Here is a 502,860-nt window from a genome sequence, read left to right as displayed (position 1 = left end):
GGCTGGACTCGCTTAGGTCTAAACAGTGAAGCAGTACTTTCACAGATTTGCATGGTGAGTACTAAAGTCAATTAAATCAGTAGACCTCTTCACTTTCTTCCCTTCATTGCCAGACTGATTAAGTTATAAAGCCTCTATAAAACTATTTCACTCCAGTGAACAGTTACGGAGGCTATTTATGGCCTATAAGTACTGTAGCTGGCAGACCGACTTTGAGGTAATTACAATAATAATTCTGCAGCAGACATCAGCTGAAATTTTATAACTTTAAGCTGATGATCTTAAATATGAAATGCAATTATATACGTTGATTGCTCATGAGCGTCTTTTCCAAGTTTGTTTGGACACGTCCGACAGGAGGACGCCGTGTTGGCGTCGGGCCGAATTTATAAACTCGCGTCACGTGGTGGCACTGTGGAGACAGAAACAAGTAAACCAATCGTATGCGTCGTGTCACATGACGTCACATATACTAGCCAATGGGCATGGAGCTCAGTCGACTGCGGTGGAGTTTGAATTTTCCAACGAGAACAATCCAAATAGTTGGAGGGTCGATAAAGAAGCGTCGCGCCCGAAGTAAGTGCAGCAACTTCAACTTTAACTTTCTTGTACGAGTCATTTCAGCGTCAAGTGAAACGGTTCGTTCCGTAACACATTTTACAATCTTCAGTCGGTATCTGGTTGATTTTCGATAACAAAAAAAAAAAACAAAAAAAAATCACAAGGACGTTGGCTTTCTTGTTTTCATATGAACGCACGTTGAACGTTTACGTTTGGTCCAACGGAAACTGTTTGCTATGTGCTGGTAATGTCCCACTTTAAATTAACTTTCGCCTCTTAAATAGTTCAGATGTGTTTTAAATAGTTATTTACAAAATAAAGTGGAAATAGTTCATGTGGTCGCATCGTCTGCGTTAGCAACTATCAACTGTACGAACGGAGCTAGCTGGTTTTAGCTAACTGTCTGCACATTTACTCTCCTTACAACTTAAACCTGGTCTTAAAGACGGCCAGCAAACCTTGGTGTTAAAGTTAGTGTTGTTTTTTCGCTATTATAAATATGCATAAGTTATGTTTAATAAGATGTACTTCATCGTATTACAGTTATGGTACACCGTTGTAAATAACGGAAAACGCTGGAGGTTAATTTTACCACCGCTTTTACCTCCTCTTAACTCAATCTGTTCTTTCTTGTTTTCTTAAGAAAATGTTTTTAGCACACGGCAATACATGCAGATCTTAGTATTTACCCTGACGTTAGATATTTGTTTGTTCATAATGGGTATTTTAATCAGCTGCTCGTTCACTGCGCCGGTTCCTGTTTGTGTTTGGTCAGGTTGTAAACCATGAGCTGGGCGGTGGAGGAGTGGAAGGATGGACTTCCGGGGAAAGCCCTGCAGAAGATCCAGGAGATGGAAGTCCAGCTGGACAAACTGAAGAAAGAGAGGACACAGAAGCAGTTTCAGCTGGACGCCGTAGAAGCTGCCCTGCAAAAACAGAAACAAAAGGTCAGTTTTTATCAGTTCTTATAGTTATTGAACTTGTATGGTGTAGTTTAATTGATAACATTTTATGTGGGCAGATAAATGAAACTCCGAGTCACTTGGGAACATTACTGACCCTAACGAAAGTGTAAATTCTACCAGAAAAATACCCACATATTTTAAATGAATTTGAGTAATACTTCTATTAATCATCTTTGGGTCCTTTTGTACAGGTGGACAGTGAACGAACAGAGACCTCTGCTTTGAAAAGAGAAAACCAGTGTTTGGTGGAGTCATGTGACTCTCTGGAGAAAGCTCGTCAAAAGACGGTTCATGACCTTGGAGTCAAAGAGCAGCAGGTCAGTTTCTGATGTGATACAAAAACAAGGCATTTCAGCTGCAATTGAAATTTATTAAGCACTGACGGTGCAGTTATTCGTTTTCTGATAAATAACAGCCCGTATTCATATTTCACAGATGTCCTTGAATGTAAATTTGAACCAGAGCTTTTTTTTTTTTTTTTTTTTTAATCTGGAATGTTACACAGTAATTAAAGGGCAGCTCGCTGTCATGTGGCTGTTGAGTAGACAAATAATTACCAGGTCACAATGAAAATTAAGAGAGAGAGAAAGCCAGAGGTAACCATAGTAAGTAAGTTACATATAACCGACCGAGTGGTGTTTTCCCCCCCTGCCATGGGATTATCTGTATGCGTAAATAGAAACGAAATCACACACTCACACAGCCCGATATCCTGCCATCAAACTGATAAAGAAAAGTTCTGTGTTTGATCAAAAAATATCTAAATCTAAATCACTTTGTCTCACCTACACAACCATGTGAAATTTTAAATTCCTGTCCTAACGAAATCCTCTCCCTGGACCAAGGTGAGCTACCTGGATGGGCAGCTTAACTCCTGCAGGAAGACAATAGAGCGACTGGAGCAAGAGCTAAAGAAGTGAGTTCAGTTATGTGTATTATGCAGTCATTTGTATGAAGGCAAAGTGAGTGAGCTTGGTGCTTTGTGAACTGCTGCTTAATGACTGTATGTATTGTAAACTGTCTTTGACTTGATGAAAATATTTTAAATCCAGACTCCTGAATGGCTTGTGATTCTAGTTATTTTTTATTCGCTCAGGTACAAAAATGAACTGGATCGTTCTCAGCCTGCTGGTTCTTCCTCCTTGTCATCCTCCTCTTCTGAGCTGCAGCTCTACACTACTCCACAGAAGAGTTTCGCAACCCCAGCACCTGTCACAGCCTACAGGCTGGGTATGTCAATTTGTTTTTATCTGCAGTGACTCAAGGAAAGTTATGTACTTAGATTTACTGTCTTTCATCTTTTTTGTATCTTTGTAAACTTGAATAGAGGGAATTTTTGCATCTGCGTCTCATCAGTGTTTTCTCTGTTCCTACTCTGAAAGAGTTTCTCAGTTTACCTGTCGCATGTAAATTGTGTATGTGTTTCACAGATAATCGACTGGAGGAGCTTCAAGAGAAATACAAGCAAGAGGTAGAAGAAAGAAAAAAGCTGGAGACTGAACTCAAAGTCTCGCAGGTCAAAGTGAGTGTATATATATATTTATTTTTAATTTTTTTTTTTAAATATTATTATAATATGTGTTTGTTTCTTTGGAGTTTGTAACTTGTCTCTTCTCCTTTAGCTGTTAAGTCAGTCATCTGTCAGTGTAAGCCACAAGGACATAGCTGCCCGCCAAAGTGGATCTTCCATATTCCCATGGCAACAGCAGGATCAGGCCCACAGCCGCCCGTCTCAGGATGCAATGGAAACGCCTCTGAAGAGACGAGGGACATCCCTGTGGGACGCCCATGAAGAGACACCAATCAAACCCGGCCAGCGAATGAGCTCCTCCAGAGCATTTCAGAGTCCCAGTGGATCCTCTCAGCAGATGGAGCAGCTAAAGACTCTCAACCAAGGTAAATGGTTATAATTTATTTTGTAATTAATACTGTTGGATAGTGTTTAACTTTTTATCAGAGACATATTATGTAACCCTTCACTAAGCATATTTATACCCTTACAGGCTCCAAAGACATCTGAAATGTGTTTAAGTTTATTGTTGCAGAATTTTCACATTTGGGTTTGCATGTGCCCAGCAACAGGATTTTCAATTCTTCTGTTTCTTCATCAGAGCTGCGTGGTCGTGTGTCAGAGCTGGAGAGGAATCTTTCCAATCAGGAGAAGGAAATTCGTAGCCAAGCTTCCAAACTGCAGGAGCTACAAACTCAACTGAACCAGGCCCGCAAAGACCTCACTGAACGGGACAGAGACCTGGCCAAGACCAGCCAGGAGCTGAGTCAGGTCACAGACAGACACCAGCAGGTCGAGGCCAAGGTAGGACAGATAGTTTTTGTTTTATATTTGCTTGGTTGCATATTTTACATCAGAAAAGATGAGTAAAATAAAACAAAGGAAATAAGATGACAGCGATGATTGAATTGTTGCTGTGGATTGTTTGTAGTGTTCATTGGTTGAGCAGAAGCTGAAACAAGTCTCAGAGGAAATGAATTGTCAGAGGCACAACGCTGAAAGCTGCAAACGAGCCCTGGAGCAGAAACTCAAGGACCAAGAGAGAGACACTCAAAAGGTGCAACAGTGTGGAGCTGTATCATCATTAAGCCTTCAATCCTTTTAGGTTTTATTGAAGATTAAAAGTTACAATATGTTTAATCCTATTTCTTTTATTTTCTGTGTAGGAGCTAGCCCAGCTACAGAGTTCCCACAAGGATTTGGATCAGCAGCTGAACCAGACCAGAACCAAGCTAACGCAAGAGATTCAACAGTCCAAAAAAGACTACAACGTACTGCAGGCTGATATGGAGAAGGTAGCTTTTTAACATCACTGTTAGATGCTGTCTTGACTGAAAGCATCCAATATCTCACTTGTACAGCATGTTGGCAGCTGGTCATGTTAAAGTAAAATTGCATCCAGTAAAAAACACACATCTGATAAAAAAAAAATTAAAAGTTACTGCATTTGTACTTGACATTTATGTCTCATGTGCTCTTTTCCAGATGTGCTTCCAGAAGAGTCAGACAGAGAAGGAGATGGAGGAGCAGAAACATAAACTGCTGAGGTCAGAGCAAATCCTCCAGGCCGGCCAGAACAAAGAGCAGGACCTCCGCAAGAAAATGGAGGTGGGTCACTTTTAGGTGTAAATCCATTTTCTGTAATGGGGAATTGACAGCCTTCATTTGTTTTAAAGTTCATGTCCTAACTTTGTGGCCAACTCGATCTGTGCACATTTCTTTGTCCCTTCAGGAGCTGCAGAGGGAGAAGAACACTGTGACCGTCCAGCTAGACCAGAGCAGCAGACGCCTGTCTCAGCTGGAAGAAGAAAAGAAGAGTTCAGAACAGAGTCTCAAACGCACCCAGGGACTCCTCGATGATCTCAAAGGTAAATTAATATTAGGAGTGACAGAAAGAGAATTATCTGAGGTTACCTTAGTGTTCACGGATTTGTTGTTTTGGTCTTCAGCAAAATCAGAGGGACAGACAGAAGAGCTGAAGAGACTTCAGTCTGAACTGGAGCAGCAGACTCAGGCTTCAGGACAAGATCTGGATAACCTGAAGAAAACACTCTGCGATGCAGAAACTAAACATGACAGGTAAACATAGTTTTACTGCACAGAAACGGAAAGTTACTCACTTATATTAAAGATGTTTATTTATCTGTTATGTATAAAATTTTGCTTTTCAGTCATTGTAAATATTTTATAACACTGTAGGTCTCAGAATGAACTCCAGAAGCAGAAACAAGAGACAGAGAGGCTGAGCAACAGGGTGACAATCCTGGAGAAAGAGAGCCAAGAGCTGAAATCCAGTCTTACTACGAGCCAGAACGTGTGTACGACACTAAAACAAGAACATCAGGCTCTGCTGGAGTGGAAGACTGAGAAAGAGACCTTAATTAATGAAACTGAAGCGGTTCAAAAGGAGCTCACTGACAAAATGAACAACTTGGAGAGCAGTCTCAGCTCACAGAATGAGACTAATGATGAACTTAAGGTTGGTACAGTAGTTTCCATTCAGTTTCATACAGTTGTTTCTGGGGGGGGGTAGTTCGATCTGAAAATGAAGTTAATGAATGACTGCAATCAGTGGAAGGCTATGAAAAGATATTAAAGCAGTACTTTAAAACTTATAGTTGGCTACAGGGGTTGTATTTACCTCTCACAAAAGTGAAAATGGATCTTTTCCAGGGATCCTCGTGCATTCTTAATCATGAAATTTTAGTAGATGATAAATTGTCATCCAAATAATTGCAATTAACAATTTAATTATTTTTTTCTGTTCAATTCTTTTGATGTGAAAACAGTAATGGAAGAATGACATTTCTTTTGGCTCATCGTGCCGTCTTTAAACAAATAAATGAAGATGATTCTTGATACCTCAGTTAGTCTGCAGTTCTTCTAGCCACCAACTATGTCACTGTACATGTGACATGATGACAGTGGTGCTGGAAGAACAACAACGTTTGCACTGATTGGACATCCACATAAAAAGTAGAGAATTTTCTTTTTAAAAACATTTAATGTGAAAATTATGACTTATGTTTCTCAGTTCGTATGTTGTATTATACTGATGATTAACATTAATTACAGTTTGGTTTGGAGATTCTGTGGGCTGATGCCAAAACATGTTCATTATGTTTTAAATTTTTGTCTGTTACCATCCCATAAACCTTTCTAAAAATGTGTGGATATAAAGTCAACAAGCATTGGAATGAGAAATATGAGAGTACAAAATCCAAGCAACGACAGTAGTCTTCAAGTAGATGAACCTTTACCCTGAATGCTTTTCCTTTAATTATTGCAGAAGAAGCTCATGTGTGTGGAGGGAGACAAGGCCGGTCTGTCTGCTCACATCGATTTGTTAAAAGGAGAACTCCTCAACAAGAGCGCAGAGCTGGAGGAGAAAGAGCAGCAGTACATGGAGCTTCAATCTCAGCTCTCTGAGGCTGGACAGAAGCACACTAAAGACCTGGAGAATGTTCATCTGCAAGTGACTCGGTTTGAAGCACAGGTGATTTTGTAATATTATTTATAGTATTTAGTCTCCAAAATATCCCTGTTAAAAACATTGCGCCTCCCCCTTTTTTTTTTTTTGTAATAATTGCTCTTTAGACTTTTTCAGATTTTGGACCTCTTTTAAAAAATGTTTTTGACCGAATCAAAATCAATGTGATCAATAGATGTTGATTCACTTCATAGTCAGCACCAGTTGAATCGTCCTTAATGGTCTAGTGCTATTTATTTTTTTGACCAGGTCAAAGATCTGGAGTTACAGTTGCAAAAGGAAATCACTCGATCAGAGCTGTCTGAGAGGACAAACGTAGAGCTGAGGGAGGAGCACCAGGCAGCCTGCGACCTGGTTCACTCCAAAGAGCAGCTGATAGAGCTGGGCCACGCTGACATCAGCCAGCTCAGGGAAAGCCTTGTACAGGCCACCGCACAGCAGGAAAAGCAAAATGCCAGGTGGGAGTCTGTATTAAACTGTTTTTCTATCATAACAACGCTGCTGTTTTATGGACCTTATGTTTCTGTTTTTCTAAGAATGTGCCATAAAGGCGCTAATTCAACCCAGTTGAAACCCCTGTGTTCCCTGACTTTCATCTCTTATTTTCTTCTAGGTTGGTCGAAGAGAAAGCAGCCCTACTTCAGCAGTGTGAGGAAAGTGTTTCAGCGAAGGCCGAGGAGACTGAGCTTATCAGACTGCAGATGGAGGAGGCGCAGCAGGAGCTGCTGCTCACCAAAAACAAGGTCTGTTCCTCTGACCTTGAACTGCATTTGAAGCTTTTTAACAGATTTCTTATTGTTTGTTCTTGTCAAGTTAGTCTTTTGTTTACTTATTTCATTGATGTGTTAATCAGTTCTTGAAGTAAAAGTTTTGGAGTAAATGGCAAGTCAAAGGTTACAACCTTTTGTGAAAATGATTATTTCTAATTGTGGCCACTATGTCAGAAAGGAGTTCTATAAAAACAAATCATGAGGCGGTAGATAGTGTAGCGTCATAGTTTGATTTTCTGTTTACGTTTCAGATCAGTTCCATGGAGCAGTTCCTGAAGGTCCAGGAGCACCTGGGAGCTGAGCTGCAGAAACAAATTAAGACAATGTCAGATGGCGAGGAGGAACAAAGGAAGAAGTATGAGAAAAAATCAGAGGAGATCAAACAATTAGAGAAGGAGCTGAAGGATCAGCGGAGCCAGTCAGACGAAAAGGAGAAGCAACGCCGAGAGGCTGAATCTCTGATATTGTCTGTGGAGAAACAAAAGGCTGAGCTGGAAAATGCAGTTCAAGAGATGAAGAAAGAAACCGAGGTAAAATATTTCAAGTTTGTATTGTTTAGTTAATTCTAAGTAAAATGCTAATTTTACTGAATTTATCTTCATCTTATTTTTGAGTTATGTTTGCAGTTAGTCTGTGTTTCATACTGTGGATACGCACCTGTGCTTCTCAGACAAAACAAACATAAATCTTTTATTTTTATTAAGATCCTCCAGCATGGTCACACTGAGAAGATCAACACCCTGATGGAGCAGATTTCTTCCTTAGAAGAGAAGGTAGCCGTGAACAAAGAAGCAGCAGAAAAACTCCCAGTCTTGCAGGAGGAACTGGATGCCATGAATCAGTCCCACGCTGACCTTAAAACGTCTCTCAAAGCTCTTGAGAGGAGTCACTCATCCACAGCTGAGATCAAGTCCAACCTAGAGAATATTCTGGCCGAGAAAATTAAGCTGATCTCTGCTTTGGAAGAAGAGATGAAAGGCCTCACAGAGAAGATGAGGAAGGAGTCAGAGAGTCACGCTTTGGAGATTGAAAAGTGCTTCAATAAAGACAAAAGCCTTACAAAGCAGCTCGAAGCCGCTAAGAAATCATTAACTGCTGCCACGGTAGAATCAGGTTCTCGTCGGGAGGAGTTCAAGACCATGAAGGCAACTCTCTCTGCTGCTTCGAGTGGCTTGGAAGAGAGAGACAACACAATAAAGAGTCTGAAGGAGAAGCTTCATACAGCAGAGGCAGAGCTGGCCAAAACCTCAGATCTCCTCAAGGAGAAGGTGAACGCCATGAACAAAATCAAGGTTGGTTGCTTGTGGATTATTGGTTATGTTTTGGGCCTTAAATGTCTCCAATCTTCTTACACAGTGAAAGCCGCTGCTATCGTATTGGTCTTATCTGGTTGAGGGTAATATAGCAAATAGTTATTAATGAAGGTAATCGGAGCCTTCTGAGTTTTTTAATGATTATCTCTATCGATCCAATCAAGGTGCAGCTAGAGATGCTGCAGATGGATCTCGAAGACAACGAGACAGCCATGAACTGTTTTGACAATCAGGTGGAGGAACTGAAGGGAATCATAGAGTCACTAAAGGCTCAGCTCACTCAGAGCCAGATCCACATGTCTGACATGGAGGCCAGACTGGAGGAAAGCAAAGCACAGGTTTGGTCACTATTTTTCACTGGCAAGCTCACTAGGCATCATTTTCCACACATTTTGATCAAATCTAAAATGTACCTAAAGACTCCTACCTAGTCTGTAGCAGAGGGACAAAATCATATGATTTAAGTACGATGCTGTCTTTAATAAATTACTCTATTTTCAGGTCTCTGTCTTGGAAAGCCGTTTAGATGAGGCTGAATCCCAGAACTCTCAGCTGGAGACGCAGTATGTCACAGCCAAGGAGGAGCTGGTGGAGAGGAGCTGTGAAGTTAGTCGTCTGGAGGAGGATGCTGTCAAACGAAACCAGCTGGAAGAGTGTGTTGCCACATTAGAGTCTGAACTCAGTCAGATGACAGAAGAAAATGGCCAGTTAGAGACAACTCTCAGGCAGAGCATTCAAGACAAAGACAACAATTTCAACCAGTTACTCCAGGAGAAAAACAACCTTGAGACTTCTCTGAAACAGTTAGTGGATGACAAAGAGCAAGTTGAAGCTGAAATTATTCAGGTAAATGCAGAGAAGAAGCAGCTAGAAGTCCGTGTAGACAGATTATCTGAGGAGAACAAACGGCTGCAGACCAACGTTAAGCAGTTAACTGAGGAAAACAAACAAATAGAAGCCAGGATTGATGAAATGACTGCTAAGAAACACGAGGCTGAATCAGCCCTTAGTCAGGTCACTGACGAGAAAGCCCAGCTTAATGTTACCCTGAATCTGATGAATGAAGAAAAACTCCAAGTACAAGACAAACTCTGGACATTAACCTCTGAGAAAAGTGACTTGATTGCTAACTTGAATCAAGTCGTAGAGGAAAAGCTTCAGATGGAATTAAACTATAATCAGATGTCTGAAGAAAACGTTACACTTAAGTCTAGTCAAGTAACTGAAGAGAAGCTGCATTTACAAGAAAGCATAGAGAGGCTGGAAGGTGAGGTGGCTTCTCTTAGAGAGGAGAACAAGTGTGTCCAGCGCTCACTCTTGTCCTCAGAACAAAGGTGCCAGAGGCTGATGGAGCAGCTTGAGATGAGGGACAAGAGGCCTGAGCAGGACAACCAAGAACTGTATGTATTTTTGTCTGTTTTACACTTCGAAGTTTACATTTGTTTCTATACTTAAATTCTTCAGTGTTTGTTAATAATAACATAAATGGTTTAACTTTCATGTTGCATCACAGGAGCCAGCAGTTTGAGGCAGAACAGGCTGAACTGCATCAGAAGCTCGTGGTCCTACAGGAGGAGCTGACTGTGTTTAAGCAGAAGTATGATGCATTGTTGGAACAGGTGCACCAACAACAGAGCCTCATAAAGCAGCTCTCACAATTAAAGGACACCCAGAACCCAGCAGAGGAAATCAGCCACATGGAGTCTGAGAAGACAGAAGTTAGTGGTGAGTGTAGACCGGAAGTACATTAAACCTTTTAATGAAACACGGCTTCTTAAATGTGAATACATGAATTCATATTTCTGTTATTGTTTCCAAAGCTGAAGCAGCCGGACAGATTGATGTCGAGCCAACACTCAGTGCCAGTGTCGGTCCCAGTACGGAGCTCCTTCCAGTAAAGGAACAGCTTATGGTGTCTAGTGAACAGTCTGAAGCTTTCAGGTACTCGGAGTTTCGTAATCATCAAAAATAAAGAATTACTTTGTGTTTTATGATGTGAAATATAAATGTGACCTTCTGCCCTGGTAGTGAGACAGAGCTGGTCTCTGAGGTGGACATCACTGAGCAAGATATGACACAGGAACAACTGGAGGAGAGGAGGGCATGTAGAGCTGATGTGATGAAGGAGGAGGAGGAGGAGCTACTTCATCAACAGGTAGAAAACAGTTATTCCAACAGTAGTTTTCATGATGCTACCACAAGTTTAAAATGTGTCTGCTCTTAAGAAAGAGTTATATTTCTATGAATGCATAACTGTTATTGTTGGGTATGTTTTCATTAATCTTGACATTATAATCTTCATTACAGGTCTTTGAAGACAGCTGTAGTCCCAGAGATGTCCTTGAAAATGAGCCTGTAATCTGCAACGGGTCTCCAGCGTCCTCCTTCCAGAGTGAGATGAGAGAGCTGAAATCCTCTGGTGAGTAATTTGCTTTTCCACACTGATCTCATACTTTAGATTTAGGATTTCAGTGCTTTTGGTCGCTATAATTACAATTCAACCTTTCAGGGAGGCATGATTTAAAAACATTTTTAAACTAAGCATCATATTATTCTGTTTTTTTCGAATAAAAGCATCACACTTTGTCAATTTGCATGTTTTCTACTTCTCACTATGAATCACAACTTAGGTGAGTGTTAACAAATACAATTTATTTAAACACACGTCGGTCTGTCATCAGCAGAGTCATCGCAGGTACAAGAGGACCTCAACCATTACAAGGAAATGAACTCAAAGCAAGAAAATGAACTTGAGACCCTGCGCTTAGAGTTTGACTTCCTAAGTTCTGACCTCGAACTGAGAAATGAGATGACATCTGAAATGAAAGTCCAAGTTCAAAACTTGGAGAAGAAAGTTCACGCTGCAGAGGAGGAGGCACGTGATGCAGCAAATCAGCTGAGCATCGCTTCGGAGGCCAAGAAGGGCCTTGCTGACGAGGTAGGAAGAAGAAATAGCAGAAGGCCAGACATCATTTCTGTGCCAGTGTCAACATGGAATCATTTTCTTGGATGTCTTTTTATTAATACTTTGTGCTCATATTTAGTTGACCCGGCTGCTGCAGGAGAAGGAGACATTAACTCTACAACTGCAAACAGCTAACTGCCAGCTCACTGACGTTATGGAGATGCTGGAAGGACTTGAGATGACCAAAGGTGTCTATTTTTCCTGAGATATTTTAAATCATGAGGAATTGATCTCACATCATAGTCTGAAACGAGGTGTTAAATGTTTTGTAAATGCAGAACTGAAAGTTTCCATTCAAGGTTGTACTTTGTTGTTCTATTTCGATATTGATTCCATGTTTTCTTGTATCCGCAGGTGGTTGGGATGAGAAGTTTCTTCAGCAGGAGAGCGAGTTGAAGAGGGTTCGCTCTGAGAAAGCTAACCTGGAGCAACATATCCTGGGAATGGAGTCTGAGCTGGAGACCATGCAGGTGGAGAGGGCCAGACTGAAGGAGGAAATGGAGACCCAGAAGAGGATGTGTTCAGGCATGGAGCAACAGATAGAGACTCTCACGACAGAGGTGAGCACTCTGTCAAAAGCCTGTGAACTAAAATATCAAAATAAGTAGTACATTTATTGAGAGAAAAAAAAAAACTAATTACAGTAGTATTTACCCTCAAGCTGTTCACTATTCCCGTGTGCGAACACAGAATATCATATTGAATTGTCTTGTAAGCTCAATGTTCACTCTGCTGAGTAACCACTCTACATCTTATTATATCTCCAGACAACCCAGCTGAGGTCTGAACTTGTGTCTTGTTCTGAAGAGCGCGATGAGTTGAGCCAGTCTTTGGGCCAATCGAGAGAGAAAGTTCATAGTCAGGAGAAAACTAACTGTGACACCAGAAACCTAATTTCCATCCTGGAGGACGACATCAGAGCAGGAAGGAAGGAATACGAAGCCCTGCTAAGCAGCATGGAGAAACTGAAAACAGATAGGCAACAGGTATACACAAGGAAAATTCAACAAACGGCTAAACCCTCCAGGATCAACAACCAGTAAAGCACCGGGTCATTCTCCTTGTGTTCTTGATTTTTAGTTCAGAATATAGCAACAGGTTTGATTAAATCCATGTGTGCTAAATGTCTTCTGTTTGCTTACTGTTGATGTTTCAGGGTAAGTTTTCCACTAAAAGTTCATCCCTTTTCTTTCACATAAAGCTGGTGGAGCAGGTTAAGATGCTGGAGCAGGCAATCTCTGAACAGCAGGGAGAAAGAGAGGAGCTTATTGGCCATCTTAACCAAATTCAAGAAGATCACACCTCCTCCAATGAAAACACCGAGTCCATGGTCGGCAAGATACAGGTGAGGAGAAAGATGACAAAGCATCTACATTAAGGACGGTTGTCTGCAGGGAATCTACTTTTGCATTGCTCTTTATTTCAGTGTTCTAGAGGGCATTTATTTCTCTTTTTTTGTAAAATAGTAGAAAATCCCTCTGAAGGTTGAGTGTTCAACTTTGTTTGAATAGTGTCTTCAATTTCACCTAAACGTCTGTCAAATCCCTTATGTTCAGTAAAACACAGATACAATAAATTTAAAAACTAGGACATTGAAACCCTGTGGAGATTTAGAGGAGATAGGCCTCCGAGTCCTTTTACCACAGATTCTTTTTAAACAAATAATGTTTGGTCCTAACTCTCCTTTTCCTTGTTTCCCTCCTGTTTTCACCGAAGGCTTTAGAGGGAGAAGTGTGTCAACTTTCACAGTCTCTAGAGTCCTCTCTACTCGAAAAAGGAGAGATTCTGACCCGCCTGAACTCCACACAAGATGAGGTCCGGCAGATGAAAACAGGCATTGAGAAGCTGCAGGTCCGCATCGAGTCAGACGAGAGGAAGAAGAAGAAGATGGGAGAGCAGCTCAAAGGTGACTCCTTAACACCTTCGGTAATTCCATTACATCTTGAGTTTTGTCAGGTGTTTGTCTAAATGTGACCGTTTCTGTAGCTGCCCACAGAAAGTTTGACTCCCTGCAAGATCGCATTGATGCTCTGGAGCGAGAGAGGGAAGACGGAGAGCAAAATCTAGAACAAGCTGTGCTACAGGTAAACTGTCGCAACCATTCAAAAAGTCAAACGATAACCACGGTGTCTTTCTGACATTGACTTACAACTAATTTTGATTTTCTACAGGCTGAAACAGACAAAGCTGAGCTGGAGGAGGAAAAGGAAAAGGTACTCTCAAATTTATCAGTTTGGCTATCTAATGTCCCTCTCTGTGTATTTCTGATGTTTCTATTTATGTTCTAATAGAAAACTATGACTGTTCTTGTAAACCAAGCAATATATTAATCACACTTTCCCCTCACCGTCATTCTCATCCTTTCGTCACTCCTGATTTTGTTCCCCCGTCTTTGACTTTGTCTCCTTTTATAAACTCCTACTGCTTGTATTCCTGACCTTCAGGTGGAGGAAGAGAAGAAAGAGCTCAGTGAGAAACTATTAGAGCTCTCTGCCACGCTGGACACCCTGAGATATGAGAAAGAACATCTGGAGAGAGAACTGGAAATAAAAAACAGAGCGTTAGAGGAACTGAAGGCAGCTAAGGAGGAGCTGGAGAGAGGACTGGAGAAAGCTGAGGTTGATCGAAGAGAAGAAGAGGAAAGACAGAAATGCAGGGTGGAAGAGTTGGAGAAAGGAATGAGAGAGGAAGCAGAGAGACAAATTCGACAAGTAAATGACCTCCAGGTACAGCTGGAAGCCTCTCGACAGAGAGGGATTTCACTTGAACAGAAGACCTCAGATATAGAAGGGGAGAAAGAGAGGCTGCAGAGTCTGTTGGTAGAGTTGGAGAAAGAGAAACAATGTCTGCTGAGTTCTCTGCAGGACTGGCAGACCGACGGAGAGAGGCTCCTCGCTCAGGGAGAGGACTGGAACAGGGATAGAGGCAACCTGAAGACCCATATTAAGGCTTTGGAAGAAGAAATAAGGGAGCTTAAAACACTCATCAAAGCTAAAGAGGAAGAGAGAGACATTTTGGAAAAGGAGAGGGAGAAGGAGGCAGATGAGAGACAAGCCTCAATAAAATCCATCTCCTCTCTGATGGCAGTGAAAGAACAGATAGAGGGAGAAAACAAACAGCTGCTCGAGGAAAAAGAGAAACTCCACTTAACCCTGTTATCATTAGAACAAGAGCGAGATGACCTGCGCTGCACTCTGGCATCTGCAGAAGAAGAGAAAGAAAGACTCGATCAAGAGAGGAGTGTGTTAGCAGGGGAGAAAGAAAAGCTTCAATTGGGCCTCTCCTTAGTGGAGAAGGAGAAAGAGAGAATAGGGGAGGAGAAAAATAAGTTAGAGGCTGAAAAACAAGAACTGCAGTCATCCCTGTCTCTGATTGAAGAAGAGAGAGAAAACCTGTCCTCAACTCTGTCTTCACTGGAACATGAGAAGCAAAGACAAAAAGAGGAGAGAGACAAACTCGGAGAAGAACAAGAGAGGCTTCAGAAAACACTTGTCTCTATGGAAAAGGAATTGGAAACGCATCAACTTTCTATCTCTCAACTCCGTGAACAGGTATATGAACACACAGACACAATCCACTTCTGTTTAAGTATAAAGACAGGAAACATGTGGCCAGTTATAGTGACAATGTACACGTGTTGGGAGGTTGAAACGCTCTAAAATAACTAGACAGGCTGCCAACCTCTCAGCATTTTAATTAAAAAGATATTGGCTTATTGAAAATGAGGGCATTATGTGCGATGACTACTAATGACACATGTGAGGATTATTTTCCTTTTAACGCTACATCACTGTCCATCCCTTCCAGGTGTCTGAGTTAACATCTCGTGGTGCCCGTCTGTCTAAAGAGAGAGACTCTGCCCTGAGCAGGACCAATCTGTGGATGAAGACCTGCAAACAGCTGGAGCAGGAGAAGAATATGCTATTAAACTGCTCAGGTGTGCACAGTGATTTTCAATTCTATTTTAAAAACCTGTTCACAGTTTTTACATTGTAAACAGATGAACATTCACAGAAGTAAGGCTGCTCGTTGACTTTTTCACTCCGAATTTACTTCTTTTTTTTTTTTTCTAACTCTTTTTAGACTATCACCAGAAAGTGTAGTTGAATCCTTCTTTTTTTTTTTTTTTTTTTTTAACATGGGCAACATCTATGTTTCAGGAGAAGGAAAGAGCAGCGACGAGGTGCAGACTGAGGTGACCCAGCGGAAGATGGAAGCTGAGGAAAAAAAGAAAGAAGTGGAATACCTGAAGCAGAAAAACAAAGAGGTGAAGGACCTTACAGCTGCCCTCGATGGAAAGAGGAAGGAAATGGAGAAGAAGGATAGAGAGCTGGAGGAGACAAAGAGTGAGCTGGATGAACTGAACAAACTTCTGGAGGAGAAAAGCAGAGAGGCTGACGAGAGCATGGATAAATACTGCAGCCTGATGATTAAAGTCCACAAAGTGGAGGAGAGCAACGAAGCTCTGAAAACACGACTGGAACAGATTACTGCAGACCAACGAGCTAATGATGCTAACACGAGCAGCACCGTCATCCGCCGGCGCTCACCAAGGAAGTCTCCCTCCAAACACCAGGAACACAAGATGAACGACAACACCGAGAACATGGCTCCCTCAACTCCTCAGAGGTCTCCTCAGGGGTCAGCTTCAGGGAAACGAGGTCACCGGGACATCAGTGGCAAAGACGGTGCTCAGGAGGCCCTGCACAACCTGACAAAGAAGATCAAAGCCAACGCCATCACCACACCCCAACCAAGAGCTGGACAGGAAGAGGATGAGTTCAGACCAGAGGGACTTCCTGAGCTGGTGCAGAGAGGTTAGTGTCGGGTGGTATCCCAATGAGGCTCCAATAGATTACAAGTTCACAAAGGCACCTCCTGTTGGTTTTCTGGTCCATTGTTTTGAGTTTTAAAAGTCTTGCCTCTCTAGTGAATTAAACATATGAGCATCAATAACATGCTCTGCTTTACCAAAGTATAAATCTACATCCTGCAGCTCTCTCCTCAGATGCAATTGCACAAAAATAATAAATCACAGTGTGGGATTGTAGTTCATGGAACAAACCACTAGATTTGCCCTGATTAGTATTATTCTCTGTAAGGAAAACAAAATTAAGTCATCATTTGTCCCTCAGGGTTCGCTGATATTCCTCTGGGGGAGGCCAGTCCATTCATAATGAGGAGAACCATGGCGAAGCGCTCTAGTCCTCGGCTGGCCGCCAGGCAGGGTGTTCTCACATCTGCACCTGATGGCAAGGTGAGCAAAGCATCCATCTCACACAGGCTCAGCACAGTACTCCTCTTGTTCCACTTGTCCCCAGCAGGCAGCTTCACAATACATAAACTCAATAGGCATGTTATTATGTCTACTCTCTACATTCAGTCTGCAGGGTAAATCAATGTGTTGTAAACCATGAGGTCTGATTCCAGACATATGGCCGAACAGGAGGGAAAGGGGTGAACAGACCTTAGTGTGAGCTGCTGGTGTCTCTGTAACAGTGATGTGTGATATGTCCATCTGACGGTCCAGCATTCCTGTAACTCTTTGCATGCTCTGTTAACATTGTTATTACTTCTTGTTTATGCAACAACTGTTCACCGTATGTTTACAAAATATGAGCTGTTTAGATTAGATTATTTTTTTGGGTCTGATTAACACCTGAAACAATTTCCAGCGGTCAGAAGTCCCTTTAATCACCAGTTCTGAAGAGGACATGTCACATATGTCACTATTACAGAGCACAATTAATAATTTATGAAGAGCTAAACAAAATGAAAAAAAATTAACATATAATGTTTTTCCTTACTGAATCAGCCTCCATCTCTGCTGAAATACAACAGCTCATAATACCCACTGTAGTATCACTGTAAGGGCAGTGACACTCTTGTGCCGTCATAGAAAGTGGGCGTCGTACGTTTGAGGTCATCTGATGGAAGTCAAGCATCCTTTTCCAGTTGACTGAACAGAATTCACAGAGCAGGTGACTCCATATTAACTTCCGCCAGCTGTCTAGGTCAGTATGTAAGCATTAGTGTAGGTTGCTGGGCCCCTAAGATGTCTACAGAATATCCGGACCCCCCTACCACCTCCACTGGTGGGTCACTCCAGGTCAGTGAAGCAGTGTTGGATTTAAAGGATGTCGAGGTTTGAGGTCAGAGAGGTAAACAGGAAAGAATGTCCTGTTTGACTGAACCTCCGCTGTATGACACATATTTGCTGTAATACACTGAAGTGTTGCTGTCAATAAAATTTCTGCTTCTCTTACATCTCTAATCTTGCTCTTTTCTTTTTCTTTTTTCACAGGATTTGGGGCCCCTAAATCTCCAAAGTCCCTCTGCTGCTATGGCAACAGACAGCTCTAACAGGCAGTGTCTTTCCCCGAGTAAAGAATCTATACGTCGTTCACAGAGTTTAAGGAAGTCACCAGAGCAGAGAGAGAAACAACTTTTAAGAGAGCAAACGCAACAAAGAGATGACTGCCACGTCCAGTAGATCAGTGTAGTCACACAGATATAAACACAAAATATCAACACTAGACATGTTTCAAAAAAGATTCATTGACTTTTAAAGACACATTTGTTTTAAAAGTAATATCACACCTGAATATGGCTGACACTTAAAATGCACCTTTTCTTTTTTGGGGGTTGGAGAGCTGTGTGTGCGTCTCATTTCCTGTTACATCTCACTTAAACACACTTCACCTGTTGTTCTCTGTTCTCTGCTGGAAGTCATAAGAAACTAAAGAAAGCAGTAAACGTAGTAGAGTGAGCTTTTTATTTTTCTATAACATTTTTATGCCTCAATAATAAGCCAGCCGTGTGCGGTCGCTCTGTCACATCTTTATAGCTTTGTATATTTGTTACAGCTTCTCTGTTTCATTACCGCTGACCTACTGGACTTGCTTTATTTTCTTTTGTACTGCTCATGACGTGTTTGTGACAAATGTCATTTTGTGAATCTTGTATATTGCAGATGATATCTGCAGTAATGACGCCCACTGCTTCATCCATCTAGTAGTCTGGTAACTTATCACCTGAATGCTAATGGCAGCTTAGATATATTTAGATTTTCTGTTAACTATTTTGGTTTTTTTTATTTTATTTTTTTTATATATAGTTGACCAAATGTAAGTTGTTTTTTGTATATCTTTGCATTCTGTTATTTCAGCACTGATCAATCTTAATGAACATTGTAAGTAGTTAATGATTCTTAATAGCTTTTTTACTAAACCTATTTGAACTGCTTCCAACATCTGTGGTCTCTTTGTCACACACATAGGAGCCTTGCTGCAATTATTTGATGATAACCTTTAAAAAGTTTCACGAAGTATGATCAGGTGAGTACGTGTGTAGCTAAATATGGACACACTGCACTCCACCACCACAGGGTGGAGAACCTGAGCTGGCTGGAGGAAGGTTGTAGGTTTGCAGGGCAGTGTGGGAGCGCTGACGGGGGAACTGTGAACGTAATGGGCAATGCAGGATAAATCTCAGACAAATTAGTTTTTGGTCAGTGGGGAAAATAAAACCTGTAGCGGGACCATTTTATTGAGTTCCCAAGGCTGGGACAGAAACTCTAAAATTGTTTAAAACTGGATTAAAAGAGAAAAACGTTGAGTTTCGTTCAGTCAACTGTGAATGCACGTTTTTAACAAGCAAAGCTCGATTCACACCCAAACTTCAAGCACACTCAGAGTTTGCTCCTACGACGTGTTTTATGTTACTTTACAGGAGACAGTTGAGAAATACAGTAATGTCTTCATGATGGAGTGTGATAATCATATCTCAAAATGTCTTGTAGCTCCATTTACCTAACAAACATCTCTTTATGAAACTATTTCTAATCTTAAACTCACAATGAGCTGACCACACTGGATGTCTGATTCTTCACATATTTAACTTTTTTTTTTTTTTACCTTTTTATTGTAGTTTAGTGTATGTTTTGGGACATTTTTGCCTCATTTTTTGTACAGCAGTGTAGACAGACAGAAAACATGGGGAGCGCAGGAAAGGTCGGGCCGGCCAGGGGTCAAACTGGGGTCTTAGCTGCTGAGGGCACCTGTATCAGTCAGCCATCACATTCCCTCTCATATTCACCATTTAACTGAAACGGCAGATTATTGTGGCAATCCAAATTATTGAACTCATTTAACCTAGAAACTCTTTTATGATCTTAAGTGAATACAATTTTATGAAAACATTTCAACTAAAAGCCCTGGTACACAGTCAAAGAAAGCTCATTGCATATTGAAAACATAGTCTTGAGCTTAATACTGCTGAAGCTCATCATTTTCTCCAGAAAGGCCCATAAGTACAATTATTTAACCCCTAAAGTATATTTTTTGTCATGACTTTCAATAAATGTTCCTGGTAGTGTTTTACAGGCTCCTCATGTGTAAAACCTCCCCGTCCTCTCGTGCTCTTTGCTTTCCATGCTGCCACTGCTTTCTTTAAATTTCACTTTAGTGGGATTTAAATGCAGGGACTGAAATGGCCACTCCTCATTTCAGGAACAACTTTCCAACCAGGCTTTGGTTGGTTTGGACATGTTGGAGGAAAGCAGAGTGATTACCAAGCTATAATTTATGCGCTGTCTGTGTCATATTCTTCTTAATGGCCTCAGCAGGACGGATGCTCCTCCGCTGACCGCTGGGACGATGTTCTTCTATGGCATATTTCCCTTCTTACACCTGACGTACGGCTGATCCAATCGTCCAGACAGTTCCAGCTCAGTATCATCTCTGCAGAAAACTGGTGCATTATACTTTTATATTTTTTAGTGCGTGTTCGTCATGACTTCATGTGCTTTTTGTCAAGAGTGGATTGTGATAAGGTTTACAGGGTATGAAGTCCTTGCTTCTTATTGTCCGTCCTGATTCCTCGGGTCCTCCTGCAGGTCTTTGTCAGATGTTCCGCGGGTTGCTGCTCTTGTCACTGGTTCGATTCCCCCCTGGAGAAACTCCTCCTGGGGAACAGTGGCTCATCTAAGTGTCAAAAATGATTCGATTTTTTTTTTTTTTTTTTTTTTTTTCTGGGTGAACCTTTACAGTGTGTCTCATGACTACCGCTTTGGATCAATAAAATTGATCTCTGTAGACGTTACATTGAGAAGTATTGACTTGTGCTGACCTTTTGACCTCTTGTCCTGCTCAGGCCATGTAAAGACAGAAGAGGAAATCATCAGTTTCCAGTCAGAGCACATGTTGATCGAAGAGAGTGGGAGGAAGAGGCTGGAGAGGTTCATTCACTCCCACACACTCCCGGTCTGTCTCCGTGCCTGGCAGCGGGCGAGGGGACAGTGGGGCATGCTGGGTTATGGGAACTGAGATGAGACGACACAGTCACACACCTCAGAGCAGATACAGTCCTGCTCTGATGTCTCTGGCTGGAGCTGTTAGCGGAAGCTGCAGTGCCAGAACCAACTCTGGCCGATGACACGGGAAATGAGGAGATGGGTCCGCTGAGCTATGTTATCACTGGCACTCAGACTGGAGAGTGTGTGTTTGTTTATGCATGAGTGTGTGTGTCTGTCTGTAAAACTGACAGACTGACTGACTGTCGATCCCCGCGCTGTATGCATGATTTGTCCTATTCTTCACCCAGCATCACTGTGTAAGCAGCAGCTCTCAGGGCCAGAGAGTCACTGACAGGAAGTGTAGAGTGGGGTGTGTGAACAGGACAGAGGGAAAGAGACTGAGAAGAAGAGTTTGAGTCAGGGTAGAACATTTTAGTTACTTTAAAATCATGTGTCTTGAATGTTAAAATATAATCCAGCAGTAGCCTTATTTTTACTGAGTGAGGCATAAATAAACAAAGCAATGTACCACATGGTACCACTTTCAAGTCATCCTCCATAAAGGGCTATAGGTCATAACAATGGCGTTATCAATTGTTAATAAATCATTTTTAATGCATTACAGATCAAATATTATCCATTCATAAACCTGGCTATCCTGGTTGCAGCAAACTTATCTCGTTGTTCAGTTCATCTAATGGACTCGACAACCTGGCAACCCAAAAGTAGTTCTTTCAATGGGCTTTAGTTTATCTATAAAGCATTTGAAAATGATTTATGAACAGTTATTAAAGCCATTAGTTTAAATCTATACACCCTAAATAAAAGAAGGCACTTAGAAAGTGAGCAGAAACAATACAGTTAGACCAAATGGAGCATCAACTTTGTGCATAAGTAGTCTCATAGAATCACCCAGGACACCGCAACTCTGAGAATCAACCTCAAAATACTCATTATTTTATATTACAGCTGAGTTTTTTGATTTTCTACTTTCTGTCCCATCATCCTTGGACATGAAATGTCATCTGTGGCATAAAAAAGGCTCTCCAGCAATTTAGTATTCAGTGGTGGAAAGTAACTACTCAAGTACTGTACTTTGACTTTGACTCCACTACATTTTAGGGGGAAATATTGTTCTCACATTTCAATACATGTTAAAATCATGCAGACATTATCATACTGTACATCCTTTGTAAACATGGAGTCCAAAGTTCAGCTAAAGCCACTGAGGCTATATTTGTTTGAATGTGAAAATCTTCCACAGTTAAACGCTTTTTGGGGGAACTTTATTACGAGGACAGAAGAACAAGAACTGTGAATTTTGTTCCCCACTTTTATTTCAATGAGTTTAGGAAGAGATCTCTTCATGGACAGAGGGGATGAATTATAGAAAGCATTATATTTGTTTTAGTTTACAAATTGGTCTGTGAGTATTGTTTCAAAAAAGACTTGAAAAAATGATGTCGCACCAGACACATGCCAAGATATTTTGACTTGTAGTCCCTTGATCCTATGCGACCCATACATTTGATGACTATATTTTGTTATTTTTGCAAGTCGCTCCTAGACTTTTCAACTTCACATACTCAATTTTTCAAGTATAAAAGCACCTTTGAGCCACAAAACACTGTCTTTAATGACCATAAAATCTGGAAGCTTCTGCTCTTTTTGTAGTTTGTCAGGTGGCACAAAATCTGTGACATCTGTGGCAGGTTAAATGAAGCACGTCCTACAGTAGTAGTGGGAAAAGAAGCGTCTGCATCGGTTTGTGGTGTCTGTCTACTGTCAGGGGCGACTTGCCAACACATCCGAGTCCTCTCTGAGAAAAGACAGTACGGCCAGAAACCAATGGAGGGATGACGTGATCTTAAGTTGAAGCAGAATTGATAAATAGCTGGACTGAAGATTTCCCACAACTTCCTATTTTCAGTGAAAGATTTCCAAAAATCCTGCCAGATGACCTGAATATGTCGGCTCGTCTCCACTCTGAAGTTTCTGTATGTCGGACGTTCACTGTGCTGGCTCCTGTTCACACTGCCTCCTCTTGGATGGAGATAATATCTGCAATTCCACACACAGAGAAGGAGCTATTTTTAACAGCCACTGTCCCTGCGCTTTTTTTACACCACCTTTCTCCCAATGAATTGCCTCCTCATGCACAGAGCTAAAAATAGAAGCCATTAGAATAGAATAAACATAAAAGGCACTGAAGGCCTGAGCTCATCTGACTTCAGTCGTCACAGTGTTTTGAAACATTAACCCCCCTCAGGGAAATTGCTTTCAGTGACTCAATGAGTTGCTGTGGCGAGAAGTGTGCTCTCCGCCCCGTGCAGCAGCTTGTGAGCTTTGTGGGAAATATGCCGACAAAGATGATTTGAAAATTTGAGTGGAGGTATTAGTTAGGGTGCTAATTACTCAGAGGTACACGCTGTGGTTGAAAGAAATGATCCAGTAAGTGCAAATGAACTCGGGAGTTTCACTGCTACACCCACACATGGCACATGCACAATTAATTATGGGTGCTACGTTTTTCATAAATGGGCAAAAGTAATGGGTATAATGCATTTTAGAATATGCTGAGTCTCATTTCATGATGCTGCCGGATGCACAAGGGTTCACTGTGGATGATCCACCAATCAGTGAGGGCGTAGTTTGATCTCCACAGCGGTCAGATGCTTCATATGGGAGCAATTCAACCAAATCTTTAAAAAAATCCCACTTTCCCACTCACTCACCTTACAGATATTTTCGGTTTTTGTTGCTGAGAAGGCAGACATATTCACTTGTGGTGCAAATGGCATTAGAAAACTCGCCAGTAAAATGTCATTTCCTGTGCAATGTCCTGATTACTGCAGGAGATTGAGCACTGACCTCACTCCCAGTGGTAGTAAACTGCCCTGTTATGCATATTTTTGGTTTTTCTAATCAGAGTAAAATCACTTATGAAGGTGTCCTATCCTTGATACAGAGCATGTACCAGTGGCCAACTTCCCAAAAGCCTGAAAACGAGAGGACCGACGGGGTGCTCAGACAAGCAGCAGCTTTGGGTGGTGTGAATGGTAAAGATAATAAACTTTTGCATGCATTCTAGATATACTTCAGCATTAATGGATAAGACACTCAGACACTTTTTAAAGCAGTAGTTTTTTTTGTTTTTTTTTAAAAGTTAGATGAGAAGAACAATATCACCTTGATCTATCTGCATTCAATTTTAATCTACCACCTGCAGCGGGTCAGTTTAATTTAGCAAACAGTCTGGAAAGAGCTAGCCTGCTCTGCCCAAAGGCAGCACCAACCAGCTTACTGAATGCTCACACAGTAACACACAATAATTTGTGTGCATGAAAGCGCTAAAACAACTCTCTGCCTGGGACCAGTGTGTTTTCTAAGTCTCTGCTGGATCTCTCAGCCTTGGAAGGCAAGACAGGCTTTTACAATGGAGGAAATATCATGGTGAAATGAACCAGTGTACTGTATCTGTATGAATGTGTGGTGTTGATTCTGGTCTGTACTTCCTGCTTTCATATCTTTACCTCACGCATCATAAGACCTGCTGCCACTGGCCAGTCACTCATCAGACCAATCTGTCATCCAGGAAGTTTAAACACGAATAATTACTCAGTGGTTCAGCGGCTGTGAACTCTGAGAGCGAAGAGAACATAGTGATTAACGTGACTCCTAAAGTACTGAATAAGAGTAATGTTTGCTAGATGTTCAGATTCATTACCTGGTTTGAAGTTTTAAACTGAGTAATGAATCTGAAAAAAAACTAATTTTAACTTGGCCATGTACACCTCAAAACAAAACTCGATACGGATTACTGACAAACTTTTACTAAAAGTTCTTCAATATAAATTGGATTAAGATTGACATTTCAAAATGTGAAGGGACAACCACCAAAACAAATCACAAGTAGGCTCTGTAGATCACAACTGACGGCAGTGAAGTTAAAATGTTCCCGTAACCTGAAACCAAGTCTACATTCAGGTCGACTCCACGCTGAGTGATGACAGAACTATCAACAGGACTCGATGCTCTTCACATTTTTGTTAACACTGGTTCCTGAACAACTCTTTAAATATTTCTTTGTCTTATCGGACAACATGGCCAACAGCCTTGGGTAGGGTTGCTGAGAGCGATGCACATTGATTTGTTTGGCAGACGAGAGGCGGCGCAAATTTAAGAAGAACCAATCAAAAACAGCTAAAAGTTTCAAAAAGTCAAAGGTCAACATGATTGTGACTCATTCACATGCACACGATATCTGCAGAATGCCTGGATTGTAATTTCTTTAAATGTTACCCAATCGTTCACTTGGCCTCAAGGATGATACGATTAGTGTTTGGTGGTCAAAGGTCAAAGTTCAAGGTTATCGTGATGTCATGTTTTTTATCATTCATTTTCGTAAACACAATACCTCATTAACGCCTTGAGAGAATGTCTTCAAACTTTGCAAAAACATTCACTTGGTACCAACGATGAACTGATCAGAGTTTGGTGGTCAAAGGTCAAAGGTCAAGGTCACTTTCAATTCATATTGACCAATAATTGTGATTGCAGTATTTCAGGAATTCCTGGAGGGAATTCCTTCAAATTTGTCACAAATGTTCACTATGACTCAGCAATAAACTGTTTGGTGGTCAAAAGCCAAAATATGTTTCCCATTCTTGTGAACATTATATCTCAGGAATGCCTTGAGGAACCTTCTTCAAATCTGGCACAAATTTTCACTTGGAAACAAAGATGATGTGTATAGATTTTGGTAATCAAAGGTCAAGGTTAAGGCCAATACGACACCACGTCCATCCTATCTGCTCATTCCATTCACATGAATGCAATATCTCAGGAGAATTTCTTCAAATGTGGCAAAAATTTTGACTCAAGGATAAACTACTAATATTTTGAAGGTCAAAGGTCAAGGTCACTGTTAGTTCACATTTGTTTTTAACTGTGAACATGATATCTTAGAAACGCCTTCAGGGAATTTCTTCAAATGTGACACAAACATTCCCTTTAACTCGAGGCTAAACGTATTAAATGTTTTGGATCAAAGGTCAAGGTCACTGTCACCTCTTATCGACCCATGCCTGTGAGCACGCAATCAGGAAAACGCCAAAAGGAAATATCTCTAAAATTGCCACAAATGTTCACTTGGTCTCAACAATTAAGTGATTAGATCTTGGTGTTCAAAGGTTGAAGGTCACTGTGTCCTCATATCTTTCCCATTCTTGTGAACGCAATATCTCATCAATGCCTTCAGGGACCTTTTTCAAACATTCACTGGGACTCAAGGAGGAGGCAAGAAGATTTTGGGGATCATAAGTCAGCGGTCAAGGTCAAAGGTAACTATGACCTCAGAAAACATGTTTTGATATAGATATTAAAAATTCTAATAGCAATAGTGATTATTATTATTTTATGTCTATCATTCAACACCCTAACTAAGGAGCAGAAGGGGAGATTGTGACCATATTTCACATTTATGACAGATACTGAATTGGTGACATTACCCTGGAGTGTCCATCTAGAAATGGATTAATTGTATAGGTCTTCTGTGCTGTCAAGATTGAAGTTGTGTGTGAACTATCCATGTTTTAAAACTTAGGCTATATTGTTTTTGCAGCAACATCTATGTTTGCAAGATATGCATGTAAACTAAAAACTTGGTTTGTGAAGGTATACAACCTCCAGTAATTATTATTCCTGTTCTTAGTTTTAGTATTTAGAGAACATTATAAGCATGTTGAAATACACAGTAAACAGAGAAATAGTTATTTTTGGTATATTTTCAAGCTATACATGGTACAGAAATTGTTGTGACATTAGAGATTAGATCTACAGATGTTATCAGTGTTACGTTTTCCCCACCCCATCAGTGTAGAATTATTCTACCAGTACAAATAGAGTTTACAAAAATACAGTTGTCATCATAGAAAGCATTAACATATCCGGCACACTATGAAAAAAATGAAAAAGTTAGTTCAGCACAGGTAAAAAAAAGATGGTCGTGTAACAATTACATGTTGAGTAACAAAGTGTTAGTACTGAACCACACAGAGTTAATTCAGAAATTAAAACACTCCTAAAGTAAAGTCAACACACCTGCCGAGCTATTTATCTCTTCAAGTAGGATGTCAAGGGGGAGCATGACAGGCATCTAATGAATTAAAAGAATCCATGTAACCTCAAGTCAATTAGGACTGGATAAAAGGTAAAATAATTAATTGGCATTGCATCGGATTGTTGGAGTACGTTTTCTAATTTATTCTGGTGTGAGGCTTTTACTGGCTGGTCTCAGTGTGTTTTTAGTACCATAAAAAACTACAGGCTGATTAATATTTTCTTATGTCATTACATTCACCAAATTAATTCAAAACCCTCCCAGTAAACTGTTAACTTATTAATTATAAATCAACCCACTTTAGCGGCATCAGACAAAAATTTGCTTCACACTCCTGTTGTATGTGGGAAATAATCTGAGGATTAAACTCTCTTTATTAGATTGTTAAAGATAACATTTTGTGTTTTAAACTGTGTAGTTGTCACTAATGCCATATAACAACAGAAATCAAAGCCTTCTGACTGGATGGACTGCTTAGCCGTGGAGGTTACAGCATGATGTCACGTTCAAAGGCTGTTAAAGTGCATTTTCAACGGCAGGTGTACACAGATGGGAGAAAACCCTCAATGTATGTGTGTGTGTGGAAGCTGGGCATTAAAACTGAATCTATTCTTGAACCATAACCATGAAACCTTCATGACCTGTCTATGTGCACATCCACATCGGTGAAGCTCCAACATTCATTTCCGTCCTCAACAAGGCTTTTTAAAAGAATTTACTTTCTCATCCAAGAGGTCGTACACAGTAAATACTTGATTATATCTTCAGGACCCCAAGCATATGACTGCTGACAAAGAAAAATACAAAAAACATAAAAACCTTTCCTTCTAATTCAAGGGTTGTTTGGAAGAAACGCTCCCACCCACTTGATATTGGACTTCACAAAAGGCATTATATGTGAGAGAAAGCAGCTTTAGGATGTTAAACTGTGAAAAGTGAAATAAAATGTATCAGAGGTGAAAATGACACTTTGATACATCACAGAATCAAAAACATAAAACCACAACTCCTTCAGATGATACTAATTTTGTTCCCAGCCAGTGAATTTATACCACTGGTCTGAATGAAACTGAAAAGCTTGATCTGTAGTCATTCACCTGTGACCTCAATAAATCACATTTCTACAAGTTGGAAAGATGTTGCCACATGAATTCATGTTTGTGACTAAATGGCCCAAAGAGACACTGTATGCTACAGTTTCCCACAACATTTGAACATTTTCTGCTTCCACCTACGATAAAACAGTCAAACCTGCAGCAACTTCATCTTCAAGGCCAAACAAAGACAATTGGGTGAATATGCCACATGTCAGAGTTAGAACAATGGGAGAACAATATGACTGACACTAAAGGCTTTAGTTGTGTTAGACTGGATATATACCAACAAAAATGTTCCTCATTTGAGGTAAACCGAATTCAAATGGCATTCAAAGTATCCCCACGTAGCTCAGTGATCTACTGTATAACTCAGCTGTCGAGCTCACATTGTGCTGTGCTTTGTCTTGTATACAAAATAGTTTGAGGCACTGAAGTGGTTCGACAAATCTTCATGCAGCCACTTCTTTTCAAAATACATCCAGAATCAGAGGCACACACCAGTTTTAACTGCATGGAAACTCCTCTATAAAACTGAGAGGGCTTGTGCATGCAGATGACAACAGGACTATTAGATGAACATGGGTGTGACTGGGAAACTGCCACAGTGGTCAAACTCTTGACTAAAGGCTCCTCACCTCTCGGTCCAGAACAAACTACAAATAACTGCTTTGTTTCTCAAAAGAATGAACAGTTTTTGATTAAAAAAAAAAAAAAAAAAAAAAAAAAATCATATTTGACATACTTGGAAAAAAACAATGGCTTAAACTTGTTGTTGGTAACAATGACAATGATGTAAACCAAACTCATAAATTAAAACAACTTATATAAGTAAACAACTTGTAATAGCATTTTTGTAAGATTTAGTAAAAACAACAGCACTGTTTTAATATCATAGTGGTCTGCGGTAGTGATTATAACTGTTGCCACTGTGATGTGCAAAAGATAAAAGTTAAAAGAATCATACCTGGTGTCAAAACTGAAAACCTCATTATCTGAGCTACTCTTTAAAACAGATGTAAAGAGTAAAGAGTTTCAGATTGAAACATTATCAAAACACACGTTTTTTGGTGTCATATTTTAAATATATGCTTTTGAGCAGGATTGCAACTTTTATTTTTGGTAATGATGGTCTTTTTCCATGTGAAAAATTACATTAAATATTTATCTAAATTTTCCCACAGTCCGCACAGATTCTCAACCCTAGAGTTACATTTACTATACTACTACATCACACCAAATAAGTAACATCTCTTTAGTATATAAAATGCCAAAGAAAAAAATGGCATAAGGTGTAAAGCTATGCAGTAAAAATTAATCATAAATTGTTGAATGTAGAATATTGGATTGCTGCAAACACAGACAGGTACCTTGGACACACCTTCTGACTTGAATAATGGGTCACCAAATACTGTAGTGGTACATATACAGTATGTTGGAAATGTAACCTGTATTGTTGTTTAGCAAGGGTCTTACAGGGACCCTGTAAATAAAATTTTCAACGGGCTCATGTACTGTATGTTCTTCATGCTCTTTGTTTCGCTGTTGGCACGAGGAGGGTGAAGTAAGAAATGTGTCCATTGTGAAAAATCCACTGAAGTGTTGTTGAGCAAGGCCGTGACTCCTCTTATGTCCCCGTCGACGGGTGAAGATGTGAATACTGATACCACCAATGATGAAAAAGGCCTCTGAGGTGTCTTGAAGAGTTGCTGACTGTCCTTTTTCTACTTGAAGTGTTCAATAATCGAGACATCTGCTCTCTCTGGATCCAACCCGTTCATGAAAAAACCACCGTTTCTGGCCAGAGGTGTCGTCAAGCCCTGCAGCCCAGCCTCCTTCTCGCTCTTGTCCCGTTCGTCGTTGAAATTGACCGACACACTGCGCTTGGGCAGAGTGAGCTCAGTGGCCGGGCTGAATCCCAGATCTGAGGACAGTTTGCGTTTAATCGAAGCGGCACGCTGGAATTTATCGTAGATCTCAACGCTAACACGACGGCGAGTCTCTTTAATCTCTGCAGAGACATTGGCCGTCCACTCAGCAGCATGAGCCCGGATCTCCCCGACCTACAGGGAGACGGACAGAGAGGACATGCAGTCAGAGCACAGGACAGAGGGCGACACGTGGATGGCAGGTTGTTGCACGGGTGAAATGTCACAGATTTGAGCTGTTAAGGAAACCAAACAGTTGTTTTGATGACAGTTATTATTTAGAATAAAATGATATAATATAGAAATAAAGAAGAGTAGACGAGAGAATTTGGTAATAAATAACCTTTGAAAACCTTTTGAAGTGTTGTTGTGTGAGAAAGGTTATTAACAAAACATTTTACAGGGCGCAACAGTGATTTCTATTCAAATCACTCCAATCTGAAAATATTGCTTGAAGTTAGTGTCTCTAACTGGACTGCACATTATCTCTGTTTTAATATGAATGTACCTTTGTTTACACTGAGGCTGCTCTGAAAACTGTTATCACGATATATGATCTTTAAAACAGAGAAAAGAAACAGTGTGGGTGAGGTGGAGCGGTGACGATGGTACTGTCCAGGAAGTCAACTCAATTACATTAAAACAATGTATCTGCAACTAAATAGGACATTGCAGAGTATTCATCCACCATGGAAAATATGACACACACACACAACTGAGTACACCTTACAACAACAACCAGGAGCATTGATATGTATATAACAGGTGGAGTAGAGAATGATATTACAACAGAGACAACACAGAAATTCATTATGCTGTAGAAAGAAAACTGACGTGTTTGATTTGATCTGACAGAGCAGAAATATAAGAATATAAATAAAATGAACTGCGCTATCGAGTTGAGTTTTATTCAACTAGACTGTTGAGTTCAGGATTTGATATGTTAATATTCTTCAATAGTTCTACACGATCTAACTCTGCTGCCACACTGGATCTATGCTGACTTCACGTATAGTAAAAAACATAACCTGAGTAATACACAACCATCTTTACATCTTAGTTTACATTAATTGAACACCACACACTGTCTTTCCTCAGAAAACCTCAGAATCTAATATGGATAGTTTTACTCTTTGCTTTACAGACTGCAAAGTATATAGTGCCATGAAACATTTTCAAACTTTGCCTGTGAAACCTGAGTTAAGCTATAACAGTGAGAGCAAACTGAATGTTCACATTAATACTGTTATTGCTTTTTCTTCTTGTGTTACCATGTCTGACACTTAATGGCATGACAGACCAGCCATTCTTAACGAATACAATAAGGCTCCAGGTGTTTATGAATCTCATGCTGTCAATAAAACTTGCATCAGCTCCAGGGCAGGTTGACTTTGCATGGGGCAGACTGACACATAAAATGAGAAGTGAAGCAGAGATGTGACGAACCCTGCACCTAACTTTGTTTAACAAAGATATTTATATGCCTTAATGGGAAACTAACACACATCAGTTTTGTCCCAACATGTCATCAGAAAGCGACTGAAGCGGCCACGGAGCCTGTGTGGTCTCACTTCACTATCAGTGATGATGCATTTACAGACCAGCGAGATTATGCCGTATCACAGCAGGATTTCAGCATGAGAAACCATGGGGAGCATGTGTGAACACACACGCGCGCACACACACAAACACACACAGATACACAAACACAGATCATCAAACATCATTGCAGCTGCAGATTAAATCTCCTATCATTCAACTAATTATGTTTCGCTAATGGGGACACTGGGTCGTGTCATGTCATCGTGTTCCTGTCAAAGAGTCTTGTTCCATGAAACATGAGAAAATGTTTGTTAGTTAAAAACTGACTAAAATATATGACAAAATCTTTACTTGTTCACCATTGAAATCCAGTTATTTCAGAGACGATAATCCTTCTGAGAGGGGAACTTCAGGGTTTTTTTTTTACTGAAGGGCTATAAACTACCAGATGTTCCTTTTTGGAAACAGCTGAGTTTAGTTGTACACCTGTTTTATATTCAGTGTTGAGAAGGCTCCTAATTATTATCAAATACAAACGTCATCACGCATTGTCCAAATGACCTTTGCCTCCTTCTGGGGATTCTCATAATAATGTCCTGAGATTGTGTGTATATGTTTGGAAGGCAGAGAGTCAATTGGATTAGAAAACAGTCGTATCGTTGAAATGAAGTTAAGCAGAGGGCAAAAGTTGAGGTGGCACTGTAACTGAGTGGCTCATGTAACCTGTGTTTGACTGTGCAAGAGAAGAGAAAGAATAGAAAAAGATGAACAAGTAAACATAAAGCAAAATTAAAGAAAAGTGACAGAAACAAGCTGCAAAAGAAATGAGACAATGCCACTGAGTGAAGTAACAAAAAACCAAGAGTCTCATACCTCCTCTTTAGTCTTCTTGGAGATAACTCTGAGCCAGTCTCCAATCATGCTGAGGATAGCAGCAAAGTAGGCCAGACCCACCAGGATCCAGAACCACACAACTGGTTTATAGTAGTCCAGGTACTCTATTTCTGACCCACCTAGGCACAGAAAAAAAGATTTTCAGCACCTGATGAGACATAGCAGCGTGATGCAGGTCTAAAGTGTGTGTTTGATCACTGGTTGGGTTTGCACCTGCCACAAAGTCCCCGAATCCGATGGTAGTCAAGGTTATGACCACAAAGTAAATGGACTCCAGTGCAGACCAGCCCTCGATGTGTTTAAAGATGGCTGCTGGGAGCGCCACAAACAGCAGGCAGCCAAACAGCACGAACAGCAGGGTGGACGTGACCCGTATCTTTGTCTGACTGATGTCCCAGTGCTGCAGGGAGAGACAAGGACAGAGAGATGCTACGTTATTTAAATATTCACCAAAACTCTTAGTGTGTCTGCGAGCAGGCTGAGGATTTCCTCATGTCACCCATTATGAGAGAGGGAATCCAGACTGTGGTGGATGAAGTGTTCAGATCTCTAACTAAAAGTACCATTACCGCAAGGCAAAATACTGATATACAGTCCTGCATTAAAACCACCAAATTGTAAAAATGTCATCAGCAAAATGTAGTTTAACTATCAAAGGTGGAGAAGAGGTTGTCAGATAATTAAGAAGAAGCAGAGACGAAAAACGTCTGGTACTCAAGTAAATGTACATTATTTTTGTGGAATATTATAACTTTATAATAGTTATTAAATGTAACTTTTTGAGACATTTAGAGTGGAAATGTCTCTCCGGTGGAACTGCGAATCACTCATGGACATCAGAAACATGCAGAGAGGCCTCAACTCCTTTTTTGTAAAGGGGCTTAACTTAAGTGTAGAACAAAGCATTTTATAAGTGTGTTAATAAATGTAGTTGACAAAAAAAAAACATATTTCCCTCTGAAATGTAATGAAGTATTAAGTTGCTAAAGCAAATGTAAAGTACCACCTGACATCAACCGAAGTTCAGTATGTGAATAAACATACTTAATTACCGCAGAAATCAGGTCCATTTAGAGTACAGTAAGTAACGTTCAAACTAAAGTGAGATACCGAACATTGTGTGGAAACCAGATGTTTCTTTAAATCAACCATCAGAGAATATGGAAGATAAGATACCTGACAAACTGAGAAAAATTGGATTAAACTACTGACGTTAATGTTAACAACACTGAGAGTCTAAAGCCATGCAGCTTCTCCCTCATCATCATCAGCATGTTCTGGATGTTCAGCTGTGGCTGAACTGGTATTTAGTCATAAACCATAAGACAAAGCAAAATGCTAACTCAGCACTAACCTTCGGCGGATGCTAGAAGAATATTAGCTGATTGCCAAAGTCATTGTCTGCTGATCACTAATGTCTCTACAGTTCATTTCAATCCCTCCCGGAGTTGTTGCAATATTTCAGTCTGTGGTTAGCTGGAAGAGCGACTAAAAATTATAAAACACACTGCTGAAGGAGAAACTGTTTTTGAAGTAAAATGTTGAAACAGCCTGATGCTGAAAGCACTTGTGGTATTATTCTATAAATTGGTCCCTTGGGTGCAGTTGAAAAGAAAAGCCATTCACTGAAGATAATGCTGCAGTCTCACAATCTGCACAAGACTTTCACGAACGCACACACTCACACAATTAACTTTTGTCTTATTTCCTTAATCATAAGATTCCCACGGGTGCTGCTGAAGGAGCAACTCATTCAAAACTACATTTCTGTTTTCAGATTTCTGCTCTTTTCATTCAAGAAAAGTCATTCAAGACTAAAATAAACAAATTACTCACATCAGCCACTTAAACTTTGAAGACCTGACCACAAACTGAGTTAGCTCTGTTTCTCTATTTTGGCCTCGTTCCAACATGTGGGAGCCTCATTTTCCGCCTTATCTTAAAGATACTGTCTTTACCCACAAAACATGATGATAGACAAATAAATGAAAGTAAGAAAGATAAACAGAAAAATAAGCTTGAAAATTACTGCTCAACAACAACAATCGCCATGAGACCTATGTTTCATTTAGATGGTTCTTAATGTGTGTGGACTCTAGGGAAAAGTCTTTTTTTTTCACTCTTTTTAAACAATGGAGTAAATCAACCCCGATGCTACATTTACATTGTCTTTTTGTTTTCGTAAACTTTTGGTGGATTACATGTCATTCATTCTAAAGTAGTTCAGCCTGCAGAGTTTCTTATCTCTAACCACAAAAAAAAAAAAAATCCAAGCTGAACTTGACTAAAAATGTAATCATGGGGTTTAACTCTCACTGGAGCAACTCATGTTGAAGAGGCAGCAAATATATGAAACCGTGGGAAGTCTTGTTTGTACCTTATGGGTTAACGTGACATGTGCATGGCACTCCGGACTCACCACAAACATTTTCTCCACTTTGGCGATGCCCTTGCCGAAAATAGTGCCGAGCTGATCTCCTACTCCAGCCAGAAGGAAGCCAAACAGAGGAATCCCCAGCAACGCGTAGACAATGCAGAATATTCTTCCTCCTTCCGTGTGGGGGGAGGTGTTCCCAAAACCTGCAGAGAGGACAGTTAGAAACTGAGACGAATCATAGCAGCACGGTGACTACAACAGTGGACCGAGGGGTATTTTCTTTTCTGTCACCTGGTCTTCGGCCGAATGTGGTGTCATAAAATTTGTTTTACATCATGTACATCACATAATATTTACATTTTCTGGGATTCTGCTGCCTGTGCTCAAATGTACAGTTTTTGTCCAAATGTCTGTTTTTAACACAGAAAGATAAGGGGTGTTACTGCAAAGATAAAAAGATAAAATATCATTTTTGTGTATTATGTTTGGTAGTTCACCAACTACTGCACTTGAAACGTTGTTGGTTCCCTATAAAAAAAAAATTATAAGAACTGCATGAAACAGTCGTACCGGTCACGTCGCAAGCACAGCATGTGGAGACTGTTTCACCAGCAGTGCTGCCACATTTAAATGTGAGGGGGTGAATGTTTGTGCTGGTCTCTACCACTGCATTCATCAGAGGTCAATAACTAGCTTAGATAATCTGCTGTAATTAAATAAAATCTGAGAAAAAGACATCAACAGATAAAATGAAACTGATCAGTACTGACAACGAGAACTGAAAACAGTGGGTGAAACATAAAGTAAGAAAACAGAGGGAGGAGAAGAGGAGCGTGGAAGAAAGATCAAGAGTGAAAGAGTTGTACGAGGAGACATGACCATTTACAGAGAGTGAGGAGAGTATGATTCACACATGCATGCACAAATTAAATGTACGAGGATGGTACTGTAAATGCAATACTTGAATTATATCCAGGAAGCAGATGTAGAATCAATGACAAAAGAAACTCCCTCCAAAGCAGTAGGTCACTGTCACTGTCACATAACAGCTGCATTCAGAGGATTGTCCACATAAATGCAAACACAACAAACGCACTTATTTTAAAGGACATTTAAATGATTTGAATTTGAATTTGTGTGTGTGTGTGTGTGTGTGTGTGTGTGTGTCCTACCGATGGTTGTGATTACAGTCCCAGCGAAGAAGAAGGCAGAGCTCAGGTCCCACAGGCTGCTGTGGTTGGTCAGCGTTCCTGCAGGGTTCACTCCTGAACGGATTGCAGACACAACTTGCTGGAAGGTGGTGAGAGAGCAATATCAAGTTATCACTAAGTCACCAGAAAAAAAAACACATACTGTGTCACTTTCTTACTGCTGTAAATATTATCATCATGAATCATTTAAGCAGCTGCTTCTCGTTGAGGTGCAGGAATGTGTTTGTGTGCTTGCCTGTCTAATGAATTAAAGATGGCAATATATAAAACCTGAGATGACTGTGAAAGAGGCAAAAATCTGGAGCAGTTATAGAGAATACTTTATGGAAATCTGGTGCCGGTGAATGTGATAGTCCCAGGAGAGTTTCCTGGTTCAGAACTGGCAGGACCAACAACAGGAGTCTACAAACAGAAACAAACTTTCTTTGGCTCGGCTGTTCTTCCTACTTCTCCTGAAAAGCTGAAAGAGCTGTCCATGGTGCTGAAACCACTGAAACTGGGCAGTACATACAGAACACTATTTTTATGTATAATTTATATATATGAATCAGTCTCACCTTAACCAGCTCCTCCAGCTCGCTCTGGTTGACACAGGTGTGTCTGGACAGGAACTCCAGCTTCTGGGACAGAATGGCCAAACGCTGGGCACTAAGAGGCAGAGAGAAATCTGACTGATGTGCTCAATACTACTATACCGTAGTTCCCTACCCTTAGAGAAAAAACAAATGGGTCACGTGATCAAATGAGTTTTTTGCTCATGTGAAATTTGTGTTTTTTCTGTAAAGGTGATGAAACTCACTGTTGGTTTTTTCTACTTTTGTGAATTTAAATAATCTTGATTCTTGTTTTCATGCAGGTTTCTTTCATAAAGTGTAACTGAACTATAGAGGCCCAATACAACATGTTCTAGTGATCCAATCAAATCACTAGATGAAGCACAATACCCACTGTCTTTGAGGCACAACAAGACTCAGCACAAGTTTTGCATAGAGTCCTAAACAGTTTTAGAATAATTTTCTGTGATCAACACGGTCAAAGACTCAAGACTGATACAAATATTATATATTGTTAAGCAAGCACAATTTGGAGGGGTCTCATTTCTGGACAGAAAAAAAAATCCCATTGAATTCACTTCAATTTATACCCTGAATAAAGATAACCTTCTCAATCTTTTTACAATAAATAAAATATTCATAATAAATCAATAGTTTTTCGGAATAAATGCAACTAGATTCCAGTTTTTAGAAGGAACTAAATACCTGCAGTTTTCAGTGGCTCTGAAGAAATGCCTGACAGGAGTGAACCAATGACTTCAGATGGACAGGATGACGGTGAGGCAGACAGACAGGCAGACATGCTTTTAACCTGCCTACCTCTCGTGAGGCTGCTCCAGGGATCTGATGACTGCTGCTCCCATCACCAGGTACAGAACCACCAAAAGAAAGATGGCTGACACTGTCTTCCATTTCATCACCGTGGCAACCACCTGCAACACTTTACCTGATCAACTCAGATTCATAGAGGAGGTGTACAAAATTTGCTTGTCCACTAACACCTTATGAAAAAATGATCAAAATCTATTTTTCTGCATATGTATTCGTTTTGTTTTTCTCTCACCTCTGTCTCCTCCCGAGGAGTCAGTGTGATTGGCTTTGTGGAGAAGGAGAGGCGGGGTTTAGTGTTATGAGTGGCAGATTTAGGGTCCAATAAGTCTGGGGCTGCCACTGTCAGGGGAAATGAGAAAATGGCATTGAATTATTATTTTTTTTTCACCAAGCACTTTTCCCCCGACCTGTCTCTGCTCACATGCAACACATTTAGCTGTTAGTTTGAGAAATCCTTATAAATAAATCACCGAGGAGCCCTTTAAGTGGCCTTTAAAATCCTCACACTGAATGAATAAGGCCTTAACGTTTAGTTTAGCAACACTAGGGTGTGGAATGTGCTTGTTCTTTCATAAGATCAAGTTGGTAGTTTAGAATAAGAATTGTTTAAAAGAAGAGGACCATGAGAGTCCTGTCCATCTTAAATGTCACAGGAGGGTTATGGTGAGAGTATGAATGTTATGAGTGTTTTAAAGATAGAGAAATTAGAAAGCGACGGTGAATATGTCATGAGAGAAAATAAGTGCTGAGGCCTTTGTAGTTTGTGAATGACCAATTTTTCTGCATGTATTCCTTTTCTGCAGTTGCATGAGTGAGAAGTGTGTTATGTTTTTTTTTTAAATATCATAAGTTCAATTTACTGTGGGTATTGTGAGAAAATGAGCATAAATGCATTCATTTTTGTAACTGTTTTCTGATTCTGATGTAATTTGTGGGCAGTTGAAGTGAAAAAAAAGTCACAGTGGCAAAGGCAAAGTATGTTACAGTAGGTTTCTCCCATCAGCTTAAATGGTGATTACTTTGACTCTGGACTCACTTTTTCATTACAATTGCCAAACTGAAGTTAAACAGGGAGCGGAGACAGAAGGTCAATATGCATCAGTGATGGACAACAATGTGATGTTAGATATTGTATCCATAATAGCACTACCAGTGTGTTTTTATAATGCCACCTTTCACCTTTTAATGTATAAATCACAAATAACAATAGCACAGATTTAACGAGATTTAAATATTGTCATTGAAAAACTTCTGAAATAAAAAGATGATATCACCATTTTTTTTTTTTTTTACTGTAAACTCTCAAAACCCTAAGAAAATGTAACCAAACATGAATGTGCTTTTATTAAAAAATTAAATAAACTACACCACAGACACAGTAGTATGTTCCCCAAATGATCAATACTGTACAACAAGATCACAGGTGAATCAATCTGATTTGCCCAACCTGAGAGAAATTCAAACGAGTATTGATTCGTGCCTTTTTTCTTTCATAGATTCTGTCTTCAAACTGAGTGTACAAAATTGTGTTACGGCAATACTGGAAACAGTCAGAAGCACTCAAGATGATTACTTTCTACTACATTAGGTTTGACCAAACTACTGGTGACCAATGAAAAAAAGCTTAATCAGGGTGACTTTAGAACCACTGCGTTTCCTTTTCACACACCCACTCCACTCTCACAGCAGGTGGAGAATTAACAAGTTGCAAGTGTTTTGCATGATTTTCAAGATTATAAGTGAAATGTGTGTTTTCAGCTTGGTGTTGAAAATAAATGAGGTCACACCCAGGTGGAGTGGAGTGATGTGACATTCAGCCAGCTTAAAGTGTGAGTTGTTTGGAGACCCACAAACTGTACTACGTTATAAATAAGTTTCACTTTCTCATTCTTTACAACTCTCTCTTCATATATATATACAAAGTAATAATTCTGTACTCACTCCTTGTTGCTACCTATCCGATGCCCTCCGCTCTCCTCTTCTCCTCATCCGAGGCTCTTACTGCGTTTAGGGGAATCTTTCCTCCTCTGCGTGTCTCCTTCCTGCGGTGCTGAAGCGGGGGGACGAACAGGCGCTCCGTTTTCCCTCTGCGGCAACTCTCTACTTTCACTGCTGATCGGACACCAACGCTGCACCTGCAAGGTAGTTTTAGGGTCTCTACGTGCCACTGCAAAGAGTTTTCGCTGGTCTTCCCCTCTTTGGCCTCCCTCCTGTTTCGGCTCTCTGGCATCCACTGAGCTCCGACTGCGCTCTGGCTTTTGAGCGCACCGGTGAGCGGTGAAATCACACAGAGGAAGGAGGAGGAGGATAAGGATGAGGAGAGGGGGTGGAGAAAGGGCCAAGGGGAGGCGGTGCTCCCCATACTGGGGTCTGCAGAGCCCAGGGGGATCTTCTACAGGATTTGAGAAGTCCTCATAAATCTGCAGTTATTTGACTGCATGTGTTTAAAGCACAATTTGGTTTTAGGTCTACATCTCTCTTGTGTGATTCTCACATGCAACTACAATATTATCATCAGATGAAGACACAAAACCCTCCTCAAATTAACAGAGTGATTTTGTTATTCATTTATAATATTTTTGGTAGATCGTCAAAGTGACAGAGTCTTATTGTAAAAGGAGCAAGAGGGCGACAGAGGTGAAGAGGAGGAGATGATATAGTTCTATTAGATCCTCCTGAAGTTGGGCTTACCACATTTTTTGGCTTGTGAGCCCTTCAAATGATTCCACGTATTTGTGTGACCTCTTGTTGCAAGTTGTGAGTATGTTCCGCCAAAGAGTGAGTTTCCGTTCACAACTTCTCAGATTGTTTTGTTTGAATTGTTGTTGGAGACCAGAAAACACAAAATAATCCAAATTTTTATGAGAAAATCAAATCTTAAGAGAAGCATCCCTCAGATTTCCAAATTCATGTTATATGTTGTTTTCTCATTTCACCTGTCTTATTAGTCAGGTTACAGGTGCTCAGATATTTTTTTTTATTAAAAACGACTTACCTGCTATTTCTGAGGACTAACATTTTCCTTTATATAAAATATGTAAGTAGGATGCCTTCAACATGATTTGCACAGCTAAGTTATTTTTCCTTATTATGTTTTGTGTGGACTTTAGGCTAGTCCTTTATACTGGACCTTAAATATGCATCATTTTACTGGATGTGAATGGAGATGTTTCATTGTGCTTCTCACTGGAAAACAAAATGAGCTTTAGTTTGACCGGTGTGTTTATACTGTAGCATTCAACTTATGCAATGGAAATGGTCTCTAAATGTTTAACCAGTATAGGGGCTGTAAACCAACACCCAGCTGGTTTATTATCACACTCTTTCCCTGCTGTCAAACACATCCTATTTGCTTTGCGATATTGACTCATATTGCCAAGGTCGCAATCTTCATTCCTGATTTGTGGGGTTTTTTTCTGGAGAGACAAATGCATGTATTTCTTCTACTGTAGATTAATATTTAGATGAGATGGGCAAATGAGAGAGGATTGAATCAATGTGAATTACATGTGTTTAAGGTCAAAGAGGTGACAGGTACTCGTAGGCTCATGTTACATAAATATAATGGGAAGTATAAATGGAGAGCACACTGCCCGGCAGCAAGTCTCAACACTAACAAATGTCAGCTCTTGGCTTCATTGCAGGCAGCCAGTCTCTGACTGAAACCAAGTTTGGCAGCCTCCTGACGTAAAGATTGCTGTGTGCTGGTGTGGATCAATCAGGCGGCAGTTCACAATCAAATTTAGCTAAAAGTCAAAGTTCAGCATTTTCTACTGCTGTCTGGGGGTCACCTTTCAAATTTCCAATTTTACTGAAAACATGCAGCTTTTTAGATGAACACTATCTGCATCCTCTCATGATCCAGCGGTGTTTCTCTCTGTCTTTTCTGTCCCTCCCACTCTTTGTGTTGCTCTCACTCCTCTCTCTCTGTCTCTCAGACCCTGATGAGAAATTAATAGCAGTTTAAATGTCTGTGTTTCCACCTCATGACTCAAACATCTGAAGATTAATTAAACGCCTATTTATGCAGCTAAACATAGATATTGTGAGTGCACCTTTCCGTGACTGAGTGTGTGTGTTTTTGCTGTGTGTGTTTATGTCTCACTGTCAGGTGCATGATAACTTGCACATGTTGTTTTTTGTATATGACTGTGTGTGTGAGAGAGAGAAAGAAAGAGAGAGGGAGAGAGAGAGAGAGAGAGAGAGAGAGAGAGAGAGAGAGAGAGAGAGAGAGAGAGATTAGGCAGGTGTATATACAAGTAATGTAAATTGCATAGGAGCTCCCTCATTTAGTGCACACTCTGCTGTGATTTGATATGCTGGATTGTTTTAGGTATAATGTAAAACTGTTTATTTCTACTGTATTGAGTACATTCACTGTACTCTGTGATATTTGTTAGCACCTGTTGGCCATGACACTGAATATGTAGGAGATGTGTTCAGTACATAAACAAACAAATCTTCATCAGCAAATTACAAAAGTGAACTGTCTACATTGAATCACTGACTGAATTATATATTTTACCAGTGGTGCCTTTTGTTTTCAGCTCATAGTTTTTTACTTCCTTGTTAAACACATATTAACACAAAGACTATCAGCATATCCCTGATTTTTTTTTTTTTAATACAGCCACTTTGCTTAGAAAGAAAAAGTGAACAAACACAATTGTCAGCAACAACAAATCTTTATCTACACTGATCAAAGTGATAGGAATCAGAAAAGTGGTTTTCACCCATACTATGCCACAGTCATTATGTTAATCAATAGCATGTGCAAATCATTCATTTGGATCAGTGTTGCGATGGTACTGGCTCTATCATCCCTCTCTTCAGCTTGGTGGTTTAACATGCTCTTGTTGACTTCCTGTCAGGGATATCACCATCTCATGTGCCGTTTCAATACTCTAATAAAATGTAGAGGATCATATGTGTTTACAAGTTTTAAAGCTCATTAGAAATAATAAAAATAAATCTGTGCTTTACATTTTGCTGAATCTTATTTTACAGTTTCAGATTTCAAAACTGCTGAAGATTTGCCAATGCACAATGTATTAAAGAAAATCAAAAGTAAACGAATACTTAAGATGTTTATGTTCTTCCATCCATCCATCATCAATACCCGCTCCATACTAAACAGGGGCGGGGGGCTGGAGCGTATCCCAGCTGACTTTGGGCAAATATTGTCTCACTTTTTGTCATGTTAACTTGAAAATAGTTCATAGAAGACTTCTTGCCAGTTCAAATCAATCTATTATGAACATTTTTCCATATTTTCTGTTTGTCAGTTCATTTATAAGTATGCTCCACAAGGTGGTCCTGATGACTACCAGTTGCGGTTTACGTGCCTGCGTGTCTGTAAATGTTCGAGTTGCGTCTCGTGCTGCACCAAATAATTTAGAAATAGATTGCCTAATGATGGCCGTCAGTCTGCTGATGCTGATACTTAGTCACAGTCAATTTACACAGCCTTGACCAAATATAGAACTCTCATTTCAGCTTATTTTCCAATCATTTGTTATCATTGATATGCAGTCTGTCTGAAGGGTAAAAATAATACAAATGCAAATATTCTCCTTATATGGAATGAAATCTTGTTTTAACAAACTCAATTAACAACTTGTGCTCTGCTGATGTAAAAACAAGATGTCATTGAAACAGCATATTCTTAGGATATTATTAGTTTTACCATTTTTGGGATCATGAAAGCTGAGGTATTATGTAGACTTTTAATCATGAAAACACCAACTGGTGATTTTTTTAATTGTGTGCAGCTGTATTTACATTCATTTATCAAATATTGTTGTGTTAAGCACGCCAGTATCTCTCTCCACCCAGTCTAAAATTTCTCACTCCAATAATGGGAAGAAATTACTTATAACTTCCAGTCATTGAACGGAATCGGATTGTAGTTCATAATATTTTCAGACTGAGAACCACTGTAGGTGGTGTGGATGACCAGGAGAGAAAATAGTGGAGCTAAGTTGAATGAATATGATATATGTTGGGAAAATAAACAAACAATAGTCTGCTGATGCTGTCGTGCTGACCTGAATCATTTATTTTAATTCAATCAAATTCAACTTGCCACTTTTTTTTATTAGCTGCTCCCCAAATCGGGGCGATGACTGAATAAATTTGAGAGCCAGTCATTTTACAGTATTTACCTTAAAAAACAAGAACACAGACAAGGTAGCAGAAGGCAGAGAGGAAATGTATGGTGAAAAATAGCATGAAGCAAATCATGCCGCAAAGGCCTGAAATTACACTCACAAGAATCAACTCACCAAATCTTATGTGGAAACAAGTGTGACCCCTTCTGACCTTTTCTGGCATTGCCATGACAACCATAACCTTGATCTTAGTTATCACAACAAGTCAGAGATCTTTCCAATGCCTTATAAGTGAATGTATGCGTGACTTTGTATGTGTTTAGGTGATTGCATATGTGTGTGTGTGTGTGTGTGTGTGTGTGTGTGTGTGTGTGTCTACTTGTATTACTCAAGTTGTGGTGACACAATGTCCTCTGAAGTGATGGAAATACCATGTGTATCTGTGTGAGACACATTGTGTGCAGAAAAGTACATGTGTGTATCCTGTATATACATGAGTGTGTGGCTGTGTTTAAAAAGAAAAGTTGCCCTTAAAGGTGATTGGTCCTGACAATGTGGTGCCCCCTCAGATGCCTGTGGAGAAAGGACTCTGGGTCCTTGGGACATCATGTGGTGGCTGGACACAAGCCTGCAATTAGATGCCCATGAAGCGGAACTGCCCTCTGTGTGTGTGTGTGTGTGTGGGTGTGTGTGTGTGTGTGTGTGTGTGTGTGTGTGCACAAGTACAGTATGTGTTGCCAGTGTGCAAGAGAAACATCCTCTCTATATGAGTCTGACTCTGTGTGTGTGTGTGTGTGTGTGTGTGTGTGTGTGTGTGTGTTTGTGTTTGTTATGTGTGTGTGTGTGTGTGTGTGTGTGTGTGTGTGTGTGTGTGTGTGTGTGTGTGTGTGGGGCAGAATTTGTGGTTCCTTTGGTTGACCTGAAATCCTGAGGAATTAGCTTGTGGAATGTGACAGCAACTATTTCAAACAAACTCATAGTATGGAGCTGTCCTGTGTGTGTGTGTGCGTGTGCGTGTGTGCGTGTGTGTGTGTACGCTCTGTGATCACGACCAACCTCTACAGTATGTAACGTTGTTTTTGCCTTAAATATCTTCTACTTGTCACAGGTTTTGAGTAGCAGTTATTAGCTTTCAGTGTTCAAATCCAGCTGCCACTGAGCAGAGAGCTTCCTCGAGTGAAGCTCTATCTACTCTGTTCACCAGAAGTCAGTTTGAACAAACTGCTGATGTGGTAAACGTTTTAACATGGCAGAAGTCCATTGACAACAACTTTTTCTATATTTTGTTGCTTTGTTTTCCACTTGTTTTTGGATCCTAAACATGATGGTGAAATGCAAAAATAAAATCAGTCCAAATCAAAGGGAACAACATGCTTGATAGATTACAGTGATCAGTCAACTAGCAGCCATGTTCTGACTAGAACTTGAAGCTAAATGTGTACACAACTATCCACAGTAATATTTCAACTTCATAACTTCTACTGATGCAGCAAGAGAGTCTGTGGCACTAGATTCAACATCGTTCCACAACTTCTCTAGACTTTCTGCTGCACAGTATTGATTGAGTAACATTGGCTCAGCAACAAGCTTCAGCGCCAAGAAGTAAAAACAAACTCTGTGATGGGCAGAATATAGTTCCAGATTATGCCACAGCTGAGCTTTGAGTTGGTATCCATGAAGTGACAATGGCTTTTGGTGTTGTTGTGGGAGGCCCATGCAGTGAGTATCAATGTTAGGAGGACTCGTCCACATGAGCAACAATGCCCATCAGTGTAGTCATTATTATGGTAAGCATCTGTTGATATTACATTGGGGTCCAGGGATAAAAATAGCTCACATAGTTTTGACTGTTGGAGGCCAGAAAATAGTGGAAACTAATCCAAGTTACATAACTGAATGGAGGAAACGTTGTCTGGGACCTACGTGTGTGTGTGTGTGTGTGTGTGTGTGTGTGTGTGTGTGTGTGTGTGTGTGTGTGTGTGTGTGTGTGTGTGTGTGTGTGTGTGTGTGTGTGTGTGTGTGTGTGTGCGCGCGCGCGCCAGTGTACATGCTTGTGTGAGTACCTGCACCTGGGCTATGCTAAAGACAAACAGAGTCATGTATGTGCGTGACACGGTGCTGGGAAGTGGGAATAGCATGCAGAAAGTCAAATTTTCAAAAGATATGTTTCACCTTGCTCACAATACTATCATTCCTGTTCAGAAAAGTGACATAAAATTGGCATTTTGTAATCATTTTCATAATTTCAATAAATAAAAAACATATCAGTCACATGAAAAAGGTGAGTACACCCCTACATTTATTAGAATCAGGGGTTCTGCAACTGTTGGTGTCAAAGTGTCTACAAATAGAAAGAAATTGCACATATTTGTCCTGCATGAGGCGTGCCAGGAAAAGTCTTCGCTGTCCAAAAAGAACATTAGAATAAAACTCCAGTTTGCCAAATATCATGTCAGCAAAGACCTGGCCTTTTAAAATGATGTGCTGAATACATGTTTGGTGCAGACCAAAAGCATCTTTTCAGGGGAAGAACTTGGTTTCAAGGTTGCTTCACTGTCTTGGGACTGAGCAGCTTGGAGTCACAGTTTCAACCATGATTTTTTTTTTCATCATATCAAGGAGTGCTTGAAGATAATGTGAGGTCATCTGTCTGAAAGCTGAAGTTGAACAGGAAGTGGACCTTTCACATGCAAGAAAACCCTGAAACAACTTACAGCTAAAGGAATTTTACAGTGAAGAGTAATAAAAAATTAGACGATAGACAATTGTGCAAAAGCCTACAAGAAGTTATTTCTGCAAAGGCACTAACACTCGTTTCTGATGTCAATGAAGAACCCACATTTTCTATTGATATTTTTGTTAAATAAATTTTCCTTGTGGTGTTTTTCCACCTTTTCCACTTTTTAAATGGAAAAACTGCAGTGTCATCTCAGACTAGATTTTTAAATTCCCCCATGGTGGTATTAACAATTGGTTGTCTATTGTTTGCTGGTTGTTGCCTGACAATAAATGTTTCTTGTTCATAAGTCTATCTTGAAAAGATACTACCTGGTTGAACATAATTTCTACTGTCATCACCTCTTCATTTACTCTCTTTTATTCCTCTTCTTCCCCATGTCCTGCTTTACTCGGTCAATTCACTCATTTGTCTTTGAGTCCTCATCCTTATGAGTTTTGTAAACAATTGTTATAGGAGACAAAAAAAAACCCAATTAAATAAATTCTTAAATTCAACATTAAATGAAATAAAGGTGGGTGGTTGAGTGCTACAGTTGAAAGTGAGGGTCCAGGAAGAGGAGATGTGAGAGTATTTGAGCACATAAGGGGGAAAGAGAAACAATGGTTACAAAATGCAGTGTTGCCATCTGCTCTGACAGGGACGGTGATCAAAGTAGACCGCACAACAGAAAAAAAGTGTGTTAAAAATAGAGGTGTGGTTAAAAAAAAAAAGACACACTACTCACCTTCATCTGGTCTGTAACAGAGGTTGGATACGACGACATGGCAGAGCGGAGACATGTATGTTTACATTTATTGTGCCTGATTAGGTTTGTACTCAGGACTGTGTGGGAGTGTGCAGCTGGGCTTGATTGACATTTTGTCACTTTCCTGTGACACTGAGTGTTAATTATTCTGAGTACATAAAGATTGGTGATATTATGTAACACTGTAGTATTTCTGCAGTGTATGAAAAGCACAAGTGTTACTGACAGTGATGGCTCTGTCCCAGGAAACTATGACTGTGACTGTGAGCCAGCAGGCTGAGAACCAAGAAGCTGAAATTGAAGAAGCTGAATAGAATTATACTATCAACTATATTTGTTGCACCTGCCAGATTGTCCTCCATTAAAAAGCCCTGTTTCCAGAGTCAGCCTGATTTGTTGCTTAAAACTGTGGTTGTGCATGGTTTGAAAGAAAAAACAAATCTAAAACAAATCTAAACAAATGCAGATGCTTCCATACAAGTGCACTGCATGATACAATAAAGCAATTAACATCTGAAAATAATCAGTGACCTGTACAATAAATACTAGTTTGGCCCAGTTATTTAGATTTTCGGTCAAACCGACAAGGGGAAAAGGTGACTGAGGATCAATTACTGGAGCAGTTTCAATTTTATCCCTTAAGAATCCCTTCAGAGATCCAGACACATAGAAACCAGGTAAAGCAGTAAAGCTTTTCCACCTCCATGCTGTAAAATTCAAATTTGGAAGGCAGTGAGTCGATTACATTAACAAAACACAAGTACAAATGCAACTGCACTTACTGGTGTCGTCGGACATGTGTTCACTCATGAATATTGGATTCTGAAGTTATGTAAATTGAAGCTCTGTTATGCTGCGTCCTGCCTACTCAAGCTTGTTCCCTGCAATAAATTAGACTGAAGGGGGAAATGTCCTTAGTATCATTAAAAAAAAAAAAAAAAAAAAGTATAAAAACTGTATGCTCTTATTAGATGCTAAAAAAAAATAAAAAAAATTGTGCAGCTCTTTTGGATCATTCTAACTAAATAGTGATTGGCAAGCTGAATGACCTAAATGACTTACTGCTGTGGACAGCGAACAGCTTCTGTGACTGTCACATGAACGCACAGCACCGCCTAGATGTTAGTCACTGGTGCTTCTATTCAGCCCAATGACAGCATGTTCTGTGTGGTGTAATCTGGAAGAGCAACATCTGTATTTTCTTCATCATGTCTCCGTCTATCTGTTGCCTGCTGTGCACGAGAATAAAAAGGTTTCTTCAAAATGAAATGCATTGCCATTACACACACACACGCTAGACATGTTAACTGAGTGTCAGTAGGACGTTTGTGCACCAACCAGCTGTGAAATAATGAGCTACTACGGTGCTTAGCCCCTCAGTGAGTCACGCACGGAGATGTTTTTGTGTTTTTGTGGGCGTCCCTGACTAAAACTACTTTACGTCTGGTATTGTAAAGTTGTGACTGGTCTTACCCACTCAGTCCTCCAATGAAAAGACCAACTACTTCCCTCTTTGACCTTTATAGATGTGTAACTGTGTATGGTCGAGTGTGTTTTAACGTTCTTTTGTTCGATGTTTGAAGATTGGAGCTCCTTTTCATTTGACAAACTTTGAGTTTCTTTTGTGTCTAAAATCCACTTGAACACTTAAGCCGCTTACGTGTATGTGTGTGTGAGTTATTACTTCTAAAATTAGTCACTTTTTAATACTATATAAGAAAGCCTGACATGTGAGGTATTTCTTGTTATTTTTTGCAAATCTACACAGATACTATAGATGCAGTATGGTAGGACAGCTGATGAAAAGTAAGGCCAGCCCTTATTGCCTAGTCAACATGGGGTGACCACTTAAAGAGCTTTATTGATTAGTGATGAAGCACAGCTACACATACTACACATTCACTTTGTTTAAAAAAGACTAACTTGATTTGTTCGTACATTTTTTTCCCCTTTACTTTGGATAATATTTTTTGTTTTGTCAAATTAATAATTCATTGTAAACATGACATTCGCAATTACATTTTAATGCAAGATGAAGTTGAGATGAAATTCTAACATTATTAGCCTAACCTTCTGAAATATAATGTTGAAGATGTATAACTTCAAACAGAGGACTACAGGGACATCTTGTGGTCAAATAGCCTCCTAGAAGTGGAGTCATACTTCTGGGTTCTTTACTGCCAATTGGCTTGTGTGTGTGTGTGTGTGTGTGTGTGTGTAATAACTCGAATGGCCTTAAAGAACACGTCTTTAAGAAAACTCTTTATTCCCAATTCAAGCTCAAGTTGTCATACCACTATTAAATAAAACCAGTGTAAAAATAATAATAATACAAAATTAAACAAAAAAAAAAAAATTGGTTTTGAACTGAAATCATGATCCCGGAAAATGCGCAGCTGCCAGGTAACCTAAGAACACAAAGTTTTACAGAAATACAGATACAGGGAACGTCCCTGCCAACATCAAGCACGTGGTACAGCGTCTTCCTGAGACTAAATATGAAATATAACACTGAGCTATAGAGGCTGTGACCAGATGACTCCACCCGTCCCGCATTACAAATCCGGCTGTCGGTGAGGACGTGGCGTGGCGGAAAACCCGGTCAGAGGAGCAAAAAGAGCAGCTGCTAAACTCGCTAACGCCAGAGCGACTCCGTCCTTCCACGTGGACCCTGTCATTGACCAAAACACACCCGGTCTCCGTGGCAGCTTGGAGGGGGGCGCTCGTGCCGCCGCCGTTGCGCAGTGCAGACCGGGAGACGCGAGCAGGGCGGTGCGGGGCAGAGTTGCTCTCCAGATATGAACCTGTCCTGCAGGAATTAAAGCTTTGTACTGTTCACACGCCAACTATGCAGACAGGTAGGCTCGTTATCACTCGGAGCGCAGAGACATTACAGACTCTTTCGGCGCCGAGCACTTCGGTGTGCACGTTAACTAGTTCACATAAATATTTAATCTACATCTGAATAAATGCGTGCAGGCGAAAACGAGGCCAGCGTCCATGATTTTTTGTTTTAATACAGCGATGTAATGTGACTACAGGGGAGCAGTGAGTGTCTCAGAAACCACAGTGTTTTGTAATGGCTGTGTGTTCAGGCAGAAACAATGGTGCAGCGAGATAAAGGTGTCAGCGGCGGGTCAGGTCCACACCAGGAAGCTGCAGTAAAGCCAGTTTATTATTCAGCGCATTTCAATAGGGATAAAGCGCCCTGTACACGTGTCAGGCCGGCAATTCATTTCCAAGCGAAGCAGTTTAACTCACCAATCTAAAGTATTTTTTTGTCAAAATGTACTGGTGACACATGGACGAATTCACTCAGCAGTGGGGACATTATGGAAGGGCTCTGCTGATCTACAAATCATTAATTGATAATGCCATTAAGATCCCTCGTCTGTTTAAAGGCAGCAGTATTTCTACAAAGACTGTTTTGGTTTGTGGGTAATAGGTGTAAGGCAGCAGTAGTGGAAATTACACTTTGTACAGGGTCACCTCTCAACCACTGCAATGTCCCTAATGTAGTTATTTCTTGATTTTATTTTAAGTTTATTCCAACAAAACAAACCCTTGAGATACCAGTTATGTCCATAACAAAAGTGTTATGCTTATACAGTTGCATGATGTGTTGATATTTAGAGTATTCAATTTGTAGTAACTGTTTTAATGGAAGCAGAAAAATAGATGATGGTGACCTGCACCGATAAGATGTGAGGTGATAATATGGCTGTGTACTTTAAGATGTGCTCATGGAGTCTCACCTGGACCGGCCGGTCCAATGTGTTCTGTCTCTGGTGCTGCTCATACACCTGTGCCTGGCTGCACCAGGGCTGCCTGGGATACAAAGGTAATTGCACCTCCCTATCCCGAAGTTTCACTCTCTTTTTTACAACACACATCCAAGGCATAAATATTTGTAGTGTTACCCTGCAAGATATTTTTGTCGTACGATATATATATATTTTTTAATGTAACAAGAAATCCATTTCCACAATAAGTATGACGACAAAGATTAGAGTGTCAGAACGGCCAAAACTAATATATCTGGATGTTTCAAGCTGATGTTTTTCCAAGTCAGGAAGATACAGATACTTTGTCAGAATAGCCAGAAAAAGAAACAAACTTTCTGTCATTTGTCTTTGCAACTTTCTACAACAAATTTAAATTAAAGTGGAAAAAAAAAAAGGAAAGGCTCTTTTTCTCCTTTTTTTGTAGTGGAGTTTTTGTTTGTCTTACAGAGAGGAATCAGTAGATGCCCGCCCCCCTTCTGCAGCTCTACTCAATCCCTTTGGATCTGGAGAGGAGGAACGCAGGTGAGAGGAACTTGGACGTGATGCAGTTGCAGAAAGCATTAAGTTGTTTTTAGTTGCTTTCTTTGAAGGCAAAGAGTTGATACAGTCTCTAAGTAGAAAGCCAATTTTGCCCGTGTACCTACTGTAGGTCTAACGCTCAAAATGCAGCTTGAATTTCAAATCAGAGGATGATCAAATTATTACGGAGAATAAAGATATTCAATGTCTTGCATTGTTTTGTTAAATTACTTCATGACTCGGTCGTTAGTACTGTAATCAGAGACATAACATGTAAACCACATCTCAATTTCTTCACCCTACTGTCTGTTGTAGTGAACTAAGCAGCTGCTGTCTGTTGCTCTCTGGACTTTGGCTGCTCTGTTGTGCTAATTATGTGGCCTGCACTATACATTGATAAGATTACATGTCAAATGACATTGCTTTATCTCGTAATTATGAAATATGTTTCCTTTATGGGGATCCTCAAAACATATTGCAAATAGTCCCTTAGTTCATGTCTCTGTTACTGTACTGTAATAGTACAAACTCACCCATAATAACTTACAGCTTCGGTTTATTCAGGGTACAAAATGTGAGCCTTAACCTCTGTGTCGATTTAATATAAAGTATTTACGTTGCAGACAATGTGGCTGTAGATTCTTCTCACTATCTGATGATATTAGTAGATGTGTCCACTACTTCATCATACTGTTAGTTGGCATCTAATGAGTGAAAGTCCAGATAAATGTTTGTGAGTTGTGTGTTGAATAGAAGTTGCCATCTCAACCACCCTAGACATAAAAATGCACATTGATTAACAGGAGAGCTGTGTGCAGTCTGAACAGGTAGACAGAGTGTTTCTGGGTGGCATGTGGATGAGATAAAAGATGTTAAGGCAAATGATTCCATGAGAGCAATTTAAAGCACGTGACAGTCCTGATTTAAACTTTGGAAAAAAAAGTATTTTATCCAGAGCAGAACTGAGTGGCCTTCAGCAGCAGTGTGACTGTATGTGCTGTAAACACAGAGCAGGAGATCGCCCTCTTGTGGCAACATATCAATCAGTATCATTGTAGTAATGAGTAAAAATTAAAAAAAAATTATAATAAATACAAAAATAGCATGACTCTATAAAACTTAACTGTCAACCCAATTATAATATTAGTACAGCAGGGATGAAATGTCATTTTCCTGAGACCAGCAGAGCTATATTTACTATTTAAGGGGTGCAAAACTGTTGCTTCTCTCTGATGTTCGACCTATACTGTGCAGACACTGAAAAATTGTTTTCACGTTCTTCTGCTGACGGTGGAAAGTTTCTCCGAGCTCACCTGAAAGCTGAGTTTAAGGTGTGAACCTGAAGCCTAGATGTGTTACATCGCACGTATTTTGGAAGTCAGTCCTGGTTCAGTTGACAGTGTACACCAGTGGGATGTAGAAACCTGAAGCTTGCATTGCACACATACAGTGAGAGTGGACTTTCAGTTATGCAGGAGTCATCTTGTATGCAGTCGTTCAAACATATTGTATGTTATGTTCATAGTTCTAATGACGGGGGAGCGAAGGGGAGTACAGCTACCCTGAAAAGGAGACGAGCTCCCCTGAAAGCCAACTTTGACACATTTAGGGGGCGCTCTAAGTCATCATCCATTTTTGTAGTTACAGGTTGTAGATTTGGATTTTCTCTACAATAAAGTTCATAAATAATGACAGTAAAAAATGTCAATGTTGTTTGTTAATTTCTTCATTACATACCAATTTCAAAATATTTGTCTCCACAATAATCACAATTCTGTATCTATTTGTGCTGTGGCAGCGCTGCACTCAAATCACCAAGTTTACATTGCCCCTTGAACTTCTCTTCACCGAGACTGACAGATGTCGCTTAGTTTGGTAGCATGCTTGCTTTTAGTGGTTGTAAACAGAACTTTAGGCCCTCATGACCCTAAAAAGTATACGACAAGGAAAGTGAAGAGACAACGAGCAAGAGAGCGAGGGAGAAGCACAGAGAAACATTTTCTCAGTAACCCTGCAATTGACTGTGCCGGCACACTTCCACGTGCACGTGCATGTGACATGTTTAGTAGCAGTGCAGCCAATAGTAAATTAGTTTAGTAGCTAATAATTAAAACAGTTTCTATGAGGACAAATGTGTACGTTTATGTATATTTTTGAAGGTTTTTGTAAAGGTAGGGGGCCAGATGATGAGGAGAATTACTGCTTTGGGGAGAAACTGACAATCCATGACAATGGCAGCTACACAGTAGATGTTTGTTTGAGAGGCCCGTGATAGATTGGAGACAGAAAACATCTTTTAATTCTTGGCTTTTAACTATATCCTCTGTGCTGCTTTTACCGCAGGTTGCTGCAGAGTTACATTCAATCCAGTCTAAAGAACGGCCAAGGAGGACCGGAGATCAGCACCTGGGAACAAGGTAGGCTGCATTTGCTACTGTTGAAACACCCTGATAAGTAATTTTATAGGATTTTAGCATTTTGAATCGTGAACTCTGAATCTGGTAAAACATTTAAAATCAAAGTTGTGGTAGAGCAGGTTGTGCATCCTCTGGAGTTTTACTACAGTAGTTTGTCAGACGGGCTTGCTATTTCTCTCTTCTGCTTTGTTTCAGAGGTGTTCTTCCTGTTTCGCCTTTATGACTACGATCGGAGTGGGTTCTTGGATGGCTTGGAGATGATGAAGCTACTTTCGCACTATAACTCCCATCATGCACCTGGAGCACAGGGCAGTGAGCTGGTGAGTAGGAGTGACTGTAGGTGTGTGCACATGATGTGTGTTTGAACTGACATGGTATGTACGTGGAGGTGTATGTATACATACCTGTTATTCTTGTTCCCTGAGTTCAGGTGGTTTCCATGGTAGACTTCTTGCTCCAGACTCAGGATCTAAACCAGGATGGCCTGCTGGGTCCCTCTGAGCTGCTCTCTCCTTCACTCCCTCACATTCAGGTGCTGCACACAAACAATAACAGAAGTAGTGTCGCATTATTACATTTTGGTTTACTGAGCTGTGTCTAGTTTTACACACAGTTTCATGGTTGTTGACTGCAGTAACATTACATCACACTTTCTACCTCAAAGGACTCAAGCAACAACAGGATACCTCACCAGGAGCAGGAGGTGGCAGTGGAGGAGAGGCTATCAAACACCATCACTGATCAGGAGAATGCAGGAGCAGGGGGGATTCAGCCTCAAAAGGAGGAACAACTGCAACAAGAAATAAACCCAGAGGAACAGGAAGCCATAAAGCAAATAGATGAAGATAATGGACATCAAATCCCTGAAGCCCCGGCAGCTGATCAGAAGCAGGGCCACAAAGTTCCTGTTCATCAGGGGCAACCAGAGATATAAACCCACACACATACCCTCACTACAGAAACCACAGCTCAGTCATTCTGGCCACATGAGTTCAGCCTTAGAAAACTGATGACTGGGTTAAAAGTACCACCATCAACTGAAATAATTTCTTAATCTTCAACCCCACAAATGGTCGTTCTCTGGATCTGAATCCTGAGATTGTGCTCCCGTCCATATCAGTGGACTGTCAGACATGAAAAGGTGTTTCTATTCAAAGTCTCCCTCTCGCTGTACTAAAATGCTCTTTCTATGAATATCAGACTGAGAAGATCATCTTCCATGAAGTCTCTTCTCAGATTAATGTCCAATCTGTTCATGTCACTGAGCTGTGAGCTTTTCGTTCATTCCTTTTATTTTGTTTTTATTTTTTTACGTCACAGAATTAACAGGGTTCATCCTCTGAGGAGCATCAATGAACTTGCCAAATTTCACAGAAACGCACCTACTGGATTTTGACATGTTGCCTTGAAGTGTTGGATGAAGGGACACATGAATAGGTACGGTAATCCTAAAATCCTCTTGCCAGTGGGGCAGTACAGCTAACAAAGGTCAATATCCATTCAATGACATCGTTTCAGCATTGAAAAAGCCAGTAATTACCAAAATGTATCCAATCTTATTTCATTGATTCAACGTTGAATCAATGTCATGTTGGTATCTGGGTAGACTGCTTCTCAGCAGCTTCCTCACTCTGTTTCTGTGCACTGTACCTGTGTGGCCTGTGCCAGAGCATCCTAGAGCGAAGGTATCCACCATAGATGACAGCAAGACCGGCCATAGGAGGAACAATCAGCAACACAAAGCTTGCTAGACTGGGAGAGACGTAGAACTAGAATAGAGAGAGAAGACAAAACAGCACTTCACACCAAATGGCTCCACTTCATCAGCATTGTTTTGGTGACATTTCAGATACAGAAATTAAACCTTCAGTGTGGAAGTTTTGTCTCCTCTCCTGCCAGAGAGAGTAATTATAGAAACCCTTTCAACACTTGCTTATTTCATAGGCTCTGCTGTAGCCCACCCTGTCACTAACTGTTGTGGCTGTAAAATGTTTTAAGCATCACGACCCTCCAAAATGACTCGTTTCATAACATTTTAAAAATATCAAGAAAAGCTGCATGATTGAATTGTTTCATCCCAATTGAACTTGGCAGAGGGCTAAACTGGCAGTTAGAAGGAAGTCTCTGGTGAGCATGCTCAGTATGTAATCAACCAGCTGATGTCTCACCAGACACCAGATTTGAAAATTCTGTGTACTGTGAAATACAGACAGATTTATACCTGGTGGGGATCGATTTCGGGCTTGAATGTAACAGACTTTATATGTAAAAGTCTTGCACTCCAACTTCAATTAATTTATTGATTAAGATGACTGCTTAATTATTATTATTTTTTTTTTTAAACCAATCTATTGACTACAGACGTAAATGAATAACAATCAAAGTAATGTAACATTAAATCCAGTCTATTTGCACGCTTGAAATGTGTCTACAGTATGAAAGGCTTTAATATTTGTTGGGATATTTTGTTGACTTTTTTTTTTTTTTTTTTTTTTTTTTTTTTTTTGACCATTTATGCATTTATACAGCTAGAGAAAATAAAGCAAACATTTCTCTGACCCTCTGCTCGGTCCCCTTTTCTGTCTGTCTCCTGTTTTAGTTTGTTGGATTTGTTAGATCTGAAATTAAGTTTAAAATGGAACAAACACAATATGTGTGGGCTATTAAACCAGATAACATAAGCAAAGATGAGAGTACAATTTGATGGTCTGCATAAATCAATCCTGTGTATTGAGACATTGAAGTATTTTATGAATGAAAGTTATCACGAAAGAGACACATTGATGATGAAATGGCAACAAACTGGCGACCGAGGTGACGAGGGCAGTCGGTTGCTAGGCAACAGAGTAACACCCGGACAAACATGGCGGAGAGCGACAAAAGTGCAGGTTAGTCGTAGTTGCTTACTTGCATTCCGTCTCTCTGCTGGCTGAAATGAAAGCAGGCACGATTGTTTTGCCCTCGACGTTATTCAAAGTCACTTCAGGCTATTTTTTTTTTCCCAATAACACGCCAGCTTAACTGTTGGCGCTGTCGTCTGTTGTCTTATCTTGTTTGTCAGAGGCCGCAGTGTCAGACGTCCACAAGAAAATCAAAGCAGCTTTTGAAGCGTTTGACAGCGATTGTAACCACACGGTGGACGTCAGGTGAGTCAAATAAAAGTCGCACCTCCAGCCACTGTTGAAAGTAAAGCTCGTGCAAAGTTCCACTTGAGTAAATTTAGGTGCGGAAGTATTGTGAGCGAAGTAGTTGAGAAGACCAGTCCCGAAAGGTGTGCGCTCGTTTTCTTGTGAGACGCATCAGAAATAGCATTTTTCAGCACTTCACAGCTCCCCTTGTTAGTTTTCCTGCAGAACAAGTTACAACTTTGTCACCATTATCAGAGACCTCGTGAAAATCTCAGCAGAGCTTTGCACGATGTCAACCTGAGGAGCGCTGATCAGCCTCATCACTGAAAACATCTGCAAACCTCTGCAGATGTGCGTGGCCTCAAAGTAACTAGTAAACATTCCTCTGAAATGTTTGGGTCACAGCCCGTAGTTTACACTCAGTGCAGCCTCGCTATTTGACAAAGCATGTTAAATGGGGACGTGCATCAAGTATTTAATCCAGATTTTACCTTTGTAAGGCTGACCTTAACAATATGTATTAACTGGTGTAATAAAGGCAGATCCTGAGAAGCCTTAAATGCAGTTAATGAATGTAGTCTACAGTATCTTTCCCATCTGTGGGTTTATACATCACACACGTGTTGTTTATGGACAAGCTGTTCCCGGCTTTGAATTCATTCCTTTGTGTTTGTTTTCTAGGGAGATTGGCACCATTATCTATTCGCTGGGTTGCTTTCCCACTCAGGCCGACCTACATGACCTCATAGCTGAGGTCAGAGCAGTGACTGATTCAGATGAGTACATCACGTCAAATAAATAATCTGATGCTTTCCTCAGATGTGCAATAATTTAAAAAAGGGGACTAATATTGTATATTTTAGTCCTGTTACAGTATCTACTTGACCTTTTATTGAATATTATACAATTAAGGTTAATTTGCAGGAGTGCAAATAAAGAGCTACAGTCAGCGAGACATAAAATAAATAATATAAAGAGAAAAGTTTTTTTTTACTTTCATGCTTGGTGACATTTAAATGAATCAGTTTTGTATGTTAAAAAAAAAAGTAAAGCATGTTCAGAATCCAAACCCAGCAGCCTTTTCCTGTCCAACCAGGTGGAACAGGATGACTCGGCATATATCCATTTGGACAGGTTCCTCCCAGCCATGACCAAAGTTCTGCTGGAGAACAGGTGAGATCGTTCTGTTATACACTTTTGTCTCATGCAAGTTGTGTTCTTTTGCAAAATAACTGAAATACTAAAAATGAATGAGGCTGAGAAGATGCAATGTCGAGATACAAGGTGCTTGTATTAAAGCCGATAATTAATATACAGACATTGTTTGTATTAAATGTCACAAAGGATCAAATGACCTGTCATTGCTATGAGTTTTCAGATCACGTTTACATTTGGTAAATACAGTGTAATGAGGTAGTCACTGCTGTATTTTACAGAACAAATGTGTGGTGTAAAAGTAATGGCTACTTGTTCTGTTTTTTTGATCATTAATCTTTCACGGGATGTTTACTCACCACCCTCAAAATACCAAATTTTATATTTCCTCTTTCTTTTAAACTGCTGCTTTTCTGTGCTTCGAGCAGATAAATGAGATTAAGTGTATTCTCCATAATACACAGGTTCATTCTTATGTCCTCCGCCTCTAACAATATTTTAACTTCGCTTAAAACCAGCAAAAACCTCAATTAAACAAGTACAGTACAGTCTGAGGTGTCAGTTTGGCCTTTGTATTACTAACGAACTCCGTTAAATCCATCATGCGATTGCTGTGAAGTAACATGATTACCGATTGTTTACAGTATTGTGTAGGTTTTCATGTCAGTGCTGCTGTCTGTTAGGTTCCCTCCCATCCCTGAAGACCTTCTGCTGCAGGCCTTCAAGGTGAGAACGGCCGCAGCCTTAGAGTCCGACCGTTTTATCTGGTAACTGTAGATCCCCTCAGTCTCCCTCTTCAGCACAAGCAACCGCAGCCTAAATGAAGTTTGCCTCTGACGATGTCATACTGTTAACAGAGTGACACCAACATCAGAGTGTTGCTCACTGATGTTTATTAAGGCATGAAGGCATCAACACTGTGTTCCCAGGTTCTGGACAACACAAATAAAGGATACCTGGAGCCTGAGGAGTTGACAAAGTACATGACAGAGGAAGGTAAGGCACAAGTTTTGGGTTGACAAAATATTAGTTTGTGTGGTAAAAAACAGATTATTCCACAGATATTTATTGTGTGTCTAGCCTTCCTTTACTTCCACAAGACACCCTACAATGGAGGAACTGTTTTTTTTTTTTTTTAACCTGTGCTCGTTTGTGTTTGTTGATTATCATCTTTAAACCAGGCGATCCCTTCAGTCAGGAGGAGATAGATGAGATGCTGACAGCACTCGCTGACCATGAGAAGAACTTTATCTATTACAAAGATTTAATCAGCCAGCTGACCATTGACCCCGATATGTAGACAGAGTCACAGTGTGTGTGTGTCAGCATAAGTGTTCAGAGGTAATACACACAATTTCTGCATGTTTGTGTTGTGATACGGAATTATAAATAAATGTACATTGGTCAAGTCTCGCTTTGTGTTTCCAGAAGTGTCACTGAATTCAGATCAAGGTAACTTTTGTTCAAATGGGCAGATTAGAGGAAATGTATCAGTTTAGAAGCACCATGTTGGCACAACATATAGCAGCATTTTACATTTCGTACCTAACCTCTTCCTTATTGACAGGTCTGACCTGGCAGAGATGTTTTATTATCTTCTCCAGAGTCGCAATATAAACTAATTGGCGAGACTCATTTTTGTAAACGTGAATCCAGTCAGATATCAGAATCATCCCGCACACCTGGCTTGCTAATGTAAAACACATTGGTTGTAATTTTGCACTGGGATGTGATGAACAGTAAAGTAACTCAGACAGCTGGTGTGGGGTGATCTGAAGCTTTCCTGAGGTGATCTGAAGCTTTCCTGAGGTGATCTGGAGGTCCTGTAATGTGCTTCTGTTTTTGAGGAGAAGCTGTATTTAAGGAGGAGAGCTTGCTGCTGTCCCAGAAGACCCAGAACATGAGCTTAAAATAGCAACAGAGGCATCATGCTGCATCTTAAAATAGCACACGCTCCTTTCACACTCTCCGGCAGCGGACGCACACGAGGCTCGTTTTACATGGAAGACGTGACATTTTTAACCCTTCAGATGTATGTTGTGCCGATGCCCTGCAGCAGTAACAAAATAAGGGATTGATGAAATCTCGAGCTGTTCATCCGAACCCTCAAGTTACAGATACAAGCCTGCCACTGTAAGACCTAACAGACAAGCTCTTTAGAAGAATAGAAATCTACTGAGAATATTCTTTGTTCACGGTTTGTATCTGGGCTCCATGACGACGTCAGGAGGTGCAGCGAATGGACAGATAAATAAAGCGTCGATTAGTAACAATAAATGAACCTCCATGAAGTGGAGACAAATAAAATGAAGTGTCTTTGATGTCGGCAATGGGAGGAAAGGAAACAACCTTCATCAAGGTGAATTATGATGTGAAAAAGAGGCAGTGACGTGACGTCCCTCCGTCAGACCTCCTGAGTGCATCATGAAAAAGATCTAATACTTATCTGAAGAGTTTGCTTTAAAAATGTGCAGCCAGAATCATCATGACGACCCCCCCCCCCCTCCCTGCTATAAGAACAACAACAACAAAGCAATGATTGTTTGATCAGCATAGCAGTTTATCTCCGGTGGTTCTGCATTGAATAGTCAACATGCATGAAAGATTCAGACACATCTTTGGACCATGGATGATATGAATTATCTAGAGATTAGATACGTGTTAGCAAGCAGCAGTTCTATATATGAGCATGAATGCACGCAATGGTTTCAATTCACAGTAAACATATAACCCGTTCCTCTTGGCTTCTGATCCCCGTTCAAAACAAAGACACAAACCTAGTTATAGAAAAAGTCTGTATTAAACATTCCCTTTTTTACTAAACACCAAATCATAGTAAGGCTCGTTTACCTTCAGCTTTACCAAACAACGACATCAGATCAGTACAGTCTAGATACAGAGAACAGATTTAAAGGGATTTCTTCACCTTCATCTTCTTTTTCTATTGACCGCATACTTTGTAATGGAATGAATGGGTTCCTCATTAAAAAGGGGGGGCTTTGCTCTTTGACAAACAAGTTTTAGGAAAATAAATGAACAAACTAAGTGAGAAAAGTAGATCACTTGCATGATGCCGTAAACTTCATTCCGCACGGAGAAGATAACTGAAGGTGTCTGTGATGGAATGTCTGATTTGTACATAGTGAGAGGAAAGAGTAAGAGGTGGCATCAGCCCCAGTAAAGCCCGTTGCACCAGTAACAACAGCTTTGATGAAAGTGACTCCAATCCTGAAAGGAGCGATGGTCATGGAGAGACAGGACCCTACAGGTCATCTTAATGTTATTGTTATTGAGAGAAACAAATTCAGAAAACAGTGACGTATGGGTGTGACAGGTCATTAGGCATCAACACACCATGCTTAAGCTGGGCATGGAAAACATCTTTCCTCCGTGGTCCACTACTCCACAGATTGAGGGGAATCATTGCGAGTTACACCGCGGCTTTAAGTACAGATTATAACGTCCTAAAGATGAGACTGTGTTCCACTCTACACAACCATATCATGTGACATACACTTGCCAGTAACTTCTACCTTGCAGCAAAGTTTTCTTGGGCTGTCAAAACTGGTTATTTGGTCCTTAAAGAGCCATAAACTGACAAGATGAGGGAGAGGAAGAAAGACGATGAAGAACCAGAGAAGAGAGACAACACTGGGTGATGGGAAAAGGAGGGGCAAACAGAAAGAGCACGGAGGTAGAGAAAAAAAGTTTGACATCATATCCAGCGAACATTGTTTTTGCATTATTACACTGCAACTGAACCACAGGAATGACAATCCGAACACAAACACACCCAAACCACTAAGAACACTTTTCACATACACTGGGAAGAACAGGAACTTCCGATTGTAAATCTTTTTTTTTTTTCTTTTTTTTTTTGCTTTTGAGAATGAGAGAGGGAAGAGGCAGGATAGCTCTTCAATGTGACACGTTGTCAGTGTACAGTTGGTTCATCTGAAAATGCATTTGCACAAAGGCAGGCGAGGTCAAAGGCTTGTTCACTGGTTGGAACTGAAGACTTCAAGTAGGTGACAACACCTAATAAAACGTGCTGCCGAGAAACAGACGATTCAGCTATTACTGAATCTTCTGGATATGTTTGCTGCATAGTGGAGTCCCAGATTTGGAGAGGATTTATCCTGCAGAAGAAGTTGTGCAAAACTTGTTCAGAAACAACATCACACAGGCTGCCTGTGTGGTGCCGTAACAACAACCTTTGTCCAAACCTCATCCCTCTTTATCTCATCCTGACTGTAGGTCAAGTCTTATAAGGCCTTGGAAACGGAGGACAGGCCACTGGAATCACTAGAGTCAGATGATCGATTACAGCGACTTGGCACAGATGTTGGGTCTGTTGAATGTAAGTGGGACAGAGCAGGATGTTTTGCCTCTAGAAAACAAACTGGATGCAAAGGGGTTTTACAGTTAAGATAAAAAAAAAACAATGTGAATGCTAATTCTTTTATGTACATCATGTTAATGCTAGAGTGATTTCAGTGCCTTTAGCCAGTGTAAAGGCAGCTTTATCTAAATGAGATTGAACTGCAAAAAGTCTGTTTAGCATGGACTCCACTTAATTAACAAAACAGTGATTTTTAAGTTTATTGGTTTTTTCCCCTTCAAAAATCACAGTTTTTTTTTTTTTTGCTTTTGAGAATGAGAGAGGGACCAATGATGGTGGCCTAGGCTGATTAATAACCACTGTACTCCATCATCTGACTCTTCTGAGTGATAGTTTTAAGTTGCACCTGGGACATGAGCTGCAAAGGTGATAGCATTAGCCTGATACCTGTGTCAGGACCTGACGGCTAGTGTGTATCACACCTCCATCAAGTTTCCAGAGTTACACCCTTTGCCAACATCTCGTTCGCACTAAACACACACACACACACACACACACACACACACACACACACACACACACACACACCACTTAATGTCCTTCTCTAGATCTGCAGCACCAGGCCAGCAGCGGATATGTTGTCCCCACCACCTGCAGTCTGGTAAACCTCAGTGCACACCAGCACTGGTGCCACACAGATCTCGTAGTCGTCCTCATCCCAGCAGCTGATGGGCCGGGTTTCCTGCAGAGGGATACGCTGGCTTCCCTCCCGCCGGCTAACAGAGAAAGAGTCGTCCATGATGAGCCTCGCCTTGTTGGGGTCAATGTCATCGGAGCCACAGACATGGCGATTAGCTGTTAGCGAGGCCTTGGCAGTGGCTGACATGGTGTTCTTCCACTGAGAGCCACGAGTCACAATCATGGCCTGAAAGGCCAGAGTGTGGACGTGGAGACGGGTCAATGGCTTATGCTGACTGTTTGTGTCGCTCTGTGCACTGGCGTCCTTGTAGCGCTGGTTCAAAATGCGATACACCTCTCTCATCTGGTCAAGGACAGTAGCTACTCGAGGGTTTGGGTCCGACAACACTGTGATGTTGGATCCTTTGAGGAGGCTAAGCAGGTTAGGAAGTTCTTGTTCATTCATCCCCAACGAGTCCGCCTGGAAAAGCAGAATTAAGCATTTTAAATGAACTGTGCATCACGGGGGGGAAAAAAAGAGAAGCCATATTGTTGACAAATTCTTACGTTGTGATCAACGTGTACACGCAGTATATTCAGAGAAAAGAACCTGTAATTTGGATCTTTAAAATTGGCTCTGTGTTAAGTGCACATCATACTCAGGTAGGCACATCTGTGTTGACTGACGGTGTTCCTTTGCCGAGTGGAATAAACTACACTTGCTTTGTTGATTGCAATAAAGAAATACAATGCAAACGTACGACTATTTGCTGTTAAATTGAACAGTACATGTAACTATTATCTCGTCTTAAAAATATATATTTCCCTCGTTTTAACCAGCATCTGGTGGTAATTCTTTCTTACCACCAAAAGGTGGCAGTAATTCACCTAAACGCTTGTTTGTTTGCCAACCGCCATTAAACAACAACAAAAAAAAGAACATAACTATCAGGTGCTGTGAGATCAGATGATGCCGTACAAACAGGACAAACATACAAAATCTACGAAAACTATCAAAATGTTCTGTGTGGAACTCCTTCAAAATTGTTGGTTGTGGTTGATTGGGGTCTTCCTTCTTTAGAAATGAATGTCCAGTTAGAGTACCAAGTTGTTTGTCTGTAGCTTGTTCTAGCTTGCAATAAATCGAGAAAAGGCACAAGACGGAGCATAACGATGAGTCGGCTACGCCAACATGCACCAGTCAATAAGTCACAGTTAATACTTGGCCCAGATCGTGTTTAACAAATTTTGTAAGATTCAGTTCACCAGGTTTTGTCAGATATCATCAAATATGTCAACAAGCTTCATGCAGCTTTTGATTAGCTTTGTCAAATGTTGGTGTACAGAAAATTTGGTGACAATCGGACCAACAATTAAGGAATAGATATAAAGAATGTTGCTGTGCGGAAAACTCATCTTGGTGGAATTTAATGGTCCAAGAAGTTTTTCTACAGAGCACATGGAGCACTGGAGTATCAGTGTTTCAAATTTCAAGTCAATTGAATTTATGGTGTGAGAAGCGATGCCTTTCAGAAATGACATGTTTAGGCCTTAGTTACAGCACTACCATCTGGTTGATTGGGGTCATCCTTCTTTGGAAATGAATGAACACCATTTCGAGTTATTAGGCCAAGTTTTGTGTTTCCAGCTCTTTCCAGTTCACTGCAATTTGAGCCACATAGAAGACAAAGTATAATATTAATAATAAACCGAAGCAAAACAATAGGGTTCTGCCTCTTAGGGACTTGAACCCTAATAATATTAATAATGAAAACAAAAATAAAAGGGGTTCTTAGCAATGCGAGTGATGTTGCTCAGATCTCTAAATGTTGTGCTGATGGAGGAGGCAACACTAATAGATGATAGAAGTTATAAACAAATTGAAGAAGAGTGGTTATTAACCAAAAGCAGAGAATCCGAAGCCACAACAGTCTGGCAGCATTTGGTCATCTTTTTAAAGGAATTTCACTCATCAATCAGGTCTCCCTTTCTCAGAATCACCTGGTGAGAGACAGACAGCTGATTGAATGAGACCTGATTGATGAATAACAATCTTTGACCAGTCGCTGTCCCCCCTGGTGGGTTTTTGTCAAAATATAAAAACAGTAGGATACTGCCACTCAGCAATATGGGATATTTTATTGTGGCCAAACAAATGGACGCTTGTCATTTATTATATTACATTGTCTCCAACTCAAGGCTCCATCTGATGTGTTTTCTATTTATAAATGTAAAAATCCTATTTGTCTCTAGGCAGCACACTGCAGAGGGTATTGCAAGAGTGAAAAGTTATGCTAGTGTAATTTGGGTATTTATTTACAATAAATCAACAATATTTCAGGGCTAACACAAGATACCAAATAAAAGGAAAAGTAGAGAGTGCATTTAACACAGCATGCTCATTGGCACGATTTACTTTTAGACAACATGGGCATCAGTACTTGTTGTACTCAAGAAATTGAATGAAAATCATGAAAATATAGACCTTCACTATACTTTTCTTAAGGGCATTTCCAGCCATCTTTTCATCCAAAAAGTGTTTTCATACTGAACCATGGTTCACTTTGATCCGGAACCAAGACCACCTCTTTTGGTCAAACTAAATTTGGGTCCTTTGGTTGAGTTGATGGTTTCAGGCACCTTTCACGCCTGATATTTTGGTTTGGACCAAACTGAAAAGTCAGAAGATCTGGAGCAAACAGGGTAGGAGCGAAAGTAGCATAAGAGAAGTCTGGCGCCACAAATATACAGCCATTTAGACCGCAAAGGCTGGAAACATTGGGAAGAAAGTAGCCTTTGTCCTAAAATAAAATATAGACACTGACAACAGGCTCAGGTTTCAGTTAGTTTGCCTCCACATCCTGCAATATCCTTTCAATGAGCAACCAAGTCCAACGGGTCTTATGGATCAGCTAATGGACTGACCTAATGAAAGTGATCGACCACAAGTGCTGCTTCAAACCCTTGTGGCTGATGTGCATGTTGAGGCTCGAACCCTAATGAGGTGCTGTGCCAGTTAAAGCTAGCATGTCATTAATCCACCACAGCTATACAGTCATTTGAGAGCAAAGCAACCAGCAGACGTTTTATCCACAGATCAGTAATCAATGGCGAGCTTTGTTACCAGACAAAGTAAGTTTGATGTAAGACATGCAGTGGGGGATCTTTAAATAATAGTTCCCAGTGAATAACAAATAATATGAGAATAATATCCTTATTTCTCACTCTGCACTGCATGTGAGAAAAAGGAGGAACCCATCACCAACTTTTAACAAATTAGTTTTATGTAAAATAAAACTATGCAAATACAGTTCCTAGTGAATCGGACTGTTTTGTTTACAAATGTATTCAACACATTTAACTAAGAAAATTTTATTTCAATGTACCTGCTGCTGTCTGTACCTGTTCACCGGACTACCTCATCCTTTTTTGTATTCCACAATTCCCGTTTTTTCACTTTGTGATCACTCTACTCTCTCATCTGCGTAACAAGTATGAATTTATGTGTTTAATTGTTCAGTCATACTTACATGGGGGATGATGTAATGAAGTAGGTTTTCCATTATACTCTCCTCTACAAAACTGGCCATCTCAAAATGGATGCCGAGCGTAGGAGAAGAGGATGACAGCACTTCTGCCAGGCGGGAGAGGAGAGCATCTTGCTCACCTGGAATGATAAAGATAAAGGTTAAATATTAGAGAAGAGTTTTAGACTAAAGGAAGACAGAGAATGAGGAAAGGAAACATGGAAAGAGAAAAAGTAAAGTGATAAAAAAAGTGGAGAAATTAAATAAACAGATGCACAGCACAGCAGGCAGGATATCACAGAACGAAGGATGTCGAAGGGAAAGAGAAACAAAAGGCAAATAAGGTAAGGTTGAGAGGCTTGGACAGACAAAGAAGAGAGATCAGTAGGCAGAATATGACATTTACAAAAGAACTGTCACATCAAATAAGACACAGCTGAACTGCTGTACAAACAATCTGGTTCAGAGTGGGAAGTCTGTTATGATCTGCCTGTAATACGGGGTGATACTGACTTTCAGCCGGCCTTTCTTTTTTCCGTCTTTGAGTTTCTGTTATTTCACTTGTGTACAAAATAGCAGAGGAAACACAGCTGGATGGTTCACATCAGCAACAAATATAATTTTCTTTTTTTTTACCTGACTGGAAGGGGAAGTTGTCCATCATCTGCAGCCCACCAACCACCAGCAGATCTGGTTTGAAGTCTTTGAGTTTCTCTGCAAACTCCTCCAAGGAGGCCAGGTAGGGGTTATGCTCATCACTGTGGATGATATATCTGCACAACAAAAACACAGCAAGCTGAACAAAGTCACCTTTAACGACTGCTGAGCCTTACATTTATACATATGTTCATTATGTACACACACAGAGCACAACAGTCATGAAATCCAGCCAACTGTAACACCATACAAAACTATGGTTTGATATGAAATATCTTACTAACACATACCTGTTGGCTCTACGTGAGGTGTAGTTCCCCCAGCTGACACCAGCTGGATACTCTAGGATCAGATGGATATCTGGCTCCTCTACTATGTTACCTGCCACTGGAAAGACAGAAGGAGGTGAGTTGGAAGTAATAGAGGTGGAAATGAAATGAATCGAAAAAAAAAACATAATGAAAATAAGAGCAGGGAATAAACAAGGAACGACAGAAAGAAATTCAGAGATGCATGAAGCTGCTTTGGGAGGGGGGGGGGGGGGGACTGAGAGAAGATGGATAGATCCTTGTGTGTGTACCTGTAATGTCCTGGGAGAGGACATCAGTAAAATCGGGGCTGAAACTTCCCCCTAGCAACACATCACATCCCTCGGTTGCCATGCGACCAGCCATTACTGGAGCGTTGCCACCTACGGCCCATCTGTTTCCAGGTAGGTCACGGGCCCCCTCGACCAGCTCACTGAAGAGGGTGTCATTTAACATAAAACGCCTGCAAGTGAAAGAAAAGTAATAGTGAAACAATGTTAAAACAACTTGCACTGAAAAAAAATGTTCACTATAAATAAAACTTCTTCTGACAATATGTGACTGAAAGTGAGAGACCTGTTATCAGCTTTCTCTGTTAACTCTTTCTGCTTTCTGCTTTCAGCGTGTTCACATAAAAGAGGAGGAGTTTGCAGTATCTAACCAATCACAAACATGGACAAGTGTACTGACAGCAATGCCACATATTTTAAAAACGAGGAGCAAACTATGAAAAAACAAAAACAAGTTAAACACATCATCTACACTGAAAGCAGCACATCTGCAGCTGCTAAATGAAGGAAGAATGAGTCAAAAATTTGCCGCCTGTGTGAATGTGTAGCCGAAGAATCACCTGACCGTGAGTGCACAGGAAGATCAGACTAATTACATGTGCATATTTCATTAAATTAATTTATTATTAGATGTATTCTCATGACGTGTATGAAAGTTTTAGTTTTATCATCTAACCTGCAGCCCCGGGAGCAAATAAGAAATAAATGTAAAATCATAATTCAAAGTGAGAGGTCGGTTTATTGTCAGATCTTTTAAGTAGGCAACGAGTGCATTAGTGCATCAATCAGTCCCTGATATAAAAAAAACAAATGAAATTAATCTATACCTCATAAAAAAAACAACAGGGAAAGACAGAGGTTTGTTGGTCTCTGAACACTCTGCCCCCCGCAGAGGGCCGTCTCACTGTCTCACTCCTCAGAGGACCGTCTCACTGTCTCATTCCTCACAGGACCGTCTCATTGTCTCACTCCTCAGAGGACCGTCTCATTGTCTCACTCCTCAGAGGACCGTCTCACTGTCTCATTCCTCACAGGACCGTCTCATTGTCTCACTCCTCAGAGGACCGTCTCATTGTCTCACTCCTCAGAGGACCGTCTCACTGTCTCATTCCTCACAGGACCGTCTCATTGTCTCGCTCCTCAGAGGACCGTCTCACTGTCTCACTCCACATACCGAGCTCCACTGGATCTTCTCTAATCAGTTATGACAACTTTCAGAGAGAATTGATCGGTCAGCGGGCGGTACTTTCTAATGCTTTGATCCGATATCTCCAACATAACCTGCTCCAGACCAGGTGAACTTTGCAGCATGAGTTACCATGGTGATCTAGCCAGTTTAAAAGAAAGCCACCTTCGTGACACTGACAACCGGTATTTTAGTCTCAACATACCTCGCTAACCCACTAATCTCGCTTCGTAGCTCACCCCTACCTACCTAAGACTTCAAAATGTCTGGTCAGCAATTATCTGCAGCAACAAAGATGGAAAAATACAGACAAGCACTGACCAACATAAGGGCTTTAAAACTCACAGCTTTTACAGATACAGATTAACAGAGGAAATAAGTGTGTGACCACCTTATAAATAGTTAGTGTGTCTGTGAGAGAGCATGTGAGGGTTAGAGAGAGTTGAGAGCACAGCACCCTAAAGGGTGCTACAAAGAAAAGGTTTTAAATTAGTTCGAGGCTGATCCCAACCCTCACAAACACTGCATTGTTTTACCACTCCCTTCTCTCCAATCTAAACACACACACACACAGTATACGCACGTACAATGACAAGACAGACAAAGCTAAACAGAGAAGACTTAAGCCTTCAAATATTTGCAGAAGCACTGGTTTATGAGCACATGTATCTTCATTGACGTACAGTATGTCGAGGATTCATCACTGAACTGAACCAAAACTATTAAATACGCTGCTCTTCACATAAACATCACTTACTCTGCGGCGGCTCCTGGCGCAAAGAAGTAGGCGAAGCTCTGAGCCAGCTGATCGATATTTTCTATGTAGTCATGATGAAGCGGCTGCTCGGTGGGAGGGAGGCCTATCTTATTAAGCAACGACACTCCGTCTACTATCAGGTCAACACAACCTCCGAAACCTGTGAGTGAGGGAAAGTGGCAGAGAGAGAAACACAGAGATATAATTATGAAACAAAACCACATCCAGTAGCAGGTATTTAACAGTGTTTTGGGCAAAAGAGTAGAAGAAGAAGATAAAGAGATGGTATTAAAGGATAAAAGGGAGAGGGAGCACATTGTGAATCACGCAGCCATCTTCTGTTTCACACCGTAACAAACTAAAAAGTGAAAATAAACCAAAAACAAGGTAATGCCAAGTAAACTGAGCAGAGAGAAATCCACACAACGTGCAGCTGCTGTGCCCAGTGCTGCAACATTTCTCTGACCATTTGACACATCACAGTTTCAGCTGCTGGATTGAGCACCTGTCTCACCAGGAGACAACGCTGAGCTACAAACATTCCCTGTCAAGTCTGAACAAAGGCCAAAGGGCTGAGTACCAACACTAGTTTACAAACCGGTGTGAGCAACTTGTTTAGAGCAGCCAAACGGCTGGAATAGATTTCCCATTTGAACTAGTTTGACATCAGGTGGACATGTCCGACTAATTTCTTTTGAATTGCTGCAAATAAAACACTTCTGTTTAAATGTGTTACCATGTGGTCAGCATTAATGGTACATTTTTATTGTGGTTGAACAGCAACAAGCCATAATTTGTCGTTGTGTTCTGGTGCTTAACTCTTGTTTTTACCACCTGAAACATTTAATGGCAATACATGTTAATATATCCAGTTTTGGATACTTACCTGTCATTACAACATAGCAGCATCATTAGACTGTGTGACTGTTGAACTGGGTAAAGGTTGGACAGATAAGGTGATTTTTAGTTGGTGTTGGTATCACGGTCTAAAGGACAAGCTTTTATGATTTGATCATGCCAGACAAGACAGTGGATCTTTAAACTGGAGTTAAACCTCAAACATGATGGTTTTAAAACGGGTTTTCAACTAAATAAATAGCGGTAAGTACGCTCTAAAACTCTTAAGCTGCGTGCATATGTTTGGTTCATGCACATCCATCCCTCCACATCTATCGTGCAGCTACTGGCCCCCCCATCATGTCACGTCCCCATGCACTTGAAATGACAGCCATGATGATGAGCCTCTGTCCAGCCGGTTCACGGGGATCTCTGCTCAGGACAAAGTGTCCCTGCGGACTGAAGTGGACCGAGATCTGGTGACAGCAGCAGATCATTCACGGTCGCACCTCTTCAACTTCCTCCTCTGCTGCTGCTTAGTATCGTATTTCTCGTGGCTTTTTTTCTTTGATCACTCATTTGCAGGCAGACAAGCGATACTTTATGTAGTCTGTGGAGTAAATGTCAGTTCATAAAATGTACCCTTTTTTTGTTGTTGTATGCATTAAAATATATAATAGTCCTCTTAAGTTTGCTTTCAACATCAGCCAGGTTTCAACAGAAAAATCAGCAATTAGCGATACGCTTGTATTTTTCTGTTTTGTTATAGAATCGGAGCAAAACATGCGTTAAAGTTAATCTGCTGCGGGTTTCTTACTTCGGCGCCATATATTTTGTGCGCTATTCGTTTAGGAACAAGTCGATTACGAGCCTTTAAAATGAGGTTAGCTCGCGTTAGCTCTCACCAACAGCCACTTTTGGTTTAGCGACGTTATTCATCCCGACTTTCCGCTCAGCTCGCAGCAGGGAGGACAGGACGGTGTCCAGCCGGTCGTCCAGTCCTGCATTCTCGGGTGACCGGAACCAGAGGGCCAGCAGAACCACAAACGCGGACACGACAGACCCGTATTTCATCCAGGAAACCCGGCCTCCCTCCTCCATCTCTCCGCTGCTGTTGACTACGGCGGCTCACACACCGACAGGACGTCTGTCCGACCCGCCGGAGCGCGCGTGGAAGGTTGGCTGTTTGTTTTGGGAGGCGGAGTGTCCCGGATGTACTTTAACTGGACCCGCTACACGGCACCGCGGTCTATATTGGCTCTGACCGGACAGGGTCCGGGATTTGAGCTTTTTTAATTCTAACCACTTTCTAGCTACCCTGTTTTTTTGTTTTTTTTTCCTGTTCCTGTAAAAAAAAAACGCAATAATTTTTGTAAATAATACTTCTTTCCATTTTTGTTTTTGTGTATCTCCACTGTCCAGGTTGGAAATAGGCGGATAGGCCGATATGCAAAAGGAGCACCGCAGGAGTGGTGTTTGATTGTGCGACGACACGGCGGAAGTGACAAATCTTAAAACAGGGGGCTGTGTCACAAAAGTTGAATTAAGAGTTCGGTTTAACTAAAAAAAAAAAAATGAACGTTTACGCGCGTGCACGTAACAGTGACGCGTTAATACAATGTTTTTACACATGAATGCGTAAGCACGTGAGGTGTTACACCTGGCTTTACCCCATTATTTTGGATTTCTTAATTCTCCTTTAGTGAAACAGCCTCCAGAATATTGGAAGATCCCAGTTTAGGTTAGGTTAGGTTAGGTAGTTACTTTATTAATCCCCGAGGGGAAATTTTTTTCGCTACAGCAGCAATAAGATAATAATAGAACAATAGAAAAGCAATAAAATAGCAGTAAAAAAATATAAATATAAAATGCAGTATATACAGTACAGTATATATATTATATACAATATATATTTATTCCCTTATCCTGGTTTTGTGAAACAGCCGTGCTGCATTCATCTATCCCATCTCAATCCACAATTTTTGTGTGTGTCTGTAAGGCTTGAATTCAGTCAAAAAAAAGAAGAAAAAAAAGATACAAATTCAGAAAAGGCCAAAATTAGCAACCAAAGATTCATTTATTTAAAACATAACAGTTCGGTGCCAATATTCTGATCAATACAGGTGCAAAAAAACCAAACTCCATGTCATTTCCATTTAGAAAAAGGTATACATCTCATACAGAAGTTTAAAAACGACATACAAATTTTAAAAATTAAAATGGCACAACATGAAAGCTGTGATCAATACAAAGGAGACACATTAAAACAAACAGACCTCCTCTGCTTAATTAGGCAAAGTCTTAAAATGGGTTTCAATTATAGTCAGCATTGCTCTAAAATTACCACAGATACCAACAAAATTGTGATGTGGACAAATTCAATCATTTCTACAACAGTTGACAGTTCCCTCAGTTGCTGTCGTCTGACAGGTACATCGTTACTGTCATCTATCAATCCACCTAAATGAAGAGAAGGCCGCTTGAGTTTTTCTGTTCACTATAAAAAGTAAACCACATGCCAAGTGTGCAAAGTGATCAACCAGCTGTAACTATAAGGACTAAAAGCAGTTCATTGTTGTCAAAGTTCTGTGTGAAAGCGGAGTGTGTTGCCCTCTAGTGATCCTGTACTGCCACTGCAGCTCAAAACCTGCAAGACAGAAAAAACAGGAAGACTGAGCCACAATCATACTGTCAAAATCTTTGAGACACTTGAAATGGGCGCTACTGGGATGGTAGGAGGCCATTTATTTATTGTCAATTTAGATCACTGAGGCTTGTGCGCAAATAGAAATCGATGAAACCCCTGTTTGGTTTGTGAGATGACGTCAGGGAGGTTGTAATACAATGGCAGAGTTATGCTTTATAGGCACACAGTGAACACAGGTTTGTTTATGACCAATACTTGACATTACCTTAGGTTTTATTTGGGAATCCCTGCCACAACCTCAGACTCAATACCACAATGATCTGATCCACGCAGCATCTTGAAGAATCCTGAAGAACAGACACACAGAAGCACTTTAGTTCAGTTTAACAAAGCGAAGTAAGAAACCAACACATGCATATTTGCCAACATCACATATTTGCCTATCTTGAATATGGAATTATATTGAATTGTAAATTTACTGAAGCAATGCCACAGTAACCGGTCACTTACAGAAATGTGTTGTTGTATCTCGTGAATATATTTTTGTTCTGAGTTTTGTGTATAGATGAACATAGTGACGTAAGATGTGTATGAAGATAGCATTTGTTTAGGTATTCCTGATCAATTCAATGCAGTCTAATTCAACAACTCTGTAAACAAAATCCATCTTTATGATGTTATTATAATGTAAGGTTTTTGTGACACTGAAAGAAATGCTGATAATATGATCAAGTGTTTCTGATATTCTATAACCAACTACTGCTGTTTATAAGGAAAAGGGACTATTTGAGTGTGAAGGTAAGTTATAAGTAGTAAAACTTGTGTCTCTACTCACCATTATCACCCCAGTCAGTGTTCCATGAGTTGGCACAGAGCCAGTAGGGGACGCCATCCTCCTCTCCCCAGCCCAGGATCTTGATAGCATGTCCACCCACAAGAGAACCAGACACATGCTGATACACACCTAGAGAAAATAAACAAACATCAAGAAACACAATAGAGGACACCAAAAGGTGAAAAAGGACATTTTACAGAGTCAATGAGCAAATTATGTTTTACCTTGTACTCAAGATCAGTGTTACGTGTGGTAATACTAAATATGTGTTCTTACCTGACTTGTACAGCACGAAGTCCTCATAGACTTCGAACGCTCCCTCTACTGGGCCGTTGTTCAATAGCTCGGACTGAATGTGCTCCACGTCCGGCAGCACTCTGTAAGCCGTTTTACCTGCAACACACTTTGAGTTAGGATGTCTGTGTGTGTGTATACACAGCTGTGTTCACCAACATTAGGGTTAGATCCATCTTTAGGTGGTCAGCTGGGCTACAACTTGTCTGTGTAACGTTAATATAAAATTTAAATAAAATTAATTAAATAAACATTTTATAGACATGTAAGCATGCATGAACTATGGCCTCTCAAATATAAAAGGACACTTTGGATAATAAAACATCCTTTAACCTAAACCATTCACTATCCAAATTGTCATTTTGTTTATGCAACACAGCAAAACTGCTTCACAATGTATTGCAACCACACAAAATCTAACCAACTAAAAGGGGAACATCTTTCAGTCAATCACAGGGTGGAAACAAACACCCAGTGAGAACGTGTTTCATGTTAGATTTCATTCATCCTTCTATATAATAAACACTCATAAACATGCAAAGACTCAGTCTGCACTTCTTACCAAAATGTTTATCCTCTTTGTAGCTGGGTGTGTATCCAGAGTCACACTTGTAGATGCACTTGGGTGTGCTGCCACCCTCCCCAGTGCAGGGAGGTCTGCTGCCATTAACATGGTGCTCACAGGGGGCGATGGTGTACGGCCGGCAACCTGCAGACACAAAGAGGCTGTATCAGAATTGTGGATGGGCCTCCATCTCCCTCTCCCTCTCCATCTCCTCTCCACCCCCCCCCTCCCACACACACACACACACACACCAATTTGGGAATCTTGCAAACACAAACTCACCAATGTGGGAGTCGTAGAGGCCTCCAGAGACCAGTCCCTCTTTGGTCCAGAAGTTCCAGGCAGATGAAGGGTAGCCACCATTACATCTGAAAAGCGAAACAAAAAAACAAAGAAGTATGAATCTCAAATTTTTGACATTTACGTATAATAAGGACTCTGTGTCTCAAAACTCCAATTATTCACATTGCACAATAGAGGGAGGCAGTGATCCCACCTTTTTGCTCCTGGTACCGATTATGTATCGTACCTCTTGGTGCTCTTTCTCAGATTTAAAAGCTGTGCTTTGCATGTTTCATTTGAGTCCATTGCCTGATCTCTATTATACTCGCCCGTGTTTATCAACTACCCAACCCCAACAATGATTTTAAAAATGAACGTTATATCTTTCTAACCTTCCTGTGTTTCATGTGTCCAAATCTAATTCTGATTGGGGATTTTAAGACACGCATAGACAATGCCTTACGGGAGAGTTCGTAACATGTCTTGACAGGTTTGGTTTACAGCAGATAATTGATTTTCCTACTCACTCCAAAGGCCACATTCTTGATCTTATCTGCTGCTTTTGTGGAACTTCTCTTAACTGTGCTGCACCATATCAGACCACAAGTTGGTGTTTTTCAGCTTTATCCAAAACAAACCTGCTTTATCCCACGAACGTCAAAAATATTGATTTATCTGCTCTTTCAAATGTGATTGATAACCTCCCCAGTACATATATAGTGACTATTACATCGTCTTTAGGTGGTCTTGGTCCTTTAGAAACCCCAACAGTCTCCTTTTCCCACTTTGCCCTCTGTTTTACCTCTAAATTAAACCATCTTAGGTAAAGCTAAAGGCCATCATCTGGAACACTTCTATGCAAAACTGGCACCACTGTAATAATTACATACTTCACTATATGATGATGTTCTTTCCACAGACAAAACTACCTATTAAGTTGAATTTAATAATTGAGAGGAGGGGAACACAAAAGGCCTGTGCTTCACAATAAATAATATTCTACAGCCACTATTGTGTTGTTTTGATCATTTCAACCTGTAAAGTGTCTTTGAGCATCTTGAAAAGCGCTATTCAAATGAAATGTATTATTGCTATTATTACTTTATACTCCACTGCTCAAAGTAACACTTTCATGACCTTTTTTTTAATGCACCAGCAGTTGACCTCTTAAAAAATATCATATGCAGTTCACTTTATCCAGCTTTCTATGCTCCACCTTATCTTTACTTTCTAGGTTTTAACTTCCAACTGTTGCAATGTCATTGGAAAAATCCAAATCTTCTACCCGCCAGCTACATCCCCTTCCTACTCATCTGGTGAAAGACCGTCTACCCTCTCTTTCCTCTCTAATAGCTGACATCATACATCCTTCTTTAATTCTCGATCTTGTTCCTTCATCTCAGCTGGTAGTTCAATACTGGAGAAATGTCCTGCACAATTTAAGACTTCTATTTACAAATCAAATCAATCACTGATGAGGTCGTTTTGAGTGAAAAATTATTTTTCAGCCCAATAACTCAATTTTTAAACAAACTGCTCCGCAACCAAACTCTGAATTATGGTCCACATGCAGTAGGTCACTCCCATCATCTACTGGGTAGATGTGAACACGCTGAGAAAGCTGCTGCCTCTTACCCCATGCCACAGGTGTCACAGCAGGTCAGCAGATCCTCAGCGGAGATCTCCACACTGACCTTCGCATTGCTGTGGATACATAAACGATCAGAAATGGCCTCCGCAGCACCAAACGCCTGGAGGCAGAACAGGAGACATAAAACAGGGAAACGGTTTAGAAGAGAAAATACACTCAATAGTAGCAGTAAAATTATGTAGACAAACATATGGGTAACCCGACCACCACAAGTTTTAGGACTTTTCTTTTTTAATCTGACATTAGATTTTTGTTTCTAAATTGAAGGTCTAAGAATGGAAGGTAACATATGTTGTTCAGATTACAAAGAATACATGTATTCTAGCTCTGTGGCCGAGTGGTGACTTGTCTCACCCAGCAGGATCCACAGGAGCCCTGGTCTCTGATCTGCTTCAGAGTGGGACAGTTGGGCCACTGCACTCTGGGGTCAAATTCTTTAGGCAGCTTCAGGTCTCCAGCATACTGAACCCTGCAGAGGAAAACACAGGTAAAGATTAAAATATTACTTTGTGCTGCATAACTAGATGTTCTTGTGTATCTAAAGAGTGAGCAGCTGTTACAGTGTTTTGCTCAGTGACATTGAACCCACTGTCAAATTTGTGTGTATCAATGTACGATTAGGACATGTACAACATGCAAGCAGCAACCAACAGTGACATCACCCATTGGTTTGTAAACAGCCGTTACGAAGCCTCCTGTTCAGATTTTGGCTGTCGCCATCTTGCTAATTCAAGGCTTGGCGCCAGAAGAGACCATACGTGGACGAGCTAAAGTGGAACGAGCGGTGGATCTGACTCGATGTGATTGGGAAGTTGAGGACACTACATCCCACCCACTGATAGCAGAAACCTGACTGCACCACAGCCCTGTCAATCAAACTGGCATGTCCCCAAAAACACAGCTTTTTGAGGCCTCTTTTCTAATTAATGACAGGATTATGTGTTAGATGGACGGCCAGAAAACTAACAAGAAGGAGTGACTCAAGCTAACAACACCACAGTAAATTGTAGAAACAATGTATTGACTTTGTATTTCATGACCAGTTAAATTGGAGTCTATGGAGCCAGAGGATTTTTGGAGCAAACTTCTAGTGGCACTCTGTGGTATTACAGTTTAAGGCACTTCTGCATTGGCCCCATTTTTCAGACCTTCAACGTACTTCCACTTTTATATACAGTCTATGACAACTGGTCAAAAAAATACTCTCCCTAAGTGAAAATGCTGCAATAATAAACTGACAACGTCTTGTGTTTTAATCATCAGACAGATCATGAGTGAGACTCACATGACTGGCAGTTTGGGTCCTTTCAGCATCGTGCCGCAGAGTCTCTGGACATAACTGTAGTCAACATTATGGAAGTTGTGACCAGCCTGCAGGACAGAGAGGAGATTTAGTCAAACAGATACACTTTAACTCACTGAAGTCTAAGATTAAGGAGGAAAAAAACAACAACAACTCACCTTCCAGGTAGTATTGATCTTGTTGATGTAGTTGATCATGTCACTGGACAGTGGTTGGAGGTGGGGTCTGGCCAGGCTCGCCGACAAGCTGGCAGCCAATAGCAAGAAGGCTGCACACCACATGTTGCCTGAGAGGACACAAAATGAGAACGACACAGGTTTAATTCACATCACACACAGCACTCATAAGAACAATAGTAATTACATTTACTCCGATTCAATCACTAAACTTTGCCATGAAATTTCCCGAGCCTGCTTCGAACACAGACTGTTTTATTTCAACAAAATTAGCATTTTGATCTTCCAATGTACAAGAAAGAAAGAAAGCTGAAACACATGGGGCTGAGAATATATCTGCAGGAAATGAAGAAGTTTATAAAAACTCTAAAGACTCAAAAGCTTTTTACATTTACAGTCAACACCTCCCTGAGACGATACAACGCTGCACATCACTTAAAATACACTGCTGAAGCTACTAAGCCAATAAACAAAAGTTCATAGCTGATTTGACATCGTCACATTGGTTGAATCGATAAGTGGAACGTGTATCTACGGTGTACACAGAAAAAACCCTTATCTTCAGTCATGCTAGTCAGAGTCCCCTCTCGTGGCTCAACAGACTGCATCAGCACCCGGTCCACTGAATTCAACTACTTCACTAAACTTAAAAGGAACATTCACAAAGTAAAGAAAAGGACTGTAGCAAGGTTGGTGCTACCGGGGTCTCTCCTGGACACAGATGACACGCTCAGTCGTACGTTCGGGTGTAAAATGCCTTTATTTGCCCTGTCCATACACCAATGTCTCCGTGCAACCGCTCCTCCTCAGCCTCCTTCTCCCTGCTCCCCTTTATAGGGGAGAGCTCATCAGTCCCTATTCGGCTCAGCTGTGCTCATTACCCCTTCCCGGCACCATTCACTGAACCACTCCTCCCACTCTCTACCCCCTGCAGCTAAGCTAACCACACCCCTCCACCACAAGGACTTTACACTGACAACGCCCGCGTTTGCTTTTGGACAAGACCGTGTTTTTCATTTAACTGTAACCAGACTGGGTTTGAGTCGATGCTGCAAAACGATAACACCCACAACAGAAATGTAGGAACTCCTATTTTCTTTATAAAAGGATCCAGTATAATACAAGCTGTGTTATAGAAGGTGAAATGCACTGCTTAAGAGTTGAGATCTGTTCCATTAGAGATCATACTGTACCGCATTAAATAGAAGCATAGAGAGTGCTCAGGATGAGCAGGAAGTCCAGTAAAATCAATACCAGTGCAGACACTGTGCTTGTTCCATTATGGGGTGAGCTACAACCTTTGGAAAAAATTGTGCTCTGAAAGTAACTAAAGGCTGCTTATGGACAAAGCTACATACAGACAAACACCCTTTTACATGAATCATTCAGGAACTAATTCACTGCTCACTTTGGCACACGGCTTCGTCTCAGAAACAGAACATTTGAATTGTCGAGAAACTGGTTTCACATCGTGAGTGCGAAAGGAAGTGAGATTGAAAATGTCCCATTACAGAATGACGTGGTCTTCAGAGGTCACGCGCCATCATCAGCTGCCGCCTCCACTTCACTGTCTAATGGGTCTTTGCAAGCTCTCAACTTTCAGTGCACAAGTAGAGAAGTAGAGAAAGTTTCCCATCATGTTGTGGTTACAGGTTGTGTGTAGAGAGATTTCAGTGTTACTTTATTCTAGTGCATGTGCTGTAAAAATATGTGAACCATCCAAATCCCACACAAAGTATTACCTGTGTGCAAAATTAAAAGGAAAGTTAAAAACAACAATAAATAATAACAAACAGATATTTGAAAATGTCCAATAACATGGTAAGTTTAAAGGACATTAAGGATATTTTTGTTGAGTTTCTAAAGAAGCAGTTCAACCGCAGGAAGAAGAAAAAAAAAAAAAAAAGGTCTTTTAGCTAAAACAAAGAATGAGATGAGATTTGGGGAAGTGAAGCCTGCTGACCTGCACAGCTGTCTGTCCTAACGGAGTCAGCACCACGTCATTTACTTTCAACAACCAACTCAAAAACTCTACCAGTCACAGCAAGTTGCTGAGTCATAGTAGGAGGCACTGAGGGCTGTCTTCAGCAGGAGTCTTACACCTAAAAAGAAATGTCTCTGGAACAAAACTATCCCTCATTTTCCATTTGACAGATTATTTACGATGTTAACTGATTTTTAACAACCTTTTAAAGGACAGGGGATTATAAAAAAATGTCCCCGATGTGGGAGGTTCAAGATAAAGAATAGGAATAGATGAGTGGTACCAAAGCCACAGAAATATGTCCTTCAAGTCCCTAAATACCTCGTTAGAACAAGTGATTAATCCTTCAGGGTTGGGGTGAGTTCATCTTAAACGTGTTTGTTTCTTTAATTTCGTTATATTCTTATCTATTCATGATAACACTGATCAATACTTCTCTCCTCAGAAGACAGGAATCAGGACTCGGGCAATATCTGGCAGAGCTGCAATGATTAGTCAACTCATCAATTAGTTAATCAACAGAAAGAGAATGAACTGTTTCGAAAATCAATTAAATGATTTTGATTCATTTATTAAGTGAAAAAATTATACATTTTCCTGTTTCCACTTCTTAAATGTGAACATTTTCCAGTTCCTTTCTTCCTCCTGACTGACTGAGTATTTTTTGGCTGTTCGATTGCTGGTCGAGACAAAACACCACATTTTAGGCTACAGGGTGAACTCCAGAAACACTCGTGTCTTCTGACATTTTAAAAGGCCAACCACCATAATACAGGGAAATACCCAGATGAACAAATAATAAAAAATAATCATTAGTTACAGCCAACATATCAGGTTACTGCTATAGTTACTGCATGTGCAGGCTTTATTTACTAGTCTGGCTGCTCACACAGTTTATCCATCTGACAGTCAGATGAATGTACAGCACTGCAGTGTAAATCTGTCTGATTTGGTCTGTTGGCCTCCTGACAGATTCAACTCATTTCCTCATTTTTTTTTGCTTTAACCCTGGGGGAAGCTGTCAGGATGTGGTCTACTGTGAGTAGCCTGCACACAAGGTAAATACTTCCTTGAACAAATGGTTCACAAATCAGGTTTTCGTCTCCACCTGGTCCCGTGTCTGAGAACCAGACATGTTTACAGCAAAGTAAAACGCGTGTCTTTGGTCGTCGGTTGGATCAACGCTGCTCTGATAAAACAGTTTCACTTTTCATGTCCCCTCAATGACTTCAGGATTATGTTTCATACTAATTTTAAACTCATGTTCCTTTCTTTCTGCAATTATGACACGGCACAGTACAGCACTGATCGGTCTGTATTAATTATTAATTGACTATATTTGGACAAATCAGCTATACCTGCCTCAGATGTTATTACCGTGAAACTAAAATGGGTCAGCAGTCACAAACAACAACACGAGGGCTCATGCACAAACAACTGAGCTAACTGCTACACGGAAGACATACATTTTGATACATTTTATTTGTATCTTATTAATCGATATCAGTCAAAACTATTACGTTTACCGTTTAACGCGTTGTGTTTACGAGTAAATGTGAAATGTAACAGATTTAGCTCGCCGCTAACACTCTGTGTAAAAAAAACTTGTTGCTAAACCTAAAAGTTGAGGAACAACACAACAACACAACAACACAAATGGTTACCCGTCGCTTGTTTGTAGCTCTCGGTGAGGTCTTGATCGATTGATCAGCTGCAGGTCCTCCCTGTGAGTCCACTACTGCCTGTGTGCGGTAATAAATGTGTCCGTGAACGCGCCTCTGTCTGATTTATAACAGGAAACATGTGACCGGTCACATGAACGCAGCTCATGTGACCATGTGGGTGTCTTGGTTTGTCTGATGATTAAGCATTTCTAACAGAAAATAATCAGAATATAACTGTGTAAAACACATTATTAATGATAAGAGTTTAGTGCAGAGGTACACAGTTGATTGGCACTTTTTCAGTCTAACTACTAGATGAGGCCAAAACCTTTTTTTTTTTTTTTATTTAATTTAATTTTTACACTTTTTTATACTATTGTTTGTAAACCCTGTAATTTAAGTCTTTATTTGCATTCCTCATTTTTAAACATTTCTTATTATTACTATCATTTCTAACCCTGGGCAGATTATGAACCGTATAGATATAATTTGTGGTTGTTTTGTGTCTCCAACTGTGTCTCTCACAGATGTTTTGCATAATATTTTGCATCGTCATTCATGTTGGTTGTTTTCTGTCTCTTTCAGGGATATATAGCCTACGTTGTTTTTCTGAGACCCAGCCCATTCAGTAATCTGCCCATGTTTTAAACATAGGCTATATTTAGGGCCCAAGCACCAATGGTGCAAAAGCCCTATTGTTCTTCAAGGAATTATTATTCCGCGTTATTATTCTTCTCTGTAAACAACTGCATTTTTGGAGGCTTTATCATATTCAAAAACTCATGAAAGTCCAACTCTCCCAGCAAAAAAGTATCGTTTGTGGCACAGAGGAAATGCTCTCAGTTGTATAAAGAGTTAAAATAAATAAATAAATAAATAAAATAAAATATATATATAATGATATCAATTCATGTGTAAACTGTTATTGGACCATTTTTAGATTATTTGTCTCTTATTTCCAATTTGATTGCTATGAGCAGTATCTTGTGATTTGTAACTGATGGTAACACATTTTTTTTTGCTTTCATGCTGTATCGTGCTGTGGATGACGGACCACAGAGAACATGCTTATCATCTCACTGCTTTCTCTTCCTTTTATGAGTCATCTGACTTCTCAATGTGATGAGATGAGGAAAAATATTGTACGCAACCCATTGCACCATCTTTAATCATTGCATAAGAGCAGATCCTCATTTCAAAATAAAAAAAACCCACTTTATTTAACCAGACAGACTGACCAAAATCACTCTTCTTTTGGCACATATAATTATAGAAGATTATTTAGGAACACAGCAACAGTCTGGGGTTTAGTTACCGTGTACTGAATGGTTGACCACCATCTTCAAAATCTTATTATAATTTGTTTTTAGTAAAATTATGGGCAGTGAACATGAGATAAAGGAGTACTGTAGTGAACTGTGCAGGAGGAAATGTGCTTAAATCCCTGAGCTCCACTAGCAGGTTAATTCAGGCCTGTGATAATGTAAACAACAAAGTATGCAAAAGCATTGTACTAAACTCACTTTACAATATATTTATTACTGTATTCATGTAGTCTGTGATTGGTGTCTGATACCAGATTATAGAGCTGCAAGTTTGTCTGTGTGTATATCTCATAATAATACTGTCATATCAGGATGATCAAAAAAATACAACAGAGCACTCCAGGTTTTGAACATGATTAACGACTTTATTTTGTCACATCAATAGCACACGTAATGAGTCACTACTACCAACCACAGCTGCTCTGTGTAAATCCTTGCAGAGATGAGATGATGTGGATGAAAGGAGGCCATCCCGTGACTATAGGTGAGGTTACGCTGAATCAGCAAACTAACTCAAGTCTGTCAATGGAAACTATCTGTTCTCTAAACAACGTCAAGTGTGAAACTTCAACACAGAGACCTTTTTCACACTTTTCATTACAGCAAATGTGATCTAATATAAAAGAACATTTAAAAGATACAAAATTAATGAAATCATAAACACAGGTAAATATCATCATATACATCAGGTAAACCAAGCAAAGCATATTATTCTATTATAAAGCAATACACGTACATGAGACGAGCATGGCAGCTGAAGCCGTCTCTCTACAAGGCAAAGCGCTGATTCATGATCAAGCCAAGGCATCGTTGCAGTCTAATGTGTGACACATTTCATTAGCTGACTTATTGCTGTTGCATACACATACATTCAAGCACGTATGTTAACTACAGTAATGTGCGTGTGCAGTTAAAGTAAGTGCTTTCTTTCTCTATGGGTGTAGGTACTCTCTGGCTGCTTGAATGAATGTGTAACATGCAGTGCCTCCTTTATCTACCCGCAGGCTGCAGTACGTATATGGTTATCAGTTTGACAGTTTGATAAAGCAGTTCTACCAAAAGCATGTTTTTCCCAGTACTTTGTTCCATTAACCTTGATATAGAGTATGTCCTCAAAGTGCTGCTCATGTTTTCTCACCTTTAAACAGGAGCAGCACAACCATTTACATGCTGATTACAGATACAGACCTTACCGCTACTATTTTACAGTCCTTATTTTGTGTAGAGACAAACAAACAGTCAAATAATATAGCATATAAAGAAAAAAGAAAAAATAAGAAAATTCACCAGGAAGAATTACAGTTATATTTTACATATTTAAATAAATAGTATTCACATCATGACATAAGACTGGGACTGACCCAACCACTGTGCCTCACGTAATGTTTTCCCTTCTGGTAGCTACATTATTTAAATATTAAACAAAGGCTCATAGAGTTTTCAGACAAACAGGGAGCAATTAAATTTTTTCAAAAAAGGTAATAAAATTTTTTCTGTCACATGGAAATTCAGTTTTGTTGAGGTAGGATGTTTAACTAATGGAGAGACTGAGGAATGACAAATTTGTGAATAGTGGGCTTTAAAGCTATGCAGTTAAGATTTGATCAAACTTAAATTTTTCCAATTCAATAAATGCTCACTAACTTATAAACTAGTCTCAGTGTTGTACTGTCATTTTTAAATATAAACTTTAACTGGTTACACAAACAAGGTTTGTCATTTGTTTAACATGTTTAATGTCATTTGAGCACGATGAACAAACTCTACAGGAGCACAGTGTAAGACTTAATTCGTGTTAATCTTTTACCAGTTAATAAGGAGTGGGGCAAAATTTTAATGTAAAAGCTAAAAGCATTTTTTTCAATATGGAGCGGGAGTTTAGTCAGAAAACAACACAATGACATTTTTGTCACGACTGTCATTCATATTAACAATGCACTGAACTGACAAGTGAAGCTAAAGTCACACTTCACATCTTATCAGCATACATACACTTCCCTTCTTCCATCAGAGAAGCAACATGTGATTGTCAGAGGTGTCCAGAGAAGTTACTTCCTCCCTGTTGAAGTTGTTATTTTAATATTTTATTTATGTTTTCTGTGCCTCTAAAATTAACTTGTCTTTGTTTGTAATTTTTTTGGAGCAGAATCTACAAAAACATTCTTTTAAACATCAAGAGAGCATGTGTGGGGGGCAAACTGTTTGAACTCTGAAAACTTTTTGCCGGTTCATTTAACTATTTATTTATTCATTAGTAGATTGAGAGAATTATTGCAGGTCATAAATAAATTCAAGACAAAAATATAAAAGATGCATTTTGATATTAAATATTTGATTGCTCGAAGATAAAAACAGGTCATCAACAAATACTAAATATGAGATCAATAAAAGGAAATGCATAAAAAAAATAGAAACATGAGCCGATAATCCTTTATCTTTCTATATTGCTTAGTTTCCCTTTGATAATTTCCATAAATGTAGTGTAGTTTGCAAAATATCATGCTACAACCACTCAGGTGGCTAACAATAAACGTAAGCTGTGCCTTTTGTGCTGTAAAGTGCTGACATTGATGCTGAAATTCTTGCAGTTGAAGCAAATTAACAAGGGATATATATTTTTGTAATTACTTTAAGCCTTTTTATTACTTTAAGTCTTTGCTTTTTTTGCTTGCCTGTCAGATAGTTTCGTTAAAACAACGACAGACACAATTTACAGATTTTACAATTTTGCAGATGGTAAATTAGGAACTGTGTCTCTTCATATATGACAGTGATGAGTGTAAACACCAGCTATGTACTGCACTGTAAATATAACTCAGTGAGTAGCTGACTGATTGAATGAATGAGTGGCTTCCTGAAAACTAGATGTTCAACATCATCGAAAGGTTTTGTAAAAAAAAAAAGAAAAAAAAACAAAAAGAAAGAATAATAAGCATTTCCAAGCATAATAACATCAGTAACTTTGAATGTTCACTTGGATTTGAATTACTATACATTACTTATATATTTTTATCACAAATCATCAGTGTCTTTATAACAGACAAGCCTGAATGTTAAAAAATACAAAGATGAATAAGTAATATGAAATTCTGCCCAGCAGCCTGGCAGTTTTGTACTTTATTGATTGAACTATTGGTTCAATAAATTTGCTTTAACTTTCATGATTGTTTATGCTTTGTAGTTTTAATCCCGAACCATAATTACCATGTCATCGTAACAATGACGCTTTTAATCAGTTAGTTTTCGCCTAAATTTGACCTGAGGTTACCTCAGCTGAACGAAGACTTTACTGCCTTAAGTTTTCTGTTATTTTACTTATAATTTTGGTGTTAAGTTTTATCTAAATGAACAGAGGTTTTCTCACACATTCTTCAGGACCTGCTAAATTGTCAGTGTTTTCTTTTGATGAGTAATCCAGATCTTATTTGAATATTTATCTGTAATCTATGGGTACATTTTTCGAAGCAATTTGTAAAACTGAAAAACAGGAAAAAAATAAAAAAAAATAAAACACGTAAATTTCAACTAACCCCCCATTTCTTCCCAATTTGTAATGGACAGTTCCCATATAAAACAATATTTATCACTGCTAACTGCTCCGATATCTTGCATAGGAATATACATAAATTTGTCATCTTTTTGACCTGCCCACAAGCAGCCACACATGTAAGGAGGTTTGGACAATTCAATCCTCCTCCATGCAGTCGCTCAAACCAACACAGGAGATGCCGGTGCAGCAACATGATCCCTCTCCAGCTGACTACCCACAAACACTGATAAATGTGTTTACTAGAAGGACTACTAAGCAGAAGTTCTGCGATTAAGAATTAAAGCAATGTCCCTACTAAACAGATGTTGGCAAGCGACACACATTTATAGTCTTATTTTCTGCAAATTGATCCCATGTATCTGCAAAGAAGGGGGGAAAAAAAGTATAATAATTTATGCTTATATGCTTGCACGACTCAAATAAACAGAAAAGACCCCTTAAATCCACACCAAGTCCTCACCAAGTTATCCTCAATAGCTAAGGTGGAAAAGACACAACTCCCCACTCAGGATTTTACCTCCCCTCTACCCCATCCTCTTTACACCATCCTCTCTCGACTGCCCACAAACTGGACCATCTGTTTGCGAGCATGGGAGATGACTGGAGTGAGGGGAACGATTGGAGTACCAGGAATTGAAGCACCGGGAGTTGAAGCACCGGGAGTTGAAGCACCGGGAGTTGAAGCACCGGGAGTCGAAGCACCGGGAGTCGAAGCACCGGGAGTCGAAGCACCGGGAGTCGAAGCTATGGGTGTTGAAGTACCAGGCGTCCCGCCTGGGGTAGTGCCTGGTGTTGTACCAGGAGTGGCAGGGATGATCACAACAGGGGCCAGGCCTGGACTTCCAGCCCCAGCTCGAGGCTCCAGTCGTGGGGTGGATGTGATGAAACGGGCCTCCTTGATCCGGTAGGGACTTCGGTAACTGGAGATGGGCGACAGCTCTGAGCCCCAGCCAAGATAGCTCCCACTGGAGGGAGACTGCGCATCTGCACTGAAATACAGTGTAGTGCTGGATTCTCCAGGGACCGCTGGTTTCTTCTCTGGGGAACCAATCAGGAGAGGGGAACGTCGGTCAGGTGACCAGCCGGGTGTCTTGATGTCCAGAGAAGCTACGGAGGATGACGCCTCGGCCAGGCTCGCAGCATTGCTGTCGATGTGGCGGAGGCTTCCTGCTTGTTGAGGAGATGAAAGTGTTGGTGAGCCGTAAGCCGCACTCTGAAACTCCTCATCACCTTTGAAAATGAAAGAAAGACACGTGTGTTTCAAGCAGTACATATCTCCTACAGGCCTTACCATGCTAGAGGTGGAAGTATTGCAGCACAGGAAGTACTACTGTACTTCTGCAGTGGTTGAATATTGTAGGGATTTGTCTTACAATGTTCAAAATTAAAAGGGTAAAGACATAAAATACTTTTGTTTAAATGCTTATTACAAATCTATATATCTATCTATACTAGCTGAGACTGAATATATTAGCATCTATGGCTGTCCCTTGTAACATTTAAGTCAAGATTAAAGGATTAGGTAAACTAGCTATGGTATGTTCAGTGGGTGTATGTACTGACTTACAGTAACATCATTTGCGTTTACTTAATTTGCATGTTCACAAATAGGATTTCAACTATTCATTACATTTTTTTTTTTAATTTTCAGCCACAGCAGGCAGATGTTTTGTTTGAAACAGCTCTACAAACCCACTGAACACTTCCTGCTCAGCTCCAAACAGCAGACAGACACTCTTACTGACTGGCTGGTGAACACAGAGGAGCATTCAGCTGCTAAAGAGCCAGAGATTTTCCTCAGGAGATGGCAGAAACAAAACCCAACAGCTAGAAGAGGGTGAGTAGTCAGACCATCACGGTGATGAACTTTGAGTTTATTTGTAATTGTCACAATAATAATTGTGATTAATAATACTTTTCTGTTCATATAATGCCACTAATCATGCCTAATCATAGTTTGATTATACGTCAACACATAAAGAGAAGGCATTCAGTGGCTATGGTGTTTGGATTTAGTTTTCTAAATCCATGAGGTTTTTATCAATAGATGCTCATCATGATGAAGTTGGCCAAATATTAGAAGTTAAGTGCTTCAAGATAAATAGTTGTCAGCACAAATTTTACACTAACGTGTTATTAAACCACAGCGGGAGAAAGGAGTACAATGAGATGATGCAAGTCAAGCCTCAAATGCCAGAAGACAATGTGGAAATATGACATTTCTCTTAGTTTCATCGATCTGGTTTTATACAGATGAAATAAAGGTTCCTAACCATTGTGCAAAATGAGTATAGTCAGCTCAAACAATTGTGATCAGACAGTTATGTAATAATTACAACAGGCCTGGTAAATACTGGACTAACAATCATCAGGTGGCCAAAACTTCAAAGGAATGATAATGTTGCTCCATGTCTGTGTCCTGTGTCAACAGGCAATTGTCGCCTTTTTAACTTTAATTAGTGTTGTGTTCGCAGCCTGTTTCTGCTAAGTGGCCAAAAAGAATATTGTTCCTTAGATATTAAAACTCACTGCTGCTGTGCCAGAGGTGTACACTGATTGAAGCAGAACACATTAAACACAACACACTTAAAACAGGTGGGAGATGCTGTTTGGCTCTGGTCATCATAAACATATTGTTTGCTTGTCCTCATGTCATCATGTACCACCAGGGTGATGCTACTGAACATGACCATTTGCACTATGGTAGTTATCGAAGAACGATTGAAGAGACATCCTGTGGGGACTAAAGGTGATCCACTGCAGTACCAAACAGTATTTTATATTTCTGTGCTGACTCTGTGTGTGTGTGGCTTCATGTGTGCATTGTTAGAAGTGTTTTTCGGATATCTAACCTCTTTCCTCTGATACTGCGGCGCTGGATTCTTCTTCCGTGGTCTCTTCAAAAATGATCTCCTGGACTGGGATGATCTCGGGGAACCTCCTCATATCCTGGATAGATGTGGGAGGAGCTTTTCTCACCGGTCGGGCCACTACAGTGGAGGGAACTGGCTTTGGTGGCTGGACCTCCTCTCTCACCTGGGGACAGACAGCTGAGCCTCAGACTGCAAACACTGAATTGAAGCATCCTGTACACACACAACCTTTTATAACATGGGTCTCAACCCACTCTCTTAATGTCTGAATTTGTCATAACATAAATAGAATCATTTTCTGGATTAACAAGAATCTTACAGCTGCTGTATTGAATTTTCTAACGTTTATAATACGTCTGCTTTGTTTGGGTGTAAGTTGGTACTGTGCATGTTGCTTTCAGCTTATTCGTCAAGTCCTAAACATATGTAGCAACTTAAAATATAAATTTACTGTAAGGGACATATAAAACAAAGATCTTGCGTGGATCACCTGTGGAGGAGCTGGTTGAGGAGCTGGTTGTTCGATCTGAGGAGCCTGAACTTGAACAGGTAGAACCTGACAAATTACAGCACAAATAAGAATAAGAAACCCCTTTTCATTATACTAAAAAACATCACACTTGCATACCATTTAAGAAGCAGACATTTCATCTCTCCAAATTGTAATGACCTCTACACCTTTTCTTTTAAAAGATCAAGTTTAAGGAAGTCTCATGACTAAGACCAGGAGTGCAACAAACCCGAGGGACATAAGGCTCATCAGGGGAGTGAACTTCTTCAGACAGACCCATCAGTCCAGCCAGTCCCCCCTCACCATACGTGGACCAGATCTTTGAAACATCTCCTGTCTTCAGAGCTAAGCGAATCAGTAGCCAGTGGTGATGCTTCCAGCCCTCCCATTGGATTGGAAGGTCCATGATGGTCCCACCTCCTGAGCAAAACATCCTGTCATTCATTATTTGTATAGATAGATAGATAGATAGATAGATAGATAGATAGATAGATGGATAGATGGATAGATAGATAGATAGATAGATAGATAGATAGATAGATAGATAGATAGATAGATAGATAGATAGATAGATTTACACATTCTTTCCGTGATTCATTTATAAAACAGACCAGACAGTGTTGCATGACGATTGAAAGTAGGCGTGACTTTTTCCTCCAGTGAGAGTGTAGATCCGCGCTCCATGCAGGCTCCACCAATCCCTCTGTGTCGAATACTCTGAAAGATCTCAAAAGACTTGGGATGGAGGAAACGATAGTACAACACCAGAGCTATCACCCCTGGAGAAAGAAATAGGAAATGAGAAGAGAAACAACAATGAGGTGAAAAGTTTTTGAAAAAGGTTTTTGAGGGAAATAACTCCACAGTCAGTCACACTGAGAACATTACCTTTTAATGAATATAGACATGGACAAATAGAGAGCTTGAACCTGGCAAATATATATACAGTATGTGCGTCTCACCAATGAGGAAGCTGCAAAACACAGCAGCTGGGATGCCCACAGTGTCCCAGGAAATCATGGTAAACAACCAGGAGGATGCCAGAAGAAGAAAAGCGTTCTCTAGGAACATGGCCTGAAGAAGAATGAATAGAAACACAGGAAGATGGACATCCGTTCCCAAAATTACTTCATATATCTGTGTGTTTCAGATTACGTTGTTCTTCACATTAATAACAGCTAAATCTGACAATGATAATAATGACGTGGCTATTCACTTACATGAAAGCTTTTTATTAGGGGTCCAAGCAACATAGCTGCGTGGAACCCCCTTGTCTGATTATAAGGACCCGAGCACCAATTGGTGCGAAGGTCCTATTGTAATGCAAGGAATTATTATTCTATTCTCTCAACAAACACATTTTTGAGGGCTTAAATGTGTGCTAAAATTCATGAAATTTGGGACTAAATCCAGACGTGGTAGAAATCTACGTATGCTATAGGTTTTGGGCATTGGCGTCGCAAAATGACTCGCTAGTGTCCCCCTACACTGCAGCTCACTGCATTGTACTTTCTTACATGCACAATATTTGGTAGTAACATACCAAGATCTACAAAAAAAGTCTCTTGGCACCATGACCTAAACGCAACAGGATGTCGGCCATCTTGATTTAGTTGTCATTTTTTGCGATTTGCACATATTGTAATGTAACAAACTCCTCCCATTGAATTTATTGAACTGACTTTCAATTTGGGAACATTTGGGATTTTTTTTCCGTCAAATGGTGTGCCAGTGCCCTGGTGGCCATTTTGAAACTGTAAATTGGAGTAACTTTGATGTACACCAATATTCCCCAAACTTTACATGTTTGATAACAGTCCAAGCCTGATGACATCTACATGCCAATTTGCCATGCCAAAAAAAAAAGACCTGAGTCGATCAAGTAATTTAAAAACATCATGTATGTTTTCAGTGTTTCTAAAGGATCATACTTAACTCTAGACTTTTAAATCCTGTGTCGTTGTGCTTCTGTTTTTGTCCCCCGCTTATAAAATCTATATCAACATAAGCACAAGAGCGTGATCCTAAACATGCACACATACCAGGTAGAACCCAGCCATGCGGTATCTGGATTGACCGTACTTCACATTGAGGAAAAGGAAGATGTGAATGGCTCCCAGAACAAGGTTGAAGAGTCTCCATCGACTCGTTGAACGTATGATGTCAGTCTGCTGAGACACCATCCAGAAAGTTGCACCCAGCCAGTGCACACCTGACACACACACACACACACACACACACACCTCTAAAAATACTAATTCTGAATAAATATTAATCACTGTTAACCTAATGGAAGAGGTGTCACCAGTGGAGAAACTCCTCCACTCGTGAAAACAGACTCTGTCAAGAGTCAACAAGTATGAGCTCTAAGATGAACCCTTCCAGACTCACCAATGACTCCCAGGATCCACTGTTTGAAGATACGTGTAAAGAGCATGAGAACAGCAAACCTAGATCCCAACATACTGATCTGCAGACAGAGAAAACATTCCCTGTCACACAAATTTGAACATGTCTCATTACACTGACACTATTATGTTCAGGGTGTGTGTTGCACACAGTGGTTGTTGGAAGGTTTGTTTAAATTTGCCCACCCTCCACAGCAGTCGACAGAGAATGGCAGCGGGGGTCATGTGTAAGTGTCCTGGTCTGATGAGTGAACAGGCTCTGGCATAGAGGACCAAGGCCCAGGCAAGAGACAACAAGCACACCACAAAACAAACTGAGGCTGGAGGGGAGAGAGGAAGAAAGAGGCAGAGAAGAAAACAAATGTGAGTTCCTTGATACACTGAAATGCTATTTACACAGTGTACATCAGATACAATGCTGCTGCATATGCACACTGTGGAGATTATTAGTTAGATTTACAGACGCATTAACAGATTTTTTTTTTGGCCACTCGTGATGAAAACAAACCATCTGACATATTATCACCTTATGAAGTTATAAGGCTAACATGATAGTAAATATTTGACTATCTGCACAATAACTAGACGAGGAACATTTGCATTCATTTGGAGTCGTGTTTCATTCTCTTTCACCTGTTTTGGTCTTTACGAACGACCTGAAGGCACTTTACTTTTCAGACAAGGAAAAAACGTGACAGACACAGAATTCTGACACATAAAGCTACAGAAAATAGGTTTGACCATTTTCATATTGTTATGTGATTATTAAAAATGTCAGGTGCTTTAAATTTAATTCATTAAAGATCTGTTTAGGAGTTCCTTACATGAAACAGTTTGGCAACTATCTGTTGATTATTGTCATCATATACTGTACATATCTTATCTTATCTCACACAAAATGATATACCTGCTATTTCACACCTTATCAGCCCTGCACTCATACTGTCTACAGTTCATCTTCAGGCACTCTACCTGGAGATTTGATTCCTATGTCAGTGCAGATGAGCACGTAGCACTGGAGCAGCGTCTCAGGGAGGGTGACCACCAAGGCCTCAAACAGACGCAAGGCAGATGCATCACCCTGCTGCATGATCTCACCGTACACATCCTCATCTGGCAGATGCATACACTCCAAGAGCCTGTGAAGGCCAAAGATGGAGACAAATAAAGATAATGTGCCATGAGCATTATCATAATCATCACACATGATGAATAATTAACAGATCTGTTCCCTACTCTTAATTTTGACCCTTCCTGTTGGACATATTTCCATCACACATAAAACATGTAGATATATATATAGCAACCCCACCTTTTGAAGAGACCCAGGTGCAGTATGTGTGTCCATCTGAGAGACTTCCTGCGGATTTGTCCATCTGACAGGTACCACAGATAACTGAGCCACTGGGGACCCCACCCTGAGAAACACAGGATGATAAAAATGAATATCAAACTGCCAATCAATTTATCTATTGTATCTATTTCTTTTGGTAGTTGTCACCTGGCAGGAGGAACAGAGCAGTGAAGCCGGCAAGATGGGCATAGCAGTAGTTGTGACCAATCCACAGGTAGTACACAAAGCAGTAGATCACTGGAGAAAGACAGAAAACACACTTATCAACAGGAACAGATCGGAAACACTCAGAAACACATGTATGATCAGTCAAAATAAAATGCTTTTTAATTGGTAACGTATCATAATCAAATAATGTGCATTATCATATGACCCTGATGGGAGCCATTCTACTACATGATAGAAAGGAGCATGTTATTTGCCTGTATGTCACATACAGTATGTTTGCACACACAGAAATTTACCTCATCCATCTGCGAGAAGTGAATACACACACAAACACACCCAGAGAGCAGCTGTGGCATTAGATGCCTTGCTCAAGGGTTTTTGGATGAAACCCTCACTCCCAAGCCCTGTTTTTCAACCTCCAGCCCATGACATGTAACTGATGTGGCTTATGTACTGTTTATTAAGTCAGATCTTGGTTGCAGGACATTTACTTGAATGGGAATATATTCTACGGTGACGGTGCAACCCATTTTGTGTACACTGCAGTGTTTAGGAATGTATTGTTTATGTCAGGAGTAACCTACAGCATTTGATCAGTGCCAGAACACATTTCAGTGTGTAGTTGTGTGTCCACACTTCCTGAATGACCTCTGTTCTGCACCTCATCCCATCAAAGGTTTATTGACAACAAGGCTACTGATGCCTTCTCAGGCCTCTTCTATATCACACTCTCTGAGGCTCTGCAGCTCTGCCTCCCTCCATCCCTCCATGCATGTAATCTGAACCATTTTAGCTGCTAAACAGGCGGGCAGACTAGGCCCCGTCCCGGGGTACGCCCATCCCATCGTCCATTCATGCACCTCCAAAAAAGAGCGCTGAAATATGACAAGAACATGGCTGTGCTTTGTTTTTATTTTGGAAACATCACACAGAAGCTGAAATGGTAAAAACTATGACATGAGTCAGCAGTTTGTATAGGATTTCATAACATGCAGGTTATAAAAATAGGAAAGGCTGCATTATTCATGACAACACGACAGAACAGAGCCGCAGCAGGGAAAACAAATCTCCAATTTTGTATGTTGGATTATTCTAGATTATAATATGGACCAGTATTACACCTCAGACCCCCTGTTTCATCAAGAATATACGAGTAATGTCTCCTCCAGCCACTGTAGCCCTCACATACACACACACACACACACACACACACACAAACACGCTGTACATCCAGACACTGTGGCCAAGAAGGCACGCACCCACATGCGCGCGCACGCACAATAAAGTCAAAATACACACAACAGCGTCGTGCTTTGATAGATAGTCTACATCATTCATCTGTCAACACGCCTATAAAGGACATAAGCACTTTGTTTAGTGTCAGTAGGCTATGTGTGGTGTGTGTGTACGCGTGTGTGTGTGTGTGTGTGTGTGTGTGTCCCAGGTAGGACTCACGCGCCGTCCTCTCTGCAACGATGAGAAATGCGGTAAAAGCGAAGACGCAAACTTGACAGCACGGCATGCAGGCGCCTCCGTGGCTCGGAGTGGCCGTGTAGTCCCTCATGGCGGAGTTCAAACCTGAACCGTCTCTCAGATTTATAGCGGTAGCACCGTGTTAGTCTGTAGGCCGCCGCTGTTGTTCTGGTCTCGGTCGGGGTCGGTCCAGATGCAGCAGCAGCCCGCTCTCCGAGCTCGGTGTCCCCGTCCCAACGTCACCGCCCGTACCGTTAAAGCGATAGCACAAGCGATGGAGGCAAGACACCGTGGAGACATGCAGCCGACTAGACCTAATATGTTTAATATGAACTTTGAATTTAAAAATCAGCATTTAGTGGTCAGACTTGGTAATATTTTTATGCACACAGTGTTCTGTTCGTTAATATTTTCTCCCACGCTTCTTCCTTCGTGTCTAATTGCTGTATCTATGTTTGACAGCTAATTCAATTAGCTCAGATCAGGCAATAAAAAGGAAGCAATAGGTATTTAAACTGAAGTTTTGAAACACAGTTTTTCTACAATCTCAATATTCTTTGTGGTCATCTTGTTGATGATAAATGATTTTCTTTCAGGACATTTCGAGGGCAGAAGGGACATTTTCTGCCTCCTGCAGCACAGCCTGCCCTTTAGGGACATATCTACTTTTTAGGGAGACATACAACTTCATAGACCAAGAATTAATAGCAAGGCACTCACCTTTAAGGTGATCTTATGATGGTGATTGATTAAAACAGGGTTAATGTTACAAATAATGATTAATTTGGAGAATGAATCAGTGGCTGTGTTTATTTTAACAAACAAATATGACTGGTTTGTTTGTCACTCATATTCTTTTATCTATTTATTCATAGTTTCAATGTACAATTTTAATTGTGTTATTTTCTTTGCCCTTGTTTTTTTCCATTTGTCATATAACTTGTAACTATGAGTTGAATGAACATAAGTATATAGTACATAATGATCAGCGGAGGGGTGTCCTGGAACAAGTTCTGGAGCAGCACTTTATGGACAGCAGTTGGATTAAGTGACAGTTTCACTGAAGATGGAGAGCACAGCTGACACGTTTACATCCAATAAAGGGCCCTGTTTATGTGTGCAAAAGTGAATGGTTACCTGCAGTGGCGATATTCTGGGGACATGTTAATTGTGTGATGTTTTGTACGAACTGTTTGCCCAGTGCTGCTCCGGTTTTTGGCACCACTTCACTGTCCACTATGCGCCTGTCCTTCACTTTAAAGTGTAGATCTTGTGTGGATGCGTCACTCCAGTCCTGAAAGGGGCTGCATTGTTCCATTGTGTTGTTGCATTTGGTAGAATTCAATATTGTACATTAATACTGTTGCACACATCACCCTCTGCTGCCTGTCCCGAGCTCCTGCAGACCGTGATGACTATTTCCTTTTAGAGGAGGAGATGCATGTGCGACACACCCTGAGACAGTCAAATACTCTTGAAGAAATATCAACCACAATTTAGAAGCTTTAAATTTGGGGAATTTACTGAATAATATGTGAAAACAGCTTTTACAAAATCCTGGAAGTTAATGAGCATTTTCAACTCATTTAACACAGACTACATCCTGATCTTCTCACACATGATGAGCCCTTGTCCCAACAACAAAACCCACAAGCTGATAGAAATTCAACCTACAGATCGATCGGGCTATCGTTGATGCCATTACTATAATGTGTTCCAGTTATTAGTGCAATCGTTTAATAGGAGATTTATAACAGCAGCGGTAAAAGCACCAGTGTGTTCATCTCTGCATGTGCACCTCTTTAGAAAGAAACTTATCTCTCTCCATTTCACTCCTTTTCTCTTCTATTGCCTTTCATGTCACAAAGAGCTTCCATTACTCACCATGATTACAGCAAGTTTACAAACAAATTAAGGGGAGCTTAGAAGAGCACATTATTTAACACAGTATTAATATTATTCTTTGTGGTCATCTTGTTGATGATAAATGATTTTCTTTCAGGACATTTCGAGGGCAGAAGGGACATTTTCTGCCTCCTGCAGCACAGCCTGCCCTTTAGGGACATATCTACTTTTTAGGGAGACATGTGACTTCATAGACCAAGAATTAATAGCAAGGCACTCACCTTTAAGGTGATCTTATAATGGTGATTGATTAGAACAGGGTTAATGTTACAAATAATGATTAATTTGGAGAATGAATCAGTGGCTGTGTTTATTTTAACAAACAAATATGACTGGTTTGTTTGTCACTCATATTCTTTTATCTTTTATTCATAGTTTCAATGTACAATTTTAATTGTGTTATTTTCTTTGCCCTTGTTTTTTTTCCATTTGTCACATAACTTGTAACTATGAGTTGAATGAACATAAGTATATAGTACATAATGATCAGCGGAGGGGTGTCCTGGAACAAGTTCTGGAGCAGCACTTTATGGACAGCAGTTGGATTAAGTGACAGTTTCACTGAAGATGGAGAGCACAGCTGACACGTTTACATCCAATAAAGGGCCCTGTTTATGTGTGCAAAAGTGAATGGTTACCTGCAGTGGCGATATTCTGGGGACATGTTAATTGTGTGATGTTTTGTACGAACTGTTTGCCCAGTGCTGCTCCGGTTTTTGGCACCACTTCACTGTCCACTATGTCCCTGTCCTTCACTTTAAAGTGTAGATCTTGTGTGGATGCGTCACTCCAGTCCTGAAAGGGGCTGCATTGTTCCATTGTGTTGTTGCATTTGGTAGAATTCAATATTGTACATTAATACTGTTGCACACATCACCCTCTGCTGCCTGTCCCGAGCTCCTGCAGACCGTGATGACTATTTCCTTTTAGAGGAGGAGATGCATGTGCGACACACCCTGAGACAGTCAAATACTCTTGAAGAAATATCAACCACAATTTAGAAGCTTTAAATTTGGGGAATTTACTGAATAATATGTGAAAACAGCTTTTACAAAATCCTGGAAGTTAATGAGCATTTTCAACTCATTTAACACAGACTACATCCTGATCTTCTCACACATGATGAGCCCTTGTCCCAACAACAAAACCCACAAGCTGATAGAAATTCAACCTACAGATCGATCGGGCTATCGTTGATGCCTTTACTATAATGTGTTCCAGTTATTAGTGCAATTGTTTAATAGGAGATTTATAACAGCAGCGGTAAAAGCACCAGTGTGTGTACCTTCATCTCTGCATGTGCACCTCTTTAGAAAGAAACTTATCTCTCTCCATTTCACTCCTTTTCTCTTCTATTGCCTTTCATGTCACAAAGAGCTTCCATTACTCACCATGATTACAGCAAGTTTACAAACAAATTAAGGGGAGCTGAGAAGAGCACATTATTTAACACAGTATTAATATTATTTGAACACTTCTCCCAAGCACCTGTTACAAATGAAAAAACTTGAAAAATCCAATGTTATTATTGCAGAAAGTATGACGTGTCTGCAGCAGATGGCAGCATTGCTCCATAAGTCACTTTGTGCCTTTACTAGTTGGCTTTTCAGGATTTTCTTCCTCCAAACAAGCCATTGTCATCCTGTACTGGAGGGCTGAGACCTCACAGCTCATGTGTTGTCCTTGTTGACACAGTGGAGGGACTCCTGCAGACAGTGCTGACAGTGACAGTTTGATAAGAGTCTCTTTGGTGCAGTGAAAACTGTCAATACATTGAGTCAGTGAGTTGATGGGCATTCATTGTTCAGTTCATACAGAGATTGTTCACTTGTGTACCAATTTGGTCATTTTTCATCCATTTGTCTTCCTGTATATCTTCACGTCCTTCGGTTTTCTTTCAGTCTGTCTGTTTCCCCTTTTACTTTTGTGTCAGTAATATCTGTTGAGGCTTTGGGTGACTGTACTGATGTCTGGTTGTCCGTTCATCCAGATCTCTCGGAGAATCCTTTCCCGCTCTTCTAGCCTCTGGGCTCGATCCAGCTCTGACCACACACACACACACACACACACACACACACACACACACACACACACACACACACACACACACACACACACACAGAAAGGTTGGAACACACTCATATGCTGTCTATTCACATAACCTTCAAATTTCTATTCTATTTATTATTCTATTTTGGGAGCATGTGTGTATGAGTATGTCTGACAGTTGTGCACAGAGATAATCAGACAGGGAGCGAGCATCTGTATAAAGGTATCCTGACACATAAAATAACATATAATTGCAGACGGTGATTTAGCTTTTGATAAAAAAAATTGTCAGAAAATCATACCTTAAAAGTGCCTCTCGCAGTGATTTTATTTAATCTTTTAAACACCTGAATTAAACTTTTGACACAAAGACTGAGATATATTCTTCACTGACATATCAAACTTGTAATTGCTCTGCAATGTTCTGCTCTGTTTGCAGACTCTTTTCCATCACTACAGTACCTGAAGACATGATCAAATATATCTAAAATATATACAGTCCAGGGAAATATGGAAACTGATTACACTTGGCCAGCAGTGACAGAAGTATTAAGATCTTTCACTTATGTAAAGTACACTAAGTACAGTACTTGAGTATTTGACTTGATCACTTTCCACCTCTGAGTTTTATTATTCAGTAAATGAGTCTGACTTAGTAGTTTTACGCTTTAAAACATTTTACTGCACTGTGACTCTGACAGGTGTAAAGGACAAGATCACCTGAAACACACAAAAATGTATTTTACAGGGAGGTTTGTGGTTTATCCAGATTATCAGACTTCATTAAAAAAAAAAAAAAACAGCTTGCTGTATATTGTGATGTCTGTTTAAGTGTTTGTAATTTATCTGCTACTAATATGGATCTTGGTCTGGATATGTGTGGCGAGTCGTGTGTGTGTCTCTGTGCGAGAGATACCCTCAGCTGATGTGAACATTGTGGCGTTCAGCAGAGCTCTCTCGAAGCGCCTGCGTCTCCGTGCTGAGAGGTCCGACGTCTCATCCCACTCCTCTGACTCGCTGTCGCCAGCGGGCCCCGTCCCTCCAGAGGCAACAACAGCGGTCTGGTCCGGGTTGCTGTCACCGGTCTCATGGTGGGGACAGCTGTGATGCCGACGTTGATGATGTCTGTTTCTGTGGCGATGCTGAGGGTTGTTACTGTTGCCATAACGGCAGTCTGCTCGACAGTGTATCTGGAAGACGATGGCGCAGAGAGTGGCGAGAAGGCCAACACACACGCCACCGAGAAATACCAATGCTGTCCTCTCGGGTTGGTCTGTGAGAGAGAGAGGATCCAATTTAAATTCAAAGTTTATGAGCAACTAAAATGTTTACCATGGTTAAATATAGCAGCTGCTTCTTCATCCTCTTCTCTACTTCTGCACCCAGTTCTTTCTCTGCTCTTTGCATGTCCTGTTGTTTCAGACGTCCCTCACTTGTCTACAACTTTCCACCCTCTTATCTCCACACCTGATCTGACTTGACTTTCTTTAAGACAGGACAGCCATCTCTCTGCTACATGTTCCCTGCTCAACTCTCACTACTAGAAACATCTTTACTTGTTGCTGATTTGCGACCTTCAGCTTCTCCTAAATAAACCCTCGACTGTTTACTTCCTGCTTTGCTTTCCAGAGAAAATATAGGTACATTGTTTGTAACCAAAAGTACCACAGCGTGTTTTCTGGGGAAACACGTTAGGGTCTATCTGATCACACAGTCACACATGGCAGTTTTTCTGATTGGTCCTACTGTACCTGCAATGAAGGTGTAAGCAGCCAGTATGTTGCTAAGCAATGCCATCTCCTGGGACCCCACCTTCACCTCCATATTTGGGCTTCCTGTCGTTGGAGCGCTCATGATTTCACAGTGAGTTGAGAATATTATAATGTCCTGCAGAGGTCAGCTCAGTTCCTCATGACTCATCTAGACTGTAGTTTTTTTTCTGGGTGAAATGATAGAGGAAGAAGTACTAGAGGAGAGAAAGAGAAAAGTAGAGGAGAGGCAGAAAGAAAAGGAGAAGGGTGAGAAGCAAGTGACAGATGTTATTGATATATCATACTTTAAATAATACATATTTAGAGAGAAACTAAGCCATCCCAGCCATTATCACTGTAACAGCATGCAGACACTTACTGTAGCTTTGTGTTCAGATTGAGTTTGACTGATTGAAGTTCATTTCTAATCATTATAAGTAGCATCCGAGTGTACATTCAGGTTTTTGTACACATAATGCTAAAGTCACCGTTCTTATCTAAAACTCAAACTAGTTTACAATAAAGATGAACTTTAAAAAAAAAAAATCTTGCAGTATATGAACCTTATCCAGTTTTTTTTTTAAGCTCTCAGTTGGTGTTGGACTGTGCTCACTGAAGTGATACACAACTTTAAACCATTTTTAAAGGTGCTGTAAGATGCTCTTGTAGAAAATATATCACTAATCTTTTCTGTTTATCTGAACATGCCTGTTATGGAAACAAGGAGAGCAATTAAACTGACAAATTGGAGTTAATTATAGAGTACTTTGGAAACGATGGCGCCTTACCCATTAATCTATACTTCTCTCCCGATTTTCACTGTCATTATCAACATACCTGAGCAGTTTTTCTGCAGCGTTTTAAAGAAAAACAACGAGGCATTCATACCTCAGAAAAACTCAACTGCTAAAATATTCTACCTTTGACAAACAAACAAGTAAAGCAAGTATTCACACTCACTTTCACGCACTTGTGTACGCTCTAGTATCAGCACTGCACACACAAGCATAACCACACACAATTTGGTGCAGAGGTCATAAACTTGGGAGGGTGTCTGGAAGTAAAAGGAACTCAGGACGGAGGGAGAAAAAAAGGTTTCAGCACATGTATTTGTCACACAAAATAGTACATAGATAAATAAACGATGCTGTATTGTTGTTTGAGGTCGTACGATAAAAATGGATAGCATGAAAAGCCAGACTAATTCTCAGAAGGCTTTCCCAAACAGTGACACACAAAACAGAAGAGCAAGTGTGAAGTGGGTTCTAAAAAGGTATTACTTATTCAACCACTAGGTGCCAACAAATCTCCGTCAATGTTGCTGTTAACGTACAGGTACAACCATTCACATCAATATTTTTCTGGCATTGCAAGTAAACACACAGACATGATGCTGTAGACCAGCCGTTAACTGACATATTGTCTGCTCTAGATTTTGGCAAAGCAACACTGATGTGTCATTTTCTTGCAATTAAGTCATTTAGCTGTATTGAGCTGAAAATATGACATTGGTCATTTATAATGGACCTGGAAATGTTATGTGCTTATTTTTAATGAACACATATACAGCATCAAACAATGTCACACATCAGAGTTTATACCTATACTAGTTTGCAACACCCAGACTAATAGCTGTAGAATCTATACAGTGATGTGTGTCTACTAAAAATGTTACATATAGTCTGTGGTTTAGACACGAGGATTAAATATTTAGATTTAGAAATTGTAATTAAATGTTGGGCAGAGATCTGAACATTTCTTTATGCTGCAGCATTCAAATATTTCAAACATGGTTTGAGGGTTTTGGCATGATGATCATGGAAGATGGTAAAAACACTGAAATTATTGGCTCCATGCAATAAATCTGAGGTGACAAGATGATTAACAAGTCCTCCCACCCCAGACAATTTTATTTCTGCTACATAAAACTGTGACACTTCTTTTATCTTTGCTTTTTACCTGCTAAATAAAAATGTTACCGCTTCAAATTTAACATTGAGGTCAAATCAGTCTTTGCTTGTACTGATTTTACTTTGTTTTCAAAGCTTATTAGCCCAAATATATTTATTTTGATGTTGTGTTTGTTATTCCATGTTCATTTGTAAAGAGTGTTGATGCGTGATGTGGTTCGACTGACTGAGTTTTTATGCTCCAAATATAAACTTGTCTACATCAGCTTGTCAAGCTAATAAAAGCTCTCTCTTCTTAAAGAAGATAATGCTAATTAACAACCACCACTTATAGTTACAGTACAGTCTAAGATAAGAGTGTTTATACTATCAACACATTTACAGTCCTCTTTAAGCATTTTAAAAGAGAAATTAAAATCTGTGTGCTGACTTAGTTTTATTCTCTTCATCTGCAAAATTGCAACACTGGAATGAAGAAATATCTGTTGTCTATTTTAAACTGTGCTTGAAGCCCGACTCTCTAATTACACTGAAAATGTGCAAAGCCCCTCGGTAAGACTTGTAGTACTGTCTGTCTTTCAGAGCTTTATAATGTTGAATCTCTTCTTCCAAATTTGTATAGAACTTTTTTAATTTCATAGATGTGTGGATTTCCCCAGTTGACAATTTTGAACACATCTCATTACATGTTAATATGTACTCACTGAGCACTCACCCCATTAAAACTCTTTATTAATGATTGGAAACAGGCCAAATCACGTCATGAAGCCAGAGCAGCTTTCATACCAAGCAGTAGTAAAGCTATCACATCATAAAAACAATGAACAGAGAAGTCTTCATTCCAGTCTTAAGCTGTGTAGAAATAGAAAAATGGCAAAACCTAAGTGTTGTATGCTCATGCTGTGAAACTACAAAGACATGGCAGAAGTTTAAACTCGAAGACATGAAAAATGGATGATGCTCTCAGAGAACACCAAACTGCCCTCATTTCTGTGGATGGTTTCAACTGGAAAAGTGCAGCACTCTTGACCTGTTCAGCAAAACCGGGAACACAGTGGAGCACGAATCTGCATTTTATCTGTCACATCTCTAAACACGTGTCCAACATGATGCCTCCGTGTCCCATCCGTATTCATTCATTAGCATAGAAATGCACCTCGGGCCTGTAATTATGTTACAAAACTAACTAAACAGTCAAAAAGCAGTGCAAATTCACGGCAAGTGCACGAGGGAACAACACAACAACAAATTACTTTACATTGTAATGCAACATAACACAGCCACAAACAACACAACCTCCGAGCACTTCTAAATTCACTGACTGTCAGGGTCATTTTGTGATGTTGTGTGTAAATGCTTCGGGACGTGACTGCCCTTCTGTCTCCCACTCTCCCACTTACCCTCTCTTTCTTTCTTTGGATTCGGCTATTTGGGTTACCGTGTGTTGGAGCAAAAAGCATGTCATTGTCCCATTGCGAATAATTTATAGTTCAGGATATTTAATAGCATTATTTATTTTAGATAGATCATTTATGCGTGCGTGTAGGCACCCTGTTGTCAAGGCAAGTCATATTTGATTCGCTACTGCAACGCCTACACACCTAACCTAGAAGTCATGGTCGGCTATATCATATCTCCAAAAGAGGTAGACTTATTGCACGGCGGCTGCGCGCTGCACAGGAGCAAGCATCCACACCTCATCATGCCCCGTAGCAGAACTGTGGTGAAAACACAAGGAGCTTTCTTGATTGACGAGCCTTCAGTCAATTCTAAGTTAGGTGTTTGCTGCCGCGCGTGACATTAGATGTGCAGGCAGGTGTTGTGCTGCGCGCCAACACCAACACGCCTTACCTAGACATTTTACGGTGCGCTGCGTCAAGAAAGCTAATTCTCACGGTAAATTTGAAGTGAGGGGTGCGGGGCATGTTGGCGATTGCTGCAGGACGCCAATGATGTGACGCGCGCAGGCAGGTGTGGCGTTCTGTTACGCACACGCGCCCTAAATTCACGTGAACTAATGCTGCGTTCAAATGGAGCTCGTGAGCTCGTGGTCACAACATGGTTGAGTTCTAAAGAACATTGTTGCTAGGCAACGGCAACACGGAGGCCGTCTAGAAGCCACAGAGGCTAGCAATTTAGCAAGCTAACAGCGGGATGACGTAATGCAGGAAATGCAAAGGCCCGCAGGGAAATGATGAGGCCGTTTGGAGAAAAAAAAAAAAAAAATCAACATTTTCCTCAGACGTAGGCTATTATCTAAGTTACGAAGACAATCTCTACGTGACTAAAGTTACATCCAACGAAAAATGAACTTCCGCGGCTTCTGCCGTTTCCGTAAACGAGGGAACAACGTCACGACGCATGGACTCCAGGTTTATAGAAAATGTGTCGTGGGTACCACAGGAGGGGGCTGTTCATAAGGACTCTTCTTGGTACACGGTAAATACGACCTCATTTGAACGCAGCATAAAGCGCCAACGGGACACCCACGCCACGTGTGTCGATTGATGACGTGCTTAAGTAGGCGCTGGTGAGGCAGACAAACTCATACAGACCAACAACAGCACTGCATGCACATGTAATGTCATTGGTGCGCTGCAGCAAACGCCTAAACGCGTGCACACCTGACTTATCGGAAGAATTAGGTTTCTTGATATAGCCTGCCTTAAGCTGGAGGTAAGGTGTGCAGGCATTTGCAGCAACGCATCAAATATGATTTGCACTCAGAACAACGTGCTTAAACGCACTCATGAATTATCCATCACTGTAAACTGTGGTGTACCTGCACATTAGATTAGATCAGATTAGATTTGACTTTATTTATTCCACAGTGGGGAAATGCGGTCGTCGCAGCAGCAAAGAAAACCTTAAAAGTGCACACAGTATGAACACATTTACAAATACGTATAAGATATAAGAAATAAGATTTATTATTTTAGAAAAAAAATAAGAGCAATTAATAAATACACACACACACACAGACTATATACACAAAAAAACAAATACAATTAAATTAAAATGAATAAATACAGTTTGGGATGAATGGAAAAAAGTGTCCGGTGCTATGAAATAAAATGAGATGAACAGTGCAATGATATTATTATAGGGGTATTATATAGGGTGTATTATATAAGGTGTATTATATAAGGTGTATTATATAGGGTGTATTATATAGGGTGTATTATATAAGGTGTATTATATAGGGTGTATTATATAGGGTGTATTATATAAGGTGTATTATATAAGGTGTATTATATAGGGTGTATTATATAAGGTGTAGCGTTTGCTACAGCTCGACAAAGTACACATTTACACGTAAAGGCGTAGCTACTATAGGGGTCGTGGGTACGCAGTGAAGGTACTGTGTTCAGTGGCTGAATCATATCAATTGATGCATGATAACGCGCCAGCGCGACACCTCGGCACATGTGTGTCACATCTGTGTCTCCATCGTGAGTCTATGCAAATTGTTGGCGTGTTTGAGTTGGCGCTAGAGAGGCGTTTGACACCTCATAAATATTTGGCCTGCAGCCAGCTCATTACAGCCACTTACACTCTGTCCAATTGTCTAGGCAACCAGAACAGTTTACACTGGTGATGACACGACGACATGTGAGGATTTTATCTCTACATCTCTACATCTATCTGACTGGAGAGGAAACTTTTGGAAATGCACATATTCATTTTCTTGCTGAGAGTTAGATGAAGAGATCGGTTCCACTCTCGAGTTTGTCAATTCTGAAACTACAGCCATCAGCCAGTTATCTTAGCTTAAGATAAAGAGCTTGCTGGGGTCTGTCTAAAGTTAAACATCTTCCTGCTAGCTCATCTGAGGAGCACCAATACAGAATTCTCATTTCTTTATTTTATATGGCAAAAAGAGGAAAAGTTTGAAAACAGCAATTTGTGCTTTTAAAGTGTGTAATGTGCCAATGGGACCAGACTGGGATTGGTACAAGTAACTCCCTGGAGTCTACGCTGGCTTCCAGAAAACTGATCATGGCCAAGAAATAATCCAGCACATTACTCCTATGTAAAACAGCTAAATATGGATTTTACTTGTATAAATTAAACACTTGTTAAATAGTAAGATTTAAAGGGGCAGGTATGAGTTTCTATCTGTTTCCTCCTGCGGTCAGTCTTTAGGCTAAGATAACATAACTAGGCTGCTGGCTGTAGGTTCATATTCACTGCAGAGGCATGAGTGTGGTATCAATCTTACCTAATACTTGGCAAGAAACCCAAATATTTCAGACAGTGTCATACTATTCTTTTGCATATTATTCAAACTACATACAGCACTGAATGGATCATTGCACTGGAGCAGAGACTAATAATAAGTTAGCATGCAAACATCTCTCTGGGTGCATATTGCCTAGGTCGTATAGTTTTGTTTTTCGTTGAAATAATCAAAATCTAGATCCTGCATGCCGAGTCAGAGCAAAGTACTATTCCGTCCATTTGTCTGTCACAGACACCGATCACTTCTCTTTTCTGTGTCTGTGCTGTCTGGCCCAAATTCTCTTGTGGCACAATAGCTCTTTGTTTTTCTCCATGTTGGTTGAGAAAACTATAGTTCCTATGACTGTTTCAGCTTTGCTCACATTGTGCACAACACACACACACACACACACACACACACACACACACACACACACACACACACACACACACACACACACACACACACACACACACACACACACACACACACGGATATCCTCCACATCACGTTCATCACACTTTAAGCGTATTTCTCCCTCTGTGTGTGTCTGCTACAGACAATCTAATGTGACACTGGCCTTTCCTTCACCTTCTCCCACTACACCGTTACTATCTGACAGCACCTGCGGAGAGACGAGAGCATGTGTGGATACAGGGTGAGAAAAAAATTAAATAAGACAGAGAATTAGAGCAAGAGAAAGTGAGGGCAGTGGAGAGGAAGAGAGAATAATATGTGGAGGAAAACAAAGTCATCCAGCACAAAGAAAGAGAGAGTGGAGACTTCCTGTAGCATGCAACACTTCACATCAACATGATGTACATTTTTTCTTATTGTGTACACCTTTTTTTGTCTTTTCTTTGCTGCTGTGACGAGTAAATTTCCCCACTGTGGAATTAATAAAGTCAAATCTAATCTAATCTAAAGAGCAGGATTATCAGACAACAGCAGCAGCATCGTGTGTAGCTCTAGCCAAATGTAAACAAAATGTTGATACTTACATTTCATTAAAGCCAAGATCCCATTTGGAGTGCGTATACTCCTCTCCTTCCTCCTCTTCTTCTCTTCTTCGCTCCTTCCTCCTCCTCCTCCTCCTCTGCTCTGTACTCCTCTACTCTCTGTGCTCTACTCTCTCCTCCCCTTTCCTCTCCTCTCCTGTTATCTCCTCTCTGCTCTTTCTCTTTCACTCAAAGAAAACCAAAAGAACACTCACTGTACAATTATATGTATAAATCCTCTCTGTCCTCCCACAGTTGTCAGACAGGCCTCCTTCTCTTCACTTTCTTATGTAGATACAAATTAAAGACGTCAGTCATTCTCCTGTCGTCCCCTCAGTTCTTCTGTCTTTGATGCAGACGCAGCAGCAGGAGGAGGTACACTGCTCCGAATGTTTTCCAGATCGCAGTTTTCCGATATTCCATTTTAGTTTTTCCACATTATTTTCCAGACAGGGAAACAAAGGTCAACCCCTGAGGGCAGAAATGTGACATGAGAGACCCCGACAGGTCGGCCGAATCTCCCTCCTCTCTCTCTCTGACAAACGTATGCATCCCCCTTCTCTCTGACTCTGCCTGTTCTTCCCCTCTCTCTCTCTCTCTCTCTCTCTCTCTCACTCACACTAACAACACACAGTCACACGCATGCACGGTTGTAAATGCGGACTCGCTGCCTCTCCCCTCCTGCTTTCTCTCCGTCTTTCACGCGAGGCGTTCAGCAGAGGGAGGAGAGAGGAAAACTGAAGGAAGGAGGGAGAGAGCAACACTGTGGCAAGAGAGCAAACAGACAACTTTTAGCAGATTTCATGTGTAATGATGAAAAAACACACATGCCCATATGTAAATTTACCATGTAAAATATCAGACAAACACGTACCCGTAACCTGTCATTTTAAATGTTCAACACGTAACAGTAATATATATATACACAATTTTTATTTTTATAATATAAAACCTTTTCTTGTGAAATATGGTCACGTTCTGCCATTCTGTTCCCGAGTTGTTGTGTTTATTGTGTTTATTAATTGACAGAAAAGTGTTTTCACAGAACATTATGGTGTCACACTGAAGTTGACCTTTAACCTTTTATAGGCATTAAAACTAAAACAATTAACAGCACACCTTTTATTAAAGACAGAGGTGACAATGAATAGCAATGAATTAGAGAAAAAGAGAGATAGAGTATTGTGCTGAAAACTCATTCAGCCGGAAATTCACCTTCTCAGTGATGACACAGATTATATAGCTGCTGCTGTTTGTTTTGGTACGACCCTGCATATGTCTGCATGTACAGTATCTGTGCGTGTGTGTGCTTGACTGAATTTAATGGCAGCATGGGACTGATGTTTCAGAGCTAAATCAACAACTTTCTAAAAATAACATTATATCAGATAACGTTTATGAAAATTTAATCAGCCAACCTGTCATTTTGGTAGGTTATTTTTGTGCTGATGTTATGCAACGGGAAAAGCTTGAAAAACCCTCCTGCCTCTGGTCGGGGGCTGACAGAGTTATCCAGGGCAGCAACTCTCAACAGGTATATGGAAAAAACAAAACATGCAAAGGTGTCCTCAAAACTGTGCGATAAAACTTTGCTTTTAGGTAGAGTGTGTCACTGCCATTCACCCTGTTAGCTCTGAATATGATGAAAGCAACAGACAGGAGGTTGTGCATCTAGCTAACAGCAAAACACTTCAATGTCTGGAAAAAAAAAAAGATTAAGATACATTTTCAGGCAGCCCAACTCGAGTCTGCCGTTATGCTGCTGCAGCACCGGTGCAACACGCCTTTTTAATCATGAAGGTGTGTTTAACTTGTCAGTACTCTACTAATTTTTTTAAAAAAAGCTACGTTGCTCCTTGATGCTGCTGAAAGCATTTCAAAAGGCCCACATCCTCTATTTAGATGCTGTCAGTCCCTGCTGACCTGAGCTCGACATTTCAACGTAGAATTTGGTAGCATCTATTGTTAAGGTTGCAAACTGCAACCAACTGAACACCCCTTACCATCCAAGAGTCCATGGGGGTTGCAAAAAAAATGCAAAAGGCCTTTTTTAGAGCCAGTGTTTGATTTGTCCATTCTGGGATTTGACAGAAACGATGCAGCAACCAACGAGTTTGAATTTTGGCCGTCGCCATCTTGCTGTTTTGGAGCCAGAAATGATCATTTGGACGAGCTGGGGATGAGTGATTCGTGGATCTGACTCGATCTCCAAGGACACTACACCGCACCCACCAATACCAGAAACCTTACTGCACCACAGGCCTGTCAATCAAACAGGTCCCCAACATACCTCTCTGAGAGGCCTAACGTCGGATTAACGATGGGATTATTTTCAGGTGGACCACCTGAAAACTAATCAGTAGAGACTTTAGCGAACCACACCATAATGACTTGTGGAAAAAATGTATTAACTTTGTATTTCATGAGAGAAGTTAAATGGGAGTCTAGCCTTTTTGGAGTCAGCCCCTAGCGGCACTCGATGGAATTGCAGTTTAAGGCACTTCCGCATCGGGCTCAGTTTTCAGACCCGGGAAGCTACTTCCACTTTTATATACAGTCTGTGGTGTAAAACACGTGGAATGCCGTGGTGTGATATTTTCTACCAAAACCAAAACCCATAAAGGTCCTCCTCACAGTGGCACTAGAGTAATAGCAGGGGATCACCATTAGGATTCATCATCTGGGAACCATGAACGTTTCAAATCCATCCAATAGTTGTTGAGATATTTCTGCCTGGAGCAAAGCACGGACCGACCAACATCACAAACGTGTTACTGTGAAGTTTATTGGGATGATCAGCAATAAACTGTTTCTACAAAACCTAATATTACTCAAGGGAATTGTAATTGTGATATTGAATGAACTTTGTTCTGCACAATCTGACATCTCAGCACATTTCAGCTTTCTGGCTCTACGGTGGCTCTGAGAGCTCAATGCTCTGCACAATTACTGGAGACAACATTAAGAGTAATTCCTTCATGGTTGTTAAGGTCTTTATTGCGTCTTGGGAATGAGACAAAAGTAGAAAACAATGTTCCTTCTCAAGCCTCTACACTGAGAGGGTTACTATATAAGAGAATAAAGGAGAAATTAATAAGTCATTATCCCAGCAGATATAAATAAACCTAAATAATGAACCAACCTGCTACCATATGTTTGAGAGCATTATAAAATCGAATTAAGATAACAATGATTGAAAACATGCAAATATCTCACTGAGTGGGAAATAAAATGATTGACACCTTTATCACCAGCGAATTAAAAAAAAAAACATACCAAAACATTGTTCTGCTTACAGAATACAGAACACAATCCACTTACCATCCATTATGCATCTATTTCTGCACCTCCTGCTCAGAGTGATGAAATATTAACTCTTTTGACTCCGCTGCGTGTTCTGTGAGTTGTTATCGGTCATCTCTGAAACAGGGGCGGACAGGGCTGCTGTGTTTCTGATGCCGAGGGGGATGTGTGGGGTCTCCACAACACTGCATGCTGAGGTCCTCTGGTACTTTCACTTCAATATGTATGGCGGAGGGTGAAGCCTCAGGTCATTGTGGGCAAACTCGTCTCAGCGCAGGACCATCAGCGAACTAAAACAGGGTCAGCTTCATTATAGATGAACGCAATTAATATTTATTGATCAATTTAAGAATGCAGTCGAGTCAAACTGAACGGACAGTCACGGAGAGGAGCTGTGCAGTCTATGCGCACCGCGCGCAGGGGGCGGAAGTTGAAGCCAATTGACATCTTTACTCGTGTAGGTCCGCAGGTTTCAGGTGGAAGGCAAATAGTCACACACGACGAGGGTCATTAACTGGAAACAACAATGGGCTCAGGAAGCGGAGCAAACGTGAAGATCGGGCAAATGAAAGGAGGGGAAGCAGAACTAAATACGCAGCATGGTGATGGGCTGAGACGCAGGTGAGCACGGGAACTGGCGGGAAAAATCAGCTTGACAGCGTCTATAGCAACAGATGTATGTGGGACTGAGTCAAAATAAGCAGTGCTGATGTTTATTGCAGTGTCACAGTGATGCGTTTCTAATTTCAGACAACAATGAACAATAAGCTAAGTCAATTTATTATTAGATTTGCTCTTATGATGAAATTTGATATAAGAAAAAGATTAACGCCAGCTTTATCCTTTTATTACAATTTTAGGTAAAGTTGACTACTCGTACATCTACTCCATCTGAGAGTCACGCTATGTACTTTTACTGCACTATATTTATGTCACATCGATGTAGTTTTGCAGATAAGGTTTTTGCATGTAAAGGCCATGAAAAATTCATAAATATGATGCATTGAGCCACTGCATGATGGTTAACAGGAACTGCAACGCAGCAAGCTGCCCCTTGATTTGAGATAATCAAATTTATAACATTATCTGTGACAGTGGCCATCCTCTCCCATAACTCATATATACAATGAAATGTAAAAAAAAAAAGGTCATAAGTCAATTTTGTGTCTTGAGAAACGTCCACCTCAGCAGCTGCTAAATGCTCCGCAATGATGGGAAGAATATGTACAACTTCATTTTGCAGTGTTTAGCGTTTCTTACCAAAACTGATCAAAGTTGGATTAACACAGCCCACCACAGACTGGAAAATCAAAACAAGGAGATGAAAGATGCTCAAGCTTTGCAGAGTGGAGAGGAACTGAAGAGTCAGGTGATGGACTCATTTTTGGGTTCATCATTCAGGCCAACAAGTGAGGCACCTGAATCATTTCACCACAGAGAAGAGTTTTATTTTCTGTACTGAATATAGCAACAGAGCTCAATGTGTTTTTAAAAGAGCGTTTTATTTTTTAACCTCACATGTTTGTGTAACAGGAAGAGACGCGACTGACTGTATCTGTAGGTTTCCTCTCGTGTGGACTTTCTCTTTTACTCTCTTGTCTCTGTTGCTTCAGGCCACCTTCACTCGGTGTAGGATTTTGGCCACAACGCAGACCTCTCATTATTTTTGAGTTCTCTTTGTGTCTATATGTGTGTATGTGTGTAAGTTACATAACACAGCTGTTCATGTGGTGATAATCAAATCATTCCCATGACTAAGTCAAGTGGAACTGAGGGCCTCTCAGACTCATCCTCTTTGCACATGTCACACTCTCTCTCTCTCTCCCCGTACTCTCTTTCTGTGTCCATATGTTTATTCCCCTCTGTCTCTGTTTTTCTCGTCCTGCCTCTGAACTACTGTCGTCTTCTGCTGTACTGCACTTTTCTTTCATACTTTATCTCACTCACAACTCACAAGAACTGTTTCCCTCTCTCGCTTTGGCTCCTCTTTGCCATTTTTGTACTTTTTTTTCGTGAGGATAAAATCCCACAGGGTCACCCTTTGATTTAGCTGTTGACACATCAATTAAGAACAGCAATAATAAAATGACCATAGTCCTCATGGGCAGCGGAAACATCTCGTAAACACTAACATCATCTATTTTTAAGTTGATGTGACAAACATGTTAGCAGGCATTTGTTTATTTACAAAGCATCATTATCAGTCATTTGGAGTCGTGTTTCTGGCCTATTGGCGGGAAGGAGTCCAATAGTCTCTTGTCTTTTAGCTCTGTTTTTGGTCTCAACCACCTCCTGAATCAATTACCCGACTCTTTAGCTGTTAAATGCAGCACAATGCTCCTCAGCTAGCCAGACTCTGCTTGTCATTCATCTTTGGACGGGTTGTGTATGTTGGGTTTACATGAGTTTATTTTGCTGAAAACAGCCGACATGATAAACAGAAAGAGTAAACCAAAACGTGTTGGGACAATGTGCTGAAAAATGCTAAAACAGCTCAGTGGAGCTGCACTCAGGTGATAACTGCTCCTGCTAGGGACCCAATGATGAATGGTTGATTTTAGGTGCGACATCTTTTTGACAGTAATATCTTGGCGGCACCGCGGTGCAGTGGTTAGCACTGTTGCCTCAGTTCGATCCCGGGCCAGGGGCCTTTCTGCGTGGAGTTTGCATGTTCTCCCTCTGCCTGCACGGGTTCTCTCCGGGTACTCCGGCTTCTGTCCAAAGACATGCATGTCAGGTTAATTGGTGATTCATTAGGTGGGAAAGACAGTGTGAAAGGTCTTTGTTTCCGTCTGTCACTATGTGTTGGCTCTGTGATAGACTGGCGACCTGTCCAGGGTGTATCCTGCCTTCGCCCAAAGTGAGCTGGGATAGGATTCAGCCCCCCCGTGACCTTGTTCAGGATAAAGCGGGTATAGATAATGGATGGATGGATGTGGACTGGCCAGTTTATATACTGCGACTGGATTTGCTTTCGATGTCCTGCTCATGTTTGAAAGAACTTCAGGTTGGAAACAGGTTCTTTTCAAATCAGCCAATTTAAAATTTGACATGACAATTTTCAGAAACCCACCACAGTTTTACAGTAAGATGGTCACTCTCAAAAGTGTCATTTGTTAAGTCATTTTTCCCTCATTATCAAGAGAACTCCTGCTGTGTTTCAGCTGCACCCTTGACACGTTTTTTTTTAATGAAATGTAAAAAATATTTGCTGCCGTCACTTACAGTAAATCAACACATCCCCCACTGCAATAAATCCATTAGTACCACAGCAGCACACTGCTACAGAAGGCTGAGTTCAGCTGACTTTGTCGACTCAGTTACGCAGCTGTGTGTTGCTGTCAGCCCTTTGCAGGGCCACTCAGGGTGGTTACATAATGACTGTTGCTTCTGTGGTCGCAGAGCTAGTGGAGGGTGAAGAAGGACTTAATGAGGTCTATTGGTGCGCACTGACAACTCCACTCTGAACTCCACTGACTCTGGGGCTGGACACCAACAAAAACCAGTAAAATATAGACAAAACTGATCATAATAAAATATCTTGTTTTTTCACCATGAGATTTTCTTGGTTTTATGATATTTCGAGCTAAATATTTACTGTATTTTACAAAAGTCGAGACAAAACCAGGCACATGCCTATGTTTGTAAAGTAGTTATATAAAACTGCTCAGTTTCTTGCCAAAGTGTGTATTACAACAGCCAGTCCAGTAGAGGACAGTGTATTAGCGTCACGGTTTGGCCTCGCCTAAATGAGAAAAACCACAAGGTTAGATTTCGGGGGAGAAAAAAAACGTGGTTACATTCAGAAAAAACAAAACCTCATGCTTAGCATTAGGAAAAGACTTCTTTCTCATGTACGTGAACCCTGGTCAAAGTCGAGCCTTTAATCCCTGACCCGTGTCATGAGATGCGTTTACTTTTCACGCTGAAGCGAGGCCAACTGTCAGCCTGACATACTCCCCTCTAGTGGACTGAGAGGTGTATTACATGCTGGGCTGAATTAAAAAAAACAAAAAAAACATCTTCCTTACAAACTACCATACTTGAAAATCATAGTCTGATTTCTGTGGCTGATAATAGTAACATGGTGCTGTAATGGTGTACAAAGCCCGAGGCAGTGTGTTTCAAGCAGTGATAACTTATGCACTGCTGCTTGAGGTCATGCTCTGAAAGTTTACTGTGTTAAATGTCCTTTTTCTTCAGCCAGCAAATAATTGTGACAGTTTGTTCACTTTAATGTCTTTAATTTGCCTTAAGAAACCCTGATTCAGAGATGCCATGTAGAGGCCAAAGTGAGTACAGACAGCAGGTTACAGACTCCAGGCTGATCGGCCGTGAACAGACAGTCTGGGTTAGAGAGGCCATAAACTCTGCACAGCAGCAGTCAATGCAGAAGGCTGTGGAAAATAAAAAAGTGAAACAAAAGACAAGCTTTAACACCCCTATACAGACAAGTAAGGTAGTCCAGTCTCTTTACACATTTTCTACAAAAAAAAAAAAAAAAACCCTTAAAAATAAACTGTTGTTGATTGAATGTGACGAATCAAAAGCACAAAACAGCAGGCCTAAAAGAACGACTAGTGACCTAGTCTACTTACAGTAAAACTCAATCAGAGAATCATCTAAGATATCGGGCTAGCGTTCAAAACAGTATCAACAAGTTTTAATAGTTGACCTAACACACGTTCAAAATAAACCCAGTGAATACCAAATGATTATCCAAGATGACAGAGTGAAGGTGCTCCAAACCTTTGGATAGTCACTCGCATAAATTACAAAATAAATACAAAACTTTTTAGTTTATATCAGAGGACCAGCAGGCTCTCCGAGTTAGAAACTGGACACAAAGGACAAAAGAGTAAAAAAAAAGGCAGAAGACACCAGAAAGTTAACCTACAATACTACTGTACATCGTTTACGTCCCGTATCCTTGTAAAGTTTTTATGGAGGAGGTTTCTAAAGGGCAACTTTTTGAGGCAACAGAGATGGACAATATTGTTGTCAGTGAGGCACGAGCTAGAGAACGACAATAGGTCTGGCAGAGTGAAAGAGTAAAGAGCAAAACTTCAGGTGAGAAATACTGTTAATTATTGCTGACAAACTGGCAATCTTAAACCTCAAAAAGTTGACATCCTCAAAATCCTCTTCACCGAAAGGTAAGGCAGAAACAGCTGACTTGGCTCGAAGAGAAATCTCAAGGTGTAGCAGGACACGTTCGTCAATACAGCTTTTATCACCCTAACTATTTTGTACACTCTCGCTTGAAATTACTTGGCCAATTTTGCACAGAAAACGTGAATAAGACCATTGTTAAGCCCACCTTCATCACAATGAAATCAAATGAGTTCAGACACTGACATTTTAACAGACATCAGGAAGGACTTACATTAACTGTAAATTTGAAACATCAAAATCCCTCAGCTTATGATATTTGTATGTATCTGTATCTTAACTGTTTGTGAATCTTTACACCTCTATACTTCAAAGATCTGGACTCGCACACGCACAGCAATACAATGAGAGTTCAGTGTTGTGACAGTGACTCAGACTCGACCCAGAAACACCACACCCTGAGATCGTCTGTCTACAGTGGTAAAACTGACTCCAGACTAAAACTTCTTCTCCAGCTTGTCGGATGCACTTCATGTTGCTGTCCATCATCTGCCATCTATTGTTTCTGATGCCTTTAACGTCACTGTGAGAAGACAACAAGGAGGCCTGACATGATCGTGACGGCCAAAAAGCAGGTCAGCCGAGTCTCTCGCAGACCAACAGTCATGTACATAGCTTGACAATTAAAATAAAACACGAGGATAATGTCAACTCATTAAATGATCTAGGTAGGGCAAACCTGGCAAAGTGTGAATATTTAAAACCAGAGATACAGAGCGGTGAGAGTCTAGAGGAGAGCACTTACAGTTTTATTGCTTTAACAGTTCTGGGATTATTTACGTCTAAGCAGCCTTTGTCCTTTTCTAATATTCATCTGAAGGTTGTAATTTATTACTTAAGATCCAGATTCAACTTTGTGACACACTGTGTCTCCACTGCGTAAGCTGTGTTTCTATCTTTTAGCTCCATCAGAGTGTAAATATTGTGCAGGTGCAAACTGCGCCACCAATCATGCATCTCTTTCCATCTGATGTCATCACGAGGAAAAAAAAAGAGCTCTAACTCCTATTGGTAGCTTCAGTTGATGTCACCAATCCCTACTGGAGGATTGGATGACATCAGAAGAGGTATTATTAGTGCTGGTTAACATAAAATGTATTAAGGCGCGATGTGTGAAACAGAGTTCAGAGGGGTCTTTTTGATATGGGTGTCTCCATAGGAGTCCATTTCATGCAAGTGGAAAGAACCATCCTAGATTGTTTGCGTGAAAACAAGCAGTTTTTCTTATTTGGTTAGTTGTTCCTATTTGGTTGTCTCTGTCAGGGACACAGTCTCTCATTTCAGTTCATCCTACGGGGCTATTTGTTGCCAAAGAGCTGCAAGTCGAGGCGCACCCACACTTCCCCTGTAGGAACCTCGTGCAGCAGAAGACGACGTGTTACAGGTCCCTTGTTCTCCAACTCTTTCTTTATGGTTGCCACGGGAACCTCTGTCCGACCCAGGAAGTCTGATATAAGAAAAGAAAAAGAGAAGAGCACATGTGTTTGAAGGAACTGGATTTAAAAAAGAAGTTAATCTTAAAATTGAACAAATGGGTAAAAAAGATTTAATGTTTTCCAACTTTGGAATTTTTTTTTTTTTTTTAATGACTCAAAATGTTGGTCATCACTAGGATTTCATGTTTAATCAACCACCAGTCTCTGTGGCCCCTTGCAATCTAGAAATGAGTAGTTAGTTTCAGTTGAAACGTTGAATTTTGCAGATTTAAAAATATATCACAAAGAGTTACTGAAGGAGTGTAAAAGATATGAAATCTTTTTATGGCTGACCATCAGGGGAAAACTGGTCTCTTTCAAAGATGGTGATGCAGAGAACGTCCTGGTAGAGGTCTTTGATGTGAAACTGACAGTTGAAGTTCCACTTGGGGTTCAGGGTGTCGTTGAGCGTTCTGGATGTGAAGATCTGAGCTCCCATGGTCACCTCACAGTAAGGGTTGCTTTTACCTGGAGGTGGGATGGAAGACAGGAGGAAAGGGAAGAGGATGTAGGAGAGCCAAACACAGATAAAGAATATGAAGAAAAGGAAAGGAAAGATGACAGTAGAGCAATCAAAACAGGGAGTGAGGGAAGGCAAGAAAAAGAAGAAAATAAAGAAACAAAAAAAACTGTTTAGGCAGAAAAAAAACCAAGGCAAAACATGGGACAGCATGTATTGTGGAAAAACAAAGTGTGACTGTAGCACAGACGACTGAAGAAGGGCGTCTGAATAAAGGTGAGCTGAGGAAAAAAAGGACGACAGACACAATTAAGTGTTTCTTTTTTCTGGGTTAGTCTGGCATCCACGCAGCAGGGATTACAAGCTAAATTCCAGCACAACAGTTCAAGTTCATGATGTGTTTGTTAGTCCACTGAACTGGAAGTACATCTTGTTACAGAGTGTATTCATGCTCACCATTGGGTTTTCCCGCCCTGAGTTCAGTGGCTTCTAAGATGGTGACAAGCAGTCTGCCGATGCCACTCGTCTTCACGGATCGTGCTGCAAACACACACACAAATGGATTCATTGGTTATTTGAGATCATCCTGTCAGGCGGCACAAATATGGCTGTTGAAGTTCAGAGACAAACCTTGATAGGCCTTTTCCCTTTTTTTCTTTTCAGTCTCGATAAATTCCTCAGACGCAAGTTTGATCTTCTGAACCCACGCTGTCCTGAAAACACACACAGCATTTGTAAAGGCCACGAAATGCAGCACATTTCTCTGTGTGTGTGTGTGTGTGTGTGTGTGTGTGTGTGTGTGTGTGTGTGTGTGCGTGCGTGCGTGTGTGTGCATATGTGTGTGTGTGCATGTGTGTGTGTGTGTGTGTGTGTGTGTGTGTGTGTGTATGTGTGTGAGCAACTACCGCTCATTGATGTTGTCAGTCCTGAGTATGTAGACTCTGTCGATGTGCGAGATGTGGAAAGTGGGCTCGTCGCTCGAAGGATCTGGGAGCTTCACCAGAACTTCGTTTAGTAGCACAGGCTAAAAAAAGAAAAGAAAAAAAAAGATGATGACTTTTAGGAAATGCAGGAAAATACACTAAAAATAGCAAAAGTCTCAGGCTACCTTAAAGGAAGACTTTTCCCACTTTGTGCTTTTGTGTCTTACCGGTTTGTACATCTTGAGCTGTGCATTGTTCTTGTTGCTGAACAGTTTATCAGGCCCAGACGAAGTGAACTGTTTCGCCGAGTGAGTCAAAAGCAGGAAGTCGTTAAAGAGGAAAGCCCAAAGTTCCTTGTTGCTCTTCACCTTGTACATCTGAAAAGAAAATAAGAGATGTAATTATACAAATTTGTGATCAACAACAATTAAACAAAGATTCCAATAAGATTAAAAAACATGGACACGGTTAAGAGGTTTACTTTTTGTAAATCATCATTTTCAGCAGCTCTGTAATGGTGGTAATGAAGCTCAGCATTAGTTCAATCAGGAAGACTATCTTTGTGTCTCATTCATCCCCAGTCTTCTCTCTCTCTCCGTTTCTTCTAATCACCTGTCTACGGGCATTTTCGAAAACCAATCAAATTTTGCCTTGATCTCATTCAGCCAATCATTCCACTGCTGTCAAAATTCCTGTGTTATGCCTCACCCCCTTTAGATATGATGACATCACAAAAAGCTTTTGCATCCCTCATATTTCTCTTGCTCCCACACATGGCAATTAAATCTTGTAATCATTCATTCAGATCGAGTCTCTCCTCGTGGAATTACAGTCGAGTGTTCAGCATCAAAAAACATTTGATCCTCAGGAAAATATCTCAGTCTACATAGGAATATTTTCCCCTGGTGATATGGATCATCACTGCCTCAGATCCATCTGTTAGGTTCCTGCTCAGATGAACCAGCTCACTGGTGACTAAAAGTTTCACTCTGTGGTCTGAGGCTCGTAACAAGAAACCACAACATCCCGGCATTTCACCGAGTAAAGTTTTGCTTTTCATCTCCCTGTGCGACCCCTCGTACTGCTCTTTAGATTTTAAAACATTTATGTAGGCAGATGAAAAATACTCTTTTTTTTGGAATATGAAGACCCAGAACAGTTGTTCTTTGACTCTGGCAGTATCCAGGATCACAGTTTGAGAAACATCGCAGTGTTACTCACCTTCCCACTGTGGAGCAGCTTCCTGGGGCCCAGACAGTTGGTGAGAGAATTAAAGACCAAATGCTGTGAGGAAAGAGAAACTTTAGCTATAATCCTTCCTCTGTTCTTTGGTATTAGTATATATTTAAAATAGTTATGAGCTTGAGTTCGCAGTAAGCTTTCTACCTCGGCAGCGCCATCACACTGAACGTGGTTCTGAATCCACTCCAGTCTGTCAGAGTTCTCCTTCTCTCTTACACCCTCATTTACCTGCACAAGATAATCGTTGAGTGTGGAAAACATCATTTCAATGAAAAGATCTTTTTCACCCAGAGCACGGGAAATAAAACAACCTTTAAACATCAAAAAGTGAGGTTATAAATGAAATAAAATGATGAATAAATGAACCTGTTGACAGAGTTCCTCTGCTCTCTCCAGAGCTTCTTTCAGAGGACCTCGGTCTGTATGGCCCTCTGCAGTGCACTCCAGGATCTACACACACACACACACACACACACACACACACACACACACACACACACACACACACACACACACACGTTATTTACAGTCATCAATGGGCGACTAATTACACACTGCAAGGTCACTATTTGAACCACCACCATGGCCTACGTTTTTTATGTGCAGTGGGTAGCGTGTGATCCTCTGCATGGGTTTGAGCAGGAAGCTGGACAGCGGCATGCCTTTACACCTGTAGTCTGTGGCGATTTTCTGATGGAAAGAAAAAAACACATCCTTGTGTCCACCTTCTTGTACAGTATGTGATGACAAAGCACAGGCAGAACTCAGACGGGTCAAATGTAAGATGTTCATGCAAGTTTTAAAAGGCTAAAATAATAAAACTCTTCCTCCTCCTCTCCGCACTGTCACTCTTGGTCCCCCCCCCCCCCTAAGTACATCTTTCTTTGCTCACTCCTCTTTCCTCTCCCGCCTACCTTCAGGAAGTCCTTGAAGTCTGGCTCGTTGTCGGTGCGAGTCTGGAGAAGCGTGGCGCCGTTGATCTGGCAGGAGCAGAAACGGATGTAGGGCTGCATGTGGGACAGCTCGGCGGCCAGGATATCGCCGATCATCTGCACCGGCATGTTATCCCCACCCATCTTCTTACGAACACGTAGAGCCCTACGCACACAAACGTACACATAAACGTGCACATAAACGTACACATAAACACCAAAACAAGTGCACTTGTATGACATTTCATCTCTCCATCAGGCACGCAGTCGTTTCTAGATGTAGTTTTTCCATCCAAGTGATATTTACTTGACGAGTTTTGTGTTGCAGGCCAGCAGTTCTTTCCAGTTGACAAAAATCATGCCCATCTCTGCGTCACTGAGCCGGCCCGACTCGGACATAGGCCTGTCGAAAACCTACACAGACACAAGACAACACACAAACATGTGATCAGTATGTGGTAGTAACTGTTCTTTGATGATTTACTACTTTTTGATGATTTACTGTTTATGTAAGTTTTCAGGACAGAGTTTACTGTTTATTGCCGAGTATTCAACAGGATTTGTGTGCATTACCTCCAGCACTATCTGCAAGTCCTCCACATATCTCTCCTCAGTCTGTAACAGCTCATGGATGTAGCCCTGTCTCTTCTTCTCCTGGGGGCTCAGTGAATCCAGGCTGTTTAGGTCTGCACACCCTGCAGAAGAGGAGCAATACAGAAGAGGAGATTTCTAAAAAAAAAAAATGCAGAGTCCATCGAGACCACAAGCGACCGCTTAAAGCACGGTAACACTTCAGCACTGCATCTACTGCCTCCTGCTGGAAGCTCTGGCATCAGAAAACAAACACGGTTGTTCCTCATGTTTGTGTATACACTACTGAAGTTTTCAGGAAGGAGGCGGGAGAAGAAGGGAAGAAGAAGGAGGATGGAATAGGAAACACAAAAACAGCATCGATCGATCAGAGCACACACACACACACACACACACACACACACACACACACACTTACCTGGTACGGTGTGCCCATTCTGCCGTTGTGAAGGTCCCATACAACCTGACTGCTGCTCCCTCACTGACCCTTCTTCTTCCTCTCCCTCGCTTCCTTCACCCTCATCGTTGGTCTCATTCCAAAGGTTTAGAAAGTGAAATCTGCTTTGAGAAGTCATTCCTGTGACCGTGATGCTGTTGTTTTCTCAAAGTCTGATCGTTTTCTGTCTCCCCTGTCTAGTTTGTCTCTTTCTCCCTCTGTGCCGTTATCTTCTTGTTGCTGGTAAATCTGTTTGTACCAAAACAGGAAGGGAGATTCTTTCTTTCTTTTTCACCCTTGTTCAGAGCGGATAAAGCTCACCTCTTTTTTTTCTTCTAGATTTTAGTGACGTCTGCCACTGAAATAAGCCTGGAAATTTGTGAGAACAGGCCAGATAACTAATATCAACACAGCCCAGGTTAGGTGGAGATTTAGCCAATATTACATGGTTTATTGTGTAATCCCAAGGAGAAAAACAAATCCAAACTGATTGAGAAGCAATCCTTTAAGACTCAGTTGCACAGGATATTAGAAAGAGAGGTGTCTGAAGTGATGAAAAGAAAAACAAAAAGGGTCCAGCTGAGAAAAGGTTGTCCACATCTATCTGTTCATCTTAATCACATGTATTGTGTTGACAATACAAACAGTGAATACCACACATACACTGTAGAGCAGAGATATTTCATGCAACAATAATGAATCACTAAAATGTCATCTCAAACCAATCTTTATTTTTATGTTTTATTCCAGAATCAGAAAATATATTAGACATATCTTCAAAAATAGTTCCACCCGCATGTACCACAAATGTTCTGTTGTATATATTTGTCAAGTCAGTTGTGCTAACAGCTGCTGTCGCAGTGACTCTTTATACAGCTTTCTCTCTCTGTCATTTTCACTGCAGCTTTTCACCTGACATCTACAGGAGGTTTGTAATAAATGGAGCCTGGTATCCTCTGACTTCAAATTAAAGAGAGGAATAACACAAAAGCTTCAGCAGCGATTTGCTTTGCTCGAATCAGGGATCATCCAACTGTTTTGTAGTATTTCTCACTCGATCCCTGATGTCTGATTAGCAGGACAGGAGCCACCGTTTTCACTTGGTGACCAGAAGGAAATGTGTCCCCAGTCCTGACTATAATTATTACTGTTATTTTTTTTTGCACTGTGTAACTTGTAGTGAACACTGTGAGCAGACACGCATTCACTTCTTGCATTAAGAAAATCAGTCAGAGCAGCAGCAAAACAGCATTCACTTAATATAAGGTGCAGCAAAAGATTTTTGTTGTATTATCAGCCCCGGAGGTGAAGCTTATGTCCGTTAATGGCTTTAGAAGAGTCGCTCACTTCAACACTACGTACACTCCTCCTGTGTCTGTTAGTGTAACAGCAGACCCACTTATGGCTTTTAAATGTACAGGACTATCTGTACGCTCCTGCTTGTACCAATCCGTGTCCCAATTAAGTTAAACAGAAGCGTTTCAAAAGCCCACTGCAAGGTGTGTATAGAGTTCCCACAAGGTGAAAGCAAAAGCTATGAATTTCACAGTTGTAGCTTGAAAAGTCTAAGCAGACCACAATTGTAGCATGCTCTCCACTCGTTTCTAACTTTCAACTATCCTGAGCAAAAATATTGTTGAATATGTCTTATTTTATCCCTTTTTAAAAAATATTTCTTTCATAAATAGAGCAGGTCAAACTAAATTACTCGTTTTAGGGATTTTTAGCTCGAATCCAGCCCGAAATCTAGACTGTCCATTCTTTCTCACAATATCCACAGGCCTGAGGATTAGTGCACTGTTCATCTTTAGTATCAAGAACAAGGTTTAGAAAGTTACAGTAACACCTGACCATCATGTCTGAATACAGACAGAGATAAATAGTGGGCTCTGTGTGAGCTGAACTCTCAAAATTGGAGAGCAAGACTGGAAAAGGAAATGTTTCAGAAAGAGGGAGGGAAAAAAAGAGAAATGTAGGGAAAATTAAATGATGTGAGGTGGGGAAGTGGCAGGTGGGGATTGAATGGAGGGAAAAATAAGAAACAAAAGGGAGGAAGAAGGACAAGTCACAGAAAAACCTACTATTGCTCTGCTTCACACACTTTTCCTGTGATTTAGCGTGATCAGTTCACAATCGAAATGAGAACTGAAGGAATCAACATGGCACAGAGGCTCAGAGGGTAAAGGGTCGAAGGACACCTGACTCCTCAAACACCTGTTCACAATTTGTGTTTCTAATACACACACAAACACACACACGCGCACGCACACGCACAGACAGTGGGAGAAGTTAGTAGCTAGAGAGTCCAGACACTCCACCCCGTCAGAGCAGAGTGTGATAGTGGGTCTCTCTGGAGTCAGGAGGAGGAGGAGGAGAGGAAGAGGAGGAAGACTCTTTCTACCACCCTAGAAGGAGAAAGAGACAGAAGCCGAGGAATGAAAGAGAGAGAGAGAGACAGAGAGAGAGACAGAGGGAAGGAGAAATACAGAGTGGGAAGGGAGGGAGGAAGTAAGAAAAACAGAGAAAACGGTGAAAGAGTCAGTGGGAGGAAAAGATAAACAGACGGAGAGATATGCTGATGATAAACTATCAATGTTGGTGAGCAGAGGTAAGGACAAACTAAGGGTAAGGATTAGTTAGTCACAGAGGTTTGGAGGTCTCTGTGCTTTATGTATTGTGATAAGATGTGACGTTTGAGAGGTTTACTTACACTGCTGGCTGGGGTCACAGTCCGCTGTGGTCATCTTCACGTAATTTGTGGGGAAAAGGCCAGTGACCCCGCTCATCTCTCCTTTCCACCAATCAGGGTTGTTCTTGTCCAGAACATTGATCAGTTGCCCTTTAGTGAAGCTCATCTCGTCCTTGTTGGCGGCTGCGTAGTCGTATATCGCAATCACCTGACAGACTGAGGCAGAGGAGGACGGAGCCTCTTAGTATTATTTAAACTTTTTCTAACTTAAGCAGTGTACTTTGTCCTGCTTCACCCTCAAATAATGAGCAGATGTGTGTGTGTGAGTTACCTGGTTGGGGTGCTGGTGTAGACTTGCCACTGGTGGATCCCAATACTTTAACATGAGTGGCAGGGAACCAGCCCTTCTGACGCTTTTTACCACGGGCCTAGAGTCAGAAAACAAAAACAAACATAGTGAGGTTTTAATCAGAAAGCAGGGATGCTGACCTCTAGTAGAGAAGTCAGAGATGTTGCAAAGTGGTAACCAGAACAGAAAAGCTAAAAAAATAATAATAATAATAATAATTTCTGGAGCACATTCATTTATTTCTCAGACTTTCCTCTTTCTTAATTACTCAATAAAGCTAAACAAAAATAAGCTCAACTAAAACAAGGAAAAAAATATATACTTGCTGAACAGGTCACAACCGACAAACATATGCAAATACTGAGCGGCTTCAAATGGACATTGTTCTGTTTCTGTCACAAGCCAAAAAGATTTGAAACCCCCCCTTGTAGTAAGCAACGTAAAGAACTGCTACGACTTTCGGCTGCTACACCGATGCTAAAGGTTGAGCAGAGTAGAGATAAAGTAAATCGCAGACTGTGGGTATTTACCATGTAGTACTAAGGACCAACTCAAAACAAGTACGAACAGCAGTTGAACTCTGACCTGCAGTTCTCCGAGCCACCAGCCAGAGACATTCTTGCCGAGTATGAGGATGAGCTGGCCATTTTCCAGATTCAGCTGTTCAGGGCCAGTGGAGGAGTGTGCCCTCATCACCTGGGCAATCTCTGTGCACACAAGACACAAATGCAACTTGACATGGCAGCAAAATGCATGACCAGGATTCGTGTCTTTATGTGTGAATCTTAGAGGGAAACCGACAGAAAAAGAGGGAGCGCTTACCTGGCTTTTTCTTTACAGAAATGCTGGATGTCTGAAAAAAACACCACAAAGAAATGTATTTTTCTAGTGGAATTTAGAAAATATCTTCATTAAAAACACACATGAAATAATATAAAATCAGACCTTACAGTATAATACAACCTATTACTACATGACCGCGAACTCAAGTCTCAAAAATGACTAATGAGCTACTCAATCAATTATTGCAGCCGGACAATTACATCCCATCAACCCAGTTCATCCCCTATATGTCAGGATGTGTTGAGTGTCCTTACATCTGTCTCTTTAGGTTTGATGTAGTTGCTGGGGAAGACGCCCGTGCGGTCACCTATCGATCCGTTCCACCACTCTCCCTCTCTCTTGCTCACCAGGATCACGTCTCCCTCTTTGAACGTGAGATCACCAGGCTCCGGAGACTCATACGTGTACAATGCCACATATTCTGGAAAAGAGAAGATTATATGAACATACAGTAAATAAACGGCAATGTGACTACGGGTCCACACGGATCGTTGAGGCCACAAAGAAAGTCCACAAGATTTCTTACAATATATTGTCCAAGAAAATGCAGAATGTGCCTTTATATGTAGGCAGCAACTGTAGTTTTAAGATATGTCTTGAATCATTGATTAAAAAAAGGCACAATATTTTATTTAAAGAGAAAAACAGATTATCTTTATAAACTTGAGACACGACATATAATTCAAGCCCGAGATAGAAAAAGTCATGTGTCCATTAAACCCTGTAAAAATCATTACATGTTAAAATATGATCTAAACACACAGCAACATGCGTATGCATGGTGTATGTGATACACAGATATGGTCAGAAATGTGTGTCACCAGAAACTTGATTTCAATAATTCATTCATCTGAATCACTCAACTTGAATAATTGCATTATAATTTGAATTTCAATCACATAATTCTTAATTTGTACTATCTAAATTTAATATTTGCATTGAAAAACTGAATTTGGGGACCATAACCTGAATTAAAATTTCAAAATTTTACACTGAGGTTTAATGAACTTGAAATCCTCTGAATCTGTATTTGATCCTCACAGAAAATTTAGCTCTGTACACGTCCTTATTCCACATAGATGATCTTATGTATGAAATCCTTTAAATTGATCTTTTCACCCACTTGAGGGAGTCGGTCAGGAAACCTAGTAATTGTAAAATTATGCTCTTCATATTCAGTTTCAAAGCAATTATTCAAGTTTAACACTGCAAATTTTAATTATGGCATTCAAATAAAATTTTGTGATGCAATTTTTCAAGTTGAGTGATTCCAGATGAGTCTGGTGACACATGTTTCTGCCCATACACCAAGCCCAAATATTAACTGAACTACAGTGGGCTGATATTTTACAGGAATATTTACCGTACCTTCAAGCTGCAAGCTATCACTTGAGTCTGAAACATCAGGAGGGGAGCTCTTCATGCTATAAACAGAGAGTAGATTACAATAATATATTTATTCATGTCTTTCATCCATTCATCATTCCTTTATCTTCATATAAGGATCACAGTAGCAAGTAGAAAAAACACATAGCACACACAGACATGTCCTTCAGCTCCTCCTGTTTAAAGGGGAGGCTTTCTGCAGCCAGATGTGAAACCAGGAGTCAGGTCTCCTAATGGCTTCATAAACCTGCCATCTCATTGATTTGGTCATCAACCAGACTTAATGAATACAGGTAAAGGTTGAAAGCGTCATCTTCAGGCTCAGATTCCTCACAACATCCTGGTACACCCCCAGCTGGAATTATACTGTATATATTGTATGTAGATAAATCTCCAAGCTTCAGTGTGATTTGTAAGTGTTAACACAGCACATTCCTTATCACAGAGAAGGGAAGAAATCATGTCTGTGGCCTGAATACCGATCATACTGGAACTGTCACCCAACATGTACTTTCATGCAGGTACTTTGACATGTGACTGATTTTACTGATTTACTGGAGATAAAAGCATCTGAACAGCAACAAAATATGTTGGTATGGAGGGCAGACAGGTAAGTGCTTCATGTAAGTTAACAAAGAGTAATACAAAAAAAAAATAGATCATTAAATTGGTGTTAGAAACTCATACCAAGCTGGTGTATGTTTGTGTTTGAGGCCAAAGTTGCTCAGCAGTGTAAGTTTCACTCTCAAGTCAGGATTAGTGCCAAAAATTTGCCTTATAAGCTTGTTTGACTTTGACATTGCTCGTGAGGTCCCCGGAGAGGGATCCAAGAAGAATTTTAAATTTAATAATGAGGCATTATTTACAAATACTATGTCTGTCTTCGCACTAGTGGGAACAAATGAGTGTCCGTGACTACTTACTCTGAAGCCTCCTCTTCTCCCAGCAGTGTCACATATGTCTTGGGGAACCAGCCCCGTTCACCGTTCAGCTCTCCCAGCCACCAGTTCTCCTGCTGCTCCAGCACCTGAATCACGTCGTCCTTGTTGAAGTTCAGATGGTTGTCTGTCTTTGCTGTCCAGGAACACAGGGCCTGGGCCAACAGGTTACCCAGTACCTGCTGAAACGTAAACAAAGACAGCAGTATTTCAGTGTCTGTATATGCCCAGCAGTGTTTCCCTTCTTTTCCATTAGGAATGAGCGCAGAGTTCACGAGACCAGGACCCGTATTACATTACATATCACCGCGTTATTATAAAAAACAACACAGCTTGTCTTTTTTCACAGAAAACTTCAACATTAATAAGTAGAAAAGTTGACAAATATGCTCACTGATAAAGCAAGTGCTCTGCCTTGAAGTAATCTTAATTCAGAACAACTGAGTAAATATTGTTTCTGGAAGTTCCTGTCAAGGTTACAACAGCAAATTCACTATTTAAATTCAATATCTTCGTGGCATCAAAATATTGAGAGATATTCAAAAAGAATGCAGAACACAGAAATCAGTCATGGCTCAGTTTACAACACATTGCCACATTTTGTGCCACAATGAACACTTGGACTACACACAGACAGCTTTTGTTTTAGTTTGTTCACAACAATTTTCCACTAGCTTAACAAACGTGCTTTGGTTGTGCAAGACATACTGGATGGGACTCAGCAGGCAAAGCTGCTTTTTGAACAGGTGGTGGTTATTGGATTTATAGTCACAACCTGTTTTATTACACTTTTAGTAATGAGTGTAGTTGTTCTTTTAGTAGGGAGTTTAGTTCTTCTCGACTTGAGTAAAATGTTATCTTTCACTCCACCTGGTTCACTGTGTTCTCTCTGCAGTCAAATACCAACACAGAGAGCAGAGGAGGAAGAAGAGGAGAGGCGGCAATCAGCTGCTCCAAGTGGGAAAAGTGTGTGTAGTTTGTGTTTATCGTGATTCTCATGTATTATATGAAATTTTTGCTGCGACGCTCATCATTTAGCAGCAGTGCTACGTCTGTTGTTGAAAGTACATAGGAAGAACAATGACCATACTGTAATCAGAGAGCGGGAGCTGGTCCAGCAGTGAGTACTCACCTGTCCTTGTGTCTCAGAGGGTGCAGGGTTTGGTGAATGTGTTGGCGTGAAGGCGGACTTTGTGCCTGCTACCTTGGCAGCCTCAAGAGCTTTGGAAAGCTGTGACTGGAGCGGCACTTTCGGAGGAGGAGGAGGAGCAGCACTAGCAGTGTTATTAGCTGCATGTGAAGGGGCATCTCTCTCCACGTAGCTCTCTGGGAACCAGCCCATCTTCCCCTGTCTGCTGCCATACAGCCAACCCTCCTCTCGCTCTACCGTCTCATCAACCTGACAAGAGGGGAAAGGAAAGTTTGAGAGCAAAATTATGTTGTTTTTTTTGGGGTTTTTTTGTGAGGAGGGAGAGCGAACAAAATAAAACAGTGAAGGAAAGGAAAGAAAAGGAAAGATACATTTGACTAAGAATATTTGGCCTGACAATCTGGAGAAGGCTTGGTTTCATTCTTACCTCAATGATATCGTCAGAACCGAAGCTGAGCTCTTCGTTGTTTCGTGCAGTGAACGGGTAGAGCGCTTTGAAGGATGTGAGAGCTGCTGACTTCCTGTGTTGTGTGGCCCTCGGCTGCCCACCTGAATCATCAAAATGTGAATCAATCTAAAGAGCTTTATAAACACACAAAAAAGGAAGACAATAGACAGAAGTATAGAAAAGTATGAAAGTATGAACGTGTGTGTGTGTGTGTGTGTGTGTGTGTGTGTGTGTGTGTGTGTGTGTGTTTTACCCTTCCTCTCCTCCAGTCCTCTCAGCAGAGCCGTCAGTTTCTCCTGAATATCCACCTTCCCTCCATTCGGCTGCTGTTGCTGACGAGGTGCCTCCTCCTTCCTCTTTCTCTCCTCTGCTTTCCTTCTCTCCTCTCCCTCCTCCTTTCTCTTCCTCTCCTCCTCTACCCTTTTCCTCTCCTCCTCTACCCTTTTCCTCTCCTCCTCTCGCCTCCTCTTCTCCTCCTCCTGCTGCTGATGAAGCCTTTTCCTCTCATCATCCCGCTTTCTCCGGTCCTCTTCCTCTTTCCTCTTTCTCTCCTCTTCGTCCCGCTTTCTCCTCTCCTCTGTATCTCGCACAGCTGCTTCGGCTGCCTTCTCTCTCCTCCTCTCCTCCTCCTCCCTCTCCCTTCTGAACTCCTTCTCTCTCCTCTCCTCCTCTAACCTCTTCATCTCCTCCTCCCTCCTGCGTCGCTCCTCCTCTTCTTTCCTTCTCCTCTCCTCTTGTCGCCTCTCTTCCTCCAGTTTCCTCCTCTCTTCCTCTAGCTGCCTCCTCTCCTCCTCGAGCTTTCTCCTCTCCTCATCCTGTCTCCGTCTTTCTGCTTGCCTCTTTCGTTCCTCCTCTTCTCTTTTCTTTCTCTCCTCCTCCTCTCTTCTTTTCCGCTCCTCCTCTTTTGCTCTGAGCTCTTGCTCGGCCTGTTCCTTAACAGCCTGGATGAGGGCCTGTCTCTCTTTCTCCTCCTCCTCCTTCTGTTTGGCCTCTTTCTCTTCCTGAAGCCTCCTCTGACGCGCCTCTTCATCCCTCTTCAGCTTCTCCTGCCACTGACGCTCCTTTTCCATCTTAATACGCCTGTGAGTGGAAAGCAATCATTGACTTTACTTTCAAAGTTTCTACATCAAGTTTTTGCAGGTTTGTTTCTGATGGAAGTAAACAAATCAGAACTGTTACTTTATTATAAAATCTTCAAATAAAACTGCATTTTACCTCTGAGCTTCCTCCTCTTCCTTCCGCCTCCTTTCCTCCTCCTGTCTTTTCTGCTCCTCTTCATTCCTCCGCCTCTCCTCTTCCTGCGCCTTCCTTCTTATCAGCTCCCGACTTTTGTCTTCTTTGACGCTGCGCAGTTTCTCCAGTGCTGCCTGCTGCTTTCTCTGGCTCTCGCTCAGTTCCTGGCATCCACAAACAATACACACATTTACTAGCAGAGTGGCAGATATGTGATTAAATTAAAGATTTAGTGACTGGACAGATATAACAGGCTAAGGTATGTAAACAAACAGCACGTCCAAGCAAACAGCAACAAACACCCGACTAAACATAATGGAGTTTGCAGGAGGTGCATGAGAGACAGAGAGCAGAAAGAGACAAATTCAAACAATTTTACAAAAGACAAGGTGAGAAGAAAAAAGAAGACAAGAACAACAAAGAGACCGAAAGCAAAAACCTTTAGTAGGTAGAAGAGGTTACGGAGGCAGGCCAGCAGACAGAAGACAGCCTGAAGCATTGAGTCCTCAACACCCACATACTGTAAAGTTGGGAACAAGGGCTGTGGGATGGGTGAGAGGAAGGAGAAGAAAGGGAGCCAGTGTAGGAAAAAACAGAATTTCCAAAGGAGAAGAAAGGAAGAGAGGTGCAAAGGACAGGAATAAAAGTTAAAGATAACAAAGGGGAGAAATTGGCAGCAAGAAATAATGATGTAAGGAAGGAGGAGAAAAAAAGCCTTAAAGGCCAGGAAGAAGCAGTCAGTAGGTAATATTTGCATTCAACTTTAAAGATACTGCACAAAGGTCACTGCTTTAATATTAGGCAAACAACATGTGAAGACTTGATTTGTCTTCATTTGTTAGGTCACAAAGAAACAAAACTACCAGTACCTCTTTGTTAAAGCTTCACACTGCCAAGCAACATATTATGTAACTTACGTAACACTCTTCTGTTCATATATTGCACAACATCAAAACAGTCACAGGTAGATGTCCACTATTTGTCCTTAGTTACTGACACTAATGCAAGAATGAGCAGCCTGAGTTCAACCTGCTGCTAGTAAGTGATGAAACATGCAGCGTGAGACCTGATGCCACTAAGGACAACACAAGGAGTAAGAAGAAAAAATGAACAATTTCTCATGAGGTGTTTTGCATACCACAGTTCAGCAAAACAGCAACAGTTTTAAAACCCCTAAGGCGGAGAGGAAGACGAAGGGCACTGTTTATCTGTTCTTCAGTTTAGATGTCGTCGTTTAAGACCCAAATTAAAAGGGCCTGCTGACCCGTGTGAAATGTTGTTCGAACTGATGCCATGGTAGGACACGCTAATAACACCGTGCTTGTGATTAATTCCTACCTGCATGTCTTTGTTATACTGGTCCATCTTAGCTAGTTTGGCAGCGGTCTCTTTCTCCAGAGCTTGCAGCTGGTCTCGCAGTTTCAAACACGCCCCCTTTTTCTCTGTGACACCCACCGTTAGGGTGGACATGGTCGACACTATGAACAAATGACATACAGTTAAACAGGTCACATCTATCCTCCCGATTGATACAAATGGAGTGCCCTCTGACAACAGGGCATCCTAAAATGTATACTTTTCCAATAATTCAATTTCTTTTATTAAGTACACTCTGTATACACTTGTAAATTGAATATTTTCATTATATTTATCTAAGGGTTGCATTACATTAAGTGATTCTAATATGAAGTGTATTGAAAATAGACCGTACATGTGATGGGTTTTTGAGTTTATTGTTCCTAAACATTACTAACCAGGCAAGTTATTCAGACCCATGTTGTTCAGTTTCTCAGTCAGTCTCTTCTGCTCCGGCGTCAGCTGGGACAACTTCCTCTGGAACTCCTGACCAACAGGAAATACAAACAAGAAATGCATCACTGGAGGGAAAAATCTGAGAAAGCATGAATACACTCTGTCTTAAGAAAGCCATGACCAGACACATAAATTACAGATAACACAGAACTATCAAAACAATTATTAACTGTCGTGGCTACTTTTTTACAATACAATAGTATTAGATGGGCAGAAAAATAACTCAAGCAAACCTCTAGCTGTTTCTGCAGGATACTGATGTCCTGCTGGCGTGTCTCTTTCCTTTGATTGTTCAGATCGAGCTCTGTCTTTTGAAGCTTCTTCTTGTTCTGAATGCCACGCAGTCGGTCCGAGATCTGACGATGCTTGTTACCCTGAATCACAGAGAGGAGAACAGAGAGCGATGAGATACACTCAATGAAGGGTTAAAGACATCAGGTTAAATAGAGAGAAGTTGCACTGAAATGAAAATGGTCTCTTCACCACTCACCACTGCCTCGAGCTCCATCTCCAGACTCCTCTTCTTCGCCTTCAGTGTGATAATATCATCCTGCTCCTGTTCCTTCTTTATCTGGAGCTCTCCTCGCCTCCTCCTCTCCAACTCCTCTTTCCTCTGACGCTCCATCTCCCGCTGTGCAGCGTTGAAGAAATAGACACACAAGAAAAAAAGCACACTGAAGTAAATATACATGCAACAGTGTGATACATGTCCCTCAGAAGTGAGTACAAAGGGACACTCTACTACCTCTAATACCACATGTATGTGCAGTGCTCCTTCAGGGAGCTGTAACATGCTCCCTCACCTCTTTCCTCTCCATCTCTCTCTGCCGCTCTTCTTCTTTCTGTCTCTCCAGCTCTCTCTGTCGCTCCAGCCTCCTCTCCTCTTCATTCCTCCTCCTCTCCTCTTCCTTCCTCCTCCTCTCCTCGGCCTCCCGAGCCTCCCTTTCCCTCCTCTCGCGACCCTCTCTTTCCTTCTGAGCGCGTCGCTCCTGCTCCCTCCTCTCCGCCTCCAGCAGTGTCACTCGTCTTTTCTCCAGCTCTGCGTTCCCTCGTTCCAAGTTGGCTTTGAATTTATCCTCGAACGACACTGAATAAGGAGACGGACAAAGTTTAGATGAAGTCCGTATTGACATGCTAACACTTAGAAAATATTGTGAAAATGTTGATGCTTATTTGACTAATTACTATTTATTTCTTATTGAGCTTGAGCTTCTAATGAGCAGTTGAATCAGGAAGACAGGAATTTCTTAAAATTGTAGTTCCAGTTAAACTGAGAAATAATGACAAGAACATGAGACAGTAATTGAGGTTGGAGATTTAGAGGATTATAAAAAAGCATTTAGCGGTGAACCTAACATTTAAGAACACTTGATATACCATTTAATTCTAGCTGCTACAACTAGCCTTGTATCTTTGTGTAAGATGATAGTGTGTACAAACCCAACACCAACATGCGGTGCCCTACATACTTGTGTATCACTTGGCTGCTGCTCTTGATTGACTGTAGTTTAGCCTGTTGCAGGTGGCTGCTGTGTATGTCACAACACTATGTGTATGTTTATGCTTTTATATCATTGCTTGTCAGTGTGTATGCAAAAATAAACATGATACATACTACTTGTGCATAATGCAGCAGTTAAATAAGAGTACAGTCTGTGTGTATGTTGGTAGTGAGAGTACTGACTGTTGGTTTTGGCTTTCTGTGGAGGTTCGATGTCAAAGTCATCAGTCAGAGCTGCATAGAGAGAAGAGCTGGAGCCATTCATTGCTCCCCTGCAACACAGATTTAAAACAACTCGGCTGAATACACAATTCACAACATCATTCAAAAAATATACTCACACATACAGTACATTAACAAAGACAAGGTTTAATGCACTAACTGTGTCCACATACCTTTGTGAGGGTGGTAACAGCTCCGTGGGAAGTGTTAGTGGCAGTGGTTGTCCGCTCCTTGCCATGTCCACAAGATGCATTGCCAGAATAAACTCCTCAGCTTTTAGCTTGCCATCCTTATCCACATCAGCTAAAGTCCTGCAGGAGGGTTACAAATTGGACATACAAGTTTTTCACATAACTGCACACTGGAGTACTTGCTAATCACCACTAAACGCAGTAGAATTACATAAAGGAGAGAAAAATACAGACTCTCAGGAACATATAGCACCTGGAACAGAATCAAGGTCTTGATATAATTAATTACAACACTGTGATTATCAGCTGTTTTCATTTCAGTTCCGTTATGACTATTGCACTTCCTAGTTGAGTTTAGTGGATGTCCACAGAGTCTGATTGACTTTGAGGTATCCAGACAAGCGGCGGAAGCACCAAATACAGGGAGAATATGATTACTGGACTTTCGTCTAGTGAAAACAATTATTAGTTGCAGCCGATGTAGCTTACACTATATTAAATATTGTGTAAAGGCACACATACTGTATACTGCCTGGTGATCACACAAGGAGGTATTCTCTATAACATCATAAACAGACTGACATAACCAACTTTATTTCCTTCTATTTATTGGCAATAGACGCACAGAACACCCTTCAGTTGAAATCAATAATTTCCTTAACAAACAAAGAGCTATGGTCATGCCAGCTATGATGGAATGAAGTTTCTTACTTCTGGCTGCCAAACCTGTCTTTGGCTCTTTATTATAACACTGTAGTGATCACAAGACATGTACATAGACAAACAAACACGCAGATATTCTCACCAGATGGAGGCCAGCTGCGTCTGTGTCAGCATTGTGGTTGCCATGGCACCTCTGACCTGCTGACCTGGTAATATGAGTGACAGATGTCAGAACACTTGTTATGGCACAGATGTGTGGGTGACACAGAGGAATGAAGAGGTGAACGGTGTGTGCAAGACCTGATACAGTTTGTGCTGATTCATTAATTAAACTAAATAGAAAATGTGCACGGTACCACAGGAGTCTTGCGTATCAATACAACACGCACACATACAAGGTAAGAATTGAACCATTTAACCCTCAAATATTTACTTAGATATACGAGATGATGATTAAAAGACTGTGACAGCATTAGCAACAACAAAGGGATTGGAAGAACTTTTTTTTAAAGAATTAAAACAAGCCATTCATGTGATTAATTTAATGTGCAAAATCACATATAGTGCACCAAGTTACATTGTACCATTGCAACAGTAATCTGGCTGAAGTGACTGAGTGAGTTTGTGCGCCATTGCCATTTCACTAAATCCCTGGTTTTTCAAGAGAACAGGTCCAGCAAGGCAGAACAAAAAGGCAAATGCATACTTGATTCTGTCTGTGTGTGTGTGTGTGTGTGTGTGTGTGTGTGTGTGTGTGTGTGTGTGTGTGTGTGTGTAGAGAAACTGCCCGTGCATCTGAACACACCCGCAAATACAGCCTCCACTTCCTTAGAGTCAACTGAGGCTTGACATTACAAATAAAAGAGGGAGGCAACTGTTATGAAATCATGACTGTGGTTCATGAGCATCCACGCCTGAATTCCACACATAGTTTGGTTTTGTATGACCTACACACTGTAGATTCATACACGCGCGCAGAAACGCATCGTACCAGTAAGGTATCCAATCATCTGTTTATCCAAGCTGTTGAACTGCTGTCTGTATTTAAGTCTGGAGGCGTGTGGCACGGCCCAGTCACTGGGAACAGCAGCCATGGGCGACATCACAGATGGGGACGAGGAAGCAGAGCTGAAAGACAGAACCAATGAAACTTCACTTTTAAGGGTTTGCACACTTAAAGACATTAACAAATTACAGAGGTTGTGGAAAAGAGCGAATAGATTCATACATTCAAATGTCTGTAAATATGTGTTTTTTTACCTGCCAGATCCCAGGTCCAGCAGTGATGAGGCTCTATTTATACCAGCAGAAGAGGAGAGTCCAAGGGAAGAAGGGTAGGAGGTCCCAGATAGAGGTAGGCCTGAAAAACATCCATCCATATCCATTACATACATTCCTACAGTAACTTGCAGCGCTGGTGGGGCATTTTATTCATACATCTAACTGTAAAATATGATCCTCTATCTTTCCTCAATGTTTACACTTTTTGTTTTTACAGTTTTCAGAAAGAGAAAGGAGTCCTTTAGTAGCTCAGTAATCCACTAAGATCCAGTCCCCACGGTAACCTTGTCAAGGACGGGGAAGCTATTTGTATGGCGTTGAGACTTCAGAGATGTGACTCTGCAAAACAGGATCAGGAGTCATTCGTTTTCCCTCCTTTTCCCTTCAAAACTACATAAATACTTAATCTTCTGCACATATATAGGATTTAATGTCGGTGTAGGTCATTTCTCCTGAACAGTTTCCATGCTACAAGAAACAGAAAATAAGCATCAACCAAGCGATAATCAAAAGACAGATGAATGTTTTAAGCATACTGGAGACCATCCTAATGGTCTTCCTTTTTAGAGCAGAGACCGATCCACAACAAAAGAGAGTAATAAAGAGGAGAGCAAACAGAAGGATAGAAATGACATGCACATGTACCAGTGTTCAAAGCTCCAGCAGGGAATGGCTGGAAAATTCCCATGGTGCCATTTGGCAGTGTGGCGTTTCCCATGGTGGGCATCAGGGGTCTGGTGGACGTGGAGGCTATTAGTGGGTTCAGTCCTGTTGCTGTAGGAACCAAAGGGGTGAGGCCCGTCATCGGAGACAAAGTTGAGAGTCCAGGGGTTGCCATGGAGATAGGAGTCAACATGGCAAAGTTTGTTCCAGGCATCATGGGCATGCTGGACATAGAACCAATACCTGGGATACACATATACACACTAGTTTAGATGGCAATCCATTCAAATGCAGGTGAAAAAAATGTATGGACACAATCAGTCAGACACACTTTAGATCAGCCAGTCAAAAGCAGTTTAAAATCCCCAAATGGGGCTTTTTGTATTACATATATTGTTTTCGTGCTTGAGGCTGTGACTTTTTAAGAAAAACACATTTTCAATTTGTGGGTTGTTCTTAACTAACTCACATCCACATAGAGTATACTGTTTAATTATTACAATAGCACTGTACCATAGGCTGGGTTGGTCATGGATGAGGTGGGGTTATTAAGGCTGGGAGCAGGCACTGGAGGTTGCTTCATGATGATTGGCAGTGCTGAGGGAAGCGGCGTACCCTGGAGCTTTAGCTTTATGAGCTTCATGGCGATGGAAAACTCCAACCTGTCCATCTTTCCATCTTTATTCATGTCAGCCAGAGCCCTGGGAGACAAATGGAGAGACCATGAGAAAGGTACCCGTGTTAAGACTCAGTGCTTCAAGTATAGATTTCACTGAAACCTGCCAGAGAACCCAAATCTGCCAATGTGTGAGTGTTTCTCACCATATCTCAGCCAACACGGAGGCAGGCAGCCCTGATTGGAGGAAAAACTTCCTTGCCTGTTCTCCTGCAGAAAGAGGCAGAAAGGGAAGGAACAGAAAAACATAATGAAGTTGAGATTTTACTGCATGCAAAAATGAAAAAGATGTCTGTTTACAAATGCAAGGCTGTAAATCCCTATTGGCAGTAGGCCGATGTATGCGGCTGGAGATATGTCTATATTTGCCTGATCACTTGAAAATGTTAACATCTGTGTGTATTTCATAGCTACCTATACAGTTGTAGTATATACACATGTCTGTACTTTATTGTCACACAAAGGGATCTTTTTAGTTTAACCGTTTAAGATGAAGGATGTGATGTAATGAAATTACATTACGAAACATCCTGGCAGGAAAACCGCTGTCTGATCAAGGGTGTGTGTAAGTGTGTGTACCTGAGACATAGCCCATTGAAGGGGAGAGGGTGTCAAACTTCTGATCATGTTTGACCCTCTCCTCGGGAGAGATTGCCCAAACACTTGGTCCACCTAAAGACAGGAAGAAAATGTAAAGCTTAAGACGCAGTTATTAAATGACACTAATATCAGGACACCAGCTCTAAGAAGCAGGTTTAATGTATCGAACTTTGGTGAACATAAATGCTGTCTTTTTACATCAGCTGATGTATCAGATAAAAGTGAGCTTTTCTGTAGAAAACCTGTTCCTGGGATATTTGGGTTCTCTCTGTTTAAGATCAGTTTAAATTACACACAGACGGCACCTAAATCTGAGCAAGGCACACAAACATCCACTTTATAACTTGAAAACAGACAGGAATGAAAACAGGTGTGCAGATATGAGATGAGAGAAACCTGAGGTCAGCGTCAGTGTCACTCAGGAGGTGGGAATGCTCTGATATTGACAAAGTGATAATGAAGCTCAATGTTGCGAGTGATACTGTGTCACTTTGTCCAGAAGAACAAGCTCACACTTTCACTAGTATTTATACAACCAAGGCTGACTGCACATCTGTGTTTACTCCACAGTACATCAGCAGACACAGTCAATGGACATAAAAAAAACCATATGGAGTTCCTGTGACTAATATGATTTACAAAGCTGGTGTCTCAAGAAATTGAGCAGGTTTCAAAATGACCCCAGAGCACAGTAACTGTACTAATAGGAGGAGTGTGCCATATTGTATCGTTCACACGCAACTTTGGTAGAATCATTAATATGATTAAAAAAAAAATCATATTGTAATATTCTGACTTTTTGCCATTAAGCAGCATAAAAGAATGACGTGTTATAACAACTGTTATAATAACTTTTGCACAGCAATAACAAGCATTCCTGAAAGTGTCTCTATTTCATACAGAAAATGAATGTCACTAAAAAACTGAGACGTAATTATTTATTTTGTTTTTACTCAACATTTGAAGGCAATGTGTTAAGTTATAAAACTGAAATATAAAACTACATGCCCTTAAAATCCATATTAAAATATATACCAGTATTTTGTTATATCATGAGAGAGAGGACAGGAGAGATCTTCAAATTAAAACCTCATACACACAGATGGTATGAAATAATAATAGACAAATTACTGGAACAGTGTGTGTACAGACACAAGCATGAAACTGGGAATTACTACTAATACTACCACTCTGTGTGTCTCAGCAGATCTGCAGAGCCAAGAAAACACACACCCGTCTTCCTTTCTCTCTCTCTCTCTCTCTCTCTCTCTCTCAACACACACACACACACACACACACACACACACACACACACACACACACACACACACACACACAGCAGTGGTCTTACCATTCATATTTGCAAGTGGAGAACTCCCAGCGGCGTCCTCAGCTACTGCTCGCAGCCATCTGCAAAACACACAGTCACAGTCCAGTCATCAGTCAATACTGAGCCAAGACAGGACAGTGCTGTCACTGAGAAGCAGGAGAGAAAAAGGCAGAGAGGGGAGGAGAGAGAGAGAGAGAGAGAGAGAGAGAGAGAGAGAGAGAGAGGGAGAGAGAGACCAGAGAGAGAGAGATTCTGGTCAGTCAGCAGAGTCAAACAGGGCTTCTCCTGTTCTCTTCAGTCAGGAGCACTCTGGCCACGTCCCAAACCTTTTAAAAACCTCTGGGACTTGTTTCAATACTATCCACACTGACTCTGTGGTGGGCAGAGGCCAGTGCAAAACATACTACACAAGCTAAACTGACCAACACTCATCAGAAGAAATCCAGACTATCACACTAGGCTCTAACAGTGAACACAGGCTTGAGAGGAAGAAAAAAAAAAAAAAGTAATGTTTGCCAGTCTGAGGCAGATGGGAGTATAATTAGTTTTACAGGAATTTGGTCTTTAAACTAAAGTATTAGCAGATCAATTAAAATGTTGTCCTAATGGTGGCATCAGATGAAAAAGCAGGGAATCATCAAAAACACTGTTTCCATTCATCTGGAAGGGGACAAATTTGTGCACCAAATTTCATGGCAATACATCCAATAGTTGTGGAGATATTTTCATTGAGGCCAAAGTGGTGGCCCGCCATTGACATCCATTCAGCTATTCCACGAGCACAACTACAAACCTAGCAACTCCAGCAACCAAGAAACAATTTGAATGCTTTCCAACTTGCCTTCCTGTCACCCTGCATTTTTCTGTGTTTCGTCATGCTTTGAAACCATTCTTGTTGAGTCATGCACATGCAAAGAAAGTAGAGAAATGGGCCCCTTGTTGCATAAATCTGGTTTATAGCAGGAGGGCCCATTTCTTCTGTAGGTCAGGGTTTTTAAGTCTGAAGTACTTTTAGTGCAAGTGTCTCTGAGTTTTTCTCAAGTCTCAACTTTTACTTTTATTAGTTTATTTCAATAAAGGTTTCTTAAGAGAGGTTTAAACCGAAGTGTGGTTATTTAACAGAACAGCTCCCTCGTCAGCTGTAGAACTTTGCTGATTCATCATCATTTAAATATTTTTTTTTAATTTTCTGTCAAATCCCTGATCACATTTTTTGGTTAATTTGTGTTTTTTTTTTCTGTCAGGAAGTCCACCGCTTTGGTCAAGACTGTAATATATTATATTATGGATTAAGACTACTTTTAGATGGCTTTCCATGCAGTTTAATTTATTCAAGTATCACAAACACTTTTGAATGAAAAGGCAGTAAACTTGCTCGAGACTTTCACGCTGCTTTCAGGATGGTCGGTAAAAACTTTGATTCGTTACTGGATGTTTGTGACCTGCAAAACTGGACTTTGTGTTTGGTGCTCATTAGCAAACGTTAGCATGCCAACACAAGTAGCTTACACGGGGAATACAAACCTGCTAAATACCAACACGTTATCACTGCTAGCACGTTAGCATGCTGACGTTATTATTTGCATGCTGGCGGAGTTGCTCGCGCGGCTGTCAAATTTTGGTTTTGTTTGATGTTGCTGGTGGTGTGGTTCGGACCAAGTTTGTGCTTGTCCACAGGCTGAATGTACCATACATGGGCACCTTGTTGACAAAAGACCAATGAGTTGTATTATGCTGGGTTGGCAGGTGTATTTATAGGCCTCCTCTGTGACTGCAGCAATGTTCTACCTGTTGAAATACAGCCACCACAAAACTGCCTCGTTTAGAGTAGCAGCAGTTTTTGCTGTGAAATGAATAGCGTGAACTTTTGCTTCAGGAGGTCACAGTAGAGGACATATAAAAAAGGAGGCCACATGGACTGTGAGGATGACATTTTATGCATGAAATTTGAAAAACAGATTTGAATCAAAGTAATGTAACACTTTACACTTTAGATTTAAATCTCTTATTTGCTTGCAGATAAACACATGATTTTGTGGAAACGGATACAGACACCAACACTGGGGGACACCGTGACTCAGACAATCACATTGTTTCTGTATCTTTCATATTCATTACATTAGCGTGCTGAACACCTGCTTCCTCTGTGATTATCTCTCTCCCATCAGCGAGTCAGACTCACATGATGAAGGGGGAGGAAGAAAAGGAGAGAGAGAAATTCCAATCTTTCTGCTCAACACTTCCTGCCCAGTAACCTACGGACACAAGCATTTCCTCGTCCAACATCAGTTGACAGGAAGTGATCACAGATTTTGGCGGAGGGACAGCTTTGATGTCCCAGAAAATATATTAGTGTGGGAGCTACGACTGAAACCGGGGCAGAACGAGTGTTACTGATTGACGAGTGATTTTTAGGAAGCGACATTGCTGAACTCAGACTTGTCTGCTGATAAAAAAAAAAACCTTTGAGTGAGAGAACGAGAATGAAATGAAGAATAAGAAGGAGAGAAGAACCGGATGAGAGAGATGGCGTAAAACTTCTGCCTGGTCGATGATCTCAGAAGGGCAGCGAACAGCAAGGGAGGGCTAATCAACTGCCTCCCATCTGTCGCTCTCCCTCTCTCCCTCCTCACTACTCCTCGGTCATTCAGGATCCTTTATCATCCTCCCCGTCTTCAGTTTCTGCCTTTCATTCTGCATTTCTTTTCATTCATACATATACTTTATTAACTATTGGAGTAAAAGTTAACATGAATAGTTTTTACAGAAAATCACAATGGAGACTTAAGCAGTAGTCGAGTAGCTAAACTGCTGTAATTTACAGGGGAATCCCAACATAACATTTATAGTAGCAAAGTATATGGGTTATACAGCTAACACATTATGTGGCCTGAAACAGTTCATGTAATGATATGATACTGATATTTAAACATTCCCTTCATATTTCAAGTTTTGGCAAGTATTTATTTTGATAAGTTGCTGTACGAAAACACACATTTTCTGAAAGGATCAATCACTTAAGGTCACCAAAGACTGATAACAAAATTATTTTATTTTGAATTAAATGTACACAACCGATTGAGCATTGCACTCCCAAACCACTATCACACTAACAATGGACATTCTTTTTGGACCGTACATGATACAACGTATGAGTAATAAGCCCACATCAGCATCAAGAGTCTCATCTGGTATTGTTGAGGCTGTAGTTGTAGAATGAAACCTCTGGTAATGTAACACGACAGGAATTTTAATGAATAAATGAAAGATAGCCCTACACTGCCGACTTTAAAGTTGACCATTTCCAGAGTGAAGAGAGGAGTCTGATTTTTCCTGACGGAATGAACGACTGACACATGTGGCTGACTTCAGTTGCTGACTGCACAAACCTCATGCAAATCCTTCCAGACATCACCCTCCATGTACACTCGCACATCAACGCACACTCTGCCTCAGTCGAAGCCCTGAGCTGCTAGATCAATACAGCACACTTACTTCTTTTTTTTTTTTACAGTGATAAACTCACTGCGGTAGAATCAGGGTGATGGACGGCTACCGGAACCCCACTTACACTGAAAACTAACTTCATCTGTACCTCACCTGTGATGCAGGACCTTTTAAAAACAACAAAAATAAGGCTGGAAAACAGACACTAAACTACAGGGAGGTGGCATTCATTCATCGTTAAGGAGATGGAAGCATAAGTAACACATTTGCACAAAACACAAAGTGATAATTTTTTACATTATGTTTTGCATCACTGTCAAATGTGCTGGGTAATTTTCATAACCTCAGAAGAACCTTTGAACAGAGTAGAGTCTGGACACTGGGTCCTTGTAATGAGTCGGGACGGGAAGGCTTGTGTTCAAGACCTCATGCTGCTGAAGTGGCCATGACTGATACTTTTACTTTCTTCCATTTCTAGCTGCACTAGTGAATGGCGCTGCATTTGTTTTACAATATGTGGATGGACAAGATCAATTTTTTTAGTTTCTGTTAAAAAAAAAACAATGAATATAGTGAATGATTTTTGTTTTATGTAACCACAGTAGAAACCAATGGATAGAGACTGATAATCCGTGGACAGAGTAAAACTGAGGTAGCAGTAGCACAGTGTTTTCCTACTTTCCAAGGTCTCTTCCCATGCTGATTATGTGCAAGCCAATTCTGGTGCCCACACATTATGCAGCAGTGCCATTACTGTTGTCATGGTTCAGTGCGTAAATAGACAAATGACTCACACTGGGTCCCAACCTGTAGTTTATGAAACAGCTCTTACACAGTCATGCAGAGGTGGTGAAACATGCAGGTATACAGGGTGCATACTTACTAACAGCCGTCAACACTTAAACAGACCGTAACAATAACGTCCATCACACTAGATCACAACTGAACTCTGAAGAAATATCATAATTCAAATGAAACCTAGACATTTTAAACATTTTTGTGTATGTATCCAGACCGGTGTGCTCTTTAGAGTTTACTTAACAATGCCTCATAAACACCTGATATTGGGAGCTATTAGGCCAGTTTTAATTGTCTGCATGCCGGGCACAATATATAATAATCATTTTTGCATCACTGTACCAGATATCTAGATATGGATACAGATGACATCTTAATACCATCTGTAAATGAGGCCTGATAGTAGAGCTGCACCGGGCTGATGACAAGATTATTTGACCAGCTGCTGGGGTTATTGCACACAGTCAGACAGGTAGTCCACAGTCTGCAATCCACAAAGAGAGGCATGTAAAGAACACTTAGCCCAGTTTGTGTGTATTCAACAGTGTGCCGCCTGTATGAGATCATTCTCAAAATCAAGACGTTTCCCTCATTTCTGTAAACTCTACATCTTATTTTCAGAGCAATCATGCACCCTACATTGCAAACTACATTTGCGAGCTTCCTTAGGTTGCACATTTTCTTTGGACTAAAAATAACAGCACTGAACTATATTTTAAGGTCAATATGAACTACTCAATGCTGGATTTATGCCTGACTGGCGTGTTGTGGTATATTAAATACTCCACTTCCTGAGTGAGATGTATGTCTTTTCATTAAGGCTTTGTCAGTCAGACCTCACCTGCTTCAGTTCTGCTTTGGACCCAGTTGAAATACCAGAACATGTCCGTCTCTCAGTTAGTACATACAACACTGAAAACTGTTGGATAAATAGCTTGGCCGTCCCTTAACCTTATCGGCTTCACTAGCAGCTTTGAACCCTGTGGGCTTTCCTCTCTTTCTCTCACTGAGTGCATCTGTCTATGTCCATTTATCCCTTAAGCTCTGTTTAGTGTGCACTTTTTTTTTTGTACTGCAACCTTGCAGCCATTACAATCTATTTTACACTGACAAGAGGAAATAAAGAACCTGACAAAGTAGACTACTAGACAGCGATGGATGAGACTGAGGAAAGAAACATTTTCTCCTGTCTAAATGTCGCTATTTCCTTATTCCCCAACTGTCTTTTGGACAGTCCTTCTTTCCATCTCTCTCTCCCTTTGCCCTTAATACTATAAACCACTACAGTTTTGTGCTTTTGGCCTCATCACCACTCTGTTCAGAAACAAGCACTGCCTAGCTGGCTGCTGTTCTAAGAAATGATTGATTTTCAGCCGCCTCGCTCGCTGACCTCACACCAATGACATCAACTCCATGCACAATTCTGTTTCTGCCCAATGACTCTCTTTCTCCCTCTCTGTGTTTGTCTTTGTATACTGTAAAATTACCCATGCTCCTTTGGCTCCCCATCTCCTTTATCACTCCTTCTACTCTCTCCTGGCGTTATTACTTTGTTCTGTTTTTCTGACTCCTTCCCACCGCAGAGATAACTATTCAGGGGGCTTTAATAAAGTGCTATTTTAGCCCTCTGCAATAAACACCCCGTCCGCAAGCAGTGGTCACACATTCACACGGTGTTGCAAAGCACATGTGGAGTGTTTCATTGGGTTTGATTAATTCTTTTTGCTGTGCTCGGATTTGTTTTCTTAAGACATAAGTCATGCCTCTCCCTCCTTAAGTCTGCTTTGACCCACCCTGATTTGTCCATCTATCAGAATATGACAGGACTGGAGAAACTACACTGATATGCATACGTTTAATCACTGTCATCCTAGCTGACGTTTTAATGAAGAAGATATAAAAGTGGAGGGCTAATGAGGCTGATTAAACCTTGCATCTGTTGAATCAATGTCCTGAACTATTACTGTAGAGGCAATAATCCACCCACTGTGCTGAAACATCCATTCTCTCTCTGCGTCTCCCTCCCTTGCTTTATTTCCAAGGAAAGTCTCAAATATGATTTCTCTATGGTGACAAGAGTACAGAAAAGACTAAACAACCTTGCTTCCCTGTTGAGGTGCACCATTGCAGTCAACTTATCAGTGGAAGTCAAAAACTGCTTAACCATAGAATTTGCAATGGAGTGGACATCGCCAGTGCAATTGATAATGCTGATGATGTTCATTTTGTTGTGCTGTGCTTAACTGGAGCATAGGACAAAACAAAAGAACAACAAAAAAGGACGCGCGTTAATAGATTTGCGTTTCGTAGGTATCAGCACTAAACTTCACCATTACAGTATTACTTTATACTACAGCTTCAATGATTAGCCAATAAATCGATACACTCACCAACAGAAAATTAATGGCCAGCTACTTTGATAATCAATTTATCATTTTGAGTCCATCCATTATCTTTACCCGCTTTATCCTGAACAGGGTCACAGAGGGGGGGCTATCCCAGCTCACGAAGGCAGGGTCCACCCTGGACAGGTCACCAGTCCATCACAGGGCCACACAGAGACAGACAGAAACAAAGACCATTCACGCGCTCATTCACACCTGAGGGACATTTCTAGAACCACAAATTAACCTGAGGTGCATGTTTTTGGATCATTTTGAGTAAAATGAAAATGTATTAATTCTCTGATTTCTGCTCCTTAAATGAGAATATTTTCTGGTTTGTTTAGTCCTCGGTGATAATAGACTAGAATAGAATATTTTGGTTTTGGACTGTTGCTTGGGACAAAACAAGACATTTGATGCTTCTCCTCCGGCTTTGGAAAAAAAAATGGTCAACATTTTTCACCATTTTGTGGCACTTTACAGACCAAACAGCTGATCAATTAATCAATAATGGAAACAATCAGTCATTTGCAGCCCTACTGTATACATGAGGTAAGAAAGCTGGAACTATCCTGTCCGTAATTATATGTCGATTATGGGCAAAAAATATAAATATTGAGAGTTCCTTCAAAACATCTGTGTTTGTTGACTGTAACTTTGAGTGGAGCTGGAAGTGATGCTCATCTGCTGCTGGCTCTGATTGTGCCCCTTTGGATGACGGAGACCCACCATGGGGAAGCCCACATTAGGCCCAAACTTCACACAAAAGACACAACTATGCGGCTCTGTTGAGATGTTGTTTTTTTTTTTAATTCACAATCTCAGACTACCTCCTAGTTGCCTGTCTCTCGATAGACTGATAGTTACATTCCCTGATCACTTGTCACCAGCCACTGAGACCTGCCTGAAACCTGCTCAACTAGTTTGGACCGAGAGGAATTTAGGAGACTTTTCCTGCAAAACTGCCTCTACAAAACGTCCCAGCTCGCCACACTGAAGTACTAATAAACAGCCAGCATCTGTGTGCCCATGAACCTAACATGTATTGATGACTTCGCTGGCTAAACCAAACTCCGAGTCCAGGTTGTTTTGATATCAGCAGAGAAGCATCACCCTTCAAAAACATAGGACTTTTTCTTTTACGTTTACGGATCAAAGAAGACACTTTCACAAACATAAGCAGTGAAACTGAAGTACAAACAAAAGTTAAAGCTGAAAAGACAGCCTGCAGAAGCAGTAACTTCAACAACATCAAACTTGCACTGCTTAGGTAAGCAGTTTCGCTTGCCTACCTCTCTCAACCACGATCAAGAAACACCAACTTCCGAGCTCTCCGAGAGGCCTGAGAGGATCCCCCGCCGCTCCTGCACGGTTCCCCAGACGCACGGTAAATGTTTAGTGTCCGAGGAGAGCTGCGGTTATTGGAGAAATGTTGAGTTTACGGCTCGGAGACAAGAGAGAAACCTGTTGCTGACAGCTCGGCGTGTCACACCAACAACATGGCTGACGACGAGTGATCCGGGACTGTTCACGTCCGACCGAGTGGGAGGAGAGAGAGACAGACAGGAGGACAAGTTGAACAGATGGAGAAGGACACAACATCTGATGAGGAGTAGATAACAGAGAAGGAAACACAGTAAATACACTCTGTTTTCCTCCCGTGTGAACTCCTGTTTTGACTACAGTTAACCACATGCTAATGTTACATTGGCAGATATTTATATTCAACTATCATGAGTGTTTCCTCACATTTTTCAGCACAGATAAGCTCCTAAAACTAAAACCATGCATTATTTATTTCTCATGAATACTAGAGCGTCTTAGTAGAACAGGTGCTTCTGAGAAACAAAGCCTAACTAATAAACAGTAAGTCCTCAGTGTATTTGTGGAGCACATTTAAACACGACATACAGTGACCAATGTGCAGTACAACTTTAGACACAGTTAAAGCCAAATTAAAAGAAATCAGGCCATCAAAAAAAAAAAGCAATACAAAACATATTAAATACAAAAATTAAAAGACGTTAAAAGGAATATAAGACCAAACAACACCACGAGTAGTCATTAATAATGTAAAAAAATTAATTAAAATATTTTTCATTTGTAAAAAGTAGGACTTACATTACAGTTAACTACCATATGTGAAAATATTGTACTCACAGTGTACATTAGAAAAGTTTTATTCTATAGGGCTACTGTTTGGTTAGCTCACACATGCTGACTACATTGCCCATGGTGCATTGCGGCTGCTTTGCGACGTATTTCGGACGCGACACGTTGCACTTTACGTTACACCCCGTTGCTGCCTCCTTCAGCAGAAGTGGAGCGAAATGTTCAACAAGAAGCCCCGGAGAAATTTTCGGCAGAGAAAACACAGCTCCAGTGACGATGAGGACCAGCAGAAGAATAGTGGAGAAGGGCAGCAAAACGAGAAGGCCGCCACAGCGGGGGTAAATACGCCCTTCAAAGTGGCACAGGGCCGCGGGATCTCTTGTAGCTCCAAGCGGGAAGCGACGCCTCCGAAGTCGGATAGCAGCGACGGGGAAGACGGGGAGACGTCGGAAGTGACAGAAGAGAGGAAAACAGACAAAGAGGGGGTTAAGAAGAAAACCAACTCCATCCTTAGTTTCTCTGATGATAAAGGTACCGAAGTGTTAATATGGTGCTTTGAAGAAAATGTTCACATCTGGTCACAAACGTTTGACCAACGTTTAAGAAATGTTGATTTGCCTTTATATGTCTGCAGGGAAAATAGTTTGTGCAGAAGACCCTTTAACATCAAATATACAGTTACAATAATTGTAACAGATTAGAGTGGTTATGATTTTATCGGCAGTTATTGTCTCTATTATATGTCAGCTGCCCCACAGACCACTGGTACTGCATTGAACTTCGAGGTGACAGACCACAACATGTACATAACAACGCAGTGGGCTCACTGTAACCGCAGGGATCTCTGGTTTCTTCATTTTCTCATATAGTTGAGGAATCAACGTTTAAATTGAAGAAGTCCTCTGATAAAGCAGTGCTGTTCCAAGTTAGGAAGAAGGAGGCTCCACCTGCCAAGACGGGCCACAGCACAGGTGGGTCCATGACTGCAACATATTAGAGTCCTTCAGGTACAGATCTGGTACAGTACATGTACACTCACTTCACTTTGCATGTGTATTGTGTGAGCGAAGCCAGGCTCACTGGGCAAGCACAATATCTACACACACACACACAGAAATGCATCCCCATTGGTCCAGAGTAACGACAGTAACTAATGTATGACTGTATCCACTGGTAATGTAACTGGTACATTCAGTCAGACAAATGCATTATAAAGCAACAGTCATGTGTTAAATCTTATGCTCATCAAAATGAAACCAGGATTGTATTGAGATATATTCTTTGATTTTTCTGATGCATAGTGGAACAACTTTGAGTTTACCTAATAAACAGGGAGCTGAGTTCTGAATTGTGATTAGAAAATACAATTCGATGTTGTCTTATTTGACGTGTGTATTTATGGGTTAATGGAATGGTAGAAAAAGCATTATTACGCATAGAATAAAACAAAGAGGGTAGTATAGGGAAAATTAGTTTTTTAAAGTGTCAGCCAAAAAAAACATGACCTGGTCCCTAAAGTATGGAAAATAAAACAAAAGTAGAGATTTTCATCAGGTATCTTGAGAGTAATGTGATTATGTTGGTCGACATCATCATGCTTTCTTTGTTTAGACACATCTTGTACTCTCTTCAACCGTGGAAGTGCCCAGTCATCGAGTTCTCCCAGCAAAGATTATAGTGGTCAGGCTTCACCACATTCTCAGCACCATGATGATGATGATGATGATGATGATGATGAAGAAGATGATGATGATGATGATGAAGACGACGATGATGATGAAGAAGAGAATGGTAATGATGATGACAACGACAGTGATGAAGGTGGTGCCAGGTCTCCCTCAGGTAGCTCAGTCTCGGACTCTAGCCGCTCTGCTACTAAACCAGGTATGTTTGTGTCAAAGAGAAGAGCTCTCGTTTTAAATCCTTGGCTGGTGCTCGCTCAAGGTTTTGGGAAGCACACACATTGCTCATGTGGGCAAAATGCACAGTGCCTATTGGCTGTGTGTTTATTTCCATACATGTTTCTGCATTTACGTGTCTGGATTTATTTTTGTTTTTGGCCGACAGTAGTCATTCCCAGTGCTGAGGAGATCAAGGCAGCCAGGAGACGGCGACGTGCCACACGAGCCCAGAAGGAGTACATATCCCTGGGAAGAGAAGGTCACAGCTCGGCTGGCAGCACCCCAGATCACTACAGCAGGGATGATGAAGATGACAGGGTTGATGATGATGATGACCTCGAGCCAGATGATCATGAGAGAAGGATCGAGTTCGCTCCACGGATGAAGAGCATCAGGGAAAGGATTGCTGAGAAGCTTGGTATGAAAGGGGGGGGGGAGAAAGGACAGATAGGAGGGTACAAAAAGAGAGAGGCCGGTAATGGAAGGGGGGAAAGAAGAAGAAAAATGTGAGGATGAGGAGAGGCAGAGGAAAATGAGAGACGGTGTTTAAAATACATTGCAGATCCCAAAGTTTCCAAAGACATCAAGCTGAATGTTGGTGAAATTTATATGATGCATTAGACATCTAGATTTCCATTTGTTGCCATGTTCATAAAAAACCTCTTAGGTTGAATCCAAAAAAGAAAATGATATGGAAGTGCCAAAATAGGAAAAAGATGGCACTCCATAAAGACTTGTATTTGAGTGTTTCTCTCAGTGAAAGTATCCTATAAATTAGGGGAGTTAGAACAAGCTGATACTGTCAGACAGTGAAGAATGAAAAGAATGATTAAAGCTACATAAACTGAGATGAAATGGGGCGTGTGTATGTTGTGGTACAAATTACTTCACAATAGGCCTGCCTTATTACTGCCGCAATGTACCACATTGGAAAAGGGAAGTTTTCTATATTTGTATATGGTTGTGTAATCCAGGAGGAAGTGATGGCAGTCTGTCGGGGACGGACGGGGAAGAGCAGGAACTTTGGGAGGAAACACAAATTGGGAAGGGAGTCAAGAGACGACCCGGGGAGCAGGTAGGAAACTCCATTAAACATCTTGTGTTTAATTTTCCCCTTTTTCCCCTCTGATTAATCTCTGCAGTATTTTTCTTAATGCTTTTACTATACGTTTTCCTGTCTTGTGTGGTATATTTTTCCAGTTGTTCTTGCAGTATCGCTCTCTTCTCTTGTGTAAAGTTGGGCTTTCTAGTATCGCAGAATAGTTTATTTCTCTGAAGATTTAAGTCTTTCATCAGCGTAGCTACTCCCCTCTGCTCTGCAGTTTTGACATCCTTTTATCTGCTTATTTTCTTCTCCTCAGAGCCCATCTGGCAGCGAGTCCAGCAGCTACAGCAGCAGCAGCAGCAGGCGACACAGACGCAGACAAAAAAACAGAATCCCAAAGACCTTTCCTCCCATCACCGTCTCAATGGTCAAAAGAAGGATCACTGGAAGGTCAGTGTCTCCTAGCAGTATTTACTCTTAGCACCACAACTTGACCATTTGAAATATTAGTGATATAGGTTTTGATCAAATGTTGAACTTATTCAGTCATAGTAATAGTTCCTAAACTTTTTCCGAAGGTCAAGAATATACGCGCATTCATGTTCATACTCATAACACCCAAACCCCTCTTTTTATTGCTCCATGTTGCCAAGCAGTTTATGTGTTTGAGTCAAACACGGTTTACAAAACCTCACACGTCACACCATTTTCTGTTTATTTTTTTGTTCTCTTTAGACTGGACTCCTTGAAGGAGGTGCACAGAGCTCGACAGGCAGAGCTGAGGAGGATGGCGGGAGATGCTGAGAACGCTAAAGCCTCCTTTGAGATGCTGGAAGAAAGTTCCTCGGAGAGCCAGCTGAAGTTTTACAGGACCATGACCCTCTATGTCCACAACCTGGTGGAGTGTCTGCAGGAGAAGGTCATAATTTAATAAATCTTTTCAGTTCATCCTAATATGTCAAAGAAGCAGTAAGGGTAATATAATACAACCTTAAAGAAGATGACAGCATCTTAGAGGTGATTGTCTGTGAGAGAAGGTTGCACAGTAAGTTGTGGCCAAATTTCATTTTTACCACGTGTCTAACGATATTAACACACGTTACAAAACAGACATAGTTTTATTGCTTTTTCAAAGGCCTCCATATTCAGACAGTGCTGTCTAACATACTGGATGAACCGTTTTGATAACACTAGGTAAGAAACAAGGAGATTCCTCTGTCACTTTGGTAAGACTTGGCACTTTTGGTAATTTAGACAGTGGCAACATTACATAGTTTATCAATCCAAGAACACTGAAAAGTTTATTTTTCAATAATCACTTGTCCCTTACTAAACGTATCTTGGTCACACAGCAAGTGGTATCAAGAATCATTGTTTATGTTTGAAAAAAATATTACTATCAGTCAGCATATCATCATCACAGTTCTTTAAACTTCTAAACATTGATCTCAATATCAGTCTAAATAATCCAGGATAATTTGTGCCACTGACAATCATTTTGTTGACTGCAGGTTGTTGAGGTCAACTCATTGGAGCTGGAGGTGCACTCTCTGCTGTCGGACCAGATGGAGGCGCTGTTGTCTCAGAGACGAGAGAAGATAACCGAGCAGGCTGACCGCCTGCAGCAGCTCAGCTGTGAGTAACACCAGTGTGTCCATGTGTGATCAAACGAACTGTACCGTATTTCTCGGGCAACAATTTCTGGGTGGAACATTTATATTAACTGGATATCACTTGTAGATATCACAGATGGGCAGAGTGGAAGCTCAGCCAATGGAACAGAAACTCAGCGGTGAGTGTAATAAAAATACCTTTCAAGATAAAATGTCCTTTTTTGGTGTATTACTTTTTTATGGGTTGTGTGAGATATATTCTATGCATTTATTACAAAAAGAGATATGTGCAAACACCGTGAAATAGGTACTCCCCTCTCCTGTGATTGGTATATTTGTCAATATGTTGCAGCGAGGAAGGCACTAGTGTTAAAACCGAGGAAGACGTTGATATGCCTGAAGACACACAGCCTTCAGCAGAAGAGGAAGAGCAGCTGCAGAAGAAAATAGGCGAGTTGAAATTAAATCTGTTTGGCTTTACTTTAACATTGCACCTGCATCACTTTATAAAGTGGCACAGTTAAATTCTGCCAGACTGGTTTCATCCGTGCTCTACCCTCTGCTACTTTCCCTTTTCTGATTCCCATTCACTTTTTATGCTGTAGGATCCAGAACATTGAATGCAGGTGGTGGAAACAAAAAAAATCTCATGTGCAGGCAGATCGTGTTCGTCTTGTGCTGCTTTGTCTGACTTTCTTTCCTTCCCTCTATGTTCTCACTCCAGCTGATATCCTGTCCGGGTCCCAGGCAGTGTTTTCTGACGTCCAAGACGACTTTTGCAGCGTTAAAAAGATTCTGTCTCGCTTTGAAGAATGGAGAGGATCCTACTCAGAGTCCTACCACAATGCCTACATCTCTCTGTGTCTGCCCAAGTTGCTGAATCCCATCATCAGGCATCAGATGCTGGGCTGGAACCCTTTAAAGGTACATAAACATGTGCACACACAGAAACACAGAGGCATACCCTGTGTTCCCATTTCCGTACTACCACAATATTTAGTATGCCAAAAATAGATTTTGTAGGTCCCAATACATAGTATGTTTAACGTAGGATGGCAAAAGTACCAGGATGTCCTACTACATCCGGTCGTGTTTTGCAGTATGCAGGCCAGCAGGCTACTCGAGCTGTTCTGACCCACAATCCTTTGCGCAGCGGAAGATACGTCACATCGACTGAGCCGCTGAGACAGTTGGTGGAGCTAATGTTCTGCCTGCAAAAGGAAGAAGAAGAAGAAGACGAAGACGAAGAAGAAGACGAAGAAAAAAAAGGAGAAGACGAAGAAAAAGAAGAAGACGAAGAAAAAGAAGAAGAAGACGAAGAAAAAGAAGAAGACGACGAAGAAAAAAAAGGAGAAGACAAAGAAGAAGAAGACGAAGAAAAAGAAGAAGAAGACGAAGAAAAAGAAGAAGACGAAGAAGCAGCCTCGCATCCTTTTTCTTTTTACTACAAACGTTGCGCTACTGATCGCGGCAGATATGACAAAGTGGGTCAAAGTTCAAGACGCATTTTTATAATGAAGTATTATGTCCCAATTGTACACATACTACATGCTACCGTACATACGTTTTAAGGGTAGCTGTAGTTCTTACTAATAGTAAAAAGAAATAGTATGCGATTCGGAACGCAGGGATAATTGCACATACACACAGCTGCCATTACACAATGTATGTCATGGTAACAGTGACCAAGTTCTTATGTTTGTGTGCGTTTCAGGATGTCGGTGGAGAGTTTGAAAACCTCCCTTGGTTCACAGGAGTGGAGACCTTCAGTCACGGACATGGCCATGAGGAGCTGGAGCACACAGACAGACAAACACTGTCTAATATCATAGAAAAGACCGTCCTACCAAAAATAACTGGTAACAAGCTCTCTCTGACACACGCAGACTTACCCACACTCTGTGACTTTTCCCCCCACTCGTCCGCGTGTTAACTTTCAAAATAAAGTAGAAGAGCACATAGAGGGTGATGAGGGCTGTTATGGAAGTAAATGTTTCCAAAAATGAAAGAGTAGGTCTTCACTTGTTGGTTTGTCGTCCATGTTATACAGTAAAACTTAACTCGCATATTGTATTGTATAAATTTAGGTTTATCATACTCGCTGTCCACCCACCTTTTAAATAAACCCTCTGCGGTTTTAGACCACAGGTGTCTCAAATACTGAAGCATCACACTCTGCTTGTCTTTGTGTCTGTAGCCTATGTGGAGCTGGTGTGGGATCCTCTGTCCCACCAACAGACAGTCTGTCTGTCTGACGTCTGTCACAGACTAAAAGAGGACTATTCCATTTTTGAAGGAGAGCGGACTAAACCAGTCAAGGTAACAGCCAACACATGAAGCTTACACTTTTTGTCAACACAAAAATCATCATGCTCATATGCTAAAAACTGCTATTTTAGATTTAGAATTTCAGAATCCCTAATCTCTACCAATGAAGATATGATATGAAAAGCAGTATCAACCTATAATATCGATCAAGATACAGTATAATAATGTAATGTCAAATTAATTGTATATCCTGCATGTATCTGTGTATTACAGACATTCATGGAGGCTGTGGTCCGCAGGCTGAGGAGCTTTGTAGATGAAGATGTCTTCATCCCCCTGTACCCCAAAAAGTCAGTTTTTTTTTTTTTTTTTTGTCTTAGAGTTTAAATATTACATGAGAATTTGAATGTTTATTGACGAGAGCAGGTTGTGCTTCACCTCCGTGTCATCCTTGTGAAGAACACTGTAAAATGTATTTCCCGCTATAGTTATATTCCTTGTTTACGATAAGTTAGGGTCATGTTTTTCTTCTCCAGCACACTGTATAGACTCGGATACATCAGGTCAAGTGTCATGCAGTTTTAGGGTCTTTGTAATGAGTTACTTACATTGTCTGTTTTTGGATCCAGGTTTCTTGAAGACATGTCGTCCCCTCAACGTCGCTTCAGGGATGAGCAGTTCTGGACAGCTGTGAAAGTACTGCTGAAATCACTCTCGGCTTTTCCTCATTGGCAGATTTAAAACACGTTCCAAGCTGCTGTTGGTTGATCGGGGTTGTATTGTGTTTCTTTTAGCTACTTGGCAACATGGGTAAGTGGGATTTGCTGCTTCCCGAGTCTGTGTTGAAGGAGCTGATGCTGGACAAGCTGCTGAACCGATACCTGATCATCACCCTGTGCAGCCAGACGCTGTCCGGCCATGCTGTTTACGCATGCAAAAAGGTATTTAAATGGATACGTGTATCATTGGTGTTATTAGTGTTCTCCATGTTTGACCTTGGTAATGATGTTTTTTAAAAAAAAAAAAATTATAATCTGTGTGTCTTACACTCTGTCTTCAGATAGGAGAAAGTCTGCCACTGTCGTGGTTCAAAGGAGAGAGTGTGTGTTTGCCTCAGCTCCAGAATTTCAAGAGCCACATGGTTCAGACGGTTCATACCATCTGCAAACAGCAGCCTCCTCAAGATCCAAACACCAGGTATTTCATATTTTGACTTAAATTATTATTCAGTACAGCAATTAACAGTCAAATAGATATGTATATATATTTTTTATTGCATATTGAATGAAAATTCATACTTTTCATATTATTAAAAAAAAAGACTTTGTGGTCATTTGATAAACCGGCTTCACGACCTTTGAGATGATACAACTGGCAAAGTGTGACATCAGATAATAATTTAAAATGATTATATCCAGAAATTAATGTAGATGTTCTGCAGTTTCTCGTGTGTTTAGAACAACAATTTGACAAATCCAAACCTTGTGTCCCCGTCTCCCGTCCCTAGGTCTGCTGTGGTTGAAGTATTGAAGGTCCTGAGTAGAATCAGGTGTAATGACTCCATCATGGCTATAGCAGAGAAATACCACTATGAAGATGTCATCTACTCTCACCAGCTGCTGAACCAAGAGACAGACTGAACAACAACCGTTGAATGGAAGCTGGATGAAACCAAAATATCAACTGTGTGAGGAGCCTTTGCTAAATGGCCAGAAATGGTACACATTTTCTTGTTTGATCAAGGAAATGGCCAGAATAAACTGTAAAATGATTCAGCTTCCCACAATTTTGAGGCATGAATATTTTGCTATTGTACTTGAGATAATTGTATATTTTTGAATAAATATTAGAATTTTGTTAATACGTGTCGTGTCTTATTTAGTTTTCATTCCCTGTCAATGTTGCTCATGAATAACTTGTCAATTTCTGTAATTTCACTTCAAAGTTAGATATGAAAACGGGTACGCAAGGTGTCGACATGGAAACCAAAACGGCAGGTCAGCTCTTTGAGGTAACCTCCTCCTCTCCTCCTGCTTCAAACCGCAGGGTAGCAAAGCCTTTACTGACATGGTCAAAGCTACATATACTTAGCTTCCCAAAGAAGGAAGTATCTCACAAACAGTCACGTTAGTTGGTTTCAGGTCAGTGGCCTCATTGACACTATCAGGGCATCAGCTTATGTGAATTATCTTAAATTTTGTGCATTCATCACAGTGCTGTAATAATTCATCAATAGTGAACAAAATGGTCGTGGAGCACACTGAAAGCCTCCATTGACCTCCACTCTGCATTGTGCTGCCGTGTCTCAGCATTTTGAGGTCATTTCTGGATTATTTTACAGTGAAATGGGAATAGACAAAATAACATGGACACTTCCTGTTTAAATTAAGGTAAAGCTTAAATTTGTTTTTGGTAATGGACCACTGACCATGATTGCATGGTGACCATTTGCTCACAAGCTAAAACTTTTGGAGGAATATAAAATCATTTTCTATTTTTCAAAGTGTATTTTTAAAAAAAAAAATAAAACCACTGATCCCAAACCTCCTCCACTTGACAGGAAAATCTGAATTTCTACAGGAGAAAGACATAAGACTTTTAATTATTTTCAGCGTTTGCTTTATTTATGAAGCCCACACTAAGCAAAGCACACGTTAACAAAACCTCCAAACAAAGCTCGTCACGTGCACACGATGCTCAAACACAAAAAAACAAGTCTACACCGATATAGACATTATGTGGGTAAAACTGTTCCAGTTCTTGGGAGCCAGAAAAAGAGAAGTCGGGTAAAAAAAACAAAAAACAACCCAACAAACTAAACGTTTCATTAACAGCAAAGAGGATCTGTTCAGTTTCAGGGAGTAACTCATGCTGTTTGGTGCACAAGCAGCTGGATGCATTTTCTGACAAGGCTCAAAAGCAAACGTTCAGATTGGTGAACCATTGAAACATTCAGCAACATTCGAGAAAGTAAGTGATGCAGTGATAGTCCAAGTATTAACCCCCAAAAACCAAGCATCAAGATTTGAATAAACAGGCCGGGAAAATCAAGCACGTACATGTACACACGCACACCGCGGCTTTCAATCCTCTACTGACGGCTTTACTCCACTAAACCAGAACAAAACATGGTCGACTATCATCTCGGTGCTACTTAGTAATGACCATGTACATATAAAGCTACAGTATGTTACAAGAACAACACCCATAACGTGTAGAGCTTCACTGTTCTTACACAGTTCCAGCTGATGGTATGAACTTTTTTTTAATAGAACATCCCACACGTTTGTTTAATGAAGCTAAATACAGTTGTAGAACTGTTTCCCACCGGCCTCACCACCCCTCTAATCTGCCACAGAAACTCAATACAGTTCCTTTGAGCCTAAAATATTGGTACTGTGTAGTAACACTGAAGGGAATTTGTGTGCAATTGTCTAACCCCGTTTTAAAAAAAATCCTGGATAGCCTCCAACATGAATGTATCCAGCTGCAGTGGACACAATATCATAAGAGAGTTGGTTCATTTTAATAATACAGGGTTAGCTCATCTGCATGTACAAAATGTCTGTCACAAATCCTTGGTCTGATGATGTGAAATAATGAAATTTGGCAAAGAGGATGGGCAATAAATCATTTTCAATCCAATTATGAAATACAATTTAACATATTTAGTTTTTTTTATCATTTGTTTAAAGACATGAAGTGAACCAAATTCTGTCCAGATTAATTTTATTAGCAATTATCATATTAGCGGAGGACCATGCTAACCCGACTGATACACATCAGTTGTTTTATTGTCCTTGGCTACAAAACACAGCTGAAGTTGTGCTATTTGCTTAACAAACAGAATATTAATAATTCATTCAAGCCAAAAGGAGACGGCAAGTTTCTGACTAAATGAAAAAGATAAATGCCTGAAGTACCATCAAAAGCAACGTTAGAACTTGAGTACGTTTCACCTGTAATCATATCTCTCCCGATTAAATAGCTCTCTTCTGGAATTGGAAACTTCCCAGTTGTTATTATGCATGTTAGTAAGTGCTCACAAAAACCTGGAGTACAGCATCGGGGAGAGGACAAACTTTAGATGACAGAGAACTGGATGCCATGTTTGTGCAGGCGGTCGATCAGCGTGGTTTTAGCAAACGCAGCTCCTGGGGTGTAAACTCCTCCCCTAGAACAGATATAAAATGGCAAGTTAATTAAAACCACAGTTAATTTCAAACAGAGGTCTCAGAAATGTCATGCACTGAGATTGAGGCCATTCATGGATCTTAAACCACTAAATTGTAAAGAAATATATTTTTTAGATTGTGTATTAGTGGATATTAACTTTGAGTTAAAAAACAACAACATAATAGCATCGCTATAGCAAGTTAAGTTGTTAAGTGAAATCCGTAATGATCAAATATGTCCCTAAATTGTCCCTTCCTGGAAGAACCTTTAAGTTGTTTTACACTAATACGCCATTATATTTCACAGTACCAGCATAAACACATTAAACTGCTGTCATATTTATCACAGATTATTAATCATCCAATTGTACTGTGAATAAATGTTTTTCATGAACTGACTGACTCAAACAAACTCTATTGAATGTGTAACCCAGGCATCAAGTCCCATAATGGCTAATCTGAAAGAACTGTATGAATAAGTACAAATCAACCTGTGAAGAGCAAAGAAATGGTGCAAAGCTACCATTTGAATTAAAAGGTCATGGTGTGTTTAGTATTTATATTTGATTGTAAAGTCATTTCCAGATCATGCAGGAGATCTAGGGCACGATAACTCACCTTTTGGGCAATGCAGAGGATTCGTTGAGGATTGTTAGAGCTGCCTGCACCATGGTGATGGGCGTGGCCACATATCCACACTCTGAACAAAAACAGAGACACAATTAAATAGCTATTAGACTTTGAAAACACCAGCTAAGACAGAAGGCCAGGCTGGCTACTTAAGCTGCTTTGTCTAATTACCGGGCCTAAGCAGGTCAGAATTCATCTCTGTATAGTCTTTGTTTTCCTGTTTCCTGCGTGCATGGCTGGGTGGGTTTAATAAAATGCATACTGATAAAACATCAGCTACAAAGCCAAGCTGTGGGAATCCCACTTTGTATGTCCAAAGACAAAACTTTGTATTACACTGGGATTTTTCAATTTCCAGTTACCTGGTCCCTGAACCACTGTGCGGATCTTGGCGTTGGGTTTTCCATGGGAAGGGTCCTGCTCCTCTGTGTAGCCCACTCCATGAAAGCCAAACTGAAAGGATGAACCCTCCATCTAATACACAAATGGACACACGGAGAAAAAAAGCCAGAAGACAAAGCATTCTTTTTTAAGCTTTGTTTCAACAAGCTTTGTTGCAACTGTACAATGTACAAGCCTGTAATTGTTGGTGCTGTCAACACTTTACCTGCTTCCTAGTGGGTCCGGCCTTGGAGAAGAACCCGAAGGAGAAGAACTCTGGGTGCTGAGGAGGTGGGTGCAAAAAACAGATGTAAGCAAACAAAACACCTCCAAATACTCAGGATGCGTCTGCACTGTACTACAGAGTATTCAGACGGATTCCGCTGTGTGTGTGTGTGTGTGTGTGTGAATATATATACATATTATGAATATATATATATATATATATATATATATGTTTGTTTACCTTGATGAGCAGGTTGCGTCCAAAATTAAACTGGACTAGTAACCAGAACATCATGCCAGCAAACATCAACTTGATAATGCTCCCGACACCTCCGATTCCTGCATATGCTCCATACTGGACCTGGCAGTGGTAATAACAGGCAGTAATGTACACACGGCATTCATGTTGGTGGCAACTTAATCTGAAAAACAAGACTGTTGAGGATGTGTTCCGACACACTGGGATGACTATGTGGGTCATAAGGATGTTATTCCACTTTAAAAGAGTCCAAATAACGAGAAGGGAAGGTTTTCTTAGCCTCATGTTATGTCAGTATTGAAATGTTGTCCAAAGGAAAAGTAGTTAGTCACTGATTAAATGTTTTCCTTACAGTTGAATATCCACAATGCTTCTCTACCAGCAAATGAAAACAAATCTTTTTTCCAGGAAATAGGCAGAGGAAAGTCTACACGCATACAGTTTGAGTACACAGAGCAGAGAATGGAAAGGCAGAAAAGTAAAAACAGAAAGAATATAAAATAATAAAAGACATACCGGCGTGTCTTGATATTCCTCCACCAGGAAGCGCTGGGTTCTCTTCACAACGGAGGGATCAGAGCCCATGAAGGGCACGGTGTACTGCTGGATCTCATTACCGAAGAACAATGTTCCCCTACAAAGGGCGCACGCACACAGAAACACATGCTGGGCCAATATATTTTCAAAGAACACCAAATAAATATGTGTGTGTGTGTGCGTGTGCAAACTGTGGTACACGCTGCTGCGTGTACCGAAGGATTGTGGGATTTACTAAACTAAAAGGCATCAGGCCCTTACAGACCTGCGTTTAAGCTTCGAGCCAACAGTAGGGAGAGGTTTGTGATTAAACTTCCTCCTCAGACTCTGGAGCTTCTGGCTGTCAGAAAATCCGTAGATGGCCGACTGCCACGTGCCATCATGGATACATCCACCCTGACACACGAGGACAGACGCACACAAGCAAAGAGAGAAAACATGGAACCACAGTTAATGTGAAACGACAAACAAGACACACCACCTGAATGAGGAGAAAAATCTGAGATAAAAGAGGATGAGAGAGGGACAAGTATGCGTGATCAAGGATAAACAACACGCTGGTCCAATGTATGGGCTCGTGGGTAATGTAGTTACATACATCAGGTCCTGAGCTGACAGTCAGGAAGCTCTCCACTGCAGTCAGTGTGCCTGTAGAACAACACACAAACATGAATAAATCATTAACTGCATGTCAGAGCAGGCTTTAATTGTAATTCTGTTGTGTGTATGTGTTTGTATAGTGTGTGCATGTCATCAGGTGCGTGCGTACCCTTGAACTGGTCCCTGGTGTAGAGGACTCCCATGTCTGCAGGAATGGAGTCGAAGCCACAGCTCCCAATGATGTACACCCCTTTGTCAGCTGCCTGGCTGTCGTAGTTCAACTGCATGCCCTCCAGAAACTGTATAGAAACACACACGTGCTTTCTCTTATTATCTTATTGCTTCCTGTATGCTGCTGTAGCGAAAAAGTGTCCCCTTGGGGATTAATAAAGTAACTACCTAACCTAACCTAACCTAACCTAACCTAACCTAACCTAACCCTAGAAGCACAAATACAAACACACAGAACGCAGCCTGTTAATTAGTGAATTATTATTTTATATTGTAATACAATTTGACAGATTTTTCAACATTTGTGCAGCTTTGTGCATTTTAGTGTCAACATTAAGCTTTACGTCATGGTGACGATAATCTTCTAGGCTAATAAAAAGATGTTGTCCACTTCACATTTTATGAAAACAACAAGTTGGTGTCTACTGAGGCATTTGGTTTGGTACATAATAACTTTAAGCTTTCTCAATGACAAAAACACAAAACAACAGCGGAAGAGAGAAGATTGCTTTTTAAACGAGTTCTGTCTGAAGTAATGAAGTTGGTGGGATACTTTGTGTAGCTTCCAGAGAACCTTCAGGACCCAAACCCCCGCCTCAAAACAAACAAAAACCTCAAGTCAGGTTGTCAGAGAGCGACTGTATTTCAGTGGGACATGCTGCATAACGCAAACCGGCATCTGACGGAGAGAACAGCTGCTGTCATGCGGCCGAGTCCGAGATCATTTTGTCTAAACGGCTACAGCATGAAACCCAGCACGTCTCCTATTTAATCCAAACACAAACTATTTGAAAGCTGAATGTTGGGACATCTGCAGGGCAGCGGTCCAACACTGTCCACTGACAACACACAGGCCTTACACAGAAATTTGATTAAAGTCAGAAATATTATGCAATAGGAAAAATGTAGGGAGGTCGGCCTTTTCAACATCACTGTTGTTTAGGCATTAAATACTTTCTATATGTTTAAGTTATGGCTGAGCAATATATGATACTATCTGGACATCCTGATATCAAGACAGATATTATTTTCATCTTTCAATATTGATATATTGTGATATGGCAAAAGTGTTTGTCTCTTCCTGGTTTCACAGGCCATAATAAAATTAAAACAACTCTCTTGTAATGTGTCAAAGAAAAAGATGGATAAACAAATACACACTTCAACCTTGAAATAGACAAACTATACATTACAGCACTCTACCTACCTGAGGCTCTCCACTGATGTCAATGTGGTGGGCTCCATTCTCCACACAGGCTTTGACCACTGGCTCGCCATAGAATCTGTACTGTAGACACAGAGATACACACAAATTCATTCATAACCTTTGACGCATTTAATTTTTTACCCCCTTTTTTTTCCATAACTTGTCTGGTGGCCATTTTTCTGTGATTTATAGCCCCCGTCCTGCTAAGTCACTGAAGATAAACGGATCGCCTCTAACAACCATTGAGTTGCCAGAAGAAGATCATCCCTCAAGCTGTACACATATAAACACTCCAAAGTGTGCAGCTACAGAATCCAGGACTCCAGGAACAACCTGTTAAACTTGTTCACTGTGCTTACATACGTCTTACACTCCCACTTTTACCACAAATTCTACATTTATGGCGTTTATAATGCTCCACTGTTGTTAACATTGTCAAGGAGGTGTTAAGTTAACTGTATGTTAATGTCCGGGCCTTGTGGCTTCAACTCTGTGCTTCTGTCAGAGCTGAGCGTGCAACAGTGGAGGTTACTGTTGTGGAAGAATTTGGTTTGAAACACAAACCTCAATGATACGCGAAACACAGTGCAGCGGTGCTGGAAACCTCCTCTCCATTCTGACTTCAACACAATTCGACTTATTGTGTGCTGCAAGTCAGAAGCCTTCATTGTGTAAATGAAGGCTGCTCTATATGTGTGTGTGTGTGTAAGAGAGAGAAAGATGGCGATAAGCTGATGAGCTCCACTGATGCCAAAAGGAGATGCCAACATGTCAAATGTTGAGTAAGAACAGTTTATGTCAGGAAATGGTGACAGTTGTGCGTGTAAATAAATAAATAAACACAGGCACACACATTTGTGTGGACCCGTCTACTTACAGGCCCCACACAGTTGAGAACAATCACAGCCTGTTTGCACATGGCTGCGAGGGAGTCCAGTTCTCCTACATCTGCCACGATGATGTCCACCTCTGTCCTCAGCTCAGGCTTACCTGCACACGTACACACGCACATGCACACACGCGCGCACACACACACACACACACACACACACACACACACACACAGTATAAGTCGATCCAAATGTTTGTAATGAAATTATAGTTAACGTAGTTAACATATTTAAAAATACTCATGATGCCATATTATGTGTATAATTTGCAGTTTATTCTGCCAGACAGTGAAAAGACTATTATGCCATTCCCCAACCAAAGATGCAAAGTAGGTCACAGGTGTAAAAGAGTCAAAAAGGGATGAGCAACACCTGGCCTACAACGTGGACATAAAATAATTCAAACTCAAATAATTAAACTGGACTACTACTCTGTGGAAACAGAGTAAAAGATGGAGCAGGCTGACTGTCCTGTTGAGATCGGTCAGGTGGAGACGAGCAGCATACAAATGAGCATGTTACATGAGCATTTGGACATTTTAATTCTAGTCATCCACAGCAGCCAGGAGGATGAGGAGGAAGCAGAGTCACTGATGTGGAGCAACGTCTGTGGGGCAGTTTGAGAGTGACACAAATTGGCTTTGTGTAAATAAAGAGAAATTTGGAAATGAGCCACACTATCGCTCTTAAAAATCAGTGGACATGTGTGAAATAAGAGCACGACTGTATCTGTGTGAAAAAGAGTTGACTGGAATAGAAAGAAGAAGATCACAAAATAGGCTTCAAGAATGCACGTGTTGAATGAAATGTCTTCCAAACAATACAAGTTGTTTTAAATATGAACTTGTAACTGCTTGAAGTCTCTGGAAGAAAAGACACATTTCTGTTCTTTAGTGCTCAGCGCTGACTGAGGGACTCGCTGTGTGTGCCGTCATGGAAGCGGATCGCACAGTGAGCTGGTATGTTCCATATCAGCTGCTGTACACTCCCTGAAGAGAAAGCCGTAGAGGAGAGGACAACAGAATAACTGTCTAATCCTGTGGAAAGCTGCATTACCATCATGACAACGGATTGCTGGCTGGTCTCGATCTCGTGATGGACTCGACTTTCCATGTTTAGCGCGTTGCTTGGATACAAACGGTCAACGCGGAAAATTAGTAACGCACTAAATATATGTAGCAAATATCTGTTATTCCAATCTGCATATTAATCACATTCAGGTGAATTATGTTTCTAGTTCTGTTGGAGGTGAAGTGATTGGTCAGTGACTTCAGTCCACCCCCAACAGAAAATAATTGCCGTCTTTTCCGTGTTGACAAGTTATTTAAGTTCTTATCAAGCAAAATGTAAAAAACCCTGCAAGCTACAATTTGTCAGATAGCAGAATCTCCTGTTATTCTCTGTTTTGTATCATCTTTTACTTTTGGACCGTTGGTTTGGCAAAACAAGACATTAAATAGATATCAGTGGAGAGAAACAATAAATAAATAAATCACAAATAAATATGAAAAGATTGTTTGACTATTTACAGTATGAAGGAGCCAGTAATACTACAGTAAGAATATATCAAGCAAGAAATAGGCTACTCTATAATTTAATTTCATGGTTTGTTTGTCTAAAGATTTGAGTAATTAGCCAAATGTAGACATTTTTCTTGCAGCAGTTAACATAGTTTTATATATTTTAACTGCGAAAAAGATTGATTTGAACAATTATTAATTAACGCATTGATTGATGACTTTGTCATCAGTGGCAACCCTTAATACAAAGATATTAAACCGGTGAATAACTTTGTGTTGCAACATCGCCTGTACTTTGGAGTCCAGTCAGAATTAAGGGTCAAAAGTCGTGTGCAATTAATCTGACATCATTTGGAGTCCGAGTTAAGCAATCTCCCCTTTTTTCAAAAGAAATACAAAAGTATTATTTTTGGAAACTCTTCCAGCTGTTATAACTCCAGCACCGTCCGAGGTGAACATCTAACCGAGAGGCTCATCCCGTCGTTTCACTCCCGAGAGACGATCTGCTCCGACTCGCACGACTAAAACGTTCAGATACGTACTGAGGACTCCGGCGGCCTGCTCCAGAACTTTTTCCAGCTTCTGCTTGCTCCTGCCGGCCACGGCCCACTTCAGGTTTCCCTTCGGACCCTCGGACACGGTCCGGGCCACCTCCTCCACCACGAACTGCCCGGTGAAACCCGAGGCTCCGAAGATAACCAGGTGGTACGGCCTGCCGGGGGATGTTTCGACACACGCCATGGTGACGGCAGACTGAAGAAGCTCTCTGAAGAAGCTCGCTGCGACACCTCCACCTCTCGCTGGGACGCAGCAGTCTGACGGACCTGATCCGACCTGCGTGCGCTTTTGACGGCGCTCCTTCGTCTACTTCCGTAGCAAAACTATGCTAACGTGCTCACCGACAACAGCGCTGTTTTTTTTTTTTTTTTAGCTACCGAAGCGACTTTACGTGAAGAAAGTTGGTTGTATTATATGTTTTGAGGGAGTCTATCTCATCCTGGCAATTCGTGGACTTATATCGAATCTAGTTTGTTTTTGTTAGAATTTGTATGTAAGCCGTTGCTAGCCGTGGATGTTAGCCCGACTACTTCCTGGAGTCTCTGATTGGCTCCTCGGCGGTCGCCCCTTCCGTGACGGCATTTTCATGCGCCTGCTTGGGGGGCCACGAGAAAAACAACGTCCGTCGTGTGAGGATGCTGTGGGTTCAATGTCACGGAGTTTTAGCAGCGAGGTGACAAGAAAATATTCAGCTTGAAAGCACGCATGCCGTCCGATTTGGAGATATAAGATATCCCGCAGTGAGGTATGCTCGTATTTCAACCGATTAAATCGCCGTTTCGAGAAATAGTTTTGAGTGATTTTAACGCGAGGCTAGCTCGTCGGCTGACTACTTAGTTTTGATCGTTCGATTGAAAACTTCACAGGTTATTTTGAGTATCTTTGGCAAGCAGATGACTAAAGTTTGTGAAATCTGGTAAAGTCGGCATATTAAAAAAAAAAAAAGAAGACGCGTTAACAACCCACGTGCTAACAGCACGGATTGTACTCTACTTTGTATTGAGCTCGCGACATGAACCTAAACATGATTATCTCTTAGAGGTCGATGGTTTCTGGTCATATTATAGAATAATAATCTCAGTATTGTTTCAAAGGATGATAGTAAATGAAGCTAATGTCATTGAAATGTGTGTCACTGTTACAAATCCTTGTTCATTCTTGTCCCATTTTCTCCCCGTTTCCTCCAGGCAGTGACCTCTCAAAGAGGTCCCTAAATCTCCTTCTGCCTCCTTGTTTAGTAGCTATACGTCCACCATGTCTACCCCGATTTGTAGAGCGGTTGAGGTGATGCTCCGCTCGTCTTGCTGCCACTCAATCAGAAGTAGATCCTGTTTATGCAAGGCGGTGTTGGCCCCTGGCGGCCTCTCCGGCCTCTGCGTTCCCAGGACTCCTCTGCTTCATAGAAGAGCCTACAGCCTGGATTCGCTCTCCTTGGGCCCTGGTCGGCCCTCACTTGGTCCAAACTCCCAACAGCCCCGGGCAGAGAGGACATCCCCCTCATCCGCACTCACACACAGGAACCTGTCTGCTGCAGCTGTGCAGGTACGCAGTTCTCTTCGGCGTTGCTTGATTCTCAACAATATCCTTCCACTGTGTTCGGTGGATGTGTAGAAGTGTTGATGACATTTATAACCTGCAAGTGTCTCCTTTTTTTTTTAATGGGGTGTAAGTAACAGGGTGATTTCCAGTTTCGATTGGTTATCTTTCCGTAGCACCTTTCTCCAGGTCCCCTTAGGGCATTACTGTAGGCTTACAAGCTCTTTGTAAGACATAAAGCGTGCTTTGAGTCTGCTCTATTATCGGTTTTCTTTTCCCAATGCCTTCTTATTAATGTCGTATTCAGAAATTTTTCTTGATTGTCAATGTGCACAACACATACAGTAGCTCTTCTCTGGCCCACCAGGCTCAAGTATTTTGCCCCAACCAACTGTGGTTACCCCCCCAAGTTGACGCTTTTATGTTGCAATTTGTTTTACTCTGTCACTGTCTGCTGCTTTCAGATTCTTCAAAATATCAAAAATCTAAAGATCTTCAATTTGTTATGAGCTTTTTCACTCACAGTGCTTCTTAATGTTTTTACACATTTATGTGCATTTCTGTCTTCCTACACAGTGTCGTCCTCTGTGTCGGTATGACTTCCTGGACCTTGGGGAGGTAGAGGAGAATGTGCGTCGTGCTAAGGCCTGTAAAACAATCCGACACTTCATAGTGGAACCAGATCTGGCTAATCTAGTCACACAGCATCTCGGACCTAAGCTACAGGATGCTAAAACTGTTATCTTCGACTGTAACCCAGGTATGTATTTGTAAAAAATGTGATTGTTGTATAATATTCATCCTCTGCACAGACACTAACTAACTTAAGAATTTTTATTTTTACTTGAGCGGCATTGTGAAAAATATGTGTATATTATTTATATTTGTGTCTTTTAGGTCCTGGGGTGTTGACAAGGACGCTACTAAATGCTGGAGCTCAGAGAGTTGTGGCTCTTGAGGGTGATAGGTCCTTCCTAAATGATCTACAGGTAGCACACACATCTCCAAGCAACAAAGATTAAGCTTTGTTCTAATCTAACACGTTATGTCTTCAATTAATATTCTTCCTCAATGTATCAGTTAGACAAATAAATGATGTTTTCCTGTTGTAGGAGCTGGAAGGTCGTCTTGATGGTCAGCTGGAAGTGGTTCACTGTGACTACTTTAAACTGGACCCTATTGGCAATGGCCACATGAAACCCCCAGTCATGTTCACGGACAAACTCTTCACTGATCTGGGAATATCTGAGGCTGATTGGACTGATGGTGAGAAATCAATACACACATAAAGAGTGCAGCAACCCAAAGACATTGGTATGTTGCAAATTGCCTCTTAGACATATACAAAATACACACATGATGATTTTTGTCCTTTAGTTGAGCCTCTCTGGCTGCAAACAAATCTCCCTGTGAATCCTAACCTTGAACATTTGTAACTAAAACAGCAACTCAAAGCTTTTAAACATTTAGATTTACGTTTTTAGAATCAACAAAGAACTAAGAACACTGCTTTTACACACCAACTATACTATACATATACTATATTTACTGTGTATTCCATCGAATGCTGCACCAGCCCTTTTAAAGTGTGTCTTTGTTATGTATTGCTGTGTACATCTCGCCAGACATCCCAGTGAAGGTGGTGGGAATCCTGCCCCAGCGTAACGAGCGTGGCATGCTGCTGAAGATGGTCTACGCTTTGTTTGAACGGCTGTCCGTCTACAGATACGGAAGAATAGAGCTCAACCTCTTCATAAGCGAGAAAGAATACCTGGTAAAAGAACAAGAGTGTTTTCACCTGTGTAGAAGTGACCAGTACTCGTTAATCTGTTGCTCATGGAGCGTAATCTGGTGTGTGTGTGTTTGTCTTCATGGGGATACAATATCCTGGTTTCATTTGGGGCAGCATTAAACCAACACATCTAACACTGAAATCCGCGAGTCACGTGTCTGGCAACTCATATGAATTGCTAATCTGATTTTCATAGATCCTTGTGTAAAATATTTAACAAAAATGTTTCTCCATCAGAAAATGGTGTCGAGTCCTGGTGAAATGATGAACTACAGAGCCTTCAGTGTCCTATGGCAGATGGCCTGTGACATTGAGTTACTGCACAAGGTACAGTAAGAGGGAGGGTGACTGTTAGAAAAATTACTCATGAGGCTTGGTTCAAAATCAAACACATCGGACATTTATTCTTGCAAGAAGGAACACATACATGCACCCTCAAAGAGAGGTGTCCAGCAAAGAAGGGGCCTTCCCTCCTCTGTAGGTCAGCTTTTATACAGTGGGACAAACAGTAGACCATCACCCCCATTCCCTTTGTATCTGCTTTTGTATGGTAATACAGAGTTGGTTGTAGTTAGTTAGATAGTTAGACTGCTTTTGGTACGGTTTGTGTTGTCATTAGCTGCACTAAAGATCTGTTTTCAGTCGTACAAACGCCTGCTTTTCTAGTCAAATAAAAGTATTCTAGTATGTCAGTAACATTATGCAATTACTTACCTTCATAAGCTGTTGCTACAGAGCCAATGTTCGCCTTAACAGCTGTTTACAGACCACTTCAGAGGAAATGTTACAAATCCATCCTCGATCTTCTTTCTTTTACTCACCAAGAGTCGTGTCCAGTGGTGGAAAACAACACTGATGTTAACTCTTGTTCTGCTTTTGTTTTGCCAAAAGTTTCAGCATTGTTGTGTTTCATTCATCACAAAAATAAGTACAATAATTAAATAAATTAATAAATAACTATAATTAATGTGCTACTTTCTCTTCTAATGCTGATCTGAGGGCAGACTGGATGCTTCAGTGACTCACTGTTGCATATTGAAGCGTGGGGAGGTAGTACAAGACAGGCCGGGGCTAGCTGGTTAGCATGCTAACTTCAGTATGCACTTATGCAACACAATACATAGATGTCTTTGACAAAACCTCCAAACAGATTTTTCTGATATTTCTGTGGATAATTTATTTGATTTTCAAATGTTTTAAATTATAAATCTGACATGTTTTACCTTTTAAAACCTGTAGGACTGACATTTTAAACAGTTGAAAACCAGTGAAAAGCATGTTACAGTGGTCCATACAACTTCCATGTTGTTGCACATTTTCAACATAAAGGAGAAAATCTGTTAGAATGAGTCTTATCTGTCTGTGCAGGAGCCCTGGGAGTCATTTGTGATGTCTTTAAGACAGAGTGTCCCTAGCCCCAAGGGCAAGGTAAGGACGAGAGCAGGCTCAATAACAGCAATGGAAACTTGATTGGTATTTTCTATTTAATATAACAACTCCCTTCAACCTTCCCTCAGATTCCAAACGATCACCTGTGTCTGGTGCGCCTCCGTCCACGGGCGGACCTGTTCTCTGCAGGTCTCACTCCCTCTAATGCTACAACTCTGCTGATGATGATCAAACAGTGTTTGGCAAAGAGGAAGGTCAAACTCATTGACAGGCTCAAGTAAGCAGTGCACAAAAACAACTTGCACCACTGACAGGCCTGCAGGCAACACATTACACATGTTGTTCTCAGTGGGAGACTTACAGACACACATCATTGCTATTGTAATATTTTAGGCTGTTCCAGTTGATGGATCTTCTAAGCTTGTTTTCCTCAGCCTTGTTGTGATTGTGTTTTTTTTTCTCTTTTTTTTCTAGTAACTGGTCACCTGATAGTGGGAGTAAGTTATTATCAGAGATGGGCATGGCGGAGGACATACTGACAGGCCACGTATACCCAGAGGAGTATCTTCGACTGTTCCAGCTGATGGACAAGAGCCAGGAGTTCACACAAAGCTGGCTTTATGAAGAGATCTTGGAGAACACTCAGAGGGAGGGTTGGGGATAAAATACAGACAAACGGGTCATATGTATAGATTTAAAAAATTTAAACACAAAAGGTACAAGGAGTGATTAATATAAAACCCAGTCACTGTTCCTCTTCTGCATTAACAGAGCGCAGCAGAGTAATTAATGAATTCCCATCAGTATCTGTTATATGCATTTGTGGTTCAACATGGACTTGAACAGAGAGTGCAGTTCTAATGATGCATCAAACTCTGAGACCATTGAAATGCTTACAATTTTTTTTAAGGCAATTAAGGAGTGCAACCCGAAGGGGTTCTTTGACTTCACGGGGTTGTGCAATGTAAATTCGTCCCCCGGGATCAGACTATCAACACCGGGTTCAACTGAGATGTTCTGAGATACAAACAACCTGAACTGTTGCACGATAGCTTTTGGGTTCTCCAACATGATGTCGTGCTCACTCACAGTTTGTTATAATTGTGTCTCTAATCAAGTTTCAGGTACATTGTGAAATTACGAATGTGGATGTACAGAATCACAGAAATGTGTGTGTCACAGGTGCTGATGTTGATCAAGTGACGTAATTGCAATACTTAGATGACTGCTTCCCCCGGCTCTGTGCGCAGTACTGTGCTGCCCTCTGTTCATGTGCAACAGGAACTGTCTTTGGACTTTTTTAATTGTACCTCATACAGAAAAACATATGCATACTATACTGATGATGTAATATAAATATGAATAATATAGTGTGTGATCAATGGAGCAGGGACAGAAAGATACAGTACATACAGAAACACAGAATAGTAACAAGTAAATTATTTATGCAGTGAAATGGTTTAAAGGTTTGTGGTAAACTGTACTTAATAAATTCATACTCTTTTCATCTAACTGATTGCCATAAGGAGAAAAAGTGATTGCTGGAATTCGATTTAATAATTTTTACAATACTGTCTTAATAACAAGAATACAACAATGACATGCCAGAGGGGGGTAAAAAAAAAAACCAACCTTGAAGGATGTAAATGATAATATATTTCAGAAATGAGTCTGCTTCTCTTGAACACTATTTATTGTGACTGCAGTTGGAGAGAACAAACATCTTGCGTAACTTTTCAAACCGTCATCTAAAGCAGAGAAGCAGTGCAAGAGGACGTTTTTCACTGTATGGCATAAAGTCTTGTACATTTTTGTATATCAATTGAGGGTGCATAAGCATATTGGATGTGTGATCATCAAATCAGAATTTTCATATACAGCGTGGAGGAGAAATTAATTTCAGACCTGCTTTACTATGTAAATAAGTGCTCTTATTTTAAAGAGATTAGGTCTTTGGGCCACTATTTGCTTCCCTGGTAATAATACATTGACAACCTGGTGATTTTGAGTCGCACATATGCTTTTTGAGCATTTCTGTATTTGGAACAATGTGACCGTATGTCATGAAAGCTTCTGGTTTCATGTAATGATTACATCAGTACCAAAATATGAATAATTGATTAAATAAAAACATTTGATAGTTGAGCCCAGGTGGTAGATGTTATTTTGGGTCCCGACGGGTGTTACAGCCGCCGCGAGGATACCAAGCTTTACGCTGTTTTCCTGGATTTCCTTTTTCCTGCTTTTTTTTTTTTTTTAAAAAACAGTGTGAGGAAGTATCCATCCATTAAAAAACAAAAAAAAACAAAAACAACCGCATGTAGTAACAGCGAAGAGACACAAGATGGCGACAGTGCACCTCGTGTCAAACAGCACAGGCCCGATGACAGCGGTAACAACGACCCCCCTCCCGGGTTTCATATCCAGTCCTCACAACAACATCTCCAGCAAAGGTGTCGGATGCTCCAGTCTTCGTTCCGACACCCTTTTCCAGCCGTAAGTACCGTTTTCTCTCTCGTGTGTCGCGGCAGGTCTGAAGGTCCGGTGACGTCCCGGAGATGTGATAAGTGTATATTTCAAAGGTTCACACGCGACGTGCCGGCCAGATGTTTTCACCGCGTTAGCTCACGTTAGCTTCGCGGCAACACACACATGAATCATGTCGCGGGTGAGACGCGACAGACCGGTGACATGACCTGACGTCAGGTATCAACGACAGTCAGCTGTTTTAAACACGAACGATTTAGCTGGCAGCTCGTCTCGGGCGTTTTCTAGCGATTTGGGTGAAGAAGCGCGAGCCTCGTCAAGAAGCTTTAACATCCAAAATTGACGCCGTTTTAAAACGTGAGGGAGCTCGTGTGCAGCTCCGGGAGCCAGCTTCTCATCAAACCGAGCAAACCACACGACAATGAGCCATGTAACACATACTAACCCAGTTTGACCAAATCAATGTTGTAATGGGGAAGTGACGGTCGGTCCTGCTGACGCTGCATGTGTGCTTTCTGTCAGCTCGTCGACTTGAGTTTTTTTTTTTTTTCATGCGAACATTAAATATATTCTGTGAACGTAGCTTCAACTTTAACTTTTGTTTTGGAGCTACGTTGCTTACGTTAGTTACTGTACTTGAAACATACAGCGTGGCTTTAGCTAAAGAGACTTGATGGCCTAAAGTGAAGACGAAAGACCACTATGTGTGAATGATGAGGGTGTAATGACTTGTTCATATAACTATTAATGGCAGCCTGCATGTCCCACAGTAAGTCTGCGTCTTAGTTCGTGAGACGTTGTTTCCAGCTTTGTTCCCGTCAGCTGCTCTGCTGTCTGTCTCGGGTCTTTCGCAGCGGCCTCTCAAAGGACAGGTCCGGGGTCACTTTCGTCATCTACCTCAAGTGTTTGTCCTTTTGGCTGACTTCACCGTTTGTCCCTTCTTCTGTCTTTTATTATTAATGGTCCCCTGTGGACCAGGCGCCGACTAAAAGAGGAGAGGATAGATGGTTGTATGGACAGATGGCTCAGTGGGAGAGGGGACATTAAAGGATACGTTAGATTAAAAAAACAAACAAAAAAAACAAAAACAAAACCGTGGACAGAAGAAGCACCTTTGACAGGTGCTGTACCACCCGTCTGTGATTTAGAGGTTGATGTTGTGTAAGCTGTAACGTCACAGTTTTGTCATGTTGTGGGACTGTTTCTGTCCCCGAGGGACATCCAGAGCTTGGACTAAGTAATTATGAATAGACTGTACAAAACAGTACATGCATAGTTTTGTTTGTATCTCAGTGATATTTAGGATTTTTCCTATTATTATTATTATTATTTCTATTATAGGAGAAGGAAAGCAGATTTTTCTTCCTGTACGCAAAGTGTTGTCTCGGTAAAATATATTGAGCTTATGCAACATAGAGACGAGGTGGTTACAGCTTTAGTTGTTTATAGGTTTTCATTCCCTTTGGAGAGAGCAGTCGTCAGTGCTGATTTGTTCACGGCCTCGTCTCCCGAGGTAATTCTCCGGGACACTTATGTGTTACCGTATCTTTGTCACAAATGTCCATAAGGAATTTTAATAAGAATATGGACACGGAACCAAAGCTTTGCTTGGTGTGTTCGTGGTGGCGTTCCTCTTTTAAATCTTTTAATGTGGGGGCTTTGTCGAGGCAGTACAGGGTTACACGAAGAACAATTAGCTCAGTGCTGCAGGAAACCAGGACGGCCTCTCTCCTCTGAGATACCAATTTCATTAGCCTGGATCTGAGTGTTTGTGGAGGATGTAGAGTTTATTATATTGCAGAGTCAAAATATCACCAGTAAAGTGTTTAGTATGTTAAATCCCTGTTGGGGTCTTACGGTTATGCATATTACAGCAAGTGACCTGGAGCCGAGTTAGTGCGATGGGGAGTCACTTGTATATTTAGTTTCTTTGTTATTGAGTGAGGGAAGCACATTTTACATTGGAGATTATACCAAAAAAAAAAACACTTATTTAATTAGTTGATGATAAAATATCAGTTCCACATGTGTATGAATATAATAAAGATATGTTGATATTGATAAATATCTTTTAAAAATGTGGGTCATACTTATGCCCTTAATAACTTTTGTCTCACAGAATTTGAATGCAGACTCCCTATTTTGACATTGGACAGTATAGTTAATGTCCAGACATTAGTTATATGGAGCTTGCAGGTAAAATAAATGCCAAACAGAAAGGTTAAGGCACATCTGGGTTTTTGGAAGCATTACCAGCTTTGTCATTTGCAGAATATTCAACTATTTGTATTCATAACATGACAAACAGCCTTACAAAAGCAAACAATAGATTTTTGTAAGTCAACATGTTGACATAATAAAGGCAGTAAAAGTTATAGTATTGATTTACACTGCAAACTGATTTACCAGTTTGTACACCTGCACAATCTAGTTCAGCGGATTGGCCCGTCAATAACTCCTCTTTTAAACGCTTATAACATTAACACTGTCAGAGGAAGATTAACTAATCAATGATTTCTGAGGCCATTTGTTGTGTTAATGTTGTTTTAGATTACACTGTGTGGTGGTTTATAAGTCTTTTTGCATTATGTATGTAAATGAGGTAGAAAATAAGATTTATTGCATGCCAATCTGTAAAATTCAACCTTTTCTTTTCTACTCTGGGTTCACATAGTGAAGAGTCACTGCTACTTCTCTTCTGATGTCATAAATCCTTCCATAATTAATCGTCATCACCTCATCCAACTTGTAACTCTTAGTGTCAATCTTTCTCCCTGTTCTTGTCTGCTCTTCACGTCTCTGTTGTTGCTGTTTAGTGGTTTTCCAAAAACTATTCTCAATCAAATTACAAAATTTTGTGAAATTTTAAACCTCAATCTTAATAATTTCCTAGTTACATTTTTATCTGAGCGTTATTCTTCTGGGTGTGAAGATATTGACTCGTTATTTAAAGAGAAGTTACAGGACACTATTTATCTTTAGCAACACTATGCAGTGTTGTCAGTGGTGTCTTACTGGTTTAGGACTTTTACAAAGCTTTCCGTTTTAGTAGTTTTTCTGTGTATTTGTCAGGTTTGTATCTGAAGAGTTAGTGGAAGTGTTCCAAAATCCTCATAAAGTCTAATCTCGGTCTTATAACCTTGACGCCATTGGTTTGTGTATACAAAAGTATTCCACTGCATTACATGATGTTGGTAGGATTTTTGCGACCTATGTACTCTGATTTGCATTTTTATGATCTCTTTAAGCCCGTGGATTTATTTGACAGTTTGGGAATGCAGTCAAACTTGTTTTGTGTTTCTTTCTTTCTCGATCTCACCGTCGTCTCTAAGTGGAATTTAACTGTCGGTGTTTCTCTTACTTTCTGACATTCACGTCTGCCTGTTCTCTGTTTTATTCCCTCGTATCTCCGCAGGCTTGAGGAAGTGTTTAAAGGAAAGCTTGTCTAACAGGCGGCACCGACCTTTAAGCTGAGAGGACAAACATTGTCAGGGTGGAGCCCAATGGATCATGGTGATGAATGTTTAAATTTACCTAACGTTTAATACAAGATATAACTGCAAACAAGTACAGCAGCCTCAAAACCACAATAAAAAAAAAGAAAAATTGGATGAGATTTACAGTGTAAACAACAGCAGTTGAGAATGACGAAGGCTGTGTTTTTTTTCTACGCTGTTGTCTCAAGTTGCAGCTGACAGTCTGACTTGTAATTAAAGAGTCAAAGTTGGCTGAAAAACTTATATACTGTACAAGAATTCATTGGTTCCCTGCAGTTCTTACTTTAATATTTGGTTTTGCCTTTCATCTTCAGGTCAGTTTGAGGGGGAGGGGAAAGTAATGTCACAGGTTTGTGTTGGTGGGGTTGACCTCTGTGATAACCTACCCACCCCTGAAGCTCTCACTGCCCAAACTCGAAACCTCAACGAGACAAACACCCTCACACAGACTCAAAGTCGCCCTCCTTCACAAAATGAGGAGGGAGGAAGGTGTGGCCTCATCCAAAAAACAACTCTCTGCAACAATGGGAAGGAGCAGGAGGAGGTGGGACACGGAAAGGAGGGAAATGGTGGACGAAGCAGAGAGGAGGATGAGGAAGAAGACATTGATGAAGTGATGAAGGAAGAAGAGGAGGAAGAATCGGAGGAGTCAAGTTGTTTAATTCGCTGCCAGTCCCCAGACACTCCCATGACCGACTCCTCCTATTCAGAAACTGGTGGGTGACACAAAAAGACTTTTATACATAAAAAAAAAAAAAAAAAGTACACTGTTTCAAATCTTTACATTTTACTTTTTGAAATAATGAACGCTTGTTTGGCCATGTGGGGACAGCAGAACACAGAGTCACCAGCCATTTACATGCATACTACATATGCCACATACACAGCTTAGCATATTGAAGTAGTTTTGGCGGACAGTTACTAATTCACACATCTAGCAGACACAGAGCAGCAGGATTCATGTGGAGTTTCTTGTGTGGAAATTTATGTCTTTTTTTTTTTTCTGTTTTTTTTTTCTGTTTTGGACTCCTGAGAATAGCATCCTCAGCTTTCACCATCTAGTCACTAACTTTGTCATTCGTCACTGTGGTGGTTGCATACAGTGGGTTTATCAGTCAATTTAAACAGCAGCTTGCTGTTGCTGCAAACAAAGCTGCTGATAGTGAGTGAGTGACTACAGAGATTTTGCAGGTGCTAAAACAGAAACAATGAGCTCTGTAGTGCTCCACAGAAGTGTGATGATTTTCACCGGCAGCGACCCCTTTTACATCACATGTTGTCATTGGACTCAGCATAAAAAAATGTTGATGAGCGGAGCTTCAAATAATTCAGGTGGATGGAATAAACACTCTTAAACCCAAATTTACAACCTGGACATGTAAATTAATATTTACTTCCAAAACAACAAACAACAGCTAACACTACATCCAGTAATTTGTTCATACCAACCTATTTTGGAGCCACTGTAAAAACTGCTGACATTCATTAGGAAGTTGTTGTTTTTTGTTTTAGGCTATGTAGAAAATGGATAAAAATAAGATTCCAGTAAACAATCTGACATGTACAAAGAAGTATGTTAAAAATAATAGTTTAATAATTTGTGCAATGAAGCAAACATAATTAATTTGTTAATTAATAATTAACTTGCAATTAAAATATGAGTTTGCCAGTTTGAAACTTTGAGAGACAGTAATATTAATATAGTTTGTTTTGAGATGGACTCTTGCTATGAAATTTTTAAATGTTAGCTTTCACTGCATAACTGTTTTAGTTAAACAAGCGTCAGTGTACTAAAGGCCAACATTCGGCTCAAAGTCTAGGTTACTCACCTTTTGGATGCCTTTTGTGTGTTTTAAGTACTCAGCACATCATTGTGATGTCCGTGGGAAACAGAGAAATCATTTGGAGTGGAGCCGTGTGTAGAGTGAAAGGGAGAAAATGAATTTGAGGAGAAGAATAAATTGACAGAAGACACTTAGGACCAGAAAGCAAAAACATTTAGTCGAGCAAATCAGACAATTTATAGACTAGAAAAAAACACAAGTACAGTCCAAGCACTGGTAAACTGTAACGCTGTGTCAGCATTTCAAAACTAAATAAAACCAGCTTAGAGCTCAATAGTTCACATCTACATTTGGAGACATACACAAACACCTGTGTGTTGGTAAGAAATGTAGGAGCAACCGTGAAAATGTTGGCTCAGCACCTTTTCCACCAACCCTCTAGTTAAAATCAAGTTTTTCACCTTGTTGATATATCAATATGGCGTTTTTATGTGCTATATCATAAGTGAAATAAGCAGTCAACGCCATGACTGAGCATGTTTGGAACAGCAGTGATTCTGAAGTCTCACAAACAGAGATTCAGACAGCCAGGGTTTCATAGTTCACATACCTGAGGAACCAATTAGTAACTGATATAATCAACGCTAGGAAAGGCAGCAGTCAGCATTGATTGAAACATAACTACAAGAAAACCTTAGTATGAGGATGTTCATCCATTGAGAAAATACACAAAGAAAGATCATATTTACTCCTAAAAGTTTAATAGATTAATACATTTAATTATGTTGATGATTATGTTAATTTAGTTAAGTTGTGAGGACATAAATTTCTATATATAGTCACATTGTGGTGAATTACCAGTCGCCATGATGTAAATTATTGAATGTGAGGGTGTATTAGTGGTTGGGGTTAGTATACGTCTCAAAGAAGTGAATGCCCTCTGAAGAGATGGAAACATTACTGTGTTTTTGTGTACGACTATGTGCTCACAATTATTTTGCTTCTTTGGAGAAAAAGTTGATTTGATTTAAATACAGATTTGCACATTTGTGGTGCCCCATGCATGGTATGTTTTCCCTCATCTCTCTTTCTGTTTGCTGCTGTCTGTCTTTCCCTCCGTAGGCAGTCTGTTGGAGACTGCATGTCCTTTTAGCCCTGGGACCAGTCCAGAGCCGACGTCCCCTGTCATTCCAGTGGTCAGTCCAGAAACTGTACACCCCATCAGTTCAGTGGCACCGAGCCAGAGTGGTGCTGAAGTGGACTCTCATATCTCCAACACTGGATCAGGTGCCTCTACCACAGGGTCCATGACATGCGCACATGGACCTACCTTCACCACAGGACTCATAGATTCTACTTCACAAGCTACAACCTCAGGCACACGGCCTACCAGCCCAGCTGGGCCTACATGTATCACAGAAGTTACTGACAAGACAGCAAAAACTCCAAACTCCTCAACAGAACAGTTTACCTCATCCCCAGAGCCAGTCCTCAACTGTGGTACCACATGTACCCAAGGGTCTGCCTGTTCATATGCAGGATCTATCACCTCAACTGCAGAGATATTTCCATTTATTGCATTAACAAGGCCCGACACTTCCAATGCTTCCACTTCTGCGAGTGCAACAGCAGAACCTGCTCCCTTCGCCACAGCGCCTACAACTACAGGTGCAGAGCCCACTTCCACCACAGGATCTGCGTCCTCAAATTGGGCAAACACTGCATCCACTCCAGTGACCACGTGTTTGTCAGTCTCCACCTGCGCCACAGGGCCTGTTCCGAGCCATGCCCTGCTACAGACACTCGAGCAGCTGGCACAAAGAGGAGACGACACCCACCTTCCACAGTACCTTCACCAGGTAACCTTTCTGTTATATCAAGCACATGTTGATTCTGTCAGTCACGCATTTGAACAGACACTCTGCTGTCTCTTTAAACTCTTGCTCAAACACTGGTTATTAAATCCCAGTTATCCACTCGACCTCATAATCAGAACGGCACTTTGTACCCTGAGGCATGGGTGTCTTCAGTGTCTCCACACACAAACACGCTACACAGAGAACATGTACCCTCAGTTTGTGTGCTCGTTCCTCTCTCACCCACAGCCCTGCATGACTGAACACGCATGTTTTAAGGTGTGTGAATATTTCTGCCACTTTGATTTGTACATCCCTGCATCAGGCACACCTGACCTATGCTTACTTGCAGGCAAACAGGTGTGTATGTGTGGAAAAAGACAGCGTGGGGTGCAATTTCTGACACATTTTCCCACAAACATCTTGCTTGAATACTGTAGATAATGATATGACATTTGGGATGGTGAGTTGTGGTTACTCTTGTCAAAAGAGGGGTCTTTACAACATCATGTTTTTGGCAGTGTGTGGGAAAAAAAGTAAGGCGTGGACTGTTGACAAATTCAAATATCACAGTATTTTTTACCAAATACCTCAATGTTATTATTATTATATTATTGTAACAGTTCTGTAGTGATGACTATTGGTGCTTTCAAAACATATTTGCACAATTAGATTTTTCATAAATATTCATCAGTCATGTGGTTGTAATGACTAAGTGAGTAAAGACAAATAATAGAACAGTCATTTTAGTTGTAATTAGCATAAATATGAATTGTTGGACAACCAACAGAAGAAACCAGTGAGTCTAAAGTCTGCACCAGAAAGAGAGAGTGACAGACAGACGTGCTGTACTTCACCTCATAGATGACTCGATGACAAAGATCCTGTTTTTCAGCTTCAGCCATATTTTAAAAGCTTTTACTTGGACGTGAAATAGCATAATGTATCACAGATCACATATGAAAACAAAGCAAAAACTACACTTTACATATTTTCAAAACTGAATACGTGAAACATACTTCACAATAACGTCAAATGAAATTTAACTGTATTTTTTTTAATGTTCATTTGCATTTTATGTGGTGTAACAGATGGTTAATTATAGTGAAAAAAACAACAACTTAAGACTTGTCTTTCCAACTTTATGTCTAAACCGTCAGTGCAGTTACCAAGAAAGGTTACTCAGTTGTCACCACCCTTCACCTCATTAGAAATGCGAGAGCCTTGTGTCCTCCTTTCCTCCTCCTCCTCCTCCTCCTCCTGCTCTCTCTCTCTCTCTCTCTCTCTCTCTCTCTCTCTCTCTCTCTCTCTCTATTGTACACACACTTCTCCTATTCTGTGATCAGCTGAACAACATGAAAGCCACACTTGCTGAAAAGAGGTAGAGTGTCCACCCTGGTCTCTCTTTTTTTTTTCCTTCTTGCTGTCTTTCTTTTCACTCTCACTCTTATTTTCACTTGACTTAACAGCTTAGTGCTGTATCATGTCTCGGAGATCAGATGAAGTTATTTCCGTCATGGTTAATGATTATAGAATTATAGAAGTCACTGCAGCTGTAGTTGTACAGTTACTCTTTTTCAGTGTGGTGTCACTGCGTGCCATGTTGGTATATTTTCGACCTCCTTTCTTTGTTTTGTGTCGTGTTTAGGAACCACTCGACATGGGGATTAGTTTCAGTAATTTCAGTTTCCCTAATTCCTCTGTGACAACTAATGGCATAAAAGCGCACATGCACTTTATTAAAAATGATAATCTCTCTATTTCTCTGCAGATTGCTGAGGCCTTTGTCCTTCAGAAAGACTGTATCTTTGACTCTGTCAGCATGTGTGTGTCTGTGTGCTGATTACGGCTACTTGTGTGTGTTTCTTTCGCGTTGCAGTAAAGATACAGCGGATGCATTAACGCCTCACTGCCTTTAGAGTTAAAGTTTTTTAAAAGAGCCAAGAAAGAATAAATAGAAGAGACATGGTGAAAATAAAAGTGGATGAGCAACAAAAGGACCTTGCACAAAGAGAAAAGTGAACAAGGAAAATAGAAAATAGATAAGGAGAGCACAAAGACCAAGAAACAGAGAGAGAGAGAAAAAGTGCTAAAATCTGGGCTGGCTTTTACAGAACACCCAGAGGCTCACAAGGTGGAGACGCAGAAAGAAAGAAGAGAAGATGGTTTCTAAGATTAAAACTATCGTTTGCCTTAATGACATAACAGCAATGGAAACTACTGCTGTGTTACCAATACAAACCATTTGTTAGATGAGGAAAGATTGCACGATGATGATGATGATGATGATGATGATGATATCAACAAAGTCATTCACTGGTTTAATCCATTATGACATTTTTGAGGAACATAAAAATCACTTTTCGTGAAATGCAATGATGCCAAACAGCTGAACTTTTTATTTGTTGAACAATCAAAAATGTTCTTTGTACCATGAGAGTTCCTTGTGGTTCATTGAGAACACCACTGGCCTCTATTTGTGAACAGATATGTTGACTTTGTGCAACTTACTTATTGAACACTTATTGAAAGAAACACTCTCATACAAATGCACCTGCCAATGATCAAGTATAAACAGAGTACAAGAAAGGGATAGAGATGCATGAAAGGGAAAAAGGAGCGCAAGCAAGAGAAAGAATGGGAGGGTTAATCAGAGGAGAGAGACAGTGGGAGGGAAGAAATGAAAGAGTCAAAGAGAAGGGAAAGCTAGCTTAGCTATCTCATGCATGTAGAAGGGGTTGGTGAGAGAGAGAAAGCATTGAGCTATGTCAAAGAAGGATTGTATTTTGGCTGCTTATATCCATAAACATGAGATTGCATCCGAGAGCGCTTTTCCTCTTTTGGCCTTCCTCTCCTCCCTTCTCTCCTCTTCACTCTTTCTGTCTTGGTCCTCCATTTCTTCAGACTCACTTCTGCCTCTATTGGTCTGTGATTGGCTATTGAGCCAAGATTGATACAGATTTGATACAGTTTTGAAGCTTCTACAGTAAACAGTTCTCTGGCCTGGTGTGGTGTATGTGTGTGTTTCTTAACCTGTGGTGTTCAGACCAGCGGGCTTTATGGTGCATCCAACTAGAGAGACTCTATCACCAGAGAGTATTGGACAACCTGAATGGCCTTGAAGAGCAGTGGGGTAACGCGCAACACACACACACACACACACACACACACACACACACACACACACACACACACACACACACACACAGCACACAGCACACACACGCCACACATGGACATGCAATTTAGCATAGTTTTTTTTCTTTTTTTTGTTGCCTATGTAACAAGATCCTATAATATTTATAATATAACATGATTATAAACATTTCTATTCTGCCTACAAACTTAACTAGCAGGAAATGTACTCTGGAAGTACAGTACACGTGATTTTTATTTTAATGCACGTACTGAGAGGTTGCTGCATTACTGAATATCATATTTGTCACTGCATGTACCCGCATGCACGACCTTCAGGCATAAAACACCTCCACAGAGTGACTGCAGCCACACTGTGGTGATCTGTTGGAGCCTGGTAATACGTATCTCATGTAGTTCCAGTGATCATATACAAATGCCATCAGTTAACAATTAGGATTATGGACCTGGATTGCATTTCTTTGTTTTACAGGGGAGCTCAGCTCCTCACAGATAGAACCATGTTCTGATCTAACTCTGTCTCTCTGTGTCCTTCTTAGAGAGTCAGTGTAGAAGGACGTCCTCTCACCTGGCAACCCAACATCTGGACACTCTCAAACACATCTGCCAGACGCACAGTCGGTAAGTTAGCGTGCGTGTGCGTGTGTGCGTGTGTGCGTGTGTGTGTGTGTGTGTGTGTGTGTGTGTGTGTGTGTGTGTGAGTGAAAGAGAATTCTTGACATGTACTTTTTTTCTTTTGCATTTTTGTATTTAATGGCTCTTAAACTAGATACTATACCATAATGTACTAGATTTTCTGAAATGAGTACATTTCGAGAAACTTGCAATTTGTTGAACCACAGCCCAACATTTAGGGAAATATGCTTGTTAACTATCTTGTGCAGAATAAGGCAACAAGGTCAATATTAATTTGATTTTGCCAGGAGGTCTAGAACAAGTGAAGATCATGACGCTTAGCTTCATCATATATTTGAAAACCCCAAAACTATTGTACATAATTTCACAACACAATAATCAGCTGCCTGCAAATCAAATGTACCCATTATTATTTTCTGATCGTTTACGATAGTGTGCGTGTGTACTTGTGTGTGTGTGTGCTCGTTGTTTAGCGAGGAGTGTGTGGAATGTGTCTGTTGTGGGTGTGCTCATGCAAGGGTCACTAAATAGTCAAGTGAAGCCCGTCTTGGCATTTTTCAATATTTAATAGGAAGTCCTCCGTGTAGTTTACCTGCCAGACACTCGCCCTTTCACATCATACACACATGCACATTCTGCTTTCTCATGTTCAGATGTGTGTGTGTGTGTGTGTGTGTGTGTGTGTGTGTGTGTGTGTGTTTGTTTGTATCTATGACTGTGAGCATGTATATCTTAGTGTGTATGAGCCCTGCAGTGATAGTTAAAACATATGGCCCTTAGCTGCTGCTGCTGCACTTTCAGACATTTGAGCCATCAGACTGCTAAGGTTTCACTTTGCCTAACTCACACACACACACACACACACACACACACACACACACACACACACACACACACACACACACACACACACACACACACACACACACACACACACACACACACACACACACACACACACACACACACACACCTTTGCCCAAAGCTCATGCACATGCCCACACTGACTCACATACACGTTGTAATAGCCTGGGAAATGTGTCCGGGCTAATATTAGATTGGGAGAGTAGAGGAGGGTCACCCATCTTTCGCGTCTTCATTTACTAAAACCAAGAGTGGACCTTCTATACTCTCACCGTCTCACACTTTCTCTCTTTCTTTCTTCTGTTTATAGACCAAGGACTAGAGATGCTGAGGTAAGACATTTGTATTTTTTTGGTGTGTGTGACAGCGGGAAAATGAACATACATTTAAGCTAAAGCAGAGTCACTGTGTATTTGTCATTTCAGGGGAATGATATCATGTTTATGTGTTGCATGTAAAATATTTATTTTATCCAGGGCAATGAACTAAACTGCAATTCTTTCTTTAGCAGTTTGTAACTTACACATTATTAAACCATGTAGTGTACATAAATGTGGTAGTATATGTCAATAGGATTATCCACCAAATTTTAATACCTTTATGGCATTGACCAAATTGTTTTGATACCAAGCTCTGTTGAAAATGTCCTCGTGATTTGATACCAAATTTTGATACCTAGGCTACATCCACACATTTCAGTTTTAGTGAGCATAATTTTTGCTACGTTTACATAGGAGTAAATCTCACCTGCGTCAGTGAACCAATGCAGCACTTGCATACATAGGCTCTTCTTGGGCGGCACGTCCACGTAGAAAGACTCACTCGGTTTCAACTCAAGTAATTCTTACATCAGGATGACTTAATTCAAACTACTTTTTTGGCTGCATACCTGTGTGAATAGTGTTTGCTGCAGTGACTGGAGGCCAACTAGCCACATCAGGCTCTTTGTAAGCCGTTTAGGAAACATCTATAAATTCTAGCGCCTCCCAACAGCCTGCATATGAGGCGTGTAGGGCACATCTGTAAATTGTTGTTACAGAATAGTGTAATCTTGTTTACACTCTCCCCCTCTAAGCTGCATGAACACTTTATACAGTAATGTTTGATAATTAAATTCTTGTTTTGTTAAACTGTTTTTAATATAAAATTGATATTAAAAAGGTTTGTTCAGGAACTGGTATCAAAGTGAAGGTATCGCTACCTGTATCAAAAATGATTTACCCAGCGATACCCGTCCCTTAATGTCTGCAGATAGTTTATTTATTTGTGTGTGTGTGTGTGTGTGTGTGTTTGTACAGCGTACATCTGTGGACCTTTTGAGACCTACATTTGAAGAATGTGGTGCACTGCCTTCATCTACCTCAGGTGAGTGACTGCAAACTGCTTGGATATCATGTGATTTATGTTCTGTTGGTAGTTATTAGACCAAGGTATGCACAATCACTGGTATGCTGCTGAAAGCTGATATTTGTTTCATTAAAAGTTTAATCATTGGAAATTGTGGCTGTTGTTACTGAAATGTTTACTTGATAAGACCTTAGACCAAAGTTAGAGGTGGTTTAATGGTCGTTGCACTCCATATTGTGTACATGTGAGTGGTTTAAAAGACCTCAGTTTTGGACTTTGGCTAAATTGATGAACCAGAGATATAAGGTGAGAAATGCAGACCTTCAGTAGTTTTCTTGTGTCATACTGTTGAAGAGAGAGACAGGACATAGTGACGATTAGTTTTACCTCGACAACTGTGGCTATACACACACTTAGAAAGGTGATGGACTGCATGGCTAAGGATTTTATTATCAGATCAAGAAAACCTGTTTAATGTATGTGTTGTTCACTGGTGGTGTTGCTCAACAGTAGACACTTGAGAGTCAGTGCAGTCAGCAGTCTCACGAAAAGACTGCATGAATATGTCCTGTCAGCAAAACAGCACGCAAATGTAAAAATTCCCTTTCAAGGTTTACTTGGCACTTTTGTGTTGCTCAGACTCATCTTATTTACTTTGCTTGGCTTCCACTACAGAAATACCACATATAGTTTAGGACGTGCTTGACACAACATGGAAAATATGGGTGCTGTCAAAAGATGTCTATATACAGGAGAGGTTTGCTTTTTTTCTGGTTGGCGGTTGTATATTTGAAGAAACTAATACTGCATGCGCACAAGTTTAATGCAGCAAAATCTGATGCTGGTAGCTTCCTTTACATTGAATACAACTGTGCTGAAAAGACGTATTTCAAGTGTTTTTATATTTGTTTGTTGAGGATTTTGAGTTTGAGTTAAGGAGCAGTTTTCTCTGCCTTTAGTAAATAATTCACTGGACAGCATTTATAATAATTCTAGTCACAAACAAGGAAAGTAAGGCCCACATAGACTAACGTAGAGTGGAATAACTTTGAGTAAACGCCATCTTGAGAGTGTTTAGCCCTGTCTTATCTGTTGGTTTTGACCAAGTCTCTATATTTTCTGCTTAAAACTGTTTCTATGTTCTTTCATCCAGCCCATCAGGTTGAAGGACGGATGGAGCATCAAGCCAAAGACTCCTCTTGTCCAGTTATACCCTCCATTAATTTATCTGACAGGCTCAATTCCCCCGAGGTCTCAGAAAACCCGGACAGGGAATTAGAGGGGAGGGACGGTTTCCATGGAGATCAGCTGACTGACAATCAAGGGAAGGACAGAGAGAGAGAAGAGGCAGAAGGAGGGGTAGTATACACCATCTCAGTCACAGGAAATGGGCCGCACCCCTCTACAGCTGAAGGAATGGATCAGTCCAAGTCTGCAGAGCAGCAGGAAGAAGATTTAGGTTCAGCACAGGAAAAGGTGGCAAAAAAGAAAGTGGAGGAGGCAGCAGAGGATTTGGAGATGGAAGATGAGGGAGAGGAAGAAGAGGGGGATGAGAAGCAGAAGAAAACTAACAATCCTTTTTATCAGAAAGCTTGCTCAGTGGAGACTCTGGTCTGTGGGGCAGAGGTGGAGGCAGAACAGCTGCATCTGGATGCTTTAGCTCAGGAGGAGACCCAGGTATATATTATATTTTTGAGCTTCCTAAGATACTCTGAGTTGTTTTAAGAAACAAATTAAAGTAAATATAAAGTATCACTAATAACAGGATATCGTTTTTGGTTTTTCTATGGTGCCTGTTACAGCTCATGCTCACTTCCTCTGTTTTCATGATAAACCTTTGTTACTGGCCATATATAACCTGTCACTTCCTCTGTTTCAGCTTATTTTTTTATGCACACAACAACTTATTTTTTTATGCACACAACAGCTAACAGACACAGGAAATAAGCAGCTGCCACTGAATTAGCTTTAGAGGCTTCAGTCTGAACAGTGTTACAGTAGAGAGTGGAATAACAAAACTGATAACCATTTCCACAGCTGATGTACGAGTTATAACTCTTCCATTATCTCTGCAGGAGAGTGCGAAAACCTGTCTGCACCAGGAAGCACACCTTCCTCCAGAGGCTCATATAAACCAGCAGGAACAGTGTGTGGAGGAGGAAGAGGAGGAGGAAGAAGAAGAGTACGAAGTACACCAACTTGACATCTTGAGAGAAGCTCACTCACTGGACACCATGGCAAAACTCATCAGTGTAGAGGAGGTGTGTACGCTGTCCTGCTTTGATCAGGACGAGGAGGGGAGAGTAATGCTGTCCGACTTTTTAGCTCTGCTTAGTTCACTTGCATTCATTTAATTTGTTGGGATGTTTGTTAATATATTTGCATGAATGGGTGTCTGCATATATGTGTGTATATTTGTCTTTCTTTTCAAATCAAACATACTAATTTATATATTTATATATATATATATATATAAATTAGTATGTTTGATTTGAAAATATATATATATATATATATATGTTAACTTTAACTTGGTAGGTCAATGAGCGTTTAAGGTTTTCTGTCTCTATCAGCCCATCTAGGCCTGTGAGAGAGAGCATGTCTCTGAGATGAAGCAGCCCTAAAGGCACTACTTAACCATCACCGCAATACCCACTGTGGATTTGTTTTGCAGATATGAAAGCCAATTTGACATTTAACTCTTCTGCATTAGGAGAATACAGGATGTAGAACACACAGGCAGATATTGATTAAGAAGCGGGAGCTGTTGTTCTTGGAGTTATTTGGTAGTTTTGGGTCCCTGTTTTGGATCTCTCTAGTGAGTCCGTGCAGAAGTCATTCTTCCTATTGGAAGGTTTTTTTTAATATAACAAATACAAACTAAGTGAATATGGTATGTGTAGTGCTTTTATGGAATTCTGGGAGTTAATAATGAATTATCTGTCATAAGTCAGTCGTTCATTTTCAACTTTGTGGCTCAGCTCAACATTGTAAGCAGTTTGATGGTGAATCACACCCTTTCTGATGATCTCATTATTACTACATGATGTAACAATAAGCAGAGATGTTGCTGAATATGTTTGGCCGAAGTTCATTTGACATCGTAAACTGTATTTTAACAACTTTTCCATTGATCCCTGGATTGTTTGAGGTCTGAAGTAAATAACTTCTTTTAAAGGGAAGCAGTACCTGGCACTATTGTTAATATGTTGGAGGGAATGTTGATAGAGAGGTTCAAAGTTGAGTACTGCTGATTGTGTGCTGTACTGCCACCTGGTGGACAGGGCTGGTGAGACTCACCTGCTGTAAAACAAGTCCTTCCGCACTCTCCCTTCACATCATTGTCACAGTCAGGTGTGAGGATGAACAGATCAAATAAGATTTGATGGTGTAAACAGAAATTAGGTTTATGCTAATATAAGTGTCTGTACTTCCTAACATCTCCCTATTTTTTATTTTGTTTTGCATCTCAGACGTCTCCCACCTCTGGCCTGGTCTCCATATTGAAGAAACGCCGTGTTTGTGTGGACAACGTGAGTGTGTCTGCCAGTTCAGAGACCCAACCAGAAAAACCCACTGCCACAAGACGCGTCCGCTTCAAAGTTCCCGATGACAGCTATGATCATGGTATGTTTGTGTTTACCGTTTACAGTTAGAGATTTGTATCTCTCCGGTCTTAACCTGCACCAACTTTACCAATCCACTGCGACACTGTTCATAATAGTAAATACATCTCGTATGATTCTACTCCATTGTACATTCCCTCTAACTACTTCATCCATCATTTGTCTCTGTAGAGGTTGGCGGTGGGGACTCCTGCCTGCTCCTCTTCCTGCTTTGTCTGGTTACTGTGGTGATCAGTGTAGGTGGAACTGCCCTTTACTGTGCTCTGGGCGATGCCCAGTCCTCAGTCTGTCAGGACTTCTCCAGGAATGCAGACTTCTACATTGGCCAAATACAGCGCGGGATAACTCAGATCCAACACTGGTTTGCTCCTGGCTCATAGCAGTAAACAGTTTGTCAGCAACGTGGAGCTGCTGGTCTTCGTGTTTATCACTGCAGAATCCTTCTACTTCCTGGGACGATGTTTTCTGAGATAATGGTGCCAGGCAGTCACGACCCTCCCTGCTACTATGTGGGGTATGTGACAATTATTGGCTGAACATCTATATCAGATACAGTTGGCATTGGTAAGCCTGCTCCAGCGCATTTTAAGGCTCGGTGAATACGAGCCTTAAATTCTGTCATATGTCAGATGTCCCTTTCCAACACGAGTTTGAAGGGAAAGCTGGGCAGAGAGAGACTGTTTCCATTTTTTCGTAACAGAAGAGGGAGAACTGACCTGCACCCCTCTCGACCCTGTCCAGTTTGAAAAAGTCAGAAATTCTAGGTTTAGAAACCCCAAAGGTGAATAAAGTGTCCTATTGAACTAGCTGAGAGCTGTGATACTTGCGTATCAAAGGTCACAGGCAGATAAATCCAACATGGCTGGATACACACTAACTGACTCACTGGACTCAAGAATCAGCTCCCTCAGTTAGGAATAAAAACAACTGAAACACAGAAATAAAAAAAAATATACATATAACGTGTAGTTAATTAACGACGGAGCATATAGATGCTCTCTCCACACATGCTGCACAAATGGGAAGAGGCCCACTGGGTATTTTTCAAACTGCTGCAACCACTTAGTGTTGCTTTTATTGTTGTTTTTTAAAAAAATTTCAAATGAACAAATTATTTTGTGGTCTTCTACTTGGAATGAAACATGATGTCTTAATAACGTCTTAAACATTTGAATGAATGTTTGGCGTTTAATGTTAAACTTTGTGTCACGTGGGGCATCTGTATATCGTTAGGAAACATACATTAGAAGGGTTATTTTGGTATTAATCATAACTGAGCTGCTAATGGCAGACGGTCTTAAAATATGTTCAATCGGGTAAAATAATGAATTGCTAATTAAGTTAATTGCATATAACAACTGTGATTTTTACTGATGAATTATATTTGCACTGAGCTGTTGCTAATGAGCTCTTTATCAACTGTAATACTATTTTTGTGCTTTTCCCCCTGAACACATTCGACCCGAGTGTCCTGTCGCAGCTCTTTTCTGCATAACTACTAACAGTGAGTTTACAGTGAGCTGACATGGCTGCCACTGGAGACTAAAAGTCCAAACTATCCGTTTATGAGTTTCAAAGAGCTCGATCTAGCTTTGTGTAGCATATGCAACATGTACAGGAACACAGTGCACCTCTGTATATATTGTCAAAGGAATGTTTAACATGTTGCACATACAGTACAGACCGGTACCGTTTTTTTTCTTTTTTAAAGATATCGCAATATTTCTACAGCCATCTTTCTGTTGGTCCTAAACGCAGGCTCGATGTGATTTCATCAGAAACAAAATGTCCATATCCACCAGATGTTCGTACAACATTGAGAGGCACGGACCACCTGAACAGAAAACACTGTGGCTACAGGTGGAATATTTCACTAAAATGATGAATGAGAAATTGACATTAATGTTGAAAACAATAATTACTCAGTGTACGTAATCAGTGGGGTCCTTGATGATGATGATGGGATCATTTGAAGCACTGTCTGCCTGTGTTTGCTGTTTTGGGGAATTCTGGCCATCATCATCCTCTCTATGTGATTGTCAGTGTTGCTTTCTTTATGATTTCTCAAAAATAATGTTTTGCAGCTGAGAATGATTTTGCCACCTCTTGGTCTTCCTTAACAGTCATCTAGATAACATTTGCCATTTTTGTTAAAGCTGTCTAATGTGTTTACATCTGTTGAACAGACTTTGTCTGAGGGAACTGAGGGGAATGGAAAAACAGGTGTTCTGGAAAAAGGCTTACAAAACAGTGCTTTAACTCTTATTTCTACTAATTGCAGAGCAAATTTTTGTAAATGGGGTCATTATTCAGCTTAATCTCACGTTTTGCCTTGTTCTGTTTTCATGCGTTTCAAGTGTTATTTCAACATATTCTTTTTTCTTTAATTTGCTGTTGTGCCCTAGAAAATCCACACATCTCAAAAAGGTCTTACTTGTCAAGAAATAAAGAAAACAAAGGTCTATTAAAGAGGACCGATTTAAGTGTCTGAACTATGGATTACTCCCAGTTTAAGATCAAACAGTGTTATCTCTCTGTCATGTTTCTCACAAAAACCTGATCATTTGTTGGCGATATGAGGATTTTCCAGGACATAATGAAAAGTAGGTTTCATTCTTGTTTTTATTTGCACATGTCATCTGGCTGGTTCAGATGACGATCACTCAGAAAACCTCTTATTTAATCTTGCTGATGATTTTAATTATTTATAATACTAGGGTAGTCAAGTGTAAGAAACGGATGCATCTTTTGGTTTCTGTTGGATTTCTTCATGATTTCTTCGTTGTCGTCATACATCTTATAGGATTTTCATCTATTATGTCACCATTGTTCTTAAGGAGACTTTGACAGAGACTCTATTTCTCATTTAATATCCTAACTCTTTTGAACACCATTAGGCCATCGTGTTGTTTGTTTTCATTCATTTTCCCTTATTAGAAGATGATTTGAAACTTGTGGGTTTATGCTACTGCTGTCAGTATCATCTTTCTCACGCAAAGATTGTTCATGTCTCATCTGGAAGCATAACACAGATGTATGTATTCTCATTTCTTATTTCCAGTTGTCAGCAGAACATTAGAAATGAATGAAAGAAAAGTCTGGATTTTTGTGTGTGGATCAGTAGTACAGTGTACCACTTATTGGCCTGCCGAAAGACATTTTATGGATCATTTGAATAACTCTGCCTTGTTACAATCTGTAAGAATAAAGTAAATTACATTTTTACTTTGTTGTTGTTAAAAAAAAAAAACACCTCTTTCCTTTTATGTCTCCTGTTAAAGCCATTTGAAAAACGCTGTTTGTGTGTCTCCATTCTTGATCTTGTCCACACAGACAGGTGCTAATGGAACAGATGAGTCTATAACTCACACTGTGGCATTAGTTGAAGGTATTCAAGGGTGAAGATTGCAAAGACTTATTTTTACACTTTGTCTGACCTGCTTGTGTTGTGCTTTATCCGATTAGAACTGTTGAGGTGCTGAGAGACGTGTCCAAGATGAAGAAATCAGCGTCTCTTTGGAGTTCTCTGGACTAGTCACTCAGTTCAGTATTGATACTGAATTGCAAGGTGATGCTGATATGGTTTAGCTGTGATCACTCGTAGCAGATTCTGGGGCAGCAGTGAGCATTAATGATAGTTTACACATACGGCTGTGGAAATTAGGGGCAATCAAAATCATAAACAAAAAGCTTTGTGTTGTATGCCATAGGCTAAATAGTTTCTTAAACTGTTTAGATTCACTGAGGATATAAGCACACTGCAGTTGGTATTCCACAAGCTAAAAACTAACACAAATACGTTACCAATTAGATTTTTATGCATTCAAATTGTGCAAAAATCAGCCATGTGAGTATAGTTTTGGTGACTTGTGATGCAAATATATCTTTATTAAAAAAAAAAAAAAAAGCACATACATTTTTTTTCTAATTTGAAGATTTTAATTTGGGTATGCAAAATTTCTTTCTTGGTAAAACAACTGAATTCTGTCCTTTCCCAGGCTTCCACAGCTTTACTGAAAATTCACAATTATAGCCTACAGAATATATTCATAAATATCAGGCAACTTGTCAGGTCAGAATATCTGGCACAAAATGTGACATGTAGTGAGGGACCACATTGTTGGAAATACATAATTTAGTAGGAATGCAGCAGTCCAACACTGGCTCTAATTCTTACACATTTTCTATTGAATGATTTCTTAACATGCGACATGTGATGTAAAAAGGGGGCGGGGCGTGAGCGTGACGTCATGACGCAGCGTCCAATAGCGGATGTAAACACTGCCCGGTTCATGTGGAGGGAAACGCGACCATGGCACCGAGGCTGGAGCGTTTTGTGAGCCCCGGGATAGGCAACGGTCTGCGGGCAACGGCCAGGATAAGGAGAGGAGAGTTGGTGGTCTCCGCCGAGCCGCTGGCGTGCTGCGTGTCCAACAAAATGTCGAGAGAAGTCTGCCACCACTGCTTCACGCGGTAAGACTGACTAGCAGAGCAGCATGCTGTAGAAAAGACAACGCTGCTTGATGTTCTGCGTAATATACAGTAAAGTTCGGGTCGCTGCTGGACCCAGTCATCCTTCTGTGGGGATAGTGTCGATAAACATCAGTACACACCGACATTTTACTGATTTAGCCACTTAAAATGTACGTCAGAGTTATTTAACTCGCCACCAGATGGCAGCGAAGCTCCTTGATGGAGAAGCCTTTACTGCTGTGTGGTGTTCAGATAAGTTTGTATTTGAACCAGCCGGCTGTGAAGCTTACCTGATAATACAGCTACAGCAAAACACAGTGAGATATTCTGTGTAAGTCTCATCAGTGCTCGTGATAATCTGGAGACCTCACTGAACATTTTCTTTCTGCACAGAGATGACCTGCAGGTATAAAAGTGTGTAAAAGATTCCTTGGGCAAAAGCTTGGGCAATGTAAGGAAGTTCTCTGTGTGGGTACTGAATTGTGGTCAAATAATACATTTTGGGTGTATGGAAATAATGCACAATTATTTGGTGCACAATATGATCTGTTCTAATGTCTGCTTGTTGCACATGTAAACTGATTTACATGTCAGGTCAATGAGGTCACACCACAAAACCAACTCGATATCATGCAATGTTTTACCACCGGAGTACCTTACACGGGTTAATGTGATGCCTTGCAGCATATTTTAGCCTCAAACTTTTCAGATTTGTTTTCTTTTTGACTACCCAAATATTTTCGGATTATTTTTTTTTTTATACAAAACCATTTCTTAATAGATAGCCAACATCAGAATATTCATATAAAGTTACGTTACACTATGACAGAGGATTACGTCTTTATTGATTGCATGCGAGATGAACAGTATATCCAATATCTATCTTGATTTGTCCTCTGTCTCATCTCATTTGTGGTCGAACTGGATGCTTAATAGCATTTCTCTACTCAAACCAAACCCTCTTCATCAGGCTGATTAGATGTGTGTGTGTGTGTGTGTGTGTGTGTGTGTGTGTGTGTGTGTGTGTGTGTGTATTTGATGAGGCTGCTAAGGAGAGATAAGTACTGATTTCTAGTACAAGGACTGCAAAGTGAATGACAGGTGAATTACTGTATATAGTATGCATGTGGAAGATGATTAACAAGAGCAGTTGTTGCAGACATCCTCTGGGAGAATATAAACATGTAGCTCATTTCCACTTCTGATTTTCACATTAAAGTTAAATTTATTAGCGCATGATCACTTCTTTATAATGTCTCTTACTACATTCGAAAGAGTTACCTCTTCTCTTCTTACACTGGGATGCAATCATATGTGCCTTGTGTAAGAACTGTAGAAAAGCTGAAAAGTTCAGATTTATATGGTTCAATAAGGGATATTATGAAATTACTATCAGAATTGGCCAAAATCTTTTCATGGTGGGGATTTCGAGGATTTAGCAGGGTAGGCAGACAGACAGACATAACTTGATCTGTGCTTAGAGAGACACGAGAGAAATGATAAAAAAAAAAGATGATGGGTGTTTGAAGAGACAGAGTGAAGATGAAGATACTGAAAAGAGATAACTGTGAAGTTAGAAAAGGACTGTGTGTGTGTGTGTGTGTGTGTGTGTGTGTGTGTGTGTGTGTGTGTGTGTGTGTGTGTGTGTGTTGAACAGGGTGGGAGTGTTACTACCCTTGAATAAGAGCTGAAGATATGATGTACTACTTTGACCTGAAGCTTATAATTATAAGGAGGGCTTTCCCTACCATTATAACACTCAGTTACAGCACACAAGTGATTTTTCCCGGCACCTATAAGCAACTATAGCTCAAGTGTAGCTTTACCAGTATAATACCAGTAACTGAATAGAAATATTGAAAATAATTAAAATATGGGCGTGTGCGTTAATACCAAATGCATTTCTGTGAATAGCTCCAGTTTAGTGTGAGCTGCCTGAGAGTAGCTGGTTATTACTGAAAGGATACTGGCACATGTTTTGGGTGGTTGGTGTTGGGCCTGTCACCATTATCTCATAATGGCCTGAACATATTAATATGCTCAAAGGCAGTAAAAAGCTCTTCTTCTTCTTCACAAGGTGAATTATTAAACTATGATTAGGCTTATACTATAATGGCGATCATAAAATAAACAGAAAAAGACAATTCATTGCAATCATTGCAACAGACCTACTTGTTTACATGCCGCATTAGAAAAAGTGAACAACTGACACTCCACAACAGACTCCTCATTTAGCACACAGCTCGGTGTGCTAAATGAGGAGCAGTCCGTTTCAGCTATATTGGGACAGATCCCTTTCTTAGGTTTCTGTCACATCACTGTTTGGCATCAAAGCAAAGGCTCCAGTTGTCAAACTGCAGTCAGAGCCAACGACCAGCGCACGGGGCACTGCAGCACATCCGCTTCATCCACAGGTAATGAGGTTAATGCGGCTGAGGCAACGATCCTCTTCCCTCAACTATCCTGGCCCTGAGAGACACGCTTCACCTCACACTGCTTTGAGACAGCAGTGGGAGACTGTTGCTACGCTGCGTGTTTCCTGTCTGAAATAACATCAGGACAGTGCTGTTTATTTTCTCTGTGGATGTTAGGTCAGTTTTCAATAATAATTGTCTGAAGGCTAAAATTGTTCCCATACATGCAACATTGATTATTTTCCTCTCAGCCTGAAGACTCCACTGTTACTAAAAAGCTTTTTGCTGTGCTGATTTGATTTATAGAAGCAGCTCCCACGATGTCTTTGAAAAGTAGCAGCTTGGAGGGTTAATATAAAGAAGCCCATCCAATTTCGCTGCACAAAAACAAGAGGTTTGGTTGTTGTAATGTCTCGATCTGCTGGATGCTAGTGGCTCTACACATGACAAGGTCGATCTGTCAATCTGTTGGCACTTTGGTGCAGATGGAAATATCTTAACAGCTCTTGGATGAATTTCAGACATTCATTCAACATTAATTCAATTAAGTATTGTTATATTGTGTTTTGTCAAAAACACATGATCAAGTTTTAAATAGTAGTACACATGCAAATACTGGTGGCAGACAGTTGTTCACTTTGTATTGCATTTACACCCCTACCACCAGATAGTGTTGTTTCAACCGTTTGATTCTTCCACAACAACATAACAACATAAACTGAGACAGGAAGAAGCCCCAGATACCAAGACAGTAATCATAAAATTAGACTTTAAAATCGCATTATGTCGCTGTGCTTACAATAACGCAGTATATTATAATTTACTGAATCATAACCACTGTTTTGATGTGTATTGCCAGATTATTGCCAAAACAGACCTCTACTGTTAGACGTGATGCAAAAACATATTTTCACCATATTATATGGCTTTTAATGTGATGAAGAAATGGCTGAATTATTGTATAAAGCAGGCTCAGTTCTGTCCACACAGGTTAGATGCTGTACGTGACACACACACAGTTTTTAGACTCCCGGCTACAAGCTCTAACATTGTAACTTGACATGTGTTCAATATCTCAATAAACATATTTCACCCTCTCGCACGAGAAGAAAGAGATACAAGAACAGAAATCAATAAAAGAAAAAAATAGACCGCTTATGCCGCCACTAAATTCCATTATTTTTTCTTGTGCTTGGAGCAAACAAGATTGTGTGTGTGTGTGTGTGTGTGTGTGTGTGTGTGTGTGTGTGTGTGTGTGTGTGTGTGTGTGTGTGTGTGTGTGTAATAAGATGGAGGCCATAGGTCTGTGATCCTGTTTTTGAGATATTAGATACGTGTTACAGCTACATCTGTTTGCCCTTCGGCCTACTCAGCCTAAGTTTCAGAATGTCTGCTTCACATCTTTTATTGATCTGGATATGTTGGTGTCACAAAAACAATTGTAGAACGCAGGACTTGCACACGCGCACCCCCACCACGTGCACATGCACAGATTGGCCTCAGAGATGTGAAGTGAGTTTTTTTCCACAATTAGCCTCAGCATGACTGAGTGCTGAAGAATGTGAGTGTGCAATTATTTGTGTGACTGTATCTCATTGCAAGAACAGAGAGATGTACTTAATGTGTGTGTGTGTGTGTGTGTGTGTGTGTGTGTGTGTGTGTGTGTGTGTGTGTGCAGGAAATAAGCAGGTGGTGAGGGTGGCGTGGGGGGGCATCAAAGCTGAAGTTAATTACAGGCCTTGAAGGCTGTATGTAAGTAATGAGTGATAAACGCTGAGGGAGTGCACACACACACACACACACACACACACACACACACACACACACACACACATACATCTAAGTAGGATCAAATCGCCAGAGGTCAACAAACAAACAACTGTTAGAGGATCTCAGACTCAGAGAGTGAGGAGGGGATGAGGGGAGATAATAGAGGGAACAAAGACAGAAAAAAAGGGAAATATTTTTTTTATTGTCAGAGTAGAAGCCTTTACTATTTCAAATGGCACAAATGCAAAGTGAAGCAGCTTTTGAAATGTTACTGATTAATACTGTTTGGAGGACTTGTGGTGACTGAGGTGTCATCTAATGAGGGGTTTCTATGAAAATATAATGAGACTGACTTTGACCATCCAGTGAATATCTTTCTATGTTTACGTGAAACGATTTTGGTTTAAAACCATCCGCATCCTGAGGACCTGGTCCTCACAGCTTTAAAGGGCAACTTGAGGGTTAAGACCTGTATTTCGGGTTGTGATAGGTGCTTAGTTGTGATGGGTACGATGTTGTTGTATCCCAATGACTCGCCCTGCTCGTCTCATTGATCCAAGCAGTTTGGTGTAAGTAGTAAAAGGTAGGGGTGGGCGGTATGACCTTAATATAATATTACTATATATTTGGGTATTTTTGCAATTACGATATTTTTGACAATGTGGCAAAATTGGGAAAAACATTTGATTATTAATTTTGATAACATACAATTTTAAGAACATAGGTGTTACAGTTTGCTTTCAGATATTGAGAAAAACAAAACAAAACATGATCTCAGTTCTGTAGTTTGTAAGCAACACCACAAACGATGAATATCCAACGATATGTGACACACACACACACACACACACACACACACACACACACACACACACACACACACACACACACCCGAGGTGTAAAGAGGTCAAGTTGTGCCTTAAATCTGAGGATTTTTGATTCAGATTGGGTTTTAGAAGAGCCAAGTAGCAACCTTAAAACTGTGTGTTTGATCCAGGTTGGGTTTAGGTTAAGATCTTGGATGAGGTTTAGAGGGGGGTCGGGTAGTGACGTTAGAATTGTGTCTTTGAGGGGGTCAGGAAGCGATTTAGGATTGAGGTTTTAGATCGTCATGCATTAAGTGTCCTAACAAAGATAGAACGAGAAACGTGTGGGTGGGTAGTGTGTGTGTGTGTGTGTGTGTGTAACATTATCTCTCTCAGCTGAAGTCTTTTTATTTGACACCAATCTCTCACTCAGTGTCTCCTTGGATCCCACAGAAACACACAGACACATTTCAGAGCAGCGCAAACAACAAAACTAAAACATCAAAAACTTTTGTCTTATTTATAGACAGAAACTTTTGATTGGAAGTTAGATAAACCAGTTTCCCAGGGGTCTTTACTTATTTCAAAGAACATGAAATAATATTGACAGACGGTTGACTCAAGAGTTTTGTTCTAATTTCATTTGGATGTAAATGCCTGTTTGTGAAGCTGAGCAAACAACAAAAAGTGAAAAAAATGCAACAACAGATGAGGCGAATGTCACAAATCATGACACTGCCTTTTGAGGCAATCAGTATAAATATGTAATGTTTAACATTATGAAATACAGGGTTGAGATGCAGCAATGAACTGCCTTTACAGAGGTTCTATGTAGCAGCCGTGTTAATAACTATCAAAACTCAACAAAGTTTCAAGCTTTGTGTGTCTTTATAAATACTTGACATCATTACTGAAGTTTTTTTTTTTGTCAGTTTCAATGTATATTTCTACTTGATTTCACTTTAGAACGCCTTCTTTGGCTCCCTGAGTTGCTGCAACTGAGTGGAGACGAGGGGCTTCTCTGTGCACCACCACTTAGCTAGCAGCAGATGATTTATCCATTTATGGGACATCTGTTTATTACAAGGACAGATAATAACTATGGCAAAACCCTCCCCTACTAAACTTTATCGAAATGCATCGAATCGTTGAGAGGTGAATTGAAATCAAATTGAATCGTAATGAAAGATTCACAGCTCGAAGGTTGTGGTCATTTCTCGAAGGTTGTGGTCATTTCTTTCTCTCTTACGCACACACACACACACACACACACACACACACACACACATACACACACACACACACACACACACACACACACATATACATATACATATACATATATATATAAAATGAGCGATATGTCAGCCCAGCTCATTTTAGGTTTAAGTGTTGGGGAGAGATGCACATTGGTGCCCTTCTATGCAGTGTACATCACAAGTGATCACAATAAATTTGAAGCTATCAGGCATGAAGGGAATAAAGCAAGAGAAATGCAAGCAGATGTGGTTTGATCTCAGTTGAATATCTGACAGCTGAATTTCAGACAACCAGAACTTACATTTGATAGAAGAAGCACAGCTGAGATACTTTTGTAAAATGCTGATTAAAATGCAAACAAGAATTTACAGAGATCCCAAATTATACACGACTCCAAAAAGAGCCACATCACGAATGTCAAAGAACTTGAGAATTGGTTTTCACAACCAGCCATTTTCAATATTTAACTGAAGGAAGAAATGTTATCCAGGTTGTTCGTAGACTACAGCAAATATTTTCCAAATGAATAAAAGAAAAAACTAAACCATATGTTAGTAATTTGATCTCAGACTTCATTCAGAAAGCTAATCGTGTCCACACAGGCCTTAAATTATGGTGATTTTTTTTTTCTTTTTCTTTTAGCCTTTAGGATTGCGGGAGACATTAACATTCACAAGTAACAGATGCACTGTCTGTGATCAGTAGAATAACAATAATAAGTCCACATGGAGCATTTTGTTTTATACAAATTTCTAGTGGGAACAAACAAACAAACACAGAGTTTCTGCACTCCCTGGAAAAACACACTGACCTTAATTAATTGTGTTGCACACAGCCTAACAACACAAAAAACATTAAATGTTCATCCTCCTGAGGACCAATGTTTAATTTCTGTGAAGACCTGTTGTCCTCACAAGTGGAGTTAAAAACGATTCACACAGATGTGCTCGCTAGATGAATAGCAAGCACTAAACACAGGGGGAGGTGTGTTCCCAGTTTACAGCAAATCACTTGATTTGCAAATTATACAGCTGTGTGTGTGTGTGTGTGTGTGTGTGTGTGTGTGTGTGTGTGTGTGTGTGTGTGTGTGTGTGTGTGTTTAGAGACACCTGGGTATCTAACTGCAGGAGATGGAGGGGAGGAGGGTGGCAAGGAGCAGATACAAGCAAAATAATCCACAGTGGGAATGAAGCAACGGAAGAACGGCAAGGGATGAGAAGATGGTGGACGAGAATGGTGATGATAAACTGGGAGAACGAGGAGAGAAGGGAGGCAGATGGGAAGGAAAAATGCGGAAGGTGGGAATCAAAGGAAGAAGACAGATGTCAGAAGAAGCAGATGGTAGAATAAATTGGGAGGAGGGAACGAGTGAAAGGAGGAGGAGGACAAGGAGAGTAATCTGTGTGCTTCACATCCCACTGCATCCACACACTTATCAGACAGACAGAGAGAGAAGGTGATGGTGGTAGAGAGACAGGGTGGATGTTTAACAAAGAGACTTACAGTTAGTGTCAGAACATAAACAGACAGAGAATAGGAAAGGAGCTTTGTATGTGTGTGTGTGTGTGTTTTTTTTTGTTTTCTTCCTTCGAAAACCTTGAGCAGTTTTTAGAGTATACAGATGTGACTGACTGCGTGTTCATCATTATGCTGTCTGTAGGACGGCCCTGACATGGTTCAGACGTATTGAGTTTACTGTATATCCTTGCCTTACTTACTCTCACACGCGCACATGCGCACACACACACACACACACACACACACACACACACACACACACACACACACACACACACACACACACACACACACACACACACACACACACACAGAGAGAGAGACCCACACAGAGGCAGCAGTGGTGTACATGCTAGTCACCAGTTTACTCTAAACTCATGTGTTCATGTGTCTCTGACTGTAGCCGTGCTGTGGATGCCTGCAGTGTACTTGTGGATCTAGCTGTACGTAGTCTGTGCTGTCATAGCGTAGATGCAACAGTAGATGGCAGTAGTGTCCCTTCAGGAAGTGCTCATTTGTTTAATACTCATGCTTACATTGTCTCACACTTACTTTGTAACACACTGCAGCAGTGCTGGCAAACAGAAAGTTGAATTGGCTTTGCTGCAAGAGGAAGAGCTAATTTGTCCAGAAGTTTGGAGAAGGACATATTTCATGTTGTCTCCACTGTTCACAAACAGAAAAAAGAAGTAGCTTGAGCAGATGAGACTCAGGTAGGGGAAACAGTCAGTTTTAGTGAACTAGATTTGTATTTATATTAATATTTACGTTTTACATAAATATACATCACACGCCATTACCTGTCATGTTGGAGATAGACGTAGCACGCTGCGTCGACCACTCAGCCTGGAAATGAGAAAACTCACTCAGGCACGACTGGACAGCCCAGAAACGAGAACCCCACTAATTATTAACGTACACAAACACACACACATGAAGACAGAACAAAATCTCATGCACACATTGTTGCAGCCAATACTCACGGGAAATTAATTACCATGCTACACACACCAACAGATATATGCTGAGCTAGGCCTAATTAGGTGTCTGATAGCATAGACTTAACACAATTGACCACATATACACACATGTGGGTTCTACGCTCTTGCATATCAATAGAGACAACCAGAATCCTTCAGTCTCTTCGACTACTGTTGAGTGACAGTTTTTATGTCCTTATTATTCCTATTCTTCTTGTGTTTATGTTTTTGTGTTTCTCTCGCTTGGATTCTCTCTCCCTGATTTTTCTTTTCATTTCACCACTCAATTCTATCACATCAACATCTGTGCTCTTCATTAGGGTTTTATCTTTAAAAAAAAAAAATAGACTTGCTTGCTTTCACTTGTCATTTTGCACAACCTAAGAATTGTCTAATTTGCAAGGTCATAAAAACACACCGCTGTTGTTTGGAGGAAGAAAACATTAAATAAACATCACACATACTCATCGTAATGTATAATTTTGTTGTTGCAGTACTTAATTGACTTCAATATCTATATATAATGTCTTTCAAAATGTTGTCGTAAATAGAGCATTATTCGATTAGTTGATCAACAGAAGATTAATCGCCGAACAGATTAACAGATGATAAAATAATCAATAATTATAGCTAGAAACTGATGAGTTGCCAACTTAATTTACTTAACTTACTTACTTACTTACTGATACTTTCACAGAATATTTACATAATGACATATTTGATAAATAATCATCAGTAATGACGATATAATGACCAAGTCGGTAAAAGGCAAATAATAGAACAGCTAAAACAGTCTGGTAAGTTCAGAAAGTAAGCATCACTTTACTGAAACGCAGTCTTTAAAACCAGGAGAAAATTACACTAATGCCATATTATGATACCCCGATATCCAAAGTCTCCAGATATTTAGTGTCTTATCAAGATATGATTAAATGTGGATGTATATATAGAGTCCCAGATTTTTGTCTCTTGTTTTTCCTGAGTGAGGAAGAAGCTCCATCTCTTTATTTATCAATGTGAGGATTAGTCTTCTGATTGACTGTTTTGTGGTTGTTTGTTGATTAATGTCTGGAAAATGGCCATCACATTTTACATGACAAGATGACATCTTCATATATCTTATTTTGTCCAGCCAACAGTAACAAAAAAAAAAAAAAATCCCAACAGCTATTCCATTTAAAATGACATAAACCAGAAAAGCAAATTCTTACATTTGAGAAGCTGCTACAAGCAAATGCCATCTTTGCCAGATACACAGTTTAAACAACTGATAATACAATTGTTAGTTGGTATTGGTGGGGTTATTGTGAAGTTATATAATCCGAATATTTAAATGTATGATGAAATACAGGAAGTAATGAGCCAAAGAGAATGTTGGGGGGGAGGGGGGAGATAGCAAAACAAGAAAGAAAGTATGGCATTGAGAGGCAGAAGTGCACAGTGCTGGGATCCAGAGAGAGAGTCTGGTTTTTAATTGACTGTTCTGTGTGCTACTAATGAAAGCCATCTAATGTTATTCATGAGTTTTCCTAGTGTGCCTGCAGTCCAACCATGGACCCGCCATCCAGAAGACTATCACTTCATACAGCATCTAACAGAGACACAGAGGCAGAAGAGGAGCAGAAAAAAGGCGAGGGGAAGAAAGGGATGAAGGGAAGGAGGGGGTTGACAGCAAGAGAGGGGACATGATAAGAGAACATGGCTGAAGTTCAGACAGATGTGCTTCTTAAGAGAAATCATAATCTATGTATGAAAGTGAGTAAGTTATATTAAACAAGAAAGTGGATTCTGTTGCCCACTAATGAACGGACGAGGACGAAGAAGTTTATATCTTTCTGATTTCTGTCCTTTCCGCTCTGTTGTTATTGTCCACATCTAAATTTGGAGTATGTTAAATCAGTGAATGTAACTTTGTGTAGCGCATGAAGCAGTCCTAGAGTAAAGTACGCTGCCTGCAGGCCAGAGCAGGGTCATCTATGTGTCTTCGAATCATGAAATAATGTGTGTGAAATGTAGAGAAAGCGTGTGGGTGTTTCTTCCTGAACCAAACAATCACGGATGACGAACAGTAAGCACTCGGTTGGAGGAACGCTTGGTTGAACTGTTGAGCTGCAGGAAACAAAATATGTCTTTGTTGGTTCTCTTGTTATTGTTGTTGTTGAGCTCATGAAAGTGGAATATTTCAGATGGCGTCCCAATCACATTACAGACTTTACCAGTAATCAGCATTCATGTGTCACTTTTCTTTCACACTAAAATTTAAATTCCTCAGGTGGAATAAGTAGAGAGCAAAAATATTTGTTTTTATGAGTGTTGTTCAACCACTTACAGAGAGGAAATATTCAGTTACGTTTAACCAAGATAAACCGTCTACAGTCCCGCTGGAATACCCAGATCATGTGACCGGTATCTACAGTATACTTGTGTGTGTGTGTATGCGTGCACTGATACTTTATAAATGCTAAGAGCTTATCAGCCTGGAGGCAATCACCATAACAACAGTTGCTGTGGTGCAGCTATGCATTAATGCAGCTCAGTACAGACGCAGTATAGGATTGATATTCTTTCTGGGTGTTTGCCTGTCTGTCTCACACCCTTCATGTCTCTTTCTCCTCATTTTTTGTTTGATCTATTTTGTTAAAGTACATTTTCTGGTTCTGAAAGTCAAAGAGTCAAATCATCATCTGTCATCCGTCCCCCTCAATCAACCTGAATGAATACTCAAATATTTGTATTAAACAGCCAAATCTGATTCAACTGCCAGAATTCTGTGACAGGAAGAGCCCCGGAGCTTCATATGAGAAACAGCTTGATCAGAGTAACCAGAGTGTTTGTTGCAAATCAATCCACTTCTTGATGCAAGTCCTGTAAAGTGCATTGTAACGTTGTCTACAATGACTGGGATGGATACCGCCACATAATCGGTATGACAAAATCTTTGACTGTTGACAAATTCCTATTGTCGCATAACAACAATCATCAGATTGCCTTTCTTGATCTGTCAGAAACTTTATGTTTATTTTATATATAAACTATTAGAGTTTACCCCATAGTGGATATTTACCTGGTACCAGAATGACCTATCCTGTTCATGAATAAACCGTGTAACTCTTTCAATATGTAATTCCTCACAAAGTTAAGCAACAGGAAACAAGTATAAGAAAAAAATGGGGTTGTAGTCAACATCAGGCTTCCTGTCTGGTCCCTGGAAGATGGATAGACTTCCTGTGGCAGCAGCATATGATCACACTCTTTGTGTATGAGTTATATCCTGACTGTGTTTAGGTCTGGTCTGGTCCTATCTGCTGTTATTGCTTTTTGTGTCTCGGACTGCGGGCATGTGTTTCTCAAACTCTGGGTGGCTTCTCTGTTTCTGGTTGGTCTCAACATGACAAGAATAGCTGTGTTTTCATGATCCTACATCCCAGGAAAGGGCTATAAATGTACCACTTGTTTCCAAGCTGGAAAGTTCATCGCAAATATACACAGTGGCATAACAAGAGGGGAGAAAAAGATGAGACGGATGGTGAGAAAAGCTGTAGAATTTATAAGGAGTGCGGAGGAGAGAGCAGGAAAGAGAGGGGTGTTTTGGAAAGTTGTACAAGCCTGCAGGAACGTCGAGCCAAGTTCAACAGTCCAGTCTGGTCACACACTGATAGACGACACACTCGGAGGAAACACTTAACTTCTGTCACTAATGTTGACAGACAGCAGCCTTCGGTCAGACCTACTCTGTGTGTGTGTGTGTGTGTGTGTGTGTATCTTCATATTAAATGTCAAATTTTGCTTTTTAAGGTTCCAATTTAATGAAATGTGCCGTACTCCGTACGCTAAGCCTGGGGCAAATGTATTTACATCCATCATAACATGTTATCCATTAGTTCATTTTGGATTTTGTGTGTGTGTGTGTGTGTGTGTGTGTGTGTGTGTGAGCTCATAGTACCATCCGTTGTCAGATTTATTATCAATCTTCCATCATTTTCCTGTCGTATAAGAAACCACAAATACTTCTTAGTTATTACTATTTATGTAAACTGGTATATGAACTCATGCCAAACCAGCTTTCTTCTAACACCGACTCCCCATGCATATGCTCTTGTGTTGGAACGACTTCAGTAATGCAAAGAACTCCTACACACGCAAAGGATTCTGGGTTGTCAGTTGTTGCTGGTAATTGTGTATCTAAATTCATATGCTTTTATTGGTCCAAGCTACATACCATATAATTGCAACTTCCATGGTTTGACTGCTTGTTCCATGTCATCTCCATCTCTCCCCATTTTCTGCCTGCATTTTTTCTGTCACCTTTGAATGTGGTTATACAGAGAGAACGTATCGTCTTTTATCATTTTGCAATTCAAGCAAAAGTACTATTCAAAATTAGCTCGGAGCAATTCAATTATTAATCAATTACACACATATGGAGAAGAAGAGGCTCATATGCGCCTTTAACTCGGGCTCAACAAATGCTGTCCAACTTCTAAAACCCTCACGTCCATCATCAAACTCACTTCCTCTGGTCCTTTTTTATTGATCAGTGGATGGGCCGTCTTCTTGGTGCTTGTCACTTTCTGTGTATCTGCTAGTTCCACCTGCAGAGTTTAAAGTGCACCTCATCTTCACATCTTTTGAAGGAGTTACGCGCAGAACTTTCTGACGGCTGAAGTCTTCGCATGTTTCTGCTGTTCGCACCTTTGCATCTAATCTCTTAAAGATGCTGTAAAGTAGAAATGAAAATGAGTTTTAAGTACCTCACACCACAGAAGTATGGGTTGTTAACTACCCATCCAAATTTGAATTAAAAAAAACACCAACAAGTTTGTTAAATTAGGCTTTGAAATCGTGAGAAAATCATCAGTCTTCTCTGCTCTGAGACTGGGGGGGCGTGTCCTGAAGGAGCTGAAGCTCCGCCCACTCACTGGAAGGTGTTCAGTGTTCAGTATGAGAGTCCTGTGGCTGCAGTTCTTTTCACACTAAACGGTCCGTCTGACATCCAACCTCTCGGTGACTTCATGCATGATGTCAGTGGCTCTGTCTCTCTGGTGGATGGAGCAGCTTGCTTTGTGAAAACAGAATAGAATCAGAATTTATTTGTCCAATGAGTGAAACATACAGATGCATATAAATCCAGCTTGTCCCCCTGAGCTGTAACACAGGAGTAAAACTGGACACCAGAGACAGCAGACAGTGAGTCTCCAACTACTTCTAATGACCTGCATTACAATAGTGGAGATAATAAGAGCGGAGGAGTTGATTTAGTTCTGTAACGACTGCAACATGCACAACGCTGCATTACATCACATGTCAATTCAAACTTTGAACCTGCTCAGGTCGAGCCAACAGTCTTTCTCTTCCACTGATGTCCCTCCACCTCCTCCTCCACCTGCTCTCTGCAGCCTCCTGCACATGTCGTCGGGCTCGTTTATCCGGACCGGTGCCGGTACCGGTACATGTAACCGAGAGGGTCGGTGATTGTAACGTTACACCGTCACCGGAGTACAAAAACAACAACCCTCATTAATCAGGAGGGCAGGATCTCCTCTGGTCCATGTTTACCATCACCCCGACATGTAAAATACAGAGTTACATATACTATAGTTCCTTATCGGAGCTATATTGAGACACATAAAAAAATCTGCGGTTATCGGAGCATTTTCCTCTGAACTCTGCTCAGCTACGAGCTCAATAGAAGCTAATTAACACATTAGCTACCATTCCACAAAAATACCATTATTCTACACCGAGTAAAATCACGTTAGTGGTTTGCACCGCGGACTAAATATAGCAGAGTTACTGTGGAAAAGTTATCTATTACAAGCACACAGAACTTAAGCTGAGTGGTGAACTGCTGGCGGTGGCGGACGGTGCGACTGGGAGAATGAACGGCCGTGAGGGCGACGCTCGGTTCAGCTCTGAGCTGCAGGAGAAACGGTGCGTCCATGAACTCCGTCTGTCTCCGGTGGAAGTTGGTGAAACTATCCATCGTGAAATGATCACTGCAGAGGCAGCTGTTGGTGTTGATACTAAAGTCTCCTTTAGCGTAGCTCTTCATGAAATCAATCCACCTCTTTTTCCTTCATCAGTAGGGAATTTAAATAGCGCTGCAGCGCTGCTTTGGAGGTTCTTGCTTCCAGGAAAGATGCACTTGCGGGTGGAGGGAGACGTCCTGTAGCAGCCAGCTGATGTACAATAACAATCTGACTACAGCAGGAGTAGAACTGAAGTCCAGTGGGATGACCTCTTATGCAAATGAGCTCCAGGCTTTTATAGCGTTTCACCATGTGAGAGGAGGAGCCATGCAGAAGGTTATATAAACCGGCTGTGATCTGACGTAGATAGGTTGTTGTGAGGTAGATAGGTTAGGTTTTAGCCCCGCCTAAAAAAACTTGAGTTGAAGACGGATGAGAAACTGTTCAACGGTCTAACTCCACATTTCAGTGCGACAAAGTTTTCAAACTTTGCACGCTTTCAGCAACTCATTTCACACGTATATAATGTATTGAGAAGCAAATCTTGGAATTTGCTTTACAGCATCTTCAACATCATACAGTTTTACCTGGTAGAAGCATGTTTTTCTTCTCCATATGTTATTTAATGGCGGCCGGCAGACAGCTTTTAGGTGCATTCCCACCACCCTCTGATGGGAGTAACGTGTAACAACCAGGTGCCAGTAAAAACAGGGGAAATAAAAAAGAAGAATTGTCACATATACTAATCGATTTTAAAAATATTTTTACAACTATTCAAATATTCGAAAATCATATCCCAACAACATGGTTTTCTGCAAGAACAGATTTGTGGCCACTTTGTGTATACAGATTGGGAATACATTATCGACATATCATCATCCTCTAAGTTGATATGTTGAACTTGTAAGAAAGCAGTTGCTTATTTTCACAATCAGCAGTTATGAAACAACATCTTTCATTCAGAGTTGTGTTTTGGGTCACATGGCAAATGTAAGTCCATAATTTGCTCTTTTAACTCACTTCATCAACTCCTTCAGGGAAATATCTGGCTGTAGCTGCTCAATGCTCCACTACACATTTTCCCCAGCAAGTCTCCAGCTGTGGCTCTCTGTTGCTCAGCAGGTAGCGTGCAGAGGGTGTTTCGAGATTTTTGTTTTGTTCATAACTGCTGCCTGCGGTGACCCAAACCAACACGATGAAAGCAATGGCATTGAACCAAAACAGTAAGTTCATGGGCCGGGCGCCCAATCAGTCAGTCACTCTCTACCGTCTGATAAAAACACCCAAAAGCCCTGCTGTAATATTATATATTGCAAGCACGATAACTATGGCACATTTTGACCTATGCGCGCACACACACACACACACACACACACACACACACACACACACACACACACACACACACACACACACACACTCTGACAGGGTTTCTATGATTCAGGTTTTGTGTCTGTGCTTCGGTGATGCGCTCTCTACTGGTTGTAATTGGCTGCGTGAAGCTGTCAGACTCTCCTGTGCTCCGGCTTGTTATCAGACTGACAAGGCAAACTGGAAAGGACACCAGTATCACTCAGAGAAACACAACAGACCTCGGAGGCAGCAAACATGCACACAGCTGTCACACACAGTTGCTCAGGCACATGCAAGTGCCGTGATGCTAACAGGCTGTGACACTGAGGAGAGTGTACCTAATGTTTTAACCTTAGATGACAATCAAATTAGAGATGGGTAGGTAGATAAAATGAGATAACGGATGCATGCGGTCTGCTTAATACAGCAAATAGAAAAGGTTAAGACAAGGGCGGTGCATGGAAAAGGGCCAAGACAATGACAGCAACATGCTTGAGTGGATATGAGGATGTGTTTGGTAGGGTGGCAGTTTAACCATGTCCAAAATAATTTGTATGTGTAGCAGCCTGAATGTTTTATGTTCAGACACTGAAACAGCAGTAGTGAAAGTCTGCTGATGTCAGACTTTTGTCAGGCTTTTTAAAATCCATTGGGCTGGTCCCATTCCAGGTCATTGACTTCTTTAGATATCACTAATATTTTTGTACTCCTTGCCTTTTTCATAACAGTGAATCAGACTTTTAAGCATTTGGTTTTCTTTGATGCTGGAGTTTGTTTTATTAATGGAAGTTTAATTAACTGCAGAATTAACACATCTTTTTTTTTCTCGATCTTTCTTTCTAGACGTGAGACATTGTTGAGGTGTTCCCAGTGCAAGATGGCTCGCTACTGCAATGTCACCTGCCAGGTATAGAGAGTGTGTGTGTGTGCGTTTGTATTACTCATGTTGTGGGGACAAAAGTTGTAAATTATTACATTTCAAGATGAAGACTTGGTTTAGTGTTCGGGTTACACAGGAAATAGTTATGGTTATTGTTTATGGTCATTCTCCAGGAAACAAAAGTACCCTAAGTCAATTTAGTAAAGTCTGAAATGATGGAAACATGACTGTATATGTACTTGTATCAATGTGTTGAAATGCTCTTCTTCTGCAGAGACAAGCATGGTCTGGTCATAAGAGAGAGTGTAAATGTCTGTGCAGCCTCCTACCCAGAATTCCTACTGACTCAGTCCGTCTAGCTGCAAGACTCATCTTTGCCTTGGTATGTTTCTGGACTTTTTCATTGTTTAACTCTCAAAGTAATGTGCTTTAAGAAACATAATGTGCAACAATTTGAAAAATATTTCTGTAAAACTAGAAAGATGTGCAAATACCCCGTCCTTCTTCTTTTGTTTCAGTTAAATCCATCTAAGAACAGTAGTGAGGAGCTCTACACTTTAGAAGAGCATGAATCACGTAAGTCTCTCCTGCAACAGTGAATGCATGTGTGTGTTTATCCTGATTGTAATGCCACTGCAGTGAAAAACGGTTTATCTTCTCACTTATTTGTTGTTATTTATTTATTTACAAGGGCAGTGTTTATAAATCTTTCTGTAAATATTCCAGAGTTAGCCACAGGCCAACTTTCTATTTTCATCCACAGTTAGTCTCTTGCCAGATGTTTAAAGGTAGAACAAGAACGATTGATAAACTTTAGACTTTATTAATCCCGCAGTGGAGAAATTTAGTGGTCACAGCAGCATAGAAACACAGTTAGGGAAAAAAGAAAAGGTGCACACAATAAGAAAAAAATACAACTATGTATACAATAAGATAGATAAATAGAATAAAAAAATATAAATAATAAAAAAAAAGGCCGTTATTTATTAAACATTAACAATATTGATTAACATTGTTAATACAAATAAGTTTAAAAAGGTGAGGACTGGAAACATGAGCAGCATCAACAACAAGCTGAGCAATATATACAGTGTCAAAAAAAAGTATGTTTGCAGGAGATTGAAATTTCACTGTATTAGTAACATAATTTGGATACTATATGTTTTGAGATCTATAATAAAATAGATGGATAGATGGATAGATAGATACATGTGTAGATAGATACTGTACATACATACATACATACATAGATAGATAGATAGATAGATACTTACTTACTTACTTACTTTATTAAATCCGCAAGGGGAAATTATTTTGCTACAGCAGCATGTACAGGGCAAAGCAATAGAAATGACATAATAAAAAGAGGTAGTAAAAATATTAACTATAAAAAAATTAAAAATGCACATTATATACAAATAAAATAGAATAATATTAAATTAAATTAAATTAAAAACAGTGCAACGGTGTTAATGATGTGTGATGGATTTTGCCAGAGGTGAGCTTATTGCAGTGGGCAGGAACGATCTCCTGTATCAGTCCTTGTGACAGCGGAGCTGGAGGAGTCTTTTGGAGAAAGTCCTCCACTGTCCCTGCAGCAGGTGGTGGAGAGGGTGGTCAGGATTATCCAATATGGATAACAGTTTGTCCAACGTCCTCCTCTCCACCACCTTTTCCAGACTCTCCAGTTTGCCGCCAATGATGGAGCCGGGCTTCTTAACCAGTTTAAGTCCGTTGGTGTCTCCGGCTCCAATGCTGCCCCCCCCCCCCCCCCCATTTCTCTCCCTCCCAGCAGACTACTAGAAGTACGGTTCACAGGCCACAACAGACTGGTAGAACGTCTCCAACATCTCGCTGCACACATTGAAGGATCGAAGTTTCCTCAAGAAAAAGAGTCGACTCATCCCCTTCTTGTAGACAGCGTTGATGTTGGTCTTCCAGTTCAGTCTGTTGTCATGGAGACACTAGGTACTTGTACTCCTCAACCATGTCCACCTCCTCTCCCAGAACTCTTAGCGGTTGTGGAACCGTCGTCTTCCTCCTGAAGTCGACCACCATCTCTCTGGTCTTGGCCACGTTCAGAAGCAGGTGATTTCTACCCGCCCACTCCACAAAGTCCTCCACTACTGCCCTGTACTCCTCCCCCCGTCCATCCCGTATGCACCCAACCACTGCAGAGTCATCACAGAACTTCTGCAGGTGGCAGGACTCTGAGTTGTACTGGACCACCGACCACCGTGTCGGACAGAACACCGCCCAGTCGGACAAACTGTGTTCCAGTCAGTGATCCAGGAGACGGTGGACGTGTCCACCTCCATCACCTGCAGCTTCTCCCTCAGCAGCAGTGGTTGGATGGTGTTGAATGCACTGGAGAAATCAAAGAAAGTGATTCTCACAGAGTCACCGGTTCCATCCAGGTGAGACTAAACTCGTTGCAGCAGGTAGATGAGGGCATCGTCCACTCCCACATGAGGCTGGTATGCAAATTGCAGAGGGTCCAGTAAAGATTTCACCCGCAGTCTGAGGTGGGCCAAGACCAGCCTCTCCAGCACCTTCATCACGTGAGATGTGAGGGCAACCGGTCGGTAGTTGTTGAGGCCAGATGGAGTCGTCTTCTTCGGAACAGGAACCAGGCACGACGTCTTCCACAATACCGGGACCACCTCCTGCTTCAGGCTCAGGTTGAAGAGGTGTTGCAGGACAACAGCCAGCTGGACGGCGCAGGTCCTCAGGGCCCCGGGGCTGATGCCGTCAGGTCCTGCAGCCTTGCGTTGGTGGAGTCTCTCCAGCTGTCTCCTAACATGGCCAGTCGTCACAGAGATGGGGGGAGGAGGGTCACGGTGTCAGTGGTGGAAGAGCCCTTTGAAGTTGGGGGCTCTGTGTCCATGCAGCTCACCAGGAGGGAAGGGGGAGGCAGCAGAGGTGTTTGGGAGGTGTGGTGTGTGGAGGAGACAGATGAGGGCTGTGAACTAAACCTGTTGAAGAAAGAGTTTACAGGGAGCCCCCTGGTTCTCTCTCATATACTAAACTACATAATTTGTAGTCTTTCTCCTGAGACACAAATATGAGGTTCTACGACTCGACTTTGAGAAGAACATGTTTGCTGTTTTAGACACAGTCAACAAGAGACAGCAACTGTTTAGCCAAAGACGGATGATTTTCTGCATTCTTTTTTTACAGACCTGAATACTATGTCTGAGCAGAAGAAACAAGGCCTGTTTCAGCTGGCATCCATGTTAGAGCTGTACCTACAGGAAGTACCTGACCTGACACACGATATGACGTCCGTACTGCCCCCTTCTTGCCGAGAAGCCCTCAGTCTTATAGCAAAGGTTGGTTGAATGCTTGTAAACACAATATACACATATACCTTTGTGTATACTACATAGCCTTGGCATACTCATGAAGCACATGAATACGCAAACCCAAATGCAAACATGCCTCCCTCAGCACAAAAAGACAGAAATACACAAGCATCTGCTTATTGCTTTTGGCTCTACCACAGATGTGTCTAAGATCTTCCCAGCATCTGTAATCAGATCCTTGTGTTTATGTGTTCCCAGAACTACTTCAGGTCTTATTCACTTAAAACACACTAGCTGTCTTCACTGGAATTTATACCGCAAGTTGTTTCGTGTGCAGGGATGTGTTTGTCTACACTCTGCTCTGCCTCTGTTATGTGTTAGCGTATGTGGCTCTTCCTCGGATCTTCTATTCCAAGAAGTCTTTGTGTGTGTGTGTGTGTGTGTGTGTGTGTGTGTGTGTGTGTGTGTGTGTGTGTGTGTGTGTGTGTGTGTGTGTGTGTGTGTGTGTGTGTGATTATATGATGATAATATGCGAGTAATAAATAATGAATGAAGATTTATTTCCCAAAACTAACATAAAAGTTGCAAATGAGCAATACTTACTCATAAGCTCCATGACGTGAATGCTTTACTCTTAAAGCAATGAACCGTTGACTTGCATAATCTAATTTTCAATATACAAAGCATCTCTTACATTTCATGTTTCAAGTCAGATGAAAATTATGTTTTGGGTTCCAAAAGGATACTTACAGTCATGTGAAAAAAAACAAGCACATCCAATGCAAATTATTGACTTTTTTGACCATACAAATATGGGGCAAATATGGGGTTAAAGATTAGGAGTCAGTGATTAAATGGTCCTGTTTGGTGGCTGATTCAAACCAGACCATGATGGATGTATACAGAAAGGAGTGTTTAATAGTTTGAGGGAAAAATGACTATACTGTTGTGTATCTTGGCTGTAACGTCCTATAATGTGTAATCTGTAGAGTAAACTTATTAACCACATTCAACTCATCGATAGTGAGAGAAGCTAAGAGAAAAAATATTGGCTCCTCATTTAAAAGGGAATTTTTCAAAGGAGGAAATGGTGGTCACATAGACATGGAGAGTTAGAGAGAGAAGAAAAACTGAGGATAGAAAATGGGACATAAACAACAGAAGAAAAAAAAGGAGGCTCGTGAAAAAGTGATAGAAAAAGAATGAGTGGAGGAAGGATAGGAACCTAGAGTGCGTACTCTGCCTGGTAAAAGGTTTGAAGTAGCTGTATTTATGGCTCTGTGTGTGTATGAGACTGTAACTGGGACTCTTGGGAAACACGAACACGCCTACCTCTCATCTGACCGTGGTAGAAGCAAGGAAACTCTCTATGGAAAACTATGTTTATTACCTATATATAGAGATGATTTATCACAGACCGCACACACACACACACGCACGCACACACACACACACACACACACACACACACACACACACACACACAACACACACAACACACATATATAACCACCTGGTGTCATGTGTAAGTGTGGAGCCAATAAATTTACACCCCTGCTGAAAACGGTTCTGGCTTCAATTACAGGAGCAGAAATGAGGAGTGTGTGTGTGTGTTTGAGTAATCATCTGTGTGTATGTTAGCGCTCACTTTTTGGTTGTTATAATTTATTTGTTAATTTGTTTTTTTTTTCCCGTAGTATAGCGTGTGTATATCTATGTGTAGGTGTACTTCTGCGTGTGGACAGATGTACGTTGTACAGGTGTGAGTGCAACTTCTTGTTTGTGTGTAGGAGTAATTTATTCTCATGGCTTTCTTTTATATTTATTGGCCATCTGTTGAGCAGCTAAATGGGATGCAGACACCATCAAACTTGTGCACCTTAACGAATGGGAAAGTTGTCACTCTCCAAACTTTCTCTGTAGGAGGTACTTCCGCATATGCAGAGGTATAACCAATATTTTTTTTCTGAATTAATTGGCCAAATAAATGAAGAGGTCAAAGGAAGATGGAGGTAGGAATTTAGTTGGGAAATAGTAATGCGATAATAGAACGTACAAAAATACACTGTTTGCATGTTTTTTTTTCACTCCTGCATGAACATGTTCTTGTGTATTTTTATTGCATGTGTTTCTATGCAGCATATGAAGTCATTAAAATCATCTTTGTGTATATGTGTTAGTATGTTTAGCCTTATCTCTCCAGCATTTCCCTGATCTGCCATTGTTGCTGGCAGTGGGCGCAGCCTAATTAGCTTAGGCTTTGGAAAATCACACACATACACAGATTAGTGTAATGACTTTAAGTCCATCATGAATGCAGTCACAGACAGTACAATGTGAAGAGAGAATACAAAAAACATTTGTTTAATTGACTTAAACTGGCTGCATGTTTGTGGGCTCCCGGGGAGAGGTGAAGATGAAGAGAGGAAGAGGAGGAGAGATGATGAACAGGAAATGATTGACATGAGGGAAAGAGATGGGGAAAAAGGAGGGAGGAAAGCACACAGAAAGAAGGGAGAGGGGGAGGAAGGAACGGAAAGAAATGGAAACAGTGAATGGCAGATGAAAGAGGCGATTGAAGAGATAAGACATGCAGATGTTAAAGTTAAGAGCGAGAGAGGAGAAGGGAGGAGGAGACATGGCTAAAAAGAGGGACAGCGAGAGGCAATCAAGAAGAGATTAGAGGAGGTTCGGCTGAAAATTGGATAATTTTGAATAAATCTGGATGCTGTCGTTTAATTCTTCAAAGTGATCTGAGCAGCAGTATGTTGCATGAGATAGGCATGTGCAGTATGTGTGTAGTGTGAGTTGGGGGTAGGGTTCGCTTAATGAAAAGCTTTTTGGCTCCAGCTGCAGCAGCCGCTATCTCTCCCATCTCCTTTTATTATCCCTCACTCGGTCTCAGCTCTCCTCTCTGTCGCTCCAACATTTACAGTAATTAGTGTTCTTTGCTGGTTCAGAGGGATTTACACAGGGATAGAGGCTGATAACTTACCAAATTGGGAGTGTTTGTGTGTTCTGTCTAATTTCCTGAATCGTATGCAGAGGCATGTTCCAGAAAGTGAGATTCCTCAGCCAGGGCCGTAGAAATGATCCTTTCACACCAAAACGATCACCCAACAAAGACCTGTGTCTCCTGTTGGGGTGAAAACACTCAGCATGTAGTCTGATATGAGATCGCGGACCATTTTCTGACCCTCACCTGGTGTTGGAATGTCCTCTGCTCTGGTATAAATGATTTCTAACAGTAGGATTATCATTATTATTGACTATATACTATATACTAGATACCGATGGTGACTTCTGCCTTCATACTCGTAAATCACACAGTCCTCTCTATCACATGTGTATATACATTGTATTTAACATTATGGAGCGAAGGCTTCCCCATTTACAGCAAACAAGGGGCCTGAAATAATATTAATGAATCCTTTTAAATCACAGGATTTAATCTGTGCGGTACACCAGGTTGAATCCCCAATGAAGAATCAAACATTACATGACATAATACTGTGTTCAGCGCAGAGGGCAACATAATCACAAACATGGTGGCGTATTTCTTGTACCGATTGGTCATTCACTTTCCATATTAGCCTTTGGTTTATCACGGCTAATCATAGCTCAGCCCTGTGGCTTATCAGCTCTTGCCCACATTATCCTTTTATTAGTTCCTTCATGCAGGACAAATAAAGGCTGGCAGTTTAATAAAGGCTCAGGCTATCAGTAATTGAATAACCGTATTTCCTGTTCAACTGCAAATGCTGATGTCATAAAAAAAATGGTGTTTTTAGAGGATAATTATCTTGTTCACATTTGACACTGTGACTGGAAAGGATTCTAAATGCAAAGGTGGAAACAGTCCATCTGACATGCAGCATATCACGAATAGCTAATGTAATACAGCCTGCTGTTGTGGATACATTATACACTGTTTTATTTGGAATATTTGATTTTTTTTTTAAATTATTTGTATGGCTCCCGTATATCAAGACACATTTTGTTCCCTTATTTATCCCATTTTTTTTTGTATTACTTGCTAAAACTGCACTCATGAGACGTATTGAGTTTACTGTATATCCTTGCCTTACTCACTGTCACATGCGCGCACGCGCGCACACACACACACACACACACACACACACACACATGCACACACACACACACACACACACACACACACACACACACACACACACACATCTGCCGGCTGTCCAGACAAATATAAGACCAAATGGGACATTCTTTAATCTTTTAATAAAAGTTCGACTGGCCCCGTGGGAAACAGACTGCAGATACTCCAGATGGCCAGCCTGCCTTCGATAATAGCATTTCTTTGTTATATTTCACAGCTTATGTTTATGTGTTTGCCTAATTATCGTGTATGTATAGATCCATTTTCTTAGAGGAATATATTTGGGGAAAATGGCTTTTTAAACCTTATGAGCCTTGCTAACTTATTGTGGGCGGTCCCTTGTAATGTTATTTTACATAATTGTGGAAAACCTAAACTAAATGTGAGACCAGTGTTGTCTTGTACAGTTTAGAAAATGTTTTTAAAACGATTACATTTCAACAAGTTTTTTGCACAAAGATTCACGACGAGACGAGTTAAAACTTGCAACTTATTGCAATTCACTTGTCTGTCACATCCTGCTGTTATACAACAAAGCAATTAGCCGAGACGGTGTGACATCCCCACAGCAATGACTCTCTGTATTTCCATTTTAGACTTTTCAGACCTTTTCATAGAAAGAATTCATTTATACTATGTTAAAACATAAATGAGGATTGTGAAAGTCAGATACTTGCATCAGTTGCATTTTTTACTGAGGATGAAACAGTGAAAACATAACAAAGCAAGAGGATAGAGACTTTGGAGCCACCCACGGTGCTACAACAGAATACCCAGGAGGCTTATGCAAATGAATGAACCTGAGACAGGAGCTCTTCCTTCTTTTTGTCAGTTTCTTTCATCTTCTTCTGGATCAGCTCCTCTAATAAGCAGAAAAAACTATGTCTTACAGTCAAAAACTGCCCGCTAGAGACGGCAGAAAGTGATTCCCAGGTGACTCCGTCAGCTGGCTTGAGTTGAGCCGAGACGGGACAGTTCAACTGCTGCAACTTTTCTCTGCAACGATCTAAAAGAGTTTCGTCTTGTCGTGAATCTTTGGTCTGAACTGGGCTTTATACACACCCTCAGCTTTAGAGGTCTATTCTTAGATAAAAGGCTCTGTCAGTATTTTTGTGAATAATATTGCAATGAAATTCTCTCAGTGGTAAAGATAATTACTTTATATGTCCCCAGGTTTCCATATCCTATGGTGACACTTTTGCACACTGATGCAGTGCGGTGATGATTTGATTATGTCCTTGGTTTAACTCATTTCTGGAGTACTAATATTTTCTCATCATTTTTGTGGCAATTTCCTGTGTCCTTCTGACTAAGTAAAGTTCAAATCCAGTATAGACGCTGACAGAGACTTCCCCTCTACTGATTTCTGTTGTTTGTGTTAATTATGCATTTCCCAAGATTTATTTAGTTCTTAATACTTGCTGAAATGTACTTGTAGAACCTTAAAATCTGACAGAAGCCAATTTATGTATATGTTTGGAAGTACAAATTCAGTGCAGGCAACACAGTTTGGCATTTAGAGTGTTTAAGCTACTATACTGTGTGCATATTTGTACAAATTATTGTAATTTCACAGTGTACAGAACAGTTATTTTTAGTAGTTGTAGTTAATTTTGATTTTTGAAGAGCACAGTATAAGCCTCAGAAATGCTGAACAGAAAATGTTCTGGTTGGCAGGCAGTGTTCGTGAAACTGATTGTAAAATAACATTTCAGATGCAGCCGTGGTTCAGCTGCAATCACAGATCTAAGTGTGCGCTCATCCACCCACCCATCCTCTCTCCAAGGCTCACCTGTCGGCGGGTCATTAGTGAGTTATGTAAAACTTTCATGAGTGAAATGAAGACATAGCAGCCTGTAAAGTATCCTGCCAAAGAATGCTTAACCATCAATTCTTTTATTTCCATCCTGAATATAAATGAGTTTCCTCGGGGTTCATTCCCTCAGTTTCCCTCTCATCTGTCTTTCATCTCATTTTCTCTGTCTCTTCTTAAACCATAGCCAAGCTCTGCTCAGGGACAGTGAGACACACCTTCCCTGACTTTTAATCTCAGTCTTAAATGTATGGATCTGACACTTGTGTTTTTGCCATGTTTTAAAGTGTAATGTACATAACAAAAACTTGGAAACCCCAAAAGCCTATTAGCTGCACCTCATTATAAGGAGGATTATTTTCAACGTGAGGGACCAGCAAATCATCACGTGTGTGCTTGTGTTTTATGTGCGCTGAATTGCCGTCCCACACCGGCTGCACAGATGAGAGCTCGGTTGCATTTGTATTTGTGGTTTCTGTTCTCTCCTTTTTTAATGGGCATCCATGCTGTGCTTCCTCTTGTTAAACACCAGCAGCTCATCAGGAACACAAATGAGACTGTGTGAATGTGGTAGCAGACACACACACACACACACGCATTTTATTCTTTCCATTGTCTCATCTCAATGCTTCCTGTGTACAGACAACAAAACAAAAATTTGAATTGCTGTTAAATAACTCTTATCGCAAACTATAATTTAGTGTGTTTGCAAAATGTTGACTAACAATGGCAGTTGTGTGAGTTGTTTGGTGTTGATGAGTGAGTTCTCATTTCTGTACACCAAATATGAGGCTTCCACCAGCTACCTGGTTAGCTTAAGTTATCGCATGTTCACAAGCAACTGCGAATTGGGAAAGTTCTGACTTCTGAGTTGGAAAATACACCTGAACACGTGTCGAACTGCGAATATCCGAGTAGGTTTGATGTTACTCGACAAAATTCTTGCTCTGTGCAAAAATACAACAATCCAATTTAGGACATACTAACGAGCAGGGTATTGTGACGTTAAACAATACTTTGCAGTTACCTTCATAAATTTGTCCTCATCGTCTAGTTTTTAAAGTGTCTAACGTAACGTCAGCTTTCCGGCTCACTACTTACCATTACTGTAACTGACAGAAATCATGCAGGTAGATTAGAAAGCATTAACTTGCTGCTACTTTGCTTAGTTAACGTTACTTTGTTACAACAGAACAGGAGCAGGTAACTCGTGTGAACGCTCTCATCTGGGAAACGGGAAACTTCCCGGCTGCCTGAAAAGTAGCATTAGCACAAAGACTGGAAACAGGGAAACTAGCTTCGCTCAGTGTAATGGTAACAAGTAGCTAGTACCTGTAAAGCTTACTGATTTGCACATTATATAACATTTGTTTATTTGGTGTAAAACCAAAGTATAAAATGTCATGTTTTTGTTTTATGGGTTGGTATGTTCAAGACCAGTTTTTGGCTAAGAGCAGTGACTTCCTGAATTCTCTGTGGGTTTCCTTTTGTTGCCAAAGGCATCAAAACTGCAGGAAGTTGGTGTGACCTTTGGAGATCTTGGTAGGCTCATACTTTTTTTTTTTCTTCTTTGTTTCCAGTCTTTGCGTGAAGCAAAGCTGCCTTTTAAGTGTAAAGACATAAAAGTGGTATTGATCCTCTCATCTAATTCTTAGCAAGATAGCAAATAAGCTATTTCCCAAAATGTCTATTGTTTTCATGTTTAATAATTGCCAATGATTTTATACTTTGGAAACTAAATGTCTGCATTTGATCATGTAGAGAGAGAGAGAGAGAGAGAGAGAGAGAACATGTACACATAACACTCCTCTTCCTCCTCTTCCTCGGAGTGGACTCTTCAAGAATCTGCACACGTTTGCGGTTTTCTGTAATGTCAAACAATTTGTCATCCCTAATGCTCACTATTCTCCTCTCTTTCATCCTCTCCTCTCCTCTCCTCTCCTCTCCTCTCCTCTCCTCTCCTCTCCTCTCCTCTCCTCTCCTCTCCTCTCCTCTCCTCTCCCCAGCAAAGCTGGCCAGCAAAGAGTGCACAAGGCTGAAATAACCATCCCCTTGACTCCATGTGAGAAATCAGTATTGTTAGTTTTCTGTATGGTAAATTTAGTAATTTCAGGGCACCTTTGTACCGAATACAAACGCCACAGCTGCACTTATTAACACTTCAGCTTCTCTGTTTTTCCCCCGATTTGCCACCATTACTGGGTAAATTAGAATGGGTGTATGTGCTAAAAACACGTGTCAGTAAGAGTCCATATATTCACGTATGTGCGTGTGTGTATGTGTTGGTTGGTGTGAAATAGTGTCTCTGTATTGATTGGATCTGGCAGAGTAGGTTTAGACGCGTCAGCAGTTTTTCTGACCCAAAGCGAGCAGGATGAGAAATGGGAGGTTGGACACAATTGCGGCATGAGTCAAACAGGACAGAGAACATTTCTTTCATGTTTTTGCACAGTAATAATTTTATAAATGATTACAATAGAAGTAATTTTCTAAAATGAAATACTTATCTTAGTTTTTCCTTAAGAATGACTCTACTTCATTGACTTTATGTTCCATCTTACTAAAAAGGATGCTAGCAATAAAATGATCACTGTATTTCCCCTCTTAAAGGGGTCAAAGTGGGGATTCAGAATTTAATGAGCCCCTCCCTGGAAACACCCCCAGGTCGAGATGAAGAGAGTTTAAAGGAGTGGGAGGGGAAGTTGACAGCGGGAGGAAGGACAAACACACAAACACTCCTGTCCCAGTGGGCTATTACAGCTAACATAGTGTAATTACAAAGGGGAGCTCCTTTAATTGACTCCTACTGCGAACCCCTGGAGTCTGCAACGTGTGTTAGAGAGAGAAAATCCCATGTGATTTGATTTAATAAACATCGGTATGAACAAATATTTTGTGAAGTCATTTTAATACAGCTCTCCTTTCCTCGAAGGTATCTCATTCTTGCTCTATTTTAGGCTGTATTTTATCTGAATACATTTGTGTTGCGAGGCAGCTGAATTCACGAGATCATGTGAATCCATCCATCTGGTCAGGCTTCAAGTTATGTGTTTGTGTCCAAACCAGCGGCGGTTCGGACCAATTGGCGTCCTCTGCAGCTTCAGGCATGTTTTAGGTGTGATGACAACAAGAACCTACTTTTCATTCAAAAACAACAAAGATCTGATTTGTTGAAGTTTGCCGGTGATAGATGGTGATAAACAGATGGTTCATCCAATCAGATGCCAAGTATTTTTTTTCAGAAGTCCCTTCCCTTTTTCTAAACAGTTTCCAAGGACGACTTCTCAGATGGTTCTGTGTGACAAACCATCTGCCGCGTCAATATATAAATATATATATATTGAATAAACATCGGTATGCTACATCAGTGAGAATAGCACAACTTCGTTCAGCTGGTATCTTTTCTTTGGCCATTGTTACACTGGTTTTATTTGATTTACTTAAGAACTGCATGAGCATCCAGTCTCTGTGTCTGCATCTATCTCGGATTGTGTCAGACCTTCAATGCTGCCGTTCTGTTTTGACTCTCATCAAAGTATAAGTTGTTGCCAGTTCCAGGGATGTAGGCAAATAGAGAAAAATGTACTCCAAGCAGAGTTGTGGGAACAGAACTGTAATAACTGAATGACCATACGTGTGGACTACAATCAAGTAAAAATCACCAAGGATTCGTTGAAAAACACTTTTCACATTCAGATGAGAGCATTTTTATCAGTGTAGAATGTGCATGGATGCATCAGTCCTCACTTCCTGATTGAATGTGATAGATAGGTTGATGAATGGTCAGCCCTACAGGGTGTGTGTGTGTGTGTGTGTGTGTGTGTGTGTGTGTGTGTGTGTGTGTGTGTGTGTGTCTCACATGGAATGTTTTTGCGAGTAATGGTGTTTGCCTCTGTAGCGCCAGAGTGGCGAAGTCTAATGAACAAACACACACATTCAGTCTGGACACGGGCATTCCCTCGGTCACTCCCTCGTTTTGACATGTACGTCATTATGAGTTATAACTTTGCTGTCAACAGGCTGTGTCTTGTTCCAGTTGTGTATTGAATCGCTTGTTGGCAGTATTCAGTTGCATTCATCGGTCTTGTGAATGTCATTAGCTTCAGGCTACATGTGATCCAATTTTAACACATGACAATGATGTCACATAATGACAATCACACAAAGATATTGACTGGACTGTTGTGTGTGTCATGACCAGCTTAGAGAGAGAGAGGTGTGTTGTATGTTTTTCATACAATGATTCCCCTGTACAGAACACACACACACACACACACACACACACACACACACACACACACACACACACACACACACACACACACACAGAGAGAGAGAGAGTGCAGTATTGTCCTTGTAAGTCAAGGACATCTCCTAGTTTCACAGGTGAGGGAACACTAACTATTTCTGCCAGGGATGAGAAAGAAGAGCAGCGCAGAGAGGAAGAACACAAAGGAAAGAAGATGAGGAGGAAGAGTATGGTAGGAGAACAGAGGAGTAGGAAGGAAAAATAGCAGAAAACATTAAATGAGAAGTCTTCTACATACCCCTATGGGACATTCACTAACGGATAGACCACCTTGTTGACCTGAAATCGAAGCGTCCTGTTTCTAGCCGGGCACACAAGCAGAGGAACAGTGGTGGCAAGCATTAAACCAAATCATCATCTGAGATTTGCAGACAGAATAATCTTTACTTTTTCACTTCCTGATTGAAATGAAGTAATGAAACATCTGTAACGCTGGAATTCATTTAAACCTTTTCTAAACTTGTGGTATAAATATGAAAATAGAGCCCCCTCTCTGTCTACGGGTGGGTGGGCATTTCTCCCCAGTTAGCTGACATTTCAGAGATTAGATGTTTTTGATCTTTCATTTCACATCACAATCTCTGCTCACCACACCCTTCTTTGCTGCCTCCACCCCTCCACCCCCCACCTCCTTTTTACTCCCTCATCCTTTCATCATCCCATGGTTGTACCGCTGGATAGGCCGACACCTCTCTGAAGGAATGGGCAATGAGCTGATGAAGAGCAGAGGACGGGGGGAAGGGGTGGGGTGGTGTGTGTGTGTGTGTGTGTGGGGGGGGGGGGGGGGTAGAGGAGAACAGGAGGAAGAGACCGAGGAACCGGAAGATGAGAGAAAAGTAAGATGAGTTGATTAAGGAAAGAGGAATGGGGGAAAAAAGAGGTGGAGGAAGGAGAGATCAGAGAGAAGAGGTTCAGATGGTGACAAGAGGTTGTTAAGAGAAGTATTTTTTTCCCTTTTTTTTCTCATATTAAAATTAACTAATGTAGCTACCACCACTGCTGTTATCATGTTTCCTCTCACATTTTTCTGTCTTTTCTATCTTTTTTTCAGGCAGGCACCGTTAATGTTTGACATGCCACAGAGGCAGAAAACACCAGTAAACCTGAAATTAGAAGGAGATCTGGGTAGTGATGGAGTTATGTCTACCTGGTATCCATTAAGTTGTTTCTTTTAAATATGGAGGTCTTCTCTTTTTCCTGTCCTTCAGGTCACTCCCCGTGTCTCATTTTCCTACTTTCTCATTTGTAATTATAAAGCTAGAAACATGAGAAGTGAATAAAATGTAAAAAAAACGTCCTCTCCCTTCTTTTCCCTCCCTCTCTCTCTCATTAGTTTCTTTAATTCCTCCATGTCTTGTTTCCTGTTAGAGGTATGCTTGAGGAAATGTTGACGACTGCCATGCAGTTAACAATAACTAGAACGCAAATCTATAATTGTCTGCAGCTCCTCTGTGCCACGTCCACATAGTCTGTGATCCAAATGTGGTCCATGTGGTGAAGGGAAAGCCTTTATTGTTTGAATGCAGATGAAGTAGCACCTGAAAGCCGAAATGGTGTTTTATACCAACTGAGGATTGTCATTTAAAAGAATTATATTAGATATTTGTGTGTTTGTTGGTCTTAGGCTACGTACACACAAACATGTTTTTTTTTATTTTAAAACTGTGTATCAAAACAACAAAATTGTCTCTGTTCGTGCAAGTGTTTTAGCACAAATCTCCTTCCATACTAACTCATCTGAAAACAAATATCACACGACTGTATGCACACACTGGGTACACAAACCGAAACCGGTGATACACAGTATTTAACGGCTGCTCAAATTCTGTGACCTTCAGTGTTGGTCAGATTTCTTAGGCACGATGATGATGGTGATGATGATGATGATGATGATGATGGTTAGGGTAAGAATGTCAGGTCAGGTCACAGATCGGATGGGTCACCAAATACACTGCAACACCAGCGCTCCATGTTCGACTGCTAGTAGGCAGCAGCAGTTTTATAAAATGCAGAATTTACCTCACAACATTGCGTCGCATATGCAGCAAGGTCAGTAACGCCTGTAATTCGTTATCCATGTTGAATTAAACACTAGTAATCAAGGCTGATGTAATTTGTTTTCTTCTGGACAAGGGTCATGTGATAGGGACATGACAAATCAGGGAGGGACATGTCATGACTGATAAAACCCTATCTGGAAGCAAACGTGGATATCTTCATCATCGTTTTCAAAATTTCCTGTTGTAGGTTTCAAAAACCCCACGGTAGTGTGCATGCTAGACGTAAGCATCGCAAATGTTACGCGTTTAAAAAAGTAAAAAGGAATTTGTGTGGATGTAGCCTTAACCTGTCTTCTTCGATCTCCTTCCTTGCACTGCATGTTGGCTGTCATTTCTCCATACAAATCCATCCTTCTCTCATCCACTATTTTTCTCCTCTCCTGCCTCTGTTTCACTCTGTTCCTCTGTGTCCTGCTCTGTAGAGGTCACCATTAATATCCTGTTCCTTTAGGGGATCTATTAATCAATAACTCAGGAAGATATGTGCATGCACACACACACAGCAAAGTAAAGAAGCCATATGTAGAGGTATGTTACGAAAGAATATTGACAGTTTTCTTTTCGCGTGAATTTCTTTTTTCCATTTGTTACTGTGGTTCATAATTTTCCTTTTCTCTTTCGCTCATCTCTGTCCTGTTACGCTTCGTATTTACTGCCATTATCACCACCCATTGTTTATAAAGGCCTTCACTGAGGATTACTAAACCACTAGTCACAACCTGACGCACACCTCACCGACATTCCTGGTGATGGCATGGTTAGCCATGGCAGCTACCTCAGTGCCATGTACAGCTGGTGTGTGTCAGCTCCACTGAACAGAAAAAATGCTCTTCCAGTACACTGCACAACACACGCACGCACGCACGCACACGCACACACACACACACACACACACACACACACACACACACTGTTGCTCCCCTGCTGACAGGCTTTCCCGTGTTTAGTATTTCGAGGATCCCTCTACTGAGCTATGAAAGTAACCTATCTTATTATAACTTAGCAGTTGATTTTAATTTCTGATCGCTGAATATTTGGCTGAAACCACTCTCTGCTACATAATCTGAAATAAAGGACCAACCCTGGAATCATGTGAGGCCTTTGTTCTGGGTAAAAGCTTCCTCCCAACGGCAGGTAGCGTCATCGTGTTAAGAAAAGCAGCAAACAGACAGAGATGTATAGCCATATTTGCTGGAAGAGGATGGAAGCTGCTATTCTGTGATGCTGAGGCTGAAGGCTTATTTGTCTGACCACTGAGAAAAGCTATAGGCCAACTCTCCCCGCAGCAATGAGTCCGTGTCATATTTCCATCACGCTGTTTGAAGCTGCTGGTGGAAGCTAGCCTCCAGACAGTCGCCTGCTGTTGTTGACTTCAACCCCCAGACCTGTGTGTGTGTGTGTGTGTGTGTGTGTGTGTGTGTGTGTGTGTGTGTGTGTGTGTGTGTGTGTTCATCATCCTTTGGCTTTCTCTTTGTTTCTCTGTTTCATCCTCTAGTCCCTCTACCCTGTCTCCTTCATCTCTCACTCTAATGATGCCCAACTCTCCATAACTGCCTTAGGTGACTTATAGATTCATAAAATATAAAACCAATGTTCAGGATGGCAGTGCTCTATTTGTTGAGATGGATCTTGAACAGTTTTATTTTTCATGTGGTAGTTTATGAACTAAATGGAATTCTTTTCTGACATTGACACGCTGTAAAAACCAGCAAATGGAATGGCAATTATAAGTCACATTAATGAAGCGATGTGACACCATAGAGACACTGGAGCTATCCTGTGCAGCACACACACTATCGTTTCTATATTTGATTCTTCAGCTCTGGAGCTCAACATTGCAGACTTATGGAGAATCTGAATCATTGACAAACTAACCTCTCAACACAAACTGTCACTGTTGTTCACGACCGCAACAATCATTTTGTGAGGATTGCTAATTAACAAAAATAAACAATCAAAACATATTTTTCCAATGTAAGTGATGAAATTATTGTACATCAAATTTTGTATAAAATTACTTGAAAATGCGTTCTAGAGGTTTTCTGTAGTCACCTCTTTGATATAGAAGTCAAGGGAGGATGGAAAACCTACACATCTTCTAGGTGCCTTGGTGTTCTCACACCCTATTTTGTTGTTACACAAAAAGCGGAGTGGCAATTTATTAATTTTGTAAGGTTTTGCAACATTTATCTGTCTGGAAAAACATTGAAACTTCTAAAGATGTAAGCTATCGATCACTGACAATCTGCAAATGCCTGTTGGTGTCATATCTGCTCGGGAAATCTTCCTACCTGGGACATGGACCAAGTGTCACATTAGGTTCTCTGCTCGATTCATAACAGTCCTGTTATGTTTGACCACAGTCATCATGGAACTATTTCATAAAAGCCAACACATCTGGAAACTGTCAGGAAGAGACTTCTAGAAATTCAGTTACCCCTGCTGAGTCTGTGGGAAAGAGTTCAACTAAAGTAGCTCCTATTTGTTTTGGCTACCGTCAGCACTATCTTCTGTTCAGATCTAATGTTGGATACAGTGAATTACACATCGCTCTCGTGAGTAAGGTGATATACGACTATTAGCATGGTGTCTGTCACTGTAAGGTGAAAAGTTCAGAAGTTTTGTGAGAATGGAAACTAATCACATACACACACACACACACACACACACACACACACACACACACACACACACACACGTGTGTTCACAGGCCGTGATAAATAATAAGACAGAAGGGAAGGATAGAAAATATGAAAGTGTTCGCTGACCTTCCTCCCTGTGTTTTGTTTTGCAGCTATTACTAACAGACAAAGTGCCAATGGAGTTTTTGTGCATCTGTAAATACCAACATAATGTTTTGCCGGTTTTTCTGTACTATTATGAAAGTGTCAAAAACAAACAAATAAAAAGAAACAATCTCAGACAAAATAAATTCAAAATGTTATTTTGTCTTTTAACAGCTGATAGAAAACGTTGACAGAGCACCAAGTGGGTGAGGGGTAACGGAGTAGACTGCGGTGTGTTTTTTGATTCAGATCTTCTTTCTGTAGCTGGTAAACCATTACAAATAGATCCTTTTAAAAAAATAAAATAACTGCACTAAAGGGAAACTGAACCAAATACGTGCAGCATTACTCTACATTCTCTAATTTTGAGACAATTTTTTGCTTCTGTTATTTGCTAATTTATTATCAGATTCATTTTAAGAATAATACTGATTTAAAAAAATTTGAAAACTTTAGATTCAACGTGTTTGCTCTGCTGGATTATTGCTCACAGCTTCAGTTCTCTTTACTATGATTATAGCGCGGAAACCCTGTTTTAATTCATGTTTGCTCAACCTCTCTGAAGGGCATAGCAACCAGGAACCTGTGTCAATGGCTAAGTGTGATGAAGTTGAAGTCAGGCGGTTTTTTTTCTAAATGGAGTTGCAGTGGTGGTAGACTTTTGCCGCACATGTTGGTCAATGCTGATTGGTTAAAGGCTGCTCCGATAGTTAAAAATTAACCTGAGGTCGACACCCATTGGGTTGCAACCACTGGAAACAATTGTCAATGGAGCGTGGCCAGATCCATGAATTCAAACAGTGAATTTGGGTCTAGTAGTGCCAGACTAATCCAGCGTAGCTCCATTTCCAACTTCAACTCCATCACATTAAATAACGTAATGTAATCTCATTCCTTTTTTAAATTATGTTTTTCCTCTTCCCCGCTCCTTTCACAACCTTTGTGTTTCTTGATTTTCTGCTTGTCCTGGTCTTTATACCATGTGGTATCTGCTCTCTCTCATCATCAATTCTTGTTTTCTCCTTCCCTCTCCTCATCTTTCTTTTTGTAATATTCTTTGTCTCCGCCAACCCTCCTCTCTGCCCATGGGGGTTTGTTCCTGAGACAAAAATATAAGCCATAGAGTTTCACTAATTAACTACTTCAAGTGTGTGTGCACATACGTGCGTGTGTGTACATATGTTTGCGTGTGCGTGTGCGCGCGCATGTGTGTTGTGCTGACATGACACTCTATCTCTCCCAGGGTAACAATCAGTAAGAGGTTAGTTGTATTTGTTTTGTGCAGTTTAATAAATAAGCCGGAATAAATAAATGAATTATTGAATATTATGAATTATAAAAAGCACAGCGTTTCTACAGACAACACACACAGTGAATGAATAATGAACTGTTGCGTAGCTCCTTAGTTACACAATTAAAAGGCCCTTTTTTGAAAAATAGGAAACAGGCCTGTAGTCCATCTAATAAGTTTAAAACAACAACCACTCCCCATCCGCCCTGCCACGATTTTGATGTGAAGGAAGTTTTTAATGGGACTGTAGTGGCATTTACAAGACAAGTGATCAACACCAGCACCTGAGTTACACACATTTTTGTGACCACTGGTCCGGACGCATTTGTGATTTCATGGACTTGATCAGAGAGAGCACAACAAGTTTTGTTTCAAACTCAGGAAATTGGCAGCAACGACCCTTGAAATGCTTCAGAAAGCCTTCAGCAACGAAGCAATGAGCCTGGAAAGGTGCTCTGAGTGACATTTGCATTTCAAAGCGATAGAATGTCTCTTTCAGGGACCAACAAAGACGCATCCGGTCAGGAGCTCAACCAGGTATTTTTTTGATGGGGATGTTTGAGAGGTTGTGCACCGTGAATTTGTCCCCCTCCTACTCGACAGATTTGGCTAGCTGTTACTTCTGTTTCCCAATAATTTGACACAAACTTTGACGTGTGCTCTTTGCTCAAGTTTGAGGTCCATTGAGTAATCGAAGACACATCCAGACAAGTGGTCACAAAAACATGTGAAACTTAGGTGCTGATTTTGATAAAGCAACGAAACTTTGAGTACTTACTCATGAAGGTTTCAGCTTCCCATTTCCCATTACTCCATACACATCATAGAGCTTCACAACATTTGTGTGCAATAGGAGCACTCTCTGAACTTTCACCCTCTTTTGTCATTTCTGTGATACTGTTTATGTTTTTCTTTCCTTTTGACTCGGTGGGTTTGTTGGTGTTGGTTTTTTGGGGGGGGAATTTCTCCATGTGTTTTGCTACTTTTACATTCGTACATTTTTAAAAAGCTGCAGTTGGATGGACAAAACAAGATATTTGAAGTTGTGACGTTAAACTCTAGTAAAAAGTGATGTAATCTTTTGACTATTTCTGACATGAGTGTGCTTAAAAAACAACCCAATACCTCTTAGCATAATGTTTCTTTCACCCCGTTGACCTTGTGTAACTTATTGTTTTTGTACTGTTTTACCTTGATTAGAGTAAACACTGGCTTTGACATTCACAGTTTAACATCAGAGCTTCTGTGACTCATGTTTTAAATGTTATTTCGTTGGTCTTTGAGTTTTTCAACTGATGGCTTTGCATTCACAAGGCCTGCCATACATGTTGTTTTGGAGGCTTTTCACCCCACCAGGACTCGGTGAGTATAAATACAGGAATGTCTCCTCATTCTGTTGTCTGCCTTTTTCAGTGTGTGCGCTGTGTGTGCACGTGCTTGTGCACTGCAGGAGATGGATGAGTGTAATTTCCATTGGGCCAGGCACCACTTTATCACTATAGTGTGCACACACATGTTGTTTATACATACACACAGGGCCCAAGGCACTACTTTATCACTAAAAGAAACAAACAGGGTTTTAAATCAAAAGCAGATTACATTACACCTGTGCACATGTCACACTCAGGCAGACACACACACACACGCACACGCACATATTTTTCCATATACACAAATACTCATAGACACTCTCATGTTAAAAGGATAAAAACACTTTTGGATGGCAGCCACAAAGACGTGCACAGTGTATTTGTGTATATTACACAGCACATATACAGTATATATGCACACCCATCTGCGTGATGGCAGGGTAGCAAAACCTGTTTTTATAAACGTTTTTTCTGTGGATATTGTTTGTTATATTATTTATTTAAAGGTCACAGAATGCACAATCATGGCTGTTAGAAATCAGAATAAAGGTTAAGTTAATCACTTAGCTTACAATACTCAGTCAAATTACCATTAGCATACTGAACAAATCCCTGCTCTTGTCTTATAAGTGGAACTATATGCAATTTGGCATCTGATGGGAATTATTGATCAGTGTTTGAGGGGTCAGTGTTAGAAGCTTCTGTGTATTAACAACCAATTTGTGTTGGTAATATTAAACTCACACTGTCACTTACCAGTAAAACTATCCTTTTACATGATGAGGAGGAACATTTTACAGCACAAAATGATGAAACACTGATTCCTTAAACCTCCTAGCCTTCTGTAGTAAACTGAGATGGCAGGACAGAATTGTGAAAAAGAAATAAAAAATTGTATTTCAAAAATGGTCTTCCCTGTCACTGAAGAAAACAACATATTGCACGATCCTTTTCAAAACATTATAGCACTGCACAAAACAATGTACCACAAACAAATCCGCCCAACCCTTCTGCATGCTAATACACGCACATGCACACACATGCAGTCTCTCTTAAACACAGCTGTAATGGATATGATGTCATTAGTGGGGGGACTATTGATTAAACACTATCTGTGCCATAAAAATACCATTCTCATTACACTTTTTTCTGTGCAAAACATGCAGGCACACACGTTACGTATAAATGCACAAAGGTTTTTTTGGTGTGAATGTAATGTGTAAGCACTTCATCATGTCTGAACACGTAAACATGCACAGATGCACAAAGGTGTAGGCACAGATAATTGGATGAAGCATTTGGCCTATAACCTGATGGTCATCCTGGAGTGGAAGATAATTGTACTTTTACAACCTCAGGGATTATGAGCGTGGGTGTGAGAGAGAAGCAGAGGAGGTTTTATTTGTGTAAAACCATCATCAGGGCAAGTGCCTTTAATGATACTGGGCCATCTAGAAATACAGTGTTTATTGACATAAGCCATAATTCCCTCAGTAGAATATGTTTTGACCACATGCTGAAATGGTACGATGGTATTTTACTGTGCAGTGTCTGATTCAGATAAATACTCGGAAGGGGCATTTTTCAAGCAAAAATACTCTTGAATATTCCCTGGGAACTATTCGACTGTGAGACCTTATTCGAAGACATCTGCCATATGTACACATACTCATGCCATAAACTCGGGTTTAACAAATGCTATCAACCTTCAAAAACCCTCGATTTCGACAAAACTTCATCTTTGAGATTAGCGCTGTTGTTCGTTCTGCATCTCTAACGTCAAATTTACTTCTGGTGACAAAGTCAGCCAATGATTGTTGATGTGAGGATGCACCGTCTGCTCTATATTTTTCCCTTGAATTGCTATCCATAGTGGTTGAAGAGTTATGATATATTAGCTTTACTTTGCAGAGTTTTCACAGCAAAAGAAGTTCCAGACAGAACTTGTAACAGTTGCAGTTGTCTTTGTGTGTTTCTCATGTTTGCAGCGTGGTGTTTCACCAGAGCCTGGTCGTAGCGTGATTTCTCCTTGTTGTGTTATTTATCAGTGGTTGGAAAACAGCTTTTGGCTGCATTACCACCCTCTTCTGGTTTTAGTAATACACTAATACCAGGTGCAAGTAAAAACAAGGGAAATAAGGCAAGAGGATAGTTGCACAAATCTTCTTTTTTTAACAACTTCGAAAAATCATGACCCATCCCTGATGAATAGAATGCACCATGAACAACTTTCAGCAAAAAAACAAACACATCAGTGATAATTTCCATGAATATGAAGATTTTAGCTTAAAGAATGGGAAGTTGTACCAAGCTGTGGACAATTGTGCCAGTGTACTTTGCCTTGATTACATTACGGATGTTAAAAATTGCTAGAAGTTGAACATTGAGTAGCATGAAATCAGCAATGGCACAAGTGCCACGCAACTCTAGATGGGCTAAGCCGTCACCATTTGCCAACATTCACTGTGCTCACTGTATTTTGTAACACGCCTCTCATTTAGTTGAACTTAACAAGCTTCACCCTCTTAATTTGGGCCTCTTCATGTTGAAACTAAAAGTGGAAATAAGATAACAATGTTATTTGTCGGGCTGATGGGTGACATTAATGCATATTCAGCAGCTTCTGACTGTCTTTGCATTCAGCAAGGGTTAAGAATGAAAAGGATATTTTAGATAAAGGTAAATGCAGGGAGGGAAAGCCATTCAGAGCTGACTGACTGCTGCCTTCAAACTTGAAGGAGGAATCGCTATTCCCCCGTGAAACACCCTTTGATTCAGATTATACGGCGGAGCAGTCAAGCAGTGAAAAACGATTTCCTACAAAGAATCCTTCTCTGAAAACAATAACATGCTCTTTTTATCATTACCCACCCCATTCCTTCTGATTTAACCAGCCTGTCTGCTAAGCATGCCTCTCTTTTCCTCTCCAGTTGTCAAAATTTCTTGCTTTATTGTTTTTAATATCTTGCCTCCTTTTTTAAAATTTGCTTCTTTCCTTTTCTCATTGCTCTGCTGAAAACAAGTGGCTTGAAATACGGAGTCGCAGATGGAGACGGCGTGGAAAGAAACTGAAACTAGATTGACCTCTCAGGTCATGTTTGCACAAAAGCAGCAGCAATAGTGGATGTGTTGCCGCTGTGGGCAACACTGAACTATTTGATTTTTGGATTTTGGATTTTTGGATTTGATATATTTTGCACAAATTAAAAACACACAACATTTTACAAAATAAGAAAAAGTCAGTGCAGTGCAGGGAGAGGCAAAAACAAAACCAGTGGGCTTATTTGAAGCCTCCACCTGATAATGTTAAAGTTTACAGTTACAGAAAATACAAAGTTTACATGCAGAAATAATATCGTTACATAAAAAGAATGGAAACAAATAACAACAGCGTATAGGCGACAACAATCACAGCAAAAACAAAAAAAAGCAATATAAAAGCAAAAAGATACGAGTATGGTGATGGGTGAGAGTGTATATGCGTATGTTGCAGTTACGAAACAGAAGTTAAATGTTTTTTAAGCACCTTTTCAAGCATTTAATAGAGGAACAGCTATGAATGTGGTGTAAAGGCTAAAGTTTGAGTTGATGTGTGTAGCATGTAATTTGTGTTTAAAAGTCAGTGCCGGGTGTTTCGTAACGTTCACCAATTACTGATGAAAGAACTGCGTCACATTTAAGAACTCCTTTAGTACTTGTTACAGTTTTCCGCAGGGCCTCTGAACAGCTTACCTGGTGCAGGCAATTGGTTTGAAGCTTTGCTGAAAGGCTCCTTATTTCATTTATATGCAAAGACTACATGTCTTTGCAATTTTTTTCAGATTTTTAGTGATACGAATTTCAGACGAGAGAGGGTTTCATCTGGAGCCTAAATAACACTGTGGCATCTGCTGTGAGTTGATCCATCCGAGCTGCCAAAACACACAAAGCTAATGAGATACAAAATGTAACCTTTCCTGGACAAGGCAGCTCAGTTAAAGAAGTGTTATTTATAAAGTGTTGGGAAAAATAGCCATGGGATTAGTTCTGAGGAGATCAGACAAGATTTCATTTACACTTGAACACACACATGCACAAACATAGTTTTTCCACCAGCTGTAATGTTTTGCAGTAATATACAGCATAGTATGAAATGGGAATGCTAATGTGTATATATGTGTGTGAGCAATGTACAGTATGTTCAATAAATCCACTTCGATATACATGGACTGTTATGATCTGTGTGTGTGTGTGTGTGTGTGTGTGTGTGTGTGTGTGTGTGTGTGTGTGTGTGTGTGTGTGTGTGTGTGTGTGTGTGTGTGTAAATGGGTGCAACAGCTTAGTAGCTCATCAGCTGAAAATGTGCCAACTTGACAAAACCGCATGTTGACTTTCTTCTCCTATTTCTCTCAGATGTGATTGGGTATCAGGATGGAAATACGTTTTTAGAGAGCAGGAGGCAATCTCGTGTTTGATTACACAGCCTGGGGCATGTAGGCTGTATGTAGCCTGCACGTTTGCATCTGTGATGCTGTTCACTCACATCATTGCTATTCTGTTCACTGCTGCAGCAGCTGTAGCCGTTTTTCTTCTGTGGCAGCTTCCGCTCGATATTTCTTTGTGTTTTCCCAGAGTGCACTTCTCTGATTCAGCTGGCCTGCTTTCATTCAGCAAGTTCCCTAACAAGTTGACTTATGAGTTTTAACATATTTCTGCTCACCTCCTCTCCATCCTCTTGGATCACACCTTTTCTCCCAGACTCTTGTCATTTGACCTCTACCTCCATCTCTCCAACTTTCCAGCAGCCTCTTCACTCTGTCTCTATACATCTTTATATCTGATAGTTTCCTCTCCTATCTTCCCTTTCTCTCAGTCTCCCTCCTATACCCTCCTGAGGTTGGCTGTTTAAATATTGTTTAAACAGAGATGGACTCCTGGGATATATATATATATGTATGTGTGTGTGTGTGTGTGTGTGTGTGTGTGTACTTGTACTACTCCTGTTGTGGTGGCCTGTTTACTTCACTTTCATATTGTGGCGACTTATTTTCTTTTTTGGGGAAAAAAAGCAAGTCCCTTAACATTTTAGGTTAAAGATGTGGTTTAAGGTTAAGCGAGTGGTGATTGTGGTTTTGGTTATGGTAAGTAAGTCTCCAGGAAATTCATTTACAGTAAGTCATTTAGGTATCCTCTGAAATATTTGTGTTTATTTTGAAAAAGTCAGGCGAACAACTGGCAAAAATAACAGAAAAATAGAGGAGAGTGTACATTTATAAAGTTGAATAGCATGGATATTATTATATTATTATTTTTTAATCAAATAAACCATAAAAAAACACATACTACTGTTGGTGTCAGAAATGTGTCCATAACTGGATGTGTGCATAGAGCCACAGGTGCTGTGCAGTGCACTGAGAAAATAACAATATAAACTGCACTGTCGGCTGTCCAGTCAGCGGTGCAGTTGGACACTGATTTAGTTCAGTCTATCAGATGATACTGTGGCTCCAGCTCAACCCGAGGCTGTAAAATAATGTTGTGGGTTTTCACTGCAGCTCCTGACAGGAGCTTCCTGCCAGCTATGTCAAAGCACATCTGACAGACTCTCGGCACTCACTCCGTGTGCTCGGCTCCAGCTGGTGCTCATAGTAAAGTTAGAAGACCGCTCCTGGAGGCTCATCTCATTAGAAAATTAACTTTTTCACTTATAGACAGACTATTTAGCACTTTGTCCAGTATATTTATATTTACTTTTATTTTTTTTTAATTAAAAAACAAGCCTACAATGGCCTGCAATAACAGATTTTATTGCCCATTTACAGGTAGCTGACAGAAGTAGCCAACATTTATCCAGTTACACATCTAGAAAAAAATAGAGCAACGTTTGCATTTATTGTTAGTCATCTATTTGGCCCCTTAATAAAGGTCCTATATTCACTCTCCTTTTAACTCTGTTTTGGGCCTCATAAACGTCTGTGTTTCATATTGCAGATTCCTAAAAGTCGCACTGTTTCCTTGTTGAAGGCTTTTTACACTACTGATATTATCTTAACCAGCTTCACGAGGTCCTCACCTGGAATGATTTTATCTAACCGATGAACCTTGTTACAAGTGAATTGGTGGAATTTCTCCATGTGAGTTGAGTTTTGTAGGAGTAGTATTGGTGTACAGTAAACTATACTATCTACTGTAGTAATCCTTGATATGGCAAGAACTGCTCAGCTAAGTAAAGAGACACAACAGTCCATCATTACTTTAAGGACTGGTACACAATGCCTGAGATTTCAGTGGTGTTGATGTGCTTTGGTTACAAAAGACCAGATATTCAACAAACAAGTTATGTTTTTAAGGAATATTTGGATGCAAACTGTTATGTTTATTCTGAAATATACAACTATAACTTTAATTGTTTTTATTAACTTCATGAAATTAATAATAAGATATTTTTCAGTATATTGTCATATCATGAAGAATATCATCTTCACAGAAATAACCTGAAATATTGTGATAGTACTTTAGGGTCTATACTTCCCGTATAGCTCAAATAGCAGACACATCTCAGCATTAACTAATCAGGCCTTCATGGTCAAATTCATTAGGCCAGGTAACACATTGGGTGGACTTTAATCTGATGAGTCTAAATTTGAGATGTTGAGTGTGAAAAGCTTTTATCAAAGCAAAAGGGAGCTATTTTGAAGACTCCTAAACTTAAACAAAATTTGCTGTTTGATAGATAAATCCAAATGTATTATTTCCTAGTTTTGATGTCGTCAGTGTTGTTCTCCACTGCAGAAAATAGTGAAAATAAAGAAAACCCACTGAGTGAGGGGGTGTGTCCAGACTTTTGGCTCCTTCTGAATCAGTGAATGAGAAGAGGCTGTTTATCCTGTTTTTGTTTTTTTCATATTTCCTCTGTAATTCTGTCTGTGTTTGTCTGCCTGTCTATTGAGAGATGAAAGACCCATGATTAGGTCATAAATACTTTATCAAAGCATTAATAGCATGCACACACACATGCACAGAACACCCACAATTGTGGCCTTTGATTTGGTCTGATGGCCTTTGTAGTTCTTCCCAGAGTGACAGTAATTGAACCGATTCCAGCAACATTAAAGACATAAACCATCCAGTCACAAGTTTTTTGAACCGACATGACAGGACAAAGCAAACCAATCCAATCCAACACCTCGATATGAGATGACAGGACCTCCCGCTCCACACCCCGCCCAAACCCCCATCCATCCACTTAGAGGTGTCCCATCCATATTTGTTTCCAAAATGTCACTGGAAGCATTTTGATCTGCCCCTCCTGCCGGGAATACTTAATGTCAGCACAGACATGCAGAGTGTAGCCCTCCAGCTGACTGGAGTTTACTGTGAGCATGCAGGTTAGTAGAAGCTTCTCTAGTCTCAATTTCTGATGAGAATGCATTCACAGGGACTCTGACACCTCACACAACTTTTGCTGGCTTTTACAGATAGAAAAGTTTGAATATATTGAGTGTCAGTTACACATCCAACAGATTCAACAAGCCATTGAGTCAAAACTCTAAATGTGAATATATTTTTCTATTAAAAAAAAAAGGTGTGTATTTGTAGTACGTGTTATTTGATGTTATTTGAGTGGTTGAATAGGGACTGACTGGTTACAATACATGCAATTAGATAAATTATCAACCAATTAGCATTGACTATTTTAAAATATTTTGTATTAATTTAAGTGTTTAATACAATGCTGTAGTTATTTATGTCTGGATCTATATGTGAATCTAATCTCTTTTGCTTGTTCATTACCTTAAACCTTTTTGGCGTTTACCTGCAGAATGGAGTCCAAAATTCTGATTTGTTTTTTTACTCCCTGCAGAGTGAGATCTTTGATCTTATTTTTCATTTTCCACTTCACAGGCTGCTCACTACACCCTTCTCTCACTCGCCTGTCTTTGCCTCTAATGCACATTTATCATTCTTCCAAGTTTCATCCAAATCTAATCAGAATAAATATTGTGTGTGACAGGCAGAAAAATAAACGACCAAACAAATGAATGAACGCGGGGAGTAACATTTTCTGCATCATTTTGAAGAAAACCCTTCCAGACAAAATGTACGCGACGGTGTCTTTTGTGCAGATGCTGTGATTGTGAAATTCCCAACAGTGGGAATGGCAATATCTTATCAGGCATGTAATTCCCATTAAGAACCTGCTATTATTTGCTCGAGAGACTCTTTCTTTTCAGTTTCTGGAGTACAGTTCATTCACTCAAGATGGGTAGAAAGTAGCCCTGGGGGCACAGTAACGTCTCTCTATGGTCTTTTCCTCAGCTAGTCCCCCCCTTACTCACACTTCACCTGAGTGTCACCTCAAATGAACCCACACTCACAGCCGTGAAGGGCTTTCATTAATAGCAGGGAGGTTATAAATAAACAGGTAAACTGAAAGGATGCTCTCAACAGTTCTCCACATATGAACAGCCATCTCCATGGTTACTGATGGACGACTTGTTTGCCCCGCCGTGGAGGTAAATTATGTGCTGTTTCTCTGCCAATGCAAGACATCTTGTAGGCTAAGGCACTTCCTACAGATAAAGTTTTGAGCTCATTGTTAAAATGTTTGATACATTTGAAAAAAACCTCACTATACAGTATGCAGGTATACAGAGCTCCAACCAAGGGTTATTTTAGTTTTTGATTAATCTGTCAGTTATTTTTTTTTTTTGTCAGTTTAGTTCAGTCTTTAAAATATCACAAAATAATGAAAAATTATCATAAAAATATCCCACAGTCCAAAATGATATAATCAAATTACTTGTTTGTCCACAAATATTCAGTTAAACAACCAGGAAATGTATAAATATTCACATTTGAGAAGCTGGAACCAGAAAAGTGTTGGCTGATTAATTTTCTTCCAGGGAACAACAATACCTACATTCAACTCTAATTTGTACGGTTTATAGGTCGCAAAGTATCATACGTTCAACAGTGGTTCACCTTTACTCTTGAAGAACCTTGCAGTCCACTTCAGTCCTCACTCAGACCCCATAACCAGGCCTATCTCCACCACGCTCTGCCAGCACCAGACAATGGCCTGGTTGCAGCCAGATGTCATTCTGCTATAGAGGAATAAAATTGCCCTGGCTTGATGTTTTTTATTTGAACTCATCACAATTCTCTTGGTGGCACTTAGCCAAGGATACAGCAATGGTGACTAATAGTGTCAGAGAGGAACTTGTGTTCTTGGAACATTTGTATGTGGGAAGACGAGTCCTGGCATTAAAACTGTTAAATCCTCATGAAAGACTGAAGAGAACCAAGCATTAATCATTGATCCAAAACTTTTTCAGAACTTGCCATTATCATCATGAAGTTTTCAACTCTGAATTTGTTGTTTCCTATTGCAGTAGGGAGTTTGAAAATGGTAACACAGAGAAAGTGAAAGGGGAGGATTGAGATATTTTGCCAAGGGCAAGTTTATACCAATATTTTACATCCAGCAAGTCAGACCAGTCCTCACTAAATGTTTTGGAATAGCTCTGTAGTGGAAAGAATTGGATCAAGCTCATGCTTTTTTCAGACTATCTTACTTTCTACTGATAACTTGTATGAATTGTCAACACTAGTGGAGCAGCATTTGTTAAGACTAAGGAGCGTTTGTTGACAGTAACAGGAAGGTTTTTCAGTGTGGTCACACCAGCTCCAATAGATAATTTTCAAAACCTGATATGAAACAGTACGGGGCTTTTAATTTGAAACAGACAGAGGAAGTACCGGCATTCGGTCGACCAATACTGTAACCTTATCACTCCCTCACTCAGTGACACAGACATTCATGTTTCTAGGGCTGCTGTGGTTGTCAAAAATAAATGAACTGATTCATCAGATTGTGTGTGTGTGTGTGTGTGTTTGTGTTTGTGATGCAAAAGATGTCCACCAACTGGCTCTGCAGATGTGAATGTTCTGCAAGATTGACTCTCACCTCCTGAGCGAGATTGTGTGTGTGTGTGTGTGTGTGTGTGTGTGTGTGTGTGTTTGTTTTTGTGTGTTTCTGAGAAAGATTTATGTCCAGCTGAGCACCCCACCACTGTTTGTTTAAATGTTCCTCCCTGTCTTTGTGCTGTATTAAAGTGAAAACTGAGTGAGACTCAAATCATTTTTTCTTAAAGGAGACAGATGGATAAAATGGGAAAATATGGCAAAACATAACAGTTGTCTCAGCAATGTTTGTAATCTTTCAAATGACAGTTGGTCAACGCTTGTCATTGAACCAGGTTTCTAGACCCTCCTTTTTATTTGGTACTTCGGTATGTTTATTCTGTGGTTTTGACGTCATGTAATTTAGTAGTTAACATGGAGACTTCTGTGTCCTTGAATGGTGATGCCCACAGATTAACCTGTGACAGCAGCCTCATGAAATAAGTAGTTTATAAAGCAGCAAAATAATGAGCAACAATGTTTTATATTTAATGAATCATTGAAGTCATTTTTATAGTTGAAATATTCTCTGGTTCCTGCTCCTCAAATATTTTTTTCTTTCACTTTTCTATCATTTTCTGTCAGCCCTGTTAAGATGTCACTTTGGCTCTTGCAATTAGAAATCATGATGATCATTTCTGTCACAATTTTCTGATGTTTCATTGACCAAAAGATTTATGGATTAATCAAGAAAGTAATTTTCAGATTAATCAATAATAGGGATTTTAATTGCAGCCCTTGTATTCTACTGTATGAAAGGGTTTTGTAGATGTTTGGGCCAGTGGGCTCAACACACATCCCATCCATGCAACACACACACACACACACACACACACACACACACACACACACACACACACACACACACACACACAACATAACAACAGTGTTTAACAAGCAGAAGTATTACGTACTAAAGCATTCACAATATATTCATTTATTACTTAATAATAACTACAAATCAGCAAAAAGGGGCACCGTTCAGGCTTAAACTCATTTTAGTCATCCGTCTGTCTCTGTTATGGGTGACATCGACTTCACCAAATGAAAATCTAATGAAAGCGCTTAACTGTTATTCTATCTTAATGCATTGTCAGTCATATATAACATATGGCTGTACTATGTAATGTATCTGTCTCCCCCCGCTGTAATGCATGTTTTATGGCACAGATGATGAATGTCTGTAAGAGAAACTGAATAACAATGAAGTATGTGTGAGATGAAAAAAAAGATTTGTGTGAAAGAGGGAGAGAGAGGAAGATTTTGTCCAAGATTTGGCATGTTGTGATGAATAAGTGGCATGTAAACCCTCATTTCCCAGGAGCCCTGACTCTAATGGTGTTTATTACAACTGCAGATTTGAATTGGATCATCTTGATGAGTTGTGTTTCTGGTCTGAATGGGAAACATCTGTCTGGGGCTCCCTTTGTCTCTGTATGTCTGTGTCTTCTCCTTGTACAACAAATGAAATTATAATATTACCTAAATTACTGTTTTATTTTAATATACGTTCTGCGTACAGCAGAGAAACACAGCTAATGCACACAAACACACTTGTTTGCCAGCTCAGTAGCTGACATATCAAAGACGGTGGTGCCTTTTTCCTCCCCCTTTTTCTAATCTTTCAATTCTTTGTTAACTTAATTCACGTTTTTGTGTGTGTATTGCTGTTTTAAACATCTTCAGGCATTTTATTTGTAAAACTGTCTGTGCCAACTCTGCTAGTTGAAAGAAACAAACAATCTCTCTGCCGAGTTTTCCTCTCTGTCATCTGAAAGCTTTCGGCTAATTAATGAATTTGTTCCTGGCATGTGTCCTTTAAGTCATTTAGACCACCCTGATGCATTGTGGGAGGTTTATATAAACAGGGACTGAGGCCTTCCCAAAACATGATTTGAGGTTTTTCTGGCCTGTAAATTTTGTAAGACTCACTGTTGATGTTTTGTGCTTGAACATCTTAGTATAATAAAATTTAATATTTGATTGTAAAGATTTATGATTTGCTTTTGGAAGGTGTTGCTTACATGTCTTTAAAACAAGGTATAAAGATTTGGATACGTTTGTATATTTCAATGCTCAATTTGTTTAAAAATAAAAGTAGACACACCTGATTAAATATTTTTAAAGATATTTTTAACAATGTTTCTGGGAAGTAAACAGTAAGGGCCAGGAATAATGGCGAGATGAGGAGTTTTGTGGCCATGCTTGGGGCATTATAATGATAATGCAAACATGACATGTTTATTGTGTTGACTGTCTTAGTTTTGGATATGAACCTGCTAACATTCAAGAATTAGAATGAAACAAGTACAACTGAGGCTGTTGGAAATGTTGTTAGTTTTGCAGTTTATAAACAACCGTCATGGTTGCGCTGGATGAAAAGTCAAATTTCAGGTCATTATTAGTCATTGGGATTCATTCCTCAGGCATCATAAACTTCTGTACCAAAATTTCAATAGTTAGCTCCACCAGGGAGGTTATGTCTTCGGGCTGGTTCGATTGTATTTGGATGATAGTTGTTTCACAGGGGAGAGCCTAAAATGCTACAATTGTAACATCGCCACAGTTGTTGAGCGGGGTGGAGGTGTGAGTTCTCCGAGTGCTTACTAGTTGTTTATATTTTAGTCCGGACCAATACTGATCCAAGTTGCTAGCGAGGCAACAAAATGCAAAAAATGACTGCTTGGCATCACCACTTTAACGCTGTCTCAGAAAATAATCCATGCAGGTCGTTACAGTGTGAAATAATGTAGTAACCTTTAACGATCTTATCTCAGCAGTATTTGCTTTCCATTCAACATCTCTGTATATAAAATTGTACTTAAAAATTGTGCTTGGCAAAAATGTGATTTCACTTACATTTTTCCTTCAGATTTTTCTGCTGACATCAGAGATTTTAGTGTATTTATTGACGCTAAGAGGAACTGATAACCCCAATTTCATCATCTCTTCTCAAGTGATTTTATAGCAACTCATTTCCAAAGAATTTATTGGGTTTATCTTGTTTACTGTTATATTCTTTGGTCTCATCAGTACAATTTCAGAGAATACTGTCTTTATATTTACAGCATTCACTTTCATTTCCTTTCACTTTTTCATTTTCAGAGACCCTTGGGGAAACAAAAGAATTTCACTTGCTCTATTAAATGTCATCGTACATGGTCGCTGAAAGTTTTCTTTTAGACTAAGGTGATGAAAAATACTAGAGGCATATGTATTATTTAAAAAGCATTTTTTATTTTAATTTTAAAAGAAATAATTTCCCTCGCTCAAAAATAACCAGATGGCAATTTTGCACAATATATGCCCCTGCATCTTGAAGCCCGTCATGTTGCAGTCTAAATGCCGCTGGAGTTTTGCAGGTGCCAAAGATGGGTAAAAATGTTCAGAACATATGATGAAAGGTACTGTTGGTTCCCTGAAGCAATTTAACAAATAATCAGTCTCTCTTTGTCTCCACTTTTTTTATTCTCTTTCTCTCCTTTAGGTGACATGTAATTGTTTCACCATCAGTGACGGGGAGCTACAGGAGATTGGAGTTGGGCTGTATCCAAGGTAACACGCACACCCCCCCCCCACACACACACACACAAAGGGCAAGGTGAGGAGCATAGACATCTTAAAAGTATCATTGATTTCAGTCTAGCTCATAATCTTTACTAGATTGTACCCACAATGTCATACTTGTACAATAAAAACGCCACAAATTTAAATGTAGCTTGGAGTTACCTGCCCCATCACCGCACCCCAACCAGCCCTACCCATCCTTTACCCGCTCACTTTCAAAGCCCTCCCCGCTTTGTTCCTGACAGTTCTTTGAAGTGCGAGGAAGAAGGGAGGAATAGAGGAGAGAGAATTTCTGTTATGAGGCGAAAACTTTAAAATGAATGTTGACAGAATATTATAACGCTGTTTGGGGAAGATGGAGGCAGAAGAGAAGCCAGGGCGCGTGGAGAAATGCTAGGTTTGACTCCAACTGATGTGTGATTGATGATGTGATTGTTGTCTGCAATGTGAGAGGGAAAGACACACATACACATACACACACACATGCGCACACACACACACACACACACACACACACACACACACACACACACACACACACACACACACACACACACACACACACACACACACACACACACACTGCAAGGCGATATGCACTGTAATCCCTGTATTGAATCCTGGGTGAATCGGGTGGGATTTGGCCTGTTGTTGTACATGTTGTTAGTGTTGCCCCACACACACACACACACACACACACACACACACACACACACACACACACACACACACACACACACACACACATACACACACTGCAGGTATCCCAGCCAGTTTTTCTGGCCGGTGTTGAGATGTCAGATGGTCACAGTGGCATTACCAAAGCTCAGCCAAACCACGCGTGTCTGTGTGCGATTTGTGTTGTAACTCATCCATAAATTATAGGCCCGTTTGCAGGATGGTCCCTTGCTTATTCATTTTTTTTTTAGGTTGCCTAGCAACCGAGGCCTTGCTGAAAAAAGGGGGATTACTCTGGTGAGAATACACCTCTGAGCATCCCGTCAATTTCTGTTCATTTTCGGTCTCTGCTATATTTTTTAAAGTTTGCTCCAAAACACATTTTTCCCTCTATCTGACTTTCTTGTTCTTTCTACTGATCTCTTCTCTTTATATTTCATTCTACCTCAAAGCTAACTGGCCTATTGAAGAGATGATGTAAAATCCTCTGAGCTCTCTATAAGTGGTTAAATGATTCACAGTTGAATTGATAACACAGACCTTTGTTCACTTGCCATAATCCATCAAAAACCATGAACCTCAGAGTATTTTAAACCCACATGTAGCTGCAGCCAAATCCCCACTGAGGTCCACTGAAATGAAAGTGAGGAGAAGAGATTAGGTGACATTATGACACGAAGACCTGGGAGATGTTTATGAGTTCCACATCGTTTAAAGGTGTGAGGGTCAGATTAAACTAGAAAAGAAGTGATTTGTGCGGCGCATTGTCCGTACAAACTACCTCTGGTTTTAGAAATCAAAAATAAATCCCAGTTTTTCTACTGACAGTGAAAAGTAGCTTAAATAGTGTAAGAAAACACTCCATAGAGCGAAAATTACAGACAGGTTGGATGTACAGGTTACAGCAGGTTGGATGTACTGTAGTAATCTAACGTCGTAGATTGTAGACGGTGAGTCTGGTTCAACTCTTTAAGGTGAAAACCGTAAACAACATTCAGGTCTAATTTCTAGTGCTGCTGCATGAGTACAGTAGGGAACAACCTGTTTACATGAAAACACTCAAGAGAATCACTAACATAGAAATAAAGTAGCAGACAACAGTAACAAAGAGACGATGATATTGAACCTTTTATAGCATTAAATATCAGCTGAAGTTGTGAACATTATTCCTGTTCTGTCTGTACTCTCACACAAGTGATATTTCACTCTCCACCCTGCTACGTACAGCAGCAATTAGTTTCAGTTAGTGTGAGCAGATACTGTTAATGTGAGCTGTGGTTTAGTTAATTAATCTAATTAGTATGCTAATGAGCTGCTCTCCACCAGATAAAAGCATCGTTTGGAGGGCTTGATTTCTAGTTGATATTCAACCTGCAACTTCTCCACTGAAGAACAAAGCCAGAGGGTTACTGATGTTTTAAAAAGGCTGAACACACACACACATGCACATTTTTTTCCATCTCTGCAGCCATTTTTTTAGCTGAATATGATAAACAAGAGCATCAGTAATGGATGGGGTGATAAAAACAGACAAACCTCTCCACTATTTCTTCCCAGCCATGTGTACAGTGATAATAAATGTATTTTTATGTGTCAGGGAGCTCCTAAAATACTTCTCTCCTTTAAAGCACAACATCAACACACACAGTCACAGTTCAGCTTGGGAAAGATGCACATCAAGTGCAGACTTTACAATACAGGAAAATTATATTTGCAACTTGGCATTACTGTCTCCAGTTACATACTTTGGTTTTTCAGTTAATTCATAACCTACATATAAGACAACAAATAAAGGTGTGTTACTCTGCTGCCAGTCATCACACCTGTCTAAAGCTCATCAGTCATGAAGTAAATCCTATTGATTCAACTTTATGATCACTTTGGAGGCTGCAGTTTGAACTTAGACGTGTTTCTAATATTCAGTGAGTGTGTCTGCAACACAATAAGTCAAGGACATCCGTCATTACTCATCAAATGTGTATAATAGCAGGGCATTTTTACTAATTATGTCAAGTTCGATCAGGCGTAAATAATTACTTTATCTTACACAATCAGAATTTTGAACAATCCTGCCTCTCTTCCATCCTCACGTTTGTCTCCATTAGTTTACACCGACTGGATGATGCCACCTTTGCTATAATATATCCTGCCCCAACCATGTCAGACATTATAATGGAAAATCCTTACAAAGATAGCGTTAAAATCGGGGTCTTTATGATTCTAATAAAACCTCAGTTAAGATATACTGGTAATATTGAACTTAGGGACTTAGGAACTAAGGGGAAAATGTGTGATGTGTCACTGAAAACACTTATATTTTGCATCAGTGTCTTGATGGTGCCACTTGTCAAAGTAAATCTGCAAGTGGATGAGTAGGAAGATGATTTGTATCCATAATAAATTTGGGAAATGAGACAAAAGCCTTTGTTGTGACAGAAGTGGAGTACCCATCGTTTCCTGGTTTATTTGTGTGCCTGTGTGTGTGTGTGTGTGTGTGTGTGTGTGTGTGTGTGTGTGTGTGTGTGTGTGTGTGAGTGAGAGAGAGAGAGAGAGAGAGAGAGAGAGAGAGAGAGAGAGGCAGATAGACCAACAGAAAGAAATAAAGAGTGATTTGTTATGACAGAAGCAGAGTACTTATTTTGTCTTACTGTGCAGGGAATTATCTGTGTGTGTGTGTGTGTGTGTGTGTGTGTGTGTGTGTGAGTGAGTGTGAGTGTGTGTGTGTGTGAGTGAGTGTTGGTTTTTTTGAGCACTCAATCTTAAATGTGCAGGATTCACATTAGATTCACTGAGTAGTCAGATGATACTTAACGCTGTAACAGCACCTTGGATACAGGGATATAAGACGCTTGTTTTCCCTGAGTTGTCACATTACACTAGCTGATAGATGGGTGATAGTCTTTGGAGATGTGTCACTCAACATGTGTTTTTTTATCTCAAATATGTCGGCACAAATTTCCAATCCAGTCAAGACTGAACTGACTGATTTGAGAAAACAGTGGGACATGTTGCAGTTGGTGCGTCAGCAGAACGAGGCTCCTATTTTCCAAAAAGTGTGCTGGTATGTTTTTTTCAAAGTACCCCCCTCCGGTAACAATCAAGTTTTTAACCATGGTAACATGTCCATATGTTGTTGTTTTTTATATGCTAGAAGACATATCATAAGTGAAATAATCAGCCAACACCACAGCTGAGTATTTCCACTTTGGAACTGCAGTGACAGGCTGACAATGTCAAAAACACGGATCCAGACAGTGAGTGTTTCATACATCACATACATAAGGAACCAATCCCGGCAATTTACAGGGTGATGCTTTCAATATCATCGAGCTGCAGGAGAGAGCAGAATGAAGACAAAGTTTTTGAATCTAATCCACTTTAAGGCATTATGTACAGTGCATCCGGAAAGTATTCACAGCGCTTCATTTTTTCCACATTTTGTTATGTTACAGCCTTATTCCAAAATGGATTAAATTCATTTTTTTTCCTCAAAATTCTACACACAATACCCCATAATGATAACATGAAAAAAAAAATTTTGAAATTTTTGCAAATCTATTAAAAATAAAAAAAAAAATAAAAAATCATGTACATAAAGTATTCACAGCCTTTGCCATGACACTTAAAATTGAGCTCAGGTGCATCCTGTTTCCACTGATCATCCTTGAGATGTTTCTACAACTTGATTGGAGTCCATCTGTGGTAAATTCAGTTGATTGGACATGATTTGTTAAGGCACACACCGTCTATATAAGGTCCCACAGTGGACAGTGCATGTCAGAGCACAAACCAAGCCATGATGTCCAAGGAATTGTCTGTAGACCTCCGAGACAGGATTGTATCGAGGCACAGATGTGGGGAAGGGTACAGAAAAATTTCTGCAGCATTGAAGGTCCCAATGAGCACAGTGGCCTCCATCATCCGTAAATGGAAAAAGTTTGGAACCACCAGGACTCTTCCTTGAGTTGGCCGCCCGGCCAAACGGAGCGATTGGGGGAGAAGGGCCTTAGTCAGGGAGGTGACCAAGAACCCGATGGTCACTCTGACAGAGCTCCAACGTTGCTCTGTGAAGAGAGGAGAACCTTCCAGAAGGACAACCATCTCTGAAGGACTGTGAGGCCATGAGAAACAAAATTCTCTGGTCTGATGAAACAAAGATTGAACTCTTTGGCCTGAATGCCAAGCGTCATGTCTGGAGGAAACCAGGCACCGTTCATCACCTGGCCAATACCATCTCTACAGTGAAGCATGGTGGTGGCAGCATCATGCTGTGGGGATGTTTTTCAGCGGCAGGAACTGGGAGACTGGTCAGGATGGAGGGAAAGATGAATGCAGCAAAGTACAGAGACATCCTTGATGAAAACCTTCTCCAGAGCGCTCTGGACCTCAGACTGGGGCGAAGGTTCATCTTCCAACAGGACAACGACCCGAAGCACACAGCCAAGATAACAAAGGAATGGCTTCGGGACAACTCTGTGAATGTCTTTGAGAGGCCCAGGCAGAGCCCAGACTTGAACCCAATTGAACATCTCTGGAGAGATCTGAAAATGGCTGTGCACCGACGCTCTCCATCCAACCTGACGGAGCTTGAGAGGTCCTGCAAAGAAGAATGGGAGAAACTGCCCAAAAATAGGTGCCAAGCTTGTAGCATCATACTCAAAAAGACTTGAGGCTGTAATTGCTGCCAAAGGTGCTTCAACAAAGTGTTGAGCAAAGGCTGTAAATACTTATGTACATTATATTTGAATTCTTTATTTTTAATAGATTTGCAAAAATTTGAAACAAACTTTTTTCACTTTGTCATTATGGGGTATTGTGTGTAGAATTGTGAGGGAAAAAATGAATTTAATCCATTTTGGAATCTGTAACATAACAAAATGTGGGAAAAGTGAAGCGCTGTGAATACTTTCCGAATGCACTCTATGGGATTTTATTTCTGAGTAAAAAAATTATACTAAACTGATCAACAGCGATCAATGCCAGGAGACGCATACAGTTCATACACACCAGATTTGCCAAGAACAATTTTCAGAATTTTTGTTTGGAAGTTAAACTTTTAATCACAGAAACATTTTTCGCTCTCTCTCTCTCTCCCTCTCTCTCTTTCTCCTCCCACTCTTCCTTTACTTTCTCTGTGTCATTGCTTCTCCCTGTTCACTGCTCTATCTCTTTTCCTCTCTTTTTCTTTTTACCCTTCACTCCTCCTCTTCCTCCTCCCACTCTCTGGTGCTCTCTCTCCCTTTTGCTTCTTGTTTGCTCTCTCTCAGTTTATCTCTGTTAAACCATGACTGTAGGCCAAACTGTGTGATGGTGTTTGAGGGAACGAAACTGCAGCTCAGAGCTGTTCAGGATATCAACACTGAAGACGAGGTATGAGGAAGAAAACACTCTCACACTGCATCTTTACAGCGTTAATAATGTGGAATATGACTGTTTTGATTGAGTGCGATGTTGCTCCTGCTTTTATGTCCATGTACTTTATGAGCAATACTTATTGAATATTCTTTATCCACTGTTGTTATTGATGGGGGAGCCAATGCCTTTGGCAGTTTTGAATGACACATAATCTGAAACTAACAACCATTTCTGTTCTGGAATGAATTTTATTGTACAAGTAATAATTCTGTATATTTTGATGGATGTAAAATGAACTCATTGTTATGAATCATTATTAAAAGTAGAGACAAGTGAAATATCACAGCAACATAAGCAAGATGACAGCTCCTAACTTGGCTCTGTTTTCTCAAATTTTCCATTCTTCATCATCCCTTGTGATTATATGTAATGAGATGCTTACATGCCATCTGGACGAAGACACACACACACACCTCCCTCCTACAGTTTCACTTTTCTCCACACTCAGTTTACCTAAATTCAGTTCCAAATATATTTTCTATCTATAACCATGCTCTGCTATATAGCAAATATACTAAAACTATGTCAAAAAGGCTAAATAATGTACAAATACTTTTCATTTCAAACTAAACTCTTCTGTCTGTGTCCAGCTGACTATAAGTTATATTGAGACGTTGTCACTGACTGAAGATCGACAGAAGCAGCTGGAGGACCAGTACCACTTTACCTGCCACTGCCAGCGATGTGACTGTCGAGACAAGGTTAGACACACAGACATTCTATTGTCACGTTCACTGCAGATTTCTGAGAGTTACAGCCGTCTACAATGATGTTTTTCACTCACAAAACACAACTACTGTATTTCTACATGCAAACAATGATCCAAATATGACCAATAACAAACTAAAACAGGCGGACCATATCGTACTTTTGACACTGACTTTGTTGGTGTTTGTAGAATTTCTCTGTCAGACCTGGTTATTAGTGATAAAGTGTATATCATTCATAAATGAGGCTGCTGTTAGACTTAACATATGTAAAAAAAAAACCTTGCTTCTAAAAGTTACAAGTGTCTTATTTTCGCCTATATTTGTCTTCATGAACATCCCTCTTTGGTGTCTGCCAATATAGAAGGGCTTCACTTTCCTTGGTACCACTTGGCCATGTCTATGTGAGTATATTGGAACAAAAACAATATGGGTCATAGAGAAATTTTAGAAACATATTTGGATTTCGTGTGAAAAACAACCAAACATTAGAAACAGGCATTAATCTGTTTCTTGCAGGCGTCTCATCAAAACCAAAGACAATATTAGAATTTTGAGTACCGTATTCGAAATCATACCCGATCTCTTGCTCTTCATGCTGCTGGATACGTTTGTGACTTTCATTGTGCAGATACTGCCATGACACACGGCTTTAATACTTCACTTTCACTACCCTGAAGATAGCTCCGCATTTGCAAGAAGATATTTGTCCAGAGAGTGCTTGTCGGAGATGAAACAAAAGAAATGACACCGTGGTGTATCTTAGAGTACCGTTGCAGAAACATCTGTGTTGTGCGGATGTGGATTACCTCAATATTAAAAAAAAAAAATGCAATAAAACCTCCATTAAAGTGGTTAAAATTTATATTCGGCACTCCACGTGTTACTGATTTGTATGCATAACTCTTAACTTATTACGACTGGATCATAAACTTATACATTGTATTTGGGGATTTTACACATTTTCTTCCTTAAACCAAACCTAATTATAATTTCTTAATCACTTAAATTTGTAAAAATGTTCTTGAAAAGATCAGACACACACACACACACATTCACTCACTCACTCACTCACTCACTCACTCACTCACTCACTCACTCAGCCGTGCTGTGGATTTAAGACTGTGTATCAGTGCACAACGTGTTTCAGTGGACTCTTTCCCATCCTCTTCTCCTTTTCCCTCCTTCACTCATATTCCATGTTATCTCCTGATGTCCTGCTCTTCCTCTCTGTCACTCTGTCACGCTCCACCTCTTCACACCCTCTCTCTCTCTCTCTCTCTGTCCACCAACTGAAAAATGAGAAAAATTATCTTGTCTTTCAGCTACAGTTTTCTTTTCCATCCATCTTAATCCACTCCATCTTCATGTCCCAGTGTCTACGTCTCTATCCATCTGTTTTATTTTCTCTCGCTTTTCTCGTCTTTTTGTCTCTGCCTTCACTTCTGCATGTAACTTTGTTCTCTATTCACCATATATGACACTTTGGTCTTACTCTGCCACAACACAGCAGCTCTCAAGAACATAGGATCTGTTTATGCCTCTGTGTGTGTTTGAGATAGTGAGAGAGAGCACTCAATTGAGGACAATGGCATCCATTTTATTCAACCAACCTTTGTTCTGCATGCAACACAGACACACACACACACACACACACACACACACACATTTTTTTTTTTTTTTTTTTATTTTTTTATTTTTTTTATTTTTTTTATCCTCCCTGTCTTTAATCTTTAGCTGATGATGACAGCAAGATGCTGGGTTGTGACCCGAAGTTGTCATGGCAACAGATGATTGTTGACATCAAACCTGGGGGATCGTGTTTGTGTGTTGTTGTTTTTTTTTCTCTGTGCATAATGAGTGTGTTGTGCACATGTTAAGATGCACACAAAGAAAGAGACAGAATTATAAATACTTTAATTTAATTTTGCAAACCCTTAAGGCCTTTACATACGCAAATAAATGACATGAAAGTGCAAAACACTGGCCTAAGAATATTTGACATCAAAACTATTCATGTAGGCAGTGATGTGAATTTGTATCGGTTGTTCCAAAAATGTTTGTATAGATTTGTGTTGGCTCATTCCTCAGAAAAATGTTGGATTCATCATCATCCAGTGATGAAGATCTTTTCCTGTGCTTGTCCTTGAGTTCATTGTCTTTGTAATTTGTGTTCCCTTTATTGAATATAACTCCGGGTGGCTAGACATTGTCACTGGAAGTTGTGATGTTTTGTCTGTTCCACTTCCACACAATATGATGCATGGATGCCTTCACTTGCCACACCAAAGCTCAGAAAAATCAACCTCCTCCTGAAAAAAAGGCACTTTTTCACCACATAATTTTAGCATTTTGTGTGAAAGTATTCACAACAGAAACAATATTGTAGTGCGAATTAATCCCATGAAAAAAAAATGTCCCCAAGTGTGTAAAGACCTTTACTCGGGCATGTAAAGACTTGTTAACATCTCAGGTCTATTTAAGCTATGTCACCTGTTTCTTTCCCTTTATGTCTGTTTATAATTCTTTCAGCTGTCAGTCACACTTTGTTATTCACAGTTCAATTTTAATACCACATTTTACTCTTTTTATTTATACTTTTTTTTTTAAATTCTCACTCCACCTGTTCCTCAGAATAGTGTAATATCAGCCTGCATATACATCAAGTATGCACCAGAGTGATTGTTTTAGACATTAATGTCAACAATGTGTCTCTTCTCTGCCCAGGATGCTCTCATGCTTTCAGGCGAAGAAGCAACATGGCGCCTGCTGAAGGAGACTCTACCGAGACTGGAAGGACTAAAAACAGAGTCCAGGATCCTTTACCTCCAAGATCCACTGCAGCCTGTAGACACCAAGCCTCTATCAATCTCTGATGTTCATATTTAATTAACACCTTTGTAACTGAACATTTCAGAGGGTCAGTTCTTGATTGCCAATATATATCTTTTTTTAATAGACAGGCATGAAATAATGAAATCAAACAGTTTGATTGCTACAGTGAGTGCATCATCCTAAAGGCGAAGTGGTAATTTGCCATCAAAGTTCAGCCAATAAATACATGAATCAGTATCTAAAAAACAAATTCCTGGCAGCTGAGAACTAGGAAATCATTAACCAAGTAATTAAGGCTCCAGTTCAGTGTGGATTGAGGTGCTGTCTGGAACGTAACTATTTTCATCACCATACAGCAGACAGGATGGAAAGAGACAGACATGAGATAATAATGACTTTGCACAAAATCAGCCACTTTATGCAAAGTTGTCTTCATATATACTTAGATTTCCCTTCACAGTCTGCAGCTTTCATCCCATTTCTGGGCATCCAGTATAAATATTGTTTTTCCTTAAGTCACCTTCCAGATTGGCAAGCACTGCTCGAGAGCTGCAGACATCTGTTATCAACTGTTGGTGGTGAAGTTCCTGATGAAAATCTCTACAAGCTCAGAATTACAGACATGGCTTTAGATGCTTGTGTTCACCTGCAACACTGGCAGGAAGCTATGAGGTTCGGGTTAAAGACGCTTACAGTGTACAGGTGAGTGCGTGGTCGCGTGTGCGTGCCTGTGTGTGTGTGTGTGTGTGTGGCTCAGGCAGGAGAATGTCACCTTCATGCTTTACCCATTGATGTCTGATATGTTCTCAGATTTTAATGGAAAAAAAAACAAAACATGTTCTGCCTCCAAATCTGGATGTGTGTTAGGATTCAGTGAAGCTACAAGGTGGTAAAGTGATGACAACAATTCATCCATAGTGCATCTGTAGTGCAACTCTCTCAGTTGAGGCAGGATTGCATAACCAATATAGATTATTAATTACTAATCAGTCCTGATTCCTACATGGTCATCAAAAGTCTTTCAGATTGTTGTTTTTTTTATGTTACTTTAGACCAATCTCCATCATTTTATGCTGTGAAAGAAAGGGGAGAGTCTCAGATAGATTACTTTAAAAGATTCAGGAGATTCACAGCAAGGGTCAAATTTAATGGGAAAAAGCCATGTGGTATAGCATAGTAATCTGTTAGGGTAACATTAAAAGGGTGCTTTGCTTATATCTGAGTTTGAAGTGAATGGCAAGCATTGAAAGCAGTGATCAAATGTGGAAAGATTCAACACAAGTAGATTCCACAATGCAATGAATTTGACTCTTTGACCTGATAAAGGACACATGGATTTTGTTTTGTTATCCATGCGTAGTGGAAATAAAGCCCATCAGGACTGGTTTAGAAAGTTGATGTAAAGAATAGATCATAGAAAGGAAATTATTTCAGGGTTTATCATTGTAAAATGCAGTGGCTGAGAGCTCAACGTTTTCCACCTGTGGAGGCATAGGCAAACAGAAGCAAATTAGTCAAATATCCACACAGTGATGACATCAAGTGGGTCACATCTTGAAAAACAGATTTACCAAGTTGCAACACATTCCAGCATATCAGGATGTATTGTATTTACAGCTGGTTGTGCTCTTTCTTACACCAATTAGCTTTGGCACATTGCATAATCGATGTTAAAGATATTTTAAATCTGTGGGACTGTGGTTACTCGTGCTTGTTTTGCTATCGTTGGGTTGCTGGTTTCCTGGTGATCATTGGTTAAGAAATGTAAGTAATGCAGAAATGCCAAAAAGGTCTGATTGTGTACGTTTGATATTGTGACTATTGCATACATGCATTTTTAAGTTGAGTTTTGTATCTACAGAATTTGTTAAAACCATGTTTTAGATTTCAGAAAACTCTTTGTACTGATTTTACAAAATCTAACCCAGAGAAAAACTTAAATTTAAATAGTGATTACTTCTTAAGGCTGCTCAGCACCAAAATGTGAGGCGTAAGGAAAAGAACAAATTAATAAAGAGGAGACATCAAATAAATGTAGTAAATAAAGTGTTGGTGAAGTGAAGAAATCAGATGTATAAATGGAGAGAAGAAAGTGGAAATCTAAAAAAGTCCAAAATCTTTAAATCTTCAAAAACTTCAGTAAAATAACAGGGTCTGGTTCAGGAAGTACAACCCTCTCATGCCTCCACCTCCTTTATTCTGCAGTGCAGTTTCCTCACACAACATTATACCCACACTTGCTTGTGAATGTGTGTGTGAGACTAATTGATCTTGTGTGAAGGGCAGAGCTCTAGTGGCACAGCCATGCTCTCACACACACCGGCAACAACATATCCACAGGAGAGAAACGGCAACAGCCTATAAATAAATAACTAGACGCAGAACAGCAGAAAGAAGGAGAGAGATGGCTATACGAAGGGCGGCATGGAGAGATCGGTGTCAGTTGAAAGAAAAATGTCTGAAGGAAGCAAAGACGAAAGCAAAGTGAGGGATGGTTGTAGGGAGGAAGCAGAGAGAGGGGCTGAGTGCGGATGGAGGTGAGAGAGGGGATGTAAGCAGGAGATAAAGGGGAAATGAGAGAGGGCAAAAGGGTGCAGGATGAATGGTGATGAACAACCTTACATGATGGATAAAAGTAGGCAGAAGTGAAGGAAACAAAATAAGAGTGACAGAATCACAAGGAAAGAAAGGAAATAAGGGGACATTGGTGTATCGCAGGGAAACGGTAAAATAAAAGTCCATAACATTTGTGAAATGGACAAAAAGAAGACAAGTGGGATACACTTGAGCATTAAGTTGACAAAGAGCAGACAACAGGAAAGAAAAATAGGAAAGATTCTGGAGAAGAAAGTAAGAGAGAGTAGGAGGAGGAGGAGGATCCTCCATATTCATCTTCTATCTTCCTCTGGGCTCTTCAGATGGCGAGGAAGAAAGATAGCTGCAGGAGTTCTCTATCGCTCTCTTTCTTCTGTCCTTCCCCTCATTTTGTATTCCTTTCTTCTTTCACTCTCTCTGCAGTTCTCCTTTCGATTTCTCTGTTCAGTTTTAGATTTACAGAGAGGGTTTTCCCTGCGAATATTGCACACCTGCTGCAGGCTGTAAACGCCAGGCTTTCTGAACGTATCTCTGCTATAGATTTGTTCACATACACACACATTCATGAATACGTGAATCCATTCACCTTAATGTATTCATGAAAACATGTAGACATACAGGAAAGTAAGGCCTCTGTGGATACGTTTTGTTGTTTAGTTGTTTGATTTCCTTGGGTAAACACGAGATGTGACATCACACTGAGATTTGTTGGGCAGCACTTACAGAAAACAGTCAAAACAGTCTCCCTCATTTACAGTTTTTGGTTTGTTCCGATGAATAAATGAGCAAAGACTGGATGCACTGTTATTAACATTCAGCAGTATTATACAAAGAAATGCATTGCATAAGATTTCTGCATTGGCGATGCCCTTAGTAGACCAGAAAAGTGAACCCACAATGTCAGTCTTTGTGAATCTGTCGGTGGTAGCATATTAGATGCAAAGTCTTTTAAAACCAGCACCATCAAAGTTCTTCCATCTCTGGTGAAGATGAAAATATTTCAGGCAAATCACTGACTGAAGTAGTGATGAAATAAACTCTGAACCTTTTTGAAAACCACAAACTGACGAACTGAACAATGTAAGAGGCTAGTGTGAAATTCAAAAGTACGTAAATACTTAGGGCCTGATTTACTAAGATCTCAAATAAAGGGTACTAAATTGTGTGTTTTTTTCCAAAAGCTCGCACATTTATTTTGCACCGTTTTGCGGGTGATTTATTAAGACTATTTGCGTCACTGATATCAGGTGCAAATCGCTGTATTTAAATGAAGGGTTTGCGTGTGTTAAAGTGATTGCAGCAAGTGAAAATAGAGCAACCGTAAATGGAACAGGAAATCTGATCCTATTGAATTAAACAAATATATAAAAATAACAAGACTAAAACGCTAGGAGATCAATACTCAAGTCAATACTGTGGGAAAAACAAAAAAGCGAAAGAAAAGGCTTAATAATAAAAAGTCTGCAAATAAAAGAGGAGAAGGGTGGATGAGATCCTCTAACAAACACCGATCAGCAGGTCCAGATCTTTCTGTGATGAGCAGGTGACTTTTCATTCAGTGCCTCGCGAGTGCTCGTGAACCTGATGAAGCTACCTGTGAGTTCTGCGGGACACATTCAGGACCTGTGACAGCTCACCTGAATAACGGGACTGGGCGGGACATCCAAGCAGAGATACGCTGGAACAACTCGGAGGCAGGAAAATGCTTAGTCTAAAAAAAAATTGATTTGCTGGTATTTCGTGGCTCCTACTTGTTATTGGCTGTCAATCATCATTCAGTTCATTCAATAACTCAGAAATGTCGCTTGACAAACGATATGTCTGAATAATTTCTGCCTCTGACATAAAAAAAATGTCCATGTCAAACCACGTCTGCGTCTCCTTCTCACCACCATAAGAGCAGCCGTCTCTCCAGATTAGCGCACCTGATTAATACGTTCCATTCAGTCGTACTAAAATAAGCACGCGATCACTTCTCCTGTTTCTACTTTCAGGTTTAATAAATATCATTGCGGGTGCTAAATGTATGTTTTTGCATGTTCCCTCCCAGTATTTTGCACCTTCAAGCAGAAAGTCCAATATTACATATGCATGCAGGCAAACACGCAAAATGGACAACGTGTGTTAAATTGCACATTTGAAAGACGCAATCCTCACTGCACGTTGTTAGTAGATAGATCAGCTTGGACATTTTTTTGAGGGTGGTGTGGAGTTTGCACGTGATTTTACATACAAAAACCTTTAGTAAATCAGACCCTAAATGTAATGTGATGTTGCTCTTTGAAACCTGTGTGTCAGGATCCACAAAGAGTGCAAGAAAATATGAGGGCCTGCAAGATGAATAAAGTAACTTTGAAAAAAGTTGAAGAAACAAATTTCCACAAAAGAAAATTCTCAAATCTTTCTCATGATGTACTGGGTCGATGTGTTCTTCAATCATTTGAGAGTGATAAGGCGTTTTGACTATTCATTGTTTAGCTTCAAACAGGCCAATAAAAGGTTGGGAGCCAGTGTTATAGATTACTGTTTTCTGGTTCTCTCCCCGATTTCCACAAATGTGAACGTGTGTATTTGTCTGGTGAGAAGAGTTGCCATTGCCTGTTAGTTAAACTATGATTCAAAGCTCATTTTAAAAGTTCTTTGTTTAACTGTGTAAAGTTATGCAAAGTTATTCTTAGTTTGTAAAAAACAAAACAAAACAAAAAAAACCCTCTGGAACTGAAGTTACTGCTGCAATTGACAGACAACAAAACACAATTAAGATGAGTACTTGGAGCCAATCTCTCCTCCATGTTTTGCTTCTCCTTCTCCGGTTTTCTACTTACTAAAATAATCCATGTTTCCCTCTCTCAAACAGCAGATTGTGGATCTTTTGTTCCAAACAAGTGCCTCATTAGTTCCACTGCATTTGCCTGGAAATGCTACACTTTTCCACAACTATTAATTTCTCCTTCTTGCCCCCTCTCTTACTTATAGCCGAGAGCAATGGCTTTCTAACTAGCTGCGTCCGACAAGACCGTATTTCTCTTCAATTTATTCTCCAGGGAAATAAATGATGGGCTAAATCAGGAGACAGCAAGCTAATTCAATTATTTTAATTGCTTTGTGGTTCTTTATGCAAAAAGGAAATATAATTGGAGTGTATGTTTGTATGTGTATGTCTGCATGTTATCACAGCCTGAATCAGTGGCTTGGTAATTAAATCAATATTGTAACTTGTTATTATTCATGGCGGACTAATGTTGGTTTACTCTTTGAATTTTCAATTTAATAATTCCATTTTAACCACAGGATCTGGGAACACCTCTGTAATTGGTAAGCTTGTCAGTTAGTGGTTAAGTTAGCCTTGAAGGTGTGAACAAATGGGCTATTAGTATTGGGACTGAAAATGATCAAAGAAGCTGTAGAGTTTGAAATGACTGCATCTGTGGCTACTACAAGTTAATTAACTTGGATTTCACTTGATTCAGATTTTCCTTTTAAATCAAAGGGTGGAAAACTTTCAGCCTGTGAGTGCTACTGTTTTGTATCATTAAAGAAATGATTAGGAGTAATGCTCTGTTGATATCAGATGCAGTTTCTATTTACATTGCTGACTTGAGAGCCCATTAAACCCTCTTCTGGTGTGTTTACTCTGGAGGGAAGTGAAATCTGGCAAACAGTGGGTTAAACAGGGTGAAGTGGATTCATATTGACCTTATCGCTGTATGCATGCTCATACATTAACGCTGGTGTGCATGTGTGTATTTATGTGTCTGTGTTTACTTAAAGCTCTTTTTCTTTGTGTGTGTCAGAGAGAGAGAGAGAGAGAGAGAGAGAGAGAGAGAGACTGCTCTAAAGATTTAAATAAAATGAAAATGGAGAAGGGTTTGTGCTTTGTCAGTGCACAGTACTTTAAAATAAAATATAATTTTGTATGTGTAATCAAGAGAAAACAGGAAGACATAATAGAAATAAAAGAAAGATGAAAGAGGGCAGCAGAGGTAGAGTTGAGAAGAGGAATGACTGGAGCGCTGCAGAGGAGAGAGGGAACCAGCCAAACAACATCGGCAACTTTAATCCCTGCAGCTAGCGGGGTAAAAAGCACAAACATAAACGGGTGGGAGCAGAGTAAAGGAGACGTGAAGTGGGAAAGTGAATAAGAGATTAAAGGAGAGGGATGGAGAAGAACTGAGAATAAAGGAAAAGTAAGAGTCGGGTAAATGAGTGTTTTGAGGATTCCAGTGTTTGCCAACAACAAAGCTGTTTCCTAAAAGTCCCTGGTGTGTATTTATCTATATAGAACAAGGACTGTCCCAGTTCTGTGTGTGCATTTGTGTGTGAATTTACACTTTAGAATATGTTAACGTATACAGAATGTGGGGCATTATGTACAAAGGTCAATAAGCATCGATGCGCATCCATTTTCATGCATGTTTGCATGCGTATACATAAATTCTATCATCTCATAATTATTTGCGTTTTCTAATAAATGTGATGACATTTTCATATAGATCTCTGCGCAAAACAATGTGTCAAAGCTGATGTAAAAAATGCAAAATATGAAAGCTATCCTGCATCAGTAAACAAGTGCTGTTATTAGACTGATATTTGGTAGTTTTGGTAGTACACTGAAGTGTCAAATTTATGACCTGTGTGTGTGTGTGTGTGTGTGTGTGTGTGTGTGTGTGTGTGTGTGTGTGTGTGTGTGTGTGTGTGTGTGTGTGTTTCCTTGTATAAGAGTTGTGGGAATCACATCAAGTCCAAATCATGGATGGGGCTGATCATCATTTTGGATCTGTCACCATGGAAACACAAACTGTATCTGTTTCTGTCACTGGAATATTTACTTCGAGGGAAAGACGGACTGAAAGGTGGCAATGTTCAAAGTGTGTGTGTGCTTGCGTGTGCACTTAGCTGTGCGCTTTTGTACGTGTGTTAGTACAATACATACAAGTATGAGTGTGTTACAGTTTTCAATGTGTCCATGTTGTTTTGTGTGTTTATCATGGGAATATGTGCAGTGTTTGTGGTGCTTTTCTGTCTCTTTCTGTGATTGTTCATGTGTTGTTGTGTCTTTGTGTTTATGTCTGCACAGGTGTCATGTTAGATACTGCAGGTTTCTGTTGAAGCACTGAAAGTAGAATGGAAATGAATTCAATGAAGGAGCTGGGATGTGAAATAGTGTTAAAAAGTAGAGACTGACACAAACATCCAAACACACTCACACATTGAAGTTGATATATTCAAACAAACGGAAACATATAATGCCCACTTGCACTCTTGAATATTATTTTTGTCTTGCTGTTATTTCTCTTTCTCACCTGCTGCTACTTTTATATGCATCACACTTGCAGTCAGACAGACTGGCAAAGCAGGTCTTATTCGTCTTTCTCATCAATTGTCAGTCTAGCTGTCTGAATCTATGCTGTGAATGTCAGTGGATTGCCTCAGGTGTGAGTGGCAGACAGAGAGCAATATGACGGATTAAAGTATAACCATAAGTGTGTATTATGTACACTTCAACTTAAAAGTGAAGCTGATCGAACTTCATTATATAGTGCAGTATTAGCTGTTGGTCATACCGAAGTAAAGTATGCATGCTGTAGTATTCAAACTGCCATTCCAGTTGCACTTGATTGGCGTTGAGAGACAGACTTTTATTAAAAGTAGGACCAGAGAGTGGGCTCCACTTATCAGGGCATCACACTACTGAGCTTCCTTCAGAAAGCTTCTGCCAAGGTGCTGGATGAGAGACTGAGGATAATTGTTGAAGCTCAGATTTCTAAGACATAATGCAAACTTTATCCTGATCAGGAGACAGTGAACCAGTTCTTTACACTTGTAAGAATAATGGAGGGATCATGTGAGTTTGTCCATCCAGTGGTTTTTTGTAAATCTGCAGGTTTATAATCCTGTAGGTTCGCTCAGGGTTGCTTGGGAGGGACACTGCCGGTGATCTGAGCCAACTAGCCATGGACATTCAGAGGCAGAAGCGTTTTATCATTTCTAAGTTTCTGTTTGATATTGAAAAACATTTTTACATAAGATGAAGAATCAAAAGCTCCTCTGAATGTAACATTCAACACTTTTCAGCAAAAGGTGCCGGGGACTGAGGAGAAGAGGAAGGACTAGGAATGACCAGAAGAACAACAGAATGAAAGCAGTCAAAAAAACAAGAGAACTGTTTCGAGTTCAATCAATGCATACAAAACCATGTGGAAACCCACGTGTTTTAGTAATGAATGAATGAATGAACTTGGTCAGGCTTATGGGAAAAAACACATGGTTACAGTTAGGAAAAAAATACTTCCAAAAAAGTCTTTGTCATCTCCAGGACTCAAACGACATCCGCCCGAGTAAAAATCTGTGACTTATGCCACCACTTCTACTTCCTTATATAGACTTCAGCGGCCTTTGTATTTCATCTTATTGCTTCCACCGATTGATGTTTGTCACAAGACCTTTGTCACATGACCTTCCTGTGTTTAGCTACCTGTTCTTCTCACGTCAAGATGATGCCAGGTGTGTCATAGACCCACTTCCCTTTCGTGGACAGGCGTGTGCATTACATACTTTGCCGTGATACTGGGTTGCAATATTGTAACATAAGTGTGAAAAATATCGGACCCAGCACAAAACCCTGTGGAACTTCATTAACTTTTGTGTGTGTAACAGTCATCACTGACATGAAATATTTTTGGAACCAAGCTCTTTGCAGTTCAGTTATGGTGAAATGGCAGAATGTATTGACCAAGCTAAAAGAAAACCTGTCCCGCTCACACCACCCTTCCTCTATCTGTTTTCATTTTCTCTTTCCCTCCTCCGTCTGAAGACAGTACTACCCTGATCCACATCCAGCTCACGGGGTCCAGCTCATGAGAGTAGCGAAGCTGCAGCATTACCTTGAACACATCGAGGATGCTTTGGACACATTCAAACAGGTATGAAGAAAGAAATACTGACAGAAATGGCTACACGCACAGTTATTGTTTTACGTAGGATTCTACATCATTTCTGTAAGCTATAACATTTTATTAGTTGTTTGCAGATATAAGAAAAGATATGAGGAGACGGGTTGTAAACACATCTTTGATTTCACCATATTATCTAAGCCACGTTGTTTGTAGAGTAAGTTAGAGTTGTGGTGCAATTTCATCTACAGCGCAGGACCATGTTTTGTAGCAGGATGAAAAGCTAAGCGTTCTTATTTCTCCTTTTCCAGGCCTATAAAATCATCAAGCTCACCCACGGTGACGACCACCCTTTGACGGTTGACCTAACAATGAAGATGGAGGAATGTCGTAGTGAGATGGATCACCAGTCATCCAACAGGCACTAAGACACAGATATAAGAAACGGCTACATGTGACTGATTTCATTCTGTCACTATTTTTCTACTTTAATTAAGTCTAGTGTCGTGGAGGTACTCATCAACTGGGATCATTAGATCTACGAACTTTGTAATACCATGAAAACTTGGAGAAGTTTGTCTTTTGATTTTCTCGTAGTGTATGAGTAAAAGATTGCTTGATGAAACTGTTGTAACCATTGAGACCTTTTTTTTTTTTATCTTTCAAAACATCGACTTTATTACTCAAATTTTGCTAAAGCTGTTGTTAAAAAATACATCAGAATGTTTCAACAAGAAGTTGCTGTGCGGTTATCGATGACACAACTTTTTTTCAACCTTGTGTTTGTTGTAGCTTAACATCAATTTGCTTAATACAATCTATCCACAAAACATCCTCCCGAGAACATCCCAAAATCTGATTTTCACTGCAGTCCACTAAAACACACAAAGTAAACACATACTATTTTCTGTGCACAAGTCTAAATATCAATGTGTCGAAAAACAAGCTTGTTTCAACACATTGATATTTAGGCTGTGATGTTTTTGCAGTGTGCTCTGTGGCCTCTTAAAGTGAAGACTATGAACATACAAAGCAATAAATCCTACAAAGTTCCCTCTTTCTGTCTACTTGTGAGAGACTGAGAGGGAGACGTGAAGGGAGGGAGGAAAGGAGAGAGGAAGGGAGGGAGGAAGGGAGGAAGGCCCCTGTTGGCCCCCATTTCCTGTCTAATCTGTGGAGTCCATTGAGATGAGTGATTAACATGAGGTGTGTGCGTGTGCGTGTGCGTGCGTGTGCGTGTGTGTGTGTGTGTGTGTGTGTGTGTGTGTGTGTGTGTGTGTGTGTGTGTGTGTGTGTGTGTGTGTGTGTGCGTGCGTGTGTGTGTGTGTTGATTTAGTAAAGGAAGGTTTTCAAAACATGCATCATCATCTATGCATATCCATCACAGACTTCCCATGTTAATCCCTGTTTTTGTGAGTTACTCTGTCAGTGTGTGTGTGAGCCCAGAGTGTGTCTGTTTTGGAATGTGGTTATGAGTCTCACACACACACACAGACACACACGCACACACACACAGACATACACACACACAGACATACACACACACACACACACACACACACACGCACCCCCCCCCCCCCCCCCCCCCCCCATGTTAATCCCAAAATTCTGCTGTTTGCAAACTGCTGACAGCATTTCCTGAGAGGGAAAACCTGAACTTGTGTGTGTGTTTTTGTTTTTCTGTACATTTTTGCTCTCTCAGTAGCTCTCAGTCTTTATCTGTCCTGCTGTGAAAAGCTCTGTTCAATGTTATTCAGCATAACAGGTGCCAAAAAAATATTTGATTCTTTTCTATTCTTTTATTATTGATGATAATCATAGAAATTATGGCAACAACGACAAGTTTTTAATTGTTTCCCCAAAATGTGTGAAAGAAAGAGAAAAGGCGTACGTTTGTTGTACTTCAAAGACTGAATGTAGTCGTGCAGAAATGATACAAGTGGACTGAATGGCCGCTGAAACAATCTGTCCTGCTGCACTGTTACCTCCATTACTCACTTCAGTGTTGCTTTCTGTCTCTCCCTCTCTCCCCTCTCACCTCATAACGTCTATCAAATTAGATTTACTTTTGCTTAACCATAACCCGGTCTCTCCCTCTCTGTCACTCACTGCCTCTCTGCCCCATTTTCAATCTCTCTCACTCCCCAACGCCTTTCAAATTAAATTCACCATTCGTTGGTGTCTGAGCTCTCTCTTTCACTGCGTGTCTCTGTAGGCGGCCCAAGTAACCATCTTCATTCACTCACCCTTCTGCCATTTACTCTTCCCTATTTTCAATTTTCACTCTCATTTCGGAGACTGTCTCTCTGTCCGTGTTTCTGCTGCTGCACCACCTCACCTTTACGCTCTCTTTCCTCTCTCACTGCCATCATCTCTCACTTCCTCTCTCCCTCTGACATACATAAAAAAAAAAAAAAATTTAAAGGGCTGAAACCACTGTTTAATAAGAGTCTGCTTTTCTATTAAGCTCTCCTTTCTGTGCTTTCTGAAGTTGTAATAACACAAAGAGACGTTAGATTTTTATCCTAGCTCTCATTTCTCGATGATCCTCCTGTGTTCCATGGCTCAGTGACAAGGAGCTGGTTGATATTACTGTATATTCATGTTAATTGTGTAATCTCGCCTTGAAAGATAAAGCAAGAATAAAAATAACTCATTGTTAACACCACCTGTTCTCCTCGCCCCTTCCTCCATCTTCCTTTCATCTTGGATTGGGTTTCCTCATATTCAGTATGAGCTCTTAAAATCAAAGGACTGTTGAGCACTTTGATAGTAAGTAGCTTAGTTAGAACAACTAAACTGTTTTTTCTTGGGAAAAACTCACTACATTTTACTCAGGGTAAACTTAATAAATAGATCTGTGAAATCCTCTTTAAAAACACATTGTTTTGCTGTTTGCCTTTCGTTAATATAGCCTATGTTAGAAATAAGTCCAGCCTTGTATTTTTAGGCAGCTTTACCAGACAGATCAATTGGAAAAGGTTATCAATGATTTAATATCATTTTAGAAAATGACCTTGAAGGTTTTTCTTTTTTACATTTTCCTAATTAAATTTATAACCTGAAATTCAGGAATCTACTAACCACACCCATCTTCTTACTGGTCTTGCAGTAGTTCGGCTCCTCCACACCTCGTCTCTCTTCTCCCACTTTTTAAAAAAAATGTAATTCTGTACTTTCACTTGTCTCCCTTCCCGTTGCGTTTCCCTTTTGCAACCTTTATTCTCCTCTTTTCACTAATCCTCTCTATCTGTTCTTAGTGTCATTCCTTCCTTCTCCTCCTTCCTGTTCCTTGGTGCGCAGTGGTGATCAAAGCAGACTCAACAGGGCAATATGTCACAGAGATCACTGCCCACAGGGCACGAAAGGTCCACACGCACACACACACACACACACACACACACACACACACACACACACACACACACACACACATATACACACATACAGAGGAACAGCGACACTCTTGAGCTGTCCCAAACGGGTTTATATGCAGAGAAGTGCCGCTGACTTTTGCGTCAGTGTATGAATCAGCTGCCTGCCAGCTTTAGTTCATCTTTTAAATTTCTGATGTGTTTGACTTATAATGAAAAATGTGGATATTTTCTCAGGACTGAAACAGTGGACGTGACGGATGTCTGAATGGTATATTGTTGTCTATTCTATGTGCAGAAAATGAAGAAGCAGATGTGAAACGCTTTCAATACATTCCTTTATTTACATCCCTCCATTTTACTCTGCCATCAACACAAGGCGTTCGACCACATTTAACAAAAACAGTAGGCATAGTGGGAGTATAGTGGACTCTTGAATCATGGAAACAACACAGTGAGACTCTTGCTTGACATAGTCTCTCGTGCACCGATGAAGTGTGCAGAATTACCAACGGTATGCCTCAAAACGCACTTTTTCTTAGCATAGACACATAAAAACCTTTTTTTAAATCAATTATCTGGAATTCCTTCCAGCAGCTGACCCACTGTTGTGTCTTTATAGTAATGATAACTTCTGTTTTTGGTAAATGTGGTCTGACCCAGAATTGAACACACACAATACTCCTTAAGAACCTAAAGATGCTATGTGTCAGATTTCCAGATAACACATTATAATTCTTGAATGTTCCTGCAAAACATGTAACAGCAGACATGTCAATTTGTTCCTCACACCATGAGTTTTTTTTTCTACATGTTACAGATGGTATTTGGGGAATGTCTTCATTTAAAGCACTCCACATAGTTCACATGGACTATTATGTTAACTTTAAATAATATGGAGACACTAAACCCTCACAAGATTTTCATTTATTGCTTGAATCATAAAGCGCTACCACGGCTGATTTGGCAGTGACACATCAAGGAAGAAACCTCCCACATAGCATCTTAAATTTGGAAACAAATACAGGCCATTATCTCATTCAGAGGTTGGGCTTCCCAAAACATCCACTGCTAATTACCTAAGGCTGTAGTTAATACTGTAGAAGATACAGGAATGTCACCTAAAACAACACAGCTGTCTTCACACTAAATGTTTTTCCTCCTCAAATGTAAAAAAAAGTAACCATCATTTTAAAATGAATCGACTGATATTCCTGCTGTTCTGGAGGCACGTAACTGAGCAGGCTGTGAATGTTTCAGGAAACCCAAACCCATAAAATCCCCAAGAGGAAGAACAGGAGCAAATGAGATCAACAAATAATACATTTAAAATAAAAATGAGCGCATATATGATATGTGCACAGGATATATATCTATATATGACATGGGCTCAGCAAAGTATGTACAGTCATTTTTCTTCTTCTTAAATGCATAGTAACCTTTTAAGATCATAAATCATAAATAAGAACATTAATTAGCGACTTTGCTCTCTTCACCTCAAATAAATACACTTTCATTCATGACTTGCGCGGTGACCTGGGAGATAAAATGAGGAAATGATCAGAGATGTGGCGGGGGCTACTTTGCCTGCCTCTGGTGAAAACACATCACGGGTCCTGCAGTTTGTCAAAAGCGTTGTGGTCTCTGCAGTAATTTCCAGCTAGATTATGTCATGGCTGACCCTGCCAGTGTACTCCACATGAAATGAATAACTGTTACTTCTTTACACAGCCATGCAATGTTTAAAACCTCTCAGAGTTAATGGCATATTTCTGTTTGTGTCAGTAAAACGGAGTTTGTGCCAGTAGCAGAGATACATGTACCACTACAACGTTTTTGACAAATGGCAATAATATCATTACAGTATCTCCACTTCTCTGAAGTCTGTTCCTCCTTTTACCTCAGGGAGGATTAACATGATCTCCCACAATGCTCTCTGCTCGCTGGGCAAAGCCATTCAGAGGAGCAGGTGGTGATCGTGAGAACAACAGATGTGATGAATGATGTAGAAGAAGCATTTGAAGGGTATTGTTCTGTATTTCAGAGGGAAACAGGCTCTTTCATATATTTATATTTGTACAAACATTTAGATCATAAACATCTCAAGCACCATAGATAACAATATTAACAAATCTTAAATGTTGCTATCCATCCAAAAAATGAAACCTGGCAGAGACCTATGCCTTCTAATCTGGGCATCACCTTTTTTTGTCTTTAATTCCTTTAGATATATATTTTTATTTTTTTACTTTACAATGCTGGGACACAATACTGGAACTATTTAAACAGACCATAATTGTAGTCCAAAATAATTTCCGCCCTGAATGCACTACTTCATTTCAATAATAATTAGGCCTTAAAATTAAATTTAAACACTGTGTATCGATGTGCTTATCCTGCACCTGTGTGCTCCTCCCAATTTATTTTTAAATAGCTCTTTATTTCTAAATCTTTATTTCCATTAGCCTACTACTATGCATAGTCTCTACATGGTCCCATTGCACTCAAATAAAAAAGGATACCTTATTAGAAAACACACACATTAACAAATCATTCAGTTTCTTTTAGAATAGAGCAGAACAACACGGATACAAATAACAGACAGTCCGCCTGTCAGTCAGTCGATGGATTTACTGAACACTGGATCAGAGAGACATTTTCATTTCCACCCTCTATGTGACTCAGATGTGTCATTGCTTTGTGAACATGAAAAAGCCATCACGTGTTTCGGGTAAATACGTAATATGAATGCCCCAAAGGGTCAAAATTCAGATGTGCTCTGTTTGTGAGTAAAGTCAAGGTCAAAACAACAACACAAGAAACTAGGTCTAGTGTCTCTTTTTTTTCTGTATGTAAACACCCATAACTCTGTGTCCTGGAAAAATCCTGAATGATTTTCAGTTTGGATTTTTTTGGTCCTTGCAACCATTTTGTTGTTTCAAAGAGGACTTGGTGTTAGTCTTTACGCTCTGTAGGTCTCTTTAACTATTTGTAGTTTCACTTTAAATTTTTCTCTCTCTCATTAAAGTACCAAAGACCACACATTGAAACATACATTATTAATTTATCATAGAGTGAAACACTGATCCACAGTAAAAGATTTACATTTAGAAATTACTGTAAATTAAAAGATTTTCCAAGGACACTGTTTTTTGTGGGGTTTTTTCTAGGCTAGCACCATATTTACTGCATGTACACAAATTCAGAGAGAGAGAATTAGTATTGTTGAAATGTTCACAAGGCACTTATCTAAATCATTTCCTTTGTCCCCCGGTCTTTCTCTTTGTCCGTCTCTTTTTATTTACTGCACAACTGAACCAGGCCATTCTGCAGTCAGCACTGCACAGCCACAAGCTCTCCATGTAAACTCTAAAAAAGTGCTCTTCCAAAATGATGGGAGATGAGAAAGTGTTTGTCTCTTCTCTTGCACCTCTTTGTCCTTCTCTGTTTAAAAATGGCAATTTTTGTTTGTCTCTCACCTCCTTTGCTCTCCGTACATTCTTAAATGTTCGACTCGGCTTGACAGGTGTCTCTGCAGTCCAATTACTTTGTTCTCTGCAAAGATGTGGTCACTTGGTTCGACGTTTCAAGACTCACAACCATCTGTCTCCCTCTTTGGGTGGCCATATTTATCTAATTCAAAGTAGGCTGTTCATTAGATGCCGTTTAATGTTTTTTTCTGAGGTTGTTTCCAAGCCCCAACACAAACTACTATCTACTGGCTCATCTGCCTTTTGGCTTGTTCGGTATCGCTGTCTATCTCCATTCCATTTTTCCAGCCATCTGTCCTTCTGCCTACTTACATCTGAGAAGACTTGAGGATGACATGCAGGACCAAGTGGTCAGTCCGTCCCAGTGTCCCTACTTCCAACAAACCAGTTGTCCATTGAGATTTATTTGTGAAGGACATTTTCTAAATGTGTTTGATTCATCAGGAGGCAAAGAGTCTAAACATCGACATCTGATTGAGTCCTGCTGGGTGTCTACCTCTCCGTCCTCCAGCCATCCGTCCATCAGTCTACCGATGTCTTGAGGACACATCAAAGCACGTAATCATCATAAGATGGGCTTTGCAGAAGTTGACTCTGGTCTCTAGTTTGTCTGTCACTGTTTCCAGGGCTTCCAAATACTCCAGGGAGTCCACTTCGTAGGGCTGCTGGAGCTCAACTGGATAAAGATAGAAAAGACCATATGTCATATCATGCTCAAACACTGCTGGATGTCCTTTGTGTCTAAGCATCCGTTTAAAAGACAAATCTGGTGATATTCTGCATTTTGTTATTGTCTAAATACCCCATGAAAAAAACACAAGCAGCAATGATTGATCAAAATAACAACTTAGGTCTAAGCTTGATGTGACCAACATTGATGCCCAAAAACTAACTCTCGCCCCAGAATTCCCAAGAGCACACATGTACAATGGTCCTGGAGGTCTTGAGCTGTCAGGATCCCATCAATAATTTCAGGACAGTTCCTTTTGCTCACTGTCTGTTTTATTGTTCAAACTGTATATTTAACATGACAGAACCCCTACTGACTATGATAGTTACAGTATATATACGACCTTCCCACCTTCTACTCTTGTGGTTTTGAGTCAGCCTATTTTATGTAGAGTATCTTGATTTGCCTTCTTTCAAATGTTCCAAAACTGTACGCTTTTTTAAAAATATAAATTATTTCTGCCTGTCACTTAGATATATTTAATTTGCGTGCTTACTTACAAATTACAAAGAAAGAAGCCATGCTGGGAAATGGAAATGTGTTTGTCCAAACACCTTACTCTCTGTCATTGGTGTCATGTAAGGGGTGTTTGGTGCGAGGGGAGTGCAACAATTACGTTACGCTGCAACACATACGTCTACACAGCGAGCGAGCGAGGAGGAGAGATTGATTTATGTTTGTTTGATACATCTTACTGACACAAAGTGTGTCAATCTGCATCTGAAAACAGTTTTTAACAATTATATATTCATGATTTTTTTTTTTTAAAGATTTACATCTGTTATTTGCTGAAAATAACAAAAATACTGAATAATGCCAGCTTTTAAAAAACAACCAACAAAGCAGTTAAACAACCATGTTACTACTATTAGACTCAGACTACAGTATGTCGAGAGCTCTTAAATGTCAATGAGAGGCTTACAAAACATAGACTAATATAGTATGTAACTTATATGAATAGTAATATTCTTTCCAATCAATCATCCATCCAATTAAATCTTTTTCTAATAAGTTGAGAAACTCTTGTCTCTCTCTCTCTCTCTCTCTCTCTCTCTCTCTCTCTCTCTCGCTCTCTCTCGCTCTCACACACACACACACACACACACACACACACACACACTCGCTGATGTGTCCGTGTGCTACACTTACACTCAGTGGTCCATTTGTGTGGCTCCAGCATTAAGTACTGTTTGGTTTGTTCCAGCTCTCTCTTCAGACACTGGTACTTGGCTCTGATTTCACTGATTCGCTGCTGGCGATGCTCCAATAGACGAAGCTTGGCACTGACATACACCACCTCCTGACACAAAGAGAGGGCAGGCACACAGATATGGATTTTATTCACCTTTATTTTTCCAGAGGAGCATGTTTTTCAAACATGTATCTCTCTCTCAGCAGCAGCCTGCTTAACATTCACACAGCTCCATACATTCACCCCTCATCGACTCCCAGTGTTGAGTACTTTCGGACACTGAGCAGCTTCGCTGGAGCAGTCGGGGGTTAAGTGGCTTTCTTAAGACCGCTGCAGGGAAAATCTATATTTCAAGCTTTTCTCTCCCTCCCTCTGCCCCAAAGCTCACAATGCTCCCTCCCCTGAATACATGAAGGTTTAACAGTGAAAACCCAATGCTCCATGCATTCATTTGCAACAATTACTTTAGTTTTACATTTTCTGCAAAGTCTTAGGAATTTAGAATAATCTGTAAAATTATGGTTTAACAGTAAGACATAGGAAAATATAATGTAGATTTAAAAAAAAAAAAAAATTAAGTCACTGTTAGTGCAGAGTGTAGTGCTAATGCTGATTTATCCATTTTGTGAAAATCCTTACTGTCGTAATTTTAAAGCTTGTTGGTTTCTTCTCTCGAGTTCAGTTCCTTTACCTTCCAGTATCTCATTCTACTATAGCCTCCTCCTCCGGTTCTCCATTAGCAGCAGTGTCCAACAGAAGATTTATTGCCTTTTATTGTGTCCAACAACTATTACTCATCAAATCAATTCTTTGGCATCAAGTGCAATGGGCCTCCTGCTCTTTTGCTCTCCCCGCATCCATTCATCCTTCTCCCTCAACCTCCACGCTGTATTTTTTCTTCCTTCCTCTGTTACAACCGTTTCCTCGCCTAATCTACCCTTTTCCCTAACTCTAGTGCTCTTTGAATGAGTTTGACCTGATAATTGAAATTCTAGCTCAGTTGAAACTAGATACAGGCCAATAAAATGTCAATCTGACGTTACAAATTCTGCTTGTACACATGTACCTTCAATAGAAAGATGCACTGCTTCTTTAATTTTGTCATTAAGTCCTCACAGAAATCAGTTTTTCCAGACTAGGCCAATAACATAATCATCATCGTGTGATGGCGCTTACTGTCCATAAAGTTTCTTTCTTTTCTGATGTCACTTTCATTCAGTGAAGGCTGCTTATTATCCAGGCTCATACACATGGAGAGTAATTGGGGTTTTTGATCAAGGACACTCCAACATGTGGACAGGATGAGATAAGGATCAGAACTCCAACCAATTTATAGGTGACCCACTCTACTACCAGACCTACAGCAGCTGTGTGGTTCAGGTGTGTTCCCCCCTCCCTCCTCTCACCCATGCCGCAACTGCTTCCTTCCTCCCTCTCACCTTGCTGCCTCCTTTGTCCCTCCTCTTCTGCAGTCGCTCCACATCATCTATCTCGTACACCTTGATCTCAAAGGTTTCTGTTGTCGCAGTCGTGCCCTGGAGTTTTGCGGGTGCAGGGGGCCCCAGGGGGCCATCTACCCAGCATGCCCCTGGGCTGGAGGAGGAGGACGAAGAGGAAGTGATGGCCTGTTTGGAGGAGCGGTGAGAAGGTGACGAAGAGGAAGAGTCCAAGGTCAGTGCTGGGATTAGACGACGACGCTGGAGACCTGATAGATCAAATAAGATGAAGAGAACAAAAGAGTGTGAGACCAAAGTTTATTATCTAGTGTCTCCAGTGATAGAAATACATTTTGATGGTGTATATACAGTACCTCTCCACTGTGAGTGCCACTGAAATTGTTATTTGTTTATTGATTCGCATGAATTAGCCCCACAACTCAATGACACATGATTACACAGAAATGTATTTCTTCATTCTTTCACTAACAACTTTTGCAAGTAATTGTCATGAGTTGTGCACCGGTGGTACGTTTTTACTTGAGAAAACACTTCAAATGACTAAATAGCCATTTTAGCACCACGCAGTTGGGATGGGTCTGGCTATATATACACATAGGCAAATAGACAAAACACCAGAAAACGAACAGTGATCTTCACCAAACTGACAACATGTGCAACATTTAGAACAAATTCTACTAATTGATAAAACACATCCTGAAATGCTGCAAACAGCACAGACTACAACAGAAATGTTTTAAGGGCATGCTTGTTTTTGCCACGGTGACGCATGAAGTTACTGAAGTCGACCAACTGGCAGAGGTTGTGGAAAAATAGTTAAAATGTAAATTTCTTTGAAACATCCTGATTGCAGCCATTATAATTTATTTTCTAAATATTTTTCTGAATGCAGTGCACATTTTAAGTGCAAGTAAGTCAAATATGTTTTCATAGTTAGCCTATTTTTTTGTTTCCTGCTTGTTTGCAATGCTTTGAGCTACTTGGGTCACAGCTGAACGGACAGAACACCAGTTGTCCCGGAATCTCACAATGACCACAAGCCACTGCACTTAGCTGCAAGGAAATAGTCTGGCACAACTGCCTGTAAAACAAAACCATCTGAGCTTTAGCTGTAGTTACCGGTGGACAAAGTGGGCAAGCTCCTACGCTACGGGCTGGAGCATTTTATTGAATGGACAAATATGAGACTGCTTTTGATCTCCTCATCTAACTTTCTTGAACCAAGAAAATACATGCATTTCCCAAAATGCTCACTTATTCTGTGAACAAACACCTATTGGTTGGCCCACACCCAACTACAGCCATACGGTAGATACTTCAGAGTCCTTACACTCAAAAGGTATATCTTTTACATACCTTTGCATCAGATTGGGTATTCTACAGTGGAAAAATGTCTGTGTAACATTAAATTCTAAAGACCTATAATTATGAACTGAGGAAAGAGATAATGGGTGGGAGAGGAGAGAGATGTGGAAGAATCAATGGAGAGAACACAAAGGAAACACCAGAAGAAAAGTATTGTGTGTTGGGAAATGCAGAGAATGAGAAACAGATAATGGAGTGTGAAGTGAGGTAAAAAAGTTGTAGCTCATAGATAAGAGCAGCAGGTCATTCTCTAATCTAATGCCCACTACACACCACAATGAACACGCACTGATATGTTCACATATCCTGTGCATAGAAATTGTCAGCCATGTCGACAGGAGTGAGAGTTATCAGATTCAGCAGGAACTGAGAGATAAGGTGTATAAGAGGAGAAAGAGAGAAAGTGGTGATTTTAATGAGGTTGCAGCTGTCTTTTGGTCTCAGTGCAGCACAGAAAGGTCAAGGAGAGACATTTGTATTTCATTAGGAAGCAGCATATAACAGGACGGAAAAAGATTGAGAGTCTGCAGGGAGGAGAAGGTGCAAGGGGAGAGAGTTGGATGAATGCATTACAGAATATCCAACCTAATGGAAATCGAGCACAAAGACTCAGCTGGAGACGTGATTAACATTTCGGATGGACAAATGTTTGGTACACACGCTCTGTCTTCCTCTCACTGTGTACAGTGTTGTCCGTCTTCCTGAATCATTCCTCGGTTACCGGCTTCACCTCCATATGCAACAAATGCAGACTAATCCTTTATGTCTTTGTGTCGTGTGGTGGCAGCTTGACAGTGAATTGGTTCTTTGATCCACAGGATCAGTTGCAAAATGAGACTAAATCGGGATTTTATGCTGCGCGGCAGGAGGTGCATCATACACGTATAGATGATAAGGCTGATCCAATTTAAAACAATAATCAGGACACACGCCTCTCCAATCTGATTTTATGCACATATCCATCCTCATGCTTAACCAATACAGAGTAATTTGGCAGGCACATTAGCAAGCTCTCTGTGTTATGTTCTGGTGAATATATATTCATTACAGCCTACACCAGCACATTCCCTTTTACCATTTCACAGATGGGTGGTCAGGGTCACCTTCTCTACCTGCCACCTCCTGCAACCACAGCTTTCTTCACTTTTCCCTCACCCGCTCACTGCTTTGTTAATGGGCTTTTTCACCAATGGATTCTCCTCAGAGGGGCTCTGTTTTTCTTTCCATCACTTCTACCTTACTTTATTTATTTTTTTTAAAGCTTTAGCATTCTTCTGATCACATTTTCACCTTTAAAAGCTAAATACATACGCATGAAAATAAATAAAAGCCATGAGTGCAGCTCTCTCAGGATTTAGTTGAGTTTTTGTTTGTGTTACCACAGGGTATATGTAGTTTGATGCGTTTCACAAGCTTTAGATCATAGTCACACCTTATCTAAATTTAGGAGAGTTATAGCTCCTCTGATTAGGGGAAATTACATACATTGATCCCTCTATAAACAATAGTAAGCAGTCTCCCTAAATTGTTATTTCTGTTAAAGTGAGAATGTCATTAAAGGAGGATTTAGAAAATATGTTTAACTGTGACCTGTGTTGCTCCTGCTCTTCTTGCTGCTCTTGGAGCTCCTGCGGGAAGAGGTGGTGGCCGAGCTGTGCTCACTGAGGGAGTCCTGAGCGGAGGAGGTACTTCCTGTGTTCTCACTGCTGTCTCTCAGCATGCTCTCATAGCCACTGCTGCCTCCACTGTGGTAAAATAAGGCCGTCTTCCCCATGGCCGGGGGCAGCTCACCACTCAGTACACTGCTGTTAAGAGGCAAAACGTGATCATAATTAAAGATGAAATCCTCAAAAAAAAAAGGTTTGTTTTTAAAAGTTTCACATTTCTCTGCACATGAGCTCATACCTGTTGTCACTGGCGTGGCCGCTGCTGCAGCGGTGTGGTTTTCTGGGAGCTGTGATCTTGCTGTAGGGAGAGGGTAATGTTTGTACTACTGCTGCCCTCTCCTCTCCCACGCTTTCTCCTGCACCACCTCCTGCACCACCTCCTGCACCACCTCCTGCTCCACCTCCTGCTCCAGCTGCCCCACCACTGAGAACAAGAAGATAGGAAGAGTCCAAAAGTATCATATTAAAGAACATTAAATCAGACAATCTTCTGAATGTGTTTTTATGACATGTTTCCTTGCAGACTTTGCAGCATGCACTTTAAATCACCAGGAGCCCCAAATCTTCTGAAACTATTATGTCAGCTCTATTACTGATGTTATTGTTAAATAATACATCCATTTAATCATAAACTTTTATTAAGTGATCCATGAATCTTGTACTTGGTGTAAATTCCTTTGTTTATGATTACCTACTAAATGGTTTAAATGAATAAAGTGAAGTAAAACAAACTAACCTTGACCCTCCAACTCCTCTTTCCTCTGCTGAATCTGTGCCTCCTCCTGGGGCATGACTCCTGGAACGGGAGCTGGCACTTCCCTGGAGGAGCTCTGAGATTCGACCGTTGACAGCCCGGAGAGGCAGCTTGGCAGCCAGGCTTCCCCCTCGACTGCGGCTCAGAGACTGGGTAGACCAGGATCCAGGGGAAGGTCCCTGCTGCTGCAATGGGCCCTGAACTGGACTCTGGGGCTGAGGACACAAATAAAGTGTTTAGGTGGGTGACAGGAGAAATAGAAGCCAAGGTGACTTTAATTACTTGCATTGGATTATTGATGTGTTCTGTGTCACTTGTGTGAAACGGAAAGTACACAAAGTGAAAAGTCTCAAACACGATGTTAAAACTGATGACATGGTTCACCTAGTTTTGTTTAGTCATGTAGTTTACAGTTTAAAGTGGGTGAAAGTGTGAAGACACATCCTTTCCTACCTTTCCGTTAGGAGGAAGGCTGGAGCTGCGGCTGGTTGTTTGGCTTAGAGACTTGGTAGAGAAGCTTAGAGTCTTGGTGCTGGAGGTAGACAGACTCCTGGCCTTGGGACTGCTGGTCATCAGCAGCTTGCTGACCGCTGAGATCTTTGACTGGCTGCTGGTCTTGGCTGGTGACTGAGGAGCACTGCTCGGACTGGAACTGCCATTAAAATTCACGTTGCTGCTGTTTCCAGTAGGAGAAGATACTGATCCAGCACGGGTGAGGCTGCGCCCCGTACGAGGCATGGTACTGTCACCCCTCACTCCCCCTCCCCCTCTCAGGCTCTCGCCTCTCTCCAGGGAGAAGCAGTCATAGTGGTGGGAACCACTGTGCGAGCTGTGGACCCGGCCTAGAGAGTTGGTTCTGTTGGCGAGCTGTTCCAACTTGGCGCTGAAAAGTCGACTGCTGTCTATGCTGGAGCCTCGCTGTCTGCCGACTCCTGCAGGGCCACATCCAGATGTCCCTGCATCATCTGCTGAGCTGCCCATCGATGAGACTCCATGGCTGGGTTGGTGGAGAGGGCTGGCGGCCCTGTTCCGCTGGTCAAGGCTGGACTTTCGTACCGGTGGCAGAGGTGGGATTCCCCCCTTCTTGTGGGAGAAAAAGCCCTGTTTTCCAGTCGATCCCCAGCGGTCGAGTGTGGCACGAGGACTGCAGGGAGTCGAAGTCGTGACGCCAAGTTTGCAGTACTCGGTTCCATTGTCTAAGCCGTCGTGGCGGTTGATACGATGCCATCCGCGCGGAAGACTTGCTGTGCGGTGGATATCTGGGCTGTAGATACTAGTCAGGCATTCACCTTGGGACACAATAGCAACCATCTCACAACCGTCCACCACTCTCTTAAAAGAGTCTGGAGATGACACCACCTCCCCGCCTGAACTAGAACTGCCGTGATCTCCACCTGGTGAATGAGACATAACAGAAAACAAAATAAGAAAGAGGACAGACTAGAAATCTTTTACTTTGAAGGAACCTTTTTACTGTTTATTACCATCTCTGCAGAGGCTCCGGTGGTCCCCATTCCCACCTCCAGCCTTCTGTGCTGAGTGACACTTTAAATTCTCTGCCTCCCTCTTCTCTGGCTTCACTTCACACACAAGATCCCTGGACCTTCCCTCCTCTGTGCCACGTTTCAACCAGGGGTCTTCAAAGCTCATCTCACTGGAAATAGAAGCTAAAAGTGTGGCATTGGATTTGACTGAGTCTTTCACTAATCTGGTCTTTGTAGGTGAGGAGAGGATGGTGGGTTCTTGTATGGCCATGGGTTTGACAACCACACACGGGTGAACACTGATGGCGCTCTTGAACGGAGAGATGTTCCCTGGTCCTGCCAGAATTTGGATGTTAGTTTTTGCCATTGAGGGAGGCAGTTTCCTCAGCCTGTCCTTGGTTGGAGTACCCTTATCAGTCAGGTTCTCTGACAGCACTAGCTCTCCTTCCAGACTCCCTCTTCTTGGGTTGCTACCACATTCATAACCACCGAGCTCCTCGACTCCAAAGCTCTGGTTGGGGTCCGGATCGGCCAGTGCCTCTCCTTGCTGGCTCTGGGACTGGCTGAAGCTGTGGAGAGACTGATCAGCTTCACTGCCCATGCTCAGATCACTCATCCAGGAGGAGATGGGTGAGCTAGACATCCCAGTGGCTAAGGCTTCACCTTCTATCCGCAGCTTGGCCATTGCCACCTGCAACAGGGATAACCACAATCAGGCATAACATCTCAAAATCCAAAAGAAAATCATTTTAGATCACCAACATACCAAATAAGTTGCTTTAAATGCAAAGCAAGATAGTCACACAAACCTCTGCCATTGCAACAACCTCTGTAACCCCTGAGGTTGTTGCAGGACCTGCAGCCATGTGATAACCGTCCGCAGCTCCATCTGAAGCAGTACCGCTGATGATGCAGATGGGTTGAGAGCCTGAATCGAGGGCAGTCACACAGCCGCAGTCCCTGCTGAAGCTGATGATGCTCGTTGGACGACAGGCCAATCCCTGAGTCTCAATGAGAGCTGTAACAACAAGGTCCTCCTCATATCCAGAAGCCACAGTATAGACCAGTTCATCCTCCCCGAGCAAGAGAGGTCCAACTGTTCCTCCAGATACTGTTTGCCCAAAGGCTGCAAAAAGAAGAGAAAACATTTTTTTTTTTTTTTTTTTTTTTTTCATTTCTTGGTCACTCTCGTTGTAAGGGCTCAGGTGTATTTCATGACTTATTTAAATCTCACTCCAGGTTTCCTTGTGTTAAAACAGACGTGTCTTGCTGCTGCTCACCATCCTTGTGCGTGTCCAAAGGTATTGGGGGTACGTCATCGTCACAGAGTGTCTCCGCTGAGCCCAGGCTGGCAGACAGAGATGGAGTTGGCTCTCGGACTTGTGGGCTCATGCCCGCAGGAGAAGTCCTGGACAGCAGGGACTCTGTGGAGGAACGGCCGCTGTCTGCAGCCAGACTGTCTGCAGAATCAGAAACACACATTTGGCATTTAAATTAATTTTGTTTCCAAGTGCCTAATACATGCACCCACTGGCGGGCTGATAATTTGGGAAATTGGCCTCACACTAAGAGGCCAATTTCAAACCACTGGTTATTAAGCAGATAAACTGTGTTACGCCCAGGTGACAGTATGGACGAATATGGACAAATAAAATAATTAAAAGTTAAATATCATACCATTCATATATCATAAATATCAGTCATATATTTCAGCACAGTTCTAAAGCATTAAGACGTAGAAAGATACATACTGTCTGAAGTCATAGCTTCTGTAGCCTGGCCGTCCTGAGCCAGAGTGTGTGAGGACAGCGGGGGTGTTGCCGGCATCACGCCCTTCTGGGTGTAGACTTTACACCGCTGGGAGGGGGAGGACGGAGGCCTGAAAAGGAGTACAAAGATGGGTCGTGATGAAAATTAAGTTTTGGTGCTCCTATCTTCTTACACATCAAGGTTGTTCATTTTTGCCAACTGTATGTACAATATGTTTGTGTGATTCACCTGTACTCTGAGGTTTTGGTCAGGCTGGCAACGCCGAGGCGCGGTGATCCTAGAGGGCGTGCCTTCCCATCAGAGTTACTGCCCACCGCATTCAGACTTTCATGGCTGGCAGAGAGACAATAAAGTAGACATCTTATCAATTAAAGTAAAATATTTGTCAATGACTTATCGCAACATCTGAATGAAAAAGTCTTGAGCCTAAATACAACTCAGTTCTTTCTTTTTCTTTTTCTGCATAGAGTACCACCTGTGCTCACCTGTCATGTAGGTGAGAGCTCTTGGCCCTGTGCAGGGGGTTAGAGGTGATGCTGCTGCTTCCTGTAACGCTCCTGGTACTGGTAACTATGGGGCATCCAGAACTCTGAGCCAGGTTGTGGATCATGGTCTGGGCCAACTCTGCCTCCTCCACCACCTCCTTGATGTCCTGCAGCTGCTGGTCATTGGTCCTTCTCCTGCAGGCGGCTGCTGCTGAGGAGAGGGGGAACTGCACTGCACCTCCTACACCACATGCAGAGCCTGGAGATGTTGGACCCAAAGGTGAGTTGCAAAAACAGTAAAAAGATATCCCATGACAAAACTATAGACATCTTTTGGGCACAAATTATTTGGGTCCCCAAGTAAAAGACACCGGGCGGGGTGCAATATTAACAACAACAAAAAGCATACGCAATAAATAAATCAAAGCCTTTACAGTACCTGTTTTGGCTTCTGTATCCAACACAGATGCAGAGCCAGGAGCAGAAACAGCGGCTGGAGCAGATGAAGATGGACATGGTTCTTGTTTGGCACCTTGCTTGCTTGCTGGAACCTCTTCAAAGGGAAACTTTGCCACCTGTTAAATGAGAGTGATGGATGAGTAAGAGCACTGTGATGTCCTTCAAATATGAATAGCTGAGTAGGTTGGCCTTAATTGTTGTCAAAGGAAAGGTTCTCTGCTTATATTGCCTTTATTTCAAAATGGGAACACGATGTCATTCAAGAGAACTGCATTGATGTTGGATGAGAATAAAAAAGATCCCTTGAGCTGCTAACAACATAAAAACCTGCACTAATGATTTGCAAAGAATGGGGTCCTGTACAAATACTTTAACAATAATAAGGTAATTGGGGACGATTAATTTGGATGCATTATTTTGTAACACAATTGAGAGCATGTGCTTCTTGAAAGGGACAGAAAATTGCCACCACAAATAGAAGCTGTGCCAGCAGGCAACAGGTTACTCAGATATATGCAGAAAATATTAAGCAGATACAGACAAAACCATTTTTCATTTGAATAGAGAAACCTGTCAAACTTTCAACATACCACCAATTACAGATCCCATCACTTGAACAGAACAATTTCACATTCCTTTTACGATTTGCTACCCAATTTCCTTTCCCTGTATGTTTTATGTATGTTTTCTGTTTGTCTTTGCATAATAGCAACAAAAATAAGAACAGAAAACCGTTCGTCACCTCCTCACTGCCATCGATGCAGTCCAGTCTCTCCTGCAGCTCAGCAAAGGTGTTGCACTTCAGGCATTCAGCTCCTTCCTCTGGGACGGGGGCCAACGGCTGACCAAGTAGTGACTGAGAGGGCTGCGACAGTGGCTGAGACGGGCCACTGAGCTGCTCGTCTGGCTGAGGCTGCACCTGCTGGAGCAGAAATCACTGAGAAGTAAGTCATCTCATCTTTCTTTACAATAAATACTCTTCTGCAGCTTGTTCTCTGAACTCTGAATGTAAATATCTTTAGATCACCTTGTTCTGTGCTCCAGTTGCCTGACTTTGACTTTGGGTTTGGTGCTGCTCTGGTGGTTTTCCTCGAAGCAAAGCAGGAATAATCGGTACAAATTCAGGTGGTCCCTCATTGTCCGTCAGCTCTCTATCTGACACTGCAGCCCCATTTGGGCCCACATAGATCACTGTGTCACACGACTGCTCACTGCTGGAGTATTCGTCGGGGTCACTGGACAGTCGCAGCAAAGGAAGGTCGGAGTCAGTGTCGCCACGGTGATGGAAAGGGCGCAGGTGAGTCGGACGACGCATGCGACCCTCCTCACAGGAGCTTTCTCCCCCAGAGGAGCTGGAGGTGTATTGCTGAAAAAAGATTTGATGACAGGGAAAGTGGAGGCAGTAAAGAGTGGTGAGAGAGACATGATTCCCTTTTCAGATTTGCACAGCGTGATATTTTTTCTTTTTGGACATTTTAGCTTTAAATTGACAGCTCGCACTGGAGAGAGATGAGAAAGATAAAGATGAGAGGGAAAAAAATGACACCATACAGATCCTGGGCCATCACACACCAAGACAAGTGACTCACCAGGTTCAAATAGATCTTCAATCTAATGTAATTTAATTAAACGTAATTATTCATATTTCTCTCACATAATGGCACTTTACTGTGTCTCATGACTTCAGATTTCTCTACTGTGGTTTATTTTTAGAGTTGTGAAGCCCTCAGTTAATCTCTTTCTCTTCTGCTGAACAATTTTGGAATAAGTTAGCGCGAGAAGTGGTGAGAAGGTGAGAGATGGTGTCAGCAGCAAAATGAGACAAGATGATAAAATACATGATGTTTTAAAATGAACTCAGCACAAGCACAACAACATACAAACTAAAGTAATTTCCAGTTTTATACCAGATTTTTATAAAAACTGTCAAATTAAAAATAACAGAGTGCAATGTCAAGGTGATGACAAGGAGGCATACTGTATGTTTCACTGTCAGACATAATCACTGAGTCACAGTCGAACAAGAGAGTTATGTGTCCATCTGTTTAAAGTAAATTACCAGACTTTAGTTGTCTTAATCTCAACATTAATGTACCTAAAGTTTTCGTTTTATGATATTCAGAGAAATGACCTCCCATTTTTAATGAAGCATCAAGGTTTGATCAAAACTCACCACAGTGACTTTAGTTTTCTTCTTTTTCATGCGGAGGACCCGGGAAGCAATCTGGATGGTGGAAAGGGTTTCTGAGAAATCTCTGGGTGAGGCAGAGATGTGAGCAATCATGGTGGTCCGGCAGTTCATGTTGCCTAGCGACTCCCTTAGCAACATGGTCAGCTTGCTATCCCTGGTTACACACATACAGCGAGATGTGAGCACTAAAGACACGTCGGAAACGCAGTTAAACATATGAAAAAACTGGTCGATATTCTAACAGACGCCCACATATGACTAATATTTCACGAAGGATTATTAATAACAAGTTGGAGAGAAAGCTAATAGTCTAAGTAATAAGGACACAACTCAAGGCTAACAGTCATATAAATGAAGCTAAGAGATTAGAAAGAAAAAATCTTGTTTTTCGTTGATTATGTTTATTGAATAATGATGCAAAAACACATGAGAGGTTGCTTTTCCACAGTAAAGCTCACAAAGTCTTAAAAGGATCTCATGAAGTATAATATTGGGAGACGGTCTATCTCCCAGAGAAATTATACCAGCAGATGGGAGAGTAAAACTAGGCTGTGTGTTTAAGAAAAGACTTTCTCCTGGGTGGGCTACCGCAATCATTCAGAGCCTTTAGTGTGTTTGTGTGTGTGTGTTGTGCATGTGCATGTGCGTGTGTGCGTGCGTGCGTGTGTGTGTGTGTGTGCGTGTGTGTGTGTGTGCGTGTGTGTGTGTGTGTGTGTGTGTGTGTGTGTGCGTGTGTGTGTGTGTGTGTGTGTGTGTGTGTGTGTAGGCTGCAGGCTGCAGGCTGACAGTGAGTACAGCTCCTCTGTGGCCCGATACCTCATGCTGCTGTCCCCTTTTTCTAAAAACACAGCCCACAGGCAAGTCGCACACACATGTGTACATTCACATTAGCACACACAAACGCAAAGTATGCACACACTCCTATCTTGACCTTCTCTTTTTCATCGATGCTCTCTTCCTCTCTTTTCTTCTTTCTCAGTTTGCTGCCTCGGGCTTGAACAAACCTTCCTCTCTCTCCCTCCATCTATCTCCATCCCTCCCTGAGACTAATGTAAACTCATGACTCATGAAGTATTCATTTGGATGTTAATTCAAGTGCTGGGGATGTTGGAGATCTTACCTTTGAGCCTGTGCTAGATTTATAACTAGTTGTACCAGGGAGGACAGCTCTATATGTAAAATGATGCTCTATATGATTAAAGCATATTCATGAATGCAGCATCTAAATTCATAAAGCATCATTATTACAGAAAACTAACATTAAGGAGCAAAACTGAAGAAGCAACAGTGGGGAACACATTTACTCACAGATTTGTATGTATATTACAAATATTAAGGACTGCAATCGTCAGACTAGATATTGGCAAATGGAAAAAAACAATTCTGAGTGACATCAATTGAAACATTCAAGGAGCTTTATGAATCAAGGGGACATTGCCAGAAGAGAAATATGGCAAACCCGTTGGGAAGTGGTCCGATTTTGGACGGGGAGCTGCTCAGCAGAGCTTTCTCTGATGAGAAAGGTTAATGTTTAGTATATATGTCAAGAGTCTTTACATCCACATGAGCATGTTGTGGATGATACATGGCTCTTGCAGGTCTGGTTTGACTGTTTAGGATCGGCCTGAATTCCTTGTCAACACGAACCAGTGTTGACAAGTCTGCCTCTTTTCCTGAACTGGGAGGCGACAAACACACAGTCCAAAAGTCTGCTGATTGACATTAGGTTTACGGGTTACCTAGCAGCAGTACTGGAACAGGACTGGGATTATGAGAGCAGGATGGGACCCTATCCTGAAAGCAGTGACGTGTTGCAAGACAGGCGCAGCAACTGTGATGAAAGAAAATGAGCTCTTGGCAGGGCGTAATATAAACAGTATCAAATATCATAATATTTTTGACCACATACCTCTATCATTATTGCAAAAATACTGTAGGGCGAAATACTGGTTTGTTGTTTAAACAATGAGATTTTTGATAAATATTCATTGTTGATGAGCATATAATAACATGGGTAAAGGCAAATAAAGCAGCTAGAACAATGGTAAGTTCAAAAAATAAAATAACTTTACTGTTTACTGACAAGAAGGCCATATCTTGATATTACGATTTCCAAAGTCGAATATTACAATATCAATATAAAACCGATTTTTAGGCCCAGCCCTAGTTCCAGGACTCGCACTGAATTTAAGCATATTTTAGGCTTTGCCATTGATTCCAACATTGTCATATCACAGGAAAGGGTGTAAGTGTCTGCTTTGTGGTTGCTTTGCTTTCTAGGGATTGCAAAGGCAGTCTGTCGGTTGATTGGTCCATCACTTTGGTTCAGATTGAAATATCTTAACACTGTTGAATCCGTCAGCACTTTATTCTGTACAGACATTTGTGATCCTCAAATTATGAAATCTAATGCTCGCCTCACTTTTCCTCTAGCACCAAAATGAGGTGGACATTTTTGGTTTTCAATGAAAGCCTTCAACAACTATTAAATGGTTTGCAATGAAATTAGGTACTAATAAAAGCTGTATATTTGGTACCTCAAAATCTCCAAGATGAACTGAGCTCAAAGCACAGCTGTGCCCAATGCTGCAGTCATGCAATGTCAGCAGAACGGGAGGAACACAAAAAACAGCCTTTATTCTGACTTGGTAGAGTTTACATAATATCTCAAGCTGGTTAGCACTTTTATAACACTACAGTCACACCAAAATAAACAAAAAATGGCTAAATTAGCCATCAATGCTTTCAAATCATTGTATGATGACACTGATCCATCTTTCTATTATAAATCCAAGGAATAAGATAATGGAGCTCATACCTGCTGCTCAAAACAGCCATTTTTAAAATTAAAGTCTATTGACTTGTCTTAAATATCCTGCAGACCTTTGTTGTGACAAATGCTTTATTTCAGTTGTCAACAGTCTCAGATTTCCTCTGAGGTTTTTTCTCATAGAGAAGTGGCAGAAATACAGCATCAGTTCTTAAACCAGTCAAATCCCATTGCAGTCCAACAACACTCTGACTCACTGATGCCAAAGCAGACTCAGCAGAGCTTTGCTTACAGCGTCAGTGCTAAGTAGCAGGTTGTTTTGCAATGTAAATTCAAAAGCTGGTGATTAAATTAACCCAGCGAGCAGCACAGAACTGAACAGCCTTGAGGAGAGTGTAAGAGTATGAAGAACGCAGGGAAGTAAAGATAATTAGAGATGGGTTAAAGGAGGACATTTACAGTTTCACATAATGTACACTTACTGTCTGAGCAAACTAAACCTCACCACAGCAGTTCATGAATCCATGTATTTTTATTTTCAACTGATAACCTTTGGCTGCAGTCTCTGTCTGAATTATCTCTCCTCTCTCCTCCTCCTCTCTCTGTCTCTCTTTTGCTCTCATTGCCAGTCAGTTAACCAGCAAAATGAATGTGATGAATATGTAACAGCAGCTGTTGTTGTTTATAGCATTAAGTCCCCCAAACCTGAAGCACATTTAAGAAATCTGCCGTCTGCTTTCCTTTCCTCTTCCCCTCCAGTTCCAAAACATCCTGCTCATCTTCCCCTTTACTCCGCTCCACATTTCTTTCACCCAGTCATTAATTTGGCCTCTCGTATTCTCCTCTTTAATTTCTGCTTTAATGTATTCTTCCTACTGTAATCTCTGCCTCTGCATTCCCACACACCAACCTACTTGTATGGGATGTGTTTGCTCCCGTTGACCAGAGCCAGGATCACGTTGCCGAGGGCAGAGAGAGAAAGGCACAGAGGGGCCGAGCTGGGTGAAGAGTTCTCCCTGGTTTTTCCTCCTCCCCCTCCTCCTCCTCCTCCTCCTCCTCCTCCTCCTCCTCCCCCTCCTCCTCCTCCTCCAAGAACTTTAACATCGCAACTGCCCAGGTCCAGGAGGTGGAGGCGACTGCGACCTCCTGACACTGGCAGAGGTGAAGAAATGGGTCAAGAATGAAGCAGGTAAGACGGAGGATAGTAATTGTTGGGGATGTTAAATTCAATTCAATTCAATTAACAGAATAAAGTCAGGAGATAGATTTATTTACATTTGTGTAAAGTAACACAACTTAAATATGTTAATATAGCATATTGTACAAAATATTATCAATAAACACACAATGTCTGCAGCAGTATGTTTGCATAGATCAGCTGAAGATATGTTGTAGCACAGAACATGCGCTCACATTAGTTGTTTATGTCATACTCTAAGATTCACGTTACCTGTATGTGTTGTCTCTTTCACTCTCTCTCATACACACACAGACGCACACACATTTCTGCCTGTTTTCTTTCACACACCCATCAGTGCACTGAAAGTGACTATTATCAGTGATATTTTGGTCAGACATCTTTCACAGTCTCTTTCTCAAACACAGTCACAGACAAAGATGCTCACATGCTACCTCTGCGCTGTAACAGGGTTATTTATATAGACAGAAGCGAGTGTGTGACATGACTGTGAATTAATGTAAACACAGACTATATCTAGGGACCATAGAGTCAATGATAGGTATGTGTACAACTCTGTCAAGGATTCTGATGCCTAAGCTCCTTATTTATCCACAGCACCCATGGATAAATGGGGAGCATACAGATAGATCTGCATATAGATAGCATATCGATTGAAATGTCCATCATTATTCTTTACACTGACTTCTTGGTTTGTTCTCCATGCAGCAAAGCAACACAACACTATGTTTGCATCTGCCTTTTGTCTACTGTGAGACCCACTACGGGCAATTTGAAGAGAAGTGTTGCTAGTGTCGTATCTGCAGCAGAAGCACAGGAACTGTAATAGTTCTTTGATGTTGTTGTCGTTGTGATGTCTAGCTAGTGATAATAATTAGAAACGGTAATAACAGCGTTTAAACAAACAGTACTTACTCCCTCCTTTGCCTGTCTTTTCCATGCGATACTGGTATATGTGTAACGTAAACAGCATATGCGAATTCCTATGCTCATCTTCTGTGGTGTTAGGGCGTTGGCTACTGTGGCGAGCTGCGATGGCTGCATCCAGGAACCAGGCTGCTTTTTCAGGGGTCGGAGCACGCAGTTCAGACTGATTCTGGAGCTGGGAAAGAAAAAAGGTGTGAATATTGCACTTTCAGAGACATGATAAGGAGGCAGCAGTGAGTGGCCAGAGGGCAGACAGCCAGACAGGAGGAAAGGCACCACTTCATCTTTCGTTGTATGACTCAGTTTACCTACCAACAAGTGTTTAAACTCTGATAATATTGTGCACGGTGAGGATTTGGCATGTAGGGGACTGACTGGCATATTCTAATGAAACATTTTTAATTTGCCTGCAGGTATGTGAGAAAGAGATAGAGAGGAAAGCAGAGATGAGTAATGGGGAGTGTGTGTGTGTGTGTGTGTGTGTGCGTGCGTGCGTGCGTGCGTGCGTGCACACATATGTGTGTGTGTGTGTGTGTGTGTGTGTGTGTGTGTGTGTGCGTGTGGGCGTGTGTGCGTGTGTGCGTGTGCGTGCGCGTGTGTGTGTGTGTGTGGTGCTGCTGCAGGATATCATTACTGATGAGATTATGTCAGATTAGTTCAGGATTACACAGATGTGCTTGTATCAGAGCCTCTAATCGGATAAACATATAGAGTAACTGCACACACACAGAGGCTGGCTCAACCTCTGTCTCTCAGTTGTTTTTGGCGTTCCCCTACATGCACACACTACTCAGATTACCTGAAAATGAATGCTGCTCAATAATTATAATGATGATTAGATTTATGCCTTGTAAGCAGCATTTTGTTGTTTGAATCTTGTTCATCAAAGTGGATTGTTTAGCAATCAGTAAATTTAAGAAGCCCCTTAAAAAAAAAAAAACTTTTGAATTTTTTTTTTTTTTTTTTTAAGTTTTGTTCATGTCAAGTCTTTTTCAGTTGTTTTTCTTTGATTCTGATTTAACCAGTCAGAAGCAGGACCAAGAGATGAATTAATCAGCCAGCTATTTCTGAACCCACTGTTTAAAAAAATGCCTCATGCATTTTTAGATAAAAAAGACTAAGAGCATACTGAACCTGTGCATGATACTGTACTGCATTTGCTCTGCCAAAGGGAAAGTGTCTGTGTGTGTGTGTGTGTGTGCAGGCGTGCACAGCTAAGACAACAAAGAACTGCCTGAGGCTAAAAGAACAAAGGTAAAGCATATTGATACAAGACCTGAGGCTGTTCATGCTCACAGGATTTAATCTACAGCTGACACATTACATAAACTAATGTCACTGTCAGCGGTGGTATGTTTAAATGTTTAAATGTGTGTGTGTGTGTGTGTGTGTGTGTGTGTGTGTGTGTGTGTGTGTGTGTGTGTGTGTGTGTGTGTGTGTGTGTGTGTGTGTGTGTGTGTGTGTGCGTGAGTGCGTGTGTGCGTGTGTACCTGCATGCCACAGATGGGGTCCTCACACAGGTAGACTCCAGGTGACTGTCCATCCTGTAAGCTACCTGTGGCCACTTCCGACAGTAAGTCTTTAAGGTTCTCATCTTTTCCCCAAACCTACACATAACACACACATTAGTTGTCTAGTAGTTGTTCATGTCAAAATATTTTTTCAGATTGATCTGAATCATGATCTACCAGACCAATCTTAGAGGGAGAATGTAGACTTTAGTAAAACCTTACTGGACCAAAGTCTAATAAAAGTCTAAAACTTTGATGGGAACCTGATGTCAGATACTTGACTGCTAATGCTACACTACTATTTGGAAAATACATGGTTGGTAGCCTCTTTTGTCAAATGTCTGTATCTGTAATTTCCCCTGTTTAAATCGACAAGGACTGTTTCAAATTAAGGTTTCATCACAAACACTGACCTCGACAGCTGAGACGCGAACAGAGAAGCGTGCTCCTGTTTTCTCCTTTCTCTCATTGATGAGTTTAAACAACCAGGAGATGGCACAAGGGATTATACCCAGAGTCTGAAGAGAGTCATCACGGCCAATCATTGTGTAGGTTTTACCTGGATGAGACAAAGAGACAGAATAGGGGAAGGGTGAACAAAAAAAGATGATCTATCAAAAAGATCATGGAAAATAAACAGTATGAATGGATGTGTGTCTGAACATGAAGCCGCTAGATTTGCACTTTTCAGTCACAAGACGATGATCATCCCCCTCCCATACTGCTGTCAGATGTTAGAGATCAAACACACACCTAAACAAAGCCATATGTCACACCTAACAATCACAGACACAAACACTTACACAGAAAACAGAGGACATCAAAAGCCTGCCTCCTATGATGCAGAGTAGAGAAAGTTGTTCAGAGGGAGGATGGAGGGGAGGTTGTCATATACGCTGTAGTTTTACATTGTTCTCCTTTAGTGTTTCCTAGAGCATCTAGACTTATTGTCAAAAACAAAGATGCATTTCATGATTTGTCACAAAAATGTTTTAAAAACACAACCTTGTGCCATTGTAGTAGTATTTCTGTGGTGTTAAAACAAAATCTTTAAAGATCCTTTAAATCAAAATGACCAGACTCCTTCAGATAAAAACTGAAAGTGCTGTTATATAAATGTTAAAAAACACATTAAACGTTGCAATCAGCTACGTCAAAAGAGCTTATTTACAGCAACGCTAGGCCATTTACTTTGATTTATCTGATTTACCAGTTGATTTCTTTTCATTTAACAAATGAGATGCATTCCCTCTGTCATAATGTTAGAGCACTTGAACAATCCTGCTTTCTCTTTTTTCACTTTAGGCCTGTGTGTGTGTGACAGAGTGTTAAATACACATTATCCGAGTATATATGTGGCTCTGCAATGTCTCCTTCTGTTCTGACTACCGTAGCCTGTCAAGTCATGGTCATCTAGCTGACTGCTCCACTGACTAACACAGCACTACAACATGGTAACGATACTCTGCAGGCAATGAAGCGGCGGGAGTGTGTCCGTGTCTGTGTAGTTGATGTATATTTCTGGTAATAGGTCTCATCAAGTCGAGAAGCAGATGCAGATGCTGTCAGAGAGGGAGTGAACAAGGTGAGACAGTGTGATAGAACAAGGCAGCGCTGTATCAGGAGGTCGAAGGCATGAACTTACAAAGACACTCTTCATTACTAAAAGATGATCCATAGAAGGCCAATAATCTAATAACGACAATAAAATCCATCAGACATGACTTAAAGCAAGACGATTCAATTACATTCCTGAAGTTCATCCATTTATTTCGGGATCATTTAGACTTTTATTTAATTTCTCCTGTTCAATGAAATCCTTTTTGCTCATTGTAAAAATGTGCATGAGCGTGTACATGAGTAGACTTGTGTGCGTCTGGCTCCCCGTATGTGTCTACAGCCAAGGGCCACAGAGCCGAAGATAAATGCTCGTTGTGTTACTTTCCCCATTTTAATTGGAAAAAAGGTAATGTCGTTCTAATGCAGCCTCATTAAGATCCATGGCCTTAGGTGAGCGAGATCACAAAGAATGATCTTCTCTGCCGCTACAGCAGCAGCCATTTATACAGAAACAAGAGGTCAATGCATTAATATAACAGTGAAATTGATTGAGAAATCCATCAAAGATAGTTTGCTCATTCAATCATATAAAAGTGCTTCTAGTATCATTAACACAATCAAGCACAGGCAATATGAGGGCATGTCAGGGACATTAGTTCCAGTCATAGTCATATCATACCATATGCGTCATCATTGTGAATACTGATACTGTCTGCATTTTCATGTGTCAGTAATTGGCAGCAGAATGAAAACATGTAAACATGGTGAAATGCAAGACACTGATCCAGACAGACTGTCTGATGCACCATGTTGGGTTTGTGTCTTGGGAGTGACGTGGTGATTAAATGTGCATCTGTCTGTTTGATCTGTCTTACGTGCATCTATTGGGGAAGTGGTGGGCAGATTCAGCTATCTCCTCTCTCTGTAGTATTCTTCTTTGCATATTTAATACAATTTGGGTCTTACTTTTGTATTTGGCCGCCAGTCTTATTCTTGTGCTTGTCGTGCTTGAAGCAGTTGTGTGTGCTTGTAGTTTTTTTTGGGCAGTAACGGGTTATTACCAACATTTTGGCTGTGCTTAATCAAGTATTACATGACACACACTGGCCCAATAATAATTTTAAAAAAAAAGTACACTCAAGAAGTGGCTGTAAAACAGTGAATCAGCCAACAGGAAGTCAGCCAGCTCAACCAGAGGAAGTCCCCATTGAGCATGTCCTCCCCTTGCTTAACCAGAGGACTCCACATGCTTTATAAGGTTAAAAAAAATCTTTCTTTGATGTATGTGGTCAGTGAGCAAACGTCATAGTAATGAATATACAGCCTAGTAAGACCATATCTAGTTATTCTACAGTACGTGCATGGAGTGTCGAACAAATAAATGAAAAGAAACAAGCGGAGAGAGAGGGTGGGAATGCAGCTTATAGTGTACGACACAACCCGTCGAGCACCTGGACTCCCCATCATTTACTGTTTTTTAAACTGGGGTATTATTTAATATTTAGTGTTGCTTTCTAAACTCCTGGCTTTTTAGAGCCTGTCAAACTTTATTATGTATTTGGATACCAATTAGTTTTCCAAAGTAGTTGCTAATCTTCCGAGTCTGTACAAAAAGAGTCAAAATAAAAACAGACCCAGCTGCCCCATTCTCGGCAATGGTGCTAACGAGTTACTGTAACTGATGGAAATTGTTTTATTTACAAAAATAATATGGTGGGGGAAAAAAGAGAAAATACAGAATTATCTTCAAAGAGCAACAGCCACATCGTAGAGGTTCCTTATCGATAATTATAACTAATTCATAATAAATGTATGAATTAGTTTACTTTTCAACAGTAGTTTGCCTGTTGGACTTTACAAATGGCTTAGCTATTCACACAGTCATGTTGTGATGCATTTTAACTCTCTGGCTTTGTCCCCTGTTCAGCAGTTCAAGGGGACTTAGAAGCTCCAGCTGGATGTATGAAGATCACAAACCAAGAAGGATAATGCTGCTCGCATGTACAGGGATAAACACAACAGGGGTTGACCTACAGATGAAGAACGTGTGTGTGTGTGTGTGTGTGTGTGTGTGTGTGTGTGTGTGTGTGTGTGTGTGTGTGTGTGTGTGTGTGTGTGTGTGTGGTGGGTCTGTGTTTGTGCCAGTGCTTGTCAGGGTTCAGACATGTTGCAGTGTGCAGTGAGGGGTCCTGACCCTTTTTAAGACGGCTCTTCTAAAAAAAAAAAAACAGCATCAGAGGGATTAGAGGGAGAAAAAGGAAGACAGAAACACGGACATAGCAGACTGAGAATGCTTTCAGCTTCGGCAGACACTAATCCTCTTCTTTCTCTCTCCGATAGATGAAGGCCAGTGAAGAGACGGCCAAGTGAAGGACCGACACACTGGCAGCCAGACACACACACACACTAAAGATGACTCACAAGCCACACATGCTTTGGTTTTTTTAGCCTGTGTGTGAGTGTGTGTGCGTGTGTTACCCAGCTTGGAGTGTCCAAAGCAGAAGACGCAGCCATCTGCTCCATTCACCACCGACTGAATAACCTCAGCAACCGTTCCCGCACACACCTCCGCCTGGCAACAAGCAAAGAGAGGGATGAGAAAATCAGAGATACCTGACCGTATAGAAACACATGGTCAACACTAGAACTGCACCTATGTTTCTGTTTATTTTAAGATAATTTCAGCTTTTTCGTGTGCTGTAAAATGTGTTTACATTTCAGTCATAGCAGTGGAATAGTAGTATATATATATATAAAAAAAAAAAATAAAAAAAACGTGGATGTTGGGTAATGTTCTCATTAGTGTGACAAACACTCCATTCACACTATGTTGACAGGAAGAATGGAAAAACATCTCATCAGTCCAACTTAGGAGCCTTCACACACTATTCAGAGAGAGTTGCCTTCACTAATACATCTAAATTAGCTTATTTTTACTGCGTTGCACTTTAGTAGCAGTTAATTGACAATTTGAACAAACAAAAAAAAAAACCAGCATTTATCTCCTTTTAAATTTCAGTTTTAAAGAAACTGTTTGACATTTTGGGTAATGCTGCATCTGTATTCCTTGTCTCAGATTGCCAAATATCTGTCTGCGAGAACTAGCAGCTTTTTAGTTTAATTTAGCATAAAGACTGTATACAGAAGAACACAGCGAGGCTGGCTCTATACAAAGTCCCAAAAAAACCCTCACCTACCAACTCTTCTAAAACTCACTGGTAAATATGACATATCTTGAAATGGAAAAACATCAATTTGTGGCCTCTTAGGTTAAATGTTAGAAGTATTTATCAGCCGGGAAAAGTGAATTCCAGGTGTTTCGGCCAGCTTCCAGCCTTCATGCTAAGCTAACCAGGTTAATATAAAGGCTGGTTATCAGTCTTGTAATCAAATTATCAGCAAGAAAGTAAATGAACGTAATTCAAATGTCAAGTCCAGCTTTTTGGGTTTGTCTATAATCATTTTAGTAAAAACCATCTCATTCAGTGGATTGTCATGCAAGACTTTATATTAAAAAGCATGATAAATTCCTGTGTTTCTCTTACCTGTGATGCATCAGAAGGGAAGGCAGCATCAAAAGTGAACATCTTTGGAGGGACCTGATTGGCTCCCACCTTTTTCTGGGAGGCAGCGCTTGGTGTCTGATTTACTGACGGGTCCATGATGGTGATTTGTTTCTTCCTGGGATCCACTTTCAGGAAGGAGCTGGACTCAGCTGCATCAGCCTGAGACACGGGGCACACACGCACCATCACTTTCACCTGCAGGTAAGACATAAAAAAGAAAATGGATATTGAGACACTGCTGACAGAAACAAAAAGAGCAAAACAGGATACAAAATAAAGTGATGATTCACAGAGCCTGTACAGTTTCACCGGTTTGTTTTGTAACTTTTCTTTGAAGTCAAATTCCTTATGATGCGATAACTAACAAACCACAAAAACAATGAAGTCAAAAACAGGCACAGGACATGCAAACAAATAACAGTGCAACAGTACATTAGCTTAGAGTTGTGGTTTGTAAAATACTATTTGGTAATGCATTTCCTCCGAGATCACTTGTCTATCACTTGTCGAGTACTCAGACATGGATTTTTGTTTCTTGGTTTTGGGCTCCTCTCATGCTGATCACCCATTTCATCTTCAGTTTTAAGGCACTGAAGAAATCTACCCCACTCAAAACCATGAAAAGATTTGATATTTCTGTGAAAGACTTGCTAGCAGGCATCTAGCTTCACCTCAGCCTGGACAAATGACTCCCCAAGACCCACAAAATTCATTTTTTTCAGCTTTGCACTTAAATGAGATCACTTTCTCTCTCCCTCTCTCATCACCTTCTTCACCCCAAAGTGCTTTGACCTCCTTCATCCCTTCCCCTCATTTACCTGTCACTCTTTCATTATCACTTTCTTCTTCTATCCTAAATCCCTTCCCTTTTTCCTCGAGTCACCCTCCTCTCTACCTTCAGATCACTGCCACACATTAAAAGCCTGAATTGCTCGAATCCTGTTTTAGCTGTCTCTCCTCTTCTTGCGCTTCCTTTCCTCCCACTCCTGTCATAAACTGTTAGCAGCCACAATTTACCGTCTGACAGCTGCTGTTGTTTTCTTTGATATCAGCAGCCGCAAAACGCTGCGTCATCGAATCTGAGTGAGTTGCAGAACATTTTAACATATAAACAACCTTTTTCTCTGTTAGTTAAAGATGTTTTAAAGTTTGAGTTACTTTACATAAGTTTTTTGTTGCTCTTTTACTCCTCCTCTTGCTCGTTTGATCTCTCACTGACTATATCACTCCTTGATTCAGCCCGTCTGTCATCCTCTCTCCATGTTTGTGACTAAATCTTTCTTCCTGCGAAACACCACAGGATAATCCAGACGCTTTACACCACATTTCCTTTCCGAAAATTGGGACAGATTGGTTGAAGAAGATGATTGGCAGGGACTATCAGGTACAGTGAGTGCTTTATGACTCAGTCTTTACCACACCAACTGTCTCAGGGACTGATCCGAGCCACCCTCATTATCAAATACGTTTCATATTTACACTGTGACATTGGATGGATTCTGAAGTGTGTGGGTAATAAAGTACTCTCTACTTAGAGGACAGGTTTGTTGCTTTCCTTAATTTCTCTTTCCACCTACAACATGTGAACATTTTGTGTGAATCCAGGCAGCCTTTTATTCTGTTAAGATAAGATAAGATAAATTAAGATAATCCTTTATTAGTCCCGCAGTGGGGAAATTTGCAGGATTACAGCAGCATAGAGATAGTGCAAATCTTACAAACAAGAGTAAAAACAACATAGCACAAAAAAAAAAAAAAAACGTAGCAAAATAAGTAAATAAGTAATAATACAGTAGTAAGTGAGTAGGTAAGTACAGTGCAAATCCACAATAACTAAATATGACGAAACAAATCTGGTATGTACAGGCAGAATACAGGTTGTTGGTTTGATTTGTTATCTTCATCTAATAATGATGGTGTTTGCACTCTAAAATATAATGAATTTTGCAGCTGCAAGTAGTTTGTTGAAATGTCTGTAGCTCTTTTCATGATGTGGGAGATGCAATCAATTTCAGAAATAACCAATATCTCAGACTCAAGACTCTGAGCTAACGTAAACAATTTTCCCTCTCAGCTGCTCATAATTACAGTTTAAACAGTATGACATGAAAGTGGAAAACAAAAACAGCTGAATGTATCAAACAGCGGAGCCGCTTACACAATGCACTGGCTGACAGGCAGAGGATATGCAATTACATTCTTGATGTTGCGACTTGACAGAAGCTGCATGGATGCATCATTAGTTTTGGCCTCTGTAAATCCAATTTGAGGGGCAGTCTTGAATCCTGTGTATGAGCCATTCAGTATTCAATCACTGCAGGGTAAAGCATATGTGTGTACCCTGCCTATCCCAAGTGCATAATGGGAGTATAATCTAGACCTCTAGATCCCCAAAAGAACAGCTGTCGTAAATAGGATAATCTCAGTTGTACTCTGATGTTAAAATACTAAAACTGTGCTTATGTTACCTAACCTGATAGTTAAGTGTAAAAAAGAAAATATATCTGTGAAATCTATTTTCATTTTTGTCGTGCTGTCTTCCCTGAACAAGGTGGGATTTTATGTCTACAACGCGCAGATGTACATTGCAGATGAAAACCACTACTGTGTTTATGTGTCTCCTAAGAGGGAAAAGAGCAGCACAGAGATCTTTTTGTCTGTTTGTGCTTGTTAGCGCAGATGAATCATCGTCTGAAGCGCGCTTCCAGTTAAATACAACCATGGGATTACGCATCGCACAGTAATCCCAAAACACTCCAAACCCCACAGCACTGATGTAGGGTATTAACAGAATGAATAGAAAGACTGTTAGTTAGTTAGTTAAACTATATATTTATTTACTTACACCTCTATTAGCTGTGAATGGGGATGTGATAATAGATAAACAACTTTATTTGCTGTACTGCTAGATAAAACTCAAGTATAGGAGGCAAATTTTCTACAAAAGAAGAATCTGTGTCATTTTTGGAATAAATTATTCGTATAAATTATTGTATGACCCAGGGATAAAGGACCGACGGTAACCAGAACAATGTCATGGTGCACAGAACAAACTCACCTTGGATGAGGTATGTTATGAAAAAACTAATATCCTGCCATATAAAAGGTACAAATGACACTCTAAGAGCTCTTACTGTTTTGATGTTTATATGCACATTTCTCTCTAGCTCCATCTGAAACACAAACACACACACACACACACACACACACACACACACACACACACACACACACACACACACACACACACACACACCACATTAACAGGCTTTCCCTTGGTTGCATCATTAAATGAGTGTGGGCCATTTAAGAGGGTTGGTTCAATAAGTGTGTATGAGAGAGTGTTTTGTGTTGGCGTCTTAGGTAATGTACATGTGTGTGTAAACTTAAAAGTGTGTCTATAGATGAGGGTGTAAGATGAACTGAGATGCGACCTTAATACAATAAATGTGTAACCTTGGTGGCCTAGGACACCGAGGATGCTGAGGTTTAATGTCAGGTCAAGAGTTTGTGCAAAAACAAAAATACCACTAAATACCCGTGCCCCTATACAAACATGCAGACACACACTTGGATTCAGTGCTAGGCCCTCTCTCGGCCTCAATAAAAGAGCCCATCACATCAGTAAGAGCCTGGGGGAAGTATTTTGCCATTGCACGCTTTACAAGGCGTAACTCATAAAGTCTTCCCCCCCGAGAGCCAATTTCCTCCCCATGTCTGAGAGTGTGTGTGTGTGTGTGTGTGTGTGTGTGTGTGTGTGTGTGTGTGTGTGTGTGTGTGTGTGTGCGTGCACGCGCGCGCGCGTGTGTGTGTGTGTGTGTGTGTGTGTGTGTGTGCGTGCGTGCGTGCGTGCGTGTGTGTGTGTGTGTGTGTGCGTGTGTGCGTGTGTGTGTGTGTGTTTAAGAGTGAGAGTGTGATGTAAATGGGGCCACAATGCTATTCCATGTCCTATGCCCAAAATATAGAGTGTGTATGTATACATATATGTATATTTCAAACTGTTAAAGCTCTGTGGTGTTGACCACCTAACTACAACAGGAAAACTGATGCATCAGCACAATCGCACCAGCTTTAGGGATACCATTTTTGTTCTGACTGAGGAATTACAAATATACACTTGCATAATATGATTACATCCATAGATATAACACACAGATATGCATTTTTTTTCTACAACCAACTAAACTAAATCTGGGCTTCTACCAGCTCTGCTCTCCCGATAGAAAAAAACCCTGAAAATATCTGAAAACAAAATTTTAAATTTTTTTGAAAATCATCTGGACTCAACACCCAGTTTAAGAAATTTAATCCTGAGTCAAGATCAACTGTGAAATTGTGTGTCTGTATGTTTTATCAAACTCACACCCACAGTTTTCTCAGAGGATCCTTGGCCTAGTTCCACTGGTGAATCAATACATGTGGCAAAGTGCCGCAGCCTATATGACATTTGCAGGACAAACACAAAGCTAATGGACTCTTTGTTCTGTTAAATTAAAGAAAGAAAGATGCAGTGATGTTTATTTCAGAGAAGAAAGATGAAGGGGAAATAGAGAGAGAAATAGGTCACTAATAACTCTCCAGATAACTCTCACACTCAGTCCATCTCTCCCTTCAACCCTTCATAACCCTCCCATCCTCTCGTCTTCTCCTCTTTTCTCTCCTACAAATGTTCTCTCCATCCGGCTCTCTCTGCTTCACACTTTCACAACATGTTCAGTCTCTCTTTGTGTTTGAGAAAAATCATATTGCTCGATACCACTCTCAACCCCCTTCATTCTCTCTACTCTCTATATCTCCCGCCGCATCTTGTCTCACTTTCTCTCCCTTCCTCAGAACAAATTATAACACAAGTCACAGCCTTTTCCTATTATCCATCCTATACTTTCCTCTCTTCTCACACACCACACACTTCAGTGAATACTAATACTCGGTGGAGAGGAGCTGAAACAGGGTAAAAGTGAGATTCTTTCACTATTTCCCCAATTTTTTATTGAGAATCAAAACAACTCACAACTAATACATACACATGGATAGATCCTCCTCTTCCTCCATTTTATACACCACACTCAGGTACAATAAATTCCAATTTAAGCAAAGGAATTCAGCTAAACAGCAACAACCAACCCTGAGCTGGGAGAAGATTGTTCGATAGTCCCTCACAGCAGTGCTTCATTGCTATTGGCTGGAAAATCAATGAGACTGGGACTGAGCTCTAATTGGTTCCCAAAGACTGCAGAAACAGACATTTGTGCAAACACATGTACAGAGAGATAGATACAAATACCATATGGGAATAGCAAGTTCAGGGATCAGATCAATTCTAATTTCAACTAATGTAGTCATTCCAGCTCAGCTCAAAGTATGCTGGCTGTTCTCTGTTGGACCACTGCAGAGGTCTTACAACTCTGTGGTTTGAATTTATGTTTAATTTGTCAAAGAGCCTCTATATTACCTACAAGAGCTCCTCTGTACCAGAAATTGTGAAATACGTATTGTAACTTGGGGTAACACATCATTTGGACAGTCATAGTATTAACTTGTATTAACAAACAAAATTAAATGTTCAACCAAATGTCACTTGGTCTCAAGAGATCAAATATTATTGAGGTCCTCACACAGTGTGTGAGACAGAGTTATTATAATAAATATGGAGACGGTAGGTTATTTTGAATCAGTTCTAAGCAACGTCCTCAATAAAATTATACCTTTCTACCTGACTGGCCCCAAACATTTGAATCCCCTCAGCAGCTGGGATCTGCTCATTTCATCTGTAAAACAGGAGTTCATCTTTGCGACCTTCGCCACACCACAACACCAAGACAAATACCATGTATGTGAAAACCATACCTGCCAATATATCTGGATCTGATTATGATTCTAAACAGGTAAAACCTTGTATGTAAACAGAATGAGAAAAAACTGCAGTCATCTAGTATGCTGAATATCCAGCATTTCTTAATGTAAATTGATCAGTCAAGAGTAAAATTAATGTTTTTGATTGAAGAAAGGAATTACCTGGCTGACTCGCATGTTGACTATCATGAAAATCCACGCACATACATTTAATTTATGAAGCCCCAAAAGAGTCATTGCAAAATACAAACATTATGTTTGTGTGCGTGTGCGTGTGCGTGCGTGCGTGTGTGTGTGTGTGTGTGTGTGTGTGTGTGTGCGCCATATGCTCCAGGCCTGTCAATACTGATGGCATTCATATTTCAGCTACATGGTGGAACAAAGTGTCTACTGTACTGGATTTCCCATAACAGAGTCACTCACTCATTCAGATACAAGACACACAGACACCCAGAAAGACAGACAAAAGTGTGTGGAAAAATGCACTTGCACATGCTCACTCATGACACAGGCGCACAGCTTGTGGCCTGAGCGGGATTGTAGCTGCTATTAAAAATTTATTAGCTGTCATAGTATCATTTTCCCCCAAGGTCAAGTTGCAGTCTGTGAGTGTGCATGTGCGTGTGTGCAAAATGCTGGCTGCAGAGATGAAAGGGGACGGGGAAAAAAAACCTCCCATAGTCCTTCATTGTCATTCAGATATGGAGAAGAGCAGAGCAGGTAGAGATATAGCAGTGGGAAGGAAGGAGATAAGACTTATCCATCCACTGGATAAGAGAGATGAGGTGAAGATAGGTTATAGAAGACAAGAGAAAGCTCCCCATATTAGTTTCCATAACATTTCTAATGATATTTCTCATCCTTCTTCAGGTATGATAAACTGTATGTAGATCAGGTATGATGTAGAACTGCAATGAATGAAGTGCAGCAGACAGTTTAAAGAAGGATATGTAAGCCCCGAGGCGACTGTGACCTGCTCCTTCTGGAGGAGTCTGTGACGCTACATTAAGGCACAGCAGGACTTTGAATGCTGCTAGCATGGCTAAAGAAACAGGAAAAGCTTCAAAACTGCACATGATAGAATACAAACATATTACATATTTAGAATCAATTATAAAAGGAAAGAAATGACCAAACATTTTCTGGCTAAATTTTTCTTTCTGTCAAATTGAAAGCAGAAAAAATATAATTCCATAATTTAGCAGTCAAACATTATCTTATTTCAACCACTGCTGATATTAGACGATTATGTCAGTGAAGTTCATCATGAGGTCCATAGATGATAAAATCCTATTTTGGACTTAATCAGTTAAGATGCATGGAAAGCGATTAGAAAATCTTCTAAGTGTGACTTATCTTTCTTCATTAGAGATGAAGACCTTTTTTTACTCAGTCCCTATAATCCTCTGTATTTTGTATGTGTAGCTTTTGCAGTCTCGGCTACATTTCTCTGTGAGTCTACAGATGGTTTCCTAAGTGATAATGTATACAGTTTAATTTCCTTGACTGATCTCCCCCTGCAGTCTGTGGCCTGAATGGAGGCCTCCCAACTGGCTGATTTGATTAAAGTGAGGTGGAGCTTACCGCCGACATGTGGAGAAGCAACGCATATAGAAATAACAGAGGGGAGTTTGAGATACAGATGACACTCAGGCAGATCCACTGAGGGATTCTGTTTAATTTGACATCCCTAGATGGAGCAAGGCACACCTCTCTCTCTCTCTCTCTGTAACACACACAAACAGCAGTACTTCTGACCTGTACAGGTTGATTTCCCCTGGCTTTAAAATGTGATGTCTCAATCTGTATTCTGCCATATTAACATCGGGGAGAGCACTAACCCCCCATCACACTTACAGCCAAGCCCATGTATTCTGCAGGATGTATCGTACACACATCCACCAGGGGCTTTGCTGCTTCCTTGACAGCTTTCATTGTAGCTATAATCCTATGAATTTGTGAGCATGCAAGCCTGTGTGTGAGTGTGAATGTGTGCAAATGCTATTTCAGCAGAGAGCCAACCCCCACTGCAGGTGACATTTTTCTGGAGAAATGTCACCACAGCCATTTTCTTCCCGTATCCTTGCATGACCATGTATGTGTGTGTGTATTTGTGTGAGTGTGTGTGTGTGTGTGTGTGACTGTGTGTTTAATTGGGTCTTGGCAAGCTTCAACAGATTTCACAGGAGAGACTTTTTATGTTCCAAATACTAGAATATTGCCCTGCCTTGGTATCATTTCCTCTCCTATATTATAGCCCATTTCTTGTCAAACCAAAAATATTCCAAATTTGAGAAGTCATAAAAGAGGAGACCATTAGCTTAGTTTAGCATAAAGACTGGAAACAGTTAACCTGGCTCTGTCCAAAGGTAACAAATTCCTAACGTTCACTTAGTGACCAAGTTTTATCTCAGTTGTTTAATCTGTACAAAAATAAAGTTGTGGTTCAACTAGGGGTTACGCTCCAAAAAATGTCTTCGCTGGGAGTGATGCTATCTCATCCCCTGTTTCTTTATGCTAAGCTATGCTAACCACCTCCTGGATATAGTCTCACATTTTTCTTTTCCATTTGTCGCTGGTGATTAGGGATGGGCAGACTGCCAGCCGGGCAGCCAGAGGACAAAGTTGGTATGCAGCTAAAATGACTGAACACCTTAATCAAAGAGCTTCCATGACGGATCACACTAGTATATTGGCTGTTAGAAGTCCACATGGCTGTGAAAAGGGGATGGGAGGTGTCTCATTGTTGTAACTGAACAGTAGTAGCAGTGCCCATTTGTACACTTCTGTTACAAAAGCACATAATATCAAAGTGAGATGAAACAGCAGAAATGATAAAAAAAGAGGTGGTATCTGATGTATATTTCTGTTTAGGGGATTGATAATGGAATCGTTTGCTGTGCGCTTCTAAATATATGAGCGGGAATCCGTCTCCTTGACAACTGAAGAGACATCTGTCATCTCCATATGGAGAGAAACGGAGCTCGAGACTCAAAGGAGAGACAAAATATATAACACACCACATAAAATAATCAGTTTCACAAAAAGACAAATAAAATATGAAACAATGATTTGGAATATAAATACTGCTCATGTATCAGCATCATTTTACTCATACAGACCTTGTTTCAGAGGAAATTTCCAAAATACATATTTCTACCATTTATCTTTGCAGCTTCAACAAATTTGATACCAGACAGGAAAGAAAAATGGCAAACAAGTCACAGAAGTCCTGAGTTACACGTTTTGGTGACCACAGGTCATTGGCTTCTCTGTGCACCTGAAACTTGAGCAGAGTGCACTTCAAAGTTTGTTTCAATTTTTTGGGGAACAGAGATAACAGGCAGGGAGTCAAATTTTTTTGAGTGGGGGTGGTGAGGAGTGATGATTGTGTTGTTGAGGAAGAGAAACTTGTGCATTTTGATCACGCTATGATGGGCACGTTGGGTGAACTAAGTGCCATCGTGCCACAGTTCAGGTTGTTTCAAGCGAATGTTTTCCCTCAGATCCCTCAAAATATCTTAGTCGATCTTATAGTTGACAGTCTGACCCTGGAGGACCAATTCACGGTGTACATCCCTGAGAATGTCAAAGGAAACCCTCCTGGCCCATTGCACCTTCTTCGGCCTTGGACAGTGACATTTCTGCCCCTCTTTAACCGCAAATACCACTCAAAATACCTCGCCTGGTTCTTTGCCTCAGCAATGAAGCAAATTTAAGGGTCTCTGTCGCTGATTCTCTGAGTTTGACACAAAATGTTTAGTTCAGGCGCTGATATTGATAAAGTGACAGAAGTTGGAGAACTCATGAAGGTTTTAACTTCTCTGTTCTCCGTGCACATCACTGTGTTGCGCACTGTGTTTGTAGGATTTTCTGACTAGATGATTGTTAGTGTCACCCTGGATTCATTTCACTAAGGATCATTTTATTACATGATCTCATTACAAATGTAAGTGAATTGATGCAAGCGAGTGGGGTTTTGGGTCTCATCGGATATTCAGTATGAATGTTTTAGGTAGTGACAGAGCACCCTGGTAGCCAAATGGTTGCAACACACGACACATAACTGAAACATCTCTTGTTTAATACCGGCCTTTATTGCCCTTTGTTTCTGTCTGCATCTTCACTATCAGCTGTGCAATAAATGTCAACAAATGTCAACAAAAAAAACAAATAATTCCGTCATATACGCAAGTACACACAGAGAGACGGACAGACGGCAGACAGACTGGATAGTGTTGATGCAATACATTTATGTGTGGTGAAGAAATGGCACATGTACACAAAACACAACAAGACGTGGGGGGTTCCTTGCTTTCTCTCTGTGTGGTAATGGACACTGTTGTTTGATGTCTGTTTGATTTTGTCCTCCATACTCATTCATTTTCTAGCAGAAGGGGCACACACACACACACACACACACACACACACACACACACACACACACACACACACACACACACACACACACACACACACACACACACACACACACACACATGCGCAGAGTCAGTGAGCCTCTCACTCAAACTGTGGAGGAGGGGGCACTAAAAACTCATTACATGGACGATCAATATTGCACACACTTGAGATGCTGGCCCCCCCTGCATCCACAACACACACTCATACGTTTCATCAACCACTGGCAACGGTGACAGATGACTTTTGTCAGCCAGAGATGTGTTACCGTGGTAACCATTAGGTTACATTTTGGTATGGTACAGCAGGGGAGACACACACACACACATACCAGTAGACACATTTAGATAAAGTGGTCAAGGTCATGATATAATACCACAGCTCAATATTTTAACACATTCCAGTACTTTGTGGACCAAGCGTCTACTCATCCTAAAACCAAATACATTTACCGTAAATGCTGCATTTTTATAAAATAATGATTCATAATCAGAACCAACTCTTTTTGGATTGAAAAATTTGGATTAAAACACATACATTCAGTAGGCTACATAATATAACTACTTTTGTACATGCAGGTACAACATTTTTCCTGTATGTATATACATGTATTTGCAGGTTATATGATAGTTTCATGGGTTGAGTGTTTGGTTCCTTTACCACAAACTGTTTAGTTTTTCCAGATAAAAATCTCAGTTCATACTAACGGTCCACTGACAAATTAGCTCTCATATCATGGATATGTGGATTCATGTGCTGTGATGCCACAGTTTTACCTCAACATCTCTAATAATACATTTTATAATAAATGAAGTGTGTCTGACACATTCGAGCAGGCCTAGACTGGCCATCTGGCATACCGGGCATTTTCCCAGTGGGCCGACAAAATAATATATTTTTTTCGGTTTTGGTTTTCTTTCCTCTGTCCGGCATGTAAAAGAGGTAGATTGAGATGTTGTTGGTTTATTTTCATATGTGACACGGGGCTGGCCCAACCACATCTTGAAAATTCAAAGGGGCAGGCCCTTTCAATTTCCATTATACAACTTATTTGCCCAAAAAAATAAAATTCAATTCGTAAACATTTGCTTGTGGTTTCCAAGTTAGTTCGCTCATGTTTTCCATGGTGAGCTAATAATATGGATTAAGGTGTTTGTTGTTTTGTTAATTTATTTATCAGGTGCTCTTTTCGTAGCCAGTGTTTGGTTGGCTTTAAGTACAGTTTATGCAACGGTACTTTTATCTGGAAGACACTAATCATCTGATTTATCATTTATTATATCTACTCTCTCTCACAGATGCAGAATGCCCTCACTTTATTTATTTTTTTGGATTCCTCCCATGTGTTCACAGGTATCCTTTGGAGTGAGTTTACAATTAATGCAACTGTAATTTATCTGGAAGACACCAATAAACTGATCAATCATTTATCATGTCTACTTTCTCTCCCTCTCTGCCATCCCTTGTTTTGAGATTCCTTGCAGCAGAGTACAGTTTTTCAGCCCCACATTTTGAAGGTATTTATCACGTTTCCTCTCTCTTGTTCTTCCTTGATTCTCTCTTACTCATAACAGGACTTTAGTGTTTTTAAGGAGTGGCATCGTTGGTAAACATATTCAGGGCTGACGCGATGATGGGATGTGGTTGATTGTGGTGGGCTGATGTGGGCCAAAATGCCAGAAACAGTTTTTTGGCTTACTCTAGCCCTGCATCTGAGCTGAGATGTCTGCATTACTAGACTACATTTCATTCGTAGAAAACGACACTATCACCTCCATTGAGAAGCGTCGAAACAATGTGAAAGGTACCATTTTCTGGTGATGAAATTATACTTGTTTTGGGTGTCAAATTAAACCTTCTTAGTATTCTTCCATCTATTATCTATGCCAGCTGTATCGTGAACACGGTCACGGGGTGGGGAGAGGGGGAGGCAAGGTACACCCAGTCTATCTCAAGGTCAACACATACAGACAGACAGAAACAAAGACCATCCACACTCTCATTCCCACCTAAGAGCAATTTTTTTCAGAATCACCAATTAAACTGACATGCATGTCTTTGGACAGAACCCTCGAACCTCCTTGCTGTGAGGCAACAGTGCTAACCACTGCACCACTGTTTTCTGAATATCCAAAAATTAATATAACAGCCAAGTAAAAAATTGTTTTCCATTACCTTCCCAAGCCCAGGGGTATCCTTGATCTTGTTGGCTGCACGGAGAAGGCAGGGTGGGGCTGGGGGAGGGGCCATCAACAGGGCAGAGCTGAAATTGGTGGGGAACAGGGGCGGGTCACATGATGAGGATGAAGATGTCACTGGGGCTGTGACTGCTGCTGTCTTCTGCTTCTTCTTCTTGGATGCTAAATTCAACTTTTGTGCAGCTCTGAGAGAGAGAAGCAGAGAAGAGGAGGAAGTGTCAACCAATCAAATTCATATGTTGGAACCATAATTGCTGTAAAAACAATAGAAACACTGGATAGTTTCAGTGGATGGAAGAAAGACAGCAAGGACAGTGACACGTGCCTGCAGGCATGGGTCTAATTACATCTTTATACTTTACCACAGCACCGCCATGGAAAATACGCTAATTGCAAATAGGACTGGATTACACACCCTTCAACACATGCACACAGAGAGACACATGCTTACACGTACACATTGCTGTTTACATATGTAGCAACATCTGGATCGGGAGTGGTTCATTTCCCTTCTTGCTACTCAATTCCCTGCAGCACTGCGCTCAAAAGGAGCCACCAAAAAATTATATTTATATACCCCATCTTTCCTACACTCAAATTCTCCTCACTCCTCTCGTTTTCATTTCAACTTCTAAACTTCTAAATCTCACTTCTTTTCCTCTCCTTCTGTTGTTGCGCCCTCATTTCTCACTTCAACACAGCAGGTTCTTCCTGTCTGCCTCTTTTTGCACAACAGCACTTCACACCATTTTTAGTCTCTAACTTTTCTTCCTCCCTGTTCCAACTCTCTTTCTTCCTTCCCCTGCAGAAATACCTCATATCCATATAACAGACTGCATTTTAGCTTGAACCTACTTGAAAGAAATTTATAGCAAAGAGAGGAGAGTTAATACCAAGCATGATACGTGTCCCCTACTTTGGTCTTTTTGTCTTTGTTGTGATGGTCAAATTTAAGTGTTTATCTGCATGGTTTTAGCTTGAAAACATGATTGTTTGCTGGTGTACGATGGGCGTAATTATGTTATATCTGGTAATGATTTTCACCTGGGAACAGAGGCTGTGGACAATAAGTTTTCTAAACACCGCCTGTCTTGATATAAGATGCATTAACCAGGGCTGTGTAGAAAGACAGAGGAGAGGTTAAGTGAGCGTAATCTCGAAGGAAAGCTAGAGAATCTGCTGGCAATAATTTAACACAGTCATTTACTTCAATTTTTTGTATCACTGTAGTTCCCTCTCTGGAATTTAAAAGGCCCCACTTGAAACTGGCAGATTTCCTAACTTAACACGCAGCAGCAACATTAACAATACAATAAAATAAAAGACCTCTCAAACAGCCGTGGCAGAGACTCCTGCTCTGTTCCGCTTTAATCTATCCTCTCATATATTTCTAACATTATAAAAAGAGAGAAAGAGAGAGACCCTGCACCCTGACACACTCTGTCAAAGAGCCATATTTTCACATCATTGGCTTTCAATTAACTGCAGCAGGTTACAGAAATGAGAGCGAGGGGGAGAGTCAGCGAAAGGGGAAGAGAGAGTGTAAGAGAGAGAAATAGAAGAGAGGGGGAGAAAGAGAGACATGGACTCAGTGACCCGTGGAACGACGAAGCATTTCACCATTTGACTAGGTCTCCCAGGAGATTTGTGTGAATCGCTGTGTGTGTGTGTGTGTGTGTGTGTGTGTGTGTGTGTGTGTGTGTGTGTGTGTGTGTGTGTATGTGTGTGTGTGTGTGTGTGTGTGTGTGTGTGTGTGTGTGTGTGTGTGTACTGTATGAAACAAACTACCATGAGAAGATCATTAATTGGGTTTTCACTGGGCGCAAGCTAAGCTTACATATTGCAGCAAATGCAATCAAAGGCAATTACATGTTTTACCATTATATGAATGCAAGGCTCAAAACCTCCCATGTAGCATGCCCAGCAGATTATTGAAAACTGTTTGCAGGAATTTATTTTATCTTGAAAGTAATGATGGTATTAGTCAAATCTGTGGATTTATTTTCTCCTTTGATTTCTATAGAACAATGGAAAGACTGCTGCAGATGCTGCAGTGCTGCTGATGGTTGCAGGATGAGACATGACAATGATGGATTCATGCACGGGTACTTTGCTGCTGGAGATTCTTACTTTTAGCATGCACACTTTTTTTTCCTACGCTGCTCACAGCTAAGCATTTTTCTGTTCTTCTATACATGTATGCTCATTTATGAACAAGCTGCTCCCTAGAAAAAACATTTGAGTTTTTTTCCCAAAACATCCTTTAAATCCCTCAGCCACATCAGTTTCCTAATGCGTGCTGTGCATCTATTGATATGTGTGTATAGGTACTATTACCCTGTTATTATATTCTCTCACCGTAACTGGTTTAATCTGTGGCACAACTGAAGCGTGGTAGACACACACACACACACACACACACACACACACACACACACACACACACACACACACACACACACACACACACACACACACACACACACACACACACACACACAAACACACAAACACACACACTCCACCTAACTGGGAGGATTTAATGACAAGTGGCCTGGGATTTGGCTAAGTGGATCTATTCCAATCTAACCCTGTTGTGAAGGGCACTTGTTTTCCATCCATCAACTCCACCTATCTATCCATCAGCTCTTCCTTTGTAACATCGTTTCACCCCGTTCTCTTTTACCGTCATTCCTCACCTCTTCTCTCCCCTTCACCTCCCTGTTATTATTTCAATCCCTCTCACTCTTTACCCAACCCCAAATCTTCCCCTTTCGTTTTATTCTTCTCTCTCATTATTTTTATCCCTTCATCCTTTGCCTCCTTCTCTGCACTCCATATAACCACCCATCCATCCCACCATCCATTCAGCCTTCCTCACATGTATTGATTCGTTCAGCCATCCCAGCCTCTCTTGCCCCTCGCTCCCTTCAAGTGTCTTCCTCTTGTTAAAAAGCAGCACAGGTCACACATGGCCCAGCTGTTAACATGCTGCTGCTTTGTTTTCCTCTTCCTTTCACACAACTACAAACACTCTCACTTGAAATACACTCACAGATCTGATTTATGGCCGGTGTCCCTGGGTTCTGTTGTTGGTTCAGTCGCTAATTACATTCTATTTAGCAGAATGTCAGTAGGAGGAGATACAGGGAGAGACAGAGAGCGATGGCGTGTGTGAGTGTGTGTTTGTGTGTGTTGTTGGAGGTCAGTCAGACTGGCATGGACAGAAGACTGACATTATCAAACCACATGTACCTGTAGTTTTTAACTGAGACACTTAAAGACTCCTATTAAGTCACAATAAACTTGCATGGTCATAGCAAACAAGCCTGCATTATATGATATTAATATACTGTGTTCAACATGAAGTGGCCACGCGTTTTTTTCTGGCTTGCGTATCCGGGCACACACATTACAGGCTGTTCTGTTACAACTGAGCTGGTCATTTATTTAGAATATGTAGAAAGAAGCAGCATGTCACCTTTTTTACATTGGCCTTGGGGGTAAAATAAAAAGTGACAATGCACAAAACAAAAAAACATTTCACAATACACAAAAACATTTCATAAAACAAAAACATTTTTTGGAAAGGTTTTGTTGCGTTTTGTGAAATGTCTTTTAATTTTGTGAATTGCTGTTGTGTTTTCACCCTTAGGGCCACCGTACCTTTTGTTCAATATATTAAATACTTTCTAATGATATCAATTCACAATGCAAGGTGGGTGATTCATGTTTGCAAGCTGTCAGTACTTGAATGGATGAAGGTCAATTATTTCAAACAGTGAGAGCAAATGTCTTCTTCCTAAACCATAAGTCATATTTTCTTTGAGTCAAAATAAAGAAACACTTCTAATTACTGTTAAATGACACGAGCAAACATGTGATCAGGCAGTTGATATGATAATTTGTTTACCACTTTTAAATCATCAATCCATCTTTATGATGGGTGGCTGATTGGTGACCAATTATCATTTGATGAAATATTTCTTCTTTATACGGAATAAAGGCGTCAAGAGATGAACAGGGGCAGAGAAAGAGACAGCAGCCCTCCACACCCTCACTGCCATCCTCCATCCAAAATAACAATGCCTTCCCAATTCACCAATTCACTTGGGACCTATTCATTTACTCAGCTACCTCTAGCAACACACACACACAGCCAGCCAAATCCCCAAAGATCCAATCCTCGCAGCATGCTGTAAAAAAAATTCCTGCACTGATAGAACCTCCCTTCCCCCAGTGAGTAGGAGCATGCACACACCCGAGCGTGTCTCTATCCTCCAGCCCAGCGTCCCCAGAGGGCCACTGCAGCACAGGGAAGATGTACCGCTACCATGTGAGCATGACATATTCACAGACAGATTGGTACTAATGAAAGATATTACTCACATGAACATTAGCAGAGGTAAAGGAAAGGTCAGTGTTGAAACTGAGAAATTGTGGGAAAAATACAAGAGAGGAGAAGAGATACGTAACAATAGGGAAGAAGAAGAGGAGTGGAAGAAAGAACAGAGCAAAAGAGAAAGCAATTAAATGAAAACAGGAGAGAAGAATGAGGGAGGATATGAAGACGAGAGGGAGAAGGGAGAGGGGAGAGAGGAGGATGAAGGAAGAAAGGGATCAGGTGAATGGAGATGTGGTGGACGCAGGGATTTTGCTGTGTGCAGACCGTGAGCAAAAGGGAAATTGTGTGTGTCTGTGTGTGTGCGTGCGTGCGTGTGATAAGACTGTCTGTATGCAGTCCACGTATGAGAGTAAGGAGCGAAACAGGCATTGGATTTAAAAACACTGCATGGCTGCATCCTCTGACCATAAACACACAAAACACAAACACACACACACACACACACACACACACACACACACACACACACACACACACACACACACAGACATTACCAGAGTCAAAAATAAAAGCTGGCAGTGTGTAGATACTTTTTTTTTTGCCAATCAAACTATAATCCAACATAGACACATATAACAGGAAAATACAGATGACTTCTAATGACTACAGAATATATGTGAAGTTTTGAAAAGCAAACAAAACAGACAAAAGGGAAACTTGCACAGCTTTAAACAGGAGGGGGAAAAAGACAGTGCTGGACACATGCAGAGACACATATCTGCACGTAGTGACACCTGCCCCATTAAACAAACTGGGTTCTTCCACTTACAGGGTTCATGCTCGTAAATCGACCACAGACAGCTGGCTGTATGTTTGGAATGTCAACCAGATGTATGCGTGTTTGTGTAAAATGGCCTTGATACCTGACAGTTCAGAGGGTCAGAGAGAAAGCTGAAGAGAGAGCGTGTGCACGTGTTTGCGTGTGTTCCCTTACAATTTATGAGTTGCATCTGGTTGCTAGTGCTTTGAAAGAAAGTCAGCATTATGTCTGCTACAATGAAGCACAGCAGTTATATATCAAACACACACACACACACACACACACACACACACACACACACACACACACACACACACACACACACACACACACACACACACTTCATTATCTGTAGATTTAGAGACGAGATGGGAAGAAGGAAGAGAGAAAAAAGTTCCCAAACATCAACATGAAAAATGTTCCCAAATGGCTATTTCCTGGAACAACTTGGCCACTTGGACTACTTTTGAATGGGATGAACATCTCTTTCAATTTTTAAAACCACAAATAAAGCCATGTTATAGATGTATTGGTATAAAATGTATATATGTCCCATAATAGCGACTGCTGTCCGAGGGTGACCTGGTTTCACATCCAGTGGATGCTCTTGAAAGACGTTACCTCCCCAAAGGCTAATTAAAGTTTCCACTCAATTTGACAATTGGGAACTTCTGTGCAACTCGAGCAGACAAATGGAACAACCCTCATCCCATTCAAGGGTTTTCCTAATGGCAGATTTGTGTCATTCCTTTATGTATTTTCACACTTGGAAATACTTTGAAAAGGGGAGAGGAGGTTTACAAGTGAAAAGGAAAACCATCAGTATCATTTAAAATGTGACTTAAAGGACCTCATTACATGCGACATCTCAGTAATGCTTCAGACACAGTGACAACCTCATAGTCTGGTGTTGTCCATGAATAATTTACTCATTCATTTTGAGCTTGCCATGTTTTTTCATCAATAATTTACCCATATTACCCGTGTCTTATATATGTTGTGCCGCTCTGCACTTCTCTAGATTTGATTACTACACAGTTCATCGACAGCTGATGACTGGATAGTTGATTTATACACAACCATACCAAGAGATAAGTAAGTACATTTATGCACAATATATCATAGTATTCAATTTTGCCACCACCATACAATGTGGTTGTTTGTAAGTCCATTCTTTTATTATTTCTGCTTTAGTAGACTAATTGAGCAACAAATAGAAGAACAGTCTGAATGAGGGGAGGTCCCTCCTAAACCCAGTGATTAATCTCATACAAATCAGCTAGTAAAATGCTTTATACTGAAATTACCATTGTCTCCATAATAATAATTTTACAACTCTTGCATAATGCAACTAAATCCTAAAAAGTAATCTTAGAGGGATTAAATCAAATTCAGTACCAATGTTGCAAGATTCAGTGGCTTCCCGGGGAACACCGTGACTGTAGATAACTCTGTGTTGTTTTGTCCTATTGTAGATCACAGGAGACATTTTAATACCATAAAAAAAACAAATTCTGCATTAAGCCTGATTCATTGTGGAAGCCAAAATCAGGATACAATGCCTACCTGTTGGAACTGAGTGGACAGATCAAGTGAAAAAATAAATCAAAAACAGGTGATCTTCCTGACAACCATCCACTAGAGAACGAGGATGCATGCTCTTGGTGGTATTTTGATGTGAAAGAATCTTACCTGGCAAAGAAAGAGGCAGCGGCGGAGGTGGTGGTCGGTGCTGCAGTGGTTACAGCTGGAGTGTGAGAGGGGGAGTTGGCATGTGGTGAGGAATTAGTGTGTGAAGGAGAGTGTGTGTTGTAACGGTTCAGGGCAGCCTCGGTGAGTCCTTCTCTTGAGGCCCCTGAGATCATCTGGGAGATCTGATGAAACAGAGAGAGACTTTTTACTATGATTCTTGGAACCAAAATGAGTTTAGAGAATATAAAAACCAATAATGAATTAACATCAACATGATTCACAGACTGACACACTGTGGATGGGCACTTTACATGTAATTACACAATAAATTATGCAGTTTAGGCAGCACTGATGAAAAGGTGAGTTTGGTTCAGACACAATAACCACTGAACAACTGCCCAGCGAGATTAAAAATGTTAACTCCTGAGGTCATCTGTTTTATGTGTGTCTGGGTTTTACTGTTTACAACACTCAAATGTGAAAATAGAAAACAGACACAGTGACATAGGACGAGAAGGGAGGCAAAAGACAGAGCGAACTGGTGAACAAAGTCACTTTCTATCATTCTCACCGCTCATCTCTCATTACATTATTATTACACTACATTTCATTTAGCTGACGCTTTTATCCAAAGCGACTTACAATAAGTGCATTTCAACCATGAGGGTACAAAACCCAGAACAACAAGAATCAAGAAATACAATTTCTTCAAGAAAGCCAAACTACAAAGTGCCAAATAGCCAAACTTAAAAAGTGCCATTTTAAGCGCTACTGAAGTTCTACCTATTCAAGGTAAAGTCGGAAGAGGTGTGTTTTTAGTTTGCGGCGGAAGATGTACAGAGTTTCTGCTGTCCTGATGTCGTTGGGGAGCTCATTCCACCATTTAGGAGCCAGGACAGCAAACAGTCGTGATTTTGGAGAGTGTTTAGCTCGCAGCGAGGGAGCAACAAGCCGATTGGTAGAAGCAGAGCGGAGGGAACGGGCTGGGGTGTAAGGTTGGACCATGTCCTGGATGTAGACTGGACCCGATCTGTTCATAGCACGGTACGCAAGTACCAATGTTTTGAAACGGATGCGGGCAGCTACCAGTAACCAGTGAAGGGAGCGGAGGAGCGGAGTAGTGTGAGTGAATTTCAGGAGGTGATAAGAGTTTTCCTTCTTGTTACTTTGATCATGTCAACTGTATCCATGTCCTTCATGACTAGCAAATTACCCACACACACCACTGTAGTATAACTCTGTCCTTGTCTTTTCCAGATGGTCAGATAAGAAAACACAGTCAAGTTTCCCACACCCATTCTGCTTCCTGTTAAAAGATAATTTACTGCATGCCCATTTATTTATTTAACATAAATTTAATTGATGTTTTCTGATTAATTTCCAAAAGCCTTGCAACACTGTGAAATGCCCCCTTTCTTATTTTATATTTGCATCTATTCATTTCTATTTCATGTTTGGAGACGAAGTGATTTTCAAAACAACATCTAATGCAACTAACACAATATGTATATGTGTGTGTGTGTGTGTGTGTGTGTGTGTGTGTGTGTGTGTGTGTGTGTGTGTGTGTGTGTGTGTGTGTGTGTCGATATTTAAACCTCATGACTACCTTCTCTCTTTTATTTGTTCTCCATGTCCACCCTTCCTTCTCTTCCTCCTTATTTCTGTCTCCAACTGTTTCTATTAATGATCCTAAAGTATCTAGTTTCGATATCTGTTGCGTTGCTCTGTCATTTTAGGAAATTCACATTTATCTTTTATTATTAAATAATCCCTCATGGCATTTGTGCTTTATGAGACTTCATTCAGGGAAGAAAGACAGACAGGATGAAGAGAGAGACCTTTGAACTTATATCTGGTAAGAAATTAAATTTGCCGGCCTGACTGAGTTACCCTTACTCTTTGAGAAACTGTATAGTATACAGGGGCGGCCCTGCTCAAACACTTTTTTCAAGATTTAAAATATGCAACACACTCGATATGTGTAATATATGAAATATAAATCATTATTGTTAGGGGACATTAATGCAGCAGTTTCCAGTTTGCCTTCATTGCAGAAGTATAATCAACTGCTGTATGAAGGTTGGTTATATACTGTATCTATGCATAGTTAGACAATCTGTTTCCTCAGATCTGATGTGAAAAGAGCACTTATCTTATTGCCCCAAGCTGAATAATTTAGCAAGAGTGTAGTGACGTAAAAGGTAAAACAGTGTTGGCAAGGTTTCTAATTGGTACAGTAGAAAGGCTAGCAAGATGCAGTCATGCAAATATCTTATTTTGTGCTTCTTTGTACTTTTTAAAACCAATAAAACGTGGACTGTTAGTGACATGAAACATTTAATTGAGTTCAAATTAAGAGGACCTATCAAAGCACATTGTAGCTGTAGTCAAAAGTTGGAGTTTAGTTACCAGATATTATTTATAGGAACTTTCCTAAAAACATTTATTTGCCATATTTCATAAAATAATACATGTACACATCATTGTAGCGAAATCATTTGTTTGCAACGAGAGCATTTTAAATGCAAATGGAAATCTTATTCAGTCAAATAATCTACACCAGAGTCAAGCAGGTTTGTTTTTAACATTTTATTTTTACTTTTTTATGTGACATCAGTATGAAGTGTTTGTGCTGTTTGTTCAGTATGAGTTGGTGTGGAAAGGCCATAACTTTTTCAATCGCTGGTAACATATACTTAATCAAATTAGTGAAGTGCTTCTGATGAATGGACTGCATGTATTTATGTGTGTTTGAGACCTTGCATTAAATCCTAAATGGAATAGTAACTGAGAGCTGTTTGATATCATATGATATTCCTCTATTATTTTATATATCATCGGGTTCATGACAGTATAAACAAGGTGAGAGAAACACCTTTAAAGTTTTCTCTTGTTTGTGTCTGGAGGTGCGCACGATGTCTATGACTATGAATGCGAGACAGTGCGTGGGAAGTGTTTGGAGCTGTCTTATACTGGTGTGCACCGCCTCTGCTGTGGGTTGTGTCTATCAAAAATACTGACACACACACACACACACACACACACACACACACACACACACACACACACACACATACACACACACACACACACACACACACACAGCCATTTATATTGTTGTACATTTAACTGTTTTGTATGAGAGTATAGGAGTATGCCCATGCATGTGTGTATAGGCATGTGTGTTTATGTGTTTGTGTGACCATGCATGTGTGTTTATATGTGTGTGTAGGTGGAGCCTTTGTCACATAGATATGGATTATTGATTATAGTTCTTTATGTGCTGCCTGCAGTAAGACAGCAGAGCCCCTAAATCATAACCACACACTCCAATAAAGGAAAAGTAGCATTTGTGAGAGTTAATGTGTGTCTATTGTGAACATGTCTGTATGTGTCCTCGTGTGTGTATGTGTCTGCACCTCTCTGCACCTGTGTGTGTATGTCTGTAAATCAGCTCCGCTGTGAGTATATTTACTGCTGAGGGCTCCTGGGGTCCCATCACACCGCCCACTGCCTTGATAAATTACCTATTGTAAATGAGATGCCTCTATAGTTTATATACCATACTCTTCAGTGCATTTACACCCGTTTCAAAAGCTCAGACTTGGCTTGCTACCCATGAATTATTAAAAGAGTCGTGAACATATGGAATAAAGGTCCAGTGAACTGCAGGAATACCTGTGCATTTGTACTGGTTACTCATAAATCCTGATGAGTGGGAAGAGGAGAACTACTTACGCGCTATAATAAAAAAAAAACGTGACCTCACAGAAGGTTATTATCCATGCTGAAAAAAGGAGTAAGGAGTAGAGGTGGTTGAAAAATATGTGGCCATTAGTGTGGGGGCAGCAGGTCAGACCACTGGGCTGGACAGACATACAGACTCAAGTTTAGAAGAGCCAAGAGAGCAGCTCAGTGACGCTGAATGAGTTCACAGTACAGCGGTGTTACAGGCTAAATACTAAAATCAGTAAGTTAATATTTTGACAATGACAATATAAACAAGCTAATGAGTAGCATGTATCATGTTTTTACCATCTTTAGTGTGGCTAACTAAACACAAGTGCAGCTGAAGCTCATGGGAGTGTTGGATCGCAGGTATTTGGTCATAAACCAAAGTACAAATTGATAATTTGACCTGATGATGACAAAAAAGCCAAAAAGTTAAACGGATCTATTTTTTGATATTAGTTCTACCAAGCTGTAGCTTTTGTTAGGCTTGCTTTGCTTTACTAATAAGAGGTGGAGTTAGGTGACCTTTCAACTTGAAGTTTTGTGCTTCGGACTTTTGGCTTTGCTAATTGAATTTGCACGAAGCTGACATCCAATTACAACATGAGCCTGACCAAATACCAAGTGTACTGTGGGATTAGACCTTGCATTAAGGTGCGTTATTGAGATACACATTACCTGTTAATACCAGGTAATAACCAGGTTGAGAGGATCACCAATGTCAGCAAAATACCTCCTTCCGTGTTTTCAGGGTCCCAATTTAACCCTAACCCACAATAGCCCACATCATATTATGTAAATACTGAGCTGAGGAACATCTCTTTCCGGGGAGCAAAGGACCATGAGAGCATATGTATGGCTCATGAATGTCTACTCTATTGAAAATTTCATGGCAATCCCCCCAACAGTTGTTGAAACATTCCAGTCACACCGACTGACCGGCATCTCCATCCTTCACACCACAGGGAGCTAAAAAAAATGCAGCAACAATATTCGCCTTTGTAATATCATGAAATTCTAATGAGCTTGCTGTGCTTCTCTGTATCTGAAGCAGTGGTGTGCCTCATCCCTCCCATTAAACAAGCTATTGTATGAGAGAAAATAGATGGTCACCAGGCCACTGCATTTACATAGATACATCATGTAGCCTTTTGGGCAACGTACTCATTAAAATATATCATATTTTTGTTTGTTGTCATGAGGTCATTCTACTAGTTTGGTTCAGATTTTCCCACGGGACATAGAGCTGAATGACTGTCTGTAAATGTTACTATAAATTAGGTTATACTACACTGAATGAAACTTGAATGATCCCCGTGGAGATATTAGGTGAAAGCAGCAGAGAAAAGAATGTAGATAATAATAGGACAAGCAGAGATGACTGAGGATAATAGGACAGCCAACTGTGGTGAAAATAGCACAACAAATTTATAAAAGCAGCATCTGACCATGTTTCCACAGAACTCCTTGTCTGGAGATAATCTCTGTCAATGAGGGACTTTGATGGATGTGATATCAGATTTCCATAAAAAGACATGGTGAAGAAAATACTCCACATTTATTCTGTTACTCTCACCCTCTTCTCCTGCACCACATCACTTATCCACATCTCTCTTTCCCTGCTCTTAGAAAAAGGTAAAAGCTTGCTCATTTATCTTCATTACAACGAAAAACGCCATTTCTCAAGCATTCCCCTTCCTCATCTGTCTCTCTTACGTTTATTTCATTCTTCCACATGCTACAGGCAACCAATGTAATTTGTGCCTGAAATTTGGGGTTTGTATGAGGAGGGTGAAAATGGAAATTGTGTATCTGTGTGTCCATGTGTGCTTTTATCAGTGGGATAAACACAATCTGTAAAACAATCTAAATGCTTACTCCAGTAGACTAGAGGAAGAGAAAACGAGGCTGCCCTTAAGGAAGGTAAGTGGTTGAAGAAATGCAAAAAGAAATACAAGCATGAGACAAGGACAAGACAGCAAGTCAGTAGAGAGGAGACAGAAAACAACCGTGAAATGTAGAAAACATACAAATGAAATAGAATATTGGCAAGGAGAGGAAGAGATGGAAGGCCTGGAGTAAATTACATACACATATGTGAATCAGACAGAAAGAGAGCGCGGGAGCAAAGGTGACGACAGAAAGGATATCTACTTTATATCAACATTATATGTTGTGTAATCACATCAGAAACAGCCTCAAGGCTATATACCAAAATACATGAAAATGATAAACAGTTAAGAGAATAGAAAAAAAAATAACGAGAGGAAGGAATAAAAAAGACGACCTCATAGAATAGCAACGATAACAGGACAGGCTTTCTGACACTCTCAGAACTCCAAATATAATTCAAATCCCTTATTATAAAGGCTGTTAGCTTCACATGTGCACTCTTATCATGCTTTTATTTTATATGCGGATAAAGGGCCTTGCTCGAGGGATAAGAATGTGACAAGCACTGACTTTTCTTTCTCCAACCAGATTTATGCTGTCGGTCCAGGAATAAAACTCTCCAGCTTCTTTAACCTTTAGGTCACCACTGCTCCCTAATTAGTCCTAAAGGTTATCTTAGCTAAGTCGTGCAGTTTAATATGACGTGTGCAAGTGGTTTGTGTTATTTCACATCCTGCTTCTCTCAGCCAGATAAACGCACAACAAACAGAGACACACAAACAGGCTCGACTAACAGATTTACGGTGAATTAGGGACGCTAATCTAACTAATATTGAAATCACACACACACAAGGCACATGCACTGTCACACACCATACTGCATAAACCTGTTTTCAATTAGCTGCTTGAAGGACAGAGTGAGGGCAACGAGGCAACGTCAGATTTGTTTTTTCATACCAGAGAGAGTGAGAGACACTGATCCTCTCTTCTCCACCACAACTACAAAACGTCCACAAAAAGTAAACAAGCAGTTGATACGGACTTGATTTTTCTGGATTTCACTGTGCAGTTCTGCCAATTAAAAGTGACACAGTTTAGTGTCACAGAAAGACCAAACTGTGTCTGTGCAGCTTCTTTGAACAAATTAAAGGACCGTATATGTTGTTGAACTCTGCTTTTGGTTTTAAATCTTGGACCTCTGGTTTACCCTCAGCAGCATCTTGATCAGCTAGTAGACCCAACTTTTGAAATGCAGACCAGCATACAGCAATGTAGTTCAATTTCCATAAACACTACACACAATCTTGTGCCATTAACATCTGTAATTGATTATAACATAGAACTCAGATCAACAAGTATTGTACAAATTACACCTTTTTTCTAAAGTGATTCCCAAGTGCCACATCTTCAGAACTGTCCTCAGATACAGATACAGTCAGTAAACAGCCCACACATTTGAACTTTTGTGTAATGCAAAATCTGTGATTGTCAAAGATTTAACATGAAACTATTTAAAGTCCCTTTAAAAATGTCTGTGGCGATTCAAACTAATCAATAATAATGATAACTCTTGCTTGTTCTGTCTGAATCCATGTTTCCATTTGACCCAGACTTCCTGCGGTACCAAGTAGAAAAATCCTGATAAATATCAAATGTGGCGGTTGTCACCTTAGACTGATGATCCAGCAACATTTTAATGTCAGCTCTGCTTGCAGACAGGTGGCTTCCTTTCTCTGTCTCCCTCTGTGTCCTCTTTCTCTCAGCTGTCCACTCTAACTCTTGTTGTGCTACCTCTGACTGATAACTTTTCTGTTGATTTGAATCACTGAAATTAATTAAACCAGTAATTAATTTCAAAGTGTTTCTGTAGAATGAGACACACGTTTCTCATAAATCCCACTGATTCCTGCTGCAGGATTTTGGCTTGAACCCGTCTAACTTTCCCTGCTGTCAATCCATGTGCTTGTTTTCTCTTTCAATTTGCTGAGGAGCGTGAACATGTTGGAGGAGATTTCTCATTTGGCCTGCGTTCGTTCATCTGCCATTGTAAGACCCTTTGAAAGCTCCGCTGATGCTACAACATCAAGCCATCGTTCTGTTTTGTGCTGTAAGCAGCAAAGCAGATTTCCAACTAAATAAAATTCTCTGACAAAAAATAAAGGCAAAGAGGTGGCGAGAGATCTAAGCAATGTCCCTCTATACACTGATCTCACTGAATTAACAGTCATAATATATCGATGTTAAAATCAGATGTAGCCATTTATTGTCTCTTTTTCCCTGCTCTTCATCTTCTTTCTCTTATACTCTAATCTCCCTTCATTTCCTCATCTGTACTTTCAATTTCCATTTTTGTATCATCTCTCCATTCAGCCCCCCCCACTTCTTTGTCTCTATTGGGGTTGAGTCTAAATGAGGGTGATTTATTATCACACTCTGTTTCTCCTTTCCTGCTGAAACGCCATTACTGTCAAAGTCACAGCAGAAACATTCTGTAACATTTTACAATGTCCAACACAGCTTCTAACTCAAACATGGCATACAGATTAAAATCACATAAAGAAACACTTTCACCTGTAAACACACTATTTGTATACAATAACTGCATACACACACGCACACGCACACAATTATTGAAACATGAGTAAATGCATGCACACATGCAAACGACACCCTCATATACGCACTGCCATCAAAACGTTTACAGCACAGCGATGGAGCACAGAGCAGGGCAAGTAATAACTTTAGTAAGTATTCCAAGTTATTTTGCTCGATCAACATCAGCACTTGTGTTATACGTTTTGTAACCACTCATATATGTGCATTTGAGATTTCACCATCGACTTGAGCGTACACCTCAAATTTTTTATGTAACTTGCAAAATCAGCAACAGAGACTCTTGAAATTTTCCAGAGAGCCAACAGCACTGAAGCAATGAACTTGGCGAAGTGTTTTGAGTGACATTCGCATTTTAGGAGGTGCAGAACATCACTGTCCAATGGGACCGAAAAGGCACGTCAGATCAGGAGCACAACCAAGGTCATACTGGTTTCTTTGATATTTAGTTTTGCACCCTGAATTTGTTCCCCAGGTTCAGACTTTTTTACATCGAGTTCAACTGTGTTGATGTAAGGAATCTGAGGAAAAGCATTCGTTGCAAACGACCTGAACTGGCAACTGGGTTCTCCATCATGACAACGTGTTTGCTTACTATGTGTTGAAAACCCCCAAGTTTCTCACTCGCAACAACACAATCATCACTCCCCACCCATTCTACCCACTAGATTTGGCTCCCTTCAACTGGGAATGAAGCTGCAGCAGAAAGGTCACCATATTGACACTGTGGAGCAGATCCAGCGTGAATCGCAGATGGTGCTTTACAGGACTTAAAGAACAGGACTTTGAGAGACTGTTCCAAGTGCGGAAGAAGCGCTGGGAGTGGTGTATTGCTGTGCAAGGGGACTAGTTTAAAGGGGATGGCCGCCAGATTAAAATTTTTTTTTTTTTTTTTTGTTATCCAACTTTTTGACCGCACCTCGTACTAGTGCACAAAACAGGCACACAACAGGGCACACTCACACACAAATATACCCCAAAATGCATCTAAATGCAAATAACAAGGCTGGCATAGTCCACTGAAACAAAATTGTAGGACATTTTTTCTGCTTTCGTACACGCTGGCTAAGTCACCCAAACAATATAATTTTATCAAAGGAAAAATAAAGACATCTTGTTTTAAGGGAAACATGGTCAAAAATAAAAGCGATATCAAGACATTTTATACATGCTTAAATACGATACAAAATCATATAGAAGAAGATATGAACAACATGAAATTTAACAAAATCATACTTAATTATCTGATAAACCTAAATTTGGCAGAAGAAAAATGCTCCTCCAAATTGGAACCTTTTCACTGTAATTTACAGAAAGACAGGCCAAAATATTAAAAGGCCCTTGGGGCTAATTTATTTCTGACCAGTAGGACAAGATAATGAAACAATTCCCGAGACTATTCAAAGCAATTTACAACTACAACTCGATGTCTTTTTATCTGATTCAAGTCATGGGCTGAATAAAAACCTAAAGACAGATGGGGTAACAGCAAGACAGAGGAGTGGGTGAATATGAAGCAGATAAAGTGTGAGAACGACAGGAGAAATAATAGGGGAGAAGGAAAGAAAGATGCATAAGAAATAAGCGTGTGTGAACAGAAAGTGAATGAGAGTGAAAGAGTGAAGGGGTACTGGGGGTGTGTGACATAGAGTCCCTGGAGTCCTAATTATCACTGTATGAATTATTACATCTGTAGAACACATTCCTACACACATGTTAACACACACACACACACACACACACACACACACACACACACACACACACACACACACACACACACACACACACACACACACACCTCTGGATCTCCCCTGGAGTCTCAGCTCTCGTGCCTCCCTCCATACACCTCTAGACCACTCTCCACCTCAGGCGATTTATCCCTCCTACCATCCTCCTCTCTTGTCTGCTCCCTCTCTTCCCATCTCCTCCTGAAACACTTCCTTTTATCTCCAGTTTCCATTTCAGTCACTTTTGTGGTTTGCTTGCTGTTAACTTGATGCTTGATGTCAAGATTCAATCCAACTGAATAAAATGTTCTGCTTCCCTTTCAGAGAAAGATGGTTATTCAAATGTTGTGTCCTCATTGGGAGCTGTTTAGGTGCGAAACAAACCTCATCATGTGTTGTTTAGATTTTGCAAGTTAATCAGAAACTAGTATTTTCACACGAGGAGAAATGCATTTATTGTAAAGAACTACAGCAGCATTTGTCTTAGCGAGTCCGGAATACTTCTTTTACTTTGTCTTACTGATTCATGCTCTGCATTTTGGAACTACAATCCTTTGAGAGATATAATCAGAAATACTGAATTGTTGCATTGGAGTCAGTTGGTTAGATGTGGGCTACCACTTGAGCCACCTTTTTTTTGGCGCATTGTTAAAATTTTGGCAAACAAAGACTTTGATTAATGAGCTACAGTATTAGTAGTCTGTGTCCTCATTAGGCTACATACAGCTATCATTGGATAGCTACAGAAGAAAACATGTTGATTCTCCAGCAAGTTCTCAAGGTCTAAGCTGCATGTTTTTATGTGTCTGCGATGATGATAGCCGTGGCATTTGTTTTCCAGTTGACCATCTATTTGTCGTATCCTCGTGAACTTAATATCTCAGGAACACGATGACGGAATGTCTTTAAATTTGGCACAAATGTTCACTTTGCCATAACTACAGAAAGGGAGATTGTGACCACATTTCCCATTTGATCGGATACTGAATTGTTGCAACACACACACACACACACACACACACACACACACACACACACACACACACACACACACACACACACACATCTACAGGTAGCTTACCTGATACGGATAGAGCGTAACTCCTCCATTAGTTCGGTTCAGGTGCTGATGTGCCTGCAGAGCTGCTGTACTCAGTACTGCTCCACTCTCGTTACTACTGCTGTTACCACCGTTATTGCCGGGGCTGTTTACTCCAGTCACTGGTTGCTGTTGAGCAACAGCTGCTTTTCCTGAACTGGGGGACCCGTTCTTTCTGTCCACCCCACCTCCAAGGCCCAGGGAGCTGGGCTTAGACCCCAGTCTGTGCCCTGAACCTTGAGGTTGAGGGTTTGTGGGAGCACAGCTGGATGTTTGCCCCATCGAAGGACTCCCATTGCTGGGGTTGGATGGTCCATGGCTCGGGCTGGGTGTTGGAGTCTGGCTGGGGCTTGGAGAAGGGGACTGGGAGGATGGGTGAGGGATGTGTGAAACACCAGCAGCTGAAGAGGAGGATGAGGAAGGTAGAAAAGGAGGAGGCCATTCTCGTGACACAGGACCTCCTGGTGCCCCAGACGCTCCCATAGGACCTGGAGGTACATGAGATCCATATCGTCCAATCAGGGCCGTAGGGGAAGAGGTGGGAGACAAATCCCACTGGTCGAGAGTCAGGACCATGTGCACTGCTTCCTGTTTAAGTTGAGTGAGATGAGTGGCACAGACATCACAGCGACTATCACGCTCGTTCCACGCCCGCCGTGAACTGTTTGGCACCTGAAGCTTATCATGGAGGAGGAGTGAGAAAGAGGGATCCTGGAAGGAGACAGAGAAACAAAAAACTGTCATTTCAACTGGATACTGGCGGAATGAAAGGATAATGAAGCAGTGTGATGTACTGAAGGATGTGACAAAACGAGGAGAGGAGAGGAGAGGAGAGGAGAGGAGAGGAGAGGAGAGGAGAGGAGAGGAGAGGAGAGGAGAGGAGAGGAGAGGAGAGGAGAGGAGAGGAGAGGAAAAAATGATAGTCATGTTGGACAAGTCCTGCCTATGAATATTTATAGAAAAACCAATAAACACAGCTATTTAGCCTGGGGGAAGGTGTGTAGCGAGAGAGACACACATCCAGTGCAAAAAACAAGTACGTACACTATTAGATGAAATGATGCTTTGTGTGCACACACACTTCCACACACACACACACACACACACACACACACACACACACACACACACACACACACACACACACACACACTTTATCTTGAGGGTCTAAAAGTGCGACAGAAGCTGGCAGCAAGGAGAGTTGTCTAATACAGATATGAGGTCAACTGACCTTCTACGTACCTTTCTCATTTCCTTATCATCTTCTTCCCTCTTTTTAGTTCTAGTTTTTTTAATACAACATAATGCAGATTAATTGTTTTTTTTTTAATTATTGAATTCCACGTGAAGTTCAATGTTTCAATGCATTGATGTCACTGATCATTAAAGGCACTGAAGAAGTTTTCAGATAAACCTTTTTTGGTAAGAATGCCTTAAAAAATGAATCATACACAGTTGCATTTATACTGTTCATACTAAAATAACAATAATAACATCAAGATCAATTTTTCTCCGTTACTTGTTATTGTTTGCCTGGATGACATTTGTGTGCATGCGTGTGTGTGTGTGAGCAATTACAGTTTGCTTCCTTGTGTGAACAGATCCTTGTATTTGTCCAATTTGTTTGTGCATCTATCGGTGACATTTGGGCATGTACAGGTGTGTGTTGTGTACGCGTGTATGCATTTTTTTCCAGACTAATTGGAACCACTTTCACAGAACAAAGCCACTCTAAATCTCCTGCCATGACTCTCTGGTTTAAATATCAAAGTTAACAAGGAGAAGACACGAGCACACCCAGATACAGATCTGTGTCTAAACCTCATTTGACCCAAGTAAAAAAAATGTTTTCTCAATTTTCTACAAAGCATTTTATTTGGTCATTAAATAGAAAAAGGTTTTCCTTTGAAAATTTTGCTTTTTTTGGCCTTTGAAACTAATGGTAGGATTAAAATGACTGACTGAGACGTTGTGAGTTTATCGTCAGCTTAAGTGTAGGTGTGGTGTCTGTGAGTCTGCTTAGGAGCTCTATAATTCAGCAAAACAGATGTGGGAGGTGGTTCCACCTCACTCGATAACAGTAACTACCTTCCTGCTTTCAACCAGCCCGCCTCTGTAGAAACACTGTGTAAGCTCTCGCCCATTTCTGCACAAGTGATACTTACAGACTGAATGCATGGTTAAATGTAAAAATTCTCTCATGCTCTTTTGACTTGGGTTAGCCAATGAAAACAGAAAAGAAATGAAAGCCTCACTTTTCTGTTATTTCATGCTCGTCTTTAGACAGTATTCCCCGCTCCCTGACATTTTCTCTAAAACTACCGTCTCTTGAATGATGCTATTAACACTACAGCATTTCAGACCCATTTCTATTCAACAACTTCTCCTGATAGAAAGTCTATGTTTGCAGCTATTTAAATAACCCAAGACATTTTTTTTTTGTAATGTATGAGCAGACATGTCAGTCTCAACAGTTATTTTACACGCTGGGACTTTTATTTGAACATCTCAGTACATCATGCCCTGAAAGAAGCCGTACATGTACAGTATTAATCAAAGTGATGGGCAGGCACTCTTCGTTTACTGAAGTTTAATCAATATGTGAGTAATGGAGATGCAGCATTTGTATGTGCATGTGTGTCCTATCCATACGGATGTGATGGCTATGTCTTTGCAGATTTAGACAGTTGGAAATAAGATAGAGCGACAGATGACTGACAGACGATAGAAAAACCCAGAAAGAATCACATCTGATTTATCAACAGGCAGCTCTCCTGCAGACACCCTTTAAATCTGTCCAACTACCTATACACACATGTGTGTATTGATAACAGGTTGTCTATCATATTCCTGACTGCTTCAACTTTAACTGTAAAAAAAACAAAAACAAGTTTCCCTAGCTGTAGTTTGCTTGGATGTCTGTGTGTGATCAGCTTCTTCGGTGACCGTATGCTAATGATGGAATAGGAGCAAAAGAGAGAAAGTCTATGTCACAAACTCTCTGCACATGCACACAAATAACAAGACTGTTACTTTTCCTCAATCAATACACCATCTGTGTGTGTGTGTGTGTGTGTGTGTGTGTGTGTGTGTGTGTGTGTGTGTGTGTGTGTGTGTGTGTGTGTGTAAGTGTGTGTGCACACAAAGCATCATTTCATCTAATAGTAAAATGCACCCTCTCAGTGTGAGAGCTGCCTGCCTGGCTGTGTCAACAAACCACAAGACCACAAGATATACACACACATACACGGCAGGAGCTCAAAGCTTGGCGAGCATCTGAGTTGTGTGTGTGTATTCATGGATAAAGAGTACCTTGTTACTTGTGCAAACTAAGTAGTATAATAAACAGAACATGGTTTTAATCATATACATGTGCAGTAGTACAAATGTATAAACATACCTATTCCTACTTGACATGAGACACCACTCACACACAGGCTACATAAGATAAGCAACTGCTCTCTCGCTTTCTGTCTCTCTCTCTTTCTCTCTCTTCTCTCTCTCTCTCCTACACACACGCACACGCACAAACACACGTACACAAGCAAAAACCATGTTTCGAAGTCAGAATGGTCGACTGAACAAAATAAAGCTGAGATGACACCATATGTTAAATGCGGTTGACAATCTTTGTTTGAATGTATATTCAATAGTTCTCCCATAATACAATAGCTGAATAATAAGGGATAATAATGACAAACCAGTTTCATCTGCTCTTAATATGATGTGTTCTGGTTACACATCACATTCTGCTGAACATTTCTCTCTCTAGAAAAAGTCTGCTTCACTTCATTTCTGAGACTGACACAGCAAGTATTTATCGTAAATGGTTGAAAATTGTTCCCCATATCATTGTAGATGTACCAGAAATATATAATTTCATGTCAACTATATTTGGCCACTCACCTGAGGGAATGGAAAAGAAAATGCACCATCAAAACTAAAATTATCTCCTCACGGTTCTCTGCCTCCAGCAACCAGCCAAGTTACAGTTTGCATCCATGAATGTCCAGACTCATATGATATATGTGGTAAAGACTTAAAAGGAATCCTCATTATGCTTTCACATATCTGGTCAATAAAGCTGAAGGACAGTAGACAATGCCTCAGATGTTTCTGCAAAGAAATTCCAAAACATGAGGGCTTCACACACATCGTCAATCTGACAGCACAGAAGATCTAAACAATCAGCAAAGTATCAAGGAAATATGTTCCCAATAACCTCCTTTGTTCCTGACTTATGACACTGAATAATGGTTGAAAATTTGTTTTTGCATGTCACAGTGAATTTGACCTTTGATCTTCTGGATTTAAAATGTCATCACCTCATCATTTTGTCTTGTTAGACATTTGTAGGAAATTTTGTCACAATTAGCATGAAGTCATAGCCACAAATGTATTTTGTGAGGTCAGAGTTACCTTGACCTTTGACCACCAAAATCTAATCATGTCATGCTTCAGTTAAAGTGAACATTTATGCCAAATGTGAACAAATTCCCTTAAGGCGTGAGAAGGACGTGAGATCACGGTAAACTTGACCTTTGACCTTTGACCACACAAACTAAATCATTTCAAAGTGGGGTTCAAGTAACTGTACCAAATTTGAGGAAAGTAACTCAAGGCATTCCTGAGATTTTGTGTTTACAAGAATGGGAGGATGTGAGGTCACTATGACTTTAACCCTTGACCTTTGAGCCCAAAAAAGTCCATTCTTGGGACCAAGGAAAGGTTTGTGCCAAATTTGAAGAAATTCCATCATGCCGTTCTTGAGTCAGCTAATGCTGGAGGCATAAAACGGTAGAAGCAGTGTGTTGAGTCATATTTAAGTGAAAATTGTACTATCTGAAACATACAGAGTAGAGATGGATGCTGGAGAGGTGGATGATATTGCAGAGGTGGTTTTATGTTTTTCTTTATTGTGCAAAATTCAGTGAAAAGGCATACATAAGCTGAGTTTCTAATGTTGTTGCAACTTCAACCAGTGTCAATCCTAAATCCTCATTTATTCGTTCTTGTCATTAATAACAGTTTTGCTTTCTTGCTACAAACACTGCATCCAGTTTGCAGTCACTGCAAGTGAGCAGAGTCTCATTTTAGTGAATGTTCATGCCAGTTATTATAAAATGTATTTGAGACGGATAAAATATTTCACTGTCAAAACATTGTGACACAGTCTTCCCATCCACTCCAAATAATAGCCCTGCTTTTTCTGTTTGGATACAATTGGAAAGGTCTGATCGTTGCCAAAAATCAGTGAAAAGGGAACATTTAATCTCTCTTGGCTTCTTCTGACCCCTCTGTATCGCCCTGTTACGCACACTCAAACACACACACACACACACACTCAAACACACACACACACACACACACACACACACACACACACACACACACACACACAGCAGACAGGCGACTGAAGCAGCAATAAAGCGGACACGCTGTATGGTCCTTGAGATGAGGGTCTTGTTCCAAATTAGCTGAGATTTAGGGAGCAGCCAAGCTGCCTGACTGAAAACAGAAGAAAAGGAGAGCTGTGGTTTCGGAAAGGGGGGTGGGGCTAGGAAATAGAGACCGTTTTTTTTTTGCAAATACTGGGCATGAAGACGGCTTGAATTCACACAAACATACTTTCTGTCTTTCTGTGCTCCCATTTCTATGTTTGTCTTTCCACAAATACTTCCTTTTTGTTATTTCCAGCTCATCTTTCAGTAGAACGGCATAACTTTGAGTTTGTTTACGTTTTGTTGATCCAAACACACACATACACACACACTTTCTCATTAGCTACGTATTATGTTGTCAGAGACCCTACCGGTCATTCCAGGCAAAACAATGTTAAGGTGACAACCGAATTCGAAGCAAAATCATTTTCCGAGTATTGGGACGATCAGTATCAGATCAACCAAGATTTTTGGTGTTGTTACACCATTTATAAAGGCTCTGGTTATATAAATGTCATTGTGAACTGTATGATTTGCTGCTCATCAGTATTCTCTGAGTGACTCAATCAGTCTCAGCTCCACCAAGTCTATGTGTGTGTGTGTTTGTGTGTATTTGTGTGTGCATGTGATTCATTTCCTTCTACAAGGGGAGACAAACACAGCCTCAGCTCTTCATTGCAAGGATGGAGTGACAGACAGAGAGAAAGCAGAGATGGCGACAGCGTCTAAGCTAACTGAACAGTGACCTCAGTGACTCTTGGTGGCTGACAATCAGTGTGTATAGCAGTGACTCTCTGTATGTGTGTGTGTGTGTGTGTGTGTGTGTGTGTGTGTGTGTGTGTGTGTGTGTGTGTGTGTGTGTGTGTGTGTGTGTGTGCAGACTGGACACAGAAGGATGCTATTAGTGTGATTTGATGAAAGAAGACAGCTCATCGCTGTTTGTCTCTCACTGTCTTTGTGTGTGTGCACACATGTATGTGAGTGCAGAGGAAGTAAAGGACTCAGGAAAATGGGCTGTCAAACATAACAAGACACACTCTCACATAGACCCAAAACACATATAAAAGGAAAAACACACCCTGTCCACCACTGACCCACCTCCATTATCATGTTGCCATTTTTAAAACTTTGTCTTTCCTTGTTTTCACTTCTACTATATTTCGCAGCAGTTCATGTCATCACATGATCAGAGAGAAGGGAAAGGATTTGACAGAAAACTGTGTTTTCTTTATTGTTTTTAGCCAGTGTCATTAGCAAGAGTATATGTAGGTGTGTGTAATCAGTTCCAGAGGAGTGACATACTCATTTACCTCCTCTCATCTCCTTCCTCATTCATTTCTACCCTGTTTGCTCTTGTGCATACCCTAGAATATATATATACACACACAGGCATTTCTCAGCAGGTGTGGGATCAGTGAATTCATGCAAAAGAGATGCAGACGGTCTCTTGCACCTGCTCTGATGACACACAAATACACACACACACACACAAACAGTGTAAACTGGAGCAAAGAAGAGATGAAGATAATACTATAAATTATAATTATGTTGGAGGCCCATGATCACGCGCATTGGTGCCATGATGGACAATGATTGTGTGTGTGTGTGTGTGTGTGTGTGTGTGTGTGTGTGTGTGTGTGTGTGTGTGTGTGTGTGTGTGTGTGTGTGTGTGTGTGTGTGTGTGTGTGTGAGTGAGTGTGAATGATTGAGTCTGGTGTCAGTGCAGGAGCAAGGTCAATAACACAGGTTATAAATGACATCACACACATCACATGGATGAGCGCACGTTCAGTATATACTGTAGGACAAGTGTTACACTGACTGATGTCAAGCACAGGTGTTTCTGACAATCTCTCCAAGACAGAATGTTGAGGTCTGCTTGCTTGATATGCACACACACACACACACACACACACACACACACACACACACACACACACACATGCAATCCCAGGTGTGTACTGACCAACTATACACAACTGAAGACTCAAACTTCAAACTCCACCATGAGCTCCACACGTGTTCATTTTTATTAAAAAATTACCTAATGTGTGAAGAGGACAAAAAAAGAAAACTCGACCACAGTTGAAAATCATGAAATACAATGTGATGTCCTGAATTTATTTTTTACTTTACTATACTGGTTTGAGATAAGTAACAAATAGTAAATTGTATTAGCCAATAGCAAAAATAATGATAATTTGAATAATAACATACTATGTGATGCATCAGATTTTTATGTGACCCTAAAATATTAATCACATTTTTTTAAACTCAACGATAAAGATTTAAGCATTCTGCAATGTAAGGAGAGGGAAGCCAGGGTGAAAGAAAGGAGGGACAAAGAGATAATTATGCTTTAATGCTGAATGGCAACCAGAATCGATCATAAAACCACAAGAATGACGCAGTATAGCCATTAATAAATATCCTACCTATTTATACCCCTAATAAGTAAACACTGATTTAATTCAGTTTGTTTAAAAGCTGGCGAAGAGGGAAATTATTGTTTCTGTTGTATCAGAAATAACCCAAAGCAGAAAATATTCTTCAACAGCATTTTAGTGAGAGTCTAGGCATTGAGGAAACCAACCTCTGCCTCTCCTGAATTTTCTCTCTTTGTTTCTCCTCAGTGACAAATAACTTGAGGAGCCCAGTACCCCCCCCCCCCACCCCCCGTTCATTACCTGCTCCCTCCCCCTCTCCTCTCCTTCGCTCTCTGAAGTATGCCTCCTTTAATCACCTTTTTAATTGGTCATTCGCTCATATGATCCAATAACGGGTGTGGGAGTTAGATTGCTTAGGACACAACTGTAACCCATTATGCACACACACATACACACATGTTTGCATACATGCATAAAGTCACTATTGCATACATATAGGTGAACAGACACACACTTATTTCTGAACACATGTGCATCCACTTGATGTTGACATGCTATATTAATTACAAAGAAAAACACATTACAGGGTTTGGTTGCCATAGCAATGCAGAAATTAATTAGCATAGACAACTAACTAGCTAGAGGGGGTGTAAATGACTTGCTGCATTCTGTCTTGCTGGAGACTTTCAATATGTTTATGCGTACATATTTGTATGAGAATGTTTGTGCAGCATGTGTATGGATTGTATAACGCTGGTTGTGTTTGCGAGGCTTCATATCGCTATAATACAGGTGTCAGATGTGATAACATACAGGACATGGTTTGGTACCCACATGCACACACACACACACATAAGGGCTTGAAGTGATCTGAACATGAATATCTTTCTCTTGGGGCTAGCTTACACTGAAAACGGATATTCTCTCAATCAATGCTCAAATAATTTTTTTATTAACAGTCAAATTGGCACAGCAGTTTATTATTCAATATGTTCGTTTGGAAGAGGTGCCATGAAGCACAGTTGGAAATGATCAATCAAACAAAAAAATACCCAAAACACATGACATGAAACACAAACTGATGACGCAACATGAAATGTATTTTGAAGTGTTTATGTCTGAACACATGTAACCATGTGCGTCCATGCCATCACCATCACTTGTCCTTGAATTGGGAGGACTTGCCAACCGCAGTCCTTAGCCTGAGTTTCAGAGAGGGCACGGCAGCAGGGTGGGTTCTCTGAAAGAGGACAAGACAGTGGCTTTGCATGCTTTGATGTGTTGGTCTTCATAGATGTTGGTCTCCTTTGAAATCTCGCTTCTTTGAAAGTTTGTGTGCAAACAAGTCTCATGAAGTAAACCATGTTGATGACGTACTTTAGCCTGCATCTCGCCAGAGGCTACATTCATGTAGCCGCTGTTTGTGATTGACAACCTTAATAATTGGCTTTCTGAATGTTGATTTGAATTAGCGAAGGGTAAGTGCTCATCAGGTATTCTGCTCCACAAAGTTGTGTTTTCCTTACTGTATACAAGAGTAACACTGCTTAGCCTGCCTGTATGTGTGAAGTGGGATGTGAAACCCAATCGAAGAAGGTATGAAATACTGGAAACAGATGCTACACACAGATCAGATTAGGCACACAATCTCAATATTTAATTGATCAATATTAAATATAATCTATATATTAAAATGTATGTGTTGTCCTAGCTGTCTGTGCATGTGTACATATACCCTTTGCGTGGTAAATGCTGCCTTTCCATTAATAGCCTGTGCTACGAATCTTGTCCCAGCTTGTGGAGAGTTAAGTCCACAGAGGAGCCCCCTGCTATAGTGTAAATGAGCTAGCTGACTGCAAGAAATCCTGGCTTTTATTAGCAGGCCATCAACATCACTGCCCAGTGCTATAAATGAAATAGTTGTTTAAATTGCTGCCTGTTTTTTATGTGAAAGTTTTTTGCTGGTGCCTGTTTTTAATTTATCTGGCTATCCATGGTGGTGCCTGACTGTAAATGAACTGCATATAAACTCTGCCGCCTGTTTTTAAATTACTCCACCATCTGCAAGAGTTGCACTGTAAATGAGGCATTTGCTACCAGAGCTGCATGAGAAAATAATGTACTTCAATGTGTTAGTTGGCGTCCAATTAGCTAGCTGTCTGCACCTGAATATAGATGAGGAACTTGGCTTCATTGTAGGGTAATTTAAGTGAGAATTTAGTCGATGTAAATGCCTGTTTTCTCTTGGGATATCTGGAGGCAGTCCAGGTGTCTCCAGGGGTTGTTCTATAACACCATAGTCTGCTCACAGTTAGAAAAATAGAGCTCATCCTTAATGTGTGACTGAACAAATAATGTTTTGACAGTTACTTTGGATGGTTGGTAATCTAATACAAGGCCAAACAGGATATGGAAGTTGAAATAGTCACCTTCATGCGCCGCTGTAAATAGACCATTTATATCAAGAGTAAAATGTCAAGTCCTCATTATTGCCAGTGAGAGATGATTGGTTTCACACCAAGTGTTATTATGATGCTACATATCTGAATCACGTGGATCTATACCTCAGGCAGTGTTAGCAGCACACTGAACGAGCAAAGTTACTTTCACTAGCTATAGAGGGACTGTATCACTATACTTAAACTCACTCTTGCCAGTACAACAGTCACTGAATAACACAGAATATTTAAATCCAGGAAGTACAGATAGTACGCTTCAGGAACCACACAGAAAACCTGCCCATATTTCTTTTCTCTGTTCTGTCTCCATCTTCTCATGGGGTAACACCTCTTTTTGACCCGGTGTAAAAATGTCTCTGACTGTACACAAAGTAAAGCATGATTCTTTCTCACAACCTCCACCTACTTCTTATCTATCTGTCCCCAAGCTCTCCATCCTATCCTTCCTCTTTTATATACCTCACCTTCTCTCTCAGTCTCCCTCTCTTTTCTCTGCCCTCTCTTCTGACTCTCTCACTGACAGTGATAAATTGCCTGTTGGGTTGGGTAATCCATCTTGCCGTATCCCACACCTGAATACACAGTCTCCGACGCCCTCTCACTGCTCCCATGCTCCCCTCTTTTCCTTCTCTTTTTCCCCTCCATCCGTTCTCTCCTCCAGTATCCTTCCATCCCAAGGTTAGTGGGGCTCACTGCAGAGGAGCTGCAGGTAAAGATCTGCCTGACAACTCCCACTTATACATGTGTGCACACACACTAGGAAACAGGGGAACAGAGCGTGCATAGAACCAGTATGTGTACCTTCAAATAACATATACAAACTCAGTGTACCAGTGCATGTTCGGGTTTTTCCTCAGAACTCAAACCAAGGCAAAATAATAAAAAAATACAGTATGTCAGGTTGTCAGTCATGAACGATCACTGCAACTATAGCACTTTTTTTTTTTTTTTTAAATGGGGAGCTGAATTTGTACATGTGCTATATTCGGATGTCTGAGTCTGCATCTCCATCTATACGTTTTGTTACCAAGAGCTCCAGGCAATGACTATTTTTATTGAGTTGCAGTTGAAATTTTTTTGGTAATTTGGGTGTCCTGATCACCTGGTGTTTTAGACATATTTAGACAATGAGATGCAACTTTCTCGGTTTTATTACATTCACCCCACATTTTTTCCCCATATTTCCTGTCTTCATTTTCAATAAAAGCAATCTACTATAAAGCAAAATTAGCGGATAGATAATCTAATACATGATAATGAGTCTACAGCCATGGTAGCACCTCTGTGAATCGTTATTTGGCACTGCGGTGCTTTGAGCTAAATGCTAATATCAGCCTGATTCCATGCTCAATTATTGTGCTCAATGTCAGCTAACGAGTCCAAACATTTGTATAACTTTCCAAAACTGATGTTTTCACTCTGACACTTCACGCTGTCATTCCCCAACTGTGCAAGAATGAGTAAAGATCTAAGGATTGAACTTTTCTCTCTGGCTCTCTTTTTTTCCCTTTGTTACTCAGCTATTTTTAGCAGTTTTATGTCAACAGCACTATGAACATCTTCCTGGAGAGACTGTGTGATATTTGTTTCATAATATCCCTGTTTTTCCCTGAGCTGGCTGTTTGTGGTCAGACATTACAAACTCGTTCTGAGAGACCATAAACCGGCTGCCTTAGGATTTATCTTGTGGACCATGAATGTTTGTATACATTTTTATAGCAATCTATATAATCATCGCCAACCTTTGAACACTGCCATTATAGTATGATAACAATGATAGGCCAATTATGATGGGTTTTAATAATCTTATAATGATGTATCCTGATGGACATCTAACATATTTCCTGTCTATCTCTCCACAACAAAATGTTTAAAAAAAAAATTAGGATTCAAATTTAAACATGAAACACAAACAGTGAAAAAAGATTCTTGAATTTGTAATTTGGTTTTAAAATACAAAGATCTCATGTTACACAGTTTGTTGCTTAAAGTATACACCAGAAAAATACAAACATCTGTACAACCTGAACTTATATTATAAACTAAAAGACAATAAAAACGAACTGTTTTTGTGAGTTTTGACACAAAACGATAACTACTTTGAAAAATGAATTATTACATAAACAAACTAATGCAATAAACCAGGACATAAGCTAATTTGTAAGTTACTTCCCCTGGCTTATACAAAGAGGTTTTATGGGGTTTAAAATAAACCTTGAATTTCCTCAGAGCGTGCTTCAATCAATCTGCAAACCTCTAAAACTAAAACACTTTTTAACGGTCAAATATCCATTAGAGTCAACGTAGCGTACTTGCTTTTTTTTCCAGGCTTCATAGTCACACAGTAGCACTCATTCATACAAGGGAGCCCTGTAGAGCAAAGCACAGTGCTCCACTCTGTAGCCAGCAAGGTCCTCAAAGGAAGCAGCTGAGATCGAAGAGCTTTGCTCAAGAGCATGTTTGTTACTCATAGAGACTCCATCTATGTTTCACATGGACATCAAACCTGCATTCAAACTGACAACTCCAGCCACAAGGCTGCATTACCAACTGCTAGATTGTTGTTGCTTGACAAGATGTGATCAATCAGATATTGCTTATGCTTTGTCACGTATCAAATGGGAGATTGAGCGAGACGGAATCGAGCGTAAAGAGGAGAGTTACAGCTTTAGCTCAACTCTCTCTCTGACACTGTATGTAGCCTGGTGTACAGTCAACAGTAGATAACAGTAAATAACAACAACCATTTCGAACCATCTAAATCGAGCCCCACAGGCTCCATCTGCTCAAGGTAATTGGAAAGTTTAACGGTTAAAGGCTATTCTCTGCATCTGATTGAAGCACAAACTGGGAACAAACAGCAAATATAGAGGAGTCTCTACACACACACTCATTCTCATTCCACTTTTGTGCAGCCGATGAATTATTGCTTTTCCCTTTCTTTTAACCTCTGTTCGAGTAGTTTTTTTTATTTTCTTTCTCTCTCCTTGTCCTTCCTTCTCTCTCTTTTATTTTCGACCCCGTCCATCTTTTTTTGATAAGCTGGAGAGAGGCATGCTGCTGGGCTGAGATGGATGATAAGTATTAGGAGAAAGTGGATGATATTTATTAGTCAGCATGGGCTGAGAGGGTGACGAATGACAAAAAAGAGAGCCTGGCAGAGGGCAAATCAACTACTTATGATTTATTTTAAGAATCAGCAGGATCATAAAGGAGTCCCATTAAAAGAATAAAAGCCGTTTTAAAAATATATGACAGTAAGTGATACACAAATACAGCAGTGAAATGGAGCCAGACTGGAAACTGCTGCTTAAATGTCATCTCTGTTCTCGTTTCACCTCCTGCCCTTTACAATGCTCTGACACAATAGACTTACAGTCCTGCTTAAAATACACACACACACACACACACACACACACACACACACACACACACACACACACACACACACACACACAGGTTATCTTCTTATCCTCTCTTTGGAATTAGTCAGCCTCTTAACGTATATAGTTAGGCTAGGAATGTACACACACGCACACACTTATTTTGCAGGCCAGCAGTGCAGTGTATAGAACAGGAATGTCATTACAGTACTTGTAAAACATGAACAACTGACTGGCAGAGCCGTGCCTCTAGTTTTGACCCTAAAAGGCAGGTCTGTTGCCACAGTAGAAGCACTTTTGTGCAGGCAACTACGTCACCTCTTGCCACACAATTGCTGCATCCCACTCCTCCTTACTGTTCCTCACATCTATAAATTCACTTTCCAATATGCTTTGTTGGTAGCAGCAGTACAAAATGCTGCAGTCTTAAATTTGATTCACCTTTTTTAAAAAAAACATAAATCTTGCTTACAAAATGACTCATCCCCAGACAAAATCAGATACTAATAAAGTGACATTAATCTGATGAAATCTGCAAGACTTTGTGAACTTTTGCAAAGACCCAAAGTTTTAAACAAAATAAGAGGACCAGGACCAGGAGGCCATTTTTAGTTTTGTTGTTGCCATATTTGTCAGACCCCAAAATGTCATTGTATCATCTCAGAGAGATATAAAGGCACAGCAGCGGTTGTTCACAGTAGCAGACGCTCCTATTCTGTAAATAAAGCTGTGAGCCCTGCACTTTAACAAAACTGCAGGAGGCTGTATCTGTGCGTGCGTGCGTGCGTGCGTGCGTGCGTGCGTGTGTGCGTGTGTGCGTGCGTGTGTGTGTGTGTGTGTGTGTGTGTGTCTATGTGTCTTTGACAGAAAACAAATTGATCCTTTTTCCTCTAGATACCGCTTCAAGCTTCTCTGGTTTCATCTGTATTCAGCAGATGTATCCTGATGACTTCATCCCTTGTTTCATATTCATGCCACACATCCAAACATCAACATTACAAAAAGAAAGAACCACTTCCTTCATTGAGTAGAAGATTAAAAAAAAAGCAAGTTAGTAGAACATTTCCACTCACATTCAGTATTTTAATCATATAATCTAATTCAAATAACAGGTACTTTTAAATGTGATCTAATAACCATTATTCTTTTCAATAACACATATACATCAACTCACCAACATAAACATACACATTTAGACAATTTTACAGGAGAGGGTGCTTTGATGTCATTATTGGCACAATAGTGATGGCGCTTGAAACCTCGAGTGTAATATTACGATTATACAACAAGTTACCATCTAAATAAAATATGTCATCAAATTGTATTCATATCGTGGGGCAATTCGCTTTCAAAATCTGTGATGCATTATGGTGATTTGAGCACGTTCCAAATATACGTTTGACCAATCGCTGGGTCGGAACTACTTGTATAATCATGTCAATATTGTTCTTATGTTATCCTCTATTCTTAACCCTGAAGTAGTCTATTACCTTCCCTTACTTTGCAAGTGTCTCTAGTTTTAAAGTTGAAAAAAATTAGTTTTCACAAAAGTACAGACATGCACAGACACACACATTATCCCCGTCATACATCAGCCTGTCACGAGATCCTGGTGAGAGATGCTGAACATAGATGTGTTATCTGTGACTATGTGATAGCATGTGATGATGATGATGATGATGTGTGTGTGTGTGTGTGTGTGTGTGTGTGTGTGTGTGTGTGTGTGTGTGTGTGTGTGTGTGTGTGTGTGTGTGTGTGTGTGTGTGTGTGCATGCCTCTGTGTGATATATCAGCTCATGACAGCAGGTTGGCTAATGTTAGAAGTGTGGTTAGCAGGACTTCAAATAAACCGTTGAGCGAGCCAGACTTCACAGTGTCATGGAGTGATGGAGCTGGCACCTGCCGCGACTGGAACTCCGGAACATTGTCACTTTTCAACTTCGCTCTGGAAGACTGAGTCGAAAACTTTTAAAAGTCTGAGAAAAAACGTGCCTGAACGGGCACACCATATAGACAGATACAAAAAAACATTTTTGACATTTTATAATATAAAACAATTTCCATGTTGTCATCTTCATAGGTTGTGTTATGATCAGATACTGTACTGTACTCAGATACTTTGTTTCATCACTCACACAAATTCACCGTAGACGTAACAGAACAAGACAGAAAGAAGAGACAGCTGCATAACTACTGTATAGTGTGCTCTATATATGTTTGTATTGGGGCAGTGAAGGAGAGGCAGTTGCCATGGTAGCTATGGCCCTCATGGCAGCAGGTGCTGTTGCCACTTTCACTGCCATCCGGCAGTGTACATGTGTTCTTGGAAGTGCACATGCACACATGCCAGTGTGTTCATTTGTGTGTGTTTCTGTATGAACCTCAGGGTCCAGTAACTCTGTGTGCATGTTGGTGTGTGTGTTTGTGAGTGTCTTTATACTTGTGTGTGACAGTGAGTGTTTGGATGTGTGCACTCATGCATGTGATTTGCCTGTTATTGCGTTATGTTGTCGTTCTCTTGGAGTGGTGGCAACGTTTGAGTTGGTCTCGGGGCCTGTGAGGAATGCAGAGGTGCTAAAAATGTAAAACTGGTTTCTCTTTGTCTCTGCTTTAATAAGTGAACTGCAACTCTTCATTTTATTTCAATATATCTTTTCTTATTTCTGTCTTGATTTGACCATTTTAATGAGTGTAATCAAGGGGATATAGAAAGATGGAGTGATGACAAGTGTCCTAAACCTAAATCAAGATCATTCAACCACCAGGATGCAACATTTCGTACAGAATGTATGTTTTAATCTTAATTTACCAGGTCATTAAATGGAAGACTCTGTTAAGACACAGTGACACAGCATTATAAATCACACATCAAACCAACTAAAAACAGAGAGAAATATGCTAAGTGAGATATGACCAAGTTTCCTAATTAAAATTACAATTAGCCTGTGACTGCAGATCAAGAGTCAAAATGGCATCTGCTGTACAAACACTTGGCATCTGCTGAGTTTTATAATGTGCGTTTTGCTGAGTTTCCCAATTCATGCACATTGGCAAACTCAGAATCTTCATCTGCTGTCTTTTGGATGTGGCAAAGCTTTTTGTGGCTTCTCTGGCTCTTTATCGACAGGTTATATACCGACACAGTGTGTTGACTGTGGCAGCCTACTGGTTGGGGAAGTTAGTCTAATTAAGTGCGTCCGCTATGGGTCACTGACACTAATGATAATTATAGCACTATTAGAGAAAGCGGTCTTCTTTTTTCCCCTGTAGCTACTCATTTCTCTCCCTGTTCTTTATTTTCTCTTTCTTCTTTTCTTCCTCTAAATTGATATCTTTGTTTCTCTCATTTCTCTTGAGCCGGATTTAGAAAAAGGTGTGTGTGTGTGTGTGTGTGTGTGTGTGTGTGTGTGTGTGTGTGTGTGTGTGTGTGTGTGTGTGTGTGTGTACTTGTGTTGCTATGTTTGTGTAGGAAAATTTTAGTTTAAACCAAATGGACTGAGGCTATTTCTGTGTTGTGAGGACAACTTCAAAAGGATGTTTGAGGTGAAGACTTGGATTTAGAGTTAAGGTTAGATTTATGTTTGGGCACTGGTTGAGGTAAAGCATGTAAAATGCCAAAAAGACAGATGAGAACAAGACAAAGGACAAGGAAAAGGAGGTGTAAGAGTTGAAAAATAGCAAAATATTCTGGTCAGAACAGGTCAGACCCTTTTTGTCTCCATAACCTTTGAGGATATAATTAGATCTGTTGACGCAGATGACATTTTACATGATCTTACTAACAGCATGTAATTAAAAAAAGGCTGGCAATGGTACTGAGGACATGCACATGGTCAGAAATAATTTTCAAACCTCCTATTCTTTAGTAAATATCAACACCCATTTCATTTTAACACCAGTGAAATGACCAACATTAAAGAATGTGAAATGCCACTGATCTCTGTTGTTACAAGATGTTATTACCATATTTACAAATAGGCTGTTCTCCAGTCTCCTGACCAACTCTTCAACAAAGCAGTTTGGCATTTTGGGTTTTCAGGTCACTTAAGAATCCATGTGTGTTTGTGGGGGCGGGTCAAACTGACATAAACCTGGTAATAAGCTCTTCAGTTCAGCCTGCATCAACATCTCCCTCCGTTCACACACATCCATCCATCCACACCATATTGCAGTTATTGATGAAGCCACCTCTTTATATGGTAATGTCTTTCACACCTGAAAGGCATCAGGAGGGCATGATCACTCTCACTCTCTCGCTGACACACAGTGTGTGTGTGTGTGTGTGTGTGTGTGTGTGTGTGTGTGTGTGTGTGTGTGTGTGTGTGTGTACACACACTTTTTAACTATATATATTCAGTCTTACTTCTTGCCAAAAACACACACTAACATGCGCTATTATTCACATGAACTCCATATATTTTCACACTCTATCTGTCTCTCAGCCTCATGTACACAACTATGAGGAGCTCATTAACACTGATGGAGATATGTATGCGGCTCACATCTGTCACATGTCGCTGCCGTGGCAACACCAGCTGCCGTGGTTACCGGAGGCCTGCTCCTGCAGTGTTATGGGATTTGGTTATTACAGGATAGCTAGCTACCGGTGTACAGAAATATATCCCTTTGTGCACAGATTGTTGAGCAGTGATACTTCACTATTTGATCTGATAAGTACTCTAATTACAGACTAATTACTGGTTGTAGGTGACAATTATCTGGTGACTGGAATTAGTTGAACTGATTATGTCCACAGGCGTATCAATCCCACTTGTTTTGGTGGATTGAAAAGACATCTGAAACAGCAGATAGATCAGTTCTATCAGTTCTATCAGCTCGAAACCGTTAGCTCACCTGATGGTCAGATAAAATTGGTTCATTATGTTGGGCATTAAAAGCATTAGGTTGGCAATATTAAAGATAACACTTTCAGTCATGCGTGAAACTGATGATGCAGCCCTCACAGTTTGTCAGTCTTTGGAGAATTACAATGACTCTGCCAGGTGTTTTATGTACATTGTGATTAGTAGTGCATTGTGTCATTCACTGGTGCAGTAGTTTGAAGTTTGAAGTATATAGGGCTGCAATTGAGTTATTGTCATTATTCATTGATATGTCTGATAATATTAATAACATATGGTTAGATGGACCATTTACACATGACCCATTGTGTCAACACAGACAAAAGGTCTTACAAATTCTACTAATTAAGTTACAACAAGCTTGCATGTCAACAGCTTAATCTCCATGACTACTAACAAATTCCTATAATTATTATTGTCATTATAAATAATACATGTAATAAGTGTATAAGTTGTATGAATACAAATCTGACAACGAAGTAGGTAGAGAAACAGATATTTTCAGGAGTAACTCTTGGCTTGCACTTTTAAAAGAACTGGCTAAGTTTATGGTAACTGGGGCATGAACAAGGAAAACAGGTCACAGAAAGCTTTAGTTTCCCAGAGTCACTCCACTGTAACTGTAAATGATCCCAGCCTTATAAATGTGCACTAAAGTTAAAAATCTATGTACAGCAGAAACTGCTGACGGCTGTTTAATATACAGCCACATCTAAGCAAATACATCAATGGGTCAGCTAATATAAACATTTTAAGTGCATTTATACATATATATATATATATATATATATATATCCAAAAGAGTCTCCAACAGTACTTCACGTGATGTCTTCAAATTGACCAAAAAAAAAAAAAAAAAAAAAAGAACAGATGCAAGCAATCTCAATAAATCTGAAGTTGCCAGTGAGAGGTCCTCAGGGAGTGAATAAATTCCCAAACATGTCCTTCTTTGGCTTTATTTTTATGTCTGATGTAGAATTGTATATGTTTCACTTCATAAACATGAATGGTTTTGACTTTCAGTTGATCTGAAACAGACACTTTGCTGGTGAATAAAACACACACAGTGACCCACTTTCCAGAGCTGAACTGGACCAACCAAAAACAGATCCACCTCCATCCCTTTATCATTTGGGCGTGGACATAAGGATATACACACCAGTGGAACAGGACAGAGGCCTTAAGTGAGTACAGCTGTGTAGCCAGATGTGCTTTTGAATCCTGTGGTTACAAGTGTGCGCGTGTTGTGCGTGCATGTGTGTTTCTAAACCTAAAAGCATACATGCTCACTCTAATCCCTCAACAGAGCACTTTTTAGCCACACTCTCCTGCCCAGACTGCCACCGGCAACATGAACTGCCTACCCTCCTCTCTGTCCCTTATCCAGCTGACTGAGAAACAGGAGTAATCATAGTATGGACAAAATTACCTGAAATGGATTTCCATTTAATTTGAGTATGACACTTAAGTCACATCAGGATGAGATCACGACATGCAGTCCAACAATTTTCTATTATTTCTTATATCAATCACTCAATTTCATCTTCCGTCTATCTCTTCGTCTCTAAACCGTCATGTCTCCTTTGAGTCATGAGCAGGTTAACTACTATTGGATGTTTAAATGCATTAATGAGGTGCATTCAGGACATTTAATGGACAGAATAATGCACTTTGTTTACATTAGCTAATAGTTGCTTACAGAATCTTAAGGTGGATGAGCATTCAAACAGTGGTTCGTTTGCCGCAACATAATATCTTGACATTTAAGCACACTGACAAATTACACTTATTTGTGTGTGTGCATGTCAGACACACACACTGAACTGCTGACATCCAAACAGCAAAATATTCAAAAGGCAAGAGCGGTGAAGGTCATCATTAGCATAGTATTAACAGCCCTGTATAAGAATGTGTGTGTGTACTTGTATTACTCATGTTGTGGGGACATTACACACTTACGTTGTGGAGACATTGTGTATTGTTTTGGGGACAAAAAGATCCAAGTAACATTAATCATTAAATTTTTATGGTGAAGATTTAATTTAAGGTTAGAATAGGGTTAAAGTCCGGCAAGTAGTGGTTATGGTCATGGAAAGTCTCCAGGAAATTAGAAAGTCAATGTAATCTGTGTGTGCGCGTGCGCAAGTGTATGCGTGCGTTGGAGGTCATATCAGTTTGTGGATGTGTTTTTGTATTCAAGCTGTGTGGGGTCACATATTTCTCGGTGTCCTGTGGGAATAACATGGGATCCCATGCTGACAGTACACCAGGAACACACACACACACACACACACACACACACACACACACACACACACACACACACACACACACACACACACACACACACACACACATAAACTGAACTGCTGCTCTGGCACATTTGGTGAAGGAGAAGAAATATTAAATCACATTGCCTCACCAAGGACATGAGTTCAGCTTTTCTTTGACAAAGAACACCTGCGCAGGTCAAAAGAGTAGAACAGTAAAAAAAAGAAAACCAGCCAGGAAATTTGAACTGGCTAAAATAACTGAACTGTTCAGTTCTGCAGTGATGGCACAGAATAACTTTTAAACAAGAACAACTAGCCACCTGTATAACAACAACAGGCTTAAAGTCAGAGAGCTAGACATATTGTACTGGCAATTTTCCTGTTAACAAAGATTCAACAGGACTGTGCACACGTTTTGGGTTTAACCTTAACATGCTGTTTTAAGTTTATCATGAGTAAAAGCATTTTTCCAATTCCAGGTATGTTTACAGATGGTTCCAACAATCTCATATCAAAGGAATAAATGTCCAACCGCTGCAGTCTGAAACCACCAATTGACCCTGTGTCAGTTCACTCATGGGAAACTTCAGTAGAACCAGATCAGAAGTCCATATTTGCTCTTCTGAGTGTGATATTTAATATGCTGCATGCATGGTGTTGAACACCTATGTGTACAAAGGCCAACTGATTCTCTGTCCATTTTCTTGTTCATATTCTGAGGTTTGATGCAGTCAAGCACACAAAGTCATTAAAATCACTATTTTTCATTGACAACTCCTTGAGCCATGAGAGATATTTAGAACTGTGATGCCCCTAAAATCCCATGTTTTGTCCAGTGACACTTCTAAGCTCATTTCTGTATGTGCAGCTGGTAAAAGCGAACTCTTTTATATGATACATTTTACATAAAGACATACAGTACGTACATCAGTTATAATACTGTAAGTTCTGCCTGCGCTTATTCTACACTGCAATAAAGTTAACCACAACGGGGAAGCTTTAATCAGCCTGAACTAAGCCCAACCTCACAAATAACGCTTTAATTAGTGGTCTGCCAACCTACAGTCGCCACTAACCTCAAATGTTCCTAACAATTTCCAAATGTCATGCTCTTAATAAGAATCCAGTGTCTCCACCTCTGTTATTGTCTTACAGGCTGTATAGTAGGTCTCACTGTTCTTCTGTAGTACTATATCTGACTCTCTCGCTAGCTGCACTTTATTAGCCCCATGGTGCGTTCGAAGCACTTATTTGTTACAAATTAACTCAAAGCCTGATATGTGGCCTACTATATTCATAGCTAACATCCAGTCAACTGTAAACTCCAACAACATGTTTAAAGAGTATGGAGTCGAAACCTCTGCCAGTACGTGTTTCTTCATTATTACTATGTGCATATCTGCTCTGTGAGCCAAACCAATGTCAAAACCAAAATACTCTTATTTTTTTCAATTGTGTATTTATAATTTGACTTAAGTGAAGCCAAAAAGCTGAACATAAACACAAAAAGACTTCCTTAGTGACAACAAATGTCTCTGCAGTGCAAAGCCAGGCTTTGCTTCCAACTGAAAAAAGCACATTAGTTGTTGCCCAGGTGTCTTTTACCAATTAATACATTTTGAGCCGGAAAATAATTCAGTGTAGAAATAACAATAGCCATATGAAATGCAAACATGATAATGATTTTTTTTTATTTTTTTTTTTATTATTTTTTTTATAGTACTTGATTTTATCCTACTGTATATCCTAAATCTACTGGCAGCAGTCATATCCTGAGTATTGAGACTCACTAATGGAAGTTAAACTGCTGATATGGACTACCCACAGAAAAAAAGGAATTAACTGTCAAAGAAAATGAGAAAAGGCAGCAGCCCATATGGATTCAAAACTGCTCGAAGAGGTCAATGTCTTTCAGTAATCCAACACATTAATTCCCCCAAAAGGAGAAAAGCAATATAGAATAAAGTGAGCTCATTGATTTTGGGGATATGATCAATCAGGTAAGATCGAAAACTCCAAACTAAAAATCAAAATTGTCTTGTGTGTTTATCATTTGGTTTTTGGCACACTGTCAGTGGTTGATTAACAGCTTCAGATACCATAATTACCCCAAATCCCAAAGGCTGTTTGGTTTCTGCTCGTTTTCACAGATGGATAAATAACAGCACTCTTATGATTTATGACAACAATAACTCAGATGACACAGCAACACAGTAAGCAAGGGAATGATTGGAAGCCCAGTCTTTCATGAGCAACCAAGTTAATAAGTGCCACTGTTTAAATGCCAAAGTTAATGAAGGAACAAGTTATTTCTGGATGATATGCTGGGTGAAGATCAGGTACAGAAACATATACAACATACAAGATGATCCGTACATACACATTCATACACACCATATAGGACAGAGGGACTAGAGAGCAATCAGATTTTTACCTTGCTGGAGTAAGGTCCAGGGATGAGCAGTTTCAGGGCTTGTCGCTTCAACTCTGTCAGCCTTGCATTGCAGTTCTCACACCATATACCTCTTTCACTCCCAGGGGAGCTTCCACTACCTGAGGCCGGTGATCCCGTCCCAAAACCCGGGGAGCCACCCAGAGAACCCGGTGATCCTGTCCCAATCCCTGGGGAGATGGTCCCTGGCGATCCAGAGAAAGATCCTGGTGAAGAGATCCCTGAGCCTGGGGACGGGGTGCCCGTGGAGCTGGGCATGGACCCAGCACCCTCTGGGGCGGGACGTGTGTTGGAGCGGGTGGTTTCCTCATAGGCCTTTCGGTACCAAGTGTCCGGGAAAAAGGAGGCAGATTTGGTTGGGGAAGTGTCAGGCATCTAGGGAAATGTTTTAAAAAGAAGAAAAGATTACAAATAAGTGTTTTCATGGCAGACATTTGGACATATCATGGCAGGACAAGCATCATTTATCATTGTGTGAATATTTGCACTGATAAGTCTGCCCACCCAACAGGTTGCATTGTGATGAGAACAAAATCATGAGGAAGGGATGACAGCACATCGTCTGTATTAGGCAAATTGAAGTCAAGCTATTTGCTTTTTGCCTGCAAAGCAAACTGTGTTCTCCTAACTGTATTCAGCAGGTTACAGCAGCGCATGTTTGAAATTCATGAGAGAGATAATCAACAACAAATGATTCTGGTAGAGAAATATTAACCTGCCACATAGCTCCAATAGTCATGCTTAGTCCATATGGCAACAATTGATAAAAGGTGAGTATAAATGGACATAAAGATGCGTGCAGGCTAAACAAACAGTCAACATGCTAATAACATACACACAGAATAAAGAGCCAACGAGTAAACAAATAATCTAACTAACATTAGGGCTTTAAATCAAATGGTTCAATTAAAAACCTACAAGCAGGAAGCAATAGGCTATCAAACATCTACTGCAATAGTGCTACAACCCAAAGTCAAGGCAGTCAGCATATTAGATGCGTCCATTAACCACTAAATAGGATCAACTCCGCGTAGACCTGGGTTATTTTGCTCCATTCAGCCACATGGGAGCATCAAATGAGCCGCAAGGACTCGAGAATTTGATCTTTTGCGGTTGGGTAAATCCAGTCAGAGAACAGACCCATTGATGTGGTGAAGGCTGGAGAGGCTGGGCATGACTGTGATCCCTTACAAGGGCTATAATAAGGCAGCAATGAGTAGGCTTATAGGTGAGAATGCGTAGTCTTCTCTAAATGAAGAGGTGGATATAACGTGACCAAACCCTGTGTCACAAAATAATGCAAATTGGCTGGAGTAACCTATAGTCGGTAGTGACACGAGAATGAGAATAATATCTGATTTAGTAGCTTTATCCTCATTTAATGATAGTTAAAGTGATGTGGCGGAGCTATCAGTGAAAAAGCATGCCATTGTTGTGACACCATGAGCAGTGAGGTATGAAGTGTGATCTTCACAAAGCAATCAATCATCAGCATGAGCACAAATCTAATGAGAGCTCTCATCACTTTTACATTTATGCCACCCTGAAAAGGGGAAGCAAACTACACGTTCCTACAGAATGGGTGGGCAGTGTGAGATGGAGCGCATGCATGCAGCACTGAATGGATGATAAGTTTTTATGTTTGCCATGGCTTATTGGTAACAGAGGATTGTCCACCCCTCTGCTGCTGGAATGAATAACCTACCCCATATTTTCTGCTCCGGCTGCTCACAGACCTCTCCTTAGTCCCCGACAGTGAAGTCATGTTTGGGGTGAGAGGAGAGGGGAGGAGGAGGAGGAGAGGAGAGGAGAGGAGAAAGAACCTCTGCTGGCGCTTCACATTCAAAAAGAGACCACCGGATCGATTTCAATTAACTACACGCCCCTGCAGTTTGCTCTTCTCAGGTTGGAGTTAACCTCATGCCACTTCCAGATGCATGTGGAAACCGGTTACATCCTCATTCCGCAGCCAAAACACTAAAAAAAAATCTGAGATGGTTTCGTTTTCTTTTGTTTTTTCCTCCACGGTTTGTTGCTTCTTTAAAAAAAAAAATTTTTTTTAAAAAGCCCTCGAATCACATCTAAAAACCAGACTGAGAATTCGCACAGGTCGGTTGGGAGAGCGGACCGCTCCCTGTCAGCAGAGTCTGCTCTGCGCTGAATGAGGCTCTGTGTTCAGCAGCGCTCTGAGCTGGCACCGCACTCAGCCCTGCCTCTCTCCATCATCTCTGCGTCTGAGGCTGGCCAGGTAAAACAAGCCCCCCACGGGGTAAATTCCGACGCACGGCGCAGGTCTCGCAGGCTAACGACAAAGTCACGACACATTAGCTCAAGTAAGATCCGACTGATGCGGACCACAGCTACAGAAGTCAGCTTCTCCTGGTTTATACTTTACGCGTTGCTATCCTGACCCTCCTGTTGACTTCCTGAGGCTCCTCACTGCTGAAGCCAGCAGTGGACTGAAGAGACAGGAGCGAGACACACATCTGGATGAGGGCGGGGCCAACCTGCCCCTCATCAACCTCAGGCCAATACACTTCCAGAGGTTCCAGCTGAGTGACAGGTGGACCGCTGCCTGTTTGAACTGAGAAAAAAAAAAACACTTTTCAAATGGAAATTTGTAACGTTACTTTAGGATGTGTTTGCAATTATAGCCTACAGCAGGCTGTGTTAAACGTAAAGCCAGTGTGTCATATTCAAGAGGCAGATCCATGACTGTAGCATTGAGGACACGCAGGTCTTACTTATACATAGCCTATACTATCACAGGCTAATGTTCAACTGACTCAAGCATCTTTAAAGGAAATATATTTTAATTTGACTATGAATGAAATCACACCTTTTCTTTTCAGAATATCATTTCTGATGGCTTGGAGAAGGGTTGAAAACAAAATATAGCCTACTTACATTCACAGCCAAAATAATAAATAACCAACATATTTCATTTTAGAGACATTTGGTATCTGGTTAGAATTTTCCAAGAGGGAAAGTTTGGTGCATTTGGGGAAAAATTCAAATCACGACCTCAGAATACCTGAATTCCCCCTTATGGCCCTGGGTACCTCTTCCTTTATTGAAGCAGGCTGCTGATTATTTACAGTTAAAGCTTTGAAGAATAGAGGAGATGGAGATGAAGAAAAGCACCAAGTTACACAGACATGTTGAATGGCTTTACACTGACTCTGTCAAACAAATGTTTGGGCCCCTGCAGTATCCTCTTTTTGTTCTTGACCAACATGTCATTCAGAAAAATGACCTGCAAACACCTCTGTCAGTCACAAAAAAGCAGTTAAGTGGGTAAACTGGCAGAGCTTTCAAAAGAATTGAATATACGTGGTACACCAAGAAAAGTTTTGTAGGAAATAGTAAGAGTAAAGGATTAAGATATAACCCTTTAGAAGAGTGTAAAAATCAATGCATGAACAGTCATCTTGCATTTCTAACAGGGTAGACACCCCTGCGTTAAATGACTGAAGTGTTTCCAGGAACTGAGAGTAGTTGATGAGTGGTTAGACAGTGCACTCTGCTGTTGTCATAAGGGTATTACTAGACAGCAGCAGCAGAGTTAATAAAGAAAGTGTGCTGCACACGGTATACTTATGTCCGTTTTTAAACTTCATAGAAATGCACACTGTTATCATTTGCAACATTAATAGATAGCAAATGTTCTTCAAAATAAACATGTAATAAGTTTCTCCACCACAAAGTATATCTCTTTGTTTGCTTGTGCAAAACTCAAGGAGGCTGGAAAAAGTTGTGCAGTGAATTTCCTCAAACAAATGAGTTCCAAACATTTGGGCTCATGGCCCTTCTTGCAGCATATTGTCACATTTCTGTCACAATTTGATAGTATTTGATTTGTTTCAGGTGCTTAAAGACCAGTGGTGGAAGAAATATCCAGATCATTTTGCTACTTAAGTAAAAGCAATATAAAAATACTCCATTAAAAGTAAAGGTCCTCCATGAAAAATATTAAAGTAGGTACATATTGGCAGCAAAATGCTGTAATGTATTAATGTAAAAACTGGTTTGGTCACTGACTGAAATACCATTAGTTCATATGTGACATCATTACATTATCAATAATGAATCCTCAGTGTGTAAGCAATATGCCACTGTTAGTTGCTGCAGGTGTAGCTAGTTTGAACAACTTTATAATGAGTTTTATGAACAGGGACAGCAGATAAATCTGAGGGGTCATCAGATGATGACTGAGAGAGTAAAGAAGAAAAAAAGTAAGTTCTGATATACAAATCTATTTTCAGGTTTTGGACTTTTTCTGTATTCTTGGATGTATTGGATAATATGCACATTTAGCCTGTTAAAATGAAACCATATAAGTTTTAGAGGGGGGAAAAAAATCACTAGCCTATTTGGTGGAGCTGTTAACAACTCAGACATCTGAATTGTGACCCTGACTACAAACTGAACAGGTTGGAAACACCATGAACAATATTTTGTATTTTAAAAAGCTTATTATATTATTTATTGTGTCAAATCTTCATCTTAAAAGTAACTAAAGCTGTCAAATAAATGAATGGAATTCAAGTTCCAAGTGCAAAATTTGCCTTTGAGATGTTGCGTAAATGTGAAATAGGTTCAAATGAAACGCGACACGCCACATGGTTCAGAACCCCGAGATTTCGTAATCTCGCGATCGTAGCCGCCTGTCTCGCTGTGACGTCCCTTTTTTCTTTTTTTTTTGTCCAAACGATCATCTGGTCTCAGGACACTCCGGTCCAGTGGGTGGCGTCACATCTTACAGGGTGGTTTACAACCTGCGAGTGACAGCAACAGAAACAGCGGCGGCGGCAGCAGCAGATCCAGACGCGGTAGTGGTAAGATTTATGCAAAGGAATTGTGTGTGTGTGTGTGTGTGTGTGTGTTAACACTTTTGCAATTTGTAAGCGTTGTTTTAGTCCAGAAGGAGAAACTTTGTGTAACAGTCAGCGTGTACATGTACGGATGTCTTGACTGAAGCTGGTGGATAACTAGCCAAACTAAACGCGAAATTTCAGAGGAGTGCCGAGTTGTAGCTACGGGAAGAAAGGTCAATGGCTGTTATCGTCTCTCCGAGTTTGGAAAGAATGATCTGACCTATAAATGACACATTACTCCCATTAAGAACCGTGCAAACCCGAGTGTTTGTTTACAAGTAAACACGTCATGCAAACAATGTCACGTTGCAGCTTGTTTGTTGGCAACCAAAATAGCGTGTTTTAACTGTAATGTGAGCTGGCAGTACATGCTAGGACGTGGTGTAATACTACAGCGTTCAGCCTTGACGTTATGGAGGTTTATTACGGCGTTTGCACACGTATGCACTGAGTTTTTTTTTTTTTTTTTTTTTTTTTTTTTTTATAAACCATATAAATGTTGAATCTTCTGTGAAAACACTTCAGCAGCTCAACTGTCAATGTTCTTGCCAATTCTGTCTCTGTGACAACAGGTTGAATTTACTTTGTTTTGTGTTCAGATACGTATTCCTACATGGTAAAAACGTACAGTGAAGCAGGGGTGGGAATCACCAGAGACCCCACGGTACGGTTTTTATCGTAGTAGCACGATATTATTAAAATTCTAACAAAATGTCTATGTGCTTTAGTATTTCAATAACATATTTATTACCGTGTTTCAACTGCAAATTATGTCCTCAAAGGAAAGGTTTGCCTACATTTGCCCTATGTAGTAGTGTAGCAAAGCTTTCAGTCGGTTCATCTCACCAGTAAATGAATAAACAAACTGATCATTTATTTATATTATTAGATATCGATACTTGGTGTGTCTGTATAGATATAATATTACCAAACAAAATACACCATACTATACTGTATTGATTTTTTTGGTTAGGTACCCATCATCGGCTAGGTAAATATAATAAATACAATAAGTGTTTAAACAAAATTAAGCAAAAAAGTTTAGTTTTTTTAAAGTTTTCCAAAAAATTAGATAAAAGCAAATGCATGTAATGAATGCAGTGGGAAGATGACATTTCTACCACCCCTACAATGCTGAACTAAAATGTTGCCGGTTGATTGAGCAGCATTTCATAACCTTTTCCTGCTTCTGGCATACAGCTGCCAAGTTTTTACCTGTTTGCCAACCCTGACGTCTGCAATGCAAATTCCAGTCACTGAGATGAAGAAAGTCAGCCCTGATCAATGTCACATCTTGATACTTCAGTGAGCCCTTTAACTCACAGGAAATATTTCTATTGAGGAGGACACTGCGTCATCCCACAATGAAGGGTAATGTAGTTATTTCACTTTCTGAAGTTTATAATCAAGTACAAAGTTTTTGACAATCCACTAAATCTTGGTTCTTCAGACACAGGAAGCAACTCAAAAATTACAGCAGAAATATAACTGCAACTTATCTTGCAGGTATACCGCGGAAAACAAGAAAAAGGGAACCTAAAAAGATTTCAACAGGGAAATTTGCCTCCGACACCGTTTTATCTTCAGCCACAGAGGAGTCAAATGCTGTGCCAGGCAGCGATTCTGCCATCCTCAGCCAGTCAAGTTCCCTACCAAGTACTCCAAAAAGAGGCAAGGGACGAACGAGAAAGACACCAGAACCCTGCCTGACCTCTACACCAGTTACCAGGTCCTCCACACTAGTTACCAGGTCCTCCACACCAGTTACCAGGTCCTCCACACCAGCTACCAGGTCCTCCACACCAGTTACCAGATCCTCCACGGACACCCTGTCCAGTAATTCAACCCCCCCTGCAGGGGTAAAACAAGTTGAGCCAGAATACACTGAAATCATCACTCAGCTAAAGGTGTGATGTTTTACTGATAAATGTTGTCTCTACATGTTGAGCCTACAGATTTTTCAATGACTTTGACTTTTTTCCTCTACTGTTGTAGATGTCAGAGCTAGATTCCCCATGCTCCAAATCAAAACCTCAAAGCAGGCGTAAGAGGGGTCACGCTTCCCGGCCTAAACTAGTCCGACAAAGGGCACCAAAGAAGAAAACACAGACCTGCAGTAAAGCCAGTGATCCTCCAGCCAATCATCAGCGTGCCAAGAAGCGTAAGATTGACACTGAGAATTCAAAAGAAGATACTACTTCTCAGTCATCCAAACCCTCTAGACCCAGATTTGAACTGGAGCAGTCTGATGCAGCAGAGCAAGGTAGTGTTTTGTTTTTTGTCTGTCTCATTATACTTTGGGTTGTAGGACATCACCCCCCCTCACAATTCAAAGTATAGCACATTTAATATGTCTTAAATATGTTGTCCTCTGTGTGTCTATATATTTGTTTAAATAACTACTAGTGCTTGTAAAGCAGTTGTTTCTTTTAAATAGTTTAGGTGAGCCAAATTATCTTCTCTAATTCTGTGTTATTTCTTCTTTTTTTTTTCCTAATTGCCCTCTCTGCCACACCACCCAAAAAAAGAGGAATCTTTGCGGTCTTCAGATCTGTCAATAGAGCTGAGTCACTATGAGGAAGAGCTGCCCTCTTTTTCCCTCCAGGAAGATGAGGAAAGTGATGAGGATGAAGAAGAGCTCCCAAGTTTCTCGATGCAGGTGGACAAAAGTGAGAGAGACTACAGAATACATTATATAAAATATTTTCTGGATTGTGTACACATACTGTTTACTTTAAGTGGACTGTTTTTCAAACTTTTAGAGCCCTCGTCCATTACAGAAGGAGTGTTTGTGTGGTGCAAATTTAGGAATGAACCTTTCTGGCCTGCGTTGGTGAGTGCAAAAACACATGGATAATTGATTTCTCACAAGGACATGCCTTTCAGGTGAACAATACACACATTTTCAGATCCTAGGATCTTTCTCTATATGCAATAAACCAGCAATTTTGGCACATTTAAGAAGCGTAAACTAGTGAATATTTGGTATTATTGCTTAATCAATGATTTAAACTTTTTCAGAAAACTGCTGCCTATCAATTTTCTGTTGTACAACTTTAATTGATTCATTGACTATTTCAGCACCATTAAAGACTATACTAAGTGTTCTTAAACGATAAAATATACTTTATATGAGAGCAGGGTGACTTGGGAAATTATATGAAATACCATCATAGGTCTGAAACAGCTGTGACCCAAAATAACTGGCCAAAGCCCTCGAAGCTTTAATGTTTTTAAATCTGTACTATTTTTTTTCCACAGGTAAAAAGTGTGAACCGTAGGCAGAAAAAAGCCAGCATCAAATTCGTTGATCACTCAATCGTTCAAAAAAAGAATGGGTAAGTTATACAGTTTTTTTCAATAAATATTTTATGTCATTTCTTTGTTGGTTAATGCCTATATCCCTTTAAAAGTAAAAAGCCACGTATGCTCTTATGTGATGTCATTAAACTTGGCTGCCCAACTTGAGATATTCCTCAGTAGCGCTCTTTCCCTCAGTGCAGGAAAGAGTTTGTTCCGACCGCTGTCAGACTTTTTAACACCACCATAAAATAATGTGGCACTATTCATATTCATTTCATCTTATTACACTGGTCACTTTTTCAATTCATCCCAAACTGTATTTATTTGGGGTTTTTTTGTGTGTCTATAGTCTCTGTTTGTCTCTATTTATTCATTGCTCTTTTTCATATTGTGTGCACTTTTTTGTTCTTTCTATGCTGCTGTGATGACCGAATTTCCCCACTGTGGGATCAATAAAGTCAAAAATCTAAATTTAATATTCAAACAAATTATTAATGATTAAACTATTTGGAGGTTCATTTTCAGTTGTGTTTTTGTTCTTCAAGGTTTACTGTGGCTCTGAAGTCCTTGAAACCTTTTGACTGTGAAGAAGCTGATGAGCTGATGGTAAGAACTGCTCCTCGGTTATATACTCTAATTGTCTAAAAACATTGTTTTTCTGACACTGTGGCTGACTGTATGTGTCATATTGACTTTTAGTGTAAAGCCAAAGAAAAGTACGAAAAAGTAATAGCGTGGTCCTTGGAGCTCATAACAGACTACAGATTCAGGATTGGTAAGTATTGTCCATTTGATGCTTATGTACACAGAAACGGATCAAAGACACTGATTTTCACATGCACTGAATTAAAACAACATTGTTGTGATGCCACTGAATTAGTCGCAGTACTAATCATGTTTTGTCTTTGCAGCATGTGGCTCATTTTCTGGCTCCTTCATTGAGTACTTGGCTCATGACATGAGTACGTTTTGTCCTTTACAAAGAAAACTGGAATACACATGAAGCCCTTTTATGATCCTGACAATGCTCTTCACTGCTTTTCTTGACCTGCTCTAGGCAATCCAGTGAGGAGGATGTATCCACAGGCCGCCTCAGAGAGGCTAACCATCGCCAGTGAATCCATGATGGAGGAGCCGTGTGATGGTCAGAAGGAGGGCAGTTTTAGTGAACAGCAGAAAGAGTTCAGGAGGCGTTCAAAGAGGCTGCTGCCAGATCGGACCCATGCCGCCCTCAACCGCGCTAATGAGAAGCTTGTAGATTTCATTGTCAAGCAACACATGGTGGAAAAACACCTGCTGGTATGAGTAATTGTATTGCTGTCTTGCTGTTGTAGTTCTAGGATTAGCAACTACTTCCTCAATGCCATTTGTTCCACATTTATGTTGTTAAAACAAAACAAAACATTTTGATGTGCTAGCTTGGCCAGTATAGTTTGTGCACTCTAAAAATGTACCACCATTACTGGGGGAAGTGGATTCCCATAGAAAGTGCACTCCATCAAGATGGAGAGGAGAAGAGATGAACATTAAGCACAGGCTATAGGGAGGATAAGCAAGGGATGACTTGATGAGTAGGAGAGGTTAGGCTGTGAATAGTCTCTTATTTGCATCTACAATAGAAATAGTAAGTCATTATATAATTTAAATTAAAAAGTAAAAGGAACATCACAATCATGGGAAATGAGGATGGACATGGGAAGAAAACTTGACTCTCTTCAGTTTGTCCAAACATCCCTGAGGCCTGACATGGTCATATGATCTGAGGAGACAAAGAGGATCATTGTGATTGAACTAAGAGTCCTGTGGGAAGACAAATACAACGAGACTATGGAAAAGACAGCTACCAAGCACTAGGTATTCTAACAATGCACAACAAAAGGCTGGCTGGTTGGTTATATCCAGTTGCGTCGGCTGCAGGGGTTTCCTCGTCACTTTCTGTTTTAAAGACGCTCAGGGCTGTGGGAAGAGCAGGAAGTGAGAGGAAGATGGCTGCTCTCAGGTTGGGATAGTCAGCGGAACGAGCCTGTTGTTGGTCCTGGAACAGGCGCAAGGAGTTGAGCTGGAAGCCAGGAGGAGATAGTTAGTGACTGGGCATCACTGTCAACCGGAGAACGTTGGTATTCAGGGTCAAACCATCTGCCAAAAGCTGGATGCCGCCTGATCTAGATCTTCTCCTGGCCCAAAGTCAGATGCACCTAATAGTGATAATTTCACTGAATAAAATAAGGTCAGAAATAATAATAAAAAATATGTGCGGCACAGCTGTAAATCTCCCCAAAGCAGCCCATTCTTTAAAACTGTCCGTGTTAATAAGATACCGATGGAGGCCACGACAAGTGTGACTTCAATTCAAGTTGGCACAATTACAAACTGCTGCCTGTTCTAAATATGGTCAATCAGATTTGCAAAGACTAATTGGTCTGCCCAAGTATTCAGAGCAGAAATGAACACATACATGGGCGAATATTTTTGAAAGGGATAGTTCTCCTTTGGATTTCTGAAAGTTTTTTTTTTTTTTTAATATTTGACATTTTTGTAAGTGGTGAGTGAAGAGAGAGTAAGAGACATAAGCTAATGACATCTACTGTGATACTTTAATGTTATAAAACATCTAGAACTAAATGTGGTTAATACTTAAATTATAATTGCCATTACATGTGGCACTAAATAGGGCATACATGAGGAACCATTCCTGAATAAATAAATAAATCCATCCTTCCTGTACCGCTCTCCTTACAGGCTGTGATCCGTGGGCAGCAGCAGTCCAGATGGCTTCGTTATTTTACGAGCGCCAATCGCAGACGGATTGTGAAGCTGTACCTGGAAGATGACCAGCAGATGGACCGAGTCTACTGTTACCTAAATGAGCTCTATGCAACGGCTGTGGCCACCACCCCTCGCCTAGCTGAGCTAAAATCCGTGGAGTGTGTCTCTTTTGTTTTGGATGTGCTTCTCCCGGAGGTGAACTTAACCTTTTCATCAGTGCTCATTTGTGTTATTTGGTATGTTTTTCTGATGTGCAGTTCACAGTTTGAGGTACAGGTTCTGGAAGATTGTCTTTCTGTGCAGGCCATCATCCATGCCATTGCTGGGGTGGACAATATTTCAGTAAAAAAGGCAGAAGAAAAGTACCTAAAAGGACGATGTCTAAGTAACAGGTAAGAATGTATTGTGTTAAACCATTGAAAGAAACTATTTTTAGGCTAAATATTGAATATTATCAGTGACTGTTTCTTGTTTTTGTTTTGTTTCTTTCAGAGAAAGACAGGAGTTGCACATGATGGTTGAAAAGCTGACGAGGAATAAATCACAGCACCAGAACACGTCACTTGCTTTATTCTCTGATCCTATCGGTTTGGAAGACTGATTAAATGAAAGTACTTTTGATACATTTTTGGGGGTTTTGTATGTTTTGTTCATAGGTAATGTAGCCATACCTGTGTGCCTCGCAATCAGTGACAAGATACAATGCACTGATTCAGCTAAATCAGAACCATAAATGCTGGCTTTACAATGTAATACAAATGATAATAATCTATTAAGCTAACTTCAGTGCATAACTAGTTTATGACATTGTACAGTATATACAGCCAAATATTTCATAGAGCTTAAGCATGATTTAAAGAAGCAGTATGTAGTGGCATCTAGCGATGAGGTTGCTGAATACCCCTCGCCTCAGCCTCCCCTTCCAAGCATTGTATGTGATTGTACAGCTATGAAACATAGGGCCAGTGTTTTATTTGTCCCTTCAGGGTAACTGTTGAAACATGGTGATTCAACATGGTGCATTGCGTGGAAGAGGACTTTCTCCTTGTATAGAGATGAAGAGCTCATTCTGAGCTAATAAAACAACACAATCATTTTAAATTTCATGTGATTATACACTACTGACGACATAATTATTAATATTATTTCTGTCAATAGATCCTGCTGAATGCTACTCAGTGATACCTGAATCATTAAAGGTTTTTGCCACTACTACTATAAATTTTAATCAACATCACGGAAAGGATCTATAACAATCTGTTGTCTGCAAATGCTTTGTGCCATTTTTATAAAAAAAAATAAAAAAAATGTGTAACATTTTTCATGTCCGCTTTTAAATGCTTTCACACATAAGGGATGGGCAAGTGCCAAATAAAAAAATACACCTTTCAAAACCAGTTGTCATCATAGCAGCGATAATTAGCAATACTGCACCGCCATTGACATATTGAAAGAGAAAGCTGTCAATCCATACATCCATACCATTTCATACAGTACGCAAAGATGCATGTGTAGTGTCAATTTATCTTGTGAGGGATTAGATTTGCTCTCGTTGTTAGAAGGGGCACTAGTCCAATATTGGACAAATTATTAATTCAAGTTAAAACAAAATCCGTCAATCAATCCGAAACATGAATTCTCGTATCGGAATTCTAATCCTTTGACATAATCAGAAAGTTATCACCATGACACAGTTGGCTTTAATTCAAAAGGGTTTATTGAATAACTTCACAGTAAATGATTAGATGGTACATATGTGTATAATGATGGACAAATTCCTTCAGAGAAACTGATGGTGGAATGAAAAAGGGAATGAAAGACTAAACTAACGGGAAAAGGATTGAATGAATGAATTTAGGAATATGGTAACTAAGATAACACCAAGCCAAGGATCAAAGCTATTGCCAGCCTACTTTGAGATGAGATGATTCACGTAACGGGCCGATGCGGGACCTGAGAGTACCATCATCTGGACCTGCATCGGGACCATGGAAATGTATTCTGTGCAACAAACCTGCTCCAGACCAGGCTAACAGCCAGACTTAATAACTCCTCGTGCCTTTCAGTCAGCAGTCACTTTGATCAGAAATTACTTGTTCTTATCTGCATCTTGCTGCTCAGCATCAATGACAACTACGTGATAAAGTGTGCAGTTTACCAGCCACAGTCGTTTTCTTTTTGCTGCTGCTTGCTCTAGATAAGTAGCTACTGCCACACCACAGACAAGTGAGCAGCTTCTCACTGTAAGACTGCTCTACACAAGACCATTACAAACCATCAAAACATAACATCTCTCTACCTGTGCACCACAGACGGCCCTCGAGTTGTATTTTGATTTGATTTTTTTATATTTGTCTCCCTTTACTTGATCCCGAGTTTGTTCTTACCTTCTTTTTCTTTTTTTTTAATAATTCTTTAAATATTAATTTTACAATTCTAAAATACGTTCCATAACATAACTCAGATGACAATAATTTAAACTTTACTTTAGATGTGACTGTCGGAGAAAAATTAATCTTATGTAACTGATCTGTAGTTGACCCTAGCTGACCCTATGTTCCTGTATCAGCAGGGCATTCTTGGAGGGAAAACATGTATATCCAATCCCTATGTCACTTCTATATAATCGAATAAATTCAGCAGTGTTTGCTTCCCTGGAGGACACGTATTATCTTGTCTTAACTAAAGTCCACATGTACAGCTGACTAACGATTGATGAATACACTGTGCTCAGGGTTAGGGGTGAGAGAGGGCGCCTCTTGACGTGTATTTAAGGATCCTCTCTTAGCAAGGAGTGGTCAGACTTTCTTGATCCTCCGCAAGGGAAGAAACTCTGTCCAAACTATCCAGCTCAATAGTATCCTGTGACTCTGTCTGTACTCGTTTGTACCTGTTTGGCTCATGTTCGATGATTTGTACGCTCTTATAATTTTCGATATCTTATCTTGTAATAAATACTTAAAAGACAGTGAGCTTGAGATACTTTTGGTTTCTCACAAGGAAATACATTAATTTCCACCACAGTGACCTCATTACTTGAGAAATACATAATTTTAAATACAATAAAGCAAATACAAGTCAAATGTATATGTGAACAACCAGGACAACTGCTTCCTTAATGTTAGTATTAATATTAGTATTTTTGCCACAGTAAGTTTCTTTCACTGATCTTTTTAATAAGATGATACATAATGGGGTGATAATGGTACTGAATCACCAAAATGTGTTGAGTCATTATGTGACAACCATTCATTGTGAGTTTGTTAGATTAATTCATATTCCTACTTATGAAGTTGCAAATCCAAAGGGATCCTTAAATTTCACAATCAGAAAGCTAAAGACTAGACAAAACAATTAGCCATCCCTACATGGTTGGTAGACACATGCTCTTCTCAAAGATCAAAGATGTCGCAAACTAATGGTGTTATTGGCTTTTAAGCCCAAAAAGATATTGTATGTGATATTGGGCTATATGCATATCATTTGACATAATTTATTGGCATAGATTTGGGTCACAGAGGTATGTGGAGGTCCACCCTCACCTCTATACGTCAGTGGATGGCGGCACATATGCTGTTGTATAAACCTTTTCACAGCTGACAATTTGACTTGTCATCGTAAGAAAAGCACACGTGTATTAAAAAAAAAAAAAAAAAAGACTTCATTCCAATCGGGGAAGGTCCTGCTTTTTTTTTTTTTTTTTTTTTTTTATTTTTTGCATGGTAGTTCACTGTAATGGTTTACAGGGACACGTGATATAACTTAGTCATCATCAATTCAACTGCGCAAAAGCGAAGTTGTCATTTTGGCGCTAAATCGACAGACTAGAACAGAACTGAAAGAAGATCTCGGTGTCAGGCTGTCGTCGGTTCACTGTTCAAAGCATGTACACTTACCGACCGCGGGGGGCAGCAGCGCGCCTTTGCCGCGTCTGCGCCGCCAAGAAACAACGACAGCGACGAAGACACACATGGAGCGCTGTCCGACCGTGGAAATGGCGCTTTGCGTTGTCGAAGCCTGAAGCGAGAGGAGCTGTTCGCGCCCCGTCGGCTCGGTGAAGCTCCCAGAAACACCCCGCAGGAGGAGTACTTTCAAAAAAAAAAGAAGAAGAAGAAGAAGAAGGGGCGGATTATGACCGAAGAAAAAGGGACTCGGGATATTTGTCAAGGAAAAGAAAACGACATCCTCGGACAGGTAGCGTAACGTCAGCAGCAGCTAGCGGCACATTGCATCACGTTTTCCAGCAGCGATCAAGAGGAGCGCTTCGCTTCACCCCGGCTCCGCATGATCACGTTGTGCCGGATGATTTCCCTGAAACAGATCCGACAGCACGTCGCTTTTTGTGTCCGACGAAGAGCGGCTGTGTCGTGGGTTGTTTTGGCTAAACGCGTCTCGCCCGGTGTTACGTTGGAAATACGGATTTGTTTGGGCTGAATTCCCAGATTCAAGTAAAAACAAGACTCTTGTCTGACTACTACAAACAAAAAACACGTTGTACTGTGATGCTCCTGGTCATAAAAGTCTCCACGTGGATGTCGGCTCTGTTGTTGGAGACGCGCCGCTCAGCTAAACGCTAGCAGTTAGCCGCGTTAGCGAAAGTAGCGCTGCGCCCCGGCTAGTCGAGCTAGCTCCTCTCCTTTTAACTTTTGTTCCGAGATTAAATTTAAACGTCAGATATTTAGTCGGCGTCGTAGTTCACATGTTGCAGCGGGTAGTTTAACGTGGGATGTATTTGTAGGTTTGTTTTTAGCTGAATGATTACAGTCCGCTAACGTCAGGTCGGCTAGCTGAGCTTCAACTGTGAAATCGAGTAAACAGTAATCCTGCGTGACCTTGATGCTAACTGAGCTGATGCAGCGGAGAGGAGAGACCGCGGAGCAAGCTGCGGGTCCTCGTCCGACACTAAATAACGTCGTGGTTACGTTGTACCAACAAAACAAAACAAAAACGTGATCAATGGTTTGTTTACATTGTGTGAAGTTAGCTGTTAGCTGTTAGCTGTTAGCTCAACGCACACGAGCGCAGCTGATGAGGCTGATCGGTGCTCCGGAGGATAAAACACGAGCCGGTGAGCTGACGTTTAAATACACAACACACCGTCCAACTCTCACGTCATGACGGTTTCCACCGCCACATGTGGTTGTTTCCTCTGACTCGAGATAAGTTGTCAGAGACGTGAAGATGTCTCCGTGGTGGAAACACGTGAGCGCTACATGTTGGATTTGATCGAGCTGCTCTCGATCGGCTCGTTTGTTGTTGTTAAATCTTCTCCGCGGTAGAAGTGTGTCGACGTTTTAAGGTTGGCCCGCTTCTGTGTTTAATGGTCGTCTTATCTACGGGGTCCGTGTCGGGGGCATGTGGCCGTGTGGTGACAGGGGTTGTTGCGCGGGAGTTCACTTGAATCCGCTGTGTTTTCCTCGGTGGTCACAGAGGGCGGTGTTGTGTTGTGTTGTGTTGTGTTGTGTTGTGTTGTGTTGCGTTGCGTTGTGTTGCGTTGCGTTGTGTTGCGTTGTGTTGTGTTGTGTTGTGTTGTGTTGCGTTGTGTTGTGTTGCGTTGCGTTGCGTTGAGTCCGATCTCACACGCTGTGAAACTCAATTTATGTCTGCGCCACTTCACATCATCCTCATGTACATCGTATTGTTATCTCGTTGGAGCACGAGTGCAGTGACGAGGATGAACATATGCATCAAGGTGAAGGTCTTTAGAGCTCACCTTTATAAACCAAATAGCTCCACGGAAATACAATTACTCAAAACAAGAGAAGTAGTAGTAAGGAGTAGTAACCTGGAAAACCAATAGGAGGATCAAAGTCTACAAAGAACAACTAAAAAAATAAATCATAAAGACATTGAAAACTGTAGAGGCGTCGGCTAATAATATAGACAATTAGATAAACGCAGGTGTTTAACGTTTGGTCTTTAGTTTCTGTTGAAGAAATGCCCAGACAAATGCTTAAGAAAATTAGCAGCTGTTAAAAGATAAGTCTTAAGCTTAGATTTAAAAAGGCTCAGCCTTGATTTCATTCTGTGGTCTTCTGGCATCTTGTTCCAATGTTTGGCAGCATTGCGACTAAAAGCGGTTCTGCCAATTTTTGTTTTTGTCATGGGAACAACTAAAAGCCCCGAACCAGCCGACCTGAGCAGTCTGCAGGGCTCATACCGGATTAGTAGATTAGATGAGTATTTTGGACCGAAAGCGTTCAATGGTTTATGGACAAGTAAGAGTGTTTTGAAGTTGATCCTTTGGAAACTGCAAGCCAATGAAGCGATCTGAGACCTGGATTTATGTGCTGATCTTTTTTGGATCCTGTCACAACCCTGTCTGCAGCTTTCTGAATCTGCTAAAACTGTTTAAGGTTATAACATAACAAGGGTAAATAGAAGTAAATACAAGGTAAAACAGCCGTGCTAAAGTCGCCACATATTCACAAATCTATTTATTAAGCGGTTTTAAGATGTTTTCACATGATGCTGGTGTTATGATTTTGACGGACAATAATTTAAATTCTTTGGTACCCTGACGGCATCAACGGCCTCTGTGATCTCTCACTGAAGATATATGAAGACTGAAATGTTATTGTCTAATTGATGACTCTAATAGTGCTTTATTGCAGCTCTTTGTAAGATCTCACTGTCAGATCTGATATCTGCTAACAGATGTGTAGCAGTATGTCATGTGTGGTTTATTAGAAAGCAAACCCAGTTGTCAGCAAGTTTGCTGACACCATGTTTCCTGACAACTGGGGGTACAACTGTGGTTCGAAAGAAAGGCCTCTTGTGTCCTCTAAAACCTGGCCGAGCAGACAAATCCTAAAGTGTTTTTATGGACTAGAAAGGGTTCACAAAGAGTGTTTCACTGACTGTCATTTTTAATTTGATTAATTGACGTTTAATTAGTCAGCAAGTGTCTTGTGCAGGGTGATATTGAGATAATAAAAGGATATCTTTGACCATATTTAACTGGCGTAATAATTTAGCATTTTTTAAATGCACTGCTGTTTCTAACATATTTCCTGTGATTTTGTTTATGCAGTGAACAATGCATGACCTGACTGCCCAAGTCACCAGCAGCCTGCTGCCTTTCTCAGGAGTGACTGTAGATGCTCTGGGGGAGGATGAGATCACTCTAGACTCTGTTCTTCAGGGGAAGTTCACTGTTGGTAAGCATATTTTATTATGAATTATTTCTATCAGTAGATATTTTCTTTTCTCTATTCGTATTTCCCAAGGTAGTATGAAGGATTGAAACCACATTGCCACTCTGTTCTTCATAAGAAAATATGCAGTACATCTTGTATAAACTATCTATAACGCAGATGGAGAATATGACTCAATTTTAATTTGACTCTTTAAGCACTTTCATCCTATTTGTGAATTATTAAAATCATACCTGCAAATAAATCTGTTGATCATGTTTTTTTTCTCATGTGGGTTTATTTTTCAAATTTACACATTGATAGGTAAGTTTAGGAACCCGTAGTCAATACCATTGTTACACGGGAAGGTTTCATCTTGGCTGCAGGTCTTCTGTTGACTCGTGGGCTGTAGGATTTTTTAAAACTGAACCCAGTTTGAGGTAGTAACCCACCTTTCCTTCCCTTGTCTGCGTATGAAGGCCGCAATGGGTTGGCCTGGCTGGCCTGTGGCCCCCAACTGGAGATTGTCCATGCAGTGACAGGAGAACGGCTGTCTGCGTACTGCTTCAGTGGTGGAGGGGAGCACCCACCCAGGGTCCTTGCTGCCAGGGACTTCAGCTGGCTCAAACGGTCAGGGCTTCGTTTCACTGTCTCTTTGTCTTCATCCGTTTAACACGTATTAATGTGGAGTCTGATAAGTTTAAAACAAAAAAGTGTCATTTACTATTAAAACATGTATTAAGTATAACTGGACAAAAATATTTCCATGTGTGCTCACTTTTGTTTCAAATATGACTTTTAACTGTGTAATAATGACAGCTGAGGAAATCCTTACTCATGTGATGTTTATATCCACCAGGTCTGGGTTGCTTGTTGGCTTGGAAGAAGTAGAAGGCAGCGTGCTGAGTCTTTATGACCTGGGACTGTCGAGGGTGGTTAAAGCGGTGGTTATACCAGGCAGGGTGAGTTGATTGTTCTCTGCTCTTCAGTAATCGAGATGGTCAATAAAAGCAAGATAAACATAAGCTTTGGATCCAAATGCTAAAATCATGTATTATTTACAATACATACAACATTTATAGCAATATTTGATTGATCAAAATATTTAAAGTGTAATTTTCCTTTTAGTTTTAAGCATTTATTTCCAAACTGGCTGGTACAGACACAAAGCTTTCAAAATCACATTTAAGAATTTAGACTCATTAAAAAAAAAAAAAAAAAGATCTGAGCAAAGGCACAGATTTGGACAATCTTTGCAAATTATAATCAGTGTAACATATATAGTATCAAAACCTGAACCTTTTTAGTTTGTCTGTTTCTTTCTACCCTTTCTCTCGTCTAGATTACAGCTATAGAGCCATTAGTGAGTTACGGTGGAGCAAGTACATCGACACAGCATCTTCACCAGAGTTTGCGCTGGTTCTTTGGCATTGCTGCCATAGTAACAGATCTCGGTCATGTTCTGCTTGTGGACCTCTGTCTCGACGATCTGTCCTGCAGCCAAAGTGAACTGGAGGCTTCAGGTGAGCAGCTTCCACAAGTAAGGGTGGTGTTGTCTGCATTTTGTCTTTATTTGTCTTCTGTCCCTTACAGATTGCTTTTTATCCTGTTTCCACCTTTATGCATACCGAGTGTGCTGGGGTGGAAATATACTGACACCTATAGATTCATTGTAAATTGGTGAAGGAGTACTTATTCTGCTCCCTGCTTTCTAAAACTGTTTCTCCTTTTATATTTACTCTGTGTTTGCAGACCTGCAGGTAGTGACCAAAACTCCAGCAGAGATCCCGAGGCTCAGAGAAGTCAGCACTAGACAGGGCAGACATCTTTGTCTCCAGCTGAACGGACCCAGTGGAGTTGGAGCCACAGCTCTGCAGTACATCTCCAGGACCAACCAGCTGGCAGTAGGATTTTCTGATGGATATTTACAGCTGTGGAACATGAAGACTCTAAAGAAGGAGTGAGTGTTTGTATTTTCTTTGGCTTCATAACTAGTGAGAGTGGGGAGGATGTGTGGATTTTAATCCTAAATAGCCTTTCCTCTGAAGTATAGCCAAATTCTACTTTTACTGTACCTAATGTTGAATATTCCCCAAATAGAAATGTATTATTACTGACAAGATTGCATCAATACTGTATCATAAAAAGTATTTAAAAATACAGTGGAAAAGAGTAGAGACAGTGTTTTTTTTTTTTTTTTCTTTTTCTCTAATTATAATTTTTTTTAAATTCAGGAGCAACATATTGCAATAGTATTAATCGCATCAACCAGTATTTTTGTTTTTATTTCTTAAAAATCACTGTATGTATGAATTATTTTTTAATTGTTTATTTTTAGATACCACTCCCAGTTAGAGGGTGGCAGGGTACCCGTGTATGCCTTCACCTTCCAGGAGCCGGAGAATGACCCCAGGAACTGCTGCTACCTCTGGGCTGTCCAGTCTTCTCAGGACCTGTGAGCCTCACCTTAAACTCTCTTTTAGTTTAAATATAAGCATTTACATTATCTTCATTTCCAAGTCCTGCCTCCAGTCAAAGTGTGTGTGTGTGTGTATATGTTTTTACTTCCACGTTTCTTACTTTTCCTGCACTTTGTTTCACACCCACACAGTGAGGGGGATACGGTCAGCCTGCACCTGCTTCAGCTGGCCTTCAGCGAAAGAAAGTGTCTCGCTTCTGGAAAGATCCTCTATGAGGTCTGTTGTGCATACAATATAAATAATATTTACTCTCTGTTCATTTCAATTTATGACTTATGGTTTATGCCCAAGTCCCAAACAAATCTAAACTGTACTTATGTGCTTTACTCTCCACCTCTTTGTCTTACTCTCACACAGGGTCTAGAGTACTGTGAAGAACGTTACAGCCAGGATTTAAGTGGCACTGTTTTCCCGCTCCGGGCCCAGGCTACAAACACCTGCCTGCTGAGTTGCCAGACCATCGAGAAACTCCGACCTCATCCTGACAGGGATGACACCATGAATGAAGGTTAGTCGCTTCTACTAAAACAACATAACAGTTTGAAGGGAGATAATCTGCAGGTTTTTAGACTTTTGTTGTAGTAGAGAATTGGGGACTATTATTGTTACCCTTCATATGTTCTCATGAAAACTGTTTCTAGGGCATAGTGGAGAACAGTTCTACTCTGTTTCTATTTTTGCATATTAAATCAACTTTGTCTGTTTCCTTACCTTTCTTCTCATCACGAATTCCACCTTCGTGCACACTTTTCGTCCATCCTCTCTCTCATTCCTTTCTTCCGCACCTCTTTCCCTTTTCAGTTGCATCTCCGGATACTAGTGTGTCCATCTTCAGCTGGCAAGTCAAGGCCTACGGTCAGGGAAATCCATCTACCTACGTCGGAGTTTTTGACATCAACCGCTGGTACCACGCACAAATGCCAGACTCTTTAAGGTACAGTGGAGACAGATTCTGTAACTCTAGAGGCATCTTGAGTCTTTAATTTTAAAACATAATAAATTAAATCCAAACTTTCATCAATGCATTTTAACAGTATGTCCCCCCCCCCTCAGTTTAGAATGAATATGCATTAAGGGGAAGAAGAAAACTGAAAGCAATTGTACATACTTACTGTATAAATGCAGTTTTTCTCTTTAATGGCGTTAAAGATTTATGTAATTTTAATGATGCAGATCATTAGGTACCCATTGTCTCCTGTTTTGTCTTGTCCAATTCGAACAACTGCTTGATTTAACGTGGCACTACATTTCCCTGGTTTGTGTTTGTCAGAATGGGAGAGTCTCTGCAGAATTGTCCGTACCTGGCAGTTTGGTCTCTGGACCCGGTGGTGCAGATGGTGTCCCCACATGTCCTCCTCGATGTGGTGGTACATGAGCGCAGCCTGAGCAGGGGCCTGCCCTACACCTGCCCCCCACCGGAACAGTATTTTAATCCCACCACATACAACTTTGGTAATGTATATACAGTACAACAATCTTGATATGAAAAGACAATGAAAATGTAGTATTGAATTATCTCAGAGGTCCATGTTTTTTCCAGGTTTTATCTCTGTATTTGTGAGCCCTGTTTTGTATTGTTCAAGCGTTTGCTTGTGTAGACCTGTCCAGGTTTGTAGTTGAAATATAGTATAACATGTAAGGTTAATTGTCTGTTTGTTATTTTTCTCTTTTCATGTTTCAGATGCTACCTGTTTGCTTAACTGTGGAATTGTGCACTTAACCTGCTCTGGTTATCAGAAAGAGGCAAGTTTCTTGTATTTATTTTTCTAGTTTAACCTCATCATTAACTTTTGGCATTGAATTCAAACATAGATTGCCAGAAGTTGCTATGTGACTGTATACAATTGCCAAGGTAAAGTTCATTCTGCGTGTATGTTGGCTTACTTGGGTGTTATTTTATTGTCATGTAACCTATTCTTTGTTGTCCTTAAAACTAGACCCTGAGTTTTTTGAAGAAAGCAGCTCCTTGTTCCAGTGACATCATCTCCACTAGCTACTCTCACTGCCTCATGTCGGGCCTACTCTCATCTCGTCTGGCTGAGACCCAGGCATCCAGCCTGTCTCAGGTACATGCACATACTTGGCACACCGACCCACATAGCCACCGTTGTCAAAGCTTTTGTACTCCCTCTTAGTGTACACATTAAAGAGACTCTCCCACAGTGTACAGAATCAAGTAAAATATTTATTCTTTGTAGGTTTTGATACTTATTTGTACATGCAACTTTATGTCATTCTGCAGGAGGAGCAGCTCGATGCCATTTTGTCAACAGCCGTGGAGACCAGCTCCTTGGGAATGATCACCGGCTGTATCAAGCAGTGGATAGCAGAAGGTAAGGAATTGCACTTCTGTTAGTGTTTGTCTAAAACTTCTCACCCAAACTCACTGCGTGCATGTCAGTGGTGAAGATTATGTTTTTGGGTTCATCTCACACATGCCTACATATACAGAGTACATTTTGTATGCATGTATAACTAAATCTCTACTATGCACTCCTGCATACATGCCACAGCCTCCTGCTCTGCAGTTAACTCCTCAAATTGTGTTGTTCTTCAACAGAACAACCAGGCTCTGCACTGAACCTGCGCTACATCCTGGACTGGGCCTGGAACAAAGTAGTCCAGACCAAGGAGGAACTGGATGGCATCTGTGTGTTTGATAAGACATGCTCAGTTATATAGAATGTTGCTTAGATGGATCTTTTACATTTTATAGTCTCCTTAAGTAGACTTACAAAAGTACAAAGTTTCTTCTTAACATTGATCAAATTAGAATTTGCGACGTGATCTCATTATATGTTTATATTTTATTACCTGTTGACAATTGGACATCTTTACAAACCTTTGCACTCGCTGTGAAACATTTGAATAGATTATATCAGATATTTTTGCGTTACCAGTGAGGCTTATGACAACTGAAACTTTTACATGGCAGTATTATTTAACCCAGGGGTGTCAAACTCATTTTAGTTAAGGGGCCACATACTGCCCACTTTGATCTCAAGTGGGCCAGACCAGTAAAATCATAGCATAGTAACGCACACATAACGACAATATTTCTCTTTGTTTAAATCATTGGTGAAGGTTTTTGGATGATAAACCCTATTTTAAGGTCTTTCTACAATAAACTAGAAACATAAAGACCAAAAACTCAGACATCAGCCCACTGTTTATCTGCCCCGGCTCTCCTCTGCAGATTCCCTCGCTTTGTGACGCGTTTGACGTCAAACGAGCAGCGAGCGCGGCTGCCTGTGGCACCGAGCGCTTCTTCCTCCGGAGCAGACGTCGCATTTACGCTGTTTTTGAAGCAATTACTGGATCGATTAAAAAAAAAAAAAAAATAACAAAACATTTGTACTCATAAACCTCCATATTCTCATAGAAATGCAATTTATGTCTTTCTGTAATTTTCACACTTAGCAAAGTCATCCGGCGGGCCGAGCTGGACCCCCTGGTGGGCCGGATCCGGCCCGCGGGCCGTATGTTTGACACCCCTGATTTAACCTTAACAAGGACAGGACATGCTTTCCCTGTCCCTTTGGCATAATCATAGATGATTCATGACTCAACCGATATTAACCCCTCACATGAAATTCCGAATTCTTTGTTGTTGTTTGTATGTTTCTTTCAATGTCTGTATTTATATCATATATGTGTTCCTCTATGTGTTTGTTCCCCAGGTGCACCGCTGTTTGACAGCTCGTCCAACTTCACGGACCCTCAGACCATGCAGCTGCTCCAGCACAGTCAGAGACTGCTCAGTAACCTCAGCGCCATCTTCCACTGTCTGCTCAATGAAGCTCAGGAGCTCACACAGAAAGGTGCCACGTCTGCACAGACGCACTCACACGTTCAAGTTTTATATTTCCCTGTAATGTCAGTGAAACCGGTTCAGTCAGCACATGAGCATTGTTTTAATTCCCCTTTTTTTGAATGTTCAATGAATGTAGTTGTCAGTAAAATTAAATCTAGTGCTTCATAACTACATGGCTTGCTACAGTTTAAGTTATAATGTGATGTCCTTTGATTAACTGATTTTAATAAATGAGAAGCCATTGTATTATTATTTTGAGCCATAGTTTTTGATAGAGTCTGTTTTTTTTTGTTGTGTAGGACTGGTAGGTCTGATGAACAAGAACATTGTGTCCAGTCTGATTTCCAAGTACGCTCAGGTGGTCCTCTGGTTCTGTCGTACCGGCTTACTCCCCGAGGGATCAGGTAAAGTGATGCCTGCATAAACACAATCTATGAGGAAATTCATCAGAGGGAAGCCTTAACTGAATCCCAAAGCACAATTTCTGTCAGTGAAAAATGAGTTGAGAGCAGCCAATGCACTTATTTTGTGAATATGATGACAAATTTGCATGCTGACCTAAAAACATTAGTTCAATGGAAACATTCTTTGATGTAGACTGTAATTAAAAGAAAGATCAGGTGACATGATTCTGCTTTTGACATTGTTAATAACTAACTTGTGCTCAGTTAAGCAAATAAAGAACAATTGGTCAATACAATTAGAAGTGTCTAGTCCAAATTTGTTGATGAAATTATATGTTTCTTTCAACTTTGATATTATCAGACACTAGCATATTTTAAGTGTGGAAAACCTTTTCAATGTGACCATATTAAGTTTTATTTTTCTCTCTGTCTCCCACTGCTCTCCCCATCAGATGATGATGCTCTCCAGATTTCCAGACCTTTCTACACCCACTCAGTCATCAGCAACTATTATACTATACGCAGAGAAGAGCTGAACAGGCTGGCCAAGTCAGTAGTGACAGCAATTTCATTGTGCCTATATTCCAAAACTAGGCCTGTGTATAACCAATAACTCCACAAATAATGTCTTGGTTTTTGATCAGTAGCCAAGTCATTAAGAATGACAGATACCCCCCTCAGTTTTTTCAGTTGTCTCCCCTTTTCCTTGATGATCAGCTCAGTTGATCTCATGCTGATACTCTTCTGTTGTCTTCTCAGGGGCAAGTGGTGCGCTGACTGCCTGATGATTGATGGTTTGGTTGAACAGTGCGGTGAACGCTTGACCAAGCTGTGGAAAAGGGATGACGGTGGAACAGGGCAATACCCGCCACCTACACTGCATGTAAGGATTTAAAATCTATATTTTCTAATTTCATGAATTTTGTATGATCTATTATGTTATACTGAATTGTATCTGCTGTTACAATGTTGTAAGGAACTGGATATTAATTAAATGTCATTGCTTCACAGGCCTTGCTCGACATCTATCTTCTGGACAGCATTGATGAAGCTGCTAAACATGCAATTGTATCCTTCAACTCATACGACCCATTTACAATGTCAGACAGCGTTAGCATTTGCCTGTTTTAACAATATAACGGTGATATTTTCTTACTCTATTCTATTTTAGGTTATTTAGTAAGTTCAGTGTTGTAAATGTGGCATTCTCAACATGATAGAAACCTTAAACTGTCCCAGAGACCGATTAAATTGAGCTTTCTATTTGTATGATCCTTGACACATTGTTCCAGGTGATTTACCTGTTGTTGGATGTGATGTACTCCTTCCCCAATAAGGACGGAGCATCAGTGGAGTCTTTCCCCACAGCCTTTGCCATCCCTATCGGACTGGTCAAACTAGTACAAGGCCTGTGGCTACTGGACCACCATGACCATCAGGTAAACACTGAAGTTCATTATTCATCTGTCTCAAAGACCAGATAGACCTCTATTTTATCAAGTGTATCAAGCCACTTCTGAGACATGGGTGTGGGTTGTTTTGCACTTTGAGTGCCATAACACTAACCTCCTGCTATTTATGTTATAAACTACTTTTTATTGTTATCTGTAATGACCGATCAGGCGCCTGGGTTTTCTAAGAGCTTTCCAGTTTGACATGATTTCTTCGTTTTCCCTCAAGTAGATAAAATGAGTGAATCCCTACATAACAACAGTATACAGCTGAGCCTGCATAATTTATGATACCATCCTTCTGTAAGGTTTTTAAAATATTTCTTCTTCTTTTGTCTTCATCAGAGTTCATTTGAGCTGCTCCTGCATCCAGCTGCTTCTCAGTGTCATTTTGAGTGGCAGCATGAGCGTGTCCTGCAGGCACTCATGTGCCAGGGCCAAAAGTCAGTGGCACTACGATACTTCCATGTTACAAAGCCACCGATTTCCTCCACCTCCCAGGCCAAACTTTGTCTGTCTGTACTGCTACACAACAGGTAAGTTCAATAGGAAAGGACTCTGTGCAAGAACACCCACAATCTTACTCTACCTCCATTAACCAGACGGTGCACTCTTCTTCCAGGTGTCTCATAGAGGCGTGGTGCTTACTTCGGCAACACTCTACTCGCCAGAGCATGGGTGAGCTGCTGGGCTTCCTGTATGAGAGCTGCCAGGAGCTCGGCCTCATCAAAGAGCTGCTCAAACTGCCCCTGGGCCTCAATGAACAGGTAGAGAAATAGATAAAAGCATAACTAGATTGGGAGGCAATTGTATTATTATTATTTTTTTTTTTTAAACAATTTCATTACATTGCAATTGCCTTATCTTGAATTGTTTTTCCTGCTGTAGATGATTCTTTTGGATTATAAAGTTGATGCCTAGATACATGGTTCTTGGGTTTGTGTTTCAGGACTGTTTGGAGAAGTTTCTCAAGGGGACAGGGGGTCTCCAGAACAGAGAACTACTGATGGTTCATTACCTTCAGCAGGCAAACTACATTCCTGCTCTGCAGCTCAACCACAGACTCAAGATGAACTTGGTGGTAGGTTGGACACACACAAAGTATTACAATCACAGCAGTATTTTAACATTTGTGATAGTTATGTTGAGAATTACAATATTCAGTATTGGATGTATTGAACCAGCATTTTGTTCAACATTCTGCATAAACTGTGAACCACAATAAAGTCTGTCACCATGGGGTTATATAGAGAGAGGGTCTTTACTAATCCCCAGTTTATAAGCATCTTCTCTTGCCTCTTTTCTTTAGAATGAGCGAGACCCGAAGCTTAAAGAACGGTCCAACACCAGGAACTCTATATTGGATCAGTATGGCAAAGTTTTGCCCAGAGTCCAGAGGAAACTGGCAATGGAGAGAGCGAAGCCCTACCAACATCCCTGCACCATCCACAGAGAAGGTAAGGACACATCAATCAATATCTATAAAGTATTCCAATCAGTGGAAACATGTTTTCTCTGCGTTGTATTGAAACATTGATTAAAAACTCTTGTAAAACCACTCTTTTTGACTTCATCACACAACAGCTTAAAAACATTTATATATTAAATATAAATAATATATTTGCACTCTGTGCTCCAGTTTCTCGGCCGCAGCCACTATCGACTATCACCAAACGTTCTGCCAACGACAAGGTGATGTCCAGGGCTGGATTTATCAACAATGTCCTGACCAAGATTGAGGAGGTGTGGTTAGGGAAAGGAGCTACACCACAGTCCTCCCCAGCCAAGAGGTGAGAATAAAATACCACAATTGTATGCCAAGGTTAACAATTTTTTAGAATTTTGATTCATTATATTTCTTTTAAAATACCTATAATTTCTCTGCCAGTCACAGGTCAGCTGCTGCTCAGAGTCCCAGCCCCAACACTCCCTCGCTGGCCCCTCCTGAGCCCTTCCTAGGAACTCCTATCACCATGACCTCCAAACGAAAGTCAAGGTACTTTCATAAGAGCTCCAGGCATACCATATTGTTATATATTAATAGACAGCACAGTAACAAACTCCATGAGCTGCAGTTCTTATCTCCATACATTATCTTGACCTCTGATGTATGAAATATGTGACTTTGAAAATTAAGCATTGTTAAAGCATTTATGGTTGTTTTTTTTAAATACAAACATTCACAATAGTGGCACCTACACTATTTTGTAAACACATAAAGACTCGAATATCGGGTTAAATGTTGAGTTTTGTTAAGACAGCATCTTAAAGTCGAGGATGCTTTTCATTCCTTCTTCCTCTTCCGTGTGACCCAGACTGATGGACTTGGTGGTTCATCCATCCTGCCAGACTCCTCGGCCTCTTCTCAGCCCTCCCAGACCTCCCAGCTCTTGGGTTTCTCCAAAGAGCACCAGCAAAGCCCCAGAGCTCAGTCTGCTGCAAACACCACAGGTTGTCAAGGTGAGTGGATGAACCAATTTAAAGAAAAGGAACTCTGTCACTGATACCTAATGTCATCAGTATTTCTGTGTGTTTGATCTGTAATGTTTATTTCTCTAACTATTTACTTTGTTAGTCCTGGAGTACATGAGTATTGTGTTTCTTATACTTTTCCTGTGCTGTCCCCTCAGCGAGCTCGGGCCTTGGCTGCCTCCAGCTCTGTGTTCTCAGCCTTCACTCCCCAGTCCATCCTGCGCAGCAGCCTGAGGCCCACACCCGTTGCCACCCCCTCTGCTTCTCCAGGGCGCTCCATCACCCCCCCACTCCGGAACAAAGAGAGCCGGATCACCTTCATCGAAGAGGCTGAATCCCCCGAAACGGAGAAGGCCATCAGATGGACTAATGGGGTAAGATCAAGCACATGGTGGGAGAGGTGTGTTGATCTAACTAACCACCACAAGAGAACAAAAGGTCTTTCAGTTAGGCTGCAGCTCAGATGATTTTCAGCTTTATATCACAGAGGTTGTGGAGTTACTACTTGGTATTCTGGTTCTTTTGGGAGTACAGTACATAATGCACCAATACAACATATAATGCGCAACGTGCAATAACTCACTATTATTACCAGACACACTTTGTACTTAGTAATCCGTACGAGTACACTTACATCTTTCTCATCAGCTTTTTCCTCTTGGTTTAGTTGGTACATTTGATTCCCTCTCTAAAATGCATCTTTCAATCATCTTTGAAACTATTTTCTTCTGTAGATGGCAGCAGACAGTGAGATTAGCCTGCTGACCAGAGGCTCCACACTCTCCAAAGCTACACATAAGACCTGGTCCTCACAGCCTGCTGAGGAGGAAGAAGATGGAGACGAGGAGGGGGAATCACCTCATGTAAAGTTCTTGCCCCCAGAAGGTGGTATTCCCTTACCACAACTGAGATGCTCAGCGAGCGAGTCATCTTCCACGCATGAAGTCGCTACAGAAACAAAACCATCAGATGCAACGCAAGCACGACTTAGTCTGAGCTTTAACGCCAGTCAGGCATCGGTTAAATCAACAGACACCACCCTAGAGTACTATGATGCCCCTCTCTCACAGTACCAAGAAGGAGATGATGACCGTGCAGCTACAGACGAAGATGACGGGGTAGTGACCCTGAACATCAAAGCCCAGACTGACGAGGAAGAACCAGAAGAAATGCCCTTACTAACACCTGAGCAAACCTTCCACCTGACATCAGAGGATACAGAAAAGGAAGAAGAGGAGGTGAGGGAAGACAAAACATTTGAGGAAGTGATGGAGACCGGTCTCGAACAGGAGGTGACAACTGAGGAAGAAGTTCCGTCTCAAGAGGAGGATGAACAGGTTATTGAGTCAAGTAGCAAACAAGAGGATGTTGCAGCTCTTGACCAAGAGGAGGACTCTACCCCTTATCAAGGTAATTCATTTTCAGAATCTCTACAACTTATTATTAAAGGTGGGTTGCTTCACACCAGGACTGCACTGCATCAACATACAAATGCATATGCTATGCTCTGATTTTTAAAGTTGTTGAAAATATTTATATGTTTTGTCATCTTCTCTAAAACATCACTCGACATATTTTGTGTGCTACTAGGTGTTAACCAGGTAGCTGAGAGCTCAGACTCTGGCACTGAGGTGGAATCTCAGGATCTTCCAGGGAAAGCTGAGGGACAGGGTGTCCAGTCAGTGGCCACTGAAGCCCCAGAGCTCACTGAGCATCCTGAACCACCTGGAGCAGCTGAAACCACAAATGAACCAGCAGATGATCTGGAGCAATCAACAGGTCCATCCCTAAATACATCCTTTTATACCAAAATGAATTAAGAGATGTTACCACGTCTTATTAAACAAGAGGGAAGTGATACAACATATACATAATACCATGGGAAGATTGTAAAATCATCCATTACCAAACCGATAATGGTGACACGTCTTCACGCAAAGATTTCTGTATTATCAAAAGTACTTTGGTTTCCTGATATGTGTTACTTGGAATAATGAATATTTATGTTGTTAGTTGACATCGACACGGTACAGATAATGATTGTGACGATACTGATTCTTTTTTTTTTTCTTCTGCATTTTTTGCCATCAGATCTGACAGACTTTGTACAGCGGCATCTGTTTGGTAGTAATCTGTCTTCTCCGCTCACGCGTTCAGCAATCCACAATGCATCACAGGCCGAGACGTCCTTCAACAGGTAAGTGCACTTTTCAGTTTCAAAACCATAAAAACACTGTTTAAAAAAATAAATAAATAAATATATATATATATATATATATAAAAAGCCTCAAAAATATATCCATTACAGTGTAGTGCTACAAATGAGTTTCCAGAGTTGTCCAGTTGTTCTCTAACTGTCCTGTGGTTTTTGATGAGTTAAAAGCAGCTGCTGTTCTCACTTTGTCTCAGTGAATCAGTAGGTGAGGATGAAGAGGAGGAGCAGGCTGCTGCTGCTGAAGCTCCCCCGGTGTTCACCTCCCAAAAATCGACCACTTCTGTGACGTCCTCAGAGCCAAGTGGCACAGACTCCCGATGTGAGGAAGACTGCTACAAACACATGCACATTAACAGTGTGGCTATTAATGTTAGTGCTATTTTACTCTTAACACATCATCTCACTTTTATGTTTGCACTTTGTATCTCACAGCTGTCGTGAGTGTCAACGATAGTGAAGAGCTTTCTAGCCCTGCATCTGATGATGATGAGGAGGAGGAGGAAGAGGAGGAGGAGTCTGAGGAGGAAGATGAAGAGGAGGAGGAGGACGAAGACTCTGGTAGTGAGGTGGAGATTATTGAGGAGGTCCAGGGTAATGGGCGGCTGCCACCCCGCCAACCCAGTTCAGTCTTTGTGCAGCAGGAACACACACACTTCCTGCCAACACTATCAGAGCAGGAGGCTGCAGAGTTCTCTCTGATCACACCCGGTGCGGAGATGAAGGTAAAAAATGTAGACCTGAAGCTATTGAATTAGTACATTTTCTGGGAAATTCACCAGAAACAATTTTAACTAGATGTACACTCTTTGTTCCAGCATCTCTAATGTGAAGATTTGCTATTTTTCTCCGTTTTATTTTGTTTTGTAAATTGATTGTCTTGGGGTTTGGGTAACATTTTGCAAAAAATACACAAACTCTGCATGTTTGCTTCTTTTCAGATAGTAGAAGAGGACATGGAGGGTGAGGTGGTGATGGTGAGACTCGGGGCAGACGACGCGGGGCTCGGTCCAGATGAGGACGTAGAGCAAGGATCATCATACATGGAGCTCAAACCTTCTACCACTCTCTTGCTACCCTTGGAGCTCGTGGAGGAACCACACGGCCTGACCCATAGCGCTCAGCTGGACCTTCCTGAGCTTCAGCAAGCCATTGTGGCACATGACCCGCAGACTGAAACTCACAGCAGCTTCTCTTTGATGCTGGATATGGACGAGGACAGGGATAAAGAGGCCGGCACACTACCTGCAGAAAATGATCTGCAGTCCTCTGACCCTTCTACCCAATCTCAAGTAGAGGATGCTATTGATGCCTTCTTGGCCAAACCTGAGGTTATTCTGTTGGGTATAGGTGACCATGATTATCCCCAGACTGGAGAAACTTCACAAGAGGATAAAACGAAAGAGATGGAGACCTTGGATGGAAATGATGATGAACAAAGGGAATCAGAAGTCCAAACTGACCTACAGACTGAATACACTGAAGAAAAGCCGGAGACAGAAGATGCTAAAGAGCTGAAGGATGTAGAGTTCATCATGTTGGCTGTAGATCATGAGTCTGTCGCTCTTTCTGTCTCTGAGCCAAGTCCAGCAGAAGAAGTCCCAACAGCTGTGGATGACACAGACTCTGTGGAAAAGATGGAAGCTGCTGATGAGGAGGATAAACTAACACCTGTTGAAGAGCAGGAGGAGCCTGAGGAGAATGGGCCTGTGGATATAGACACAGATACTGTCCCCAGCATAGAGCCTGCTGAGGAGAAGCACCAGGAGGAGGAGCACCAGGAGGAGGAGCACCAGGAGGAGCAGCCCCAGGAGGAGCAGCAGCAGGAGGGGGAGCAGCAGCAGGAGGAGGAGAGACTGCAGGAGGAGGAGGAGAAGCAGGAGGAGGGGCTGCATAAGGAGCAGCAGCAGGAGGAGGGGCTGCATAAGGAGCAGCAGCAGGAGGAGGAGCACCAGCAGGAGAAGCAGCTGCAGCAGGAGGAGGAGGAGCAGCAGGAGAAGCAGCAGCAACAGCAGCAGGAGGAGGAGGAGGAGCAGCAGGAGGAGGAGGAGCACCAGCAGCAGCAGGAGAAGCAGCAGCAGGAGGAGGAGGAGCAGCAGGAGAAGCAACAGCAGCAGGAGAAGCATCAGCAGGAGGAGGAGGAGCAGCAGGAGGAGGAGGAGCAGCAGGAGGAGGAGCAGGACCACAGTGCATCAGCGGAAGCAAAACAGGAAAATACTAAAGATATTCAGGCAGAGACAGAAGCTAAAACGAGAGCAAAGGTTATCCAGACAAAAGATGAAAATGATGAAGAGCAACCTGTGCAGCAGGTTTTGAGCTCAGATATTCAGCTAGACGAAGCACCTGTACCACAGACCCCCACCTCTCACAAGAAGAAGGATCCTTCCACGCCAACACGGATGACGACAAGAGGGAGGAGGAGGGTTACGTTCATCTCTGCCCTACCAGAGGAAGCAGATGAGTCGGAGGAGGATCGGAATGTAGAGGACATTGAAACGAGCACCCTGGTCCCTGCCTCACCCAGTCGTACACCTGGAAGAGGTAAACGGGTGACAGTCCAAGCCAGCACACCGCGAAGAAGTACCCGCAAAGCTCAACCAGACCCTCCTAAAAACGAAGTTGAAGAGATGGATAATGATGCATTAACCTCCAAGGCCTCTTCTCCAGCCAGACGTTCCCAGAGGGCGACTGCTACAAGAACCAGCCAAAGGACCCAAAGTAGCAGTGAGGAGGTGTCTGCAGCCACGGAAGTTGTAATCAAAAACGACAAAGACCAAGAGGATGAGGTCACAGATGCAAAAGTTGGTCGACGAACAGGCTCCAAGACTCCGACCCCGTCCAAACGCAGGGCCCCTCAGGTAAACACTCCCCGGAGGTCCAGCCGAAGGATATTGAGTGAGGCAGCGCCGACGCCGCTTGAGATGTTGACAGAAGAGAAGGAACCTGATGATGTCTTCGCCCCCCCTGTAAAACGCAACTCCAGAAGGATGAAGACGGAACCATCTGAGACGTTGCCAGCGCTGCTGGACGAGGAGCGGGAGCCCTCCAGCCCCGGCAGGACAACTCGACAATCCAATCGGATCACCCTAAATGTATATCCACAAGTAAGGATTCAAAAACCTGTCTTTGCTTAACAAACACTTAAAAGCTGAAAGCAGTTGATAACGCATCCTTTATTTAATTTAACACCAAAAATGAAGAGCCATGTGCATCATGTTGTTCATCATCATCTGACATTAGCAGATATTAAGCTTTTGGTTTTGGTTTTTACGTAGAACTGCTTTTAAGACATAACACTACACAAGTCGTTTTGTTTTCACAGATATGTTTGATTTTCATCCCTGATTGTCATGCATGCTTCATACATTATTCAATATTCAATGTTTTCATCTTGACCCATCCATCCATTGTTCATTGATGACATGTACTGCTCCCAGGTGAAACTGGTTCCTGTATCCCTTCCTCAGAGCATAAGGAAGACGAGGGCCGAGCCAATCACTGAAAACACAAAAGAAAGTGAAGATCTGCTCGAGCCTGAACTCAACAGAAATGCTCCTCAAACCAACTCCCGTCGCCTAACTAGAAGCAAACTTTGGTACCACCCCGAGGAAGATCTTCCCCTACTGGACTCACCATTGGAGGTGGATTCTGAAACCCCCGTTGCTGACGCCCTCATCAAGAGACTCCAGGATGAGGAAAAAAAGCAGGAGGGTACGTACGAGGCCACGTTAGACCTAAGATAGCGCTGTGTTGCGTAATGCTGCAGGAACCAGAGTTAAACTGACACGCCTGTGTGGTAAATTCAGGACATTCTTGTCAAGAGTCTTGGGTGCGAATCAGATGGGGGGGGGGGGGGTCAAGTTTTGTTCAAGCTCCTGTGTAAAAGTGTAATCTCCTAACAGGCGGTGTAGTCGTTACAAAGGCGGTGAGAAGCAGCAGGAAGACTAAAAGGTCACAGGTTTCTACGAAGGACAGCCTTGTCCCTGAACTTGAAGATGACGGCTCCGGTCCAGGCGAGCACTCATTCACCTACTCCCTCTCACGAAGGAGAACACGAGGTGAGCTGAGAATCCATCTGTTCACGTTTATCCAGCCACCCACGATGGTTTTAACCCGGTTGGTCTTTTGTGTGTGTGTGTGTGTGTGTGTGTGTGTGTGTGTGTGTGTGTGTGTGTGTGTGTGTCAGCTCAAAGATCAGAGTCTCCTGGCCCAAGTGAAGAGTCTGCTGCACCCGTCACTCGCAGCAGAAGAGTCAAAGACGATTCTCCAGAGGTAGGCGCCTCTTATTATTAATCTAAAGGGCCGTTCTTCAAACCTGTTGCGTTTCTGTCTGGCTGTGCACCAAGCAGTTTTGAGTTTTTCTATGAAATTCTTTCTCTTCATGAAAAAAAAATGGTGTAACGCTTGTTCTCACTGAGACCAATGCAATAATTAACCGTATGAAACCAGTTGCAGCATCGCAACTTAAGTGTCATCTTTACACTTTCTGTTTTCCAGTCATTCACTGAAATTGTTCAGTGCATTTGGTTTTTAAATACTCGTCTTTCTGCGGTCATCCGGTCATTTGTTTTTCTTTGAAACAAGACGTTTGACACGGGACGGACGAAGAGCCTGATCCACTGCTCTGGAAAGACGGGGCCTGTAACTCCATCAATAAATCAGAAATAATCATGTTGATTTTGAGAAAGCAATAAAATGAAAAGTTTGTTGAAGAATAGTTTTGTTTTTAACATCACGTTTTTCTTTTTTCCAGGATGAAGTTGCTTCAGAAGACGATCATGTAGAAGTGGAGAAAGCAGCTGCAGGTGTTTCTAAAAGCAGAAAAACAGGCAAACGAACAGCCAAGTAAGACTTTTTACAAAAGAAATATTTACAAATATATCCTATACTACACGGGCAATTTCTTAGTTGACATAAATCAAGCGCGTCTTTACATCTTAAAGATAATAATGTACGACTTTTATTTGTCTTCACATTTACAATTTACTCTCACAAGCTGTTTGAGCTTAAAAAAAATCACCCATGTTCATTTTTTGTTTGTTTTGCCCCTCTTCATCGTCAGATCCAAAGCTGCTGCGGAGCCGCTTCCCATCGCAGAGGTGGACCTGATCTCCCCTCTGCCAAGTCCAGCTGATCCGCTGCCGCGATCACAGAGGAGGATTCCAGAAAGAGAGGTCCCGACCACGAGCAGGAACCTTCGACGCAAACGCGTAATGGACACGGTTTTCACGAAGCCCGTCAGCCGCAGGAAGAGACTGTAAGGAGGTTGGTGGTGGGTTGGACCGGTGAACCTCAGACCGCCACCTGAGGAATTGAACCAACTCACTCATGAGCCGTCAAATAAAAACGTACGCCTAAACGCATGACCGTTCCACTTGCTCAAATGCCTCCCAGAACTTCAGTTTATATATTGACTTTCCTGTTGGAAAATAAAATAGAAGCCGTGTAGGCAGGAAAATATATTTTTGGGACAAAACACACTGGTGGACAGCAGTGTGAGAAAGAGGACTATATTTTTGGAGTTTCCACTTCCCTCTCATACTAACTTGATATCACTCGATATTGTATCTGTGGCCCTTTTTGTTTTGGACTTTCTGCGACGCTGGTCGACTTGACTCTCGGCACAGAACGGGACATGGGAAAGCAAGCGTGGCTTTTTAGCAGTTCCTTTTAATTCAACCACAGACTGAACTAAACTTGCCTCAGATGAAGAGATTTTATTTACATTCTCTCTTATTTCAAATTTTTTTTTGTTTACTTTTAAAATTTCATGGCCTGCTGTTTTTTCTATTTAAGAAGAAAAGCAACCAACCCAGCAGAGATTATTTCTACTGCTAAATTTGTATATAGTCTTTTGCTATGTTCCGAATAAAGTTGATAGATAAATCTTAAAGAATTATGTTGATTTAGAATTTTTAAGTGTCTCTCGAATGCGTTTGATCATATAATCAGACTGCCTATGCCATAGTCTTAAAATTGAACTTGATTTTGGGGGCTCTTGTGTGCAAAATCACACTGTTGTTACCAGATTTGGACTGTTGCTTTATGTCACTGGGATGTATATTGTGAAAGAAAAAAAAAACTTGCACACTGGTTTGAAGATAACTCGATTTGGGACATGTTAATAGGCTTGTTTAATTAAATTAATGGCAACCACCATCTGACATATAGGCTATTTTCTGATGAATGTATGTAGAATGTCTTATTTTTGATGACTGCTCTTTGATAAATATGGAAAAGCTTGCATACTTGTTGTGTTGTTTCAATTTCGTCTCTTGTCTTAAGTGCATGTGTTTGTTAGTGTGCAGTCAACCACTGAAAGGAGCTACAAGCCTCTAATTATCCTTCACAAATAGCGGAGACCTGATCCTGTCGGTGCCTCGGGGATCATTCGTCCAGTGGGCTTCGAAAGCATCCGGCTTTAAAAGAAACCGTTTGAATGTCAGATCAGGTTATGGTTCATAACCAGCACTTCAGATATTTAGTGTGCAGTTCCATTTCAGAGAAAGTCACTAAAATGTTGACATAAACGTAGCTGTAATCACGTGTAGTGTTCAGTATAAATGTGACTCTCCCAGGGCGCCGAGTCTCTTCTATAATTCATCGTGTTAGACGAGGTGAAAGTGAAACCAGCGTTATCTCCACTGCTCCGCTTCACAAACAAGGACAAGGGGAAGAAAAAGGAAATTAAAAGCCCATCATTTCCCTTCTGTATTAGATCTGGGGATAATTGCTTTTATTGAGCAACTAATCAAGTGGTCATGCTGCAGGTCAGTAGTTTATTTTAATGTGCGGCAGTGTCTCAGTACAAAGTACTGTGTTTCCATTTGGAGTCATGTTTAAAGTTGGCGTCCACCTCTCAGCCTGACAAAGTAAACCATCTTGTTTTCAGTTCAACCTCGTTTCCTAACAGGCTGCTGTGCTCACCGGCGTCCCGTCGGTCTGCTGCTACCGAGTCCATGTCATCATGTAACTCGACACGCCGCCGTGTGGTTCTGTGTGAGGCAGCTGATCACTCAGTCTGCCCGTCTCCTGTGCCGATACCTGCCTGCTGCACCATGAGGGCTAAAGCCTCAGACATGTACAGCAAGGACTGTGTCAAAGTGGCCGTCAGAGTCCGACCCTTCAACAAGGTCAGTGTGCTGCCTTTTTGTGGAATATCTATGATTTTGCTCCTGAAAGTATCCACTTCATATCTTGGACAACTTCTCTGTTTTCCCGATGTACATATATTACAATGTATTGTATTCTTAATGTATGACATATTACAGTATACTGTTATATACTATATAAAGTATACCTCGATGAAACCTACCAATTCACCAGTAACAATTGCAGAGAATGCCTCGATATAAAATGTGTAAAAATGGATTAATCTCATAATAGACACTGCAGTAAATATTACCTCTAGTTTTTGTTTATTGATCTAAAAAGCGGGGTGATTGATGGTGAATTTATGCACGTTTATATGATGGATCAGAAAAACCCATGCAGAGCTTTTCAGCAGACTTCTGTGTTCCTTCTCTTTTGCCAAAACGTCCAGAATCTACAAACATACAAATATTTTTAGTTTCAACTGTTTTGTGAACACAAGACGTGTCCTGTTTCAGTCCATTCTCGGTGTATACGGTTTCAAGTGTCTTCAAATTCCCTACAACATCCTGTTCGCCTCCAGTCTGCAGTTGTACTTGTGATGTCACAAACTTCTGCTGGCACATCCAAGTGTTAAACTCGGATTTAAGTTGTGTGCAGAGAAGCGTTCTCCTGTAAGCAGATTAAATGGAAAATATCGGACTCATTTTTGACCGGATGCAGACTATAAAGTATTTACTATTTACTCTGAATTATCAGACATTCTGCTCAAATAAGATCAATCTCTCTTGCCCTTCCTCCCATCCTCACATTTTCCTTAAAATCCCAAATAAATATGCTTCTGAAAACTTAAGTCCTCCCACAGCTTTGTATTTCCTCTCCTCTCCTCTCCTCCTCTTCAATTTCCTTCCTCCTCTCAGAGAGAGAGGGATGCAGGCAGCCGCTGTGTCGTCTCCATGGTGTCGAGCTCTATCACCATCCAGGACCCGCGTGACTCCCAGAACCGACGGTCGTTCTGTTTTGACTACGCCTACTGGTCCCACAGCGGCTTCACGAGAGACCACAGCGGACTCTATGTGCCTGAAGAGCCGGGGGGACGATACGCTGACCAGGTCAGCTCCAGGGCAACCTGGTAGAACAGCCATTTTCACTGTGAATACATTTGACAGAACATAGTGAACCCCATACTACAAGAAAGGAGTAAATCAAATGTAGTAGTTAAAAACTGAACGGGGTTAAAATGTGCATAAGTATGTATTTGCAGCTCACGAGAGCTCCTCCATCCACAGGACAGTGTGTTCCAGGACCTGGGAGAAGGAATACTGGAGAACGCACTGCAGGTAACAATCGCCGAGTCTTTTACTTGACTGTCTGTGGCACATTATGTCATCATGCTCTGGTAATGAATTTACATGCTCCAGTGACTTTCTCTGAAACATTCTCTGGTAATGAATGTCCAGAAATGACCTCTGCAGGGATACAATGCCACACTGTTGGCCTACGGGCAGACCGGCTCGGGGAAGAGTTACTCGATGGTAGGCTACGGGCCGAACAAAGGCCTGGTTCCTAAACTCTGTGACCGACTGTTTCAGGCCATCAGAGAAAACCAGGAAAACAGACAGTGTCAGGTAAAATAAAAAGATGATACTGTTATGTTTAGTTGTGTAATAGTTGGTGACTGAAACTTATGAATGTTTTTTTTCTGCGCAGGTCTTTTTCAGTATGTTGGAAATCTATAATGAGCAGGTAATGTTGGGGGGGGAAACTAACTTCACTGCTGTCATTGCTTCTTGTATAATGTCCCTTATTACGTTTTTTTTTTGTTTTTTTTTATCAATCCAGCTGCAACTCAGCAAGTTTTGTGGTCATTTTTCTTCCTCTCGATATCACACTTCCTACAACGCCATTACTTTGGTAGATGACGCTACGGCGCCCGCTGCTGTGTTGTGTTTTCCTCTCCTCTCCGTCCAGGTGGTTGACCTGCTGTCTCGTGGGTCTCGTACTCCCGGCGGGCTCAGAGTCAGAGAGGAGCAGCAACGAGGTTTCTACGTGGAGGGTCTCCGTACTGTCCCCTGTGAGACTGCAACCCAGGTAGAGATGGATGGAGAAGACGTGGAGAGAAATACCACAGAAATGTCAAGTTAAACAACAATTAATCAACTGTAAATAATTCACTGGCCACGGTCCGAGTCTCCTGCCTAAGTTTGCACTCATGCCACTGTTAGAATCTTGAGGAAAAGGAATGAGGATTTCAAAGGAAACAAAGCAGATGCGCTTCTGCTGCATATTCAGATTTCCATAATGTTCCTGTAGGTGGAGCAGTTGATGGAGCAGGGCACCAGGACCCGGACCACGGCTGCCACCCATATGAACGCCAATAGCAGTCGCTCACACATGCTCATTATCCTCCAGCTCAAACAGGTGAGTGCTTCTGTTCACACTTATGAATTAAAAACGAGCAACACATTTATGAGAATACACGTCGGTTTGTCTGACCTAACATCATCAAGTCAAATATATTTCACATTATTTTCTCGTTCGGATCAAAGCCCAAAAACTTCAAATGACTATAACTTCCTGTCAGATTTTCTCGAAAGAGAGCATCACAAAGCAGTCCAACATTAACCTGGTAGACCTGGCTGGCAGTGAACGTCAGCGGTCGTCGGGGTCGGAGGCTGACCGACTCAAAGAAGGCACAGCCATCAACCTGAGCCTCACCACCCTGGGAAACGTCATCAGGTCGGCCTGCTGCTGTTCGGTTTCATCCCGTTTTCATTTGGGGAGGTTTATCAGCGTTTCTCACATCCTCTCCTCCTCTTTCCTCCAGCGCTTTGGCCGACGTGGCGCTGGGAAGGAAGGTCGTCCATATTCCTTACAGAGACTCGGTTCTCACCAAGTTGCTGCAGTCGGCTCTGGGAGGAAACAGTCGCACTGTCATGGTAACTCACACTTTGGAAACTAGTGCCTACATGAACTAGGTTTGCGTAATGTTGATGTAATGTAGTTCAGCACTTTATACAACGTTAAACCCTTGCCAGAAATACTTAAAAGAAATAGCAGTTATATAAAGTTATTCATAATTTCTGCTCTTTATTTTCAAGATTGCCACGTTGAGCCCTGCTGATATCTGCTACGAGGAGTCTCTCTCCACCCTGCGCTATGCTGAGAGGTACAAGAAATCATTTGCAGTTTAAACCAGTGTGAATGTTGCCATCATAGTAAAAAAAAAACAACAACACACACACCTTCTCCTCTGCCCTACTCTGACACATCTACCCACATTTTCTGCATTTTCTTTAATACTTAATGGCCTCTCCTTCTGTTTCAACTACACCTCTCACCCCCCTTGTCCCTCAACCTCCCCCTCTCCTTCAGGGCAAAGCGTATCCAGAACCGGGCCGTGGTGAACGAGAGCCCCACTGAGCGTCTCGTCAAAGAGCTGAAGGCGGAGAACGCCAGGCTGCTGCAGCGACTGAGCCGTATGGGCCAGGAGGGGCGCAGGGCCAACGACGAGACCAGTAAGAACCGGTGTCGGAGCAGGATCCAGCAGGCGACGGCGAGTCAGGTCAACACGTGTGTTTGTGTGTTCAGAGGAGCTTCGTCAGCTGCTGACCCACAATGAGCTCCAGATCAGAGCCATTCAGACTCTGTGGGAACATCACCTCCAGGAGGCGCTGAAAGACTGGGAGCAACAGTACGCTAACATCACACAGGTACGCAAGTAAACAATCAGAAACGTGCACACTCAAGATCCCCGGAAAAACACCAATGTAAATACACTTAGTGGAGGTTGATAATGTCTTTGTATACAAGTTAAGAGCAACTTTTTCAGCTCTTGATGGTCTTTTCCTGTCTCCTCTTCCCCACTTTCAGGAGAGGAGGATGATGCAGATGCATCCCTACGTGCTGAACATCAACGAGGACGCTCAGCTGTCGGGGGTGGTGAAGCTTTTCATCGAGGAGGGTGAGTCCGTCTGAACCTCTCGACATGCGGGTAAGATGTACCACTCCGTTACCGCAGTTCAGTTCACCTTTTAGAGGAAGACGTTGAAAGTGGAGAGTGACAGAGGGTCGGTACGTGATGTAACAGTCATACTGTGACAAACCAATGTCTGCAGGTTTAAGCATGTTAATTACTTTTTGTTTTTCCAGGTGAATGGGACATCGGTCTCTGCGACTCCTTCCCAAGATCGATTGCTATCAAGGGCTTAGGGTGAGTTTTCATCACAACAAGATCATATCAGAGAATAACAGAACATCACAAACGCAGTCAGATAAGATGAGAGACTCTAAATAGCCAGAACCCGATGTCTTACAAGTGGATGTAAATGATTGGTGATCCGTTTCTGTTTTTTTTTTTTTCTTCCTGTATTCCACCTAATGCATGCTGGGATACGCAGCAGGCCACTTGACCCTGTATTTGTATGAGTGTAGGCTCGTCTAGCAGCTGACTTATGGTGAGATAGAAGCGTTGCATTGTTCGGTCGCGTGTTTGCGTGTCAGGATCCAGGAGCGTCACGCTGTGTTCAAGAATGAACAGCGCCGGGTAACACTGACCCCGCGGGCAGGGTCAAAGGTCATCGTAAATGGGACCGCCATCTCCCAGACAACTGAGCTGCAGCACCTGGTAGGTCTTGACACGTATGGCAGTTCTACGATGTGGGTGTGATGTTAAAGTACGCGCACGATGTTTTTTCGTTCTTTTGTTTTTAGGATCGTCTCATCCTGGGTTCTAACTGTACCTACCTGTTCGTTGGTTTTCCATCCGAGAGGGGCGGCGATGACTGGAGCCGCTACGATTACGATTACTTCCAGTCTGAGCTGGCTGCTGCTGAGGGCATCCACCTGGGTGAGCGGGAGGATAAAGCTCCAGATGTGATGGGAGTTTATTTTTTGGAGGGAATCTTGTTGGCTTCTATTCATCTGACTGTGTTTAGGTGAGTCCAGTGCTGGATCTAGTCAGACAGACCCCAGTCTGCTAGCCGTCTTCTACGACTACGTCAAACTGATGCCCATGGTGGCGGAGGCCAACCAGATGAGCCAGGAGCTGAACAAGGTAGCTCACGGCTCACGTTGACTTCCTGGTGTTTTTGCCGTTTATATTTCTCATTGAGGGCAGATACGCTTGTAAATCAAATAATACGCATGTATATTTGGTTCTATGGTTGTTTAAAAAACAACCACAATCGCTATGGCTGTTTAAAAAAAAAAAAAAAAAAAAAATGACCCGCTCTTTATTGTCTGCGGGGGTTTCAGGAGGTGGAGTTTAAGTTGGAAATCAAGAACCTGGCGCTGTCAGATTCCAAAGGACACGACCTGGAGAAAGCCATTGTGGTCAGAGTCACCGCTCAAGGGAGCAAACAGGTTGGTCTGACTCCGTATCTTTTCTCTCATGTAAACTTTTACATTTTTAGGATGACATTTTTCATACTCGCTTCTCAGGTATGGATGTGGTCCAAGGCCAAGTTTGTTAACCGCAAGTTTCTGATGGAGGAAGTCTACCAGCAGCATCAGGCTGAGCAGTGTGAAGACAACGTACGTCAGTTGAATTGCATATGTTTTTCAGACTGAAGAAACTTTTGACAATAAAATGCACTTCTGTTTTTGCTGTTCTGTTAAGCTTGAAAACTTGCACAACCTACAAACCCAGTTCAGAAATTGTGAACACAACATCTGAAAAAACATACGGAATCTGCAGACATCTGAGAAAGTGACAGCACCTGCTCTGTATTTAATTTTCATAAAATAAATGCATGAAATTCATGAAATTTGACCAGGGAATGTAAGGAAACACCGATATAAGTTTGAAGGGCATCAGAAGAAACTCACAACTCCACGATCCCAGAATCACAAACTGTATCTCTGACTTAGAAAGTCTACAATAAGACATGTACAACAAACCCAGTTCAGAAATTGTGAACACAACATCTGAAAAAACATACGGAATCTGCAGACATCTGAGAAAGTGACAGCACCTGCTCTGTATTTAATTTTCATAAAATAAATGCATGAAATTCATGAAATTTGACCAGGGAATGTAAGGAAACACCGATATAAGTTTGAAGGGCATCAGAAGAAACTCACAACTCCACGATCCCAGAATCACAAACTGTATCTCTGACTTAGAAAGTCTACAATAAGACATGTACAACGTGCCTATTAATTCCTGTATTAATAGGTTCACATTATAGAGCAGTAACGATGTTTATTTGTTGACTTGTCTTCGCTTCCTGCTGTCAGAGAGTAGAGGGGCTGTCAACACTTGCATTACCCAGAGATAAAGACCCATTCTGGGATCCAATTGAGCCTCTGCTCCTGGGCACTGCTCACCTCTGGCTTCAGTCTTTGGCCTTCCGCATCCCTCTGGAGGAACAACTAGAGGTACAAGCACAGATCAAATAAATACACACCCTCTCACACACACACACACACACACACACACACACACACACACACACACACACACACACACACACACACACATCTCACTCTACCAGTACTTTCAGATGATATCTGAATATATCATCTCTGTCTGCAGGTGTTGGGGTCAGAGGGCACAGAGGAGGCCATTCTACAAGCACAGCTGGTCCCCTGCACCTCCACTGGACTGTATGTCTCACACACACACACACACACACACACACACACACACACACACACACACACACACACACACACACACACACACACACTTGCATATACCAGTAACTGAGCATTCTCACTGTCCAGCCCTCTGGGGGAAGATGACATCCTGATTGACCCGACTGAGATACTGGGTCGACGACTGGACTTCCAACTTGTCCTGGATCAGTGTTGTGGTCTTCGCTGGATCAGAGAGGCCCGCAACCGTGGGGTCCAAATTGGGTGAGACACGTGAACCTAGAGGACAAAACAGGGTACAGTAGAACATGTACAGGGTACACGCAGGGAGCCGTTACACTGGATTTGAGCTTTTAGCTTTGACAGACGGTGTACAGCGCCGGGGGACTTCTCACTGTCCTCTGGATTAAAGAAGCCACAGTTTACATACTTCCTTCTCATTTCCCCAACTGTGGTAGGTTCAGGTTGTTTGACTGCTGCCAGCCTCTGTACACTCCAGCTGTGTGGCACAACGTCAATCCTCTGTTGGATCACAGGGTCCACTTCGTGTCCCTCCACACGTCCCAACGTCTGCTCGACTACCTGCAGAGCAGCGCTGTGGTGCTGGAGCTGTGGGGCCTTCAAGGTGAGGATAAACACATGGGGCGAGGCAAGAACACACAATTCCTCGAGGACAGATGAGTTGAATAATTAAAACAGCTACTCGTTGTTTGGTTTTCTGTCTCAGAGGGCTGCACTCACTTGATGTCGTCTCTGGAAGCAGTGAGGATGACTACAGAGGGCATCTTCATCATCGATGAGTCAGGTCCAACAGAAACAGCAGTGAGTGTGATGCTAAGGAATGATTTTTCACTTTGACTCCACAGAGCAGCAAGAAAAGATGTGGGTTCGTTGAGAATGTATCTTTCAACGCCTGCAGCAGCACAAAGAGACGCTTCTTAACTTTTTCCAAATTTCTGTTCAGTCAGAGTCCTTTGATTCGGAGACCTTTCACGACAAAAATGCCAAACTCTTTGTACAGACAGTACGCAAACGTGTGTGTGTGTGTGTGTGTTGCAGCCGGTGAATTCTGCAGAGCGTAGCCGTTCAGTCCGAGCTCTTCAACAGGACCTGGAGGAACTAAAGGGTGCTAATGCTTCGCTGAGGAAAGAGAATCATAGTCTGAGAGAACAACTCAACACAGTCAGGAACGGTAACTGAAACATGCACACGCTTATGGTCAGTTTGTTTCCATTTCGTCAAATTGAAAATACTATTTCTACCCAGACTGTGTATTTCCAAGTGTTTAACTTGCTCACTCCTACACCATCACTCTCTCACACACACACACCTTTCCCCTGTCTTGTTTCAGGTGGGGAGGGTGTGCGTGGTCGCTCGGTGCGTCCCAGTTGTGATGCAGAGTTTGCTCGTGCTTTGAAGGTTTTCTACCACAGTATGACCTCGGTGAGAGGTCAGCTGCAGCGCCTGCGCAGACACAGGCCCAGTGTACGTATCCGTGTGTCTACCATGGTCGCTTCAATGTTTCTTGAAAATACTATTAAAATCAGAAAAAGTCAGGAAAGAGTGCATAGAAGGTTAGTTTTTATAGTCCATATTCGTTTGATAAAATGATTTGTAATTAAGACAAATGATATTATTTGTAGCTGGTTTCCATTATAACAAAACAAACTGTAGAAGAACCAGGAACAGACCGCACAAAAAGTGGTTACGTAGAGGAATTCAGGGCCGTGGAAATGAGGCTCATCGTATGCCTCCACGCCCACGATAGCCACAGCCAGAAGCATTGTGTTTTTGAACGAATGAATGCGATGTCTCCGGAAGGCCTTTAACAAATGTATTCAAACTTAGCAAAAAAAAGATTCACACGGTACGAAGGATGTTGTCTTGATCAAAGCTTGTGAAAGCAAAATTAGGGACACCTGGGAAGGACTTTTAGAATTCAGAAGGTCAAGGTCACATGTGAGGTGCTCACATGTCTCCTTTTCTTATGTAAATGATACCTCAGGAATACTTTGAGGGACCTTCTTCACATTTGTCACACATGTTCACTTGGATGTAAGGATTACCTGATGGGAGGTCGGTGGTTAAAGGTCAAAGGTCACGGTGACTTCACGTCATTCTCATTGACCTGTTCCACTTTTTGTAATACGATCTCTCAGGAACACATCGAGTCGATCGCTTCAAATGTGGCACAAACAATCACTTGGACTTAAGGATTGCCTGATGGGAGTTTGGTGGTCAGAGGTCACAGGTCACGTTCACTACGACCTCGCAGCCATCCTATGTACCCATCCCATTTTCGTGAGCACGATATCCCAAGAACACTTCCAAGAGAATCTCTTTAAACGTGACAAACATTCCCTTTGGACTCGAGGATGAAATGAGTAGACTTTGGAGGGAGGTAGGGTCAAAGGTCAAGGTCACTGTGATCCCACTGGGATTTATTATCATGTGAATGATATCTCAGGTGCACCTGGAGGGAATTTCTTAAAACGTGGCACAATCATTCATTTTGCCACAACGGGACATTTTCTGTGGCGACGTTCTAAACTGTTGTGTTGTGTTCTCCAGGACGAGTCCGACCAGCTGGGGCTCAGGCTTTTTGTGGACGAGCAGAGTCGTCTGCTGAGAGACTTCTCCGAGCAGCTGGAGCAGAGCGTCTCCGCGCTCAAACACGATGTGGCTGCCATCGTCCGCCGGAAACGAGAACGATCGGGGATCTGGTCTTGACCGAGTAACCGTTTATCAGTTTTCACAAAGTATGCAAAAAGGTAAACAAATGGCTGATGCTTTCTTTTACAATACAGTAGCTACTTCTGAGACGGCGTGTGAAGTGTGCAGATACTGGGCTTTTACATGCACTGTAGCTGTTCCCATTATTGCAGCTTCTACAAACTACACCACACACACTACAACATTCTTTAATTGGTCAAATGTGGTGAATGAACCGGACCATTACATGTTAACGTTTGCAAAGTCCGACAGAAGCATGAGAAATACTTACAAATATTTTTATGGAATTCACGACCACAGAAAACTGCCAATACAGTGTTATTTAAAAAAAAAAGAAAAAAAAGATTGTCTTTTGAGCTTCTGTTGAATTGTGTGATTTTTGACATGGATTTCTTTCTTTTTTTTTTTACTGAAGGAGTTTCTTGTTTTTGTGAAAGAGCGGGTATTCATATGGCTTTTGTAAGCGCTCCACTTCATGAGGACTCGTGTGAAGATTATCCAGTGAAAATAAATATACATGTCTAGTATAAACACGTTAACAAAAAGTGACGTCTGTAAAAAGTTTATTAGACTGCATGTAAAAGAAGTCATCACAGTTCCAAACTGCAAATAAATTAAAAAGGCAAATTACGAGTCAAGTTTCAAAATTCACAATATTATAACGTTTTCAAACCATCACTGAAAATGCATCAATCCTATTTTTTAAGCTACGGTCGTTCACTCTGAAGCTGCAGCACAATATGACATCAGAAATCAAGGAGGACTCATCTTCCTCATGTCTCGCTGTTGGGGATTTTATATTAATGTTCACAAGAATGAGATATTTACTAGCTGAAAAGGAGCGAGTTTCTCTTTCACTGTTTAATATTCACCACAGCAGCTCGAATTATAACGTCCAGTTCAGAGGTAAAAGCACAACGGTTCATGTTTGTAAGCGGTCACGACTTGCGAGAGTACAGACAGTTGCTGTAGGTCCAAAAAAAAAAAAAAAAAAAGAGTTAGCGTGGGCACATGTACAGAAGGAGAGGCAGAAGGCAGATGTGAGACAGATTAGTCAGCACACAGTACAGAAAGTATATGTACAGCAGGTATGCAGGCAGACAAACACAAGACAGACAGAGAGGGAGGGAGAGGCAGCAGTAAATGGCAGAGTTAGCGAGGCTTGAACTTAAGAGGTAGACTGGAAAGCCATCGTTGGGACGGACAGACAGCTAGCTACAGGTAACCGACCGTGTGTGAGATTTTGGTTAAATTATACATCAGTTGAGACTCCAGAAATAAGCACCACCATTTTTTTTTTACTGAATTGATAGTATGTGTTGAGGTCATGACTATTTTTGTTTTACTTTCTAAAAAGCACCCAATGATGTGTGTGTGTGTGTGTGTGTGTGTGTGTGTGTGTGTGCAGGTACAGAGAAGGCTGAGTGTACAGGTGAGGTAGGTTAATTGGGTCTCGAGGGACAAAACACAAATGATAGCAAATGTAAAAACATTTTTTTTTTTTACAATACACACTTCCTGTAACATTTAGTTAACAAGTGTAAAATAACGTTCAGAGAACATAAAGCACAATGACTGAATGTTTTTCTCTACAGTTTAACTGCCAATTGTCTGCAACTCTTTGGGCAAGTTTGAGTTCCGAGTCTAAACCACGTAAACACGTATGATCACAGAGCATGTACAGTAGCAGTTTAGGTAAATATCAGAATATTACATGAGATAAAAGCACTTCCTCCCCTCAGGAAAACCTCTCCGCTTCGTGTCTGTGAGAGTTTCAGAATAAAAGCAGTTATCCGTTTCCATTTTAAAATCACAATCCCATCTAAGCAGCCAGGAGGTTTAAATGCAGTGATGGATACCTGAATCGGTCACAATATTATGGTTATCAGCCAAATATTATCCTAAGGTTGTATAGACGGTGTTATATGTTGTACAGAATGTAAAGCCGTATGAAGCAAATTCTATATTTTGACCTGACTGTTCATCTGTTTACTCTTAAGATTTCATTACAAAATACTGAACATGCAGCGATTGCGTAAACAACTTGTTTGGAAAACGGCGCCATCGTTCTTTGACAAACTGAAGCTTCGGTGCTGCCCTACATTGTTTCGGGCTGGGCTGGAATAAATGTCAATGCATGTAAGTTAAGCGCATTGACGTTATTCAAGATCATTTCGCACAACAATATCCGTATTATGTCACTGTATTTCTGACTCTGAAACAACCCTTTAAATCTCTGGCTCAGAGAAGTTTTCATCTCTGTGCCCTTCCTCACGCTCAAGGGGAGAATTAAAGATTAAAAACATATCACCACTTGAAATCTATACTTTCCACATTCTCTCTCACACACACTCACAAAGATGCTTTCAGCAGCACAGACAATTTTCACAGTATAAAAATATTTCACTAAACCACAAAGAGGTCCACGATTTCACGTTAGGCCCATATTTGTCAGTCTCTGAAGCCACGCAAAGACAAACGTCACTCATTAAAGAGCGGAAGTGGATAGCGGACAAGCTGTTTGTTACAAAAGCAATGAATGGCAGTGTTCACATATTTAACTATATTGATGTAGGGCCTGCAAAATTTGGAAATAATGCCACTAAAATAGGAGTGATGACACATTCAAGACCAAACTGGTGTTCAGCCGGCTCAATCATCTGAGTGCATCTACAGGAGTTTCAGTCTCGGGTACGCTGACATTTCTTTCCGTGTTCTGTCGGTCTCTCGTCTCTGCTGGTTCTCGTTGTTCAAATCTTTCCCTGAATAATGTCTCGAGAAGTTTCACGGATGTCAACAGAAGTCCGGTTGGCTCGGCCTGTCTTGAGTCGAGCGAAGGGGAGTAAACTCCCATTTAAATTCAATGAAGTAAACAAACTTGTCCAGTTTACCGTGAAATAAGTCACGTTCACTGACTGGACTACATCAGCATGCGGCCACGCTGCTCACCGACGACCGCCTCCGCGACACTCCCTGGTGCATTCACCATCTGCAGAAGAGAAAACACACTGAGCAGGATGCCGTGGATCTGTAGAGGACAAATCCTCCTCTAAAAGGGCAGCGAAGCCTCATATTCATTTCCTGTGAAGTTTGTGACTCGTCTCAGGCGCTGGTGCCGTCGTTCTTGGCAACCTGGCCGTCACTTGCTGTGGCTCCGTGTGTGATGAGGGTAGGCGGGGCCTCAGATACGTCCCGCTGACTGCCGTGCCTCGAGTGGTCGTCTAACTGATGGAGGCTGCTGTGAGTCGAGAGCGGATGGTCGATACGTGACATGCTGCCATGGAAACTGCGCTCCTCTGTTCCTCTGTAAACCGTAGTGTCGCTCCTGAGAGAGGAGACGGAAATGAGAATGATGAGAGGAGAAGCGGCGGGAGGAAGGCTCGGCTTCATCTGGCTGGTTTCCTGCCCTACCTGTCCTCTCGGGTGCGGCGCAGGCTGCCGTGGTAACTGGCCTTGCTGTGGACGCTGCTGGCCTTGCTCCTGGAGGCGGCGTGGCCGTGGTGGGTTCTGACTGGTTCGTCAAGGTCGTCTAGAACAGCCAAGTGGGTGGAGGAGGCGTGAGTGGAGGTGCCCTGCGGAAGGATGACAGGCCAGGTACATGAAATGCTGTAAGCTGCCATTAATGGCAAAAAAAAACATCAAGTAGTTTTATTTTCACACTGAAGGTAATGTGTATGATATAATAGGGTCAGGCGACATCTTGTTCATGATTGTACACCCCCCCCCCCAAAAAAAAAAAAATCCTGGACTGTATTTAACAATATATGGATTGTTTTGCGAGAGCTGAACGGTAAAGTGCGGAACAACAGATCAAGTTTCTGAAGTGGATGCTGCTGCTAGAATTAAAAAAAAAAAGCTTCAGCGATGATGTGGCTGAATCAGAAATCTGTAACGAGGAGATATGCAAATATTGACTAAAAGTAAAGATGGACACGTGTCAGGCCTGTATGTTTGCGAGTTGCGATAAAAGTTAGGTGTTCTTCCCCGGAGCTCCGAAGAACACCGCTACAAGAACTGTGCCCCTTAATGCTCCCGCTTATCCTGCTGCTTCTGCAATAATCGCTTCTGATACTTTTCTATCACCGGTGTGTCAGTCTTACCTGAGTGGATGTTCCTCTGGACTTCCTAATGATGGGGGTGTTGGGTTCACGCAGCAGAGACTGCGCAAAGTCTGGTTGCTCTTGCAGCACCTGGCGGGACTCATTCACCCCACTGCTGCAGAGAGGAGAGTGTGTGAGAAGGAGAGAGAGAGTGTGTGTGTGTGTGTGTGTGTGTGTGTGTGTGTGTGTGTGTGTGTGTGTGTGTGTGTGTGTGTGCATGTGTTTAAGAGGAGGACAGAGGGGAAAGGGAAGACACTCGGGATGTGAAAAAAAGGAGCGTCGAGACAAAGAAGAGGAGGTGTCAGCAGAGAGGAGAAAACAGAGGAACAAGATGAGGGTGTAAGAGGACACAGGTGTCCCCCATAGAGATTAACGCAGTAACGATACTAAATGTCCTACATGTGCTGTGATACACTTGATTTAGTTCTAAGCTTTAACAGCGACAGAATCAAAAAATGTCAACAAGAGAGGACAAAAAGGACTGAAAAACAAGTTTCTCCTCTTACTCTTTGCGTCGGCGTCCATGCAGGAAGTTGGCCCATTCAAAACAGGTCTTCTTGCTGCCCACCCAGAAAACGGAGGGAATGCCCACCACCAACATCATCAGGTATTTAATTAGGAATAAAACCATGGCTGGCCTGCTGGTCTGCTCAACCTAGGAATAGAAATATGAAATATTAACTCTACAAGCATACAATCAACACAGCAATCAGAGGGTTTTAAAAATATACACTGAAATATAGAGGAGCAAGAGAGAAGAACTTGGGCTTTTATTATTGTGAAAGTAGACTATTTAAGTGGTGGAATATTTTCTAAACATTAATACTTAAAAAAAGATATACTAAAGCTTAGGATTCTGAAAAACTACTTTCAAATTAAGAGGACCAAACGTATTCAGCACTGACAAGAGGTTTCAGCCCGGGGAGTCATTTTGAATGGTGGAAGAGGAGATGTAATCCTGGAAAAAAACCAAACAGCTGCTTCAGCAGCTGAACTGCAGTTGGGTTGGGCAACAACTGTTTCCTCCTCTTTGGACGTGAAGTTTGATGCCGCTGCCAGCAGAGGGCAGGAGTTCACAGCATTTCTGGGTCTTGGTAAATTGTAACTGTGGCAGGTTTGAAGATGCAGAGAACTGGAGTGAGTTTAGAAGCACAAACTGAAAACAAGGTCAAGGAGTCTACAGTTTATTGATGGTTAATCCTTTGTCAAGATAAAACTTAACTCTGAGGAACACAGTTATATGTCTTACTCACACAAGTCTTTTGGGGTAGAAAACTTCTAGTTAGACTTCTAGTTAGGGGGCATTTTAAGATCTCTAATTTTTTTCCATTAAAATGAAGATAAAAATCTGCCGTAAAGATGTCACGGACAAAAGTATTTTAGCACTCTTGATATCTCCTCCTAAGAGAGGAGGACTTTTGGCAAGATTAGGTGTTTCTTGGTTTTTAAAGAACCGGTGATTATCTGTTAATTATCCTAAATCCATCTCACCCAGACTGAGATTAAATGTCTCAGATTTAGGTCCAGAGATAAAAAAAAAAGAAAAAAAAAGAATCCCTGGGCCTAACCAACCACAACCACACGCACACACGAACGCACGCACACACACACACACACACACACACACACACACACACACACACACACACACACACACACACACACACACACACTTAAACAATGCCCACAGAGTCTTCAATTATCCAGAAACATGAAATTGTACCCTCTCCCACTCATGCAGACGTTTGCACGTTAACCCCCCCCCCTCAGGCCCAAAGATCCAATAACACAAGCAGTAGTGAGATTCCAGAGCAACAATGGGACGTAAAGGGGGTCTCTCCTCATGTGCTCATACACATAAATAGAGCAACAGACATAAACACAAAGACTAACAAGTAACATAAGATGGCGCACCTGCCTCCACCCTCTCATATAGTCTGTCAGTCACGATTTAGCCGACACTTCTCTACTACCAATCCACTGGAAGAGCGCTCTGATTTCATCATCATAAGAAATGGAAACATAAACAAATGACATGAAGGAAACGGTTTTTTTTAACTCTTGTGTTTTACGTGTCCAACTGATGAGACGGTTTCATTTCCGTGTGTGTACTTGTGACAGGGAGTGATGGAGTGTGTTTGCGTCGGCACTGTGCACATTTGTCTGGTTATTAATTTAGCAGCAGACTGTAGAAAACGCCACATTTCCCACCACTCTTCATAACCGCCACAAAGCCCTCATAGAGTAGAGGCAGCAGAGCATGACTGAGCAAGCCCTCGGAGAGACACCAGCACAGAGGGAGAGAGAAGGAGTAGAGACCGAAAGATGGAAGTGTGTGAAAACCAGCTGAGAGAGTGAAAGACAAAAAGACAAAGGAGCAGAGCCAAACAAAGATGGTAGTTTGGTATGGAGTTGGTCTTGAGAGCTGTATTAGCCGAGCTAATGATGCATACTGCTCTCTGCTCTGCTCCCCTCCTCCACAAATACTTACCGACACGCACACACACACACACACACACACACACACACACACACACACACACCCCCGACCAAGCAATTACAGTTTAATAAACCTGGCTCTTCTTTTCGGTGGTTTCCAGGGTCTATTAGTGATAGCATCACTGCCTTAAGTTGACAGGTGAGATGTGTGACATTGCTACACCAAAGGCAAGAACGTATTTGAAAGAGAAAATAAAAAGCAAAATTGTTAAATTATTGCCAAAATGGTTTGTTATAAATCTGGTTGAGCTCCCTGAGTCAACCTCCGGTTAAGAGGTTTACCTTCACGGTTGTGTGAAAATAATTTTTTTCTGAAAAATTAGTGATTTTGCCTTTTCTTTTATTCCTCAGAACAACGTGTTTCACATAATCTAGCTGAACTGTTGGTTTGTCTAAAACCTGCCTGATGATTTAATCGTGTTTCTTGCCCCCCCCATCAGACTTAATTGTTTTCAGATCTCAGAAATTTCACTGACGATCGCTTAACAAGTGGTTGAAATGATGGTCGGATCTACAACAAGGCTCAATTTGTTAAAAAGCTGAATTACCCTTTAAACATCCTGTGTCCATTCTTGAGTATTTGTGTATCTGTATCAAGTCTCTTTACTGGAGAATAATCATTTATTGGTATGTTTACCAAGTTCACACACACACACACACACACACACACACACACACACACACACACACCTTTCTTCTCATAAACATACAACATCTCAGTGTGGCAGTGTGACAACTCACACTGAGTGTGAGTGACATGCACAGAGGTGTGATGGGAATACAGCTGGATGTCCTGGAAAGTGTGTCTTTGTATTTTGTTTTCAGTGTCCAGCTGAGACGACAGACAGTTGATCTGCTTTCAGACAGACGAGCTAAGCAAAAGCCATATCTGTCTTGTGATACCACAATATTTTAAAGACGATATAAGTGTACAGTTACACTACAACTGACTTTTAAAGTGATTTGTATCTGCATTGTCTTCACAGGCACCAGCGGTGTCTTTTCTGAAGTCTCACCTTCCAATTACGTCACCCATGAACAAATAACACTATTTTTCCTTGAAAGCAGAGCACCACCAAATCACACGTTCTCATATCCATCTGTCTTTACCTTGTATGGGCAGGGGATGTGATAGCGCCTGCAGTTCTCCTCCATCCACGTCTTTTCCCAAATGCTCCGGTAGGTGTGTTCATATATGTAGCACCCAATCACAGTCAACAAGGGGACCAGGTAGAGCACAGAGAACACGCCCATTCGGATCATGAACTTGACCAGTTTGGTCTGGTTCTCCTTCTCCAGCGGGATTTCCATGCGCACCCGGTTCAGAGCGACAATACCCACTAAGAGCAGGGAAACACCGACCTGAAGAGAGATAAATGGAAAGTCGACACTCGGTGACAGATCCCCCCCCTAAAAATGAATGATTATTTCATAAAGAGCTGGATGACTGACAGGCCAGAAGACGTTCAACCATCCACCCATCTGTATACTTATCTATCCATCTCTACCACTGCACACACTTGTATCATTTCATCACCCCATTAATCTCTTCACCCATCCACCCCACTCATCACTTCTTTCATCCACCCACTCACTCATTTATCTTCTGACTGTACTCACCGCCACGTTGAGGCAGAGCGGTGCCAGAACAAACCACCTCAGGGCGTCTATGTCATACAGGCCTATGAAACACACTCCACTGATCCCATCTCCCTCAATTTTATTCAGGGCCAACAGGGTAACCGTCAGGGCCCCTGGGAGGCCCCAGGCAATGGCGTGGAAGAGGAGGGCTTTCTTCTCAATGGCCTCGCTGCCCCATTTAGGCACAGCGGCCAGGAACCAAGTGATTGTCAGTATGACCCACCACACGCTGCCGGCCATGGTGAAGAAATACAGGACCATGAAGAACAAGGTGCAGGCCTGAGAGAGAGGGGTAGGAGGAGCGGTCATTTCTAGATCAATCGATCGCGTGGCGGAAGTCGCAAATCTGTTGGCTCTGTGATGACACTGTTTGTGCCATGATTGATAGGATCTGATTGGTTTAACCAAGATATTCAATGCAAGAGAATAAATCCTGACACGGTAAATGTGTAGCAGTTTAAAGAAAGAACCTACTACTCTAATAACCATGAGATAGATCCACATTTTGAGCTGTGATGTAAGTATGTTTAACAATTGCTACTTAAACATCTGTCAAACTCATGCTGACCAATCAAATGAGAATACAGATGAAACGTATGACTCATCATCTGAGTTTTCAGTGCATTAAATCTCAGACAGAATTCATGACAAACCAAATAATCATGTATAAATGTGCAGCAATAGTAGACTGAATCAACTAAAACTCTCACCTTGTTGTGTGAACCCTGTGTTATTGAAGAAGCTCTGAACTGGGAAGGGCTGACTGCGTTACATGCGACCCTGTCCTCCAACAGGAAGCCCAGGAAGAAGACCAGCGACACCATGACGTAACACACAGCGTAGAAGATGATTGGCCGCTCAGGGTATCGGAACCTGTCGAGGAAGATAAAACAACATTGATCTCCACTTTCCTTTTAAATTTATTGTCGAACTTTACATATGTGCAATTACTATGCAAATCATATGCATTTACATTTTATATTCCATTTTAGAATTTTTTTTTTTTTTTTTTGGGGGGGGGGTATTTACAAAATCCTTTATATTTATTGAGGTTTAAAAGTCTTCAGATAAAAAAGAAATATCAAATAAGATGATATCAGATACCAGACAACATTCTGCCGTTCTAACCTTGTAACATCAATGAGGAATGTTAGGAAGGTGAAGAGCGTTGCTGACAGACAGACAATGGAGACGACTCCGACGAAGTATCGGGTGAAGGTCAGCTCCTGCTGGTTGAAGAACATGGAGGGACACGGGGCAGAACAGTCCTTCCTGCCCATAAAAGTGTAACCCAGGTCTGGGTCGACTTTGAGCTCTCTGGGGCACCAGAAACCGTAATCTCTCTGGACAGTCATGGATGACTGATCAGTGGGTTCAGAGCCGGTTAGCAGGTCCTCCGGACGAGGATAGGGCTCGTCGCAGGCTGGAAACCTGGAAATCAGTGACTATGTCAGACAATGCAGCTTGGTCTCAGTTTTTCTGAGACCTTTGCTATAATTGAAATATTGGAAACGATTTCTTTGTACGAGCACAATACAGCCTAACCACAGCAGAAAAAGCAGCCTCCACGATTAAGGTGAAGGCTGCAGCAACACATCCCTCAAACAGTTTCAACCAAAAACTGAACATGAATTCATAAGTTTGCGTTAAATGTATGATATTGCAGATAGAAAACGGACAGAGAGCTGAATTCAACCATTTTAAAAGAAAGTGAGACGGGAAAAAGAAAAGAAACCAAAAGGTTGCTGTATGACAGGAAGGGAAAAGTAACAGAGGTAACAATCAAACAAAGTATAAACGATTAAGCAAAAAAAACAAAACATACTGCAGTCACTGTCATGTGTAAATTCACAGTATCTACTCAAAATAAACAACCGGAATAATATTCCTAGCTGTATAGACCTCTGGCACTTCAACAGCCTCCCAGTGAAAACGCTGTTTATATCATTGATTTAAAATGCAATGCACTCCTACCTGCCACACTCCATGTCGTCTGGCCAGGCGACACCAAATATCTCCATGAGTTTGTGGCACTCGTACTTGGCCCGCTGGCAGAGCGATCGGCACGGCATGGACACCCGGCCGTACTCGGTGCACACCGGGGCGTACAGGGCACACAGGAACATCCTCAGGTCAGCGCTGCACACCAGGTTTACCATTGGATGAAAGGGCTTCGGAGGGGACAAAAGCCGAGAGGAAGGAGGGGAACAGGATTTCAATTTGTGATCTGTGACACGAACTGAAAACTCCGGCTGGTGCAGTGTAGTGTAGCACCGTCACACAACGGTCTCCAAACGTCACCTGCACAGACACCCAAACATTTCGCTTTGCCAACGTTACAATGTTAAATGCTATTATGGCACACGTGAGGAGGCTTCATTTCTAACCTGAAATAGCCATCCAAGAGGATGGAGGGAAAGGAAGAGGGAGGACAAGTGTGTTCCAACTCTTCTGCCGCAACTTAGATTGCTACTCAATATACCATCAATATTTAGAAGCTCATGAAATATGTATAGTGGCAATCATATTACCAAACATCGCTTTGAAGTAGGGGACGGCAAAGACAGGCCGCTGAAGGTTGAGCCACAGCTGTGTGCCAAGACACTGAGCGAGCAAACAAACAGCAGGGCTACTCACACACTATAGATGATGTACTCCTTCCTGTGGTGGGAGACTGAAGGTTAGAGAGAAAGAAGTGTGACCTTAAAGCTGCTGATTAAAATCCCCAAAATGATTCGAAAAATGTGTTTGATTCAACAGCTGCTGCTGAAACACCCCTGAACAATTACTTAAAGTGGGGTTTCTGTGCGCTTTTATTCATTTTTTTTTTTTTTAATTCTGGTGACGGCTGTGTGGAGTGCAGAACGCAAAAACGCCACGGTAGAGATGAATTCACTCGAGCAGTTGTGATCACTACTGTAACATCTCATTTCTGTTGAGCAATTTCTTCTTAGCTAGTAGTTTACTTTTGCAGAAGTGAATTATTGATCAGTTTGTTCCAAAAAAAAAAAAAAAAAAAAGACAAAAACTTGCTGTACCATCAAAACGAAATCAAGGCTTGAATAATGAAAATGCACCGCAGGACATAACACAGGACCAAATATGAACTGAGATTAGTGCTAGTACACACACATCTAAAACCTCTCAAACGCCTCTATCTCCCTCTCCTCTCGAGTCACGGCCTCGCTTGTGAGCTGTTTTGAATACCAAGAGTGTCCTGATGGGCAGAAAAATCAGCACCTGTCAACATGACACCCTGTGAGCAGTTGGAGTTCTGCGACCTGCAGCTATTCCTTTATTTGAAAGTTGATATCATCCGACTGCACGAGAGCCGAGCTTTCAATGCAGCGTTGGCGAGCAATAACGGAGAAATCAGAGCAGAACCCCGACAGCAACGAATGAAGACGATAACAATGAGACAAAAACACTTCAGCTTGACTGCACACCACGCTGCACTCTGTGAATGAATGAAACATGTGTACATACGACACAAAACAGTGCACTTGCACTGATTGCTTTCTACAAAAGGTACAGTACATGCTTACAGACTGTACGGGTGCATGTGTGCAAATACCCATGCATCACCCATGTGTGTGTGTGTGTGTGTGTGCGTTTCTGTGTCGAGTCAGGCCTCGTGAGCATGTTTTGATCGTTCGCAATTGCCGTGTTCTAGATTTGCACGTCGAGATGTTCCACCAGTAAATGTGTGCAGCGGTGCATGAGCTGTGTGACATAGTTTTGAGTATTGCACAGAAACACATGTCAGCGTTCTGCACACACACACACACACACACACACACACACACACACACACACACACCACTCGGCTTCATTCAATAATTCATTCATTTTATAACTTGCAGTTTTTGTGTGTTGGATTGGGCTGTATTATATAAAATGACGAGAACCACGAGCTTTAGTTGGGGGCCGACTAAACAGCTTGTAATGACCTGCTGTGATAACAATGTGTTGACTGAATCGTGCGCTAACCTGCATGTGAGGAAATGGTGAGGAAGTAGTGCTGCTTCCTTAACCGTTTACCAAAATGCTTTAGTGGCCAACTGTACAGGACTGTGCCTGATTTTCAACCTGATCTGAATCACATACTTTTACAATATAGGTACATTGAATGGGACATCGTCTCAGCTACATCTGTGTGTGTGACAATCGAGACTAGCTAATGTAGTGTGAGCACGAGTGCAATTAAGAGAAAACATGAATAATGAAATATGCGATCACGTGTCCAAATGGAAAGTCATTTTAACATCAGTTCAGATCTGGAAGTCGTCTGTTGTCTTCAGACTCAACAAAAAACTGACGTGTGCATCAATCTGAAATACCATCTCTCTCCCCGTCTGTCCACCCAGCTCACTCATACTTTTGGTACAAGCCTCAGGCCACACTTAAGAGTGAATGAATGTGTCTCCCCGCCCGGAAGAATGGAGGCTTTTCTTCAATGTCTCCTCATACTAACTCCACAGCAAAATATTTGTGTGACGCCTATTTTAACTTGTCCCCATTCTACCCATTTGTACTGTGCATGTGGGTCTACGCATGTGCACAAATGTGTGTGTGTCTGTGTGTCATTGTGCGCGTATTCACTGTTCATTCACAGTTATTGTGTTTTCAAGCGCGTGTGTGACTGAGCGAGGTTCGTGTGCCCGTACAAGTCATCGCATGTGTGCAGATATCTGTGTGCAATTATTCTGACGGTCTGGGCAATTGTCCCCCATCTCCAACCACAGAGAGAATATTGATATTAAGTGGTCTAACTGTGCCACCCAACAAGAGAGGAGGGGGATGGCAGTCAGCCTTCCATGGAGGACAAGTTCCAGTGAATTGCCTGGCATTCTGTATGTCAGTCGTGATGGACGAACAGGGAAAGGAAAGCGGAAAAGCCCGCAAACCTGGCCGGAGGGTGAAAGCAGCCTCCTACTAAAACATGGAAAGATGTGGAAGAAATACATACGGGTGGAGAGAAGGGGATACAATGAGAGATGTGGATGTGCAGCGCATCAGCTTCCTGCAATCAATCTCTCTCTGCTTGTTTTCTCTCTTTCCTTCGCTCAGTCTACGGTGGACTGAATCGCCTTGACAACACAGGACAGAATACGTTTCCAGTCATTAAAGACGCCAGGCAATGCGCACACTGTGTCCGAGTCCTGGAACAAACAAGAAAAAACAACCAGCTCTACAGCACAGCTGTGCTGAGACCAACAACCCAGCACATAGACGGAGCCATCACATACAATCAAAGGGAATCTTTTTTTTTTTTTTTTTTTTTTTTTATGGTTGGTTGTGATACTGGAATATCACCAATGAATGTGACGGCTGCACTTCATTTGAACTGGGTTTGCATAAAATGTGTGATTATATAAGACACTGCCATAAATTAATGAGCAACTACATTTGCATTGAAAAAGCACGACCCTCACCATCCATCGCTGAGTGAGTGACCACCATTTAAGACCGTCAGCACAGAGTTGCAGCTTAATACCGTCGTCCTTCACAAAGGCAAAGTGTTTGTAATGTGGTGTGCTTCTTTTTTAATTAGGGCCCGAGCACCGATGGTGCAAAAGCCCTATTGTTATCCAAGGAATTATTATTCTCGTTCCTTATTTTTCTCCGCAAACAACTGCATTTTTGGCGGCTTTATCGTATTCAAAAACTCGTGAAAGTTGGTACACGCGTCTGTCCCGGCGAAAGATTTCGTATTTTAGTGGAGTCGTGAGTGGGCGTGGCCAAATGGCTCGCTAGCGCCCCCTAAACAGAGGCCCCGGTGGCTACATTTACCTACATGCACGAAATTAAGTGGACACGTGTATCACACCTAGACGTACAAAAAAGTTCCATTGCACCATTACGTCAACTCAACAGGAAGTCCGCCATTTTGAATTTAGTCACCATTTTTGGCGATTCGCACATGTTGTATTTTAATGAACTACAAATTTTGTTGAACCGACTTGAAATTTAGTCTGTGCACTCTTAACATGTTTGGAATTAAAAGTTATCAAAAGAATTTGTTTTCTCGATGGTTGTGCCCGTGGCGTGGGGGCCAAAAAGTGACCCAAAAGTCATACTATAACATGTTGTCCAAAAAGAGTGACCGAAAGTCATATTATTATTATTTTGGTCACTTTTTGCTATAGTATGACTTTTTTTTTTTAAAAGTCCTGACAAAGGGGGGACTTGAACCGCTGAAAGGCAACACTGCACCACCAATCTTCCCAGGAGATGGTTTGCATTGTAATAAATCTTTAGCTCACTGCAACCTATAACTCCACCGTCCACAAATATTCTTTCAAATGCGACCAAAACTGCTGCAGACATTCTTTGGATAGTAGATATACATGTTTTCAAGGGGGTCTGCAGTGATATTAAATATCTTCCTGTAATGTGTGCATGCAAAACTTTTTCAATTTCTCAAAACGTTTCAACTTCACTAAAAGTTGAATCACCATCAACAGGCCAAGGTGGAATCTGAACCATTAATATCAACCTTGGTGAAGTAGAATCTTTTACCTGTTGAGTTCACCAGACTGTTGGTTAAGTCACTGGAAGCTCTGAGTGAACTCCATGAAACTCTTTCGCCGCCGCGACTCCTTCTTCAGCGCTGAAGACAGTACAGTGGTCTACTGTGCTGCTTCAGAGCTGGACACGACCTCATGGGTCGGCCATGAGGTCGTGTCCAGCTCTGAAGCTGGGGTCATGGGCGGCCCCAACCCGCTGGATCCCCGACGTGCTGCGTGCAAGGGCCCGCATATCACTGCTTGCAGTTTTAATTCAATTTTATATTTCTTTTCAATATAATGACATAACAGATAGCAAATTGCTGACATAAAATCAGGTGTAAATAAGTGTCGATATGGCAAAACCCATTTTGTAGTGTACATACGTACAAACACAGCCAGGCTAATTGTGAAGAAATGACTCTACATAGTAGTCAGCACTGCTGCATTATGTCACCATGGTGGACTTAACTTAGTGGGTTAAATTAAAACTTAGGTCAAAACTGGGTTATTTAAAAGTAAAAACTAAATTCAGTGAAAAATGAGTTGAACTAAACCTAAATAGAGCAGAAATTAAAATCTACTATTATCAAAATTCTCCATGCAAACCATGGCTACCAAAACATCATCCATCATGCAATACTCCAACTTGACATCTCCCCCACACAGATTTAAATGGAATGAATGGCGACCTGACCTATGTCATGGGACAATACTGTATACTTGCGAGAAACATTTCAGAGTAACATTTGAAAATCAGCTTTCATAAGTGCCCTTTCTGCAGTATGAGTGCTGTTGGTTTAACTGCTGTGCATGAGAAGGATTATGCTTTATAAGTTATGCCATCCCACTGCTATCATTAGAGGATGTCCCTATTTTAACAAGTTAAACCCTTAGTGTCAAAGATATTTAACAACTACCATTTAAACCTCTTCTTTACAATGTTTTTAGAAAGAGATGCTGCATTTATTAACTATTCAGCAAAATATCACAGACAAATGTCACTAACAGAAAACAGCAAATACTAATAGGTTAAGGGACAATGCAGGATGAAAAATTAAAAAAAACAAAAACAACATAAAAAAAAAAACCTTAATTGTGTGTGTGAGCGAGAGCTTTTGAATTCAGCATTTGGAATGAAAAGAGGAATGAGGAGCGGGGGTGCTCTTTTTTTGACACGGGGGTGGGGGGTGGGGGGGGCAGCCCTGACTGGTCCACCTCTCATTCAATAGAGGGATTAAGTTTCTGCTCTCTCCAAAGAAACCCAGGGGGAGGGAGAGAGAAAGAAATAAGAGGAGAAAAAAAAAAAGCTTTAAGTAAGAAAATCAACAAAGAAAAACGACATGAACGACAGAAAGTAAGAGGCATGTGATTAACGGTCACGTAACGCAAGTAATTCTACTTTACCAAACCAGAGATAGAAAGTAATAACCGCAGTAAAGCTGGAGGCAAAGAGACAGCAGTGCAAACAAACACTTAAAATACTAGAAGGAGTCGTGCATGTGGAAACTTTTTGAATCAGTTTGCTGTTTCCTACCTAGTGGTCCTGTTTACTGAGTGTGTTAGATGAAAGCTCATAAAAAATATGGTGACCGTGTGACAGGACACTGTTGTACAGTATACACACGGCTTGTTATGCTGAGGAATGCTGTCCAAAGCTAAAGTTGAGAACTGCTGACAGCTGTCTTTGCCTACACCTGCAGGCAAAGGATGAAATTCAAATGTGATTGCCACAATTTCGTGCTATAATTTGTACTTATTGCCCAGTTTCTTTTTATTTCACTTACAACACAATAATTCAACGCTTTGGGAAAATCAAGTTCCATTTTTGAGTCTTCACGACATGGTTTGCTACTTCAGACTTTAACAGTCGGCAGTTCTGCGCACAATATTCTCTCACAATTGGCTGAACCACAAACTATGCTGATGCCAGTGTTAACTTGCAGTCTAATATCCCTAACTAATCATTGAACTAATTACATTTTTCATTGTTGAATTCCCCCTTTTTCCATCTTACACTTCTTCCTTCCTCCTTGCAAATGCAGTGCACTGATTCTGGTTCATATCCAAGGCATGAACACTTTGAATGTGTAATATCTTCGAGTAGTCTGTTTATCCAGTGTGTGTGTGTGTGTGTGTGTGTGTGTGTGCGTGTGTGCGTGTGTGTGTTTGGTTTGGTGCTTAGAGCAGTTGTAGAAAATCCAGTTAGCCAACTCTGCAGAAACTCATAGACTTTGTCAAGTGTAGGAGGAGGAGTCGTGGAAAAGCAGGGAGGGAGGGATGAAGGAAAAAAGGAGAACACTGGAAAGGAATGGAGAAAAGAGTGGCGGTTTCCCGGTGGATTAGGGAGTCAAATGGATTGCAAGGAGTGTTTAGACTGTGAGAACCTTCGACGAACACACACGCATACACACACTTCCTGAAACTGTCACCAGCTTTGTGTTGTGGTCAGATCAAGGTGACAGGCTGTTGGGTCTAAGCCTCAAAAGAAACAGCTCCTGAACGTGAGGCAATGCTGTCTTCAGATATCTCTGACACTTTCCCAAAGTAGTCCAACTCCGTGTTCCGAGGTGCGCGACTATAAGATATATAATTAATATAGTCCTGGATTGAAACCGTCTTTTACGTTCCTGGAGATTATCAGTGATTTTTAGTGACTGTAATTTGCGTTTTTGATGGTGAAATGTTCTGTAAAGTGCTTTAAGACCTCAGTCATCAGTCAACATGTTTGTTTAGACTGCTATAAATAACAAGATATGTATAAAGAAAAGAGTTTTAGAAATTCAAACATTTTTTCGTCTGGTAAGAAACTCGTGGACTGTGTGTCTTGCTGATATGTGTTTTTATGGGATATCTATATGAAATGACTATCAAGTAACCTCAGTCTGCTGAACCTGTAAATTAAAAATCGATCTTTTAATGCCCTCATAGAAGGTACCATTACTTTCACCTGTTTGTGACAGATGAGGAGGAATTAAAATGAGAAGAATCTGGCTTTTTCCTCAACTAAACCTTTGCCAAAGTCCATCTGGACGCATCATCCTCTCACACTATCCATTTATTTTCCTTCCTCTCCGTCTCACACCACAACTCTCTCAAATTAGTCAGTGATGCCCTGCAGCACAAATGCTGTCAGACCACATCAGCTCTACTTCCATTAGCCTGCTACAACACAACATCGTCTCTCCGCCAGCTACGAGAACGACATCCTTCTCTCTCCTGCTGCGAAAATGATAATACTCCTTTTTGCTTCTGCTCTCCTCCTGCCACTCGATCCCTCTATTTCTCTTTCGCACTATTAACTGCATCCTCCTTTATTGCGTCCATACATTAGTGGCAATTATTCTTTCTCGCGGCCTGCAGTGTAAGAGAAGTGCATTGTTGCATTTCACAGTCATGTAATTACATGATTGCGCCATCTCTTTGCACCAGCTTCTCCACTCTTACAGGCGAGATTTCATCTCAAGCAGCATTTTAAAATTTCTCTCACCAAAATGCAAACACGACAAATGTGTTCTTAGACAAATTCACACCCCAAGACACACACACGCGCGCGCGCACACACACACACACACACACACACACACACACCATAAAACCAAATTCTTTTTTTCGTATTCACATGCACACAAAGTATAAAAAAACACGAGACCACACTTAAGCACAACAAGCCTCGAACACACTCTCTCTCTCTCTCGCCCTCTCTCTCTCTGCCTCGTCTCCTCTCTCACAGGCGCTGTCCATGAATAGATGAACTGCACACACGATGATGCTCTCCTCCCTAATCTCTGAAAAGACAGTTAAGAAAGGGGCACCGTTCTCTCACACTCTCTCCCCCTTTCATTCATTTGTTCATTTATCCGTGTCCATCCATCGTTCAGTCGGGAGGCGCGGACAAAGCCTTTAATAGCATTCCCCTTCACGTTCACTTCCCCTCCTCCTCTCCTCCTCTCTTCTTTCTCCTGTATTCATCTCTTATTTTTCTTGCCTCCCATTTACTCCAGGCAATTACGCTGACATGCTCTTGTCCACCTCCACTTCTCTTTTTTTTTTTTTCCCTTTCCAACATCAGCATTCATTGATTTCCCCTACTTTTTTTTTCCTCTCATTTCATGTTTGACAAAAACGACTTAGCCACACTATCAACATACTTTGTCTCTTCTTTATGTGCCAAATCCAGTGCGTTGTTTTTCCACCATCCTCATCCCTGAATTTTTTTTCAGTCTAAGAAATCTTTGAAAAAAAACGATCAACACGCATTTCTCCCTTTGATATCCAGTTTGTTTTTCACAAAACTCACAATTTCATCTTTGAACTTTTTGGTTTAGCTCATATATAGTTTTGTCTCAAAATGCCTTCTCCACATGGGGAAAACATGAGACTTATTGTCCATTTTAAAAATTTGTCATATAAACAGCCATACTTATTCTATTTGTAGCCTAACAGACAATCTTATATTCCCAGTTATCCCTACCTGAATCTGGAAGTACACGTTAAGAAATGTTTAGACCTGGTTAAATACCATATGATCCGCTGTTTCTCTACATTTTTGAAACTTATTAATTAAATCTCAGCATTGTGGATGTAAATAAGGTATAATTTACATCTACAATGATCAATTTTCCCTCCAATGTATTCACTGAGTTTGAGTGCAGAGTTTTAGGTTGGTTCCATTTCAGACCCTTGATTTTTTGCTCAAATCTAAGATTTGTCCAACGAATTATGTAGATCTGGTGCCAATGCGAACGGAATGGAGTCATCTTCCTACATGCCTAACAAGCTAAATTAAGGTCAAATAACAAATACAAGCTAATGCAAGTTGATTTACAAAAAATAACTTATGTCAAATTAAGTAAGTAATCACGACTGCAGCTTCCCTATTCGCCAAAAATGGCATTGGTGGGCCTAACTGGCTGGAACAAAACAAAACATGTTCCCTTTCCCAACGAGAAATCAGCAAACATGTACACAATGTCAGGATGGATGGATGAATGAAGTCACACAAAATTGCAACTCAGTCTGAAGCTTCGGAGAAAGATGAAAGATTAAAGTTATTAGCTATGCTAAGAAGAGAACTGTCAATCATCTATGATACAGTCTGAACTCACTTGAATGACATCTTTCTTTAGTCAGTCATGTGTGCCTTTGCTACACAACAATGAACAAGGTTAAAATTGTAGGGTGACTCTTCCAGGCTGCTGCGTGTCTTTGCTTCACACCTGTATTAACAACAACTGAAGCCTTCTTCTCACCGGTGCAGCTGCAGAGCTTCAGCTACACCGTGTTTCTCCACGACTACTCTGATCTACTATCACTGGTTTCTAAGACTTGTGATAACTCTTCTAAACAGCACTCCAGAGTCGTGTGCATTTTTTTTTTTCTTCAACCAAATGACTTGGTTACAAGTATGAATCTCCTATTTCCTCTCTCTCCCTTCTATTTGCAGTATTTTCCCTCCTCCTTCTCTCCTTGATTTATTCCAGAACAAGCACTCATCATCCAATTTCCCTCCCTTCCCCTCCCCTCCTCTGCCGGTCTCCCTCCCTCCATTGCTCCCTTTCCTTCTCTGCCTATTTAACTACCATGGCAACAGGTGATGTGGAGACTCTCACAGGACCATGTCTCATTGAGGATAATGCAGACACACATGCACCCGCACTCACATTGTGATAGGACTCCTTTAATGGGTGCACAATCCAAAAAAGTATAGCAAACATGTTCGCACCGCGAGCAGCACAGAGGAAGTGTGAACATGAGAATAAAAGAAACTGAGAAGCGTAGGAGAGAGGGTCAAATGAATTGATGGAGATGTAGATGGGGAGCCAAGAGTGTGACAATAGCGCTGAATCAGATCACCCACACACGTCCTTACACCATCCAAGCCGCCTGTGCATATCCATCTGCTTATCACTTACATATTCTGCTACAGTCAGGGGGAAAAAAACACTCTTTCTAGACTCTAAGGAATCAGGATTTTCTGTCTTTCATACTGTACACATTTGAAACAATCAGATTACATTACATTTCAAAACAATATAAGGTATACTGTACTGTGTAGATTTGAAACTATAAAATATTATATTAATATTAATACAAATCTGTTCATCTTCAGTTCAATAAATGATAAACAAAGGACCTTGTACAATTCACTTTTAATGCTCAGATTTCAATTAAATCACATCACTATCTTTGTAAATCTGTTGTGTGTTTAGTGTATACTGCATCTCCTGTGTTTATATTAACGTGTCACAAAATCAATACATACTGCTTCTTAACACAAAGGGTATATTCGCTCTTTATCCTCAGGTAATAAAATGAATGAACACAAGAATCACAAGAATAATGATTATTGTGCATCCATGCTGATCGAAATGGATGTTAAAGATACAGTTCACTAATAGATTCTGAAAGCTAGAGAGGGAGCCTTACTAGGATTAATTGTGCAAGTCACAGGATGAGTGGGATGTTAGGGTTGGACAGTGCAGAGAGGGAGATAGAATAGATCGAAGAGAGATGTACACAAGCACCACATGCAGCAGTGCAACTCACTGCCTGTTAGCCAGAGAACATACTCTTCGATTTCAGCAAAACATTGAGAAACTGTCATAAAACATGCTGTTTTATCTGTTGGACATCGTTCAGTTTTTAATGTATATATAAAGCAAGAATACAACTTTTTGCAAATTATGCCAGATGGAAGTTGTTGCAGAGGCGACAATACAAGCGACCTTACTGTCTGAAATCCCAACAAAACTGTTCAAATGTCAAATTGTAGTCCAGTTATTCACTGTTGGCACTGATTTGTACTGTTTAAAAGCTCGATGTGCATTTATGTAGGAGCTATTTTGGGAGAGTCGAGAGCTGCATGTGGCTCGACGAGTGCACAATTAGTGGCCCTCGAGCTTTTAAATCTGATGCTGGTCCTATGCTTAAAATGTTAGAGCTGCCTTGTGTTGAGTGGCTTTGCGTGAGAAGGGGATCAATGATTGTGTGTATGTGTGTGTGTGTGTGTGTGTGTGTGTATATATGTTTGTGTGTATGTTAGTGCTAAGTTGGGTTTAGCAGTAAGGGTTAAACATCTTTCACCACTCACACACACTACCACAGAGTTCCCAGGCTAGGTCATGGGTTCAGATTAAGACCATAAGACATGGATAACCTATATTTATATGTTGTATCACCGCTGAACACGAGGGGCTCCACGCCAACTGAATGTGTAGACCACTGTACAGAATACATACTATATGTCCCACAGACTTAGGAGGGGGTGCATGGAGGTGCCAAAGCAGGTTGGACATTACACAAACATCTAAAAAAGAGAAACAAGAAACAGATGAATGACATCAATACTAAAAGCTTAGAGAAAGATGGATCTTCACTGTGATCATTACATCACTAAGGTCAGGACATGGTGGAGGCATGAATAGATAGCTAATATACTGTACCCCAAAAGGCTTCACAACTCCACGCTATGCATTAGTGCTGAAAATAAGTGATGAGTCAGAGCGATTTGCAGCAAAGATATTGACAATAATTGACACAGTACTTCTAAACAAAGCACCTTTACCGCACGTCCTACATCTGTCTTGTGTATTCTCACCATCACAATCTAATAAAAGCAATACCAACAAGAAGAAAAATGGTGCCATCTTAGTGGGAAGACTTGCTATTTTTTTTTCTTTCATGTTATTGTACTTTGAACATCTGTTTTTGTTTTGGACAGTTGGTTGAAAAGAACAGGAAATTCAAAGACGTGCAGTTTAGCTCCAAAAAAAAAGAGTGATGGACAATTTTCACTACTGCCCGATTTTTATTGTTACTTGCAGTCCTTATACATTTTGAAAATATGTTTGAGCTTCAAGCGTGGTTTAAAAAAAGAGGATGGTAGAGGGCTGGTGTTACTACGGTACTGTACATCTTTACTGGTTTTAAAGCAAGCTGACGATACATTCATAACACTGAGAATTGTTATTAGGTGAGGGAATTCAATACAATACACCACCGCAGGCTTGAGAGCAGCATTTCAGCAAATCTCTCCAATCTCTCCTCAAATCTCTCTTTACCAGGCATTGTGAGGCTGGATAAGCGGTGGTGGCAGCGATGTAGATGGGAACAGTCTGCCAAAAAAACAGCACCAGGCAGTGCCTTTGTTCTGCGAATAAATAAATGATTTCTTCATTTGGGCTGGCAGCTTCGATAGACTGTCAGAATAAGAAGGATAATCAAGAGTTCAACTGAAGTAAACAGGAACTTTTAAACTGAATGTGGACCCGTCTGTCTGTTACAGAGTGAATAGGGTAATCAGCCTCTTCAGATGCACAAAAACACACACACACACACACACACACACACACACGCACACAAATTCTTTCTTTCGTATTCACATGCACACAAAGTATAAAAAAAAACCCCACAAGAGACCACACTTAAGCACAACAAGCCTCGAACTCTCCACATTTGTCCCACATACAGACTCTGTTGTGGGGACCTGGTGGCCCCGGGGTGGCCCTTCTTAAACAGAGCAGTCTTATTTTGAAGGACAGGACCCCATGGTGAGAGAAACACAAACAGCGGAGACAGTAGATTCTGAAGACTTTACACAACCTGTCAGTCTGTCAGTATTTTCCTCCATTTAGTCTCTGACATTCTTTCTCTGCTCTACTGGCCCACACATTTCCTTCTTTTAACACTTCATCCCTCTACCTCCTATTCTTTTTGTGACCGCTACGGATTAATCCATCTTCTTCTGCAACTCATAATACTGAACATTGACTTTCTGAACCACAGTTCTACTCATTCTGTTATTCTCATATCTAATGAACATGTGAAATCATCTGAAATTGTAATGAGTTTCACAAAAAAAAAAAAAAAAAGCAAACGAAATGGGTAGCACTTAAAATGGCACTTACTGATAGCACTTTGTAGTTTGGCTTTCTTGAAGAAATTGTATTTCTTGATTCCTGTTGTTCTGGGTTTGTACCCTCATGGTTGAAATGCACTTATTGTAAGTCGCTTTGGATAAAAGCGTCAGCTAAATGAAATGTAATGTAATGTATTTTGATTCCATTGTTAAGCATGCGTAAAACAGATTTCAAATCTGCTTCCTTTCTGTAGTGGGTGGAGTTATATAATAAGGGTGGTTTTGTGGGATAAAAAAAAATCTCTCAAGCATCTTTTCACAATGATTAAATATGCAAAGGTCGGCCTATCAGTTTGTCATATTCCATTGTTGTTTTTCAACATGGCGATGAGGACTACATGACTGCAGATACGAGTCTTCAAAAGATCTTAAGTATGACAAATAAATCATAATACAAGTCTCAGTAAATCATTTTAAGAGCTGCACGAGGCATCATCAAAGAGAAATATGGATTTAAAAACAATGTAGGAGAATGAATAAAGTGTTAAACAGCCCGCAATTAAGTGACAGTTCTTATGATTGTTAAAACATTTTAAAAAAGGAGTTCAAGAGAAAGCAATTAAATATAAGGCAGATCCATGCAAAAAAACAAATCTAATTCCTTGGTAATAAATATGAGTAATGCAATTCTTTTTGTGGTCCATAACACAAGTGAATAAACATGACTTATGACAAGGACAGTATGGCTGCAACTGAAGTGGAGTAAACTAAGAAAAAACAAAAAACAAAACGCAAGTAGCAGTGCTTAAATGTTAGTTTAATACAATAATAAAAAAAAAAGAACTGTCTAAATGACTTGATGTCAGCAGCTGAACACTCAAAGGAAAAACGGTGCACTCTACAGCTGAGCCTGTTCTTCTGTTCTTCTCAGTCTGAAAGCTGCATTAGCAAATGGATGGGAAATAACCACCTTCGGGCTCCAGTGTCTTTTATCTCTAATACATTTAAACTGTCTGCACTGGCTTATAAATGTAGGCGGCTGTTGGGAGAAAATGCAATAACTGATAAGCTGCAAAGGTGAGTTATATAGTACTCGGGTCATTGCAGTAAGAAGCCCTCACAATCCTCCCTGAAAACTCTTGCCAAAACCTGATTTTGAGGTGGCCATGTAAACTTAGTGACTGACGGCTGTCTATTTGCTTTACAACAGTGGGCTCTATTCTCTAAACTGAGGGTCGGACCAGAGGCTCCGCAATGTCTTTCACTCCAGGATCCAAATGACAAAGACTGTGCCAGAATTGTCCAGACAAACATCCTGTCTTCTGTGCCACCTTTCCCACCAGATATTCTATACACAAATATTCTGGTTTTTTTTCTTTTTTGAACTAAATTATATTATCTTTCTTACATGTGAAGCGTGTTTTATTAAAAACCTTATTAACATACAGGAAGCATCAGGCCAGCTGTCATTCAAATATAAACTTGATCATATAATTTTAGAGGAAAAACTTCTTACAATAATACAACAATAATCTTTTCTTTTCAGGAAAAAAAACAAAACAAAACATTAAATTCAAGCCGTGTGATCAGTTCTGACACACAATCCCAATGATGTCATGAAACTAAATCTCTGTCTAACATGCACAGACCGTTAAGTAATGTCACAACCTACTGCAACATCGTCTGGGAAACATATCATGCTGTAGCAGATGGACGATAAAGATCATTATCCTACAATTCAGCCCCAAAAGTATGCAAACATGTAAGTGCACACAAAAACATTCCCCAGGAAATATTTCCACAAGTTACACAATCTCCTCGCCTAAATTCATCTTTCTTGCCTTTCACGCCCCCCTCCTCCCCCCATCTTATGTTTCAGTCCTTCTCACCCTCTCCCCTCAGGTTTAATTGACTATTGTGGCAGATGGGGTGGTCGATGGTCTGTGGGAATCAATGTCATCATTGTGGAACTGAGAGAGAGATTAACAGCTTGTTAGCACCAGTGAGAGATGACAGCTGGCACCGATAACCTCCCCTGCCACTCACTCACTCACAGGAAGTACGAGAGGAGTTAGCACTTAGCTCAGCAATTCCACACAGGAAAAAAACAATACAGCGCTGTCCGTCGAGTATGTCACTCAAACGCTAAATCAGTGTGGCCTAGGACGATAATCACTCACTCTCTCTCTCTCTCACTCACTCACTCACTCACTCACTCACTCACACAGACAGACACAAAATCATAATCACAATCAAGCATAATCAATTTTGGGTTTAGCTAGTCTTTAAAAACAAAAGACAGAAAAAGGTGAAATTTCCAATGTCAGTCAAAACTGAGGACTCACTGAAGGCACAACAGCACACTATTAAAAATGTGTTCAAATCCACGGCCTAAATATGTCTCAACCTATGACTTGAAGGAAACTGGCAACAAAAATAAAAGTAACATGACAGCTCACTAGAATAATCCATCTACTGAGCAAGAGAGCCAAGATATGAAAGCTTTGCCACTGAGACGGAGCAAACATTCATCATGTGATGTGACGACAACAGCTGACTCCATGGCTCCAGTTTCATTAAGGCATCTCAAATGCTTCACGCTGATTTGGCAGCAGTTGTTTATTTTACATTTTATTTCAAGAAAAATTCCCACACAGAAACACACACTCACACTGATATTTCTGGATGAATCGCCGAATCACTACTGGGTTCAATGGTAAAAAAAACAACTTCTGGACTTTCTCACAACAAAGCTATTCTATTGGAGACCATCCTTGAAACTAGAGCTGGTTCCATCAGGCTGATCTTTAATGTTAAAAATGATCTCATACTATGAAGGGATTTAAACCATAACACTGTCCCAATAACCAAACACAAACAACTGAGTTAGGCAGACGCTGACATTGTTCGAGAGCAAAACAGCTCTTTATTACCTGCCAAACAAATGCCAATGGTTTGCTCCTCACAGCCATTTGTATTTGCAATAGCTCTATAAGCTCAATAACGCCTTCAAACATATCTAAGCACACGGTGCCAAAATCTGCTTTGTACAAGAAGAATTTTGTTAAGAACATCCACATGTTAACCCAGATGTGCTGGACGGCAGCTCGGACTTTGTGAGGATTCAACTGATGTTGCTAGAACACAAATGGCACAATAACGTCATCAGCCCAGTGGGGGCTTTCTTAGAAAGGGGGCCCATTTTCATGTCTGTAACAAATATTAACACATGGGAATTTGCAGAATTAACAAGAAACTGTGTTCTCTTCTGGAAATCAAAGGAATTACACATCTTAATTGGCTGTTAAATGGCTTTTCAGATAATTCCCTATTGACATCACTGGGACAAAAGGAATAATAGCTTCCTGTCTGAAGGTAAAGTAATGCTAAATTCATCATCAAGTCTTGATATTGAACATATTTGACAATAAGACAATAATTACAGTTGATATTGTGTTGATATAAGTGAAACAAAGTGTGGGATCTTTGCAAATAAGTACCCTCTTAAAATCATAATTTGGAGCTCAGTTTGAGATTTACTTGAACTCTCATACGTCCAAATAAACTCATGTGCTTGCATGTGTATGTTCACACACACACACACACACACACACACACACACACACACACACACACACACACACACACACAGGTTGGTGTTATGCAGCCGTTGTCGAGTGAGAGATATTATTAAATTTCCTGCAGGGTTCCCACAAGGACTACCATGCCTGGTCAAAGCAAACCAGAGCAGGAAAACTAACAGGGCTCATGTTGCTACTCAACCATCTTCAGAAAGCTGTCTCGTCCATGACTGGAGGGACTGAAGGTGTCAGTTACTTGGCTTCTTCTTCATCTGGGTCAAATCAAGTTCAACAACAGACGCTTCTTACAATCGCTGACACAGCGTGTTTTGACATGACTCTGGGGAATCGACTTGATTGGAACATTTGCATGGTGCTTAATGTGCTGAGTGAGTCCTCCGATTATAGGACTGATAGCATCCATTCAAAACCCACTGAGCAAATTCAAAATGCATGCCTGTCAATCCAAAATAAAGCTGTTTTTCTTAATCCCTTGACTTTCTAAGGGGAAAAAAATAAAGCGTGCGACAGCAGCGATAATGACAGAGTCCCGCACTGAATATTTTGACATGGAAAGATTGTTAGAAATCCCTTTCTGTGATTAAATATTCACAGAGCCGAACAGAGAATTTTAGCTTGATCTTTTTGCTGACAAAAATATGGCTTTGACATGGGAAAATATAAACCAAACATGAACTAAAAATAAAAATCCCCCGAGATTAAACATGCAACAAGCAAAACAAACATTGACCATGTCCAAATTCATCTGCTTTTCAACAAGGGGTAATTTAATATGCCAACTACGAACAGCTGGAGGCAGATTTAATTCAACTGACTGTATCTGTTGCTCTTCTGTGCTCTTCAAACTAGAAACCGCACTTGCAGGGTAGCCATAACATGGACAAAACTATCCCAGTCAGCATGTGTCGTGGGACTACCTATAAACCACGAATGGATGAAGACATAGAAACAGGACAACTAAAGGTCTGGAGACTAAAACAACTCAACCGGACTTTCCAATGAATACAGCTTGGGCCTTGCCTCTAATGATTTTGCCTTTGTGTTCATTGTTTGTTAGGAATAAAAAAATAAATTAAAAAAATGTATAGTTAGGAAATGACGAGGTAGACCAACAGTACTTTAGTACAACTAACCACCCAAACACGTCCGGATCACATTTACAGTGCCATACGTTGCCTGTGGCACTAACAAATACTTGGCTGAAAACAGGTAATTACAGTCCGGTTATTGAGCAACACCTTGCTCTGAGCCCTTTCTCGCTCTCGAGGGAGTAACAAAGGAGTAGGAGAGAGCGGTAACATGATATAGATGGATAGTGTGCGTCTACTATTGCACTCAGACTGAGTAACACAGCCCTTTTCCTCCTCTGTTGCTTAAAACCAATGCCCTGACACAAAGACACGTTTCTCTGGAACAATCAATCACATAAGCGCCTCATTGAAATATGTTTTCTTCCCTCTGCTGCTGATCAGATAGCCTCTTCTGTCTGTCAGCTACAGCTCGCATTCAAATAAAAAGGTCGGGAGTCCCTCGGTGAGTACATCCACATCCATCTGTGTCTACGTGGGACAGCAACATGCAGTGAGAAGATGGAGCTGTAACATGAGGAGCGTAGATCGGCTATCAACCTTTCTCAACTGTTTCCCTGCTCCTGTTGAATCTTTGATATTCCACCCCTGCGTCCCGTCGTGTCGCCACCAGCCTGTAGATTTTGAGTGTCGAGGCAACGCTTTAAAAGAGCTACCCGTTTCTTTCTCGGTGTAAAACAAGGATCCTCCATTTTTTTTCGATGCAAACCATCTTTGTGTACACTGACGATAAAGGATGTGGGTTACTTTCAACAATTTTGCTGGTTAAGGGCTTTTATTGCTCGGTTTGCAAACATCAGAATAAACTAAAACAAGACTACCTTGATTAAGTAAATGAAATCACTAATTTGCCCGGGGAAACTTTGGGATTCCCCAGGAGAAGGTGGGAAACACTGCCGAGGAGAGGGACATCTGGACTAACCTGCTTAGCTCGCTGCCACCTGACTCTGGATAAACAGCAGAACATGGACGGGTGGATGGATAATTTGCCTCAGGATTAATTCAGGCTACGCTAATGAGAGTGCAATGTAATCTGATCTTGGCAAACAATATTTGTAGTGACATTTTCCATTTCAGATACAATTATATGCGAGTTATCCTGACACTAACTCTGACACCGGCCGCTTACACGGTATATGAGGTTCTTTTGTCCTTATCAGGAACGTGACACCACAATGTTAAACTGCGCGAGCTGTTCCTTTGTAGATGTTTACCATTTCTGCACCTTGTCACCCAGACAAAGACCTTTGCATTTTGTATGGTGGTGAGGAGTTTAATCCTGAAAACACATTTCCATGCACTGTACACTAAGAAACGACAACATATAATTTAACCTTTCTCATTCCCTGCAGCAGCTATCCAATTTCCCCATAACACACACACACCCACGCACACGCACACACACACACACACACGCACACACACGCACGCGTTGCCTGAACGACAGGCACAAACAACCTACCTCCATGGCGAGTGCGGCCGTTTGCTGGTCGTAGTGATTCAGGAGATTGGGCATGAAGGTGGTGTTGTAAGGCAGATCCTGGCACATTCTCAGTCTAATGGGCTCACAGCTGAACTCACTGTGGCTCTCTATAAACTCCATATGAATGGACAGAGCGGGTGTAACCAGAGAGAAGAGGAGCAGGAAGAGAGGGATGAAGAAATAACCGAAGGGGATTTTTCGTCTGCAGTTGATTGTTGCAGATTTTGGAAACCCGTCTTCGACAGATCCTCTTCCAAAAGGGGCTTTCATCTTAATGTTAGACATTTCTCCACAGGGTCTCAGAGGGATGATATCGACTAGACAGCCACTAGATAGCCAACATTTGAAGCAACCGAGTCCATATTTTGCAGCAGTGGTGGCGTTCAAAGCAATAAAGCCACATGAAATCAACGGAAATCCACGAGGCGGGTACACTGTATATGCACCCTGAACTGAACTGAGGTGGACTCCCCATTCATGAGTAGGCTCTTTGTGTCAGTCTTCAAATTCGCCAGCCATTGTAGCAGTCGCTTGTCTCGGGGTGTGTCGGAGCGGTCCTTTAAATGCAATGTCCGACTTGTTTCTCATCTAAAAAACATTACATGGTTGCTCTCCACCTCCTGGCACTCCAAAACAGCCCCCCCCGCCCACCCCTTTGCCCCATCCGCAAACCAAGAGGACGGCCCTGAGATAAAAGCTCCACCATCGGCCATCTGTTGGAGGTGTCCTCTCCGTTTCAGCGTTTCTCGCTCGATTTCCAGAGATGCTTCAAATAACTGACACAACGTGTCACGATCATCCAAATGATGTCGCAAAGACGCAAATTCGTGTGTTTTACATCAGATTGACACACTGGGCTGGATCCATGAAGCAGGTCCTGCAGGTTTGAAACACAAAGAAAGGCTTAATGGTGAGAAAGGAAAAAAAAGAAGAAAAAAAAGAAAAACAAGAGTGCGCTTGGATAAAGTTTAGTGTATCTGGTATTGTTGCCTGATCAGCCACACCCTCCTCTATACAAACAGAGGTGAGGATTAAAATATTTTATGAAACCTACACCATGCAGTCTGACAGACACACGACAAGACTTTAGACAAATAGTCTGGGCTCGCCTCTGTGCCAGATTATCTTCACCATTGAGGGTCACGTTGTGGACTACTGAAAAGAAATTCAAAGCAAACCGCAACAACCAGTGTCGACCGCTGACGGTGAGCGTTACACCTGCGGATGATCGGAGTCTCCCCCCGGGCATGTTTGTGTGAGGCTGACCGGGCAACGACTCGGTGGCCTTACAACTACACCGTAAACTTAAGAAATACGCTCGAGAAATAACACCATTTAAGTAATTAAAAAAAAAAAAGAAAAAAAAAAAAGAGTGTCCATTAATCGAGGTTTAATTTACAAAGTGCTCTGAATCGGCACGCGCCTGCAACGCTGGTAGCGGAGCTAACGTTATCGAAATAACTCATTAAAACAAACACCTGTGTAACGGTGACCGCGGGGGCACCGACCTTATAGTTATCTCTCTTTTCCTCCCCGGGAGGAGAAGCCGGCTGGTTGTTTTTTTTTAGAAACCTTTAAATGCCTCCTTCAGTGGAGGTATATTGGCTGTAGTGAAGCAAGAACCACACTCGGTGACACGCCAATGTATCACCGACCATCAATCTCCGTGTCACCGCAGCGTCTTCAGCCGAGCAGCAGCAGCAGCGCGCTGATTGTGCACGACTCCCTTTAAACCATTTATTGTCCAAAGCCTGCCCTGCCCTGCCTTATAATACTGAATTAAGGGGACTGTACTGTTCCGGTGGTCTAACATTACAGTATTAAAAATGCCTTACCTTGTGTGAGGACCAGAGCGCGGTTCGGGTGGTCGTCGGCTCCGCTCACTGCAGCACTTCGTTGTTCCACTGTCGGACGCTGGTTTGCCTGCAGCGTGCCGCCGACACGTCGGGACCGCGGATTCACCGTGACCGCGCAGAGACGCGACAGAATTGGCCGCACATGACGCTGCACGCTGAATTACTGTATGTATACATGTATAGCTGCAAAGTAGGCGAGGCTACTGTAATATAAATCTCCTACTGACAGTATACAAATGTTTGGTTGTTAGCTATACAGGCCGAGGTACGTTATTATATTGACAAATTGCCATTATTGTGGATCAGGTATACAAATTGTAGTCTTAAAAGTAACTAAAGCTGTCAGACGAATATAAAGAAGTTAAAAGTACAATATTTGCCTCGGAGATGTAACAGAGTAGAAGTCAAAATATATGGAGTGCAGTACATTTATGAATGGACTGTAGCCGACTCAAGATAAATCTCAGACATGGGACACCTGTTCCTTCACAGCACTCTACAGCCATACCTCTGGACGCCACACATCCAGAGGAGCTTCACTCACAGTGTATTTGACTAGTCCTTCAGTCGGTTGTTCCAACATCAAGTCCAACCTTCCTGCTCCCCCCTCCATCCCGACCAGTTTGTGCATTAGGTTTTGGCAAATGTAATTTATTTTGGGCCATAATTTTCATGAGGCATCTCAACACATATGTGCTGTTTGTAATGGCTAGCCAAGACCACTCAAGTTGTCATCATTAATAGCAGTTTCTTATATTTCCTATTGACCTATATTATAGTGAATAAAAGTCTGAAACAATGCAGCTTCTGCTAATGTGAGTTATGATGTGAGGACAAAGGGCAGAAGGATTCACATCCAATTTTTTCTCTAAATTAATAAGATGTGTTAGTCATTCACCTTGTTTTTTTAAATTTTATTTTATCCAAATCAAAAAAATTAACTCATCAGTTTACATTCTGCATGTAACTTACTTTGCAATGCAATAAAATGTAAAAAAAAAAAAAAAAAAAAAAAAAAAAGATCAACATAGGATAATTTTTAATATCATGTAATCTTGACTAAAATTCAATATGTTTCTAATATTTTAATCCACATTAATATTCTTCAAATTCATCTTGTGATTTAAAATAATTTCCTAATGTTTTAGTGTAAGATTAGTGTCGTCCACTGTCTTGTTGTGATTGTATCAGTCAACACTGTCAATATTTATCCTTCATGGCCTCAGGATGGTATGATTCCCTTCCACAAGATTGAGCACGGCACTAGATTAACCATTTCATGACTGATCTGATCCGATCTGCTCTATCCTCGAGTTGTTTGTGTGTGTGTGGGGGTGTCTGCGGCAGCTGAGGCTGTTGGCCCACATACTGGTTTAACTCTCTAATATGACCCCACTTAACAGTCACCAACAGTACTGTACATGCAGAAATACACTCAATCCACACAGATTTATTTGAAATCCACATTATTTTTAATTTAGAGTTTAATTCCTAAACATCCTCTTATATCCTCATCGTATATAATTGTCAGTGATGAGGGCTACTTGTAATTCTGGTTTCACATGTACAAATATTTGAGCTTCAGACTTCAGTTTCTCTGTCGTTTTGATATTGTATCACTTCGAATGATAAAACATAAAAAAACAAAAGAAATTAAAGTAAAAAATGTTCAGAAAGTACATGAACTAATGAAGATGCCACATACTGCAGTTACCTTTATAATGATCAACTATTATAAACCATTTTCAAAAGGTGCAGCACAGAAGGTCTAGATTAGTTTCTGCATAGTTCAGTACAGTGGAGTGGTTGAGAATCTGGACAAACAATAAAATATCAAAAACATTATAATAAAATAGGTTTTGCTGAAATGAGATGTAATACAAGCTAAAATATACTTAAATTTGGTAAAAAAAAAAATGTATTTGCTAGATATGCAGCATATTTTCTTCATGAACACAGGTTTCTTCATACTGAGAGACATGCTTGGCATGATATATTAGGTACTACTGAACCATAACAGTTGAGAAGGCATACTGATGAGACAGAAAGGATAATTTACATCTTACTGTAGCTTTCACACACGTATACAGTGCACACACTACTGTCTACGTGAAAGGCTTTGCACTTAGGAATGCAACAACTGATATATCCATGAGTTTTGTGATGTGTGTCACTGGAAATCATTTTACCATTGATGGGTTTGATTTAATACAGATACACTGGATGAAATGAACATTACTGTAATCTGCTCATATCTTGAACTCATTCTCTTCCTGTCCTGCAGTGACACTCACCTAACTGACTGAAGGAGAAATGTTTCAGTCTGTAAACAGATGCAGTGAAGCCTTTTGGGTTCAGCTGTCCTTTGTTCAGTTATGCTTCAGGATTCAAGTGCTGTCCAATCAGGCGTCGGCTGTGGGGAGAGCACTCAGCCTCTTCCTCCAACTATAAGAGAGAAGGAAAGAAAATCATAGGGAGGGTGTGTGTGTGTGTGTGTGTGTGTTGGGGGAGGGGGGGAGGTAAGTGTGAGTAAGTTCTATGTTTGAGTTAGAGACCAAGTGTGTGTATACGTCCAAGTCAGACAAAGATTGAGACAGACATACACCACAGTTTCACCCCCCAAGCATATCCGCCTGCCCCACACAAAGACACACACCTGCTCTTTGATGTAACTGTTCCCACAGGGTGCCAACCCTCTGAGAGCCAGTCCAACGATGAAGCACCACACTGACAGTCCAGCCTCCACTGCTGCCAACACAGCACACGGGACCCACAGAGCCAGGGTGGTGTCCTGAGAGACAGGAAGTATGAAATAAAGCAACACTACAAGACTGACCATTTCTCCAGTGATGCTTTTTTTTTATCAAATTGTATACTGAAAAGGTTGTAACCACAAAGAAACTAGGGAGAAAAAAATGACAGCAAGGAGCAAGAACTTTTCAAAGAGAGGGAAATGTAAGTGTTTAGACTCACGTAGATTCGTGTAGTATCAAATGGACACTGGGCACTGACAGGTGACCGAGCATTGATGGGGACCTGTGTGTTGTTGCATCCTACCATCAAACCCTGCCCATTGTGGGCAACAGTGATGCTGATGGCCAGGATGAGTCCAATGCAGCATGCTGCCGAGAGCAAGATGTTCAGGAATGACGCAATCAGAAGTCCGATTTGCTGTAAAACACACAGGCAGCATCACGTAGAGTACAAAACCAAGGGGAGGCGCAGAGTGAGAGAGTGAGCATGTCAGTAGCTGAAGTCAAATTAAGTTCTTACCAGTTTCAACACATGAAGGTTCCTTGATACCACGATGGCAATGATCCCAGTGGCGATACTCTGCAAGATTCAACAATAAGATGATTCTCTCAGTTTAGCATATGTAGGGTTCATCCGGTTGCGTGCCACCAGTAGAATGTGATGCTGTAATTTTAATTGGGATGCCGGTTAAGAAGAATTCAGACAGAATGACATCAAGTGCAGTAAGTGAGAAACATTAAAGGGGCACCACTGCTCATCAGATATATTTTGTAACTTGTACTCATAACTTCCGTCTGTTTTGTCTGGTTAAAAACCTCAAATATCCTGTATGGATGACCTTCAAAGAAGAATGAAAGTTAACACCATCTCATTGCCAACAAGTGGCAGTTTATCTGATACATGAATGTAATGAAGCCTGCCCTAGAGGGACCAATAACTGGTTTGAAGAACCTGCTCCCTTTTAATAGGCAAGTTCAGTCTTGATTGCTGCGAAAAATAGACAGCACTGTTACCGAACTAAAGGAGAAAATCAGCTATACTCTATGTGAATATGGACTTGTTGCTCTGATTCACAGGACAAAGAGAATTACTCAGATGAATGTGGTTAAGAATCAGTGTGTGTCATAAAACACCAGCTTCAAAGTAAATTTTTTTTTTGTGATAAGGAGATTAACTTGCTTGGCTTTAAGGTTAACTTTCAAACATAATAGTAAAATCTACCAACTCACCAGCAGGCCAGAGGTGACAGAAATGATGTTGGCTGCAGTGTATTCAGTTGTAATGTGTTGGCTGGGTTTGGAAATGTGGCGGAGGACACTGCCATGGATGATAGCTCCAAGGATGAAGTTAATATGACCGACCAGGATGAGAGTCAACCCCTTTTGCATCAGCCTCCTTGGCCCTGTGTCCTTATCTGTACGACAGACATAAGAGATGCTTTCCAGAATCAAATGCATGAGCAAACGTTTGACACTGATTGGTTAGAGGGTTACTATAAAGTCTGCATGACGTGCCTACATATTCTATATTGCACACGAAGTAAACACAATTTACACTTATACAACACAACATATTTACTTTATTTTTTTGAACCGACACCGAGTTATTTGAGTTTAAAAGAATTTATACCAGTACATTTTTAAACCCAAACAACCTTAATAAGGACCCCTCATTTTTGTGTTTTAAGTAATTGTGGCCAATGATACCAATTTATCAGTTAATCCTTCAACTTTCCAGTGCTCTCTGGTGGACAAACTAAGAAACATAAACATTGTTTTTATAGAATGACATATATCTACTGACAATATATATCTGCAATAACCTAAACTCAGTAATTTATGGCATTGGCCTGACTGTCAACTCTTGTGTGTTTCGGACACTGAGGGAGTCTACAAACGTAGGCCTACATAGCCTTCTTTTATGTACATTCATCTATTGATATTGCATATACATAGCCACTATATACTTTTTTCACCAATATCAAATATGAAACTGAGTTATTACGCTATGGTAGCATCATATGTTAGGATTTGCGTGTGAAAAGGAAGCCAAATGGGCCTTCAATTCACATACAAACCTTAAATAAAATACAGAACTGCAGCCGAAGAATATGTCTGAGTCTTCATTATCTTTTTATTTCTGTCTTTCTTTAACATTTGGTCCCCGCTGATGATTATTTTTGATAAAAAAAAAACCAACAACTTACATTTCTGATTAACAGATTTAGCAACAGTAGTTAGTTTTTCCGAAAACATTTGAATCCAGTTTCAAACGTTGGGATGGACAAATATATCTGCAAAGGCTACACTGACCGTCGGTGGCTGCTGAGTCCCAGAAATGGGAGGAAGCAGGATGACTTCTACGTTCAGTTTATTTATTAATCTCTTGTTAGTTTATTTTGAGTTTCGAAAGGTTGTTTTCTCTGGTAATAAGCCAGCATAATTAATTTTATACACGGACTTTGCACTATAAGCAAAGTTTTAAAACCTAATCGTACAGTGCTGGTAGGCCCGTGACCAGTTCCATCCGTGGAGGGAAAATAGTGTCGGACATAAATTACATACAATTACAAGTTGTTTTTCCGTTACAGCGCCAGCACGTCATCTAAAAACTACTCACCAAAACTGCACATCTCTCTACTCGGGAAAGACGTTCTCCTTTCAATAAAACGATGTCCGCAATCTTGGAGCAACTTATTCACACCACAGAGGAAGAAACTCCAAACCTCACGGCTGTCCCTCTGTCCACTTCCTGTATGACGTCACCAAACTCACCTGTGAATTACCTGCAGCTCGTTGGACGCTGAGGGGCGCAAACAGACACTGTAGCTGTGAACACAATCTGAAAACCTGCTTCGCAAATGGCTGTGAAACACAAATGCAAAACAAGTAAATCTCACTAAAAAGTGAAGCAAGTCACACATTTATTTGCAATAACAGGCACTCTTTCTTTGACAGGCTACAGGTCTCAGGAAAGACACACATTAACTGACATTCATGTCATGTACAAAATATAAGAATTTCCACATCTAACCAAAAGCTCACATCATGGAGTAACAGGCTAAAGCTGCCCACCCTGCACGATTATTTAATAACCAGTTTCATCACCACCAATAAATTGGAGTTCCAAGAGAGAGAAAGAGGGGAGAGTCAGTGTAAAGCTCTGGTGATCACAAAGGTTGGTTTCACCCACTTCTCTACACTAGAAGTGGTGCATTTACATTCTCCTGGCTGCTTTGAGAACACATCTTTAGAAAATACAATCTTAGCAGTTCACAAATAGACATAAAGAGGAAAATAAAGGAAACATTGCATTAAGATGGACTACATATGTACAGAAAAAAAAAAAGTAGATTGGGAGCCTGAATACATTTAAAAGAACACTTCTGATAAACACCAGTGGAATCACTGGATTACTATGATCTCACTGGTAATGTGTACAGTTTAATATAACTCAACAACCAGCAGCAGAGTAAAGCTTAGTCTGAAAGCACAAACAAGTCCTTTAACTGCTAGAGTTATTAGAAGACACTAAGTATAATTTCAGTGCATTAAATGGGAATTTATTGGATCTAACAGTATCTGAACTGTAGTTGTATTTTTCAGTAAGTACTGAAAATGTTGTCTTTGCACTCTTACTGCCTGTTTATGGTCCTGCATTGTATGAGCTTTCAGACACAGTAGTACCAGAAGTCCACGAAGAGTTCTGAGCCAAAATGTTACCAAAAGGCCACAGACAACTCCCTGATCTCAATACAGATCTAAACAAGACCTGTACAATGTACCTGTCTGCACTCTGAATAATAGAAATCCTCTAGGTCTGTTTTACCAAATCATCGTTAGAAAAGGAAAACAAAAGCAACAGTAACATTACAAGTTGTAAATTGGCTCAGACTCCCTATAATGTGGACTCTGTGTAAAACCACAGTAAAATAAAAGGCTAATAAGTAAAGGAAAACACGGTATACAGTATCTGTAACATAAAACGCACACTGATCTGTCAGGTAAAGGCTTGGTCCTCTTTCTACAACATATGGCAGCTGAGTTCAGTACACAAGTCTCACATGAATGAATTTTAAAGGCAGAGTAGCATGTGTGAACCCAACAAGCAGCAACTGGTAAAACTGAATAAAATAGTAAAAACAATATGAAAAAGAGGACTGTAAAGTATGTGTGCCAGCAATAAAGCAAAATCTAAGAAACAAACACACAAACAGAAATTCAGCAACACTGATTTCACAGTACCTCAATGTAACCAAGTGATCATTTTTCAGAGAAATTGGCAAGATAACTTCCCAAAATGTGAAATGCAGTAATGCATACATTTTGTTCCGCTTCAAAGGCTCTTTAAATCACAGATATTTTGTCAATATAAAAGTCAACTGAGAAAGTTGTAGGTCTGCATTCCAGTTTTCAAACTATTCCATAAATTGAATCTAATTAAGTGATTAGCTGGTCAAACAAGGAAAGTCAAAGAGCTGGGAACTATCTGTCATACAAAAGAAAACAAAAGGGGAACCGAATGAGAAGGAGAGCCGCGTAAATGATGACCGAAAAAAGGATTGACCTTGATAATTTTGTGAGTTTTTCTTTGGGTGGAACCGTATCTCTCCCTGGAAAGGAAGGGACACAGTTTTGCTGATTGTCAACAGATGTAGATCTTATCATAAAAATTTTGAAATACAACAGCGGTAAGTTAGTTGTGTGAGATGCCAGTGAACGCCAGAGTCTGTCTTTGATGATGTTTTAAATCGACTCTTCCCAGGACACAAACAGGCCCGGCAATCCATCACGTAAATACGTCCTATTGAAGTACAACTGTGCGCTTCACAAAAAAGTGGGCTTCAATGTGATCTTGTCAGTGTCACTGGTGTGATCAAGTGTCTGTTGCAGCACTAATGAAGTTTACCTTGCAATAGCTAACTCATTCAGGAGAATTTCACACACATAAGTTTTTACAATAAAACTGTGTAATTAGTCCAGGTCATTTCTTTGGAGACGCCTGGCTTTATGTTTAAAGTTTTGAGTGCTTTTAGAAGTTTTATTCCCTGATGTGAGGGAAACCTCACTCCTTTGGTCACATTACCACCTAAGGCTTTGGAGAAAAGACATAAAATTTAAAAATAAAAAAAAATAAAAATCACTTAATACAGTCACTGTTTTGAGAAACCAAAAAGAACATGTAACAATGTTGAGAGTGTACTTAGTAACATGGTCAAGGAAACAGTTGCTAATGAAAAGCATGGTTGAATGTTTCTTCTAGTAGAGAGGCTACTTTATTTTGGTCCACCTGTGGAGAGAATAAAAACATTTTCAACAATCCAAGATGCTACAAAAATATTCTAACCTGCGTGATAGTGGTGCTATTGTCCAACAATGTCACAAATAAACAAGTCAGATATAGCTGTTTATGAATACATTAAGTCCATTAAAACGCTGGAGTCATAAAGTCCAAAGTCTACATACACTCTCGCCCACAGAAAGATGAAGTGACTATTCAACATTAGTGCGGGACTGTGTGCATGCCTGAGTGAGTCAGAGGACATACGATATCTAACAGTAAATGTGAATAAGGCCCTTTGACGCAGATGTGTCAGTATGTTGGAGGGTTCATACGCCCATGACCTTGATCATGATCGGCTGCCATTTTAAAACACTGCAAAAATAGACAAACTCATCTGGTGTCACACAAAAACAGACACAGACAATATGAATCGCTTTTTAAGACACAAAACACCCACCTCGCTGATTAAGCCCAGCTGCACCAACTCTGCCGCCAATTCTTGAACATTCTCATCTGAAACACACACCAGCACAGTTCTCAGCAGTGATTTATGGACATGTCGCGGCACTTTCACTTTAACTCTTCCTCACACACACACACCTGCAGCTGAAAAAAAAGCTGAGGCTTAGCGTGAATACTGGATTTAGAAAGAATGATCCAAATCCCACTTTAAATCACCTACTGTGTTACCAACTACTGTGGTTTCTCTTTGCTTCTCTGAACTCATTTTGCGCGAGGCTAGTGAAAGTTTTATATTCCTGTAGACATCTAGCAACACATTCCTTATGAGATATCCAATACAGTTAAAAGTATGAGAGTCCAGAAAGAGCTTCATCCAGCAGGACTGAAACACCAACATGTTTCAACCAGTATAATCTTCATTAGGATACGATCTGTTAAAACATGTTGGCTGTTTAAATATTCCTCTTTTAGTTTGCTATGGACAGTCCAAAGCTCCTTCTTTCCTCAGTTTTAGAGTGCCCAGAATTTTCTATCTTTATATTTACATGATTTTTTACATTGAGCTCTGTATTTGTCGCAAGGCCCTAATTTACCCCTTACTCTTCAAAATGTCATACCCTTTTCTGTAGCCACAATGAAGTGTGACTGTATCAAGTTTTTAACCTAAACGTAGGCAGCAAATTTCAGGTTTCTTTCAAGACTCAACATTCTTCAACAATTACACAGTAACAACTCTGTCTCAGAAAAGACATTTCTCCACCAGCAGTAGTGTCAACAATGGATGCTGCAGTGAAGCTGCACAACTTCTGGTGACATAAAACAACTCCTTGTCCGGACTGTACTGTGCTTCCGACTTTCTATGTTACATGAAAAAAGTCGAAGAACTCACTACGTTTGCTGAACAAGAAAAAGGCAGTTTTAGGAAGTAGTTCACCAAAAAACTGAACTACAAATAAAACCCAAAGAGCTGTAAGACAAAAGTAAAATATATGCAAGATTTCCCAAAGTATGGAAACTAAAAAAATGTAGGATGCTGCTACACTAAAACTTTAGGAGATATGTTGAGAACAAACCAGAGTGGCATATTTTTATGTATAATGTTGAAAAATGTTGATGCCCTCTTTTTGTTACACCTAAATAATCCTGACCTATTATTTTAATGCAAGTGCTTTTTTTTTTTACTCTTATTTCACTTACTGCCCCAATTTGAGACATTCTTGGGCTGTGCCTAATAAGCAGAGGAGTTGTCATGGTTTACCAGTTTTTAATAACTAAGCTGTCAATATACAACTACACCAGGAATGTGGCTGGGACAACCCAAGCTACAGGAAGAAATATAGCACCAAAAAACTGACACCGCCCCCCCCCTCTCCAAAAAAAGAATACACCAATAGCCCACTGCTATATGATGAGGGGATTGATATTAAAGTTAAGGGTGAGACTTCATTAATTGTTTGCTTCTTTTATTCTGAAATAAAATCAGCAAATCAAATGAGTGACTGTTTAGTTTTGATGAAAAACTATTTTAAATTGTGAATGCACTGTAGTAGGGTGCAAGAGAACCATGCAAAAGGCCAATGGGGTGAAATTTGAGTGGCTCAGTTAACCAGTGACACGCCACAGTGTGACTTTGGACTTTGGTGCATTGATAAGGGAGGTTCAAAAGCATATCCCATGATATCAGCAGGCAGGTCTGTTTACAAAGAAGACAGGGTGTGTTTGCGAGACTGATTAGTGTGTATGGATGCACATGGATGTGAGTTACAGTATGTACGTAACTGGAATTAGGGCGCGAGTGTCCAAGAGAAGACATGATGTGAGAAACGCTGGAAGAGAGAAACTGCAGAAGAGATAAAGTGTCTGGATGTGAGTGTGTGAGATACCGAGTGTGCGTGTGAATGAAAGACAGGGAGTTGAAAGCCTGGGAAGAGATGGTCTGAGGAGGTGACAGCTGTCAGCTGCGGCCTTTCACAGGCCAGGCATTCCCCACACGCCTGCAACATTATACATGCCTACCATACCTGTGTGTGCATGTGCATATTAGATCATACTGCCTACAGTATTCGGGCCAGTTGTTTATGTTCTCATTCGCAGCCTTTCGTAGGCCCTTCTTGTTTTATACACAGCTATAAAATAAAAAATACTGATTTCTTGGGAAATCATTTTGGAACAAATAAGTTAGGATTTGTAAAAAAATCAATCACTGTTGTTTTCCCAGAAAATGATCAGATTTACTGTTTTTAGGACATGGTGTCCATTAACATTCCTGATTCCTGAAAGTAATCCAAAAACATTTGTCAAAATAGAGGTAGAAGGTTTTCATGACACATAAGCGACAGTCAGTCTCCCAGCCTAAAATAGTTTTGCATACTCTATATTGTGACACCATTTACGCTCTCTCTGGAACTTCACTCTCGCTTTCATACTTGCTTCAGCACGCACGCGCACACACACACACACACACACACACACACACACACACACACACACACACACACACAGGTACAGTATATTAAAACTGTGTTGACATCTGAGGGAGTTATGAAGTAATTCAAACAGACATAACCTTATTATTTAACATCACCACCAGTCAAATGTAATTCTGACACAAACCCTAAATCCCAGCTGCAGACCTAAACCATTCAGAAAAAGAACATTTCCAGTAAGTAATGACCACAAGTAACCTAATTCTCCTCATTCTGAAGTCTGAATTAAAAACCTTAGAGACAAACATGTGTCATTCCCTCACCTGTCCTGTAAGGTAAGTACTGAATCCTTTCTAGTATTGCCTTTTTTTTTTTTTTTTTTAAATAAACAAACATGTAGATGTGCTTGTAAAATCAAGTGATATCGAGTGACTTGCCTCTAATCCCCTTAGGTTCCCTCAAGCTCACCTGAACAGGACATGCCTTCCACAATAATGTCTAATTGCAGGAGCCACTGTAATATGGAATGGTTGGAAATGTCAAGGGTTGTTTCTTGTCATTTAAAAATATTCTCCCTTATTTCTTTTTAGCACCAAATGTTTGTGTAGGGTGCCCAAATCCCACTTTTACCTCAAAGCTCATTGGTATTGTATGGAAACTACTCTGAACAGCATGTAATTTCGAAACGTGTGATAGAGCTGGGAATGCGTCTTTAAGTTGACTATATACAAGTATGTGTCAGTGTATCATAGAGAACTGATAAGAAAGAGTTGAACTTACGAGGTAACATGTCACAGCTTAGATCTCTATTCAGTTTATCCTCCAGTTTCAGCAGTAATGTTACCTATAATGAGAGAAGATGGACAAGAAAAAATACAATTTGTAACTTTTATCTCCTGTTAGTTTAGAAAATAACAAATTGTGGGAATATTACCACCATGTAATATTAATGTTGCATTTTTAATTAGTTAAACAATAAATAACCATCCTGTAAATGTTCTACCAGAGACTCACATGATACTTTGCACCCTCCTCGACAGGCTCAAAGTTACACTGCATCTGAGTGACCTGCAGAAGAAGTATAGGAATCTAAACATGAATGGTTCTCAACTAGTACTAGTACAGTTTCAGAACAGTAGTTTAAACGACTCCAGAAAATGTGCAGTATATATCTTGTCTAAGTGACCACTCATGAAAATAAGGAAACACTGGTGTTGGTTGGCTACTTGTGATATGTCCATTATACTGTGTTTGTACTATGCAGTACAAACTGTTGTACCCACCCTCCGTGTCTCAAGCTCTGCAGGTTCAGGCGTGGGAGATTTGACCAAGGGGATGACAACGGGCGATTTAACAGTCTCACGTTGAGCCTGCTGTGGACAGGGCAGCCCGAACGCCGTCATTGGATAAATACCATTCCTGATCCGAGGATGGAGGGAGAGAAAGAAAGGGAGATGTGGAGAAAACATGATAGAAAGAAGGAGAGGGACGGAACAAGTTCAAAATGGAGTAGGAGCTGCATGAATCAATACTAATAATGATAAATAGTTTGCTACAACAAGGTTCCAAATACAACACTGGAAGGTAAAAAAAAAAACATGGAGCAGAGAGAAAAGTAACAACAGTGGCCAGAAAGCAGGTGAAAAAAAACCCAACTTACTACAACCACAAAATCAGTAAAGAGTTCAGGATAAATGTTTTAGGAGGGAATTGAACCGTTTAGATGACATCATAGTTTAAAAGATGAGGGAGGAGACAGTCAGATGGTCCACTACTGCCCCCATGTGGCCAGACAGTGTTGTATCATTAGGGCTCAAGGAAATTGAATTTACAACTGAACTTGGTGAACTGAGCTTTACAGTTTTCTTTGCTTCTTACCTCACATCCTCCAGGAATTTATCAAGTTCCAAGGCAGGAAACTGAGAAAGTCTACAGAAGAAAAAGAACACTACTTGATGCTACTGTTTGAGGCCTTTAAACCACCGTGTTTAAAGTAAGATAACAATGTTTCCTATAAACTTAGAAAATGACAGATTTATATATATAATGCAAAAAACCCCAAAAAACTAATACAATCAAACAGCAATAATATGACGGCTTGTTGGACAATTTTAAATTGTGACTGATTTTCACTCGTCTTTTTTTGTATTAATAAACATCTGGTCTTGTTTAACACATTAATGAAGAAGGAATACAAAAAAAAAAGGTCTTTCTATTAAAATAAACCTTACATTACTTTTACATACATTGTTATGGGATTATTATCGTGTCTGAAAAGGCACTGTTATTTTTCTGCTGTATTTAATTAATGCTGACTCATTAGAAAAGGGATAACATCTGGCACTTACTTAAGCTGAACATCCTCCTTGGTCTCGGCGAGAACCAGGTTGGGGTCCAGGTTCTTGGTAATTTCCTCCAAGGCATTCTCAGGAATCATGTCTGGACAATTATAAACATTGGTGACTAATTAGATGACACTGGATAATTCCTTTTAAAAATGATACTTGCTAACATTTTCAGCGGCTGTATTTGACAACGTGTGAGAGCCAGGAAATGCTTTAATTAAGATTCTAGTACAAGCCCGGGATGGCCCGCTTTAGCCACACTGAGCCAAATTGTGCTGACATGCCATACAGGCGAAGAAAGATGCGCTCAGCTTTCCTCTGGTTAAGTGTTGACATGCTTTTATTGTGTAAAAGTTATAGGAAAATGGCACTGCAATGTGTTTATTACATTATAATAACATGTACTGATGCAAGATGGCCCCGCGGATGACAGCCTCGGTACTTTGCTCTCTTTTTATGATTTTGTTTATTTGTGTGGTTTTCTGCTCTCCCTCTCTGGTCACATACACCAAGGAGGAACTCTTCAACTTTAGGGTATCCTCTGGTCAAACTTGTTCTCCAGTTTTCCCCGAACCAGAACATTTTACGGAGTTATTAGTCGGAGGAGCAGCAGCTCTCTGTAGGATTTGCCGGAGACGCCGTGGGAGGCGAGCTGGAGCTCTCGTTAAACTGAGACCGCTGGGTTTTACAACTGCGCTTCCATCCATACATCTGGTGAATGTCCGAACTATAGACTGGATGGGCAAACTCCCAGGACCCCTCCAGTAGTCTTGCGAGGGTAAATAACTGGTCCACTGGTCCACGACCGGGACGAAATCTGCACTATCCTCTTGAATCTGAGGTTCGACAACGGTCGGAGTCTCCTTTTCCAGCACCCTGGCATAAGCTTCGCCCGGGAGGCTGAGTATTGTGATACCCCGATAGTTGGAGCACACTCTCCGGTCCCCTTTTCTTTTTTCTTTAAAAAAAAAAAAAAAAAGGGAACCACCACCCCGGTCTGCCAGTCCATGGGTACTGTTCCCGACCACCATGCTACATTGAAGAGGCGTGTCAGCCTGACATCCCGGACACCCTCCACACTAAACTCAGTAGGTGGGGCTGGGAAACTTCACATCTAGAGTCAGGAAACGGGCCGGTAGCATCTCTACAGATCCATCCCACCCTGGACACCCTCTGTTTCAGCTCCTCCCCTCTGGGAGGCGCTACAGAGCACTGTGCGCCAAGACCACCAGAAACATGAACAGTTTTAACCGCGGGCCGTCACTCTGCTCAACACTTAACATGTTCAATATCACTGGACCTTTTGCACGACACCCACCTGCATCAGCACTAATTGCACTAGGTGCAACTGCACTGTCTATTTATGTCTGTCTGTTTTTGTATATTGAGAGAACAAGTTACAACCGGAGTCAAATTCCTTGTATGTGTTTACATACCTGCCCAATAAAGCTGATTCTGATTATAACTGGAGCTTCATTAGCGGTTAACAATGACAAAGTTATTGTAACGATGCTGTGGCAACTCACTACCAATGTTAACATCCAGCAAAGACAGAACATCATGAGCATTCACGTGAACTTGGTCTTTTGATCCACCTGATTATTCAAAGTCTAATTCTTCTATGTTGTAGTCTCCACTAACTTCTAGGACAAATATCTGCATCTTCAGGCTGCAAAATGTTTAACTTTATTCTCCAGCTTGTTTGGCTTTGGTGCTGTGTTTACATGACAGACAGTCTTCTGCACTGCTTTAATGTTTCAGCAGCAACTCTTCCTGCTGTACAAGTTCATGAGTTTTAACTTTTGCTCAAATCACTAGTTTAGTCCGTCTTCTTTTTACTATTTGAGCCTGATACAACTTTGTTTCGGTTAAAGCAAATCAAAATGTTCCGGGATCATTAACCATGCATCTAAAATAAAAGGCATCATTCAGTTTCGACGACAGTATGTGATGACTATTCTGGTTGGATCAAACTTTTGACATTCAGTGTCTAGTTTTATGTGCGTGTATTACAGACTCACGTTGGTGGCTGACAACACAGTGTGCCGCCAGCAGTTTTAAGAGGGGTACTTCAAAAAGAGCCTGGTTGAATAGCAGCTCCCGCGCTGTAGGCCTTGTGCTCGGATCGCACTCCAAGCACTTTTGGATTAACTCCTACAAAAATAAACATCTTGGTTACACGCGTCTGGACAAACATCTTGTATACAAAAATGGGAATTTTAAATAAACACTAAGACAAATGAATAAACACACAACGTTTAATGTGGTGTGTTATTCCAAGCTACTTATGAACATTCAAACACTCGGTGCACTCTCTATATCTCACCCTCTGCAGTGGGTCCTCCAGTAACTGAATAGCATTCAGCACAGCCTCCTGAGAAACATAAGAGGATTCTCCGTTCCCCTGAATCTCCAAAAGCGCCATCTGCAAAACATTGACTCACGTTAATAGACCACTTTGGGAAAAAGATGAGGCTATTATATCGTGTACTGTATCGTGGATTCCATCTCACCTCTAAGGCACACATGCCAAATGAGTAGATGTCTACAGCCGTGGTAACGTCCTCAGCAGCTAAAAAGAAATAAGGTATTTTCAGATGTTATGTCATATCCAATTACTTACTAACGACTGAGTCCTAGAGATCAAAAATGCCAATTTGACATCACAGCAGCTGAGTGAATCATGGAGATATTCACAAGCAGATACATGATCCTGATCTGATGGCTTCTTTATGCTTTGTGTCTTGAACCTAAATTACACTAAACTAAAATGTGTCCTTTGACTGAGTTAAGACACTTCGGTCAGTCTCTAAATCTATTACTTTTTGTTTGACAAGATAAGTTATGAATAACATAACTTAAACAATTTTATTTTTTGTACAGTTAATTTTGTAAAAATAAATTGCATTACAAGGCTTGTCATATTTTGTTAAATAAACCAAAGGGTTTTGCAGTATTTAAAAAAAATACTTAGCTACTGAAAATAATGAATGTATGGCACTGGTAGTAAAGCATGATATCCTGCCTCCATCCTATTGCAGTATGGCAATATATTTTAAAATGTTATGAGGTATCATATTCTTTTAACGGTTCAAATTATGATATTGGCTATTTCTAACATCAGTGATATGTTTCAACATCTTTTCCAAGAAATCTTCATCATCCAGTGTACTCTGAAGGTTGAGAAACTGTCAAAATCAAAAACAACAGAGGGAAATGATGCAAATCTCATTTTGATCACGTGTACCTCCATATTCTGGGGCAAGAAAGTGCAAATTCTTCTGTTCCTCATGACACGTCTTCACATGGTTGTTGATGGTGTCTGGAGCAACTGCAGATGAGAAAAGAGGAGAGGAGAGAATATAAAGAAGTAGGACAAAGAACAGTGAAGGAAGTGAGTATGGAGTAAAGAGAGAGAATACACAGACCAAGGAAGTAAAGAACCACAAAAAAAAGTACTTGATAAAAGGGTGAACACGAGGCAAAACAAAATTGGGAATACAAATACTACCTTGATATTGTGTAAACTATAGTGTGGGATGTTTGGAAGCTTTGTAGCAGGACTCGAGTCACTGTGTACATAAGGGAGGCTGTGGCTCAGTTGGTAGAGTGGGTTGCACACTAATTGGAAGGTTGGTGGTTCGCTCCTCCTGTCCACATGCCTAAGTGTCCTTGAGCAAGACACTGAACCCTAAAAATTGCTCCCGATGGCGTACCATCGGTGTGTTGTAAGTCGCTTTGGATAAAAGCATCAGCTAAATGTAATGTAATGTAATGTAACATATAGCTATATGTACACACACAACACTGGTTTTCTATAGATCATGACTACACACCACCATCTTATGCAATGTGCAGGGTTGCTTCATTCAAGAGAAAAGCCATAATGCTACCATTTTGTATCACACAAGAAGTTGTGACAGTTCACTCAAAGTGCCAAACAAGACTGTTCTTTTTTAACTTGCAGTCAAAGACATTAATTGTACAATTATGTGAAATTTCTAGTCCTTAAATCCATAATTTAGTACAATTTGACTCCACCAACGTTACTACAGCTCCACTACCTAAAACACTGGGATGAAACAGGAGTAATTCTATACCTGATCCGATCTTGATGAGCCCGTTGTGCTGAATGAAGACAGTGTCACAGGTCAGGTTGCCATGGATGATGGGTGGGTCACATGAGTGGAGATAACTGCACAGCAGAAAAAAACAAAACAAAAAAAACATTCAGAAATATATACAAAGTACATTATAAAGGGTTTACACTGAATTTAACATTATCTCTATAAAAGGGAACCAACCTGAGAGCAGACAGGATCTGTGTGCACCATCTCTTCCAAGCCTGTAGGACCATACACCTTGTCAGAGCACCTTCTATCTGATTTCCAAAATAAACTCACTACGGCTTGCACCTTGACATTTAACTTTGCTCAAGGAAGGTACAAAGAATATTTGTAATTTCTTTACCTTTCTCTGAAGAATCCAAATGCAGAATATTTTTTACTGTAGTAATAAACTACTATTTCTTCTAGAAAACCATTCTGTACTGAAGGAGTGTTACTTTCCACATTTAAATAAAACTCTATTTATCACTATTCTACTCAAAGTGCATTTCCATACAGTCAGTTACCTTTTCATTCATGGCCTTGTGATTCTTCTTTGTCTTCTTCAGGAACTGCTTTAAGCTTCCTGATGACATATATTCAGTTATGAAAATCACCTGAAGAGGAGAACGCAAGATTCAAATGTTAGTTGTAAATAGTGATACTATTTATGCAGCTGAAAAAAAGATTCAATAATGACTTGCAAGGCCTGAGACTCACCCTGGCCCGGTTGTCCTTGGCGTCAGCCCAGTACTTGTGAAACTTGACAATATTAGCATGTTCCAAATGGATCAGATTATCAAATACAGCCTTCACTTTCTCCTAAAACCACAAGAAAAAAGATAAAAAGTAAAACATGTTAATGAAAATTCTACAGTAATGCAATGACTTACGGGAGAATAGTGGTGATGTCACTTTGAGCTACAGTAGCACACTAATGATATCACAGCTCTGCTGATGATATGGGGAGCAAATGCAGAAAATCAGTGATGTTGTGAGCTACAGTAGAACATTAGTGATGTCACTTTGAACCACAGTAGAGCACGAGTGATGTCACTGTGAGCTACAGTAAAGTACTAGTGAGGTCACTGTGAACTACAGTAGAGTACCAGTGAGGTCACTGTGAACTACAGTAGAGTACTAGAGGTCACTGTGAACTACAGTAAAGTACTAGTGAGGTCACTGTGAACTACAGTACAGTACTAGAGGTCACTGTGAGCTACAGTAAAGTACTAGTGAGGTCACTGTGAACTACAGGAGAGTACTAGTGAGGTCACTATGAACTACAGTAAAGTACTAGAGGTCACTGTGAGCTACAGTAAAGTACTAGTGAGGTCACTGTGAACTACAGGAGAGTACTAGTGAGGTCACTATGAACTACAGTAAAGTACTAGAGGTCACTGTGAGCTACAGTAAAGTACTAGTGAGGTCACTGTGAACTACAGTAAAGTACTAGTGAGGTCACTGTGAACTACAGTAAAGTACTAGAGGTCACTGTGAACTACAGTAGAGTACTAGTGAGGTCACTATGAACTACAGTAAAGTACTAGAGGTCACTGTGAGCTACAGTAAAGTGCTAGAGGTCACTGTGAGCTACAGTAAAGTACTAGTGAGGTCATTGTGAACTACAGTAGAGTACTAGTGAGGTCACTGAAGTACAATAAAGTACTAGAGGTCACTGTGAAGTACAGTAGAGTATTAGTGAGGTCACTGAACTACAGTAAAGTACTAGTGAGGTCATTGTGAACTACAGTAGAGTACTAGTGAGATCACTGAAGTACAATAAAGTACTAGAGGTCACTGTGAACTACAGTAAAGTACGAGTGAGGTCACTGCGAGCTACAGTAAAGTACTAGAGGTCACTGTGAGCTACAGTAAAGTACTAGAGGTCACTGTGAGCTACAGTAAAGTACTAGTGAGGTCACTGTGAACTACAGTAAAGTACTAGAGGTCACTGTGAGCTATAGTAAAGTACTAGTGAGGTCACTGTGAACTACAATAAAGTACTAGAGGTCACTGTGAGCTATAGTAAAGTACTAGAGGTCACTGTGAGCTATAGTAAAGTACTAGTGAGGTCACTGTGAACTATAGTAGAGTACTAATGAGGTCACTTTAGAGAATATGTTTCACTACTATTCCAGTCCATAGTATAAGTCAAGAAAATATGTCAATCATTGCATAATACACAAAGAAAGTATCTTTAACTGTTTTATTCCTACTCTATGACACCGAGCCTCACCTCCAACTGTTTGAAATTCTTCCTCTCTGAGATCATGACTTCATTCCAAACTACTTCCACCCCTTCCTCTGTGTCCATAGCCAAGTACACAGCATCTATCCCAGGGACATTTCGCTGATTCACCTACATTTGAGGGAACAGAAAAATGGCTTATGAGATAATATATTTTAATAGTGAAATGAAACATCAGTTAAAACAGTTCACAAAAGAATAAACAGATAAACTTCATAGGCATACATTCACTGCCATCCTCCTTGTTTCAGCTGACATGGTACCTGTTTTCATCTTTTTAATGATTATATTTTTCTTATTTTTTACCCCTTTTTGTCTACAGTACGATCTTTTCATCTCTTTGTTTTGTCTCACAGTAAAGTAACTAAGATTAAAATAACTCCCATGAGATAAACCCAAATTTGAGGAAAAAGTGTTCACGTTTTAGAGCGATCATTAGCAGAAGAGGAGTAATCCCTTTTTTTTTTTTTTCCCCTTTCTAAAATCTATTGATAGGATAAGGTACTGGCTATTTCTAAGGCAGTGTTGCCTTGACGATACTTTATAATGTTGACTTATGAAGTGCCTCTAATCATTAACATGAAAAAATGCGATACTGACAAAATCAAATATCATAGCTTGACTTAATAATGAATTTAAAAAAAAAAAATTGCATTACATTTTCATGCAACATGAATGCTAAACTAAACCATAGGCCACGACTCCGATCCAGAGGTGCAGCTCCCTCTCTTACCTCCTCTCTACGTTTCTGCCAGCGGCCGCAGGGACTCTCCTCCAGGATGTCCGATTCATCTTCACTCTCCTCATCCTCTGTTGCCGAGGTGGCCGGAGGCTGCATGGAGGCCACGGGCGAGGCCGCGGGCGAGGACGCGGGCGCCCCGGCTTGGACCTGCTCGGTGTTACCGGACACGTTTCCCGCCGTGAGCTCCGGGTTCTCCTCTGCCTCCGACATCGTCTTGTACGCACACCTACTTCTCTTTTACTAGGAGGAGGAGGGCTTCTGATCCCGGGCTGCAACAAGAGACGGTGAAGCCTCTTCTCAACCTTTCTCCTCTCTTGCGTCTGAACGTGTCACACGTCCATCAGGGAGGGGGACGGTCTATAAACAACGACATCTATTTAGGCAGCGCGGCTTCGGGAGTGATGAGATTACTCTCTCTGACAATAAGATTACATCTCGTGGTTCCTGATACACTCACAGCGATGTTAACCAAAAGTTACCGAGAGCCGATCTCATGGCCCTGTGGTTTAATGGTCGCTTGGACCGAGAGGACATTTCTGTTTACGGACGCAGACATAAAAGTCAGTCAACTCTCGAGTAACTACCGCAGGTCAGCTGTCTTTATCTGTTCAGGCTCTTTGCTGATGTTCAACACCGACGTTAGCTCGGTAAAGTTCAACCACCCACCCCTGAGCTAACTTTCACCCGGCTAACAGGCTAATGAAAGGTAAATAAACAAATTGCTAGACTAAAAGTAAAAGAGCGGATACATCAAAACAAAACAAAAAATATTACCGTGAACCAGAACACCGCCGCCGAAGTTTTAACTTTGGGTTACATACTGATGAAAAAGCTGTAAAAAAGAGACGTTCAGAAAGAAGAAGGAGAGAGAGAGAGAGAAAAAAAAAAATGCTAGTTCGTCATAAAAAAATGTTGTAGGGGTTTTCAAGTGTCTTTCTCTGCAGAAGTGGGAGGGGCGGAGCTAAGCTTGGGGAGCGCTCGTTTGCGCACAGAAAACGCAGCAGCGTGGCCTCACCGCTCACCCGTCCGGAAAAAAAATAGCGCCACGCTCGGGTTATAAATGACATCATTTATACTGTTAAACATATCGTTTATTACCAGGCCACGTCGTATTGTCCTCAGGCGATGTTTAAATTTAAAATGCGGTGCTTTGTAGTTTGTTTTTCACTCCGGTGACTAAACTAAACTAAAACATATTACTGAAATCTTTTTTTTTTTTTTGGATGCAGGTAAATATGTACTCTACAAAAGTTAAAAAAAAAAAAAAAAAAAAACAGTAAAGTTTTTTTTTTTTTTTTTTTTTTGTCTTTTAAAAGCATATTCGCCTCAGTCGTGCCTAAAAAATAATAAAATAATAAATATACAAACGCACTCATATGAGGTCGCGATGGTGAGAAAGTCGAAGAAGAATCAAGATAGTTCCCATCATCCGAAATACGAGTTTAGAGGGAGAGGTTCGCGAAGGAGCGAGAATTACGTAAACGTGTGTCGATATCTCACGTCAACATTTCGGTAATTTAATAAACACGCGTATTTTATGTCGTTTGACTGGATTTAAGTATTGTTTTGTTTTTTTTAAATCAAAAAGAAGAGTTGACGAGACGTGTTTCCGCGAAGCCGGAAATGGTCAGCGGGGAACTCTCTTGTAAACGGACCGTACAGCTGTTTCACGTTGCTAAAATTCTGCGCAAGCTGATATCCGCGATTTATATTCAAGGCAGTGATGCAAACGAGCCCGCTGGAAAATAAAGGGATTCTTGTTAGGCTGCCTTTTTGGATAAAAATAAATAAATAAATAAATAATAAAAAAAAAATTCCCGCTGCCTCTTTTCGTCCACTATGCGGAAGCTCAACGACAGAAACGCAGTCCACATCGGTCCCATATAAACTGGTGTTTTAATGGACGAGGCAGCGGCCGTGAGGCTGAGGAGTCGGGGCATCAGCTGGGGGAGAGCAGCGCTAGCAAGCTAGCCTTCGTGACAGAAACGATTATAACAGAACCGGGACTTCTCCGGACAACAACTCGCTGGTTCAGCTCAGTCATCATGGCCACGAATGGGAACAATTTAACTGGGATGGGGGAGATCATCCAGTTAAACGTCGGTGGGACGAGGTAAGCTCCGTCAAGCAGGACACCTCGGCGGATGATGATGATCATCATTTGGGAAATTTGAGCTCTTGGCTACGTGTGTGTGATAATATCTGCATGGCCAAGCAACCATGGATGTACCTGAAAGTAGACACGACAAACAAAGGTTGTGTACTTCATCATTAATTCTTACAAACAGGAGTTTCTGAATAATTTTAAGTGTACACACTAAACATTTACATTCTTCATCAATTGTTTTACTCGAGCCACATTAGTGAGTGTTTTCAATAAAAATGTTTCATAAGACAGACTTTGTAACAGTGGTGGAAAGTAAATGCACATTTACCCAAGTGTTGTACTTAAGTACACTTTAGAAGTACTTGTACTTTACTTGAATACTTCTATTTCATGTATACCTCAATGATACTATATTACAGTGAAAAAACTATAGGCTACTGTATGTAGGCCTATTTTGTACTTCACCATATTCGCGTCACAGATACAGTTAATAGTTACTTTTTAGATTATTGTTATACACACACTATATGATCAATTTGTAATACATGACTTGTTATAAGTAGATTAAACTATTCAACAGTATCACGTGTTGAAATTTGCGCTGTCATTTTGCATCATGAGTACTTAGTACTAGTGATAGTACATTCTGCTGACTTTGATATACTTTTACTTGAATAAAATTCTGAATTCAGGACTTCTACTTGTAATGGAAACTTTTTTTCATTGTGGTATTACTACTTTTATTTAAGTAAAAGGTCTGAGTACTTCTTCCACCACTGGTTTGTTATAATCGTGTAATTGTGACTTTACAGGTTCAGCACCTCCAGACAGACTCTCATGTGGATCCCAGACTCTTTCTTCTCAAGGTTGGTGACATTTTGCCAGCATTTTGACTCTTTTCAAAAGCCTCCTTAATACGTCCATGCCATTCCTCCTAATGATAAATAATAATAATAATAATAATAATAATAATAATAATAATAATAATAATATTATATGCTCTTCTGGACGCATTGTGAAATTGCAACTGCACTAATGCTGCAGTATGTCGGGAGTCAGATGAGTAAAGACTGAGTAAAGGCTCAGTAAACATGCTACGTTGCACTCATCACTCAGTAAAAATGAAATTCGTATTACATAATTAATGTTAAGTAGGTATGTTCCATTATTGCGTCTCTGTTGTGCCTCGTACTTCTACTATTCTGGTGATGGAAAATATCAGGGGATTACAATTACAGTCTGCTGTTACTGGAAAAAGCTTTACAAATTTAAGTCAGCTGCTGTACTTTCACAATAGAATAACTTCTGTTTTCCAATTGTATTGTGGTTAAAGTCTTATATCGTGTTTTCAATCAATATTTATTGTGAACACTGTGAAAGTCCCCTTTCTGGGGTTTAGAAACAGTCCTTAAAGTACATTGACTAAGAAAATATGTTTGGGCCTAAGTGTGTTTTCAAATGTTTTTAGTGAGTAATTTAAATGTGATTGTACCGCTAGAGAGGAGCCAAAGTTAAAGTAAAACAGCCAATTGGGGCTGTGCAAAGACCGCAGTTGTAACAAACTGAAACACTGGACTGAGCTAAAAGTTTGACAACAGCTGAGCGAGTAGAGTAAATGCTTGTCAGACTGTCTGCCAGCGCACCTGTCTGCCTGCCTGCCTGTCAGTCAGTCTCTCTGCTCACAGCTGTCTGCAGTTTACATTCATGCAGACATTTTTCATACAGACTCTTGAATCTGCACAACCGTCACAGTTAACAGCAACACATACTGGTGTAGTAACAATGTGGACTAGAGCGTCAAACAGGTTGGCAAAGTATTTGTTAGTAATTGCAGGTAGTGGTTACACAGCTGGTAAATGGAAATGGAGAAGTACTTGTGCTAACTGGAGAACTCTGTGTGTGTGTGTGTGTGTGTGTGTGTGTGTGTGTGCGCGCGCTTTCCAGTTTACTGAGTGGAAGGATATCCACTCTTCGGGATGAAACTGGAGCTGTGAGTATCCTCCGTTACTTCTTTTTCCAAAACTAGGACAGTATGTGCATAGCACATCTGACATCAGAAGAACTCTCTGAAAGCTTCCAGCTGAGACATGACATTTATTCTGTTACTGCAACTTCCTGAAATATGATGCACGATGCTAAGATGCCATGTTGACAAGAACAAATAAAATTAGACCATATGAGACATCATTAAATTGATCTACTTGTTTGTTGTTGGATGATGCACTGTTTGGCTTGGAGCTGCAACCTCTTGATTATTCCCTTATTTGTAAAAACTAAATTGTGACATCTAGAAAATATTTGAAAACAAAAAGAAATGTCAATCACAGCTTCTCAGCGAACGAGGTGAAAAATTGAGAAATGGATTACCTTTAAACCATTAATCTATTATTTAAAAAAATTGCTTGTTCATTTTAAGTTAACTCCATTCAGCTGGGCTTAATGTAAACAACAGGATTTTAAAACAGCAGCAATAACTCTTTCTCAGTTGTTAACAAAATTTCTCACTTTCAGATATTTATTGACAGAGACCCTACAGCTTTTGCACCAATTTTGAATTTCCTCCGAACCAAAGAACTGGACCTCCGGTAAGGAGTCATGACAAGATTAGGAAAATACCCATGACTGTTTATTTCAGGGTGAAATTATGTTGGTTCGTAACCAGGGCCTTAAAGAATACATATGCTGCTTTTGTCTCTCTGTAGGGGAGTAAACATCAGCATCCTGCGACATGAAGCAGAGTTCTACGGGATTACTCCTTTAGGTATGTTTTAAGAGGAAATGGAAGTAGCAGCTGTGTTCTTAACACAAATAACGATGCGTATAAACATTGCAGAAACCGTATACTGCACCTGCCTTGTATCAGGTTTGTTCTGTAGCCAGTACATTTCTGTTGCAAGATTTGTCAGCAGTCACTGCGTGTCTACAGCATCAGCAGGTATTGGATAACTGCTGAGTGTGTGGGGTTTTTTTTGGGAACAGTTTGAACCGCTACAGTGAAAAGAAGCTTCTGCCGTTAAAGGGAAAGTTGTCCTAAAATGTTAAGTGTTGTTTGAGCTTCAAATTCAACGTGGCCGAAGGCAAAACCTCAATACCGTTAGTTCCATGTGCTCTAATTTTGTTTTACATCCTGTTTCAGTGTTTGTAACTTCCCTACATTGTCTGCCAGTTGAATGGGAAAGTTACCTTTGTGTAACTTATCACCTACTTACAAAGCCTAAGATGCTATTATGCAAAGTAATTACATACAATTTCAACCATAGCGGCTTACTACAACTCAAAGACAGAATCTAATCACTCGTGTAGTTTCTCATTGACCTTGTCAAAATAAATGAAGGAAATAAGTGTATGAGAATTAATATAAATAATCAATAAAATAATAAAAAACAAAGAACTTATGATAATATTCATCAACTACAAATCTGTAAAACACTCTATCAGCATCAGTTAATATAGTCATCCATTAAAAAAAAAATCATACTTTGTTTTCATGTTTTACAGTTATTAAAGGTGTCACTTAATAAAAATAAAATAAAAAAACTATCAAGTTATTCTGATCGTAATAGACTGATTGTTGTTTTCATGTGTGGTTGTGTCTGTACCTGTGTGTGTGTGTGTGTGTGTGTGTGTGTGCGCAGTGCGGCGCCTGCTGCTGTGTGAGGAACTGGACCGCTCATCATGCGGTAGTGTTCTCTTCCATGGTTACCTGCCACCCCCAGGTAAGGACATGAAACCGAGCGATGCAGAAAATGAACTGATAATAAGTGAAACAATTAGTTATCAAAACAATACTTCTATTGAGGTTTCACAAAATAATTTTCTGAATGGAAAATGAGTCACAGAATAGTATAAAAACAAATCATCAGAAAAAACGAATTAATAAATTCGAGCGAATTTTTCTTTGACAGCCATCCCCGCCCGGAAGTCGAACCCTCCCTCAGCAGCCTGTGATGAGCGGCCGGGTCCGAGTGGAGCAGAAGGCTTCACCCGGGTCGGTCCTCTGCCTCACACCTCCTTCCCTGGCTCACCTGGAACAGACGGCAATCACAAACAGGGTAAGTAGCCTGGAAAAGCCTTATGAGGTGTGTCTAGATTCAAAAGATAGATACCGATGATAATCTGTAGGTTTTATACACGGGTAGCTGCCAGTTTCATCTTAACATAAAAAAGCAAGTAGCAAATGTTGCAGTGACTTTTATTTTGACATGCCAGAAGGACTAGAAGTCCACATCCTGCTGCACTGTCTGCCTTCTGCCTCCCTTCACAAATGGTGTGTCTCCTGCATGTGCTACAGCACGCATACCAGTCCTGTCGGGGTTTGTCTATGTCCATATGTGTGCCACATCTGGATCTGTGTCAGTAACAGAGTATAGTATGCAGTATTTACTGCTTTTGCCTGCGTGTGTGTGTGTGTGTGTGTGTGTGTGTGTGTGTGTGTGTGTGTGTGTGTGTGTGTGTGTGTGTGTGTGTGTGTGTGTGTGTGTGTGTTTCTGTGAGTGTGCATTAATGCTGTGGCTAATGTGACCTGACATCCTTTTAGAGCGCTGACTAACAGCACGGACTGAAGTAGCCTAGTTTCGCATCAGCCTGCTCCCGGCTGATGATGATGTCACAGAATAAAGTGAGCTGCAATAAACAAAGAGGACATGCCCGCTTCTAGACATGCGCCATTCAGAAAATGAGAAACAATGACTATTAAGATGAAAAACAAAATGGCAGTTAAGTCTGATCATCATGCTGAAAAAGAAGCGTGTTCATGTGTATTCTGTTTGTGTGTGTAGGTCCCATCGTTGACCCTAGGAAAGTGTTGATTATAGCGGGACATCACAACTGGATTGTAGCAGCTTATGCACACTTTGTAATCTGCTACAGGTAATACTGCCACTGTGTGGTTTGTTTAAAACAATTCACATCCAGCTCTAGTTCACGAGTGGGAGGCTTCAAATTATCTATGATGGGATGGAGTCATTGTCTCTTGTGTCTCACATTTCTGACTATATACTGTATCTGTACCAACATTCAAGCTGTCATCTTTCACTATATACATGTACAGTCAGGATTTAGTTGGCTATTTGTTTTTATAAAAGTAAACATTTTAGGACAAAATGTAGTTTGTTCTCGTGAATGTCCGTTTTTTTCATGACAAAGCAAGGAAACAATTGAACCTGTGTGATAAGAGTGAAAAAGTAATAAAGAATCAAAAATCAACTATGTATGCCACAATGATTGTTGTCCACTCGCACATGGAAACTCGTATTTCTCCCACACAGACCTCTTTCCTCCCGCAAAAATCCAACTTGTCAAAGCTTAGAAGCTTGTTCACCACTGATCTTTACTTAGAAGTTATAAAGAACTGTATTACAGCAAATCCTGAAAAAAACCCGAAATATAAAGTCAGAGAAGAATGTATGTGCGTGCTCTACACTACAGGATAAAGGAATCATCTGGATGGCAGCAGGTGTTTTCCTCCCCCTACCTTGACTGGACCATTGAACGTATTGCGCTGAATGCCAAGGTGGTGGGTGGCCCGCACGGAGACAAGGATAAGATGGTGGCTGCCGCCTCTGAAAGCAACATCATTCTCTGGAGTATCCAGGACGGAGGCAGTGGGAATGAGATTGGTAGGTTACAACGTCTAAAAACTCTGGTTCAGTCAGGGAATTCAAATAAATACTGTCAATACAGGATGTTCTAGAGAATGTGTATGTAGTTTTAGTATTATGTATTCCCACCACCTTACTGATGTGTGTGCCCTAAGACCTCCTGCATTCTTAATGAATCCACCTTTGGCGTAAATGCACCACGCTCCCACATGAATGCTGTTTCCTCTCATTCTCTGTACCCGCTGCACCAGGTGTATTCAGTCTTGGTGTACCTGTTGATGATCTCTTCTTCATCGGGAACCAGCTGGTAGCTACCAGCCATACAGGGAAGGTGGGGGTGTGGAACGCCGTCACGCAACACTGGCAGGTAGGAGGGCGCATGCACGTTTAAGTAAGAGAAGGGGAGGAAGGGCGGGTGTTTGTGGTTCCCTTTATTTGTGTTTATATTTTTTTTTGTAAAGATGAGTATACTGTACATTGTTTAGAGGTGATCTGCCTCAGTGAGTGAGTTTACAACATGACAACACATTCACTAACTATTGGATGTGCATATTTATACTATATACTATGGAGACATCAACACTGAACTGACTGTGAGCTCATTTTTTTTTTGTGTTTTGTAGGTTCAAGATGTTGTTCCCATCACCAGCTGTGACACGGCAGGATCCTTCCTGCTACTGGGCTGCAACAATGGCTCCATCTACTACATAGGTAGCTACGCACGCACGCACACAGTGATACTTGTTGTGTGTTACTTGACACAGACAGGTATATCTATAGTTTATATATATGACTGTATAATTACAGATCCTATAATACTTATAAAACCTCCATGGTGATTTGTTTTTACTAAAAGTCCTTTGTTAATAATTTGGACTCAAGGGATTGATAACTGGATTTACATTTCATCCACATTTCATAAACTGCTTCCTCCTCTTTACAGACATGCAAAAGTTCCCACTGAGGATGAAGGACAATGATCTTTTGGTGACTGAGCTTTATCATGACCCTTCAAATGATGCCATCACGGCACTGTCTGTCTACCTCACACCCAAAACCAGTGAGTACGCAAGTTCTTCTCCTCCAAACATTAGAAGGAGAACTTGTATTCTTGCATATACCTGACAGTTGTCTCCTTTTTTAAAAATTTTTATTGTTTCAGTTCTGTTCACCTCTTCTGTTTCACCTCCCTGGATTTAAACAGACAGTTTTAGATGTAAAACTAATCACATTGTTTTGTCTCCCCTGGCCTGTCTATGCCCTCAGGTGTCAGCGGGAACTGGATAGAGATAGCCTACGGGACGAGCAGCGGTGCAGTGAGGGTGATCGTGCAACACCCCGAGACGGTCGGATCGGGGCCGCAGCTCTTTCAGACGTTCACAGTGCACAGGAGCCCAGTGACAAAGATTATGTTGTCTGAGAAACATCTGGTATCAGGTGAGGAAGGTGACGCTGCCGGTGCTCCTGCTGATGGAGGGATGCTTGATAAGAAGTGCAGGCAATAGAGGATTATACAAGATAACAGTACGAGTGCAGGCTGTTAACAGTAAAAGATAATCTCCTGTGTGTTCATTGTTGCATACCTGGATGTATTCTGTGCTTTTGTGTGTCAGTGTGTGCGGACAACAACCACGTCCGGACGTGGACGGTGACGCGCTTCAGGGGGATGATCTCCACACAGCCGGGCTCCACCCCTCTGGCTTCCTTCAAGATACTGTCCCTGGAGGAGACGGAGAGCCACGGGAGCTACTGCTCTGGGAATGACATAGGTGGGTGAGTTAAGAAGGGAAGGAAATACAACCTGGAAATACAGACAGAAAAGGACAGATGCATTTCTCGGCAGGGATTGTCTGAGACAGATTCAGGATTGACATCAGGAGTAAAGGGTGGATCTTGTCTTTCAAATTCAGGAGATAACAGATACACAACGTGCAGATGTGATAAATCTGTTACCAGCTGTTCGCCACATTTTTAATACTTATCACATCAAATTCCATCAAAAAGCTGGTGCATATTCTTAAAGTGACACAAAAGTAAATGAAGCATTGACACTGGATGAAAGATGCCAAGCTGAGCTGGCATGATTTCTTCTCTCAGGTCCATTTGGAGAGAGAGATGATCAGCAAGTTTTCATCCAGAAGGTCATCCCCATTACCAACAAACTGTTTGTGAGACTCTCTTCAACTGGAAAAAGGTACAATATCCTCCATATAACTCTCTGCTCCTGTGTGTCGTAAAATGGGATTCAAGTGTCATTTTTACATTCGTGTGCGTCAGGATCTGCGAGGTGCAGTCAGTGGATGGCACCACCATCTCTTGCTTCATGGTACGGGAGTGCGAAGGTTCAAGTCGAATGGGATCCCGACCTCGGCGTTACCTGTTCACTGGCCAAGGCAACGGCAGCATCCAAATGTGGGACCTGACGACTGCGATGGACACGGCGAACAAAGGAGAGGAGAGGAAGAAAGACGGTGAGGAAAGAGAGGCCGGTGGTGGGAGAAGTAGGAGAAGCTCAGACACCGATAGAAAGAGCCAAACGTGTGCATGGGGAGAAAAGAGAGGATGCACACTGCCCAGCAGATCCAATGTGATTGTTTTTTTTTTTTTAATGACATACTGTATTTGTGTTCTGACGCTGCTCCCGTGTTTGATAGACGTAGGTGGGCCTACAGAGGAGGAGCTGCTACAGCTGCTGGACCAGTGTGACCTCAGCACCTCTCGCTGCGCAACGCCGAGCATTAGCCCCGCCCCCTCCATGCTACACCACACACGCCTCCGAGAGTCCTGCTCGAGGTTAGAGAGACAATACGCCGCACCACGCCGTGCTCTTAAGGTTACCGACCGACATACACAGTCTGAAGTGTCAGAGGACGTGACTCCCGTCTCTCTCTCTCTCTCTCTCTCTCTCTCGCTCTCATCGACGTCAGTCTGCAGTTACAGGCCCAGGAGCCCATCCCCGAGAGCCAGGCTACTTACGGAGCTGTCCGACCTTACAGAGAGAGCCCTCTACTGGCCCGCGCTCGTCGAACTGAGTCCTTCCACAGCTACCGGTGAAATAACATTGATCATACTGTTCTTACGGATACTGTAAGGGCTCAGATCAATTAAGTTGTAACTACCACCCACTACTTCTTCGTCACACCGAGGACGACAACACTGCTCTATTGTTGAAGGGTGTTAAAACAACCCGTATTTACTTTGATTGAGACCTGTATTGGTCAGAGTAATTGTGCCGGGCGCAAAGGAGGAAGTCAGGCGGTGGAGTATGAAACGCGAAAAAGTCTGCATGAGGAGTAGGTCGGAGGTCATTGGGTGGATTAGACCCAGGAGAACGCTGCTCGTGTTGCGTGCGAAATCAAAAGTCAGCATAGACTTACTTAAATTACATAAAGTATTTAACGTTCGCTGTGCATGTAATGTTACTTACGTCATGGACTTCACGTAACACAAGTCACATTATTTACATGACATAACTTGTGTAAGAAACGCACTTATTTGAACCCAAACCATGATTTTTTTCCTAAACTCAACTAAATTGCAATCTTTAAGAGACTTTCGTGGATTATCTGGAGCAACAAAGACTTTCTACAAAGAAGATTCTTTATTGTATCGAGGTGGTGGCTGAAATCTCAGCCATGTCAAAACTTGAAACAAATAAAACAAAATGTATTAGCTTTGACTAACACCATCAAGGGAAAGTGAGGATAAGAGTTGTTTTTTCTTTTTAAATTGAATTTAGATTACTGGACCGTTACAGTGGTGCTCCTTGATCTGAGAAGCCCGAGCACTTTTTCCTCTTCCTGTGATCTACCCACACTGGATTAAAGGGGGTCGAGTGTATTTAACAAATGAAGAGCTTGTTGAGTTTGGACAGAGCAGGGACAGATGGAAACTCTGCAGTGGCTGAGCTCTCCAGAAGCTGAAGAAACACCACTCGCACCTGGTTTTGAAACACGGTCTCCCTGCTTGCCCTCCTGATAATAATCCGATTATGTTGTTTTGTTCTATGCATTTAAGCTTTCAAAATGCTGAGTTATCCTTGTCTGCATTATGTTGAGTTACAAAACGTTCAGAGACTGTTCCTGTTGCACACGAACAAAGTGCAGCAAAATCATCGGCACGGAGCGGGAGGAAACTGTAACCTTCATGAGTAAGAATTCAAAGTTACATTGCTTAATCACCACCTGTGCTACACGTGTTGAGATGTGCACTTTCTGCTCAAGTCCATGGTGAAATCGCAAATGCGCTCACAAGCGTGTGAAGCTCAGGAGCAGATGTTGATCAAACGGCCTTACTTGGAACGTTTACTCACTTAGGTTATAGCTTCCCTCTGCTCCGTGCACAGTACCGCACTGCACCCCGTTCTTGCGCATCAGAAACAGTCTCTGAACGTTTTCATCGCACCGCACACCTATCCTCCTGTAACTGACCCAGTTATATCTTTCCATAGAGACTTCCAGAACTTCAGCCTAAGTCGTGGTGCCTTGGACAGCAATAACCAGATGTCCGCTCATGGCCCCAGCCAGACCCTCGAAGCTCGCCGTTCCCTCTGTGACTTTGGGCCTGAAGACAGTGAGAGGAGAGCTTCAGTCATGGAGCTCTGGGCTTCCCGAATGACCACTGCAAGCTCTAACACAGTTGTCGGAGCCATGACTGGCGGGGCAAAGGTAGAGGTTAGTCACGAATCTCCACGGCAACCTCCAGACAGTCCAATTCCTGGAGGTGACGTGAGACGAAAGGTGCTTCCTCAGCCAGAGGAAGGAGAGGGTGTAGGAGCAGGGGGAGACGGGGGGAAGGTGGATGGAGGTGTGAGGAAGAGGGGGGTACTAGATGGAGGCTTTCTAGGGAAGAAGAGGGCTCCCCCAGTCCCACACCTCTCCTCCCTCCCCTCTGGATCCGAAGGCGGTGGCAGCGACTCATCTTCAAATGCCTCCCCTTCCCCAACTAAACTATCTGCGTCCACCTCGCCGCGACACAAGAAGCTGGCACCAGACTCATCCAGTCAGGACAGCAGCCTGTGAGAGCGGCTCTCCTCTTCATCCCAATAGGTGGAATTATCTTGTTGAGGCATCCTGCACACAGGAGTGATTATTTTGGAGATGAGGGGTGAACATAACAGCAAAAGAGGAACGCAAAAACAACCTTCTGCTACAAACCCCACTCTTTTTTTTTTTAAATTTTTAAAATTTTTTTTTTTATCTAAATACAGTTCAGGATGTTTTTTTTTTCTTTTCGGACCCCACAAAACAGGAGCGACACCACGTTTTACCGAGTCCAACATGAAGAAGCAGTTACAACATCCCAATGCCAACAGCATATCTCAATCAACTGGAAGGCATTTTGTTTTTGACTTGTGAAAGATTTCACTTTTATCACTGTTGGGTGCGACTGGAACTCCTGCTATCTGTCTGCTTTTAGTGTTTGTTTTAATTGTCTTACCAGATGGGTCATGATGTCAGCACCTTTAAATTTAAGGCATCGGTCAGATGGTAACTGGCCTGCCCACTCCTGAATAACTGCAGAAATTGTTTTCTCTTCCTGTGTTGATGTTTCTGAAGGAAACACACATTAACTATGGGAACAGTCAAGAGTGTCTTGTTGCCGCCTGTTTGTTAGGTCACAGATAAGTTTAGACCGAATACACGAACTCCTCAAAGTCCATCATAAAAAAAGATAAATAAGATACCACAGCACAATGGTGTTAACAGTGGAATTAATGAAGGCACCGCTGGTTGTGTTATCAGCTGGTTTATAGATTTGTAGTCTGGTAGTAATGACTTTGTTCTGAACCTGATCAAAACCATTTAAACTTACTCATTTCACATTTTTTAAGATTTTCAATTCACAATTATTTCCATTATCAAATAAGCATTTAAAAAAAAAATATATATATATTTGTTTTAGTCAATAACATGTTACCTATCACAAACATATTTGACTTACAATGACATACAAGCAGCAAATCCTACCATCTGAGAGCCTTTCTGGTTGTTGACCTTAATGATCAACTGATCTTTTTGACACTAGGTCTATATAGATTTGTCAAAGTGATCAGAACCTTTTCAAAGACGGAGCTCGTGATATCACTGTGATATCTCTGGCAAAATGTGCAATTTGTGGTGCAGTAGATTTTTACTTCAACTTACCTTAACATGTGACCTTAGCCAGAACCTCGACAGCTACTTGAATCCCCAAATACTTTGCTGCAGCTGGAGACACCGTGGTTATTGTCGTTGAAACAATGACACTAAAATCTAAAAAAACAGCAAACAGTGAAGTAACTTTTCAGTTTCAGTTTCAGTGATAAAACCTTCAGGGTTTGTAGGTCGACAGCTCAGTACTATGCAACAGTGGAGTTAAGACACAGCAGCAGCAGCAGCTAACACAGGACGGCTTTCCTAATGGTAATATCCATGGATGAAGGCCTGCAAAAATGCTGAACCCTCATGTGAATGCATCTCACTTCAGCTGTCAGAATTTTACCTTTAAGTTTCAGACCAATTGCATTATTTATTTACTTCTATAATAATTATACTTTAACAGCCTCCTTGATCCTCAACAAAGATGCAGAAAACAAACTGTTGTGTCCAACGTTTGATACTGAGAAGAACAATGAAACAAGTTGAGATATTTTTACTAAACATTTTCAAATGTGAATTTGAAAGCTTCAAAAAATGTATTTCACGCAAACAATTACAGGAAATCTTCGCTGTTTTGTGGTCGATACAGTGATACATTTTCCGGTGATGTCTAAAAAAAAAAAGAAGAGAAATCAGTTGGTACGCTTTGTTGCTGCAAAAGCTGACATTTGTGCATATAGTTTACAAGTGAGACAAATCTATTTGTGTTCCTGTTTAAATGTTATCCGTTTTTTTTTTCTCACAGTTGTGCCTGTGCAAAATCACTAATTATTTATTTTTTTAAGTTTTGTCAATATCACCACAATACTACTCTCAGTTTATGACGAGGACCTACACTACATCACTTTACTCCCTTGCAAAGAGGTTTTAATATGTACTGTCTGGTGTTTGATGACTGTTGCAGTGCCTTATTTAACTGTTCGTGTGTGTTAATCAAAAAAGGATTTTGTGACCAAAGGCTTGTGAAGGTAGAGCTCATGACGGACCTGTCCATTCTGGCTTTGGCTAGAATTGTGTTATAATAGATTTGCAACAGGCCAAATGAAATTTTATGAGTGGCATTACATATTAAATGACCTGTCGTACGTTGTAAATAAACCCCGACATAGCTAGGCCCAAGCCTCTTCCAAAAACCTGAACGATTTTCAATCTGTAGCTTGTTGACTGTAGTTTGAGGTGAACCAATTTTGCTTTCACTTCCAAACATACAATAGTTAAATATAAGTGTAAACTGTGTAGGAAACCAGAACAATGCACCTTGGTTATGATATATTTGTTCTAAAATGACAACCTTAATTAGCATCATCAATTTGTGAGCTGTTTAAATCAGTTTCGATCCCCTGTGGAATTTCACCCGGCAGTTTGTCTGTCAAGCTGATGATCTCTGGTACTTTGTTATAACTATTGTGGGGACAAAACTAGTCAGTTAATTTGCCAAATGCTCTGTAAAATCTTTCTTTGCTCATAATTTCAGTATAAAAATATAATTGACCACATGTTCCCTGCTTGTACAAAGATGTAAATTTTGATACACTAACTGTACGGAAAGTAGACCTACATATTCAAAACAAAATCCTAATATGGATGCATTGATGTGTGTGATGGTGCGTTGATACATTAACTGTTCATATCGGGCCTATCATGGTGTTACCATGCTCTTGGACCTAACTGCATTTGCACTTGCACTATGAAGACTAATATTACAGTAACTTGCTAGTGTTTATTTTATATATAAAAAAAAATATTCAGTTTAAAGTGTATTTCAGCACATAGTTGTTTGTCCGCAGTCTGTTTTTATCTGTCAGTTCCTCTCTGGCTATGTTTACATTATATTACAGTCAGATGCTAACGAGCTAAAAGAAATACATATCTGTTTATTCAAACTGCCCCCGATGTCATTCTTTTACATTGTGTGTGTGTGTGTGTGTGTGTGTGTGTGTGTGTGTGTGTGTGTGTGTGTGTGTGTTAGAAATGCTGCATTACATTGTAATTTAATTTACAGTTGCCTTCAGTGCTGATCAACACTAAGTCACAGTGTTCATGCAATTTAAACGACAACTGTGTTCACTAAAGCATCTCTCTGTACTGAACATCCTTGTCTTTCTTATTCTGACAGTTTTCATTTTTTATTTTTACATGTTGACTTTGTCAGTCGGCAGAAAAAAAGCAAACATTCAACTACTTACTTCATTTCCTTTAAAAAAAAAAATATATATATATATTTCTATGCATATTTTAACACTTTGTATTGAAGAGTATTAGATTGTTCTGGGACCATAAACATCACTCCAGTTTTCTGATCATAAACAATTGATTAAGAGTAATTAAGAAATTTGAGACGCCTAAATTTATGAAAACTTTTGACAAGATGAATTCAAACAAACCATTGATGCCTAATGAAGATGATTTTATGGTAAACAGGTTGGAATATTAACTGCAGTTTTATCTTTAAAACTAGACTTGGAGAGAAGAAGAACAAGCTGAAGCAGGTGGTTTGCACGGATATCTTGACAAAGTGCACGATTCTTGTTTTGTTTGAGCGTCACCAAGGTGTGTGTGTGTGTGTGTGTGCGTCTCCCCAGCGCTTTTACTTCACTAACCTTCCCGTTCAGACAGTCTCCTCTCTGAGACGGCGTCTGTCGTCATTGTGATTTATGAGTTTAATAAAATCCTGCGCGCGCGTGTGTGTGTGTGTGTGTGTGTGTGTGTGTGTGTGTGTGTGTGTGTGTGTGTGTGTGTGTGTGTGTGTGTGTGTGTGTGTGTGTGTGTGTGTGTGTGTGTGTGTAGCTCAGGGCCATACTGTCCCTTACAATCACTCCACAAGCTCTCTTTTCACAACCTCTCCCTCCCTCCGTGGCTGACAATAGCTGTGAATGTGGCTGTGAATGTTTTAGAAGTGCCCTTGTCAGATTGGTGTCCTTGAGCGAGGGCACGGTTGTTACTGCCAGTTCGTTAATTTCAAACTTGCCCTGATGTCCCCTTGAGGGACGCAGGAGCAAAACTAAATTACTGCTGCATAGTTTTGATGGAGACACTCTGTGAGAGCGGCCCTCTGCGTTTGCGCTGGTGTTTGTGACTGTGTGGTAACTTAAGTCTTTGTACAGCTGGTGGCACATCTGTGTTGCACTAACTCAGCAGAAAAGAGAGTCCCTAAATTGACATTTCAGCTTGACCACCGTGACCAGTCTGAGTCCCTGTAGGGCACACGTTGAGATAGAGCAACTTCATTTGTGATGTAACATGCAGCAGTATTCAACCTTATAATAATGCTGCGAGTAAACAGCAACTGAAGCCCTTTCACAATGCTTCTCTACATTTTTGAAGTGCATAACAACACGGAGTAAGTTCCAAACTCGTGTACACACACACACACACACACACACACACACACACACACAAATCATTACAATGTATGTGCAAAGTACTTTTCTTTCATAATAGTGTTTCCACCCGTTTAAATGAATATTTAAACTGAGGCACAATATTAACAACAAATATTATTTTTTTTTTCATTATCATGTTTTTACGTTATTATTTTGCTGTTCATAGCTTGAACAGCAAAGTGGCACATTTGTCCACCTTTTAATTTGCTGCTTTTAAATATTGACATCTCAGTTTATCATGGAGTAAAAAAATACTGAATTGCTACAAGCTGTCTTTGGCTCTTTAAAAAAAAAAAATAAAAAAAAAAACACACACAAGGTTTAGTTTCTTTTTTTTCCACAAGAAACCTGCATTCATTTTTGTTCTGTAAAATACAAATAAAGGGAACATGCTGAAAGCTGTTTGCTCTGAGGACCAAGGGGTTTACAACTTGATGTGTTCATATTTCAAATATGTTTAATGTAAAGAAAATGTGAGAACACAAGAACAATAAATATTTTTTGACAGTTTTTATAATTCCCCAAAAAACAATGATCAATGAATCATCTATAAATAATATAATTTTTTTATACAACAATCATAAATAATACTGCCAGTGTAAAAAAGAAAAGGTTTTTGTAATAATACAGTAAGTAGGCTTCAATATTGTACACAAAAACATCCAAACCCATCAACATGACAGAAAGTCAACATTTCACTGATAAATTCTGTTTCTGTGGAATCCAAATCTGATCAATGTTTCATTTCTGCTAAAAAAAAAAAAAAAAAAAGTAAATCAAACAGGACTGCTGTGATTTTCTTTCTTTTCTAAACTAATTGTGTTCTTGACAGAAGAATAAAACATTACTGTAAGCCACAGACAAACAACACTGTTCACTGAACTTTGAAACCTAACCTAGACATTTAGCCGTACTGCAACTAAACAAAGCCTAATTCCAGTATCACCAGTTTCTTCTAAATTGATATTGTAGTAAACGGTACGTCCATGACTGATGTGAAAAGACAAAATCTCAAATTGGGCTTTTAAGTTACATCACATAATCACAACAATCAGACGGCACATCTTGGATTCCCAGCCACATTTAACACGTTAAAAAACAGTTGGCATTTTTTTCTAATCAAGCTCACATCAAGGCAATGTGTCTTCTTACAACTAAAGGGCAATTGCTGCTGGTAACGTGTAAGCTTACTAGGCACAAATACTGGTTAAAGCAGAAAAGGTGACTGACATGAACTGATTTCTAGACTGGTTTAACTCCGGACAGCGAGAATTAAACCGGCTACCGTGGATCTCTCCGCCCTTTTCAAATGAACTAAACTACTAACAGTTAGTTGGCAAGCGGAGATGGTGAATCATAACACAACCAGAACATTTGCAGGAAATCCTTTAAGGGCTGTTCTGGCTCTTAAACTGAGCAGGTAAAGATACTTGCTATGGAGTCAATATAGTTTAGCTTCTTATGTCACAGCCTACATAATCACAGTTGACTGTGTCCGTATGTGAACTACGTTCCTGGATGTTGGATCCCTGCCTCTACACAAGTTAAGGCTGTAAGGCTCGACCAGGAGTCCTACACAGAGACAGCACATGTTTCAATGTAGGTAAATAAGAATGCTCTGGTACAACAATCTCTTTTCTTATTCTCTTCTCCTCAGGTGTCACTTCTTTTAGAACTTTGAATCTGAACTTGATTATGTTAATTTGTTTTTAAATAGTATATCTTAACGTCAAATAACATGTGTGAATGTTTTACCGTCTTGGTTTAAAACCTGGTCTGCGTGGTGGCTGTGATACCTGGCAGGTAAGGGAATCTTGTCTTAAAGATGTGTGTCAGTGAACGTGACGTGCTCCTTTTTCACAGAACTTAAGGCCTTGATGGCATCCACAAATTCGTCTTCCTCCACATACTGAAAGAAAAAACACGACATCTCACGTTTAGGTCTGAAGGAAATGAGAAGATCTGCAACAGTTAGAGGGACAGAGAGTGAAACATGACCACAACAGTTTCGTCTCAGACTTTGTCTCAGCTGACACTTTGAATTGTCATACTAGAAAAATATTTGATACGTGGGATGATTTTCCACAGATTAGTTGTGCATATCACACAACACGCGCAGAATGACATATAAGAGCTCGTGGCAAAGCAATGAAATATTCTATGGCGAGACAAAGACATTTGTTACTTCTACTATATTTGCTTCATGGCAATCAGCTGTGCTGCTCCAAATTTATATGATCTTTGTCATTTTCCGTACACAAGTCATTCTGTCTGTTTTTAACACTTTCGACTTGGTAGTTGTCAATGGGCTTTTTAAGCCACAATTTGACTCTTTTCTAATGATATAACGACAGGTGAAATGAGCAAGCCAAACCCAGAAACCCAAAGCAACCCCATGGCAAGGTGTTCCGCTTTACTGTGTGGCCAATGATGTATAACAAGTTATATGTTAAATCCTTAAAAAAGACCTGACTTTATATTAGAAGCACCGTGCAGTGGAGGTCCCGGTACTTGATATAAAATGTAATCACTGCTCTGTACCTCTAATGAACAAAATAGATTAAAATAAAAAAAAATACTTCAGTCCTTACCAGTCCAGAATCATGTGCTAGTGGGTTGTCCCAGCTTCCTTCCTCCAGCATCAGTGACTTCCTGTCAATCAGCTGACTGACACTGCGGTGCAGGGAATGCTGGGAATAGGCCTGACTGAGATCGGTTTGGCTGGGAACCCGCAGGACAGAAATGGGGCTGAACCGCGAGCTGGTGCTGAAAATCTTTGTGTCCGTCAGACCCTGGGAAGTAGACTTTTAGTCAGAGAGGGGTTTAAAAAAAAAACCGTATGAGTGTTTCACATGTTTGAACTCATTTATTACAAATCAAATACTTCAGATTATTGCTGCACATTTTCAACATTTTAAATGCGAAGTGCGTTACCACAACATAAATTTAAGAAAGAAAAAAAACATAATATTTGCTCTTATAGACACACTACTTGACTAACACCTGACTGTTAATTGATTTTCATGAAGCACTGAAATGAGTGGAAATTAATGGCAGCAAGGAAAAACTGTGCTATACTCTAGAATAATTACGTATCATCTAATCAAAGGTATATGATATAAAATGTGCAAAAAACACTTGTATACTCCTTTAATTGCATTTCCAGCCAGGAATCTAGTTCTTAAAACAATATTAAACACTTTATCTAATCTGTGCAGCTTTGTGACATTTTTATGATAGAATCATTATTATTGTCTACCAAATTTAGGTAATATGAGGCCTCGTGGAGTTTAATAGATTGTATTAAATTCAGTTGGCTCTAATCTAAATGTATATTTGAAATGCAAACAAAAAAGTGTTTACCATCATCTAAAAATATTGTTATTGAATTATTTGCGATGGGACTTACATTAGTTGTGAGTGTCATAATCTAAACATTCAACAGGGAGGGATCGGTCCTTTGGATCACATGGAGAGCATCTGAGTAAAATCTCTAAAACCATGTTTTTATTTACTTTTTAGCATTTGTTCCAGAGTATAAACACAGCAGATACACACGGATGCAATTTTGCTTGAGACATTACACAAAGAAAGTCATTAGGATAAAGTATGATGCCGTTTTGAGTGGCAGATCTACCTTCCTTCTTGCTCCTACAAACTTGCATATATTGGATGATTTCATTTGTTACATGTATGAAATCAAAACACTGTATCTGAGAACGAACAAGCTGTACTACATATCTTACCTTCACACACCACAACAAGCCAACCACTGTGTTTATGTGCCAGTGTGAGGTATGCACGCACACGCAAACAGAGCATGCACACATAAACAAAGCAGGCATGCTTTAGAAAGGCAACCCACAAAAATTCACAATCCCGTACCTCCGTGTACACAGTGTAGCTTTTAAGCATAACGTTGCTGATCTCAACACAGTCTGCTACAGTGTCAAACTGCAGGGGGACAGTAGAATAAACATTTAGGCTTCTGACAGCAAATAGAGAAAATAATCTTACTGTGGGGCGATCAGGGAGGAGCACAGAGCCGGGGTGATGTTTAGAGCACAACTCAGGACAGGACCTCTGAGAGAGACAGAGAGAGAAGAGTAGTGTAGGAAGGAGATAGATACCAAAAAAATAAAACAAGAAAGACTGACACAGAAACAGAGCAAAAATTGGGAACTGTAAACAAAGGGCAAAAAATTTTGTATGTGGGAGAAAATTAAGAGTAGTGAGAAAGAATGGGAAAAAGTTACTAAATGAACTACACCATCGGATAAATGTGGATGATTTTAAGATAAAGAGCAATGATGATCTACTTGGAGCGCACTTCAATATTTGATTACATGTTCTTATTTTTTTTAAACATTTTTAATAGAGAAGAAGAGATTATATTTGATGTTTTTTGGATTTCATGCTAAAATCAAAATCTAGGATAGATTAAAAAAAAGTGTGACTTTGATTCATGTAAAAATGTCAAACAAATTCTGAGTTCCAAGTTGTTTTTTTACTGAGCAACAATGTAATGGTTTACAAAGTGTTTATCAAATATAGTCTTGTTTCCTCCTATATTTGACCTCACATACTCTTCTCTTTTTTTTTTAAATTTTTTTTTTTATCCTGTAAGCTTTTTATCCACTAGCTCTCACTCTTCCCTTTTAACCACCTTCCCTGTTTCTGTGCTGCTCCTTTTCTCTGTCTCTCACCATGGTTTCACCGCCTGCCTTTCTGGTCTTCTGAAGCATGACCAGCGGAGGGCGCTCTCTGGCTGACGGATTCTTCCTCAAGGCTCTGAAAGGGAGTAAAAAAGCATTCCCACTTTTTTTTAAGGGAGTACTATAATTAGCAAATAAATGCCTAAGTTAGGATAGGTTGTACATATTAGTGCAGTTTGATATCAACAAGTGCAGAGTACTTGAGGAGAAAAAGCTGCTTATTGCATTAGAATACCTTTGTAAAACTAAGCCCAGCAGTATGGCTAGCAGGAATAGACCCAGCAGGGATAAGAGCAGGATGAACCACAGCTCAGAGTAAATAGGGGTGGCTGACACGCTGACACCCTGTTTACCATTATCTTCTGGTTCAAGAGGACCTGCATGAAGAGAGAAAAAAGTAAAAGTAAAGTTCCAAGTTAAAATACATATTTTATTTAATTCTTTTTTTTTTGTTGGTGTATTTGTTATATTTATTCTTAATTTGCCGTATTCTGAAAAGCTTTGTCAACATTTTGTTTTTATCGCAACATCCTGCCAAGAAAGTCACAATAAATTGAAATGAGGATGCGAGAGGCAGCTGTGTATGTGTGTGTGTGTGTGTGTGTGTGTGTGTGTGTGTGTGTGTGTGTGTGTGTGTGTGTGCATACATGTTTTGTATCCTATGGTGAACCAAAAATTGAAAAAACACAAACCCGTGGGGACATTTGTCACAGTGGGGACCAAAATTGAGGTCCCTTGGGGTCAAGACTGCATTTTGGGGGCTAAGACTTGATTTTATGGTTAAGGTTAGAATTAGGTTATAGGTTAGAGTAAAGGTTGGGGAACGCATTAAGTCAATGGAGAATCCCCACAGGGATAGTGAAACAAACGTGCGTGTGTGCGTGCGTGTGTGCGTATGTTACCGAGGCCAGTGGCTGGGCTGTATCTGATGGTGGGAGTGCTGGCGCTGCCGCTTTTTGTGATACAAGTCACCTGAAATGACAGAGCTAAGAGGAGCAGAGGGAGAGTGACAAAAAAAGATTGTAGGTTAAATGAAGGATGAATATTGATATATAGAGATGACACTAAATCAGACTTTCAGAGAGCTGTGAACTGTAAGGCTGATTACATGATACTTTTTAGCCAAAATGAATTCAGACATTCATAAAGCAGAAAAAACAGAAACGGAAAGAAAATGTAAAAATTTTTTTTTTTTTTTCTTGTGATTTGAAAGAAAAGGCTCTTTACAGTCATTTAGTGATGCTTCACCTCTTCTCTCCTCACCAACTCTCTCAACTTATGACTACAGCTCATTCTGTCATACTCACTCCTGGTTCTTTCATGAGCTACTTCAGCTCCTGACCGCCAAACTAATAAGTCCTTATGTACTGAAGAATCAAATTTGTCGACTCAATGTAAAAAACACTCAAATATAACATAGGTTAATGATATCAGTGGCTCATTGCTCATAATTGTTAAATGACCTATGCACCAGCCTGCCAAAGCTAAGTAATTTAAACAGTATTTAATCCTTTCCATGCATTGATGCTGAAGGACTGGTATATGTTGTACTGGAAAACATTTAAGTTTTAAGTTTTCCCACAGAGGTTTTAGGGTCATTATGATTTTTTTTTTTTTTTTTTTTTTTGTATAAAAGCAAATTTTTGCATTGCTGTATAAGATCACAGCAAATTAGCTGTTGTTTGGAGTATACTGCTTGCTCAAGTGTTTATTTGTCTATTGCAATTGCTGTATTACATTTTTCTACTGCATACTACACATATATATGACATATTTGTTGGGTGTGTGTGCTCTCACTTTTCTGTGAGGTGCGTGGAACATTGAGATAGCTGTAGAAGCCGGTGTAGACCCGCAGCTGGCTCTCCGTTACACTGTACTCCTTCAGGTACCCGTTGAGGGAGAAGGACCCCGTCCAGTCGAGCCAGATAACAGTGAGGTTACTGCCCACCGAGAAGGGAGACACATACTGGGGGGCTGAAAGGAGAGAGAGTGAGCGGGAATACAGTTAAACTACTTTGTATGGGTTTTTATGCTTCTTATAACTACAGAGCTGTGTTGGTTGAGGGACTGAATAAATGTGTTACCTTCGCTGAGTGTGCTAACAGTGGTCCAGTTGGAGGCAGTGCTGCCCATGTTGTTGAAGCAGGCAGCTCTCAGCTCATAGTTGGAGTACGGTTCGAGACCTACACAGTTTAGTTGTGTTTAGTCACACAAAATGCAAACACAAACAGTTATAAGCTGTTATTCTACTTTGATAAAGGCTTACAGGCTTCAATTATTTTCAAAACTATCACCAGCCTGCTGGTTTTCAGGGGTGCATTAAGTCTTTCTAGCTCTACAGCTGGTTCAACAACTTCCTGTTCTCTCAATTATTAACCAGTCACTCACTGCTGGAAAACCTTAACTTTAGAAAATTGTTTTTACACCTTTAAAATATTACATGTTGTACTATAATGTGCTTTCTTTTTTGAATGATATTTCAGTGCTCATTTTGTTTTTAATTTAAAAAAAAAAAATGTATCTGAGTAATCACCTGTAACATTGTAGCTCCGCTTTTTCCCAAAGAAACAGATTTCTGTTGGTCCTTCAACACAGGGGAGTGATACAGGTTGTGGTCGCTGGGGGCAGGGCAATCTGAGGTGTAGTTCACAGCTGGACACAGAGCAAGAAAGTGAAATTATGCTGTATACAATCTATTCTAATGGAATGTGCATTTTTCAAGATTTCTCCCCACCTCTCAATGACTCCATTAGATGCCAGAGGTTCATCCCATTCTAGCTGAACAGAGCGGGAGGTCAGGGTGACAGGGCGGGGAGGCAGCAGGTGGGCTGGAGGGGCAGCCAGGGTGTGGAGCTCACTCAGCGGACCCTGACTACAGCACTGACAAATGTTCGAAGTGGAGACTTAAAGATTTGGAATATTTCATCGCATACAACTACATTTCCTGGGCACACCCTGCAATGCAATTACTTAAAATGACACTCAATGGTGGAACAAATACCTCCATTAAGTATTTTACAGTTATAACGTTTGTTGATACAAATGTAAATAAATTATGTTCTTGTCAAGCTAATCACAAATACATCCAAGCTGTGTGTACAGGTTTACTGTACTAATTTGGAGACACAGGTGTAGCTATTGACACTGTTTCCAAATAAAACCAGATAAGATTTGACTTTCATGTATATACTCCTACAGATTATACTCCATCCCGGCATTCAGTGTTATTACCTGGTAACAGGTGCAGGCCTCTACCCCTATCCAGTACTGGGTATAAGGATGTAAACTATGGAGTGTCTGCTGATGAGATGTACCCTCTGAGAGCTGCAGGAAGAGGACATTGTCATGTGTTAAAGTTGTTAAGAATTAAACAGTCAGGGGAAATATGGAAAACGGGTTGTAGTTGTAAAAAAAGACGTCTGAAGAGAAAAAAAACAGTGCAGAAATCCAACCAATAAATGCAGTACAAGTTATTAAGTGCACTGATAAATGCAGAGTTGGCTCTTTACCATGGTGTGGTTGTTGTGGTCCAGTGAGAAGACTCTGTAAAGACTAACAATCCCATTGGGTCGGGCTGGAGGGTGAATATCCACTACTGCTGAGGTTGCTGACACATGCAGGAAAATAGGGAGGCCTACACCCTCCGGTGGGGCTGGTCCTGTTCTCCCATTGACCCATGGACTGGAAGAACGACCAGCCGAATTCACCGCCCACACCTGTCAGACAAAACCACATGTTAGTCTATAACAGGATGAAATTTCAGTTCGCAGGTATAACTGACAGTAACCTTTTTTCCTCCCATCATTAGGATTTTAGATGCATTTTATGAACTCTTAATGATGAGGGCTCCTCTTAATTATCCAGTATCCACCAGACCAACAGAAGGATATAAGTCAATTCACAGGATCATCCATCAAAACTAACATCAACAGTGAGAGCAAAACCTTTTCACCATGCAACCCAACACTAACATATATGCATGACAATTACTTTTCACCTTCATCAAGGAGTTATTCTCACACACACACACACACACACACACACACACACACACACACACACACACACACACGCGCACACACGCACACACAAAGTAATCTTATTTGTGTGCTTGTGTTGGGTATAATTAGAGGCTGTACACAGCGCAGGGTCAGGCAGGGTGGAGATTTGCATGTGTAAGTCATCTGTAGCCTGTCAGAAGTAGTGCAGAAGGCAGATGGATGGGTCTGAGCTTTAGTGTCGAAAGTGTGTGTCTGTGTGCGCGATTTGCTGTTTGTGGCTATGATTGCGAGATTTGTGCATGTATGTGTGCGCTTGCAAGTGTGTTAAGAGTTGAATTAACCTCAATAATGGTCAATTAGGCAGTGATCAATCAGACTGATTGATCTAAGTGACAGCACAGATGGACTGAGATGGGAGAAGGGAGAGAAGAATGGAGGATGGAGAGAGTGGGGATTGGGAGGAGGAAGACAGGATAAAGGGTGGACAAGACGCAAGAAGTAGCAGGAAGCAGAGAGACCAGTGAATGTTGAACTTGGAGCTGCTTTGTAATTTCATGCCTCAAATCCAAACCTGCTCAAATTGAAATACCTTTAATTCTGCAAAGATTGTATTAAAATTGTGCTTTTCATGAGCCATCAGATCCTTGGAAAAAAAGGAACAGTGTCCAGTAAAGATGCATTCAATCTAGCAGGGCTGTTGCATACACCCCTCAGGTGAACACAACAGTTCAAGTACACACAGTCAAAGTATGAGGTTGTAGATGTTCTCAGGATGTATGCTGACCTCCATCAGGATGTTTCAACTGAACTAAAATCTGCAAACAATTTCCTCCTAATAATGAGGATGACATTTTGTGTTGTGTAAACAATATTATTAAAGGGGTTGTAACATGAAACAATATATGATGACATAGATGATTGCTTTCTCTCAGCATTTGTAGCTGCCAACTTATTGTAAAAGTGTAGATAAATTCAGATAACTAAGTGCATGCAACTTTTTTAAATTTATGAATTCGTTGGATACAAAAACTACTTCCTATAATTTAAGTTACCACAATGGAAATAAGCCACAATACTTTAGTGTTTATTTTTATCCAAACATTTTTTTTTTTACAAAGTTTCTATGAAATCTGTCATTTGTGATTAGCCTGTCATGTATAATTACAATTTTGTCAAAAAACAAATCTAATCTAAGTCACTGTAGTTTTTATTTAACTGCACAGACATCACTATTTACATGACTTCAAATCAGTTTTGATGTGAAGTAAATTTCAATGTGTTTGAGAAAAACAAATTCAACTAAAGAAAGGACAAATATCACCAATGAGTGAATTGTGACTTTGTCCCTTCAATTATTCCACAAAGAAACCAAACGAGACCCGTCCACTGCCCCATGAAACTGTCTGCTGCTTTTACAGAGGATAAGAGGAGCTGATGTGATTGACCATTATTGTGTCCCATCCCGACGGCACACAAGCAAATGCTGCACCTTTCCTGCTAACAATTTATTCATCCTCTTTTCCACCTTCAACACATGGCACAGATTTTTGCTGCCCTTCTGTGTTTCCACTTAAAATCTGAGTGAAATTACAACTGATTCAATAAAAAGCTGTATTCAGATTGAAAGTAGTTTGCCGGCAAAACAATGTAATAGGACATAGACTTACTATACATAAAGGGTCATGTTAACATACTCTACCTGGTACAGTATGAATGTTTGCACACGTTTCACACACATTTAGTATGCTACTAGAATTGAGGCAAAGGTTGAGCCAGGATCAACTGGTTGCACTATTATTTTACTGGACACAATCTAAAGGAGCAGCTAATTATGATTAGTGACAGTCCTATATATTTGAATCCTGCAAGGGAAGGACAGTCAAAAGGTGCAGTTCAGTGGCCACGCCATCAGATAAAAGTAGCATGTGTAAATCATATTCATGTCAATTAATAAGACGGGTTCATAAATAAAGGAATGAATGTAAATACCATTCACATATATTGAATGGCGCACACGCAGAGGTTGCATTGTTTTCATTGTTTCTGTACGTGAGCAGTTAGTTCAACAGTAATTATGGTAACAATGTCTCGATTACACCTTCTTCTATAACACTGTTAACCTGTGATCAACAATCTGTTACTGTCATTGTCATCAAATTAGCCGCAGCATATTATTGGAACAGAGGGAGCCTGCAAAGTGACTAGTTAAAAAGCCTAAAAAAGTGCAACACCACAGCTAAAAGAAACAGTTTTCCAATACATATGAAAGTCCAGCTCAGGGGCTCTACTTCGACTTGTTGCTTTAAACAGTTTAAATTAAATTCGTCTCTGCGATGACAGAGAATTATAAACTGCAGCAATAAAATTTCTCTACCCAGCAACAGGCATGTTCTTTCCCCCCGATAGCAACACAGTTACAGCCTCAACGTGACGCAAGATTTTGGGCTTGATTAAGAAGTTTGTGCCACAGAGACAGGACAGAGAAAAAGTTCAAAACTAAAGTCAGCCGAGATCACCTTGCCCTTGATCCAGTGCTAAAAGGTACGACTCATTTCTACGGCCTTATATCATCTAAACAGTTTTTACTGCTTCCTCTCCTCTCTTCTCCTATTGGGCCATGATTTGGCTTATTAGACACAAAATAAAAATATACCCTGTTAGCTGCCATGGCAGCAAATGAGCCGCCATGGCAACAAACGACTTCAGGAAACTTCCAGATAGTATTGGAGCCTTTTTATTGGACAGTTGCAATGCGGACGGGATTGGAGTGCTCTGATAGGCCAACACAGCTACTTGGCGGGTGCATCTACTTGGGGTGAAGGGGCTAAGTTGTGTGAAAGTGGGCAGTAATTAAAACCAAGCATAAAGCTGTCAATAGGAGCTTATGACCCAGTGTAATTAGCCTAATATGATTTCTCTCTCTGTGCTGTGGTGTGCTAAACTGAACTGACTCGTCCTTGTGTACGCCTGAAACACAGAGTGGGAGAAAGGATGAGGGCCAGATAGGAAGGTAGACAGATTAACAGCGAAATAAAAAATGAATTCAGGCACAGAGACAGAAAGACAAACAGGTACGCAGGTGGGTAAGTGGACAGACTGATAGATCGATATACACACTGAGGAAACATCACTCAGTGCTTGAAGACGGAGATAAATGGCATGGAGAACAACTTTCAATGAAATATCTATAAATGTATACAGTTTCTTCGCTTTCTGAGACACACACACACACACACACACACACACACACTCATGTTTACAAGCACACACAAACACGCAGAGTGCTACTGTGTACATGTGTTCATGACCAACACACACACACCACCACCTTGTCCACGTTCCCCAATCCCCCACTGGCGAATCCTCAGGGGACGTGTAGCGGTCACCATTAAAAGGTCTTTCCAATACAAGCTCTGTTACCAAGGAGGCTAACAGTTAATTCGATTGGCTGGCTGGTAATCAGGAAGTGGGGTGCTCAGAGGGCCCAGTGATTAATGGCTCTGTTGCCCGCTCGTCATCTCCCAAAGCTCCTCCCTCCCTCCCTCCTCATGTCATAAATTAGGACCCTCGTAAATAAAGACGGCACCACAATCAGGCAAACTCAATCAATTACACCGGTTCTCTGGCCTCAGCTCATATGTCTGACAGGCAGGAATGCTAATGTTATTGTTGCTTCTAAAGGGCTAACCTGTCAATTAGTGTGCCAATGCACAAGCACAACAGCATGAATATGGACCGCTCCATTTAACACCTGTCTGATTACTTGGCTTGAGTGTCTCTGTGTGTATTTGGGTGTGACGAGACTTTTAGAAAACATCTCAATGTGAACGCAGGCTGCTTCTTCTGATATGTCAGCGACATCAGTCTCATCTGCAAATGAGGTTCACAATAAAACATTTAACTATATTCCTGTGTCAAATACACAGGACAAAAAGCAGAGAATATTTCCGTCGGAAGGTATCTTACAGCTTTTATATTGCTATAGTTTTGCTACTTATTCCGTTATCTGATTTCAGAGTTTGTGGAAATTTTCCAAAAAACTTTGGAGAAACTTTGCTTTACAAAATAAATTCTGCCTGTGAAATTTGACAGTTGATCCAAACATGCCCACTTGGTCTCGCTCTGTGGCAAAAAACATAGGAAACTGTTAAAAACAAAGATCAATCATAACATTTATTTCTGTTTATAGTGACTACCAAAGGACTGGTTTCCATCTACTCTCAAAGCTAGATGATGAATTATTAATCAAATTGAATTAATCTAAAAATGTAAAAATAGTTAACAGTCGCTATAATTAAGTGTTATCTATTAAACACACACATCTAAATGCACACAGTGTTTTACCTGGTACTGGTATACAGTGTACGGCTGGAGTCCGTTATCTTTGCATGTGGTAGAGACATTCCTGTAGACAACTGTTGCTGCATCACTTCTCTGAGTATCGGTGGTATGCTCCAGCCTGCGGTACACCTCGTAATGCAGGATTCTACCATTTGGCTGAGCTGGAGGGGACCAGGTGAGGAGGAAGGTGGTCTGGAAGCTGCTGTGTGTGTCTGGTTGGAGGTCTAACAGTGGCGCCGTCTGTCCAGCAGGGGGAGCCTCCAGCGTGAGTATTGATGACCAGTCACTGGAGGAGCAGCCCAGCGCTGTGCAAGCCTCCACTCTCACCTCATACCTGCACACACATATTCAGACAAATTTGGTAGAGAAAATTGTGGGTGAAAAATATTTTTAGCATACTTTTTTCAAAGAAGTCTAACATTTACGGACCCTGATACGGTTGTACTGTGAGTATAGCTACCTAGGTACTACATTTCCCAAATCCTGTGTCAGATTTGAATTGTTTCTCACACCACTTTCAGATGACTCATCAGGTTTCTTTTGATCTTTAAACCGAGAAGAATCAAATAGCCTAACTGTTCAGCAAGTAGAACAGCCATACAATCAAAAGTCATATATTTGAACAGCATTTTTGAAATTGTGTCTCTCAACTAAATTGATGTCTGTCTCAGCTAAATGACCACTGAGCCCAACCAGACTGCAATAACAGAACCGACAGGGAGCTCGCATATGAGGTTACCATTTTAAAAAAGCTTGTTGGGCTTTTGGAGAAAGAGAGAAGGATGACAGAGAGGAGACACGGAGAAGAGGAGGTGAACAGAATGTGAATGGACAGAAGGTCACCAGAGAGGAGGTGTGTGATCTTAGATGATAAGGCTGATGAGCTTTTATTATCTGAATCTTATCACCACATGCACAGCCACTCGTTCAGGTACACTGACACGCACACACAGATGTGGACACACAAAACTGCTAATGCATATGAAGCTGGACGCACGAAGACACACACACACACACACACACACACACACACACACACACACACACACACACACACACACACACACACACACACACACACACACACACACACACACACACAGAACATTGGTTGGTTATGTTTGTCTGGAAAAGAGAGAGACCTCCTTCCTTCTCTAACTAAAATTTTCTCGCTTTGAAAAAGCTGGGGCAATCAATCCTAATTTATCATACAGATTTCCCAAATTCACACCTTGTCATATTGCATAGGTACTTAAACGTCTCCTGACTGTGCACAGTGATAATGTGAAGGATCTTATCTTTTTATGTGCAAGTAAAAAATACAATCCAGCTGCAGAAGACAAAATAGTTTGTGTTTCTTTTTCTTTAAGGATTAATAGTTTCTAACAATTTTAAGAGAATTTAAGTAATTAATTTATCAAAATGAGAACAAAATCAGTCTGGCTTTGGTATTAACATGTAGTACAATATTTGCTGGTTTGTTGTGATTTGTAAAAAGTCTACTTGTATGTTTTGTTACCAAGAGATGGCACTCTGTTCCCTTCTTTGTTGCTCATTCCTTTATTCCTCTGTGTATATTCCTTTATACACAGTGAAATGTGGATTTGAGTTGCTAAACTTAACTCTAAATCATTTTAGATGATAATGAGGAAATTAAAAAAACCTTCTTTTTTTTTTTTTACACAAAAGCCTTGTAAAATATAAAACAAGATCAACAAAAGCTATATATGTATCTACTTGCCAACCTTTATATCAAACCATACAGTTAATCTATGACAGCTGAATGGTGGTGGAGCTCTGCTTTGACTGACCTGTGGTAAGGAGCCAGCCCACGCAGAGTAGTGTGTCTATCAGAGAAGGAACTGTCCTCTGGAGTAAACACAGTGCTGAGGATGCTGAGTTGGACTGGATCTCTTTGATACACAGTGTAACTCACAATGTCCCCATTAGGACGCGCTGGAGTCCACCACTCTACTCTCACCTGGTAAGACAAAGAACATTCAGCATAAAAACTGTTAAGTACAACTTTTAAAGATCTTAGCTCTTAGACTGAATAGATAAATGACCCACCTGGCTTGCTCCCAGAGGTGTCAGAGTTGGGAGACCCACACCAGAAGGAGCTGATGGGTGAGTCTTTGCTGTGGCTACCGTGCTGCTCACGGCGCCTCTGCTGTTGTTGGCCCTGACAACGTAGCTGTATTCCACACTTGGCAGAAGTGTGAAGTCGTGGTAATGGGTCTCCGTGCCAACATAGATAACTTCAACATCTCTGCGGAGTTCATACCCAGTGATGATGCCATTAGGGTGCTCTGGTGGTCTCCAGCTAACCTCCACTGACTCTGGGCCAGTAACCTTCAAATGAAAAGTTCAAGGTCACTTCAAGCAGATTTCCTAAAAGCTTTTAATATCCAGTGACTAGTCAAATGATTGCCAGTATGAAATACAGGTTAGTGATCTACGTAAAGAGGGAGAACAGCTTAACCGATGACAAAAACAAACAATAAGTCAACAAATCCCCACCAAAAATAACACGAGGTTACAATGACATTTTTTTTCATATAAAACGTATATTTTAAAATAATAGTTTACTCATTTCACTGATAATCAAAAAAAAATAAGTGAATGAAGAATTTGTGCAAGAGGTTCAATAAACATTTTCAAAACTGCAAAGCAACCTAAGTTTCCTTTAATTCCTTCTGTATTTCAATCTATAGATGTAGATATTGGACACCCAGTAATAGAGCTTTTAATTACAAGTCGCACCTTCAGAGTTGGGGCAGGCAGGCCAGTGGGAGGAGCCTCCTCCGTTACAGAGGACATTGTGACGCTGGTGGTGCACCCACCACTGGTACACGCCAACAGAACCAGTTGATATGATGTATGTGGCTGCAGATCTGACAACACTGTGTTTAGGTCTCTCCCTCGATAAACCTCTTTGTTGTTTAGTTTCAGCACGTATTCTGTCACTTCTCCGTTCTGCATTAAGGGTTTACTCCAGGAGATGTTTATACTATTGGATGTGATGGTGTCCACTGTGGGTGCTTCCACTGTGGCAGGCGGAGCCTCTAGAGTTGTGATGTTTGTATGAGAGCTGGCGATGCATCCCTCAGACGTACAGGCTATGACTGCGTAGCTGTAGAAAAAAATAGAACAGAAAGATGTTTGGTCTTTTTATTTAAAAATGATTAATGTATTTGTGGTGGTTATTTGGAAACAATCAGGTTAGCTAATCAGAAACTACATGATGTTTTGCAGTAAAAGCAAACATTACCTATATGTTGAAAATGGCAGCAGGTCTTCATCTGTGTAACTGAGGACAGTCGGGTCAAAACTGAATGAAAAACTGACATTGTTTCTCTGAATCCTGTAAGACTGAAGGACTCCGTTGGGCTCCAGAGGAGGAGTCCAGGACACTACCACCTCACTGGGCCGGCTTTGGAGATGAGTCACTGCTGGAGGGGCTAGGCCACGAGGGGGGGCTTGCCTGGTCGTTACAGCAACCCAGGGGCTGCAGGTGTGTCCAGCTGGGTTACGAGTACAGGCACTGAACTCGTATTGTGTCCAGGGACGCAAACCAGTCACTTTATAGGAGAAGGTTTCAGCTTGTTGTGGGGATGTTTCTCTGAAGATCACCTGTTACAGACAATGTGGATGATTAAAGTTGATGCTTTCAGCAGTATAATAATTTTCGGCTGAAAACCGAGACATATTGATCTCTGTGAAGTGCGTTGTATATCTATATATTAATATCATTAATAGGAAGCAAGACATAAAACAAGGCTTTAGAGATATTGGCAACACATGCATATTCTATCAGCCTAACTTATTAATGGTCAGATTGACAAATGTGAAATTCACCTTCCCCATATCAATATCCTCTTCGTTAATTCTTCCCCTCCCGTCCTCCTCCCTGCTTCTCCCGAGTATGAAATACTCTCCAATTGGTCCATTTGGTTGGGAGGGAGGGCCCCAGGTAAGCGACACGTGCTCTGGGCCAATGAGAAGAGTCCTGGGTGGCGGCTGGGAAGCAGGTGGTGCTGCTGCTGTGGTGATGTGCTGAAGAGGGGTGTGTGTGCAGCCTGCTGAGGTACAAGCTTCAAGAGTCAGAGTATAAATGGTCCATGGCTCCAAACGACGAAACAGAAAGCTCCGTGACAGTCCGCTGAACTCTAGGTTCCCCTCACTGTACAGGTTATACATCTGGCAAGGAGAAGAGGAAGAGAAGGAAGGGTAAAGGAAAGTATGAAGTATTTAAGGTGGGTTAGAGTAGGACATGATGGGAACAGTGGAGACACAAAGATGGGGAGCAGGTGAGAGGAGGGAACACATCAAAGAAGGAAAGAAAAAAAAATCAAGCATGTGTTTATGTGTGTATACTTGACAGTAGCGACTTCAGTTGCAGTATCTGTGTGTAGTTTGGATCAGAGTATATATGAAGTATGTACAGGCATGTGAAAACTTGTTGGTAGTTTATGACTGTCCTCGTGGGCTTTCATATATGTGTCGATACATATTATTGGTATCTGTGTCTTGGACTTTAGCTGAGGAGCACCAAACCTTTATCTGGTGTGTGTTCAGTGATTTTGTTGTGTGTATTGTATGTACCGTGATCACTCCATTTGGAGCACGTGGCTGATCCCAGCTGAGCAGTAACGCCCTGCCCTGCTCTCTCTGCTCCACTGTGAAGTTAGCTAGGCCAGCCGGAGAAGCCTCCAGGGTCCTAATGTCCACCCATGGACTGGACACACTGCCTAAAGGGTTACAAAGCATTGAGATCAATGAGGGTGTTCAGTGGCTGTTTCTTTTATTATTTACCCCTGTTTTAAATGAGCTGATTATCACATTAAACCTACCTGCCCCATTCGCAGCGTCCACTCGTAGACTATACTGACTGTACGGTTCAAGACCATAGGCTGTTGCCTCGTGGACAGAACCCTGGGAGACACAGAAAGACCAATGTATGATATATAGAAAGATAAAATGAACACAAAAGCAGAGAAGTAAAAGAAATACGATGGGGAAGTAGAAGAAAGTAGGAAAAATGGATGGCAGGATGACAGGAAGATTGTCATCGGAAGGGGGATTAATGGGAGACAAAGTGGGGTTTAAAACAAAAGAATGATTGGGCAAGAGTTACAAGGCAAAGGGAACAATTGCAGATGTGTAAAGGGTAATAGAGAAGCGTGTTGAATGCCAAAGCAAGAGAAGAGAGAGAGAGGAAATTAGTTACACAAACAAATCCGGTAAGAATATAAACCAGTGCGTTACTCATTAAAACGGAGAGTGAAAAGGAGCGCTGAAACAATGGCAAGCTAAGATGACATAACATGGGATTTGTGATATCAACATTTCAACATACAGGCTCTGCCATGGTAAAGTAAGTAGACACCAGAGAAGTGGCAGAGGCAGAGAGAGACTGGCAGGCAGACGGCTGTCCCTTATGGGTGAATTCAAAGCTTCCAGATTGAGTGTTTATGTCACACATGCACCCTTTCATATCACACACACAAATACACACACAGGGTGTCTGCCAGTAGCTTTAGGCAGTGGGACCCAGCCCAACACCCTGGCAGACACAGGGGCAGCGTGTGTGTGTGTGTGCGTGTGCGTGTGTGTGTGTGTGTGTGTGTGTGTGTGTGTGTGTGTGTGATACAGTGGAAACACCATTTACTAATTGATAAGAGACACACTGTTGTTTCAAAAGGCCCTGGCGTGCGATGACATGGTAGTCTGGGAGCACCAGGCTCTAGGATGTAGCGGTGCCTGTTTGATTGTGTGTTTGTTTATGACTGTGAGCTTTGAAGCAGCAATGAGAGGGATATTTCTCTGTGTGAATGTATAACACAGGAGGCTACATTTCTTTCAAGTGTTGAGTCTGCAGTTAAAAATTGTCTCTTCAGGACTGTATGCTTTCACATAACCGAGCATATGTAAAGAGATTAACTGGTAACCCACTTCAATGCAGCGGCAAGAGGATCAAAAAGACACCAATTCAAAATGAATCAAATGAAAACCCTGACAAATCACCGTAGCGTGGCACCAAGGATGAACTGTCTGAACAACAACCAGAATGCATGTATTCACTGTTTTCATGTCTGGAAGCCAACATATTTTTCATCCACAGTAAAATAGGATTAATAAGCCCCTAGACACCTAGACACAAGCTAAATCCTCCTGCAAATCACAGCACTTCTCTGTAGACAGAGGGAGGGAGGGACGCAATGAGAAAGGGTGGGGAAAGGATGGAGAGAGATAGAAAGAGAAAGGGGTGGAGGGAGAGAGAAATAAAGACAAAGGGAAAAAGAGGCTTGAATGAAATGAAGTATGTAAGTGAGGCGATGTAGGGCAGAGAGTTAGAAAAGAGGGTTAAGAAAAAGTAATGGGTGAGTTAGTTAATAACTGATGTAGCAAATAAAAAAAAGAAAGACAGAAGGAGTGTAAGAGAAAGAGAAAGATAGAGACAGATTGAGTGAAGTAAAAAATGAGGAGAGAAAGCGCAAGTGGGAGAGAAAAAAAAAGATAGATGTGGCAAAAGGGAGAGACAGATTAAGTGAGCGAGAATGAGAGATCTTTCTACCTTAAAAGCCAGTGAAATATGTGAGGCATGTGGCCTATAAAGCGGTTAACATATGCACATTGTCAATAGCAGCATCTGGCACTGGCAGATTTTATAGGAGCATGGAGACTCTGCTACATGCCTCTAGATGGCAATACATTCAAACACTTTATCACTGAAACACACCACATTAACGGCCTGCTCGCGACACTGCACGCACACACACACACACACACACACGTACACGCACGCACGCACGCACGCACACACACACACACACACACACACACACACACACACACACACTCAACAATCAAGTACTGTGAAATTCACACAAGCAGGCACGTAAACAAGCTGTAATCAAACGGTGTAACACTGAAAACTCGCAACTATTACATTACATTAACAGCTCCCTCAATAACTATTTTTCTCTCATACATACACATTCACACTTACAAACACATTGTGTAAAGACACACAAATACACACAAAGCGATTACTTTCAGTGTCTTACAACGCACATATCAAGGAATACGCAGACAAACACAAACTACCAGAGAAATCATGACATGAATAACAGAGTTACAAGATAAATTTAACACCCACTCATTTCTGCTGAAAAATACTTAAAACCACATAGTTGGAGTCTTATTTCCCAGCTGTGTATTTTTAAGGTTTCCGTCATGCATACTATATCTTTACTTTACATGGCATCTCACCTTGATGTGTGTAAGACATTACAGTTAGAGCTGGCTGTTATGAATATATACCAATAGATGTTTCAGCACCAATTTTGGGAATAAAGCTATATTACAATTTAGAACTAGCTATTCATGACCTCTGCAAAAAAATTTTAGGCCACAGTGAATTTATTTCATTTTTGGGAGCATTGTAGCTGTAACAGTAAAAACTGCTTCCAGTAAAAAAAAAAATTCTGTTAAGCCTATTTGAAAAAAAAGAATCTGCCAACCTTTGAGGACCACATGAACAGCTACAGTGTAAGATATGAAAGGAAAGGGTCCTTGTCAACCTAAATTCAGTATGCCTGAGCGTGTGCATGTGTGTGTGGATGATCAAAGTCACCAGTTAATCATACAAAATGCAAAAGAACAGAGGGGGAGCAAGAAGTCAAGAGAAAAGGAGAGATGGGGGGAAGTGTAAACAAGACAGAGAGAGAAAAGGAGACAATGATATGGAAAGAAAAGAAGAGACAGGAAGAGGTCTTGCTAATTTATACATTAAAGAGCTCTTGGATCTTACATGGTTCAACACAACTTAGCATTGAGGGCAAGGAAGCAATCTATTCAATCTTTTATTTCCTCATTCTCTCTTCTCTTTGGTGTGTGAGCTAAGCTACAGCAGGGGTCCTCTGGACCGTGTGTGTTTCTGCATGTGTAGCCTGTGTAAAAGGGTCAAGTGTGCATGTGTTCCTTGAATCTTGCGCACACAAACTTGTATCTGTGTTTATGTGTGTGCATTTGCATGTATCCTAACAAGCCCATATCTGCAAGCATCTTGTTTTGTACCCATGTGTCCCTAGGAGTGTGTGTGTGTGTGTGTGATATTCAGGTAGAGAGGCATGGTGCAGCCGGGGGGACAGTGTGTGATACTAATTAAGAATAACCATGTGTATTTGTCAAAAGAATTATGCTGATTATCTCACAAAGGCCCTAGCACTGGGCCCCGCAGAGAGACAGACCAACATTAGCATATGGTTACACACGTGCATGCACGAATACACATACATACACACACACACACACACACACACACACACACACACACACTACTCCTCTCTCTTTGTCTCTCATCACACACACACAAGCAGGTAAAAGTAAAATGACTGCCTTAGAACATGCATGAAAGGAGCATGCCTAATGACAGGTGAATTGGGGTCCAACTGGTCTGCCTTTGGGGTGCTTCTCTCCACAGGCCTCCTCTGGCCTCTCTGCTCTGTCATATTAAGTCCTGGTGAGATAATATAGCACCACGCTGTTTCACCTTTTCTTATGTCTCTTAGTTCTTTTCAGTGTGTGATTAAAACATGCTATGATCGGATATGACTCAATTTATCTCAGTTTATCTAATCTCAGTCCATCTAATCTTAATTCATCTAATCTCAACTCAGTTCAATTCAATAGTGCAGTCTATTAGTACAAGCTGTGCCCTGACCAGCCCTGTGAGAGCTGTAATTGTTTTCAGAGGTTTCTGAGGTGAGCCAGTGCACCACATGCTGATCTCTTGCACCCCATGCCAAGCTCTCAAGCCAAGTTTGTGTATGTGTGTGAGTGTGAGTGTGAGTATGTGTATGTGTGTGTGTGTGTGTGTGTGTGTGCATATTTATCTTTGCATGCCTAATTCAATGCTGCTGGAACAATTGCCCTGTGTCTGTTTGCAAATGCCCTGCATGGGTGTCCCTGCTAGTCAGGGTGCGTTAGACAAACCCTGACACATACAAACGCTCGTGCGACACATACACACACAGGCATGCAGAAGCACAGCCACAGACACACAGAGTGCCATCAGGCATGTGTTTTTGTCTGTGGCCAGCACAGATGTAGAGAGGGACTGCAGGGGTCTGGAACAAGCATGCCCACTTCACACCGACATCCATGATTGGCTTTGGCGGCTGTGGACCCCAGGAACAGCATATTTGGTGTGTATATATATATTTTTTTTAAATGTGTGTGGTTGCGTTTGTATTTGTGATGTGGCCAAAGAAAGATGGACAAATTATGGGGAGTGAGGGACGGTGTGATTAAAATCCGCAGATATCCTCTGAAATTGAAATAATTGTGAAATAAGTGTTTATCCCTGCATTTTTATCAAAGCTTTATTTCAACAGGCATGACAATCAAAAAAATAAAAAAAAAATACATGCCATTCTGATGGTTTTAATAAATTACTATCTAATCAAATAAAAAAAATTTTTAAAAAAAAATGATGATTTTACAATTTCCGATTCAAGGGCTATAAGCAAGGAACAACAACAACAAAAAAAAAATCACAATGTGAGCACAACAGCTACAAACTATGTAGAGATGGTGAATGAAAATAATGAATTTGGGGGATTTTTTAAAAAGTAAAAAAAAATAACTTTCATCAAGATAATAATAAAATACATCAAATGTAATGGTTTGTTTTTGAGACACAAATGGGAATGTCTTGAAATTCCCTTTAAGGGTTCATCCAAACAGCCCCTTAAAAATACATTTCTTTGGCATCCCTGTCATCTTTAAACCCGTCACCACCAATCGATGGTCATCATGCCGACTGCCAAATATAAACACAAAGACTGTCCAGGCTGTGAAACAGAATCGGAGAGGCAGGAAGACCTTCTCAAAACTAAGCACTGCCCACTTCCAAAACAAACACAAGGATTCAGTTACGAGTCACAAACACCACATTCGCACTTTTCTGAGTTGAATGAACTCAGTGATCACAAATATACTCTTTTTTTTCTATCTCTTTTATACTCACGCTCAAACACACTCAGCATTTGTCTAAAGTGATGACCATCATATCGTGGTTGCAGTGCTAAACACCCATTAAAACAAGTGGAGAGCACTAGACTGGATGGTGTGGCCTCTTCACAGACAGACACAATAACACACAACCTGTCATTACTGACAGAACGAGGGTGTGTGTGAGAGAGAGAGAGAGGGAGGAAGAGGAAGTCAGAGAATATAAACTCACTTGAAAAAAAAGAATCACTTGAAAGAGGGAGATAGAAGAAGAGGGAATGAAGGGGGAAAAGATGGTGGGTGAGTATAATATAAAAACTGTAATTTGACACAGAGGCAGAGAAACAGCAGATAGAAATGTGGTGATGGAGGGAGGAATGAGCAGTATGCAACCACAGAGGGAGGAGTTGAGAAAAAGATGAGGAGGCAGAGCGAGAGATTGCAGCGAGGAGACGAGGGAGTGTTGCAGCCTGATTATTTGGCTGTTTATGCAGAATGCTGAGAGCCCTCCAATCAGAGTTGGAGACCTCTAACTAAGGGGTCTGATAGGCCGAGGGCCTAACAAACTCTGCATCTGAGTCTCCTTATCCTCTCCTCTAATCCTTCCTTCCTCTCTTCACCTGTCTCCTCCTCCTCTTTTAACCTCCTCATCCCTCTCTCCTCACCCTCTGTGCACTCAGCTCTGCATTTCTCTCTTCCCTCCACTCCTTTGTCTCCCTCATTTGTTAAAGGGTGTCACTGAGAGCAAGGGCAAAGCCTTGTCATTCCTATTCCGTCACCTTTTTATCCCGCACTCCCTCTCTTTTGTGGTTAAGCAATGTAAAGAGGGTAACTGAGCACAAACTATGAGAGGGTTAAAAGCAACAAGTAAAGCTGTAAAGCTTTTACTCAATCGACCTTTTTTTTAATGATTGTTTTTCTTTTAATACCAGATTCATCACGTGATAATCCTTGAATATTTTCTTTTATATCATCATTTAAAAGTATATCAGAAAAATAAACAATTCTTAAGGATGAATAGATTTCTATAGTCACAACTGCAATAAGCAGGGGGACATTTTTCTTTTCACGAGTGAGAAAACTATTGCAGCTGAGACATATTAGCGGACAGTAATTTAACACAACTTGCAGCACACAGGTACAACACAAAGATGTGCAGAAAATACAGACAACTCAAGGAAATACTGTACACTGGAAACAGTCCCCAAAAAAACGTGGGACTTGGAAAAAACAAACAACAGGTTGACCACTTATCGATGATGTTGGAAAATGAACGACTAATGCTTATTTTAGTTTCAACATTCTGAGGTCCAATATCCCCAGAGGTCATGGCAAGAAACGTAGTCAACCTTTCACAATTAATAACGTGTTAATCTGTGTTTTGTGACTCCTTTAACTAGTCTCTATAAACAATCTTGAATAAATAGTTTGATATTTAAGGAAATATGTTTATTTACTTCTTGCTGAGTACTGCTGCCAGTGTAAGGTCAGTAGGTAACCAGCAGGGACTCACTACCCCCTGGTAAAAAAAAAAAAAAAAACAGTTTGAAACATAACCAACTGCAAAAACCTGTTGTTTTTACTTTGGTCTTTGAACAAATTAAACAGAGAAAGTGTAAGGTGTTAATTTGTGAGCGTTAGAGGTGCTGGCAGGCAGCTTTGGTTACTTTTGTTCAGAGCCTGGCTATCTGTTTCCTCCTGCTTCTGGTCTCTATGCTAAACTAAGCTAACAGTCTCCTGAAATGTTCCTAGTGAGTAATCTGAAACTTGGCATTACATTTGTTCTCACCCAACTTTGAGTGGAAGCAGAGCATTAAAAAATGTGATGTTCTTTTGTACTTCAGGTAAGGTCTGCTGCATGTCAGCCAGAAAATATGCTTCCTGAGCTCTTCTCGGCCCGTTCAGTGATGCAACCATCTTTGCCTCGCATATGAACGGGCAAGACTGCCGATAATGTCCCATGCTGTGCTAGTCTGAAACACATGCCAACAATTTGACATGCTCAAGTATTTCCAAACTATGTATCTATATTCATAGTCAGTGGTCACACCATATGTTTAATGCTATTACTTTTTTTTGACCCTATCTAATCTTACAGGACGCTTGCAGAGCAGCACACCACATTTTCTGATAAGATGTCCATCTTTATACAGCCTCCGAATGCGCATGCCTAAATACACACATTTTGACTGTGTAGGTGACTGACACACAACACACACACACACACACACACACACACACACACACACACACACACACACACACACACACACACACACACACACACACACACACACGCGTGCGCGCGTTCTAAAACCTCATATCGGCTTTGAGACACAGTTCGCCGGCTGGCCCTCGCTGTCCCGCACTCTCTGACGGGCTCTTAATGGTAAACTAACAGATTGTAAACATGCTGCTAGCTCTCTCTCTCTCTCTCTCTCTCTCTCTCTCTCTGTTTCTCCACTCCCTTTATTAATCACTCTTTCTCTCTCTCTCTCTCTCTCCCCTTCTCTCTTTTTCTGTCTCTTCCCTCTCCTCTCCCTTCACCCCTTTCACTTCCTCCTTTCCTCTGTTCACATCATCCTTCCCTCTCTATCTCCATCCCTTCTTCCCCTTCACTCTCTCTCCCTCTCTCTCTTTTGCTTTTCCTGGGGTATTTTTTAAACAATGTGTCCTTCATGTACGGTTGGTTACGGGGCGTACAGAAGGACATCATTAGCGCTGGTGGTTAAGCTGTAATTTACACCATTACCGAGGTAGGGGCCATTTTTATTGCCTAGTAAATTTCAGCTCTGAAATATTTAGACCATATGGCTCAATTTGTGTAATAACCTTAATTTCCAAGCACCCTTCAGCTCCCTTCAGCGCCGGCTGTTGTTGGCGGATGGCAGAGTGGTGCGTGTACATGTTCATATGTGTGTGCACGCTTTGGATCTGGAGCACACGCAAATAAACACACGCAAACACGTGCACAGAAGCATAGACATGGCAAAAATGTTAACGTGTACACTACACATAACCTTTTACACTGTCTCTTCCACACACTCTTACTGATTTTCTCATTCACACACACAGAAACACACATGCACACGTATGTATGCATGGCGGTAGCAGATTAATAGGGTGTCAGCTTCTGTTTGGGTGAGGGAGCGTCAGGCGTCGGCCAGATGGTTCTCAGGGATGATGACTGTCAGGGGTCCTGCTCTGATCAATGGGATGTATTAATACAGCACACGCACACGCACACACACACACACACACACACACACACACACACACACACACACACACACACACACACACACACACTGTTGCATATACACACACAAACAAAAATGTTATGCATGCACACAGGCACAGGCAACCACATTCAGACATATGTATGCACATAGAGTAACACACACACACACACACACACACACACACACACACACACACACACACACACACACACACACACACACACACACACACACACACACACACACACACACACACACACGCCCATGGTCTCCCTTCACCAACGATCCCAAGGGCCACAGTGTAACATCTGGAAGAGCCGAGGGAGGGAGGAAAGGACAGCAGAGTAAAGGAGGAGACAGAGGGAGGTGGTAGACAGGGAAATACAAGAAGTAAGAAGAGGAGAAAAAAGTGGTTGAGGGAGGAGAGATGAGTGAAAGATCCGAGGGAGGAGTGAATGGGCGAGGGAAAGGAGGTGCAAAGGGAAGGGAAGAGATAGGAGGTGGAGGAGGAGAGTGGTGGAGAAGGGTCAAAGGTGGAAGAGGTAAAACGAGGTAGTAAAACTGGAGAGAGAAGAAGGCAGATGGAAGAGAGGAGCTGAGGAAATTAAGATATAAGGGTAAGGTGGACGGGGATGCCGAGAGAGCAATGAGAAGAAGAAAATGGGGCACAGGAGAGGAGGCAGCAGGGAGTGATGAAGATGAGGTAGAAATGGCAGGAAAAGGTAGAAGGGTTGTGAACAGAGTGAAGAGAAAAAGACAGAAAAAAAAAAGGCTGAAAAAACAAAAAGAAGAGAAGATTGTAGGGAGGTTTGAGGGGGGCTGGCAGGTGAACCATATTGAAGAGGTTCTTTAGCTGCTCACTGAAGCCCTTAGCCAGAACTTGTGAGAGCAAAATGATCGCTGTTAGATAGAATCTCTAGTGGTACAGTCCAAAAAAATAAAAACAAGGAGTAAAGTGTGAATGCAAACAGGGAGAAATTTGAGAGAACACAGGAGAAAAAAGGGAGAACAAAAAACAACGAAGCGAAACATGAAGTAGAAGAGAAGTAAGGGAACCACAGTGCAACAAAGGCAACCTGACAGGGTTGTGTGAGTGACTAACATGTCTGTCAGAAAGGTGTAAAGCATGGAGAGTGAATTGTGTGTGTGTGTGTGTGTGTGTGTGTGTGTGTGTGTGTGTGTGTGTGTGTGTGTGTGTGTGTGTGTGTGTGTGTGTGTGTGTGTGTGTGAGAAACTGTGTGTGTGTGTGAGAAACTGTGTGTGTGCCAGGCAGCATGCAGGGGTCTAGTGAGGCAGGCCGCCTGCGCTTCGTACCCTCATTCCGTCCGATTGCCATGACGACCCCATTAATCAGCCAAGCTGGCACAGAGCAGGGTTCCCAGCCCAGCCTGAGATCAATACACACACAAATACACACATACCAAACGGATACACACATTCGCACAAACAATACAGAACTACAAAATATTAAATTAAAAAAAAGGCTGAATTAATGGACACAACGGGGGAAAAAAAGTTAAGTGATGATGATGAAGTGAAGATAAAGCGTTTAAGAGAGAACAGACATAGAGCGGTTCATGTGGTTTGCAATCCATATTCTACAACACATCTACTTAAGCACTTATTTTACCATTGAAGCCTTCACTAATGACCATCATGAGCATGAGGAAAGCTAATCTGCTCAAAGTCAAAGCACAACATTTTTGAAAATCCTTTAAAAAAAAAAAGTCAAATCTTTCCAAATTGGCTTAGAACTTTCTCATTTTCTTTGTGTATTCCTAAACAACGTAATGCATGGCGTGAAGGCAACTGCATGACAAATGACCGTCACCAAAATAAGTCTATGCCATGTCAATGAGCCTCTGTCACACACACACACACACACACACACACACACACACACACACACACACACACACACACACACACACACACACACACACACACACACACACACACACACACACAAAAACACAGAGTGTTCCATATCAATGAGAAGGTGAAAGGTCTCCATTTACATCTTGTATTAATTATGAGTGACAAGCCAAAGGTCACCGAGAGAGAAGAGGCCACACGTATGGACAGAATATAGATCTACACTTCTACCTCTTCTCTTTCCTTCCCCTATCTATCACTCTGTCTCACCCCCCTCTCGTTAATGCACTTGTCTTTTTTTTTTTACCCACTCTACTTTTATATTTCCAGCTCTCTCCTCTCCTCTCCTCTCCTCTCCTCTCCTCTCCTCACTTACTCTTGTGACTCTATTGTTCTTTGTTCAACCAATCTGTCTCTTTGTCTTTTGATTTTGTCCATTATTCTGTGTACATTGATGTGTTTATCTCCATTCCTCTTTTCTCCTCTTTTTTTCTCCATGTCATGTTTGATTTTTTTCATTGTGTCTCTACTTCTTCCTAAATTTCCTTTTTTTTTCTTTTTTTCTGTTAAGCAGCTATAAATCACACTTAAAAAAAACAATTGATGACCACTTGTAAGCATCAACATCAATGTAACACTTTTGTTTTCGCTCTCATTTTTCACAAGTTGAAGGAAAAGATCTAAGACTTCTTTTCTGCACACTGTGAACTGGTCACAATAAAAGGCCACTTTAAAATTTCTTGACCTGACTGCAGATTGTCATTGTATCTTATTTGAGTGGGCAAATGCTCACTTTTGTCTGTTACTTTGGAGAAGCGTTACCTTAACGAGTGAATCACGATATATTCTCTATGGGTCAGATGGCAGACAGCATGTATGGCATTGTGTGGTGAGCGGTTTGGATGTAAAGATTGTGAAAGGGGGGGCTCATGGTGGCGGTGGGGTTATGGTATGTGGAGGCAAAAGCTATGGACAACGAATATGAGTGCATTTTATGGATGGCAATTTGAATGGACAGAGACATCATGACAAGATCCTGAGACCCATTCTCTTGCTATTCATTCCCCACCACTGCCTCATGTTGCAGCATGATAATTTGACAGAAATAAACCTTCTGTGTGCATAAAACAAGTCTTAGATCTTTTACTTCAACTCATGAAAAAATGGGAGTGAAAAGAATCATACAACACTGAGTTTCAGGTATTCACACACACACGCGCACACACACACACACACACACACACACACACACACACACACACACACACACACACACACACACACACACACACACACACACACACACACACAGGTGTGCAGTGACGTGCAAGGAGGATGCCAGCAACTGGGGTGAACTTAGTTTGGTTACTGAGCTGCCAACTCATATTGAGACTGGATGACAGCCGTTAACGGTAATACATGTACAGTTTGTGTGTTAAGGTGTGTTTGTGGGTGCTTGTGTGTGTATGTGTGTTTGGTTTGAGAGGACCCACTTATACTGTAGCTATTCCCTGTGTTAGAGCATAAGACATCACACAGGGTTGTGGGAAGAACCCTGGAGAATTGCAGGCTGGGCAGTATGTGTGTGTCTTCAGGCCCCTCACTGGCAAACAGATGGCACCAGCTCCACAGGTAGAGTCTAAATTTCTTCACATGCATCGCAAATGACAATAGACTCATACACAGTCACACACTGTATATCATATATAATTACTATATACATTTAATCATTTAATGTTTGGTAATATTGTACATGAACACTGACAGACAAGTTTCCAGATGTATCAGCCTGTGTGCCTGTGCGAGCATTCTTATAAATATATAGAAACCGTGATGATATCCACAGATATAAGATACAACAACATGTGGTTTGGGGTGAGACTGTCCTCACAGATAATTGAATGCTGCCACCATCCATTATACACTGTGCGTGTGCATTTACCTCAACAGTGAGAGCAGTAACTGTGGTTGAGTTGAGCGTTGGGTCCTGTTGGTGCCTCTTGTAAACCAGTCTATAATGGGAAACGAGACCATTGGGCCTTCCCGGTTCACTCCATTTCAGGTGGACTGAGTATGCACCTGTCAAAGTACACAGTATGTGTCAAAATGATTCAAAATGGGAACCTTTCGAACCCACATGTTTTAATGTAACTTTGTGAACTTACCTGAAGGTGTGGCAATGGGAGGGGCCATATCTTGTGGCTCTGCCTCTGAGGTCTGGGCTAAAGCCCACTGACTAAGAACTGAGCCTTTGGAGTTGTGGGCGCGAACCCTGTACTGGAAGTAGCTGAAGGATCCCAGGGCAGGGCTTGCATCAAAAAATTCAAGCAGTCCACTTGACCAGATGAAAATCAGCAGCTCCTCTTCTATTCCTAATGGACGCCTTTGGTAAAAGAAAATCTTGGATTAGCTTTCATCATTGTTTATTTCTTATAACACAAGTTTAATGTTTGTTTTAGGAATGAAGACACAGATGATGCTGAAAAAGTATTTAAAGAAAAAAAAAGTTATTTAAAACTATTTAAAACTATTTAGTATGCTTTAGTATTCTGAAAATAAACAGTAGTGACAGTAGTTTTTGAGGAATTGAAATAAAAAATGTAACATCACGTCTTAAACATTGCGCATAAGACCCTGGCTGATGCAAGCACCCCAATGTCTTGGCAAGCCCATTTTGTCTGTGATTAGTTTGGGCTTCAGGTGTGTGTACGAGAGAGAGAAAGAGAGAGAGATTTTCCTGTTTTATCCAAGTCCCTGTCTGCCTGAGTCTGATCATGCCAGATGTGTCAGTGTGTGTGTATACTGCTATGGTAATGTGTGTTTCCTGAGGACTTAAAGGGCTTAGTCTGGTCTGACCCTGCATACAGATCACACACTCTTTGGTCAACAAGCAGACCACGACCTTCAGCATGAATTAATACACACACGCACAGATGCACATTCACACACACACACACACACACACACACACACACACACACACACACACACACACACACACACACACACACACACACACACACACACACACACAGTACATAGACTGGTAAGCAGACATTTGCTTGAAGACACATCACCAAAACTTCTGTGTTTTTCTGTATTTTAAAGTAAATATGTATTTCATATGTATATGGTATGTATGTGATGCATGTGTTACTTCTGGTTCATTTTTGTTGAGATATACTGAGTAGGTACTCTAAGAGCATTTGCATTGGTTTCTGTCTGTTTGTCTTTACAGACCATGCGAATTCAATACATTCTTCAAAAACGGTTTCTCAACTTTTATTTGCAAAGGCGAAAATACTGAGTTTAATTCACAGACAAATGGGAAAAAAAGCCTATTTCTGAAATTAAATTAAGTTTTTGGAATTTTAGAAGACGACAACCATCAACATAATTAGAGGTTGACAAATAGTGGTCTGAAGACAGGTATAATAACAATAGTTTGATGTAGGAAAAAGCTGATTAATTGGCCGATTAACTTTTATTTGGGGGTTGTGATTGGCTGGTTAACCCAATGCCAGGAACACGCCCGCAGCTCTAATGCACACCCTGAATGACAAAGCTGGTAAAAAATTGAATGACGTTTTTGATGCTCCACCAGATCACCGGGATTTGTATAACCTTGTTGCTGCACAACTATGAGCAACTATCAGAGCTAAGTTTCACTGATTGCGATAGTTTGTAATATGTCCCATTGGTGCTGATTTATAGGCCAAATGATTAATTGGTCGACCTCTACACATGATGCACCTCTGGAAAAACTCCTTGGGGGGAGGTCAAGGAGAGTGGTTGGGGAAAGGCCCGTGATTGGTACGATCTCATACAACAGTTACTGCTGGTTTCTTTTAACCAAAAAAAAACAATCATTCCCTTACCTCAATCAAGTAGTTATAGTTACCATAACACAGCCATACCTTAAAAATAGAGCTCAAGTGGCACATAGTTGATGGTTCCCAGGGTAACTATTGCGAACACTGGCAAACACACCATTTATTCTACTATTCTACATTTATTTCTACTATGAAAATGTATTGCAAAATTGGGCTGTCTGAACCCCAGCGTTCCCACTCTGTTTGTGAATGTTGGAACATGTTCTCAGAAAAATCATGACAGACACCTCCTTTAAAACATGCCTCTAAAACTTCCAAAGGAAAACAAAGGCATTCTACTACTGGTATACATAACAAAGCAGACGTAGGTTGTATATCTCAGTGTATGTGATTTTTCTGGCTGGTATGTTACCTGTATATATGGTAGGAAGTAATGAGTCCATTGGGTTTTTTCGGGGGTGACCAGTGGATCTCCAGGACACTGGGTCCAGCTGCCTTTACTGTGGGGGGCAGCAGACCTTCTGGGGTGGTCTCTAAAGTCCGAACATAGACGCCTACTCCTACTCCACACCCCTCTACATGGAGCGAAACAGGAGAGAAACAACAAAAACACACATTTCAAGAAACATTGCATTTGATTCTTGTACCTTATACATATACAAGCGAGGTTACTACTTGCTGAGATGCTGTTGTTGGAACACCTCAGCAAAAGTAGGTAATAAAAGGCCATCAGCTATAGTTAAAATATCTTATTTAATCCAACTGGCCTGCAGTTAATGCACCCGCCTGTAAACTTGCTTTCAAAGACTAGAGAGCCTGTTATAGAGCAAAGCCTGTGCTAAAAAAACTGTGAACAATTTAAGGCTTTTATCCATTTTTGATACTTTGTTTTTTTGCAGTGCACACCTAATTGTATTACTACAGAGTTATAATCTTTGAAATTGAAAGGCACTTACCAGTCTGACAGGCCTGGACTCTAATGTAGTAAGTGGTGAAAGGCTCTAGACCTGTCACAGTGAGGTTCAGGTCTCGCCCAGCATGATGCATCACGGCACTGTCACTCCCTGGATTTAACAGAATGTTGTAGTTCACAGGCTGGCGGGTGTTTAGTTGAACTGTGGAAAGAGACATGATATGATTACCTTTAGTTGGTTATGTTATTTATTAGAGCACATTTATACCTACAACAGGAAAACAAAGATAAGGGTATATAATTTCCTTCAATCCAGACAGATACACCAAGCTGACTATTACCAACTGAACAGGTAGCATACATTATTATGAACATGTAACATGGATGGCAGTGTGAAATGAATGAATAAAAAAATCAAAAAAAAAATCAGTTTTCTCAATACTGTGACCAACTGATGCAGTAGTATTTTCCAAACTGCCACAATTATAGTTTGACTCCTATTTCCTACTGCAAAACAGAAACCACAAAACCCCAGGGATTTTAATTAACAACTCTTACTGTATGCTACTGCATACTTGCTTTAAAATTTTTAATTCAGACTGTTCCTGTGGTGCACAAATGGAGCACAACAGAGCAGGGTAAGCAATAACTTCCGTATGTTATGTCGCTTGATCAATATCAGCACCTGAGTGACACAAATTTTGTGAGCAGTGGTACGTGAGCATCATAGACCTGAAACTTGAGCAGAGACCACACATCAAAGTTTTTGTCACATTTTTGAGGAACAAAGGAGCAGCTGCTTTTGACAATTGTCTTGTTGTGGGTGAGAAACTTGTGTGTTTTCAACACGCTACGAG

The 502,860-nt window shown here is 40.9% G+C and overlaps 23 protein-coding genes across 33 annotated transcripts in view; 11 read left to right on the top strand and 12 right to left on the bottom strand.

Annotated features, from left to right (window-relative positions):
• Positions 1-619: 619 nt before the first annotated feature.
• Positions 620-18,797, top strand: cenpf (centromere protein F). The gene is made up of 38 exons (XM_069174394.1): positions 620-805; positions 1,337-1,508; positions 1,718-1,843; positions 2,372-2,442; positions 2,623-2,756; positions 2,957-3,048; positions 3,149-3,422; positions 3,638-3,840; positions 3,968-4,093; positions 4,203-4,331; positions 4,522-4,644; positions 4,769-4,904; positions 4,986-5,115; positions 5,236-5,515; positions 6,326-6,532; positions 6,776-6,984; positions 7,140-7,269; positions 7,548-7,826; positions 8,001-8,588; positions 8,774-8,947; positions 9,111-10,009; positions 10,123-10,334; positions 10,430-10,550; positions 10,638-10,764; positions 10,917-11,028; positions 11,291-11,547; positions 11,654-11,762; positions 11,929-12,134; positions 12,342-12,560; positions 12,776-12,919; positions 13,291-13,480; positions 13,561-13,658; positions 13,746-13,787; positions 14,019-15,125; positions 15,382-15,511; positions 15,735-16,391; positions 16,710-16,831; positions 17,879-18,797. Exons 2-38 carry the CDS (start codon positions 1,347-1,349, stop codon positions 18,065-18,067), a joined length of 8,514 nt encoding a protein of 2,837 aa, XP_069030495.1. The 5' UTR covers positions 620-805; positions 1,337-1,346; the 3' UTR covers positions 18,068-18,797.
• Positions 18,798-29,808: 11,011 nt separating this feature from the next.
• kcnk2a (potassium channel, subfamily K, member 2a) lies at positions 29,809-39,509 on the bottom strand. The gene is made up of 9 exons (XM_069173987.1): positions 39,363-39,509; positions 37,654-37,760; positions 37,410-37,522; positions 36,594-36,684; positions 35,998-36,115; positions 34,868-35,028; positions 32,662-32,848; positions 32,428-32,567; positions 29,809-30,147 (listed from the first exon to the last, which is right to left on the bottom strand). Coding segments are annotated over exons 1-9 (1,257 nt in total). The 5' UTR covers positions 39,364-39,509.
• Positions 39,510-49,577: 10,068 nt separating this feature from the next.
• cgref1 (cell growth regulator with EF-hand domain 1) lies at positions 49,578-56,286 on the top strand. Of its 2 annotated transcripts, none has more exons than XM_069174435.1 (7): positions 49,578-49,874; positions 50,752-50,857; positions 51,249-51,323; positions 53,664-53,737; positions 53,933-54,057; positions 54,168-54,269; positions 54,402-56,286. In XM_069174435.1, the coding sequence occupies exons 1-7, from the start codon at positions 49,865-49,867 to the stop codon at positions 54,669-54,671; spliced, it is 762 nt and encodes a 253-aa protein (XP_069030536.1). In that variant the 5' UTR covers positions 49,578-49,864; the 3' UTR covers positions 54,672-56,286. The 2 variants fall into 2 exon arrangements, with proteins under 2 accessions (XP_069030536.1, XP_069030537.1); XM_069174436.1 differs by having other exon boundaries at positions 51,226-51,323.
• A 293-nt stretch (positions 56,287-56,579) lies between these two features.
• On the top strand, positions 56,580-59,428 carry efcab2 (EF-hand calcium binding domain 2). The gene is made up of 7 exons (XM_069173926.1): positions 56,580-56,625; positions 56,799-56,883; positions 57,547-57,619; positions 57,962-58,038; positions 58,704-58,746; positions 58,950-59,016; positions 59,202-59,428. The coding sequence occupies exons 1-7, from the start codon at positions 56,601-56,603 to the stop codon at positions 59,318-59,320; spliced, it is 489 nt and encodes a 162-aa protein (XP_069030027.1). The 5' UTR covers positions 56,580-56,600; the 3' UTR covers positions 59,321-59,428.
• Positions 59,429-60,562: 1,134 nt separating this feature from the next.
• adpgk2 (ADP-dependent glucokinase 2) lies at positions 60,563-71,755 on the bottom strand. Its single transcript, XM_069173989.1, has 7 exons — positions 71,508-71,755; positions 69,766-69,925; positions 67,805-67,995; positions 67,515-67,611; positions 67,204-67,340; positions 66,571-66,707; positions 60,563-63,521 (listed from the first exon to the last, which is right to left on the bottom strand). Exons 1-7 carry the CDS (start codon positions 71,701-71,703, stop codon positions 62,967-62,969), a joined length of 1,473 nt encoding a protein of 490 aa, XP_069030090.1. The 5' UTR covers positions 71,704-71,755; the 3' UTR covers positions 60,563-62,966.
• A 905-nt stretch (positions 71,756-72,660) lies between these two features.
• On the bottom strand, positions 72,661-82,110 carry ctsba (cathepsin Ba). Its single transcript, XM_069174204.1, has 11 exons — positions 82,004-82,110; positions 78,338-78,465; positions 78,162-78,247; positions 77,231-77,345; positions 76,861-76,976; positions 75,226-75,311; positions 74,941-75,087; positions 74,361-74,477; positions 74,085-74,213; positions 73,515-73,596; positions 72,661-73,249 (listed from the first exon to the last, which is right to left on the bottom strand). Exons 2-10 carry the CDS (start codon positions 78,458-78,460, stop codon positions 73,523-73,525), a joined length of 993 nt encoding a protein of 330 aa, XP_069030305.1. The 5' UTR covers positions 78,461-78,465; positions 82,004-82,110; the 3' UTR covers positions 72,661-73,249; positions 73,515-73,522.
• Positions 82,111-83,672: 1,562 nt separating this feature from the next.
• xkr5b (XK related 5b) lies at positions 83,673-95,916 on the bottom strand. The gene is made up of 13 exons (XM_069173786.1): positions 95,648-95,916; positions 94,172-94,261; positions 93,983-94,088; positions 93,643-93,809; positions 92,857-92,990; positions 92,654-92,732; positions 92,305-92,474; positions 91,225-91,336; positions 90,874-91,041; positions 90,492-90,682; positions 90,242-90,307; positions 89,731-89,914; positions 83,673-88,108 (listed from the first exon to the last, which is right to left on the bottom strand). The coding sequence occupies exons 1-13, from the start codon at positions 95,754-95,756 to the stop codon at positions 87,417-87,419; spliced, it is 2,268 nt and encodes a 755-aa protein (XP_069029887.1). The 5' UTR covers positions 95,757-95,916; the 3' UTR covers positions 83,673-87,416.
• A 2,539-nt stretch (positions 95,917-98,455) lies between these two features.
• On the bottom strand, positions 98,456-109,119 carry eva1a (eva-1 homolog A (C. elegans)). The gene is made up of 4 exons (XM_069173844.1): positions 108,504-109,119; positions 101,371-101,585; positions 100,536-100,892; positions 98,456-99,612 (listed from the first exon to the last, which is right to left on the bottom strand). Exons 2-4 carry the CDS (start codon positions 101,471-101,473, stop codon positions 99,500-99,502), a joined length of 573 nt encoding a protein of 190 aa, XP_069029945.1. The 5' UTR covers positions 101,474-101,585; positions 108,504-109,119; the 3' UTR covers positions 98,456-99,499.
• A 6,894-nt stretch (positions 109,120-116,013) lies between these two features.
• itsn2b (intersectin 2b) lies at positions 116,014-149,147 on the bottom strand. The gene is made up of 41 exons (XM_069173382.1): positions 148,931-149,147; positions 141,031-141,089; positions 139,659-139,751; positions 139,226-139,289; positions 138,917-139,104; positions 138,386-138,646; positions 137,720-137,819; positions 137,451-137,587; positions 136,602-136,665; positions 135,779-135,916; positions 135,567-135,655; positions 134,686-134,969; positions 134,373-134,513; positions 134,116-134,256; positions 133,825-133,912; positions 133,409-133,548; positions 132,510-132,611; positions 132,053-132,234; positions 131,091-131,917; positions 130,817-130,938; positions 130,372-130,638; positions 129,225-129,421; positions 128,284-128,339; positions 127,170-127,336; positions 126,895-126,925; positions 126,658-126,779; positions 126,055-126,151; positions 125,745-125,939; positions 122,581-122,702; positions 122,315-122,421; positions 121,990-122,173; positions 121,667-121,765; positions 121,442-121,525; positions 121,220-121,303; positions 121,055-121,117; positions 120,061-120,210; positions 119,816-119,934; positions 119,541-119,623; positions 119,367-119,450; positions 118,745-118,918; positions 116,014-118,422 (listed from the first exon to the last, which is right to left on the bottom strand). The coding sequence occupies exons 2-41, from the start codon at positions 141,035-141,037 to the stop codon at positions 118,274-118,276; spliced, it is 5,802 nt and encodes a 1,933-aa protein (XP_069029483.1). The 5' UTR covers positions 141,038-141,089; positions 148,931-149,147; the 3' UTR covers positions 116,014-118,273.
• Positions 149,148-149,926: 779 nt separating this feature from the next.
• Positions 149,927-158,438, top strand: gcfc2 (GC-rich sequence DNA-binding factor 2). 2 transcript variants are annotated; one of them, XM_069174545.1, is made up of 18 exons: positions 149,927-150,281; positions 150,620-150,721; positions 151,362-151,634; positions 151,821-152,069; positions 152,626-152,726; positions 153,013-153,146; positions 153,432-153,615; positions 154,208-154,331; positions 154,437-154,488; positions 154,662-154,759; positions 155,034-155,233; positions 156,024-156,168; positions 156,507-156,628; positions 156,851-156,927; positions 157,207-157,273; positions 157,372-157,518; positions 157,638-157,774; positions 158,085-158,438. In XM_069174545.1, the coding sequence occupies exons 1-18, from the start codon at positions 149,969-149,971 to the stop codon at positions 158,215-158,217; spliced, it is 2,658 nt and encodes an 885-aa protein (XP_069030646.1). In that variant the 5' UTR covers positions 149,927-149,968; the 3' UTR covers positions 158,218-158,438. The 2 variants fall into 2 exon arrangements, with proteins under 2 accessions (XP_069030646.1, XP_069030645.1); XM_069174544.1 differs by having other exon boundaries at positions 151,818-152,069.
• A 735-nt stretch (positions 158,439-159,173) lies between these two features.
• LOC138213445 (saccharopine dehydrogenase-like oxidoreductase) lies at positions 159,174-168,062 on the bottom strand. Its single transcript, XM_069174548.1, has 12 exons — positions 167,775-168,062; positions 165,700-165,812; positions 164,823-164,903; positions 163,554-163,683; positions 163,383-163,432; positions 163,050-163,180; positions 162,764-162,881; positions 162,230-162,349; positions 161,990-162,046; positions 161,745-161,856; positions 161,371-161,452; positions 159,174-160,751 (listed from the first exon to the last, which is right to left on the bottom strand). The coding sequence occupies exons 1-12, from the start codon at positions 167,971-167,973 to the stop codon at positions 160,661-160,663; spliced, it is 1,284 nt and encodes a 427-aa protein (XP_069030649.1). The 5' UTR covers positions 167,974-168,062; the 3' UTR covers positions 159,174-160,660.
• A 318-nt stretch (positions 168,063-168,380) lies between these two features.
• Positions 168,381-174,652, top strand: tfb2m (transcription factor B2, mitochondrial). Its single transcript, XM_069174546.1, has 10 exons — positions 168,381-168,535; positions 168,978-169,332; positions 169,903-170,086; positions 170,224-170,315; positions 170,439-170,592; positions 170,952-171,100; positions 171,356-171,445; positions 172,487-172,546; positions 172,636-172,784; positions 172,982-174,652. Exons 2-10 carry the CDS (start codon positions 169,045-169,047, stop codon positions 173,169-173,171), a joined length of 1,356 nt encoding a protein of 451 aa, XP_069030647.1. The 5' UTR covers positions 168,381-168,535; positions 168,978-169,044; the 3' UTR covers positions 173,172-174,652.
• Positions 174,653-174,887: 235 nt separating this feature from the next.
• On the top strand, positions 174,888-195,054 carry cnsta (consortin, connexin sorting protein a). The gene is made up of 13 exons (XM_069173743.1): positions 174,888-175,003; positions 178,410-178,507; positions 178,806-179,207; positions 181,398-182,134; positions 183,903-183,933; positions 185,178-185,264; positions 185,827-185,908; positions 187,098-187,119; positions 188,086-188,152; positions 189,288-189,811; positions 190,210-190,395; positions 191,608-191,761; positions 191,932-195,054. Exons 2-13 carry the CDS (start codon positions 178,498-178,500, stop codon positions 192,138-192,140), a joined length of 2,511 nt encoding a protein of 836 aa, XP_069029844.1. The 5' UTR covers positions 174,888-175,003; positions 178,410-178,497; the 3' UTR covers positions 192,141-195,054.
• A 981-nt stretch (positions 195,055-196,035) lies between these two features.
• On the top strand, positions 196,036-269,551 carry smyd3 (SET and MYND domain containing 3). Its single transcript, XM_069174112.1, has 12 exons — positions 196,036-196,233; positions 213,147-213,210; positions 213,458-213,565; positions 213,702-213,759; positions 216,364-216,515; positions 247,682-247,749; positions 253,707-253,809; positions 254,445-254,555; positions 257,289-257,376; positions 257,924-258,098; positions 266,806-266,914; positions 267,196-269,551. The coding sequence occupies exons 1-12, from the start codon at positions 196,073-196,075 to the stop codon at positions 267,310-267,312; spliced, it is 1,314 nt and encodes a 437-aa protein (XP_069030213.1). The 5' UTR covers positions 196,036-196,072; the 3' UTR covers positions 267,313-269,551.
• A 1,026-nt stretch (positions 269,552-270,577) lies between these two features.
• kif26ba (kinesin family member 26Ba) lies at positions 270,578-354,874 on the bottom strand. Of its 2 annotated transcripts, none has more exons than XM_069174110.1 (28): positions 354,192-354,874; positions 352,469-352,861; positions 329,212-329,940; positions 318,163-318,344; positions 311,283-311,490; positions 298,815-299,030; positions 297,748-297,841; positions 294,123-294,268; positions 293,689-293,805; positions 292,187-292,373; positions 290,988-291,225; positions 287,286-287,457; positions 286,140-286,478; positions 285,855-286,034; positions 285,093-285,228; positions 284,654-284,912; positions 284,397-284,501; positions 284,150-284,277; positions 283,679-283,858; positions 283,208-283,524; positions 282,399-283,089; positions 281,368-282,308; positions 280,897-281,129; positions 280,399-280,584; positions 280,084-280,298; positions 277,111-277,376; positions 275,629-275,779; positions 270,578-274,425 (listed from the first exon to the last, which is right to left on the bottom strand). In XM_069174110.1, exons 1-28 carry the CDS (start codon positions 354,249-354,251, stop codon positions 274,277-274,279), a joined length of 7,218 nt encoding a protein of 2,405 aa, XP_069030211.1. In that variant the 5' UTR covers positions 354,252-354,874; the 3' UTR covers positions 270,578-274,276. The 2 variants fall into 2 exon arrangements, with proteins under 2 accessions (XP_069030211.1, XP_069030212.1); XM_069174111.1 differs by having other exon boundaries at positions 285,855-286,031.
• A 2,363-nt stretch (positions 354,875-357,237) lies between these two features.
• LOC138213230 (PWWP domain-containing DNA repair factor 3A-like) lies at positions 357,238-364,751 on the top strand. Of its 3 annotated transcripts, none has more exons than XM_069174191.1 (15): positions 357,238-357,324; positions 357,963-358,027; positions 358,564-358,734; positions 358,870-359,231; positions 359,359-359,626; positions 359,892-360,032; positions 360,126-360,196; positions 360,625-360,701; positions 361,212-361,272; positions 361,366-361,441; positions 361,578-361,628; positions 361,724-361,965; positions 363,406-363,627; positions 363,736-363,824; positions 363,925-364,751. In XM_069174191.1, exons 3-15 carry the CDS (start codon positions 358,728-358,730, stop codon positions 364,031-364,033), a joined length of 1,776 nt encoding a protein of 591 aa, XP_069030292.1. In that variant the 5' UTR covers positions 357,238-357,324; positions 357,963-358,027; positions 358,564-358,727; the 3' UTR covers positions 364,034-364,751. The 3 variants fall into 3 exon arrangements, with proteins under 3 accessions (XP_069030292.1, XP_069030290.1, XP_069030291.1); XM_069174189.1 differs by having other exon boundaries at positions 358,870-359,270; XM_069174190.1 differs by lacking the exon at positions 357,963-358,027 and having other exon boundaries at positions 357,263-357,324; positions 358,870-359,270.
• Positions 364,752-367,365: 2,614 nt separating this feature from the next.
• On the top strand, positions 367,366-389,645 carry ahctf1 (AT hook containing transcription factor 1). 2 transcript variants are annotated; one of them, XM_069173557.1, is made up of 40 exons: positions 367,366-367,626; positions 370,466-370,592; positions 371,048-371,198; positions 371,428-371,530; positions 371,911-372,091; positions 372,321-372,528; positions 372,907-373,023; positions 373,180-373,264; positions 373,406-373,556; positions 373,850-373,982; positions 374,319-374,500; positions 374,730-374,791; positions 374,986-375,114; positions 375,291-375,381; positions 375,609-375,698; positions 376,729-376,869; positions 377,162-377,266; positions 377,719-377,815; positions 378,026-378,149; positions 378,278-378,334; positions 378,559-378,705; positions 379,063-379,253; positions 379,340-379,484; positions 379,667-379,798; positions 380,027-380,174; positions 380,357-380,507; positions 380,606-380,713; positions 381,033-381,177; positions 381,348-381,563; positions 381,924-382,599; positions 382,780-382,968; positions 383,281-383,386; positions 383,599-383,723; positions 383,837-384,126; positions 384,343-386,505; positions 386,869-387,112; positions 387,304-387,459; positions 387,588-387,673; positions 388,155-388,246; positions 388,464-389,645. In XM_069173557.1, exons 2-40 carry the CDS (start codon positions 370,472-370,474, stop codon positions 388,660-388,662), a joined length of 8,037 nt encoding a protein of 2,678 aa, XP_069029658.1. In that variant the 5' UTR covers positions 367,366-367,626; positions 370,466-370,471; the 3' UTR covers positions 388,663-389,645. The 2 variants fall into 2 exon arrangements, with proteins under 2 accessions (XP_069029658.1, XP_069029657.1); XM_069173556.1 differs by having other exon boundaries at positions 386,839-387,112.
• Positions 389,646-390,480: 835 nt separating this feature from the next.
• kif28 (kinesin family member 28) lies at positions 390,481-400,004 on the top strand. The gene is made up of 27 exons (XM_069173354.1): positions 390,481-390,534; positions 391,414-391,605; positions 391,783-391,833; positions 391,969-392,121; positions 392,204-392,239; positions 392,465-392,584; positions 392,807-392,914; positions 393,078-393,232; positions 393,321-393,432; positions 393,595-393,662; positions 393,869-394,011; positions 394,085-394,206; positions 394,367-394,457; positions 394,646-394,706; positions 394,997-395,120; positions 395,207-395,342; positions 395,431-395,549; positions 395,750-395,857; positions 395,936-396,032; positions 396,738-396,874; positions 397,032-397,102; positions 397,223-397,357; positions 397,552-397,718; positions 397,821-397,915; positions 398,153-398,285; positions 398,445-398,578; positions 399,665-400,004. Exons 1-27 carry the CDS (start codon positions 390,481-390,483, stop codon positions 399,821-399,823), a joined length of 3,081 nt encoding a protein of 1,026 aa, XP_069029455.1. The 3' UTR covers positions 399,824-400,004.
• On the bottom strand, positions 399,999-431,552 carry LOC138212793 (frizzled-3-like). 3 transcript variants are annotated; one of them, XM_069173355.1, is made up of 11 exons: positions 431,444-431,552; positions 429,588-430,485; positions 410,041-410,237; positions 409,195-409,497; positions 408,777-408,939; positions 408,046-408,345; positions 407,536-407,787; positions 404,433-404,581; positions 403,927-404,041; positions 403,238-403,398; positions 399,999-403,151 (listed from the first exon to the last, which is right to left on the bottom strand). In XM_069173355.1, the coding sequence occupies exons 2-11, from the start codon at positions 429,891-429,893 to the stop codon at positions 402,929-402,931; spliced, it is 2,169 nt and encodes a 722-aa protein (XP_069029456.1). In that variant the 5' UTR covers positions 429,894-430,485; positions 431,444-431,552; the 3' UTR covers positions 399,999-402,928. The 3 variants fall into 3 exon arrangements, with proteins under 3 accessions (XP_069029456.1, XP_069029457.1, XP_069029458.1); XM_069173356.1 differs by lacking the exons at positions 407,536-407,787; positions 408,046-408,345; positions 408,777-408,939; positions 409,195-409,497; positions 410,041-410,237; XM_069173357.1 differs by lacking the exons at positions 407,536-407,787; positions 408,046-408,345; positions 408,777-408,939; ... (2 more) ...; positions 429,588-430,485; positions 431,444-431,552 and adding an exon at positions 405,841-407,112.
• Positions 431,553-432,930: 1,378 nt separating this feature from the next.
• On the bottom strand, positions 432,931-437,055 carry krtcap3 (keratinocyte associated protein 3). Of its 2 annotated transcripts, XM_069173986.1 has the most exons (6): positions 436,838-437,055; positions 435,448-435,632; positions 434,738-434,797; positions 434,438-434,635; positions 434,121-434,255; positions 432,931-433,909 (listed from the first exon to the last, which is right to left on the bottom strand). In XM_069173986.1, exons 1-6 carry the CDS (start codon positions 436,848-436,850, stop codon positions 433,838-433,840), a joined length of 663 nt encoding a protein of 220 aa, XP_069030087.1. In that variant the 5' UTR covers positions 436,851-437,055; the 3' UTR covers positions 432,931-433,837. The 2 variants fall into 2 exon arrangements, with proteins under 2 accessions (XP_069030087.1, XP_069030086.1); XM_069173985.1 differs by lacking the exon at positions 436,838-437,055 and having other exon boundaries at positions 435,448-435,706.
• A 69-nt stretch (positions 437,056-437,124) lies between these two features.
• On the bottom strand, positions 437,125-452,781 carry LOC138213110 (nuclear receptor-binding protein-like). Of its 2 annotated transcripts, XM_069173982.1 has the most exons (18): positions 452,608-452,781; positions 451,825-452,190; positions 451,080-451,202; positions 449,561-449,662; positions 449,368-449,457; positions 449,039-449,079; positions 448,835-448,929; positions 447,982-448,065; positions 447,248-447,306; positions 447,061-447,159; positions 446,756-446,888; positions 444,738-444,828; positions 444,268-444,318; positions 443,673-443,808; positions 443,404-443,457; positions 443,170-443,233; positions 439,959-440,014; positions 437,125-439,507 (listed from the first exon to the last, which is right to left on the bottom strand). In XM_069173982.1, exons 2-18 carry the CDS (start codon positions 452,041-452,043, stop codon positions 439,448-439,450), a joined length of 1,557 nt encoding a protein of 518 aa, XP_069030083.1. In that variant the 5' UTR covers positions 452,044-452,190; positions 452,608-452,781; the 3' UTR covers positions 437,125-439,447. The 2 variants fall into 2 exon arrangements, with proteins under 2 accessions (XP_069030083.1, XP_069030085.1); XM_069173984.1 differs by having other exon boundaries at positions 451,825-452,781.
• A 731-nt stretch (positions 452,782-453,512) lies between these two features.
• On the top strand, positions 453,513-467,563 carry kctd3 (potassium channel tetramerization domain containing 3). Its single transcript, XM_069174032.1, has 19 exons — positions 453,513-453,946; positions 454,753-454,806; positions 455,885-455,930; positions 456,452-456,525; positions 456,643-456,701; positions 457,576-457,656; positions 457,846-457,992; positions 458,719-458,809; positions 459,368-459,558; positions 459,792-459,907; positions 460,164-460,251; positions 460,484-460,600; positions 460,807-460,977; positions 461,154-461,309; positions 461,638-461,734; positions 461,818-462,011; positions 462,195-462,333; positions 462,468-462,590; positions 463,991-467,563. Exons 1-19 carry the CDS (start codon positions 453,879-453,881, stop codon positions 464,559-464,561), a joined length of 2,583 nt encoding a protein of 860 aa, XP_069030133.1. The 5' UTR covers positions 453,513-453,878; the 3' UTR covers positions 464,562-467,563.
• A 2,004-nt stretch (positions 467,564-469,567) lies between these two features.
• Positions 469,568-502,860, bottom strand: part of ush2a (Usher syndrome 2A (autosomal recessive, mild)) — a 201,609-nt gene continuing 168,316 nt past the window's right edge. Inside the window, exons 70-93 of the mRNA XM_069174459.1 lie at positions 502,047-502,205; positions 501,503-501,665; positions 499,423-499,640; positions 499,200-499,336; positions 486,974-487,055; positions 486,726-486,871; positions 485,979-486,320; positions 485,392-485,753; positions 484,884-485,253; positions 484,191-484,472; positions 483,932-484,101; positions 482,124-482,454; positions 477,288-477,494; positions 477,010-477,102; positions 476,513-476,658; positions 476,312-476,430; positions 475,863-475,961; positions 475,576-475,752; positions 474,681-474,764; positions 474,014-474,155; positions 473,770-473,854; positions 472,949-473,017; positions 471,655-471,855; positions 469,568-470,972 (exon numbers count right to left, since the gene is read on the bottom strand). Coding sequence (XP_069030560.1) covers positions 470,883-470,972; positions 471,655-471,855; positions 472,949-473,017; positions 473,770-473,854; positions 474,014-474,155; positions 474,681-474,764; positions 475,576-475,752; positions 475,863-475,961; positions 476,312-476,430; positions 476,513-476,658; positions 477,010-477,102; positions 477,288-477,494; positions 482,124-482,454; positions 483,932-484,101; positions 484,191-484,472; positions 484,884-485,253; positions 485,392-485,753; positions 485,979-486,320; positions 486,726-486,871; positions 486,974-487,055; positions 499,200-499,336; positions 499,423-499,640; positions 501,503-501,665; positions 502,047-502,205 — 4,274 coding nt within the window. The 3' untranslated portion in view covers positions 469,568-470,882. The remainder of the gene's footprint in view (positions 470,973-471,654; positions 471,856-472,948; positions 473,018-473,769; positions 473,855-474,013; positions 474,156-474,680; positions 474,765-475,575; positions 475,753-475,862; positions 475,962-476,311; positions 476,431-476,512; positions 476,659-477,009; positions 477,103-477,287; positions 477,495-482,123; positions 482,455-483,931; positions 484,102-484,190; positions 484,473-484,883; positions 485,254-485,391; positions 485,754-485,978; positions 486,321-486,725; positions 486,872-486,973; positions 487,056-499,199; positions 499,337-499,422; positions 499,641-501,502; positions 501,666-502,046; positions 502,206-502,860) is intronic.

The sequence above is a fragment of the Embiotoca jacksoni genome, unplaced genomic scaffold (assembly GCF_022577435.1).
Source record: "Embiotoca jacksoni isolate LCO1_2020_lvr unplaced genomic scaffold, fEmbJac1.0.p SCAF_6, whole genome shotgun sequence".
In the NCBI taxonomy this organism is placed as follows: Eukaryota; Metazoa; Chordata; class Actinopteri; family Embiotocidae; genus Embiotoca; species Embiotoca jacksoni.
This window is presented reverse-complemented; position numbering and strand designations above follow the sequence as displayed.

Excerpts from the sequence above, each read along its gene's own strand:
- cenpf (XM_069174394.1), top strand. The coding sequence starts at position 1,347 with ATGAGCTGGGCGGTGGAGGAGTGGAAGGATGGACTTCCGGGGAAAGCC. Across the intron at positions 4,332-4,521 it reads TGCAGGCTGATATGGAGAAG|ATGTGCTTCCAGAAGAGTCA; the intron begins GTAGCTTTTTAA and ends GCTCTTTTCCAG. Across the intron at positions 12,920-13,290 it reads CCATGGTCGGCAAGATACAG|GCTTTAGAGGGAGAAGTGTG; the intron begins GTGAGGAGAAAG and ends TTTTCACCGAAG.
- kcnk2a (XM_069173987.1), bottom strand. Across the intron at positions 32,849-34,867 it reads AAGTGGAGAAAATGTTTGTG|CACTGGGACATCAGTCAGAC; the intron begins GTGAGTCCGGAG and ends CTCTCCCTGCAG. Across the intron at positions 30,148-32,427 it reads CCAAGAAGACTAAAGAGGAG|GTCGGGGAGATCCGGGCTCA; the intron begins GTATGAGACTCT and ends GTCTCCCTGTAG.
- cgref1 (XM_069174435.1), top strand. Across the intron at positions 50,858-51,248 it reads GGGCTGCCTGGGATACAAAG|AGAGGAATCAGTAGATGCCC; the intron begins GTAATTGCACCT and ends TTTGTCTTACAG. Across the intron at positions 54,270-54,401 it reads CTTCACTCCCTCACATTCAG|GACTCAAGCAACAACAGGAT; the intron begins GTGCTGCACACA and ends TCTACCTCAAAG.
- efcab2 (XM_069173926.1), top strand. The coding sequence starts at position 56,601 with ATGGCGGAGAGCGACAAAAGTGCAG. Across the intron at positions 57,620-57,961 it reads TACATGACCTCATAGCTGAG|GTGGAACAGGATGACTCGGC; the intron begins GTCAGAGCAGTG and ends CTGTCCAACCAG. Across the intron at positions 59,017-59,201 it reads AAAGTACATGACAGAGGAAG|GCGATCCCTTCAGTCAGGAG; the intron begins GTAAGGCACAAG and ends TCTTTAAACCAG.
- adpgk2 (XM_069173989.1), bottom strand. The coding sequence starts at position 71,703 with ATGGAGGAGGGAGGCCGGGTTTCCTGGATGAAATACGGGTCTGTCGTG. Across the intron at positions 69,926-71,507 it reads TAAACCAAAAGTGGCTGTTG|GTTTCGGAGGTTGTGTTGAC; the intron begins GTGAGAGCTAAC and ends CCTCACTCACAG. Across the intron at positions 67,341-67,514 it reads ACCTCACGTAGAGCCAACAG|ATATATCATCCACAGTGATG; the intron begins GTATGTGTTAGT and ends TTTGTTGTGCAG.
- ctsba (XM_069174204.1), bottom strand. The coding sequence starts at position 78,460 with ATGTGGTGTGCAGCCTTCTTGCTATTGGCTGCCAGCTTGTCGGCGAGC. Across the intron at positions 76,977-77,230 it reads GCTCCTGTGGATCCTGCTGG|GCGTTTGGTGCTGCGGAGGC; the intron begins GTGAGACAAGTC and ends TTCTGCCTCCAG. Across the intron at positions 74,214-74,360 it reads CTTCGTGCTGTACAAGTCAG|GTGTGTATCAGCATGTGTCT; the intron begins GTAAGAACACAT and ends TATTTTCTCTAG.
- xkr5b (XM_069173786.1), bottom strand. The coding sequence starts at position 95,756 with ATGAGGGACTACACGGCCACTCCGAGCCACGGAGGCGCCTGCATGCCG. Across the intron at positions 93,810-93,982 it reads CACCTGGGTCTCTTCAAAAG|GCTCTTGGAGTGTATGCATC; the intron begins GTGGGGTTGCTA and ends TGGCCTTCACAG. Across the intron at positions 89,915-90,241 it reads CTCAACCAGCTCCTCCACAG|GTGAGAGAGGAGGTCCAGCC; the intron begins GTGATCCACGCA and ends GTCTGTCCCCAG.
- eva1a (XM_069173844.1), bottom strand. The coding sequence starts at position 101,473 with ATGAGCGCTCCAACGACAGGAAGCCCAAATATGGAGGTGAAGGTGGGG. Across the intron at positions 100,893-101,370 it reads TGCTTACACCTTCATTGCAG|ACCAACCCGAGAGGACAGCA; the intron begins GTACAGTAGGAC and ends TCTCTCTCACAG. Across the intron at positions 99,613-100,535 it reads AATGTTCACATCAGCTGAGG|AGCTGGATCGAGCCCAGAGG; the intron begins GTATCTCTCGCA and ends GTGTGTGGTCAG.
- itsn2b (XM_069173382.1), bottom strand. Across the intron at positions 136,666-137,450 it reads GATGATTGGATACCTTACTG|GTCAGCAGGTCAGAGGTGCC; the intron begins GTACGATGCGTT and ends TCATATTACCAG. Across the intron at positions 126,926-127,169 it reads TCAAACCTAAAGAGACAGAT|ACATCCAGCATTTCTGTAAA; the intron begins GTAAGGACACTC and ends TGTTTTTTTCAG.
- gcfc2 (XM_069174544.1), top strand. The coding sequence starts at position 149,969 with ATGTTCAACAAGAAGCCCCGGAGAAATTTTCGGCAGAGAAAACACAGC. Across the intron at positions 156,169-156,506 it reads CGTCCTACCAAAAATAACTG|CCTATGTGGAGCTGGTGTGG; the intron begins GTAACAAGCTCT and ends TTGTGTCTGTAG. Across the intron at positions 156,629-156,850 it reads AGCGGACTAAACCAGTCAAG|ACATTCATGGAGGCTGTGGT; the intron begins GTAACAGCCAAC and ends TGTGTATTACAG.
- LOC138213445 (XM_069174548.1), bottom strand. The coding sequence starts at position 167,973 with ATGGCGTGTGTCGAAACATCCCCCGGCAGGCCGTACCACCTGGTTATC. Across the intron at positions 162,882-163,049 it reads GGCTCGAAGCTTAAACGCAG|GGGAACATTGTTCTTCGGTA; the intron begins GTCTGTAAGGGC and ends CGCCCTTTGTAG. Across the intron at positions 160,752-161,370 it reads TCCTCTGCATTGCCCAAAAG|GGGAGGAGTTTACACCCCAG; the intron begins GTGAGTTATCGT and ends TATCTGTTCTAG.
- tfb2m (XM_069174546.1), top strand. The coding sequence starts at position 169,045 with ATGTCTACCCCGATTTGTAGAGCGGTTGAGGTGATGCTCCGCTCGTCT. Across the intron at positions 171,101-171,355 it reads TAAGCGAGAAAGAATACCTG|AAAATGGTGTCGAGTCCTGG; the intron begins GTAAAAGAACAA and ends TTTCTCCATCAG. Across the intron at positions 172,785-172,981 it reads AAACTCATTGACAGGCTCAA|TAACTGGTCACCTGATAGTG; the intron begins GTAAGCAGTGCA and ends TTTTTTTTCTAG.
- cnsta (XM_069173743.1), top strand. Across the intron at positions 182,135-183,902 it reads TTCCACAGTACCTTCACCAG|ATTGCTGAGGCCTTTGTCCT; the intron begins GTAACCTTTCTG and ends ATTTCTCTGCAG. Across the intron at positions 191,762-191,931 it reads CGATGACAGCTATGATCATG|AGGTTGGCGGTGGGGACTCC; the intron begins GTATGTTTGTGT and ends TTGTCTCTGTAG.
- smyd3 (XM_069174112.1), top strand. The coding sequence starts at position 196,073 with ATGGCACCGAGGCTGGAGCGTTTTGTGAGCCCCGGGATAGGCAACGGT. Across the intron at positions 196,234-213,146 it reads TGCCACCACTGCTTCACGCG|ACGTGAGACATTGTTGAGGT; the intron begins GTAAGACTGACT and ends CTTTCTTTCTAG. Across the intron at positions 247,750-253,706 it reads GGAGTTGGGCTGTATCCAAG|TTTATCTCTGTTAAACCATG; the intron begins GTAACACGCACA and ends GCTCTCTCTCAG.
- kif26ba (XM_069174110.1), bottom strand. The coding sequence starts at position 354,251 with ATGACTTCACTGTCGGGGACTAAGGAGAGGTCTGTGAGCAGCCGGAGC. Across the intron at positions 285,229-285,854 it reads GCATCGATGGCAGTGAGGAG|GTGGCAAAGTTTCCCTTTGA; the intron begins GTGACGAACGGT and ends CTCATTTAACAG. Across the intron at positions 275,780-277,110 it reads GGGACAAAGGAGGCAGCAAG|GAGGTGGTGTATGTCAGTGC; the intron begins GTGAGAGGGAGG and ends TCTTTGTGTCAG.
- LOC138213230 (XM_069174189.1), top strand. Across the intron at positions 361,273-361,365 it reads AAGAAGCTGATGAGCTGATG|TGTAAAGCCAAAGAAAAGTA; the intron begins GTAAGAACTGCT and ends ATTGACTTTTAG. Across the intron at positions 363,628-363,735 it reads TGGATGTGCTTCTCCCGGAG|GCCATCATCCATGCCATTGC; the intron begins GTGAACTTAACC and ends CTTTCTGTGCAG.
- ahctf1 (XM_069173556.1), top strand. The coding sequence starts at position 370,472 with ATGCATGACCTGACTGCCCAAGTCACCAGCAGCCTGCTGCCTTTCTCA. Across the intron at positions 373,557-373,849 it reads GGATGACACCATGAATGAAG|TTGCATCTCCGGATACTAGT; the intron begins GTTAGTCGCTTC and ends TTCCCTTTTCAG. Across the intron at positions 375,699-376,728 it reads GGAGGAACTGGATGGCATCT|GTGCACCGCTGTTTGACAGC; the intron begins GTGTGTTTGATA and ends TTTGTTCCCCAG.
- kif28 (XM_069173354.1), top strand. The coding sequence starts at position 390,481 with ATGTACAGCAAGGACTGTGTCAAAGTGGCCGTCAGAGTCCGACCCTTC. Across the intron at positions 392,240-392,464 it reads TGGAAATCTATAATGAGCAG|GTGGTTGACCTGCTGTCTCG; the intron begins GTAATGTTGGGG and ends CTCTCCGTCCAG. Across the intron at positions 397,358-397,551 it reads AACCGTGGGGTCCAAATTGG|GTTCAGGTTGTTTGACTGCT; the intron begins GTGAGACACGTG and ends CAACTGTGGTAG.
- LOC138212793 (XM_069173355.1), bottom strand. The coding sequence starts at position 429,893 with ATGTCTAACATTAAGATGAAAGCCCCTTTTGGAAGAGGATCTGTCGAA. Across the intron at positions 410,238-429,587 it reads CGGCCGCACTCGCCATGGAG|CCCTTTCATCCAATGGTAAA; the intron begins GTAGGTTGTTTG and ends TCCCCTCCGAAG. Across the intron at positions 408,940-409,194 it reads TTCCTCATTGATGTTACAAG|GTTCCGATACCCTGAGCGGC; the intron begins GTTAGAACGGCA and ends CTTCCTCGACAG.
- krtcap3 (XM_069173985.1), bottom strand. The coding sequence starts at position 435,675 with ATGCATTTGATTCTGGAAAGCATCTCTTATGTCTGTCGTACAGATAAG. Across the intron at positions 434,798-435,447 it reads CTGTCACCTCTGGCCTGCTG|AGTATCGCCACTGGGATCAT; the intron begins GTGAGTTGGTAG and ends TGAATCTTGCAG. Across the intron at positions 434,256-434,437 it reads TTGATACTACACGAATCTAC|GACACCACCCTGGCTCTGTG; the intron begins GTGAGTCTAAAC and ends CCTGTCTCTCAG.
- LOC138213110 (XM_069173984.1), bottom strand. The coding sequence starts at position 452,043 with ATGTCGGAGGCAGAGGAGAACCCGGAGCTCACGGCGGGAAACGTGTCC. Across the intron at positions 451,203-451,824 it reads GGCAGAAACGTAGAGAGGAG|GTGAATCAGCGAAATGTCCC; the intron begins GTAAGAGAGGGA and ends CCTCAAATGTAG. Across the intron at positions 443,234-443,403 it reads AGGAGGGTGCAAAGTATCAT|GTAACATTACTGCTGAAACT; the intron begins GTGAGTCTCTGG and ends CTCTCATTATAG.
- kctd3 (XM_069174032.1), top strand. The coding sequence starts at position 453,879 with ATGGCCACGAATGGGAACAATTTAACTGGGATGGGGGAGATCATCCAG. Across the intron at positions 457,657-457,845 it reads TGGTTACCTGCCACCCCCAG|CCATCCCCGCCCGGAAGTCG; the intron begins GTAAGGACATGA and ends TTTCTTTGACAG. Across the intron at positions 462,012-462,194 it reads AGAGGAGAGGAAGAAAGACG|ACGTAGGTGGGCCTACAGAG; the intron begins GTGAGGAAAGAG and ends CGTGTTTGATAG.